The sequence below is a fragment of the Calypte anna genome, chromosome 3 (genome assembly GCF_003957555.1).
Source record: "Calypte anna isolate BGI_N300 chromosome 3, bCalAnn1_v1.p, whole genome shotgun sequence".
Lineage (NCBI taxonomy): Eukaryota > Metazoa > Chordata > Aves > Apodiformes > Trochilidae > Calypte > Calypte anna.
Genome location: NC_044246.1, coordinates 24,467,643 through 24,997,237, shown reverse-complemented (window position 1 = coordinate 24,997,237; position 529,595 = coordinate 24,467,643). Strand labels below are relative to the sequence as shown.

Genomic DNA, 529,595 nt, shown 5'->3' with positions numbered 1-529,595 from the left:
ATATTTTAAACAATGCGGTGTTCAACACTGTGTTATCATTTGGTTTGTGATCATGCCAATGAGCCAGAACTTTAAAGGATCATGAACAGAAAAAGGGCAAGGAGAAGCAGGATTAGGGTGGAGGAAAGGAAGGGAAAAGATACTTTGATGGCATCTCGCAAATGTAAGCTGGCAATTTAAAATCAAGAGGGATCATTAAGTGTTTTAATCAGTATCCTGATGTATCTAATGTCAGCAGAAGCAATTTCATTAAGCACCAACCAATCAAGCTCCTAGGGTACTTATTGGTCTGCAGTATAAAACAAATTCCATTTTAAAATGAAATGATAGGGCTGAAGGAAGCTGTTGTTCAGATGGACTAAGCATCAAATCCTGCCCCTCACCACCCCTGTGGTAGCTGGGAATATTTACTCTGACTGCCAAGGGAACAGGATTTGATTCTTCAGTCTTTTTTTTTCAAGACAATCTGCCTTCCTCTGCTCTCAAACTGCAGAGAAAAACACTTGTTTCCAAATGCTTGCAAGGATATTTTACTAGAATAAAAAAAGCACAGCTTTCTTTATGTGGCTGAAATACAGTGAATTTTAAGAAGTGGTTTTATTACTTTTTTTTTTTTTTTTTTCAAAACTTCACCCCTTATTCTTGAGAAATAATACTAGGAAAAGAACAAATAGCAGCACTATAGCATTTAATTTGCTTATAAGAAATATTTGTGCTCTCCACTTTGAGTACTGTTGGTTTGGGAACATTGTTTCACCATGCACATAGTGTAGGGTAAAGGATCAGTACCTAATGCTGTTTTTAATGAAAGCTGAATGAACTCGTTCCAGGGGAACTGTTCATTGTTGTTTAAATACTTGATATGATTGTATGATTTTGCTTTTTGAAGTTATAGGAAATTTTAAACAGACTTGGGATTTATAATTAACACATACACTTTTTATTGGAAGGTTTTGGGGCATAACATAATGCGAGTTTGAAACTTCCATATATCTTGCACAACTGATCTGAATTGAAGACATTCCATATCCAAAGAATTTCAGGGCCACGTAATTGCACAGGGCAGAGAGCCTGGAATTCTGCAGCTTGCAGAGGTGCCCACTTGTGTAAGTGTACTTACAATAATGAGCTTATGTGGCATGTTTTCATTCCTTCAGTGCAATACACTGCTGAGGGCAGGTGAATTTGTATTGTCCACCACGATCAAAATTTCCTTAAAATAATTTTCAACATATGTATTGAGAAAGTGAATTCTTAAATTCTGATTGTTCCAGCTGTATTTGCAAAATTGTAAAGGAATATTAATTCTTTCTTGAAAAATCTGTTGTTTCTATACTTGAAAATATTTCCTATTTTAAAAAGTTAAGGGGGGAAATAATTGATATATGTTGAGGGAAAACCTCAAACAAGAGCCCGTTCAGTTCTTTATCCATATAGATACCATGAAGCAGCCAACCTAGTGAACAATCATAATTGAAGAACTGTTTATTCTGACTGGAAATCTTACAACTTTTCCTTTTAAATCAACATATTAATGAGAAGCTACTAAATAGTAAGGCTAGTAAAACTGATTTTGATATAGAGACTTCATCTTTTTTCCAGCAGTTATTACCATCGATGCCACAGCTGACCATCAGCTTTATTTGTTAGAAGCTGTAGAACAAAGTGGTTTATTAAAATATTTTTATGTTGTGTTTTGAAGTATTTTTATGCTGCAGTAAAATTCCCATTCTGTCTCACACTATCATTACATTTCATTTTTTTCACATCTCACAGGAGTGGTTTTAAAGATATTCCAGTAGTGTTGATTTGTACAGCTAAAACTAATGTTAACAAAATAAAAATATGCTGTACTTTTTTTTTCTTTAAGTTGTTGCAATGTTAGTAGGCTTTGAAAAAAGTCAGAGTACTTTGATATTTATTTTTTCTTTAGGTCTTCCCCATACCAAACTTACAATCATACCATGATACCTTCTATAAAGCCAGCTCAGATTATTTTAAATACTTTTGGGTTTAATTTATTTTTTCCTTACATAAATAAATATGGGATTCTCTTGTATCTAAAAGTTACTGTTAATCACTTGCCAGATTCTTTCCATTTAAGTGTTTGATTAATCAGTAGCTCAGCTGTTGCCATCATATTCTTCCTTTGCACAATGTTTAGTGAAGAGACATTAAGTATTATCAGCATTACATTTTGCTGTGTTCCATAGTGTCTTCAGGTTTTGTGAATTGAGCTATTAACTGTTAATAAGAGGAACCCATAAGCAGTATCTAATTTTAAATGCATATTTGTGGAAGTCAGAGAAAAATTATCAATATGTTCATTTTAACAAGTTTGTCCCTGCATTTGTCTTTCTGCAGTTAGGTCAATAATGGGTGTAGAATGGCAGTAAATAGCTAAATAATATGTATAGAATGCTTTGCTTTAACAACACAAAATGCGAGATGAGATGAAATAAAATTAAAATAGACTCTGTTATTCATGGCTTTTGAATGTTCTTTTCTTTAAACTGCTCGTTTCACTGACATTGCTAGTGCACAGGTGAGTACAAAAACATGCTGTTTCTGAAGATATAATTAAGGTTGCTAATATCTTGTACCAGTCAGATACATATGCTAAAACTATTATACTACCCTGTATTTACCTTTTTAGTAGCACTTTTTTTTCTAGGTTGTAATCGTCCAGCTAAAAGGCAACACCACAACATCAGGAAACACCTCGTTTAAGATGTCTGCAGTACTTCTGTTATCATATTCTTCTTAAGACATTTAAACACAGGTTCTTTTCAGTCTTCAAGCATATCTGTACTTTGATAACTGTGATAGGACCTTGCACCTTCTCTTCAAAGAGTTCTCCAAAGCTGTTTCTCCAAGAAGAACTCGGACAACCTTTGTTTTATTTTCGCTGTACCCACGCTCCCAGGGATATTTCAGTAAAGGCATTTCAGAAATGGGAATCCTCTCCCTCTTACTCTAAAATCAAGAGGTTTGCAGTTAGATGTCCATCCCTAGCAAGGTTTTCAGGAGCACTGGCATAGGTAGCACACACCAATTACCAAACCAGATTACCCACAGTAGGGTCCTATACATAAGGGTAGTGTATGTGTCCAGTTTGAAAAAAACAAAATTTGAATGATTTCTTTATGGACCTTTAGTCCAGCTGTGAAGTTAATGTAAAATGTTAAAACAGAAAATGGCATTTATAAAGATTGTTAAATGTTTTTGCTTTGAATTCTCCCTGGAAAAAGTTTTATTCTGGTCAAGTGGAGTTTTATTACAGGTACGGTATTTAAAACTGGGATTTATTAATATTTTAATGATGTCTCTGTAACAGAAAAGGTCTTAGAGGAGCAGCAGTTCCAAGACAGATGTTCTGCTTGTTTCATGTGGGGCTTTTGATGAAAAAAAGAAAAAAAAAAGTAAAAACTTTATCCAAGTAGCTTGATATAGGCTGTATGTGCTGTCTGCTAAGCTATATGAGAGTTTGTCCACTAAAACAACAAGCATTTAATGTAAGTGTGGTTAAAGTTGAGTAATTTTTTTTAAGTTATTATAAAGTTTTCCAAGTTATTTTAGAAAACTTTGCAAAGGAGCAAAAGTTTCATGATTAACTGGTTGTAGGTAACTCTAGTGGAATCATTTGGACTTCCTGTGGTTCTCTTCTCTTGTCCTGCAACAAAACAAATATTGGCAATATTTTGACCATGATGGTATATTGCTTGTATTTCAATATTCAGTCTTTAAGTAAAAGGTTGAAAATCACTGAGATTCCATAAACCTGATCTCTTGTATCCCTACGAACCATGGTTACTAACAGCTATGAGAAGAGGTTTGAATTAATATCAGGTATTCCATCTATAGAAAATTATGATTTTGGCCTGACTGGTCATGGCATATGGCTATAATGAATTTAAGTACTGGGGAATCTGACTTCTGAAACTGAATATAAGTCATTAGTCTGAGAAATGTATGCTTTCTTGAAGTATATTTACACTGATTAAATGTATAAGCTTATTAAAATTATATTATCTTTCAGGATATTTTATCATAAATATGCTGAGTTTATTTATACCTTGTTCTTGGCATTGTCTTTCCTTGCTAGAGTTTGTCTATTTTTCTGAAAAACTGTAGCCCTCTATGTTTTAAGTGATTATACAAAATGTTTTCTCTCTTGAAGTGTAATCTCCTGTATGTGCTAAGAGTGGCATCACTGAAGATTTTCTATCATTTCTGCACATCTCATGAAGTTGTTTTAAGTACCTCCCTAGGCCACTTTTCTGAATGCCCTATTGTTGCCCTTGTCAGTTGGTTTAAGAGATTTTGACATTGGAAACTTCAAATTTCTTTATCCTGGGCAGGCTCTTGGCCCCTCTCTTTCTTGTGTCCCCAAGCTGATGAAGACTGGAAGATAAGTAATGCTTTCTGCACAGAAATATCTCAGATGACTTCAAGATTTGAAATACTACATAGATCTAAAAATAAGGATATGTTCAAGGATTTGCAGACTGGGGTCTTACATTCCTTCCCCATAAAAGATACAAGTCCTAAATTTTCCATGCCATCAGAGTTCCTATAGACCCCTGGAGTCAGCTGCACCTTTGCTGGAACCTGCTGCTTCAGCTTTTAAGTTTCTCTGGAGCACCTGTTTGGCTGCTGTGACATACAGGTTGGCTTCTGTCTCTCCTTTCAGTACCAAATACAATCCCTCCCAGCAGTGCAGGGTCCATGTCATGATGAAATTTCCATTCTGCACAGCTCAATATAACAATTTGCTACTCACACCAGCCCTGTCTGGGCCACAGTCAACACCATCAGGCTGTCACTACCAGGTATTTGACTATATTTTAAGCAGTCTTTCATTCCAGTAAAGCAAGAAGAAAAAGGAGAAGAAAAAGGAGAAGAAAAAAATGCAAAATATTTAAATTCAAAAAGGTTACAGTTAAAACGTACAGATTGTAAACAATGGAAGGGATCAAAATCACTTCTGAGGCTGTGATACAGTGAGAAATCTCAAATGTGCAGGCTGATGAGCAAGGGAAAACATGTGGAACTATAGTAAAGGAAAATGAGTATCCCAAATAATATTTTCTCCAGTGTACAAAAACAAAGGTGTCATGTGAGACAATAAAAAATAAGTAATTTAGTTTGCTTAAAACTACTATTATAAGCAATTAAGAAACACATGACACAGGAAGCTGTGTCACAAGGTACTGAGTCAAAGTTTTTGGCAAAACAGACTCAACATTTTGACATACATTTGAAGGATACTGCCAATTTAGTACATGAGGTAAGTTAAACTTCTGCATCTAACACTTGACTCCTTCAAACTTTCTCAGTGGGTCAGCTTTATCAGCTTTTTCTGCATTTTACATTCTCAAACTTCCTCCATCATCTGAAGTATCTCTTAGTGTTGGTGCTGGAACTCAGACTGATCCCTGGTTGTTCATTCCCAGGAGTTTTGTTCTCTGCTTTAATAAGGTGTGAGTCTTTTTCATTTAACTTTCTTAGAAGTTGCCTGTAGTGATGTTTCAATGCATTATCATATAAGGTAGATTTAAAGGGTGCAAGGAGATTCTTTGAAGAATCAGGACTTTTGGGTTGTGGTTTTTCCTCCCATAAAATGTTTCTGCATTTAGCTCCTTGATTTCTGTGAAGACCCTCACTGCTGTTCACCACACTCCCACTGGTTTCTCTCTTGGACAAAGCTGGCTATTTTCTTACAGAATATTGTGGTGGAGGGCACAAGAATTTCTTCAGTTGCATTTATGAGTATGCAAATTTTTAATTCTCTACTTTTGGATTCAAGTCTTAGGAATTAAGTTTAAATTGCACATATGTTGTCTTATACTTCAAAATTTTCCAGGCTATCTTGGGTGTCTAGATGTCCTGCCATTTTTTAAAAACATGGAATATTTATCTAAAATATTGCAAATTGCCAGATTTTTAGTGTATGTAATGCTGACCCTCATTTCAGGTACTAGTAGATATGATCTACAACATAAACCATGCATATGTAAGTATAGCTAATACAAGATGTAAATATTTCTTGAACATTAATTCCAGTGATAGTCAGTATGTTCATTTGGGTTAAACTCAGGTGTTTCCACTATCTCAGAGAACAATTTCATAATCTGTTACAGAGTTCTTTTTTGTGTACCATGGTATTCATACGCTGTGGCCATATTATCATTTATCAGATATTTCATTATCATTTCAGATATTATATATCTGAAATCAGATACAGTGAGAGTGAACCAATAATAGTTTCAAGAGTTTTCTTAATGTAATGTAAATGATAAGAAGCACAATTCCCAGGTTACCTTTACACTATCTGTAGTGTGAAAGTTCATTTATTTTTGGCAGTGAACATAAGAATGCTAGTGAATTACAGTTCTTATTAAATTAGTTTAGGCAATTTCTACCTGTTAACTGCAAAGATAAGTGAGCTGCTAAATAGCAGCTCTTGGCCAGGGAGTCAGTAAAACAAGAAGTCCAGGCAGGAATGGTGCCACTTGCAGAAATGTTGGAACAGAGAATTCACCATCTAGAGAATCCTCTCAACTTTCAACCTCTACATTATATCTACCTGCAATTTTCCATGATGAAGCTTTATGTAAAAATGGTGTAGGAGTTCAGACCTGCAATTTGTCTTGGAACTTGATATTTGCATGTTAAACATTGAGAAGGGAGCCTCCCATAGCTGGGTTCCCTTGTGAACATCCAGGACCCATGTCAGGAGGCTGGGGAGACAGGACTGCCCAAGCTGCCTGCCAAGGAGCTGCAGCATGGGCAGGTCTGGGGACTCCAGGTATGCAACCAGCTCAACAAAATGCATTCAGAAAAACACATTCTTGCTCCAAAACTTCTTTTATAATTATTGAAATACCCTGTTAAGGAGAGTGTCTAAGGCAACTTACACTGTCCCAGTAATAACCACATAACCTGTTACCAAAAGATAAAAATCTCAGTTGTCTTTTCTATGAAAAGTCTGAGTCGTGCTTCTTCTCAATCACCACAGCCCCTGCAGCTGCTCTTTTGCAGCGTGGTCTGGGACCACTCACCCTGTAGACCAGGGGCACATTGACTGATGGGCCGATCACTTCAGGTTTAAAGGTGATCATAGGAAAAGACCAGCACCATTTTCTGAGACATGTTGTCAGTAGCATCCTGATAACTGCAGGCTTGGACTATCTGGGTCAAAGATACAGATCATGGAGTTTGATAGCCAGTAGCACGGACTTCTGTTCTGGGAATGGGCTGCCATTTCACTATGGAGCAGAGCACCTGGTTCCTATGGAAAATTCACATTTGGAATGCAGGATCAGTTACAAGTACAGATATTTAGGCAGTGGTTTGAGATTGTTGCAAATGAATTGCTACAAGATCATTCGTACTGCACCAGGATGAGAAGGCTGCAAGGCCATGGCAAGGGAGGTATCCTGTGGTGAATTTTGTCACCATCCGGGATAGTGGCTATTTAAAGAATTCTGGCCAGAACCACATCCCTACACTGTCTTTGGACCTGGCAAATAAATAAAAATTGAAATTAAATTATAATAACTTTTTTAAAACCCAGCATTTTACTGTTGAGAAGTATTTGCCTCTGTGTATCCACACAAGGAAACACACGTATATGCATGTGAATGTAGATGTCTTCAGAGAATGTTATACTACATAAAATTATGAGAACAAATGTTAGTGCATTTGTTAAATGGTCACCCTGCATACTTCACAGAAATGTGACAAAGCCTTTGGCTCTGCTAAGCCCACATTTCTCAAAAGGGGTGAGTTGCTTATACGAAAGTCAATAAACTGTAGTGTGTTGTTTCATATTCTGTCTTTATGTAAACCTAGCCAGGTTTTTTTAGTTGTCTTCTTCCTAATCAGTGGTAAAATGCATTTAATGGCTCACTTAAGGTGTCATCCATTACTATGAGTTACTGTTAGAACTAATTAATAGAGCTTAAATTATTTTGTAATGAGAAATTGAAGTATTGCAGTATTTAAAAAAATTACCATTCATAGCTAATTAATGTTTAACAATGCAAATAAGCTGATAATTATTTTTCAAGCCATAGAAAAATTCTGTGACACTTTATATGCTACCTTTGTGATCCTAATTGTTTCTGAAAAATATCTTTAGAGAGAAATAGTCTGAAGAAATTTCCCTGGATAAAAGGCAGTTTCTGGAGCACACAGTGAATAAGAGCTCTCCTTTTTTTCATGTGGGGCCGTGTTCAGCAGCTATTTCTCATGGCAAACACTGATGAAGAGAAGAAAAAACTAAGGGTTGGGAAGGTAGGTGGAAGGAAAATTACATGGGATGTTGGCCAAAATTTCCTGGCTGCTCCAAGTCAGTCGTTCTTTTTGGTTACTGTAGGTATTACAAATGCAGCCCTTGTGGGTTGAGATCGTTTGGATTCTTAATGAGAGAAGATGCTACCAGGATATGAACACAGAATTCACAAAATGTATTTTTAGGTTATATACATGGTAGATGAATGCAATTAAACCACACAAACAATAAAGAAAGCTGGAAATCTGACTTTGTGTGGAGGAAACTGATGTCTCCGTCCCCCAGAAATCAGGTTGTTTTTTCTTTTTTTTTTTGTTTCCAGATATTGTTACTTCAGATATTACTTGAAGCAGGAGTTTTCAGAGGAAGCATTATCTTGGTGGTGTCCTTTGAAGTGGCCAGACGGATGCCACGTGCATTTCCTGCTGCAGGTGCATGTGGATTTTTTTTTTCCGTTCTGTGGTGTTTTTCACCCATTTTAACCCATTTTTCACAACCAGTCTGAGTACATATTAAAATCTGTTCTGCAGTGACACAGACTGTTACTTTTTCCTCGCTCTTAACTTCCATAAATGAAATATGCTCTTACTCTTGATTTTTAGCCTAACTTTGCAACCTTCATTGTATTTGAAGATGTCAGTTTAATGTCACATTGTTTTGTTTTAATCTCACACTAATTTTGTTTTTATCAAAAGTTGTTCCGAAAGCATTGGGGTTTTTTGGTTCTTTGTTGGTTGGTGTGGGGTTTTTTTAACTGGTGGTAAATCCTATTTTATTCAGCAGGTTTTTCATAATATGTAATCAACTAGCAAGTGAATCACAGAAGCTCCTGCACAGGCACATTACGTTATACACCTGACTCTTTAAATTGATCCCTGTTTCTCTCCAACAAGACAGTGCCACAGGCTGCCAAGGGTATGATCTCCTCTTGCCACTTTTGGTTTTAGCTGTACATTAGAGTTGTCTTTTGCCTTGGGGTTTTCAGACAGTATAGATGATCATCTGGTTTGCAGCCTTGCAGAAGAGCATTCTTTGATGGTTCTTTAATTTTCCAGCAGAGTGAGGGTGTTTGTTGTCCTGCCACTCTTGGCTACCGGTTGTTCTCCCCAGCTCTGGACCTCTCCTCCAGGACTGTCCACTGATGCTTTGTCACTGTTGAAGTGCTCTGCAATATGATATCAAATGCATCTTCCTCAGAAATGGATTTGAATTTTTTTTTTGTTGGTTTTGACCTCAGATGAGGCCTTATGATCATGTCCCATGTTGGAGTCTCCAATAATACTGTGTATTTTGCTGAAAGGCCCTGCTTCTGCTTGTCTATTATCTTGCAAAGTTTTATGTAGAAAACATCACCCAATTTTCTCAGATGTTCCTGTGCCATAGGAAAGGAAAAAGAACCATAAAGGTAATATTTTATTTTTTAATTCATTTAGTTATTTTTAATTGAAAATTTTTATTGATGGAAGTTTAGAGTCAAGACTTCCCAAAGTTTGTGGTTGGCAGAATTGAGCCTCAAGCCAGGTGTTTTCTTTGGTCAGCACACGAGTCACAAAACTGCTTAAACCAGGGGTAAGAAGCTTGTAGAACAGCAGCAGATTGACGTGCCAAGGTTTTCCTGCTGTCAGGAAGGTTTGGTACAATACTTTCTGATGTTTTCCTCATTCTGTATGCTGATTTAATCACTGAAATATTAAACCCATCCCACAGGTAAGTTTGGTTTTGGTCAGTATTTCATACAAATTTACACTAAATGTTTAATAACCAGTGAGGCTGTCATGGCTGAAGGTTGTGATTTCTATGGATTCTGTTGTCAGCTTTGATGAATATTATTATGAGCCTCTACCTGGGTAGTTCTAATACCCATTATTTAGTCCCATGCTCTGCTCCCCTTGCTCTCGAGGATGGAACCCAGGCTGGTTGGCTGCCCCAGCTTTGGAACTGTGACAGTTTTCCCCACTTGACTCAGAATAAATACTGATGATAGTTTGAGGACTTCTCAGGCTAGAATTTGTGGATGTTTTACAATTAAGTGTTTTTTCATGTTAATTTAATAGATACTTAAAAAAAGTAACACCAAAAATAACACTTTCAGCAGGTCTATTCTCTTTTGTCTTGCAAGGGGTTTTTTTGTCATCTTGCAATGATGATGTCTGAAAATCTTCCTCACGTGTATTACAAAGCAACACAACAATACAGAGAGAGAGGCAGGTTTTCAGGGCAGTTAGTAGCTGAAGTACAAACATTCTTGCAACTTGTACCTGTAATACAGCTTTAGAATACCAAATGACTTAAGATACGGCTTTAATTGCAGCGGTTCTGACTACAAACCATGTGGATGCTTTCAAACATTTTCATTTCTAAATGCAACTTTACAAAAGGAGGGAGAAGGCTGAGCAGCCTTCCTGTCACTGCTCTCACACTCTTGTGTTTCTCCATTACGCCCCTTAACAACTACAGTAGAAACAAGCAGCAGATTTTTTTCCACTCCGTGAGTAATTGTCTGCACAGCAGTGACAGATGTGCAATATAGCAGCTTCTTCAGGAAAAAATTAACAGTTTGTCCAGCATGTCAGCTCGCTCTTTTTAGTGCTTCGGAGGTCTTGGCCCCATTATGGATGATTTAGAAATTGAGGCAAGCTAAGACCAGCTGCCTGGGTTGAAAGCCTTAGTTAGTAGCCCTCATCTGCATTCCAGTATTCACTTACATCTAGAAATTGGTAGGGCCCCTCTGGCCACAAGATGAGTATGGGCTGACAATGCCTTGATTTGTTGAGAGAGAGAATAAATGGGTTTTTCAGAAGATGAGGAAATATCACCATTACTGGCCAATTTACAGCATTTTATCTGTTCTTCAAACATGTCACTTTTGTTATTGTTGCATGGTAATTACATAGTGAAACAGAAAGAAAACAAATTCTGGTTATATATTCAGATGGATTGCAAAATCATATAATCCTGATAAATGCCCATTTATGATACACACGGATGAAAGGTTCATTTTAATTTTGAATAGCGAGCACAGCCATAAATAGGATATAGGATTAGATCCCACAGAATCCGATTACCTAAAAGCAAATAGTATTTTTCTTCACTATTTTTTCATAACCGGGAAATTCAGTGTGTGCAGAGTATTTAAATAAGCAGGCTTTCCATAAAAATATGTGAAGTAAACATACTTCAATAATTTCTCATTTTTAAATATAATCATTTAAGTCTGTTCAGCTAAGTCTTTTCTGAAATACTTGTTTGTAAAAAGACATCAACACATCAATATTGCTAAGTTACCTCACAGCGTACCCTATTGCAAGATACATATTTATACATATACATATGCATACTTATATATGTATATGATACGTATTTATAACAAATAGAAGCATCTTTGCTTATTGGACACCTGGTGCAACAAAGCAAAAAATGGTCAGTATCGCTTATATACTGTGAATTGCAACTGTTACACCTTAAAAGTTTCAAAGAAAGTTTCAGGGCAAACAATGAACTTAGGAAGCAAGTTCTAACAAAACACCAGGTAGCTGCAATGCTGGCAATAATTTTGGCTGAATCATCAACTGGGAAGCTCCATTTTCCTCCATGTTAAGGTACAAGGAAAGGAGTAGCGTGGAAATGTGTGCGTATATTTGCAGAAAGTTGTGCTGTTAGTTTCTGATCATTACAGAGGTGAAAAGAAACTGCTCTGTAAAGCTGTCTGCTTCCTACACCCTGGTGTCCAAATTATCTTCACAAGTTGTCTTCTCAGCTTCAGGGAAGGTTTGCCATTGCCTCAAGAAGAGTCAGGGTGGCAGAGATGGGAGCACCTGGGAAGCTTTCATCAAGGCCTCCCCTCCTGGTGAGCAGTTGTCTCTGTCCCTGAAGGGACCCAAACTCAGGGAGACACAGGACAGGCTGCCTGAGTGGTGCTAAACCAGCTTGGTTGCATAAATGGCCCCCTGGAGATTGCAAGGGCTTCCCAGGGAAGTAAGATTTAGGAGCTTCAGCTTTGGATGTGTCCAAGTATGGTGCCACGTGGTGCCAGGCGAGTCTTCATGTTGGACATTGTGTTATGGAGCAGAGAGTTAATCAAAATGGTTAATCCAAATTCTTTCACAAAGGAATATAACTTGGCCCCTACTAAACATTTACCTGTGGCAAAGTCTAGCCTTCCTTTCTTCAGCTCCTTTTATTGAAATACATCATGAATGTACATCTGAGCAGCCAGTCCTCAGATGGAGCTGGTCTCGTCTGGTTAAATCATATCTGCCTGCAGTTGTCTACCCTGTAATCATTTAAAGGTTTACAGTTTGGGATCCGTTCTTATAGTTCAGTTTATGACTACAATAAGCCTGATTTTATCACAGGTAAATATTACTTAAGTGGCTGATATTGCCCCTTTCCTTAGCCTTACACTGTAATAATTTAACTTTTCCCCTCCTTCATAAGCCCAGCATCTACCTATTGCTATTAACAAGACTGTTACCAATGAAAAATTTCAAAAGGCAACTTAATGGTGGTTCAAACTTTCTGATAGTGGGAGAGGTAATATATAGAAAGGCTCATCTCTAGGAGGCAGCTATAGATGCTCTGTTACTTTGGACATTGGAAGATGAACTTCCAGTTTGTTAGGCATCCCTGTGTGGAGGTGGTTGGTGGGTTGTGTGGTGACTTCAGTTGGGGTGATGGAGGGAAGAATGGTTGTTCAGAATTTCAGAGGGAACTGAATGACATTATCTGAATTGTATTCTGTGATTTTTACAGCAGGTGTATTGGAAAAGAGCCTAAAATACTCATTCCATGCTTTTCTGATGAAGTTATTTTCATAGTTCTTTGCCCCTCAGTGAGTTTTTTTATCACTTCAGCATTGACATTTCTCCTAAAACATGCTTCAGGGTAAAGTAGTGGCAAATATGCAAACTGGCTACAAGAAGCATATCTTGTGAGACACATCTGTAAGATAAATAGCTGCAGTTGGCTGAAGGCATTACAGAAAGTGCATTTGCTACAGTTTTAAACACTAAAGTAAATCTCAGAACATTAAGTGTGTGTCATTTTTTCTTAATTTACTTTCTAAATTCCTTCTGAATATTGTGACAGAGTGCTTTTGAACAGTAGAGACTGATAATACTCATTCCCCTGCCACTGAAGGAACTACCCACAGACTGAAATCCATCCTCTGCAAGTTTTCAAAGTCTTCAACAAAATGTGTTTGCCCTCAGAGGTACATAGTAGGATTTGGAAATCATGTTGCCAATGCCTTCTGTTTCCCAGATGGAACAGCACGTATGCAGCCTACTTGATAACATTTCCATCCACCACCCCGCTCTCCTCTACACACTTGCTCATGTCCACATCTGAGACTGCAGCCACATCTGCCCTGTGAGAAGTGACCCCTCCTCTCACTGTTTGCTGTGTCAGGCCTCCTTAGCAGATTTCCTATGGGGACTCACCAACATTGTTGTCCCATTTGCCTTGAAATGATGTGGGGAATGTTCCATAAATGCTATTTTTTCTCTGTTATTTGTGTGCCTGTGTGCATACTGAAAAAGCAGCATTTTGAATGACATTTAGAAGAGTTCTTCATTTCAGCCCCTAGCAGTTACTCAGTATGATGATATATGCACACTCAGAAGAAGAATAGGATACACCAAAGTGAAGATTTCGACTTAGGTGAATTGCTGTCTTTTTTTCCCCTCCTCTCTTTCAGACTGAAGATTTCCTGCTGCTTTACATACACCAAGCAGAGTTTTAGATGTAGCTACATGCTGCTGTATACTGACTTTCAGAAAGCATCAAAAATGGCTGTTGAAATCTGGATAAATAATACGTGGTCATCACCTTTAAAAAGACCATAGTTTTGCCTTGAGTAAAAATATGAAGAAGTCCTTCTTTAATTATTATTATTATCATCTTGAACTTCTTAGTGGCGCTGAACCTTCCATAATATGCAGCCATCTGGTACAATTGCTTTCAGATGCAGCCTCATGTTTGATTGTAGGGTCTGGAACATCAGCCTGTTGGAATGTGCTGCTAAAGCATCTTACCTTATTGTCTGATGCTGAAGAAATGTAGGATGTTGCATTTTTCTCAAAAGCCAATTTTTTTTATATTTTAGACATATCCATAATAGGTGGGATTGTACAGGCACTACCCTCAGGAGGGAAAGAGAAAACCACAGCATATTCCCATAAACTGGATGCAGAGCAAGGATGTGGTTCTACTTCATATTTAATTAATGTGAAGTGCAAGTATCTCAAGGGTCCTTAAAATCACTTGTGGATTTAAAAAAAAAAAAAAAGAAAAAAAAATTGCTCCTCTACTGGGAACTGGTATATGGTCAGTAAAATGACAACAGGAATTCAAACTGCACCATCTTCATGTTAGTAATAAAGTAGTTGCCAGTACCCACAGAGAGAGGTCTGTGTCAGTCCCCAGAGCTGGGAAGCACTGATGCTGCTGCTCCCTAGGGTGCCAGTCTGTCCCCCCAGCCCTTTTCCTGCAGCAGCACACTTGGAGCGGAGAAGGGAGATGTTGGTATGTAAAGGTACAAGGCAGTTACCTGCAGAATAGTTTCTCACTACTGCCCAACAAGTACCCAAGTTCACAGCATGTAAGGGTTTGTATTCCCATTCTCAAAGCCACCACGTTTTTGCCTGGGTAGCATTATGTTTAAGGGACTGCCTCAGAGGTTTAGTTAGAGGTCACATCAGGCTTCCACTGGGACCTCCACAAAGTCAGTCTCTCTGTGATGCCATTCTCCCAGAGAAAACCCAGGTTAATCCTATGCATTAGTTGTCTTCCAGTCCCTTTCTATCTCATTTTCTGTAGTGTTTCAAGGTGTAGCATTAATCCAGCCCAAACACAACAGTAGTCAATGGGTTTAAGTGAATTGTGATTACCATTCAAGTGGTTACCATTTTCTTTGCACTTGTTGGCATCCAGATGCTTAAGAGAAGGCATAACAGTTATCTTTGTGAAATTCAAGGCTTACAGGACCATGGTGGTCCAAAATAATTTGCTACACTGTTCATAATGGGTACTTCAGCCAGTTCAGAGCTTGATGGCTAATCTAGAAGTTGCTGTTCATTTTGTTTGGAACTCGTGTCTTCAACCTGCCAACTCAGTCATCATTTCCTACTACATGGTATTTATTCAGCTACTTATACAGCAGCATTTTTAAGGCAAAGCCATTTTCCTAAATTATGTGGTTAATCCAGAATGCAATATATTAAATATACATTTAAAATTCAAAACAGACAAAAGAAATAACCATTTTATTAAAACACATCTAGATCAAAGTGCTGCTTAGTTCCCAAGTCCTACATACCTGGTGCCAATATGCAAACACCTGAAAAGTGCCATCATCAACTTTCAATAGAGAGAGCCAGCTATTTTTATTCCCCAGAAGTGGACTTCACATCCATAACCTGAATTAGTTTGCTAAACCTGCATCCAACCTCTGTTTCTTAGGTGGCCCCTTTGGGTTAATAGTGTAACCTACTGTTTAGTAGGAGATCTACTACCCTTCAGTGACAGAAGGCAAAGATAAAACAAACCTTCTGAGGGCCCAGTACTTGCCAGGTGATCTCATCGGCGTGCATTAGTGACAAAATAATGTACAACACTCCTGGGGTCCATATGCAGTCACAGATCTGCTGCAGGTTGCAGATTTTAATCTCCACTGCAGTGCAGCCAGGGGGAAGTGCTGGCAGAGCTCAAGGGGCGGCTCCCAGGACAAAGAGACAGGAAAAGAGGATCTTTCTGGTGGGGGTGTCCTGTCAGTCCTCCCAGCCATGGGAGTGAGCACTTGTTGGTAGGGTGGAGATAACAGCCTGGTCTGGAGCACTTCCTCAACAGCATCACTGACTCTTTAAGAATAAATGCTTCAGGCTGAGATTTAAGGGAGGGGGTACCTGGTGGCTGGAAGCACCTAGTTCTTCTTCCATAACAGCAGTCATCACTGCTGATGACAGATCACACCAAAACTGAATAAAAGCAGCAGCTATTTTTCACTGTCCTCAGCCATTCCTTCCCATAAATAGCAAGGGTTTGTATATTAATGTTTCCATTGTTTCAATATTCTTGTTTTCCTCATTCATATTCGAAGGTATTATTGTTAGTGTCAACTCATTTGATTTATTATTTAGAGAAAGCACTTGTTCAAAAAGTCATCACTGGGTATTAAATGATGATTGCTTGCAATAAATTTCTTCTTAACTTCTGCAAAGACAATTTTGCATTTTCTTCTTCCACTTAACTCTAAATGAGAGATCTTAAGCATAGTTAAATAGAATTCATAATATTGTGCTGAGTGAAAATCATCTTGAAATAGGGAGTATGAAGGCAAAAATAGTTATCCTCATACAAAGGCCTCTTCCCTCCAACATTTTAAAAGGAGGAATCTTTTCTTTGAACGTAGGTTGCTGTTACTGATGATGTATGTAGTGAAGAGAGGAAACTCCAGGGTCAGAGCCAGAGGCTTACTGGCTTTATGGATCTGATCCATTGAATTTCCTGTCCTTACCTCCCAGGTCTCAGGCTGTTGAAATTAATACTTCATTATGTGATTAGCAATTGAAGAAGAAAAAAACCAAGCGAACAACAAAAACCCCAAAACAAAAAAAAACCCATGACATAATGGACATATATTTTGTATTATTCACTATGTGTTATCTAAAAATAGAACCCAAACACACTGGATTCAAGAGAAGTTTTCTACTGATCTGTGTAAATTTATCATATTCATATTCGCTCAATAAAATTTTGCTGTTATTATTTTTGGCCAAGCAAGTAACATCTCAGTAACTTTTTCATTAGCATCAGAATCATGATAAATGCCTCCACATTAATTATCATGTTAATTATGTCTTTTACACAGCTGCTTTAAAAATTCTTGTGCAAGAGAAGCTGCTGAAGGCACTTCATTTCATTATCCTTGAGAAATGAACATGAAGGAAGCTGTAAATAAAGGTGCTGTTTGGATGTTCACTGCTATTAGCCAGGTTAAAAAGATGCACAAAATGAGAAAAAGAGATAATTAAAGTACAAACTTAATTAAAGATAATCATCAAGAAGGCTGGTAAAACAAACAAGTGCATTATTTCATAAATGTCCTAACATGAAGTGTATGAAGAGACTAAACTTTCTAGCAGTGCTTTAGTGATTCCTTTTTGTAATACAGCTCTTTCCACAAATGGGAAAATACCACTGGGTAGCAAGTGAGAACACTGATGCCCTACTTTTCCATGGAGAAAAAAAAAATAAAGCAGCTTTGGTTTAAAATAGTTGGCTCTTTTAAAAAGTACAGCCATAGTAAAACACTGAAGCAGAAAATAGTTTCTGGCATAGAGTACAGTGTTGTATTTCTGAATATATTATTATGAAGCTAATTGTCACAGAATTATGTTTGCATTTTATGACACATCCTAACAGCAGTGACATGAGATGCAGACCAGGCATTTCCTACATAAATAGTTTGCCCCTTTTCCCTTCTAGATTGTGGCAAACAGAAAAAAATTACTCCAGCTACAGTACACTCAGAAACCACAAAATGTTCAGGCTCTGACTTTAAACCCCCTAGTATGAGTTCCTTATTGTTGAGCTTAACCTTATACATCTGCTAGGAAAAGGAGAAACATTGTAATACAAACTGATTGGGTACTTGGTAATTATGAATAAATTGGAGAAGGTCATGATAACAGAGTATTGGCTTAATTTTTTCTCCTTTTATTCATAGGATGTAGTTGTTTTATTAGCTATCAGCATGCTTGATGGTGTGATGTGACCTAAAGTTTCAGCATCCATTAGATATGGTTTTCTTACTAAGAAGAGAATTCAAACTTAACCTGCCATCTATGTCTTTTATTCTGAACCATTATGTATTCCACGTAGGCCACACAGGTTGCAAAATATTATTCTGCCAGTAAATTATTCTGTTGCAGTGGCTTTTTTTTTTTTTTTTTTTTAGCATGTCTCCAGTTTGTGTTATTTTCTGCAGGCCATATTATGGGCTTTGAATTAGATGAATTGATAACTAATGTATTTTAAAAGTCTGCATGGTTACTTTGGAACAGGTAATTTTAAAGAATATATGTAAATGCATGCATGCATACAAATTCTTCTTTTTCTTATTTTGAGGGAAATTTTTAAATGGAGCTGGGCTGTCACTGGGAAAGAATATGACAAGCATGTGTCTAAATCTCAGTGACTTCAGATGAAATGGATGCTTATGAACATTGAACAAGAATACTTGCCTGACCAAGGACCAGGTAGAAGGGATTCTTAAGAAGATACAGGTGCATAAAGAACCTTATATGTTAATGCAGCTACATACCTAGGACTGAAGTGTGATTGATGGGCCCAAAGTAAGCAGCATGTAAAGGGCAGCAGTGGTGGGAAGGTGTAGCTCCCTCCCCATGGTGCAGCAAAGAACCAGTGAAATTTCTGTCTGAGGGAGGAGCAGGGGATAGAAGAGCTGCAGAAGGCTCCCAGCCAAGAGTGGGAGCAAAAAGTTGAGCTTTGGAAGAACCTCTTTGACTGTGTGTTGACCTAGGAAAAGGGTGTCTGGTCGCACTGCTGGGGAGCCTTGTTCACGGGGGGACATGAATGTGACTATGATTAGTGATCCAGTAGACTATAACAGCTCTTTGTCAAGACCATAGAGGACTGACATATAGACCTATATTTAGAGACTCTTATATATACCTTGTGAATTACTCGACAGACCAGAACTGCTTCAATAGAGATGTTGCAGTTGGTGGTGTAATCCCTTCTCACTCAGTAGGTAACCAGGCATCACCGCAGAGGCTGCCTTGCACATGCACCACACCTAAACACTGGAAACCTTAGTACTAATGCTAGGATTTGTGATTTCCTTACTTCATTTGATTATCACCACAGTTTTTAAACCTCTGTTCCATGTGGTGAACCAATAGCAATCAAATTAAAAACCAGAAACCAAATGGAGACATTTTGTAACAGGAAAACCAAAACCAACCAAACAAACAAAAACAAAAAACAAACAAACAACAACAACAAAAAACCAACAAACCAAACAAAAAAACCCAGCTCCTGAAATCAGTAAGCTGTGTCTTTGTGTTCTGTTACTTAATGTTGCTGTGTACATTAGTGGGGTATTTTTCTTTCCTGTTTTTCTTGTCTTTTGTTTTCTTTTTTTTTTTTCCCCTAAAGTGTTACTGGATTTCATCTTTGCATATGAAATTTCAGCCTAGAGCTAATTGTTACTGTGGAATTATAAACTGCTTAAAAGCAGGCTTACAAAGGAAATTCTAGCACATTGGAGAATACAGGACCACAAACTTGCTTCTCTGGTACCAAAAATAAACCGTATTTTCTTCCTTAAATAAGTTCTTTTAAGTCATCCACAGCTTTCAAATCCTCGTGCATTCCTTTCATGATCCCCCTGTGGAGTTAGTCTTGTTGTTTTGAAAAGGATATTCTCGAGTCTGAGCCTGTACTTCCAAGTCCTGCTCTTTGTTGCCTTAGGAGTATACAAAGGTTTAGATTGCATATTTTCAATGCATTATGGCACCGCAGCCTAAAGCCAATACTTGTTTTTTAACTGGCAACCTGCCTGTACGAATGGAGGAAGCAGATTGCCTCTTTGCTGAACACTTAGACAAGGTACTGATTTAACAACAGTGGACAAGCAGCTGGGAGCTGGGCTGTCAGCCTGTCACACACTGACAAATCTGTTGTTCATATTCAGGCAGGATGTTCCAGTTAGATTGCCATCAGTATCATCCATCTACCACAGGCATGCGAGGCGTACCAGCGTCTCCTGCATACCCATAGACAAAATGCTGGTGATACAGCTGTCCGGGGGAATTGCAAGAAAACAGCTCTTTTTTCTTTTTTTTTTCTTTTCTTATTCCTTCCTTCTTTTTCCAGTAGTCTCCTGCAATAAAGCCAGGAAGGCAGCAGAATCAATTTTTTGCCTCTCTCTTTGTTTTCTCATTTGGTATGCAGGGATTATGTGTGCAAATTCTTGGTTACTCCAATTTCAAGTCTCAGGCATGAAAGGAAATCTCTGAATGGAGCCTTACCACTTTATGTATAAAGCCATGAAAGCTTTTCCAAAAGCCAATTCAATAAAATGCAGCCTAACTAAAACAGGAATAAAAAAAATCAAAAATTATGATGAATAAATATATTCTGAGATGACATTATTCTGGCTTCTAGAATGCTTTTGAATGTGTTTTCATACAGCAGCTATATTTGTACCACTAAAATTATAAACTGCAGAACTATTTCATTCACATAGTCAAGCTCAGCCAATAAGGGAATCTTCAGCTACAAAATTCAGCTACATTTCTATATTGACATGAATTGGTTGGAGTCAACCTATGCTGAGTTTTTATGTAAGAGTGGACGGGGGGCAGGGGTTGTTTATTAATGCTGTAGCTTTAATGTGCTTTAATGTAGCATGTGCTTTAGTTACTTTATCACAGACATATATGCTTGCCTATTTCTTTTTTAATTTGGAAAAGCTGCTTTTAAATACTCTGATTATATATTCAACAGACTATAGTTTTATATTATCTGTCCTTAGGTCTTAGCTATCCAATCTAAAGCCTTGTGCCCTTTATCTTTCCCTGTTCCAGCTCCCGATCTATAATCCCAAAGCCCACAGAAAGAATTTCTGAATTTAGCTAGGGCAAAAAAAATTATACATCTGTATAATTTCACCTGAATTTGTCATCTGATTTTGCTGCTGCCTATTCATCACCTCTGAGTGATAGAAATAACCCACAGCTTTCTCAAGGAGGTGATGGAGGAAGGAGTCCAGTTAACTTACTACTTATTATCACAGTAGTATGTAACATTTTACATTTTTAGACTGACACCAGTGTAATTTAAAACATTAATGGCTCTGAAAAAGTAGTAAGATGGTCAAATTCTTAGTGTTAATCTATATCTTTTTACATGTTACCTTAATACTGTAAGGATCATAATGTGACATATTTTCACATAGTCTGTAATTCAATCAGCTAATATCTTCAAGCCTTCTTCCCAACTACTTCAATGTAATAACTTTTCTGGTCAAGAAAGCCATTTACCTCCACTATATTTTTCACAGTAGTGTTCAAGATCTTCTGAGAAAAAAAGAAAGAAAAGAATTTAATGTAAATTAGTGAAGTGACTAAAAAAGAGAAATCTTTCTATTTTCTGCCTTTTTTATGGTTATGCTTTCTTTGGTTTGTTGAGGGGAGTGGTTGAAGTATGTGCATCAATAAGAAAGCTTGTAAATATCACGCTACAGATTGCTGATTGCAGATTGCAGTAAATTTCCACACAATGCTATGAACAACATTAAAGTTCACTTAAAGCATGCGTAAAGAAGTCAGGCTGATGATTGTCTGTGTTCCTTATGCAATATGCTTCTGGTTCTTCATTTTTAGGAACAGTAAATATAATGTAATCTTTCATCCCTCCCTAAAAGGAGTCTTAGTTATCTTTCAACACATAAGAAAGAGATAAAAAAACAGAAATACATTTTTATAATTATTTATAGAGGAGTTAAATAAAAATTTTATTCCCACATGTAAACACTTGAAAGAATTTCCAGGTGAAGGTCATTTTAAATTCATGAAATATTATCTCACTTTGGGTCAAACTGAGATTTGTGAAATACATAGAAACTTCCCCAAATGCAGTTTTTTCTTTGTTGAAGTCTACCACCATAGCTTAGTGCTTGGTCTTTTAAAATTGCCCCTACAAGTTCATCAAACATCAAATGCAGGCTGTAGATGTAGGAGGTAAAGCAATTTCTAGATTCTTGTTAATAAACATAAATAAAATCTGAGAGACTCCATCTGCTTTTGTGGTTGAACGTGAATAAAAAACATGCTTTACAGTCGTTTGTAAGTGGGCACATGTTGAGGCTAAGGTCCTACTTTTCATATGCAAAGGTAACAATATCAGTTCTTTATCTTCATAAAATCTCTGGGTGTTCTTTGCTCAAAAACCTCAGTGATTTTTGATTGACAGAAAGATTACCTAATAAACCTTCACCACAAACTAATTAATCTCTGTGAATACAACACTAAATTGGCAAGCATAAAAAAGCAAATGAGATGGGTGTTAAAGACTGTTTTCAAATGACCTTAGTTAAAAGCCAAGTACAGGGTATTGAAAGCATCGATAATATTGCACTGCTGGTAAACTTACTTTTCTACTGGAGCTGCCTGCTTGAAGAAAGCATGTGAGGGCAAGGTATTAAGTTGCACCATTCACAACCGCACAAACCCTCACACATTTTGGTTGGTGGGATTCCAGTAAGAGTAGGGCATCACCTCCTGAAAGCACTGAGGACGTGGGCAGGCCAGGGGATTGGTTTATAGTTCCTCTGCGCTCCTTTTGCAGTTATTAATTGCAAACATTTTTCTCAAAGGAAATACTTTATTGTCATTATTATTCTGACATACAAGTGTCATGGCATCCATGAGCCAAGGTTTTATTTTACTACAAGGGTGGGATGGGGCATTGTGGCAATGCAGCACGTGGGTTTCCTCCGGTCACAGCAGCCCCCACGAGCCGAGAATCACTCTTCCCCACTCACAAGTATAACAAAGATAAAGTCACCACAAAGTGATATTCCTGACAAGTTTATCTACGTCTGAGGCTTAGGTTAATATGATATCTTACTTCTCCCCTTTCTTTTTCCTTTTCTGATGACTGAAGACCACTACTATAGGGCATGCCAGCATCACTGCAGGAAATACACCTGTCAATTTTTTCAGCCTTGAAATTAAAGATAGGAGAAAGCTCTGATAGTTTTTATCCTACTCAGATTGTTCCCTCCATTCAGGAAGGCTAAGACAAGGGATATTCTTTGGACAGTCCTGCCAAGGTTGAGATACAGCCCCCACCCCCAGCTCCCCTGTCCTCCTATAATACATCACTTTCAATAGAACATCCACCTCTGCTGCCAAGTTGCTTCCCTGTGCAGAGCTGCAGAGGGGGTAGCTGTCTCAAAGGGGCAGAAGAGGCCACGATTCCAGTAGTGGGGGTAAGAATACAGGCTGCAGGAAGGGATTGTGAAGCTTCTCTGCCACTTAGAAGTGTGGAGCAACTGAGTATAAAATTATTTTAAAATAAATTTTAAAATTCCACAGAAGTGAACCAAAACATTGGGAAGGCAGGAAGCAAAAGTTACTATCTATGATTACAGCCTGTTAAAGTCTATTTCTGTATCTTTTCAGCTATGTTCTGCTGTGTACCCTGGCCTAATGTCAGTGTTGTGTTTCATTAACATGCTGTTTTACCTGTTCGCCTTAAGAAAGGGTGAAGATAGGCTTTCTTTCCTGCAGTATTCAAATTGGTGCCTATCTACCATCTCAGTGGCTTGCTAACTTTTTGTTTCTGATCTTGCTTCTTTTCCCTCAAAAGAAAAAATTCAATGTAAACCAATGGAGATTGCCTCTATGTGCTGTATATCTGTGAGTGTAGTGATTAACCTGAATCCAGTTCCTCTGTTTTTCTCATCCATCCACTTATCGTATGAATTCTGCTTAAAATAATAATTTAGGATTTGTGAACTTTGGTTTATTTTTTTTCTTGCTATGGCTCTGTTTCATTATTTGGTTGACTTGTAAAATTTTTAGTTTGCAAATCAAGCTAAAATCCTGGTACATGGAGGTGGAGGGGAGAGATGGGCACTTTCATCTCAGGGCACCTGAGTGGTGCACAGACTCCCTGTGTGCACCTGGTACACAGACCACTCTAATCATCAGCCTCTCAGTACCTTGTTTGTTCAGCAAGGTACTATTTGTGTGACTGGCCCTGTACAATGCTCCATCTCAGTAGCTAAGGAACAATATAAAACCTCTGATGCTACAAATATCCTGTTCAACTTGGCAGGACTACAAGAGAGCAGAAAAGGGATGCTCTGCAATAGGTAGATGGAAGGTTGAAGCTGGTGAGAAATTTTAAGCGGGGTCTAAACAAGCATCAGCCCAAGCTCGACTGTCAGTTTTTGTCACAGTACTTTCATCTTTCGTCCTCTCTCAGTTATCAGCGTTGCTTTAGTGTGAGAGTAGGAGTAAATTGTGCCTCTCCTGGCTGTGGCAGTGGCATTGCTGGAGCTGTCTCGGAGGAGCGCAGTGGCTGCTGCTGGGTCAGGGCGGGTGCGAGCTGTCTGCTCAGCTCCCAACCTGCCTCCTGAGCTCCTAACACAGACATCTCCTTTCACAAGAGGCATCTCACTTCCAGGGATTTTAATGAATTGGCTGTTGTCCTCCAGCCCACTTATTCACCTCCTGCAGCCCACCCCCACCCCCGATCTCTACCACTCCCTGCTCCCATCCTGGCTGCTCCTAGGCAGCGGGGAGAAGGAGAGAGGAATTATTTATTGTGTGCCTGTTGAAAATGAAAGGCTTTTACATTTTAATGAGCACTAAATAGGAGCGAGGAAATACTGTTCATTAGCTGTAATCTGTGGAATTGCTTGAGTGAACTTCCTTTGGAGGCCGCTTTAAACGGTTCACTCAAGTAAAGCAGTTTGTATGGTAATTAAGGGAGCATTTTTCTGTCAACATCTGTGCTGCTATTTATAACGCTGGTGGTATCTTATTACTCCACCAGAGAAACATTAAAGAGGGTGGGCAGAGGGGAGGTTGTATTTTATATATATATATTATTACTGTTCCCTGTCTTCAAAACCTCTCCCTTTTCCACACTTCTTTTTTGCTCTCTTATTCTCTTCTCACTCTTTCTACCACCTCCCAGTTCACTAAGGAAAAAAATAAAATAAAATCCTGTCCACTATTTCCTGATAGTAAGGATTATCATTCTGATGTCTTTTCATTAATCATACCCTTTGCTCAGCAGCCAGGCAGGGAGACTCAAGCTGCTCAGCAAAACTGAGAGGCCTGTGTCTTTGGAAACCATTCCTCATCCCACTTCCCTCCACAGTAAGATACCTTTTGGCTGGGTTGTTGCAGTGTCCCCAGAGGGGTAACACAGCGTCACCTCTGTCCTCTGCACATCCCTCTGGTATCACTGCTGCAGTAAAGCTACCTGGCTCCTGGTGGTCTGCAGTGAGGAGGGTGAGGGGGCAGGAGGTGGCAGGGACAAATAACCTTTAGCATCTTCATTGTCACTATATTGTTTAAAATTTGAAGTTGGTATTTTGCCTTTGCTGCTCTAAGGAAAAGAGACTGGCTGTACTGAACAGACCTGGGGTTTATACACAAAAATGGAAGGATTTTTCTTTGTTTTCTTTCATTTGATAACATCAATCTTTTTAACTCTAACCAGCAATACTACACCAGGGCAATGAAGAGCCATCACCAGGTATAGTTTTACCCTTACTTTTTCTCTCTTTGAATTCTTCTGTACTTTTAACAATACTGTTCCCATCCCAGCAGCATCTCATCACTTAGGGATATGGGAAATTATGTCCTTTAAACGCTGGAATCGCTGAAGCAGAGATTCACATCACCCAACACCTCCCAGCCTGCTTGGTTTTAAGTGATTTTCAAAGACCTGCAGGCCACCTCCTGTCATGGATGTGTGAAATTCCCACTTTCCAAATTCAAATGTCTTTGTCCTTCCCTTTCTCATTTTCTGAATGTTTCACTTACACTTTCACTGCTTTAGTTCTCTCTTTAAACCTCTGACATAATGTTCTTCCTCCCCTAAATTACATCCACATCTGGGATGTTCAGATGCATTTTTCCTTGATGTTTAGCATATGTGCTAAGATTTCTCCAGAAAGGAGAAGGGAATATTCATCTAGGATTAAGATTTTACCTTTCTGATGGAAAAGAATCTCAAAACATATGTGAGAAAATGCATGAGGAAAAGTATGAAGTAGAATTAAAGCTTGGTAGTGTGCACCAAATACATTGCTATATAGAAATTAAGTACGCTGTGGCAGAACCAATAACTTTTATAGATTTTTCTCTACCTATAATGAAGGAAAAATATAAATGACTATCATAAAAAGTAAACATTAGAGATAGAAAATCCCTTTTACAGCATTCAGTCCATCTTTCTGCCAATAACAAGTTGTTCCCTATAGTATATTTTTCTAGTGATTCCTCCAGTCTAGTGTTAAACATTTCAAGTGATGGGCCTTTCTGTTCCCCTGAGAGATGGGCTGAAAGCTTAGCGCATCTCAATGTCAGGAACTTTTTCTTGGCAACTTTAATTTTCTCTGTCTGTATTTCTTCCTATCGGTCTTGGGATATCCCTGTAATTACTTATGTTCCTTTGAATTTTCTTATCAGTGCTGTTTTGGAGGCATCTGTGTCATTGTTTCGTATCACCATTTCAAAACTGCTACAAAAATTCCAGCTACACATTTCTTTTTCATTCTTGGCTTACACCTTAATTTATAGCAACATTTCCTTAATGTTTGTATCCTATTTACAGCAAGAGAGGTTATAGTATCACCAGACTCAATATCACTGTTCTTTTATTTTAATGGGTAATCAGATCACGAGACCCTGACATCTGCTATTTTTGGTAAGGGGCCAACACTGGTTTCAGAAACAGGAAAGTGCTTCCAGAGAGAAAAATTACAAGCAGACAGAGAAAGAAAACATGGAGAGCAAAACTGTCCAACAACTCAGAGAGGTCTAAAAACAAAGGGGAGATGTTTTATCAGAAGAAAGCAAATGAATGAAGGCCTCTTATACAGAAATGAGCAAGTAACCTGAAGAGCTCGAGTGCATTTGCATTGAAAGAGAAATGGAAATTTGTTTTAATCAGCAGCACAAATATGTGAACCTCTTCTAAGACCTGTATCATGCATAGCATGCACCCACCCACAGAGGAGATCAGAGAAGCTACCAGCACTCCTACTTTTCCAGTGATGGATGGTCAGATGTACACCTGCTCACAGACTGGGATCACAACAAGGAGCTGAAGGCCATTTCATAGGGCTGAGGAATTTGCTCATGAGTTGGAGCCTATCCATGAACCACTGGCAGGAGCAGTGGAGGTTTTCTGACATGGTTCTTGTGAACACAGACTTGCAGCTCCCTCCTGGCACAGTGAATAGGGAAACACTGTCCAGATTGTGACATATCTGAGGGATTGAAAAATTAATACTCCGTCCAGATTTCAGTATGTCTAATTAACTGTGTGATAAATGCTAGAACATGGATCTTGGAACTTTTGTCTTACTCCTTTTTATTAACATTTGGAATCTAGGTGAAATGTAGATGATTAATTGTGCTTGGACAAACAGGTCTCTTAGAGCCTCTGAAACCCCAACAGGCAGTGATTTTCCAAGTAGCACTGAGCAGAGACATGAAATGTTTCATGGCCCAGCCTGATGAATCTCTGAGCACAGACTGAGCTCCTCCTCTTCTGTGGGGCTATTCTCACACCTGAAGAGGTAGCAGGCAGATATTATCAAATAGGCTGAGCAATGTTAGTAGCAAAGCACTGCAACTTGTTTCTTTGCTCAACTGAAAGGAAAAAAATGCTTACTGATCAGGAAGACAATTCATTGCCTGAAGACTGCACTAGACCTTCTTTGCTTTATATTCCTCTTTATATTTCCTCTGTTTTATATTTCCTCTGCATCACTGTGATGAGCTCAATTTGCCTATTGCAAAACTTCCCAAAGTAAACCAATCTTGATTTGTCTCATTTGCTGTATATTTAAGCCTTTCAGGTACTTTCCAGCTGAACTTACACACCTAGATTAGGACAACTCCAGAAGAGACAAAAAAAACCTTCACTCAGTGACAGCTCACAGGGACACTGGAAATGTACCATCTGCCAGTAAAGAACTAAAGTCTAAGTTACTCATATCTTTTTCAAGGTGTACTGTATTTATTTCTAAATAATTAATTTGATCCAGTTGTTTAATATATCTTTTTTTAAGAGGCCTCTTAGTGAACTACCATAAAATACCATAGTCACAAAATGCAGGAGAGGAAGAATGTAAATCTGCACAGTAATTGTTCATCTTATCCTCAATTGTATTTTTAGTTGTCAAAGCAACAGGAGAAGACAAACGAAGAAACAACTTGTAAGTGTATGAAATACTTCCATCTTTGCTCCTATTTAGGTAAGTAAAATATATTTTAGAGACATCCTTCCTTACTTGCAAACAAATTGTTTTTCCTAGGTCTTTGATGTGTAGTATTATGTGGCATCACATAAAAGGGAGCATTACAGAGAGCCCTGGTTCTGTATCATCAGTTCATCTCCTTCCAGCAAGAAGCTTAAATGTGTGTATATCTTTATATGTGTGTACCTTCTACTGCAGCTCAATAGAATTTAAAATCATGGAGAAATTTTAATGCTTTGCTGAGTGGGAGCACATTTTACTATGCGCAAGTGTTTTTCTCAAGAGGCTCACCATACGTAAGACTTCTTGAAAGGCCCTTCTGAGTTAAAAATACCTGAAGTTCTTTCTAATGAGGATCTATAGCACTCTGCTCAAGGCAATCAAGGCTCATGACATCTCGTATTTCAAAATCCTTATTATGAAAGAATTAAAAAAGGGTTACATTAGATAAAATAAGCACGGTTTAGAGTGTAAGATGAAAATGGGGGAGGAAAACTGTAGCACAGAATGACATAGGTGTCTTTTATTGAACTTCTTTATAACTTTTCTTAAGCTATACCATATTTACTTTTTAAGTAAACGATTCATCATTCTGCATGTATACAAGAGACCTAATGTGTTTCAGTGTACACTTTAATATTTAAAACCAGATGTAGCAGATAGTGGTTTAAGATTTGAAAACTTTGGCCTGGATATACTAGCACTTCACCCTTGAAGCAAAAGCAATTGGTGACTCTGGGCAAGAAGAATGTAGATTACAGACATAACAAAACCTTGGTAAAAGAATAGAGTGGCACAGGTTTTGCTTGTTAGGGAAGATTGCATTAACTAGTTAGAGGAGGCTTTGCTTCAACTGAACAATTAGTCATAATCTATCAGCTTGCAACAAGTGTGCATGATCAGCCCATAATAACCAATTAGAAAGTAACACAAACTGTATGACAAGTATAAAAATAGAAGTGTTTGGTGAATAAAGTACTGATGCTCAAAAAGGACCCCTGGTCCTTTCCATGCTGCAGCAACCAGATTGTTGTCTATGGGTGTTACAGAGTTTATTTGCTTTAATACCATTTTCATATTTCTTACATATCTGAACAATACAATAGACACAGACAGACAATTTATCATAATTTTTTTTCCAAAGATCAAAAATATTTTCCTGGGTTTTTTTGGAAGCTACCTCTCAGTCTTCCCAGGCAGTGTACCATATAATATTACCACGTGAAAGGGCATGTTTCAGAGGCCCCTTAATACATGCTGTAGATGTGTAGCCTCACACGTCCAGCCACCAGAGGCATGTATTAATGGACCATTAAAACATACCCAAGAGTGTCTTAATATTATTACAGTATGGTTCTGCAAATTTTAGTTCAACTTTTGTATGAAACAGTTTTTCTCAAAAATACAGTTTTTACTATACTGTGAAATCTCCCCTATTCAGTTAAGAAAGGACTTTTGTGACATAAATAACATTTTTTTCCTACTATTTCAATACATCCACCTTTGATTTTATAAATAGCATAGTCCTAAGGTCTGATTCTCATTTTTGCTGACCTACCTTTCCACTGCTCAGGAAGGGTAAAGGAGTCTTAAAGTGCCATAAATGTAAATCACCTCCCCAGACTACTTAGCTTGGTTGCTAATTTCAATAGACATTTCTAGGTTTCTAGGTGAGAAAGACTCTTAAGCAGCTTTGGACTTGTGTTGAAGAAGTGAAACTCGAAATCCAAGCAGTTTGCCAAATAAGTTTTGTAGTAGAAAACTATAACTAGGAAAGGGAAAACTGGGTCAGGCAGGTGATCAGACTGTTCATAGCCTCAGTTAAATGTTATTACTGACTGCATGATTTTCACAGCTAAATCTCAATTCAATTAACACTGTAAAATAACGTTATCATTCAGTACTCTTATTTTATTACTGTTGTATATCAGTAATACAGAAATTGTTATTTTTATTATGCTAGTACAGAAAAAATCATCCATGATTTCATATTAAATCCTGTGTGAGCACATACTGCAAGCTGTGGAAAAAACTTTATCCTCCCATGTCACCCTCTTGTATCAAAGAAGCAGCATAAAGAGTTTGGAAGCATTTCAATCACACACAGAGAATCACAGAATATTAGGGGTTGGAGGGGACTGCCTGGCTAGAGAAGATTTCTTTAAGAATAGTGCTTTCAAAGAAGGTCACCCTCCAAAAATTTAGAGATAAAAGACAAAATATTGACTACGATTAATTTGAAAATTTCATTTGGGTTCTGCCTTTATTTGCTTACCTATTTATTACTATGTGCCATTGCATAGCTGAAGCCAGGCATCATTTTGAAATGGAGCACTGCAACGAGTTATTCAGAAAATATTGCAATAAGGTATCAAGGCACTGTTTCCCATGGTTCTTTCTAAAACCATTTCAGGAAATTCTTTGCCTCTTTCTGAATTAGTTTTCTGACAGAAGAATCTACAGTAGAGCTTAACATTCAGCCTAGGATCGCTTAAGGCTGTGTATTAATCATCATTATCATAATAATAGCATTACACTGTTATTACATATTACTCCTCCTCTGAAGTGTATATAAGCAGGGTGAGCTGTAATTTGTAAATACCAGCGCTGCTTGAGCTGCACTTTTCATTTGCAGCACTGCAGGAGGAGCATCAGGATAATACCAGGTGTAACTGCAGCATCCCCACCTCAGAGCCTCAGCTCATCAGCTGCAAACCCTCAGTGCCAGTGCTGATCAGCAGACCTGCAGTGTGGGCAGAAAATCCAGAAGGACACATGGCTGAATCACTGGTGAGACATGATGCAGATCTGGGACTCTTCCTACCATGTTCATGTGAGAGCTATGGTCCTTACCAGCCTTGGATCTGCCCGATGGGAATAGTATGATAATCTCGAGCATTGTAACAACTGGCTCGATTTGAGAGCTTTTTTCCTTCCTTCCCCATGCTGATTTCAACAGTGGGGATTTTTTTTTTTAAAAGCTTGTTTGCAAGGAGGAAGAAGACATTAAGGGGGACTTGGTATTGGGTGTGTAGAGGGATTTGCCTGGATGGAGCACTAAGATTCTATGTTTGCAAATACAAAGAAAGGAAGCTATTATTAATATCCTTTCTCATGAATACAGCATATAAATTCAGAACCCAGTGAGTATGATTTAGGCCTTATCAAGGCTGGTACTTTTGGTGCATTCTTCTGGTGTTGTTCAGTACATATGGCAGTGCTGTTGACTGTTGCCTTCCAGGATGAGCTTGTAGTCTTCCTTGTAATTAGATTTTCCAGTTGTAAAGAAATCTCTCAAAATTACACATGTGCTGAAATGAACCATGTCACTTATTTCCTTTGAGGTTGAAATTATGTATACATATAATATCCAAATGACTTAAAATAATTTAATCCAATTAGAGGAAAACATATGGTTTGGACCAGGAACTAGACAGAGTGCTAGTTAGGCACTGCAGTGTTTAACTTTCAAGCCTATGGCTGCCAGATTTTAATCTAATTCAGCATTAAATGCCTCATCTTCCTCTACAGTTTAGGTAAAAGGTCATACACTCCAAAAGTGTTATCCAAAAAGTGAGTGGGAAATCCAGAAGATCTAATCAGGAAGCAAAGAGCTATCTCTCAATTTGTCACACATTTGCTTCAGGGCTCTTCAGGGGTGTGAAAGAAGGACTAGGATGTACTGCTTGATCATGAGAATGAGACTGAGAGAAAAAATCAAAGGCAGAGGAGATCAGGATAGGGAAAAGAAGAGGGGAGAGGCTGAGACAGCCAAGCTTGGTGGGAACAAGAAGTACAGTTCCATTCACTGCATGCATTCCTTGCCTGCCCATAGAAGCCTGAATTTTTACCTTTTCCTTTGTATGTTTTATATATTATTTACTTGTTATATGTTGGATTATGTATTTATTGTATATTTTTATATTCTATTATTATTTTAGTCTCATGCATTACTTAAAAGAGGGCCATTACTATTTACAGTCAGGACTCCAAGATGTATCTGTGATTTATAGCTTATACAACCTTAATTCAATCCCTGCAGCCCGAAAAGAAGACATAAGGTGGTTTTACCATCACTAGCACTGTTACAATGCTTCCAATATGTATGCTAGTTAGATTTAGCTTGGGAACTATGCAGTCTAGACAGTCATAATTATGAGCTGGAGAACTGTCTGTCTCATGCGCAGGCCATGCCATGATGGAGCAGTGCAACAAGAGAGAATGACACATCTGACGTGATCTGCCTGTTGGGGAAGGTGGCCAAAAGTTGAGTCACTTTTAGGACAAAAGGAGACTGCTGTTTCCCTTCTGAAAGGCAGCTCTTGGGAATGTTGGCTCTCAAGATATTGGGAGTTATAAATAAAAGATATGAGAGGAATATTGTTTATGTATTGATCATTAAAGTCGGTCATAATTATTATAATCAGTAATTGAATTAGCAGATGTTTGTACAGCATTTTAAAAAATATTGCAAGAATCATAAAAGTGCTCTGTATGGGTAAGTATTGGGTTTAGTCATATGATAAATGATGCAGGAGTGACATTCCTCAGCAAGTGCCAATCTCTAATGCTGTTTAAGAATTACTTCTGTAGGTTTTTTAAAGTATATCAACGAAGAGAAATTATATAGTACAGCAGCTATTGCTACTCTATCTAACTACCTACATACCTACCTACCTATCTATTGCTTGCTCCCAGTACACCTGATATTTGACCTATGAACCATATAGACTCCTCTAAATAAGTCCCATTTTTGTTGAACCTCAGTTTTGAGACCCAGGCAAGTTTTTCAATGGCACGTTTTTGACAAAAGTGGTAAGATTTAAAATATGGTATTGTTCAAAATTATGCTGTTATGTGATTGCAATTCAGAAATAGCAGAATTCAGATTCCTACTCAGAGCTTGCATTAACCAAACACAAAAAAATGTCATCCGATTTTTAATTTGTTTCCCTAAAGCCACTTTCCAGAAAAAATGGTTTGGTCTTCAACTAAAGAAAGAATTTTAGAAGTTAATTAGTCATCACTGGTCAAAAATTTCAAAAATTCAGCAGCTTTACAGGTTTCTAGATGAAGGAGGTGGAGGTTACCAAATGGCTGCATTAAAATGGCTTTTTCAACCCATTTTTATGTCAGCTTTTGTAATCATAAGGGAAGACTGGGATTAAAAAAATGCATTCAAATTCTAATTCTGAAGAGTCCCATTAAAAAGTTTCTAAAATACTGCCCTGTGGTGTCCTCTGAGATTGATGTGCAGTGATAATTATGTATAAGACAGCTCCTAACTCTTTCTTTCAAAGGTTCTGCAATTTGGTCTTACTGGGAAAACTATCATTGATATAATTTGGAATCCCCCCTGACAAGGAGTAGCAGGTACTTCAGACATGGTCATGAAAGACAGAAGGGATGGGACCCACACCTCAGACAAGATTGCCCAGGGTATCACTTTGATACACAATTTCAAAATAAATTATTTCACATTACTTCAGATAGCATCATACTTAGATATACTTAGTTTAATAGCTGTGAAGAAATAATTCATTTTCTCCTTTACTGAAAAGGCATGCTATCACATTTTAAACATGAAGAGAATAATAAAAATTATGTTTCTTGAAATCGGGTCTCTAGGAGAGACCTGTGGTAAGAATTATAAAAGCAGACTGTAGAATATTTAATAAATTCTCTTTAATAAAGTACTGTTTTTCCTGGAACAGCATTTAAAAACTTGCAAGGTGTTCCTAAGAACCTCATTCATTCACTGGTGTGGCTTTAACCTACACTAAATGATCTCATGACGGACACCGCCACTTAAGCAGCAAATACTATCGGAGATAGATGGGATGGGAGAGGAGAAAATCAGAGTATTGATGCACAAATGCTGACTGCCATCTGGCACAGATGTCATTTACTGCTGTTCATGAATCAGGAACCAGTTAAATTTAACAGATTTAGCAGTCTACATATCCTCGTGCAATGCTCAGTAATACAATAATTATTCTTCAAAGTCACAAGCGATACTGTTGGTTATTCTGTGAACTGAAATTCCTGATATTTTTTTTAATTAGCATAGTTTTAGGTTCAAGGTAATATTCTAAATTCAGACTCTAATAGCAACATAAGCATTTAACAATAGGAATCTTTTAGCTCTCAAATGTGTGTATTTCAAGGCTGCTTTTTGAAAGAGAGCTAACAGAATTGTTAGCGAAGTGTGAACTGCTGAATGTTTTTTTTTTTTATTCACTGGAATAAAAATAGGATTCTTGAGCTTAGTTTTTGTGCAAAAACATGTAAATTGTTTTTTTCTAAGAAATCTGGCTATTTTGCTGAGTGTGAATAAAGATTTATAAGGCATTATGTAGCCATACATATGTATTTTTAAATAGATTACATTTTATACCATATAAAAATCCATACCAGATTTTCAGATAATCTAATGTGTTTGCATTTTAATTTTTGGAGTAATATTTACATGCTTACAACATTCAGTGATTAAATTGAAGGCGCTCAGCTCAGCATTTCTGTATAAAAGCAAAGCTCTGCACAAATGAGCTGTTTATGAACTGCAGATGAGTGCATCCAGGTATCGTCATTAATAATGGCAACCAGTTTATTTTGCTTACATGTTATGTCATGAAAGGCACCCTATCTGGGTAATAGGTCACATTAATTTTATTACAGCTTCATCAGTTTCCAACTTCAGCCTTCTAGACTCTTAAAATTTGATGCAACTAGATCTTTCTTAGATCAATAAAAAGTGTTGTCAGAAGTTTGTTTTGGCAGTCTAGGCCAAGACAAAAAAATATGAAAACAAAATGCTGTTAAGAATGAATTCTGGCCTGCAGGTGAGATAATGACAAAAAAGCAGAGAATTGGGGAAGGAATGAAAGCTACTGCGCCAGTTATAAAGCCTTTTTAAAACATGGTTGCTTCTAGAATTATACTGTTAGCATTAACTACTCTGCTAAATGTAATTTCAGAGCAGCTTGGCTATGCTGGGACCAATAATGTTTCAGCAGATGTTAACAGTGAGGGAATTTAAAGATTACAGAGTTTCATGGGTGTAGTAAAGCTGCAGTGGGAACAGAAATATTACCGTAGCTGTTATGTTCTGAGTGCACCACATTTACTGACAAGTAATACATGACTGATAGTGAGGACCAGGGGAACAGAACTTTATACTTACTGGTCAGCAGCCTATAAATTCCATAAATTAAACAAAGTTTTATGTATTTTTCATTTCTTTTCAGAATGATCCTCTCTAAGGGCCCCTGCTTCATGTTAATTCCATCGACAAAGCATAGCCCTGTCTTTCAGCATTTTTTCATAAGGGTATTTCCTCTCATCTATGTTCTCTTTTCCTCCTCCCACTGCTCTCCACTTGGAAGATTTACACAAGTGATGCTTTGTCCCCAGTGATCCTTCAAGGGTCAAGCTTTGATGATCGACTGAAGGAACACAGCTCTTGTAGGAGCAAGACCATCCAAAGACATTTTTCCAAAATGGAACCAGCCATTTTGTGGACACAACTTCTGCCCACAATCTCCAGGAAAGGAAATAATCATCATGGCTTACTGAGAATGCTAGAGATTTACAAATTCATGGAGAAGTTGATACCCTTCAATTTGCCTTCCTAAACCATTAGAGCTGGAAACACAAGCTAAACGAGGCAAAAAAGAAGGATACTGTGCTGCCCCCCTGTAAGTACATCCAATGCAGTAAGTGGAGTGTAGGGGTAAAATGTTGACAAACTTTATATACAACTGTTGGTTTTGAGTTCATGTACACTCACATGAGCTACATGGACACAGTGTGAGCCACATGTGTGTTGCAGAGACCAAGGCTAAACTTGTGGAGAGCATGAACCATATCTGAGCTTGATTACTAAAGTGTGGATAAAGTCTTGGGTTGACTTCATTTAAAATTTCACATTTAATTGATATTTATCTATTGTTCAGCTTTATGTGATCATGCCAGTCATTAACAGCATCACTTACCAGTCAAAGAAAAGGAAACTAGGCTTTTCAATAAATGAAGAATCAAAAATTGTTATTTTCTATTGATGAATAAAACAAATTATAACTTAGAGTGCATGTATCCTTCACTGCTTCAGAAAAAAAGACCACGAGAAGACTATTAATTGTATTCACATTTTAATGGCATGCTCTCATAGACTATACAGGGCCTGTGGAGTTCTTTTCTACTTTCAGGTTGGTCATTAGAAGGGAAACAGGTAACCTTTTGTTAGTTTTTTTCACCACAAGGTTCAGCACAAGATGTCAGTGGTGTAAAAGTTCCCTCCCTGTGATGCTGACTGTGCAGAGCCCACAACCAGTGTTGTTCCTGCCCCAGACCTTCCCATTAGTGAGTCAAATGTGCTTGTGAAAGAAAGAAATCCATTACCAGTGTGTTGCTCCTTAGGACAGAAGATGACACAGACTACAGGGAAAGCCTTTTCGTTTTGATGGCAGCCTTTCACTGTCTATCATAAACTTAGTGAAAGAGGCTTTCTCTATCCAGCTCTCCTTTTATTGGGCACAAATCACCACTGACAGGAAGTTTTATGCCTAAATCCGTTTACTGTCCTTGTTGGTAGTCTTTAAATTAATATTTATAAGCTGAGAGAGGCCTAAAAGGATGCAGCAGTAAAATATCTAATGCTTCAGTTTGGCTTGAGCTGAATTTTCTTCTCAACTACTGACATTCCTTAATTACTAGTGACCCAGGCAAGTATTGTTCCTGTTGCTCCAAGCCTACAAATCATTCCCTCCTATAGCATTGCAGCTGGCAAAAGGGGAGGTTCAAAGCAAACCAGTGGGTATAATAAATTGGATGAACAGGTGTGGGTAGGTAGAGAGAGAAAAAGAAGTACCTTCCAAGGAACTCCTTAAGAGAAGCAACTTAAGACTGAAACAAATTATTTGGCTATGAGAAAAAATGAGTAACATTTGAACTGGCAAAAGCACCAGATTTAGCTGCTATAATTTTTTAAATGGCAGGAAACAAACCAGAGGGTGTACTGAGCTAAAAAAACAAATAAAAATCTCAGCTGGGTGTATTAAAATCTTGAATGAATGATACATATGCACATCCTAAGCAAAATGACCATTTTCATTAAGTCAATATGGACACTTCTTTGGATATCAAAAACTATTATGCAAGCAGAAATCAGAACAGAGTTGACTAAACGTAACTTTTTGTTGCCTTCAATCTTTTCCTCCCTTTTGTTACTAGTTTGATTTTTTTTTCCCATGACATCTTACTTCTGTCAAAGTGGGGGAAGAGTGTGCAACATAAGAAAAGCAAATACAATAAAAAGCAGATCAGCTGTCACCACCTTAGCACATAAGCCCATAAAAATAATGAGGCTGGCTAGACTGGAAAGAAGTAGAGATGACAAATAGTAGAGCCCTCTTAAAATGTCATTCTAGGAAAACCAATTGTAAAAGAGAAGAGGGACACAGAATTCTAGCCTGCGAGTGGTAAAGCTACACCCTGGGCCTGATGGAAATTAGGTTTTGACACATGAATCATTTTATGATTATATGGGAGGATCCCTAAACAAAAAGTAGCTGGTAGCCACCCATGCAATATACAGTAGATCCAAATCACCATTGTATCTGTACTGTGTGAAATGTTTTTCATTTCCTCAGACTGTTACATTCTCCAGGTAACAGAGAAACAATAAAATAGTATAGAATAGAATAGAACCACTGGAAGATGCAAATAAAGATCTTTCTAATCTACTATTCATGTCTTTATTCCCAGTAGACCTCTGCCTTTAAGGAATGTCTAAAAGGTGGGTTAATACATTTCCATTTTATTTTAGGAATGAAGGCATTCATCATCCTATTTTATTTACTCTGTGAAACTAATCTGGGGACAAGAGTAATAACTTTTGCTTAAAACCTCCGTTGTCTCTTTCATATATTTGCAGACTTGATTTTTTACTCCTGACCAAAATTTCATCTTTCTAACTCTGCATCCCTGGCAGGTGTACCTCTGAACCAGTGTGCTGGTAAGTTTTCATTGCTTATCTTCCCAGGAGACCTATAGTTCATACTTTCTACATCCACACATGACAGTAGGACACACTTGACACATGGGAAGGAGACCGGGAAATAAACCACTACTTCTTTAGTACTTCAAAAATTGTATTGTATTCAAAAAAATTGTATTCAAAAGCCTAAGATGCCTCAAGTAGTCTTAAAACTTTTTTATAAATGGTGCTTCTGCCAACTGAGCTAATTAATGAATATAACAACCCTAGTCTCACAATTATAAAGCAGGCACAATTATGTGTTCTAGTAGAATGACTCTAATTCCCCCTAAACCTTATTCTTCCTGAGCAAGATAAAAAATTATAAGACCTGTAGAATAAGCCAATCATCTGCTGGGGGCAACTAATTCCCATATAAGTCTCTCTGCTCTTGAGTAATCAAGCATCCAAAGTGATTCATTCCAAAGCTTAAAAATCACTGGCATTTTGACACCTGGGCACCTATGACACAAAGGTGCATGTGCAAAATTTGAGGCAGGACATATGTGACGGGATATGTGTGGTATTAGAAAGCAAGACATTGAATTCAGGATGATGCTGGAAAACAAATGTAAACTTTACAAGTGCTAAGTCAGACGATTAACTCTTAGCTCAATATTTTTTGACTTGTCTTTTCTTTCTAAGAGCACAAAACAATCAGTCATAGATAAGGGTAAAAAAGCAAAACATAACAGCATCTCCCTTCACCTCTTTTTTTTTTTTTTTTTAGTTTTACCCTTTCCAATACATGAAGTATGTCACAAGCAGAGGTACCCTTCCTCCCTGCCAATGGTTCTGAAATGAGTTACTCAGCCTTCCTTGAAATGATGCCTCCATTCAAGTGAACCACAGTCAACAATAATAAGGACTGCTTTATTTCTTGGGCCTTACAAAAACTATAGCTTTAGCTTATGTCTGTTTAGTTATTGATTCCTGGGGCAGACCATGAGATTGTCCAAATTCAAATAAGATATTGTCAGGTTCTGTACTTTTTCAACTGCTTTAGAGTGATTTGGGTGGCTGGTTTTGTTCATGGCTGGTTTTTTTGGTTTTTTGTTATTTTAAGTGAAAAGTATAACTGGAGTACTAAGGCAATTTATAAGGGTTTGAAGAAAAAAGGTCTAAATGCCTTCATTTTAGTCTAGCTGTTCTGCAATTGAGATAATACTGTTAATGTACCATGTTTCGTTTCTTCTATCATCAAAGCTGAAAGCACTGTAGTTCTCAGTAGTCGGTCCTGAAAAGCTGACCTCCCAGCCATAAAATAGAACACCAGACACCAATAGCTCCTCCTCATTCTGAATCTTTTTTTCTCACCAGAAGATGCCTATGTGGTGCTTTTCCATCCAAACATCACTGAAAAAGTCCTCACCTTCCAGAAGTGTTTTTCCTGCACGTTGGATGAAGTTTACATGCACACACAACAGAGCATTTGTTGAAGGAATCTGTGCCTATGGCTGAGGTATGCTTGGTAAATGGACTGTCATGCTTTCTAAATGCTCTCTCCCTAGTGCCATGACCTAAAACAAAGCCCCATGGCAATCGTTTTCTATAGCTGAGAGACCTTTAAATTGAAATGTTTGAAAGTTTCCTTTCCATTGGCTCCAACCATTGTTCTCAATAGCCCATTTACTGTAACTTCCAGCTGTCCTAATAGGAACAAAACAGTCAGTTCCCTCTTATGTGCTGTGCTGTTAAATGCCTCCCTGTGTCCTGGTGTGCAAGCTTTGCTCCTTCTGGGGAAAATCCTTTAGAAATCAGGTATTTCTGATATGCATTTACACACCAGTATGCTGCATGTATTAGTCAGGCTGTACGTTTTCTGTTGTTTGGGCTAGGGAGGTAAAGCTGTGATTTCGTTTTGAATTGGGATTCCCAGATGGTGACCCTGATGTTGTGGGAACTTCATGAAAGGCTTTGTTTGTTTTTTTGTTTTGTTTACAGTTTTTCACTGCCTCTGCAGGTGGCTTGGCTTTATCTCACTTTCATTCTCTTCATTTCCAGCTCCTCTTCCTCTGCTTCCACTCACTATCTAGAACTGAATAGAACCCTCTTTTTGCACTGAATAAAGTCAATTTCTGTCTCTTCTCCCCACACATCATTCACCATTCTTTTACATCAGAGTTTTAATACCTTCCCCTTACCACCCACCCTCATTTCATCCATTTGGTGGGAGCAATAAGGCAGGGTAACTGGACAGAGGAGTCATTTTTATGACCTGAACTAAGATGAGAATATTTATTGTGTTTCATGTGTCCTGGCTGAAGTACATGGGATTTCCTTCAAGTCAAGGAGTTCTTTAGAGAGGAGGTGGGGATTTAGGTACCTAGATGCCTTCGAGTCTGATCCTCTATCTCTTCATCCCTTGGCCTGGAAAGATGAAATCTTCTGGCACTTCATGTTGCAAGGTCTTACTACCAGGACTGATGCTGATGAGTCTGAGGGAATTACAGCCATCTGTGTTTGGCCAGAGTCATGAAGGGCTGGGTAGTAAATAAGTTAGAAATAAAAGGAAAGGGAAGGATTCTTCAGGCTGCAAGAAGGCTTTGTATGTCCACATCCAATCCGTTCTCTAGCCAAACTCCTCTGAGGGCTAAAATCATAAATAAGGAGCTCTGAGCTGCAGAGCAAGACTTCAGTGCTGCCACATCAACAGCTGTAAATCTGCTCTTGGGCTCATCTTGCTTACCCTGTAGGGGAAGCAAAATTCTGCCTGGATGAGGCAGTAGCATTTGGCAGCAACACTGGCAAACAGACTCCCAGATGTTTGATGAAAATGACAGTCTCGAAGTGGGAGTGCTTGAGTGTGTGCATCCATGCCACTCTTTAAAATTCAAGCCTAGCTTGCAGCACTATCAGGGAGTGAAAATGTCAAAAGAAGACAATGTTCATAGCAGGCATCACATTTCAGGCCCTAGGAGAAGAAATCAAGGGAAGAGAGCACTGAGTTGATTTTAAAAATAAAGAGAGGTCCAATAGTCAGAACAAGTGTGGGAAATGTGGAACAGACTATTACTCTCAGTCCAAACCTGTGTATCAGTGCTTGCCTGGACTCTCTGAGGGGTATTTCAGATCTCTGTGTCCTCTCACTTGTCTTTTGTACTCCCACTTCCTTGCCAGGCCCCTTTTCCAGCTGCCCGGCACTCAGGAAAATGGGCTCTGTTTTCCCCTGTGATGTCTGGCTCTTGCCTCTGACCTTCTCCCGACTTCTATTGCAGATGTCCTTCACTGCAGTGCCATTCCTGCAATCCTCCCTCATGCTTCTGCCTTTTTTGTTTTCCACATATCCCAGCTTTTCTGTCCCTGAGGATGTGTCTTCCTTCAGTACATGACCTGCAAAGTCATTCCCATTGGCCTGCCATTGCATGGCACATGGCTTGCATCGTATCCCTTTCTCTCACCCTTTGTCTATATGGCTTACATAGGTTGCAAGTATAACAACAATATGTTCACCTGATCTTTTTTTCTTTTTCCCATTATCTTTAATGTTACATTAGATTTTCCTGATTCATTGCATATCTGAGGAGAAAACCTAAAATAAATGAATCTGCTATGTAGCATTATGATTTCCCAAACACCTTTTCAAGTTTGAGAGATGGTTTAATTTTTATGTTGTTTTATTTCTTTCTGATGAAATTGTTTATTAAAATCATATACTGAGGGCATAAGTATTTATTGTTACAAATGTAAAAATATGTCTCTGTTCCCATTTGGATATCCTCCCTTCTGTGTGGAATGTGTTCTACCTTATGCATGTTTCTCATTGCAGTGGTGATCTTTGCAAGTGTATTTTAAATTCAAGCTTTGCTATCCCAGAAGAAAGGCAAACCTTTCACATCACACATAGATTTTTTACAAGCTTTTCTCTTTTTCTTTCTTCCACTTGAATGCAAATCTCCCATAATATGACCCTCATATCCTTTTGCAAAGAGAAAAATCCTGGTGTGGTTTTGTTTGGAAAGAGATTTCAGGTGGATTCAGCAGTGTTGGGCAAGGCATCTAAGGGTCACTGTGGCTGAGTGTACTAATTGGACCTTTCTGCCTCTGTGAGCCACGCTGAAACACAGGTTTTGACAAAGTACTTACACATTATTCTGATAGCCACTGCTTTTCTTGTAAAGTATCCACGCCACTCTGCTCAGGGGAAGAAAGCTAATGGCTCAGTGTGCTGCTCCTATTCCAAAACCTCTGTGGTTTTCCCTAAATAAATACAATGGACCAATGCTTTCCCTGGTGTAACACCACTGACCTCTCTGAAATTACACCAGGGATGAATTTGATCAGATTTGTCGTCAGAGCCATTTTGTACCAGCAGGAGCACAAACGAACGAGGCGAACCATCCCGCAAGTCCCATCCAGGGCTTTTCAGTTGCCCCCACTATTACCCCAGGCTCCTTCCTCACCTTAGGCTGAAAGGAATGATAAGGTCCAACTTGTCAGGACTTATTACTTATTCATGAAACTATCGCACCTTTGACACATCTGTCACTTTTTATACAAAAAACGAATGAGCAAGGATGCTGAAGTTTCCTTTCGGCTCACTGGAGGGCAGTCCTTTTTACCACACCCCTAAGGCTTTCATGTCAGGGCTTAGCTGCAATGACAGAGCAGTGTGAGAGAGCTATCATTTTGTCTGGCTGTACTCTGCTTTCCTCTGGACAGATTATACTTGCCCCCTGGTATTTAAGAGAATTAAGCTTTCATCCTTTACATAAAATATAATTAAATAAAGATTCATAGGATGTAATTGTTATAAATATATAACACCAAACACCTGATTTAAGTTAGAGCTATGGATTAGGTGAAGGTACTTCCTTGGTGTTTTCCATAACTTCCTAAAATAAATTTGGCACTTTCCCACGTCACAGCTAACAGTCTCTTACTACAGCAAACAGCAAATTTTCTGTAAAAATATGAAATCAAGAAAGGCAAAGCACAGAATAGAGCAGTACATTTTCTAATGAGTTTATGGTTAGATCTGTAATTTAAACTTGACAGTAGAATCACAGAATTCTGATTAATACTGAAGCCACCAGGGATCTTAGGAAACATTATGTTCAATAGAGTGTATGGCTAATAGTTACAAAGTACAAAGGATATGGATAAGCATGGCTGATTTATGAAAATTCTGTCTGTATACTGAATGTATTTATTCCAGCATTTGGGCTTTGGATGCATTTAAAATTAAAAGAAAGGCATCTTATTAATTTTGCATGAGGTTTTTTAGTTACCTTATTTGGGGCCAAGTTCCAAGTGATTTGCTGCATCCTTCTCTACACACAGTCGATATATACCATGAACTTCAGAACTGGTTCTAAGTTTCCAGTGCTATTATAATCCAGTCCTCATTTTCTAAAAATCACCACAGGTAGGAAGAATGCCTTATAATGCTTCAAATAATTCATATTCCTATGGAAGATAAAAACAAAAGACACATGTATGACTAAGTTCTTCAGTGCCAAGTGCTGTCATCTGAGCTTTTCTTCAGAATTCAGTGTTCAAAACTGAATTTCCACGATACATTTCCACACTGGCAGTGAGGTTGGCAGCCTTTGGTGAGCACATTTGGCTTATCTATATTGTAATTTTCATGAGTTTTGGTAGCTTCTTTTTTGTAACAGTAGATGCATAAAAAGGCCAACATATCCAATAATATTTTCTCTTGTTTTTAAATGTTAGGAAGAGAAACGCCCACAGGCATAATATACAGTTTGGAGACGCCTTTCATAAACACGTGAGGTTTATCCAATCACACAGTTTGCATTTTTGTGTATATCCATGTATGTATATTAACCTAATCAGGTTTTAATCTCTTTGATGGTTTCAGACAAATTTGATAGAACAGAAAATCTTTAAAGAAAAAAAAAAAGATCCTCTGCTTTTCTTGGAATGAAGGATGGATGGATGGATGGATAGATGGATGGAGGAGGATGGTGAAAAAGAGACCTTGAATAAGGACCATGCCTAACATAAAGATTGCAGAGTGAGTTCATGCATTATTAACCATGAAGAATCCACACAGTACATGTATCTATATATTTCTCAGAGTGCAAGAGATGGACCATATGTGCCCCACCCATGGGAAAAGCTTCAACTGTAGTTCACAATTAATTATGAGACACAAAGCAGCAGGAAACAGAGCTTCATTAGTTCTGTTCTTGCAAAAGTACTTATTTATGTTTTTATTTTCCTTCCATAGCAATCCTGGGTGTGGATAATGTGACACTTGAATGTACCTCAGGACTTTTTATATTTTGCTACAGCTTATCAATCTTTGGTAAAAAGGAAAGAGCACATATGTTAAATAAGGTAAATTGAGTAGAGTTCTTCCTTCTGTACCTATTACTCTCTTAGTATATATTATCTCTTCAGTAGACTTAGCAGTAGCAGTCATAATATAAAAACCCAGACTCTACTAAGTGATGTAAGAGTTCCAAATATTAAAGCTAGCAAAAGCTGATTCTGGAAAGATAAAGTAGACTGAGTCCGAAAACAGCATTTCTCAATGTGTATCTGTGTTATCACTTAAACATGAGTCTCATCATCACCTTTAACATGAATGAAATTGAATTGCCTTCCTGACTCTCACTGGGATGTGGCTGAATATAGAAAGGGGAAAGTGTGCTAACTGCAAGAGGAGCATCTTCAAATGAGCCAGAAATATTGTGTGAAACCACCTCTTTTCCCTGTTTTGTATTCTACTTTCATTTCCAACTTATTGGAGAGATGAACAAAGGCAGTACACAGACAGGATAACAAAATGGCCATAAAACCATTACCTCATCGACATTAACATCATATTCTATGTCCTAATTCCTTAAAATGTGGTGGTCCAGAAATTATGCTTTAGTTCCTTCCTCAAAATATCCTTCCTGGCTGCAGCTAAAGTCAGATCAATTTTGACACAGCTAAAGCCTTGTAACTGGTGCTTTTGTTGCAGACAATTCTTCCTGCTGCCTTGGCTTGCCCATTCTTACATATCTCAGTTTAGGTATCACTGCAACAGATTCAGGGTGCAGTATGGACCAAGAGCCCAACCACTGAAGCCAGAGGCAGGACTCCCCTTGGACTTTGACCACAGATGGATCTGAAGTGGAGCATGAATGAGCAGATATGTCCTGGATGTTTAGGAAATATATTGACTCTCAGGCATCAGTTTTGCCCAAAGCAGAATGAAGTTAAACAATGGTGGAATAACAATCTTGGTTTTGAAAAGAAGGCAGTGATGGGGGAGGTAAAAGAGAAGCACTCCTAATTATATTACAGACATAACAGGATGCAGAAGAGTGTGAAGAGGCCTTGCTGTAGCAAAGCAGCTAAGCGTAGGCTTAAAATTAAGCATTTATGTAAGGCTTTTGCTGAATAAGGATGAGATCATTCACATACTTAAAGTTAAATGCATGTTTAAGTGCTTTGCTGAATCTCAGCCCAGATACATAAACCATTAAACAGTCACTTTAAGAAAACGGTGGAAAGCTGTTATACAATTTCTAGACCTTTTAAGTCATATCTCCTACATTTCCCACTATCTCTTTCTTATTAGCTCAAGGAGGAGGTTTTTAAAGCTCCAGTTCACCAAAAATGATAATGTTCATCTCTACCCAATTGTAATTCAAATTGCTCCATGCAGCCCCAAGCATGTGTTCAGACATATAATCAAGCAAACAGGAGACTTGTGTCTTGCCAGTTGGAATACTGTTGGTCACAGATGCTATGCTTTTTTTTTTTGCTTTTTTTTTTTTTTCCTAGCATAAATGAAGAGAGGTAGAGAGGTTGCAAGAAGCTGACTTTTTGCTGTCCACTTTTGGTGCTCTGTTCCTGTGGCTCAGGTTATTTGGGTACATGTTGCCTTGTGTCTGTGAGGGCTCTTTTTTTCCCATTTTTTTTCTCTCTCTCTCTCCCCTGGTCAGAGGAGCAGTACTCATCACCTGGAGTGAAGGCTGACAGGAATGAACATAGGCAGGAAGCAGCGTGACACACACATTGTCATGCATGACTGACCAGCAGCCATCAACAGCAATTAAACATTGAGAGCACTGGATCCTTTTGGACAGGTTCAAGTTTCCTGGCACTGCCGTGATTAGATGTTTTGCACTGTTTCCCTGTAGTCAGTATGTGACACATTCTCTTTTGCTTGCTCTTTTCTGCTATTTATTTTGCACCGTCCTGGTGTTAGTGGCTCTGCATGGAAAATTAATCACTTAAAAAGGGATCATCTTGAAGGAGAGTAGAGAGGTGGGCTAAAGAGAAAATGGATATAAAAAAAAAAATAGCTGATTTTTTTACAACACAGACCTCTCACCCTTTGGTGGAACATTACAGCATTTAAGCTGTTGCTTGCTTGCCCTCATTACAGGGCTCAGATCCAGAGCTGCCCAACTGCCCAGCATTTAACCAAGGCCCAGGGACTTCTGAGGCAAGGGCTGTGGCTTGGCACAAAGTGCTGCATGGAGCAGTGCCGAGCCGTGGCACTGGAGGCTGGGGCTAAAGGCCTTTTGGCACACGGCAAGGTCTCGTGCCTAATTGAATAGTCACAGGGTTTGGGGCCAGAAAGGCTCATTAAGGCTCGATTCTGACCTGGTGGATTGTCATCCTCTCTGATCCCCCAGACTGAGTCCAGCATCTTGCATGTGACTACTTAATCCCTCCGGTTAATTTGCGGCCTTTGCGTCTCTGCAAGGACATGGGAGGACCCCTAATAATATGCAAGAAACCACTGGGCATCCATGTAGGAAATCTTCATGCTTAAGTGCTTTCCACCTTTCAGTTTCCATGCACAAGACATGGCTCCAGATGTGATTTCAGCAGGGGAAGCTATGAAGTCATCAAAACTAACGGGGTTTCAGCAGTCTGCAAGGAGTAACTTGAGAGGGCAGTGTAATTTTACACGGGCTCTGCTCTGCAACAACCAGCCCGGCCACAGGAGGCAGGGAATGCATTACACTTTGTCCCTAACTGCTAATTCCCACTTGCACAGTTAATGAGGATTGCTTCAGCCATGCATCAGTTTCACCTTTATGTTCTTGCAATAGCATTTAGAGGCCAGAGCAACCCTGGAGCTTTGATACTACTGCCTTTCACTGACAATACAACTCTTTAACAGCTTTTTCTATCAGATAGATGGCTGGGATTGTGAGGGCAGAAATAACTAATGTAAGAACTGGTTCTGAATTTTTTATTCTCAATGGTCACTCTAGATTGCCATATTTGTCATAATAATTGCACTATTTTGTGAAGCATAGTGTATTGATAACACTAAATAAGCCTCAGAAGAAACATGTGAAGCAGAAAAATGTAATTATTATTTCTGTAATGTAGATGCAGAAACAAAGACACAAAAAGGATGAGTGACTTGCCCAAGGTCATACAGTAAATCAGAAATGTAAATATACAGAACCCCAGTCATATCTCATTTTTGTATGGTGTGGGTGTACCCAGGGAAAAATAGCTTACTTGATTCTATCTTCTTGCATTTTTTCAAAGACTTTCTACCTTTCTCCTTGCAGTCTTCCAAAATATTCTGATAGATCATCACAGGCACTTCTACAGACATTAATGAAAGAGCATCAGCTGGTAACAAAGTGATGCTTTGCTACAAAAGTGGATGATGATCAGATGGATTGGGCCTCTAACCCTGGAATGTCTTCTTTATCTGTCAATCAGATTTTGGACCTTCTGTTGGTGACTTGGAAAAACCTATCAAGTCACAACAAGATGCATCAGAAGGTTTTGCTCTGAAAATTGAAGCAAACTTATGTAAGAATCATCATAGATTCATAGAATGGCTTTTGTTGGAAGGGACTTTAAAGATCATCTAGTTTCAACCTCCCTGCATGGACATGGATACCTTCCACTTGACCAGATTGTTGGGAAGAACACAGCAAACTAAAAGATTAGAAAGTAACAGTGCATAAGTCAACTGCTAGTTGCTGATATGAATGAAATACTGCCCTTTATTATGGTCATTAGGGTACCTTTTAACAATGATTAAAACTTCTTAATACTGTAGTAAAATTTTTAGCTGCTGCCTGGAAAAGAAGAAGGTACTATGAACATTATGGCATGCAAGTATTTCAACCCAGTGCTGTCATACAACAGAGCTATTAAGGAATATCTCTTAGTGCTGATGGTCTGTTTTTGGAACACACTCAGGAAAGTAAAGTAATATATATTTGTGTATACATTATACCTAATACAAGAAATTGAGATTTTTCTGGCAAGTAATTAGGAGTGATTTAAGTAGTTCACAAGTGGACCTGAAACTTTATTAGTTGTGAAGTTCTGATATGCACTAACTGTGCAAACTGTGTTTGCTTCACCCCCTAAATAGTGCCTTCCTAATTTTTTTTCCTGTGTTGTGTCTGCAGATCATGAGATGGTCTGTTTCTCTTTGAAACCATGAAATTAAACTGTACAGTTTAACTAGCTACAGAAAGTGTATGCTGACAGCACTAAACAGAGTAATCATGTAGGAGTATGGTTATTGATCAGAAATGTATTGGCAAAGCAGTGATCCTGGTGGATAGAAGGGTTTTTTATTAATAGATCTGTTGACATAGAAGACTCTAATATTCATGTCTACTTATATAATGTTTGCATCTCAAGATCAGGCTCTCCAACAGGCACACAAAGCCAAAGATTTTATGTGAAAAACTAATGGCACTAGTGTTTCTCTACAGAAGTGCAGTTCAGATGAGCTTGGCACAGGATGTGTGAGACTCACCATATGATTCCTATGATTCAAAAAGACAGGGAGCTTCAAGGAGTTTCCTACCTCTGTGTGCAGCAAACAGTAGACAGTTATAATGAAATTGAGTCATATTCTGATAATTTTTGAAATTACAACTGGTAGGAGAAGGAAGAGAGAAGCACACCACGTCTAACTGCATCAGCTAGGAGGATTAAGGCAAACAGAGCATAAAGTTCTTAAGCAGCATGTTGGCTGGAGAGAGGAGTAATGACTTGAGCCCAGTAACATCCTTGGAGACCTTTAACAGCCTTAAATATTCAGGTTGCACAACATGGGAAAAAGAGCACTTTTGGAGGTGTAGTACCCCGCAGAACTGTGTGAGGGAACTGATGTGAAGGAAGGCTGAATGTGGCTGCAGGGTCACCAGCAGGGAATTTCTTACCTATCAGTGCAGAAAATCTTTTCTCATTGCTCACAAAGCACTCTACAGCTTTGATTGCAGAAGGGTCTGGTCCGGGCACTCTCGAACTTGGAGCATTTGTTCAAACATCTACAATAGGATGGTTTCTGATCTCACTTGAAACCTTATCTGCAATGAAGTGAATCTAAAGCAGCTAGTCAAAATTATATCAAATATTTTCTCTCTCTCATATCAAATCATTTGTGTTGAGATGTGCAGTCCACATATTTTATAATTTCTGAAAATCCTTTGTGCTTATTCAGATCTGAAGTAATAATGGTGCTCTGAACCATTTGAGGAAAGAATTCTCATGGCATCCTCAAAGATATTATGACACCCAAGAATTATTTTTTTCTCTCTCTTTGCCATGGATGTTCAAAATTCAGTGATGGGTCTGGTCCCAAACTAATATATCTGGTTTTGACCACTCTTATTCAATAAGTTACTTTCTGTGGCAGCCAGAATTTTCAAGATTCAAGGTTCATGTGTTATCTGCAACATGACTGGATGGAAGGTGGTCCAGCAGGCAGAGACATTTGGATAAGTGCATCAAGAGTGGTGCTCTAGTATGGATCAGAGCATTAGGTGGGGACTTACTGATGTATACAACTGATGTATACAACTGAGTTGATACACCAGCACTATTCTGGGAGTTCATCCTGCCCTTTGCAGTATTCTCTCCGTGGCTATTATAGTAGAATGGCAGTGGGATTTTCAGAGGAATCTTCCTCCTGTTTCAACTAGCTCACAATTATGGCCTACCTTGTAGTTCTGATTTTCTTTAATAAAAAGGAAAGTCACTCTGAAAATTTCTATGAGAGAAATACTTTAAATTCTTCCAGAATATCAGTTGCAAAACTTATTGAAACAAATAGAGTTGAAGCAGGTATTAACCTATTTCTTGTGGCTTTAATTCTGTCTCTGTCATCATGCCATATTTCAGTCTGAAAAATTCTCAGCCAGCTTGACAAAACACAACAGCACAGAATGCAGTGCACAAATGAGGAAAAAGATAATAACCATTGGCAGAGAAAACAAACTGAACTTAGTTCAGAATTAGTGACCACCAGATTACCAAAGTTTCATCAGTGTCTTCTGCTTTCCAGTACTCTCTGTTTGGTACCTGTTGCCAGCAGCTAATACTTGCTCTGTCCCTGTGTCACAACGTATGTGTTGTAGACTGTCACAAGTCTCGGGAACACGGGTAAGATTCTTTCACTTCACTCCTTGTGCAGTGCACAGAACTGAGTGCAGCAGTGGGGTGGTGGTGGGGACTAGGATCTCTCTTAGCTCCAAGGGCTGCCTTTTCAGTGTGTGCACTGTTACTACCTAGTTTAATTAACATCTGTGCCAATCAGAGCAGCTGCCTATAACACAGAGAAGGTTAGCTGAGCATTCAAGAAGATAAATGAGACAAGGGGTTGCCAAGGGGATGGTATGTCAGACATGTGCCGTGGCTGCAGCACATATACACATTCCCATTAGCTGGACTGCTCTCAGGTCTGGGGCCAGAGTTAAGACTTTAAGGCAGGAATGAGAGATGCTTTATCTTCACATTTTTTATCCTTAAAAATGTAAATGTGGATGTACTGAATATTCTGAAAAGGTATGCGACCCATCAGTCAACTTTAAGCTTATAAATAAATACCCTAATAATGATTTTTAACCCTATATATAAACAGATCATTAGAGCAGGTAATAGAAATTATTAAACATTTGACATCTGAGGAGGATTTTGAGAATATGCATGGTATTCTCTCCAGGAGCTGCAGGAATAGTAAAGCTACATAAGCTCAAATGATGAAACATCTGAAATATGGAAGATTTAGACTATCTCACAAATGAGGATACTGCACTCCAATGGTGTGCATCATATCCAATAGTCCCATGAACAAGTTGGTGCTATAATAATACAAAAGACTCTGAGCTTATGAACAGTGCTAAGGTAGAGTGCTCTTCTCAAATCTAAAGCATCTTCAATGTTCTGTTTGGATTTTCAATTTGTTTTTTCCTGTAAATTTATTGGGAAAACAATACTGAGATCATTCTACTTGGACATGTTAGCTTCAGAATGATTGTAGTAAATCTTAATGCCCCAGCACCAGCATTGAAATGCAATAGTCACAGGGTCTGGCCACATAGTGGAATAGTTTTGCCATCACAGTCTTACATCCAAATGGCCTCAATAGATAATTTGTTTTTGTTTTTGTTTTTTTTCAAAAAAGTATTCAGAAGGAAAGTAACGTTAGATTTATTTTACAGCATTATTTGCATTCTTTCTCCATGCCCTTTCAAAAGTAATTCCTTTACAAGGTACTGGTAAGTAATAAGACAAGAGCTATAGTAAGCTTCTTTGAAGTTCATTCAGAAGTGCTAAAGGAAATCAACTCCCACTTTCACTTATGCAACTACAGCAAACTTACACTTGCAGTAAGTTATAGAAGTGGGTTTTTTTTTAAATATGCCAGATTTCCTCTCAGTGTTTATTGTAAAGCAGAAGATGATTACTATTGGAAGCTGAAGCAGAGATGTGGTATAACTGTGTTTGCTCTACTAACAATTTTCAGCACTGTGACTTTACTTCAGCAAAGGCTGGGCACCTGCTATGACCAGCCCCGGCCTCTGAGTAGACTGAGGGGATGTACAACTGGGGTGCTGGTATAGAGATGGGCAGAGAAAAATATTTGTTCTTTTACAGCAACATCCAGTCTGAGGGAATGCTACCACCAAGGATGAAAGCTGAGGGGAAAAGCTGTCATGACACTGAATAAAACAACACATAAACGCTTGACTTATTTGATCCTCTCATCTCCTTTTTAGTGCTCTTTCATCCAAAAAGAGAGCAGAGTTGGGAAGCACCCTAGTGCACCCTTGTGCACAGGATAACAGGTAGATGCTCCAAAAGTAAGTTCTGCTGACATCTTGACTAACTTTTATTGGGGCCATGTCATCAAAAATAGTGTTATTAGCTAATCTAGGTTTAAAACACCTGGTTTTCCTCATAGTGAGAGAGTCTATAGCAATGAAAAGTCAAGGAAAAATGCAAGCCTCTTTTTAATTCCAAAAAGGAACTGTGGGTATTCAACAAAGTCCACTGTAGACCTGACCATCATGGCTGATTCTGCTTGCAAGGCACTACTCCAGCAGTGCTGAGTAAGTAGTACAAACATCTCTAATAAAGAAAAGTCCAGTGCGTGGCAGGCACCTAAACTGAAATTGGACTACAGGTTACCTAGAAGTGCATGGCTGAAAGAGGAGTGTTGGCACGTGAGGATAAAAGAGACTCTGCCACCACTTTCATAATGAAAATTTTGTGGGTTTTTTCTTAGAATAAATCATGCAGAATGCTTTGCATTTGAATATTTTTACCCACATAGGGTATTTTACCCACACATGGGGAATTTTAAAAGTCTTTTCAGTGAAGAGTTCCGATGTATTTTTTAAATGCTTGGTGCCTTACTTTAAATTTAATGATGCGAGTACATTTGCAGTGGACTCATTTGGAGTGCATGCATGCGTACTCTGTGGATAATAAAGTCGTCAGCAGTTGCTTGGTATTACTGGATAACTAAGTAGCTACTTCAGCGTTGTTGTGAAGAAGTTAAAACAGCCTGGGGCAGCCTATTTTATGCATCTGAGTTTTCCCAAACTAATTCTGCATTCATGAACTGTTGCTACTCGTATCTAGAAGGATGAAGCTTCTAATTTTTTTACTTTTTTCTCAGCCTCTTTGGAAAATGTGCCCATTCACCTGTTCAAAAAAATAACATGAGAGTTACTGCTACATATGAAGAGGCAGGGAGGGGATGCTGTACACATGAACACAGAAAGTCTCTCAAAGGACAGGTGACTTCTCAATCTGTCTTATGCTATGAGCACTTTTCAGAGTAATCATTATTAAAATACAGTATCTCCTGCACCAGAGTAACTCAGTTGTTTAATTCACTAATGTATCCACTTGATGTCACTGTCACTTGCCCAGTAGAACTGTTAATGTCAAAGGGCTTTCTGGTCATGAAGACTTTGCACCAATAAATGACTGAGTGGCAGAGAGTCAGCTGCCTTTTGGACTCTTCCAGGTAGCTTTATCCCCACGATGATCTATTCTGGTGGTGTGGATGCTTCCGCTTCCTGAGCCTCTTTATCCAGGTCATGCATATCCCCAAGAGAAAAACATTTATTTTTCAAGGTTGTATTTTCCTGTGTAGGAAACATTTTATCAGTTTATTTTTCTTGTTAGTAGATAAAAGCCTTGTAGCATTATATTAATTATTTGTTAGTGCTCATTTCTAGTTAAGGATAATACTAAAGAAGTCAGTGAATGTAATTTATTTACTGAAATGCTGCATGATCTCTTGCTACTCCTCTTATTTTCATCAAACATATTAATTTTGGGATGAAAGATCTACATTTTGCAGTTTTCCTCTATTCTTCATTCCAGCATGCCTTTTTCTCCTTCCACCATGTCCTAATATCTTTTTCAAACCTTAAGGAAGGAAAAAGGTGTTGTCCATCCATTCCCCCATAGATTTCATTTCATAATGAAAATAGAAGAAATACATACTTCAAAAAACAGATAAAACATAATTTTTATTTATTTTTGCAGCACTCTCTCCTAGACTTATCAGACTGAGATATCATCCTGTGAGAGGGAATGCAGCATTTAACTACTTTAAGCTGGGATTTAGGCAGTTGTCCACAGCGAAACCCAGCTATAACATGTGAACTGTTCTTTGCCAAGCCCATTGGCTGCGATCAAGTTCTCTGGGGACAGCTGTATCCTGCTTTAACAGGCCTTGATCCTTTTATTCTTGCCTTCTTGCCATCCAGATAATCAACATTTTCTGTCAGTCTATAGCTCTGTCGTAGTGCCAGAGTAAAGATCTGACCTGACAAAGCAGTGCAATATGCTCTTCTGTGCACCTTAGCTCCCCTCCTGCCCCCTCTCTAATGCCACTCTGTTGGAGTCCTTCAGAGGGCTGGAAAGCTGAAGAACTGGCATGTGGCTCTGCATATTTGTACACGGGACTTTATTATTTGTGTGCACATAGGTATTATTGCAGGGGCTGGAAAATAAGATTGTAAGCATTTGATGGAAACACACAGTCAGAGCCAAATCCTCATTAAAAATTGCCTTAGCATCCAGGCCAGGAGAGAATTTCAGGCACAAGGATTATTTGTGTATACTGCACTTTCAGAGTGTTACTGAGATCATGTTCCTTCCCACAACATCTCAGAAAGTCAAGCTTTACTCTAAGAGGAATAGCCAAGATTTTCCCTTGTGGAGCTGCAGCAGCTTTATAGTGCCCCAGAAGACCAAAGTGACCTTAAAACGGGTGCATCAGGAAACAAGAGGATTAAACTATTTTGAAAGGCAACTTAAAGATGGCATTCTCAAAATCATCGCCTCTCTTGGCTGCCAAAATAGGATGGATGGCAGAGCTACCTCTTGCCCCACTTCATTCTTCACTCTTGCACTCCCGCCCTCTGGGCTGTTGGTAGACAGTGTTATTTAGAGCCATCCTTATGCTTGGACTCCAGAGGTCTTGCTTGGCACACAGCCATCCCAGGCTCTGAAGATATCAGAGGCCAATGTTTCTGCTCTGAGCTGTGAGCTCAGGCTGTAGCAAATGATCAAGATTAAAGGTTTCACCTTTCATCTTTTCAAAGCTTTGGGGTTAAGTTTCTTCCTGCGCCAGGGCTCTCCAATATATTCTTAGGAGACATTTTTAAAAGGTATTTTGCCCCCTCCTCTAAATGGTCATTTTGGAATAGACCATTAGTGGCTGATTGTAGCAGTGGACTACTGTTCCCAAAATTTACCCCTTAGGTGAGTGTTGATTTCCCCTCCGAAAGGTTAATTCTTTATGAGGTAGTTGTACACTTACTAGCATCCATTTGCACTATGTGAGCAACACAAGAAAGAAGGAACTATGGAGGGAGTGCTGTTTGTTGCCACAAAGAGGGAAGCAGATGTACCACTGTCTGTCCTCATAGCAACCTGCCTTACTGCCATGTCGGCTGTAGCAGCTGCAAAGATGGAAACTTTCCACGTTTCACCCTATTCCTCACTGAGGTGTGAACCTGAACACCCAGCTAAGCCTGTTTAAATGTTGCTAAGGATAGGGGTGGGTTTTGTTCCATAGTACACACAGAAAGACTTTAATAGAAATAAATATTCTAAATCAGAGCAACAAAAGTTTATGACAGTCAACATTTCCAAAGTAGTACAATATGCAAGTAATTCAAGGTTGCCATTGATTTGTCATCTGCATTTTATGTTTTCAGTATTTATGATCCTTACAATATTTATGTAGATATATATGTAGTCTTTCTCTTCACGGGCATATATCATGTGTCCAGAAAGTCTGGTGCCTACAAACTAACTTGTAGGACTGTGTAGGACTGTGAAATAGGAGGTAAAACCTGAAATGAGAAAAACTTGTTCATTAATATTTTGAGAAAGAATGAGATAATGAATCAGTTTCAAAAATTTATTCATATCAGTTGTAAAATTGCAGGAAAATGCAACTTCTTAACATAAAAAATTCAAAAGCAGTTCAACAAAAAATTCTATTAAAAAGTACATTACATCTAGCTCATGTGTTACAGATTTTTGTATGACCTGGCTCACTGTGCTTGACACTGTAAAGGATTTCACTTGGAAGTCCCCGAAATCATTCTGCGTGGAAAGTGAATTCTTCAGGGCTTCACCTGCACTGCAAGGCCTGGCCCAAATATTAAGCAACAATAGACATGTTTTCAGAGGCCTGCTTAAGGATATACAATGCTTACAGATCTTACAATGATGTCTGAATGCTGGCAACTAAATTTAAGTGTTTGTTGGGGTTTTATTTCCTCTCATTGATAGTACTTCACAATATCCTGCTAAGAGTGTCAGCAATATAAGGTCACATATATGGCAATATCACTGATCTTTAAGACAAAAGAATGAGTTTAAAACATTGAAAGAAAAGTGGATTTTGTACATATTTGACTAGGAAAGATTAAGCTGATTGTTAACGCATTTTAACAACATATCATCTCTGCTGACCCCAGGAACTGGAGCTACTAAACGCTAGCCATAGGGATGGAATATGTTCCTCTACACCTACAGGAGAAATGGCTTCACGGAAAGGGTTGTCAGGCCTGGAACAGGCTGCCAGGGAAGTGGTGGAATCACCATCCCTGAAGGTTTTTAAAAGACATGTAGATGTGGTACTTTTGGAGGTAGTTCAGTGGTGGACTTGGCAGCGTTAGGTTTATGGTTGGACACAATGCCCTGAAAGGTTTTTTTCCAGCCTAAATGATTCTTTTGAGCTGATACTGAGCATCCATCTCCATGACTAATTCTAACTAGTCTTACCTCCTTTAAATTTACCTCAGACTTCCTTACCCTTTCTAACCTCCAAAGATTTCATGTGGTCCCCAACCCAACACTCACACATCTGATTTTCCTCCAGGTGTTTACAATTAGAAGGGAACACTGATGAAATAACCTTTCAAAATCTCAAGTGAGAGTAGTTAGAATAATTTGGTTTTTTGTTTTTTTCTTTTTAACTATTCATGCTTTTGTGTGAGAATTGAGCTGGAAGGTACTGGCAGGAACATGCATCAACACACTCTTGAGGGAGAGAGAAGTCCTTTGTTTTTCTGAGTTCTACAAAAGTTGTGGTCAGACTTCTTGACCTGTCTTTCACCCGTGCAGGGCCAGATCCAGACCTTACACTGGTCAGCTGCTTCAGCTATACAGGTGAAATAAATGCTCTTCCAGTACAGAACATTGCTGCAGACACTCTCCTGCAAACTAGACCAAATGACCATGAGGTGAGCCAGATCCTACCCTACCTGTTAACAGGTGCAGGTGACCACATACTTAGTAGGCTGTATGTTGCATCATATAGGACTGAAGTAATTTATTTACTCCTCACCTGCAGCAGGAAGAGGTACTCCAGGAAGAGCCTAGGGGCTTATCCTAAACACCTGGGACTGGCTGGTGCTTAAAAGCTCTCCCACAGACAACATTGTCCTTGGACTGGAGCATTTTTCCCGTGTGCCTTCCTGGGACCAGCTCTTCACATTCCATGGAGCCAAGCAGCTGCACCTTCAGTAAGTTCCTTTCCAGCCACCTGCTGTGTGTTTTGGTGGTCCAGCTGGTGAGCATTCCTATGCTTTCACCCAGTTTGCCTCTCCATACCCCCGAGGTGATGATAGGCCCTGAGAGGGGGCCTCAGATCCATGGCTAATGAAGCAAATTTTTCTTGGAACTACTTGCTGAATATTGGCAGCCTTATTGTTTCATGCCTTAAAAACAAATGCAGATTTTTAATATTGCTGAGCACAGAGTTTGTAAATTCAGGGCAACTCTTGCATGTCAAAGATGATGGCACTGTTACTATATGCCACAATGAGCTTTCTTTAAATGCTCACAGTGTACTAGCACCTCCCAGTTTGCTTCAAAACCCCTTCCTATTTTATTTCGGTGCCTTTAACAGAGTCAATGCAATCAGCAGCTAAGCCCATTCCAAGGTAATTCATTTCCCTGCCCATTTCTCAGAAGTCAGGCATGGAGACCTCCCACCCCATGGCCATCATCCCCATTGCACCCAGCAGAACACCATGGCAGAGCTGGGCAGACCCACAACCCTGTTCCGCTCTGCTCCTCATAGGAGGAGGTAGCTGACCTTGAAGGTTACTCTTTGCTCATACATGAAATGCTGGCCCTGGCCATCTCTATTTTTAGCATACAGTGTATGTACCAGATAAGAAGTCTGGCTGTCAGGTGGCTCTGAATTAGGGCTGTGCCAAGGAAATCACTTGAGAATCCTCAACACTGATTGGGAGATAAAGGTATGAAACCTTCAATCTGCTTTTCTTTATCCTGATCAGGTGCTCCCCATTAAATGTAAGTTTGTGCTAGTTAGGGAGCAAGGAAAGCCCTTCTGAGCAAATTGAGACATCCAGGGTGGAGCTGCAAGCAGGAAAATTTCTAATCAAAGGACTTTTCCTTGTCTCTTCAGTGTGAGCCATCACACCAGCTCCTTATGTTGTCTTAATTGAGTCATGGCAAGCAGTTATTTTGACAAGGTTATTAAGGGAAGCAGAATGGCTGAATATTTTTTTTCTCTTTATCTTGTAGCCAAACTTGAGGAAGCCTAATTAAAAAGCCTAGTTGTCTTCTTTGCTTCTCTGGGTTGAGGAAGAAACATATGCCCCCCTTGGGACATGTATTGGAATCGTTACATTGCTTTGGTTTTAACATGGAAAACCCTCTGCTTAGTTCAGAAATTTTGGTTTATGTGTTGTTCAGAAAACATATCCTTGTGCTGGACCCTCTGGAAAATACTTAGTGTAAATGGGTTTTTTTCTTGGTTGGAAAAGATGTTTGTGTTTCTGAGTAACAGAACCACAGATTAAATCCTGGAAAACATTGCTAATGATTACAAACAAAAATTGATTTTGTGTAAGATATCCAAAAGCAAGGATTTATTCAAGCTTTGGCTTCCAGTTTTCTGGTTAATTCTGAGTTTACTGACTCTGTCTCTTAGCTGCAGTGGCATGCTTAGATATTTTTTTTTTTTTCAATTACATTTTTAGTTGCTGGTTGCCCATGTTCAACCTCTATCATAAATCACTTATTGTATTTTGAAAGTTGGATAATGTGTTTAATGCACCCAACATTAGAAACACACATCTGTTTTGGTGTTGGGTGCGTTGTGATAGTGAATAGCATCATTTATCTCAATATTTTTCACCTCATATATAAATGAGTAATGCACTTACATTCACAGAGGCATTTGTAAGTGGCATGGCTTGGGTTTGATTTTTGATTTTTCCTTTTTTTTTCCTAGGTTTTTGGAACACATTTTTAGTTTCTAGTTGTTATAAAAGGCAGCCTTAGTGTGGTTATAGCCTGATAAATTTTGGTTATTTTTTTACATCTCTGGGGGTTCATTAACTTCTCTCTCCCTTCCCCCTGATATTATGTCTCTGATATAACTACAGTGAGGCTGCACTGTATGTTTTGTCTCTAGCATGGAGTTTTCTGTGGTTTGTGGCCATGTGTTCTTAGGCAGCATTGAACTTTGTCTGTCCCTGGCCTGTCTGAGCAAAGTGCTGCCATATAAGTGTCTCTAGTGAGGGGGGAGGAGGAGGGGCAGCTCTCTTACTCTCCATTTCTTTGCTGATGCCAGTTCAATGTGGAAGTGAATCCAACAGTCTAGTTATTGGGTTAAGTACCAAAGCTGCAATTTTTATTGAAATACAATAATTCAGGATTCAGTGATGCCTGGCAGATAATAGACCCTGTGGTAGTAAGTGTTCATAAAGCTTGAGGCTACCACATGCCCTGGACTACAAAGCAATGTGACCCTCAACAACCCTTCCCCTTGCTGCCCTTCTCTCTCCCAAACCACAATATTCTTGTCAAGCCATTTAACAAGAATCATGTTTCCTTGTGGTAAGCCATACCCGTTCACTATTTCATGCTCTTCTTTCTTCTCTCTTCATAGGGATATAGGGCTAGAAGTAAGCCCTTGGCTTTGGAAGAAATGTGTGTACTGTTGCAGGCACTTACTTTATATTGTTCTGTTTAAAAATATAGTAAACCACACTGAGGTGGAAAGAAAATTGTGTCACTTGCCCTGTTACTAGAAGACATATCAGAACTAGATTTCTAATGTAGTTCTGGTTTTAAAACTAAGTTTATTTTTGGCCCCAACACCTATTTCTTAATATATGAAGATTGTCCTCCAGCTCAAGTAACTCTTCTGTCTCTCTGGTGTCTATTAACAATGATGTGTTAGGGAACATCACCCATTTACACCCTTGCCCTCTCTCTATTAGACATACCAAGACCTATAATTCCCACAAAGTGAGTCCCTGCTGTATAAAACTGAGTAAGAGGTTTGTGGCGTCATGCAGCACCTGGGCTAACATTGCTGCATCCTCCTAATTTCATGTCTGGCTCCTGAAATACTACTCAGCTCTTAATACTACTTCATAATACTGGAATTTACTTATTCAGCTCTTAATTTACTTCTAGCAGATAAGTTCCCTGATAGCAAGAATCTTCAGGCTACTTTCAAAGGCAATGGTGAATGCCTCTCCCAGCAAAGGTAGTCCTCAGATCAAAAATCAGATGTGATGCTAAAGGCACCATTTGAGGTTGGTACCAACCCAACCATTACTGTTTACTTCCTAATTCTGATTTCTGTACATTGTCAGATTTACATTTTTAAGCATCATTAAATTAAGAAAGTTAAATTAACAGTACTAGAATGGGTGGGAAGGAAAAATAGGAACAGAATATGTTCTGTGCCTCCTGTGTTGGCTTCTACTTTCTTAATCACCCAGAATGTAGTGACTGTCCTGGAAAAGTTCACATGATATAGTTTTTATATATATTAATGTGTGTCTTATATTTATATATATAGAAGCATGTGTATGTATAAAGAAAATTTTATAATAACTTTTCAGCATCAGTACATTACTGTCAGTAGTTCATGACTCCTAATAAACGAGTAAGGAAAAATAGAATTCTGTTTCAGAGACAATATGCACATTCTAGTCAGACAGAATTTCCTTTACATCTACCATTGCTAGACAACCTCAGTTCTTCCCCTGATTTCTGCCTATTTTTGAAAGGTGCCATGTGGTAGCAACCATCACCTCAGAGAACCCAAAAGTGCTACTTTTGGGCCAACAGGCACCATATGAAGTGAGTTTGTCAGTGCAGCCGTACTTTTTGTCAACAACTCAGCATCAACATTCCAGGAATGATCAATATTGATCAGCCAGCACAAAACTCCAGAGTATCCTTAAAATAGATTAACAAGCAAAATGAGCTTTGTATTTAACTTTAAGGGCCACTGCACTTCCATCCATAGGTTGGTGTTTCCATCCATGTGAGTAACTTGCATCTCAGACTGGCTGAATTTAGGAGAGTCCAAACTAGCCTGACATGAATCATGCAAAAGTTCACAGATGAAATAAGATTGGATGATCCTGGTCCTCCAGTGCACACAAATACATACAACAGCAGCACACTGGCACAAATTTCTCACTTCTAGCTGTGGGAGACTCACCAGGTTGAAGGAGAATTAAAAAATGTGTCAGTCTGGGGCCAGCAAGTGGGTGGTGGCTCAAGGTTAGGTGTAATGGGTCAGTGGATGTTATGACAGATTCATTTTGCAGCTGTTCTTCCTCTTTCTCAGCTATTCTAGGAGAAAAGGGGGGAAAAAAACGTGCATTTTATTTAATGGCACCTTTCCATACTGTCAGTGAACTTGAGCTCTGATCTTGTGGTTGGCAGTGTGCAAAACAGTGCCTGGAGCCACAGTGAAGTCCACCAGGCTTGGAAAGAGATTGCTTTACATCTTTAATGCAATTTCAAACCTGAAAGTAAAGCAAAATAGATTACTTATTAAACTGAACCTACATAAATACTTATAAGTTGCTGCTATATCTTTCTTTGGGCCCATTGCAATCAAAAAGCATTTCTGCATCCTTGCATCAAACTAGGCAGGCCAAAAGTGGTATTTTTCACAGTGGTGCAGCAGTCCCTGCAATGGTACTTCTTCAAGAAATGTGGTGTTGTGCATCCTGCCACTGTACATATGCACACTAATATAGATTTGCCTGGCTCTTTTATTCTTTGTTAACAGAGAGTGACTTCTTTCTCTATTTTATAGAAATGTCTCTTGACTAAATTCCTTAAGCTATAAAGCAGTTTAATTTTTTTTTCACCTATATCTTGATAGACAGCAAAATCCAGGGTGTGACAAATGGCACCTGACATCCAGGAAGGAATATATCCTTAAGAATAAATCCATATCTCCAAACTCTGTCTAATTTTATAGGACAGCCTTTCATTCTAGATCCATATCTACTGCAGTCTCACAAAGACCAGATCTTATTTCCCAGTTCCTGTGAATTACAAGCATAACAAAAGTTCAGTTACAAAACTAAGTTTCTGTGTACTTCAGAAACCTGACTGAAGTTTCTTGTTGTTTCTCTGTATTTTGTATTTAGTCTTAGAATGCACAATACAGATTGGGGAGCAAAAGGTAAAGAAATTACTCACCTAGAGGTTTACTTTGTGTATAACCCAAGAGATCCATTTCTTTTCATTCAAGTAAGGTGTACTCTTTCAGGGTGGAGAACATATAGGAATGGCTAGATTTAGGCATCATAGTGTTTGAGTGTAACCCTGTCTGTGTTTTAGTACATTTGTTGAAATATAGAGCCTTAATGAAGTGCTGAGGAGATTGGTATTTTTTTTTTTTTAATTTTTACATAATTTGAAATATGCCTTTCCCTCATTTATTATTTTGCCCAGAAGTTTTGCATAGGGGCGGATAGATGTGGTTATAAACATGAACCCAAGCTCCATGTTAAAACCTCTCATTACTATCTTATATCAAGAGCTATGATATCTGGACATGTCTTTGTCTTTGCTGCATCTATAAAACATTCTTCTCATAGCATCCAGAATGCTGCATTCTCTGCTGCTTTCATATGGAGATCCTAAGTTTCCTAATCATAGATGGGTTGATGCTGCCTCATCTCTTTATAATCTGGTTGATATCCACAATGTGGTTTGTAGCTCATCATTATTTCATCACAGCATTTTGGAGGTTTGCACAGCGTTGAAATATAAGGACACGGGTACCAGGGAAAACTGATCCGACTATAACAAAAGGTGGAAGAGACCATGTAGAAAAAATGCTGTGAATCTTTCATGAAATACATTCAAATACTATTCTATTTTTTTCTCTAGGATGCTCTTTCTTTTTCAGATGCAAATTTCTTTTACCTTCAATTAGCAACAAGTTTCTGAGTAGGGTTCAAGATGAGAAGCTTGAAGGGCAGGAAGTGTGGGTGTTGCAGAAGCCATACATGCTCTGTCTCAAAAAACCTGTCAGCAGTTTGCAAACATGAATACAACAGAAAGGATGTCTGAGAGGTGGGTCAGAAGTTAACAGGATTTTGCCCTACTATGGAAACTTAAGCCGCAGATCGGAAAGTGTTTATGTGATATCGCAGTTTGAGTGACAACTGTCAATAGGTGTTGGATGGAGGTGAGGTCAGTATAGATTTTTTTCAAAGGCTGTCTGCTGGTATTGCCTGTCATGAGATAGCTGTCATTTTCAAATCACTCCATACATTCAGGAAATGTAATGCATCAGCATGCTGGCAGAAACACTGAGGCGGCAACTGTTATGAATTTATTATTTAGAGATGGCAGTATTCTTCTGAGCGTAGTGGACGTAAATTGTCTACACTTATAAAATATTTGGAAGGTTCCATAGATTCACAAAAGGCATTTTACTTATATTTTGTGTGTTTTTTAAATTTATGGCGTGCAAATCTGTTCTTCTAAGACTTTAATTAAGTACCCCAATGTATTTTATGTTTCTTTCAATGGACAGAAAATGATTTTGCTCAAACGGACTTCATTGTACAGCGCTATGCATTTTTCATCTGATGTGGGGAAAAATCAATTATTTTAAGAGTTCTGTTCATCTGATAGTTCATTTAAGTGAATTCTTACTGTGTTAAATGGTCATCACTATTTTCTTTTTACATAGCAACTCTTGTAAAAGTATTGTAATGCACACAAAGAAGTGTAATTTGCCATCACGTAAAGACCATTAGTCTTGTGCATTTTATGGGCTCATGAACCTCTCAATTTCAGCTACAGTGCTTTAATTTCTATTTGGGTAAAGTTTTGGGGAAAATGAAAGCTTAAGTAATGGGGAAGTGCTCACAAATTTTAACATGTTTTTAATTTATTGAAGCTAAGGGGTTGTAATTTTGATAAGACCATTTGTCTCACTGTAATTCTAACAAGTCCAGTGGAATAAGCCATGAATTGCCTCTTCCTGACCTCAGAATCAGGTTTGCAATAGTTAAAATGTGCTTTGGATTTTGCAAAAGTATTTGTGTTGAAAGTAGCAGCCATGTATATTTAGTAAGACTTCACAGAAAAGTTGCATCTAACTTGATACTGATTTATGTTTTTGACAGGTGTGTGTGTGAAAGATTAACTTAACCTTTTATCTAAGATTCTGAATTTTATCTTCCAAAGCCATAGAAAGAAGTAAGACCTTCCCCCTTATCTCAAACACCAGATTATTTTAGGTCAGTCTGTTTCAGATGGTTGTTCTCACCAAATAATTTGTTTCTTGACACTTGCACTCGGACAAGGGTCTACGACTTTTTTCTTAAAGTTCCTGAAACAATTGCCTGATCTTTCAGCTGTCTTCACAACTACAAAATGAGAAAAGTAACTGCTAAAAATGACAAGCTCAGCAGATTGGCACATAGATTTTGCACATATTTATGTATAAAGTATTCTAACATGGAAAAGAATGGTAATACATCTCAAGTATAAACACTAAGTTTTTCACCTTGCTAACAATCCTTGCTATTGAACATTTTAGTGATTAAAGTATTGAAGAGCATTTTATTAGAAGTTGGCCTATTTAAAACTGTTGAAAGTAGCTTGTCAAATGTCATTGAACACATTAATTTTTATTATTATATACTGCCAGAGTAATGTTTTCAGAACTTTGAGTCAAACTTCCTAATCCTAATTGTCCAGGAGCTGTCAGAAGCTATTGGAAGTGTCATGTGCACAACAGCAGTCTCTTTTGAATAAAAGCACTATTTCATATGTTATAAATTTTATATTGTTTTAAAGATGTAAAACTATGATTTAGGCATGCTGCAAGTTCTTTTAGGATTAATCTTACAATGTTTACATTGGAGTAGCTCAGGAAGAGACAGATGTCCAAGGGTGCAGGCTCAGGAGATCTGATGATTCATGGAGAGGTTGGGTCAGATGTTCCTAGTCCAATGATTCATCCCTCCTCTGTCATGGCAGCCAACTGGGTGGCATGCCCAGAGCTGAGGGCCTGGTACCTCAGTTTAAATCATTATTGATTTCAGTTTACAAGAATATCCCTGGTTGTGAACTGCTGCCTCTGAGGGCTCTGATTCACAGTCTCTGTCAGACTTAAAAGTGGTGGCTGAAGAGCTTTCTGAGCACAGCAGCCTCTTCAGAAACTGCATCTAATTCTACCCAAAGTGAGAATTAGATCCTGAAATAGTTTGCTACCCATCTGTGAATAACTCTTTTGTTTTGTTCTACTCTGTATTCATATGCTTGAGTGGGAACAGCATAAAACAGAAAAAATACGAGTTGAAAAACAGCTCAAAGATACTGAGAGCAGAGAACCTTTGTTATAGGGGGAGAAGGCATGTATTCAAACATATGATAATTAAAGGAAATGGCAGTTATTTTTTTTTAATTTCTGTAAATGATAGAGATGTTTTTAACAACAGAACTTTATTTACATCTTAGTGGAAAAAATAAGTTCATGGGAGAAAATATCTCTTTATGGAAGATCAAACTTTCATCTGCTAAAAGTTCTCCCTAATGCCAAGATTATTTTCTTTTCCAATGAGAAAAGAATCTGACAAACTTTGAAAAAGTAGCTGTTCAAATATCAATAGGAACATTGTTTAAAGGAAAAAACTGCGTGTGTGTTGCTGAGAGGGAATTGTATGTGGAGAGAAGTCTCCTATTGAGAATAATCAGTCAAAGGTCCATCAGACTAGCAGCTGTGACAATCTAACCTGTCTATAAACCCACACACAGGTAAAATAAGTAAATGGCAGCAACCTGCTGAGCCACTGATTCATCTGTAGATTAGATAGAATATGGAGCCTTACATTTTATGCAAAAGTTTGATATCTTCTAGGCTGAACTGGGGCTTCAAAGGGGGGTTTGTTTGGTTTTTGTTTGGTTGTGTTGTTTTGTTTTGTTTAATTATTTTTCCTCTATGAAAATACCCTGCACTTCCAGCTGCCCAGAATTCATGTGTCTTCCAATAGACAGACACACAAACAAAACAAAGACGATCTTGCAATGTCCCCCTGACTCCTTGCATATATTAAAAAGTGCCAAACTTCAATGCTAAGCTAGATAGCTCTGGTCATTAACCTCTTTAGAAGCTATTAAAGGTGTTCCTCTGTTCTTTGGCTACATAGGATGAATTTGTAACCTGACAGATCAACTCCTAGTCATGCCCTGTGAGGGCCAATGCATGTGAGCAGACAAGAAGTTGGACTATACCCCAGATTTCCATTTCCTCCTCTGTTCCTTCTTTGCTGTGGGGCTGAAAACCTTCTCATCTCCTAAGAATTGCTCTGTCCCCATCATGCCCAGTCAGGTCCTTCCACCAGCGTTGAGAGATGTAAGCTGTGCCCACTTCTTCCTTCTACTTGAACTTTCTCTGCTCCTTTCTCTCCCTCTAAGACACCTGGAGACAGGCCAAAGGAGGAACCGTAAAACTGGCAAAAGGATTAAATAAGTAATAATTTAAAAAAGGCTTAAATGAGAAGAATGAAAGGTATGGTGGGGGATGTAGAGAGGCAAAGAAATGGAGGCTCAATGGCAGGGCATGGTAGCAGTCTTCAAATCTTTGAAAGCCTGATGCAGAGGACTGTGTCTGTAAATTAATTGGTGGGTTTTTTTCAGGTCTACCACAGGTGAGAAGCACTGGTGCAGGAAGAGCTGCCTGCTAGCAAAAATAGTTGGGCAGTGGGATAGACAGACTGAGGCATCTCCATTGTTTGAATGCTGTTACCGAGATTTTAGAGGTGTTACTGAGATTTTAGAATAAGTAGTTGCTTCTGCTTTGGTATGAAGGAACTGACAACGTGGTCTTTCAAGAAGATTCTGATGTGTCCTGCTCCAGGCAATGTGTTACAAAGTGGGTCAAAACAGGAGTGTGACAGTTCCAGGCATAGAGTAAGATGCAGTTAGCTGCATTCAGATGAGTTTTGTTGATACTTCGACTACACACTATGCTTGTACAAAATATTACTTTGGCATTGTGTATCTTTACAGTCACATTTCTGTCCTGGTAGCTGAAAACCAACCATCATTAGGGAAGAGGCAGGAAGATGTAATGTCTTTCATTCTTGTAATGAGGTTACTGGATGGAAAAGTTGCAACCCATACCTGCCATGTTTTGAACCTGGTACTGCTGCTCATTTGGAGGTATCCCTGACCCCACCGCAATGGGTTAGTGACTTCCTTCTTTCTTAATGGTATCTTGACCTGCTTCAGACCTGCATTCTATTTATGGGTTCATTTCAGAGTGATGGTTTTGATGTACAAAGCTCTTTTTGGATTGGATCCTGTATATCTCTGGAATTGCCTGTCTTTTGTGTTTTGCTTCAAGAGTTCAAATTACCCAGAAATTTCTAAGTTAAGGTGCCTTAAGTTCTACAGCATAGGACAAGCCACTGATGGCAGGTGACATTTGGCTGTGTAATACCTTTCAATATATTTTGCCCTTCTGGATATTTAGGGGCTTTGTGCAAAGCAAAAAATAGATACAGAAGAGCAATATTTTCTTTTTGTCTGGTCAACCTGAAATTGCATTCATGGTAGATCAGTTTAAGACATCTGCTTTGGAGAGGCTTTTGCATTTTACTGTAAACACATTTAAAAACATTCCATATGACTCATTAAGTTAATAGCAGTAAATGGACTAATCAAGTAAAGAGGAGTAATCATATAACAAGTAGCAGTACACTGGCTCATAGTGTTTGTATCAGTTTAAGAATCTGTCTTTGCAGTGTCACCTTAAATCTTTAACTGGACATTTAAATATAAACTTTTTGTCACAGACAATTTGAGTAGAGCCATTGACAGCAGTGTGGGTTATGGCATCATAGGAAGTCCAGCAGTATTACATATAGTGGTGGTTTGCAGATTTTAGCTACCTGTGCTGCTGAATTGAGCCAGTTTCCTGTTCACCAAAAGCTGAAAGGCTCATCCACCTTGTAGAAGATGCCTCCTCTGTCCTGGGACCAGAAGTCTCTGAAAAAGAACCAGTGTCAAGAACAACCTCCACAGTCTGCATGAGGCAACGCTTCTCTGGGAGTTGATTTCTGATTTCCCTATTCTAGCTCCACGCTGTGATAGCAAAAAGTTCTTCACAGCAGTGGATTTTCATCGTAGAAATAGTACAAAATCTTTTTTTACTAGAAACATTTTCTGAATGTGTTTACTTACCGATTCCCCACTTTTCCTCTCTTGATTCATGATACTGACTGGTGGTTTCTTACTGCAGCCATTCTGGTTCTCAGGGTCTGGTCCTAACTGTGCCAGCCACTGTTTTTGCTTGATGATTAAGACAGTTTTATGCATTGGTCTGTAGAGCTTGTATGGGGCTGTAGGGACATAAACATGTATCAAAAAATTTTAACTGAAAAGTTCAAAAGGCCTTGCTGAAGTGTAATATTTATTTTTTTTAAGGTGGGAAAATGTAAAATCTTCAGCTAAATTCATATGTCCTGGAGCTTTATAAATTATTTTAATTATTTTATAAATTATTTTAATCTCAGCACAGCCCATACCCCAGGTTTCTCCTTGAGCAGTTTTTCACTGACTTCCCTTAACAATGCAAGTTACTCAAACAAGAACCGCAACACCTTTGCAATTGCAGCTTCTCTACATGTCATTCTTCAGTTTCACTTTACACTTGCTTGAATAAAAACAGGAATTAAGAAAAATAAATATTGAAACAGATTAAGGATTTCAGAATTTGTTCTTCTTGAATATTCATATTGATAAGAGCTCTGCATATCCACATGCCTTGCTATTGTATATTGATTTTTTTTTTTTTGAGCTTTGTTCTTTTTGTTTGGGTTTTCTCTTGAATTACACTTCCTCCATGCTGTAACCACTATCAGATTTGCATGGTTAAAGATCAGGAGAATGTAGAACAAGAAAAAGTAAGGATGAAAAAAAATATCCTTTCCTGTCTCTGCAGCTGGCAAGGACCCTTAAACAGCAGGACCAAGCTGTTCTGCTCTGTGTGGGAGGAATAACTTGATAGCTAGTTCAGATTCAGCAAGACAGTTTAAGCAATGCCTCTCAAACTGCTTTGATATAATAGCTCTTCATTACATGAAAAAAAAAAAAAAAAAAAAAAAAAATAGCAATCTTAGGCATTGACTTCTGTTACATCTTAACCAGACAGGAGCAGGGTAGGTTTGGGGAAGACTGTCAGAGACACTTGTGCTCCCATTGCTCTTGCTGCTTCCATGTGTCTGGAAATGGTCCAGATATGTACAAGAAACATCTGACCTCAAGGTATCAATGAGCACTTCAAAGTGCCAATCTGTTCATTCATTTTGACTGTCATCACAGCCAAGGCATTGAGAAGATGACAAACTTGAACAAGACCGTGCTGTGTATGTTCTCTGAGGTGAGGCAAATAAGGAAGCTGTATAATTGTGCTGACAACAGTGATAAACCTTGCTCCTCCCCTGCTAATAACATTGTGACTGAATAATGGAATTCATACCCAATTCATGCTCCTTTTAGACACCTGGAATTGGATTGAAAATGCTATTTAACATTTAAATGCAGCCATTTTCTGTTGCTTTTTTTTTTTTTCAAATAGATAATTAAAGTAAGATGGAGCCAATTAACACTGTCCTGGGGGGGTAGGGGGAGATGGTAAAAACTATTCTTTCTGTATTTGAGCTGTTCCACTGCCTGAATTTAAAAAGCCCAGGTAAACTTCACATAGTTTTAGGAGGCTCTAAATGGCAGGCATAGTCATTCAGGTCAAGAAAATACAGGCACAGAAAAAACTGAATATCTTGGTATGGCTGAGGATATGACCAAAACCAAGCTGCTCTTGCCTTGACTCGAAGACAGCAGTTTCTTAGCATCTCCACAGACCTTTTGAAGAGTTCATAAAGCATATTTAGGAGACCCACGGTCATAACCTCAACCACATAGCTTTTAGTGGCTGTTCTTTGTATGATTTTGCAGGATACAGATAGTATTTCTGAGACCTAGATGAGAGAGCATCTAGCACACAAGATGAGAGAAGGCTTCTTATTCAAACATAGTTTGCTGCTGCTGTGAGAAGAGTTAAATGGGTAGTGTGAGTATTGCTTGAGGCCAGAACCCTTGATACAGAGTAAATCAGCTCCCTGTATTTCAGTGACTAATACCATTGATTATCACTATCTGAAAAGTGGGCCCCAAAGAGTATAGAACAATAGTGGATTAGAATGAGCAATCTATTTTCATATATCCAGAATGATTATGTCTCTCTAGAGAGGGAGACAGGCAGAGTTACAGTCAATTATCCCTATTTTATGCTTGTTTGTATCAATATTGTTTTAACTTAAAACTAACAGATACTCTGGAATCAAAATGCTGTCCACTTTGATTAGCAATGCACACTTCTATGCTTTTATCATTAAATTCTTATTTTCATTGAATTGCCATCGCACACTTGATCTCTGTTTTTCCATAAAAATGTTACCTTATTTACGCTATTTTATGCTTCTCACACCATTTTTTTAAAGTTACACCTGCAGATTTTTATCTGCTTTCCCTCAGCTTAAAAGCCTTGGGATCAGCACTTTTCCTTTCTCCCATGAAAAGTGATGAGGTCTTGCAATGGCTTAAGTCATACGATCTGTCTCCTTGCTGCCTTAACCAGACACCACAAGCAAGAACATAAAGCAAGTGCTGTTTTGGCAGCACTTTACTGAAGTCCCCGTGCAGATGCTCTCCACATTTCACAGTGGAATTAGAAACAGCAATCATTGTTGAAGACTAAAAATGTTCCTACTTGGGACTGCTCCTGGCAGTGAGCAATGACAAATCTATTCCCTTCACTCGACACCATAAGATGTCCACGCACTGCAAAGCTGCGTGGTTCTTGGGCACTAAATCACATCATGGGAACAAGCAAAAGTTGGCTGTGGTACCTGAGGCTTTCCCTGCCTGACATACTACACTGTCAGGCTTTGCAAGGTGCAGTAGATCTCCACATTTGCACTCTGCTGCTCACCCTGTACTTTCCCTCTTGCTCACTCTCTCTTTAATTTGTCAGATGAAGTTCTCTTTATTCAGAGTACATGTCTTCCTGATCTGTACATAGAGAATTTAGTAAGAGTTCACTTAAAATGTGTGGCTTGAATAGATAAGCAGGCTTTCTCAAGGGTTCTTTGATGAATTTTAATCAGTAGCACTGACTTCTGCTGTTTGATATAAATGTGTAATACGTTCTTTTACCTGAAACAAAAAATTGGCACAATAGGTGTTCAGGACTCCTAGTAATGCCCTTAAAAGTACAACTTTTAGGGTACAGTTAGATATCTTACACGTATCAATTCAAGTTAAATTTTCCTTGCCTCTATTAAGGTAATAGTAAAATTTTATTTATTTATTCTCTGGTAGGCAGAGGTATTTATCAATACCTTTTAGAGGATACAGCTAACCTGAATAGTTGATTTTAGCACAATGCTCTCTGTTCTAACATAACTGCAAATCCAGAAGCATCTGTTACTCACTGGCCATGCATCCAACTTGAAAGAATATTAATTTGTAAAAATGGCTTATAAACAGGTGTGTGTTGTCAAAAGAACAGTAGTCAGAAAAGACAAGACAGGATTTCCCAGTATGTCAGTGATAGCTTTAGCATATGTTCTGAATAATTATATATTTTAGATTATTTATGAATTTTATGACAGGCCTTTAAAAAACATTGTGTGTCTTCCTGTTGCTTATGGAAAGTTTTGCTGCTTTGATTTGTGGTAAGTAGTATGAAATGGAAATGGGAACTCCACCATATTAGAAGCATTAAACATGTCAGTCATGGTTTCTACAGATACAAGTTATCAATAACTGAAAGTGGCCAAAATTAAGTATCTGTGCAGGACCGTTGCCATAGGGGCTGTGATTTGCACTCTGGTTTTGGCCTCAGTAAGGTCAGTACAAGTAAATGTGTACATTTGTATGTGTAAGTCATCTCTTGGTTCAGAATTTACTTCCTTCTTTTTCTTCTTTCTTTTTTTCTGTCACATTGGATCTAACAAAGTCTAAAATGCAAGTTGAAGTCATTTCAAAGACAATGAGTGTAGGGAAATCAGAAGTAACTTGAGTACCAGCATCAAGATTTGTCCATTTGACAGCAAAATAGGCATATTTTACTAGCAAAATTAAAATGCCTCCTTTGAATAATAGTATCAGCTTTTCTTTGCAGTCAATAATCCTCCCATTCCCACAGAAGAAGTAACAGTTTTTTTGAAAGGCAAATTTGGAATTATCTTTTTGGTGCCAATTATACAAATTGCAAGCTGTTGAGAACCCCACCTCTGTCTTTGAAAACCTTAATCTGATTAAGACTCATGTGAGAAAAGTAATCTTATGCTTGTTGACATTGAGTTAAACAGATATCATCTGCTTTTTGACCCAGACTCCAGCCCAAGTTTTTGGGGTTGCCTCACATGATCAGTTGGTTTGTAGAGGTGCTTCAGCTTTTCCCTCTATGTCCATTCATGAGAGGCTGATAACTGTAATAAAGTAGAATGTTTTGGTTTGCTTCCTTGGACAAAATTAGAAAAAAGGTCTGGTTTCTAGATGTTTCACTTTTTATTACTTCTCCTTTCTAGTTGCAGTGTTCTTCTTTCTTTAGGGCTAAAAGCAAGAATTTATAGATGAAATGCTAACATTAAAAACCAATGGGTATTAGAGTTAAAAATAATTTAAAAGAAAAAAACATTTTACTAAATGACTGCAAATTTGCACCTTTTATAGTCTTACTTAGACAAGTCATTCTCAGCTTTGTTAAAAAGGGTGAAATAATAAGGTATAGCACATGGTACATGATAGTCATTTTCTTCAATCCAAGTGCAAGCATCTCTTGCTGAGCGCCATGAGCTCCTCACTGCAGCCAGAGGACGTTAGGGGTTTTAGCCATCAAGTGATCTCTTTCTTCAGTCATATTCCTGTCTTTGGATGGATTGAAGACCATCATGTTGTTGTTTCACTGCATATCTACTGATAATGTAGGTTTTCTTACAGTCCCAGAATCTATATTCATATGAGAAAATAATAATATCAGCTTCAATATTTGTAATGTAAGTCTCTTTCCTTTTATTTTACAAACCCTTGAAGACATAAGCCATAAAATCCCTCTGCCCCAGAAGAACTCAAGAGCTTTCTAAATCCAAGGTTTGGGCAACTCACTGGGCTTCTATACTCTCCATAACTGGCAATACTGTAACAATGCCAAATATGAAGATGAATGCCTCTCCTTACCTGGTTTCTGTATTACCTTTTAGTAGTGAGACTTGCATTTTCCATTGCAAGGTGCTTCATATGTTTGATTGATGTTTGTGTCTGAATTGTGTCAAAGAAGAAAGTGAGTGAACTGAGAAGTAAATTTAAAGGAAGTCTAACTTTTGGTAATGGAAAGATCATCATCTGAAATGTGTAGATTCACTGATGCTTGTTGATGACTTCTCTACATTTAGGTGTTTGAAATGGTAAGTTGTAGTCTAAGCCACTGTCACTGTCTTGGGTTCACAACAATGCTGAATTGTTTTGGCTCTAGACCTTGATGAAGACATGCCTCTTACTTTGGGATTTTCTTATGAGCAGACTCAGAATTTGTGTCTGTACAGAAATATGGTCACCATTAGTACTAAGGACTTGGCACAGTACAAGTGTGCAGGCACAAGAAAGACCTAACTTTTAGGTTGATCTCATCACTGAACCCAGAGAAGAGGACCTGAGATACCTGTGCAATGTGAAGTTGAATTTCTGATCTGTGAATGACCAGCAAAATACATAAATAATCTTAAATGGGATACTGGACGAAATGTTAAGTATAGGAATGTCCAATTGTACTTCCTTTACAGAGCACAGGTGACATACAGGACTAACAGAGTCCACCACCTGTACTCTTCTCTGAGGGATGGCATCTTGCATCTGTAACTAGAAAGGGCTGAGCAGACATTATGCTTTTCTCTTTAAAGTTATGAAAGGTTGAGGCTTGTTCAGAGCATCATACCTAACAACCAAATGGCTTAAATACATGTTCCAATTATTTTTTTATTATTATTATTTTATTTTTTGGCCTTCCATGGTGACACTTTTGCAGTAGGAGAAGTTGTGCTCCCTTTCCAGTGTTATAAATGGGCAGTATCTGTCTGTTGACGAGATTGTCCCCTGCTTTCAGGGCACTGCACATTTCTGCTTGGTTTCCAGGTGCCAGGGCAGCAGCAGCAAAGCAAAGCAGCTCCATTCCTGTTTTAATGTACATATCTCCCGTGTAGGTAAAGGCTGAGACTCAGGACAGATTTGAATTATGGGCTCAGATTAAGACAACCAGTTCAGAATTGGGTGCCTGTGCCTTTGCAAACTGATGCCTAGTCCTTTTCTACACCAAAGAGCACAGACTGTTTCTTAGAAATTTTTTGTCACGATGTCTGAAGTCCAGATAACTGTGGGATCATGTCGCCCAAGGATTGTCCTGAACCTTTCTCTATGTTGTGGTTGTTGCTGCCTGATGAAGCATTATTGCTGCCTGTTTCTGAGCACCATTTAACCCACACAGGTGGCCCTGCATTCCCAATGGAGGACCCACACCTTGGGAAATCACTGATCAGAATTTGCCCTGCAAATTATTCCACAAGATTACTTTGTCCTGTCAGGCTTTTTGTGTAGTTTATTCTTCTTGGGTTTTACCATGCTAAGTCCTAGGATAAAACAGAAACACTTAGGAAGTGTCAGCACTAGCATTTACAAATGCACTCTAGTTCTAGTTAATTAGTGATCAGTTAACTCAAAGCAAAATAATCTATTAAAGAAACACACTAAGTCAACACTTACAGTGAGTTTCCAAAAGTGCTTTTTGTTGCTCTTTCTTCCTGAATTCTTTTATTTCATCAGAGAACTGAGCTGGGATTTTAAATATGCTCAGCTGTAACCTACCTTTGAAATTTCCAGTCTCTTTCTCTCAGTCAAGTACTCCAGAAAAGGAAATTGTTTCTGAAAGCTGGTGTGTCAGTCCTGCTGAATCAATACTCTTTATCATAGAAAACATCTTTAAAAATTTAAGAAAACTGCCATATCCAGGGAAGCAAGTTAAAACAGTAGCTTGCTTTTTTTGTTTGTCATTAGTGATTTTCCACTTAAAGTTATAAATTTCTTGAACTTGATACGGTGTTAAAATCACCTCTTCTCATGACTTTTACTGAAAAATCTGTGCCAGTTAAGCAGTATATTTTTACATTTGGTATGGCTGAATATTAAAAGACAACTGCAATTATGATATGCAAGTATCATTTAAGATCTAAAAATTGAAATGAGGATTCAGAAAGTCGCTCGGACCCTCCAGTTCTGATGCTCTGATACTTCTCTTACTTCTGTCCCACTTCAGTAGTAAAAGCCATGCTGTATTGTCTTTTGCACGGACTTCTTGGCAGTGGGTTTCAACACTGCTTCAGCAGTGGAGAAGAGTCTTGTATCCCATTTTGCAAAAGATGAAAACAAGGTGCAGAAAAATCAGATTTATCTTCCTCAAGGTCATCTATTAAGGGAGGGGTGAAGGGAAACTTCCTTATGACTCCTGAGAGTAGCACTATGATATATTTCTTTAGAAGTCACAATGTTGGCTTTTTTTATGTAAAATTCCATTGTGAAGACATTCTTCCCAACAGCAGGTTGCATCAAACATTTTTCCTTTCTTAATAGCAGAATGTAACCATTCCTTAATCCTCTCTCTCTTTGTTCTTTATAAAGAAATGGCTTGAAACACAGGCATAGAATTAGATACAGGAGGAAAATCCCTGTAGTTTTAGATCATTGGTGAGAGTGTGGGATGTACTGCATGTTTCACTTGCTGTGTATCACTGCAAATAGAGAGGACTTCACAGCAGAAGTGTATGGTTTTGGTTTGCACACGTTTGTGAGAATGTTAATATAGCGTTGTGGGAATAGTGCTGAGTTCCCTGTTATCATGCAAGCAATTGCTAACTGTAGACCTCTGACTTTGTAATTTGTTCTTTATGGACTAGCCTGCAGCCAATAAGCAAAATCAATAGTCTTTGCTGAAAAGTAAGCAAGTGCCAGTGTGTTATGTGACAGGTGAAGATACATGTGCTTACCAGGGGTCAGGGGGCCACATCAAATTTCTCTCTGACTTCTTTTCAAAAAGCTAAATCCATTTAGGGAGCATTCGTCATTGGAAAATGTTGCAGTGGGGAATTAGACAGGCTCCTGCTCTTCTTTTCTCATTTAACGATGTTTGTTTTCAACAGTCTGTTCAATAATGTCACTGAGAAGAAATTATGTGAGAAGAATAAAGTGCTTATAGTCTATTTATTTATTCATTCATTTCTGTAGAATAACACTAGCTGTTGCATTCTCATGTTTATTAATGCTATTGTGGTAGTCCAAATATTTGTTTGTTCCCCTTTTCTTTGGAAAAAAGTGGGACAGAACAGTGGGGAACAGATTACTTGCTGTTTAAGCCTAAGGTGAAGGTTACACAACTCCTGACAATTTTATATATTTTATAAGCTATTGTTTACTATACTCGAATGCAGCATCTACATATAAGCCGTAACTTTAGTGCTGCACAGTTTTGGAAGACTCTTGTTTTCCAAGTAGAATGACCAAGCTTGAGGCTATTCAGAAGTCTGCTAGAAAATACAATGCTGGCAGCTGAGATGAATGCTGGACTGTGATAAAATGGGCTGTTTGTGGTGGATGCCACCATTGCAGTTCCCCCTTTTGCATCAAATACTGAGTATTTCAGTGTTCTGCTTACTATGGAAAATGCTCTTCAGACCAGAACTTTTCTCTTAACACATGGGACTGTAATGAAGGGTACAAAGGGAAAAGCCCAGCAAAGGAGATTTTTCAGAAATTCTGAAGTGGCTGAGGCTCATAAGTCACCAAAGAAAAGAACTTTGGTATTTAGAAGTTAAAGTTATATTGACTTATAATGTTTAAATGCTTAACTTATATTCTTTTGAAAACTTTACCTTCATTCTAATAGCAAAACCAATAGAAGGCTTAATGCCATTGTTTGATTCTTATTGAATGTAGTTGCTCCATTTAATAGCCTGGACTACTGCCATCATACTATCATATACACATGTGCACTCCTAGTCAGGAAAAACAAACATTTACCACACAGGTTCAATTATATTAAAGGTTCCTGTGTGAGAGCTGAATACCAAAAACCAGATTGGTGTTGGATTTCTCTTGAGTCCTGTTTGATTTTAACATGCATAATAAATGTCTCAATTTTTCTACCTAGCTTTCTGTCTCGCTGTTTTTTCCCCTGCTACTGTGTGTATCATTCCCATAGTACTTTCAGTTGAGCACTGCATTTGAAGATGTTGATTTTAGTGTTTTTTCAGAAAACTAGTTGAAGCTCTTCAATCCTGGGTGCTTCTACGCTTCATACCACCTCTTGCAGTCAGTTTCCAGATTCATAGGTTGCTTTCATCACCATGTTATACCTAGTGAATGTCCAAGTTCAGACTGTTCAGTAAGACAAGAAATTTCTAACATAATTCTTCAAACCTTTAACTCAACACTTAGAATGAAGAAAGCTCATTTTCATCACCTTCAAACAAGACTGGTGCCTTCTTAGGTTTAACAAGGCCAAGTGTCAGGTCCTGCACTTTGGTCACAGCAACCCCATGGAATGCTACAGGCTTGGGGAGGGGTAGATGGAAAGTTGCCAGGCAGAAAAGGACCTGGGGGTGATGGTTGGCACAAGCTGAGTATGAGCCAGCAGTGTGCCAGGGTGGCCAAGAAGGCCAAAAGGATACTGGTTTGTATCAGGAATAGTGTGGCCAGCAGGAGAAGGAAAGTAACCCTGCCCCTATACTACACATTAGTGAGGCTGCATCTTAAGCTTTGTTTTGTGTTCAGTTTTGGGCCTCTCACTACAGGAAAGACTTTGAGCTGCTGAAGCAAGTTCAGAGAAGGCCAACCAAGCTGGAGAACAAGTCCTGTAAGGAGAGGAGAGGGAACTGGGTATGTTTACTCTGGGGAAGAGGAGGCTGAGGGGAGACCTCAGTGCTCTCTACAGCTCCCTGAAAGAAGGTTGTAAGGGGGTGGATGCTGGCCTCTTCTCTTAAATAAACAATGATAGGTCTAGAGGAAATGGCCTGAAGTTGCACCAGAGGAGGTTTAGACTAGATGTGAGAGAATTTATTTACTGGGAGAGCAGTTAGGCATTGGAATGGAATGCTTAGGAAGGTGGTGGGGTCTCCATCCCTGGAAGTATTTAAAAACCATATAGATGAGGCAGGACATGCTGTAGTGGGTGATAGAGATATTGATACATATACTTTATTGGGAGTGGTGTGTAGATAGTTGGATGTGGTGATGTTAGAGGTCTTTTCCAACTGTGACAATTCTGTGATTCTTGGACTTTTGCTACAAAATATTTAAATAGCGCATTTCAGATAGAAAACCTGTGGGCTCTGCAAACTTCTATACCACTGAAATAAATTATTGTGGGATCATCTCTTTCTGTGCTATTTTAGTTTGTTGAGATAGTTTTCTTCTTGATACCCTGCAGATGCTTGGAGTTCTGGTAGACAAGCTGGGAAAAGCAAGTGGATTTTGCTGCTGATTATTTCTCAGTCTGTGAGCAGACTACAAACAAATCAAGACCCTGTCTTTCCATCTAATGGGCTGTAAAAATAAACTTAGAATAGAGTTTTACAGTTTGAGAAATGAAAACATAGAAAAAAAAGCTCCTCCAATCTTCCTTTCCTTTTCTTCACATGGGGTAAAATGGTTGCTGCTCTCCACTGACAAGATGAGATAAAAGTAGAGTGACTTCTGTGATCTCCTGAGCTCCAAGCTGTGGAGGGTTAAGGTTAAGCTTCAGATTTGCCTGCTCAGCTCTTCTTATTCTTTTCTTTTTTATTGGGTCTTAAACACTTCCTACACTAAATAAGCACCCTTTTATAGGCTCTTCTTTACAATGGCAAGTTTTTTAACATGATATGAAAAGCTCTTGTTGCTGATTCAGACTAAATACTCCTCTGTTGATACCAGCTCCTCTCTCCCCATGGTCCTCCAAAGAAAAAGTGCTGCAGACTGGTGCTTGCCCAGCCCTGGCAAGGACCTGGCAGGACCAGCAGCTGGTCCTGCTGCTTTGCTGGGCCCACCTTGGAGCTTCAGGTTGAATCTGTTGTGAACTCTGTATCCTGGATCTGATTTTGGTCAGTTAATTATATATATTGATCTTATTGTGTGATGTGCATCCTCCAAGTGCTAACCGCCTAACCAACTGTTGTGCCTGAGCAGCCGGATTATTGCATGATAATAAAACAGTTTGGTATATACACTTTGTCTTTAGCTTATATGGTTTATAACAGCAAAAATACAGTGAGCACTGACCCTTTGTGGACCAGCAACTGCAGCACTGTGCCAGGTTCCCAGAGAGCTTGAATGTTTCATTCTCAGAATGCTTCTGTATTCACAGCTACAGTTATCACTTTGCTACCACACCATCATTTGGCCGGGTACAGGCAAAATACAAAAATGAGCAGAAAACCAGTCTATTTTAAATCTCCTTCTCTTAACTCTCCCAGAGCCACATTACTTATTATCTTGTCTTTTTCTTGCACTATACTTGCAAATATCTTATAAAAAAAATTACCAGCAAAATTACTCTGGTGCTTGTCTCTTCCTATTTCATCACCAGCACAAATCATGAACCATTTACAGTAACAACTATCACTTTTGTGATGGCAGTGCTGCTACACATCTGGTGTGACACATGCAAAGGAGAGCAATGGAAGAGCAGCTTGTGTTCTGTTGGATAACAAAAGTTTGAACATACATCCTGCTTGGCAGGGTCTCCAAAAGTGTGATCTGTTGCTCATAATTTTAAAGGCTACCCAGATCATGTCACTTACATACAGCAGTTCATTGGCTCCAAGATGTTCTTTTAGTATCCTCACTCTGGACACATTAAAATTAAAAAAAGTCTTCCTTATAGGATTACTTTATTACAATAGTGTTATCTTTTAGTGTGTTACTCTGCATAATGTCATTTTATGAAGGATGATGTGTTGTGTATACTTGCAAGACCAACTACACCTTACTCTCAGCTTAAGCCTTACTCTGCAAGGGAATCTAGTGAACACATCTAGAAACCTACAGTATCTCTGAGTGCAAAACAATCTTTCAGAGGCTTACCTTTTGCTGTCCTTATTTTACATTTGTGTGTTTGCTTTCCTTAGGCCAACTTAAAGTATAATTGTTATTCTTTATTTTTGTCAACAGGATTGCAGTTATGTCATATATTTATGGCACATTCTACTTGTCACCGTTTCTCTCCTTTGCAAACATCCTGTAAGGATAACCTGCTTTATACATGTGCTTTTGTAGTTCACGGGATTGTGCTGCTGAGATGAAAATACTAATAATATCTGTAACAGAGACAAATTCTAAAATAATATACAAAACCAATTCTTAACCCTAACTATTCAGAAACAGTTTAGTGGAGAATTATTGACTCGAAATATTTCTGTGATCAGTGCTTATCTTCTAAATAATTATTCCTGCTGACCTTAATGGATTTTGGAAAAGGTTCTTGAGGTGGCAGGATGGAAACTAGGATGAGACCCATGATCAGTAAAACTTCAAGAGGCCATGTATAATTGACAATTTTGTTAAAAGTTTTGTTTCTGGTGATCATAGATGTAACAAATTTATTCAATTAATTTTGCTTTTTCTGTTTCTAATAATGAGTAATATTCTAATGATTCATAATTTGAAATTTCTCCTACAGTAAATTCTCCAACTAAACCTTTTGTTCATATACAGAACAACATTTTTAATCACATTAATATAGTTTTGCCAAAGCAGGGCTTTGGTCTGTAGGTTTTCACAGGCAGTTCATTACAAATACTTAATATTTAAAACTTCTTTGTAGTGGTAGATGTAAGTCACAAAACACTTAACAATGAATTGGTAATCATAAATATTCTTACCAATAAAACCATTCTAAATGATTCCTTGGCCTATCAAGGATAAAAATAAATTTCGTATGCGTACACCTGTAGAGCTTGCTTTGCTTTAAAGCTGCTGTTTTGTAATTCTTTCTACCAAAAAATTATATTTTCTGTATTTATGAAAAAGCAAGCTCTACATATTTAGAAGACAAGTAAATTGATTGCACAAAAAATTACCTCTTGTATTTGGTTGTTTACAGGAAATATGAAATTAGGCTGTCAATTGGATAAAAATTATTTCAACATTGATTATAATTCTTGGAGTAGATTTCCAATGTGAAAAAAAGAATGAAACAAGTAGTAATGAAGAAGGTTCTTCCAATAAGAAGTGTTATTTCTGACCCACTCTCAGGAGTAGTTTTAGTGCTCTCCACAGAACACTGATGTTCGCTTCATTTTGTATCTCTAAACAAGCTGAAAAAAAGGTATCAATGTTACCTCGTTGAGATGCAAATAAATATTCATAACAATGGCACATGCATAGCTAATTGAACAGGTTTTGTTAATATTACACTAGATATTCATGGACATGTGCCTTTTTCTATAATGAAAATACTGCCTAAGGCTACCTTTGTTTTTCTTGTCAAGAACAATTTATGTGCTTTCATTTAAATGAATATAAGCTTCTATTCTCATGACAAAATAATTCACCATTAATTTAGGTAAAGAATTTCTTTATTCCCTTTGTGGCACACTTTATTGAAAAAGAAATCCTAAACATATCTAAGAAATTTTCTCTGTGCATTCTGTCTAATTTCTGCAATAACTGGCATGAATATGTAGGAATTTCAGTAATTACTTGCTAAGAAAATATGAGTTGTGGGTATATGAGATCTTTCATTTAAAAGTAATCTGAAAATTATTCACTTGAAATAAATTATACCCTTGCAGATGTTTTAATTCAATTTTTTATACATAAAATTTAGGAATATATATATTTAAACACTACCTTTTTCTTTATTTCTTTTCCCTATGTTGATTCTTGCTGTATTATTTGTAGCTAGTATTCTGGTTCTCAAACAAGATTTGAAAGCTGAAGAGAGGTAGTCTAGTAAGGTAAAGGCAGGTCTCATAAATGTAACATGGATGGAGATATTAGGGCTGAAGGTTTTTTCCTCCCTTTTATCAGGTAGAATATATTCCTCCTTTCATGGGGCTCTTATTTTCTCATCTTATTCACTGTTTACACATTCTTCTCACTTAAATTTCAGTGATGCTACTTAAAGGAAACAAATGGTGCTGAGCACTGATTTAACTAATGAATTAATTTAGTTCAGATGGCAAATTAAGGCTGTCTAGTAAATAGAATATAACTCTACTAGAAGAGTAAACCTCAGGCTACTCTGCTGCCTCCAACACCTAGGTTATTGGCTACAGTATGGTTCTTTCACAAAGTGCCTAAACTGCAGTTCTTGGCAATATTCTTTAAATCAAGTGCTGATACCCATCTCGGAGTTCAAGCACCTAAAAGGGTGAAAAGGCAAATGTAGAAAAAGCAAGTAAATATTAACTATTACTGCAGATGATGGATTTAAGGCTATATAGTAAGGAAGCTCTTGACTTATCTTAAAATGACTTCATTATTATACATTAGTACTTTAAAAATATCATGTAGTTGGATTTCAGGAATAATTAGCTACGTTCACTGTTTTTTCAGGTAATTATAATGCAAGGCATTATGTAGTCTTATAATGCAGAACTACAGTGACTCTTTGGTATATGTTCTCTTTTGGGATTGAGAGCCTTTTACTAGATCAGAGAAATCAGTTAATTGTGAAATTTGCTCAAACACAGCCATTTCTTCTGAGGGACAGAGGTGACATTTTCTTCATGATGCACAGCCTTACCTCATGTTGGATTTCAGGTGGTGTCACAGAGTGAACAAGCTACCTTCACTCATCTGTTACTGACATCATTTAGAACACTCAGACATTAATGAATTTGGAAAGCTAGAGAAGGAAAGGTTTTCCCATTATGAAGGGGCAATCTTGTGTGATTGGTATGGCCCATGGCTTGTGTTGCCTTTAAGTTCAGGGAAGATATTTTGGGTTAAACATATGCTGCCTCCTGACAACCTGCACACTCCACAGACATATGAGTGGCATAGCGAATATGATACTACTTTTAGAAGAAGGTAAAGGATGAGGCCAAATGGAGTACGTTCGGGATGCCAGATCTTTAGAAAATCTCTCTGACCTTTGGACAAAAAGGACTGACTTGCTTGTAGCCTGCTATTCCTCTTACAAAAAGAAAGCCAGAAACACCCTAGGAAGGAAGGAGGCATAAAATCTTTCTCTGAAGAGGACAGTTAAGAAAATCCGATTGGTATCAAATTCATTTAAGGAAATGAAACTTCATTTTTTACGGGGTACTTGTCTCTATTAACTAGTTTTCTGACTATTTGACCTTGATTGACAAGGTTTGGGTTTTTTCTGTGTGAGAATTACTCTAGATTGAAAGACTGGAATTTTAAATAATTCTTGAAGACCATTATCCACCTATACAGGGAATGCAGCTTGAAAAAACTTGACTTAAAACATTGTAATGTGAGGGACGAGTTTAAGAAATCAAATGGGAGCTGCCATGAATCACGATTGACCCATTTTTATATTTCTCTCCTATTGTTGTTAGTACACTTCTTTGTTAATGTCTCTAAACCCAACAATGACTTCTGATCTGTTGTCCTGAATGTCATCACATCCCTTTTCCCATGTTTGTTTGGCTTGGGGGTTTTTTTCTATCTTTTTCTCCAGTGTTTCCTGTTGTATCCATTAGTTTTTCTAATCTTAATTTTCTCACAGAAAGATATATTCCTTCCAGTTTTATAGGTTTATCCTTTTAGCAAGCCAGGACATGTTTTATGACTTAACCAATCATATGGAAAATGGTTCAGCCTTCATGGGAAGGGTGGAATTTGCCATGAGTTGTCCTGGACCAGGTGAGGTCCAAAGCAACACAGCATGTTCCTAGCACCCCTGGCTAGGAGCAGCTCCAGTCTGGGACAACACAGGCCAGCAGCACACAGGACACTTTTCATGCCAGTTCCAGTCTGGGACAACACAGGACACTTGTTGTGCATGGCTAAAATTGCATCCCAAAGGTTTCCCCACCCAAGAGAAGAGGCACAAAATTTTATGACAATGTGTAACAGTGCCACCTGGTGATTTTTCCATCACCAATGGAACTTTTAAAGTGTTCTTGGCCAACTTCAGCTCCCTTCATATCAATAGACACTCTTTTTTAGTAGAAGTGTTTGCTGTACTGCAGGAGGCTCTTGTAAGTACTGGCTCTTTGTTTTCATATGTTGCAAACATCATCCCTTCTCCTACTGTTACCTAGTCTTATTTTTTGTATAATTTGGCTTCCAGTCTAGCAAGTCATATAATTGCACTGGGCTAATTATATGTTTACATGGGGAGCTATACAAACAAACAGAAAAAAGGCCTGATTCAGATTTTTCAAGGCTAGAACATGCCTTGAAGTTCTCCAGAAATGGATAATGCTTTGTTAATGATTCTGTGTACTGATAAGAAACCATAACTCTGTAAAATCCTTAATTGAGTCAGATTTCATGGCATTTGCTCTGCAAATGCAGAAGTCTCATATAATTCAGTGTACAGGATAAAATGCTGATGTATCCCCTGCTAAAAGAGCTGTTGTTAACTTTGCATACAGTTGAGAACTGAATTGGAGTCTCACTGTAGCTACTTCTCATAGTTGGGCATACTGAGAAGAAGAAGATCTGCAAATGGATTGTTCTCTTCATCACAGTGCACTGGCTGGTTTTAGTACTTTATATTATTAGTTTCATGCATTTGTTGCCACATTCCATGTAGGAACAAAAACTGTCAATCTTCTGACACTCTGGTCATTAGACATGCTAGATTTGAAGTAGAAATCTGGAAAAAAAAAAACCATTTTTGTTGTGGTTTTGATATTCATATTTTCAAATTATTTTTAATTCCCTAAAAGTGAAGCAGTTTTGATAATGATAGAGATCTTGTCTGAAACGCCGTACTTGTTTTCATCTGGTCTTGGATTCAAGAGTAGTCTTAGATCACCCCTCATCTTTTTACAAATTTACTTTCTTATCTGAAATGGGAACAAGGGGCCAGTCTCCTTTAGCACTGTGCACCCAGACTTGCTGATGGCAATGTTATATCTTTCTCAGTTAATTTAGCAAAGCAAAAAGAACTGGACAATGATGTGTATTCTTCTCTGTCACTTTGACTCTTCTGTTTCTGTGAAGCTCCTGACCCACCTACTTAGGAAGAGGCCTTTAATGGAAATTTGACTCCCAAACAATGCCTTCCAAGGTCCTTAAGCAAATTTGCTTCTTTGCATCTTAGGGAAAATCATGAAAACTCATTGTTTTGTTCATTTATTGAATCCCACTGAAAACAGATTAACAGCCTCAATCCAATTCATCACCTCACATTGCATTAAAAGTGCTACACCATCACACCATTTAATGATGTCTTTTATGGTCACAATAAGATATTTATAATGAGAGACTTAAACTTTCATGTTTCTTAATTAAAGAGATTTTCTAAACTAGTTGTAACCTGCATTTGGCCTTATGATGCCTCCCAGAATAACAATGATCCCAGTTAATATGTAAGGGCTCACGACTGATTGTTGCTCCTCTTCTTCCGCATATTAAGTAGTGTTCATTAATTAATATTCAGTTTGCCTGCTTCTTGCACACAGGACATCATCATTGCACAGGGTTCCCAGTAGACAAAAGAATAATTGTAGTTTAAATGAAAAGCTTTAGAGATTCCTTTGAGTGTGGTGTTAAGATTACAACCATGAAAAAGACTTCTGGGGCTAAAGAAATTTTGGGGGTTTTATTGCCACAAAAATGTGGCTCTAACTGGGTTTTTTTGGAAAGTTGAGCTACCTATTATTTATATGAATACCTTAAATATATTCTCTAAGGGCTTATCTATATAGCAACTAGACCAAGATAACTAAACTGGGTGAAATCTACACTTTGAGGTACTACAATACATCTACATTGCCACTCTCTTCTCCTAAATAACACTGGCTTTGGTACTGGCTTTAAAATAGAGCTCACTAATTTTATTATGTCACTTACATATGACACATTTGCATGTATATGTAAGATCTGATTTTTCTGGTTTCCAGTTTGCACAGACAAGATCAAAGTTTCCAATTCAAATCTCTTTCTTGATGAGCTGAAAAAAACCTGTACACAATCACTTTTGTGGATTTCAACTTATCGCTTTGCCAAGACAAACTATCAGATGGCAAAAGCAGTTTAGCTTGAAAAATCTGCAGAAATTCTGAAAAACAAAAGCACAGCAGTTGATCTCACCACAAGCCCTTCCAACAGTTAATATTGAGTGCATATCTTACTTTGGAAACATTGACTCTATAGTAAGTTTTTTGTTTGATTAATGTGATTAATTTCTGCAGAAATTACATTATTAACATGTTCCAATACTGAAAGCAAAAGTCAAAAATAGATAAACAGATATGTGTGTGCATATCTGAGAAACTGAACCATGGAACACGCACCCTCAAACTATTAGAGAATTTACAGCCACATTTCTAAATTACAGTCTGACCCTATTTGCAGTCTCTCAGAAAAGCAAATTAAAATACATATAATAAAAATACATAAATTTGCCTCATCAGAAACATAAAGCTTAGCTGTCTGTGAAGTCATCTACAAAGCAGATCTATTTTGCAGCTGCATCTTAATTTTCTTATTTTTAATGTAGCTCCCTGTTATGGGACCAGGATTTTTGTGGTTGCTTTTTTATTTCTTTTCTTCTTTTTTTTTTTTTGCTTTTTTTTTTTTTTTTTTTTTTTTTTTAAACAATAAGTCTCCCTTTGGGACATGTCACTTGAAGATTGTGTTTGTCATGCTCCTGGTGCAGGGAAAAAACACACACTAAATTCAATCTTTAAATTAAGCTGTAACCAAGCTTGTATATTCATTAGAGGAGAAAAATTCTCTTCTGAGAAGTTCAAATTGTTTATTGATTTTCATTTCTGTGTTCAAGTGAAGCTTGAGTAAGTCTGTCTCACTGCAGTCCCTCTGGGGCAACACTGCCAACAAGTGCATCACATTTCAACCCAAGTGAGCAGTTAGCAACGAAAATCTGAGAATTCCTTTAAAACTATATTAATAAATAGTTAGAGGGTGAGGTTTCCAGTTTAATATAGCTATTTCTTTTGCAAAGGGAGGGAGAGGTATAAATTGCAGGCTATAAATGACAATCCTCTTGAAAAGCCTTAAAGTAAAATCAGGTGAGTGGAAAGTGCAATTAGTGGCATCTGGGGAGACTGAAGATGGGAGAAATGCAGAGAGGAGGGAGGAGCTGCTATGTTTTTCTTACCAGTTTGCAATGTCATATTGACCTAATTCTGTCCATCTGTAATCATCTTGTGAGTCTCTCAGGAAAGAGAAAAATACACACAGTAGTAGTCAAAAACACTTAATATCTCTCTTTCCAGTCTCTCCAGAAAATGTTTCAATGAACAGCTTTGGAAACTATACAACTGTTTCCAAGAAACCTACAGCCTTTCTTGGAGGTGGACTGAGTGACTGAGTCTTAGTTTTCATGGTATTTGTGTCCCTTGCAAACCATTTAAGTATTTCACTGCCTAGTAAAGAGTGCGCTGAGCTATTTGTCTTCAGTCTCTCAAGGTTAATTTCAATTAAGAAAGCTAACTAAGTGAATTTGAATTTAATAAATATGTTGTCAGATTTTAACCAGGATGGTTGGGGTTTTTTTACCCCCTTTCTTTCCAGGCTCCTACATAGGTATTTTTTTTAAAAAAAAAACACATTTGTACACTCTGGACTTGTTAATGGTTAGAAATAGTTTGTGTCAGCAATGTGTGATAAGGCAATGAAAGACAATTCCAGCTTCTCTTCATAAAGATAAGCAAGCAGCATTTCATAATAAACAAAGAAACATTAATTCAAAGACACAGAGGATCTCCCTACTTAGTTTGACTAGCTATGGGGCAAAACTATGAATGAAATATTTGAAAATATTCCTGGTAGAAATTACCAACCATGTTCTCCAATAATTCAGCAATGGATAGAGGATATTAAAAATTGAGATAAGATAAAAAGTGGGCAAAATAAGCTATCTATTACATTGCTTTGTATTTTGTGTATAACAAAAGGGCAATAATGACTGAAGTTTCTTTTTGAGTAAGGTTTGTAGGTATCAGCAGACATCTATATCACCAGTCCCACAGGCAAAAAACTGGGGGGAAATCCGTCTGTATCCTATGATGTGTTCACAGTAACCTCAACTTTTTATAAAACACTTTCTCTCACATTTTTGCACCTGATTCTGCTGACTCTGCTATGGTGGCTTACATCTCAGTGTGCCACTCCTGTCACAGACATGTGGTCTATGAAGCAGTTCTTGGCCAACAGGAATGTAACAGGGCCAGCACAGAGGAAATTTGGAGATTACATTTTTTAAAAACATGGACTATTTATTCAGACTTTCATAATTTGAAAGCATTCAGCGTCTTTTTTTTTTTTCCTCCTGAGATATTTATGTTGCATGTAGAATGTGAGGGTTTGAAATATTCATTTCAAATGGCTGCTGATTAAGTCATAATAGTAAAGATGAAAGCTCTATTTTGGACAAGATTTATTAAAGAAAAATTAAGATTCTAAAACTTGCTCTGAAGTTTAATTTATTTTTTCCAAGAAGGGAACTCTGAAGATGCCTGACTGATGACTTTTAATCACCAAATTATTTTAAATGCTAAGTGATGGCTTTTAATTCCATTTAATTTTTTTCAGCCAAATTATTTTCAAAATGCTCTGCTTCCCATTGTTAATGCATAGGCCAGAAGCAAAAGTACTAGGGCTGTTAGTACCGACAAACTACTAAACACCCCATTTGCATGGAGACAGAGGCTCAGTTTCCAAGATGAAGGAGATTTCCTCCACCCTGTTACCCCACTCCTCCCTTTTACCCAGCAGACAGACTTTGCCTGATCATTGGGTTTAAGTTCCATCCAGCTCCAACTGGGTTATTTCTTCATTGATGTCTTAGTTTCTTTCTGACCCTGTGCTTCATTGTTTTCTTGCATTCCTTTTCTCATGGATTAAGATGAGGTAAAAGCATGTGGACATCCTTGTTTTCATGTCTCAAATGATGCTTTAGTTCCTTTCCATTTGATCTTTGGAGCTGATCTGTTATAAATATATACATGTGTGTGTGTATAAATATTTCTTGGAACAGACTATTGAAAATATGTCTACTACATCTTGAGTATTTATCTGTTGAAATATTTGTTACAATGAGGAGTTGTGTATACACAAGAGATTAGCTGGGCTAATAGTTTGATGGTTATGGCTTTCAACCAGTTTAGCCAAGGGACTTCAGATGGGTCTTGCATGCTCCAGAAAATACTCTGTATGTAACTGTGTGGTTCCGAAATAACAAAGCTACAGCTAAAGGAGCTGAAGGGGAAAGAGGGATGTTTGATCCTTCATCAGCCATCTGGTGACTTTCAAATTTTCCAGGTAAACTGTAACCATGTTTATAGATCACCACAAATGGTTCTGATGATGGTAGCATCTCACCTGTCAAACAGCATTTTGCTGGAAAATTTCCAGAATAGTGCTGCTTTCTGTCATAATTACAGACTGGTCAAATTAATCCACACCTCCAAAATGTGAAGCAAAGACAGAATGAAAATGAGACTTTTTGCATGTCCTCTCTACAGCAAGCAAAATAAAAAGTGTCACTGAGAAGGTGATGATTGCCAAATCTCACTAGTTTAACTTAACCATTATGGTTTGCTGTATTTCTCTGCTTCTTTACATCTGTTATCTGTCCCTTGATATTTCTCACTTATTCTAGTTCATTCATATGTGTTGTTGGGCCTCTTTATTGATTTGCTGTAAATGTTGATGTCTACAATATGGAGTCAATGGAACAATATGGATTCGATGGATGGACCACTCATTGGATAAGAAACTGTCTTGATGGTCTCACCCTAAGTGTTGTGATCAATGGCTAAGTGTCCAAATGGGGATGTGTGATGAGTGGTATTCCTCAAGGGTCAGTACTTGGACCAGTGCTCTTTAACATCTTTGTTGGCCACATGGACAGTGGTATTGAGTGCACCCTCAGCAGGTGTGTTGATGACACCAAACTGTGTGGTGAAGTCACCACGCTAGAGGGAAGGGATGCCAGCCAGAGGGTCCTTGACAGGCTCGAGAAGTGGGGTCATCCATACTGCATGAAATTCAACAAGGCCAAGTGCAAGGTTCTGCACCTGGGCAGAGGCAATCCCATGCAGGCTGGGAGAAGAAAGGATTGAGTACAGCTGTGAGAAGGACTTGGGGGTGATGGTGAGCCAAAAGCTTAACATGAGCCATCAATGTGTGCCTCTAGCCCAGAATGCCAACCATGTCAGGGGTTTCATCAAAGGAAGCATAGACAGAGGGTTGAGGGAGGTGATTCTCCCCCTCTGCTCTGGTCTTGGAGGCCCCACCTGGAGTACTGTGTCCAGTTCTGGAGCTCCCAACATAAGAAGGGCAGAGAGCTCCTTGAGTATGTCCAGAGAAGAACCACTAAAATGATCAGAGGGCTGGAGTACCTCCCCTGTGAAAACAGGCTAAAGGAGTTGGGATTTTTCTGGAGCCTGGAGACGCCTGGAGATGAGGAGGCTCTGAGGTGACCTTATAGTGACCTTTCAATATCTAAAGGGGGCCCAGAAGAAAGCTGGGGTAGGGCATTTCACATGGATGTGCAGCGAGAGGACAAGGGGAAATGGTTTCAAACTTGAAGAGGGGAGATTCAGGTTAGACATTAGGAAAAAATCCTTCTGCTGAGGGTGGTGACGCTCTGGCATATGTTGCCCAGGGAACTTGTAGCTGCCCCCTCCCTGAATGTGTTCAAGGCCAGGTTGGATGGAGCCTTGAGCAACCTGACTTAATGGTAGGTGTCCTTGCCCTTGCAGGAGGGTTGGAACTAGATATTCTTTAAAGTCCCTTCCAACTCTAGCCATTCTATGATTCTAAGGTTCTACATTTTTAAGAATGTTACACAAAGACTCCAATGACATTACTGGGTTTTGAAAGTCTGTGCATAGTCATGCAGTATTGCAAATTTCACCAAGCTTGGGATCTCCTTAAGACAGAATTTGCCAAATGTTTTAAGAAAATTATGAGCTGGAAAAAGTGATCTGGATTGGATTTTGGACTTTTTTGGTTTGCTGTGTACCAGAATTAGTCTGCCATGCTCTCATATAGCTGAAGGAAAATTTAGAGTTTCTTGAAATGGCAGGATGGTTTGCAGGGTGGATGGCCTGTTTAAAGGAGATAATCTGATGTAGGAGGTAGTATATCCTTCTACTTGTTGGAATGATTGATTTGACCACATTAGGTGCACAAATTGCACTTCTTTACGTAAATGAAAACATTTAGAGAAGAAGCTGCACCTTTTTTCCCCTGAGTCCTTCAGAGAAAAAGTGCTATCTCCATCCTCTTTGAGCAACAAGTTAGGTCCCACCAACTCATCACACTCTGAGGTGGAGGCATTGCCTTTCTCCCAGGTCTCCTGTTCTTCCTTTAACAGCCATTTGCTTCCATTAACTGGATGCTTCCAAACATCCCCAAAGTCCTATAGCATCTGGTCCATGGGCCAGATGCCATAAATGCTAATTTGTGTTGGAGAGAGACCCAAATCCAATTATTATTGCTTAAGGACAGATTTATTTGGTATTTTAGCCCTTCTCCAATGCTGTTTGTTCCTTACACTATGCTTTTTGGCCACATAAGTCTAAACTGCTCTGTGTAACCTAGATGTGTAAAAACACATCAGGCTTTACCATACAGCACTCTCTTACATGTCATCAATCAACTAGATGTATGACTAGTGACCAAGATATAGGACATTTGGGGTTTCTGATGAATTGTTTGTTTAAAAATTATATATAGATTCCTTTTTGTTAATTTTGTTCTGGGTTTAGATGAGAAGTTGAAGGGTTTGGTTTGTTTATTTAGAGTAACCTAAAGTTTGCATTTTGATGTTGAAGGGAAACATTTGTGCCATTGTGTCTTCTCCAGGATAATGATCTTTCAAAAGACCTTATTTAAAGGCAGACAAGAAAAGGGGGAAGGAGAAGGATTCTGCTAAAATGCCATCTGTATTTTAGTAAATATTTTCCAGATCCTCTATTTCAAAGAACATCAGCTGACTTCTCTCTTTTATCAGCTATGACTCCTTATTTCAGTCCTTTCACGTGCATATGTTGTCTTGTGGGGTTGAGGGAGGGGAGAGGGGGGTGTTGGAGTATTCTTATTATCTCATGTTTATCTTTACTCATCCTCCTCATCAGCCTTGAATTTGTACGTGATGGTGATACTATCAAAACCCAATTTTTCTTTGGTGCAAAGCACTGCACAACTGCCCATCCATTGTCTGTTTGTGACAGCTTACTTATCATTAAAAATATTATTTTTTCCAGAATCAGTGTTTGTAAGAGTCTGCCGGCCAAAAAATAATTCCATAACACACTGAAAGCTCTTGGACCTCATACTTGCTAATTTCCATGAGGGTTCCCTGATTTAGACCCTAAGAGGTGAGAGGAAGCAGAATACCAGTGGGTAATATCTTTAATATCACAGGACATACCAAGAATCTAGTTCCATCAGTCTCAGTTCTGCTAGGCAACTGACTTGGAAGGAACTTTTTAAATTTCCTGGAATCCAAGTCACCTTAGATTAGATGAAACAGGCAAGGAAATGAATTTTAGCTTTCTGTTTCCCAAGGAATCTTGTTTAGTTGCTTCATATCTGAGGCTTTTAATTACTCTGGATGTAAGTTTTTCCCTCTTTCAATCAGTTCCTACATTACTATTTTCATTAGTACAAAAATCTGCCATATGTTTTTGCAGTGAGCATGTTAATCTGAACACTGACCTTCAGAGCGTTGTCACTGGCTACGCTCAAAGGTGACTTTGTGGGAAGCGTTTTCATCAGCGGTGTCAAAAACCTTCAATAATTAAAGTTACTATCACATATGTACATTTTTTTTCTTTTCTTGTAATAAAAGAAGTCTCCTCTAGAGCAAACAAAGAGAGAAAAAATTAATTGATCTGACACTTAAGCTGAGAAGACATACTTTAAGGAATACCATGTAAAAGAAAAGGAAGTCTGGAGTCTCAAATAATGAAAATGAGAATTTGGCCAAGCAAATGAAGGCATTTTCTTTCAATATTCTACACTGCATACACTTGTAAAGTCTTCCTATATGCCTTGCATTGTTGGACCTTATTTCTGAACTTTAACAAAAACAGCATGTTTAACCTCAGAGTACCTTTTTCTATGAGAGGAAAAAAACCAAAAAACAAAAAACCCCAAACAAACCAAAACAATTAGCAACACACAATTTTATTCAGGATTTGTGTTCTATAAAGAATTTTATTTCCAATTCTGCCCCCACATTTGTCTTGTTTTCTTTAAATCTTTGATAGACTTAGATGCTATATAGGGACCTTCTGAACTGCATCTTCAAGCTTAGATTAGTAATTACCAATACCTAAAACTCTTCATACAGCTCTTCTATAAAAGCAGCTGCTGCATTGCCAAAGTAAATTATATGAATGTGGGATGATATAAAAACAAAAGCACCCTCTGCTTTGGCAATGGATTGGTACTTAATGAAAGAATGACACCCTTGCCATTAAAGCTTTTGAATACTTTTCTTTTAGCCCTGGTAGCAATTCTCTTTCTGAAAATGAAGACCCTAGGATAACAGAGTCTGAGACGTGCTATCTGTATACCAGTCATGTTGTTCCATCAATCATTCTTATGTAGAAGATATTTATACTCTTATTTCATCGGTTTGAAGTCCTTCATGTCTACCTGTCAGCAGAGGATATTTCAAGGCCCCCAAAACTTTTTATAAAGGCAGAATAAGTCAAGAGTATTTTACTACTTTTTTTTTCCTTTTAGCTAAGCTTGCTGTTTTTTCTGTACCATAAACTCCATCTAAACAAATGAGACCTCTTGTCAATAAAAGCTACAAGATAAAGTCTCTACCAGAATATCTATCATAGCCTGTCTTTATCTTTGCCCACAAGTTCCTCTGCAAACAATGAAGAAGCCATAGCAATATACTCTAACAATAGTGAATGTCTTCTTTGACAGGCATATGAAACAAGATCACTCCATCAGTTTGTGGTATTCCCATAAAAGGGATGGAGGAGAAGACAAACATTTATAGGAAGGGAAGTTTCCCCCCCTGTAATGGCCACAATAAATATGTGCAGTAGAGAAAAATAAATGTGAGAAGATATGCACACCTGATGTTGAGGAAAAGCCCTTTCATGATTAATACATTGGAGAAATTGTTCAAGAGCTGCTCATCCATGTTAAAAAATATTACCCCTGTAATCCTGCCAAGGACAGTGAGACCTATTGTAGTTGACTGAATAAGTACTGGTCGTTCAAGTTAGAGTGTCATATGGGAAGCTGTAATTTATACACCCAATTTTTCTAACACAGCTAAAAATTTTTTTTTTTAAGAAACAGGCCAGGTTCTTGGACAACATAAATTGGTACAGCTAATTAAAGCCAGTGGCTTCATTCCATGTTTTCTAAGCTGTCTCCTGTCTGTTGTCTCCATCGAGTTACCTATTTCCACAAGCTCACTTTTAATTTTGATTGAGATCTTGTGTGTTTCTATCTGCCAGTCATGACAGAGATTTGTTTAATTTGAGTAAAACTGGATTTTAAGAAGTATTAGTCTAAACTTATATGAAAAGCTGAAATGCGTCAGAGGGTCAGGAAGGGCAGGACGGAGCCCTTTAGTCTGTACAGGATTTATTGTGATTAGACAAGCTTTATGCCAATCACCATCATTATCAGGAATTGTATTGCAGGTCAGGCACCAACTTAGAAAGGAGATTGACCATATGTGAACCTCATGGATCTGTATTTTAATACACAGGGAGGCTGATGGAAAAACAAATTTTTTTTTTTTGCAGGGTGCAAATAGATCTCAAGTAGAGCTCGGAAAATAAGAGGAGTCATAAAAATGCAAATGGGGGTGAAAAGGAGAAGGAAGGGATATTCTGGCTGGAAAGGTACTAAGCCAAAAGCCAGCATATCAGGTCCATGTGGGAATTGTGCAGGGGGGCAGCACCCAGTAAAGATGGGTCCCAGTTGTAAAACCGGCCTGTCTGGGGCTGGGGATGCCTTGTATGTGACTTTGCTTTTGCTCTCTACAGGAAGGCTGTTTCTGACCATGTGATCCTGGTTAGTCCTGAAAGCCATCAGATTAGGAAAGCAGGACCAGAGTCTTTCTGCTACTCACCCATGTGTTCTGGGTAGCATCACCTAACCCTGTGCCATGAATCACCTGCATTTATTGCAGCAATGGCAGTTTAAATGATCCCAGCTCCCAACTGCCTTTCCCTTTGCCAAGAAATACGTCTGCCTCACTTAAGCCTCTCCAAATGGTTTTTGTGGTCACACTGTAAACCAGATCAAGGAAAAGATATACTTTTAAAACCAATATCTTTTAACTTGGTTATTCATTGTTTCCACAAAGCCAGAGGGTTGAATCAGTTCAGACAGGGTTGACAAGCAACCTGTATGGGCAAGTGATTAAGTGATGCAAGAGGACTGAAAGATCTCTTTATCACCAAAGAAAATATAGCCTGGATCCAGAATTAAGATTTTGTGGCCTAGTCTTGTTTGAAGAGGTTTGTATATGTCTCTGTCTGCAGTCAAGCAGATGTAGAACACAGACTGGAAACTCAGAGAAAGGGAGTGTGTTGAGGCATGTTGAACAATTAGAGAGGACTTAGAATGGAGGGGGGAAAAAATCCATCAAGATATAGTTTCCCAATAGAAAAGACCTCATACAGCTTTTACTCATTCGTCTTCTAGACAAACCCCTATTCAAAAACCCATAGAACTTGCCTGTAAACATTAATAACCTTCTACCTGGTGTCCCAGCTAGGAGAGCAAAGCCAAGTACCAGCCTTTGCTCCTGCAACTGAGCCAAAACCTAGTAAGTACGTGCCACCTCCAGCTACCCCAGACCAGGGAGAATAAGAGTAGGTCTGTCACAGATGTGAGATGGATGTAAGGAGCTAATAAAGTCAAGAGCAGTAATTTGTCCTTCAGTTTCTTAAGATTAGAGGTGGAAATGCTCAGCATGTTTACCTGTGCTCATTCATTGTCCCTTCTTAACTTGTTTAGGTCCCTACCCTTTACTTTAAGACAGCTCTCCAAAAAATCCTGCAGAAAGAAAGGGTCTTCTGCTCTCATAATCACCAATTCCTTTGCTGTTATAGAAAATTGTTAATACTCAAAAGATCAATGCCACACAGAAACTGGGGAGACACAGTTTACTCCCCATACTTTTCCAATCAAATAAATGTGAGTGCATCCACTTATCTAGTCAGCCAAACACAGAAAGTTTCCAGAAGCTATATAACTGTTAGTAATGACAAAAAGGTTTCACATTATCTACCTCATCCACATTTCCTCAGAGATCAATATAGCTGAGCACATCTTCTGCATACTTCCATAAGGAGACAAATAGAAAACTTAGTTGCATGAAATGTATTTAGAAAATGGTTTTTATATGGAAAAGAGGGGAGAAAGTCTAAAGGAATATCAATACAATGTTAGAATTACATTATTTGAAACAAGGATGAATGGGATAACACAAAGTCAAAAGGATTTACTCAGCAACTTTCCAGAGGTGATAAATGATCTTTGTTAAAACATGGTCGACACAATGCATTTTGCTAGCATGTAAAGTGTTTCAATTCAGTAATGTTAAAATATCACAATGCTGAAATTCCTTAAATGGCTTTGCAGTGGTGGGAGGGAATATGAACACCTTAGGTTTCACTCTGCTGACTTCAAGCAAGTTCTAGCCTCTTGAGTAGCCATGCTTATCTGTCAGATTTGGGCTTCCAGTGATTTGCGGTAGACACAGTAGGATTCCTGCCAGTATCCTGCAAGGTGGTTTGGTGGAGGTCTAGTACTGGAACTTCCGAGACCATTCTTTAAAAACCCTTTTCAATCTCAGGCAAAATATTTTGAGGGGGAGGAACAGACCTCCAAATCTATTTGTAGTTTCGAAGTGTCAGGTGCCATTCAGCTTTCTGGAAATGTGGGGTTTTTTCATGTGTTTTAGTTCTCCCCTGAGCACACAGGGACAGTAATGCCTGCCATACAAGAGTACTGTTGGATAGTTAATACCTGTGATTTACAGTAGCACTGAGGATATTGCTTTTAGTTTCTGTGCGGTCTTGCACTTCTATACCTATGAAATGCTAATTTCTCTCTTTCCTTCTCCCATATTTAATATGATTCTTGGACTTATGTTCATTGGTTTCAAAGCCATCATAATAACTTTGAATTATGAAGCATCTTCATAGTTTTGCAGTGTTCAACCTCTATTGGAGAGTTCAAAAGGTGTGTTACACAGAAAGTATCTCCAGATAATTTGTCTTTACAAGCTAGGTTAATCTACCACATCCTCCATCACACACAGTTCAATTCTAAATAGAGAGGTATACAATAATTTATTAGGACAGCAAGAAAACATGGCATCAAAACTGTGCTATAACATGGCGAGGTTTTTTTCCCATAAGTAAGCGTGTGAAGTTGCTATTTGGAAACCCCTTGATCTTCACATCTTACCAAATACTGTGAAAGTTTTAAAGAATTTCAAAGAATCTTCATTGTTCTACACAAGGCAAGCAACTAACTCTACCATCTTCATTTTTTTGTGTAAGTCCCAGCTGGTTTATGCTTCTCTGAGAAAGGCCATCCTCATATTAGTGCTCAGGCTTGCAACATCTTAAGCTTAGGACCTCTATGACAAAAAAATTCATTCAAATTCAGGGCAACACCCAACTCAATCTTCAGGATCCTACCTTGGCACTACACAGACTACTGGCAAACCTTTGTTTCACATGTTGGTGTTGGTTTTGTGCACAGACTCAGGTCAGCAGTTTTCAAGTTGCATAGTGGAGGGGATGTCTAAATGAACCTTATGGTTGGATTAGGAATAGTGATATTTAACTTCAAGCAAACCCATTACTCACATTGACTTCTGTGGCTTTATATGTCAGTTAAGATAGCAATCAACACAGTAGAACCTGGGCCAGAGTTACTAAGTTCCTGAGTTCATCTTGTCTACCCAAGCTGTTTCACAAGTATCTCTGCTCATATGGAGGAGTAGTGAAAAGAGGGAGAACCATCCCTTTTTTCATCCAGTTGGTGAAGTAGACCACCAACAATATACTGTTCTTCTGGTTTATAGATAAGAGCAATAGGATTACAAGGTTAAATGGGAGATACCAAGCAACTGGATGTCAATGCTCTCATCATTCTTGCCATTCCTGTCTCTGCCATATGCTATGGTGATGCTAGCAGCATCTAAAAAAAGGGAAGACCTGCTCTGTGTTCATGTCCCTAGGGCAGACCAGATCACCTGAAAAACAAGGATTAATAAGGGAAATTATTCTTAAGACACAACCCCCTGAAATTCGTCTCAGACTGTTGTCCTGCAACATTTAGTGTTGTTGAGAAAGTGTTCAGCTATTGGTCTCATAAGAGGCTAAAATTCATGTCATTACAAAAGAGTCTTCTGAGCTCTATATATCTTTCTTAAGAACCTCCTCAAGTAGTTACAAGTCCAAGCTATGCTCTAATTAGAAGCCCTTCAGGAATTAATTACCTTTTTAAGTAATAAACAGTAGCCATCCCTTGAAGCCATCTTCTACCAATGTGTTTTATGGGGTTGGAGATTTCTTGTTATTCTCTATATTTATAGCCACTAAACTGTAAATATTGATATTCTCAAGTAGTGAAAAAAAGTTACACAGAATCAAAATTAGTAAAACAGCTGAAGCACCCAGTTCTTAGATCTCTACAGCCTCAGGACACCTCTGTTCCCCTGACAGTCCACACAACACTGCAGAGCTGACATGGATTAGGTTCTAATGACTATATAGGTATGAAAAGGGAAGGAAGATATCTTTCCATCAGAGCATGAAAGTAGGAGCAAACAGCATCAGAACCATGCAGCAGTAGGCTCTCAATACGTGTTTCATTAAAACTTTATGATAAATTCACATTAGGACAAAATAGGGCCTGGAGTTTCTCCATAGTGCCTGAGGGAAAGTTCATGAGCTCTTGTCCATTAGCTGCCCTGACCTCTCCAATCGTGGTACATAAATGGAAAGGAAATTATAGCAAGTTTAGCTCACATATTGAACTTCCAACAACCACAAGCAGATATGAAATGAAAGTGGAAGCACTTCAGAGCCTCCAAAATAAATAAATAACTTTAAATAACAGATGCAGGAATGTGAATCAAAACACAATGTGTCATTTTTCAATCTAAAACACATGTGGCCTCTTTATAATTATGGATGCCCTAGCATTTATGATAGTGGAGTGATGAGCTAGAAAAGTTAGAGATTACACGTTAACAGAAGAAATATTTTTTTTTAGCTATTTTTCCTTTGTCTTCATTTCACTGTATGAAAATAACCAATAACATGGTTTTCATCTGTCAAAGTAAATACATGGACTTTTAAACATATTTCAGAAAGAGGAAAAAAATATTTCCTCTGTCTTAGGAAATGAGTTTCAGTAAAGCCAAAATGAGTATTTAGGCCCACTTCTGCCCCTTCTTGTGTTTTATTTTGATTTTTACAAGTTAAACGTGTCTTACTCCAGGGATAATCCTGTTGGAGGCTGTAAATAACAGATCAGAAACTGACTTCTTATCTTATTTGTACAACATCCAGCACTACTGTAATGAAAATATTTAGTAATGGTAGCATGCATTCCCAGGAACACTCACGCAGTACAGAATGTTTCAGTAAAGAGCAAAATATTGAATATGAAACTCACGAAACTTTTTCATCAACCTTGACTCATAAAAGCAAAAACCCCTCACAAAAAGTGAACGTTGATTACATTCTCATTTACAGAAAGTGTTTGAAATGTTTCAGAACTGATAACTATAATGTTTCTGCCACGACTTTTCATTTCACAATGTGTAAATTCATAGTTAAGGAGAACCAAAAAAGAAAGAAAAAATTTAAAGATAATTTAAAATTAACTAAATTAAACTGTTTCACCTGACCAACCGTTTTTGGAGTGATTAGGGGTGTCAGTTCAATAAACCACTTTTAACCTTTAACTTTATCTCCCTCCGGACCTGTGAGGAAAAAGTTTAAATTTCATAATAAACAGAAAAGGGTTTTTTCCCTAAGCTGTATATATGCAGCATGAAGAACTGTAGCAAAATGAGGCCCCACTTGAAGTGAGCATACAATATATTGGTTTTTGCAAAGAAACCTTTTGATTCTTGTCTTTCTTTTGGGGAAATGCATTGTTAAGCTGAGTTAAAACAAAGAAAGGCAAACCAAGACCTGGGCTGTCTTTAAAGCAGCTTTCTGAAGATGGCTTTTTAAAACCAGAGAGCAAAGAGCCTTTTAAAAGCTATTTGCAAGAAGGGTATATACCTCTACAGAGAAACCTTCGTTTGGGTCATTTGGATTTCTCTCTTTTCCCTGGAAGCAGCTAGTCAAAACTGTCTGTATGCAACAGAAAGATAAAAATTTCAATTAGGTTGAGTGCTGTCATAAGCAGACTACATGAGAAGGCTCGAGATAATATGCATTACATATTGATGTCTATCAGCCCTGAGAACATAGCCATGTTTTATTCCATGCCCCTTTTGTAGGTTTGGCAGCAGTGGCACCCAATAAAGGCCTAATCATATTAATTTATGCCCCTATCAATTATGCATTCAGATTCCCTCGATAGCTTGTCAGTTTTTATTCACTATTTTCTGAAAAATACGCCTATTACAGTTACTGAGCAAATAGGAGGACTGTCAGAAACTGAGATTTAAGGAATATTACTTAAAAGGGGTGGGTTTCTTTAATTTATAAATCTTGTATTATATGTCACGCATTTGTTAGTTTTAAAAGAGGTGACAGTGCAGGGACAGATGTCACATTAAGGACTTTCTGAAGACAAGGGAAGAAGTCTCCTTAAGAAAGCTCTGTGATTTATTCAACTTTTTTTGAAAGCAAAGTGTTCTGTGGTCTGTAGATGTAGTAAAAATTTAGTTATGTTACTTTAATATGAAATAAATGTTAGTTTAATTTGAATTTGATTTTGTGTCTTTTAAACGAGGCATACCAATGAAGAATTTAACAGAAATATTTTCAGTTTGCACACAGATTTCTTTTCTGTATGGGAAATGGCTTTATTGGCAGCAATGTGTTAGTGTCTCAAACTACTGTTCAGGATTCAGTGACCATCTTTAGGATCATCAGAGGTGGTGAATAAGATGGATAAAGAGATGTAGTATGTGAAGGACACAAATTGCCCCATTCAGTAACACCTGCCAAGGAGCAGAGGGAAGTCTGTGCTAGCAACTTAAAAATTATCTTGCTGTAATAAGGATAGATTTAGATTAGCTATTGGGAAGTTCTTCTTTACTGTGAGGGTAGTGAGACACTAGAAGAGGTTGCCCAGAGAAGCTGTGGATGCCCTGTCCCTGGAAGTGTTCAAGGCCAAGTTGGATGGGCAACCTGATCTAGTGAAAGGATCTAGTGAATCTGATCATCTTGGGACCAGATGATCTTTAAGGTCCCTTATAATCCGAGCCAATGATTATATCTCCCTGTGGAATACAAGGCAAGTCCAGCCTCCCTAATTCATACATAATGTACTTTGTGAATGTGCCCGTAAGAGCCCTTTGTTTAGGAGCAGAAGTACTCTTTGGAGGCAAATCTCCCAGATTTCTCCATTTTGGTTAGCATCACTGGGTGCTCTTGGAGATGATAATCAGGAATCCTTTCTGTGAGACTAATCTGGACAATAACATGCCACAGGACAGGGCAACACTTTCCAACCAAGAATGGGCATTCAGAGCAGAATGATGGTAGAGTTGGTCTGGAGACAGGGCAGACTATTGGTCCTTTCCGGTCAAAAAATTAAAAAGGTTTATTGAGGTTTATCTCCAGCAACTGGAGGTTCTGTCCAGATCACAACTCTCTCAAAGTTAGGCCAGTCAACTTATTTTCTCAGGTTTAGTGCAAAGACAAAAGAAATTTATCCAATGAAAAAATGAAGCTTGGCACTAATTGCCACAGACTCCTAGAGCCATTAAGCTGATTTTGCAACCTATTATACCACTCTCTGTGCTGCTAGACCTCCCCTCACCCTTCTTTTAAGGGTGTGTTTTTTCGTGAAGGCTCTAAATGTGGAAAAATATGATGGAGAAGGCACAAAAAAAGAAAAAGGGAAGATGGGTAGGGAAGAAAATCTCAGAAGTGCTCATGTTGCCTTATTATCTTATCCAATATTCTGTGTGATGGGTTTGCCTCTCTCTGAGTTAGCCCATAAATACCTTCCTTCTGCTGTAAGGAGAGTTTAAGGATGTGATAGCAGGCCCAGAGCCTTCAGACAGAGGTCTGGGTCCTCTTGCCTTTGTCCTCACAGCAGATGAGTTCAGTGGAGTGACTACAATGGGCTCTCTACACAGTGACTTTGCTGAGGCCCTCACTTCCACAAAGGTTTACAACTCATCTCTCACCATGCCAGGACTTCCCGGCTGCTGGAATTTTCAGCAGGATAAGTCTTGTCCATTTTGTGTGCTCTAGTCCTGAGGAGCCCTCAGAGGACCTTGTGTTGTTCTGAAGAGAGCTTACAGGCCAGGAAGCTCTGGATGAAGGGCATCTCTTTCAACACTTGTGTTTTCACATGATACAGGAAATAAAAACATACCCTCAGGTCTCACCTTGGCAAAGTCGTCCCTAACTTCAATACAGTTGGGAAACTGAGGCCTATAGCTTCTGTTTCCTTCACCCATTTCTAAGCACATGTTGCTTTTCAGATCTGCCCAGACAAATAATTAATGAAAGCTGAACTCTTCCTGTTAAGCAACTTGTTCTTCCTTCCCTACAAAATTCACCCATCCTTGCAAGTACTTTGGCTTTACAATGGTCTGTACCTTCCATTTCCTCTGGCTCTTTGAAGATTTTGCTCTTTGTTCAGTGAAGTTCTCCAGTTCCAGGAACATGTACCACATTACCTAAATCACTCAGTGTTTACTTTAGCCTGACGGTGTTAATGAGGCTTAGCTATGTTATACAGCATTTAAAATCTTTGTAGGATCTTAAACATATTGTATCTTAAAATATCCCCTTCAGGTATGTAAGTATTATCCAAATCATATAAATGGAGAAGTAAAAATAAATGTTTAGGGATTTCCCTAAGGCTGTGCAATAAGTCAGTGTCAGAGCCAGGAGTCAAACCCACCTATTTGTGGTGAGTCAGCCCATGCTGGCATGATTTGGTGTGTTCCTACTATGGAAATTAGCCTATTCATTGTGCACAGTACTCATTTCAATCATTTCATAAACTGGCTCTAGCAGTTGCCTTCCCTTTAATAACAACTTTCCCAGAAATGCTTTTGCTTACCTAATTCCATATACTTCCTTCACATCTACATAGGGAGCAGCATATGGAATCTACAGCTTGCTTACTTGCTGGTTTTTTCTTGCATTTTGCCTTTTTTTAACAAAAAAGACCAGAAACCAAGTGGAAGGAGAGTGGAATATATTCCTAAAGTGCTGGGAAGATTTCCTGTGCCTGACCTTGGAATTACAAAGTATCTGGACAGGCATTTACCTTGAGATGTTGAATACTAGTTTATTCTCCACAGTTTTCTCTTCTCTACTTTTTAAGGACAGAGTAAGACAGGACAGAAGGGTACATGTGAAAGGAAGAAAAACACACAGGTAGCAAATATGCTGGAGAACGTTTATACTGGAAGAAGGTAATCCAAAAAGTGATGAAACTGTAAAGTGACAAGACCTGGCCTGAACATCTAAAACTTTGATGATGTTTAGCAGGGAAAATTAGACCAATTAAAAAGTGCCTCTGGGAAGCTTTACCTTACATGACCAGAACTTCTACACAAACATCTTGGTGCACTTCGCACTTTTACATGCATAGTACTTGTGAATATGAATGGTTTTGCCAGCATGTTAGTCATCTGCAGAATCTGGTTTGGATGTGTTTCTCTAACATCTTTAGTTTCCTGAGAAGATCTTGTGGTAATGTGGAGTTCAGCCTGACTGTTCACAATATATCAAGGTACTAGCGGAGTGCAGGCTCCTCTCTTCTACACTTGTTTTCTCAAACTTTCCCATTTAAATCTGAAGTACCTGGGGGCAATTCCTTGGTGTTTAATAACACTCTACACTAGCATCTTTCTCTTCACCGTTACACTAGATTTTTACACCCTGGCATATATGGTTCTCAAGTGTTGCCTTTGACTAACTGCCTACAGATTATTCAATAGCATTCAAAAAAAAAAGAAAAAAAGGTACATCTTTTAAACTCCAGTGTCAAAGGCTTGGAAAAACACTACTGGATTGTACCAAGATTTTTTTTCCCTCCTCCTGAAAAAAACATATAAATTAAACCAGTTGCATAAAAGGACCTGGAAAAAGCAGAAATGTAGTCAGATAATAAGGGAATTAATCTATTTGGAAAATGAAGCTTGTATTACTGGACATGTTAGACAAAGACAAAATGCAGCTTTCAGATGGGGAAAGAAGTGCAGAGACCTCTTCGGTCGGCCTCTCTTTGCTGTGAGCAGTAATCCATAGGGGGGAATGGAGCTTATTTGAGAGGCATCTGAAGGACTGCAAGGTAAATAGAAGTGATAGTGCCTCAGCATATATGATTTGAGAGAAAGCTGAGCCAAATTTTTTTTTCTTTTCATACATCTCATCACCTAAGCAGTTCAGGCATGAGACATTGGTAAAAAACACAGTTACTGATACGTGATACTGCAGTGGCTGATCCTTTTGACCTATTTCAAGCTCATAGCTTAAGGAGAAAAGCATTTGAAAGGTTTTTAGAGGGGTTTAGAGGTTGCCAACTTCAGGTTGGAAACACACTTTGTCTATGTGGCTGACTGTTGTGTCCCCCTGTACGTGCTGGCAGTCAGCTGGTTTTCCACATGACTTCCATTTTTTCAGTGATCTTATAAATGGCTGAGTGGCAGAGTCATCAACATATTTTCAACTGAATACTTTTCTATTGCAAAACAGTGCTTCGTAAAAATGGAGATGCTGATGAAGAGATCTCATTCTTTTCCACTTTCCATTCCTTTGAAAAATAAAAGCTGGAGGGGGGGGGGGAGTTCCTCTGCACAGGTTTTGTCTGACAGGAAAGAACACACACAGGTACCGTCATGTTCTATAATTGACTCAATTGTTAATTTTATACAGTAGTTTTAGAAACATCATTCCAAACCTGAATTACTCAAGGGCAATACTCATGACAACAATTCACAAAGAGAAAAATGATGAAAAGAACTGACGAGGAGGATGAAGAAAGTTGGCTGTTGGGAGAATCTGAAAAGTTTAAATATTTTCAAAAATAAAAATAATAAGAGAATACTTGGTAAGAACCTGCAAGCATCTGAAAGCTTTTTAAACCTAAAGGTTTAAAAAATAATGTAACTTAGTGTAAAGGTAACAAAACTATGATAAATTAGGAGGGCTCATAGAAGTTTGTTGTTCATGAAACTCAACACAAAATCTACTTGATTGTTTTTAGATTTCAAACATGAAATAATTTCTAACAGCAGTTGGAGCAATTATATAGATTTTACTTCTAAGAAAGGCAGTAGACTACCAGAATGAAGTATATTAAAGTTGGTGAATGTACTGTTGCTCATCTTTACACATTGACCTTGTTTCTGTGTTCAGAAACCATATATAGAGTTGTTGAGATGGTCAATAAACTAATCCAGCCATCAATAAAGCACACCTTCTTGTTTATTAATATGTGATTAAAAATGTATATGATAAAAAGATATTGACTGAGCAGAGTTTGGGTGACAAGAACAATTATAGCTTCAAGCTTAATCAGTACATGAGCTGTTTAACCCAGTGAAAGTCAATAGTCTATTTCTGAACAATTACACTTTTTGTTTTAAATAAAGTATTTGCCTTTTGCTAGTGCTCTCATTTTCTCTTCATGATTTAGATGAGTACAAAGAAGCAGAAAGGAACACCTGCAAAATAAATCAATTAATATAATTCCACTTTATGGTCTTGGTATGACAAAGTTGTAAATATGTAGCGAATAGAGGTTTTTTTAAATATAACTTGTTAGCTACAAATACATTCAACTCAGAATAGAGTGTATCTCTTTTCAACTGTATTACTAGTTGCACAGGTCTTAACCATATTTTTACAATGTCCCATTTTACTCATTCTTATATATTTCTGCAGTTATTTTAAGCTGAAACTGTAATTTTGCTGCAAAGTGCTCCATCTTCATCTAATTGAAGCAGTTTCTTAAAACTAATAAGGATTTATAATCAAAAGCCATCTAATTCCTCCTTGAGTGATCTTTAGCTTTTACAAACATTTCTCACAGCTCGATGTACCTTCCCCCCCAAAAAAATATTCCACAGAGCTCAATGTCTGATGAAAAGAACAACACAGAAAAGTCTGAACTGGATGCATCTTTAAACACCAAAATATTCCACTACAGTGGTCATTCAGTAGAAACTGGGAGCTTGTGAATGGTCAGACATTCCTGAGCAGAACACAGGGTCACTGGTTGTCCCTGCAATGTTAAAAATTAACAGTGGGCCTGAAGGAAGCAGTGTTAAATGTCTGGGCTATCCTAAGCAGAACTTTCAGAGGTTTCAGTCCTGGTTTGTTGTCAAAGTTCAAGATTCAGTTAAGCCAGTGGTACTCCCCAGAATGTTTGGAATTTGTAGCTCTTTAAGTCCTAGATCAGAATGCTCCTTATCTATTGCATAAGTATCATTCATCAAACAGTTATAGGAACAGGCATTTCCAGAGATACTTTTACTACATGCTAATCATGTCATGTTCTTAATTCCTTTGCAGAATAAAATGCTAAAGACTTCAGAAACAAAATTGTTCACATTAAAGCTAACACAATTCCATCATTTATTCTTCTCAAATGCATTTGGTTTAGGTGAATGTAAAATTCACCTGATCAACTGCTGCTACAGAAAGTTGTTAAATAAAGAAGAACAAATGAAAGGAAAGAGAAACCTGACATTGTGCTCACACAGCCTTGAAAGTTTTGGCTTCTAGGAAATCAATGTTGACAGTACAAACACTCTTTTCTGAGTACCTTCATATTAATATATCCATTCTGATCCAGCAGTAAGTAAAAGTCAATCTGTTTTTTCCGTGACAGAACTCACTGACAAACATCACTGTTTGACTCTTGGAAACCAGAGTAGGTCCTTCAGGAGGTAATTTCCACTTGGTTACAGTGTAGTTCCAACATTTTTCCTTGATATATATGATTCTGTCTAGTTCAGGAGGAGGTACACTGGTGCAGATGGGCCATTGGTACAATCCACCGTAGTATCTGCTTGTCAACAAGAAAAGTTTTTCTCTCAGCAGGGGAAAATGTTCTGCAAACAAAAATATTCTTGTGAAAGAACACTTGCAGTCAGCTTTGGTTTCTTTTGAATGATGATGTCTGCAGCATATAGAGAATGCTTGTTGCATCAATTAAGTGGTTTTCATTTTTTAATATTCTCTTTAAATACATAGTACAACCAGTGCCTCTGAAGTTTGTGCAGGGATACAGCAGCTGTGAGTAAAGGGATTGTCCCAAAAGACAAGTTGGGTCATCTAAAATAAGAGTCTTGACCAAGTTTGCCTTCAGGAGCAGACAACTCTGTAGCTGCTGAGTGGATCTTAGGGAAGTCAGACCCAGCAGCCTGACCACCTGCAGAGCATACAGGTCGTAACATCTCCACAGCAGGAGCCAAGTACAGTAGGAAAGGTCTGAAACTCTTTTTATCTGTGGCACTGATAAGTCTGAGCAATTCCCAGTAGATCATAATCTGAAGCAAGAGTAGGGCTTGATATACATCTGTTTCAAGATAAATGAGAGTTTCTAAATCAAGGGTGGGGAAGGTATAAATATGCAGGCGAGAAAAATTGTTCCCCAAGAGAGGATCCGTTGCACTTTCAGATTAATAGGTGCAGCTTTCCCATCACAAGAGTGTACTGACAAAAGGTAAGAAAGAGGCTCTGGGAGGTAAATTTATTAGGCTAAAAATCTATTTTTCTGAGTTTAAACTTACCTATCTATTTATCTTCAAACAGACTATGAAAACAGCATTTCTGATAACATGCTTTGTGCCAGTCCATTAGTTGATTCAGTCACATGTTTAAAAATATTAGTACATTTAAAAGCATGTTGGTACATTTATGATTCTAATTAAATATGTATACTGTAGATCTTTATTCTTCCACTAAATAAAACAGGAGCTGAATTCAATTTAGATTTAATTTGTGGTAATGCAAGACCTTTCTCAGCTTTTTAAATTATAACTCTAGCATGAACTGTACAATTCTCACTATTTAGGAAAAGCTTACCTGCATTTTGATGAAGCAAGTACCCAAGGTGTGTTGATTTATTAGGAAGGTGAATTGAAATAAACATGTAGTTATCAAAAAAACCCCAGATTTTCAGGTGTAGATAACAGTAATAAAATAATTAAAATAAAACATTCCTGAGGATTTGTATGAGGTTTGGAAAGCAATTTCCATTTCTTTTCACCTAAGCAGACTGACTTCTCAGTGTGTCCACCCTCAGCATCAGCCCCCTCCATGCAATTCTATACCCTTTACTGTCTTCATCATTTTGCCCATGCAAGAAGAGATGGGCCCATACTGAGCTTTCTATCCTCTGTCATCCTGACTTATAGGGCAGAAAATTAGTATTTCTGCTGTAATGAAAGCATGCAATGTCTGCTTTTACAGTAGTTTCCATTCAACAGTGAGAGTTCAAACATACAGAATTTTATTGTGGATACAAACTGTTGTGGGTTTTTTTTTAAGGGAGAGCTAAACTAATCTGCAAGCTTACCAAGAATCACAAACTATAGCTGCCAGATCTCAAGCACTTACCACGTCTCCACTAAGTGTCACAACTAGGCCTGTATGTGCTCCCCTTTCATATTAATGTGAAGTAACCCTGACATTAAAAAAAATTAAAAATTGAAACAAACAAATGCACACACAAAGAGCAAACAAAAAACAACCCATGTAGTTTAAACACTGTAGCACTTCTTGATAAGTTGAATTTGGGGAGAGACAGGTGCTCTCCTACCTTAGGGAGGCTGACTCTCACCTGTGCAAAGTTACACTGGATGACTTAACTTCTGCTCATACATTTACAAACCTTCTCCAGGACTGAAATAGTGAGGCCTCAAATCAGCTCTAGAATATCATCATTATCATCTTAAATTTACTTCTTCAGAAAGCTCTGCTTTTCACCTTCTATCTATTGGTGATATGGGTGTGTGAGGGGGGAGATTTTGTATTATTAGAGTGACAAAGATGGTCCAGCCACTGCTAGCAGGAAGAGGCATCCTCATACCCAGAAAAGTTGAATAAACTTTGATTTTACTCCCCACTCTAAATTTAAGCTAGGAGTGTCCAAGTCCTGGAGTATTTGCCCATGCCTTTGAATATGTTCCTGTGAAATATTGCAATGCCATTGCAATCAATGTTAAACTTACATTCAAATCATTTATTGGGACTCTACTGTTTTTGGAGCTTCCTGAGATCCACAGAGATACGGTCAGATACATTGCACCAAAGCAGGTACATACTTTTATATAGTGATTTATTTATTCATGATTGAGATACAGTCATCTCAGGGGTGGAATGACATAGGATTAGCATCACAAGCAACGGTAAAGCTTTATTGACATGAATACTAGCTCTTTGACTTGGTCAGATACACTGAGGGAAGTGCTTTTTTTTTTCCTGTTCTATTGTTAATGGCCACAGTAAGAACTGTCCAGCTCTGCAAAGCCAATAATGCAGAGTATATAAATAGTGCAGTGAATATACTGGTTTTTAGCAGTATCACTTTAGTACTACTTCTTGAAATTTTGTTTTGGTTTTATTCATGTTGCTCAATGGAGATGTCACATGTAAAACTTTTGTCTCTGATACAAAAATATTTGCTGTTATCTGGGTCAAAATAATTTCCTAAGCAGCCAGGTGACCACCCTTGCATTGCATAATTGATATTATATTAGTTGTTCTGTCTTGTATTGTGAGATAAAAATTATGAACTTGAAAGCATGCACTGTTTGTTGCTAAATCCAAGCTCAGTACCTAATACCAGTGGGAAAATGATGGAGGCTCTGTTCCCTAGCAGGTCAGTTTTGTTATGCTTGGTTTTGAAATAAGCTCTTTTACACACTCTGTACTTCACATATATGAGATTTCTAGACAGAATTAAGCAATTCAGCCTATAACATTTCAAACAAATCTGTGGTTTGTTAGAGAAGCAGAGTTAGGCTGCAGTGGTAAAAGCAAAACTGAAAAGGTCCCCGCTCAGAGGAAATGTCACTTTATTTGCTACAAGTTACAAATAATGCTGACTGCTGATTGCATCAGCACTCCTGAAGCTGTCTTTGTACTCCGCTCCCATACAGCCTCTGTGTCACTAAAAAGTGGATCAGTTTTCTCTTTTTAACATTTGAATTTATTTATCCCAGCTACAAGTTTACAATGCCATCGTGCTTCTTTCTGGGCATAAAAACTGATGCTGAACTGCAGGTTTATTCTCAATGAGGATCTGCTGTGAAGCAAAGTAGGGGTAGCAAATTATTGTCTCACTTACTGTTTTGGATCAGTGGATGAATTTTAATCTGTGGCTAAGCAGACAGCTAATTTGTCTCTTTCAGTGAGTGCAGCTTCTGCTTGACTCCAGGCCCAGCATCCTCCAACTGAGGTCAGGACCACATGCCTTGTGGTGGCACTTCCTATCTCTATGACTAAAAGGGAGAGTGATTCTGGAGCATCTCTGTGCTGCTACACAGAAAACAGAATTTTAAAAGTTTAAGAGTAGTTGTTTTTTCCCTGTTGTTCGTTCAAATCCAGCCCTGCGTAGGGTAATCTGGGTTGTTACTGTTAAATTTATGCACCAAAAATAATTTGAAATTTTTAGTTCAGTTTCCAATGAACAGTTGCCAGTGTTACCAACTAAATAAGCAATTAAGTATGTGCTAATTAAGAAAAAAATTCAGAGCATACTTGGACTCCCTGGTTCAGTCACCTTTTTGGTATTATGGTTAATTTTGGTAGGATAGGGGTGTTACCAGTGTTGTACCTAATAAGCAAATAAGATGACGTATTGCCTGAAAGCTATCAACCTGCTACCTTTCATAAGCGCTCAACTCCTGAAGAATAATTTAAAATTTGTTAAAATGAATGAGGTGTCATGGATAACCCTAAATTTGCAGTGGGGCTGAAGGAAATGAAAAGTCGAGGAATGAAAAATAATAAAGAATGAAAAATCAAAGAACTGATGAAAAAGCTGCATTTTAATAGAAATTTTAAAGAATGGTAACAAATAAGGTAGGAGATAAATTTATGTAGCCATGTACTTTATACATACAGACACACACATGCTGTAAACTTGAGAGAGCATCACAGGCATTTAAAGCCAGTAGGAAGCAGTAGGAAGTGAGAGAATGAAAGTAAATCACACTGCTCAGTACCCATCCCTCATGCAGATGCTTTAACATGCAGCCTTTAATTACACCATCCTGAAGATGATCAAGAGTTTTCCAGAAAAAACAAACAAACAAACAAAACCCAAAAATACCAAAAACACAACACAAAAAATTCCCAAACAAGAAAACAAAATATTTTTCTCAAAATTCAGACTGTGTAATAGAAAAATGGTAATTCTGGAGCAACTGGAAGGACTTTAAAACACAAGAGGAAAGAGATTTGGCAGTAAACTGAAAGATAAATTGCTGTGGTGTACACTTGAAATGGAAGTTATCAAGGTACCAGTGCTTTCACCAATAAGACATCCACTTTGGTCAGTTCTGGTTCAGCACCATTTCCATGTTTTCTGATACATTGGGCTTATTCCTCTCCTTTTTTCTCCCTCTCCTTCTCCCTTTTCATTAATAACTTTTGGAAGCCTTTATTTCATCCTCTCTTGTAGAGTGGTATATGAATGCAATTTTACAGGGCAGTGGGACTTGCCTGCTTGATCTTCTTCACAAGCACCTCTTTGGCATTCAGAGTTGTAGGTGGGCAAAACATTCTTCAGGAGGTAGTTTCTTCTATTTAGGCTTAACTTTATAGGATTTTAGTTTCTATTTGGGGCACATGAATTCTTAATCTGAACCCAATACTGCTCTCTTTTCCTGTTCTTCACCCCACTGTGCTATAGTATCTGGGTGCTTAGGATACATCTTTTGCACTCTGAAGTTGGAAGGATGAGATCACCCTATCCTTTCTAATAAATCTATATTCCAAGCAAATAAGATTAATGCCTGCTGATTTTGTGTCCTGTCTACTTGATTTTTGAAACCCCTTTTGAATTGTGCATTGCTTGGTGCAGTCAAAGCACAATCCCATGGATTTTGTCTGGGTTGCAATTACTCTTTTCAGCCCCAAAATTTGAAAGCAAGCCCTTGTAAGATTAAAACCTCAGATAAACATAGCCTCTTGAGGCAACTCATCCCATTGAGGTGAAAGGGGAATAGAAGCAAACTCAGCAGGCAAAATTCAGCTGTCACCTTGCCACAAAGCCCTGCTTTCTCTTCTTGCAGCTCTCTACCTCGTGGATGAACTGTACCCAAATCTGTGACAAATTAGACAGAAATCTAGTGAATAAAAACTACAGCATTCTGATCTGTCCCCAGAGGGAGTGTACCTTGCAGGGCTTCGTTTCTGCTTCAGGAAATCTGTGGAATAAACTCTGTGTGGTTGTGTATCATAATGTAGGGAGAATGAATTGAGGTGCTCTGAAACCCTCAGGTTAGTAATTTTTTTAACAACCCAGTGCCTGATGCTGGAGCTAGTGCTGAATACATAACATATTTCCTTAGCTCAGTGTTGACACACATGCAGAAAAAAAAAATGAAAACGTTTTGGATCATCTTTGAAATACTTCTCTTAAAGGTCATTTAATTCTTTTTCAGCATTAGAAAGCAGACTATTCCTAATAAAATGCAATAAAGTTGCAGCTGAACTGAATCAGTTAAAAATACCAAAATAAAACATTTTTTACTTTCAGAATTTCTACCATGTTTCAAATAAAATTCAGCCCAGCTTCTCTGGACTTCCTACAATTATGCATCCTTGCATTAGTCAGGTTTGCTATCCTTGCCTTCCTATCTCCCCTCCAGGCTCCTCATCCAAATGGTTTCTCTCTGCTTTCTCTGCACAACCTCTGTGTCTCCTTACCTAATCAGTCCCAGGCTCCTCTCTCCAAACCCTAGTCCCAGTTTCTCTCTCTGGACTGCCTGGCTGCTTCTATTGCCTGCTCTGTCACAGGCTGGATTTTATTTTTTTTTTCTTCCCATCCTATTCATGAAGAGACCTTTCTTCTTGACACAACCTTCAGATTGTTCAGAGCTTAGAAGAGGCAGGATTCCTACCTCTCAGATCCTGCGCCAAAGCTCAGGCTCAAGGGGAAAATTTGGAGGTGGGGATTAAAGGGGAAATCTGGCCTCACCACTGTATCCTTAAGCTTCTGTTTGCAGCAGGCCAACCTTCAGCAATTCCTTTTTCCTGCTAGAATAAAAGAAATCATTACCAAGAGTGTGTTCATCACAGTATTTCTAATATTTACAAGTTAGCCATATTTGGATGAATTTTCAGAGAAAGAGGGAAAGGCACTTTTTAAATAAAAAAAAGGTCATATTTTGAGTCTGCACTTCAAAGCCTGAGGGCAGCAGAGTATTTCAAAGGAAAAAGTTTCCATTTTTCTAGTATGAGCAAAACTGTTTATTTTTCCATAACCTTGTTCTTGGAAATGGACAAATTGTTTTGGCAGGTATTTTCAAAATAATCTGCCCAGTACAGACAGTCAGCATATCAGTTTTCAGCCTAAGTGATGATGTTTTTTCTAAAGCTACATGCAAGAGAAAATACGGTCTCTGCTGAAACATGTTTGCCAACCCCAAGACAAAGAATGGCAGAGCATTCACCTTAGAAACTGTCACAGATTATGTGCTCTGAGGATTTCTGATTTTTTTCAGACATCAAGTGCCTCATGGAAAGCAATAGGGTCATCAGCTATTACGTCCCTATTTTGGAGCCAGAGAACCTTAAATAGGAAGAAAGGAAAAAAATCAAGTATAGAATCAAACAACCCTCATCTTATTCTCAGTCCCCCTATTTTGCACCCGTTGCTGCCATCTCTGAGGCTTGTTACTTGAGTGGTTCCTCCAGTCTGGAACAGTGATGGTATTCTTCATGCTACACAGACCCTTATGTCAAAGACAGTATTCCTTCTGTATTTTCTAACTCTCAGTGATTGAAACTGGGGGGGCCTTTGCCATTGCTCCAAGTACCCTGGCTGGGATGAATCCCTGTGAAGGCACACACCAGAGATGCTGGGGCCATGAAATAGACAAGCTACATTTTAAAAGTTCATATCACTGCCTGGCTCACTTAGGACAGCAAGAAACACAATTAAGAGTTAGTGATCAGATAGCCCCATGCAGGCTGAGAACCTCTGCTAAAAACCACCCCAACAGCAATAACAAATTCCTTAGTTTCAAGTGCAGCCCTCATCACAGCCAAAAAAAAAAAGAAAGACAAATCAAACTGCTGACTCCTTTTTCCTTATCAAAACATCGCAGTCCGAAGTAAATCAAATGTGGGACCAGCTGGAATTGGTCAACTCATGACCCACTCTTGATATCAGGTGTGTGCCACGTTTCTCTGGCAGATTAATTTATGACCTCAAGTAGATGAAAGCCCCTAAAACTTCCAGTACAGCTGTTAGAATGAAGCTGAACCTTTTATTTGGAAAGTGGTCACCAAGAGAAAAAGGAGGTCTCCCCGACTGACAGAGATCTCCTGCTTAAGTCAGTGACTTTGTCCCCTCTATAATGTCTTATTTTTAAACTCATCCACAATGTGACTATGGGATTAAATTCAGAGGTATGGCCAAAGCCTGCATGTGTGCTTCTGAGTGACTCGTCAGTCCCCTTTTGCATGTGGAGCTTTCTCTTCGGGGGGGGGGGATTTGGGAACGTTTACAAAAATCGATTCCTAAGGAAACTTTTCAGCTCAAGGGAAAAAAAAAAAAAAAGAAAAAGGCAGGCGGGGGGAGGTCCAGAGGAGTGTGCACAGAGCTCACTGAGTTAAGAGCAGCTCTGCCTGCTGCCCATGGTAAGAGGCCTCTGCTCTAATCGTGCCCCTGTGTGTGATCAATACAACATATTGCGAAAGAAAGCCTCGGCGTTTCGGTGGGGGAAAAAGAGATTTAGAAAGAAGCTCTTTAATTATTACCTGCGGAAAAGTTAAAATGTAACTCAGCAGTAACATACTCCCGTCTCTATGGAGGGGATGGAGGGGTGGGGGGGGGAGACAAGTCAGGCATCTAACCTGCCTGAAGTCTATACTGGAATAAGAAGAAGGAAAATTAAAAGATGGGAAGGAAAAAACAAAACAAAAAAAACAAAAAACACACACAAAAACCCAAACAAACAAACATAAAGCATTGGCGAGGCAAAAGCTCAGAGTAAAGGGGTTTGTATTTCAGGCCGCTGGCCTCTCTTTGTGCTTCGCGAGGGGGGAGCCGCCGAGCAGACTCCGGAGCCTGTGTTTCCCCCCCGCTACCGGTGTGTTTCTAACCCCCCTTCCGAAGAGCCCAAATCTTTTGCCTTCCTGCCATGGTCTTTTGCTCGTACATGCTGCTGACGGGCTCCGACAGGCCGCCCCTCCTTCTCCCGGGGCCGCCGGCCCATGGGGGTGTTAACCCCAGCGTTACTCGTGCATCTCCTCCGACATCACCTTCCCTTAAGAACGGGGAAAAACAATAATAATGTAAAAAAAAAAAAAAAAAAAAAAAAAAAAAAAAAAAAAAAAGCAGAGGAGGGAGAGCCCTGGGGAAGAAAACCCTGGAGGTTCCAGGGTCACGGGGACCCGACACTGTATGTATAGGTATAACGTCTGTTTTATTTTTCTGAGAGAATTTACTTCTTTGGCAGGTCAACATGTTAATTAAAAGTTGGTCCAGATTGGTCGCTTGCAGTCCCAGATGTGCGATTAACACATTAACACAGGATTTTTTTTTAAGTTATCAGAATGTAAAAACTCAATAGAAACCTCATTTCCTCCTTACTATTAACTAGCAACGACACAGAGAAAATCATTAGAGATACAATTAAATATGGGTCTATTTTTGAAGAGTGTCCTGCAAAATAGCCCCTAAATATTATATAGTAATTTGGTGGGTTTTTTCCTTTGGCACTACAGGTGCTAGCTATGTTTTCCCTTCATTTCCCACACTATGTATATTAAACAGGGAGAGAACATTGCTCTATTGTCGGTGATGACCCTCGACTTCTCTGGAATATTTTGCTCCTCGGTGTAAAATTGTGAAGTGAGTCTCTCTAAAATTTGCTATATTGGTCTTTATAATTCTCTCGTGGTCTAAACTTTTTTCACATCCCATTTCCTAGAGAGGAAAAAAAAAAGGGGGTGGGGGGAAATTAAAAAAAAAGAAAAAATTAACTAAAACCAAACTTAACTGTCATTAGCATTTCTGTTTGTCTCAGACTGAGGCTTCCACTAACTTTGCCTGGGTCGGTTCCTATGATTCTCTAGTCGCCCTTCTAAGGCGTGCGTTTGCCCCTGCCTGTTTGCCAGGCCTGCATCTCAGCCTGCCTCTGGCTGGTGCGGTGGTTTGCTGCCGCTGACATCCCACCCCCCCCCCGCCACACCACCACCACCCTCAGTCTTTTCCTCCCGCGGGGCGTCGCGCTGTCCCCAGGCTCTGGCCCTTAGCTCGCTGCGTTGCGTCCCCCCGCCGCAGCGCACCGCCGAGCCTGTACCTCACACCCGGGAGTGTCATTTGTCAGATTTCAGTGGAGAACTAATTATCTCCTGATGTTATTTTTGCAGGGGAAACCAATACTAAACCAAACCAAAAAAAAAAACCCACAACAAAACAAACAAGCAAGCCACCAGACAGACAGTGTCAGGCCGCCAGCCCCTTTCTCAGCGATCAGTCAAGCCCGAATCACGGTGTGGCTTTGCCCCCTGACGCGTCTGACCTCCTCAGTCCCTCCGGGACAATGAGCAGCGGCCAGAGCCGGACGGAAAAACCCCGCGGAGGGGCGCGGAGTCCCCGCGGCCTCCAGTCCCCGGCCCAGCCGCTCTGTTCCGCTCGGCCCCGCGTCGCGGCCATCCCTCCGCTCTGCACTGCGCTCCGCGGCGGCGGGAAGTGCTGTGATTTAAACCCAGCCTGGGTCTGGTTGCTACTAGGAGCGTGTATTTTATTTTATTTTATTTCGTTTTATTTTTATACTTTATTTATTTATTTCTCCTTTGTAGGGTACAGAAGGTGAATAATGAAGCCCCTTTGCTACTAGTTTATGAGCCATGAGATTGGAAATGTGTATGGATAGACCGCCGCGCCGGGCTAAAAATCACTTGAGAGGATGCGGGAGCCCGGCAGAGGAGCAGCTGTAGCACAGAGCGTGTGGGAGCGGTGGGGCTGGGGTCGCCTTCCCCGGGGGTGGGGTTGGGAGGGTGGGGGGGGGACGGACACCAACCCGCCGCGCACGGGCTGCACCTATGGCCGCTGTACGTCTCTGTGTCTCCGTCCCTCCCCGTACTCCCTCCCCCGCCGGAGCTGCGGGAAGGAGGGAGGCTGAATGCGCCAGGCGCTGCCTGCGGTGCACAGGGCGCGCGCGCGCTTCCCGCACCCCCTCTGCCCGCACCCCTGGGGCAGGCAGACCGACGTGGGCTGCTGCGCGTCCCCGTGCGACAGCGGCGGCGGGCAGGCAGTGCGTGGGGTGGGCGGGGGACCCCTCCCTCACCCCCCTGAGGGAGAACGGGGGCGATGGCGGACCCCCCCCATAGGGCCGGTTCGGGGGCAAGCGGGGGCGCGGCGCTGCGATCAGCTTCAGCAAACGTGCTCCGAGCCGCGTCCCTCGGCGTTTTGGCGGCGGGTCACGTACGGGTGGACGGGGCGGGAGGGCTGCCGCTGCACCCCTGCTCTCCCGGCTCACGTCGCCGCGGCACTGGCGCCTTTACAGGAGCGGACATTTCACAGCAAGTCCATGCCAGGGGATGTCTGAGTGTACCGCTACCTCCCTGCCGTAAAAGCAAAACACTCATCAACTCCCCTCAGTGTATGCCATCGAGAAAAGTCGCCGCGGCGCGAACTGGCACCATCTGTCCTGCCATTCTGGGAGACACAGATACATTTCTTTAGACAGGTCAGCAGTTCCTCTCCGGCCAGCCCTGTCAGGTACCTGTCAGGGGAGAAAATCTCTTCATAGTTGTTGCCTTTGCTGACAGGAACCCTTCCTTAAGCTTCCCGCAAATAAATGTCCTCCAGAGACAGGTAACTGTCCCTATGAGGGAAGGCCCAAAAATGCCGATACCTCTCAGGCCGTCAACAAAAGACGAGCGGAGAGGAGCCGGCCCCGAGGAGCCTGCGGGACACTTTCCTGGAGGCTGTTCGAGGAGGACCAGGCTCGGCGCTGAAGCTGCGGACCCTTGCTTGGGGCGGCTCTCCCGGCCGAGCCGTCGGACTGGCCCCGCAGCCGCTCGCCTCCCGTGGAGGCAGCGAGAAAAGCTGCTGCCCCCCCCCCCTCCAAAGGGACGAGGTTGTCGCGGCACCCACGAGTGCCCGGCCGAGGGACTCCATGGTGTGCGTGGGATTCCACGGCGACGAGCGGGTAGAGGAAAACAGGGCGGCCCGGGCCGCTCCCGTGGGAGCATCGAAAGCCCTCACCGAGTGTCCCGAGTGGGATTTCTCTTAAGTGTATCCATGTCTCAGTGGCTGACCCAAAGCACCAGGCAAACACTTCATCCCCACGGAAGTTACATATACACACAGAGACACACAGTAATTCCGACCTATTTTCTTTCAGTTCCCCACTTGCTTTCAAAGTGAGGGCACTTTGTTCAGGAATGCCTGCCTGCCCGCCTCCTTCACTACCACGCGATACCGCGTGGACCCCCTTTGCCCTCTCCCCCCCCCCACCAAAAATACCACAAACAAAAAACGCAACCACACACACACACACAAACAAAAAAAAAAAAAAAAAACCAAACAAACAAACAAAAAAAAACCCAAAAAACACAACCCAACAAATAAACCACCACGAAACAAAAAACAACAAACAACACAAAACAAAAACAGCAAACCCGCCGTATATGCAATTTGGAGTGAAAGTCGGTGCTAATCAGGGTCAGTTCCTGCCCCTGGCTGGGAAGGCAGGGAGGGAGGATGTAACGTATAGGTTGGGGGGGAGGTGGGGGGAACACAAGACAAAAACAATCCTCAAAATAAACAAACAAACAGAAATCTCGCGCACGATCACACTAAAGTGAAATTCCTTTCTACACACCCCCAACTTCAGCTCTGTCTGCTGCCTGGGGGGTTTTAATCTTGCAAAGAGAAAGGGGGGCTCCCTGCGCAAAATTACGCCTTCTCCTCTCATTTGTTAGCTGATTCCATCAAAAAGTTCGCTATTTATAGGCTACACACACGAACCTGGAGTAATACAAACCCTCCCGTGTTGTTCCCCTGGCAAAGTGGCCGGTCCTGAAGCATCTGATCGGGTTTGTGTGTGTGCGCGCAAGTGAGAGAGACACACAGAGAGCGCTACCATCAAAAAGGGGAAAGAAGATCTCAAGCTGAGACTTATTAATTGCTAAGAGCAGCTCTGCCACCAGCCATGTGAGTACCTAACAACGATCACCTTTTGCACAGATGGTCAGCGATGAGGCACAGACACTTTCTGTCCTTTTATTCCTCCCTCCTCTTTCGTATTTTTTTTTATTCCTCTCCTGTCTCCCTCCCACCCACCTTTATTTTCTTTTTCTTTTTTCTTTTTTTTTCTTTTTTTCTTTTTTTTTTTTTTTAGTTTGAGTTTGCACGGCTTCTTCCTCCCCAAGGGGAGGAATGAAACGTGGGCGAGCGCGGGGAGAAAATGTGCCGGAAAAAAGGAGGAAGGAGTGGTGGAGGGAGAGGAGGAGGAGGGTTTGTTAAGCCATCGTCTTGTCCCCTGAGCCCGAGCCGGCTGGGAATTAGTAACAGAGAGATAACGGAGGTTGTATCCCTCCCTTCGCATTGCTTTTCGTGGAGCGCTCAGACTCCCTGACAGATTACCCTGGTACCAGCGCGGGTAAAGAGCCGTATTCACCTAATCCCATTTGAGGGAATGAAAAGGGAAATAAATTAAAAAAAAAAAAAATAGAAAGAAAGAGAGAAAGAACGGGGAACAAGGGGGTTTGATCGCTCCGCGCACATCACTGACTGTTCGTCAGCTCCGAGCCTGCCGTGTGGGCAGGTAGAAACCGCTCGGAGAGCAGCTTGGTCCCTGCTAAGATTTTGGGAAAGGGGGAAACGCCTCGATCCCTCCGCCCTCTATGGCCCGTTCTGCGGCGGGGACAACATCTCGACCCCACCACTCCCCTTCCCCGGCCCGGGGTCCTTCCTTCCCTCGCACCGGGTCTCTGCGCTTCCCAGGCAGCCCCGGCCCTCGGTGTGGCACCGTGCGTGAAATCAAGCCCCACGCAGCAGGCAGGGCACGGCACGGCACGTGGGTGTAAGACATTGCACAGCCGATTCGAGCGGGGTGATGGGGTGGGCGCGGGGGAATGCAATCTCTAGTAGGAAATGTGTCTCTGGGAAAGGTAGGTGTCCTGGTTTGTGGAGGAATGCAGGGCTGGGAGACTCTTCGCGTGCAAAGGCGGGGTGTGGACAGAGAAGGCGAATTTGCTTCCAGCACAGAGGCACTTTCCTAACCCAACACTCGAGCGCCAATCACACACTCTCAGGTTAGCGTAGCATTAAATTAACAGGGTTGGAGTTACTCGGGGCATTATACTGTGTGCCCGGGATGTAACCTCTGCTCATTTGTACACAAAGACGAGGGAGAGACGGAGTTACACCTGGAAAGCCAAAGAGCACGGTAAGTATCGGTACTTGCTCCTCTCCCTCACATGCCTGCGAACAAAGTTCAAAAGCAGCCGGTGCGTGTCTGGGTTTGGGTCCGCCGGAGCCCCCTCCGCAGCCCTCCCAGGCTTCAGTGCAGCCGCATTTGACGGGGGGACCCAGAGCACAGCCTCCCCGGAGCCGAGTTTTCGCAAAATAGCAAGAAGAACTTAGTTTCTCAGTTATAACTTTGCTGCTTTAAGTAGAGTGTGTGTGTGATTGTGTGTCTGTGTTACGGGGGGGGGGGGGGGGGGGGGGGGGGTGGGAATGGTAGAAGTGTCTTGTATCCTTGGATCCAGCGCTATTTGTAGGTGGCAGTAAAGCCTCCTTTTCAATAAGCAGCCGTGGAAAGGAAGCGTCCGGGCACTGGCTGAGTTATTGATTCAAGGTACCGGACGGTGAAAGCCACTCTAGCCAGCCTGGACCTACCGGCTCCTCTCTGTTTAGACAGCAAGAAGACGAGTAGGATCCGTATTTTGCTGACCTCTAGCTTGGACACGATTCAGTTCCCAAGCACCGGTATAGGGCACGAGTGTGTGAGATGGAAGAATACCCCTTTTCTTTCAGATACGCACTCAATGCAGGTCACCCGCAGGGCTGAAAATGGGCCAGGGCTACACGGTAGGTATCTGATCATACAAAGCAGAGGAAAGAAATCTGGTTAAAAATACATTAATTGAAATCAGAGGACGAGGTTGATTTTTTTCCTTTCTTTCTTTTTTTTTTTTTTTTTTTTAATTTTTAAACAAAGGTGCACGTTAGAACAAGCTGGGAACACTTTTTGCCTGACAGTATCCCCCACCCCCATTGGAAATAAAGCAAGAAGCTTGCTCTGCCTTCGCATCTTCTAAACCTTGTTTTAATTAGAATTGCTAAAGTAGGACACTCCGGTGGAAGATGTTTTCAAGTATCCACCTACCATTCTGCTGTAAGCAGAAATGCTGTCTGTTAAATTGCTTGAAAAGCAAAATTCTGCCCCACCCCCAGCTTGTTTTGGCACTTACTCGCCCTTCTTTTCCCCCCGAAACTGCAATCGCTTATGAAAGGTTACTGCATTAGGAGGAGAAAAGAAACCCCAAACAACCAGCAGTAATGAGATGAGTGGACTCCGAGAGCTTCGCTTCGCTCTGTGCTGCAGGAAAGGGTTAGGACAGAGAGCGTCCCTCAAAACTAATGCTTTTTTTTTTTTTTTTTAAACACGAAATTGGGCGTATCCTTACCCTTCTCCTTTAATTTATTTGATTAAATCATAACAAAAACAGACTCAGAAGCTCCTCGTATTTCCTCACATGTAACTATACGCGAAACCTTTTATATGGAGGCAAGTAATTGGCTTTAGTTAACTACGGACACAGACTGGGCTCAAGTTTTACTCCCCTTCTCAGGGTAGCCTGTCACGCAAACGATTGTTAAACTGCACCTCACGCTCCTCATTTGCGAGCCTCAGGTTTTTAAATTGTTTTCTCATTCCTCACCTTTCTCTGATTTCGCTAATGAGGGGTGCTTATGGCAAGGGCCGCCGGACGGGACGGATCTTCCACCGCGGGGTCTGGCGCGTCGCGGGGCCGGTTCGGGGAGCACTCACCCCAGTTTTACCTCGGAACCGCTTCTCTGGACCGCATGCCATTTCTGGGCCATGCTCTCCAGTTCTTTTCGCTCCTGACCAAGGGCTAGAATAATTTCGCTTTCCGAAAAGTGATGTTCTGCTAGCTCCTTTCTAGCTTAAATTGAGAAAAGAAAAAAGAAAAAATACTCAAAAAGTTTCTCAGGTAAGCCTTGGATCCCTTTGGTTATTACTCAAGTGAAGAACGGTGTCAATTAACTCTTTAATTTGGAAATGCCTGCCCTAGAAGAATAATGATAATTCCCCGACTTTCTCTAGAAGGGTGGCATTTAATGCGTGCTGTCCCCCCATAACCCAATAACACGATCTCCCTGCCCTCTAGCAGCCGCTCTTTTGCTCTCTCTACCCTTTTGCTTTCTCTTTCAAGTTGGGCAGCAGAACCTGGCACCGCTCACAGCTTTAGGAGGTGCCGCCGCTGCTGCCCTCCCTGACTTACCCTTTTTCGCCCTCTCCTCGCCCGCAGCCCCCCTGGGGTTTAGCCCTCGCCTGGGCTCCCGCAGCCCAGTGACATCCGCAGCCAGCACAGCGTGATCACGCTGAAAAAAAGAATAGTAGCCCCCCTCGATAATAGGGCAAGGGCCTCATAGCAACAGGTAACGAAAGCACTTGCAGCTTTTCAAGGGTGTTTAATTGCTGATAGAAGGAACAGGAATTTTCCGAAAATGATGGCATTAGGTAAGGGGATGTGCTGGGGGGAAAGGGTCACCCAAAACCAGTGTTTAGTGACACTTCCACAAAAGTTTAACGTTGCTGTGGGGGAAACAAGACCTGTGCAGCAAAACACAAAAGCTGACTCGCCATGGTCTTTTGCTCGTTGGATTCTTGTGGTCCCCAAAAGCCCCGAAAGCCGCCCTGCGGAGCGGCCCCGGCTCGGGGAAGTTCTGGCAGCGTGTTTGGGGACGGACACGTGTTGCTCTCCCGGGGAGAGGGCCCCCCCAAGTTCCTTCGCAGGGAGTCGCCGAGGATGCTGCGAGAGTCCGGTTGGGGGCCTCGAATAGGGCTGGGGAAGGCGGGCAGGTGCTGCTGCTCGGCGGGGGGAGCGGGGCAGCCTCCCACCCACTTATTCCGTCCTTGCTCTTGAGGGTACTGCAGGAGCGGGTGCTTCGCGGTCGGGCAAAAACCCCCGCAAACCCTCGCAGTGTGTGTGTGTGGGAGGGGGGTGAGTGGGTGGGTGGGCGGGCAAGGGACGTGGTTAGGGTTAGGCAGGGGGCCCGGGGCTGGCAGCCGGCTGGGGCACCATGGCGGGCGGGCAGGGCCGCCCCGGGGGCGCTGGCGGCGAGAGGCGGGGGTCCCCAGGCTGACCCCAGATGGAGGGGCTTTTCCTTCCCTTCCCCTACACGGCTCTTTGTTCTTTGCCCCTTTGTTCTCTCTCTCCTCGACGTTTGCCCTAAGTTTGGAAGTGCGGAGGAAAGTTGTTGAAAGCTGAGGAATTACAGTAAGTGGATGCCGCAGCAATGTCAAGAGGCGAGGGTCTCTTCCCGGGGCTAGGAGCCGTTCACCAACTTCTACTGCTTTGTTTGACTTGCCCAAGGGATGGATCGGTGTGTCGGGCCGGAGAGGGGCCGCGCTCGCCCCGATGCTGAGACAGAGGGCGAGATGGATCTCCTGCGGCCATAGCCCAGCCCTCAGGGTCCGGCCCCCCCCTTTCTCCATTGCAAAGCATTCTGTTGGGCAGCTGTCCCTTCTGTCCTTTCTGGTGGGAAAGTGAAAAAAAAAAATAATAATCGGTGAACGTAGTGTAATGAGCTGAGACGGGAGGTCACGGAGATGAAGGATTTTAGAATTTTAGGGCACATGTATTGCTTTGAGTTGCACAAACCCAGAATGGATTTGGCTTTGTTGTTTCCTTTTCGGTGTCCTTCCTGCTTGCTTGACAGGACAGTGGTGAAGTGTTGTCAGGAGTTAAACAAGTTGGCTCTGACTTTCAGAGCAGGTGGAATATCCTTGTAGAGCAACAATGCAGCTTAAAAGACAGCTTCAACGTGGTTAATGGGAGATCGTGCACCATAATTTGCTACTGACAACAATAATAAAACTTCCTCAGAAAGGGAAAACATCTTTGCTCAGTATAGTATGGTGTAACCTTATCCTGCATTTGCTAATTATAATTAAATGCTAGAATACTACAAGCTTATTTTACCTTACACTAAGAAATCACCAGTAAATTTGAAAACATCAGTTATCACAGGATTCTCCTTTCTCCCCCTGACATGTAAAAGTAGGAAAACATTTTATTTGGTCGAGTTACACAATAGGAAAGCTGATGTAAAAGGAAGTTTTTAATGGACTAGGTCACAACAGATTATAGACAGAGCCAGATTTGGGTCCTGAACTCCAGAAAACTTCCCTAAGAGTGCTGTTACACTCCTGCCCTTATATCCAAGGATGTAACACATGAACATAGTTCTTTGACATGTGTTGAAAAGCTTCTTGAATGTAATGATCATATTTCTTGTAATCAAGAAAATGTCCACAACTATTTATAGCAACATAATGTGAATTTACTATTGTTATGTATGAATCCTTTACAAGTCTTTTTAAAAAATATTATTTTCAGAGTGCTTTTGCATTAAATAAAAAAGGCTAAAATTGATTACTATAGTAAGACAAATTTCCAGAATTTGTATAAATTTTTTTATGGTATCAAAGAAAACAAAGTTTAGAAATTAGGTGAGATAAGATTGGAGTTGATTAAATAAACATTTTAGATCAGCATTTTAGTAATGTGCATATGGTAATAGAGATCATACCATTGTTCTGGCAGATGCTAGACTCCAAGATCAATTTTTTAAATGAAATACATTTTGATCCGAGGTGATGTGGGGCCTGGTCTTCTGGCTTTGTGGGGATACAGTCCCAGTGAGAAATTTGGGAACCTTGCAGCTGGAACATCCCTCTTTAGGTATTTCAAGCTGGAAACTGAAACACAGAAGTGGTCCTTGAAAACTCTGACCTTTATTATTTAGCACTGGGGTTCACAGTTAAATGTGTAATGATTGGTCTCCGGCAAAGTGGAGACAGATACAGGCATCACATCAGATGCTTTGGTGGTAGTTCAGTTTTCAAGTTGAGTGTGTCTACACAGAAATCTAATAGTTTATTGTTTAAATCCAGAGGCTGGGCACATTACTTACTATTGTATTTATATTCCAGTGTCCACAATGTGTTGTTGTATTATCCAGGTAGAAACATTCAATGCCATTTAAAATTGTTCAAGTGCAAGGAATCTGCCTTAAGCAGCACCATGATCAGTAGCAGTTAATGATACTAAGAGCAATGGCTTCTGCAAATGACTTATTGCCACAGGAGTTAACAAAGGTACCACTGTAATTGCGTTCACAACTGAATAAAAACAGACGTCCAAGAAGGAGAATATAAATATGATTGGGAAAATGGCTCTTGCAGAATGCTGTGTGTGATCAATAATGGTTGCTTCTGTCTCGGTAATAATGACGATTTAAGGGCCAAGTGATGTTAGTGGGTACTTGTTTGACCAGAGAGTTTCTGCAGCTTGACAGAAATTTATTTCTGACTCAAAAGCATCTGCAGAAGAAAAGGTGGTTACATTCTTTTAATGTATTAATTGATCTCCTCTTCTGCTTATGCGTTTTACCGACCTACAGAGATTTTCTTTCAATAATGGAGAAAGTTGTTAATATTTAAAAACAAACAAACAACAGCAAACCCATACTACTTGCCTTGGAAATTGACATAAAATGCAAGTTACTAAATATTGCACTGGATTTCAGGTGGCAAACTTAAAAATATAAAGATGGTTTGGGTTTTGTTGTCCTGGGTTTTGGAGCAGGGGACAAAGCAGCTGAATTGTAGTAGTTTGCTAAACAAACATGTTTAAATGAAATGTCAGGTAGGACCCTTTGCCTCTGAATTTTTATCACTTTGTCTGTTGACAAATGCTTGCAGCAAATGAGAGGAAAATACATTGCTTTCATTTCTACTTCCCTTGCACTTGTTATTATATTGAAGCAGTTCTGAACAGCATCAATGCAGAGGAATATGGCATAAAATCAGAATAAGCAGGAAATGAAAAATGAAGGCTGTATGCTTTATAATAGATAACTCTGGGTATAGTGTGAATGAATACTGATTTTTTTCTATACAGTTGTTAAATGGAAAAGCCTTAAGTTTACAGCAAAGGTAAGCAGCGTGTTGTACTGCATTTAACAGATGTTGGTGTGTTAACTTTATGAAAATGGAGAGCAGTGGTCCCCTTGGCATCCCCGCAGAAAATTAAATCCTGACAGAAAGGAAAGGAGAGCATTTAACTATAGGAATTATATTGAAGGTGGGGGGCTTAACAACTTTAATGTTGTTATTCTTTTTTTTTCTTTCTTTTTTTTTTTTTTTTAATTACTTTGTCTCAGTCTTAATAAAATGAAAAGATTTTTTTTCTTGTAAAAGCCCATGTTTTATTCTATCGGCATGTATTAATAAAACTCTGACAGTCTTCAGAATAATGCAAAGCTCAAGCTTTGAAATGTTACAAGGACCTTATGTGCTTGCTACATGTGTAAAATTACCACTAACCATGGCAAATAGTAGCACATATCACCTAAGTTTCAGTTGCTGAATAAATAGTAGTGTAGATTTTTTTTTTTTTTTTTTAATTTTTATTGTTATGTATGGAGGGACCTGGATCTAATTTCACCATGCAGGTATTGGAGCATTTTTAGGTTGTGGACTGAATGTAGTAAGTACATTTGCAATAAAAAGTGGTAATGACATGTTTCCATCTAAGTATTTAATCTGTTTCAAAATGTGTCACTCTCAATAAAGAGAGTAGTAGTAAGAAACTTAGAGATTACGTCCCCATATTTATGTTCTGCCACAAAAGATTTCTTATTCAGAGCACAAAAATAAGTATTTCTTTGTATTTTCTTAGTGACTCGTGACCCTAAGGTACAGCACTGGCATAACACAGGCAATCTCCCTCAAAATACTTGCAAGAATAGTACATTATTGGCTATGCATGTTTGAGGGGTTTTTTTGGAACATACATCAGTAATGCATGAATGGCTCTGGCTTTTTGAGCACAGAGTTGTAAGTTTATTCTAGGTAACTGATTAAGAGAAGGGCTCCATTCTGTTTCCATTACAGTTAACACCAAAGCTCTTGTGACTTTGAATAGCTTCCTCTTACTGTTTGGATTGTGGAATTGCTCAAAACTCCCAGACAGTATTTTGGTTTTGTTGTGCAAAAGTACATAAAAGTAGCAAAATTTTCCTGATTGAAAGCTATGGTTCCAGGCCTTATTATTTTCATAGGCTTCTACTTAGTATTTTTATATTTCTTATTGTATAATAGGAAGCTTGCCCTCCTTTCCCCCTTCCCACAGCCACCTCACCCCCCTGGAAACAGTTATAATATCCATGAATGGCAGATTTGGTATTTTGTGTGTTTAATTATTTCAATCCTTCATCCAAATACAGGATAACAATGATTTTTTTTTCTTTCCACTTGTATCAAATACAAATGTAAATTGGTGCCAATCTTGGGTTGCTGCCACTGAACTTTTGCTAAGTTTAACATTAATTAATAATGATTATTAAAATGCTGAAGAACTTACACATTTTCTTCCTGTTATGAAAATGCTCGAGTAGAACTGGACTAAGTAATTCCATGCATATGCTGATAAGTCAACACTTTCTGAACAAGTCATATCACTGTTTAACTTTTTTTTTTTTTTTTACCTTATTTCATATTTTTGTATCTACAAGAAAAAGCCAGACATCTAAATTATGCTTGAAATTTATAATTAAAATATAGGTCTTTTGACAAGAAAGGAAAATAGTGCATTCTTCTGAAGTATAAATAAGAAAATCTTTTTCTAACTTAGTAGAATACAGAGTAGTGACTTCTCCATGTTCAGAAGATACTTGATGTTTTTAGGATTATTTGATTGCTGTGTGTCAGGGGAAACCATCACTGGGTTAATGTATTTTTTGCCATATGTAAAAGAATCAAAGATTTTTCAATGGTACATATACGTATAGTACTACTGATACCAGATTCTTCTGGGGTAGGTGGAAAATATATTCAGGGGAAAATAAAAATAAATGGAGCTTATGTTTCTTCTAACTTGGGTGGTAGTAAAGTCTCTTACACACTCAGTAGATAAATATTTACTTTTTGTTTTTCTTTTTCTGGTATGTAATAACATCTATCCACTGGAATAAATTTAGATATCTATGACACACATAGAGAGAGATGTGTGTGTATGTATAGAAATACCATGTCACAGCCAGGGAAAGATTTACTCAGGGAGACAAACTTCATTTAAAGGAAGTGTTACATGAAAGAGGAACTTTATGGGTCTGAAATTCTCTGTCTTGGTAGGCTGAAGAAATTATTTACACTGCAGCACCACACCTTCCTTAAGCACAACTCCATTTCAGTAAGAAAAGATCACCAGTAGCATATCCATGTAACTGAGGGTGACCACAGTGACCAAATTATTTCTCAGATCCTTCACTCATTATTTAACGAATAATTTTTCAATATGTCACATTCAAAATCTATTAGAGGAAAAACATTAAATTGTTAAAAAACTTTAAATATTGGAGTTGGATAGGGAGGTTGTTTGGAATTTTTTTTTTAATGTTTTTTGTGTATACGTGTTTTTTTGTTTTGTTTCGTAGCAAATAGGAATTGCAGAAAAATATTTGGTGTGTATGTAGAGGGATAACTGGGGGACTGTGATGGGCCTGGCAGAGACCTTTCCTGAGCTAATAGCAGGTATAGACCAAATCACTTGTCACTGGAGTGCTAATACACCTGAGATTTTTATTGAAGTGTCATTGGATACTTAAGTTCGGTGTTGCACCCATCAAAGTCAAGGAGGGTGTTCCAGAGTCTGGAACTTCTGCAACCACACATAGCTTTTGTGAGTCCTTTATTTTGATATTATGATTCAAAATTTTGGGGAAAAACATACAGGTCAAACCTGTGACTGAGTATAATATTTGACATGTAATGAATGAGTTAGATCTATTCATTTGAAGGGTAACAGAGACATAACATTTATTTTCATATAGGGAAACTGAGGTATATATAGAGGGACGTGGTTCTCAGAAGCCCAAGTTCCCAATGATATGTTAGTGATGGATTAAGGAATACAGAGCAGGTTGCATACACCTGCTACACATACATCATACCTTCTTAAAGCACATGCATTTTTTTTATGCCTTCACAAGCTACTGAAACTTTGTTCCAACTGTTTCCTCAAGAGTTTTGTGTTACTCTCTCATTTAGTGGCAATTCTTCATTCATCAAATATCTATAAAGCTGGTAGCTTATGGTCATCTGTACAAGGACTGGAAGGCTTGTTTGTCTTTCCAGTGCCCAAATAATTTCTTAATGTATTTGTAAATATATCAGCAGAATTACCTGGAACTGCTCTTGCGTAGCAATTTTTTGCCCTGAGGCCACAGGGAGGAGAATTAGGACCCCAGGTTGTACATCCTCAGCATAAGGCTGAGAGAAGAAAATTGAGCTGTAGTGAAAGGTACTGAAGGGCCACTTTCATTTGGCTTGTAACAAAAGAATTGCCCCAAGAAGCAGCATATACTCTTGTACTATAAGAAATTGTTTCTGGATGTTAACTCTGTTAACCATGTACAACAGTGGTAACTTAGACAGTAATGTGGTGTCCTGTCCACACAGGTAGGAATGTAGAGTAGCAGTATCCTAACAACTGGAAACAAATACACCAACCTCTGAAAACACTGTTCATCCAAAAGTAGCAAAAAAGAAATTGGTTTAGGCAAAATCATGTATCCTACTGTGCATCTGGATGTGACTGGTAAGGGTTAGTAATATTATTCCATATTAATAGTCATTAAAATAATTGATCCTTCATTGTGGCCATGGTTTTGTTTGTTTTTTGTTTTTTCTGTAGTCTCAGCTGAATATCCATGTCCCAAGGGGTCAGAACAGGGGCTGAGATGGTTACTGCTCAAGGTTGAATGCAAGCCTAATAAACCTAGTACAGGAGCCTAGGATAGGGATCACTTAAATTCTCAGGATGGCTCCAAAAGGGCTTGGATGGGGTGTGTATGAGATAGTGGCTCTAATTCTACACAGAAATTTAGTAGCAAAACATTCCAAGGAAGGCTGGTAAAATTGCACTAAGGTACCAATAGTAGAATGCAAAAACCTTGTGCTAAGAAAAATGACCCTGTCTGGAATAAGTGATAGAGAAAACAATGGACACAACTAAACTCTGGGTTAAACTCATAACGATCAGTATTAGCCAGCTAGTAAAAACTGGTTTGATACCGAGTCAGTAATATCAGCCTCCCTGAGGTTTCTTTTAATTCTTCTGTAACTGAGAACTGACTCCAGTGTAAGGAAACTTCAAGAATGTGTCCAGTAATGATGTTTTATATACCCCTTTTAGTATGCTGGTGCACATGGACACTAAAGTATTCAACACCAGACTGAAAATTTTCAGCCAAGTCAGATACATGCTTACTCATCTCTTTGGAAAAGGTAAATGGGAATGCAGAAATGTCTGCAAGGGATTGTGCTTCCCCTACATTAGCTTTTTCCACACCTTCCCCCATAGAAACCCATTAGGAGGTTATGCTCCAGCTGGACAGCCTGGTTTGCAAGTCCTGCCACACCTGGCTGAACACCAGCTCCCTCCCCCCTTGCCTGCTTCTTTGTGTGCAAGAAGGCAATGGCAGGTGGCTAGGTGGCTACGTCTGTCCTCTTTTCTTGTCTGTGGTTTTTTTTTTAATTTTTTTTTTTTTTTTTCTTGTTGGAGCTGTCATCTGAGCAGAGGGGTAACACAGGGAAGATTGATCCCTTTCATACCTGTAAGGGCTATGATTGTCAAGCCCCAAACTGAAAAGACACTAATCTGCAGTGGGTCTTCTTGTTTTGGTGAAAATGGTTGAAGCTTTGCCATCTAATTAAATACAGAGCAGCTTGAGTGACTGGTAGTATTCTGAAGCATCTTTTATCTTCTATTTCATTATCCACAAGTAGATGTACACAGATCTGAGGATTCTCCTCTATATTTCTTTCTGAATCTTCTAAGAATATAAAAACAACATAAAAAGCTATCACTCCTTTATTAAACTTTTTTTAAAACAAACAAAACAAAACCCCAAACCTATTAATTACATATTTTTATAGTTAGATAAACCAGCACATACTGTATTAGATATGACAAGATTTCCAAAGTTTTATAAGCTTCATGATTGTAAGCCTGTAACAAACTGTAACACAGTAATGCAATGGAAATATCACAGCTCAAAAGGAAATTAACAGCTTGCCTCCTTGGCAAAATTATCATTATATTGCGTGTAGGAAAAGCGTCCATAGCTGGCTGCCTTTGCTAGCAATTACTGGTGTACTTTCTTCTCAGGATATCCTGTTTGCTACACATCCTCTGCAATCTTTTTCACAGGTCTTTACTTTATTTGATTAAATGTTTTTTACAGCACCTGACCAAATTACTTTCTTATCCTTGAACAATGCTACTGTTAAAAATACCAAATGAGAACAAGTCCTTCCTCGCATAAACCTGGAGCAGTTACCCTGATTTTTTAAAGAAATTGCTCTGCATTGGCACTGAGGCAACCTGGTAGGGCCTGATGGCAGCAGACCTCTTGTGAGAGAAGGACCTGGTAGTTTGGGACTTATTTCTGCAAAAATCTGAGAGCCTGTAATCCTGCTGACATTAGTAGGAGAGGAGAACACGCAGCTCCTGGCAGCAGCGAGATCCACTAATTTCTTGCTGTGCGGAAATTAACTTCAAGTGTCTCAAAATTGTCATCAAAATTCAATTGTTTCCCTTCACCTTTAGACACCCGCCCATGGAAAAACACCCATGGTGTAATTTCTCCCTCTCTCCCTGGGGCTGGCACCAGATTAGCTCATGAGGAAGACGGGAACTTTGCAGCCTTAATAGCGACTGAAAAGGCAGAGGCAAGAAAAAAGAGTTTACCTCGCTGCCCTGAAGTTAAGCAGGAACCTGCACGGCTCCAACACTGAAATATGCAATAATGTGGTTGTACAGTTTCATTGCTGAGGATTTTGCATTGGCTCTTCTTCTGTCTTGGTTATATAATTATAATATATATATAACATATAATTAATACATTATATATATATAATTTTTATTTTATTGCTATTACTGTGTAATATGACAAAAATATTTCTCACTTTTCATATTTTCATACTCAATAGAAACTGAGTATCAGATCCCCAGCTAGGTTAAATTGGTACAACTCCACTGACTTAATGGGAGCTACTTTAGCTTTCACTGGCTGCATACATGGTTTCTAGTTTGTGGTTCAGATCATCTAATTACTGAATAAGGCTTCACCATACTGTGACATTCATATATAGTAATGGAATTCAAAGTTTTGACAAGGGTTAAACAGTTAAATATAAGTACACATGCTGACGTGTGGAATAAGATCTTTCCACTTCTCCCATAATTTTTCATCATGAACAACTGGATTAAAAGCAGTGTACTCTCCTTCCCACTGGTGTCTCGACCACCTGCTAAAGGCCTTCAGATACATGAGCCAGGATAGGTTCAGTATCAGCACATTTCTCACAGGACTCTAGAAATGAGTATCTTTAATGCAGACCAAATGAGCTAAATTAGAAGGGAGTTTTTCCAGCCAGCATTCCAGAGCTGTGAATGTCACATGGGAGCCCATGGTCCAACAGGCTTTGTCACCCTGATGCTAAGGAAGGCCTTCCTACAAGCTTCCATGCATCTTTTTCTACTTGTACCTATCACATCTTTGCAAGTACAGCTTCTCCCCAGTGATGCACATTTTGAAAAGTCAGAAGACACCAATACTGGATAAAAGCTGGATACTGTCAGGGTGCTTCATCGGGGTCTAGACTGAGGTGAGGTAGTTGAAGTCTTTCAGTACAAAATTCTTAAAGATCCTATATTGACCTATTTGTCTTTTGACTTCACATGCCAGGTGATGTTCTACAACCTCAGGAAAGACTTCATTCTTCCAAAAAGTGCTTGGTTTCCATAATAGAGTGTCACAAGTCCTTTCTTCTTCCTCTGACTTAATATAAAATATAAGTTACAGAACTCAAGTTCAGGGATGAAGGGTTTCATGTTTCCTCTTCTTCCACTCTATAAACTATTCTACACATAGGCTTCTTCCACTCTTCTTTTTTAAAGCTCCATCATCACCATTTGGAGTTATTCAGGCCGGAGAAAAGAAGCAGCAGGGAGAATGACTGTAGCCTCCCCTAAGAACACTGAATTATGTGGAATAATTCTGGATCTCAGGTTTCCAGGACTCCTTACACACTTACACATAAAGAATAAAATGCATTAATGGGCTTTAGAAAATTCCTGAGATATGAGCTGAATCAGAGAAGGAGTCTATCTGCCATTAAACATAATACTTTCTTGGCAGCCGTTCCTCTTCTGCAACCTTTGGCTTTGAGATTTGTTTCAGAGAGACAAGAGAAATTTTGGAAATCTTCTAGTTAGCAGCTGTAGGCCCAGGAGTCAGGCCCATCACACACTGTTCTATACTGGTACTTTCCCAAGTATGTTGTATGGACTTTGTACACACAGCATGGTTGCTTCAGTGCAGATTGTAATCATTGATTATTTTAATATGTATGTAGCTTAATATGTGTGTAGTGTGTGAAAGTGTAAAGTGTATTTTAAATAACTGTCTTGGCAGTTATACAATTCAGTGTTTATGTTTTCATGGAATGCAATGTTTGTGACTGATGTTAAAATGACAGGAGAAGAAATCAGATATGGTTGAGCAAGTTCTAGTGTTGATCCAGACTGGGCCAGCCTTGCACTGCAGCTGGCTGTCAAGGGCATGAGGTGCCACTTAACACTGTACAACTTTCTGCTACATATATACATTATTATCACTTGTTGATGGCAGTTTGGCAACTTAGATCTCTATCAAGCAAACCAAATTCTGATTCCTTTACTACTCCACAGAGTTAGTTCACATTCCTCTGACATCAGGTTCGATTCTTGTTAGCAGCCAGACTACAGAAGCTAAGAGGTGAGCTTGCTTATTCTGAGCAGACTTGGATCTTGTATTAGGTGAGGGCCCCACCCTGAATCCTGATCTCTGATAACTAACTCTGAAACATTGCATTACCACTAGCATACAAGCCAAATGTCTCCATAGATATTTATGTTCCAAGAGCCAAATGGAAGCTCATTTTTTACTTCTGATTTATGTTACGTTTTACAGACATGAGTAACCCATGTGGGATATCTTTCCCACAGCGTAAAACCAATGTAAATTCCCATGACTCAGGGATTTGTTTCAATGCTCACGTATAAACTCTCATTAGAAATGATTATGCTTGAAGATCAAAAGAAAAGTACACTCGCTTATATTAATGTTTAATGCATAATTCACATTGTTAGAACGAAACAACAAAACAGTGGTGGTTGTTATGACAAAGATTAAGCATTGGCACTACTAACCAATTCTCATAGAGGATCCTTCACTTCATGGCATTGGCTGTGCACTGAGATTTCCTCTTGAGCGTGATGTGCCATCATCTCAGAGATTAAAAGACCCCTTCCTGACTGGACAAGTAATTCCCCTGTAATGACAGGAGTGTGAAACAGCTGGGATACCCTACTGCTGCTGGTGGCTTCGATGCTCAGAGACCTCTCAGTAGAAGCAGTGTAGAAGTGGAAGTGTAAAATAACCTAAGCCAATTGTTTACACAAAAAACCAAAGTGGGATTTCAGATCAGTCATGCTTCCGTATGGTCCAAACCTCTCACTGCCTTCGATCTTGGCCTAGGTTGAACCTCAGTATAAAGACTGAGTCATGGTCATTCTGTCAGCGTGACACAATTCAAGACCTTGATTTGTTACTTTATGTTTATCTGTGTTTTACCTTTTTATAAAAAAAATTACTTTCTCACCAGAAAACTGCTTACTTAAATAAGGAGGTTTGGTGTGAGGGAGGTGTACTTGAAATCCACTCCCTACGTCGACAACCCAGGAAAGCATAGTCATGCTGTCATGCTCATAATCACAAATCAAATTCAGAAATTATAGTCCTAGGTGTGGCATCATTTGTGGCCACTTACAAAGAGCAGCAGGGCTACTTCATCTGCATAAGGTAAGACCCCTGGGTACCCTCCACCTTCTCACGTTACAGCCTTGCACATAAAGTAGGAGTTGGGCTTTTTTTATCTTCATAGCTTTTATTGGCTTTTCCCATGTCAACGTTTAAAGGGTCAGCAATTTGTACCACCTAGCTTTTATGTTTATGCGTCTTTCAAAAAATTGGCTGTTTTACTAGCTGAGCTTACCTAATTTTTTTCTTGTCTAGGTTTTGTTGTTATTTTTTCCCCTAAAAACCACACAAACAACCTTGAGTTTAAAGAGTCTTAATTTATGTCTGTCACCTCTCTTCCCAGGGAGGTTCATGGCCCAGAATGAGACAAAATTACATTTGACAAACTTTCTGCCAGGCTAAAAGTCACAAAAAAATTTGTGTGTTCTCGTTATCATTTTGGTAACTTTCCTGTACACCAGCAGTGATACAACACAACTGACTCAGGGCTAAGTAGCTGCCTGAGTTTCTAGAACATTTTTCCTGATTCAGATCTCTGTAAGCAAACTATAAATTAGCTTTCTATTCTTAAGCTGCCTTCAGAAAGCCCTGCTGGTCTGCACACTCTTGGGCCCAAGTCTGAGAGGCTACTTCAGGAACTAATATTGCTGAATGAGAAAGGGTGCTACTGCTTTGAGTGACATGAAGTTGACCATGGGTGTTTATGAGGACAGAGAAGAGCTTTGTTCCTTGTTTTCCTTTTGTTTATAACAACCCGCTCAAAATATTTACAATCAAGAAACTGATCTTTTCTCCAGTAAAAGTTGTGTTGTCCACTTTAAGGCACCTGAGAACTTACTCAACAATTGGTTAAATTGTTTGGTTTTAGTGGAGAGCAATAGGCATTGCTATTGTGCAATTGATGATAATGGTTGTTGTGGGGGTTTTGTTGAGTAAGAAAAACCTCTAATGAATGAGCATGCTTCAAGAGGAAAGATGTCAGACACTGGACTAAATTAACCTCACGTTATACAGACAGAATTCTGTTTTCACCTGTGGGACTTTGAACCTGTCCACACACAAAATGATGCCATTATAAGGGTACACTGCAGTAATTACTCTCAACTAAAAACATGTGTAGACAGAATCTTATGCCAGCATAAGATTCACTTTGTTGAATTATCTTAATTCACTTTGAAAGTGGACTAAGTGAGACCGGGAAATTACTCAGTCATTCCAGAATGAATAAGCTACCTGAACACAGTTCTGGTTTATGTTCTCGTCCAACCTTATTCCAGCATAATTTCCTTGGGCTGAGGACACATCTGCATGGCAAATGAATGTGTGATTATAGATTATAGACATACCAACCTTTCCTTTACTCTCACTGGCATGAGTAACAGCAGTAATGAAAGATGTTAGCAGATACTTCAGTATAGCCTATTAACTGCAGTATACACGCAGTTGGTTGTGAACAGCCTCTGCTGCAATCCACCTGATCACACCCTCACTTCAGACACCACTCATGTCCCTTAGGCTGATACCAGGGCTGCATCTCTGGTGTGTACGCACACCAAAAATTGCATATGTGATAGGACTGCACAGCTGAGCTAAATGGGAAACAGGTGAGGTTAATCACATTGGAGAAGCATGGCTCACGCATTTTTCATATACACACCTCTGACAACCACATAAAGTGTCAGCTGTGCAACTGCGAGGCCAAATTAAACATGCCATAGAGAAGCACAACTCAGTTGAAGGACAAGAGGCTTTTCAGGAGCAGTCACCATGGATTTACTAAGGGGAAGTCATGTCTGACCAACCTCATAGCCTTCTATGAGGATATAACCATGGGGATGGATGATGGCAGAGCAGTAGACATAGTTTATCTTGATTTCAGTAAGACGTTTGACACCATCTCCCACAGCATCCTTGGAACTAAACTGAAGAAGTGTGGCCTAGATGGTCAGGTAGTGAGGTGAATCAGAAGGTTGAAGGACAGAAGCCAGAGAGTTGTAGTCAATGGGATGGAGTCAAGTTGGAAGTCTGTTTCTAGTGGAGTCCCTCAAAGGTCAGTACTGGGACCAGTACTACGCAATATATTTATAGATGACCTGGGTGAAGGTGTGCATACATAGAGCATGCTATCAGCAAGTTTGCTGATGACAAAACTGAGTAGAATGGCTGACACCCCAGAAGGCTCTGCTGCCATTCAGAGGGACTGAACAGACTAGAGAGCTGGGCACGGAGAAATTTAATGTATTACAACAAGGGCAAGTGTAAAGTCTTGCATCTGGGAAAGAACAACCCCAGGTACCAGTTGGGGACTGAGCTGTTGGAGAGAAGCACAGGAAAGAGACCTGGAGGTGCTGGTGGATGGAAGGATGACCATGAGCCAACAATGTGCCCTTGTGGCCAAGAAGGCCAATGGCATCCTGGGGTGCATTAGAAGGGGGGTTAAGAGTTGGTTGAGAGAGGTTCTCCTCCCCTTCTACTCTGCCCTGGTGAGGCTGCATCTGGAATGTTGTGCCCAGTTCTGGGCCCCACAGTTCCAGGACTGGGAACTGCTTGAAAGAGTCCAGCGCAGAGTTGCCAAGATAATTAAGGGAGTGGAACATCTCCCTTATGAGGAAAGGCTGAGGGGAGCTGGGGCTCTTCAGCTTGGAGAAGAGAATGAAGGGTGACCTCATCGATGTTTATCAATATGTAAAGGGCGAGTGCCAGGAGGATGGAGCCAAGCTTTTCTCAGGGGTGACTAACAGTAGGACAAGGGGCAATAGGTGGTTCCATATAAATATTAGGAAGAAGTTTTTCACTGTGAGGGTGACAGAACACTGGAACAGGCTGCCCAGGGAGGTTGTGGAGTCTCCTTCTCTGGAGAAATTCAAAGCCCAGCTGGATGCATTCCTGTGTGACCTGCTGTAGGTGACCCTGCTCTGGAATGGGTGATTGGAATAGGTGATCTTTTGAGGTCCCTTCCAACCCCCAATTTTCTGTGATTTCACTATGGCTGAATTTGGCTCCGTAGGTGAGATGTTCCTTATTTGACTAATACTTGTTTTGTTGCCTATCTGCTAATTTATTTTAACAAAATTAATGCGTTTTACTGCTTCTTTAAGTGCATTCCAAAAATAGCTATTTAATTAACTAACTCACTTTTAAAAGTCTAACAATCACAACTTAAAATCTACCTGTTAGCTTAGGTATGGGATAATTGCAAGCAGCATTCATCCTTCCAAACAAAGCATTCATCCTTCCAAACAAATTCTCCACATCAATCAGAAAGAGCCTCACTTAAAATGAATGGCAAAATACAGAAAACAATTAAGTTCTACATAGGGCTTTTCAACTCTACAAAAAAAACCTCCAAAAAATACCCAACAAAAAAAAACCCCAAAAAAACAAACCCAAAAAAAACCCCCAGTAATGTACTGTACTGAGGAAGTATACTTAAGACAGGTAAGAATTCAGTCTCAAAGCAGTTCAAAACAATGCCAGAAGAGAAATGTGAAACAAATGTGTCTTTCTAGCCAAGCCAAAAACATACTGTGTTGCTTGGGTTAAATAAATAAAAGCTTTCAATTTCAGGCTCCTTAAAATGTTTGGCCTGTACTATATTCCAAAAAAGGCCTTTTTCCCCCAACTCTTTTTCCAGTTGCAACAGATGATCTCGCCATTTAAAATAATGTTTTTTCCAAGAGCAGAGAGTCCATCAACAGAAAAGGTGTATACTAACTTCTCCCTTTTTTCCATTTAGAAAAAGTGGAATAACAAAACCTGATTGGTAACAGTATTAAGTAAAGGCTATTTTGTATTTAAAACAGGAAAATGAAAGTGTTAGTGCTAATACTAAGGCTGAACAGAGGCAGCTGCAAAAAATATAATTTGGTTTCAGCATTGCTACACGTGTCCCTTAATGAACTCCACAGTGCTAGTTCCATGTGTATTGGCAATATACCTCATTATAACAGGTGGTGTAAAAGGTAGCATGGAAGGGGTAATACTTGATTTTGGACACTAAGACACTCTGTGGTGGCTTTGCAGGTGGTGTGGTGTCCCAGCAGTTGGGTTTACTAACAGTGTGTATGTATCAGCAGATCTTCAGCTAAGAGGTACTTAAATTGGAGTTATAGGACCTTTCCCAGTGAGGCCTAGTTCTGGACATACTTCTGCACGTGTCTTAAGTCCAGTATGTAAATTGTCCCCTAAATTCAGCGGGACTCTTCTCGTGGCTTTACAGTATTTGCCTTTTAAAAGTACAGAAGAACAGGGAAGAAAACGCAGGTGGCTTCCCAGCCCCTACCATTACTCTTGGCATTGCTCAGGGCCTGCACCGTGGCCACGCTGACTTTGGTGCAGACTGCAGGCTCCAGCTGACTCCCTGTTTTGAAGTAAACCATCCTGCTTTCAGAAAGAGGTGCTGCAGGAGAGCTAGGGGAGAAGTGGTTTAACCCCCCCACGCATCAATCCTGCCAGGGTTTGAGTCAGTCTTCTGCTCTCTGCAGCGACGCCATTCTGCTTGCCAATTTCCCAACTACTGCCGTGCCTCCTCCGGCCCCGCGCTGCGCAGTCCTGGGGAACCCCCCGAGCACCCCAAATGTAACTCACTGCCATAGCAGCCTGTGCGTAGGGGGCTCCCCCTCCCCCCTCAGCCTTACCCTGCAAGGAGCTTGGAGGAGATTTGGAGGCGGGGGCTGGGGGGGTCTGCGCGGCTCCGGGCCTGCGAGGCAGCGGCTGCACCGCCAGCTGCCCTGCTCCTTGCCTACCTCCCTCTTGAATTGCGGGTACCTGTTTTTTTTAATTTTAATCTTTTTTTTTCTGGTTCCTCCACCCGCCCCCGCCGGCCTGGCAAATGGCCTGCCGGCGGCTGGCGGCGTGTGCGTGCCTGTATGTGTCCCCACGTCCCCTTGGAGAGGTGTCCCGTCCGCCTCCGGAGGACTCGGCCGCCCGCATCCCGGCTACCGGGCGCTGGCAGCCCCTCCCCGCCCCCCGTTTTCGGTAGGGCTTGTTGTTGTTTGGTTTTTTGTTTGGTTGGTTGTTGTGTTTTTTTTTCCAGGTGGGACTTGGCGGTGACCGGCGAGGCTCGCCTGGCACTGAATGTCACCCTGAAGGTAAAATGAAAGACAAAAAGATGAACGCATGCCTGCTCCCCTCGGCCGCGCCGCCGCCTCTCCCCCGCGCCCGCCGGAGCGCGGCAGCCACCATCGCGGAGCGGCAGCCCCCGCCGCGCCCCGGATTTCCTGTCCCCGCTTTTTATTATTTCCCTTAAAAAAACCCGCACGCAAAAAAAAAAAAAAAAAAAAAACCAAAACCAAACCAACCCCCCCTTCAAAAAAACCTGCAAAACCCCAAAAACCTGCATGCCAGAGGAACGTGCACGTACCCGGTAACGAGCCCAGGAAAAACCCGGCCGCTTCCCCCTTCTCCTGCCAAGTTATCATTGAGAAAACAGACAGGCGGCGTGACGTCCCGGGTCAGGCCGAGTGCGGACCGGCGCTACCAAGGCGGCAGGGAGGCCCGGGGACGTCGCCGGGGCTGGGGCCGGGGGGATCAGGGCCTCCTCCGCACGCTTGCCGCCGCCGTCCACTAGCCGGGCCCTGCCCGCTGCCGCTGCCACCCCCGGCGCCCTCCGCCTCGCCACCCGGCGCCGCCTGGCCTGCCGCCCGCCCGCCGCTCCCCCCTCGCCGGCGGAGGTCGCGGGAGCCCAGTTAAAGGAGGCGTGTGTAAAGATTTTGCAATGTCCCTGCATGGTGTTGTAGACTTTCCTAGCAAAGAAACCGGCTTCGGCTTCTTTAAAATCCCCGACGACTCACCTGATTAACCTGCCTGCGGTTCTGAGCTGACCAGGTAAAGCGAGCCCCCCCCGTCCCCACCGCGCACCTCTGCCAGCTGACACTGCAGCGGGGGCATGCTTTTGCTGGGAGATGAGCCGCTGCCAGAAGCGCTCCCCCCCCCCCTACCCCCCAATTCCACCTTCAGACCTTGCCAATTGCACTTGCTCCTAGTCACTCCCCCCCCCGAAAAAAAAAAAAAAAAAAAAAAAATCAGCTTTGTAAAAAGCCGCACAACAGCACCGGCCGCCCGGGGTTTAGTGGTTCTCGTCTCTCGGACAATTATTTTAAATTATTGGCCTGGGGTGTGTGTGTGTTTGTGTGTGTGTTTGTGCTTGTGCAGGAACGGAAGGGAGAATGTTTTTTGTTGTTTTTTTTCTGCTATCCTCCCCCAGCGAGTCTTGTCCTTTCCCCTTGCCCGGGGTCAGGGCTGCCGGGGAAGTGACGAGGCTTTTAGCCAGCAAGAGTTTGGGTCCCAGGGACCGGACTCTCAAAGCCGGTGCCGGGGCGCGTGTGATTGTCGCGCCAGCTGCCCTTGTCGTCCTGTCCCCTTCCTCCCCTCGCCCCTCCTCCCCGGGGTGCCCTTTCGGTAGCCCCGAAATGTCCCGGGTGCGGCGCGGCCCGGGCAGCGGCAGGGAGAGGCCGGCTGGCGGGGGAGGGGGGGGGTCAGGGGGAGGAAAGAGGGGCGTCCTCGCCCCCGTCCCTCCCCCGCTTCCCTCTCCTTACTGAAACACTTATGCGAGCGGCTGGCGGGGGCCGATCAGGCCCTGCATGGCACGCCGGGTGGGGGGCACTGCTGCTGCCGGGGGGGTCCCTTTACCGCTGTCCCCCGCGGGCTGGTGAGGCGGCAAGGGCCGTGGCCGGGCGAGACTTGTTTGGCTCGGCGGCTACCGTCGTGTCGAGACCCGCGGGGGAACCCGCAGGCACAAAGGCAGCCGGGACTGTTCGCACCCGCATCAGGGGGGGCGAAGGAAAGTGTGGAAAGTCACTGTACTGCCTGCTTCTCGTGGTGCTTCCATCTCCCAGCCCTGTCTGTGGAGGAGTGGGGGTCTGAATGTCACTCGGTTGCGAGGAAGTGTTGGTTCCCTCCCGCCCCCTTCATATGTAAATATATATATAGGTATATATATATATGTAGTTTTTCTCTGGGCATTAGTGCTGCGAAGGAGCGAGTGGTCTGGAGGTATATTTTGAAGTGCTGCAGGGAAAGTGCTCTGAGTACTTGGTCTAGTTAATATGTTTCTCGTGATACCAAATAAGAGAGGACTGCATTTAGGAGATGACAAAATAATGGGGGAGGCAAGTAAAAATGAGCAGAATATGAAGGAGAGGAAAATGAAGGTGAATCGTAGTGTGGGAAGGCAGGCTTTTGTTTCTCCCGTTATTCCCCCCTCACCCAAATCCCGTCTTTTCACACTGTCAAGGAAACTCTAGCAGCAAACTTGACCCAACAGAAAAACATGAACACACACCCCAACCCCTTTTCAACCTATCATCACTTGTGGCCAGGAGTGAAATCTGAATGCCCTTTGTATAAAACCGCAAAGTTTTAAGCATTTATTGGGCATCCTGCCTCAAATGCGAAGTGTAAAACTTGCCTGATATGTTTTGGTGTTACTTCCCTGTTTTATTTCAGAGGACAAAATGTTCTGGTGTAGCATACTTACCCTTGCTTTCAGAATGGGACTAGTTTACAATATAACCTACATTATATATACATATATATATATGTACATTATATATACATATATATACAGATTATATATGGTGTGTGTGCGTGTGTTGCATATATATATATATATATGTACATTATATATACATATATATATAGATTATATATGGTGTGTGTGCGTGTGTTGCATTTCCACTGAAAATAGCCAAAGACTTGGAATGATGGAAACGACTCATGTGGTTGTGATCTTCGTTGTCTTGAGAGTATCAAGGTAGCCGTGGTTCTGCATAATGGGGGGGGGGTGGGGGAGGGGGTGGGAAGGAGGGAGACTGTGGTGTGAGGGGTTTCATGTCTGTACAGGAATCTGGCAGGTCTCCTTTTAGAGGAATTTACAGTTTAAAATGTGCCAGGGGCAGGAGAAGGTAAACATGACATTCAGTGTGCTCATTATCAAAAATAAGGAAAACAAATGGATTGCATTAACTGTGTGTGCAGTATCACAGTTATTCCACCGTATTTTGTCAGAAATTAAAAGGTTACCACTAGAGTGCTATATCGCTATCTCAAGCCTGGCACCACTTATTACTGCAACGGTATTTCAATATTAAGTGATCTTAGAGATATTTCATCTTTCATTTTGAATCCTGAATTTGAATCAGTATTAGGATGTCAGGGCTGTGAGATAAGGTATAACAAACTAAGTAGACAGCTGAAGGGCTCCTGCTGAAGGTGTTGCTGAGAAGGATATCTTGGGCTGTTCCCAGTAACCTTGTTTACAGGGACGTTTCAATTGCAACCTGAATTTCAGCAAGAGGCTGCCTGGACTAATGCCTGCGTGTCATTTGCACTCTCAACCTTCTCTCTGCCTTCCTTGCATAGGGGTAAAAACTTTTCTGGAAGGTTAGGGTGATTTTCTGATAGGAAAATTAAGATGTTTTCCTAAGAGGAACACTGCTCTTTGAACTCTTGTACATTAGCAACAAAGTATTCATGTTTTGATTTTTTTTTTTTTTTTTTCCTCTGATGTGTCAGGATCAGTAGTTACACCAGTCTTTTTAACTTCATGTGTATGGGTTTGATTTATTATATTTAAGTCTTGGGGGTTTTGAACCTATTTTGTAGCACGTGAAATCAGATCAAGTCAGAATGTGAAAAGATGCGTGCTGTTGCAAGGAACAGTTTTGTAGTAATCTGCTAATTTTTTGTTTCCTTTTCCTAAAGCTGTTCCAGGAAAGTCACGTGGGTTTAGTGAGTGGGTGCTAAATGCCAGAGCCACATTGATGAAAAAAAATGCTGTTGAAATACTTTGGAATAATAAATAGGATATGTAATGGTCAACCACAAGATAAAATTTTTACACAGTGTTTTTATGGCTCTAAATTGGCTGCATTGTAAACCAAGCTTAGTACTCTATTAAGTCATCAGAGTTTTCAATTATTTAAGATTTCTAGTCAAGCTCTCTAATACAGTCTTCATTGTGCATATCAGGAAATTATACATAAGATTGTAATTCCTTGTTAGTATGTGAGGGCTTTGTTGTGGGAGGGGGGGTTAATTTTGACTTACCAGGACAAATACTGCAAAGCATGCACACAGAAAAATGATATAGAAATAGCTCCAGTCCTACAAAATAGGGATAGTTACAGCACTGAAATGTACCTAATACAATTTGAGATCCACTCACTAAGAAACCTTGACAGTATCTGCCTTGCAGGTACCATGCATTTGGAAATACTATATCTCCATTTAAATGCAGATCTTCACTTTTCTCCAGGGGGCAGTTGGTGAATCTTTCGATTGAACCACTGGTACTAGAAAAACTAACTGAAGATTTACCCATGAACAAGAGACCCTTTCAAGTCTGTCTTTTTGAAATAATGATTATAAAATTTCCTAGTATCACATGTTTATGTTGCTTTTGATTACCTTTCCAAAATCACAGGTGAAGAATAGCTTCTTTTAATCAAGGTAGGCCCCTGTTTGCATGCTGGTTTAGAAATCTTAGAAGAGATAACCATTACAAATAAGTTCTTTGTTTTTACATGGGTATTGTGTTTGCATGTGAGTTTCCTCAAATGGACAGAGCAGTCTTGCTTTGATTTTGACCTAGATTCCTCCTGATTATTCCTATACAGCTAGTACCTGCTTATTTCCCACTGTGAAAATAGGAGAACAACTGTTGATGCTATCTAGCGGGAGCTGTATGGGCAATAGGCACACATGTCCAGCCATCTCCCCTCCTCCTCCAAGGCTTCATTAGTAACTGATAGAACAGTGCTGCAGTCCAAAAAAAATGCAAGCCAATATTTTCTCTCCTGTAAAATTTTATTCTTTGAGGGTTTGATTTAAATGATAATAGGGAAAAAAAAAAAAAAAAAAAAAAAGGAAGAGGTTGAATGAGTGAATTTATTTCTGCTTCCAGATTTGGCACACAAACTTTGCACACTTACAGATGTGAACAGAGCTATGTTTAACTGAAACACACCTCAGATCCAGCTTATTTCATATTTGTTTGAAACTCAGTGCTAGTAGGTATCAGCCCTCCTTAGAGGGGCTTCTCCTATCCAGTCCAGTTTTCTATATTGTTTGCCAGCTGCTTAGTTTGCAGTGTAGCCCAAGGCTTTAAAAGTCCAGGAGGAAGGGAACAGGAGCTCCCTGTTTGGGGTGCAAGCAGCACTAACTGCCTGGTGCTGATGAAACTAAAGGTCCTGACCTTCCCTATGGCCAGTACCATGTGCTGTACACCTTCCAAGCCACTCCAGTCACCCCATCATGGGCAAGGGTGCTGCCTGAGGTTGGTAATGGTGTATAACCCATTGGTCCCAATACCCTGGAGAAAACATGTGCTTCAACACCTGCCAGGAGTCCAGGCAGATCTGCAAAGTCCAGTCTTAGATGCATGAGCATTAATAGCAGAGCTTCCATTCAGCTTAACTGATATTCCTATAAACATCTATAAACATTTGTGTTTCTAGTGGAAGCTACAGCTGGGTGGACTTCTTAAATTAATGTTTTATATACTGAGGTTGAAAGGAAAGTTGAGACTGATACGTTAACTTACCATCTCAGCTATTCTCTTGACATCAGTTGGATTACTACATCTATGACAAGGAGATTAGGTGCAAGATCTTCACACACAAATGTTTTTATTAGCAAGTTGATCGGTGGAGATGTTACTTCTCTGAAAATCTTAAGTCAAGTCTAGGCAAGTACAAACCTGAGTATGCATACATGAGTTAAGCAGGGCCCATGTTTTATAATACATTTTTTTCTTTAATATCTGAACAAGATCTCCTATTATAACTCAAGCATTAGGGGAAAGAAAATGGAACTTTTCTCATACAGCTTTTCTGTTAGGGAAACTAGTGGCCGTTGCTTTGAAGCATGTGTAATTGATTATCATACATTTATTTTAAAAAGGAGACATAACAAGGAATCTAACATGATGTTTTAGAATATATCTTCTCCCCACAATGTTCTTGAGGGAAATGTAAGGTTGCAGGCATCATTTCATGCCCTGTATGTTTTTGAACATAAATCAAAGAAATTGTTGGAGAGTTATAGATGTTCATAGCAACTGTAGCTATAATAAACACATGCAGTATATATTTTCTAAGCTATTTTGTATGGGTGAAAAGCTGAAGCTGGCATTTTGTATGAACAATTCAACTTAATCACTGAAAATTTATTTCCTAGTTAGCGTGGATTACCAGTGTAGCATGAAGTTGTACACCTTGGTTTAAGTTCATCTGGTTGTGAAGCCTTGGTTTAAAGTGGGGAAGAATTTAAATTGGATCTAGACACCTTGAATGAATTATTCCAAATGTCAAATTTGTCATGATGCCTCCATGGCGATATTTACATTTATATTATCCCCTACATTGTTTTCAAAGTATGTCAGATACTTTAGAAAGCATTTTTAATTGTACACATAGCACAAAATGTACGCATAGTAAAATAAAAAATAATGGGAATCCTCAGTGATCAGGTAGTGCTGAGCTGCTGCTGAGAGTGCCACATCTCTTAGGCATAAATATTTTTGATGATTCCATGAGTTTTGGTTTAAAGTCCTAATTGATAAAAATGGAGAAGGGCCTTCGATGGAGGAATTTCAGTGAGGACATAGTAGTCATTTGGTGTGCAATAGGAAGCTCTTCCATACACATTGCATTAAAATCCTAAAAAAAAACCTTAGAAGTTACAGTTAATGTGCATGTGGACAGACTGGGGGTAGGAGACATTCAGGATCTGTGCAGAGATCAAGCAGCTCTAGATAAATGAAGTTTTGGACTTCATACTTAAACAAAATCCTAAGTGTCTGAATAAAACAGGTAGGGTGTGTTTCTTGGAGTCTGGCCTTCCAGCTCTAGCTCTGACTACCTTGCAGATGCCTATTGGATTCAGAGATGGATCATTAAAACTGAAAATTTTACTGAGAAGTTTGAGACTAGCTAAAAGGCTTGACTTCTAAAAGTGTCTGGACTTGTGTTTTATTGTGGTTATTTTCAATCATTCCTCTTTTATTACAAGTGCCAGAAATCTCTTTAAAAGAGAATGCTGGTCTTTGAATACTTGACTCCTGAAAACAGGGTTTTAAAATATACAACAAATATCCTGAGCTTGATGCTGAAATTGAGAATTTTTTCTGGTTTACTTGTGTGTAGTACTAGACTTAAATGTCTTCCTCTTGATGTCTTTGAATTTTAAGAACCTTGTTTATTAAAAAAGTTTATTACATTGTTGCAACTGATGGATGGGAGGTGCCATCTTGGTCACCAGTGCTAGCTTAGACTTCTGAAGAGGGATTGGTTTCCAAGGGCCACTCTTTCCTCTGGGCATGGTAGAGGAGGAATGGAGACCTACAGCTTCTGACATTCCATGATCTTGGGATCAGCTTCCCCTTCTTCATTTCTTGCCTAGCTCTTGTTCTCTATCCTCTCCGAACATTTTTTGTAGCCTCTCTTTAATAGCCAGGCTACTTTATCCCATCCTCAGGAGGTTGGAGAAGGAACTTTGAATTGTTACTATGCTCCCTACTTTATGCAACTCTGTGAAAATAAAAATTAAAGAGAAAATCAGGAAGGAGAGAAAAGGGAAGACTGGGTGTTGCAGGTTGAGGTATAGCCAGGAAGATTGAGAGGAGAAAGTTTTGGCAGTTCCTGTGTGTTCTGTGATTGGGATCGGTGTATACTTGCATAAAAGAAGAGACCTGAAGGAGCTCTGTCCCTGGATCCGTATGGACCCATATGTGATGGATGGGACAGATAAGAAGTCAAGTCTAGCCTGAAGTAGACATCCTCCAACCCTGAAAAGTGCGGGCTGGGCTGTGTTGGGTAGGAGTGCTGAGTACAGTTCAGTTGTTCCTCTCGTACTGCATTTGGGAGACTCAGCCTTTCTGCACAGACTTTGCCTTTAAAGAGGCTCTTGAGGAGGAAACTTCATTCACTGAAATTTCTGCTTCCACAGGGATTTTTTTTTTAAACTTGTCTTAAATTGGTGCCATGTGTTCCACCTGACAAAAAGAGTTTGTTTTACTCTGTACTGAATTTTTAACAGAAAAAAGCCCCTCCTCCTGCCATATTACAGTCAAAAGAGACCAGGTGGGCAAGGACTGAGGACAAGGTACGGAGAGGCTGAGCTGCTGGCTGGGCACTGCAGCACAGAAAGCAGGCAGTCCAAGGCTGTGGCCCTTCTTATGGCACAGTTGCAAGCTGGATGTATAACCTCAGGTTTTAGTCCTTTACCTTCCTCTGACATGAAACCCCTGTCTCTCAGCTTGAGCAATGCAGAAACTGTGCTTTTGCAACACACATTGAATGTGATGGTGCTGGTTTAGGTGCGGAAAGGTGAGGTGATGTGCCAGAGGTAACGCAGGTAGTCACTGAGCCCAGCCTGGCAGCCAGGATTTTGATTCCCTGCCTTGCACTGTGTCTTTGGGGAGAAGAGCAAGATTAATCTTGCTTATGCCATCATACGCTTTCATTTCTTTGGTGTGACAAGGTGCAGGGGTGGACAGGTTCTATCTCCCAAAGGAGAGAGGCAAATTTGGGTAGAAGTTAATGTTGAATCAGTATGGTTACCCTGCTATGAAAGGTGTCTGCCTTTTATAAAAAAAAGTATTTTAATGTTTTACTAATCAGGTTTTGCTTGTTGCTACTTTTTTTTAATTGAAGGGAGGTACGGACATGAACTATAAGTACCTTAGGAAACTGGGCCACAAACCCTGCTACTTGTTTGTACTTGTGAGTGAGTGTGTGCTCACATATGCAATGTGCATACACATACTCAGATGTTGTGTATGCACAGGATCTCAATTATTTTGCTGTTTGAACCATAGAGCATTCTGGCTTGATGTACTGTCAGTTTTGGTTTCTGCCCTTTAGAATAAAGTTCAAAATATTAAAGAAATAACACGCAATATACTAGTAGCTAGAATAGTCATAGCGCCTGAGGGGAAGAGAGGGTGGTGAATAATGTGTCTTACAAATGCCCAGAAAAAACCCTTAACTACTCCTAACCAAACTCTGCAGCAGTGCACTTTTCAAAGGGGCTCTTCCAGGTTTTGTGTCTGAGCTTTGATTGTTATCCTGGAGAGAGAAGTAGTTCCTGTTTGGAAAGCAGCAAGCAAGCTCAATGGTCAAGCTCTGACTGTGTGCCAGGGGAATGCATGCTCCCAGTTACCCTCTGGAGAATCACCTTGAGCTACATGGTGAAGCAACTAAATCCAAATTAATTACTGGAGTATTGCTTTCCAGTTTATGAGTTGAAATGGCACTAGCAGATGTATTATTTTTAAACCTTGCTTTTCTGGTCTTATTAGTTTACTCAGAGAGCAACAAGAACTGCAGAAGCTGATGCATCCCTGGCTGGTGCTGGAGGGCTGAGGCAGGAGCTAAGGAGGCACTAACAGATATTTGGAATCACACTGGGCCTTTGGTCAGAATACCAAACTTTGCCAGATTTAGGGTGTTGGGCTGCACGGTTTTAGCCCAGCGGGGACAGTGCAAAAAGGCTCTAGATAAAGTATTAAATGAAAGAACCAGCCCCCTCCCACTCCCAAAATCTTCAGCGTGTTCTCTGTGTCCGAAAAAAGAAGTGCTAAGAAGTGTGTCACTGATGCAAGGCAGGCTCGGGATGAATTTAGGATAAACAGGATGCTTATTGCACTTAATTTAGCAGTTCTCAGGCAAAAAATGCTTTTGAGTGCAGCTAACAGCCTCTCATCTGCAAATGCCACAATCAAGACAAAGCACAATATATTGTGGTGAATTCTGCAGTTCACAGTCATGACACAGTCAAACCCTCACATTACAGTGAGGGAGACTTGTGCTTGTATCTCGACTGCCTGCGATGCAGGGTTTCAGACCAGCATTAATAAAAAGAAGACAGTAAATATACAGTTCCAAAAGTCCTGCAGGATATGCAGCAAATGCCGGTGATTCAAACTGGGTGAAGTTGTCAAAGGTTGCTTTGCTTTCCAGAGCCTGGCAGTAGCTCTACTGAAATGTGATGCCATTGGTTTTCAGCAAAGGTTTCCTTCTGCGGGGCTGCGAACAGAGATCAGCTGCTACTGTGTATACACAACTAGGGAGCAAATCAGGCAGCACATTTAAGCAGCCTTTTTAACCCTGAGACTTTCCAAGATTTCTTCTTCATGCAGGAAGTTTCCTTTATATTGTCAGCCGTAGCACTTTGCTCATGTAATGAGATCAGAGCTAGGATCGCTGCTGCACAGTAGCAAGACTTCCTTAAGACATTTGTCCTTGAAACTGCACCAAACTCTTGGAAGAACCCAGAACCTGTAAGTATGTATGATATAGGCAACAATAGCATGGTGCAAAGCTGCAATCAACCATTATAGAATATCCGACTAGCAGGGCAGGAGGGATTTTTTTGATTTTTTTTTCGGATGTTATGTTACATTAATTTTCAGTTTGTTCTAAGGAAACAAATCAATTCGGGCTTCTGATACAGTGACTTTGCAGTAGATGAGCTAGTAGTAATATGTTTGATTTAACTATTTGTTGCTCTCATGTAGCTTGTGGGACAATTATTGTAGCCAGCAAACTATGGTGAACTTTTCTTATGTTTTTTAGGCATTTTAAGGGGTTTGGGGGTCGATCTTGCAAATAAGTTTTTGCTTTGCTTTTTGATTTTGGCAACCCCACCCTACGCCAAACTATAAATAACAGGGCAAACAGAACTAGTCTGTATTGTTCTAAGGTAGCAATAAAATATATTTATTTGCAGGCATAATTTAGTCATTAACAACGTTGCACTGTTTGGGGTGGGTTTTGTCTTAATTGAATCCTACTCAAGGCTGTCTGTTTTGTGTTTTACTGTGTCTGTTTAAGTTACTTTGCCAGGACTGCAGTCTGGGTGAACCTGTATTTAAGCACTGTTTATATTCTGAACACATTTCTGGTAAAATAAGTGTTTGAGATTTTTTTTTTTTTTTTTAAAGCCTTAAACAGTATAGTTTTATTAGCAGTGAGCGCCAGAGAAGGCACAACATGGATGAATGTCAGATGTAGACCACATAACCTAAGTCTTCCCTGCGCTAAGTCTGACCTGAACGCGTCCACTTTTGCGCCTCTGACTAATAAAAGCCTTGAGCTCCCTTTCAATAAATTTTTCATACTCAATGATACTTCTGTTTATCAGATTAATTTATCCCAGGTTAGCCTGATTGATAGCTGGACTGTGGTTTCTTAAGAGCTTTCTCTATGAAACCCCACTGAAGAGCTGCATTCCATTTAACCAGTGAATGTAAAAACTGGTAACCATGGATTCAGCCACCACTAACTGTCGAGAGCAATGACTTGTTGTAAACAATACAAATGAGCCAGGATAGCAGAAGCAACCAGACATGAAATGATTTTAATAGAAATTACGGTAAAGGTCATGTGATACTGTATCGGCTTGAATTCAGTGTTAAAGGGAAAGTATTTCAGTTTTTCAGGTTTGATTTAAATTGCACATCTCCGCTGGCTTCACATTTGCTTAAGACCCCCCAGAAGTGAAAATGAGGCAGTTCTTTGGAAATGCCCCTGCTTAATTGCATGTTATGGCTTAGGCCCTGATCCTGAAAATGCACGAATAACTCTAATCAATGGGATTATCCATATACTTAAAATTTCCTATTTGTGTTTGTAGGATTGAGGCCTTTCTAGGTAAGTTAGTAAGAAAAAAAAAAAAACTATTTTCTAAGGAATTAACCTGTCACTAAAGATAAATCATGGAAATGCAAGTTTTAGTACTGTTGTGTGCATTGGTAGGAGATTTTTGTTTGCTTGTTTCAATAACATGAAAACAAGTTATATTTATCCCTTAGCTTTTAAATGTTACGACTTTCATCTCTCATCCACCATTCCTCAAATCCACTTCTTATTTTGTAGCCTTTCTTTTGGAGAACTGGTAAACCATCGTGTTAGCTATTATAATACAGCATGGTGATAGGCACATGCAGATCGCATGAGCAGTCGTGTGTCCTATCTCAGGAATTTCCATCCCTACAAAATCTCTGCTGACTCCCAGCTGTCACATGGCTGTCACTCACAAATTCTAACCATAACCAAATTCTCCTCCCTGGGCATGCGCTCACCAAACCTCTTTACGTACACACACGCTTAGACAATTGCTCAAATGTCCCTGCTTAAGCACTTTTTCTGTGTAAATGGGTCTCCCCCACAAGTCTGCTGCATTCCACTAATGCTTCTCCCTTAATTTGTTCCTGGGTGCTACTTCCCTGCTGTGCCTGTGGTGTTTGTGCAGGGAGGAACCTGGAATGGGAATAGCAGTCAGGAAGAAATGCAAACAAAAATAACATTGTGTGTTATTTAATATAACAGTTCAAATCAGTGTGAATCAAAATTCACAACTTTCGTGGCCTCCTAAACCTCTCTACAAAAATGTAACCCTTACTGTTCTGTAGACAGCACTGTTACCTTACAGTATACTGACTTACTGTTTTGTCTATTTACTCATTGCAACATTTATATTATTTGCAAAATTTAGATTATAAAACTCCAAGTCCTTAACTTTGGTTATATCTAGGATCTTTCATTATTTCATAGATGTCACATACATCTATGTTGTTTTATGAGTAATTATGATTTATATATTTTTCAACCAAGGTGTTTCAAACAGTTTCTCATCAATCTACTTATAGCTGACTAGTCTCTGTCAAGCATAGGTTGAAACTAAAATGCATAGGTAAGTACAGGACAAATCCTGCATTCCCTGTTCTTCTGATCTGCCTTGCCAGACAGAGGGGCAATTGCTTGTGCGAGTTGGGAAGGTAAGATTTAGCTTATAAATAGAATAACAGCAGGCAAAAATAGACTGAGTTCTACTGAAAAGAAATACATTTGAGGAGTAAAAAGAAAGTACTTTAGCAGGAATATTTGGGGAAAAAATGCCAAACTGAAAAATATTTTCTGTTGCTTGTCTCTGTCAGTGTAAAGAGTATATTGGGGTACTCTGTAAATCAGACCTATAATTATGTTAGCACTTGGCAAAAAAGGAGGATGTGGCTAGACAGAAAAGATATCACCTTGACCTTGCATAGATATCCTGGGACAAATCCAGAACTGAAAGGAAACTGCAGGTGAAAGCACACTGAGTCTCAAGACCAATATCCAAGTAAGTGGGGGAACCCAAGTTAGCTTTCTTACCATAACCTCATTACAAACCACTACTAATTCTTACACCCCTTGACAACCAGGAGAGGGGATGGCATTTGAATCATTTTTGTCTGGCAGAAGAAACCAAGCTTCAGTGTGGACAGATAATGCAGTGTTCTGGAATGCAGGACTGCACTGTGGTTCCATGGACTTCACTGGCACTGTACAATGGGCACTTTTTCTTAGTCAAAAAATCTTTAGCATCTTTATCATCTGTGGCATAAGTTCTTGTCTCCTCTCCTGTATTTTGCATCAAATACTGAGTTTTCACACAAAACTTGCAGGAGTTAGTGGGTGAGTTGCCAGAGTTCTGTGCCCATCTGCAGATAGAAAGAACTGGGAGGCAAGTCCCATTATTTTTCTCCCAGTTTATCAAGTTCAGGTGCTGCAGGAGACTTCTCATTTGAAACAGAGATCTGTGAAAATGGATTTAAATCCCTAAAATGGAGACCTTGGTGTTTTATCTATAGAGAAGTCTCAGTGTGTGCAGTCAGGCAAATGTTGCAGTGCATACTTAGGCATCAGCAGAAATACTTACCAATAAAATAATTAGTAATAATTAATGATATGTCCTTTGTAAACACTGTAGTAGAAAATAATAACAAAAGTTTTATTTTATTATTGTAATTTAATCTACTACTTTTATGCAAAGACAACTGTTGTCAGTTAGATATCTCTTGTATATGAAAATATTGAATTGGCAGTCCTCTCAACTACAGTCAAATGGTGTAAGTACAGGCACCTGGCACCTTCATATCAAGCAGTCTTGACCAGGTGTAGGGAATATAGGGTAAACTGGTATCCACTTCTACTCACACTTCATGGTTGAGACAGCCAACAGCACTGCATGTAAGTGAGAAGTGTATCAGTAGCTTTTGTTGGGTGGACTCCTGGCTATCAGGAGCTGGACTGAAACCTCTTAATTTCATGGAGCATGGCAAACTAGTTAGTCACTGAATGACAGAATATTGTTCTTCGAATTGTTAAGCATCACAGTGTTCTATAAATTTCTGCTCCTTTCTAGTTTTACCTCTTCCCTGGTGTGGGTAAGTGAAGTTCTTCTGAGGATTCCTCTAGTCATTTTGTCTTAAGAACATTTATACTTTTTCCCATGGGCTATTGAAGACCCACAATTTATGGATTATAATGTTCTTCAGGTCAGCAAAATTGTCGTGGCGTCTAAAGACAGGACTGTGATCTGTATCAGCTGCATTAACTTTCCATGACTAGAACACATCTTTGATTATTCTGCATTATTCTTTTGTACAAACTAAGGTTGTTCTCTGTGTATTTTAGTTTTAACAGAACCAGACTGTCACTGACCATCAGTTTTTGCATGCATAGAATCTCTCCTTCCTGGCAAGGCTTTAGATCCAGATCCACAAAAGGATTAGATGCCTTAAGTGGGACTTAAGTAGGATTTAGGCATTGAAAGCCCAAACTGAGATCCTCAGGATCCCCACTGAACTGCCACCTAACCTTAGAAGTTGCCTAACCTGTGTGAGTGCCTCTGTTTTCAATATCAGGCTTTCCCAGGTGGCCAAATAGCTGCTTTGGATGTCCTCAAGTGCTTCCATCCTGACAAGGTTGAGCCTCTTTGCTTCCATCTTTCCCCTTACATCCCAACAGGCTTAAGAAACCATGAGCTCCTCTTGGAAAACTGGCTTTCTGTGTGTGATGTATCTCACTTTCTCCAGCTGTGTCCTTGAAGTAAAGGACCTGCCACTAGGTTTCTTTCAGGAGCAGCTTGGGAACCTTGAAAAAAATACCAAAATGGAGAAACTTGAGTATCACTGTTTAAACACATAGATCCTAGAGAACAGCTGGGACTTCAGGTGTGCATGGCCTCTGTTGTCTTCTGCTGGCAGTCTTGGAATGTTCTTTGCTTGCTGATGGCTGCTCAAGAATCTGTTGTCACTGCACAAGATGCAGGCTGACAGGGCTGAGGATTCTATCACACAAGCAAAGCACCTTCAAGTTGGTTACTGTGGTGTGAAATTATTATTGGTCCTGGAGGTTTTCTTGGAGAATTCAGGCCCTAGTGTTTTGTAACAGCAATTCTGGGGGAAGTGCTTTAGCGGGGAAGAACTCTTTTCTGCAAGAGGTCACTCAGGATTTCACCTGACTCTGTGATAAATAGTGGATGTTTTTGAAAGCCAGACTTATTGGGGTGTTGTGTGTGTGCACCCAGAAACAATAATAACTTTTTTAGGGCTTTAGTCTCAAGAATTTCTGGAGCTGTGGCTGGATTGATGGCTGTCTCGCTTTGCGGAGACCAAAGCAAATAGTGTCTTGTTAGTAGCTGAATAAATGGTCCTGTGCCATCACTTATTTCTCAGCTGTACTCATGACATTTCATGTGTTCTCAGCCATGTCTGTTGTTTGTTTAAATCCTACTCAGTTCCTTGATTTATCAGTTTTCTGTAGACTTTTGTTCAAGTAGTCCCAAATGCTATCCTATTCCAAATAGGTGCATTGTTATCAGCAAATAGTCTTTCATCAATAAGTTTAACTCTTCCATGTAACTCTGCATACATTCACTTTGACCTTCTATTTTTTGAAACATTGGATTTTTTCTGAGAGGGAAGTATTTAGGGAACTTGTTAGAATTTATCCTGAATCATTCCCTCTTTTTATGCAGAACTTGTGCAAGCAATTGCCTTTATCTTTTTTCCATGTTAATAGTTAAGAGCATTTTTTTTCTTTTTTCTGGAAAGAGAGACCATTTTCTAGAGAATTTTAGTTTTTTAATTTTTCAAAGACAGCTAGACTGCATGCAACCTTAATATTATTTATTACTGCTTTTGATTTATGTACATAGGTCCAGTCCTGAAAACAACAATATAGAATGTAAAATGTATTTGTGTATATATATAAATGGCCTAAAATGTATTTGTATGTATATTATAGCCTAAAAACTATAGAAGGACCAAAAAAGATAAAATCTTTGAAAATTTAGAAGCTGCAATCATGAAGAGTCTATATATAGTGAAAAACTTAACATGTAATAACAATTGCAGTGTGTGTTCCTCACAAAGTCCTGTTGTGTTTATGTTGAGGTAGCTAAAATTTGTAGGACTGCCTATGATATTGACATCTTAATAGCTAAGAATTTTATTGATGTATTTTTAAAACTGATTGATGTATTTTTAAAACTGATACAGGGAGATCTGTTATTTTAATGAAGAGTATATGTTATAAATGAACCTGTAACTTTTAATCCACTAACTTTGTGTTTTCAGAGTAGCGTGCTTGAATTATTACACATTTATGTTCATATTTTGATACATACAAATATTGGCTCCTATGCACATCTTTTATCATTCCATTTGTACATTTGAATTATTTGTCACATAGTTTCATTGTGGCATTTCTAGGGCAAACAGTTTTGTAAAATATGTTCGGAGAAGTTTTGTGAGTATTCCTTTCTTGCTGTCTTACTTCTTTTTACTGCAGGAGATCTGCTCCTGGACTTCCATGAAGACACTAACATGTTATGCAGCGTGATAAAACCAAGTAGAAATTAGGTATAGCACAATAAATTGGTATTAAGAAACTCATTGCTGGCCAGTTGCAGGAGGCAGCTGGTACTGTGAGTGTTAAATCATCATACATAATGAAGGTCTGACTATTGTATGGAACCAATTTTAGGTATAGGAAGTTCAGCAAATATTGTGCTGTGGTGGTTGCCAGATCACTTGCGTGCTTGCTAAATCCTATATATACAGTGCTTCCGTTTGCTGGGTTACTCATTGAGCTTTTAATAGTCAACTTAATTTTAGGTAAGGTTCGGTTTAGTAACTCTCGCAATTAGTGGAAAATATTGCCAGCATTCATCTGGTAAAGCCTATTACATATGATATGCACATGCACAGTGCATGCGGAGGTAAAAGGTAACAGATCGATTCTGCTGGATCCTGTCATGACCAGCTTTTAAGGATAAATTACAGAACCTTTTAATTATTGGGGTAACCTTCCAGAAAATTGAATCCTGACTTTGCACGCCAGGAGGAAGTTTGGTCTCCCTTGCTCACCATCACTTCCCAAGGCTGGGAGCAGGTCTGCACGCTGGGCTTCCTGGCTCCCTGTCAGGTTGGGGGCTTCATGACAGTGCCAGGGATGTGCTTAAAGCCTGTGTCAAATGAGAGGTCTTTTCAGGGCAAGGTTTTGAGCCTCGTCAAGCTTATTTGTTTTTCCTCTCTGAAAGCAGCAGAGGTACAGGAGGCAAGTCTGCTGCCTGCCTCTTTTAAGGCATTTTTATGGGTTGTTTTTATGGGTAAAGGACTACAGGTGAGAGTATTATTTTTTTTTTCTTCCCCTCATATAAAATGGAGATATGACTTCACTTAGCCAGATAGCATCCTGCAAAATGAAATACTGGGAACAATAACCATAACTAAGGATTAACCTGGAAATAAAGGGAAGGGTACAACAACCAGATGAAGCAAGAGGGTGGTTTGTTTTGTTTTGTTTTGTTTTGTTTTTTCCTAGTGAAAAGGTTAAAATGTATGTGTCTGGCTGACTCATGTGTCCCCACAGGATGGATGCCACAAGGACAGTTAGAGGTATCTTTTTCTGACAGCAGTGCTCATGCTGAACTAGGAATTCTCAGATCCATTCATACCCAAAATGCAGGTCCCTTTGACAAAATATAAGAAATTATGTATGAGAAGAGGCACAAGGGCATATGTACCTTTAAAATTGTGTCCCTCACTCAGAAGTAAATGCTGGTTACTTCTTTGTGGGGTGAAAATCAGGAGTATATATGCCAGTCCAGTCTACTGGGCTGCAAATCACTGTTTTGAAACTTTGTTGTGTTTGCAGGGTCCTGCCCTGGTTAAAAATACACTGATTTAAGTAAAGGTAATAATATTTTTTTGCCATAGAGACCTAATATAGAAAAGGTGTGACTGTTGATAGGGCCCTCTCAAGGTGGGTGAAGAAGAGGCAGCAGAGAACTCACTCTGGTTTGTAGGAGGATGTAGGTAAGTGAGGATCTTTGCATATGAAATAGTTCTCCAGCTAGATGGCAAAGCATACAGGATAAAGTCTTGGCTTTGCTGAGATCAGTGGGAATTGGTCTTGATATCACTGTAGATTCTTTCTACTCCTGCAGTGCTCGTCTCACTGGGGACAGAAACCCCTGTACAGACTTCAGCAGAATCCTCAGCATCACATTATGTTTGATCTTTACAGGAAAGATATCAATGCTAGTAATATTATGAAATAAAAAAAAAAATACTGCCAAAGACAAGTGTTTTAAAAATTTCTATTATTTATTTTGACCATATTATTTTAAATTATATCAGCATAGAAACTGAAAAGTCCGTGGGCCTTAATGCAAAGCAGGGCATGATTTTTTTGCCCAGTTTTTGCAGTTATAGGAAATTGAGGATCAAGATTTTGGATGCTAATCATAAGAGGCCTTGAAAAAGGAAAAATAGCAATACCTCCTTTGTAGGAATATTTGTTTTCTTGTAAAGTATGTGAACTCCTTGACAGAAAGGAGCCATAAGAAGTTTCAGGCAGTTATTCCTGTGTTACAGAAGTCTGTATTTAGGTTTCTGTTAGTCTCCTTTATTTATAACAACCCCCTTGAATATAATTTCTAAGATGTTCAGCTATCAGAAATGATGTGATAATGAGGATAGAGGACAGGTCATGAGTCTGCAAATATGTCTGAGTAGATGGAGAGTTTAACCTAGTAGGTGAAAGAAAGGTATACAGACTGCATTAACACTTCGAAGCATGCACCTAGTTTGCTTCATTAACTTAATTATCCCTGCTACAGATATGTTTGACAAACATATCTATAGCCCAGATACTGTTACTTTGCAGTGCAAAATTGCAGAAGGTTTCTATTTGGTTGCCGTTTGACTGAATCCTTCCTTCTGCTTTCTTGCATTACTCTTCCCAAGGACTTCCCTTGCCTCTGCTCATTTGATGAACAGAAATATACCCCTTTCTTTTCAATAGTGGAAAATATTGTAAGACGGAGAACGATGCAGCTTGATGGGATGGTTGTAAAATGATTCTCAAGCAAGTCTGATGAGCATTTAATCTTATTTTAATCAAATACTGCATGAACCAACCAAAAATAAGCCTTCCTCACTCATGAGAAATCATCCGTATTGTGATGTTAGCACTATCTCTCAGCAAGCATCTTGCATCCTCTGTGTAATACTACAGGCTTGTTTTTTTTTGAGCACCCCACTGTTGTTGACTTTCTCTACAAACAGTGTGATCTGAAATGTAAAGAGGGAGGATTACCCCAGCACTTCCCATTGCACAGAGATGCAAACCAGTGTCCTGTTCTTTGACGCTAAAATGGGCCCTGCTGTTGGCAAGCTGTGGGCTTTAATAGGCAAAGACCATGGGGAACTTTTCAGTCTTTCTGCTTCTCTAAAGTCTATGATACACAGACAGTTTTTAAACCTGGTCATTTTAAATTCTTATCCCTGGAGTCTAGCTGACAGATTGAGAGTGTGGAGGATGGAAGTGGGCTGAAAAGACAAACTGAAAACACAGAATGTAGAAATACATTAAAATGGAGCAAAACAAAAATAAAGTCAGGTGAACACAGAGAGGCTCTGTTTTACAGCTACTCAATGTGTATTCTAGATGGCCTGTGGTGAAAATCATCAGTTTAAAAAGATGATATTTCTGTCTCCTTTGAAATGAGTTTAAGCAAGCTCACTCATTAAACAGCATCTCTAATTGGAGAGAATGGAGATAAATATTTGGTATATATTTCCTTTTTATTTTAAGCAATACTTCTTTCATTGCAAACCTTTAAAAAAATTAAAATAGGTTTGACATATGGTCAGTTTACATTACCTACCTCTATTATTCAGAAGCCCAAAGGCATTGATGTATGCTAAATCTAATTTGTTCAACAAAGACTTAAAAATCAGAAATGTGGTTTCATAGGTGTAAATCTGGATATCCAGTCTTTTGGGGTGTTACTATGTGTTCCCACATTTTTAACAGGGATTAGAACTTGTTTATCAACAGAGTAGTTTTCTGATTTGAGTATGTAGGTAAACATTAATATGTTGTTGACTCACTTTGTTCTCCATACTGATTTGCAACACTAAAAGTAACACTAATTTTGAGCTATCAAAATTTTTATTTTTTCAATCTTGGCCATTTGAATTCTTTTATGAACCCCTTCTTCTGGGATAATTTCTGCAAGCTTGTCTCTTTTAGAGAAGAGGATAGACTTCCCTATTTCCAGCAGACTCTTCATGGATTTCTCTTTGTTTCCTCTATCATAATAATTTTTATTTTGTCTTGATGATAGCTATACCTATTCTTTCCATTATAGCTGGAAGTAAAAAAAAGTCTGGAGAAGATGAATTTATTGTTTGATTATTGTCTGCTTTTTTACTGTAACTGAAAAGGGGATTGACTCTTACATGAAGTAATACTTAAATATATAAGTAGTAGCTAGAGTAGCATAGATGCATCGTGAGCTGTATTACAAGGTATTAAAAGCAGTCTGTGTATAGAAAATTAAGGAAAAACTATTTCTTTTATGCATGTATGCTTCTTTCCATATCAACTATAAGAAAAGTGTGCTCATACCTGGAGGTTGTGATGTAGTCTGGAAGAAAGAGCAAATGCCTGAGAGTCAGGAGTGAGTTGCATTCTGGCTCGTTTCCAGTCTGTGCACCTTTGTAAAATATTTTGAGATTTTTGGATGAAAAGCATTATAAAAAAGCTAAGGGTTATTTTTTTCTGGTTTGTGTTACATGAATAGGGTCTGAAACTTCTAGGAGAGCCTTTTGCTATTGCACACTGCAAGCACACAGATTATGTGTTATTGGGTGGTAAAGCATACAGCAGCTACTGATGCAATAAGGAGGTGCATAAATAGCAGACATATTGAACTGTGAGGAACAACTAATTTTTTTGATTCCTCTGGGAAAGGAAAAGCTCTGACCCTCTTGATGCATTACTGTGGGGAGATGACAGCTACCCACTCTCCTACGGTTTTCCAGGTAGCTGATACTTCCTAAGTGTGCTACAATGTGTTCCTTATCCTGTTCTGCTGAAAGGCCACTGCCACTGTGTCTTCCCTAAGCAGTCACAGGAGACTAATGGGTAGCTCCAGAGCCCCATCGATGACAGATCTGTATTTATGGCTTTATTAGTACATATGCCACTTGAAAGTATAACCTCTAGGGCAGGTCTTCCAATGTGCCACCATCACAAAAGGATTTTCCCAGATGTGCAATATAATGGCTGCAGCACACCCTTCTTCTCTACACAGAAGCCCTGTACAGCAGTTCAAGCAGCACCTGCTGCCCAAATACTTATTTTGCCCTTTCCTCTGAGATGAGGGCAGCAGGCTGGATTTCTCCAGATCGGTATGGCATAGCTCACCTAGTGCAAGAAAGGTGCAATGAGGCTGGAGAACCTCACTCTAAAAAAACAATCTGTAACTGGAAGCAAAAGTTTCTAAAAGCAGATTGCTAATCTGGAAAAAATTGCATGTATTGTGTTAAAGGAAGTCTCTGTGCTGCAAATAGACGGATGTTGGGAAGAAAAATCTGAGGAATTGTCACTATATGCCTGCCCTATGACCCCCCACTGAGCATCTGCTGTTTGCCATTGTCCCAAGCAAGCCTGTAAGAGTAAGGGGCCCTCTGGTGTCACCTGGTGAGGCCATTCTAGATACAGCAGAACACAGATGCCAGTGAAAATGGATGTCTGTGTATACGTGTGGATAGCCGAGTGGACATTCACTGAGGAATATATAGCAATGGAAACATAAACTACCTCTCTTCTGGCAGTTTCTTTGGAGCTGTTTTTTTTTCTGGCAGTGTATGAAAATGCTGTTGACTACATTGGACTTGAGAGTCAAGCAAATCCAAGGAGCTTATTTCTCTCTTGTTGCTCTTTGTTCGTCTTAGGGTGTCTTCTGTAGTAAGAACTCAAACTCCTGCAGTTCTAGCCTGTATTTTTAATTCAGTGTGTATGGCCACCAGAATGCATGGGGCTTTTATTATTAATATTGTCGTTATTTTCTTGTCTTGTCCACAGCTGTAAAAATAAGGCAGGGCTGTGACAAAAAGAGATAACCTAACACCAACGCTAAATAAATAATCTCCTATTGGATCAGAAATGTAGACTGGACCTTTGCAGTTCTAATGTCTCACAGAGAGGGAATGTTACTTCCCTTCAGTGTGGATTGTGAATGTGTCACCTTTGTGCATGGTAGAATATGTTACCCTCTGACAGGGTGATTTCATTTCCTCCTTTTTAAAGGACTGTCCCATCTCTGAAGCTTAGGAGCTTCTCCAAAATATAATTTAGTTAATTTGAAAACATTATTGTCTCTGAAATATCCTTGTCTAGAGTTTCTACAAAGTCTATAGAGGCTTGATGCATTTTTTTAAATCAAGCACCTGCTTTTTTTGCCTCACTCAGTTATGCAGCAAGGTTGGTTTTACAGTACTAAGAAGTGAGCAATATATTCCATATGCCACCAAGCTTTGTAAAGAATCCTGCTGATGACAATTTCACAGCTGCTGAGAAATAGGCCAAGCCCTCCCCATGAAGTGACAGTAAGGAAAAGAATTTCTATTCCATTGGGATTGGCCATGTGTCCTCCCCAAATTCTTCCTTCTTGAATAAAAATGCTAGCACTTCGAAACCATGTAACAACAGATGGTGGCAGAAACCAATTTCCACTGTAAAGCCATTTTGTCAGGAGGTATCAAAAATGTTTTGGAATTGGGAAAATGAATTTTTGGTTGCTGGGCTACCAGCAGCCTACTAGTAACATACATGAAGCAACTGCTTAACAAACCCCAAAAGCCTGCTTGGCTCTGAAATAAATGGTTTTGACAAAATAGTTTGGAAATTAAAACCTTTATGTATGTTTGGTCTGGACTTCAGAAGTGTTCTGTGGTATGGGTGTTATAAAAATAAGGTTCTTAATTTCTGGACACTGATTGCTTGACCAACTACCAAGACAGCAGCCTTCAAAATATGCAGAATGACCTCCAGCTGAGACAAGCTTAATATAGCTCCTACTGGCCTGGTCAGGTGGAACCTTCCCTTTTGGCTCAGCCGATTTGCTGCCCACAGACCATGAAAGTCCCAGGGCTCTGGTAACATACAGGGACACAAAATTAATGCAGGAACAGTACAGGGTACTCTGCTGTTAGGTTATGTCTAGTAAGTTGTGTGAGTCTGTGAGTTGCTGGACACAGCAGGTTCCTTTGGTGATTTTTATAGCTGACCAAACATGAATCTTGAGAGAGCACTTGGAGAAATATAATGTGTTTCTTTTTAGAAGTGCACCATAGATGTCTGTCTGTGCCATAACTCTCTGAAATACACAGCAGCATGTTTTTCCCTCCAGCATTTCTGTTGCAAGTCTGAGCTTCTCATATAGTGCTCTATATTGAAAATGGTTTGAGAGACCTTCCCATAGATGTGGGACATAAACAATTCTTCTTAAGCCATCTTGTCTTATCTATTTGGTTTGTTAAAAATGTATACCAAATTATATGGTAATGTCATGTCACCAGAAACACAGAGCAGATGGAAGTATCTTTCCATATATTGATTCATTTTACTCTGATGAAAGGAATGTGTATCCTTCTGTCAAGCCTGCTAGCCTCTGGCAAAAGTTTTTACCCTCACCAAGGAGAACTTTACCAGTAATGTTCAAGCGACCATCTGATTTAAATGTACTACCAGTGGCTGGTATGGTTTGTTTCCATCAGCTGTTTGGAGTAGCCAGTCTTATTACTTACATTTGTGTAAGGTAACTTACACCAAATAGTGCTGTTCAAGGTTGAGGAGACTTCAGGGAATCAACCCCTGAGGAGGCAGATATTTAGCTTTGGATAAGGACACTGTCAGGCCCCCAGTATTGGTCCCTTGGAAGACAAATCCTGATAAGGCAAGTGCCAGGTCTCTGACGTATTTTTATATGGAAAAGTGACACTCACCACACCACAGGTTGTAAGTGATGTATTAGCTCCCCAAAATATGGTTTGCTAACCAACTGCCAGTGAATTCTTGGCAAAATACCTATAGATGCACTGTGAGGAACTGAATAGCACATACCCTCTGTGTATCTGCTTGTTGGGGTTGGTATTTGACTAGATGAGAGCTCAGTTCTTGGACTGAAAACACATGAAACTGAAGTCAATGTAATGATTAACTGACCCGCCTCCTGGATGTGACAAGTAATGAACCAGCCTAAACTTGCCTGGAGCTTTCTTTGGGACAATACCCACAGGGGAAACCCTCTTATGCTCAAGCGAAGCGTTATTAAATGGGCCCTCTATTTTCCCCAAATGCCAGCTCTTTTCTGTCTTGTCTCTAACCACCTGAGGACATATAACTGCTGATCTCAGCATTGCAGCCAACGTTTGCATCTTGGGCTTAAGTACATGATAGCAAAATCCTCAACACAGCTTTTTTTTTTTTTTTTTTTTTTTTTTGCAAAAATTGCATATGCTTTTTGTTTCTCTCATAGGTTTTGGTTTTTTGTTTTGTTTTTTTTTGGTCTGGTGTTTGTTTGTTTGTTGCTAGCATGCTCCCACAACCAGGGAAATACTTTATCTGCCCATGCTGGGATTTTTTGCATTTGCTAAACCTCTTTAACCAGCATTTGGCTCTTTCCACTTTCTTACTTTGATTTGGATGACTGCCTGAAGCACCTGCTGATGGCCTGAAGCATTCAAGCTGAAATTTTCAGTTTGTCCCCCACACGCTCTCAGACTGTTCCTTACCTGCCTTCTGGAGCACCTGCTACATGGTTTGAGCTTGAGAGCCTGGTCTTAACCCCCTGACAGCAACACCCCTCACAACACCACCTTTCCTCAGTTGTATCCTGTTCTCTCCCCTGCTGAAGGTAGCCACTGCTTCAGTTTTGCTTTGGCTTTCAAGGTAGCAGCAATGTTGTTCTACTTGTTCTAGTACTTGAGTGAGGAAAGGTCTTTCCCTCAGGTCCAAAGAAGCCAGGCAGGATGCAAAGGTAAATTAGTCATTGTCATCTTAAAAGCTTCTCAATGGCATTAACAAGCAGACTTTGTAACTTTAAAAAAAAAAAAAAAAAAAAAGTTTTATAGGGAAATTACAAAGTGAGGCAGTTTTCTGAAATCAGCTTTGCAAGTCAGTGGTGGTCACAAGCTGAATGGCAATTTGATGTTCAAGAAATGTAGGAACAGAGGACTAAAAAAGCCCTGAGAGACCCAAGGAATGCTCCACCATTTCTCCTGCTATTTCTGCATTTTGAGAATCTTTTGTGCACTTTTCCATGAGGATGCTCCTGATGCCTAAACACAGGGAAGGCTGTTAGAATTTGCTCTGTGGGCTGCATTTCATGAGAAAATGCTCCTCCCAGGCAAGGGGCAATCCTAGTGAAGGCTTTCAGATGTAACAACTTCCAGCAGGGAGTTAACTTTCCATTCTGCTCTGGGAAATATTAGCTTTTCCCAGAGTCTTGGTCTGTGCCGAGACATGATTTACATGGACCTTCCTTTTCCAAAAAGGTGTTAGAAGGATGCCATTAACAGCTACAGAGGCAGCTTACATATTGGCTTCATGCCTGGGTATTTACACCCACGTTACCTGCCAGTCCCTTTGCCATCCTCTTCCCCAACAAGCTCTATTCCCTTAATACAGCCACACTGTGCCCTCCACCCACCTTTCATGTTAGAGTGGTGTGGGGTTTCCCCCAGGAAGCCAAGCATCTCCCTACGTGCCTGGGCTGCAAACTGGGGCTTGTCCATGCCTCTGACATCTGCTCTTGCAGAACTGGGCGGGGCAAGGGATGATTTTTTTTTTTCCTCCTCGCTTTCCTTTGGTTGCCTCAAAATAACCCTAATTAATTTTGTGGAGAGTTTAGTTTGCTCCGATGATGGGATTGCTCTTTGTGCGGCTCTCTTGAATGCTATATTTAGGTATGGTTTTTGGAACACCATGTGACCCGAATCAGATAACTTCTGAACTACTAATCATGTCTTTGACTCCCTCTGTGGCTTTCAGGCATTTTACAGTTGTTTTCTTACATACAGAATGATAAGAGATACATTCATCTGCCTCTTAAAAGCTGCTGCCAGGGTTAAGAAATACTTAAGACATTGGTTTAAGCAAATTTTCATCTTATTATTTCTCCTGCAGTCATAGATTTATTGTTTCTTAGATGTTTAACTTCAGAAAACCATTCTTTACCATCTTAGTTTTTCTCAATAGATGACCCTGTTTCACCATTTTAAAGAAAGAAACAAGTTTCTTCTGTATTTGTAGATGAAAATAGGGCAGAGAGAAAAGACTAAATGCCCTTATTTCCTGCCCCACACAAACTTTCTTCCTTTGCTTGCTTGCTGGTCCATCCATGTAGATGAAAGCCATAAACACTGAGCTGAACTATTTCCCCTTGTGTTAGCTGTACTCCTTTTCTTAACAGGGGAAGTTAGTTATCTGCTTGTTTTTTTCCTGATTCTTCAAGGCATGCAGCCAGACTTGCATTCTGCTGTCACCCACTTCTGAAGGCCACCGAAGCCCTGGACCAATTCCAGGTCCCTGTGCCTCTGCATCCAGCATGGCTGGGGTCTGGGACCTTTTAAAAATATCATCTCTTTGTTGTTCATGTCCATACTGTCCACTTTCCACCTCTTGGCTACTTATGCAGGGAGCTGTGGTACTGGCATTTCTTGTTTCACCTTTTTTTTTTTTTCCCTGACCCCTTAAGGCCTTTTAATAGGTAGCTGAATCAAAAGGCTTTTTTGGCCTCCAGTCGTTGGAATGGAGCTTGATTGGCCACGTGATTATATAAAGAATAGAAAAAATTATGGGAATACTTCTAATCTTCTAATACTTCTAATACTTTAGGCAGTAGTGGACAGAGAGGAGAAGAATCCTTCCTCACTGCAATGCAAGTTTATTAAGTCTAATTATAAATAGTAGCCTTTTCTTTTTCTTTTTTTTTTTAATTCCTTCATAATTAAATCCTTTGCCCAAGTGCTAAATTTTCTCATCCTACAATAGCAGTATAAAGCAAACCAATACATACAGCAAAAATCAGCCTTGAGAAAAAGTGAGATAATTTAAAATGTGCCAAAGACTGCAATATTTGTCTATCAGAGAGATGAAAAAAGCCACATTCTTATATTTGAATCTCTGAAATGCAACTGCATCAGACTAGTTAGGGAAAATTTGTTTGAAGATATATTACGTTCCACGATCAAATGGAAAAAATGGCACCTGTCATCGTATTTAGAAAACAGCTGGGTAACATGGCCAAGTGCCACAGCCTCTTTTCACATGGCCTTTATGCTGAAACCATCCCAGCTCCATTCTCAGCAACTGGAGAAACCCTGTGCCTTTAAATGGTTACAGAAACATCTACTTAGGGGCCAGCTCTTATTGCAGCAAAGCCTGCTTCTGATGCTTCTAATTAGCAGTTAATGGATTATACTTTACTTTTATAACCAACCCAGCAGGCACTCTTCTATAGTATTTTTCAGCTATTTTTGGTAAAGATATATGCTATTGCTCTGCTCTTCATGCTTTCAGTTTGAGCCTGCAGAAAATAATAGAAATTGGTCACTGATATTATTTTAGCTCTCAAATGCTTAAAGTCTGATTAAGCATTTCCTAAATGTATTTTCTTTTATCTTATCTTAGAAAAACTGCAATGGGTTAATTGCACTATTTGCTCTAGACTTTGATGCCAAATCTCTTAAATAAATACATATTTATATATCCAGCGAAAAGCCTGTTTTGTTTTGTTTTGTTTTTTATTTACAAACACAGCTCAAATATGTATTAATTTTAGGAAAAAAAATTCCATCTGTACACAGCACAGGTACATGCAGAAGCTTAGGTGCTTCATAAGTGAAATGGGCTTGTAGAAACTAACAGCTTTTTTACTTATTTTGAACTAAAACAGGAATGAGATGAGTAGCATTAAAGATTTGCAAAGATGTATATGTGTGTGTGCATATTTATATATGCATATGCACAATATAATATACAGTTTATATGGGTCAGAACATGTGTACAGACCTGTGCACGTGCATGTGTATCTATGTTGAATAGGGAAATATGTTTATATAGGTTTTAATTGGAAGATTATACTATTTCCTCCACAGTGAATAAATTTCGGTGCCAGTTTCTAGCAGCTCACTGGGACTGCCTTTGGATGTGCTCCCTTCAGTATCCCTTGGATGTGCCACACCTCCAGGAGGACCAGGTCTCACACTGGTTAGACAGGAACAGGAGAGGGAGCTCTTCCTACACCAGCCCGGAAAGAGGAGGATGAGGTATCCAAGCCAGGGAGGAAAGGGGGAGTAACCACCACCTTTGGGTGAGATGTGCCCTCAGCTCCCACTTGCTGGGATCCCTTCACAAGTGGAGAACTGGGCTTCTCCATCTCTCCCATCTGCAAGACATGGAAAAAAGGGTTTGGCTCAACTGATGAGCAATTCCAGGTTATATCCATGGCTTGCAGCAAGGGGAGCTCTCCTGGCGTGTTTGTAGCACTGCATCTGCAACCTGGTATGGTTGTGTTTGTTGAAGGATGTGAGGGCCAAAGTGCTGTTCAGAATAAATGCGGAAATTTCTATTATTTTTTGCACAACAAATACTAAAAATAAAAGGAAGAGCAGAAAAATGAAGGGTTGGATAGTGGTTGTTATGTGAAATAGCTGCCTCAGCGTGATGGCACAAAGAAAGCTAACTCTCTATCCTGTTTTTTTGAGGAGGATGGGTTTGGGCTTTTTGTCTATCACATAACATCCCAGTAGAGGAGAAGAAAGCTGGGTGGGGGCCAAAAAGCTGTTGTTCCTCTATCCTTCACAGCCCCTGCCTGTGCTGTTGATGGGGAGCAGAAGGATGTCTACTGAGCAGGGCAGTCCCATCTTGGTCCTGTAGTAAGTCATTGCTGTTTAATCCATTTCCCATTCTAGCTTTTTCAGGACAGTGCAGCAAAAGACTGTCCCTTGCTTGAAGAGAGGCTGCAGCCAAGCCTCTCTGAAATTACTTCATGTTTTCTCACTTTTAATCAGCCAAAGCTGTTCTGACGTGCTCAAATGTGCTGTTATATTTTCCTTAAGAAATGTGAAGATCAAGAGATTCCAATATTAACTTTTTTTTCCCCCTAAGAAGAGAACTATCTCCCACTGAGTGTAATAAGGGCTCTGCTTTCTCCCAGAGCTTCTGCAGAGGGCAAACTCCATCTTTTTGCCTGCACTGTCTCATCATAGTGCATTATAAATGCAGTCTGGGGTACAATGATTGCAGGAGCAGCCTTCCTCCAACCTCTAAGATGCTGGTCAAAGTTTGGGGCTCCTCAGAGCTGCATTTCTGACCTCCCCACCAGAGCGGTGAAAGTAGGACTGAGACACCAGCTGTTCAGTGACAGTATCCCAAGATTATCCCAAGATCTGTATCAGTTAGAGCTCTGCAATGACTTTTGGCCTTCCCAATTTCACCACTTGGGAGTTTGTGCCAGTGCAGTGTAAGCCAAGCTTTGAAGTAGTTGAGGTTATCAAGGAGAACTTAATCCAGAGGAATATGGTTCTTCCAGGCATATTCTATGGTTTGAATAGTCAGAAGGTCAGCATGGGAAGTTCCCCATAAAAGCTGAACTTTGATGCTGGTAGTCAAGACAAATTCAGAAGTTTTGGCAACTATTTTTTTAAAAATCTTTTTATTTAGATGGAATGCAGGAGGCCTGTGAATAGGGTATTCTTAGATTGCACATTCAAATATATGGTACCCTAGTATGACAGCAAATTCTAATTCTTCTAAAATCCTTTTTTTTACTTTAAAGAAACGTACTGCTACTCATAGTAGAAAGTGTGATGAAGAACAGTATGCCACTGTGCACAGAAATTTTGCTCTTGTGGCTAAATTAAGCATCACTGGTTGCTCTCATTTAATGAACCCTTTTGGAAGTTCTTTTTTTAAAGCTAGCGGATTGGATTTCTAATTTTAACTTTTATGGTTTATAATTAGAAACATTTCCAAACTTGTTTACAAACACCTGCACTTGACAGCATGTGTCTGCAATTTTAGAAGGTCTCAGTTGTCACTTCCAGTGAGGGTTGAGAGGGCATCTAAGTTCTTTGTGTTGGTACAGTTAGTTTCAGGACACTGGAACAAAAGTTCATTTTTTAAAATCAGGTTTAAAATATGTGATGTTTTGTGAGAGGGTTGCATACACCTGATCAGCAAATATGTCTTTGACTAGTTGTGGATTATTTCAAAGACAGAAGGATTGTCTGTTAGTGGTCATTTGGAACAAGGCTCAAATTGGCACCCAAAGGAGAAATTCCAGGAACTAATTTTAGCAGTTTGGTCTCTCAATTGGAGAAGATGGTTTACAAGTTTATCTCTTCTTCAACCATACTACTTTCTTGCCAGCTGTCCTTCAGAAGTTATTCAGAACGAGTTTGAAATTAATTTGGAATAAATCATTAGACTAGAGCAGAACAGAGTAGAGTATTTCAGTTGGAAGGAACCTCCAAAAATCATCTAGTCCAACTGTCTGACCAATACAGGTGTGAATTGTCAACATGCCTCTTAATCATGGACAGGTTTGGTGCACTGATTACCTCTCTAGGAAGCCTGTTCCAGCATTTGACCACACTCTGGGTAAAGAAATGCTTCCTAGTGTACAGACTTTGAGACATTCCCTTGCTTTTTTTAGTACAAAGTTAGAAGTAAGTTGCTGAACACACAGTAAAGTAACAGAGCTTGTTTCCTCTCAGTCTTGAGTGGGACACGGTTGTTACACAAGTCTGCATACAACTGGCTTGTGAGGGGGTGAACATCATACTGTGTTACTCATTGCTCAAATAAATAACCACAATAGAGGTAATCAAAATACTTTATTTTAAGAAATCCATTGGCTCCTGTATATGCCCTTTACACCTGATTTTTAGCTGCATCACATAGGTTAACAATGTTGCTTATCAGTTTCTAGCAGAATAGGAAAGACTGTACTAAAAATTGATGCTTTGTGGAAGGGTGGCAGGAGGAACCCTGCAACTACGCTTCAAGGATACAGCTGAACCAGAGGCAGTCAAAGCAGACTTAAGGAGTTGTGGCATAAGGTGTCCTATTGATTGCTATATGCTCTTGTTGTTACTAATTAGTATGAAAAACTCTGGTTAATTAGACCAGCCTGTTTGGCTGTTGTGTCCTCTACTGGGACCTATCGTCAACCTGAGAGAAACTCCAATATAGGAGAGGATGAGGAAGCTGCACAATGTTTCATTTATTTAATTATTTGTTTATTTTATTTTCTTCTGTTTTGCTTTCAAAAAAAGCATGAACCTTGATCCAGATAAGGAATCTGTGGTAGTGTCAAAGGACTGTGTCCTTAGAGGTGCTTACTCTCTATGAGTTTCTCTGAGAGTTGATATAAGTGGAATCAGGCACCTAAATACCTTTGTGTATGGATGTTCTTTTGAAGCTAAGCCTGTAGTCTGCAGTCTCTTGTGCTTGACCTCTTTGCAGTGCACACAGAAAATACTGATTGGGGGGCCTCTTCCAAAGCAATTTCTTTTAAGTAAACAGATAATTAAATAAGGCAGGTTAGAAGAGCTAGTTTTTTCCATCTGTAAAACAGTTGTGCCTCATAGCTGTATTTCTGAATTTCTTTAAGGCAGTATGATTTTATCAGGAATTCACTTTTTACGACAAACAGCTTTATTTTTTTTTTTAATATCCTTCTTAAACAAGGAAGTTAGCCAAAATTATGATATGACTTAGCTAGCTAATCCCCAGCATAATTTCTTAGCAAGTACAGCTGCAATTAATAAATTGTGCTGTAACCACATTAGGCTGTTACCATCTCTGAAAATAGCTTCAAAGACAGTTTACCAGCTCCAGTGTCATCAGGGTCCCAGCTTATCAGAGATAGAAACACCTGACATTTTAGAAATTCCTCATGTTTCAAAATGACCATAGAAATTAGACTCAAGTAAAGTTCAATACCACTTCTTACTTAAATAGAAACTCCTTTTTTATTGTGACTGCTATCTGGAGGTAGGACTTTTCTAACTGATGTACTGATGTAGCTTCCTGCCAGTGTTTTCAGTTTTCCTCTATTTTTGTTTGCTTATGTCAGCTCTGTGCCCACTTTCCTAAGTGTTAATATGCAGAAATGCTTCCTAAAGGTTAGGGTAGGCTCAAATGCAAGAACTATACACGTGTAGAAAGATCCACGTATCCAGCACTACCTTGAAAACATGTGAAAATCTCTTTGATGTCAGATGGACCGTGAAGTTAGTGACAAGTAACATGATGTACAGATAAATAACAGATGTACATGATAAATAAGGAAAACCTTTATGGAATATCTGTAGTTATCTAACCTGTGTAAGCCTTTGGTGTGAATCTTTGGGTGAAGTGGAGTGTATGGTGTATGCATGAAGCAATCTGTTTTTAGGGTAATCTCAGTTTCTTCAGGGAACTGACATGGGAAAATATCTCTTTTGGTGAATTACGAGGAATATTGTCTTCCTCAGAAAGTGGTAATTAAAATAAATGGAGGAGTTATGGAAAGGAGAAAGGGCTTCAGAGTTCTATTTCTGTTCTTACAATAGCTCTCACTTCAGGTAAAGCTTTTACCCCTCACAAAGGATTCCTTGGTGTGATTTAGTAATTTGAGCCACAGCATGCAGGGTATACCAGTGTGATTTAAGAACTGAATTCATATCCAGGTAGCTAGGAATGTCATGGTATGCCATATACCATCATATACCATGAAAGGGGAGGCTCTGGGAGTCAATATTTGGTTGCAGTTAGAAATGAACCATGCTTGTATATTGCCAAAGGCAGTGAATGCAGGTTCCCAATCTGTGAAGTCCCGGTGCTGAAGTTACGGTTGCGTTCCAGGGGCTGGAACACATTGCTGGCCCCTGAGATGCAGGTCCTTTGCCCACTTCTGCCATAGTGCATAGCTATAAACCAGTTTTTAAAAGCCCACAAATAAATGTAAAACATGCATTTTCCACAGAAATAATGAAGGTCAAGTGGACTGTGACTCTTACTATGGCCTATTGCAAATAGCTTAAATTTTTGCATCTTTTTTTTTACTGTTGCGTATGATTCATATGAGCAGCTGTTTGATATTTCTGAAATAACGCCTTGCCATAAAAATATGTGGTTTTCCCTCTTGAAGAAACTGTCATGTGCTAGCTGTACCCCAACTGAAGGGACCTAGAGCAAATATGTGTGAAGAGAAACTGCCTCGGGATAACCTGCCTTGGTTTAGGGGACAGTTAATGATAAATTTATTTTCATGACCTGTCTGCCAAATATTTGTACACTAATTAGGTCCTATTTTAAGGGCAGAGCATGTGAGCTTGATAGAAACCCCTTGCACAGGATGGGAAGAGCAAGGGGATTTTTTTCCCTGGTGAGTGGAAAACAGCATCACCTAAATGTGTGCATTATTTCTGAGTTGTGTATGAATCTCATGGCTTACATGGAGGCACTTCTGAAATTGGCTCATGGGAGAAGCTGTAGCCAGCTATGGTGCTCAGGAGTAGAGCATCAGGGAAGAAAATTAACTGACTCAAAGCAGAGTCATAGTTTTTAACTTTATATACTGTCTTTTGCAATATAGTAGAAAATTACCTTTATGACTAGTGGCAGGACCAGTTGTATAAGTAATCCAGTCATGGGGCTGGTTGGTATCTCGCTTTTCACTTGAACCTCTCTGCGATGCAGGTCTTGGAGGAGTGAGTGCCTGGTGCAGTCTCTGCCTGGCTCCTTGGTAAGTCATTTAAGTCTATCTTTCTATACAGTTGCTTTCCAAACTGCTGAGCAAAAATAAGGAAAAATTTCAGAGTGCTTTAAGAGAGAGCTGCTAATCAATTTTTCTTATTATTTTATGCCCTGTGATTTTTACACCACCCCCACCAGCTGGTTAATCATGCAAAAGCTGAACACTTCATTAGCCAGAACATGTTTGCCCATGGGCATTTCTGTAGTAAATTAGTTCTTTCTATTTATACAGGTAAGTCATGGCCAAAAGTCTTTAAGGTGCCAAAGGTAAGGGTTCGAATTAATTCTTTTACTGAGTTTTCAAGAGAACTAGGTTTAACTTTGCGCACTGTTGATTTGAAATTGCTTTTGAATTAAAGTTAGCATGGAGAAAAGAGCATTCTCAGGCTGTTCTAGAATACATTGTGTCTTTCTGGATCTCAAAATCAGCCTATGTAGAACAGCCTGCCTTAAAAAAAAAACCCAAACCGCATGTCTGCACCCACCCGAATGTGCATATATATACATGCACATGTAATATACACACACAGTATCTACATGCAGAGACTCTGCTTTTTTGAGTGGCATGTGGCATATTGACCAGTGTTTTTCCTTTCTTACTTTGTGCCTTTTAAACTATTAATTGAAAATATGTGGTTTGTAGAGGCTTTTTCCCCTCAAATCAAGCAGTGCCCTCTGAAAGCCTAGTTTAGCTCAACAATGAATTTAGCTTTTGGGCTTTGGCCATTGCAATATTGTTTGAATGCCACCATTTCCTGCAATCAATGTAATTTTATGTCTACTTAGAATAGAAAGTCAAGATGGTGATTGCCTTAATTTAACTCAGCGTTGTATTCATTAAGGAGCTGATCCCGAATCTCTTTCAGATCAAAGTCTGTCTTGATTTCAGTGGAACTTCTCAGCACACAAGGTGTGTGGTAGCCTTCTAAAATGTTGTCATTGTGACTAGTGAATAAAAACTAAATGTGTTGCTAAATTTAGGCTGTTGCTCATGTCAGCTTCCTTTTCTAAATGACGGTAAGTGCATTCCATAAATAGTATGCCTCTTATGTTGTCATATCTCTTTGGCTTGCTTTGCAGTATTTTACAGGATATTTGCAAATGAATTTTGTGTTCAGTAGGCAGGGGATGAAAATAGCACTACTCATTGGGGCTCCAGTAACCTGCAGCTAATGAGGAACCATTTCAAGGGCTGGGCAAGTGTAGTTCAGATTATCCTGTGTGCCAGGCTGCTATGCTCCCGCTCAGGCTCGCACCGTGCCGTGCTCTCACTGCCATCCGGAGGGACAGAGTCCGCTGTCACACTGCTGGCACTCCTGCACAGACTTTTGTTGGTTAAGTTTTCTATGCTTCGGTTGCCTTTTTGGAAGGTAGGAGAGAAGAGAGAGAGAGAAAGAGAGAGAGAGAGAGAGAGAGAGAGAGAGAGAGAGAGTGCACGCGCACGCGTAGGTAGGTGACAGTGCTCTTGACCTCCATAGTCAAGTGTTTTGAAATGTAATGAAATACTCTACAAACACTGTACTTGTGCTTGCTGGTTGATAGCATTGTTGCTTGTAGAAAAGGGTACTACATGATGACAGTAAAGGTGGTCCAGACTGGCCCTTAATTAATTTTATTTTCAAAATCTATATTAGTGACTGTCATGAGGGCACCTGGGCACTATACATCAATAAAACAATCAATTTAAAAAATGTGTAGACCAGAACTCTCTGTTCACTAACAAAACTCCTGTTCCCTGTTATGACTAAAGGTCAGTCCAAGGCTGGCCAAGCAAGCAGGACTGGCATTTCTGTGCCTCGGTGCTTGCCAGACACAGCTCTGGCGGAACACCACCGGCAGCAGCTTCCAGATGCCCGCGGTCCCTGCGGAGAATGTCTTGCTGTTGGCCGACGACTTGTTAACCCCCTGCAAGTCTCAGATTGGTTTCAGGACTGATGGGAAAGGTGGAGAAAGACTAGGTCAGAGGCCAGTCCCAATTAAAAATGTGGCTTTGTCAGCTGCAAGCAGCCCATTGAAGTGCAGGAGACAGGGACTTGGTGGAGCTGTGCTGCTGGAGGAGGGAGAGAGGGGAAGAGACCTCCTGAAGAACAGGCTAGAGATCTCTTAACTGAAGAAACTCTATTGATGATAAATGTTACATTATGCAAGCTTAGCAGATTCTCTAGGAATATAATGCTTCCCAGTTTTTTCTTAACATGTGTTAATATTTTATGATACCTGTGCATTAAGGGACAGTTCCTACAATGTCTAAGTGAGTTTGGGCTGCTAAATTGCCTTCATGGACTTTTAAAGAACACTGACAGTTGCTATAGATTAGCTGAGTTCCCAATCTCAGTTAATGTGCTGGTGATATAAAATCAGCTTGTTTCTGTTTTTCAAGCATTAGGTGAGTGTACATAATTAAATCAAACGTTGTTGCAAAGCTGCATTTTATTTATTTGTATCAGTGTATTTGGGGCAATAGTCCCACTTTAATATTTATTTAATTGTGCAAACAATACTGAAACTAGGAACTTCTGGACACCGATGTAATTTTTTAAAGATGAAATTATAATATATTTTGGTATCTTGAAATTCAATTGAACTCAAGCTGAGCTTAAAAATCCAAGATCTGATTCAGGAGAATTCAGTCCCATCTGGCCGGTGGGTAGCAGGTGTGCAGTGTAAGTCTATCTGTGTGTGTGTTTGGGAAGGAGGTGATTGCAGGCAATGCAACATTTCTCTTTTGCTTTAAAGCTTTAATTCCAGTTTCATGCTGTGGTCTGAGGTTTCTACAGCTTAAGTTCTTGCATAACTACCAATATCTACTGTTGGTCTCAACTTTTAGATGACATCTAGAAGCAAGTATGTGTACAGATTTATGGAGAAATACGGTTTCCAAGTCTTACATTTTTTATTTGGTTTATGATTACACCCAATACTCTTTGTATGGGAGAGTATGTTTTTACAAATTAATACATACATGTTTCTTGAGGACTAATTAAAAAAGGTTTCATTGCGGCATTTGGTATTAAGATCTTTTTGAGAGTTGTTGCATGTTCCCACAGCAATATAGAGAAGGTTTGTTTCATTTATTTTTATAAAAGAAAAGAAGATGTAACATGGAATTTCCATTTTCAATGCAGAATATTGTTGTACATTTTTGTATTACTGTGATTATAATGATAGATTTTTTTTTTTAAATCTTTAAACGTGTTTTGGCAATCAATTGGCTACTTCAAACAAGTCTATTTTATACCTTGTAACCTTCAGCAACTTGCCCCAGCCATTCCTGTTTTCCTCTTTCTCCTTCCCTGTCTTCATCTTTTGATCATCTATTTCCAGTTGCCCTCTGCTTGGGAGCTTTTTACTTAGGAGGTTTAAAAACCTGCTTTTCCTTTTAGCATTAGCTATCAAGTCAGCTCCCTTTTACACTCCTATCAACTCTCCCTCTTCCTCATATTTCCTGGTTTTTTATTTGTCTTCACTGCTATACAACTTTGTGCTGGAAAGTCTTTTGGCATGCATTTGGTTCTTATGGGAGTTGACATGCAAAGCACCACTTAGTAAGAAAATCAGTAAGCAAGCAGTCATAGTTCTTTTTCAAGTTTTTAACTTCACACTACTATAGTAGATGACTCTTTACTGTGTTTCACAGGGTCTTTTTCATGGTGAACTGACTTAATTTCCAACTTAAGAATGGAGCTGGTGCTGTGTTGCCAAGGGAAGTTTATCTGGTTTGACAGACAGAATGATAAGCATTTCTCTGGACACCCCTGTAAAGATGTCCCTTTTATTCGTTTGCTTTATGAAGTTAAATGGAAGAGGTCACCCCCTTTGATGGAGCGGATTCTTTTTTTCTAGCAATAGGGCTTTGCACGAAAACATTTTTTATTGAGCAAGTCATCCATACTGCACCGTAGGCTGTTTGAGTGTAACAGTATGTTACAGTCTGCAAAGTTAATGCAGTTAATATTCAACTGAACTTTTGGGGGGTTGCTAATCCCTTAGGCGGGCTTAGCAGAAAGGGCAAACATATTTATAGCACTTTGAATCAGACTGCAGCAAGCGAGTATGTGTTATACCGTGCAAATGTTATACAATTTCAGGAAAGCTCAGTGCATGATCATCTTTTAATAGTACATAAATTGGTGATGTATCTCATCTGTAAGCAACAGAGTGGTTGATTCAGTGGACAACAGGTCTGTTAAAATGACACCCATTGAAAGGTCTTGAGATTCTTCTTCTGGTGATAAATTCTGCAAGTTCTAAACAGTTTTATGGGCTGTTTAATTAGGAGCTAACTGTATTCTTTAATCTCTGTCATTTGTATTATTCTCTAATAGGATTTCATTGGACTTTGTCACATAGCTGACTATGACTGAGTGTGTGCAGGACTGTCAATAGCCTTTACCATGTAGACCATGGTTTCTTACTATCTTTGTAGAAAGCAAGATGATCATTCCTGAATGGTCTTTCCTCCAGAGTAGCAGTCTGCTGTCGTAAGAGCCATGGGTGATTGGGCAGAAGAAATGAGCATTAAGTCATTTAGGTTAGATATTAGAAAGAATTTCTTTATGGAGAGAGTGATCCGGCATTGGAATGGGCTGCCCAGGGAAGTAGTGGATTCTCCGTCCCTGGAGTTATTTAAAAAGAGACTGGATGTGACACTCAGTGCCATGGTCTGGTAACTGCAACGGTGGTAAAAGGGTTGGACTCGATGATCTCTGAGGTCCCTTCCAACCCAGCCAATTCTATGATTCTATGATTCTATGATTCTATGATTCTATGATTCTATGAAGTCATGAGACTGTCCGAAAAAGGGAGTCACATTTCTCTGAGACAGAAACTCTCCGTGTTTATGTTACTGGCAAAACTTGCATTGAGTGTAAGGTTTTCTGGAAAAGCAAATGAAGGCCCTGTAATGCTACCAACCTATCAGGAGACAGACAAAGAGAAAAGTAGTTTTAGATTTTCCACGGAATTTGTTTGTGTAGAGTTTTAGTCTAATAAATAAGCGGTCCATCCATACAGGCCTGGCAAAAACGGTCTTTTTGTTCTAACTATGTTTTTTGATATATTTTACATTTTGGCTACTTCCATTTTTTCTAGGTCCTAAATATTGGAATGAGTGACTACATCACAGATCTTGACCTAAAAAAGGGCTCAAGTACCTGAATTTTGCACGTACTCAAGTAATATGTTGATTTGCCACCTTACCTGCACCCACTCCTTTCTTTTTCTTTTTGCTCTCTGTAAATCACATGAGCCATGCATAATCCTTCAGGAAAATATGTCCTGCATAATAATTAATGGGTCAGAATTGTTAGTAAAAATGGGTCTGTTTTGATCCGTATTTTTGAATCTTTCTATTTATTTATTTTCAGTTATAAATAAAATTACTTAATACCAGACTATGTTCAAATTATGTATGGGAGTTGTTTATACCTGAATTATGAGAGAATTAGCTATTTATTATAGTTATATGCAAAAGCTCAGATTCCAGAATATATTAACATAATAGTTCAAAAGGGTGTCCCAAGGAAAGATGGAAACTGAAGAATTTGGGCTAATGAGGTTGAGAGACAGTTGGTCTGTAATGGATGCACAGGGATAATGGGGCTGACACTGATGTGGGTTCCTTTAAAGGTTCCTCATTTTGAATGTCCTCAACTTGTCATTGGATCAACTTGCAGGTAAATCCTAAGAAAGATTAAGCCATATGTCTCGATATCTATAATGAGTCTGTAACATTCATGTCATTTTATTAAACAGTAAATGCAGACATGGATATCAAAGTCTTGACTTCACAGTGTGCTGTTGAAGGTGTGCTGGAGCTTAGCCACACATCCTGCAGCCATCTTGGAGCTTAGAAATCAATGAAACCACCTGCAGTTTTATGGGGAAAACAAAGAGTTAACACTCCAATGATGTTAACTGTGATAAAAGGTATGTGTGTGTGTTGTTGTGCTGTACTCTTACATTTATGAGCTCTTTTTATAGTAGCATTCCCAGCAGCATTCCCAGGAGCAGTCCAGCTCCAATCAGGACTGGTATGCCATTGTGCGAGGTGTCGTTCTAATTCATGTGTAAATGTGGAGTGGTTGCTGCCCTGAGGTTATTACAGTGAAATTACAAACAGGCTAAAAAATGGTAGGAGGTGTGGAGGAGAAGGGCATCTGCAGTGAGGTGCGCTTGTCTCATCAGGGTTGCAGCACATACAGCCTGATACCAAATGATGGACATTTCATTTAGTTACAAGTCTGCTGCCTTCAAAACAATTAGACTTACTGGTTTTCATCTGTGTCTTATTTATTTAAGCAGAAATGTGGAAACTATGAAATTAATCACTCTTGAGATCCTTCTAGATCCTCCTGTTCTGTCTGTAGCAATGACCAACCCCGGGTGCCTCAAGGAAAGTTGTAAGAGCTTCACAATGGGCAGACATGGGATAATCTTCTCTCTACACAGTCTCATCCTAATCTTTAATTATTAGGGATTAATTTAAGCTTTGAAGCACGATGTTTAAATATATATTTGTTGTTCTTCCTCCTGCACTGTCAACCTTGTTTAAAGTACGAAATATCCTCCCAGGCCTCCGATCTGAGCTGTTTGTTGGGCAATCCTACCTGCTTCTTGGTGTGCTTCCCAGATTTGCAGCTTGGGAACTACCATGGTGGCTTTATTTCCTCTGATGTCAAAAGGCACTGGGAGGTCCTCTTCCACAGGGAGGTGGGTGAAGGCAGAAGCATGTCATAGTCTGGCTGTGCCCCTATCACTGTATGTCAAAACTGTGGTGCTACGACTGGATCTCACCCCTTTCTTTGAATATTTCAGTGGCTAATTTGCAGTGAAGGACAATAGGAAATAACCGTAAATAAATCTGGGAACCTTTGTATTAATTTCTTTCATTGGCTGTGTACATATGAGCAGCTTGCCATTTGCATATGTGAATCTTGTCATAACAATTTCGGGAAGTGATTTGTTAATAATCAAGTTCTCAGAACAGCTCTAAATCAGTAATTTATGTAGGTCTGGATAAAGCAAGCCTTCCGCCTGCCTATTTTGTGGAGCATATTTGGCAGGTTTCAAGCTAGCGTGAAAACTAGCCATCAGAATAAAATTTAGGACAGCTGGGATGCTTTGCAGTGAAGACTTTTGGCTCCACAGATCAAATAATCACAATAGCAGCTCAATTTAGCCTTTGGCTGGATAGGTTTGGCAGGGCACAATGAAAAATAATTATTTCATGGCCTGCTTATTTGTCCCTTAACAAATAAACTCTCTGACCTATGCAGGCTTATGTAAATATGCTGCCGTATGTGGGGTTGTAGAACACTGTCGTGTCCCCATTTGGAAATATGTTTTATTTCACCCTCGTGTTAGAAACTTTTTTTAGAGTTCTGTTTGGGAAGCAAAGGAAGTGAGAGGCAGTATCAGATACTGAAGCCCAGGCAACCAGGCACATTCTAAAAAGCCATCAAACAGTCATCTTTCTGAAAACACATCCATTAGTATGCAGTGTTTTCACTGCCGTAATAATAAGAGCAATCATGATACGAACAAGTCCGTCTCTTCACAGCCTTCCCACGCGGGATGGAGAATGACAGCTCCCAAAGCATTTGGATATTTGCCTGAATGTATGCTGCTTAACTAACCACGGTTGAACTTGCTTTCCATCTTATGGCTTCCTGGATATCCTTCTCAATTGTTTCAGTGACAGCTTAAAATGTGAGACTTGGAGGGGGGAGATAAAAGCTTAGCAAAAGGCTTTTTGTGTGTGTATTTAAGGGGAAGTTTTATTACACTTGATGATGGAGAGACGTGCCACAATGTTTTCTGTTTCTACGATTTTAGTATTTGCATTTTCTGTTGTACAGGCAGCAGCCAATCCATAATGTTGTCTTTCTGTTTCCTACTCTGGAGAGGGAGAAATACACTGAAGAGCATAGATTGATGTTTTTATCTTCTGACACCACCATTTTGGTTCTGAAACAGTAAAAGAAAGCCTTTTTCCCAGTGATCCAAAAGATCTCTCTAGAACACATGCCTTTACACACTCATGCACATATGCACACGCATGTGCACACAGACATGCACAGGCTCTCACAAAGGTGGCTATGAGCTGATTTTAATAGTGTCACTTCTTCTCAAAGTGTCATTTAAAAAAACATCAGCAGTCATGTCATGCGTCGGGATGAATTTCTAAATGTAAATGAGTTCTCTCAGTAATTTATTTACATTTGTTTTCAGCACAACAAATGAGACATCACGTAGCTTCATAATTTCCCATGACCGAGTCACCAGCATGAGGTGTGTAATTTACCCTGATTTAAGATGCTTATCTAGAAGTTCTTGCAACAATACCTGGTGGGGGTTTTTTAATGCTACTTTTTGCTGGCTTTTAACCTACCTACTTCACCTCCTCCTTTTTTCAGTTGAAAAGAAATATAAGTGTGTCTGCTTCTTGGAACCTTTTTTCAGTAGAGCCAAGAGAGATGGCTTTGTTGCCTTGTTTTGTATGTTGTTTTCCCTGTCATTTCCTTCTCATTTGGTAAAACTCATAGGAGGCTTCCAGCAGCTACAGTGAACATACCAGGAAGGAAATGTTCATTGTGGACATTTCTGATGGAAATGTGATCGTTCAAACATGAAGCATGAATGTGAAGTGTCCTGAAGTCACTTGTTCTCCCCTTTTTTCAGCCACAATATTAAATTTTAGGCCTGGACTTGATTCTGCTTCTGACTTTGAGTTTCTAATCTGCCTGTGGCTGAAGTGATACTTAGACTCTGGGGATGTGGATGCCAGTTTTCGAATAATGTAGGCACAGTCAAGTACTACAAAACTCATTTATTTTAAGGCCATAATTGGAACATTTAGATGTCTAACTACTTGCTTGAGCATTTCAAATAGGTAGATGATTAAAGGTGCAATGTACCATGCATACAATTTTGTACCTCTTATCTTGCAGTCTCAGTTAAGGCTTGACGAAAATCAGGGCAATAGCTTTTGCTGTTTTACAAGGTAAGAACACAGGCAAACTGAGAGGCTTTGGTGAACCTGTAGTTAAGCAGCAATACCCACTGCTACACTGTATAATTATGCTGTGGCAGTAGTTTGGGATGCTATTGTGCAAAAGTACCATACGTCTTTCTGGAGGTCTTCAGGGTTAACTATATGTGGGTGTTCTTTTCCTCACTGAAGGGAAGCATGACATTTCTGTGCATTTATTCCCAAACCAAAATTCAGTGTCTTCCTTTAAACTGAATAATCAAATTCCAAAAAATAAACTAGATTTGGACTGTTTTTAAATGTGTGTTGTATGTTCTAGGACTCATTTAAGATTTAAGTCTTGGCCTGCTGGCCATTTTCCTGAAACTTGTATGGATCTAACACCAAATTATGCTGATGGCCTGTCTATCACCAAATTATTTACAGAACTGCAGTTAAATTATAGAAATCTTCCAGACAAGCAGTGCTCTGGGCAAATTATTTCATCAAATTTCTTTTCCATGGTATACTTAAGTAAAAGCTTGCAGGAACAACATGAATCTTTTTTTGGCATGTGATTATGCCTTTGTGGTAACAGCCTCCTTTATACAAATAGCTACCTGTCTACCTGAGAAAGCAGAAGAAACCATGATATGAAAATCACCAATCTCTGTGTTTTCCTCAGTTTGAAACCAAAGTTTGGTATTATGGAAATGCAGGGCTAGGAGCAGCAGCAGGGTGGTTATTTCTGCACACTGTCAACTCATCCAAGGTCTTGGAACTTTTTTTTCCCTTAGTCTCACAAATCCACACTTCTGTGGATTTGTAAAGTCAGACACTGCACAAGCACACCAGCTGGTTTTACAAGTTCTGTGTCATATGTAATGGTCACTGTCTGCTTTTACAGGGAAGTACATTTGCTATCTGAAGGCAGTATAGGTTTTTGCTGTGTTAATCCCATTTAGCAAGATTTGAGTCACTGTATGATTATGAAATGTACAAAAAGGATATAAATCCTAAAAGCAGCCCTAACTTCCTATTATAATTGGCATCCTTTCAAACTCTGTTCCAGAGTTTAGAAATATAGTCAGGGTAGAACATCTAAATTTGGGTTTATATGTAATGGTCATACCTACTGGTTCACTTGGAAAAACACTGCCATAGATCAGTGTTTAAGGACTCTGGATGCAGTGTTTATGTTTAGCTCAGTGCTTTTTATCACTGCATATTTTTTTAGTATTCCATTTTAAGTAGCTTGCACTGTGAGACAAGAATGCCTTCCCAGCCTGTGCATGGTTATGCACATTTGGTTTAATGAATATAGAAATTCAAATTTTAACTCGACTACTGTACATAAATTCTACTTAAATAATAGGTGTTTCAATAGGAAAATAGGTGTTTAAAAATGTGTTTTCCAGACCTCTTCCCACCCATATCTTTAGGGTAAAACTTAGCCACGTGTAGATGGCAGACTCCAGTGGAACCTCTGAACTCAGGGCCCAGATACTAGAAATCTCACAAGTGACAGCAGGCTCAGAAATGTGTGAAAGCTAAAGGTCTTTGCAGACAGGACGTCTGATTTAACCTAATTTCCATCTGATGTTGTTCTGTGATATTATGTGAGGACTGCGAAGGGCGTTGGGGTCAGACGTGGGGAGCTCCACAGCTCAGCTGGTTGGGCTCAATCCAAAGGAGAGGTTGAACTGCAATACCTGGAGTTTCATTATGTTGCTAGAGAAATTTCTTTTTTTATTGGCCAGATGCAAATTTGTATAAAAGCTGGATCTCCTTTACTTACGATCCTTAGAAGATGCAAGTCTGATTATAAGCTCCCTGAATTTAGAAATGCTCTTAGAGGCAGGAAGATACTTAAAGCTGTCTTTATCAACAAAATGGAGGAGTGATGCTCTTGAGGCCCATTAATGGTGGTGCCAAGATGACCACCACAGCAGGAATACTGGGCATTAAGTTTCTAAAAAAGCCAAGACGCTCCAAATTGTATATCTCACAAGTTCTTTACTCCCCAGTAGTAATCCATATCTCACTTATTGCTAGAGTCAACAGTCTAAAAGTAACAAAAATACAACCTTTCATCATTTATTGATTTTCAGTCTTTAAAAACTGACGATAAGCTATTTTTTTTCCCAATTTCTCAATAAATAGGAACATTTATTGGTTTTCCAGTTTTATTGTATTGCATTAGAATATATTTTACTGCATACAGTGGGTAATGTAGCATCAGGAGATATGTTTATGTTCAGCAAGTAACTTTTGAAACTGCATAGCTCAACCGAGGTATGTAAACAAATTTGTAATACTAGTTTAATGTAGTTTACAGCACAGACTACTCAAGCATGAGCTCATTTTTCTATTTATTTTATTGTGATTCTCTAACTAATGGAGAACAATTGCCACGAAAATAATTGCAGTAGAATATCAGTAAAGGTGAGCATTTACTTTCTCCCTATCTAGAAAGAGAGAGGAACTTTGTAAGTAAGTAACTTTGTAAGTAAGCATATATCCACAATATCTGGGTTTATTTCGTAGAAATCTGCTACAGACAGTTGTACTGCCAAGGCAAAACCCCTGCCTTTGTGATAGTGTGTGTCAAATGATATGGCATGAGCATCTTCTTTTTCAGTGATCTCTTTTACCTTTTCTTTCTACAAAGTGGAATATGATTTAGCTGTGGTAGACCTTGGGCTGTGGATCCTGAGTTGCCTTCCCACTTGCCTTCATGTTGGAAGATTATCTGGTGGGTTTTTATCCTTCCCAGAACCTTTCAGGAAACAATGAATATCAACAGTTGCCTCTCTTGTGGTGAGGAATGGCAATTTGGGGTAGTTTTATGTCTGCTGTAGAAGTAGTTTGAGCATTTTTATTTATTTATTTATTTATTATGAAGCAGTTAATTTTTCTTCTAGTGACATTCAGCAACCAAAGTCAGTAAGGTCTCACAGAATTGTCATAGAATCATAGAATGGTTTGGGATGGAAGGGACCTTAAAGATCATCTAGTTCAAACCCCCCTGCATAGGCAGGGACACCTCCCACTAGATCAGGTTGCTCAAAGCCCCATCCAACCTGGCCTTCAACACTTCCAAAGAGCAATACAGACTATTCCAGTGTCTCACCATCCTCAAATTAAAGAATTTCTTCCTTGTGTCTAACCTGAATCTCCCCTCTTCAAGTTGTAAACCATCTCCTCTTGTCCTCTTGCTACACACCTGTACAACCATTTCAGTTGTTTCTATCCTACCACCAGAAAACCTGAGGTGGAGGTGCCACTGCTGAGGTGTGGCTGTACAGAAAGCCCTCTGCTTTAACTCAGCAGTGCCACTGTGCCTCCAGCACTGGCCTTTGCAGACGCAAGTGGTTCTTCTATTTTAAATATATCAAAGTTATCATCCTGGCAGCCTTCTCAGATGAAAAATTTCACCTCAGTCATGAAACATTTTCCCATACAATGTGATCACAGGGACACTTTTGGTTTGTGTTTTATAACCATTGCACAATAGTGGAGAGAAAACCATTTGGACAAAAGACTTCATTTTTGGGTGAGTTGGATCTGATCCTGCAAGGCAGAATCTTCCTTATAAACTGCTGTGAATTTTTCTGTTGTCTCTGCCTCACAGGATCTGATGCACAAGGAGTTAATAGATATCCAGCGACCAAAGCCATTTATATTTATATACAGAAGTGAAGTGGAGCATGGAAAATTGGAAAGCAAAACTGAACCTGAAATTTTCCAACTTTGACTACTATGTGTGTGTGTGTGTGTTATTTTACCATGATATTTAATTACATTCTGTTCTGGAGAGGGGGGAAGGGGGATGCTAATCTGGTGCACCAACTGGGGGGAAAAGCAAACTGTTTTACAGCGGGAGTCTAGATGACAGAACACAGCGAATGCAAAATTTGACATTCATGTGAAAGTAAGCTAAGCAAAACCAACAGTACAGAGACAAAATGACTTCAGCAAGAGGAATACAGGTGGTTTAAGAAAAACATAGTATCTCTATTTATTGGAGTGCCATAGCCAGCCTTAAAGGTGGTAGTGAAACAACATAGATTTTCTTGGGCAGCACCGAGAGAGATGGTTGTTATAAAGGGAATCCATTATTGGATTTAAGTCCATGAGAAGCTGGGTTTAGAAGAGGATTGCCCTTTCCTCACTGACCTTCCAATATAGTGAGGTACTTGTCATTGCACTGAATGGAATGACGACGTTTTCAGGACTGCTGTGATCCTGGATATTTAGTGTAGACATGCTTGCAATCAGTTGGAAGAGATGTGACTGAATGTGAATCTTAGGTCTGTGTATATACAATCTTAGTCTGTGTACATACAATCCTGCTCTCTGTGATTCTGCCTCAAGTTGTATATTCAATATCACTCTGCAATAGTAAATAATTTGTAGTAGTCTAGCTGTGACTTAAGGCTTCTCTACAAACAGCATCCAGGGTGCAAAGTCATGTGTTGCCCTTTTTCTTCTCTCACTGGATGAAACAGCCTTTAAAGACATTCCCACTTGCAGTGAAAATGTAAAAGCCAATGAACTGACTGGCTGCTGTTGCTGGGGTATAGCAAAAAGGTCTCTGCCCTCTTCTTTGGTGCTGATGTTTTGTCTCCATCCCCTTGTCTGAGAGATGGGTCAAGGCACATTGCTGTACTCTCCTGCTCCACAGGGGCTGAGTTTCTGCACAGAAGTGAATGTCTTTGCTACGGTTAGACTTAGCAACACGATATGCTTGCAAGGTGTTAATATTTATTGGAGTAAGGGGTGAGCAGACTATTAAAAGACAAAATTCCCAGTGCATTTCAGTGTTACCTTTGAAAGGCAATGGGGAGTCACCTAAAGGTGACTCTGTGAATAACAGTTTAGGCACAAGTTTTACCTTGTCTCTTGAGTCTTGTCAAGTTTTGTCCTGGTGGAGAGCATGTGCCGAAGGACCTAAGTTCCTCTCTGGGAGGAGGACCAGGGCAACTGGGAGGAGGACCAGGGCAAAGGTGTTAAATGCCAATTTAACACCTTTGAGTGGCATTTGAGGGCATCACTCCTGCTCCCCAGTGGTGTCAACCTGTGAACTGAATAATCACTGAGCCAACGGGGCTGTATGTCTTACACCTTTGTGCACCAGCTGTGGCTGATGTGGAACCCTGAGGTGATATCAAGGATGAAATGAACTCTTGTGTGCTTGAATGCTTTGACTATGAGCAGATCATCATTTGATACCCATGATGCTATCACATTCTGGGCAGTTTACCTCTACCCCATGGAACTGTTTTAAGAGTGAACTTAATCTGGATTCCAATTTTAAATGTAACTTTTCTGTGAATTCTTAGAAAAAAATGTTAAATTGTTTGAAAAAGAAAACAAGTGAAAGGTGGAGTCAGAGACTATAGAATAATCAGGATGCTTTTTTCTCTTTGGTAGATGGTAGGAAAGAAAAGGAGCACACTCTGGGTTCTATCCTCTTGCTCATGTTTTGAGCTGGTTACACATGCCAGTCCCAACACCCTCAATTGCTTCTTATCAGCCTTGTTGCTTGGAGGCCAGATTTCACTCCTGTACCTTTTAGCACCATACTGGCTCACAGCATTCCCTCGGGCCATCCCCTACAATTGCTCTTTCATATTGCTCTCAGCTGGAGATAGCACACTGCACTTGAGCATCCAAGCCCAACACATCCAACCTCTGTACCAGCATCACATTTAAGCCATACAAAGGCCACTTGAAATCACTCACTTTTTTCATTCACCTTCTAAAGCAGTTGCTCAAAAGGAACAGTGCCTTTTCTAGCTGTTGGAACTCATTTAGAAGCTGGTCATTTTGGATCACTAGTGGCCTATAATTGTTATGCAAAACATTGCACAAACATAACATAATTAATTGCACAATTAAAATTGCTTTCTCCTCATCAGCCCATTCATTGTGCTCCTCATCCACACCTATAGCCAGCATCTGGCATGAACAAAGGCTGTGTTCATTGCACTAATACATTCCTTTTGTAGTGAAAACACCTTTTGTATACCCCATTGTTACTTAAGGGTCTTTTCAGTGTGTTTTGGAAGCTTGAAAATGGTGTTTAGAAAGACTTGTAGTGGACACCCATTTTTTCAAATGTTTAGTGGGAATGGAGTGCAGTGATACCCAGCAACTCTTAGAGCTTAGAAAAGGGACCTAATGCTAGAGGACTTTCCTAGCAATGCTGAAGTATTAGAGCTTTTCTACTTTAAAAAATCTGAGGCAAATAATGAAGCTTTTCTTCACAGTGGACATCTCAAGGTCATGAGTCCTGTTAGCCTGACATGAGATGCATGATCAGTTCATTCTGATAGTCAGCACTGAAACCAACCAAACTAAACCTATGTAGAAAAGTGCAGAAAGTAGCAAGGAAAAGTCCAAGAATGTCTGTGAAACAAAGCATGCCAAACTTCCTGGTACCCTTGCTGACAGACCTAGGCAGAAGGTTTTGTGCTTGAAGGTACTGAGGGTGTATTTGCCACTCATGTAAAGACAGGGTGGGAGCATCTTGTATTGGAAGCCTAAGGAGGTCTGCAGCACCATAATTCTTCATGGGAAAAGGAAATGATGTAAGTTTCCACTTCTGGAATCTTTCCCCACAACTCTATAAAGAAATAAAACACAAACAGAAAATTGATTTCTGAATGACAGTGAATTATTTTCATTAGAGGATATGTAGTTCTGTGTCAAGGGAAAGAAAACTTCAATGTACTATGAGCTACTTTCTGAAGCATTACTTAATGTACCAGTCATTGCTGGGAACATGGAGTCCTTTTAATGCTAGTCAGGAATATGTCATTCTCTCTGTAGAAACACTGTGCAGCAGAGACATGAGTTATATACTGATGTAGTTATCAGAAGATCATGTGGTAGCAATAATGTGAGTCACTATAGTGGAGTTTGCCCTGTTTGAAATTTTTACATAATTAAATATGTGAGTCATTGTCCAAATTCTGCCAAAGTGCAGTTGTCTTTAATTTAACATGCGCAGTTCAGCTTGCTTATGCCTTCCATAGGCTGAGCATCATTTCTTTTGTACACAGCTCCAGGTTAACTCTGGTCTGGGAGCTGTTCCTTTCACCATTCAGTGTGCAATGCTCCCATTGAAATATGTGGCAGCTTTGGTAAAAATAGCTGGAACACCCAGACCTTAAATAGACCTCTTTGCTTCATTTTATGTTCTGCTGGTAATTCTTTAAATACACTTAGTTAGATCAAAACAAGCATATTTTTGTTTCTGTAATAAAGAAGGATGTGGCCTACATATGCCACTGAAATATGTTCGGTTGCCTTCTATGACATCTGTCTCTGTACCAAAGCAAAGACCAGAGAAAGGATTAGAAAGGTAAGGCAAAAATCTTTAAGGGAAAGCAAGCTGTAGGTACTTGAGATAAATATTGGACTTCAAGATGGTGGATTGCTTAGTACTCAGGGGTAGTTAAACCAGATTGGTTTATTTGCGATTAAAACCACCATCATTGAAGTTTCTGAAGGTTGCACAAATAATTTGGTTTCTGAGGCTGAAGATGATGATGTACCATCTCTGAGTCATTTGGCTGAAGAGGTGTCAGCTTTTCTTTTCCTTATTTTTTCCTCCCCCACACCCTTTTCTCAGCTGCATATCTAATTGTTCTCCATTTAATGCTGAAATGTAACAGAAAAGTGATTAACCATCACATTCAAAAGTAGCTTGTAGTTTTGCTGGGCACAGAGAAGAAGAACAGGCAGATATGGAAATGTCGGAAAAATCTCTGATTAACTCAGGAGAGATAGTGAAAATGACTAAGGCTGCTCTGCTAATTTCTGAGTAACTGATTAGATGCTACTTTTTTTGCTTATTTGTCAATGTCTCCCTTAATAGGGACATTAAATAATGTTTACTACTGTAAATTCTTTCCTAAGAAGGGAAGAGTTGGATTTAAACCATTTCAGATTCACCTACACATTGTTCCAGAAGATGTACCAAGTTCATTGATGAACTTGCACTGATTTTCAGATTTTTTGTCATGCAAATTTGTCTGCATTACTGATTCACTTCAGATGCTTTGAACAAATTTTAAAGGGTATGATGAGTTCATTTCTTTTGGAGTTCCAGGATCTCTCTATAAGCTCTATACTTGTAATAACATTATTAATATATGTAGGATCCTATTCTTGAAAGGTAACCTTTGAGTGTTATGCCCACAGCTTTCCTTCTGGAGGATAAAAAAATGGTGAGCTACCTATCTTTGAAGCTCAGAGAAGGAGGCTGTGTTGCAGGAGGAACTTGTCTATTTTATTGAAATGTCAGTTCTCCTATAGAAAAACTGCAGCCTTGTGCAAGAGGACAGCATGTGTGCTAGCCCATCCAGAGGGTAGCCAGCCAAAGGGGTATATATTTCAAACACCTTCTGGGAGTCCTGAAAGCTGCCTCAGTAATTTGTTGATGACAGAGGAGAAATTAATTCCTCCCACAGTCTCCCTCCTCATGCTGCTCACTTAATGCTGCCAACAAAGGAAGAAGGAGGTTCCCACACCTTCACCTGCTGCAGAGAAAAGTTTCTGCAGGTAAGGCATTCTGCATGCCACATAAGTAGTCAGGCTCAGAAGCACTTGATTTTTGACATCCTATTCCTGTAATATTTAAGTGTTCTGCCTTGTTTGTGATCTCTGCCCTTGTTCCTTTTAACTTCCTTCCTCCCCCCAGCAGTAAAAATCTTTGCTGCAAAAAATAAAGCTTCACTAATGTGCCTGAATAGCACAGCACAGTGTCCTAAATGATGTAACTCAGGTTTTGGGAGCAGGATAATTGCAGTAGTGTGAGGCTTCTTTTAGAATAATTAGTCTTGCTGAGAACCAGGGTATAAAAGCCTTTGCAGAGCACAGTAATAATGCAGTTACACCATTTCCAGTATTCCTGTGGCCCTGCGTAGCACCGCAGATCAGAGCAGGCGTGCCCACAGTGATGGTCAAGGAATGATTTCATCTTCACAGCCCCGTGCCAGGACTCTAATACAAAATACGTGGGTTTCATTCTAAAGAAAACGGTGGCACTCTTATTCCATACTAAACCAGGAGGCCTTTGAGATCACTGAAAATAATTCTCCCAAAGGAGAGGTTTATGTTTCCATTCATGGAGCCAAAGTCTGTTGCCCCTGGCCCTGTTACTACCTACTTGGCACTTGACCATCCTGGAGTGAACTCTACTTCAGCTGCTCTCACTTGCAGATATTGGGTTTTCCATTTCAAAAAGCAAACACTTCCAATATTTAAAAGGCTATTTCCCTAGTGGCAATATGGGTTGCACGAGCTTTTTGACTTTTTCATCTTTTGATTGCATTGCAGACCTTTAGATCTCTCTATCTCTTCTTTTTTTGTCAATATCACAGTGGACAAAATGTCAGTAGAAGTTAAAGTGGGAGGTGTCTGTAGAGAGATAAAGGTCCTGTTCTATCTCTCACTATATGGTTGACTCTGCTGCTCTATTCTGTTGGGGTTTAGTCTGCCGGGGTGCTTCGTTGCTTAACTTAAATTTACTTATCTGTTATATCAATAAGGGGTAGCCTTGGCCATTAAGTAAATCTACTGATAGAGGGAAAAGGGATTTTCTAGAGTGCCTCTGTGCCTTTCTGAGACATGGAATTAAAAAACATCTGATAAGGTAACCTTCAGCTGTTTTTCTGCAATGCCTATTGCAGAAATGTTTTCAGTGAGCCCTAAAAGCATTGATATTTTCAGGCATTATAGTTGAAGAGAACTGCATTGTCCTTGAATTACCCACTATCCAATGGAACAACATCTCCAAACTCAGATGGTGAATTCCTATGCACTGTCATATATGAGTTATTTTTTCCTCTCTTTCTGGTATGTCTGACTGGTACCAGGACCTTGGCTTTACCTGGCACAGACAACACTAGGCTGGTACTGCTCTCAGGTACTACCTGCATTTGCTGTTGCCCTCAAAAAGTCTGCTTCTATATTCTATAGTGAGGATAATCCTTTGTTTAATTTTTTTCCAACATTTTGAAAGGAAAATAGGGGTCTTATTTGGGTCCTTCCATTTTTGCATGATAGTACAGTTGAACAACGTGTACATGTGTTAATTAAACATCCCTTCTTATCACTGTTTTGGTAAGTGTCCTGTAAATTTAATCACTACAACACCTCTGTACACATTACAATCCTTTTAAAGATCTAGAGAAAAATCCTGGTGGATTATTCAAAGCACTAAATCACACAGAATTACAGTAGTTATTAGAGGCATTAAAACCTGTGATAAGAAGCTTTATCATGCATTTTTGGGGAGGCTTAGTCTTTATCAGAGATGACTGTAAATACAAGTGAACAGTAAAAAACTTGGTAACAGTTTACATCAATAATCAGGTACTGTACTTACAGTATAATTACTTGACAATTATTGCATACTAGGTAACTACAGTATCTTATTTTTCTTGGTTTTCTATTATCAAAACTACCTTTGAGACCTGAGACAACAAGGGGCCTTATTCTACTCCCTGGGTTTACACACACATACACACACATGTATCTGTTACTGACTTCAGAAGAGTTGAACCTGTTTACATGGTGGAGGAATAGACAGTATGACAAGTTAAAGTAGATGTGACCTTTTCCACATAAATGTTTATCTAGACTCAGAAATATAAATAAATGGAATCAGATTTTAGCTGTGCTTACATTTAACTATCTAATTTATTTTTTTCCTCTTTTGGGCACTAGAAAACTTGTGGTATTCTTAATCACTTAGATAAACCTCTCAGTTACAGACCTACTCAATGTGTGGGTGTTTATATTATATCTGTAGATTGTTTATCTCTGTACATCCACATCTGAATACAGATTAGATTAAGTCTCTTAATTGTACTTGCACTGTGTGTGCACGCTTGTGTTTACATTTTTCTAGTAGTAACCCTGAAATGTTCTGTCATTTTGGGTGTAGGCTAAGTGAAGATGACCAACTAAGTAAGACTTCTTCTAATTTAATGCCATTTACAATGTTAAAGGTTTCAGTTAATTAAGAATAGTTGTGAATCTGGTAGAAGAAGTGTTGTTCGTGGTGAAATTTAAGAGCTTTTATTTAAAGCAAGGGCCAAAGATATAATACAGGATATAGCTGTGAGTAGTATGGAGTGACTTCTGCTCCTCACAGCTTTTGTAGGAGCTCCATGTTTAGATTTGGGCAGGGTATCCCAAATACAGATATAGCAAGCCTGGAGAAAGTCCAAAGGAAAAGCAGAGAGAGTGATGATAGAGTGAAGAAATGTGACCTGTTATGAAATACTGATGGACTTGAGGGTGCTCACCATGAAAAAACTGTGTCTGAGGGAGAACATGTTGAGGGAGCTGTAAGAACATGAAAGACTGGTGTCAAAAAAAGTAATTTATTCTCCATGGTAGGAAGGTGGAAGATATGAGAAGTAATTTGTTAAATGGAACCCAACAAAATTCAGATTAGGCATTGGGAGTAATCTTCGAAGGCTTATAAAGTGAAACACCAGAAAAAGGCAGGCAGGGATGCTGTGCATGTCTTGCATTGGAGATTTTTCAGAAACAGGAAATAGAACTGTCTTGAGTACAAAAGGCATCAAGACATCTTAATAACCCTCCTACCCCCTGTTTTCCGTGATTTGATGATGATGAACTATTTAAGAATCACGGCTGTGAGAAGATGGTACGTTCCCAGTTTGCTTACCAGTAGGTCAGAAGAAAAAAACAGGTTAATTGCTTGTCTGAAATAAAAGCTTTCTGCAGTAAAAGGCCTTGGAAAGAATCAGCATCCAACTGGGTTTGGTAAACTTCAGTTCTATCAAGATTTGAGGGCAGATGCTGCAATGATGGAAGCTGGTGGCAAAAATTCCCCTGGCAGTAGTGGAACCAACAGTTGTTTATAGCTTAAAATCATTGTTTTTAATGAGCGTGGGCACATGGCACAGATAGCTTATACTGTCTAATAATAAATTAAACAGTGAGAATAAGTGCATTTCCAAAAGTAGTAGTTACCCTACAGTTAACTTTAACTACCATGCAATTCTCATATCTGAGGTCCAGTAGCAAGTGTGAATGTACACTTAACATTCTCTGATTTCATTTTCTCATCCTATTGGCTGTGTAATATGTCAGGTAATAAATCTGTTATACAATACCTGTTGATTAGAGGATTCCATGTTTAATTTTCAAGTGAAATGACTCAAATTTTGTATTTTTTTTCTCATGTGACGCAGCTTTTATTGAGATACCAGTCTAAGTTTTATAATGCTTCCTATTTTTTTCTGGATGAAATTTTGGGTTCATTTCTATAGTAGCTCACATTTGCAGTAAACACTGAGAGGCAATGATCCAGACAGAGAACATTTTGCTTGATACGCCAAAAATTCAAATTTTTCTGCAGAAGATGATGGTGCTGCTTTGTTTTAGGCTGGATTTGTACAATTCAGTGCAGAGATGTAGGATGTGGGTTGTGGGGTTTTTTGTTGTTTGTTTAGTTTGTTGGTTGGGTTTTGTTGGGTTTTTTGTTTGTTTGTTTGTTTGCTTTGGTTTTTGAACATTTTACTGATTAATAAGTACTGCATTTGCAACTTTCTAACTGTACTACAAGGGGACCATGCTCTTGCACACATGGAAAGTATGTTGCATTAAGTGATACTCTTAAACCTGCAGATGCTTCCACTCTGAGAAGTCCTTGAAACTGAGCTTGTTTGACATTATAACTCCATTTTAGGTAAAGGTGGTGGTCAAGGCCCCTCTTCCAGGTAACCTATTATCTAATGATGTGCAAAATGCCAGACTCTGATGAGTAACATGGAAAAGCTGCATTGTCAGGACTGAGAGGTTTAAATCTTAAGGACTAGTTTTGGCTTTTATTTAGCAGAAAACATGAACAGAAAGATGCTGAGGTTGCTGTTTATAGCTGAGTCTATGTTCATCCAGTTCACAGAGTGTGTTTACAGTGCTCATTATACTACTCTGGTTTGGTCTCCATTTCAGAGAGAAAGGCATCTCCAGTTCTTTGAACACAATGGAAGAAGGACTTTTCAATTTTCTTTAGTCTCCCAGTATTTTTAATGGTAAAGCTTTTAGGGATATGGTTTTGTAAAAATTTGTTTTATTTTAGAAAACACATTCTTTTTACAGAGGCACATGAGAGAGGAAAGGTTAGGATTATTTAAGGGAGAGGAATGAATTGTGTCACTTCTATGGGCATTAGGCAAATTGCCTCACTTGGAGTTAAGAGGCAACATGGGAGTATTTAAGTATAGGGTGCCTGCAATACACTTTATGAAAGTCTTAGCTTGTGACCTTATATCATTTTATTCCTCTATTAAAGTAAGCCATTCCACACAGAGACTGGTTTTGCTCATGGTGTGGTAGTTAGCACCTCATGTCCTGTCATCTACATGGCATGTTGTGTTAAAGCAGTAAAGGAAATGGAGAGTACTCAAGAAGTTCTCATGATAATCCAAGAAATAAAAGGTGGTATCTGATATATGTTAAGATGAAAGACGCAAAATGAGATGAAAAAATGTCTAACTCAGAATTACATTCAATGTGTTTTACACATAACCTTGTTTTAAATGGTACAGTAGATACCACAGTAAAGAGAGCAACTTAAGAAATAATTATGAGCCACCCAGAAATACTAGATCAAGTCCCTGACTCCAGAGGTAGTAAAGAGTCAGTCCAGTGATGGTGCTTGGTATTTATGGGCTAATTGACATTTCACAGAGGAGTGCTCAGATAGTTAGGAACAGACTACACTGACTCAGAGCACCCTCTTGCTTTGGGGAGAGGAGAGGCTCTTTTTGAGTTTTATTTTACATGAAATAAGTTCTCACAGGAGGAACAAGAGGTTGTGTGGACACTGGTACTACTGATTTTTTTTGTTTGTTTTGCTCGGGATCAGATTCTGACCCTGCTTGCTTTAGCCTGACACCATGGAAATTGCTGCTTAGGGACTTAGAAAGAAGTAATTTATGGCTCCTGGGTTGGATTTGATGCATGTTACATGAGCCAATCCTTTAAAAAAAGTGACCTGGGCTGTGAGTAGAGATGCAAAAATTCATTTGGTTTAGACATCTTCAGGATTGGGGAGCAGCTCTATTGTCAAAATTACTTTTAATAACATATGAATAATTTCTTCTCCAAATTTTAAGTATATGGTTGCTTCCTTTGACTGTAGCCAAGTGTTACATTTTGTGGGGTGCATATTTCAAGTGCAGATGCTTTTCAGTAAGCATTTTCAGCTATCATTGGTGTTGTACTGCAAATCATATGTGGGACCTTGAGCAGACAACCTTATGGAGCCAGCTGTTTTTCACAGTACAGATGTTCGTGCAACAGCCAGGCCTTATATTGTTTATTTCCACATGGAATACTACACTAGCACTTTTTACTCAATACGTTCTCCTTCACAAGAATTTAGAGTTTTACTTAAGTGATGTAACATTAGGGTCCAAGATGACAAAGAGGCCCACATCACTGAGGCTTTGTGTATTTTAGGCTACTTGGTGTAGTGAGTCTATACTGTCTATGCTTTTTTTTGGGAACGATGTTAACTGCCCCACTTCATCTAAATGGACATTGACTTGTGTGCTCAGTGATAAGCCTTGAACTGTCATGCTTGCTAGCAATCTGTGTGATCAAAGGTTTGTATTAAAGGAGGGAGAGTGAAAAGCTCTTTATGAAAAACTGCAAAGTCCAACTCAAGTAACAGCCAATATTTTACAACAAAGAGGAAAGAACTGGGCAGTGTGTCCATGCACATTTGTTAAATAAATCAATAGAAGGCAAAGCCCAGGGCAGCATCAGGACCCTCCTAAGGGAGGTCCAAGCTTCCTTAGCCAAAGGCAGGCAAGAGTCAGCCAGAGCAGAGAAGCCCAATAGAGTCTATGGCTGTGTGCTTCCCTCTTTATAGGGCAGCTGTGCCAGGGAGCAATAAAGGGTGATTTTAAACCACTTGTGCATGCTTTTCTGTGAGGGGTGTCTCATGTTTATCTTGGGGGGGAGCTCAAAAGAGAGCTGCCACCTTTATTTGTTAATTCAGCCCTGAATGGGACTGTGTTTGTGGTGTTAGTACGCAAAATGAGGCTTAGCACTATAAGACATAGCCTGGGAAAGGATTTCGGCATCTAGTAGTTGGATGCTGGTGTATGTAATAGACTACTTAGTGTTAATTTGGCATTTTTATGATTTGCCATTGCCTCTGAGTTGAGCTTGTGTCATAGTGAGACACTGAGATCCTCCTCAGTGGAAATGATGCTCCAGTCTCCTGGGCGCTCCTCTAGATGAAGCAATGTTACCTATATCTGCATTTAATATTTTCTCTTATGTTAAATAAACAAAAACACCAAAGGATTTCCCAGGAGGATTGGAAAAGCAATTTTAGAAATGTTTTTCCCAAGAGAATTATTGGAAAAACAGAGTATTCATTTCTATGGAAATTATGTCTCCATTCCTGAACTTTTTAAATGAAGTTTATTTTTAAGTAGACATTCTTGCTGCCTACTCACATTTGATTTGAGAATTTTCATAACAATATGGAAAGTCTTACTCATGTTGAGAGTTACTTCATTTCTTTTGTTTCATTCCCCCATCCTTAAACCAGAAATAATGGTACTAGCTCCTGATGTACACTGCTCTGAGTTCAGTAATAATAATGCTGATGAAAACTTCAAGATAGTTTATACTGTAATGCATATGACCAAAAAGTCTCACTCTTAAAACTAAAATGATAGTTGTGGTGTGGGGTTTTTTTTGTTTTGATTCAGCTAATGCAGTGGGAATAGTGTACATTGGGCATAATTAGCACAGGAGGTAATACCTTTAGTTGTCATCCCTGGAACTACCCCTGGAACTACCTTTACCCTGCTGAGAAGTGGGTGATATTTGGTGCCCAACAGCAAATCCTAAAGCATCAGGCAGAGTTTTAAAACGGCTTCTGTCTCTCTCAGTCTGCTAGACATATTCCAGCTATTCATAGAGCTGCAGTGACTGTAGAGTTGATTTCCAACAAATGGGATTTCTAGGAGGAACCTCCCTTTCATGGAACACCTGCTGGATGTGTAACAACCGGTGCCAGCAGTTTGACACAACTGCAAGCCCAGCCTCAGTCTTGTTCTTGGACCTTCATGGATGTGCAGGGTAGGAGCTGGCAGCACAGGTTCTGTGGCCTGTGTCCACTTTGCGGCTGCTAAATCAACAGACATGTTTTATGGGTGCAGATTGTAGCTGGAACAAGAACAGAGAGGGTCTTAGCACATCTGGCAATGTTTGGAAAAAAAAGAAAAAAAAATGTCCTTCTGTGTGATTAAAAATGTATGCCTTCATTTGTTTTTCTTCATGCAGCCAAAACATAGTAAAAGAAATATACCAGATTAAGCACCCAGAGTTCCTCCCAGGAAGGTCAGCTCGTAAGAAAAAAAAAGGAAAAATGAATAACTTAAGAGTGATGACTGATAAGAAGATATATAACTTTATAACAAAGAGCCAGGAGTGAAATCTCAGCATATGAGATATTTTTGCAGCACAGGATTCAATGTGCAGGAACTTGTTATCACAGCACAGGACACCATCTAAACACATAGCTTTAAAAAGGTTTCATTTTTTCTCTCAACAGCAGCTACTGTGTAGCTTTTGTTGTTACGACTTTTTACAAGCATTGTTTACACAAAAATCAAATTATTCTCCCACTACTGACGTAGTTGATGATGTCAGTACCCCTGCTCAAGGCCTGCTCATCAGGGAGGCAGAATGCGTGGGGTGCTCTGATCTCCTTGGGTTGGTCAGCAGCTCTTGATGCCAGGATTTTGGGACAAGGCCTTTGTGTCAAGCTCTGCCATGGGAAACGAGATTTGGTACTCAAGGAAAAAGGACCTCATTTGAGAGCCACAGTGCAGGGTAAATCTCCCTTTTCCTTAAGCAAAGCGTTGAGTTCTGTCTCTTCTGAAAAGAAGTACTCTTTTCTGAGGGACAGTCAGGAGGCTGTCTGGCATGATGCAGAATACAGAAACAAATTAGGTCTATCTCTGCATGCAGCAGCAATATCATTACTTTCCCAGGCAGCATATACAATGTGTGACTGTTTGTTTTTCTGTTTAAGTGTCCTTAAACTATCTTCAAAGTAGGTCTCTTCCAAAACCCATTCCAGACAGAGAAGAGGGATTGTCTGCGAGGTGCTGGTGGCAGCATGAGCAGCTGAATACGCACTGCCAGCTAACAGCGAGTGCTGCTCTGAGTGAGACATCAGGGAAGGACTTTGCACAAGAAAATAATGAAAGCACTGGCAGGGTGAGATCACATACAGAAAAGGGAAAGCTTATTTCCTTAGCACATATCACGCTTTATTAAAGGAGCATTGTGCGGAAACAAATAAGATTTTAAAAGCTGACTCCTCGGAGAAGAAAGAGAAAAGGAATTTCTCATAGGAAAGCGATGCTGACTGTAGTCTTTTTGTGATATAAAAACATTCCAGGGTTCTGCTTGCAGCCTGTGAGGAAGAGGTAAAAAAAGAAAGTGAAACTAACTCAACTCAAACTAGCTTCACTGAATAGGCTAGGAGAAATGAGAGATTAAAAAAATAATTAAGTTAATTAACAGTGCATTTAATAACTTTATAAATGTTTAACTCAGAAAATACTGGTTCTTGTGTGTGTGGATGTACCATTTTATTTAAAAGTCGGTTTTAACATGCTTTAATGCTAATGATAGTAGTTTGCTCTGTTTTCAGCAGAAGAAGCAGGCCACCAAGACCCCCTGTTTGTTACACATGTAGCCAGAGATTTGGGCATATCTAGGTGCAAAGCCAGTGGTGCAGAATGTATGCTATAGCTCTGCATTTCATTTCCAACAGTTAATTATTTAATGGTTGTGAGAAAAGGTCCTGTATTCAGTTTTGTGCCAAACATGGTTAGTATTAAAACTATTCCATGTATTAAGCCTCTGAGCTAAGGGATGCAGGTTTGCTGTTTAAATTTCTTTTCTTTCTGCCAGCTGCTTGGTTGTGACTGTCTGCTCAATAGCTGTTATTGTGATGATTTGAGTAATCTTATTCCTTCCAGTGGTTCTTGAGTGCCTGTGTTTTCATCAGGAAATGTGTGGTTCATTCCTAACTACATGAGCAGGTAGTGGCAAAGAGTATGAGGAGTGGGATGTGAGCTGGAACAGATTATTGGGGAAGAGTCAACAAGATAAATGGCATAGTACTTATGCAATAGGGAGAGGAAAAATCCTGACCCAGTGCTGAGTTCAGCCTACATGTAGGGTGAGTGACTGTAGGGTGGGAGGGAACATGCCCAGAAGCACATGGCATGGAGGCACGGGCTCCAGCACACCTCTGCATGTCAAACACAACTACAGAGAAACAGCTTCTCACCTATGGTTATCCACTTGGTAGCCTATTTGCAACTCTCAGAGTTTACCATGAGGTGGGTATAGATCAAACAGCTCTGGTTTTTCATTTGTGTAGTTGTGACTCAATGGTCTGTAGGGGATGTACTTCTGATACAGAACCGTGGAAGTGGAGGTGTGTAAGAGCCAACATATAAAATGGTATAAATGGGATCACATTTGTCTCTCTTGTGTTGTCTCAGTGCCCAGGGATGACTTAGGCTGTAACACCCATTAGCAATGTGGGAAGAGAGGTGTGTAATTCTCACTTTGGAGGAAAATACTTTCCTTGGTGTCCATGTGCCAGCTGCATCGACTCAGAACACTGTAAGGAGCTCCATTAAGTTCTATTGGGTCCATAATCTGCACATTAAGAAAAATTTACATGATAGATGGAGCTGTTAAAGTCTAATTGGGTAATCAAAAATTAGTTAATGTGCCAAAATATGTATTTAGCTGATAAACTCTAATGGTTCCAGAGGGTTCTAGTATTAATAGAAGGCATGCTTGTACATTAAGGAGTTGAGAGTACAATACTGCTCTTCTAACAGTTGCTTCAAATAAAGATCTCAAAGCACTTGACAGATATTAAATCACTTATTGATTTGATTTTTCCAAAATATGTCCATCTGAGGCTCTGGGGGGAATATATATTAACAATGTCAAATTTGCACGTAAATAATAATTTCCCCCTGTTTCCTGTGTCTATCTTGCAATAATAACTCCTGCCCTCAAACCTAGTTAAAGTCTCTCTAGGCTGGATCTTCTTTAATTGCACCATATTGTCCCTATGATATACTGTATCCACTTCAGTGATAAATAAGTTGAACTCCAGTGAAATGAAATGTTTTGAAAAGGGTTAGAGGTGCAGTCAGTGGCAGAGTCAGTAAAAGAACATGGTACATCTCCTTTACTCTGCAGAACAACCAACACAGCACTTGTGTATTCACAGAGCCCAAAGGATGTTTTGGCATTCTGAAAATAGCTTCCTTACCTATCTGTTCAAATTTCATTCTTTTTTAAATGGAGGAAATGAAAAAGAATGTTAAAATAACTTTCTCCTTAATAGTTTCAAAATGTCCTAGTGTAGTATTAATAGCACACCACTCCCACATTATAATAGCATGTGGTTCTGTGTTTGTACATCATCTAGTCTAATGGGGACCTTATCCAAGAGACTTTTGTAGGCTTTTCTACAGTTCAAACAGATAGAAATAGCTGTATTTTCAAGTGGGAAAAAAAAAAAAAAAGTTATTCTTGTTTTACTGAAAAATGGAGGCAGAAAGGTAAAACTTCTGACAGAAGCAGAACTAGACACTAGGCTCAGATATTGTTTTGCTGCTCTGACTACTGGACCACAACACAGAAGTATTCCTAGACTGAACCTGTTGAAAAGAATTATGATTTAGTTCCTAGATAATCTGCCTTTATTTCTCTCTTGGATTTATAACAATCCTGAGTGTATTTGACCTGTTGGGCTCTAAAGAGCCTCTGAAGATGCAAAAGTGCCAAATAGTCCCTTCTGTTGGACTAGCATCACATTGAGGATGGACAAATGGTATCTTCAAGAAAACTCAAACTGAGGGTAGCCTAATCCTATCTCCATACCATGTAAATATTTAAAGACAAAATGCAGTAGTCACATTGTTGAATTTTCTGCTTTGGATGACTGTCACATTTTTAATGATAGTTGAATAGTTTTGTATTTTATTTATGTGGTGTCATTTGTTTGCTGGGGAGTATGAATTGAACACTTCCCTTGCCTCTGAATTTGAAAATGTGTTTTCCCCAATATCATTAGTTGAAAGATGTTAGACAACTGCATGTTTTCTCTTCCACATAAATAAATAAATGAGCCAAGTGTCATGCTTGTTTGCTGTCTAATATACATAGATCCAAATGTATACTGAAATGCTGTTTGAAACGGATGCGTCAGCGTGACATTTTCTGACATCTGCCCAGAAAAGGAGAAAGAAAACCCCACTCTTTTAGAGAGTGAAAAAAGCAGAAACAATCACTTGGCTTTTGGGGAAAGCTGTGGCCTGAGAAAGGAAGGAAAAAAAAAAGCAGGGAATAATGAATTCATCAAGCTGAAAATGCACAGGCCAATGGAGCGCTTCAATTTCAATAGGAGGCAAATGGAAAGAGAGCCTCCATTACTGCTGGGATACACTGACGTGGCTCCACTAATCACTTGGTCATGCTTGGTAGACAGTAAGTCATCACAGGCCATGACATGGTGAGAACAGGTTTGTTGTAAGAAAAGATTGTTTATTTAACATCCACAATGAAGGATCATTCCCTGCCTTTATCTTGCATGCCTATGCCTAAATCCATCCCTCTCCACAGGGGAAGAGCATTCTGGGCAACAAGGTTGGGCCGCAGACTTCGGTGGCTCTTGACAATGCGGGCATGTTTTTGGTAGGGTGCAGCCAAGGTGATGACAGAGAGGACTGGCCTGTAGCAACAATTAGGGATGTGCTGGTAATGAGAAAGGACACTGCTGTGGTCTGAGTGGAGCAAGGTTGTTGGTTCAGGTGTGGTTGTGCATCAGGAGTATGAGGGTGGGAGTTCTTAAGTAAGTAAGGCCTCACTTCAAGTACTGTGTGCAGTTTTGGTCACTGCAGTACAGGGAGGACATCGAGGTGCTGGAGATGGTGCAAAGAAGGGCAACTAGGCTGGTTAGGGGTCTGGAGAACAGGCCTCACGAGGACAGGCTGAGGGAACTGCAGATGTTCAGCTTGTAAAAGAGGAGGCTGAGGGATGACTTCATTGCTCTCTACAACTACCTGAAAGGAGGCTGCAGGCAGGTGAATGCTGGCCTCTTCTTCCTGGTGACCAACAAGAGGGCAAGAGGTAATGGGGTCAAGCTCTGCCAAGGGAGGTTTAGGTTGGATATTAGAAAAAATTTCTTCACAGAAAAAGTGGTTAAACATTGGAACAGGGTGCCCGGGGAGATGTTGGAGGCACCATCCCTGGAGGTGTCCAGAAGATGGGTAGGTGAGGTGCTACAGTGGATGGTTTAAGGGCTGCAGGGTGTACAGTTGGACTTGATGATTTTAGAGGTCTTTCCCAACCTTAGTGATTCCATGATTACTAATTTTAGTGCAGGTGGCATGAGCGTGAAAACAAGCAAGGTGGTATTTCAAGACCAGAACTGAATTGTTGGATGTTTTTCCTCTGCTACAGCCATCATTGCAAATGGGCACCTTCAGCAGAGCTTCCTGTCCTTTCACAATACTGTCCTTCCAGATGAGCAGCTGGGTGCATTCTGGAGGCACTAATAAAAATCCTGTGTTTAATATACATCAGGGCTTACATTGAAAAGGTCTTAAAATACTTGTCACTGCATGGGTCTCACTGTACTGAGATATCTAAGACGCTCTTGGGATATTTGGTTCATAAATAAACTTTTGTAAATAAGGGATTATTTTTTTTAGATTTTAAATAGTCTGTCTTGCCAAATTTCTCACTCCTTTGAACAAAATTTGTATTTCTTACCAGCTTCAAAATTTTTAAAAGTGTCAGTGTCACTTTTCTGTGAAGTATGCCCCTTCTCTTTGAAAACAGAGTAAAATCTAGATTTTCTCTTGGAACACTGACCATTTCTATTTGAACAAAAGGAAAGATGCTGAATAAAGTGATGCTGGGCTGGGTGAATAATTGTGTCTGGAAACTTGATAATGTAACATTGAGGAAAGTCTCCTCAGAGCCCAGTCTTTCAAGGTAGGTAAGATTTGTTTGATTAATGCAGTGGATGGGATCTTGGAAGAGCTGGGCTCTATTCCTGGCTCCTGCCACAGACTTCCTATGTGCTGATAAACAAATCTTTTATGCCAATGCTTTATCTCTGTGAGAATTTCCTTGAATTTTAAATCTGTGGGGAATAAAATGGAACGGACATTTAGATTCGCTTCCCCACCTCCTTCAGTAATAGGTGAAATGGACAGGATATAGCAACATGTTTAAAAGACCAAATCAATGCACTTATTTTGTAACCAGGAACTAAAGGGAACAAGCTGTTGTTTTATTTTTTGTTGTTGTTGTTTTTTTTTTCTTTTAAAATGCACATCTGCTATTTTTCCCCAACCTCCCTCTGAGGTAAATCAAAATCAGCTTTTGAAAGATTAATTGAGGAGTCCATTTCTCACAGAAATGAAGCCAATATCTTAGGAAAAGAAAAAAAGCATGGGGTTGACTAATAAAACTGTATAGCTATACAAACCTGTAAAATCAAGAAATTGCCTGTCCACATGCTTTTTTCTGTCACATATCTTAATTAGCTCCACAAATAACACTGCCTACTTTCACTTTCCCCTCTATTAATTAGTCCCATACTACAGTAAAGTGAGCACTGAGAAAATAGCCATTCTTTGTTCCTTGTGTTATAATACAGCACCTTCATTCTGACATGAGGAGAAAGGAAGACTCTTTATGCTCTTTATGAGAGTGTGGCTATCTTCTAAGGCCCTTAAATTCATTTATAGGCTTGCATTATTTCTGTATAAGAAAATATAAATTGTTGAACACACACAGATGTTCACACAAAATTTGTGAATCTGGAATACTAAACTGTGATCAGCTCTACAGTGTTCTTTTACAATTAAACTGATATTAGGGAAAGAAAGAGACAAAGAGCTCAGAATTTAATTTTTTTAAAAAAGAAAGAAGTTATGCACTCAAGACAGAAATAAAGATTTAAGAAATTTTTGTTTTCTTCCTTTCTCCCTGGTCAAAAAGGAGAAATAAAAATGCAAAAAGAAACACTAAATTGAACTCTGCCACTCTTTGAGAAAATCAAAATTTCTTGAGTTTAAGATGAGTCTGGATAGTTAGCAATTTCACCTACAAACTTACAATGGCTCCTGCAGTCTTCAGCCAGATGAGATAAGTTATTTTCCTAATGAGGCATATGTGTAAACTTCTTAGCTGAACCCATACTTAAGAACTTCTGACATCTCGACCCCCAAGTACTATAAAATTATAATATCTTGAGGGTGCTGATTGTGAAAGCAGAGGTTTTCAAAGGTGATAATTGTAAGCTTTCCAAGATGCCAGAGTAGCAAATATAGTTCTATATTTTCTACTCAGGTGCAAACTGTCTAACCTAGCATCAACAATTTTGTTACTTGTGGCTTTATTTTTGTTTTTTACAAACCATCTCCAAAGTGTGAGGATTGAGCTGAAACTGATGATCCTATTGCCTTTGTATTTTCTGCTACCAGAAGACCACAAACCACCTTGCTGTGAAAGGTAGCCTGCATTCAGAACAAAGCAGTTTGATGGCACTGGAAAAATAAGGATTTATGGCACAGCATCAAAGTAGTAGCTGTGGCAATATCTGCCCTCCAGAAGAATGTGATCCTGTGTGGGTCTGAGTTTCCACAAGTCTGGTCTCAGGCATTCAACATCCCTCCAGCGAATAAAAGTTCAATCTGAGGATCTTCCACTGTTTCATCTTGATAAGGAAAAAATGATTGAGTTTAGGCCAGACATAGCTGATTTTTCTTACTATAGACAAAGCCTGACTATCCATCTTCAGTTTAAATCCTGTTTCCCATTGTATTATCAGAGAGTCTTTAACTATCTTTCATGAGGACTTTCAGTTCCTCATTTAAAAAGGAATAATTAGAGAATTCAGAATGCTAGTTTCATCTGATTTTTGTTAAAAAATGTGCCCTCTTTCTCTGTAGTTTGTCAAGCTTATTCTGTGTACCACCAAAGTTGGGTAAAAAGGTCATTCAAAGAAGTGATGTAGTATGAAGGTTGTTCTTTTTAGGTTCATAAAGTGATCTGATTTCATTTTGAGTTCCCAATTGATGTTTGTTTTTATTTAAAATGTCTGTAGGGGTAACTGTTCAGAATGTACTATCTAAGATAATAGCATTAACTGGCATGGCTGCAAAATCAATAATAGTAACAAAAATATACCTCTTCTGATTAAGAGTGACATAAAACAAATTTGTTAACTAAAATGGATGTAGTCAACAGTTTAAATACATCTTGAATACTGTAATGCAGTTCATAGTTCTTATTTTAACTTTTAGATGATTTTTTAAAAACAACCTCTGAAATTGTTGCCTTTCCTTATAGAAAGGCATGCAAAACTAACTTAGAAAGTATTTTCCTCTCTCTCATAGAGCCCCCACTCACAAAAATTGACCTGATAACAAAATCATAGTGAACTTCACCTAGAGAAAGTAATTTAAAATGATAATTCAGAAACCACAGCCTAGCTTTGAAGGAGAGGTCTTTGTCATCAGTCTTCATGAGAAACAGCAGAGCAGAAATAAAAATAGATCATTGACCAAAAGTATCCTTTTCCAGCTGGGTCATTGAAAAATTTTTTTTTTTTTTTATCATAGGCACAGCATATTCCAAAGCTACCACAATAAAGGGGTCTAAGGTCTCCAAGGTTAGACTCCTCTGGAGGGTTTTGTTGTTTACTTGCTTTGGATTTTATTGAGAGCAAGAGTGAGTAAAGGGATGAAGAAGAGCAATTTGCAAAAATACCAATCAGGTGTGCAAGTGCACGTTCACCAAGCTGTAACTAGCACCAGGGCATGTGCATCCCAGTCATGTCACTTCCAAACCCAATGGATCAAACTGCAGATTTTTGAGGTCTTCTCTGCACTGACTCATGGGTTTTGAACTTGGCACAGAAATCCAGATGTTTGAGCCACATATGCTGGTGGTACTGCATTAACTGGGTGAAGTTGATTATTAGTGAGTTTCACATACGAAACCTGAAGACTTTTAGGAAAATAATGGGAACACTGATCACCCAACATAGCATTATCATAGATACACATATCAACAGTATGGCAAGTTAATATTTAGCTCACAAAAAAAATGTAAATGATAACACATAGCCATTAATTTAGAGGTCTTCAAGCTCTTTGATGTCTGCATTTTAGAGATGCTGTATTGATGTCAGTTCTTTTATGTATCAGGGTTTTTTGTTATATATGTAGTTGAAAGCCACAGAAATGCTCTGTTTCTGTAGATTATTTTTATTTTCCATTTAGCTAGCTGTAAGTGAAAAAAAAAAGCTTTTTCACATGCAGGTAGGCAGTGTCCTGAAGAAGTGATTTTCACTGTGGCAGCGAGATGACCAGAGGCAAGCAGTAAGGCTCACAGGGTGTTGTGCAGGTAGATGTTGAATGACTTCCTTGTGTCTCAGCATGTAAAAAAAACAAGCTGAGGAGCAGAAAGATGAGCAGCCTGCCCAATGGCAGGACTGCAACAGGGGTTCACCAGCCCCCCCCCCGAATGTAAGTGGAGAAACAAAGGGGGCTGTAGGAGAGAATTCCCCATGGGTGTTCATGCTGGTGTGCAGCTCCAAGAAAGGCACCATATGCACTGCCTGCAGCTCTGTGGAGCTTTGCCCCATCCCATAGATGCCTGATAGGAGCTCGAAGTCTGTGCTTAACTAGTTTAAAGTTATCTGCTGTAGTATAAGTGCTCTGGCATTTACAGGAATCTCAACCATTGAGACAGATCCTCAAGTTCTATAAATGGTTTTTGATCAAGTGAGGGCCATCAGTTCATCCTGGCTACTTATTTTTGCTGCCAACTTAAATGAAAGTTTGGCAAAGAGTTACTTGTGGCATTTCATAGAAAAGACACATTTGGAAGACTACTAGAGACACTTTAGACACTGCATAATGTGTTTATTCATCCTAGCTATTTTAATACATAAGCATGGCTTGAAGGAGAGATATAAAATAAAACTGAGTGTTGACAAGAGACACAAAGATGAAGATTCTAGTTCAGGACTATAAGAGATAATGATACCTAAACACCTTAACCTCAAACTCATTAGTCTCACATATCTCAATCAATATGGTTTCTCTGAGAAATCAATTTTCAGCAGCAAATATGATTGTTAAATAATTCACAAGTTACAGGCCTTCGGGCAAGAAGAGGTTAGAGAAGCAGAAGGAAAGTGGTGATCTCGACCCAAGATGTGATTTCAATTAAAAAAAGAGAGCATCTGTAAAACATAGTTTTACATTCAAGGTGTCAAACAGTTTAAAGAAAAGATTATAAATGTAAATTACAGTCTTACTTTAGCAGAAGGAATCCCTTCAAATGATCAGCAAGGAATGTGTCATTTTAAAAATCCCTTTATTACTACTGGCATAATTTCTTTTGTTTGTTTATTTTTGGTTTTTCTCTGTCTGTATTACATAGGTAATTCATCACGAAGTCTCAGTGAAATGCAGAAGTGGTACAAAACTTCAGGAGAGTCTCTAGAAGTCTTTGAATATTTCTGACCAAAGGCATTAGAATTTATCCCTATTGTCAATTTTATTTTCTCATGTCTGCTTCGTTTCATACCTGTGTTTTCATGTTTTCTATTAGGTGAATGACAGTTCTTGACAGAAATATTTTAGGGATAAAAATGTCAAGCTGGGAGAAACCTTATAAAGTGAAATGGTACTAGCACTCCAGTACTTTTCTCAAGTCCTTATCATGCTTACTGCAGCACAGGGAAAGATTTGTATTGATCTGATGGATCTTGGATCTGGCTCTAATTATGCTGGTGTAAATTTGGAATTACATCACTGAAGTTAATGGCATAATAACTGTATTAGATTAATGCAAACATTCATATTTAAGCCCTGAATTCATTGCATTTGTAGCTTTGTTGCAGTGTACATAGATGCAAGTTGTAGTTTTAAGACAATTTTAAAATCATAATTTAATTAAAAATATTTACTAACCTAATTACTTTTGTACCAGAGGTCTCTTTGAAGTAATTATAATGATATATTTTAATCTGATGTTATCTGTATTCTGCCAGGGATTTTTCAATGGGTATAATTTGGATAAATATCAAGCACTCCAAATGCATTTGAATTCAACCCAGGTCAATAATGGTATTAGTGTCTGAAGGCCCTTGGTAGATTTAGTCAGATGAGCTGGTGAGTTTTTTCCTGTTGTGACAGCACTTAGATGCTCTGATGTCTGATGCCAGTATAAAAACTCAAGCAGATGGAAGGATTGCAGCAAAAAAAGTGCTTTCAGTGAGGCACTTTTCAGTGAGAGTTTGTGTAAAGACCAAGCTGAAGTGATCTGAGCTACAGGTCTCATAGGTTTGGGCTTACCATGTAAAACTTGAGTCCTATCCATGTTTTAATTTATTTCTGAAGCACCCCATTCTTCAGGTCTGGCTGACAGCCTTTCACTGGCACAAAGCTTCAGTTATATCAAAACTAAAAAAAAAAAAAGCAACAAACCAAGTACAAAGTTTGCTGTCTCTAAGAAGGTTCAAAACGTGGAGAAATAGTTTAAAAACTAATTAATCTGTGTCCTTTTTGTCAAGTTATATAAAACTTTTTCTCTGATAGAAGATGCATGAAAGAGTAAAGGAGCTCTGAATTTCTCATATGTAGATAATGAGTGGATTGTGATCAGAAGTGAAAGGCAGCACCTGACTGCTGGTAAGACGAGGGACAGTACTAAGGAAAATCCTGGAGATAGTTTTCTTGTGTAGTGATGCGAGAGAGGATGTGATTCTTCTTTTCTGTCTCAGCTTACTGTGAGAACAGAAAATTTGTATCCATGAATAGGGGCATGGTCTTAGCCCTTGTCCCAGGAAAGTATACAAGTGGCAAGGGAGTGTTTTTATCTTTGCTGCTATGGATTTACAGACAACTGAGTTAAAAGTGATTTCAGTCAAGAATGGGCTAACATAAGTGTAATAGATATAGCACATGCTATAAATATAGCAATAGAACATGCTATTGCTCTTCTTTTCTAAATCTGATTTTGTGTTGTAGGAGCTTTGTTTTTAAAAATTTATTTTGAAATGTGATTAGTGGGGAACGTCAGTGAAATTTATTGTACTATTAAAATCCTATTGGGTCTTTGTTTATGAAATGTATTTTCCTGTGTTTGAGGTTTAGGGAAGCTTCATAATGAGGCTGTGAAGATTCATGGCCCCCTTTCTGCAGCTTAATTTAGCCTCTATATCAAATATGGAAAAGAACATTATATCTTCTTACAGCCTATGTATGTGATACATTTTTGTATTATTTCCTTGCCAGTGTTACTTTTTTTACAAATGCAGAGCTGGAAAATGGTGACAAACTGACAATCTTAGCTTCTTGTTATTTTTTAGGCTAGGAAGAGTAAATCTGAAAGGTGCCGTACCCATGAGCTTTATTAAGGTGAGATGTATCCTTGGCCATATATTCACCAAAGATCACATTATTCTTGACCTAAAGTAACAATGGAGAGCCAGCAGTGAATTTTGGGAGGAGGTGTTTCAGAGGCCACTGTCTCTACCACTGGATGAAAACTTTCACCTTCCAGTATAGGACACAATGAAGATAAACATTCCCATTGGAAAGCACTGTGTTGCACCCAGCCATATGCTGGTGGCCTGGCAATGAGCTTTAGTTTTAGAGGTGTATTATAAACATATTCTTGTTCTTACATGTAACAAACTTTAGAGGATAATGATTACAGTTGGTTCCATCTCCTCCTTGATTCTGATGGTGGCCAGTGCTGAGTTCCATCAGCGCAGAGAGTCAAGTGTATGGTAGGATACTTCAGTGCACAGTTTCAGTCTCTCACTCCAGCATGGTGTATCTATTCCAAGGATGTGTTACAGTGTGTCACTTGGGGAAACACCACTATCATTATTTTTCTGTAATGTAGGAAGATTCTTTCAGTTCTGTCTTGTGTTGTAGTGTGAATTGTTTAAATCATGATTTTCAAATCTTCCCTGAGATCCAGGTTTACCAAAACTGGTACATAGGTATCTCTGGGCATGCTTGCTCTCAGTTCTTCAAGTATTCTTATTACTAACTTAATCAAATGGTTATCTCTAACCATAAGCAGGAGAGAATTTTCTGAAGGATAGAGATGTAAGAAGAAGGTGAGATGCTCCCATTTGTTATAGGTGCATCCTTAAGCACAAGAGAAGAGCATTACTTCCTGTGTATGTCTGTGTAATTGATATTAGAACCCTGCCCCCACAGTCTGTATGGGATTTGATAAAGATCAATTTTGTTACCTCTCTGAAAACTGAAACATCACAAATAGATCTTCTCTCGCTTATGCTGATATAAACCTCAAGTAATCCTACTGAAGGCTGGGGAATAACATATGTAAAAGTCTTGCTCTCTGATAAAGCCCCTAAGTCTTTGGAAGTGAAGGCTTTCATTTAACAGCATCTTTTGGGTTGATAGGAATGGTTAGGGAATGAAACCATGAGATGCATCTCTAAGATCTCTACAAACAATAGGGCCCTGGTTTGAATTTTTCTGAGTAGTGTCTTTCAATGCTACCTCTGCTGTGTTCAAGACACTGTTTAGCCAGGAAAAAAATCTTTAGGGCTAGGCTTTCCTTTCATATCTGTCCTGAGATGTCAAGGGAAGGAAGCTCTGTTGTTCCTTATTCAAGATGCATAGTGTAGCGTTATAATACCCAAACAATATTCATTAGGCAAAACAATTGCAATAATTATCATATAAAAAGTCAGGCAGGGCAATTTCTTTTAAAATGAGGATAATCTCCAGAGGAAATTCTGCTCTAGTTCTGGTTTTGTTTGTTTATTTTTGGCTGAATGGTTTTAAATAGAAATTACTGAGGTGTCAATGACCTCTGGGTCCAATTGAATTAAGACCTTCAAATGAAGTTTAAGTAATATTGGTATTTGCTGGGAGGTAGAAAAATGTGTCTGTGAAAACTACTGCAAAAATGCCACCTACATAAATTTCATCTTGAAGCCACAGCTTAAAATCACGTGGTAGAGGATTTTTAAGCATTTTGATAAAGCCATTAAAATTTAGGTCACCAGATCCCATCCTTAACCATCCTCAGGATGTTCTGGTTTTTGATACTTGGAGACATGACTGGGTGTTTTTGTTCATCTAAGAGGGCTCGTACACAGGGTTAAAAACAGCAATAGCATTCATTCTTTTCAATTTTCTTTTGTTTCTCAGTTCCTATCTTGTTCCCAAATACTAACAAGACCTCACAGCTGGGCAATATGTATTATTGGCACAAAAGCAGAACATGCCAACTAAGTATTTCAAGAATCTAGTACTCATTTTTACTGGACACTGTGATAATTAGCTATCAAAAATTAGAAACGTTTCTAGCAAGCCAAGATTGTCCTTGTTTGGATTCAGTACTGTAGTTTGCAGAAGACACCAATAGTACTGTAAGATTAATTCAGTACTAGGATGTAGCTGCATTGATCTTTCTGATGTCATTGCCCTAAATTATTATAGGATACATCTAAAAACCAGGTCTAGAATATATATGAGAAAGGACATGATCCAGGAGTATTTCTTCTCATTCTAATAATGTTAGTAGACCACATCTTTGCTCTGAGAAATCCAAATGTATTTCAGTTTTCATAAGATTTTGGGGTTTTAAATTTTTAAATCTGATGGGTGGGTTTTAGCAAGAAGATTGAACACTGACAGAGAAGACTAGAAGCTGAGCCTCTACTCTTCTTATTCAAATTAATGAATAATGTTCCCTTGTATGAATTTCCCATTGAAGTCCATAGAACTTCCTATGTGAGACCAGATCACTTGTGCAGATAATGGTTTACAGGATGAGGATCTAAGTTGTGCTATTACAGAGTCATTTCCTGATACAGTCTTGGCTTTTCCAATTCTTATTCACTAACTTTATAAGTTCTATTCTTGTGCCAGAACAGGTTGTTACATCATTAATAATGGAGCTTATTATTGCTTTTAATATTTGAATTACATCTGAAAAAGCTTGAAGGTGTATTCATTTCCTTAGGAGCATTAAAATTAAAAGATGCTAAAGTCTTTGAGTTATACTCTGTATAATTTTAAAATAATTTTGGCATTTTTTCCTTTCTGGCAACCGAAGCCTTTAACCTTATGGGACTCTGATTTACAGTAACACCATAGTCTTTTCAAAGGTAACATTATTATGCCACTGATACTGAAATGGTACAGTCAGAAATAAGCAGAAAGTAATTAAGGAGAAAAATTATTACAATACAGTAGACTTGAGCCAGAGACCATATCCCTCTTACTTCACTTGAACAGATAGTTCTGTTTCATCTCATTGATGGGCAGCAGCAGCGTAAACCCAGAAAAAGAGCTTGCAGGAAGTCACTGCTGTAACTGAGAGTAGAATCCAAGTGAGAGAATTATGCATGTGTATATATAGAGGGAGGAAGAGATTGTCCAAAATATTCATTTAATTTGAATATGTATAGGAAAGGAATGAAAGTGTTGGGCCAAATCCTGCTCTCATTTACATTAATGCAGCCCCACGAAGTCTGTAGAGAGTAGAATTTGATCTGACATAAGTACAAACTAACTTTTATATTTGCTAGATTTTTATTTGCTCACAGCATGTGGCCATCCAGAAATATAAATAAATCAAATCTGTTTCTAGGAAGAATCCAGCAATTCTTTGAAACTTTCCTTCTTTGCATTACAAGAAAAGAAGGGGTAGAAAAAAGGGGAGAGGATGGAGAGTTACATAAATGAGAGCAGGTGCGGTCGTGCAGAAGTAACTATTCAGCATATGTAAGTGCAGTTGGAAAATCATTGTCTTGCAGAGAATACTTGAAATTGGTCCCTAATGGCCTTGGTTTTTGTCATATGGTCTTGATTATCAGGCTAAAATTGCATTGCCAATGCCTTTACTGTGAACGAGATGGATGAATAATTATTACGTGCACGGAATACCTTTCTGCAAGGAGGAACCAGAACATCCCCTGGTCACCACAGCTACCATTTCACCTTGCTGTCAAGAAAACTGCAAGTGGCCAATTCATCACTTCCTTATTGTTCTTAAAAAAAAATGTTTATTATATATTTAAGTGTTCATAGCTGCACTAAGAATGGGAAATGCAAAACCTTAGTATTGTGGGGAATAATAGAGGGGCACAGGTATTTTTGTGACTTAAGCAGGTGCAGACCCCAAGAGCCTTACCCTGTTTCTAAAGACCTTGCTTTAGCTTTGTATTCATGCAGATCTCTGTGACTATATTAAGGAGCAAACTGAGTTTCCAGTAAATAAATTGAGCCACATACAAGATATCCTAAATTAGTTTTCCCTCTGATCAGAAATGAATTACCATCTTTTTCCTTCTTAGTGGTTAAAAAATTATTCACATGCTTCCTTACTTCCCTCTGCCTGCCACCCTCTCCATTACTGGTTACTACTACAGTAATACAATAGCAGTAATGAGGTTAAGACAAATCTTATTGCTAGCACTAAGAGTAAGACTCTGTGGTATTGAAAAGATCATTCCAGTATGCACTAGTCCCACCACAGAAAGGAAAATGTTATGGTAAGGTTTAGAACCTCTCTGAGACCCATGACCACGTTGCTTGCTCATCATCTGGATATTTACATTAAATCATTGGCTAGGTGGGACTGCAGCTTACTCTCTGTGCAGTCCTTTGCAACACTGGCAATGAGTGATGGGATCTACCAGTTCCTGAATGATGGAGGTTGAGATTCGTCATAGCAATAGAGCACAAAACCCTGCACTTCCTTTGGCATGTGAGCAGAAGGACTGTCTGTGTGCAAGGTACAAGTGTTTTAGGACAAGGTTTTCACTGTCTGCAGGTTTTCCTGATTAATTGCTTGATGCCATTAAAACCCTGATGAAGTACCTAAAACCAGTTTCGATTAAATTGCCAATCACCCAACTATTCAGGTCTCCTTATTATCTCTTACCAGTTGTTTCAGCAGTGACTGCCTATTACAGATATAAAAATATGTATGTGAATGGCTAAGATTTGAAGAAGAAAAAAAAGTAGTAATTTTTTAAAAACACACTTAGGAAAATGTTTTTTAACCATTGAATCATAGAATGTTAGGGGTTGGAAGGGACCTCAAAAGATCATCTAGTCCAACCCCCCTTGGTCACCTAGAGCAGGTCTCACAGGACTGCATCCAGGTGGGCTTTGAATGTCTCCAGGGAAGGAGACTCCACAACCTCCCTGAGCAGCCTCTTCCAGTGTCCTGTCACCCTCACACTGAAAAAATTCTTCCTAATATTTATATGGAACCACCTATGCTCCATTTTATAACCATTGCCCCTTGTCCTGTTGTCAGTCACCCCTGAGAAAAGCTTGACTCCATCCTCCTGGCACTCACCCCTTACATATTTATAAACATTGATGAGGTCACCCCTCATCTTCCTCTTCTCCAAGTTGAGGAGACCCAGCACACCCTCAGCCTTTCCTCATAAAGGAGGTGTCCTCCTCCCTTAGTCATCTTGATTGCTCTGCACTGGACTCTTTCAAGCAGTTCCTGGTCCTTCTGGTACTGAGGGGCCCAGAACTGTGCTCTTTCACCTATTCTGCTCTCCAGCAGCTCAGTCTCCAACCTATATTGGTACCTGGGGTACCTAGCTCTCCTAGTTGCCTCTCTGCATTCTTAATTCTAACCCACAAGCTCTCAACTTGCTCCTCATCTACCCCTGGACTGAATTAAATACATTCAAGTTGCTCTCTTATGCAAACCATGTTTTAATATTTTCCATGAAATTCTCCAAATAGTCTTTCATGAGCAAAATAGTAATTGCAAAACATTTCCCTTGAACTTCCATATTCTTTTATACTTACTTCAACATATGGCTTCACTCAAGCATAGTGTATCTCTACACTTAAAGCAAAATGTGTTGCTAAACCCAGTTAAATATGATCCTATGAACTGGGTTATAACTGGGTAAAAAATTAAGAACTGGTAGTAGACCTGAAAAGAAGTCTGAAATTAAGCACAAGCTGCTGGTCTCAATTTTCTTTCATTATCTATTCCAGTTTACCTGGCCTGAAGTGAGAAGGCTTTCTGTTCCCTAGAGTATCAAGAGGATACCTAAGGAAAAGCTGAGTGACCTGCCTAAAATTAGTGCCAGAACAGGATGTGAGGATTCAGACTTCACTTGACCCAAGCTCCTGTGCAGTCTATGAGTGGGCTTGCAGCAAAATTTGGGTATCAGTCTGGCCCTACTTGTCTTTCTAAACCCAACATCATAGGCATCACTCAAGTGCAACTGCAACACTGACAAAGCAAATGAGAGAGGAAAACTGACAGTGGAAACTGAATGTTCTGTACAGAGACATAGTCTGTAAACACCTAGGTAGGATTCAAGTGATTGGAAGCTCACACATGGCATCTGGTTCATTCCTGGTGAGTCTGATTTGCTGCCTCTGGGGTTTTTTAAGTACCCTTTTAAAAGGCTTATGTGTTCAAATTGTGAGCATAAGTCTTAATCTGGGACTGTGATGGACTTCTGAGTGACTGGACTTTTTTGGATCTCACAGAGGTCTCAGGCACCTTCTGTACCATGCAGTGTTGCAAAAGGCCTTGTATTTTTTTACACTTCCCTGCTGCAATCACAGAGCTGCCGCAGGGTGTTGCCAAAATTCACAGCTACGAGGGTGCAAAGTCTTAGTGCCTATTCATGCATGTTGCTTCCTGATGAATGGTCTTTGGTTGATTCAAACTTTGCCTCTCTTGGTAAAAATTAATGGAGTCATCATCTTGCTATGAATAAAATTCTAACTATGGACATCAGGGATATTATTATGTGAAAGGATGCTATTTATACAAAGAAAAAAAAACCAAAATCAAACAAAAAACAGAGGTTAAAATTTGGTATTCTATAATGTCCTAGTGTTTTCTTTTAACTTTCTTTTCTAATTGATAAAGCTAAATTGATTGAATCATTTGAGCCCTGAATTAGCTTTTTAAAAAAGAAGGAACAGCTAAAAATGGCTCAGCGAAGCAACTGAAATGCTATCACAAGCTAGTGAGATCAATAAGCTAGGGGGAAAAAAAAAAAAAGTTTTTGACTGACAGTGTAAAAATGGGAAATTTAAGTACATCTATATTGCTGCATTTTGCTCCATTGTGTGTTGCATAAAATACACTTTGGCAGTGTGTTTCCATGCAATCTAGAAGGTGATTTATTAGTAACACTGAATTTGTGTTTATGTTCCAAACTGTAAACTACATTTATAGCAATATTTCTGTATTAAAGTATTAATACTAGAAGTGCTACCTAAGCTTAACTTTACCAATATAACTCAGAGTATAGTTTATAGTGCTATAAATAGTAACACTGATATTGACACTTAGAGCAGCACCTAACTCCCTGTTTCTGATGCTAAATGAAAAGGCATGGAGCTGACAGTGTATTTATACATACCAGGCAGTACAAATAATACTTCATAGTCCTCATTGTTGAGATTCCCTTGTGCTAAAGAGTTTTTAAATATGTAGTGGCATTGCCAAATACTCCAATTTAGAAAACAATGTTTACATGTATTATTAAATACATGTTGTTATTATTTATAGTAATGCTAACTTTGTGCATAAACATATTAAACAGCAAGCATAATGTCTGTTATCTTTTTTTGAGGACTGATTGTTTGTGATGGTCTTTGACTTTTGTTCTTGTCTATATTTTCAAAATCTTTTGGATTTTCATTAGAGGTCCTCTTGCATCTCTGAAACGTTTGGGAATTGCAACCAGGACTGCTGACTTCACCAAACCTTTTTATTAAAATTATTATCCTTTTAATAAAGGGTCTGTGACTGGGAGCCACTTAATGATGAATCCAAATTTTTCCTTTTAATTTAGAAGAACATCTGACAGGTTAGGTATCTTTAAAAAGTCTGTGATTGACTGCCATCTCATTTTATGCAGTAGCTCAAAGCACTCAGAACATCAGAGACACAAATCCAATTTGGTTTTCTTTCCCAGGGATCTTGAGCTACATTTTCAGGAGAAGATCCTGCACACTGTGTGCCTGAAAAGGAACATTTCTGAGGTTTGCATATGATACTCTGTCCAGCATGTGACTTTAAAACAAATATCTGCTGAATTGCAAAATTAATTATTCTCACAGCCTTTCATGCTGACATTTTTACTTGTAGCTTGTGGCATAAAAGGGTTTATGTAATTTTTGCCTATATTACACATGCTGAGTATGGCAAGATGATGTTTTGTGGTTTAGAGTTCCAGATTTTAGTCTTGAGACTCCTAGAGAATCGTTGTTCAAGTATGGACAAATTTATTTTCCTTGTTTTCCTAATTTCTAAATAAAATATGATTCCTCCTTTTAATGATTCCCTACATAAGCATTGTGTATTTTGGAATAGGGTGGGCCTCATGAGGGATGCTTAAAAGTGTAAATTATTTTATCTAAGGTAGGTATATTTATTATCATAGAACCATAGAATAATTTGGGTTGGAAGGGACCTCTAAAAGTTATCTAATCCAACCCCCCTGCAGTAAGTGGAGACATCCTCAACTAGATCGGGTTGCTCAAGCCTCACCTTGAGCATCTCCAGGGATGAGGCCTCAACTACGTCACTGGGCATCCTGTTCCATTTTCCCACTACCTTCATGGTAAAGAACTTTTTCCTAACGTGCAGTCTAAATCTCTTCTTCTCTAATTTAAAACTATTGCCCCTCATCTTACCATTAGAAGCCCTGGCAAACAGTCCATCTCCAGCCTTCCTGTAGGCCACTTGAGGTACTGGAAGATTGCTATTAGCCCAATTATACCCTCATAGACTATTTAGTACTCATGTTAAACTGACTTTATGATTTTCTCAAATTTTGGTCCTTAGTGTGTTCATTCACTAAAGACAAGTTATAATTGAAGGATCATGTTGACCTGAGTGGCACAGACTGCTCTGAGATAAAGAAAGGTGAGAGGATCCCCTCTCTGTAGACCTCCTGAATTTCTCTCACTTGACTTTTGAACTCTTCTGCTCCTCTCAGAGCATGTTTTTAGATGGGGAAAATGAGGGTGATTCAGAAGGGATGCTGTATGTGACCAGGGTAGTGAAGGTAAACAAGAGCAACCCAAGGCTAGGAGAACATGGAGACTCTTATTTTTTGTCCCAAATCCTCAACAGTTAATTCTTATTTCTTTTGCCAAAACTTTTAAAGGCTTTTGCTTTTTTTTCTTCTTCTTCTTTTTTTAAAGGACTTGTAAATAGCTGATCAGTTTTGTCAAGCCTGATTCCTCACAATACATCTATTAGCAGAGTGGCAGCTGCCATTATAAAGAGAAGTCAGCAAACGTTCTCTTTCTCCAGTCTAGGCAAAAATGACAGTGGAGAGGTTGGTTTCATGATTTTTCATAGTTTCTAGCAGTTGGTATCCAGGGTGGTAATCCAGTGCTTTGTGTTCTGTAATTAACTTCTCACTTTGGTTCACCAGAGCCCATGTGGGTGACCTTGCCTAATTTAAATGGTGTCCTTCTCAAGCTTTTTGCCAAGAAGCTGCTGTGGGTTTATAGATTTTTGTCTATTTGGGACACTTGTCAGTATAGTTTATGCTTTGTTATGATGAGTGGAAAGGTAGCTTGTAGTTTTGTAGCTTTATGTCTTGTAACTGTTAGGAAGTAACCGATTAGTGTATTTCCCAGTTTAATTAGATGCTTCCTCCTCCTTTCCCTTCAGATCCTTTACTTTCTTCTGCAGTAATTTGTGATTTACTGGCTAATTTGAACTCTAGTTTTCTTTACAGTTACAAAACCCCTCCATGTATCTTCAGGTTTGTGATCCGTGATTATTATATGGGAGATCAGGAACATAAGATTAAGAAGGCAAAAGGACCAGCCCCAGTATATATGGCAGTGGTGTTATACCTCTGTTATTTATTAGTCTGAATAATTTACAAATGGCAAAACTCACATTGATTTCAGTGGGAGCAAAAGTTGACTTGAAATTAACAGCTTTCCTACAAGTCTAATATTCTGAGGACTCAGGTGTTAATTTGCAAAGAAAGATCAACACAGATGGGAGAAGTTATATCTTGTGGAAGAATAGCTGGTTGCAATGCAGATCCACACAGTAAGGGCCTAATCTGATTGATGCCACATACTGACTTCAATAAAAGTCAGGGCCTTTGCAGGAGCACAAGCTAAATGGTAGTAAAAAATCAAGATAGAAGCTAGACAAAGCCCCTTGCTGGTGTGAAATCATGTGTACATATAACCTTCCACATAGAGATTTGTACATGTGTTTCCTTAGAATAAAATGTTAATAAAAGGAAAATGGCATCCGAAAAGACAAAGCATCCAAGACAACCCATCTGCACTCTTGTCATATGATAGACTTGGACAAACCTAATGCTGCCAATACAACTGCTCAAGAAATATGCCAAGGGAGCAGATGCTACCTCTGCAAGGATATTTTCCAAAGTTTGGCATTCAGAATCTTGCGATTACCATCCAGACAGGAAGAGGTGAGGAAGAGAAGTGGAATGATGTTTCCTTGGCACCTCCCGGTGTCAGCTTGCCTTTCACATTCACTTGAGTTAGGCCTTTTCAGTTCTTTCTTCTTCTGCCTAAGAGAGGCATCTGGTCTGGAAGTTAAAAAGGAAAACAGCTATGTATGATGTAGAATACTGTGAAATTTTATTCCACCTTTAAAATATTTTTCAAAGGCAAATTCATGAATGTATTTAGATTTATGATGCATAATCATGTTTGGGTTAGCAAAGGGCCCAGAGATGTACTGAATAAATCTGTGAGATCAGAAGCCAGTGGGGTTTTTGTGATCTCAAGTGGTTGGAACAGAAGATTGTTGTATTTTTAGAGAGCAGCCTGCAAGCAATGCCTTTTGGAGAAGAGCAGCTCCTGCAGCACCTTTGCTCAGTCACAGGGCTGGGACATCTGAGCACTGCGTGGCTGCTGGGTGAGCCAGGGTTCAGCACATGTCTGAGAAACCAGGAACAGCTTTTGTGCAAACCCTTGTGCACCAGGAAGAGCAGGGTGTCATAGTGAGCTGTTGCAGCACGTGCAAGGAGTTCTGTGGGACACAGTGTGAAAAGTGGGGAGAAACAGAGGCTGCCATGGTGCCACTGCCAGAGCCCAGTCAGGTGAGCTGGTGCGTGTTGTCTGCCCCTGACACCAGCACCACCTGCAACCAAATATACAGATTTTCTTTTAAAAATAATAATCCTCTATAGGATTGTTTAAATAATTTTCATTTCCATTACCACTATATTACTGATTGTGAAGGGGTAACATGACCGCCAGCAGACCTCTATTCAGGGGCTTTGCTTTTCTATTGACCTTCAGCATCCATGTTGTTATGCCTGTCACTAGGCCATATCTGCTAAAAGGTCCCTTCTCCAAGCTACTCCGAGGAAACACAAACATATCTAGCCAGTAAAAGTCTCTGTTTCCAAAGGTTTATAGTTTCTTCCAGGGTCATGCTGATAAACAATGTTCCAGTGTTTTCTTTAACATGGGAAAATACTCCTTGAGGCCATGCTCACACTTCTTATCTAAATTATTTGGCTTTTGGACTATGTACGCTTTTAATCAAGCCCTACCAGCACAGGAACAAGTAAGTGATGACCTTTGTTTTGTTTTGGGGTTGGAAGAGGGATAGAAGGAGGCAGGCTGAAACCCCATTCCCAAGGCTCATCACAGCTGAGCCGTGACCACAGGGCACACTCTCTGTTGCCTGGAGAGTCCCTGAGCTCCAAGGAACTCCAAGGGGGAGGAGAGGGATGAGTGGAGGGAGACTCGGCTGAGCCTCCCTGCAGTGGTGGCTGCTCCAAGGAAGAGGGGAAGAGACCCCCACACCAGGAGGAGGGCAGTGCCCTCCCCTTCACATGCACCAGCAAGGGAGCTCAATGTTTTTGTAAAGTGGCATTTGCCCTTTCCTGCTGCTGGATGCCATGAAAGGTCACCTAAAAGGATCTAAATGCATAGTTTCCTTGGTGTGTAGGATGCAGTAGGGTGCCTTTGAATGAAGAAGGTGCTTTTTTTTTATTCTTTTGGTTTTTTATATATATTCTTTTTTATTTCCTTTTTTCTGTTTTGTTTCTTCTTCTTTTTTCTTTCTTTTTTTCTTTTTCCTTTTTTCTTTTTTCTTTTTTCTGTTTTGTTTCTTCTTTTTTCTTTTTTTTTTCTTTTTGCTTTTTGGTTTTCCTTTTTTCTTTCTTGTTTCTTTTTTTCTTTTTTCTTTTTTTCTTTTTCCTTTTTTCTTTCTTGTTTCTTTTTTTCTTTTTTCTTTTTCCTTTCTTCTTCTTTCCTTTTTCTTTTCCCTTTTTCCTTTTTTCTTTTTCTTCTTTCATTTTCCCTTTTATTTCTTCTTTCTTCTTTTTTCCCTGCAAGTGTTCCCTTTGCTGTTATAGTTTCTGCAGACAAGCACTATCATTTGGGTTAAAATCAGCCTCCTTGTCTATGCAGCAGCCTCCAGCATGGCCCGGGCTTTTCCTCACAGCCTTGGAGTTTCTGTCTCAGGTGTGAACTCTCTGCCCAGATCTTGGTTGGGCTCGTTTGCTCTGTGCATTCTAGAGCACAGCAGAAGCCCTGACAAGGAAATGGTTTTATACTGGTTTGTGTATCTTTCATCTGACTGGGAGTTAGTAGTGTCCTGGGCAGAAAATCGCAGCACATTTCATTTGCTAGGATTGAAATATAGCATCCAAGGCAGAACATCCTGTCTTGCTGATTTTATGTGTCCCTGAGTCTAAAGTCATTTTTAAAATGTGAGTGATGCGATTTCTTGCATCTTTCATTTAATACGCTGCTTGGTAAACAGTGTTTTAGATTAGTATATTTGTAATTTAAATGAAGACAATACATCAAGTCAAGTCAGAAAAGAAGGAAGAAGTTTAAGGAATGATTGATGCCTCTTTCAGCGTTATGCCCTCTTCCAAAAAAAAACAAAAAAAAAAAAAAAAAAGAAAAAAGACACTGGGAGAGGGAACACTGGGAGAGGGAAGAGGGGGGATTGTTGCGGATCTAGTGAGGTAAGGGAGAAAGAACAAAACTATTGTTCTTGGTCAGAAATACACTATTTTTAAAATCACAGTCAGCTCTGATGGCTGAATCTGTTTTCTTCAAGCCCACTAATAAATTCTGCCTAATTCATTTTTTATCCTCTCTTGGGATCTGCTTGTAGATTTGCCTCAACAAAGGAAGCATCATGTTACTTCTTTTAAATAATTGATGGCTCTTGGTCAAAGCCAGCTTGAAGAAAATTTAAAAATAGGTACTGATTGAGTAAATACCCTGCCTCTCCCCCCGCCTGCACCCCTTATTTATTTTTGCAGCCTGGGTGACTGGCAGTTGCCGATGATGTCATTGAAGCTTTGGGTACACCCAGCACTTAGCAGCTCTGATTTCATTTATGTATTTATTTATATTTAAGAAAAGGTGAAGCTGTTAATTGTAAACTGTCTGATGGAGCTAAGAGCTCTTAATAAATCATCAGCAGTCTTGCACTGTAACAACCTGGGTTGGACTTTAACAGGCTGAGGTTGGAGCAGGTACCAAGAAAGGCATTGAGGAGACTTGTGTACTTACACTCTTCTCCTCACCAGGGACATGGTCTTCCCAGGGTACCCATGGATCAGTGCCTTCCATCCCTTTGGTTGTTTGCAGGCTTAGTTGTGCTGCCTCTGACAGCAGCATTGTTTCCATGGAATAAATCATTTCACTGGGCAACACAGATTTGCTGAAGCTCGGTGACGTTTTTAAAGAAGCATTCTTTACAATTTGCCCTTGTGTTATTCAAAATCAGAGTGGTCTCGAGTAGTAACAACAAAACCTGGAAATATTTTTTTTACTTTTTTCTTCCTTTTTAGCTAGCCTTGGAGAGGCAGTGTGGTCTTTTTTTGCTGTCTTTACAGCAAATACTGCCACAGTAAAACCACTTTTGATGTGAAGTACTGTGTAGAAGAAAATAGTGGAGGAGATTGCATCTAGTGAGTTTTGTATTTATACTTGGATTTGTGGTCTACCTGACTTCATGCCTCCCCAGTTTTGATAGCAGTGAGCAAAAGGACTGAAGAAAATTTATCAGAAGGTGGCGTCTGTGTAAAATTATTATTATCCCTCTTAGGTTCTTTTTGTAAGGTATATGGCAATTTTGTAATGTTACTTAGACAATGTTGCAGAAGCCAGTGATGCTCAACTGTAAAAGATGTTTGTAGAAGAAAATGGGGAACTTTATTTTTTCCCAAACAGGCAAGTCTGACAGTTCATTTTGATAGAGTATTTTAACGCATGGAACCAGCACTCACCTAGGAAGTAACAGAAGGTCTTTTTGACCTTGCAGCGTTACGTGGGCATGCGTGCCATTCAGTTGATCTACTCTAATGTCCCATACCTTGGAGAAATTGTCAAGTATTTCCTCTTATGCCATGCTTGTGTCACCCACGCTCATTCATTGCTCTTCTCTGCCTGCTACCGGCGCTCAGACCGTGGAGCAGTTTGGGTGCTGACAGCCATAGAGGGATCAGGCCAGGCCTTTCCATCTGGGAGAGCAAAGCACCAGCAGGGGCACATCCATATGAGTAGGTGAAGATATACCAGAGTGGGCTGAGTGTGGTTTGTCTGTGGTCTGGAAGCCATGGAGCAGTTTAATGCGGTGCTGTCACCAGGCTGATACTCTTGTGGCGTTAGATCTAGAAGCTCCAGGAAAAAGATTGGCCTCTCAGGAGCATGCTATATATTTTGGATATTTACTGTCCACTTTTGCCTCATGGAAAATGGCTATCATCTCCAGGAAAGTAAGCACTGTAATGGCAAATAACCTGATTTACAAAGAAAGCTTTCTTTGAGAAAGGGAATAATGGAGCTAGTTCTGTGTATTTCTCCTCCTCCCATCCATAAATGGACCACTGGGCATCTGCACATAAAACTGTAGCATTTAGGGGGATCACATGGAGACATGAGTCCATTGTTTCTGAGGTGATACAATCTAGGCAGCAAAAATGAAATTTGAAACAGTAATACCAAAAAATGCCTGGAAAAGTGAGGCATGCAGTTGCATCTTTGGATATCTGTGAAGTGTCCAGCACTCTGACCAGTTCCTTTGAGCAGTGTGGTGCATGTTGGTGCACAACAACGTGTAAGAGGTATTACAAGTGACTGGGAATGCATACATGTTTTTATTCAAGTGACAGTAGTATTTGTATTTCTTCTGTGGGGTTCAAAGTTCACAACTGGAGTTTAGAGGTTATTCAGCTTGTCTCATTATCTGCCAAAAGATCAGATAAAAAGATAATTTGGTGATAGGAGAAACTCACTTTGGGTGTTAATACAGGTTTTGCCTTAGAGGGAAATGAAAGGCTTGCTGAAGGCATAGCATGCTAAGTTACATCTGTAAGTGTGTGCTTAATTCTGTTTCCTGGGAGCTTTTAGTAAAAGAATGGCCATGAAAATTTACCTCACATTCTGTTTTGGTTTTGGTTTTTTTTTGCTTTTGGGGCTGGATCCTGGCTCACATCACATGAAGCTGGCAATTTACTTACTTATCAGTGAAAAAGTACTTAATTGGAAAAAAAGAGGAAAGCCTTGCAGTAACATCATTGGGCTGTGTCAGAGGCTATGAGTATATTATTGGGTGGAATAGGCACCCTTCTATCCCTGAACATAATGCCATATAACAAACATTGTGAGACAAGTTAAAACCAGTTTGTCTGATGGCAGGACTCTTCAGTTACAAAACGCTATTGCAAGCATTCTGTTTAGGAAGGGAAGTTAAAAAGCTCTCAAGGGTACATAGAAAATGCTGATCTGGAATGTATAAATGGACACATTTTAATCCTGAAGTTATTAATTATTACTCATGATTAATTGTAATTATTTTATTACTACTACAAACCCTGGGGTCAAATCGCACATGTAGTTGGTAAGGAATTTGCTGAAAAATCTCTTGACTTACTGTGTTATCATTATTATATTGAATATTTGACATTATCGGTTGCACTAAAGAGACCAACTGCTGTCATGCCATCAAATTACAGGGATATATTTGGGTTGCAGGCGTAACTCCATTTCTTTCAGTGTCATCAGATATAACTGTAAGTTTAATGCACAAAGGAAAGGGGAAATAATCTCTTCACCCACGAAGACATAAATTAAATGTTACCCCACACTAAAAAATGTAACCCTGGATGAACTTTATATTCAGGAAAGTTCAGCACATACATTCACTGCTACATAAGCTAAGTTCAAGGGGATGGCAAGTGCTTTTGGATTAGGCTGTTTTACTGAGGATTTTCCAGTGGAAAAGCTTCGCACCCCTCCCTCCGGCCAGCCCTACCTTCTGACTACCTCTGTATGCTCAAGTAACCAGTAGAACCTTTTTCTTTTGAACATATAGCTTGTAATATACATAAAAGCAGAGTTTGCTTTGATCCTGACAGTGAAATGTTTATTTTTAAACACAGACTGGGCTGATGTCCAGCAGTGCTCTTTCCTTTGCATCGTGCCCTGAGTCTCAGCTCTGCAGCCCCCCCCGGGTGCAGTCAGACCTGCTGCAGGAGGGACCTGGCCTGATGGGTCCTGCTGAGCTCCCTCCCTCTCCCCCTGTCCCCCCCTTTACTTTGCTTTTGAAATTCAAATTGAATGCAATTTTCAGCTCATTTGAGCCAGAATATACTCTTGCTGAGCTTCAGTAGCTCTTAAATTCAAACTCGAAGGAGAAAACAGATATAATCTGTCATCGAGGGTGGAAAAGGGTGTCCACCCCACATTTTATTCATGGGAGGCAGGGCTGCACTGACTGTTTCCAGTCTTTCTGACTAATCACTCACTGGCAAACTAATCAGCTAATCGATGCAACTGGTTTCTTGTAGTTCAGTCTCTTTTTTCAGGGTTGTTTTTCTTTTTTTAATTATTTTTTTTATTTCAGCAGCCTATTTAGTATTTATATTTAATGTCCTAGAAGTGCCCTATCTGAAACATCTGTGTTCACATTTGCCTGTACATCCTCCTTTCTGCTCTTGTTTCCATTGCAGACTCTTCTCTTTAATGAATTGCAGATGGAAATGCCCAAAATCAGGCAGAGGGGAGAGAAATTTTCAAAAGAAACTTAAAATGTAATGGGCCAAAAGGAGAAAACGTGTTAAATGCATCACTTTTTGTTATGTCAGCAGGTTCAGGACCATGTACATCTATGGGGTACACACCATAGCTGCTTGGTAGTTAGAAAGTTTTCCATATATAACATATAAGCCAATATCTCATAAGTTACACCAGGTGGGAATCATGCTCAAAAGTCAAGAGGATATACAATTCCCTAGCTTGCCTTTTTTTGTTTGTTTGTTTGGTTTGGTTTTAGGGTTTTTTTTAGTATTATTTTTGAAATATAAAAAGACTCTAACAAGGGGGATCATCTCCTGCTTTTTTTGCACTCCTTTACAAATTCCTCTTTCATTTGGTGAAAATAGCATTGGTTCAGAGATTGGCAAACTACCTCCAAAAGGAAATGTTGCAAGGAACAGCAATTTGGTAGGTGTAAGGGCAAAACTAAAGTACAATCTGTGCTAGTAGAGAAAAGATGTTACTTAATCTAACAGCATGAGAGCATTTTAATGCTGCTCTGAGCAACATCAGCTTGTTATTGGCAAAAATCCACCAACTGAATTTTTGTTGTAGCAAAATTTAAATGCCATAAAGGATATCAGAAATAGATGGGATATCTGCAAATGGTGAGAACTTTCATAAAGTCAGACTGGAAATAATATAAAACTCCATACTGGTCTCTCAGTTGTTTTATATGCTCTCTAAAGCTTTAGTATATTATTATACCTGGCTTAGACTTGGAAACTTATTATTCTGCAGACTTATTGGTGCCTATTCTTTTGTTCTTGTGCTGGACATGGGTTTGTGTACAATTGGGCCTGATCCTGTAAATAGTTTTGGATTTGATATGCTAATGTCACCCACAGAAAACAAGCTGTAATTCCATCGTTACTTTTGCCTGATGCTGTAAGATTTTTTCTGCTAGTACCTTCCTTCCTTCTGTCTGGTGGCATAAAGCATTACTCAGCAAAATAAAGATTTTTAATAACCTCCTACAAATAAATTGAAATTAAACTTTTGACAATATTTGGTTGTCCCTTGAGGTACGTTAAGTACTTTCAGTTTAGTGTCTTGTCCCTAAAAAAAACATTTTTTATATGGACTGAGCCAAAGCAATGATACTGGCCTGTGCAGTCTCTCTGGAAACTGCCAGAGAGAGATGCCTTGCACAAAAGCCAGCAGAGTGTTGTGGCAAAACTTATGTTTTATATTAGAGAATCACTGGCAAAAAGCAGGGATGAGAAAAGAGGGTACAGTCAGTGCAGGTTAAGAGTAGCCCAAGCTCACCTCTGGGACTGGACCACTTTGTGACACAGGCAGCATTTAGAGACCTGTGTCTGGATCACTGTGGGGTTTAGATGGGTGCAGGCATACAGCAGCCAAGGGAGTGTGAATTGATTTCCGGTGGTCTTTATGGTCATAAATGTTAACCCTGATGCATTTATGGGTTCTGAAGCAGAGGATTTTGAAGTAATTTAAATTCAGGTTAAGCCCTGTTTTAGGCACCTCTGGTGCCGCCCTGAATCTTCCCCTTTGTCTCCAGCGGCTTTGTTAGAGTTTGACACTGACCTGCAAAGCTGGTACTACAAGTCCTTGTAAAGAAATGTGATATTCCTATGGAAGTTATGATGATGTATGTAAATCAGCTGCCATATCCACACTGTCACCTCTTCAGCTGAAAAAGAAGGGCAAATCACTTCGTTGGTAGCTGCTGAAACTGTCAGCTGCACTGTCATTAATACTCTACCCTCTTTCCTGGAAACTCAATATGTCAGCTACCTGATGTACCCTTCCTCTTCCAAGAATACATCTCTCCATTCCTTCAAATTCTTCTCGAGCTGGGACCTCCCATCTGTCAGTTTATTGTTCTTCTGGGCCATTAGTTTTTCCTCCCATTCTTTTTTCATTGTCTCATGTTTTTGTAGAGTTCTGTCATGTGCTAATGACCACAGTATCTGAGCTGCTTCCAGGAATGTACAAAGTGATGTGTCCAGTTACTACTATGCATTTTTCTTTCCTCTTCTGTCTTGCAGAGACAAAAGGTTAAAGCATCAGGTTTTGAAGTTTTTATATTGTTGTGATAGATATACCTACACCATCATGGTCCTGGTCACCCCCTGCTTACAAAGTATCCCCTGTTTGGACCTTGGTACTGGATCTGTTCCTCAGAGAATTGCCCACATTTTTTCTGATGCTCTCTGGGGAAAGACTGTCCATGTGATATCACTTCTCTGAAGCAGGTCTTCCAGGTCTCTCTCTGTAGATGCCATTGCTGAACTCCCTTGTTCCACAACCCCTACTCTGTCTTGCTGCTTAACTCTGATGGTCCCAGAGATCTTCCATCATCAGTCTCCTCACTTATAATTTATCCTTCGGGATCCACACGGCAGCTGAAGCACTTGCACACAAACTCTGTGCTAGTATTTTTCTTCACAGCAGTACAAGAGCCATAGAAATCCAGGGGAAATAAAAAATGCCTCTTTACTTTGATGGATCTTCAGTATCTCACCCTCCCTGGCACTTGCTCTCTTTTCAGCCCACAGCCATCTTCCTTGATCTGTGCTTGGTCCATATGTGATGCTTTCCTTTGCAGAGGGAAGCAAAACTCTGGCTGATATCAATGGACATTGGCATCAATGGGATTTTTACTTAAGTGAAGTCTCTGCAACTCTCTATTTTGTTGTAGCAGATATTCCTATACAATTAATGTATTACTATAAAGTAGTGCCTGTAAGATTTCCACGGAAGTAGACTCCTCTGCAGCAGAGGAACCCTATCAAAGATAGAAGTTTTCAGGTGGGGAAGTCACAAAACTCCTAAAATTGTCCCATCCTATAAAAAAATGTATTGTTTGGTCTATGTGCATTTTGCATGTGTATACATAGGGAAAAATGTATATTTATATCTCCTAAGTAGTAGATTACTGTTGCTATTCAGAGGTCACTGGGTCATTCTTGCTTGATTGTAACATACTGGAGAATACAGTTTCAAATTAATACATAACTGGCAACCAAACTGTGATTGTTCATGGTATTGAACATGTAATCAGGTTTTTATATTTTAACTTAATTTCTATTTTTAATATTATATGTATTAATCCTTCTGATTGATGGCTATTCTTCTTGATCTTTCTCCTTTTCTTTTCTTTTTTTTTTCTTTTCTTTTCTTTTCTTTTCTTTTCTTTTCTTTTCTTTTCTTCTCTTTTCTTCTCTTTTCTTCTCTTTTCTTCTCTTTTCTTCTCTTTTCTTCTCTTTTCTTCTCTTTTCTTTTGTCTTCTTCTCTCTTCTCTTCTCTTCTCTTCTTTCACCTCGCCTGTTCCTTTCTCTTCTTTCTCTTGTGCTGTGAGAAGTTTAGTAGCATACAACATGAACTGTTCTCTTTGAACTTATCTTTAAAAAGGCGATTGACTTTAACAGGATTAGTGGTCATGTTATAGAGCCTGAGAAAGTGGTCTTACAGCACACACAGCACCTGATGCCTAACTAACAAACCTCCTTGAGCCAGCTATTTCCCTGAGTCAGGTTTTGTTCCATCCTGGCACAAACCAGATTAGGACAACAAATTGCATCAGCAAAGCAGCATGACATTAGCCATGGACATGTTTTAACTGGCCTTTGTATTGCCATGGCGACAATACTTTTAATTATGGAGAGACAAAATTATAACTTGTATATTAGATGGGGCTCAATTTTCCCTGTGGACAAAACTCTGATTAGCCATTGGAGAAAAGCTTTGTATATCAGTTTTCCTCCCAGTCTGGGCTTTATTCTCTGCTTTAACATTCAGCTGTTGTGCTCCTGGTATGAACTTGGAGAGGCAGCAGCCAGCTGGAGGGATGGCTGCTGTACAGTGGCCCAATGGGAGAGGAACTGAGCCTCTTGTCCCAGGTGCCACGGTGGTTCTTGTGTTTGAGGGCAATCCTTGTACTGCAGGACTGCTTTTGGCTTCCCTTTAAACCACCGGAGATCTGCATATTTGGAGAAGTCTGGTGTGAAGGGATGTCTGATCATTGGCCTTGACAAAGTTCAAGATCATACTTGGGGGACGAACAAGGAGCTCCACTTCAGCAGCAGACATGAAAATCTGCAAAGCAGACCCACATCCAGCTGTGATGTGGGGAAATAAATATGTCTGTGTGATAGGATGCAGGTCAGGAGTGGCTTTCTTCACAGTGGCAAGGATGTTATTTAAATCACTTTTCCATGATGGGGTGTGTGAAGGCAGTGACGAAAAACATGTGCGTTAGTCAGGGAACTCATACTGAGAAAGAAAAAAAATCAGTTGATGTAAACCAGTGTATTTTAAAAATATATAGAATCACTTCTGTATACTTCTAATGCATTCATTTCCTATTTTTCATGACTGGTGGCCCTTGGTGGTTATGGCAAGGCTGGTTCTGGTTTTGTGGACTTTCAAGAACATAGAAGTTAGTGAGGAGATCATATAGCTTCATCTGGGACTTCGACATGCTGATGTTCCTAGCATATGTTTTAATGATTGTAGGTGTGAGGTAGCATCATCAGGAGATTATGGCCACAGACCATGGAATCACTGAGAATAAAAGTTGCAAGATCACATTGTTAACTAGAAATTAAATTATTCAAATATGGTTACAGAATGCAGGGGGCTCAGCAAGAATGTAGGCTTATATTTAGACTTAATGAATCTCTAGTCTCACTCTTTACAGTGTTAAAACATAAAACCCTGAGCAAGTATTTCATTGGTAACAGTACTGTTGAATCACTTCTTGAAATTTAAGAAGTCCTGCCTCTGAGATTGGGATTTTGGAATGTGGGATCATAAACTAAGCCCTCTTGTGAAAGAAAATAAGAATTTTGCTCTTGTTTTTAATAAGATTTTGTGGTAAGTATGGCAACAGTAAGTCCATCAGTCCTGGCTTTGCTGCACATGTGTAGTTCTGTGCTTTGAGACCCTTGAAATGTCTGTTTTTAGGACATCAGCAGGGGGCTAATGAAAAGGCTTTGTTGATTTTAACGAATTGCAAGCCACTGTAGCCAAAATAAATATAATCTGCTTTTTGGATTAGTTGTCACACATGATTTTACCCACTAACAGTGATTAAAGAACCCTGATGGACGAGAAGCATAGCTGCTCTCTGGTGACTCTTGCTGAAATAGCAATAAACAGAAGTAAATAAAGACTTAGGGCATTAGTTATCTTTAATAAACAGTGACACTGCATATGATGTTGTGGGGAGACTTCAAAAACCTGTATCATGTACAGTGGTGTCATTCTTTCTAGTGCAGAGAGCATTGGTCATTTTAGTTGGCTGGAAATTATGGCATTACTGAGCTGCTTTCCTTGCTTTCCTGGTGTGCATCCCCTCTTCAAGAGCTGATGACACAACTGGACATCTCATGGAGACCTTCATTGCTCAGCCATTTTCACCCAGCAGCAGACACTAGAAACAAGTTGAGAATGACTGAAACTAGAGGGATTACAGGAGGGAAGTTAAGGGAACATTAATAGCCTGTGTAATTATGCAACCTCTGAAACACTGTAATTCCATCCAGATAATGAATGAAGGGCTGGTGCTGGTCTCTACTACCTCAGTCTTTGTAAGCTGATAAAAAGAATTACTTGCCCCTGCAGATATTTTTTATCCTTGATATTTTCCCAGTAATCAAGAGTGGGTGTTGTTCTTCATCCCCTTTACGTTTGTTGTGAGAGGCAACAATTAGTTGATGGTATTGTACTGCTCCTTTGGACTCACTGTTGCTTTTAATCAGTGGGTAGCAGAAACAAAACAAATGAAAGCATGTGCTCTTTTCTGAGAGGGAACTATTGCTGCAGTACTGAATGTTGGGAACAATTTTAGCCTCTGTTTTAGAGGAAAATACACTTTCCTGGGAGTGCCAGGCGATGAAGGAGTTTCCCAATAGGAATATGGAAATCAGGGCTTTTGAAATAAAAAAAAATAAGGGGATAGCAAAGCATGAGAATGATTACTTTAGGGAAAATCCTTACCAAACAGGGAGACAGTATGAGCTTTCTAACGAGTCTTCAGCTTGTATTCATCTGTCCCTTGTACACCTCTGAAAGGGACATGGCACTGTTCTACAAGGAGTTATTTTTTACATTGACAGCTAAAAACCTGCCAATTAATCAAGCGAGCATCCTCTGGCTTTTTTAGAATTGTATAACTCTTTTTTGATGAATGGCCTTAAATTCTTGTTTGGTGTTTTTTATGAGATGTGCAGCAGTTATAATAGTACAGCTCTGGCTTTATAGTCTATGGAAAAAATACTTTGATAATCCTGCTCAGGTGGGGAGTAAGATGCACCAAGGGCCCATTCTTCTCTTAGCTGGCAGTCGTTAGGAGTTTGGAGACTTGCCCGATGGTGTAATTCAAGTCTTGACTGCATATTTTATTGGTTAAAAATAGGAGCCAACTCCAGCTCATCAGTTTTGCTAAGAAATTATTGATTGTGATTAGCAAGCTTAAAAATAATTACCTTGTGTGTTCATTGCTATCTTTGGACATTCTGTCATATTCCTACTCTTATAGAAAGTATTGCAGAGCACAATAGGGCAACTTGATGACTCAGGTGTTACATTGTGTGTGTGGGGAGAAAGGTATTGAACACTTCTTAATTGTTCCATCTCTTGGTGATTAAACAAACATGCAACACCTACACTAGGGAGAAAACCCACTGGCCTTCCTGAAGGGGGCAAAATGAGTCATCCATCACTCCCTCTTTCCCACAGAATCTCAGCCATACAACCAGAGTCCTTCCCAGTTTCAGTCATCACTCTCACTCCTTAGCTCTTCTTCGGCAGAAGCCATGAGCCACAGGTGCTGCACCATCAGGAGAAGTAAAATACTGATTCATGCAACACCTGGGAAAGGGTGGGGGCTGAGTTTTACCTGGGTATTTACACCTAAGTTAAAAGCCTGATTGTGCTGATTTGTATCTTGTAGTGAGTTCACCCTGAATGGGTGACTTGGTTAGCTATACCTGAAAGGCTGTCTGTCTCTGCAAGTTGTTCATGTATCAGGGACAGTTCCAGCAGGCAGCTGAAATTTTGTTACTTACAGCAGTGTGTATTCAAGGGAAGCAGCATCCACTTCAGTCTGCTCAAGCCCAGGCTGTGTGCTGAGCATGTGAGAGGAGCTACCTGTACCTGTCAGACTCCTAATGCAGGTCAGTAACCACTTTAGGGGTCCACTTTCCCAGGCTTTAACTCCTGAGGATCCTTGGAAAAACTGTTTTCTTGCTATCTTATACTTCTCTGTTGAGAGCCTAGGAAGAGTAACTTTTTTTATTTAAGCTTGCTTACAGAAGTTGCATGATGAGAATGCTGTTATGTGCTTCTATGCCTGCAGCATCTCCCCATGTTGTTCTTTAGGTTTCATATTCCCATTGAATGTGTCAGCAATTTAAAATCATAATTCCTAATGCCTAGTTTAGTTCTGCATTTTCAATGTGTATGTCTCCTAGAGTTTATTCTTGTACTGGCTTGATGTGTAACAAGGTTACCCTCAGCAGGCACCTGATGTGCTGGCAGAGGCGAGCACAATACCATGGGTTACAAAACAAATTGTGGAAATGTTTTGCAAGCATAGATGCTTGGTATGAGGCTGTGTGTACCACACTGAAGTCACATCAGAAAACCAGACAGTGACATGAATGTGGGCCTGCCTCTCAGGCTGCTCACAAGTCACGTGAAACTGTTTGTTTTTGTGTCCAGGAGAGGGATTTGTCCTAGTTTTCTGTCTGTTAGTGGCAGCTTTTGGATTCAGAGTTGGAATTTACTGAGGGGAATAGCGTCTAAAAGTTTCTTGCTGGTGCAGTGGCGTTCATATCAGCCCAGGTGGGAGAGGTGAGTGCTGGGACACACCAGGGTTACTGTGCCTCCTGTGGGTTATGGGTTTTGTGTTGTTTTAAGAATGCAGAAAAACGAAATTCAAGGCTTTGGTGCAACAGCAAAGGAAATTGTGGGCATGTTTGCTTTCCTCTGCACTATGGTCTATGTCAGAAGAGGAGGTGCGGATGGGCTGCAGCTCTGAGCAGGAACAGAGCTGATGAACCTGGTGGGAAGGTGCAGCTCTCTTCCTCTCACTGCCCTACAAGAAGGTGTGGGCTGCATGGATAGAGAGCAGGTGATGATATGGAATAAAACTTCACTGTCAGGAGTTTCTGACAGCAGCTTTATGGTCTACAGATGTTGTCATATGCTTTTTAAGACTAAGTGACTCTAAACCTGTATACTACAGTAATTTCTCTAGGAATACTTGAGTAAACTCTCAATAGGCTCGTAGACATAGGCCATGTATTTCCAAACAACTTCAAAAATATTTGGGTTGAGTGACGAATATTACTGGAAGAGCTGTTTTTTTCCCTTATTTGAAAGGGGCTTTGGCTTAAGCTCTTAAATTCAGTATCCTCATTGGCATGATGCCAGGACTTGAAAGGATTTATGCAAGAGTTTGAAACATTAAGCATATTTATTTTTTTTATTTAAAAACAAATGCTATAACCATAAAATTTGATCTATTGGGCTGAACCAGAGCTAGATGTGAGTGTTGTATCATTTTCCCATGGACCTTCTCCTTCATGCAAGAGGCTGCAACGTTTTTTTTGTGTGCGTGGCTGTCTCAGCCTCAGATGCTTACATGGTTGCAATTACTGCAGTTTCTGCATATTTCACAGTGCTTCTTGGAGAATATCATTACCTTGAACACATCACTGGTTTATGAATACTGAGTGCCTTTCTTTAGCACCAATGAACTTTAAGGATTCTGTCACTTTTTTCAAAGAAGGGCACGTTTTGGGGGGAGGTTACTAACAAGTACAACAAGAGGAACTGCTCGCTTTGCGCCCCAACAGGGAATGCCAGGCTGAAACCTGTCAGGTCTTGGCCATGGAGAAGCTGAGCTTGTCAGAAGTACCCCATTTACTTTATTTGCTGTGTGAATATAACTGTTACACAGCCTATTGGCTACACAAGCAACTTTTATCTTGCAGGCATTTTTTGTGTTTTAGTTAACACTTCTTGACAGAACTGGTGAGAAAAGGGAGAAATACTTCTGTTTCTATGTAGTTGGTGGCTCAGAGTCAACTACAGCCATTAGCCTGGCAAGATTTTGACTTATTGCAAACACATGGGCAGAGTGAAAAAGAAGGTGCAGGGAGTGGAAATAATCACAAGGGAGGTTTCATGAGGATAATTTTTTTAAAAGTTCATGTTTGAAGTGATGTAATCCCTTTCATTCTATGTGTTCAGTTGCCTCTCTGAAGCTTGGTATAGCTGTTCTGATGTGCAGCAAAAATATTACATCAAAGGTGAATGTTTGAATACTGGCTGAAAAGTGAAAAAGAGGGTGGTGCGACATGGTGCAGGGGGGAGAAGCCCCAAAAGACTTAGAGTTCTTAAAAGTAAGATATAAAAGAAAATAATAATTTCTCTCCCCTGACAAATAGTTCAAAAAGTAGCCAACAGTTTGGATCTGGTATGTCATATTGCATACAAATGAAGAAACTGTCACCATCAGTTTCCTTTGAAACCTTTTGATTTTATCTTCTGTAGTAAAGGGCATGTGACTTGATCAGGGCTTCTCCTCTCTGATACATAGTCAGAGTCCTGATCTACTGAAATAGCTGTGACAGGTTTCTCCACTCAATTGATATGATTGTTATTTTTTTTCTATTTCCCTTCAGTGCCTTTGTCTGTGGTGGGTATGGTTCACCCTTCTCTTTCCATCCAGGAAAAGCACATTTTTTTTTCCTTGGTAATTTCCAGCTAATTCTCTCTGTTATGATTTAGTAGTAGTCTTAGACCTCTTTTCCCTCCATTTGTTAGACTACTTCTAATAGGAACAAGGAAGTGCAGTTGTGATATTTTGTAAAGAAACATTGGACACACAGTTCTTCCAGAAAGTCATGGGATGTAAATTCTGATAATTAAGGATGGCTTTGTTAGAGTACCTTTAAATGGATGGTCAGTAGAGTCAGGGGGCAGTAGCAGAAGGAAAAGATAGTTACAGACCTCTAATACTTAACCTTTAAAAACACAGTTCAAGTGAGGTGTTTATGTTTTTAATACAAACTATAGTAGCTAATGTGCTTTAGTTTTTCTCCGAAACTAGTGAAGTCAAGGAAACTTTTCCAAAAGAGCTGCACTCTGCCACTGTGGCAATGGATGGCAAAACTCTTTGACTTCTCTGCTGTGAGACTGTGCTTTGAGGGTGAGTTGGAGCAGGAACTAAGCCCCAGGAGTTTTTGCTCTTCTCCTGTTTGTATAGTAAAGGCCACAATGAAATATCTGTGGTCCATGTTTTTCAAGGATGTCCTTGCTGGTGGTCTCCCTGGGGTGATTTCTTCTCCTACTGGGACCCTGCAGATGGAGGAAATGGGTAATTTGCAAATTTTGTTTAGCTTGCAGTGGAAACAAAGGAAATTTATACTGGCTTGCTTTTTTTTTTTTTTTTTTTTTTTCTTTTCCCTGAGGAAGGTAAGTAGTGATGGAGGTGTCCAGGAATTTTCTCTACCCAAACTTGCTAATTAAAAAACTGCTGGAGTTAGAGTGTAAAGCAGTGTTTAAATGGGTGAAAGTTACTGGCTGGTGTTCATACAGGAGGTTGGACTGGTTGATCTCTTTTAGCCTGCAGCTGATTAACCCTGAATATGTGTTGATGCCTTGCCCTGCAGCCTTGCAGATGGAAAGCTGTCTAAGAAACCCAAAAGCAGTTTGACGGAGCAATTTAGTTCTTCAGTGACTTTAACTTTGCTAGCAGCTGGATGCCAGTATATGATAACTGTTCCTTCACCCACCCAGGTGACTTGCACGTGCTCTCCTTCAGAGCTGGAAAGAGGTGGCTGTTGGGCTGCTTGACCAGAAGGGCTCTCTTTCAAGAGTCTTTCATTGTGTGAAACATCTGTGAGAACCAGAATATGGGGGACCAATCCAGCAGCACATTCTCTTGTTGCAGAAGTCCCCCATCTCTTAGATTCTGGCTCAATAGAGTAGCAAAGAATGTCAGGTTGTCCTACAGAGGCCCAAATATGTGCTTAGGACATTTGGCTTCTTGGCTAGCAAGAAAAATTAGCAAAGCTAATTGGACTTTGTTTCACCTGAAGAATTTGGCTTTTCCAGTGCCTGTGCCTTTCCCCTTATGTTGTCCATTGTGTGAGGAGTAAGAGCTGCTATCGAGTGGTGCCTGGGAACCATTAGGTGCAGAACTGAGGGTCGTAACTGTTGGGATCTTGGAATGCAAATGACATCCAAATTAAAATGGATTTGCCCTTTACCCGTTAACACAAATACAGGTCGGATGTCTTAGGTACCAACATGTGTGAAAAGTCATTCTTCCCAATGCTCCACAGGACTATTGCTTCAATATATTCTGGATGCTTCAGCCCTGGAGTGTAAATGGCCAGAGGCAGAAACATCAGAACACCTTCTGCACCATCTGGAGGTGTTTGCCATCTCACCAGCACCCTCTATCCCAACTGAGCAGACAGCACTTCAGCAACCAGCTGCCAAGCAAGGAGGCCTACTGGTGGTGTTGAGAGCTGGAAGAAAGACTCAGATGTCATTGTCCCTGCAACTTGCCTCTCCCCTCCCTGGTGGGAGCAGTGTGATGGGGCATGTGGTGGTCTCTCCATCTCCCCACTGGGGAGTTCAGGACATGGAGAAATATGATGCTTAACACTGAGCAGCAGGGCCTAGGAGATCCAGAAAACCACCCATTTGCTTTCAAGGCTTACTCTGCAATAAGTGTAGTTTCTCAGGAGAAGGGGAATTTTACTGGAGAACAGAAGGTTGGGGAATGGAGTGTTTGCAAAGGGAAAAATAATTGCATTTAAGGACTGGGAGTGCTAAGACCTTTTTGGACCTGATCACCTATATCTGTCTGCTTTGAATACAGGAGACAAGTTATTGGGGAGTTTAAAATGTTGGCTACTTTAGAATAATAATAATAGCAGCAGTTTAAAGATTTTTCCCAGCTGTTAGAGAATGTGATTTTTCTTTTGTAGGCCATTATGTATGCAAGACCAATTGGTAAACTGCAATGTACTGTTCTGTAATTATTCTCCCCTGTAGCTTTAATGAGGAGATCTGTGTGCAGTTTGATGGGAGAATATACTCTGCCGACAGCTACGCTGAAAATCAAGACAGGTGTAATCCGCTTACTGTAGTCAGTGAATCCTCACCATGTGGCTATGTTATCTCTAGTGCATGTTTATAGAAAGATGCTTGTAAAAGGATTTAATTTAATGGAATAATGGTAACTGACACTATGGAAAATGAAGGGGCTCAAATAATATGGTAAGCAGAGTCATATAAATACTAAAGTAGATGATTAAAAAAAATTGTGATATATCTTTCAGATAATATCATATTAAAGGAAAATACAAATTAAGTCGTGTGCTAAAAGAAAATGCCTTATTTATTACTGACACAATCTTGGAACAGATTTAGTAGCACATGTAATTTTGGAGTATGCATGTACAGATCTGTGCTCAGTCCTGCAGTTGCACTTGTGTGGGCAGATGTGCATGGTTATTGCTGGAGCTCTATGTGGGTGCATCACCAGGACTGGACTCATAAAAGCAGAACATCTTTTAGAAGGCAGATAGACTGCTGAGCCATATGCAAAAATTTTCTCTCAGGTAGAATAATTTTGCAATGAAAAGACTATTTGACACTTTGTTTAGGATTTCACCATCTTTCTAGTGGAGAGACTTCAAGATGCTTATAAAGGAGGTGCTTCTGTTTCCTTACCTGTACAGTGATGATAACAAACTATTTGCAGAGAATCAGCCCAAGTAACTTAGTATTTTGAAGCTTATTGATAAAATGCAGCACTTCCTTGTAAGCAGCAGTTGCACAAGATTGTTCCTTTGGAAAGATAAAATCATTTAGGCAGAACTGTGAATCCAGCTCCTCTTTCCAGAGGCTCAAAGAAATAATGCCAAGTCACTCTCTATGGCTGTGATTTATTTATTATCAGTCATTCTTAATCACCTAATACTGACATGTATCTAACACACTGGAGATTGTAATATCTGAAAGAATACTTACCATGATTTTTTGCAGCAGTCCATTTGTAAGTGCTGGTGGAGATAATGTGGTGCCAGCACTTTTGTATTGGGTTTCTGATCCTCTATGACTGTCCTTGTACAGAGGACAGCAAAAAGTTGCTATCAAGAGCTATGCTAAACACTGCCATGCTCCTCACTGTATTATTTGAAAGCTCTTTGGCATGTAGAATTTGGATACCTTGTGAGACTTAGATATTTAAAAAAAATATTTAACCTTTTTGGTGTTAAGGCAAGCAGATCTCATTTGTTATCCATACCAAGGATAGTGAAAGTGCATGATCTGACATATTGTGTTACTGCATCAGGCAAAATGTATTTTGCAAAAAATATATACTGTAAAGCACTTCCATCGAGAAAAGATGGGGGCTGGATGGGAGTTGGACATCGCTGTTAATTATTCTTATTATGCTGATTTTGCTCAGCTTTTCAGTCTGGTGATGGCACTAACAAAGGAGCAGCCTTGATTTCTGCACATATGTTACAATTGCTTGTAAAAGTGGGCTCACAGATTGCTCTGAAGCTTTTACTGTTCCTGCAGAACATTTCCATGGTTCCAGCAGTTTGATCACAAATGCAGCATCTCTCTTCTAATGCTGTGCAGGTTGATAAAACAGTTGCGGAGCTGGAGTCCCTAAAGAAATTATTAATTATCTGGTTAATGTGCATCAGGCTGTGAGAGTGTGAGATTAATCACCAGTGCTGGGATGAGTTGCTGAAGTGGATTTTGGTTTTCGTCTCCTGTCACTCTGTAATGGCTTTTCCTTCCTTCACCATCAGGTGAACAGGTGCGGAGATGCTGTATTTTCATTTTCCTGTAGTTGGTAACAGCCGGTGACCAGGAGATGCCTTTTTCTCAGTCCTGCTGCATGAGCAGTTTACAACATGGAGCATTCCCTGCTTTGGATGTTCCAGCTGCGGGAGATGCTCCTACAGCACAGGACTGACCTGAGCCTTCCCAGATAAACACATCTGAACACAGGCACTAGGGAGAGGTGCCAGGGACGAGCACTGGGCTGAGCCAGGGCTTGGTCGTCTCTGTTCCCCATGTCTAAAAGGGGTTGGCATATTTGGGTGTGGAGTAGCAACTTGACTCCTGCTTTTAATGTATTTATAGTACTCAATTTTTCAGTAAGGGAACATTCAGCATGCCTGCCTTGTTTAATATAACAAAAGAAAAAAAAAACCTCCTTTATTGGAAAGATACAGAAGAAAGTTCTTCTAGCTCAGTCTTTAGAGATGCCATCCTTAAAGCCAATGGGCTGCATAAATATTCATCCATGGAAAAATGAGTCAGACTCCTTTCTAGCTTTGGTGTGTCAGTGTGGGTGTTCAGATGCTGCAGCACTTGTCCTGTCCTGTTAACCATCAGCAGCTGCATCAAGGGCCAGTGAAGCCCTGATGTTCTTCTAGTACTACTGGACTACACACACCTGCACCAGATGATGAAAAAACTGAGGAGTAATTTGCCTTTAAATTTTTACAGTTGTGTTGCTACAAGAATATTTTTGTACATGAAGCCATAACAGCTCTACCTAGGACTTGGGACTGCTGGCTGAAATAATCTTTTGTCTTAGTGACTACCAGAGTGCAGAGGAAGGAAGATGTGATGGAAGGAGCTACATTGCATGCATCTAAAGCAGACTATTTGCCAGAGGCCAGGGCAGCATCTTTTAGTTAAGAAGGGAAGAAGCTGTCTACAGCAGCGTGGAGATAGTTCCAGTAATATGTGCTGAGGGACAGAAGTAGAGAGTGAACCTCTATTTGTAAAGTCATTTGGGTTATTTTGTCATCTCTTAACATGAGTGTTGTTTCTCCCCGAGGAGGTTTTTGTGTATGACCATAGCTATATATACCTTCTACTTGAATGTGTTGTGTCAAGCTTTTTTTTTTTTTTTCATGATGTGAATGTTTGCCTTCATCTTATCGGTCTTGTTTCTTTTTGGCTGAACTAGTGGGGCTTTTGTCCCTGGTGAACTGAAAATCTTTTATTACCTTGCCGCTTCCAGCAGGCAGAGCTGTACTTCTATTTGAGAATGCATTGCCCTACTCCATTGTTGAGCTTTTGCTGTCCATATTATACTGTCCTGAATCCCTCTTCTGCTAAATATGTTATCTTGGGAGGGGAGGACAGGTGTGCAGTTTTCAAAGAATTTGCTTTTTATAATAGCTGTGTGCTTCAGTCTGGAATCCCTGAGCAGCTCCATGATGGCATAAACATCCACTTGTATGCAGGCTGTGGTATAACTTCACATTAAATATAGATGACCCATTTGTGACTGCAAACCCCTAAGCAGCAAGTGAGCATGGGGCAGCAGCAGAGTTTTAAACATTAAGCTGTCTTCAGAGCTTCAGGTTGAGTATTTGCATTAGAGTTGTTTGGGTTTCTGCTCCTTGTGGAGCTTCTTGAGTTTGTTGTGATAAGTAAAACCAAGTTTAAGCTCATCAGTTCCCAGCACTGAAGAGACAACAGGGGGAAAATAAGATCTTTAGGAGACAAAAAGTAAATTTCTGTCTTATGGGAATGCAGGGCCTCTTCTGTATTACTTTTATTTGATGGTGATGTGGATACTCCTTTATGTGTGGTTGTGTAATGATGCAAGCAGGTGTGCTTGTCCACAATGGTGTACAGAAGTGATGCAAAAGGAAAATAAATATATGAACCATAAAGACAGTAATTCAACAGACTCTTCTGTAGTTGTTGGTCTCTGGTACTTAAAAATAAGTAGAATAGGAGATTTTCAGATGAGTAAATTGTGCAAATTCATGCCTAATTTACATGTATGATCACTGACTGCTTGTACAAGTCAGGTAATTGTGCATGCAGATAGCTAATTAACACAATTAGCTGATCTGCTGATGCAGTCTCGGGATCTGTAAGTGTATACTAGCAGTATAGTTATCATATATCTGCAAACCAATTATTTGAAAAATCATCTCTAAGCCTTGATAACCATTAGCAGATGTGGGCAGTTGCTTATTTTTAGTATCACATAGTTTGGGCTTTGGGGTGGAGAAATGTCTAATGGGGGGAATCACAACTGTTACTGCAGTTGTGATCCAAATCACTGAAGTTTATTAGAAAAATTCCACTGTGGAGTTGCAAGCTGGCATCACTGCTGAAGAATGCTTCCAGCTCTGCAGCCCATGGAAGACAAGTTCACCTGGTGGCCTGAAGACTGCAGTTGTGCCCATCTCATATAAACTGTTCCATGTGAGCACAGGGCCATGCTGGTTTTGCCCTCTGGCTTCATAGAAGTACCTGTGAACAGTGCTTGTTAAATACCTGCTTATTACTATTTTTAGCTAAGCAAGATATTTCAGATTTTAAAGCCTCCTTCTGCCTTGGTAGAAAAGAACTTTTAAAAAATATACTTAAGGAGCCAGTTGCCTGGTTTTAGTTTTTTGTCCAGTTTAAGAGATCTTTCTTTTTTTTAGCAATTGACTGCTAGGCAAAAATCCTCAGGCAAGTTTAAATGTTTAAAAGTTAAAAATGTTTTCTAGTTACAAAATAAAAAACTTAAACCTGCATACGATGTTTGTGACCTTCCTAATATCCCAATTGCTTTCTGAATTTTCTTTTTTACAGGTGTAGCTTTATTTTATAACTAACATGAAGTATGCCAATACCATATTACTTCCAGGATTCAAATCGTACTGGGAGGTTTGTGTCCAAGACAGCAGTGCTGTGTTCTCTTTCATATGCTTACATTTATCATGTAGATGTTTGTGGTATGAAGCATTTTCTTTCCTCAGGGGACCTCAAAATCCATTGAAAAACAATGACTTAGATGCTGGTTGTATGAGAGCTGTGTTGGCAAAAGAAGCACCCTGTTACATGGTAGTACTCTCATGTCCTTAAAATCTGCCCTGTGGGGGGAATTCAGTGTGGCCAGGAAGACTGGGATATGTCTTTAAAAAAATGCTGTGAAATGTTGTACTGTCATCTAGGTAGCAACCAGACAAAGACCCAAGAGACTTCAGTGTAAGACCTGATATGAAAAAATCTGATTTCTGGTGGGGCAGTATCCATGTAGTCATAGCTGGGTGCAGAGATGGGAGAGAGGAGTGTCTGTCAGTCAGGGTATTTCTAATCAAGTACAAAGGAAGCCCTTCAAACGTGGACAGAAAATCTACTTAAAGGTACATTTTAAAGGTGCATTTTAAGAAAGCAGTGTGGAAGCCTCCACTACTTTGCTTCTCATTCTTCTTGTCTGCAGAGTACACTGTGAAGAAGCATCAAACCCAGAGAGAGCTTCCGTTCTTTATCACATTTGCAGTGGCAGTATTTAAGGTGGGAGTTAAAATTAAAAACAAAACACCCACAACCAATCAAACAAAGAAATAAATTAAGTAAAGGCTTAGATGCTAGTTAGCATGCTGATACCCGAGAGCACAGCCAGCCCATTGCTTGCTCTTATCAGCTACAATGTCCAAGCCCTGAGAAGAGCTGGGGCCGTGTTAGTGTGTGCACAGGCTCTCCCTTCCCCACCTTCCAGTGTGTGCTTTGCAACTTAAAGATGCAAAATTCATTGAATGGTGAATGATGATTAGAAAGAAGCCTGTGGCCTATCTGCTGCAGAAGGGATCTGGGGAGGATGTGTGCCAAGTTTACTTCTGGCCATGTCAGGCTTTCATCTCTCCTGCCTGCTTACTCTTTAAAGGAATAGTGACAGCTGTTTGTCAGACATTTTATTTAAAACTTTGTTTTGACAAAAACAACAGTTTTAGGTTTTATAACTCATTGTTTCTCAATGAATCTTTAAAAAATAGTTTACTATAAAATTTTTCTCTAGCATTGATGAACCAAATTTCCCCACTGACTATACTGGTGACCTGTAATTGAAAACTAATGGATAATGAGAAGGAAACAAACAAGAAAAATAAACAGTCTATTTTTAAAGGCCAAAATTGAATGAGGCTGAGGGAGAATTAAAAATTAACTGGAAAATTAAAATTAACTGGCAATAAGACAAATAAAACTTCAATAGCTCCTTATGGTGGGACAGTTTAAATCCTATTTTTACCAGATCACAGAACTGCTTGCAGAATTGGAGCCAAAGGCTATAACATGCTGAAGTGTCATGCAGGTGTGCTGTGGTTTCCCTTCTGACATGACACACCTGTGAGCCACACCAGGCTGGTCAGGAAAAGAAAGAGCCATTTGTTGAGCTGCTTAGAAATGGGAAGGGCAGAGATCATACTTAGTGGTGGTGATGATTTTTACACTTTAAGTTAGTTGGAGTGCTGATAATATCCATGAATACAGGCTTAAAGCCTTCTCTGAAACCTTAGGAATTACCTGTCTGTTATTTAAGAGTTGGCTCATTTTTTAGATTATCTATGTTCTGTTGAATTCAGTGGCAAAAATTCTATCTGTGATGAGCTTGAATTCTCACTTTCTGCTCCTTTTTGTTAAGGACTAAAGGAAGAGATAGGTTCTATGTGCTCTAGAATAGCTTGTGGGTTTTTTCAGAAAGGATACACCTGCCAAGAAGTGAAGTGGAACAGAAGTCTGTTCCTAGTCATCTTGCTTGGAAGGTCCTAAAAATGGATATTTCTCTTCTGTTACTCATAGACATTAAATAAACTGAAAATGCAGTGTTAATAAAAGTGACAAATGGCCACAATATGCAGATGATTTCTCCCTTTGCCCTTTCCTGTAGAGGACCATTGTACCAGCTAGTGAGATGGCTGATTGCCATTGCCTGAATCAGGGGATGCTTGAGGAACAGCTGATGGCTGAAAAACTCTAAAATGGAGTTGATGGTTGTGAAGATGAGGAACCTGTGCTAAAAGTTGGTAACCCCAGTTTATTAAAAATATGTGCCTGCAATCACTCCCTCTGTCCTGCAGCTCAGGAGCCTGCTTGAAGTCTCTCACGTTGTGGTGCCCACAAAGCATGATCTCCATTATCTCTTGGTGATTAGAAGTTACTTTCTGTCAAGAGGTGGCCTCTTCCTAGATATTTCTACTTCTGTGTTGTGGCCCACAGCCCTTTGGTGTCCCTGAACCTGAAGCCAGTGGCACAGAGGTTAGTCTGTTTTGTACAGCATGCAGGAGTGTGTCCCCTCAGGAACACAAATCTCTGTGAGCATGTTAGTGCTGGCTTCCAGGCAGTTTCAAATCCTGTTTGAAATCCCTTTCAGACTCTTTGTGGCTGAGCCTTACTTGGGTATTTGTATTAAAGGTGAGTGATGAAAACTGTGACAAGTGCCTTTGTGCCTTCAGCACAGTGGAGTGCTCTGCAATAATGGTGTTAATTTTATTTCCCATAAAAGTTATCTAGTGGAGTCACAGACAGGTATACGGTGAATTGAAGTGATATTTTCCTCATCTCAATCATTTCAGGTTTATTTGGGTTCTATCAGCCGAAACCTGTCAAAATCCAGTGCTTTACAGTCAGTGCAGTGTTAGTTAGTCTCTGCTCCAGGCAGGATTTTTTTGTGTGATCGTCTGAAATGGTTACGTGGACTTCCCACAACTTTCCAGTCACATGTCTGATCTTGTACACTGATTACATGTTTGACTTCCTACTTACCTATTCTTCCCATCACAACCACAGGGTCTCTGTTTGCAATGTAAATAAAATGCCACTTGAGTTGTTGCCTTTATGGAGAGCATGAGAGAAGTAACATGTGAGAGATGGTAGGGGTTCCACAGTGTGATGGTACTGGGGACAATGTGGTCATACTCCCTAACACTTCTTGATCCCTGTTTCCATGAAATACAGGCTCTAACACCCACCAGAAAGCAGAGGAAATGTGCCAGTGAACAGATGAAAAAAGAACTGTGGTTTGTTCCTCAGAACCTTTATTTACAGAGTTTATCCTGGGAGCCTGGAAGCATAGCTAACTGTAACAAACTTGGTACACAGTTACCTTTCCTGGCGAGTCAACAAGCTTATTGTATTGACATTTAAGTTTTGAGGTCTTTGTATATCCCTGGTGCAGGAACGAAGCTCCCAGCTCAGCTGCTGCTTGTGAGGAGATGTAGATGCATTATTAGGGATAACTTGCTTTATCTTCTTTGACACTTTTCTGATATCTCTTGATCATTAAGGTCTGGATTAAGTGGGAAAAAACATTACTTGTGCAGATATGTAGCTTATGCCTCAGATCTTCTGTGAGAGAATTTGGGTGCTTAATGTCTTCTAATTCAAAAAGAAAAAATCAAAGTCTTGTGTACAGCTTACTCCTGGCAGGTGCCAAGATGAGGGTTAGGTAAATGTGTAACAAAATCCAGATATTTGAAAGTCACATTTCCACGTTTAATACAATTGTGGAAAAACCACCATGACAAGGAAAGCGGCATTTAGGCATATTTTCAACTTTACTTAGTGGGTAAATGAAGTTTAAGGTATACTACTCTGTGTCACTCTTTAGACAGCAGTCACCTCCATTTTCTTTCTGTGAACCTGCATCACAACATTTTATTGAAGCCCTGCTGTGCCAGGGGCTTGCTGTATGTTTGTTCTTGGCATTATGAAAAAGTGGCTCTCTGGCAGTGCCATCAGTGGCATTGCACGGATGTGAGAAGGTGCATGGCAGCTGGCAGGTATTGTAAAAGATTAGGAAAAGGAGGTCTGTATATCTGGCTGCCCAAAAGAACCATACTGATCTTCAGAGAAACATATTTTTTGTTCCATCCCTATTCCACTGAAAATCTTTATTCTTTGTAATTAATAAATTAATGGCTTTCATCCTGAACTTGTAAGAGAAGGTATAAATCAAACATTTCTATCTTTCTGTCCAGCTAGAAGTGCCAATTTGTGTCTCACAGGTACTCGGCAGTCATTTCTGGTATTCCTGAGCTGATAAAAGATCAGGAAGGCTATTGCATTGCTTCACTATGATAGCAGAAACACCATGGCAATATTGAAAGACCAGTCCGGGGGACTAATATATATATCAGCCCAATACCCCCTGACTGGGGTAGTCCTTTATTTATTCTAGTTTGTTCGTCTTCAGCAGTTTTCATCTGAGGATTACGAAAAGTGCCCTTTACCCTGTGAAGCTGTTACCATACCCGTTTATGGATGGAGAACTGACGTTCAGATAAATTGCAACTTTCCAAAGGTTACCTCACATGCCAGTAGCACAAACAAGGGTCTGTGCATTGTTTCCTGGACTCCTGCTTTTTCCACGCTTTCCTTTAACCACGTGGGAAGGAATTCATCCCTACGCAGCGTCTAGTGCGACTTAGGTAAGCAAGGATCGCTTAAATTGTCAAGTGAGACCTTATGCTGGTGCTGCACAGAGGCATAAATTGGTCAAGAGCTTTGTGGGCTGCTTTATAAGTGAATGCATGAAATTTGATTTGCAGAGAAACTGCTTCCTTGGGAAAAAAACAGAACCTCATCTAAGTAGATCTGCAAACTAATGACGTAAAAATAGCTGGGATAATAAAAAGCTGGTAAATAGAGGTATGGCAGCAGTTTGGATGTATGTGAGAGACAAGCTAAATGGATCTGAGGCTGAAGGAATTTATTGTCTTACAGATTTCCTCTAGTTTAGCAGTTAGTGCTAGGTCACTTTTAGCTGAAGAGTAGTGGAAACCTAAAGTCATCTTTCCATAAAGCAAAGCAAAAAACTTGTCCAACTGGAAGCTGAGGCTTGCTCAGAATAATCCAGATGTGTTTTGAAGGACTTTGGGAATATATTTCCCTCTGAAGGCTTCCATTCTTAGGTATTTTCTTTGCCAGCTGAGTAATTAGTTAGTTCTTGGTTATTGCTTCTCGCTTTATACTTTCTCATGGAGAGAGCAAGGGATTGTGAGGCTCTGCTTGGATCACCTTTCTTTTTCAAGTGGGTCTTATTAGCTTAAAAATAGCAGTGGAAGTGAAACATAAGTTCCTGTAGGTTTTGTTGTTTGGTTTTTTGTTGTTGTTTTTAAATTTTTGTGTGTTTGTTGTTTTGGGTCTTTTTTGGTTTTTTGTTTTCTTTTTAACTAAAATCCTGAGTTCTTTCCAGAGCATCCTCAGTAAATACCAGAAGTGTGTAGTCTCATTTTTCTTGCCTGGAATTGCTACACCCCAACAGTGTTGATCAACAGCATTGGCCATGAAAGCTCGACTTAAGCACTCTTAGTCTCTTTTTCATCTCATAGTTGAAAAATTCTTTCATCTTTTTAGAGGTTCCCAAACATGGCAACAAGCGTGGCTCTGCAACAGATGCAATTCTTTCTAGGTCTCTAGGTAACATTTTAACCTGTGTAATGTTCACAGCAAAGCATCGTAAGTAATATTCCAGGAAATACGCTGCTGCTTGTTAAAAAGGATAGGACCCCAGAGATGCCTTTAAATATGCCTGTAAAGTGAGAGGTGCCAAGAGAAAGATAATATGGCTGATTATAGTTATTTACCTTACATTTTCATTCGCCCTTAACTGGGTGTAATTTAGGGGCATGAAATCTCTTATTGGAAGTGTATTTGCATTAAACAGCTCTAAGCAACCATGAAAGTGTAGAAGCTGAAAAATTGACAGACTGGGTTCCTAGAATCCCAAAGTAGCATTTTTGTAATAGGCATACAAACAAATCAAATAAACATGTTTTGCTTCAGCGATTTAAAGAATATGGTCTTTGGAGTAATTTGTCTTTTTTTTTTAACTATCATTTCTAACCTTTTCATTGCCTATCTCTAGTTTGCAGCTCCTCCTAACAATCTGCAGCAATTTCCATCCCAGCTGTTGTGGTTGCAGAGCACTGTGCCTTTGTTTAGCTTTCCCTGAGCTATCAAATCAGCCTATAAAGGGGATTACCTGTCTGGTGATGTTGTTTTTCAGGTGTGCACTTTTTAACAAAGAATTGTTTCACAGAAGCTTTTAAAAAAAAAAAAAAAAAAAAAAGGCAGTCTGAAAATCAAACTTTACAGTTCGATGGAATGAAATCTTGGAAATAGGTACCTTTGGTCAGATTCCTTTACAAGTGATCATAAAGAATTTGAAATCAGCTGCAAGAGTAGTGTTTCTTTTCGATCAGGTCATGTTTTTATGGCAAGGCTTAAATTTTCATGAGTGCTTCATTAAAAAAAAAAAAACAAAACTTTTTTTTTTGTCTGCTATGTTGGTGTATGCTAAATCTGAGAAATTTATAATACAACTGTGTACTGTTAACTAGGTATGATCTTCCACCTTGCCCTCCAAGTAGTCAGTCAATTCTTTTGTATCCATTGCCTCTCCCACAAGGCACTTTATTTAACTGGAGGTTTTTTTAATGTTGTGATGTTTGCACAAATGGAGTTATTGAAGTGAAGAGCATTAGCAATATTTATTTCGGGAGATTGCAGATTTAATGACTAAAGAAGAATAACTGGTAAAACTTGCTTTTTATACATACAATAGAGTAGTTAAGAAACTTTGACTGCATTTAGACATGTCTGCATTCTGAAATGCGAATTAAGGCTTCCTCACAAGAGGAAGAGATGGAGCAGGTTCTGATTTCTTCACTCCTGTGACAAAAGACAGGATTTGGGAAAACGGCAGAAAGCTGAATCAGGAGAGGTTTAGGTTAGATATCAGGAAAAGGTTTTTAACCCAGAGGGCAGTTGAGCAATGGAACAAGCTCCCCAGGGAAGTGGTCACAGCACCAAGCCTGCCTGAGTTCAAGAAGCATTTGGATGATGCACATGGTGTGATTCCTAGGCACATGGTGTGATTCTGGGGATGCCCTACACAGGGACAGGAGTTGGACTTGATGATCCTGATGGGTCCCTTCCAACTCAGCATATTTCATGATTCTATATTGCAGAATGGGCACTCCCCCTATCATGCTGTGTTGAAAGTTGTCTAGCAATATATGTTGTTAAAATACAATATGCAGTATGCATTTTTGAGTGCTAAATGAAGCTAGTGTCTTGTCTTGCTCTGCTCAGTGCAGAAGACGTCTACTGTACTTGAGTGTCTTCAATTTTGGTTCCAGTTTTGCAAACAGTACATTTTAATTAAGGCTTGTCACTCGAGATCTAATGAATACACTTACTGTAATGTCTCTGTCTTCAGGAGGTGAATTTAAGTTAAAAATTGTCTCTGTCACAGAGAGGCTGATAATACCAGGCTTAAAGATTTCTTCTTTTCCTGGAGAAAAGCGTTTCATGTGATTTGTGCTTCTCTTACTGGGTACAAGGTAGCAGCACTTGCCTAAAGGATCACAAAACAATGCTTACAGTGACAGACAAGTAAAAATTCCCTCAAGACATATGTACATCTAGCTCAGAGAACATGATTTCATTAGACTGCTTCTTGGTGGTTTTTTACCCCCTTTTTTCTTTGACACAGTTTTAGAGGTGGTTTATTGATTATATTTGGAAAGATTAAGAAACTCCTCTCCCTGAATCATGCTTCTGTTAGCATATGAGAGGACTTTGATCAAACAAACAATGAATTGTCTAATACACTCGGTTGAAAAAAAAATCCTATAAAAGCAGGTTTCAATTGACCTTTTACCTGTGTTTCTACTCTGGTGGGTGGGACTGTGCATGAAGAGGGTTGCTGTGCTCCTCTGTCTCCAACTCGTGTTGCTCATGGTGTTAAAACACCCACTTTGGATGTCAAGTCAGAACCATAAGTGATTTTACTGTCATTTAAATTCTGTTTTATGTCCTGTTGTTCTGCAGGAAAGCACTGAAAAGTGAATTTGGAGTCCTCAAGAGAAAGAAACTAAGTAAAGCCTCAAATTGTTTGCTTTTCAGTGTTGCAATATTTCTTAGAAAGTGCTGGATTTTGCATAAAGGGGCTGGTGGGAGGTCAAGATAGGAGGCAGATACTGGGGGAATACCACGGGGCACAGGAAGGTATCCTGTCCCAGAGTCCCTGGTGGGGAGGCTGCCCATCTCTGGGCTCTCCTCTTCCAGCCTCCTGTTGAGAGCCAGGCAGAACAGCAAGGTCAGACAGAGCTTCTGGCACAGGGGCTGAGAACATGAGTTGCAGTCAGAGGAGGCTGGTGGCATCTCCTCTGAGCATCCCTTGTGGCGTGCAGTATGGGGATGCCCAAAAGAGAAGCTGACTGTGTGGCCACTTGGTCACTGTTCTCACATGTCCTGGTTAGGGACTTGTGGCAGGTAGTATCAGGTTCACTTGAAATCATCCAATGCAAATGTTTGGGAAATGGTATTGCATCTATTTTGCATGCAAGGAATCGAGTCATGCTGAGATCAAATCCCCAGTTCTGCAGAACACTTACACACACCTGCTCTTGTATCCTCATCCTCAGCCCTAGAGGAGCTCTGTGATGGTGAGGAGAACCAAAGCTACCTCACTCAAATCATACCATGGAGCTTGTCCTTCCCTCTGCCAGCCTATCTGTGACACAGGGGTGGGCAGGGCAGACTGGGGACTGGGATGCTCTGCTGTCTGGCTCTTGTGGAGGGGCAAGGAGGTAAATGTTGTAATGGGCTTCCTGTGCCATGGCAAGTTATGGATAATGACAAACACGTGCCACTGATAAATACATACCTTTTTTGACCTGCCTTAATTTTTCTGGCTGGGCTTTTAATTGTGGGGGAAAGGTATCAACAAATGCAATGAAGAAGCCAAATGGCTATAGCAAGGCTCTACAGGGAAATATATTTTAGAAAGTTTATTTTTTTTTTAAGCTAATTGGGATTTTGTTGTCAGGCTAAAACAGACTAAAAATAAACATCTGTATAGTACTTCATTAAGCTGCCTGCTTGGAGTGATTTTCCCATTGATTAGTCTCAGGGCTAATGCTGGTTCATTCCTCATTTCATTGCTAATTAACATCAGCTCTGTTCCTGACCACTTGACCGCACTCTCTCTGTGAACATGTGCTGGTTTGGCAAGTAATAACTGCTCCCTCCTTCTTAAAAGAGAGAATTAAGGGAGAAAACAGCTATCAAGTGTAGATCTCTGACTGCTCCTACTGTAAGGAGAGCAAACTGTAAAACCATACCAGCCCATACAAAGGGTAATAAACGCAGTTTACAGAGGGCAGGAGTTTGATTGAGGAACTATGTAAATACAGATGATGAGCTCAAGCTGCCTTATGAATTGACAGGCTTGGCTCCTCTCCTGCCAGTCAAGTTGATTCAGGCTCTTCTGGGATGCTCATAGTGCAGATTACCTGACCCAGGGTCTTTAGGGCCAGGGACCATTAGGGAGAGGGCTGCTTTTCATGGGCAGCACTTACTTTTTTCCAAGTCTCCACCATGTTCTGGGAGTCTGAGTAATGAAATGCACTGGCAAATGGGTACAGCAAGAGCAGGAAATGTAATGCCACTGTTATAGCTTTGTCAGGCTGCTTCCATGCAAACAGAATATAGATGAAAAAAAGGGAATGAAATACTAGAGTTGGCATGGATACATTCTGAGAAAATATCTAACAACATTAATGAAATTAGCAGCCTCTGTTCTGGGTGAAAAGGTCAATTTTTCCATAAAACCCAAGTAAACTGGCATTTTGGAAAACATCTACTAAACTTGGCACAGAATAAATAACATATCCCAAATTCTTGGTTCAATTCCAGATCATAGCATTTTCTTTTAATTGAATTGGATATTGCATTTCATTTTCAGAAAGTTTTTTTTTATTCCTACATTTTGAAGCATTCATATCTCTTAACTAATCAGAAACTCAACCTTATAGAAATCTATCAATCAGGAACAGTCACTGGAGAGAGGGCTTGCCTGAGTGGTAATCCTTTTTTACCTACTTCTGAGCAGAATCCTAATTGACTTGTTCATCAATTATATATTTTATATATTTTCACCATTAATTTAATGGAGTTGGTCTTGCAAACACTTCAGCACATGAGTAACTCTATTCATGCAAACAGACTAAAATGTCGTATGACTAAAATTAACAATGCATAATATTTGTAGCATCAAGTTTTGCAGTAATTATATGTATTCACACACAAAGCTGTGGTCTTCCTATTTCCTTTTTTTTTTTTTTTTTTTTTTTGAGTTGAAGTAACAATCACCATTTTTTACTCACATGATTAAAAAACTAATAATAAATTTAGGAACTGTGCAACTGTGCTAATTATTATAAGAGAGTCATTCCTATGTTTAAGAATGTAACCACTTAGTGTTAGTAGGGACTGTCTCCTGATCAAGTACTGAATGATTGGTTACATCATGTAGCACTCATGGATGGTTCTGGAATTGGCCTCAAGAGCAGAGATGAAAGTGTAGAAAAGCCTGTGTTATTATTAATTGGCTTTAGATGAGACTGAAACCTTGTTGTGCTGCAGACTTTATTCAGGTGGAAAATTGAAGTGGAACCTTGCTGCTTGTTCCCAGGATGTATCCTGTATCTCCTCTTAATAGAAAAGATGCTTACAATGTTTTTAACTTTTCTTATGATGCTTCCATTACCAGTTATGGTCAGATGCAAAAGAAAGCATCAAACAAATTATATTTACATAATTAAATCAAGAAAAATATTTCCTTGGATGCTTTTGATGTCTGAGACCCCTTTAAGGAAGTGTCTTAGTTTGGTCTTTTGCTTTTGGTAGGTCAAAAGTTACACTCTGCTTGCATTCAGGTATTTCATATTTTGCTCTCTTGGGGAGACGTGTCAGGACATTGTATGATACTGATTCACTGGTAGCACAAAAATAACCTTAAAGTTGTGGGGTTTTTTTCCTCTTATTTTCTGTAGTGGAATAAGCATATGCATGTACTTATGCATGGAAGTATTGGAAGCAATGGTAGTTCTGTAAGACAGTGTCAAAGCCTCTTGCTCTCTGTCTCATGTTGAGCTGAGCTTTCTGGGCTGCTCTTATGCCTGGCTGGCATGATGTGGGTGGCATCCAGGGCAGAGGGATGAGGTCTGGTATGTCCCTTGTGGGGTTGGGATATGGACTCCAGCTGTGATGGGGAGAAGAGCAAGCAAATGACCACATTCCAGGGCCTTGGTTTGCAGGTGGTGAGTGCTAAAGTCTTGCAGATTGAGCTAAAGCAGTAAATCTATGGATGCTTCCTTACCTGTTACCAACATTACTGAAGTATTTAATAATCTATCGAAAGCTGGATGTTTTCTGGTGCTTCTCTGCCTCTTCATTCAAAAAAATGTCCAAAGTTCTAAGAGAGTTTTAAAAACCCTTATGAAGATGGCATATTTTAAATAAAATCTTAGTGTCTGTAATGGGTGACAGAGTCTTTGTGGTCTAAAGGGGAGCAGTTATTTAGGGGTTATTTAGGATGTAAAACTTATGATAAAGTAAAGATGCCCTTTCTGGCCATGATACCCTCACTTAAAAAGAAAGTGATGCCTTGAGTTTTCGGAAGAGTTACCACAAGGGCATCAGTCCTTTGAACTGGCACATCACATTAAACAAGCTTCAGTAGTTTCTTGTTTCACTACTGGCTAGAATTTGGTGAATAAAGTACAATTAAGAGCTCTTACAAATCTCCAGATGGACACCCAAAGGCGAGGAATAATAACTGTTGTAGTATCACAAGTCAGCAGCATATTAAATGCTATTTTTTTTCCTTAGAAAAGGATTTCCTGTAGAAGACCTGAAGAAAAATAAGTTTCATTAGTCGAGCAGAGATAGAGCAACAGGATTGATTGTAATAAGCCTCTCCTTTTTACCAAAATCCATTACTTTCTGAGCTATTAAGAGATGAAAGGGATTAAGAGAATAAAAAAAAATATAAGCTGGACTGTATTAATAAATCTAATAAAGTTGATAACAGTAGAGCATTTTGTGAAATTTGCATGTGAATTTATTACATCCTAATCCATTGGCAGGCAGCGTTGTGCTGCAGAGGGAAGCGGGTTCACTGTGCATACAGGATAAAAATGCAACAGCAGAATTTCTGGCCAAGAAGGCTTTTTTTTTTTTTTTTTTTTTTTTTTCCACCATATGGATATCCATATGTTTTATCACACATTCCATACTTTTGGTGCCAGGATCCATATGTTTAGCTTTTGCTCAAATAAAAGATGAAAATCATTCTTCATTATCTCTTTCTTTCTAGCTAGTGTTTTTGTAGACGTAACCAAATGTGATGCTAGATGTTTGAGGCATACCCAGATAGGATGCAGTTGGATCTCATCAGAGGTGTTTAAAACCAGTACCTGGGGGCTTCAAGGACTGGATTATTTTCTGAGTATAATGCCCCTTGACAGTGCTAGGACAATACAGGGGGTGCTATCATCTGATTGCAAAGTCCTGGCAAGGTTTTTCCCCTATAAAAGAGAAACTCCTTTGGGAGCTACAATGAGAGTTTTCCTCCTTTTTATTTAATTACCTGCCTGCACCTCAGCCTCTGTACTTCTTGTACTTCTGCTGAGAAGTGTGTGATGCAGGGAGGTGACATGGCAGAGCTTTATTTTACTTCTGCCTTTTCTGCTTGCCCAAGGCCTGCGGTTGGTAGAATAGCAGCAGAATTTAGAAGTGCTGATGGAGAGAATTTAGGGTGGGTGTAAGGATGGTGCATCACCATCTCCTTGACATGACCCAGTCTGCTCTGTGCCAAGCAGATAGCACTCAGAGAACTGTGCCTAATAAGATTTAATTTTCCTTTTATCTTTGTTTCCCTCTTGATGAAAAAGTTTATGAATACTGATTGTAAAAGTGTAAAACTGTATTCCGTGTCCACAGTTAGCCCTTGGAATAGGTACCAAGTAACCATGAATAGTAAAATCTGCATATTGGCTCCCCAGTTGGATCCTATCCTCACTTGGACTTCCAGTCCTTAACTTCTTTGCTGGGGTGGCAAGTGGCAGAAAATCAGCTGAGCTATCTGCATTTACTTCTCTTGGGAGTTTGATCACCACAGGTTCTGAATATACTATGGCATTTTTAATTTGCAGAAGGGGCAAGGAGAAGTGTAGGGTAGTAATAATTTCAAAAATTACAGTACACAGTTTCAAAATAAGGTAACATGAATATTTTATTCTCCATTCCCACCTCCAGCCTGTGAAACATAAGCCACTCTGAGGTAGCCACAGAATTATGCTTTATCCTCTGCATTCCTGGCAATATTAGAAATTATTGTGAGAGGTTAATAAATATTGTGTATCACAACAGTATTATCTTTCCTGTGGAAGAAAGAAAAGGCAGCTGTCTTCTCTGAATAAACCAAGCACTAACATCTTAACTTTAGAGAGGAGACAATCAATGCCATAAGAACCCCACAAAAGCAGCTACATCTTGGATAGACTCATATTAATTTTCAGGCTAACACCATTCTCATAAAAGACAAAAGAAAATCTTACTGCTGATATCACTCAAAGCAGACATGGCTCCTGATATTATCTGTACAGAAGCCATAGAGTAACTTAACCTTTCTTTTGAGATATACTTGTAAAAGTACCATCCATTTGAGGCTGAATTTAGTTTGTGTTGCTGTAGAAATAATCCATCAGTTTTCAGCTCTACCTTTTGTTCTCAGGGTTATGGCTTTGGCAAGGTCAGAGGTAGGTTTGTAGCAAGTTGCCAGTTGTGAGCTACCACATGGCTCTTGATTGATGGTGCAGTGAGCCACTGTTCAAAAGAAATTGCTTGCGAGGTGGCATGCCCCAAGCATGGTGGCCTTCTGTGTGTGGCTGTTCCTGAGTACAATGGTCAGACATTGCAGTTTGACCTCCCCAGCTGCCTGGCCCATGCATACCAGCCCTGCTGGAGATGTCTCAGAGTGAGGAGCTAGCATTCTGACCCCCGAGTTGGCAGAGTTTGGCAGGCACCTATTTGTTATATTCATACAGGGAGAAGAGACTCTAAACACTACATGCAGCTTATGCTGATTGTCCAGAGAAATTATGAGTCACCCCTTTCCTCCTTTCAGAAATTATTCTCTTTTAAATGTGCTGTGGGGTTTTTGTTTCCTTCCCTCCCACCTCAGCCCAGTGTTTGAATGCCAGATTGAGCTAATTTTAAGATTCCTCAGGGCAGTGGCACTGCATTCCTTCCACTCCACTATTCCTTAGCACATTACCTCACCACATCAGCACTTGTATCTCCTGCTGATGGCATCCAGTTTCCATTCCATTCACAGCAGCCAAGGATCATATCTCTGATCCACTTAGAAACACAATGATCTCTACCCCTGAGAATGCAAACGCTTTCTCAGTCAAATCTATTGATCTACAGAGCTCTATTTCTGGCTTTCCATTCACTCACTCTGATGTTTGGGATGATGCATATTCTTTCTGGGAAAGAGTTAACTTGGCTACTAGGAACTCATTGGAGAATGTTTCTGCAGAATCCAAAGATAGGACATGATCTCTTATATATTCTTATGTCTGTACAAATATTACACTTCTTGACTGAAAAAAAAAATGAAAACCTCCCAGCCAGCTCTGTGACAATGATAGACCTGGGTCTGCTATCTCATTCTTATCTCAAGCCAGTTCACTGAGAGTGCTAATGTTGAGTTGAGACAGACAAGCACAGGCTGGTTTCTGCAAGGGCAGTGGTAAAACAGTTCTTGCAGTCTCCATGCTAGGGGAGTTCACAATCTGAAAAGGGGAGACCAACAGGTGAGGGCAGAATGATGTGAAAGCACTTGACTGAAGGACCAACACATTTGCTGAAGAGCCTTGCTGCCCAGACTAAATCATAATAAAATGGGGCAACTTGGTTTGTAAAGCCTTCACTCTGGGCTCTCTCAGAAGTGTATTGTGAAGAAAAGCAGAGACTGGGGGGTGAATATTCCAGCCTCCTCGTGCAGGTTATGTATTGAAGGAGACCTCACAAGGAGGTAAGCCCAATGTGTGCTTTAGATGGTCCTCAGGAAGTCCTCATCTTTCATCACTGGTGGCACAGTTACTTACGTGCTGAACCTTGACATTGCTGATGTTCAGAGATGTCCTCCGTCACCCCAGATAGGATTCTGCTTCTTAAAAATATGTGATTTTAAGGATTTTCAGGTGTTGCTCACCATTGACCTTGCACTCATGTTTAAAAGAAACCCAGGCACCATCAGTGGGATATGCTTGACTTAATTTAATTATCTAGACCTTAGACAATTTTGAAAATATTACCTGCAATGCATATCTTCAGGGTTCCAGCTAAGTGCCTTGTTTTCTTTACTTGTACATGAAAAATGAAACCACAGTTTCTGTGTCAATTTTTAAAGCACAGGTATTGGATTACTTGGAATGAGCTAAAAGAAAACTTGAATTCAACACTTGGACTGCTGGGGGCATTGTAGCTCACCTGGGTTGACCTTGATTGTGTCCCTTGTGCTATAGGTAAAGGTGTTTGCCACCACTTGTGGTGTCCACTCTAACAACTGGCACCATAAGGGTAAGTCAAGGAGGCAGGGATGGGAAAAGTCCCAGGGGAAATAATGCTGGGCTTGATAGTTGTAATTATTTACTATGATAATCTTTCTTAGTATATCTGTGAAGAGTACTGATATATCAGACAATTTGACTTGTGAAGGGTTATTAAATTTTTACATGCAACCTTACTCTGGAATTAAAGTTACTGGCTTTTAATGAGCAGGATTAGTACACAGTTTGTGGTGAAGCTACTTTGCTTCACTTTCCCCTTTAGGCACAGAAGTTTATTTCTGTGTCCTTTGACAGCATTACCTGCAAAGATGGGTAATAGGAAATAACTAACACACTTCTTTGTAGCTTTCCATATGTGGCCAGCTCCTCTAACCATTCAGCATGTTTTTCAACATTTCCAAATTTAAAGTGAGGTGGGGGGCAAAAAGTTTCTCTTTCATAATAAAAAAATGCAGGAAGAGTAGCATAAAAATATGTACATTGAAATTAATATGCAGTCTGATACAATGTCCTTGTTTGGACATTTCATTACTTCTAGAGTAATAATTTAATTTCATGATCTAAAGCTTCAGGGACATAATAGTACATGGATGATCCTTCCCTGCATACAGGCATGAAACAGGCTTGTACCCATACATATGCACATACAGGTGAAAGATCCCTCTCCCTTTGTCTTTCAGCAGGTGCAAACCATTGATCAACTTTGATTCCTGCAGAAATTGGGGGAAGCGGGTGGGCATCTTTTAGGGCAAGCCCAGAGCTTCTTGCCCAGGTCTTGGATAAATCCAGTCCTTTTGACTCTTAAGTCCTTAGCTGCCTTCTCCCACCAAATGAAACATTATAACTCTTTGGCATTAAATAAGAAATTGTAATTACTTTGTAGATTTTACGCTTTGGTTTTCAGTCCTTGCTCCATCTATGCACACAGCACCCATATGCCTTGCTAGAAGTGTGTCTTCTCCAGCAGGGTATGATGTGCCCACCACCAAAAAGGTCTCTGCATTGTTGCATTGTTTTTGGCTGTGACTTTATAAGATTTCAAGCCTCCACCTTCCTACCCCCTCCCTCATCTGATTCCAAATAAAGAACTTTCAGCAGCGACACATTTGCCCTTTGTAGACACGAAGCTACTGTTGTATTATGGGGTTTTGTTTTGGTTTTTTGCCAGCTACTTGACATTGTTTTACAGCTGGACTATGTGGCTATTTCCAAAAGGCTCAGCTAATTCTGTTGTCCTTTTTTATCAAGGAAATTCTTGAGAAACCACAATAAAGCAGCTGTAACCCTGGTGATGCTTACAGCTATGGCCAAAAATAGAAATCGGTGCTTCATGCATTTTCTTAATCAGGGTATAGAGGGGTTTTTTTTCAGTATGGTCCTTGACACCTAGCCAAGTTAGGTCTTGGCTCTAAATGTTCAGTGCAAGCTTTATAAATAGCCCTAAGTTGATGGGGCATTTCTTTTCCCAGTGGCATGCCCTCTCCTGGCTGGTCCTTCCTAGGGCAACTATGCTCTTGAGGCAGGATGGGGTATCTGCAATGAGTCTTTTAGGCCAGAGTTGCCAAATACTTCATGGGAGGTGCTGATCACCTTGGGTTCCTGTTGGCTTGGAGGATGAGGCTCAGCATCTTGCAGAATTAGGCCTGCAAGCTTTAGTTATTAATAACTGCCTTTGTGTTCATTTTGCTTACAGACAGGATTTATTTGGCTTTCAACCATCAGTGAAAGTGTCCCTAAAACTGGATTTTTATGCTCTATCTGTAGAAATAGAAAACCCTGGTTTATTTGCCAACTCAAATAAGCACTTACATATGTGAGGTTTTTTCTGTGGCACACAACACTGCTAATAAATGGGTTCAAAACAGATTGATGCTGGGATGTCACAGTGTTCCCACAGGCAGAAGAGAGAGAGAGGGATGAAGGAACATGAATTAAAACTTTGGGAAAGTTCAGTCAACAAGCTAAGAGGTGCAGACATACTGATTTATAAAGATACTATAACTTTTAAACATGTACTTTCAATCTGAAGGACTGCAGTAGGGATTTAAAATATGACTATTTAATTTTTTAAAATTACATAAATTAAGTGAACAGCCCATTAATGGGATGCCATCAGGATCACATGGCCAATTCAGTTCAAGTTATATTATCTTGCTGGCCGGATTTGAATAAGAATTAAGAAATTACCATTCAAAGTAGTATGGGACATTGATCCTCATTCACAATGAAATTCGTCACTATAACTACCTGGAATTCCGCTGCTTTCACAGAGGTGTTCCACTGAATCTTCTTTATGGAGCAAATAGAAGGAAATTGTATTAGTGGAGGGGGAAAAAAAGCTGCTAATTAGTTGTTCTGCCTCCATGTTAAATGGAGTCCTCTCTTGCAGAGAGTTCACAGGTAAGCAGCAAGACGTTTCTAATGAATGGGAACCCAGATCCAAGTGATAGCGAACTTCCTCCAGCTGGTCCTTCACTTGACTAAAGGTTCACCTCACCTTTGGCTTAGCAAGTGGAACTTGACTCTAACTGAGCAGCTGATACTTCATATTTGAACTTGCCAAATTGAAGCATGCTAGGGATAACCAAGCCGGGTGATGTGCTTTGTGGGCAAGTTGTTCTCAGTGAAGTATCTTCCAGGGTTTCTGGTAAACTGAATAGCCAAAATGCAACATTACATACAGCTAGTTAGTTACTTTTCACAATTTTTGAAAACTGTTTGAAATGTAGTTCAGTGCTACCCCATGTCAAGAGTATGTAGAATGAAACAAAAAGCTGCCGTGAATGGTCAAGCAACAGGTGTTAGAGTTTAAATAGACAAAGTCAACATTATTAGTCTTAACTACATTCAGCTTATTTTATAAATATTAATTTCCCAGGCAGCAGCATTTTTACTTTACTTCACTGCAGTGTATTTCAAGTTTAATTTTTGTGATAACTAAAATGTGAATACCAGAATCTATTTCTGCTTTTGCACCATTTTTTTTTCTCCAGTTTAACTACATTGACTTGCTGCTAATTTACACTGGCATGCACACAAGACTACCAGGCTCAGCAGTTCAACACGTCGAGATCAAAACCTTTTAAAGCCTTTTACTGACAGACAACACTTGGAATGGCAGATGCTGAGTATTTGTATAGTTACACATTTACAAAATGTGGTAGTTGTATATAAATACTAAAATGGATGCCACCAGCTAAGTTATACATTTGCACATCAATGAAAATTAACATTATGGAGTTTGCAGTCCATGGAAAGATTTGCAGTAGATGGTCATGAATACTGCTGTTGCTTACTGTTACCTGTTGTTTCATAAACTGGTACCTATATCTGATTTAACACATATGGATTCCCTTCAAGACTGACAACAATTTAATCGTTGTGTTTTTATGATGTCTTTTCAGTACCAGGGATACACTAAAGCTTTTTTTCCCCCTCTTTTTGCTAATAATGAGTAGTTTATCTAATCAAGGAATAGAAACACTTCAGTGTGTTTTGTGTGGCTAATGCAATTAACCAACTAAATTTGGAACAGATTTGTTGCAAGGTCAATAAAACTTATTTTACTTTTTTTGTTTGTTTTACTACTTCAGTCTTTTTTTTTAATTAAAAAAAAAAACCAACCAAAACCCCAACAATACCCAACCCCAAAATGGGGACAAATTAGTTCAGGCGTGTGTATGTTGGGGGACTATACAAAGTAGCTGTTCAGAAGTGGGCTGCAAATCTCTCTAGCTATTTGTCAGACTATTTACTATTTTTTTAACTGTTGTTTTCTCCTTACCTGCCTTTCATTTTAATTTTTCCTGTCTAGTGGAAATGTAAAATGAGTATATAGGACACCAGGATGGAAAACCTACATAACTCTTCCGTTGTGGCTGTATTTGGCCTCCAGTGCCAGGAACTTTGAAAGCAATTTGTCTGAGTCAAAAATTAGTATCTGAGCAAGTTGTGTGGTTTTGGGTTTTGTTGTGTTGTGTTTTTTTATATTATTGTTTTTTAAATCTTTTGAACACACACAAATGCTTTTGTAATGCAAGACCCAACTTCATTTTATCACAGCTCTTGGTGAAAAAGGCATTGTTAGCACCTTTTTTGGGTTTGTTTTCTGCCAGCCTTTGTTGGATCACAGCTATGGAGAAGAAATACTTTAATTGAAACTTTGCATTTATAAGTCTTCTCCTTTGAATTTTGGTTCAAGACAGTACTTAGGATTGAGCTGGGCTGAGCTTGGTGCAGGTATGCGAAGCTGTGTCCATCTTTAATGCTACACAGTGCGAGGTGAAGTGTTGCCCAAATTCAAAGCATTTTCTTGGAACAGCAATGGCTGGGAGAGAAGCTGGGACTTGAGCCTCCTTCATGACCTCCCTTTTATTTGCTGTGGGAGCTGGGTAAGATTTGCTGCTGGGCCTCTTTGTGTTGCCCAGTAAAGCTTCACAGGTCCCCAGGGGAACTGGTAGTGGTGGTGTTGCTGCAGGAGGAAAGGGATGGTGCCTTCCCTCTGCTGGGGCTGCCTTAATGCAGCAGTGTAGCAGCAGCTGTCCATTTTAAACAGATTTATTTGTGGATTGGTGTTTTTTTCTCGGTTTTTTTTCCTCCTGTAGAGTAAGCTGGCCACATTTTCAGTTTATAAAACTAGGACAGCCTAGCAGGGGATAGGGTTGTCCATGCACCATCTTCAGGGGATAATAATATCCATCAGGGAATGTCTGCCCTGACAATTGCAGAGAGGTAAATAGCTGTGTGCGTGTACCCACGCAGTTAAGAGTTCACTTAAAGAGAGAAAGCCTGGGAAGGCTGTGGGGTTGGGTGCTGCCTTTCCTTCGAGCTGGAGCAAAGCGCTGGCTGAACAGCTGAACTCTGCACTATGTGCTCCTGTAAACTCCTCACCTCGGTATTGTTTAGAGAGGAGAGAGGCTGCAAGAATTGGTTTAAATAAATAAACAGAGCTAGCAAGGGTCCTTTCAAGCTTGGGGTTTGCAGCTAGAAGTAAAATATTGTGGACAGCAAAAAAAAAATTGCTCTCCTAGGAGCAGTGTTTTTCTTCTTGCACTGCGGATCTCTGTACCAGGCACCCAAGTGTGGCTCCTCTAATTTCTCCTGTCTCAGCTGGTCCCATGGAGCTGAGGTTAGTTGATTTTGGGGGCATGCTCCAGGGGCTGCCTGTTTTCTCTGGCTTTTCCTGAGGGGCTGCATTAGCAGGGTGCAGTGAGGGAAGGCAAAGCCGTGGTACTGTGGGTGTTTGAGGGTTTGTTAGCATAGCTGTTGGACAGACAGCAACTGCTGCACAAAACCTGCTGCTGCTTTGTACACTCACTGTGAGTTTTCCAGGGAAAGATTCTTCCCTCTGCATTTTTAACTGATGTATAGAGAAAGTGAAAAACAATTTGAAGCAATCTTTGTTTCTTCTGTTCTGTCAAGGCCTCAGGGGCAAAGAAGAGAAAATAGCTCCAAGCTTACCAGGTGTGTTTGACTATCAGCTGTGTTTAGAAACCTGGTGGTTCAGCAGAGCCCTGATTTCTTGTTGCTGGCAGGACAGGTTCCTATACCTGGTTCGGGGTGTTTACAAGGGCATTAAAAGTAAGAAATACAAACATGCATATAGAAAGAAGGATCAGATTAACTGGGGAAGATGATAATAGCATGTCTGTTTTTCACTCTTCCTCAGTCTTTAAAAGTATGGATTCAGTCTTGCACTTTACTGTTGCTGAAAGTAGTATATATGCATACATGTACATATACAGAATAATAAAATTGTTTTGGTTGGAAAAGACCTTGAAGATCATAGAATCCAACTATTTTAACCTAGGACTGCCAAGTCCACCGTTAAACCATGCCCCTATGCACCAGATCTACATGTCTTGTAAATGCCTTCAGGGATGGTGATTCTACCACTTCCCTGGGCAGCTTGTTCCAGTGCCTGACAACCTTTTTTTTCAGTAGTGATATTTTTCCTAGTATCTAATCTAAATGTCCCCTGGCATTACTTGAAGCTACTTCCTCTTGTTCATATCCATATATGCCTCTCTGACAGCCACACAGACCTGAAGTCTTCTCTTTCAAAGTGTTTCTCAGTCTCCAGACTGAATCAGATATACTCAATAACATCCTTTTTCGTAGGTAATTGTTGGTAGTTATTGCTGGTTGTCGTCATATATGCATGGTGCTGCTACAAACCAAGCCATTTGTTTTTGTTTTTTTCCAATCACAATATTTTAAATAGTCTAATACAGTTGAGTCTCAGCTGTGTCATAGCTGGGTGAATGTCACAAGGAACCAAATCATATAATCTGTATGCTTTAACCAAAGCTTTTCAAGGAAATCAGTAAGGCACAAGAAATTAGAGACAGGATTTTTTTTTTTTTCTTTTAGTATGGCGGTAGAATCAAATTTAGGTGAGGAAAAACTGGGACTCTAAGTCAGAATTTTTCCTTTTTAACTGGTGGAAGACAGGGAACTGATAAAAGCAGGAAGAAGATAGTAGTTGTTAAAAGCCTCTGGTATCTTGAAAATTATATACGTCATTCCATTTCTCAGCTTTCACTCATGCCTGAAGAATTTAAAGACAAAAAGTAGACTGTTCTGTGTGCATGTGTGGTTATCTATTTACCCATACACATTAGTGTGTGTGCATGTATCTATAAGCAAGCATCCAAGGTGTGCTTTTAGAATGCTCTTAGTAATTTATTTTTTTGTTTTTGCCTAACTCTTAGATTTCACTGCTTGACCCCCTACTTCAAAAAAAACAAGAGATTAAGCAGGACCCATTATTTTGACATCAAATGCAAGCCCTAAACCGTTGCTAGGATACAGGATGTGGCACTATAATATTGCTGTGGTGTAAGGTTATATTGTCTTAAGTGCAGGGAGCAGACCATCTTATAAATCTAAGTAAGTTGATAGAAGAGATAACGATTGCTGCTCTTACACTGTAATTAAAAGGAAGAGAATGTGTATAAAACAATTCAGTCATACACTCTGCTTTTATTTGGACAGTAAGTAAAGTCCTATCAACAACCAATTTTATTACAGTCAATATGGGTTTTGTTTACTTTTGGTTTCCATCTGCATTCATTTAAAGTAACTGTACAGGTTTATTATTGATTGACACCAGTTTAAACAATATTAAAATTTGGCTGTGATGTCAGACCTGTGCATTTTATGTCTCTTTCTTTTGTGATCATATTAATTGAAACTCAGCTTCTAATTTCAGTGCTATCAGTCCAGGGGTGTTTTCTTACACTTTCTCTAGGGCTCAAATGAGCTGCAAACTTGATATGTTTGAAGAAAGAAAAAATTTGCCTTTGATTTTTGTAGACATGGGGAAGTTGTATAATTGTCTCAGGTGTCACATCTAAATTGGCTCGGATGCAGTGTCTAAATGAGCCAAACCCAGTGTAAGTGTGGCTGTACAAAAAAAAGAAACAGATGTTTTTATTACTTTCAATTTGTTCTGTCTTTACAGGAGGGGAAAAAAAAACCAACAAAACAAACACAAAAATACCCCAAACCCCAGCAGAATGGAGATTTTTATTTTTTTTAATTTTTTTTTCTTTGAAATTCCAGTGTTGAGGAGTGACAGTGGGTTTATATGCAGCTTCTGCATGCAATTGCCACTGGTAAAGCAGCTGGCTCCTGAGGAGTGAAAGCCTGCTCTCTACTGTAGAGGGAAAATCTGTCACAGAGAAGAGAAGAAAAACATTTGACTACCCAGGTAGGAAACGGGTAGGCACAGGTGGAATGTGGATGTAGCTGCCTTCTGGGATGAGTTGTCCACTATGTGCAGAGTGGGCTGGATGAGCACAGCAGTGATTCATGGCTTCTCCACCACTCTTGAGGCAGACAGATCTCAGCCTGCTCCATGGGTCTTACCAAGATATAAAAGGAACTTTCAGTGTGCAGGAGTGTTTGCCTGGATCACAAAGGATGAGTTGAAGGGACACCCAGCTGTTACCTCAGAAAAGTAAAGTTGGAGAAGGATGATAATATCTGCTTATTGAAGCCAAAATAGTGCATGTTTGGATGGAGCATAACCAAACAAGCCATTATGGGTATAATTGAAGAAGTTAGTACCTTCTCTGAGAGACAGCATGAGCTTTCCCACTCTAGGAGTGGGTGAAGCTTGTACTGGAGAGAACTGAAGTGCTCTTGTGAGCAGCTAGTGAAGCTGCACTGAGAGACCACTGGTCAACAATGGAGGGCAGCAATACCTCAGAGTAGCAGAGCTGCTTCCAGCAGGTTTCTCTGTCCTTGTTCCTGCAGCCACTGAAGTGCATCCAGATTGGGAAGCACCAGAGGCATTATTCCTCCTGGTGCCTCAACTCGAAGTTTCCTTTTCCAGGAGTAGTGGACAAAGGTCATGTGCTCAGTGTTCATGTAATCCAGCCCACTGGTTAGTGGCAAAGGAAGTATTTCATAGCCAGCAAATATCCAACTAGTAAAAAGAGAGGTTCTGGATAGCTGATTTAGGCTGCATAGCAGTGTTTGAGCAGACCAGGTTATGTCTGGCAGTTATTGATGACTATATGACTATAGTGACTATATGACTTCATGGGGTTGCACCGCCAATATGAGTTTATGCTATTCAGTAGCAATTATTATTAGAGTCATTTGAGCCGAGTGATGAAATACTTCCATATGTATTTAATCACATCTGTATGAATATCAAGTTAATTCTTATGAACTATAAAATGCTAGCTTTCTCTTCCCTATTTTATGCAGAAAGACACATAGAAATCTGAAAAATCAGATTTCTGTGTCAGGTGTCTCCTATTCCTCTGGTTTCAGGACACTGTGATTTTTATAAGTGCAACTATGAGCCTAATCAAAATGAAGTTGGGTGTGCAATAACAGAAGTAGAAAATGGTCTTACATGTTTTGTCTAAAAAGCCTTCTCCAAGGTCAAAAAGAGAACCAGTAGCAGAGCCAGGAATAGAACCGTTATCTCCCAGGCCTTTTTCTTTTGCTTCTATCCCAAAAGACACTATGCAAGGTACAATATCCATTTGACAAATTGCACAGTTATGTGATGAATTGCATTTATAATGCACATTTTATGGCCTCTTTTGGCCACTTCCTCCTAATCCATCTTTCCTGGGGTATGTTCTTAACACTCCACAGCTCTCAGTGGCTCTTAAACAACAACACAAAAGTCTTCTTTTGTCCCAAATGTAGAATTCACTGCAACTTCTTTTGGTCTGAAATATATGCCTGAAAGTATTCAGGCCTGCTCAAATGACAGGCTTAAGGCCTGATGCCCTTCTTTCTGCCCCTGTATGTTTATAAGGTCTGGTATTTTATACATAACTCTGTAATTTGTTACTAAATGTCCCTTGGACTTTTTTCATAGGACTGGTATTCTCCAGCCAAAGCTTTGTCACTCATTACTCATGTAAAATCTGTAGCAATCAGCAAGTTCTGATTGCATCTTTACATCATGTATGTAACACGCATGTTGATATACTTGCTGACCTACCAGTAGCATGAATATTTCAGAATATAAAAGGCTTATTTATTGAGGATTTCATTTCTTGCATTAAATGTTTACGTGCTGTGCTGTAGGATAAAATGACTGGACTGGGGCCCAAGTTGCTGGGACGTATATAGACTCAGGCTAAGGAAGTACCTCTGATCAGGACAGCTGGAGTTGAACAAAAGCCAAGCAGGACTTAAGAACGTCCTTGAAGTTAGGCAAATAAGACCCTGGATAAGGATGCCTCTTAAGTAAATGATTCAGTATTATGTTGAGCTGAAGAGTTATCAAAGTTTCTGAGGCATCTTTGTGGTGACAGCTGTTTTTTGAGGGGCTGTACTTGTATTACTAGCATTAATGCATCATTATTTTAGGCATCAGTTAACTTTCTGTTACCTAATAAAACATAAAAACACCTACTTCTCAGTGGTCTTGTGAAAATCAATGAACTCTGAAACTTGAGAGCCCAAAACTCATAGGACAAAGTAGCATAGTTGTCTGTATCAATGATACTGTGTTTCTATAGAAATAAATTTTGTTGAAAGCAATTAATTAAAAAAAATATTTTTTTTTCTAGAGTGCAAATCTGAAAATATTGCTATAAAACTGAGTCCTAAGCTCCGTGACAGAGGGCATAAATGAAAACACTTTTAACAGAATTTACCTTTGTTCTAAATTAACATCATGAATGTGCTTAATTTTTAGCGAACCTTGTGACCCTTTTTGCTGTCTAGAAGACAGGGAGAAATAAACTTTATACCACACCAGCCTTATTCTTCTGCTGTTGGCATTTGATATTTTGTTTCAGAAAACATGAACCAGGAAAAAAAAAAAAGTGATTATTTTTAAATACAAAACTATGTGGACAGTATTATTGTTACATTTCTTGAAATGTGTCCAGAATTCAAACCTGGAGGCAATAGACATGTGAGAGTAAAATTGGCCCCAGACAGTTAATAAATTCTGAGCAGAGATGCATAAATTAGCGAGGGTATTTTTTAAACTTTTTTTTTTTTTTTTTTTTTTTTTTTCCAAAGGATGGGCATGGGGGAGGGAAACGTCTTTGGAGAATTGTTTTCTATCAGTTCAGAAAATAGAGAAAAGAATTCAGCAATACCCAGTGCTGGTTAGCAGATTGTCATTTTTGGGTTTGATGTTCCTGGGTTTAATTGTCTTTCATGTGAACAATGGCAGAGGCTCTCTTGTGTGCCATGCGAGCATGATAAAAGGGGGCAGTTCTTGCATAGCAATGCCTTTTTTTTATTATTAGCGTAAAAAATTAGCAAGCTGGAAGTCGTTAGAAGGAGTTCCATTGGCATTAATTGTAATGCAGCCTGAATTTGTTTGCAGACCAATGCGGCAAGACAATAGCAGCAAGGAAAAAAGCAATATTAATAGCCTTTTACTTATTGTATCATTTTAGGGAGCCTTAATAAGGTGTCTGCTGTCAACTGGAATTTATTAAAATAAAAAAAAGAAAGACATGGTAATTGATGTATTGCAGTAAGTATGGATGAGGGCTCAACTTGATTAATGTATGAGTTGGCTTTTTAAGGCATTATAAAAAGGCTCCTTAACTGGGTCTTAAGAGACTGGCACAAGCCCCCTGTAAACTACCTCATTGCAGTTGGAAAACAGCCTGACAGCTGCTGATGTCTCCTGTGGCTTTGCTTTTTTTTTTTTTTCTGATCAGAGAAAACTGAAGTAATATAGTCCTTGTCAATAATTGCAGTGCTTAAAAATCTTATAAAGGGATTTCTATTCTTCCCTCTGGAGATAACTTTTTAAAGGTTAAATTAGTTTTACTTGTGTGTGCTTCAACTATCTTGGCTCCCAATCAGGATCAACTTTTGTTTTAAATAAAATGCTAGTTTGTGTGTTGCATTGGGTTAGCACCTTGCTGAGTATCTTCTCTTCCAATGCAAGATGGACACTACAAAGTGTTTGGTTTAAGTCTGGCATTCTCAAATAAAGCTTCAAGATATTGACTCATGTGGCTAGTTTATTCCAGAGATTGGTACTTCCTTTTTTGGGGGGTGGTTGTTTCTCTGGGGTTTTTATCTCTTGTTTCATGCTGATGAACTTAAATTGAATTTGAGCTTTGATGTCCCATCTTACTACTCAACATAGTTTCAAGAAGCATTGCTGGAAAGGTTCACATAAAGGCCCATGGGAATTAGGGGCACTGAAAACTTACTTCAGCATGCATCTGATTTCAAGAAGGTCTCAGCCTAAAATATTCTGTCTATCTAGGTTTTCACCTTGCCAAAATACTGAAAGAAATATGGTAAAAGGAAGGCCCAAACCTCTGTGAGGTGTCTGTTTTGTATCAGCTGTGAAGAAACAGATTTGTAGTATTTCTGTAAATATGTAGGATTTCATCTTAACCCAACTGCTTTGTCTTAAGTCAAATGAAATATTTGGCACACTGGATAGAGAAGTCACTTGTACTTACCTGGCATTTCAGTTGTGTTTACCAGGTAGTCAGTGAGCACAGAGCAATGCCTTCTGAAGAACAGTTGGAGCTTTCACCTATAGGAATAGTTCTATTAGTCTGAATAAATAGATTCTATATTTTCTGTCGGGGTCACCATGAGCCCAAGTTGTAAGGGGAAGTGACAGCATCTAGTTTTATTAAAAATTTCCAGATTTGTCTCCTAGGCTAATAGGTGACTTTCCACTGGCTAGACTAATCAAGGTTCTTCTTTCTATACCGTTGTCCCTATCAGTACTGCAAATGTCATCCAAGTAGATATCAAAGTCAAAGGGAGAGAAACAGACTTGTAATTTGTCACAGTAGCATATTGTCCTTCCTGATAGCTCCAGGCCTTTCCCAGAGGAAGTGCTCATGCTTCATTATGAATGTAAGCTTTATTAGTATAGACGTCATCAGGTTCAAGTGTTAGGAAAAGCCTCTGCTTGCTAACAAAGGCCATGGCCTTGGATAATATAACTGCTCTCCTTACTCAAGGTTGTTAAGTCAGGGTGGATGACACCCCTCTCCTGCTCACTTTCACTCTCCCCTCCTTGTATTTTTTTAACATCCTGATCTTGCTCAGTGGTCTTGTGTATGATGAGTTACCCTCTCTGAAGGCTCAAAGGAGAATCTGAGTGCTCGGTTTTCAGAACATTACTTTTGCCTTGGTTCCAAGCACTTACCAGAGAAAAAACCGAGCTGAACCCGTTTCGGAAATTGTGTATCAATTCCTCCACAGGCTTCCTTTAAGATTTCTTCCTTCAGATACCAGAAGTGCAGCAGCACATCATACGCACATGCGAGATTCTTATTTTTCTTTGCCCTTCTGGCAAGTTCTGTTTGAAAAGAAATAGTTGCATAGCTCTAAATATGAGTTTCAGCTTCTTTTTACATTAGAAGTCTAAACTTCAGCTTCTTCCTCTGCAGGCTACTTTCTGCATGAGAGATGCAGCTGAGGGGTTTTGTAAGAACTTTATTTTCCTGTCACCTTTATCCAGTGACACTTCCTTCTCCAATAGCTGTTAGGTAAACCCTTTCTTTTTCCTGTCCCCTGTCAGCAGGTGAGAGGAATGTGAATGGATCAATAGTGTTACAGCATTGTATTAATTGCAGCTCCCACTCCTTCAGCCCATTGGCCACCCAGACTTTCTGGTTCCAAGCAGGTCTGAGTTCCAGTGGCTCTGAAATGCCACTGAGGATAATATTTAAATACAGCCATCTTATATATTTACTCTTCTGGTTAGACCTCTGTGGCAGATGCTGCAGTGGTCCAGCATTAATATCTCTGTGATCTATGAAAAAAAAGCCCATGCTGTCCCAATGGTTTCTTCATTTAGCCTAACTCACAGTTTACATAATAATTCACTTCAAGGCCCAATTCACCTTGCGTCATTTTCTCCTTCTCATTCCCTTCTCTCCTTCATTTTTAGGCATAGGCTTTCTGAACTCTCTTCCTGAATATACCCAAAGGTTGCAAGCATTTGAAACCTAAGTGTGGATTCTAATCAAAATTTTACAAATGGTTTCCATTTTATTGAGTCAGATTGAAGACCATTAATAAAATGGAAACTCTGCAGCTTAATCTAACCTTGATATATTTCCAGCCTAATGTATCTGCTTATAGCCCTGTCACCGCTGGATCTGAGCACCAAGAGCATTGTTGAATACATTTTCATACCTTTGCATTTCACACACCCCCTCCCCAGCCCCCCCCAGCACACACTTTCCCAAGTTAGGCCAATTCCCAACTGTTCCAGGCATCTTTCTTTCCCTGACTTGGGCTAGGATTAGAAAAGCCATGCCAGCTTTTATTTGATACCCTGTTTGCTGCTAAATGTACAATTTGTCTAGTAGAAGAGGAATGATGCAGAAGGGAGACTGAGCCTTAATTATCTGCAAGAAGTGTTACACTGAGTAATCCCATCCCACAGCCATGTACAAATAAGTAGCAATGGTGACCATGCAGAAGTCTTCAGGCTGGACTCAGGACTTCACTTTCATAGATTTCAGGTTACCAGCCACATTTGTCTCTGGTGAAAGATCTGCTTTACCATGAATTTTATGTGAATCTTGTGTACACCAGTAACTATTCCTCCCAGACCAAAAATTCAGTTTCCCCAGTTTATGTATGGGGGTAAACTCATCTGCTTAGGTTTCAGGTATGGTATCAATCTGTTTGATTAGATTTATTGATGGAATGTGGATTATCCTTGAGTGGCAGCTACCACACAACTATAGAATATTATTAATTAATGCTATTATTTAATAGCTGTTATTGGAAAGTGGAGTTGCAGATGTTTCTTTGGAAGTTCAGATTGTGTCGCTCTTCATGAGACTGAACCTGACCCCTTTGCAAACGGATTCAAAACCTGACGCAGCAACACAGATGAAAGATTAGGGGGCGATGATGCATTTGCTCACATTTGCAATTTTCAAGGTGCACGCTTGAAAAAGACCAGTTTCCTCTTTTGTTTGTGTGCCATTACAAAACCTGGTGCTAAATGCTTTCTTTGGCACTGAAAGAAGTCTCATCACTCTCACCGCACCAGAGCATGAATCTCAGATTCCCTCTCCTGAAAGTGGCCTCTAGTTATTACATGAGTAAAAATACAGACGATCTCTGCCAGACATACACAGAGACTAGGTGTCTGTGCTGACACATCAATACAAAGAACTGTTATCACAGGAAAATTTCTCCCTCTAAATCTGGCCTTAAGCTAATATGAACAGACATACAAAGATCCCAGTGGGTGACCTTTGTTCACATGAGAATATGTCTGCTCAGGGATTTCTTAGTTCATGTTAATTGATTGCCTGATGGGATTGATTAACTAATTGATTTACTGTGGTTTGTGGTTTAATGCAAGGGTATGCTTCAAAAGTTTTTGATGTGGAGCAGGAATTTAGGAAAAGCTGGCACTAGCAGCAATAGTCTTTTTGAGTGCAGCTCAGGTGCTTGAGGCCAGATGAATCCCATTGCTGAGAGTGTGAGCAACACTTTATAGGCTGAGTTACAGTGAATAAGCAGAGGGGTGAATTTACAGCATCTTTCTTAACTCATACTCATTTCACATAAGCCCACTTCAGGTACATATTAGTAATATCAGTGTGAGGGGTATCCATCTTCTTTCCTATGCTTTTGCAGGGAAAGGGACTTGAAATCCTTGTCTCTTTCAGGTTTCTGCAGGAGTGGGCTCCTAATCGTTATTCTCTGTGTGCCTCTCCCCCCCAGCTCACCAAGGTGCATATATACACAAGTCCTTCTTACCCTGGTGGTGCTGTGAAAGACAGGAAAACCCTCACAGGAGACCAGCTTCACAGCAAAGAGTAACCCCCAGTGCTGTGGTTCACGTGTGTCTCTGCTTCCTGGCAAAAAATGCCATTAAGTCTGAGACACCAGAATTTCAGATTTATATGACAATTTTGAAAGCATGTACTGTTTCTGGTGGATGCAGTCGAAATGGCTTTCCAGTTGCTTCTATAAATTTGTCCCAAAGAAATCATGCTGCAGACCTATGGTGAGGGCACAATAGACTTGCTGTTCATGCTCTTGGGTATTTCTTGGTACTTAGGAGACTCAGAAAAAAATTATTTCCTATTAACCTGTTTTGAAAATAGTCTTCCCATATCAAAGTATGTTTAAAAAGAGATTGTATTTGATAGCAGTAACTAAAATGCAGTAAGAAGCAGCCTTTTGATCTGTTGCAAATAAACTCTTTGGCAGATAAATAGGTTACAAGTGTATTTTTGTTCATTTGCTATCAAATTTAATAACAACCAGTGGAATTGAGTTCAGCCAAAATGGTTTCATATCAGACTTTGAATACATACTTTTAAATATTAAAAGATAATGATTTGTATGGCATTGTTGTATAATGCATTTCTTGTCTTCTCTTGTGTGCATGTGACGAATTCCAGTCGATAAGCCCAGGACTCTGGAGTCAGTTGTCTGGCTAGTTATTAAGATTAAGATAAGTACTGAGAAGGGAAAGATACAGCACATTGTACTGCCCTGCTGGGACTGGGCCACCTCGGATTCCAAGTGTAAACAATGCATTAGTTCTCCCTGGCTTATTTCAAACCGAGGTGTGCACTGTAAATATTTGGGAAATATGGTGGAAAGAGTGTGGAAAGGCTTTTAATTTTTTTTTTTTTATCCATTGAATGTTGCTGCTAAACAGTGAACCTTAGACCTAATTTCCATCCCAGATCATTATTTGTCTGTAAAAATCCAAGACCAATTTGTGTTAATTACTTAAGAAAAATTACTTCTTTCTCCTTACCCAAGCCATAAAAAAGCAGACAGACATTTGGATGGCATTATCACTAGACAATTCATGCTGAATATACCACAACAATAACAACATAGTTAATGCACAGCAAAGTTCAGTTAGGGTTTTTGAGGGGGGGAAGGAGGAGATGGGCAGGAATAGGAGTGGAAAGGCTGAACTACAGAATACTGAAGCAAATGCAAAGTCTCCTTACAACTCCAGTAAACTTTGGATGGAGTCCAAAATGAAAGTTAGTGAGGGTCAGTGCTTTCTGAGCAGGTTGGAGTTGTTACTGCTGGTGTCTCTGCTCTCGAGTCCTAAGGGCATCACGATGTTTTTTCTTATTCCACAATATAACTGAAATATTATGAGGAAAAAAAAATAAATATTTCCTGAAGTTCAGTTGTTGCTTTTCACTATAACAAAAATGAGCTTAGCTATAAATTGGTAGTCTATTCTTTCAAGGCAGCAAAGTTTGACTTGTCTGTAGGATCACTGGAGCAGTGATAGAAAGCAGTAGTTCAGAAAGTGCATTGAGGCTGCGTGCTGTGCAATGTAGAACACTGGGTAGCAATTAATGTTTGTTAATGAATTTAAAACTAGAGGTATGGAAATGGTTTTATAAAATATACACTGCTAAACAGCTAACTAGTCCTCGGGGTTTGCATTTTCATTATCTGTCTGTAACTCATTGCAGCAAGCATGATCTAATGAGTCAAAAACTGCTCTGAAATTCAAACTGAGATATGCAAGATGTTTTTTGAAAATCTTTATGCTTTGCTTCGTCGCATGGCCATTACAATGAAGCTATCTCTGTACCCTGATTAATCACCTCTTATGTGGAGATAGTTTGTAAGTTTTATTGTGTTTCAGAAGGGCTATTTCTACACTGCAGGAATATCCGGCATTAGTGGGGATGGGAAATTAAGGAACATTCAAAACCATTCAGGAGGAAAAAAGAGCACAGCTGAATGCTCCCGAGTGACTCCTCCTACATCTAATATTTCTTATGTGGTAGGACATAAATTTAAAAATAAAACAAAATAGTTACCTGTAAAAGGTTATCTGACAAAATCAAGCAATCTGCTTTTTTCCTGAGCATCAGGAAGTTCTATTACTGAATTAGAAGCTGTCTCTTCATACGCCTACTTCCCTAGCTCCCCCAAGGTATACACTACAGCCTCCTCTTAACCAGCAATGAAGATAAATAGCTCCTGTATCTTTTCTGTTTACAGTTATCTTTAACAAAAACTAAAATTAAAGCAGAATTGCTGTAGCATCACAGTTTCTTAAGGAACAAAGTTGGAATACTGCAAGAAAGGATCTATAATATGTGAAATATAAAATATGTGTATAAATTTGCATGCGTATTTATAATGTCAATTACTGGTAGACCTTGAAAAACTGAGTAATTAAAAATGATCTCTAAACTTGATGTGCTGTAACCAGATAAATGAAATGTACAGAGTGGACTGAAATACTTGAAATAGTTTCCCACCCCTTTTTTCACAGCGTGAGCATTATATCATGGTTCTGTACATTCCAGTAAGCTGCAAGTGAGAAATCACTGCTGAGGTCACTGAAATGTCAGTGCCACATACACTGAGGACAAAAATGGATGGAATCCCCTGTTATAACTCCAATTATCAAAACTCCTATGATACAGGAGGAAAGTCTGTGTTCCTTGTATGGTGTCTACTGCAGCCTAGCAGAGACGCTGCCTGGCTGAAAAAGCCCTATAAATGATTGTCTCCTAACCTATTTTAACTTCTTAAATATTTCATACTCCAGGTGAATAAGTTTAGTCTCTTGCACACACAGACAGCATTAGGCTGTGTATTCATTGAAGGCTTTTGAAGCCAGCTACATGTTTTGTAAAGCTCCTTAGCTGAACCCTGTTACGGTCTGACATACCCAGGTAGTTAGCATTCCTGCCAATTTTATATGATAGAGACCTTTGCTTGAACTGACCTCAGAAGGAATAGAAGACTAATTGAGGCAGCCCTAGTTCTAGCTCTCTAGAGGTGTAAAACACTGCAACTGATATCTGGTGCATGCATAAAAAGGTTTACATAGTGGAAAAGGGACCCAGGAAGGAAAAGAGACCTTTTATTTCTCTTTCAGAAGCCTTCTCCCCTTTCTCTCCAAAACTTCAAGGAAAAAATAATTTTATTCCAATCATAATGTCATTGCATGCTAAAATAGTAATTAAAAAAACAATGCAAACAATGCAGAAGGTAAAATTAGGACAGTGCTTGGGTGCCTTAGGGCTGTAATTAAAGCTATCTAGATAAAAAGAGAGATTAAGCCTCAGATTTATGTTCTGAGGGGGGGGGAAAAAAAGGCTGAAAGTGAAACACAGCAAAAGAAATCCGTAATTCCACTGTATTCAACTCACCCATCAGAAGAAATGGCATTAATTCAGGTACCCAATTACTGTAATGTGGTTCAGAGCACCTCAATAGGTGTTTCAATCTCAAGCCAGGACTAACATTTGTAATCCTTTAAATGCACTTAAGAAATTGATGTTACAGCCCCACAATCTGTTAGGGGCCTTGCTTCCTGGCTGATTGCAAAGTATCCCACCATTAATTGGATCATCAGAATGTGATCCGCGTTCTGGTCCCCAGATTATGTAAGACTGACTTTGCTCTGACGCGCTGAACCAGAGGCTTCTTTTGCTGGGTATTTTGACCCTTAATGTAGATAAGTGGTATTTTTCATCAATCTTAGCTTGCATTAAAAAAGAGAAATGTCAGTTCAATGTGGGGCATTTAACTTAATTCAACATCTTCTAATTTAATACCTTGGAAAAGTTAGTCTGTCTCCGACCTGCCGGAGACTTCTGCTGATGGAATGGTTTGCAGAGCAGGGCTGGAGGCATATTGTTCCTGCTCCCTAACGTGGTCAGGTCTCAAAAGTCTCTTCATACTTCATCACTGTATGAAAAGGAAAGACAAAACAAAAAACCAAACAGCCCTCTTACCATTCTTTGCCATAATGAGTTTCCTTAGCTTCTTTGGGCTGTTCCCTAATGACTGCTCTATATGCTGGAGGGAAAAGAGGCAAAAAAATTGTCATTGTTTATTGCCCTGTTTTTATCTGGGCCTTCAGGTTTTCTTGTGTTTTTTCTCACTTGGTTTTGTTTTTTTTTTGGGGGGGGGGAAGGGAGGAGGGCGGGGAGTTGGAAATCAGTGTGCTTTGATTAATTAACTCAATATTCTTAGCATATGCTGGTGCTAAAATAACAAAATAATGGCCAATTTGGAAACCCTCTGCATGGCTTAGACCTAAAATCCTGTTGGAAATAGGTAACATTCTTTCTGATAGAAGAAGGCTTTATCTCAATTAAAAAAAAAAAGTTCCCCCTCTTTTTATTGTTTGTTTGCTTTGGGCTTTTTTGCTCAGTTGGTTTTTGTTTGTAGGTTTTGTTGTTGGGTTTGGGGTTTTTTTGGTACTGTGATACTGAATGCATTCATCCTAATGGAACGGTCAGAAATTCAAAGGCAACTGCAACAAAGAAATTTTTATCAATTAAAATAGTAAGCTTCCCAGTTTTCTGGGCTTTGCAAGAAGCATCAGATTCATTTGGCTTTGGAAAAACCATGATATGGTATGGTGTCTCTTGGCCTTATGGCCATGAGGAATGAAGATGATGAGGTGAAGAGAATAACGTTAGGTTTTATGATCAAGGCTTGAGATGTCTTCTGGAAGTGATGCTAAATAATTCTTGGTATGGCAACAATTTCAATGAAGGAAGTATCTGCTGTCTACATATACATAAAAAATCACTGGCAGAATATGACTCCTTTCCAGTGTTTTAGAGGAAGAACAAGCTCTTCACCTGTGTCACACAGAGGCAGAAGTTCATAGAAACAATTTTGCAGCTGAGGTTAACTGACTTATGCCTCCTTTCATTTTCTGCCAAGTTCCTGGCCTTATTTTTTCCACTCTTGCCCCTCTTTTGCAAGTCATTCAAAAATAATGCCCTGCTATGGGCAGGAAAAAGAGAGGAGGCACAGCACTGATGAAGGAATTGTTGGACTTCTTTCACTGCCATTTTCTAGACTGTGGAGATGTTTTTTTGACGGATTTCTAGAATATTACAGAATGAGGCTTTTGAGGCGGCATCTGTCTATTTAATGAGAAATATGTGATACCAAGGAGAATAAGACAGAAGAGGGTGGTTCTTGTGTTTCTCCCCACTCTCCTCTTGGCCAGGACTAGTTCAAAGTGTGTCATGTAGGGGGAAAAAGGTCCAAACTTTGAGGCAGGGAATTTAAATAGGAATTTTGGGATGGTCTCGTTATACACCTTATCCATATATTTTTTGCAGTCACTTAGGATGACACCATGGGAGCTTTCTCAGGACATCAGACACTGTAGTTGTTTCCCTCTTTGATCCATATTAATTATGTTTTGCATGTTAGTGGAATACCTAGGTTACCCCTCTTGCTGGATTTACAGAGGAAAGCACGGATATAGCAAAGGGATTTTGCTGGGAGATATTTTTTTTTTTCTTGAGTACAGATAGCCAACTGATCTGATGTTTGGAATGTGCTGTTTACTAACAATTATCTGCACTGAGCAGAAGGGGGCAGTTTCTGGTGTTGGGTTGGGGTCTGTGTGAGGTTGCTGTCACTCCTACAAAGTAGGCTGCTTATACATAAGTGCCTGACCTCCTTGCTTGCTTTTTTCTTTTTTCTTATTTATCCCCCCTCCTTTTTTCCTGATCTGAAATGAGTAAGCAGGTAGATATATACAGTTCTGGTCAGCCTAATTTGCACTACAGGTGCTACACTAGGACAGGATAACAACTACGTTTAGGCTCCTGGCTGGACCACAAGGAACATGCTTTCAATTCCCAGCATTTCTCTGACTGGTGTCTTTAAGTTGCAGTATGTATTGGCCATGGTGGTCTCCCCTCTGCACTTCCACAACTTCTGGCACAGGAGGATCTCACCTGGAACCTTAGATACTGCTGAACTGTAAATAAGAGCCTTAGCTAATGATTCCTATAGGCAGGTGGCCAGCTTTCAAAAATACAATACTTTTCTACCAAGCATGGTCATGTTATTGTATTTGAATCTCTGTGTTCTCCTTGGAACTACCCCTATTGATGAAAACTGTGAGCTTGTGCTGTAACACTCATACTTGCTATACTAATATGCAAAGGTCTATACTTACATATTATCCATGAGATAACTACATCTACTTTAGCTTAAATATTTTAACAGGCAATGTTGAAAGAAGCTTGCTTGGCCATGTTCGGGCCTGGTATAAACAGAATTGCCTTTTCTGAAGCAAGTGAAGCTGTATCTACTTTGCCAGCTAAATTTGGTTAGCTCAGAGACTTCCAGATAAGTCCTAGTCTCACAACTCAGCTCACGAAACACTGATACAAAGCTCTATTATGAAAGGAGAGCTATAAAGCATTATAGGTAAGCTTATAATTATTTTGGCCACAGAACAAACATATTGTTTCTTCCTGCTTGGAGCCTTGTGTAGGGAGAGTAGGATCTGTGATATCTCCGACACTGATAGTGTTCCTTATTTTCCAGCAGGCTTTGTGCTAGCGTAAGATGCTTCTGAGTTGTTCCACTGCACGGAGGGGAAAGGAAACCTTTTGTTGCTTGTGGCTTTGCCTTCCTGGGCAATTGATTTTAAACACAGACAGTGTATCTCAGTGTATTTTGCTGTATGGAGTTGCATTGGAAGTACGTCACTTCCAATCTGTTTAATTGGAGTCTTGGGTGACACTTCTCCGCTGCTGCATCCCCGGATAGAAAGCTGATCTACGTTTTAGCTTTAAGTACACTACAAGGTTGGAAAGTAAAGTTGAGTTTGCAATGAAGCAGATATATTGCCTTCCCATGTTTTGAAGACAAATGGAATCTCATCCATCGCTGCTCTACCAGTATGCTGGTGCTGTTTCAGGCTCCTTTGGGTTAGGATTTCAGTTTGCCCTTCCTTCCTAATGGGGTCCCTTGGTGGAGAATGCCATCCAAGAGCAGGATGGATGAGATACCCTAAGGACCTGTATCAGACTTGCCTTTTAAGCAGTGCCTTGCTGAGCTGTGAACTGAGTTTTTCTTTAAGTGCTGCAGGAGGATGCGAATTCAACTTTAAGACCCCCCCCCCAAAAAAAAGAAAGGGAACAAACGCCACATCCAGCAGCATATGTCAGCCTGAAAGCACATGGTATTTGGTTGCAGTATTAATATGCATCTAAAATGATTTTCTTGCGGTATCTTAAGCATTTCCCAGGGGCTCCTTTCTTTGTTCTAACTCCCTGTGGAAGGGGCAGAGAAAAATGGCTAGTGTGTTTGCTTTGGCCACTGTCAGTGACAGGCTTGCAGCAGAATTAATTCTGTCCTCTCTAATGACCGTCAGTTACCTCATTGCCAGGGAAATGGCCCCCCTTGTCTGCAGGATCATAGCAACTAAGTTTCATTACACCAGACAACTCCCTTCTCTCCTCCAGGGTGCCCGCAGAGGCTGGTGTTTCCGATTCCCTGTACAGCTGAGCGGTGCAGGTTTCACTGTTTGGTAACGCTGCCTGTCCCGGGGCAGGCTGTACATTGCCAGCTTGTACAGCCTCTGCCTGTCATCTCACTGGGTTTGGTCTTTGTCTGAAGAGTAAACCCTCTTTCCTTCACATTGGGGGTGGGGGACAAGATTTAAAATGATTGGGCAGGACAAAACAAACCTACATGCTCTGTCCATTGTGATCACAGCCTTGCCTGGGTTTCTCTGTTTCCTGGGAAGGTGTGTTAGCAAAACCAGGTGGATATGTGTAAATACTGGAGAGTTTTTGTATTGGGGTGCATGCTTTTATGGAGTTGCTTGAATTCATGAGGCCACCTTTTGCACAGGCCCAACTATAGAGGATGTGAATACTTTTCAAGGTAACTTTGATTCATTGAGAAAATTCAGAGCATCCTATGTAGTGATGCAAAACAGATGCTCTCTTTCTCTTTCCCAGACTTGCATGGGCTTTACTTTACCTGTGCAATTAGTTGGATGCTGTTGCGAAAAATTTAGGACAAAAGTGCACAGAAAGAGTGGTAATCAGCAAATTTTTGATATGAGTGACAGCTCACACATACTAGGCTGTGAAGCTGAGCAAGTGTCTTTTAAATGGTTGATCTGGGTTTCAGTGTTGTGCCTGGCTATTCCTTGAAACACTCAGTGCAGTACAGTGATTTAGAGTGTAGTGGTCTTGTGCGAGGAGGCAGATGTGAATCACAGGTGAAATACTTCTGAACAATGACAAGGGTGTGAGCACTATCCCTGCCTTTGTGTTTCCCCTCCTGGCCTCCAATTCTCCTACATATGTATGGATATGTGGGTTTTTTTTTCCTTCCACCACCTCTTTGCAATACAGGTAGGCATGTGAAATGAAGAATGTGTCTTCACCCAAGATTAGGAAGTGGTAGGAAATGACATCTTATACTTCTTTAGCTTTTTAGGTCTTTAAGCCCTAAGCCACCCTAAATCTACAGTCCCTGTAAAAAGCTTCATTTTAAAAGGCTTTAGGAGGCTTGCTGACCTTGCAACCTGCTTTGTAAGGAGTCTGCACCCACAGCTATTAAACAAAATTAATTTCAGCACTTTTAAATTGTTAATCTTGAAAAAGACAACTTGCTTGCTCTCCAGTGATCCCACAGGTCATCATTCTGTGAGTTGCAAACCATCACCAGAGTTCATGGCTCTGAATGCCATCAGTCTGATTGTGGTCTCCCAAATGCCTTGCAAAATTAATTCATCTGCCCTCCACTTTTCCTCCCCAGTAGCTCTTCAAGATCTGAGTGCTTGGTGAGCTCTCTGTGCATAGCAGCTCTTCGCCAGTACCCATGCCACGGATTATTCTTATTTTAAGGTTACTCTGTCCTAAATCAGTGCTATTGATCCTCAGCACATAGTAAGGACGTTTGGGAACAGGACATGAATCCAGGTAGGAAATGACAGTTTTAGTCTTCAGAGTGCTAAGTTTTCTGTTGAAAGGGCTACATCTCTTGTAAGTTAGGTTTTCTTATATCCACGAGGGAAATGTTTTACTGAGTATTAAGTTATTTTGCATCATCTTAAGTGTGTTTTCAGTCCTTGGCCCTGAAAAAAATCAGGGTCAAATCTCTTTCCTCCAGGTGTATGTGTAAATGTATATGTGTAATGCCTCAGGGGTGGGAAAGAAAGCATGTGTTGTATCTGGTGTTATTTGGTGTTATCATGTCTGTTTGTCCCTGCTCCTTCCACCTCTTTTGTTTCTGCCACTCAAGCCAATTTCAGCCATCCGCCGACTCTCATTTGGGATAATAGCCTCTCTTTTTACTGTTGTCTTGTCATGTTTGATTCGGCAGCACAAGGGTTTTAAATTAGCCAAAATGTTTGCATGCTGGGCTTGCTCTGCTGCCACTACCAGTAGTAGAGCTTCTAAACCACTTGATGCTGAAATTGATGATTGCTCGGAAGGAATAAGAAATTGTTGGTGGCTACCAGGAAGATTCATTCACACCGAGCCTCTTTTAAGAAACCTAGGGGGAAGGGAGAGAGAGATTTCCTTCATTTTCCTGCTCCCTGGCTAGTGGTTGCATTGTGCTTGTGCCAGGTTCCTGCTGAGTGATTACAGCCTTGCTCGGCTGCGTAGTTCCTGAGATTTCAACATAGAAACAGAAGAAGGAAAATACAGAGGGAAAGGAAGGGAGGATAGAACTCCAAAGAGCAAATTAATGAAATTAAATTCAGTAATGTAAAATTTTTACATTTTAACTCACTGCCCAATTTTTAGTTGTTTTTTTTAATCTAGTTTATTCCCCCTGGCTAGAGGTTTACTTTTTAGAAATTTTACCCAGTAGATGTCTCTCTAATTGGTAATGCCAAACCATAGCTGGGTTGAAAGCAGTTTTTTAATATTATCTGGATTAAAAGTGATCCATCATTAATGGGATCTGGGATCACCAAGAAACTATAAAACTTCTTATAATACCTGCACATGCCCCCTGCCCAGTGTCTTTTACTCATTTATATTGGTATTAAAAGATACAGAAGGGCAGAATTTACAACGGGAAAAGAAGATGACAGGGCTTGAAAAACTGCACAAATTAAAAAAGAAATGAAGCTGTAGAATTAAATGTTAATGACTAGACTTGTACTAGGGATACAACTATATTTCAGAACTATATACAATAACATACACAAGGTGAGAGATGCATCTTTTATTTATATTGAGTGGATTTGGTTTGGGAGTCCAAAGACAAACACCATCTAACAGAAAATAGTTTCAAGTATGGTTTTAAAATGAAGCAACCAAACCTAAACCTTCTATTAACCATATATGCAAGTTCCCAGACAGAAGCATTGCTTCAGGTATGTGATTCATTATACAGTGTCACAAGACCTTAAATACAACATATGTGGGAATATGACTGAATAGCATTCAAGTCAAGAAAGGTGTTCTCATTTGATCTAATATTGCTAACATGATTATTATAGCACTTCTTTCCTGATACGTGAGCTACATGTTTTCTTGCATAAGATGATCTTTCTCTGATAAAAAGAAAAAAAAAATCTTGTAAATTTGAAGATGTTGGCATCTGACTATTTCTCTCAGATATGTAATAAATTGTGAAGAAATCATATGAATGACTGAAGCTCTAAAAATACAGACCTAACTTAGAGGCTGAATCTTTGGGGCTCAGCAGTGATGTGCTGTTGTGCAAGTCTAGCTTGAAGGGCTTCCCCCTGTGCCCATTAACCGGAGATTGGAGAGCCAGGTGACCGTGATGGGTTTAGTCCTGTTATCTTTTTCTAACTGCTGCACTGTTCAGAATTGCTGATTTCTCTGCAAAATCATGACAGATGTATTACAGGAAAATGTATTGGTTGAGTAGCTAGTGAGAGAGTTAATGCAAGGGATAATAAGTAGCTAAGGCTGTGTCCTCCAGCAGACTTTGATGTGGTTTGATAATATATGGGATGGGTCAATCTGCCCTATTAGCAAATGTAGCCAGTTGATGCTCTACATACAAACTAGAGATTTGATAAAGCACTAAATTAGTTTTCACAAGGTATTAGATGTTAGATACTTAATGGGATCATCATGCTTTTGCTACACTTGGTTAAGATATGTTCTGTAACAGAAGCATGCAGCAGCATGACATTTCACCAGGAAAGGAAGCGTGTCTTGTGACTGAATCACGAGTCTGGGAATTATAACAGGCATCCCTTGGCTTCCAAATTACCGCCTGACTTATTTACCAGAGAGGTTTCTCTTTTCACATCTGTGGTATGGGACCATGTCCTTCCCCTTTCTCTTTGGCTCCTCGTGAAGCTAAAGCCATTAATGCTTGTGAAGTGTAATTTTAAATTTTTTTGTTGATCTTTGAATGCAAATGGTGTTAAGTAGTCATAATTCTGTGAAGCTGTAGTCACACAAGACTAATACTGTCCCACCCTGTAGGTGCTAGGACATTCCCTAAACCAGACAACAGAATTTACAGGTTCAAGCAAGTGTGTATAAGAAACCTCTGCGGAGTGTGAAAGGAGGAGTTTGGAGGTTTGACGTAGCTCTCCACAACCATGCTCTGCATTCGCTCTGTGCCAGTGTTCAACTTGTACTTAAAAGATGAAGTGACGCTATTAACACTTTTGCAAGCCCAAAATCCATCATTAAGATATGCCATATGGGGAGAAAATCATTGCTTTCATGCACTTGCAGCCATTTTACCAGGAGGGAATGTGTGTGGGTGAAGGAGGAGACCTTCCCAGGCCTGTATGGAAAGTCTGTCACTGGAATGGATTCTGGGTTTGAGAATTCCCCTTACCTGAGCTGCATGTTCAGTTCAGTTACCTTACCCAGTGTTCAGTCCACTAGTGCTTTGATTAGCTGGCAATACTTTGATAAACTTGTTTCTTCACTATCAAAGAAAAGGCTGTAATCTTACTCCTTTTTTATTATTATTATTTTTAAAGTTCTGTGTTTTTTGTCTTGTTAAATAAAAATCTAAAACTGCTGACAGCAGTGCATGCCCACAGCTACCTTCAGAAATCTGTACTTTAAAACCCTTTAAGCATTTTGTATTTCTCACATGAATCTAATTTTTGCTGGTTTTTTTCCCTGTGTTTACAGATATTGTCCTTAATTACAGTTGAAATGCATCATTTTACTTTCTTTAACACCTTCCTACTTATGCAAATAGCCTGTCCTGAATGACCATGGCCAGGGTTTGCAAGTTGCCAGCTCTAGGCCGACATTCTTGCCTTTTCATCGAACGCAGCAAGAGTGCCATATAAAATGTTGCTGTTTGAAAGGACAGAAACTGCATCCCAATATAGATTGCAGTGGAAAATGACTCAAAATTACACGGCAGCTTCTCCCCCGTTTGCCCCCCACCCCTTTCCCTTGCTCAGCCTGTTTGCCAGTCGGGCTGCAGTAAGAAATGTGTCGTGTATTGCGACATTTTAGTTTACTGTTACTTGCATCTTTCATTAGTGTGTTATTTATAGGACTGCAAAAGGGCATGGGTACCGCTCAGCTCTGAGGTGGTGCTGCTGGCATCCCGAGGACTGAAATCTTTTTTAAAAGCACTGGGTCCTGCCTTGCCCCAGCAGTGGGCTGGCTGAGCTCTGGCAGAAGCCCATGCCATGCTTTGGGCTGAAATCCCACATTCTAAAGCTCACTGAAGCCAGTGTGGACTTCAGGTGCTCGTATAAACAAGATGACTTTACCTCATAACTCCTCCTAAACCTGCACCTGATGAGCCACTCGGAGTTGGAGGGCTGCCTTCCCCTTAATAAATTCCCTTTTTGTGAACCCACTTGTTAGTCAAGCGTTGTGCACACTAACTACTGCGAGGGCCCTGTGTCTTGGGCATAAATTACTCTCGCATGGCACTGTCTCCAAGCAGCCCCCCAGTTATGGATTACTTTGTTCTCGACTTGACAGGAACATAATTAGAACTGTTGATGAAATCTACCAAATTGTTCCTCCGTGGCCTCAATGGTCAGGAAATTTGGCTGAGTCGTATTTGTCACCAACGTAAAAGCTCTAAACACTTCATATTAACTATGTTATTAATGTGCCCTCTAAGCTGTCCGTGAATTGGTAACACTTGGAGTGAGCTAGTGCTCTAATAGCACCTTGTGATGAATACATTGGAATGCTGTTAAAAAGTTTCTGAAAGGTGGGGATAAAAAAGAAAACCAACCTTTAATAAAAATTGAACATTTCTAGGTTGTTTCTTTTCTCTGCATGTGCATATTTTTTATGTTATACAGTTTTGTTTAATTGGAGTTTCATTCAGGCTTCATATTGACAGACCGTTTTCTGTTCTATAGGATTTGCTGACATTTGGGCTGTTTCATTGCCAGAGGAGACTTTGTGTGTCCCAAAGGAAGTGAGTGATCTGGCCATAACAAATCCTGCCAAAATATTTTAACACCGTTACGATTTTCTAATGCAATGCGTAGTGAATGTGACTAGAAAAGGATGGTGAGTCCACGAAGGGGCTTTGCTCCCTCTCCTCTGCGGTTTGTCTGGTGGAACGAGCACGCAGAAGCTGCTGGGGGTGGTGGGGGACCGCAGGCAGCAGCTGGGGGGGGGGGTGTTTGCCCCCTATTGCTTCGGACACAGCAATGGCTGACACTTAATCTTGAAGCCAGCTTTGCAAGTTTTGATCCTGCTCTTGAACTTTCTGAGAATCTGAGGTGTTTGAATGTGGTGGTTTAGTTATGCTAAATAAGGGCATTTTGGCACTGTAACTGTTCAGTAAGTGAAAGCCTGGGGATGTGTGCTAGACACTGATGAGAGAGGAGGCATAAGGTCCTAGAAGTTGATGAGCCTCTGTCTTGGGTAAAACAAACTCTTTACCTTCAACAGAGGCAGCAAAGAGCCATCTCCTACTTCAATATGGTTTTGAAGAGCATTGAGTTGGTTGTGATCTGTGTAAGCAACTGGGCTTAGATAAAGTGTTAGAACACAGAGTAAGAGTTTACACATGCAGTGTTCAGGAGATGAAAATGATTTTGACAATGTGATGTTTAGCATAGAGCTGGAAGTGTTGGAAACCAGTAATTTAGATCCCTGCATTACACTCTAAATAAGCAAATAAACCAGCCAATGCTGTTTTCCTTATCCCTTGGTGATTTACTTATATTAAATTTAACACCTTTGCCTCCCCAAAAACCTCCACCATGTCTAACATTAATATCTAATAAAATGTAAAATCGAAAAGCATGAAGCTGTTCAAAATGGTGGCTGATATTCCACGGTCAACACGTCTCTTGTGCCCGATTTCCACCTAGTTGGATTACTATGGCAATTACCTCTGTACCATGTAAATTCATGTTTCTTTGGTAATTTTAAATTCACATATTTAAGAATACACAGAGTAGCTGACCATCTGTACCAGCAAGTTTTGCTGAAGGCAGGATAGCTAATAAGAAAAAGAAAAGCTGAGCATGACCAGTTCTTTGGAAACTGCTCCACATGGAGTAGATCCTTTTGCTCCTACCCAAAAGTCCCAAGTTTCTGACTGGATTGAGCTATTTGCCCCTTAACTGTGTTGTCAGGTGCTCAGGTGGACATAAATAAACACTGTCACTGTTGATAGTGTTTCCCAGTTGGATGTTTATCTGTTTTCTTTGAATACTGAACAGAATTGCAAGTTCTCATGCTCATCTCCTGAGTCCTCTTCCCTGTGGCCATTGTAAGTGCTACATCCTGGGTCCCAGGGGGAATGATGCTCTTACCAACTGGAGGGAAGTGTGAGCCTGGGAGTTAGGACTTACTTTGAGTTAGATTTTATGATCTTATTATTTGTAAATGAAGAGAAATCCAACTGCACCTTTCTCATGCAAATCAAATCTGTTTCTAGTTATGAGCAACTTAAGTTTTGGGATTTTTTAAATATGTAGTTGCCATCTCTGGAAATCAGGATGATATCAGGAATTCAGGATGCTCAAATTAGTTGTAAGTGCATACAGATATTCTGTTGATGACTTATTTATTAGAATAAAGTAGACCAGTACTTTCCCTAGATCTGTTTCTTTTCACTGCTTTTCTTTGTCTCTCAGCTCATCTTAAGTTTTTCTTCCATTTTTTAATTTTACCCCTCAATTCATCTCAACCAAAGCTGTGGGATCTTGAAGGGCTTTCTAAATAATTAGATCTTGTTACTTATTTGCAGTGTGTTCAATACTACATTACGTTTTCTTTTAGCATAGTCTTGCTTTAGCACAGTTTTAAAATGGGATGTTGTTTGGGGCATTCCTACCCCAAAGCATGCTTATGCTGGCCTGGCTTACTTCATCTGTCTAATATGCATTTGCTAAAAACACATTTTCTTTAAATGAATTAGTATTGTATTATCCTTCAATGCTATCCTTGGTTTTGTTCTTTAGATTCGTTTCAGTTTCCAGTGGGAATATCATTATATACATACTGCACACCCAAATCTAACTTATTTCATTCAGTATGCATCATGAACTAAAAAAATTAACCTTAATCCTGATTTCACTTTTTGTTTAAGAGTAGGAAGGAAAAAATACTTCTGTAGAAACCAAAGCACTTGCTTGGAGGAGAGGCAGGGAATAGAGTTTTAATATCAGAATTGGGCACTGAAATATTGATTTAATAAAACTGTATGATCTTAGTGTTGGTTGTGGAGAGTAGTAGATGCCCATGTTTGAAATCAGGATTCATAGTTAATCATCATAAGAAAAAGATTTATCACTTCATGAGCTCTAGGAAAAACTGTTTTGTTTTCCAAACATCTAAATTGCTCGGCTGTTTTATATGTTAAACCCAATTCTAACTTAAAAGATCATTAGAAGAATTTTCAAAGTTATTGTCTTTAGGAACTGTCCCTAGACTGATAGTAGTTCATATTCTCAACTGCAGCTCTTGTTTGTTTGTTTGTTTTTCTAAGAAAATACATTTAGAACATGAGACATGTCCCCCATGTATGCTAGTGAACTGAAATCCCAGGGTGGCTAATGTGCTTCAGAATACAGCTTAAAAATACTATCTTAGGAAATAATGACCAGGTTAAAGTAAAAGTTTTCTCCATCACCTTTTTATACCACATTACACGGGCTGCATACAAAACACTTTCAGAGAGAAATAAAAGCCAACGTGATGCAGGATTTTATTGAATGATCTGTACCTGCTGCTGAATTGAAAAGTTTGTTATAAGGACTACTCTCTTGGTCCTCAGAACCAACTTGACTTAAGCTGACCTGGCATACATCAGTGGCATTTTCCTTCTGAAAACTGCCTTTCCTCAAAATGCATTATACTTTTTCTCAGTGTAGCTACTGTGGTACAGCAAACCTGGTTAGACAGAATCCAGCTCTGAAGTTACACGTTGCTTGACCCATTTGAAATCATAATGTTTAAAAAAAAATACACTGTCCAGAGCTATGGAACAATCTTTCATCTTATTCATTTGGAAGCTGATTTCCCAACAGGAAGGCATATAGGGATCAGATCACACCAGTCTGGGTCGGAAAATGAGTGGTGTAACTGCACATAGTGCAGTAGCTTGAGAACATTCTCTAGCTATGAAGACCAAAGAGATGCATGTGACACTAGTGCCTTTACAAGACTAGTTATCCAAAATATCTTTCTACTGATCATAACAAGCTGTATTGACTCACCTGTTGGGAATTAATAAGACAGTGTTTGGTGAATGTTATGTTCCCAAATCAAGGTTTAGCTACCCATGGATAGCAAGTAGTGGAAAAGGAAGTTCGTAAGATGGAAAAATTCCTACTTTAAATAAGAGAGAGAGCAAGTTTTTAAAAACAGAAAGTTTCTAAAGACTTTCTAGTCTTTCTAAAGACTACTGTGGACCCAAGGTCTCTATGCAGGTAAAAAAAAAAGCAAAAATATTTGTTTAACAAAAAGGAGGGAAAGGAGGATAGGCAGCTGCTTAGTCCTCCCACTCTGAATCTCACAGTGGAGCTAAAGTTGAGATAAGAGTCTGGTGCTTCTCTTCATGGGAGACTTCATGACTATAAGATGGAAGTTCACAAAGATATTAGCGTTTACTAAGTCAAGTCATACTTGTCAATAGCTTCTCTTCCTAGATATTTAAAGTTCAAGTGCTTGTTTGCTTTAGTTAAGTGCTCTGAAGTGCCTTAAAAAGCGTTGGCCCTTTATATAAACAAATAGAGAAACTCACTGATAGACTTCCCAGTCAGAGTGTGTTACCTAATATTTGGATATCCTTGTTTGGGTCTGAAAAGGACTTCCACTTGTAACTTCTAACACATGTGAGTCTTTGTTAATGGAATACTATATTAAGTTATATTATTTGATTATAGACATTGACTATGCTGAAACACAGTTTCTCTCTCATGCACAGCTATGAGGAAATAGAGGGGAGTCAGTAGCTCAGAAACTTTATTATCCAGAACTTAAATATAACTTGAGAGAAAGAATGAGCTGGAAACCTGATTTCCTTTTGGAATATTTGCAGGAGAGAATTATTACTTATCACTTCTCCCAAATGTTACTTCCTCCTACTCAGCTGTGCTAACTCAGGAATCTCTTTTAGGGCTGAGAGTCGGGCAACCAAATTTATACACATTCTCAAAGCATGAGAAAAATCTGTTCACATATGTATAACCACTCACAGAAATAAAGGAGACTATCAACACTAATTGGTGGTGAAGTTGAAGACTGAGAAGGTATTTACATGCTTCCTCACTTCTCCACAGTGTTCCCTCTCAGTATTGTTGAGCTTCCTTCCCAGTTGCCCTCATGGTAACACTTGTATTATCACGACTTCACTCTTCTGGAGAAATGTCCTTTAACTGAATGATACTATTGTGATACTGAAAGTCAAGAAATGGCATAAAATTGTGTATTGAAGGTTAGCAGAAGTCAGCAGGATGCATCTTCTTTTATACATAAAGAAACAAGCATTACTTGGAAGAATCAGTGGACATACCTTTTCTAGTAAGGTCAAGGCAGTTGGCTCCAGAAGGAAAACTGTCTGAATACTATCAACAGCTACCCCCAAGTGCACCATAATGTCTGCACTCCAATGTAGCTGGGTGCTATCTCAAAACTAAAAACTTATGCTTCATTAAAAATTTTAGTCTGCATTTGTTTTCTCTTTATCTTCCCCATGTACTGTCTGAGAGATTCAAGGGATGTCATAAGCAGGTGAATTTAGAGCTGTTGCTAATTTAAACTGCATTTAATAAAACACAAGTTTGAGATATCTTGCAAATCAGTGAATGTGGCAGAGTTTGAAGATTGCTTTTGTCAAGTTTGATTAGCTCAAAGAGGAACCTTTTCTAAATATTGGTTGTGAGATTAATCAGGCAATGTAAGACCTTGAATTATTCCTCATTGCAGGAAAACAACGTAATGTATTATCTCGTTGGATGACTTGGAGGATGTAACTTTTGAGGATTTAAAATTGTTCTAAAGATTGGACCCCAGACTGTTCTTCTTTAAGCTGATTTGTAATTTTCCATATTATACTTCACTTTCTATAACATATTGCCATATTACAAGCTGATAGTACCAACATCATTACATTGAAGGATGTTCTCATTATTGACTCCATTCCCAATTAATTATAAGTTTGTCATGTTTTAATGAGTAGGATTAAACTTTCAGATTCCAAATATATGCCTTGCATTGCTTGCTTAGAAACTTTCTAAAGGAGATGGTTAAACTTCTATTCCCCTGCACTCACTTAAAGAAAAATACTCCTTAGGCACATTTAAAATATGGTGTTTCCCATATTTACAAACACTTGTAGAAAAGCTTTAGTAGCTCTGTGCTCTGCAGCATAGCTTTGAAATTTGGGAAAAAGCTTTCCTGTCTTTCCTGTCCTTCTCTGTCACAAACAGTTGCTGTGTTCACTAAAATAAAGCCTTGTGTAGCCATGCATTATGCCCTGTAAAATACAGGGGAGCAGAAGGAATAATACTGAAATGTTTCAAGTGCACCTAATTTTCACTGGGTGTGCTCTTTACTCATTTTTAATGAATTTCTTCATCCTATTATAGCCTCTTTTTTTCCTTCCCCTCAAAAGGAATGGTACTTTGTACTCTTAATTAAATGCCCTGTCCTTTAAATTGTGGTGTATTTGCAGCAAAGCTGCTGCTACTGACATCTTTCAGGTTCAGGTTTGGTTCAATGCAGTTCTTGAGGACATCTGCCAGGAGGCTTCCTCTTCAAAGTTCACTGTGCATTGATAGACAGTGTTTATTCATTGTATTTCCTAGCAGAAGCTTTATGTTCATCTGTCTTTTGTACAACCTAACACCTTGCTTGCTAGTACAAATGAAATTATTTCTAGGAGTGCTTATTCTTTTGCTTATTTGCCTGAAAAATATAGAAACAGAATGGATCCATTCTAGCCCTGCTATTGCTCAGCTGTTCTACTAATTTCAGTATGGCTGTGGTTTATTTTTTTCCCCAGTCTGTCAATAATAATTATATCCCTGTGAATATTTAGCACAAAATCAGTTTGGATTCTCTCCTTTCAGTAGATGAGTGTCACAATGTGGGTGGGTACTGGTGTCATGACTGCATAAATCTCAGCAGGTTCTTACTAGAGAAAGAACCTTAACAAACAGAAAATCTTTCATTAAATGTGTTTTCCATTACATGTTTAGTCTGTATCAAATTAAAACAGTAACCTTGCAATTTGAATAGCAATGTCAAATGATATTAGAGTTTGGCTAGTAACGTGACTCTGATTTGAAGCACGTTGGCTTAGCACACCCCTCACCAGGTAGAAATCCAAAGTCCTGGTAAACACAGGGCAGCAACCTACAACCCAGGCCATTTCTCATGACCTGTTACAACCAATAGAATGTGTCTACATTTGGATATTCAGGTTTTGACAGGATGTGGCCACTCTTGCTCACATACCAGATGGCTTTCCACGTACCATCACCTGTCCTAGTGCTTCTTCACCCCACTGACAGAGTTGTATCTAGAGCTGTTGTGATGGTTGACCAGTTGCTTTCTGCATGTGACCACCATAATCATCACACATAGCTTTATTTAGGAAGCCCACATGTGTATTCCTGTTGCAAATGTCTCATTTGTGTGCAATGATTTTATATGATGATATTCTATGGTGCTGACATTCTGCAGCCTAATAATAGAGTTAAACCTCTGTAAAACCCACTTGACTGCAAGATCAGGGTTTGTACGTCTGAATTTCTATAAACTCCTCTTTGGAGAAACATCTACAACTCAGTTGTGGCTTTGCACTTCTTGAAAGCAATTCAGTAATCTCATGCATGGCAATGGAAGTTTTATACTACATGTCCCCATCAGCCATCCTCACGTACATTTTCTACATGTATCATTATTATAATCAGCATCTGTCTTTTGAATGATGATTTATTCGTCTCTAGGTCTCTGTCCCTTTATACAATACTAGATCTAAAATTACATCTGTCTAGAGAGAAAGGCATGATCTCAAAGATTTAATACTGGTTTCAAAATTTTATTGCCAATAACTAAATGTGAAATTGCTTTAAATTAAACACTAATTATTTAGAATGAAGTAGGAAAGAGTTAAAAAAAAAATAAAGAAAAAAATCCCTTTTGCAGGCAAACTGGATCCACTCCTTCCAACAAAGATGTTGCAGAAGGTTTCAATTGTATGAATAAATGTATTTCTTTTAACACTTTTGTTGTTTAAAATGCTATTGTTTCATCTGTGGTGTGAGGAGATGTGCTAACCTTGTCAATGTGGGTGCAGCAGAGCAGAAATGATAACTGTATATACTCGTTTTTTTAAACAAAAATACAGAGTGAGTGAGTATGTGTGTGTGTGTGTGTGTGTGTGTGACAGAGAGAGAGAGAGAAAGAGACAACTTATTTAAATCCTGAATACAGTCAGACCTCATATGCATTGTTAAAAAAAAGCCCTAAAGAATTGCATATGGATTAGGGGGATGAATATTCTATTATTTCAGTCTGTTCTGCTGATCTTCTTATTGTGACTTTGCGCTTCAGAAATCTGCCAGGAATTTGGCTTTGCTGTACTAGGCAGTAATTTTAAATGTGTATCAAGCACTTGATAGTGTATGATTTGCGTGCTGTTGCATTCCCATTCCCTAAATTTTCCACCAATTTATTACTTTTTTCATACTGTTTTAATATTTCAGGATGATGAATATATACAGCATCATTAAAGGTAAATAAAAAATGCATGAAATTAAAAAATGGAATATTAGATGTTTCTTTGCTGTAATCCCTAGGTCCAATAGGAATGAAATGTCTCTGTTCTGTCAAGTAATCCCTAAACATGATTAGGGACCTTGTAGTTTCCACATAGCCCACATAATATTTGTATCATATAAGCCTATTTATGTAAGGTTTGAGTAAAAGTTGTTATTAGAAGACCTATAAACCTATTTTACAATTCAAAAAGATATGCTTGCCTCTTAATCTCTCTACTTTTATTATTTTCCTGGAGATGGCAATACGTCCTTAATTCATTTTTCTGAATTTTGTTACATATTTTGGGTACTTGCATCATGCATTTAACGATCCCAAGGAAATATATTTTTGAGACAGAGGATGGTGTTCAACAGTTCATCTACTTGGATAGCTTCTCTTTAAATCCACATTGGAAGTGAGGTGCACTTCTTTCTAGGTCTCTTATTCAACATCTGGGTTTGATCTGAATTGGAGGTTAGGAGATACAGAGATTGTTTTTGTGATTTTGTGCAAGGGGCAGTGGAAAGAGAGAGGGGGAATCAATGTTCTCTGTTTTAAATTGTGTGGTAATATATTGTCAGTGATAAAGGCACTTCTGGCAACAGCACAAAATTTTACAGATCAGCTTTTGTTTTGACCAGGCAATAGCAATGTTCTAAGGAGGAAAAGCTAGAAAGAAGGAAAATGGGGAAAAGTTTTGAATGACAAAAGAATAAGACTGGAAGACAAACAGCTGTTTCTTGTGGCACAATTGTGTCAGGGATGTAACAGCCCTGTGCTTCCCATTCCCTGCTTCAGCTTTTTGCCTGGACAGCAGAGATGCTTGCAGTCCCATCTTCTATGTTGTTAGGCTGAATTCAGTAGTGTTCAGAAATACTGAAGTTCCATAAAGATGAACACATATAAAACCAGTAACATATATTTCTATAGTTTGAGCAGTTATTCATTAAGAAAATATTTTCAAATTGGTCAAGCTGTGGCAATTCTGTACCTCCCATAAGGAAATTTGAGATTATATTAACCTTGGGCTATCTACTCAAAAAAACCTGTGGAAATACACCTGTAATGCTTTCACACTGCACTGAAATGTTACTCTTATTTCATTTTTGGCAGTTAGGGTGGCATTTGAGCAATAGCTCTTTTGTTGTATTTATGAACCGAGAGCAGCAAAACTGCTCACTGCTGAGCCCAGGGATCCTTTTCCAGGAAAACTGAGATCAATAACTGTTATTAAGTCTTCATTTATAGGGAATGTTAAATGACCACAAAATCCTGATGTTCATAAATTAATTAGCTGTGCTTAAAACTAGGCTGTCTGCCCCCCACCCCCAACCTACCACAGTCAGAACTTTTGATCTTTGCTATCATTTTTGATCTTTGCTATAATTTAGAAGTCTCTTTCTGTTATTACAATTTCTTTTTAACTGGAGAATACTGTATTACAGCTGTGCCAGTCAGTTAAAGGAAAGTGCCAGCTGCCTCCTAGCTAGCATTGGAAGGTTGGAATGGGATGATGATACACGAGACTCATTTTATGATCCTAAGAAGGAATTACAATTATTACTGCAATTGTTTTTTTGATACTCAACAAGAAGGCAAATGCACACCCCAGCCAGAGCAAAAAATAACCCAGAAAACTGAAAAATTAATGTCTCCTACTCAGATGCATTGTCAGATGCCTTTATTCCCTCAGTGTAAGTGGAAAAGAAGGATTTGGAAAAAGGGAGATCTTAATTTAACAAAATAATATTATGCTTTCGATCCTTAAAAGGAATGAATTATTTGGGTACTTAGCAGTATAATGTCTTTGAATAATGCTGGTACTTAAGATAGAAAAAATGATATTGTGAATGTGCTGTGTTTGCCTCTTATGATTTTTTCACCAATTTGGCATTTATGGGAAGCAATATCATTGTTGCAAAGTTTCCAAATTGCCTTTTACACAAATCCGCAGAAATTAAATCTCCTCCTTGTTATGAAAATGAAGCGATGTCTTGAGACACTGGTATATTAGCACAAATCTGTGGAGACAAGAAGCCCAATTCTGCTTGCAGTTATTATGTCCACTTTTAATAGCTCCAAGAAGCTGTTAGGTATAGTCTGTCGCATGATAAAATAAATAAGCATATGCTTAAGTATAGCATGTGAGGAGTAGCAGCGAAGTCTCCCAGGACCATGTGTGCTTAAAGTTAAGTCCATGCCCGACTGCTTCCCGGGTGAAGAATTTAGCCCACGATGTGGAGTAGTGTGTGATGCAGGAATAATGGCAAATTATGTAAATAGGGAGCCTTCGGAGACAACATCACAAATCGATTTCAGGCTCAAAGAAAACAACACGAATACAAATTGGCGTAGGCCACGTGAAGATTCCAGGGGACAGCGTGCTGGGTGGTGCAGTGCAGACTGGGGTAGTTGTGGAGTTGTCTTCTGCTGGTGTTGCTCCAGCTTTTATTCAGAGTAGCTTCAAAAAGGCCGTGTCTTTTGTCTAAGAGGTGGGAACCTCTTAGAGGTGGGAACCGTAGTAATACAGTACCCGTAGTATTACCACCAAAAAAAAAACCCCATGCATTTAGTAGAAACATTTTGAATGCAATGCTGACCTCTGACCCAAGGTGCCAGGTGAGAGCTGTGCCTGGCAGGTGAGCATTTTGCTGGGTCCTCCCTAAAAACCTGCTCAGCTGTAGCTGCCCACCAATAATGAATAAATAAATAAAACCGGTAACTTGGTTGGTGTCAGCAGTGCTGCCTTGGGGAGCAATGTGTGTCTGTCTGAGGGACTTTTGCCTTGTTACTGAGGGAATGAATGACAAATGCAGTCGTAACATCCCAGACCCTTCCCCCATCACCTAGGACCACATGGCTCAATAGGTATTAGACAGGTACGTAATGCTAATAGGTATTAGCATAAGGGGGGAGACCAGTTCCTGGACAGTCCAGATGACTGGCATTGCTTCCAGGCCAGCTACCATTTGGCAGGGTATGACACAGAATTATTTTAATTCATTTAATATCAGAACCATAATAGGTTTTCATAACTGAGTTTAAATTATCTAGGAATACTCTACATGAATCATAGAATGGTTAGGATTGGAAGGGACCTTAAAGACCATCAAGATCCAAGCCCCCTGCATGGGCAGGGAAACCTCCCACTAGATCAGGTTGCACAAAGCCTCATCCAACCTGGCCTTAAGCACTGTCACAGAGGGTGCATCAACAATCTCACTAGGCAACCAATTCCAGTATCTTACTACCCTCATGGTGAAGAATTTCTCCCTGATATCTAACCTCAATCTACCATCTTTCAGTTTAAAACCATTACCCCTTGTCCTGTCACTACCCTCTCTTGTGAAAAGTTCCTCCTCAGCTTTCCTGTCGGCCTCCTTCATGTACAGAAAAGCCACTATAACGTGTCCCCAGAACCTTACCTTCTCTTCCTCTTCTCTTCCTCTTCTCTTCCTCTTCTCTTCCTCTTCTCTTCCCCTTCTCTTCCCCTTCTCTTCCCCTTCTCTTCCCCTTCTCTTCCCCTTCTCTTCCCTTCTTCCTTCTTCCCTCTCTTCCCCTTCTCTTCCCCTTCTCTTCCCCTTCTCTTCCCCTTCTCTTCCCTTCCTTTCCCCTTCTCTTCCCCTTCTCTTCCCCTCTCCTTCCCCTTCTCTTCCCCTTCTCTTCCCCTTCTCTCACCCTTCTCTTCCCCTTCTCTTCCCCTCTTCTTCCCCTTCTCTTCCCCTTCTCTTCCCCCTCTCTTCCCCTCTCTTCCCCTTCTCTTCCCCTTCTCTCCCCTTCTCTTCCTCCCTTCTCTCCTTCTCTTCCCCCTTCTCTTCCCCTTCTCTTCCCTTCTCTTCCCCTTCTCTTCCCCTTCTCTTCCCCCTTCTCTTTCCCCTTCTCTTCCCCTTCTCTTCCCCTTCTCTCCCCTTCTCTTCCCCTTCTCTTCCCCTTCTCTTCCCCTTCTCTTCCCCTTCTCTTCCCCTTCTCTTCCCCTTCTCTTCCTCTTCTCTTCCCCTTCTCTTCCTCTTCTCTTCCCCTTCTCTTCCTCTTCTCTTCCCCTTCTCTTCCTCTTCTCTTCAATGAATAACTCCAACTGTCTTGGCCTGTTGCTGAGAGAGTGATACTTTTAAATTAATTGACAAAATTAAGGCAAGACTAAAGCAAGTGATTGTTTTTTCACAAATGTAAAGCATGATTGTTTTTTCACAAATATGAATGAATCTAATAGACAGAGAAAGAAAAGATGGTTCAAATTTTAAGACCTGGGAGCTGATTTTCCTACATCAGATGTTTAATGGGATGCTTAATTTGATTACTTCTCCTAAAACTACTGACAATAATCAAGCCACTGACTAACTACACATAGTCAAGACCTCTGCATGCATATACCTCTTGATTTAAATGTACAAATAACAAGCCATTAATGCAGCTGGTTGACTGCAAAGAACAATTTGCTGTTCAAAGTGGGAACTCCAGAGATTTAGGGGTCATTACTTACCTATGTTTGAGCATTATTTCACTATATTTTTGGAAGTGAATCTAGACAGACATGCAAATCTGTGTAAATAAAAGCTTTTCAACTTAAATTGTAGAAGGTTCTTCATAACTATAGCTAGCAGAGCAAGATTAGGTGCTCTTTATTAATGAGAATTCATCTCTATATTAAAACCAAAATATTAACTTTTGGGTAGCCTAAGGGTCCCATTAGGCAGGTTTATATTTCCATATTAAAAAAATAAATCATGAAAAATGTTTAAATGGAAGGATGAGGGTAGCTGCCAGCAATCCCAGGCACTGCATACTTTCTTAGAACTGAACATGTTTCTGTGTGAAGAGTCAGCACTCACTATTGGCACCCTTTTCTTTTCAAGTTTTTTTTTCTAAATCAGACCTAATGTATATGAATGCCATTAGAATATTGGACTGAGATTCTTGAAAATAGTGGTGCTTCCTCATTATTTTGACTGTTGTATTTCTAAAGTACTGAATTATCAATTACATTGTCTTTCTGTTTCCTATCATACAGATACAAAAACTAAAATTAAGGATGTTTTCCACACAGGCCCTTGTACCACTCCTTCTACTACAGGCAAACTTTTGCTGTTTCATCATTGTAATCTTTACAATGCAACTGATAGACATTATTCCTGTTTTAATGACTCCCAAATAATGTCATATTTAAGTGAAATGTAGTTTGCCTCAGCAAGGGTCTTTAAATTTATGAGCATTTTTGCCCCATATCCTACTGTAATGTGACAAATATTATTTGCATTTTTCCTGTTTTCTTGAATACTTTTAAACACCAATTTTTAGGAATCTTCAGATTGCTTCTGAACATATCTGAATGCATTTTTAGCTATCACCAAGCTTTAAAATAGGAATCCTTTTTTTAGCTTATCTTTATTAAACACCTGTAAAAATCAGTGGTATTTCTTTCTTCTTGTAAAGCTTTCTTCCTTTAACAAATGCTGGAATTGCTGCACAGTTTATTCTAGTGTGGGCTTTGCTTCTTGGCAGTAATGGGCAGTAAATGGTCTGGTAATGTATATGCCATACAGACAGACATTTACATGCCTGAATGAAGTGGATAGTAATGTAATGCGTCTGATCCTTAATCAATTAACATTGGAACTTTTAGGCAACTTTTAGAAAACATTATCCAGAACAAAATCCTAGAAATGGATCATTCTGTGCAAATGATCATGCTTGCAATAAACCTGTGATCTAAAGACTAGGTGGCCAGGAATGACCACTATTATCAAATATTCAGTTTGTAGTTTTAGATTTTGTTACTAGGGGTTTTTTTGTGGTGCTTGGTGTATGTGGAAGTGTTTGGGGGGGGGGGGGGTTTTAAATTGGTACTTATTTTAGAAGAAATTTACAATCCAGCACCTTTATAGCCTAAAGGTGGACTAGCAGCTTAATTTTGCTGATCTTTGACAGTGCAGTGCAGTGCTTTCACAAAGTTCTTTGTCTTGGCTGAGTTAAGATTTCTGTTTTCATTTGATGCTCTTTTTTGTTTGTTTGTTTTTCTTAAAGAATGAAAAATATCTGTTTATTTTGAGGGCAATGTTTCCTGTGTTGAATCAAATAAAAAAATCACTTTAAAAAAACCCGACAACTCTCTAACACTTGCAGAAATCAGTGAGAAGGTTTCTTTGTTGTTATGCTGCAGAAATAACTTGTGTTTTGGCAGTCCAAAGTCCCAAACAAATACCCTATAAAGAATTTTGCAAGTGAAACCGAATTCTCTAAAACAGGATTGCGGTCACTCACTGGTCTTCATTTGAGCACTGTGCTAGAAGCTGGTTAAAATTAAACCTTTTTAATGGACTAATAAGGAAAGGTGGGAGTAGAAACAAGAAAAAGATGACAAAAGTAAATATGCTCATAAATAAGGAAATGACATGTTTGCTTTTGTGGCCTTTGATCAAGCACAGGAGTTTATTTTCAAAGGACCTTGCAAGATGCCTGGGAAGGGACCAACCATCCAGCGTAATTGGAAAGGGGGAAGGTCTGTAGCACGCCAGCTGCTGCTACTTCTGCCTCTCTGATAAGATTGTAAGAGTTGCCAATATCAGTATTCAGTCTTGTAGTGTGTCAGGGCGCTTTCATGTGAACTGAACTGAACTGTCTGTGTGCACTCCCTTCTACTCTCCTTCCCGATGCTCGCCGTCTCATTGAAGTCAGGGGAGAGGAAAAAAAGATTTGAGGATCGCCCAATTTGTTCTGACATAAAGAGATGTTTAGCTCTGTGAAAGGTGGTGGAGGCAGAGTGCCTGACTGACATTTCAACAGGCTGTCTGCTGGGAATGCTTACTTCATGTCCCTTCATATTCCTGCTGTGTCCTGCGTGAGTGCTCTTGTCTAATCTTCACAGCAAGAACACCAAGAGTCCCCTGGGCTTTGGTGCTCAACACCTTGTTAGATGGGGCGTACCATGCTGTAGCTCCTGCTTTTGCACTTGCTTTTGCTCTGATGTTTCAGGCTTGTTTCAAGTCCAAATAATTAATTTTTTTCAAGGCACTTGCTAAAATAACAGGGTGTATCTCCGAGCTGCCTTGGTCCTCTCTTGGCAGTGCTAAATTTGAGTAATACCAGGTGGAAAGACGTGGAGGGAAAGCAAATAAAAAACCCCAGCAAGTGAAAGATTTAAGCAGCATTCTGTGCTTTTGTTTTTAAATGAAGATGCATTGACCTGCTTTGGCTGGTTTAGAAAACAGACAAGAGAAAATACTCATTGAACAACCAACGGGAAGTATAACACATTGATAATAAAGGTAAGACAGTGTCTGATCAGGAGTGCCAGACTCCCTACCAGGGGCTGCAGGGAAGTTTAGTTGTTGAGGATTTGTTTGCTTTTATGATTCCAAACACGTTGTGATGCATTCTGGCATGCCACATCGTGTTACATCATGTCGGGTCAGCTCGTGATGCTGAACAGCACTAAGAACATGAATTAATGAGAGCTAATGCTCACCTTTTATTGCAGGAGCATTACCAGGTACCTTGTTAGCTACAGTTCCTATCTGGATTCAGTCATCCTAAAGCAGAGCTTTACATGAAAGAGCTTTATATGTATTGTTTTTAAGAGAAATGTTATTTTTCATTAGCCTTCTCAAAATACATTAATTGATGAATGTAATTTAATCCCTCTTAAACCACTAAAAATAATCTGTGTACTGCACTCACAGTCCTCTTTTGCATTTTTTAAAGGCACTTTTTTTCTGCAAGTGTATTATTGCTGGTGACAAAACCCAGAATGGTACCATCCCCTCTGCTTTCTGCAGCTCTGGGGTCCCAGTATACTATTATTCCATAAACACAAGACATGGATTCTGCAGCACATATGAATGCTTGCCACTGTTCACATTTCCCCTGGACTTCATTTTTTTCTTAAATATCTTTTAAGACGCATCTCATCCTGAGGTGGATTCATGTGTCTCACCAAGTAAGAGATTTCCACCATTAGCTCATATTCTTCAGACAAACTTTTCAGACTTGAGTGCCTGAAGCTGAACCCTCCTAAAATGTAAGGACAGCTTTTAAAAAAACACTGCTCATGAATAGCTGCCTGGTTTCCTTCAGCCAGTGGGATATCTAGTTGCACCTTCTATTTCCTAGGGATTTTCAAGAACTGCTTTTCCTGCAATAGACCGAACACCTAGATGTTAAAACAATTTTTTCTTCATTTCTGTAGCACCCATGGCCTGGAAGAGCTAAATTGATGTTAGTGTTTGGTCACAATTAGAAGATGTAGTAGAGATGCTGTAGAGGTTTCACCTCAGGGTCCAGGCTATTCAGAAGAGGAAATTCCACTTCTCAGAAATGAAAATAATCAGGGAATTGGCTGCTAGGTTTTTGCTGAAGGTAAGGGTGGAATGAAATCAGAAAGCATTAAAAAATGGTTTGGTGAATCTTGGACATTCAAGAAAAGACTCTCAGATCTCTTATTATCCAGCATGACTAATGAAGTAGCAGATATAAATGATGCCTGGATCATATTTATGTAAAAGCTGCTGTCATGCCTCATTCCCATTTCAGTGTGTCTGTATTCATTTTGCCTGTGAGCTGCAGTCAGCACAAGCAATCATTAGCATCCCTTAAGATACATACAAGGGAATCACAGTGTGTTACATGTTCATTGAGAGAACATTATGGGTGTACTCTGCACATGTAGCCTGATTCTGCCAACTACTGAGATTATAGCTTATGTATGTACCATGCAAATTTGTAGGAGAAAAGACTTTGGAGGATGCCCAGGTGGATGGAGGGACATCTCATCATGGGGCTTTGGAAAAGAGGATACCAAGCAAATAGTGGCAATTATGCCCATTTTAGTTGCTCGGGTATCCCAAACTCCTGCAGTTGTTTTACTACAAAGAAGCATGTTGGCAAAACATCTCCATCTCTCAGGCTGTGCTCCAGCAGTTTGTGATATGTGTCTAATTTAAACATGTGAATAATCCACAAGATGCTCAGGGACAAGTTGTGTAGTGTTACTCGTGTTTAGTGATTTAGTGGATTAAATGCTAAGTAAAATCTGTTTGTTCGCCAGCAAGTAGGTAGATGGTAACTGCAAGGTGTTCAAAAGTGCACAGAGGCAAATGTGGTTTTGTGCACATGCCTACAGGCTTTCTCTCTTCCTGTTTGCTTTTTGGTGCACACACATATTATTGTATAGTATTTCATCTATATGAAGAATTGCAGTGTTTTGTAAAACTTGTCCATATAAGTGCAGCAGGGACAACAGCCTGTGCTGTTAGCTCAGGTTGATTGTTTCCAAACAGCTGATTGCAGAAGTGACCATTAATTTAACAGAAGTTACATTTATTTAAAAATTGACTTAAAAGACAGTAAATGACTCGATGATTCATTAAATCAATTTAAGAATTGACTTAACATACAGTAAGTGACCCATTATATTAAGCTGTAGAGAGACACCCAATAAAAAGAAGAAAAAAAACCACAAACAAACAAACTTGACAGGAAGTTATCCTTTAGTATCCTGATTTATTTTTATTAAGAATAAAAAGGTATCATTACCAAAAGGGGATGCAAGGACATCTAAGTATTAAGAAATACTCAGGTAGCAAAAGCACAACCATAAAACAAGGTGCCAAGCATCATGTAAGTATTTTCCTGATTTGTGTATCCGTAAATGAACTTTACAATAATGATTTAGAGGAGATGCTTAGTTGTGTACCTGGATATTATTAATGTACTAGAATTAAGTAACTGTTTTATATATCCCTAGATTTGTTGGACATAATGTCCTTATGTTAAACAGTTTTCTGTGGTATTTAAAAATCGACATTTCAAAAAGTGGAATAGCATAATGAAATGTAAACTGAAAACAGGAATGAGTTAATTAGACTAATGATCCCTTGACTCCTTTATTAGCCAGCTCTTTAGAAATCGGGATTAGCTTTGTTTTCTCTGTTGAATAAAGACAGAAAGGATGATGTTGATTCTAGTAAATGACAGCACCAGAAGAAATTAGTGTTTTTCTGTTCGTTATAGGTTTCATAATTTAAGATAAAAATTTAGCCTTCCTGCATGCATACTCAATTTTATAATCCTTTGAATTTAGATCAGGTTGGAAGAGAGGAATCAGGAAAATAGTCCAGGGGTGCCTACTGATTTCATATAATGATTTTAAAGGGGATCCATCCTATGTAATTTCTGGACTTGAAACTTTATGATTCTTCATGTGAACATGGAGTAGACTGGATTTGAATTTAAATGAAGTCTTTTGAAAAGGCAAACTTGTCAACTTTTTGATCTAGGTTTTGAACACTTAATTTCTCCTCTCTATGGGAGAGTGATTTACACATCTCTCTTGCTTTTAAGGGCTATCAAGAAGCATGAGAATTATCTGTATAGTGTTTCAAACCAAGCATGCACAGAGGAGCAAATTGTTTTTATAATAAATAGCAGGATGCGTAAGTCAGCAGCTGTTAGTGGAACAACATCATTAAAAGTTCCAGCAATTCCAGACCTTGTTCTTTGCAGTTGCTCAGGCCAAGCAAAACCTTAGATAAAGTGCTGAATTATAGTCAGGAAAAAGAGAACTGGAATTTAAACTGGTAGGAACTAGGGACGATTCCTTAAGCTGATTTCTGCCTTACATTCTTCTCATGTGATCATGCGTGGAGTGGAGCTGGGTTGAAAGAGGGCAGAACAGGAGCTGCTGACAGCTGGATTTTAAGTTCAAATGCTTTCTGGTAGATGTTTATCCTTCAAAATATTGAGTTCCTCAGCTTCCCTCAAAACCTAGAGGTGTAGAAAGCACCCAAAACCATTCAGGATCAACTCTTTAATGCATACCTGAGGAATGCAAAATTCATCACACAAATAAGGTGATCAAAAGGAGGTAGCAGCAGCCGAGTTATTAAGGATTTTACTCTTAAGCAGGGTTTGTTTTCTATCCCACATACCACCCTCATTAAACTTTCTTTGAGCAGTACACTACAGCAGAAGTAACACCATCATTTGTTGGTACTTCAAGCTTTTCTGGAGGATGCTTTTGAAGATGTTTGTTGGAGCAGTTTGGAGTTGGCAGGGTGGCACCTGGCACACTGGGGCTATTAAAAGTACTCTCATCCTTTTTGGAAAAGGAGCATCCCAAACTGATTGAATTGTTTCCTAAGTGCTATGAGATGCCTTTCTGGTGTGAGATTTGCTTGATGCTTAATGCTCCAGGTGGAGGGTGCAGCCCACGTATCATACATGGAAGAGTTGAGCATTGCTTGTAGTCCAACACTGTGTCTGACCTTGCAGCTCAGTATTAATTTGAAGTAGTGGAATTAAAATTTTCCATTCTTTTGCATTGTCATGCCTCACAGTGATAAGCACAAAGAAATGTAAATAAAAAAGACCTATTTCACAACCCTAGCTACAACCTTTTTGTTTTATGACAAAAGACAGTTAATTAGCATACTAGCAGTAAGCAGCCTTCCCAAACTCCTGCTAATTATGTATTCTGTTGACCGTGACTCCAGTCATAAGGTAATTGGCTTGCAGCAACATGACATTTCAAATCATCTCTTGAAATTACATCAAAAAGCCAGCCTGTTTTGTTTTGATAGGGGAACAATCAATTTGATAAGTGGTAACACAGCTCATTGTTTCACATTAATTAGACTAATTGCAGCATGTTAGCCTCTGAAATAGACAGAACTTGGAGAAGACAAAGGCTCTGGCCTTTAGCATGCAGTGCATGTGGTGGTTCCACTTGCTTGCACATACTGTAGGCAGAAAACAGAGTTGTTAGGATTCAGTCTTGCAGGAGATGGAGTGTTAACAGTGGTTTGATGTGTTGTGCTTAATCCACTGGCTTTCAATTATAAGATTCAGGTTTAAAAAAAAAGACAACACCAAAAACGGAGAGAGGAGGGGGCAAGTCATTTAGTGATTTCAATGTTGTTGCTGCTAAAGTTTTTGGTGGTCTTTGGTTTTCAGTCTCTTGAAAGAAGTGGAGATCTGGCTGCAGGATCTCGAAGGTGTTTGTAGACTCTATGGTCTTTCTTTAAGAAGGCTTCACTTCCACTGTTGGTTTTCTTGCCTATTCCCACTAATATTTATTTCATAGTGTACCTTAGCTGAGCTATTTTTATTTTCACTTAAGGACAGAGTACTAAAGAAAAAACCAAACAACTTAGTGGGTGGATTACTGAAGGCAGATAGTAGAGATGTATAACCCACCCACGCGTTTCTAATTTAGAGCATCTTTGTCTGCTATTGACATCACTCTGTGATGATTCTTATGATCAAGCTATGTCACCTGTAGATTGACATGACCACATGGATTTTGCTTGTGACTTAATTGAAATGTAAGCCAAAGTTTTAAGAGATAAAAAGTTTAAGGGGTTATCTCAGTCCACAGGCTAGGCTGTTCACGGCTTGGTACAGTGCTTCTTGCACGTCAAACCCAACATCAGGCCAGTGGATATGTAGAGGGTGTGTTCTTCAGCCAGTACCTTGCTAATATATTTGATAAATGGGATCATAGTTAGCAACAGCTCCAGGTCTGAAGAGCATCAGAGACCAGATTCCAAAACTGTGTGAATGCTGATGAAATCATATACAAGGGCAACTCTGACTTCACTTCTACAGCTCTACCTAGGTCCAAACTGAAACACCACCAGAGCATTTTACCTCTTGTAATTATTCAGCAAAAGTATCCTCAGTTTAAAAAAGAAAAAGAGAATAAAGAGAAACGGAGAGATTGAAGGTGGGGGACATTGTTAATAGTCACATAATTGCTTACATTGTAACTATTCAGTTGCTCTATGGAAAATGAAATTTTTTTTTCAAGTGAGGAAAGGAGATTTAGGCATCCAGGTGTTTCTGCTGGGCACAGATTTTGCTTATAGATATTTTTTTTTTCTGTTACTTCCCCAGTTATTGACTAGTTAGTAAAGCCTTTGGGACAGATTTTGTTAAATTTGCCTGTAGTCTATGTTTGGAAAACTGTAATTTCATTTAAATCAAGTAATTTGTTCCAACAGCTTAACATTATCATCCTTGGTGGAGGCTATATTTTTATTAGTTTTGCTTGTGCTTTATGTTGGCCCCTTAGCAAATTGTCATAAACTCTGTTTTAAATCCAGTTACCAGTGACTTCATGCTGCTGATTTATTTCTATCATTTACTGGCAAGAATACATTTTTAAAAATGTATTCTAAGCAATTCATTCCTTTCCATCTTCTCTCTTCTGTGTTTCCCCTTGCTCTCCTCCTCCATCAACATTTAAATCGCCTTTCATTCAGCTTAAAATTATGCCCGGATTAGCAATGTAACCACCCTAATGTGCAGCTCTTACTAAAAACTCCGGGGTTTATACAGGAGGTGAATTGGAAAGAAGCAGAAGATTGAAGCCTTTTAGCATTCAGCTTAAGTGCTGGTTCCACTTGCCTGAGCACAAGCTGGAAACGGCGTTGTTAGGATGCAGCCTGCACCCTCGCTGTCACCGCTGCTCCCGCTGTAGTCAGGTTCCTGCTTGGAGCAGAGCAAATCTTTGCTCAGTTAAGCGAGCGTCAGTCACAGGCAGGCTTGGCTGCCAGCCCAGGGTTGTTAGACTTTTCCATACTACACCTGAATTAGATATTGAGGAGACGTAGCTACTTAAACAGTCGAGAAGCACTAGATATTAAAAAAAAAAAAAACACAACAAAAAACCAAAAAAACAAACCAACAACAGGAAAAAAAACCAAAAAAACAAAAAGCAAAAAAACCCCATTGTCACGGGAATGACAGAATAATTTTGAGAGTATGACTTACACTCAGAGTGCTTACTTGAAAGGCATGCAATAAGGAACCTGTTTTGCCTGCTCAGTGACAGATCTTGTGTGATCTTGTTTAAATACATTTCTCTCTTTTCTTGAAGTCCAAGACTAGAAGGTAATGCTGGCTTCCAAGGGAGGAACAGGGACACAGGCAAATCATAGCTTAGCAAGCTGAAACACATTGATATCATCCTGCTAGGTGCTGAGCTCTTTCAAAGACACTAAATTACTGGTTTGGGCACTCAGCTACTTGAAGGATTTTGCTTTTAAGTTGCTTGGTTATTATCCAGTCAAACAAAATCGACAGGATCTTCTTATAGTGGAAAAGGAATAATGAGAAATAAAGTTGCAAAGCTCTGAGTTGCATGAAGACGCTGGCAGTGGGTATTCTGCACAGATAGTAAAGGAAATCAGGGACAGGGTAAAAAGATAAAATAGGAATAGTTTTTAATAGGAATTGCTGGCAGAGCTATTAATCACACAAGTCTTTGAGCTGTAAGGGTTTCATGAGTGGAGCTAATACAAAAGAAGAGAGATACTTCGCCTGTATCTTGAAATATACTGTTAAAAACAACAAGCAAAATTAAAGGCAGATAATGTCTGAACAGATTAATGGCATGTAATAATAATAATTAAAAACAAAACAACAAACTCAGGGACAAATCCCAAGTATTTTCAGAAATCTGAATCCCCATCCGTGACTTTTGTATAGCCTTTTAATAATGAATTTTGTAAGTTACTACTCTTGTTATACAGTCTAAGCTCTGAGCTCTGACTCCGATCTCGTTTACAGTACAAATAAATTAACATTTCTGATGTTTCTCTAGCTGTATGCTTGCAACTGTGACCAGAACATGGACTCCGCTAGCCTGTGGGTTTCTTAGCAGGAAATACCACAGTGGCTCTGAAGCAGGCTAGAAAAGGAGGATAAAAATGCATTTTTCCATTGCTGCCTATGGTAGGCCACTGTCTGCTCTTTGCAGACTAAGAGACTAAACAGGAGCTTGGCGAAGGCAGAGGCTTTTTGTCTGAAAAGAAGAATCAAGAATGAGTGAATATAAGGAGGACTTCAAACATAACTTGTATTATCAAATTTCTTTTCAAAATCTACATCATCATAATCTTCAAAATTATGTCATTATTATACCTGATTTAGGGCAAACTGAACACAGGTTTAGTTCTTTGCGCTGGTGAATATTTGTTTCCTTAGATGGGATGATAATAATAAAAAAATAATAAAAAACCTTTTTCTTGCCACTTCTATGACGTTCCATCCCTAATGCTCAATTGTAGATGTTTAATAAGAGCAAACAAACCTTAATTCTGCTCTGACCTGGACATGTGAAACAACCAGGGTTTTCAGTGAAGCCTTCATAAACTATAAATCAGTGTAAAATTTAGCTCGTATTGCATTCTCATTGGAAAAGGGTTATATGATAATTTATGTTGAGCTGATCATAACTAAGCACCTCATAGTAGTGTCCTTCAAAAATTTTTAATCAAGATTGTCTTTCTCTCTCCACCTCTCTTGGTGCAATTTCAAGAGGCTTATTTGCATGTCAATCTGCACGTTACTGAAGTTACTCCTCTGAAGCAAGAACAACATCTTGGCTGCATACGTGTTTTATAGCAGCATAATGTCAGGTGACTCTTCACATTTATTTCTGATTTGCACGACTGGAATCGTCAGGCCCTTAACTCTCTTAAGCCCTGTAAACAAAGGTATTTCCTAGTGGCTGTCAGGTCTGTTTTCCAAATCTTCTTGTGCATCGTAGTGACTGTGCAATGAGCAATGTGGGGGAAGAAATTGCTGATCCTATGAAAATCACTGAGGTGGTCCGAGTTTTACTTCTAAATGTCAAAAAAGTGTTTTTAATTATGTTTTATGTGTACTTTTAGTTGCATGTTTTCTCTTGAGGTTTTTCCCATTTGTCATTTGGTGAACAGCAAGGGTCCTACAAAGAGGTGTCTTGGGCAGCAAATACCAGGAGAGACCTTTCCAGGGAAAACTTGCCAAAAGCTCTTTACATCAAGGACTGTCTTATGTTACAATACTTGTGCAATCTCTAATATGGTGGGGTTCTGCACTGAGAGCATAGTTGCTCCATAATTGGTAATAATGAACAGTTTCTCACCAAAATATGTATAATCAAGACGAAGAGGGTGGGGAGAGGTGTGCTGGTAAGAGTGGGTGTGTGGATTTCTCATGCAGGTTGTTTTCTTTTTCATAATTAAAGGCTTATATTATGAAGTTACACATGGGTGGACTCCTGGTAGAATCCTGGAAAGGATAAACAAGTTTGAAACTGATTTTGAATGGATATTGAAGGCAAAGATTATGAGCTATGACCAGAGAAGTTTGACTCCAGAAGCCCAGCAGAGCATATTTTTAGTTTGACTAAAGCATTAAGTTCTCCACGTGTCAAGTTTGACAGCCAAGATGTAAGTAGTTTTCATGCCGTGGTGAGGCTTTGGATTTGAAGGTGGGAGATTTGGGATTTGTGGAGGAGTGACTGAAGTGAAGGAGTAGGAAACCCAAGGTACAGAAAACATACAAACAGCAGTAGCTGTAGATACAGCAGATGTGGTGAACTAAGGGAAGCTAACTGATGTGGGGGGATTGTGAAGATCCTACTAGATCCTACTAAATAAGCAGTCACTACCAGGCTTAATGTTTCATAAGTCTAATAAAATTAATGGAGATATTGCCATAAACCACTCCTTCCTCTCTCTCATCCTTTACTCTAGATGTAATTTTTTTTTCCTGCCAGTAAACATTTTAAGTTGAGGCTGAGGTATTTCCAAATTATCTTTTCCTTCCCACCAGTTCTTTCTGGCTATGTTCCAAAGAGGAACATAGCAGATGACAGGTTTTCATTGGTCACTTAATTGTGTATGTCCATTGGTTTTTATTACTTCCAAATTCATATTTTTATGTGCTTAGGGGCTTTTGTGACAAGGTGCTAATGGGTTCCTGGCTGGGCAGGCACCTGTGTCAGAAAGTGTTTCATTGTGTCCCTTATTTTTTCCAGCTCTGACTACTTCTATTAGCTTGCACATATACTGCTATTGGAACCTCTGATGTGTTTTTGTTTGTAGTGTTGGGTTTGCTTTTTTTTTTTTTTTTGGGGGGGGGTGGGTGAGGGGGACATATAATCTGCATGTACAAAGCAAGCTATTATTCTCATGTATGAAAGAAGCTATTATTCTTGCGAAAGAGAGAGAAAATGGGAGTTTCAAATGAGAACTCTCCTTGTACACATGCCTGAGACACAAGGAATCTTGGAGATATGGAACTATTTAGACCACTGAACTGTCCAGGGATTTTCAGCATATGATCTGGGAAGTTCTGTAACGTGGGCTGTGGGTAGCTGGTAGGTGTCCTGCTGCTGGAAAATCTCATTTCCAACTGTTAGGCTGCATGAAATGATAGGTAACAGTATGCTTTCCTAGGAAAGTGCTGTCAAAGAAGTTCTTGTAGCCTTGGGATTGTGAAATTATGAGAAATTGTGTCTGCAGCTTTAAAAGAGAAGTAAAGCATCCACAAAGTGGTTTCTGTAATCAACTGTAATCTATGCTACAAAGACCTTAAGTCCCCTCAAGATATTCTTTCTAAACTTGTGTGCTAGTATCTTCTGCATCTGAAAAAAGACCAGCTTTCCTTGCTGGAATTTTCTCTAATATAAATTAATTGTTGATGGCCTTTGTTGTTGGCCAAAATGTTTATGCATTTTGGGAGATAATATTGGTTCTTCTTTTATGTCTGTGCAATAATTTAGCATGTTATTCCAGTCCAAATCTAGATAAAATTTGTTGCAGATTTTGGCCATCTTAGCACTACCAGCGAGTAAATTCAGTCAACAACAGTATGCTGTCTCTTGTTCTAAGGTGCAGTGCCCATAACATCACTCTCATCAGCTCTCTTAATGGAAAATTATTAGACTTTTTTATGCCTCTGAGTTTGCTCTTGCACATTGTTTTGACCTCTGCAGTTCTCCGAAGTCAAAGATGTAGCTGAGGAACTTCTGATAAGGCAGAAAAAAAAAGGTATAGCAGGTTTGGGGTTCACTAAAAATAGAATAGAATTTGAAATTGGGCTGTGTCTAGCTGGGGTAGAGTTAATTTTCTTTACAGTAGCTTTCTACTAGTGTTTTTTTTTAACAGAGCGATATGAATAGGTCTGAAAACCTATATGAATACAACAAGGACCTTAACTTCCAAAGCTACAGGACAAGATATGAGCAATAAAAGTTCTCTTGAGACCCATAGAGTGCATCCTGGTATAGGCCTTACAAATAGGTTTTTGGTTTTAGTTTATACAGTCATGTTATAAGACAGAGATGGCCAAGATTAGAGGAACAAGATATATAAATGAGATTTTTATGACCCAAATGCAGGACAGACTGGATTAAAAGTTAGTTCCCTATTGCGGAACCTGCCTTTAACACAGGAATTGCAGTATTTTCCATTATGCTCCAAAGACAAAGACTATATTGTACTACAAAAATATGATTATGTCTTAATCCTATACAAATCGAAATCTATCGATTATTTTTCACTCTTTTCCAGACAGAGTAGCAGAAATTACACTGTGCTTATCCTTTCCAATTGATGACTTTGTTTTAACTGATCCATTTCTAAAAGAAAAATGGCCTGATAGCTTAAAAACAAATGTGTCCATGGCCACTGTTGGTCTGTTGATGATGTATAGAAGCTTTTGTTTTCTCTGTACACAGAAGAGAGATTATTTTTCTCGGAATTTTCTGTCTCTGTGGGTTTTTTTGCAAATGTTATTTCATTGGAGGTTGGTTTTATAATTCAGCAGTGTATGATAAAGCTTGTCTGCTTAGAAACCTTCCATCTACCCCTGACTAATAACAATGACAATGCACTGGGAACTCATTTAACACAAGGGCTGGAGTGCAAGCTGTGCCCTGCTTGTGCTGCTGGGAGAGCAGCTGCCAAGGAGTCTTTGGGGACTTCCTGGGCTGACTTGTCCTCCATCCCAGCACTGCTGTACTTTGGAGCAACTCAGGTCTATTCTGTATTTGTACCTGGATATTCACACCTGATACCCACAAAACCATCAAATTGGAGGAAAACACTGTTTCAGTGGCTGCTGCCCAAACCCCAGCACTGAGTTGAGGAATTAAAACAGTAGCTCTAAATCAGAAGGATTTTTGGGCCTTGAATCTTGCATCTTGAGTCCTCATAATTCGTTGTCTCCAGAACCAAATTCATCTTCCAGATATGCTGCTGTGAAAATTTGAGTAATTCAGTGTCATCAATTAAGTTATTCTAGAATTACTCCAGTGTAGCTGAGAACAAAATTAAGCCTCCAGCCTGTTCTGGGAAATTAGACAGGTATGTTTTTTTCTAAGTGGTTTCTAATACATTGCATTAGGAAATTATTTGATGAATGTCTTCTAGGCATTGGGGATTGTTACAGTGTCTGGGGTTTGAACAGCCTGACAATTTGTAACTGGCCAGAAGGAACAAAAGGCTGATATCTTCACAGAACACTTCAGTATTATTTATTTGTTTATTTATTTATTTTTACAAGCATTGAATACTTCAAAGATATCATAAATATGGCATAGGAGATGCATTCCTAAGGACCAGGGAATGCTCCAACTTATTTTCCTAAATGAGCTTGGCTATCCTAAACTTAGCTGTCTCATGGAATTAGTTTGTGTTAGTTGCTGTAATGTTCAGAAGTAAGCAGTCTGCAAGCAAGTGGCAGAGCTTCAATTATACTTCTCTTAAATTGCATTTTAAAAACCACCAAAATCACACAGATATTGTTCTGCCATGAGTTCGTAGTTTCTAAGGTATGGGAAAAGCTTTATGGTAAGGCTGATGCAATATTCTTGGCCACAGAATCTTGGTGAATGTACCAAGGTCAGTGGCATGATTATATGATTTTTGCATTGTGAATAAACAGATCTTCTCTTTCATGATTATTCAGGCCTATACTGTTGGACATGAGCTAAAGTATCCCAGCCTACTTGGCTACCCAAGACATGGAAAACTTTAAAATCCTGTTGGATACTGACACAACTGCTGAATGTAGCTCAGTGTTTTCAATGCCATTTCAGTCATGTTTGGAGCAGAGGGCTTGCTGGCTTGGTTAAAATTGCAGGATTTCAAAATGATGATGATATGGGTACTTGGGATTTTTGCAAAGACAAGTGAAATCTGGCCCTTTGGAACTCTGTTGTTTCCTCAAACTAGAACTTTACTAAAAGAAGGTGTCATCAAAGATTATCTGCCATATATAGGAAACAAAACAGCTATTCAACCAAGAAATGGTCCTTAAATCGTGCTTTGAACCATTTTTTTCAGATAATGTTACCGTATATTAACTTCACATATTTTTTTTTTACTTCAAATTTGATGTGTCAGATTTTCTGGTTTCTCCAGTTATTTTACATCACTTTGATGGTACAGAATTATAAAGATGATACTTATTTTGGCTGGTTATATGCATGTGCAGGTATGCCTTGCATTGTCAGAACAATGCTAAACTATTGAAATGTGCCTGTAACTTTGGCATAATGAATTCTCACTGCTTTTAATTAGTGAGCTTTTGACTTTTCTTGACTGTTTCTCTTATTTTTTAACTCCTCTCTTCTGCCATTCTGTTCTCAGGTCTGGACTAGTTTATTTTTTCTTATATCTGTGCCAGATAACTAGCTCTTCTTTCATAAATATGTACCTTCATTTGGTGTGTTAATACTTAATGCCAGAGAAATGAGAAGAGGGGTGAAAGAGCATCAGGATAGAAAAGAAAGTTTGAGAGAGCATGTCAATCAGTGTCTCTGTCTAGTCTCAGTCTTCTAGCTTGAACTTTACTGACTGTGATCTTGGCCATAACTTGTTAACAACACGAGACATCTTTTCAGCTGCATGCAGAAATGCACCTGTCTGGCTTCTTTGGCCACTGCCTTACAGTGACAGGGCAGAGTAACAGGAAGAGAATAAAAAAAGTTAAATAACTGGAGGATCCTTTTCAATGTACAAGCTACTTTTATTATTTTTTTTCTTTCTTTGAAGATGTAAATGCTAACATGACAGTGGTCAAAGAGAAATGTCAAGAAAGCAAATAGAAAAGTTGAGTTATTTCTTGTGTTGGTTTGTCAATCTCTTACACATCCTGTGTAAAGCCAAAAGGGTTCAAGCCTATTAACTGAAGACTTTAAATTGTATTAATAAATATTAGTATAATCCAGCACAGTTAGAGTCTAACCACACCTGTATGAATATATTCAGCTGTGTTTAATCCATTTTGTACACAAAGAACCCCCACCCTTTGCTTTTTTATTGAAGCACTTTTGTTCATTCTGTCCCTTTAGGCTTTAGTCTCTGTGTTTTTATGTCATTGCCAGTAGCACCTGGACAGTTATGTGCTAGGCCTTTGACCACATTCATAGTGAGATTCACCAAAAAAAGTGGATGCACTCTGGTTAATAAAAAGGTTTTCTTAAAGCTTAATGAGGCTTAACAACAAATACAAATTGAGGAATTAACTTTTCCTTTGCCTTCTTTTGAAAAAAGTAGGTAAAGCAGAAAGACAGTCTTTCTAGACTTGTTAGAAGTGTGTCAAGGAGCCACAGAAGGAAAACTTAAGTGAGAAGAAAAACAGCAATATGTGATATTCAAAATCCTTGTATCAAGAACAGATCATTTTACAGATATGTAACTGAAGTTCCAGTGAAGTCCCTGTGCTTTTATGAAGAGTGCTGGAGAGGCAAACAGATTCAAAGACTGTGAATGAGACCTGATAGTCACTTGCTTGCAAAATCAAGTACAAAGAGGAAAATTCTTTATAGTCATCTTCTGTTTTGGCCCTCTTACTATGTTGTTGCAAACAGAGTGAAATAAACCTGAATGTGATGTTTAAACCAATTTTGCTAAGGAGGAACAAGCCCAACTTAAAGACATCCATAGCTAAGTCAATTATTTCTTTTTTTGACTATGACATTTATCTTGAAATAGCCCTTTGATGAAATCCTCTCCTCTTTCAAGTCCTTGGAAAAACTCCTACAACAAGATTAATTTCACCTAACTTTAGATATCTCTAGAGTAAACTTCTATATCTGAGCTCTCCATCCTCACCTCTCATTATAGCTGGTGGAGAGAATTGAGACCTTCTAGGGTTCTCTTCATCTGGCTACTTTAGAAGAGAGAAACTCAACACTGTAAGTACCTGCTTCTCACTGTCAGCTTTAAAGAGATATTAGACGAGCAACTTTGGTAGCATCACCCTTCTCTATTCAGAAGAAACCCACCTGTTGTGACTTCAGAAGATATTTGGAAGCCCACATTTTTTTACTTGGGAAGACATAACTGGCCATATGTGGGAAATGTTGAGGTCCCTGCAGACTGTCAGGACATTTTAGTTATGCTCAGAGCTGCTTTCACACCTCTACCTGTAGTCTCTGTAAAGTCCTTTTGTATGAAAATATATTTAACTGTAGAAAATATGCTGGAGTTATCACAGAAGTTTAAGCTTACTCTCAAAGGTACTGTTCTTCTGTACCTGCAGTGTCTTCATTCCTCTTAGGAAAAATCTCAGATAAATACTGTGAATCTGTGGACTCCACCCCAAAACCTTTATGCAAAATATTAAGAACACATTCAGAGGAATGCTAAAAAAAATATAAGTTATTCTGATATCTCTTCTTTACTTGTGCCAGTATTCTTTCCATTCCTAGCTTAAGGTAGAAATGAACCAAAGGAGAAATAGGCATGGGCCATAATGCAGAATGGAAAATACAGGAAATCATACACAATTGCTATGTAGAGATGAAGAGTAACATTTAAAGCATGCTAAGCAGCAACTGCTGGGTAGCAGTTCTGTGCTTCATAACAGAAATCTTATGAAACAAATTTGATGACTTAAAGGTGCAGGAAATAGTCTAGTGGGGGTTTGTTGTTGTTGTGGGTTTTGGTTTTTGGTGGTTTTGGTTTTTGTAAAATCAAGAGACATACTGGGATAATATTGCAGGTGCTGTTTAGGTACTTTCACCCTTTGTGTTCTGCTTAGCCTTTTTTTAGAATATGTTCCTTAGCAATCATTGTCTGTGTAGGGATATTATTACAATCAAGATAAAAATCTCCAGTGTTTAAAAAGGTTTAGTATGTTGTGACTTGCTGTTTCATATGGTGAGGGGGTTTGGTGGTATAACTGCTTCATTCCTTGGACTTCCTTTACTGGGGAGGGGGTTATGTTTCAGAGCCTGTTGTTTTCTTGCAGGCCAGGTGACTCTGTGGAGTGCTCTGTTGGTCTCCCTGACATGGTCTTTATGTGGGCACTGCAGAGCTGAAATTAGAGCTGAAAATAACTGCTTTGGTCAACAAGACATATCCTTGGTGTGGTGTATATAAGTCAGCATAGCTTTACTGACAGTAGTTCTTAGATGATCACTGAGAGTATGTTTTGAGGTAATATACTCTTCTGTGTGATAAGAAGTGGAGATGTGTGACTTTAAAGGAGCACCTTCTCTGCAGCTGAAGGAAGGAACCTATCTGCTCTCTGAGAAGAGGAACTTGTCATGTCCATGGAAGGATTTGATGTGAGAAAGAGGAAATCAAAGCCATGATAGAGTCATAACAAGACAAAGACTATAAGGAGGAAAGCAGGAGAGAAGTTAGGCTGGCAAATCATGAAGGAGAACTATTTAAGTTGTCTATAGCTCCTTGGAACATCAGGGACAGAGGGTCATTCTGTCCATTTACATACATATAAATCCAGAATAATTTAATTGCTGCTGTCTTCATGTTATCCTGATGCGCCAGTAGAGCTGATGAAACTGGTGCTGATGTTGTTTTGTCCCTAAGGACAAAATGCTAAGGAATACTTAGATCACTTTTCATCTGTTTTTATAGTTACATCATGTTGTTTTGATCAGATAAAAAAAACCAAACCTTCACCAAATCCTTCTTAAGATATGTTAATGTGGGAACAATAACATGTCTTAAAAGAGGATCTTTCCATGTAGAAGAGGAAAAAAAAGAGCACTTGGTGAAAATGACAGGTTCATGTGTTTTGCATGTTTGCAAGTGAGTAAAACAATAAACTAGGCTTTGGTTGGTTTTTTTTTTTTTTCCCCATGTATACATAGTTAATTGCTTTTTTGGGAATACCTAACAGCAAAATATTTTAGCTGTATTTGAAACTAAAATTATGCTTTTCTGGAAGTATTTTAGAATTTTCTTAAGATTAAAGAAGACTTAAAACTTAAGCAGTTTAAAACACTGTGCTACCAGTACTCTACATGATACCGTTGTGTCCTTTCAGCTCTGTCAGTCTTTCTTCTTCCCCCCCATTCTTTCTCCAAGTAAAAATGTCTACTTGTGGTTTTGCTCCACTTGTGTTAGTTAGCAATTTATTTCCTATAATTAACACATCTGTAGGTACAGAATCCAAAGGAAAGTGAAAATGAGGGAATGTTTTCCCTTCAGATCAGTGGATTTCAGATGTGACCCTCAACAGATGATTATTAGATGCTGAAATTCATATCTGAATGAAGGGGGTCTGCATGTGTATGTACACAGAAAAGCTTTTATTAGCCCAGGGTGTAGCAATTCATACAGAAAGTTAAATGAAAACCCAGTTTTTGCAGAACCGAGATTTTATTTTATTTTAAGGTTTTTTTCCCTTTTATTCTTCTCTCTATTTGAAAAAATGTTAAACACGTTGAGTCAGGGAGACATTCCTGTGCTGCATTCAAATAGCCATCAACGTCAGCCGAGACCATTTGGATCATGTCACTTGTCCTAAAGTGTGTAGCTGTTTTTAAAGAAAGAACATGTCATGTTCTGTACAGGGATCTTTAATGCATGAAACTTGTTTGAAGCAATAATAAATCAAATCCTTGCTGCTAAAACCAGTGTCTGATTCTCCCTCATGACAATTTCTGTCTTTCTGTGTGTAAAAACTGAGACAATAGCAAGAACAATTCTGCACCCAGAAGTAATGCAAATAATTTTCATCACAACTAACTACATAAATCTAGCAAAATAAAGAAGTGAGATATAAATGCCCCGTGCCTTTGCCGCAATGTTTAATAATGTACTCTTTTTCTACAATCATCGTTATAGGAGGTTGCAAGCTGTGTAGAGATATTTTCATTATTCATGCTCTATTGACTAGGCAATTCTGCAGACATTTTTCTCACCTTTCTTAAAAAAGTGGAATAATTAAGACCAAGTAGAACGTTTGAGATTTATTTGCCTATCATTTTCCACTCTTTTACACAAGTATTAGTTCTATTACATTCAAACCAGTTACTGTTGATGTGAAGAAAAATCAGACTTTTGCATTTTTACTCTTTATTAATTACTCCTTTTGAGTGTGCATAGCCATAACTAATTCAAGTAAAGGAAATGTAAATGCAAATCCATTTAAATTAATCTGAAGTAGTTAAGAATTGCAGGCTATTTTAGCAGCATGACTTAGTTTCAAAAGCCTTGTGAGAAGATGACAGAAATCTCAGTCCTGGGAAATGTTATTACTGTCTACAACATATAGTAGCATAATCACAATTATAAATGGATGATGTCAAGATCCCCATTGAGCTTCAACAGGAACTGAAGATTCAAGGGTCTGATTCTTTGCCACCTTGTAAAATATCTTGCTCTTTCATCCACTACAGATTCACTGACTTTGGATTTGGACAAGTTTCAAGTATAAAAGTATATTTTCACTAAAGTACACAAAAAGCTGGTTTTTTATTCCTTGCCTGTATGGAAGGAAAAAAACCACCTCAAAACACACTGGAGAAAGGTCTCAAAGTGGCAGGACTAAGAGCTGGGACTGCTGTTATAGGAGTGGACCATGTCCAGAAGCAGAACCTGGCCAATGCACAAGTGAGCTGTCCTGGAGGTGCGCAGGGAGCACCGTGCCAGTGCTCGCTCACTCCTCCACTGAGAACATCAACAAAGGTGCCAAGCATTGCCAGCTGAAATGATGTTTGCTTTTTAAAATATATTTGGGCTACAGTCCACTAGGGACTGCAGAGAGACCAGAGACGCATTTTGTATAGGCTGGGCTTGGAACAGCAGATTGTAATGACTTTGAGTTACATCAAAAGCAAATTTGACTTCAGCCAGTGACCTTGAGCTGAAAAACGTTAGCCTGTTATCAGTGCCCTGAGCCACAAAGTCACTTTGTACAGTTTTGAGTATTATTGCTTATGTAGATTGGTTTGTTTATTTTCTTTATTTTTTAATCTGGTGCAGCATAATAGAGGTAACCATTGGTTTCTTAGAAAACAGAGTGCTCAGTTGACCTTTTTCCTTCAACTCCAAATGAGGTAGAAACCTGAGGGTAGCCATTGCTTGTTTGTTGTTCCACTTGTGTTGCTGCTTGAGAACTTCCAGTTTCCAACAGCTCAGCTCTGAGGAGCAAACTTGAGTGCAGAGGCACAACATGTGAATTGTTGTGATTTGTTGCCATGATGACGGTGTCAACTTAACTACAGCTGACAAACAGTTTTTAAATAGAACATTTCAATTCATTATAGTATTCTCCATCTGCTTTTTTTCACTGTGTGCATACATGCAAAACATCTGAGAAATGCTACCACAATGGTTTAGTTTACTTATCTAGCCACTAACATTAATTAGTTGCTCAGAGTAGCAGCATAGGGAGCCCATAAAGTGATGAAATTCCCCCTTTCATTAAAGGAAACTTTTATTTATTCAACAAAAGATGCGCAGTAGATTTTTTTGAGTCTAAGTTCTACATAGTTTGAGGGGTTTTTTACTTCTTTGTTATCTTGTGCTTTTGCCACATCTTGCTTCCTTCCCAAAAGCATGTGTCACTGCTATTTCCAGTGTGGAACTGGTAACAGAAGGGGAGCATCATTTTGTAATTAAATCAGGCTGCTGGGGTCAAATTTAGAGGGTTTTATTCATGGCTTTGCCACTGGCCCACTCCATGACCTTGAGCAAGTTGCACATTGCTGTATCTCAGTTTACCTATAAGTAAACTAATATTGACTTCCCTTGAGGGGATATCATGAGGCTTAATTAAGCATCTGCAAAGTTCTGTGAGATAGAGGACTGAAAGCTGCTATAGACATAGAAATGACGATGATGATGATGATGATGATGGTGATGATGATGATTTGTGCCTGATTGCACCACTTCCCACAGAAGTGCTACCATAGGTGCTGTGTGGATTAGTTGTCAGGTGAACTATGAATCTATCAATTCATCCATCATTCTTCCCCTTGTAGATTGAGCCCAGCTGGCTAGCTTTGCTTATTAGTAGCTTTTAATAAATCAAATCATATTTGCTGTTTTAATTGTATCTTAAAGGATAGCATGGCTCTTTGCCTTTAAATTAAAAACAGTGTGACTATGTAGATATTAGAAGCTGTGCTGCTGCTCTTGTGTTCTGCTGCTCTCAAATTGTTGACAGAAAACTGGGTTGAAAATATTATAATATTATGACATTAAATATATAAATTCTGGTACAGGACTTTCTCTGTGTTCCTCTTTTGCAAATTTTGGGTATCCTTGTTCATAAATCCTCTTGAACACTGTCTCCAGTAACCAGAATACTGAAATGTAGACTTATGCACAGGAATCCAAGGTGAAAGTAGTTGAGGACTGATGTTTATTGATAGCAAAAGCCATATGAGGGGGGAAAAAAAAAAAAAGTTCAAAATTATGTAGAGTCAGATGAATGAATTATTCAAGATATACTTTATTGTGATTTCTATTTTTAAATAACACTGGCCAAAAAAGCAATGGGAATAACAAAGTGACATGTTTTATTTTTAATCTAGGGCCAAAACTGTATTTGATAAATATCATTAAAATGGAGTATATGCACTAAAATATTGATAACATAATTTCCTTTAAATTTGGTTCTCAGTCATACGAAAAGCAAAGGGCCTACATGGAACTGGATACTCTTAGAGGATTCCTTCTCACTGAAATCGATGGAAGTAGCCCAGCTGGCTACTTTTGCCCATTACTAATTTATAGTAAATCAAGCAATACTTCATTCTAACATATCCTAAATGCCAAGTCACACAGGAATTCCTCATAGAGTGCAGAAAAGACTTAGGATTAAAACCAGCAGGATTTTCCCATTGATTTCAGGTCAACTTTTGCCCAATATCTTACTGTATTTTAGATCATCAACCTTGGAGCTTTGTGGAATTTGCCTTTCCATTGTGTGCAGAATTTGATTCAAGGGTGCCTGGTAGATAAAAGTGAAAAGGGGCCATTTGACTCCTTAGTTGTTCAGACAAACTTCACCCTCTGTAACTTCACTGTTTCAAGCAGAATTGCATAATGATGATAATTCATTGGAATGGCAAGCAGGAAAACCAACACAGCGTGTGCGGTCAATTAATTTCTAACTCCTGAAAGGAGATCAAAGAGGAAGGCAGCAGGGAGGAGGAGTAGCCTTATATATATGTAAAGGAAAAACTCTTGGTAACTGAGATAGCGCTCTGAGGAGATAACAGAATTCAAAAAGATTTATTAAAAAAGCAAACAAAGTAGTTAGCTGGAGAATTCAACTGCTGGAACATAAACTGAGCACACGAAGTGAGGCAGTAAGCTGAAGCAGTATATTTTGGGACTTGCTGGTCCTGTATTTGACCCAAAAGCCCCCTTTCACACCTTGAAAGGGTGTGAAAAGCACAGATGGTTTTGAAACCTTTACCACCATACACTGGCAATCAGAGGAAGGCTCTCTGATCCTTCTGTGGGATAACAGGCTGGGAATATGTGCTGAAGCTGGGCTTCCCAGAAGGAATTACAGAGTGCTGGGGAGCCTCCTGTCCAGGCTCTGCTTTTGCTGTGTGTAACATGGTCCTCATGGCCAGGCCAAGATGAAACCCAGTCACATCAGGTGGTGCTCACCAGCTGCTGCTACACATAGGTCCCCATGAGTGCTGTGGAGGAAATCCAGCCTGTCTGCTGGAGCATCCCCTACTCCAGTGGTGAAGTGCACAGCTGAGCAATGCAGGTCTCTCTAGAAGTAGCTTGAGCTAGCATTTTACTTCTCTAGGTATTTAAAGAGGAAAAAATAAAAAGCAAACAAACAAAAAAACCACCCCAAAAACAACATTAAAAAACCCTAAAAAAACCACAAAAGAAACAAAAACAAAAAAACCCAAACAAAAAAGAGGTATTGCAATGAAAAAAGGATATTGCAAATATTAATAGTGTCTCATGCAAAACAGTAAAGTGTACAGAGCATGCCATATTCAGTTGAATATGGCTGAATATGCAGCCATATTCAGTTTCTTTGGAAACAGAATTGGGTTTGAACACCTGGAAGAAAGGTTTAAGAAAATGGAAAGGTGAAATTCAGCAAGGTCTGCACAAGAGCTGAAGCTAATATTGAGATAAATTAGCAACACCAATGTCTCCTTTGCCAAAGACCCTTCTGTAAGGGGCAGATGAGGCAGATCCTTGAAGGCTGTTCAAGCTAATGAGGTACACAAGCACTGTACACAAGTGTAGTTATGGCAAGAACCAGACACTCAAAGAATTTAGGCAGAATTTCTTTACAATGGAATAAACTGCAAAGGTCAGGAATTAGAGCAAGAGAAAAGTATAAGGAAAGTATTTTTTATTATGTATTAATGTTCTTTTTATACCTGTCCCACCAAAGAAAAGGAAATATATATTATAATAAAAATATAAGAAAATATATACATAATCTGACAAGGGATGTGTTGCTTTTCTATCATCAGCCTTTAGAGTGGAGGGGAGTATTTTGTGTTGAAGTATTTTGTCTTCTTCACTTAAGGAAAATTTTCCTCTTGCTTCCTCCTTCACCTCTTTATTTTACCTTTTTTTTTTTTTTTTTTTTTTCTAAAACTGAACAGTTGTCTAAAGGGACTTCACTCCAGGATCCCACAGTTGGATAAAAAGAACAAAATACAGAAAGATAAGTTCTTAAAATCACTCTGGGCTTTCTTTAATGGTAATCATTAGCCCTGTTCTGAACTCTATTGACAAAATGCTGGAGTGGTCTTGAAAGCCAAGCGAGTGCTCCTTTAAAGGGAGAACTGGTTAATTAGAAGATCTAATGCAAGTGACCTAATTCTGCAGCTCAGCACTAACTTTTCTAACACACAATAATGTGAAGATTGGAAATTATATATATTGATTCATTTCAGTCAACAAGTTGAAATCTTGATTGGAAAGTTAATTTGTCCATCCCTATTTAAAATCATCACCCACTTTCCAAACCCATGGTAGGTATTTTTTGCCTGCAATTTGATAACCAGCATGGAGCTCGCGTATTAATTTATACTGGGAGCCACAGACACACGGAGAAGCTACTTAATGGTCAAAGAATGAGGCAACCATGCCATTAGTCATAAGTGGCACAGCTGTGAGTTACTAAGTCATCTTGTAGCAAGCGCAAATGTTCTTGTTTTCTAAAAAAATGAATAGGAATTTCGTTTTAATCACTTACACAGCTATTGAAGATTGAAAGCTATTGCTAAGGGTATGTGAATATTTCCACTGTAAATCAGAGCATGTGAAATGCCACTGTATTTTGGTATCCAGATATGCTCCTTTTAAAGGCTACACTGTTTTTTGGGCCCTCCTCTCAGCTTTAGGTAGCAATGATGTGTAAAATAATTTTTTTGGCTGCAGATGGATATTTTAGATGCAACTCGAGAGGACAGTATAAATTATTCCTCACTAGGCCTGATAAGACTAATGGGTAATCTACCAGCTTTGTTCTGGTTTCCTTTTTCCTTTTTCTGTAGAAGGGATGCTGGTTAATTGTGATTCCTTCCAATGCCTTGCTCTAGTACCTCCTCTGAATTTCAGGAACAGTTGTTCTTTTGCATGTAAAGGAGGATCTTTGCATCCAGCCTCAGGTATCCAACTAGGGTGTATGAAGAACCTTCTGGAGGACCCGTATCCATCCATTGACTGTGTTTGGATGCCTGCCTCCTGTCTGTAGGGACTCAGTATCACACCTAACCTAGACATTGAGTTCTGAGGGCTTTCCTATCCATAACATAACTGCTGCAGGTTAATGTTACTTTTTTTAAAGCCTGTTGGACTTTTGTATGAGTAAGTTGTAGAGAATTTCTCCCAAAAGAGGATATATTTCAGCTACAGAAAGGTACACTGGTAGTTTATGTAGACATATAAGTGCATCAGGTGGCAAAGGCTCCAAAGCATTGATACATCAATGCTAAGTTATGCGCAGATCTGGTAGCAGCAGGAATAATTCCAATTACATTTATAACTAGAGTGTCCTGTTTCAGAATAATCTGTGCAAAGTTCTAGGACCAGTGAAAGTCTGAAAAAGTATTTATAAATAAAAATATGAGGTTCTCTCAGTCTGGCAGCCCCTCGGTATTTTATATTCAAATTTAATTGTGCTGTGAAGTATGTACATGCTCTCCTCTGGTGCCTGGAGGAATTGTGCACTTAACTTCATTTGATTTCCTGGAAGAGGCTTTTCGGGCATCAGGTCAAAGCAACTTGTTAGTCTCTGGTGACAATTAAGAATGAATATTTTTGGGGTCTTTCCATGAATAATGTTAGGAATTTGGCTGTAGACTAGACTAGTTCTTTCAGGCTGGCTTAACAGTTCCATAGTGCAAAGAATGAGCTACAGAGATAGTGACTGAGTAGTGCAGAGAAACTGATCATCCTAAGGAGCAGGAAACACTTTTTTTTTTTTTCCTTCTTAGTGTCTTTCATGCTGTTAAATAAATTAAGTGAACCTGTTTTGAAGAGATAATTTGTGAGGATCATATATATCAAAGAGAACACCTAGCTGAGAAGAAAAGCATTGAAAAATACCTCAAAGTAAATGGCAAATATTATTTGATTCGGGTTTTTAGTCTTAAGGAATTACTGTTTTACGAATATAATGTAACTAATATTCAGTACTGTTATTTCATAACTGCTTCGTAGTTCAGGCATCAATATAACATAGGCTGATGCTTTTCTGTGGTGCACACTGATGATGTGACTTGGGTTAAGTAATTCTATTTCATCCCTGGATTGCTGGCTATAGTTTATTCTTGTTCTGTAACACATCAGTTAAGAGAACAGCTTTTTGAATGAAACTGGAATAAGATGGGGAACAAGTTGTGTGCTGGTTTGTGATGACAAATATGACTAAATTCTTCATATATGCGGATGTTTGTCCACTGGGTGGGATTCAGACTACCCTTATTTTTAAGAAAGTGTATTGAGTTTTAATAAGAAAAGCAACTGAATTAAAAGTCCAGCATGCTGGTTTCAGTATAGTGTAATCTCTTGCACAATAGGGCAGCATTTACTTCTAATCAGCTTTATTCCAGCTCCAGTTTGTGGTAACTGAATATAATTTCCAGGTGATGAGGGCCTAGGTGGATGCTTACATGTAGGGTTTGATTGTATATAGGTAATTCTTTCCTATGTATTAACTTTTTCCCACCTATGAGATAAGCCGGCATGAGCACTCCCTGTATCTTCTCACCTCTGGTAGTCTTTATTAACATGAGTTAAGCCATGTTGATAACATGAGGAAGCTTTTGTATATCTGGTTTTTGTTTTGCTCTTTACCTGTAAGAATGAGCTCTGGAAAAACTGGCAGATAAAAGATGATTTAGTCAAATCAAGAAACTGTAAGAACTTCTAAAGGACTCAACTGGCTGCATAATGATTCAATAAATTCACTGGCGTTGAATACAAAGTAATGACCACTGAAATGGGAAAAAAAATATTAATTGTCTGCCTAAAATTTTCTGTTTGTCTAACTGGCTTTAAAACAACTATATCAACTTGGGAAAGAATCCCAGCCATCAATGGTGGCAGTCACTTGAAGACATCTGCTCAGTGCACAGCTTCAGTCAAAAGATAGGTTAAGGTACATGAGAAAAGAATAAAGAATAATATAAAAAATACAGTAATGCCATTATGTAAATTGTGCTAGTTCCTCAAGTGGGTGACACCAGCTCAAATAGGGTGTTACAGATTTACCAGGAGTTCAGAGTGAGGCAAGAAGAATGATCAGGTGCATGGGAAAACTCTCATATGAGGAGAGATTGAAAAGGCTGGGATTGGTACCTTAGACAGCAGATGAATAAAAAAGAATATTATAAGACAGTAGCATTCATTATTTTGCATTGAGAAGCAGTTTGGGAAGAGCTTTTCTCTTTATCTCATGATACAAGAACACGGGAATGTTATAGAAAGGTGTCTGATAAATAATATCTTTTCACCTGATATGCAATTAGGTAATGGACTTCTTTGCTCTGGGAGTTGCTAAGGAACATAATGTGTTTTAGGAAAGGATCTGGCAATTTATATGAATGAGAATATTCCGTGTTGTTATTATCTATTTAAAAAGACTACTAAAAGAGATTTCAAATGATACGCCTTAGGTTTGCACTCTTAATTGCTAGGAGACATTGCAAGGACGCTTTCTTGGGGGGATGGGTTATCCCAGATCTGCCTAGTGCAGGGTTTTTTTGCACTTTCCGCTGACACATCAGGTTCTGCTTATAGTTCTAGATGAAACTAGATTTGAGCCCATGTGGCAATTTCTGTGTTCCCGGTTGTTTCATTGTCAGGCTATTTCAACGGCTGTTGATGCCAGCTCAAATTTACAGCCATATTACATTGTGCAAGCTACTTGTGGCATGAACTGTCCCTTCGTTTGGAACTTCTTCAGCATTTACAAGACAGTGGGTCATGGTCTATGAGCACGGTTACAGGCACACTGGCAATGCAAACAACAAATAGTAATTGTCCATGTGAACATTTAGAAAACATCCCCAACTACAAAAATAAATTACCACTGGTAGTAGCAGTTATGCATCGGATGTGGGAATTGTTTATTATTGCAATTGTTACGCTTTCTTCTCTCTATGGAGCAAAGAGGTTGTGACAGGAGAGGAGATACTGGTGAGGAAAAAACTTCCCCTTGGTAACCAGTGTCCAACTCCACCCTGAGGTCATCACCAAAATAATGTTTGTTATTTTTTCCTAATCCCCAACCAGCCGGACTTTGCAATGCTAAAGAATCACAATACTGACTTTACAAATCTCAGCTCGGTATTTGAATTAGCCAAGGAAAATGGACTACCTTTGGCCTTCAGAAACTCTTGGGGCCATATCTTTTCCATGATACACGTTAGCAGTACAACTACAGCATACCCTAGAGAGGATATTTGTCCCTTCACTGTTCTTCTAGTGACTGCTTAATCATGGAAAATCATTATTATAGAAAAGAAGTCTGAAGACTGTGCACACAGGTAGCCATATGAATGGCTAAGTCTGTGTGTATATACCCATATCCCTATGTACACTAATATATAGACAAACATCTATATATAGATCTGAGATTTTTTTGAAGGAGATGACCACCTCCTGCTGTTGAAAACTCGTCATGGGAGCTCAGTGCCCCAGTGTGCAGTCCCAAAATAAAGCACTGAAAATCTCGGCAATCCTATGAGGTTAATAAAGTTCACTGTTGCTTAAATTAGATCAGTGTAATTCACTGCATCTCTAGCGGAAATTAAATTCGTGTTTAAAACTAAAGAGCAAGCTAGCCAGGTTCAGGAGCACATTTGGGATGCAAAATACATTAGGCCTCTTGCAAGTGGGTTATTGCTTTCAGTGCCTTAAACTCCTTGGATGAAAATACTCTATGATATAAAAAGCTACTTGTGGTATTATACATCATACCGTTTATTATCTAAACTTATTTATGTATTTATTTATTTATTTTTATTTTTTTAAATCTTTCTCATCAACTCTTCCAAGAAAAAAGGGAGGGGAAAATCAGTCTATTCCATCTTTCCGGCAAACTACTGAGATACTAACCATCAAGCCCCTTCCTTTGTGCAGATAGTTATCTGTATTGACAAGCAAGTTAGCTGCACTGCTTTGATTCTTAAGAGTGAACTAAATGGGGTTGTTAACACAGATCTTAAGAAGCCCTCAAACCTTCCACCTGTCTGACAAAAAGCTGGTTTTGTTGTCTTCTGCAAGCAGTGTTAGTGGTTTCTGTCACATGTTTCTGCCATGCATGCACAATATGGCCAAAGGATTATTTTTGTTTCCCCTCCTTTAATAATGGATGTGTGGAGCTTACCATAGATATGGTAAGCCTGGAAGAGAAGCTGTGGTTTGCCACCACGCTTCATTATTAAAAATACAGTAGCATTATGAGCTCTAAGCACTGGCACATTTCTTTGGTCACAGTGCTACTCCCTAGCAGATTGCACTAGAAGTTGGAGATGAAACTTCTGTATGCAGGCAAATCCATATTGTTGCTGTCTGCATGCTTGCTGTGAAACTGCTCTACAGCTATACAGTTTGAAAGCAGAATCTCATGAAAGTAAAATCAGCATAAAAGTCAGGTTTAGACTTCTATATTCATATTTATGAATTTGAAAAACCTCTACCATGATCTTATCTAGAGCTGTGGTAGCAGTTGACAACAAATGTGCCCTTGAGAAAGCTGTATACGGTAATGCAATGGAATCATGGATATTACTTCCTAGTACTACTTGCTTGCATTGATGTTTTTATTAATAAAAACAGTGATAATTATTATTAGAATCTTGTGTGCCACAGAAGGTTTCTGCTGGCCTGCAACTATTGCTCAGGCTTTTAGTTTTTAATAACTACTGTGTTGTGGATTTCCCTTTGTATGCTCTTCACAATGTGGGGCAACTCTGTTCTCCCAGACTGGTGCATTTATGATCTGTTGAAAATTCAAGGTAATTAAATTTGTTCTTCTGGCATACTCAGTTTATTGCATTATTGCTGTTCAAGCTACAGTAGTTTGTATTAATTTCTCAGACAGAGTCCTCACTCTCCCCCACTAGATTTTTCTGTACATCCATGAACATTCTAAAAAAACCCTCAGTCTTTTTTTAATAAGTTACAAATTAAGTTCCTCTTGCCCCTTTTCATTATTGGGGTTAAAAGGGTTTGGTTTTCTGTAGTTACTAATACTCTGTTGTGGCTTTTGAGGAGGTCAAGTAGAGATGGCTTGGAGCATGCTTTGGTGTTTGGTAATATCAGGAAAAAGAATCTAGTTTCTTCTTTCTCAGCTGCCAATCTGTATTGTATTACCTGAAAACTGTCTTAGTATAAAACCTGACACAGGAGGCTAGTTGAGGACTAGAGGGCAGAATGTGTTACAAATGAAGATGCTCCATTGCAACTGTAAATATATCAGTGTAAAAATAAGAAAATATGATAAATTTCATTCTGCTTCAACCTGCACATGTATTTTTGTTAGTCATTCAGAAGATACAGAATTGTGGTTTATGGGGTGAGTCCTCCAGTCTTTGGGCAGAAACCCCCTAATTCAGAGCTTGAAGACTGGACAGTTTAAAACAGATCAAGACCAAGCAGAGACAGTTTTGGGGGAGTTTTAGTGACCAGGTAGCAGTCAGGAAGAAGGAGCATTTCTTACAATATTTGTAACAGTATTCTTTATAATAAAAATTATGACTCCTAGTTAACACATTATGAAACTTTCTTTCCTGTGGGAATTTCATTCATTGAAGGCATTCAGCTGATAAGTAAACTGCCTGAAGTGCCAATTAAAAGGGTAGACTTTACTTAAATTTTCCATATTTATAGTAGTCAGAAATCAAAGCCAGGCTGATCTGTATTGCCACCTCTGTTACAAAGTCCAAGCATCCACGTCGTTTAGAGGGCTTATATCTCAGTGTTTAAATAGCTTGTTGATAAGTAACAATATAATAGTGCTGATGATTGTCTTCAGATTAGACTATCGAGATGGCCTTTTAGGTTATAGTCCTAAGTGTTTCTTTTTGCTTTGTACCCATATTATTAATAAATAAAAGGTCTTTGAACTTCCAACCATCACAAGTGCCTGTGTGTTTGTATGGCAGGGACCATGTGTTCATGTCTGAATGTGGCGTTTTGGTTTGGGGTTGTATTTCTTTTAAAATGGAAGTGGTTGCTGAATAAAGCATTTTGACAAGGTTTCTAAAGTTAGACTTCTGTAATTCAGATTTAATTAAAACTCTTGGCCAAGCAGAGAGGAACCTGTACAGGTAGGGAGAAAAAAGGACAGAGGAGTGACTAGAGCGAAGTAGGAGGAATTAATATGTGACTAGGATAATAAGAAAAGAAACCAAGAGGAGGAAGAGCAAGAACTGAGAAAAGGATGATGAGAGAAACTGGGAGGTGATTATTTGCAGAGATCACTTTATTTGCAAAGTTACTAATCTCAGTGCTCTGAGTTGTTACTTGTTTGGCAGCATTTTTGTTGAGAAGGAAGAGGGTAGCGTAAGTTTTCCAGGATGGATGTAAGGACTTGTGTTGTTATCTAAATACAAATAAATCTGAAGCCCATTGTGATGAAGGAATTTTTTTGTGCTGTTTCTGCTGGGAATTGTCCTTTGGGTTCCTTCTTGTAGTTCCTACCTGAACAAGGTCTTCACATATGTATTTCAGTTGCAGAGAGAGGGAAATAATAGCATCACCCTGCAGTTGTAGTCTCAAGCTTCAGTAGCAGGCCTGCTACCCTCCATTTATACCTGCTGGGGAAGATGAATCGGAGTCTGTGGTGGGAAGGGCAGTTGACAGGTGTGTGGGGTTAGTTTGTGTGACAGCCCCTGGAATTTCAGAAAGGAATAGACCTTGTTTCTAGTCAGAGGCTAACTAAGCTCTGAGTTTGGGAGTAGGTCTAAAAGATCTGCGGCGCCTCGTTGGTTAAAATATATCTGGTAAGAAAAAACTTGTCTGACCTGGACTGGCCATTGAAAGTGGAAAGCATGCAGCTGGTAATTATGACTTTATTTTTAATGTCTCTTTCAATAATTGAGCTTTAAAACAAGGTATGTATTCTCAAGTGTAAAGTAGAGAATATTAACCTAATGTGTTGGTGCATTAGGAGAGGCACCTTCAAACAGTGACCTATTTTTTTAAGCTGTAAAGTATGGGGCACACCTGTAGCAGAGTAAGTATTAAATATTGCTACAACAGTATTCACTCCACTTGTCTTGTTCACTTATGGAACTGTGTAGGACAAGAACCTCCATACATTTCTCTTAAAATATGGTTTGTAATATTACATGAGTTGGATAATCAGGAAATATTGAACATCATGGAGCATTTAGTATTTGTGTCTGAATTGCTATGGACTTGAATATCCCTGATGATCAGAAATAAATCTAATGAAGAAAAGAAGAAAAATGCTGGGATCAATATTGGTGGCTGGTACTAAGAGTAAATAGAAAGATGAACATTTACTTAACTATTTATTATAATCCAAAGATATTCTGTCATCCACCACGCTTCTTTCTCTTTGGTAAAAGTACTTTTTCTTAAAGGACCAATTAACTGTCCAGTTACATATATTAGAAATTAGGTCTTGTAACAGTAAAGAATTGTAAGCCACTTTTCCCAAAATTTTGGTGAAGAGAGCCACGAGCAGTCATTTTTTTTCTTCTTAGCAGTGCTTTGACAATTAATCTTCAGAAGAATCTTACTATGGAATTACAATTATTTTTGAACACAGGAGGAGACACATAGCAGCCAACATTTTTCCTCTGAAAAAACAGACGTAGGAGATGCATAAAGATACCACTGCTGCCTTGTACTGGAGAGCTTTCTGGAGGGGTAACACTGAAAACATAGCAGTTAATTTTTCTCCACAGAAAAGTTTTGAAACCAACTGGTTTGAGCATGATGTTGCTTTTCTGTTTTGGGTTGGTTTTTTTTTTGTTTTGTTTTGTTTGTTTGTTTTTCCTTGTCTGCCCCCAAAATAAGATAGTTTTGTGGAATAATAATAAGCCTGGCCAGTTTGGGATCTGAACACAATCTCGCTCACTCTCATGTTGTTTGGCACTTGAACAGGAGTGACAGGCTTTAGTTCTTTTATCAAATAACTCGGTGTATCTATTTTTGTAAGCCGTGTCATTGGCTGAAAAATGCAGGTCCCTCTACAATTATGGGGCATGACCAGGAGGAACAGAGGCAGCCGGGCTTCTCTTGGACTCCTACCAGTTAATTGAAATTCTGCTCCAGCCAGTTGAGATAGGAAGTGATATGAAGATGTGGAAAAACCTGAGTTGAATTGATTTTTCTCTTTTTTTCTCCCCCCCCTCTCTTTTTTTTTTTTTTTTAAGAGAGAAAAAAATTTTAAAAAGGACAATTGTTTCTTTTTATTAGGGGAGTTTAATACAAGTGCTCAGGGATATACCTCAGAAGAGTGGGGCTTCATATGTGTCACTGGTTTTATTTTCTTTTGCATTCTCTAAATGAAAAAGAGAGAGAAAAAATTGCATATTTTCACAATGTTGACATGTATATGAAGCTCAGCTTGCTAAATTTAACCAGGGAATCTATACTTAAACTACATAAGCACTAGTACTGTTGCATTTTAGAAGCAGTTTTTGGTACCTGGCCACTAGTATTTGCCTGATAGAACTTCTGCTTACCTCTAAGATTTTTTTTAGACATGAACACCGGTCCTACTTACCTTTTTTATTCTTCTTGGTGAACAAATGCTCAGGATTCTTCTGCTGTTTGAGGTTTTTTGTCTCAGGGCCTAGAGGATGATAAGTTTGGTAGCAATAAGGCCAAAAAAAAAAAATGCTTCAGACTTTCCTAAAGCAGAAAAACCTTTTTTTCACCCTTCTCCCATTCATCCCCTCCTGCACCATGTGAGCACTTGCCATCAGAGATGTGTGTCTTGCTCATTTGTATGAGTCCCACTCATTTGTATTACCACCAGTTCAAAAGAAACATTTTTCTTCTGACTTTGCGAGAACATACATATGCATTTGTTCCAAATTCAGGACTTTGGAATTCTTACTAGGCTTGAGCAGATTTAAAAGAAGTGAGAAGTGAGTTAAACTCTATTGTATACATGTGCCTCATAGGTATTATCACTATATTTTCACAAATACCTTTATAAACACATATTCTATTTTTCATAAACATGTAAGCTGCCAAAATATACCTTCTCCTGTGTAGCAGCTTAGGGTGTGGTAGCCCTGCAAAGTGTATGGGATAAACTTGTTCTCATTTTTCTTGAGGAGGAGTATGGTATGAGGAACTTGAGAAAAGCTATTGTGACATTTTCTTCAGCAGTGGGTTTGCTTGTTGGTGGGTTGCTGAGGCTTTTTGTTGGGTTTTTTTGTTTAGATTTGGTTTTGGTTTTGTTGTTTGTTTGGTTGGGTTTTTATGACTGCTTTTGCTATAAATTTGAAGTGATGGGCAACCTTTGCTTCCATAAGTATAAATGAAAATTTCAGGTGATTAATACCCTTTTGGATTGGGCCTTTGTGTGAACCCCTTCAACTGTTTTAAGCTTATGTACCGTGATAGGCTTAATCAAAAATGCCTGATTTTCCAGCACTGTAAGGTAGATCTCCAAGTTATCAGTTCACCTGGCTTATTAAGCTCATTGAAATACCCTTGTGGGCTTACTTGGAAATATTTTGACTTTGCCGATATTGAAAAATAAGCACGAAATGGTGTAAGTAATAAATAACTATGCATCAGGCTTTGGCCACAATTTGAGGAGGAAAAATCTTTGGGAAAAGGCTCGAAGCGTGATCCTAACTGGGTTTGGTGTGGTATTTGGACAAAGAAATCACTGCTCTGAGCTGAGCAGAGAGATAAGCGCCTTGACTTGCAATAGATTAAGAGCCCTGCATTGGTTAGAGCAAACCATGTTTGAGACTCTCCCCAAGTGCCGCCACGTTTAGATTTAAGATTAACTGCAGCAGAATGGCGGAGCGGCTGTTTGTTTTATGAAACAATCACTAATGACATTAAACAGACGGTGCCCCTTCCAACACGATTGTTCATTTGCGATAAACTGAGAGAAGCCCACAAGAGATTGGAAAAGAAAACTCATAAGTGCTTCATTTTCAGGCTCTTACAACGTCCTGTTGGAGGTGACAATTAGTGAAAGGGAAAAAGAATCTAACACCCAACACATTTAGATGTATATTTTTTTAAAAAATAATTTGTAAATATTAGCTTTACTCTATGCCAAGGAGCTGCATGGTAATAATATAATGACAAGGTTTTATGTGCAGATTTTTTTCCAACTCTCTCCCTCCCCTCTCCTGTCTCTGTGAAGCCCACACTAAGCATTAGCAGTATTAAAAAGAGTGTTATCTATTAGTTCAATTAGACATCAGACATTTACTTTTCAATGTATTTGAAGACTGATTTGATTTGGGTCCAATCATTTAAAAATAAGAGAGCAGAGCTGTGTACAGAGCTGTGTACAGATATCTGTAGCTCTGAAGTCTTAATTGCAAATTCAGATAAGGATTAGAAGGGGCTGTATCTCTGTAGACCAAAGGTATTTGCTAATACCTGAGATATAAAACTGGTTAAATTCAATATTTACTAATTTAGGATTTCCACTTTGGATTTTGATTAAGCTTTTTCATTGAAAACCCCACGTTATTAAGCTGTGATGAGGGGAAAAAACAACCTTTTTATAAACCTCACTTTAACGCTTTATTTCAAATAATATATTGTAGGCCACCTAAAAGCTGCTGCAGTACTTTGTTTAGAGAAAGAAAAACCTAATGAAACAAACAAAAACATTGTCAAAGGCCTGTTGTAGCATGAAGCTTTTGTTTTGTACGCAAAGAAATATATTAATAAAAAGTGTTTTTAAGTGCTTATTACTGAGATGGTTTGTTTTGAAACACGGGCTTTTTCACAGCAGTTTTTACACTTCATTGTGTACCATGAAAGACATACTAAGTAGAGGTTGTCAGGTTCCCATCTGAAGTAGACTACTGCTGGGGAATGGAGCCATTTATGATGCCACTCAAGCAGGACTAATCTAGAGTAGATCTCTTATAAATAACCAGGCAACAAAAATACTAAATCATTCCCCGTTTCTGATTGAAGCAGGCAGAATTGCTCTTTTGAAAGAGCAGGAGATGCTCCTTATGAAGACATACTGAAAGAATTGGTGAATCCCCTGGATACAGCTGCAAATCGAACCACAGCCTTTCTGGAGGAATCAAAGCATTGGTTTCATGTAGGCTTAGTACTGCAAGAGCTGTGCTTTAGCTTTCAGGCTCTCTTCTGGTAGAGAGCTGCTCTGTGCTTTGTGGGGGGTTTTGCATTATCAGCTCTGGCTGCTGTAAATCTCCCATTGTAAACTTCACACTGTAGGTTCTAGCTTGCTGTAAGTGGTCTCTTCTCATGGTTGTAAATGCTGATTTATGAACCCTGCCTTTCTTGGCCAGGGCTCCTGAGATCACACCCTCCCACCGAGGACTAGGCTAAAATTGTCTTTTGCGTTCTAAGATGTGTTTTGGCAACATGGTGTTCAGTCGTCCAGACCTTATTTACATGACTAGTCCCTCTTATGAATAATTGAACTTCTGTATATTGCTTATGGAAAAGAAAAAAACACTTCAAAGTCATGTCCTCCCATTAGAAAATAGGTTCCTGCTTAAAAGGAAGGATAGTCATAATTTTTTGAGGCTGGAGCAGCCTTTCTGTGTTTATGTTTAAGTATCAGGAGTATGTAATTATTTTTATAATTATAATTCTGCATTCTTGACATGAAGGACTGCGAGGGTGAGTAGGAGAATACCTTTTGGCTCTAAGGACAGGTTCTGCAATTTGCTGATTAACTTGCCCTCTTGTTTTGAAAACTAACTATTGCTTTAGGATTCATGAAATGTGAAATGCTCTTACTGATTCAGTGCTGCAAGTCTCTCCCTGGTACAGGGAGAAGGCAGTGCTGATGCCAGGCATCAGTAACAGCCCACCTTTGCAAGGCAAACATCAACCCACTTTGTTCCTTTTTGTCTCTTTTGGAGGAAAGATCCCTGGCAAAAATGGATCTCTGCATGAATAACTAACTACCCCTTATGCTATAAGAAGTATGAGAGTTCCACTGTTCACCTAGTGTTAAGACTAAAGAAGTTTTGATGAATTTCCTTCTGTTTCCATTATCTTGGATTTATTGGGTTTTTTTCTGAATTTGGTCAACAAAGAAGATACAAACATTCTGTAAAAAATCATTACGCAGGTGATATATATATATATATATATATATATATAGATAGATACACACACGTTTTCTAGGACTTTAAATGTTTTTTGGATGTTGGTACAGTTTAAGCAGTTGTGCATAGGTGTAATTTAGATATTTCCTAGCGCACTTCCAAGCCATATTGGATATTGTTCCAGGCAGTTCAATAATAAAAGGAAAAGAATGAAAATGACCTTGCTGGAGTCATTGTTTGATAAAGGTCCTTTCGTACTTCATTAGTCTCCAGATACGTTTTATGCTGCTATGAATCCATTCAAACTCTATTGAAGGAAATCTTTTTTGACTCCAGATTTAGTGATGTAACTAGGAATAAAATTTGGCCCAGTGTAGTTATAAGTACCCATCAAAAAAACCCACTGTGCATTAGGAACCAGTAAATTCTAATACCTGCATTGAGATGGCATCTGGATCACTTTGCATTACAGTATTGTCAAATATGGAGAATGAAAGGAAAATAACATTGAGATGGTGACTGCGATAACAGACAGGGCAAATTTTGAAATGGTGGGCAACACCTTGAGGAAAATGTAGAGGTAGAGTCAAATAACAAAGGCAAGTCATATCATGAGTCCTTCAAAATATTTGGAATGTTCAGTTTTACATATCCAGTATTTTATGATATGACTTATTCCTTAAGAATACTTAGGGCTCAGGGGGAAAGAGGAATCCTAAAACCAGCATAGCTTCTGACCTAGGCAAGGGGTTCAAACACTGACTGCAAGATACCCAAGTGTGACATGCAGGGTGATAGTAGAGGTAGCCATCACTGCTGAAATGCTGGAGGCCAGGCAAGGAAAATTTATGATACATGAAACTTGAGGTTTTATGCAATATATGTTTTGGTTGGTTGGTTGTTCATGTCTGTGGGTTTAGTACTCATATAGAGTTTTTGTGATAAAACAGCAAATAGTTGCTCAAGAGTTCTTTAAAATATAGCCCATCAAATGTTCCTGTCTTTTACTATTTCTAAATGTTTCTTCCTTTTCATGTACTCTACATATGTCTGTGTCTTTCTATGCCTGTTGGCCCACTACAGTTTTATTGTATACAAAATGTCTGGAAGTCCATGGCTCTGTCTCTTCTTTACACTTTTAGGACAGGAATAAGCAAGATTTTGACTGTCTCCACAGCCGGAATATGCTTCCTTTTGTGTTGGGTAGTATCACAGATACTGTTTGTGTCTGCCTGTTACTTGTCTCTCGAGGTAGTCAATAGACACAATTGAGTGTCATTGGTATGACAGCACAGTGGTATATAGGATCATATAATCATAGAATGGTTTGGGTTGGAAGGGACCTTAAAGATCATCAAGTTCCAACACCCCTGCATGGGCAGGGACACTTTCCACTAGACCAGGTTGCTCAAGGCCTCATTCAGTTTAGCTTTGAACATTTTCAGGGAGGGAGTAGTCACAACTTCCTTGGGCAACCTGTTCCAGTGTCTCAACACCCTCAAATAAAGACTTTCTTCCTAATGTCTTACCTAAATCTCTCCTCTTCAAGTTTGAAACCATTTCCCCTTGTCCTCTCACTACACAACCATGTGGAAAGCCCTACCCCAGCTTTCTTGTAGGCCCCTTTCAGATATTGGAAGGTCACTATAGGTCCCTCTGGCTGGCATCCCTTCCCTCTAGTGTGGTGACTTCACCACACAGTTTGGTGTTGTCAGCAAACTTGAGGAAGGTGCATTTGATTCCACTGTCCATATCACCAACAAAGATGTTAAACAGCACTGGTCTGAGTACTGACCCTCGAGGAGCACCACTCGTCATGCAATTCCATTTGGACACAGAGCCATTGATCACAACTTTTTGGGTGGGACCATCCAGCCAGTTGCTTATCCAACAAGTGGTCCATCCCTCAAATCCCTATTGTTCCAGTTCAGAGATCAGAATGTCGTGTAGGACAATGTCAAATGCTTTGCACAGGTCCAGGTAGCTGATGTCTGTTGCTCTGACTTTGTCTGCCGAGGCTGTGACCCCAATGTCAAAGGCCACCAAATCAGTCAGGCAGGACTTGCCCTTGGCTGTCACCAGTTGCCCTTTTGTTATCTGCTTGCCTTAGCAGAGCCTTCGGGAGGATCTGCTCCATGATCTTGCCAGGCACAGAGGTGAGACTGATGGGCCTGTAGTTCCCTGGGTCTTCTTTTTTTTCAGTTTTTGAAAATCGGGCTTATGGTTCCCCTTTCCAGTCAGCAATTACTTCACCAAGCTGCCATGAATTTCAAAATATGATGGAACTTCATTCTCCCTAGTCTTCCTCTTATCACTGACATACCCACAGAAATTTTTCGTATTGTCCCTCACCACCCTTGCCAGATTCAGTTCTCTCTGTACCTTTTCTTTCCTAACCTCATCTCTTGTTTCTCTGACTTCTTCTCTGTACTTCTCCCAGCTTATCTGTTCTTGCTTCCATCCTCTGTAAACTTTGTTTTTACCCCAGAGTATATCCAGGAGTTCCTTATATGCTAAATATATGCTCAGGAGTTTGAATATGCTAAATTGGAACGATAATCCCTCATAGCACAGTTTATGTTTTACCTGTTAGCTGCAGTATCTCCTATGACTGCTTGAAAGAAATGGAGAAATATGCAAAGGCCAGTCTCTTCAATGGCACAAAAAATAAAAATACAAAAGGCAGAATGCTTGCATTAAGGTCATATTTAAAAATAAAAACAAAGAAAAGAAACCAAATGAAACAGCACAAACCGCTGTGAAGTTAGGGAATAATCTTTTTATGTGAGAAAATTCCAGTGAGGGCTGGACTAATAGTGGGGAGGCTTTTGACCTATTCAGTGTAGTCAAATAAAGAATGTTTAGTACTTGAGTCTACTGTCTCAAGTCCATGGCCAAAAAGTCCTTTAAAGTTCCAGATCAGAAGGTAGAAACTTATATTTTGAACTGACTGATGGCAGAAATTTTCTCTAATTGTGTTTATCTTGCCTTTGTAGAGGAAGAAACCTGAGTCCAGCTATCTGATTTGAACCTGGCTATTAACATGGCCTTAAAACTGTATTGTTTGACTCAGGGAAGATGATAATATTCTAAGATCTGCTAGAGCTTGGTGTCTTTGAAAAGCTGATGCTTCACTTCTGGAACTGAGGAGCTGGACATCAAGCCATAAAATTTGTGAAGACTTTGCTGTCTATGATGCATACAGGAACGAATGTTATTTTTCATATAAATATGTGCTGAAATTACCTCACCAGAATATTGGTATTTGTTATTTTTCTCCAGATAACAGTTATTCCAAATGAATCAAAGTGCATTTACCAATTTTTCACAGTGTTAGCAACAATTCATTAGTTGGTGTTTGGTATTTTAGGCTCTCTTGCCAAAGTTTCAGTCTCCAAAGCTGAGAAACAAATCTGTTTCTTTGAATATGAATGAGAATGACTGGTATGCATTTAAAAAAGGCAGATAGTGTTCAGCTACTAGCAGTTCTAACAAAGTCCTTATCTTCTTGAGATTTGTTCTTTGAAAAAGGCTGAACTGTTTTCTAAATGGACGTTTTCAATGCTTGTAAAGAAAAGGTTGTTTAAGGTGCAGATTCTGCATTTCCCTTGTATTGAAAGTACCATTTTCAGTAGCTGCATCTTTTCAGAGCTAAGGGAGACTGCTTAAAATGCTTCAGTGGTATAAGATCCCCTGATAAACCCTCCTAACTCAGAGCCCCCAGGTAGTACCCCATTATATCCCAATTGCTGATGTTTGTAGCCAGTATTTCTGCATCACCTTGCTGGGAACACAGGTAACAAACATGTTAGGAATCCTTTGGCTTCTGCATTTGTCAATATAATTGCTTTACCTTGAACTACTGCACAGATCTATAGGCAAACAGAGAAGAATGTGGTGAGAAAGTACACAGAAGACGGATTTGTATGAGGAAAAGTTGCATCTGCTTTGTTCAACGAACAAAAGAAAGTAACACTTTGAAAGGCTGCAAGTATTATCGCGTTGTTATCACATCCTACTTTCTGAAGGGAAAAAAAAAAAAAGGTAGTTTAAAGGGCAAAGAGAACTTTTATGAGACAGAAATCCTCCCTTTACTATCTGCATATTTAGCATAGCTGATTTGGTTTATGTGCTACAAGTAGCACCACTATTTTGTCTGCCTGGTGCGTGATGCGTTTGCCAGATTAGAGGCATTAGTGCCCTCTATTGTTCATCAGAGAACCGCAAATATTTTTACAGATTATGGTCCTTATTATCACTCTTAGTATCAAACAGATCTTGACAAAACCCACGCACATTATAAAAGCATATTTCTACACGTAAAACTTCCGAATCAAAAAGAGTATATAGGATTTTTTCCCTATACCAGTATTCTGCTGCAATTGATTTTTTGTTTTATGAAATTCAATAAAATAAATTATAACACCCATTAAAGGAAAATGTCTTTAAATACATCTAAGAACTAAACATTTTTTCATGTATTAACTGACAAGTGCACTAATTCTCTCTCTGTGTTATTTTTTTGTAGCAAGCATATTCTTAATCAAAACATTCACAAGTGTCCAAAAGGAAAATTACTTGAAACAAATAATTATTTGATCCTTTTGCCTGCTTTTTTCCTCCTCGAATTTATGCTTTGTTTTGAGAAATCAGACTTCTATTATTTTGATGAGCCTAGTGAAAATATGAGTGCAACTTCTCAGAAGAACAATAGAAAAAATAGTAAGGCCAAGCTGTGGGTTAAGGTTTTTTGTTTTTTTTTTTTTTACTACATTAAAGTGAACTGCAAGAATGACAACTTCATTCAAGCAGATCATTTGGAATTACATTAAACAGCTGCTATTAAACAGCTGACAACAAAGGAGACCATTTTGATCTCGACAGCAGAGAGATTCTAGCAGCATGCTCCCTCAGTGATGTTATGAAGAACACATTGTGCTCTTGTATACCAACACACAGTGTGCTCCCCACTGTGCTTGTTGCCAAACACCGTTTTTTCAAATCACTTTGTATTCAGGCAGGGATCCGGGAAGTCCAAATCCAGCCAGACAAATGCAGAACAGCTTAGTTGAAGCAGCTTTAACAGGTGCCATCAGCACAGACTTCTCGACCAGAGAGACAAGGCAAACAGCTATGGAGTGGTGGTCAACGGGGTGTGGATTTGCCCCGCTGCACGGGATGGCGTGGGGTACTAAATAGATCTTTTCTTTTTGCCGTGGAGGCTGCTGAATGGCACTTTGGTAAAGGGGAGAGGATGCAACAAGGAAAATATGTGGTAGCTCCTTCCAGATGAAGCCTGCTAGACTTTATGCTCACATTAATTTGTTCTTCTCAGTCGTGCCAGACGCCAAGTGGACCAGAATGAAATAAGCCTACCTGTAAAGGGATAAATGGAATGAATGTAGGATTGATTTAGGAGGGTGCTTCCCGTGCTTGAGATAGTTGACTGAAAGATGAGGAATAAAATAAGAGAAGAGATAATTTGATGGGTCATTGTCTTGCACTGTCCTTGTCTTTCAGGGTAGGAGAGGCATCCCTTCATTATATCATTGTAATCTGCTGTTGCTCATAACATACCACGTGCATTGCCCGCTAAGGTGTGTTAGCTGTTCCCAGTCTGTAGCTATCCTGCACTTTTTCTGCTTTTTCAGCCATGACCTTGACCCTACTTCATGCTGCTGACCTTCTTCTGGAGGCATGGGGTTTTTTTCAGGTGGTATAACAGACAAAAAATATGTTACAGTACTTAAAGCAATTGTATATTCTACTTTCTTTAGGTGAGGACTTTGTTTAGTGGTCTCTGAGTAGCACAAAGGGATATAGTTGATCAGAGGGCTGGGAAATATTCCATTGCCTTCTGGCAAAATAAGAAAATGGTTTGTCCAAGTGTTAAGATTTTAATTTCAAATTGCAACGTAATATTTACTGTGTTAGAGAAATATGAAACTTTATTTCCCTGACAGATTTTGCCAGGCATTGCACTTAAACCAAGAGGCCAACATAAAAATTTACTTTTATGTTTATATTTGTATCAATAGTCCTCATTTACGTAGGAATCATGTGACAGAAGATGTGAATAGTTGTTGGATGGAGCTCTGCCAGTCACAGAACCATTTTGCAGGCTTGTTTTAAAGAATGCATAGTATTGGTGGTATGGTGTAACCTAAACTATGCATTAGATTATGCTTATCTGGCCTATAAACTGCAGACTTTTTTTTACTGTAAGAAAAATTCTACCTTCATTATTGTTGTCACACTAGTGATGGTTAAAAACAGGCAGGTGGCCTGGACAGAAGTGTTAGAAATTAAGGACTGTAAGGGATGTCTATCCTTGGTCCTTTGCCATATGAAATAAAAAGTAGTGAATTGTGTTGATGTTGCATATGTGAAATTCCAGTGTTGTAGTTTGTCAAGTCTGACTTTGAACAGGACTGTTGTGATTATCAAGCTTTACTGTATATCACAGGTTAAAGGAAAACCTTCATATGGAAACTTTTGTACTTGGCTTTATGCAAAACAATTTAATCTATATCATATATTTCAAAAAACACTGAATGAAAAACAAGAGCCTACTACAGCTTGTAATTATCTCAGTAGTCGCTCCTTCCCCTCCTTTCCTATTTCTGAACTGCATTTGTCTCAAGAACCTTTGTCATATATGCATTTGGTGATTTTTCATTTCTCTGTCTTTGCTAAGATAGATTATTATCATAGTGCAGTTATTCCTAGTACTCTGCAGTTAATGCTGAAGTAATAAGTAATGTTTCAGAGTACTTGAAATGCCAGAATAAAAAGTATTTTCAACTAAAAAAACAAAACACAGCTCCAAGCTCTGTCACCAATTGTGAAGCAATAATTACCATTTGACTTGAGCATTTAATGGTGCAGTTGCTTTTAATTGCCTGTATTGTGTTGCAGTATTGCACTTAATGGGGAAGTTTCTCTTAGGTGGGACAGGGAATGAAGCCAGTTTTCCAAGATAGAAGTGTGGCTTGCCCTTCATTGTATTTTTGTGGAATTGTGAGTTGTCCTTAAAAACAATAGTTCTTGACTGGTAGAAGTCCCCTTGTGCTCATTCCCAGGGGAGGCTGTGCCTCCTCCCTGCTCCAATAGCAGGGATAGGATGGAGGAAGTTTGTCTTTGCAGAAAAGCAACCAGGTCTTTCTGACTTCATTTTGACTTCTGTCCTGCTGAGTCCAAGACATTTCTTTTTCTGAGACGGATTACATTTAGTGTAATGCAAGTCGTATTGATGTGAAAAGGAAGCACTTACTAAAGTCAAGCATTACCTTAGGTATTCCTGTTTATGGAGGACTGAGTGCATGTTATGTCCAGCATCATACAATTTCTCATATGCTTATTTTTAGCCAGTAAGGAAAAATGCTGTAATGATTACATAAATGCTCATGTAATGCTCACATAAAAGGAAAAATTATCTAGAAAGAGATCAGAGTGGGGCTGAAAAACTCTAAAGCACACTTGTTTCTTTATGTGTCCTTGTTTTGGCTCAAGGTAATTTGTCTTTAACTGATACACATTCTTCTCAACATATAGCTCAGTATTAAGGAGCTGGCACTAAATGGCAAGCCACAAGAAGGCTGAAAAGGCAATATCATGAATAGTGAACTCTTCTCTTGGTTTCCTTGACACCTGCATAGTGCATACTGCCAACTATGATAAATGGAGCAGAAACATAGACACTTACTAAAAAGATGGAGCAGAAGCTAAAGGCTGGAGTGAGAGACATAGAAAGATGTATGCTTGATCTCACTTGGAAAGAGAAACAAATGGGTAAGGGAGCAAGTGAAGTTGAATGACATCTTGAAGACAGGAAAGGACTGAGGCTGAAGTGGCAGGAGGCCAGCAAGAAGAGCAGATGGGAGGTGGGACAAGTTTATTACCAAAGAGGCCATTGGATACTTACAGTGCACATATTGCTAGAGAAACAGATGAGGTGAGCTGATAATTTTTCTGAATTCTGTCTGAACATGTCTCTTCTTCATATTCCTCATTTCTTGAAGCTGGTATACTTTTTGGGAAATTTCCCTGGCAGATGGAAGAAAATTGTGCCATGTGACGCTCTCAGAAAAGCAATAGTCAGAAAAACAGCAGAGTGGGATGGGGGAACAGAGCCATGTTCCAGAATATTTGATGTTGCATTCAAGAATATTTTCTTAAATAGGCAGTCTTCTGTTCATAATTCTAAATTGTTGTCCAGGAACGAGCAAGGTAATGTAAGAGAAGCCTATTTTGTTAAAGCTGAATTGGCCTGAACAGTTCTTTCCTTACTGTGGGAATCAGAAAAAATATACCATGATATTTGGCTTGATAGTGGGGACAACGGAATTTTACATGGCCACTGTTGTCTCACAAATCTGCCTGTGCTGACAGTGAGTCTGACCTGATGCTGGGGGGGGCAGGAGGGGGAAGCTGACCTTGTAAATGCCCTAAAGAGCAGAAGAAAGGGTGTTTTGCCTGCAGGGCTCATTAATTAGTTTAATTTCTCATCTAATTCTTCTGGGTCAGCTGTGTCTCTTACTCTACTCCAGAAGGGGCAGGCTTGTGGAGACCATCATGATAGGTATTTTCAAGATGCAATACACAGGCATAAACTATGTATGCAGTCAGCTAAGTGTCTGCAACTTCTGTCCTCACATATTTAGGAGGGAGCAGAGGTAAGGGGTTATTTTCATCTGGGCAGGTACATATGCCTATTAGGTGATCTGATCTGAGATTCAAGCAGACCTTGGACCAACTTGTAGAAAACATTTTCCTTTGTTACTTTTCTTCTTAAATGTCCATCTACCATATCTGTAGCTGTTTTTTAATAAATCAACAGACACAAGTAGTTCCCACAGTGCAGTACCATGTGATAGCTCCTAATATCTTTACTACTACAGTATTGAAAAATGTTTTAAGATGTTGATGTTAGTAGCAATTATTTAATTTTTGTTTATGTTTTATCATAGCAAGTTTAAGGACTTTAATTTTGTTTGCAGTGTACGGTTTGCACATGCCTCGTATGAAGCTCACTGATGTATTTGCACGGTTGGGGGTAAAAGTGATCTGTCACGTTGACAACATTTGAGGCATCTGCAGTTCTTTAGGACTATACCAGCACCATACCCCCTCGGCAAGAAAGCTAAATTCAGTGCTAAAGATAATAAAAGTTGGCTGTTCTCTTACTAACTTTAGAAGAGGGAGAACGTACTCCTAACCTCATACTCCAGCTCACGCAAAGGCAACAACAACAGACAGCAGCTTTTGAAGCACTAGTAAAATTAAAACAGCTTTAAAGAGCTTCTTGTTACCTTTGAATCAGAGTAAGCATTCTGCATTCCTCACTGTCTCTGTGCTTAACTGCCTTGTTTTTTGGCAATAACAATATCATTTTCTGTTAATGTGATGATATTCGTGCCTGTATATCTTCAAGACTGTGAGAGTGAGAAAAAGATAGAGAATCGCTACTCATTGCAACCACCTCTGGGGAGAAATTCAGCATTTGCTCAACAGCAAAGAATAACCCTGTCTGGAAGTTCAAGACAATTAAAGTGGAAGTTAGCAATATAAAATTCAGTATGCTACGTAAAACATATTTTGTGCTTTAGGATAGACTTAAGTAAGACAAAAAGACAGGCATTCTTCTCCCCTCCCTCCGTGCTTGCTACCTCTGATTACTTTTGCATATGCAAATAGATCTGTGGATAATCCCTTCCACAAGGAAGTTTCTTAAACTCCAGATTGTTTTCAAAAATTTTGTTACTCTGAGCATTTGAGAGGAAGAGGGAGGACCAAGAAGACCATTACAATATGTGTGTGCATCTGTCTATCTGTCTCACAGAAAAGCAGACTAAAGCCTAAGTGTCTCTGGAACTGTATCACTGTAATTTTTTTCTTGCCATTTAAAGCCCTAGCCTGTATTATAACTTGGCTTAAGTCCTGTCATAACACGAGTTTGATCTGGAGATTTCAGCTTGTGCAGGGGTTTTGTGTCATTTTTAACTAGTAAATGAGATGATATTAATTTTGAAGGAATTAGCCGGAAATTTCCTCATACTGCAATGAAATGGCCTGAGTTACCCAGACTAGCTGCTAAAGGTTTTCTAATGAAAACTGAGGTGATATGAAATTTCCCTGCTAAAAGGATCTCTCGATTTCATCTGCTGTATTAACTACCCGCCTAAAAGGGACAGCGGGAGTCACAAATGGTTGACGAGATGTTATCTACTTGTACATTCCAGGGACACTCCTTTACTTCTCTGTTTCGGTCCAAACAAAGCCTGAAAATCTTGAGGTCGGGATTGTTTTCTTCCTCGAGGCTGGCAAGCTCGTGGAAAGTCTCGATAGCTATTTCTTTTCTTTTTCTTTTCTTTTCCTTATATTAACGGTTTCCTTTTCCGGACAGCAGGGGAGGGTTTGGGGTTTTGGTGTGGACAAGTGTTTGTGTCCCTGCATTCCCCCCCCCAGGGCTTGGGAGGGAGGTGATTGGGAAGGGGGGGCAGCGGGAGGTGTTGAGTGCTGAATGTTAAGCTCGTTCCTTTGTATGGCTTAGAAATCTCTGTTGTCCAGAATTGTACAGATAAGGCAGACCCATTTGCTTCATTGTCAGGCAATGTAGCTGAATAGAAATGCAAATGTGACATAAGGGAACTGCGCTGGGAAGGCGTTTGCTGTTACCTACTGTAACAGTGCTCCTGGCTGTTGCAAAATTCCTGCAAAATCGAGGGGGAGGTGGATGTATTTTTAATTTTTTTTTATAATTAGCTACAGGTTACAGGGAAGAAAATACGTCTTTCTTGCAGATGCTTTTATTTTTATGCAGTGGAACAGCTCAGTTTTAACTCCCTTATCAAAAGCTGCATGCGCTGCCCAGACTAAATTGGGAGCATCTCCACACTGTTTGACAAATAGATTTTTTGTAAACTGATTTAGCCTTTTCATTGTTTGCATTTCATTATATAGCAGACTTCATGTCACAAAATCGGTATTCATTCAAAATAGAGAATTTAAGAGATAGGACTGTAGCCAGATAAAAAAATATTGTGCAGGTCAGGTCTATTAACCATAGAATAATAGCAAGTCAGTGATCCAAGGGGTAGTTCTTCTGCAGGGAAGGGCTAACATAACTGAGGTCAGGAGTCAGACCTCAGGACTTCAAATGTGGCTGTCGCCAGATTTACAAGTAAATCTACTGGGAAAACAGGGAAAATGAAGGGACCTTGCTGGATAAGGAAAGAGAAAGGCAGCCCTGCTCTTTCATCTTAAATCTCAGGCTTCTCGGTGGATGAAGAATAAAAGTCTGATTTGCTTAAGTGCTTCACTTTATTCAGAAACTCGGAGTTGCATCTTCCAAAGCATGATTCAAGGATCTAAATCATATTTAGAGAATTTATTTAGAAAAATAACATTAAAAGAGCACTGATTCTTGTTTTGTTGCCAAATTCATTATTGAATAAAGACTGTTAGGATTCTGAAAATATGTGTACCAAATGCAAAGAATACAGATATGGCCTTTAATAAGACTGGAGCAGTTTATATTAATGCTTCACGAGCAGATAATCTCAAATAGGAGTAAATAGGTCAGTAGGAACACTGAGTTCCAACTTTTCCTTTTGATATTTTACTGCTGAAAGCCTTTCCAATTTTTTAAAGCCTATTGTTTCCCTGACGGTACTAGAGAAACTCTTGCCTGTTTCTTTACAGTCCCATTGTAAGTGTTGCATGCAGAAATTGCTTTATATTTTCTTAGTATAACAGCTCCCTGCCAGCATCCTCATGCTTATAAACTTCAAACTGTTTTGAACTGTCTTGGGCACAGGACAAGGCAGGTAACAGAGGTAACAGCCAGGGTGTTCCCCAGGAACTCAGTAATCCATTGGGTAGTACTCTCTGAACTTGTGTCCACATAAAGTGAAATGTACTATCCTAGGTTATCTGGTCAGTAAAGATACTCTGCTGTGCTGTTGGTATTAGATCTGTTTTCAAGATGCACAAAAATGGATGTACTTTCAGGAAATGGCTAGTAAGTAATCTGTACAATAAAGCTTTATGTGGGGAGCTCTGCTGAAGTTAGTGTGAATGTATCTGAGAAAAAACTGTAAAATCTGCCTCTCAGGTGAGAAGCAGTAATTTGGTGTGATTTCAAATCAATTCGCCTGGACGCTCTTGGAGCAGAGAAGCAGGGACTTGAGGGACAAAATTAATAAAGTTGCCATTTACTTCTGCACATGTGCTGGTTCAACTCACTTTTTTACTACATATTTATGTGTGTATTCTGTAGGCATAGCACAGACAAATCTACAGGAATTGAACCAAATGTTTTGTGATACAAGTGTCAGAACTGCAGTAAGTCTAAAGGCTGTACTTTCTGGATCAATTCACACCTGGAGTGAGTGCTTTAGTAGAAAAATATTGACTGGATTTGCTTAAAAGTCATGCTGCTATTTTATTGCTTTATTCAGCATACTTGAATCAAATAATTACAATTCTCACTTTTTCTTTTTATCAGTGACAGGCAGAAATTTCTGTCATAAGGAAGTTAAGCTGAATTTCTGGAAACATAACATCTGAAATGGAGGCAGAACCGGTGGGAGAAAAAAAATAATGTGAAAAACTGAGCTTTGCATGTCTCTTAAAATGGAAATCAGAATATAAATCCAAATTTGCAAGCAAATTAAGCTGGAAGAGCATGTGCATAGTATTTACACCTTAGCCGTTACACACAGTTCTAAATCTATTGATCTGAGATTGAATAATTGAATAGGGCTAACTGTCTGGTCAATAGTAGTGAAGCTGTTATAGGACAGAAACATAGGTGATAATAGAAGGCTTTAGCTGCAGAAGGATGTCATTACTATTACAGTGTCTCATGTATTCATATTTACAAATACAGTCAGAAAATAGTTTTCAGTGTAATAACCACAACTGAATTTTTGTTAATGTGGGGTTCTTATGATTAAAAATATTAATATGATCTCTTTAAACTTTAGTGTACAAGCCTACTAGAGATAGCAGGGTTGTTACACTTTTGTTGCTGTATAGTGACACATTTGGGACTGGTATTCTAGGCCTTTCACATACCACTAAATGGGAAATGATTATAGAAGTGGTGGCCAGCATCTCAGCACACCCTGACTTGTTCTTTGAAGGCTTACCTTGAGACCATCAGATCTTTTGAATGGAGCTGTAGCACCTGAGAAGGGAGCAATTAGTGGTGAATTTCACCTTTCCTTGGAATTGTTGGAACTGTTCAGTTACCCATCTGGTAGCTGTATATCCATGAAAACCTTTATTTTAACCCTCTGCATATTAATGACTGGGAAAAAGAACATGTTTTTAACATGTTCCTGTACTTGGTTTATATTCTTCTGTGTAAAAAAAAAAAAATTGGAGTCTGAATATGCATCTATGCTAAGTTTAAAATATTGAGGGCTTAGTTGGTCAGCTGATACATGCATTTAAAGGAATGTATATAGATAGAAAAATTATATGTTGCCATATGGACTGATTTTGGTGGCCTTCAGCATGGAAGCCTCTATCTGCTTTCAATCTGAGGTATCTAGACATGAGTTGAGGATAGCTAGTACCTTACAGGAAGGGAGGATTTGTTTACTCTTGAGCTTGTGAAATCAGCCTTTGTTACTGCTTTTTCTGTTTCAGAGCTATTTATTTTCCCAGATGAACAGTCCAAGCAGCATGGTTATCTAAAGCTGAGAACATTTGATTAGTAATATTTGTCTGCAGTATTATTTTTGTGCCAAATTCTTGCTTCCCAGTCAGTGAAATGTTAGAAGATAGGGAATCTCATGTTGGTCTTGAAGAGAGCAGTTATATACTTGATTATTACATTGAATTATGCCTTAGTAGTAATGAATAACAAAAGCAGGACACCTATGCAGAACATCCCCAGCTGCCAAGCAGATCAGGTTTTGGCATTTCAGTACTTAAAGTAGATGTTTTCCTGCAGATAAACTGTGTTTATAATTTAGTGTTCCTTGCACCTTCAAGTACAGCAGAATCTATTGTTCTAAAAAGCATGCATTAGATGACAGACACCACAAAGACAGCAAGTAGGGATAACCCTGATGTGATGGTCCCAGTCATCTAATGTATGGATAAAAGATTTCTGAGGCTATGTTACTTGGCAGTTCAACATGATCTGGTTGTTTGTTAATTAGAGAGCATGAGAAGGAACAAAGGAGGGATAGCAAAAATATTGGGAAAAGTGTTGTATTGCTAGAAGACATACAGTGGGACAAGTAATGCAGTGGTGGGGTTGGACAACACAAGAGTCAATGAGCCATAGGAGAGTAAAATTTGACTTGCTTTCATGTGACTTGAGTTTGTTGGTGAAGGGGATAACATTTTGAATTCAGTCAGAGACCATGCTCTGTAAATCTTTTTAGTTACCCGTTCCCTGGGTGTCGCAATAGATTAAGTCACTGTGTGATGATATGACATCGCCATCACTCGTCTTCCTGGAATATTGCTGGAGGCAACAACAAACCTGTGTCTTTGGCACATGTGAAGGAATCCAGTGCTTGAGGGGTTAAATTACACACAGGCTCCCCTGTGGATCAGCTTATGCTAGGACAGTAATAATAGCAATAACATTAATAATAAAAATGTTATAGTGGAAGGGTGTGCATGGGGAGAAAAAGGAAGAGTGATGGAAGATGGGCTGGGACAGCTAGGGGGGTGGAGGGAAAGGCAGGGTATAGAAAGAATGTGTTTTATACTGCAGGTGTACTGGCTCCATGTCGTGTGGTAGGAGCTTCTGTGAGATGCACACACAATTATAGGAGCTTTGAGGGTGGTTGGTGGCTCTGTGGTGTGTGTGTGTGTGTGTGTGTATGCGTGCTCTCGCTTCAAGACATGATATCCTAAGGCAGTGTAACAAGCAATTCATGTCAACGCACAGTAAAGATTATTGGTGTTTTCACTGGGGAAATATTTATGCTCCACCTTCTATTTTTAGCACTTTGAGCTTGCAGAGAGGTAGGAAGGGCTGGTCGGGGAGTGGGAAGAGACCTATTGAGGGACACGTCTGATCCCTCAATTAGATGGAGCTAAACCCCTAATCTTGCTTAGGAATAGCTGCTGATGCTTAGTTTTCTTCTTTCCCTTCTGGTTTGGTGGGATATTACATTTCACTGCAGTACAGGTGATAGAATAGGATGTCAACTGGAATGCTTCAGTTCTAACAGAAAGCATAAGCACTTTTTAAGCAAAGTATTTTTACATAGGTGAGGCCTCCAAAAAACCTAAAAGGTAATATAAGTGCAGAATAATGTGGATTTATATAAAAGAATTCTTGGATAGAACACTCATCACACTAAGGAAGAGCAATTCATTGCATTGGGGGAGGGGGAGAGAGATTGGAATTCGTTCTCTTTTGGATTTGTTGTTTATCATAATAATCCTTCTAGTGAAAAGGGCTAATTTACTCTTTCTATAGGAATATTTTAAGTGTGATTATCATAATATCACAGCTGCTGAAAAGGTCTAAAATAGGACATTGACCTTGACTGTGTTCCTGCTTTTAGTATGTGGTGCTTAACATTCAAGAAACAATATAACTGCAACTCATTTATTAATGTATGATCTCAAAATGTTAACTCTTGCTCTGTAAATGCATGCCATAAGGATTGTAGAAAGCTTGCAGTATCCCATGAAGTACATATGGTATTTTATCAGTGTAAATATGTATAAGATTTTCAAGATTTCTGCTGGGAATACTCCATAACTAAAGTAAGTTTTCCCTTTGGTACTGCACTAGTTTATGATTTAATTTTTACTGACATTCCACCAGTCATATTATTAGCTTCACAAAATGAAAGTGAAATAATCCTGTATTAATTAAACAGAGCAACTGAATTCCCTCAGTCATCTTATCCTTGGCTGCCTGAGACAGTAATGCACTGCAGCTTCTCTGAAGAAACTTACACTAAAAAAAGAGCTTGGGGTAATAGCGAGATATCCACATTGAAGTGTGAGCCTGAGTTATCTTTAGGGAGTAGACCTTTTTTGGTGGGTGACAGGCAATGTGTGTGAGGCTCCTTTTGTTTTTCTTTTTTTCCTTTTTCTTCTTTTCCTTTCTTTTTTTTTCCTTTTTCTTCTTTTTTATTTTTTTCTCCGTTTTCCCCTCTTTTTGTCAGGGGTGTTGGAAAAGGTGTTATGTCAAGAGAATGATTTTAATTTATAGCAATGGGAACATTTTTGTTCTGTACTGGTGAAGGCAGTCATTTAAATACCCAAACCCATGCCCTTGAAAATAAAACAAGGAGAAAATACAGAGTATTTATTTGAGACCCAATGAACTGAATGTAGTTCCATAACATGGTAAGGCAATTGCTGTTATTTCACTGAGACATTTTTTATATACTGGAACTGAGAGTAGCAGCAAAATCTAAAAGCCTTGCTCTGTGTCTTGGTGAATGCACTGTGGTAAAAGTTCTAAGGAACATTTGGAGATTGTGTTAGATGAGGTTTTTTTCCTGAGATCAAAACAAGGAGTACAGACTGAAGTAGCAGATGGCTTTAAAGTAATAACCTGCTACAGTTTGTCCAACTGCATAAAAACAGGTGAGCAAACTTTGGAATATTCACAGTGTATGTTTTAACTCATTAGCAGCATATCCAGGGAAGCACCAAATGTCTTCCAGTGAGAAACACAAAAGGCAAAAACCTGTAGACAGTGACAGTGTTATAATGTTGGTCTCGCTGTAGCATAGGACATCCAAATTGTGCTTCTTTAATTAGTGACTGTGAATAAAGAGAAAATCACATATATGGTCATACTTCAATGTTTATTTCAAGCTCTTAACAGTATATTTCCCAGCTAGTCTTTGAATAAGGTACCATGGTGTATGGCAAATTTCCATCTAAAGTAACAGTATAATTGTTTTCAAATAAATTCTTAGCAGCTCATAGACTCATATTCTTGCTCCTTCCCAGATGGCTTGCACCTTCTCCTTTAGGTAAATACACATTTGACACAATGCACAGCGTGGCTTCTGTGAAGTGCCACTGAATTTTACTTCTTCAGTTGCCTTGAGGTAGTTATGTTTTAAAAATCCAACTATTTTAATGCCTTGAAATGTCTATAGTATTTAATTGTGAAGATGCTTAAAGATGTAAAGGGAAATTACATGCACACAGACATGGAAATGTAGATGCTGCTCAGTAAAGCCTCTTGACTGGTATACGCACTCATGACAATTTTTTCCTTCCCCTCTCTGATTCCATTACCACTGTTTTGTATAGACTCCTTGTGGTAGGATTTTGCACTGTATGTTTTCACAAGTTAGCACAGATGTGTGTTTGCATGCATGTTCTTATTCTATATCCCCTGATAAAAATCAGTAAACTGATGCTGTTTTGCTTTTCTTTCCCCTACCACTATTTTTCTTCATTTCTACAAAAAAGCTTGAGAAAATGAAATTATGCTCAGCCCCAGTTTATTTGCTGCTGTAATCTCTTATCTTTTTTTTCCCTTCCCCAAACTAATCGGTAACTGTGAAACCCAAGTTCAAGAATGTAGCTGGAATTCCAGGCCCCAGTTTGGTGGAGGTGACACTTTCAGTACCCAGGGGAAGAAGCCAACTGCTTTGTTTATCAACATGTAAAGTGCAGCACTGTATTTCTGGTTCTCCAAGAGAGCAGCACAGGCAGGGAAGAGAGCAGCTTGCTCGGATGAAAGATGGTTGATAGAAAGGTAGTGATGATGAATTAAAGGAGACGGAAACAGTTATTTGGGGGTGCAGAGGAGGGTGGAGGACAAGCCAACAAGGTAGCAGAAACTATGTGAGCATGAAAAGGAGAGCTTGCAGGAAGACAGACCATGACAGAAGGAAAGAGACCATTGTGTTTCAGCAACAAAATATAAATACATAATCTGAGGAGATAATGAACCTAAGTAGAAAACAAGCTAACCTGTGCTTTGGTAAGTTCCACAATGGATTAGCTGTCATATTTTAAGGAGCTCATATTCCAGGGAACTTAATACAGAAAAGAAACCTTATCAAATTACTCATGTATAGGGATCCATTATGGGTGGTTTTAATTAAGGAAACAGATATGCATGAAAAGATTTAAAGGAATTTTAGCATAAAAATATTGAAAAATAGGAATTGGGAAATAAATCTATAAGCAGACTCACATATATTCAATATACAATATATTGAATTGGATATATACAATATATTTGTATTGTCATGCATATTTTTATCCATATATTTGTCATTACATGTACATATGTAAGTCAGTCTTGTAGGAACTGTATTTTGGGTTTATATGGTAACACAGATAAACATAGGAATAGCATATTGAAGTTCTGACTTGATCCCAAAATCCACATCAAATTATCAAATTGCCAAAGAGGACACACTTGTACTGTAAAATGAGCAAATGCCTCTCATTTTAAAATTTGATAAAACCTGATTTTTGTTTCTGGTGTTTCTACAGAGTACTTGGATTTTACTCTTCAGCGCTTTTTAATTCACTGCTCACAAGCGAATTTACATCTTAATTACAGAGTTCACATGTAACAATATAGGCAGCATAATGCTACTGGTAATTAAGTTTTGACTACCTGCTTTTTATACAGTAGTCAGTTGCAGTTTTACCGTGTGAATCCCGATTCCTAAACTGGCATGTATTTGTATCAGGTTTGTAGGAAGCAGGCCCTGTCTTCACATAAGGTTACATACACAGCACCGAAACCTCTCTGCTGTAAACATATACAAACAGGTCTACTGAACTTCAGTGTTTTAGACCTGGGTTAATGTATTTATTTGGTAAAATGCTGTGAAACAGATTTGAAAATGGCATTTGAGTTCCCATTTCTGAATGGTACGAATGTAGTCAGAGGGCGAGCACTGATTTGTTTTGATCTAAAAGATTGCCATTTGCATCGCGTTAGGGCTCCACTCACAAAAGATTTTGTAAGAGCTGACCGGAATTATAAAAAAATACGGTCTTCCCTGTTTTATTTTTTTTCTTGGCAGAAATAGCCTGAATCAGTTTTGACTGGTAGGGGCAGAAACACTTAGAACCTGGAAAATAAGTATGGTGTCTTAGTTGTCATATTAAGTAAAAACTACAGCTTTTGTGAGAAAAAAGAAAAAGCACCCCCAGTTCATTACTGATCCTTTTAAAAATGGGGTGTGTGCGTGCATGTCAGTGCAAAGTGTCTATAATTGAGTACGGTCGTTTCCTTGGAACAAGCTTAATCAGGGACCTTTCCTCACGGCAGAGACGAGTTCACCTCTGAGCTGGCTTTAAGCAGTGGTTTGCTTTGGTGATGTTTATGCAGGCGTACATGCAGGGCTATGTGCTTAATTCCCTTTTAGTTCGCTAAAATTTTCTCTACAAAACCCCAAATCCGCAAACACAGTGGAGGTCGACACACAGCCCCGGATTTACTGATGCAGACCTCCGACAGTGCAGTTCTTACCGGGTTAAGATGAGGCAGGCTGAGTTAGTCCACTAATCCCTCCACAGTTACAGAAGAAACTGAGCAGTTCTGGAGTTTTTGCTTTCTCTTTACTGCACCCAAATTTATACATCTGATTATCTAAATGTTAAGATGTAGCTAACCTGTACATGAGCACACATACCTGTATGCCCTTCCAGTTCCACCCGTGCTGCTAAGGCAGGCATCTGAGTTAGGAATGCCCTTTTTTAGAAAGGACAAAAAAAAAAACTTTTAAATTTTAAATGTATAATTGTATATTTATGTGCACTTTTATGTAAGTAATATATTTATATACCTCTATTACACACAACAAAATCCCCGCCCTATCCCCCCGCAATTTCCATCCCCCCCCCCCCCCCCCGAGCAACTTGGATGACAATGAAAAGTTGAGTTACCCAGAAGCTTCGGCAGGCTGCACTCGGTGTTATTATTATTTATTTTTTCCCCCGGCGCCGAGCATTTCCAAAGGTTAGGGACGCGGCGGTCAGGCGAGCACGCCCAGAGCCGAGTCCGGCCGCCCTCAGCCCTGGCCGCCACAGCGAAAACGCCACCATCGGTAACGGCAGCGTAAACTTCATCGTCTACCTTTGCGCGCCGTCCTTCAGGGTGCCTGCCAAGGTACCTGCCGAACTGCGCCGGGAAGTTGGAGCCGGCTTCCCCCGCGGCCGGCAGGGGAGGAGGGGAGCAGGGGAGTCCAGCCCCGGCGGGCCGGCGGCCGGCGGCGCGGACATGTCTGCGGCTCTGCCCCAACCGCCACCGCCGCCTCAGGCCGCTCCCCCGTCCCCACCCCTCTACCTGCCGCGCGCCGGGCCGCCCCGGAGCCCCTGGCGCCTGATTGGTCGCCTCCCCACCAATCCGCCGTCCCTCCGGGCCTGGGGGACTGCATATGTAAAGCCCTACTTCATATTCATGAGCTCCGAGCGGGGCTTTAAGTCCTTGATTAGGCGCGCGGGCGAGCTTTTGGTCCCCACCGGCCGCGCCTGCCGCCGCCGCCTCGCCCGCAGAGCCACGCGTGCCAAGTGTGCGGCGTTCGGCCGCGGAAACTTTGATTTACCGCGGGGGCGCACGAAGAATGGTCGCCGGGCGCACATGGATTCGGTAGAACTTTGCCTGCCGGAGCCGCTCTCCCTGCACTACGAGGAAGAGTAGGTACCGCTCCCCGCCCCCACCCCACCACCACCACCACCACCGCCGCCGCCGCCTGCCCCAAAACATGACAGGCGCCTAGACGCCGCTGCAGGTAACGCTGTGCCGGGGCCGCGGGCGTCAGCCGTCGCGGCCGTGTTGGGCCCGGCCCGGGGCACTGCGCGGCGGCTGCGCACGGGAGGGAAGGGGGGGAACGGGCGGGAGGCGCCCGGCAACGGGGCGCTCCGCGCCGGGGAGGAGCGGTGCTGTCGGCGGGCGAGCGCCCGTCCCCACTGCCTGCCCCGGCGCTGGCAGGCTGACAGGTGCGCCGGCTCCTCCGTCAGCGCCGGCTGTGAGGCGGCGGCGGGCGGGAGGGAGGGAGCCCGAGCCCCGCCGGGGCGGCGGTTGGGAGCGGCCGAGCGTCCCCCTGCCCTGGGGTAACGGCCGAGCTGCCTAGGGAGCCGCCCCCCACGGGCAGCGGGAGGGGCATTTTGTACTTTTGCAGGGATCCGCGCTTCACGGCGTGGCCCTGCGCTCTGGATCTTCCTTACAAAAGGTAGCAAAATACTTTTTAACGAGCCGCAGTTCTTGGCTGGCACTTCGTAGCTACCTGGAGGAGTGTCTCCGGCGAAAAGCCCGGCGCCCAAACCAAACGAGGCAGTCTGGGGCTGACGAGTGGCTTCCTGAACTTAATTTCAGACCACAGACGGGATTAAATATTAGTATATCACGGGAGCTGTCACCGATTCATTTTTCTTTATGTCGAGCCACTTACGTAGCTTTGCCTTCGCATTACGCTGAGGGTGACAGTAACACCGAAGAAAAAACCCAAGCTGAGAGCCAGCATCACCTTAGACGCAGTCGGTGGAAAGGCTGTCTTGAGAGGTGACAGTGTATTATAGGTGGCTGCCCACTAGCTGTCCTTACTGTCTGCATATTGCATTACTATTTGTAATTAAGCCAGAAATGAAAAGTGAATTGCTGTGATCGCATATTGGTGAAATAATATGGGAAGTAAAAATAACCTGGCTTGCAGGAAGGCAATTTGGGAAGGGGAGGCAGGGAAACCCACTGTAATGTTCTGGGATAAATAAAATAAACAGAGGTAGGATGTCTTCTCAGATCTGGTTTATAGGTCAGTGCACTGAGAGCTGCTACATAGTGTAAGATAGCTTCATAAATGTAAAAAATGCATTTTCCACAGCTTTTACTAACAGTGGCACATTTTATTTTTTTCTTAATGAAATGCAGAAAAAGGTGGTAAGTTTTGTGGGGTTTTTTTGGTGGATACTCTGCCCCCTTTCCCAGCCCCCCCCCACCAAGGAGCTTTCTTGATTTTACCTTCTTATAGCTAATTTGAATGATTAGTTTAGATAAGCCTCTTAGAGTAGGTGCATTTAAATGAAATCGGGACACATGTCTTTTTGGCTCCGGTGCAGGATTCAAAATAATTTTTTTCTTACTCATTGGCTCAATTAAAAGTCATAATACTCCCAGTATTTTGCCCGAGCATAGGGTTTGAGGCATGTGTGGTTGAGTGGACGCAGAGAAGTAACGCTCAGAAACATATCTGCTTTTCTATCTCAGTAAGCCCCAGAGTTTTACATGTTATTGATACAGTAATGGTATTTTGACTTTATTTTGTCACATGTGCATGCACATGCAAGCATAAGGACACATGCAAAAAAATACATCAGGTTCTGCAACTCTCATGTTATGGATGAGTGCAGAGAGGATTTGAGCTAAAAATTGTTCGAACATTTTGGGAGTGCACAGACATCTGTCTGATCATCACTAGGTATGCTTTGATTTTAAGGCAGAGCATGTTAAAGAATGCAGTAACTTTAAGCCAGCTGTAACCTTGGCTTTTTGCTTTTTAAGCAATAACAGTAATAATTACTAATAGTTAATAAGCTAACTGATGCAATAAATATATCTGCTTATTTTGACATATGTGTCAGTTTAATCATTCTAAATGAATCAGTGCGTTCATAACGTGAAATCTCTTTCAACCTCTGATTAAAATGTAACGTTGACTAAAGGATTATAGAGCGGACTTAATTTTACTGACTGCTTTAACAGTTGTCACAGCTGTTGGAAGAAGGAAAGGCAATTGAAACACTCCAAAAAAGGGGAGGGGGGGGGGAAGAGGGAATGAGACTATTAAATTTAAACGTAGTCTCCAAATGCCAAACATAGAAAACTCAGGAGATTCGTAACTCCAGAAAGCTTCTGTATACTGTGTATGTTTGCCCTTTGTGGATCACTGTCTTGCATTAATTTGAACCCTCAGCAGTTTCTCTACTTTCCCCATTTAACAATGTACAACGACATTTAAATGTGAAACAAATTCAACTGTGACAGCTTGCATAGATTTTTACCTTACAGTGCTATACACAAAAAACACATATCACTAGAAACAAGGGTTGTGTAGAATTAAAGTGCACTACAGGCATCGCATCTTGTAAGTAATTCAGGGCAAGGACAGTCCGTATACGCAGTTTATATCTTTCTAACTGTTCTCATAGTGTAATGTGGGAATGGTCCAAGGAGTTTACCCTTTGAGTCTGTCTGGGTAATGTTTGTGTACGGATGAATATAAGCATGTGTATACTTACTTGCATCAGCATTTAAATATATTTGTGTGTCTGAGGTGATTATATGCGAAGCATAAAATAGTTTGTCAGTTTCACTCTTCTTTAAAGTATTTTGGCATAGCTTCTGATTCTCCAAAAATTTATTTTAGAAGTGCCTTTCATTTGGAAAGGGATGAAGTGGGTGGACTGAAAAATGCTTCTTTGTGAAGTAGGAAGCAGCACTTGGTTCCACTCCACAGTTTCTCCAGGCTGTGGAGATCTTTGACTACATGCATGTGTCCTATTAGATAGCTATTTAGGGTTTTTATTAAAAAATTAAAGCCCAAACTTAATAATAATTCCTAAGTCTCCAGGCCTCCTTGCACATACCCAGTGAGTAAGGTGGCAGGCAGCTCTGTGTTGTGAAGCCAGCCCCCAAGTGTGGGTGAGTGAACAGACTGCTGTGTGCTCCCCTTGGGCAGCAGGCAGGCCTTGGTCCGTTTTTCCTTCTCTCTGTCCAGTCGAAGGTCTCTGCTTTTTTGGTTTTGATAGACTGCTGACAAGTTCTGTAATCCTTTAGAAAGCATAAAGAGTTTGTGCTGAAATGCCTGTCTGACAGCTTTTCATTTACTGGGGCTTGCCCCTCTTTTTAGTGATGGTTGCTCATTTTAATGTGTTTATGATTGTGCTCTTTTATTTACTGAGCCTGGTGCGTACAGCGGTAATTAACCCGTGTTATTAGCAAAGCCCTTGTGGATATCCATTAATTCTCTTGAATGCCCGATCATTTCTTCTGTACTTTTTTTCCCCCCCCCGTTTTTTTCCTAAGGCACACTGTCCTTTTCTGAGCAGTCCTTAAGCTTTAACACATCCTACAAATTCCTTTTTAAACAGAGGCAGGTAAAAGGGCACCATCCCCATAGCTCCATAATAAAGAATAACTATTGTGTTAACAAACTGTTTTCAAAGATGCTAATGGGAAGCAAAACAACTGCGAGAATCTTTAGGGAACAATTTATTTAATTATTATTTTTCAAAACACATGCTTAATGATAAGAAAAGAGATAAGAATTTCCCTAGCTTTTTTTTTTTTTTTTTTCTTTTTTTCTTTTTTTTCTCTCGGTGTGTCGCTGCATTAGCTGTTGTGAATGTTTTAGCATTCATATTTTAATCAGATTTCAACTTAGTTAATAGCACTTTGGGCATTTAAAAACATTGAGCCAGCAGAAAAATACTTGTGCTTGCACTGCTGAGAAAAGATAAGGGCCGCCTCATTAGCCAACCCTACTTTTGCAATTAATTTCAAATACATGGTGCTATTCATCAAATACAGAAGGTAACTTGTCTGTGATAATATTTAACAGTACTTGAAGCCTACTTTTGCTCAGAGTATGAAAGTATGATACATCTGTTCTCACGGGTATGCTGGTCCATATGCTATGCTGCTATTTCTGTATGTTACAGAGAGAAATTATGATAAAAATTATTGTATAAATATATTGATTTATTGTAAGTAACATGATTATTTAATTTATGGAATGTTTTTTAAGGACTGACCCTTGACCTGCAGGGAGGTTGCTTGCACCTCTGTGGAAGTGTAAGCAGAAGTAAAAAAAAACAAACCACCGCTTATTTGAACCTTTCAAGGAAGTATTATGTTCTTGTTTATGATAAGTGCATAGGATAGGTAAGAAAGGAAACAAAAAAAAAAAAGAGAGGAACTCTTGCTCCTATTGAAGCTTAGAGTAGCCTCTGCTTATAAGATAAGCTTTGCTATGAATTATTCTTAGCAAATTCATGGAGGGAAGAAACAATAAAATGTTGATCTGTTACAAGTGCATATGAGCCTCACGCTACCAAGCTCTCTAGAGGAAATCTGTGATTATGCCAGGCCAGTTTGTTCAGTTTTTATCTCTTTTATATCCACTGGCCTTGTATTAAATTGTCATTGTCCTAAAGCACATGAGAGAAATGAATTGCGTTTCTCGACATGCTCTGACAGTGAAATATTTAGCCTTTCTGTCTCCAATCATACTCATATATATGTTCGATAGTGCAGGGATGACACCAACAGCCGCTGCAGCTTGACATCCCACTCACTGCACGGTATTTTACGTTTTGAGTATCCTCCTTTAGCTTTAAGTTAGGTAGTCAAATGTGCATACAGTGCATCTATAGAAGCATGTATATGCGTGGTTTTATGTTTTATGTATTTGCATTTTACATGGAAATCCTCTGCCTGTGCACAGCAAGTTTTGAGTTCAAATACATATCTATGTATGTATGTTTCATATATAGAGGATATTCCTTTTGCAATCTGTCCACTGTCTATTGTTGTATGTACGCACACAAATGTGTATACCTTAAGTATATGCAGAGCTATTTAACTCCTCTCTATGCAGTTGCTTATCAGAAACCTGCTGCATTTATGTGGTTATTTTTTTCATATCCATGAGAAGAGATCATTTGCACCTGATCTATATCAGGTTCTTCATGTAATCTAGCATTTTCTGTAATTGTACTCACAGTTTTGTTTTTGAAAAAAGCTCTATATTTTTATAAAAAATTCCTCTTCCAAAGGATTTACATGACCAATATTCATTCTTATTCCTGTAAGTTTTGGCTCTCGATGAAATGTGTCTTTTCAGCTACATGTGTACTTGGTTATGTTTACATCTAAAGAATATAATAATTTTTAGGGGGAGAGAAGCCTTCTACATAGGTTTGTTAATATAAATCATAGTGTTCTCAGACAAAAATATAAAATAAACATTCCATTTTAACTGTCTTTAGTAATCATCAAAAATATTACTTTTTTGTTGTTGTTGTTGTTCAAATTTGCTTGTCCAGAAGAAAAAATACTGTAAACCATTAAAGAAAAATATTAAACTGAATTATATATTGCTATTTCAGACAGTATTTCTTAATTGTTATTTTTATAGGATTCTGTTTGGCCTTTGCAGTAGCACTTTGGAGAGTAACTTCAATAGGTACGGTAGAACATTGCCTTTTGACATGTATGTCTTGTGAGACAATTTATGTATTTGCTATGTTACAAAAGCTTTGAATCTCTTGGGTTTGTTTACATAATGCTTGCAATGTTTTTCAATTAATTTCTGTTTTCTTCCAACAAAGAAGGGTTTTTCTCTTTGCTATTCTTTCATTTTGCACATCTACACTAAAGGAATGTCTAACTTGTAATTATTTTCCCCCTTTAAGGAACATAGCTTTTTATAAAGCAGAGTATCGTTTCCCATTTCTTCTAAAATTGATGTATTTTTTTTTCTTCTTCAGAGTCTTTGACTTGCTGTGAAAAAATCTCCATTAATATCCCAATGAAAGTTTAGATTCCTATAGGTACTTTTACAGAGTGTAAAACAAGCATTTGCTGTTTATCTTTACAGCTGAAAGTCTGACTCTTATACTGTTCTGAATTTGTATGAAATATAGATGGAATTATTTGATTTAGATAAAAATAATTTACAAGGCAAAACAAAAAAAATCTATTAGAAATATAAATTTCATATTTTTTCATAATACAAAGAACATTAAGCATGATGCTGCAGAAGGGCCTCCATATACTACAAGAAGTTAGTATATTGGGGTGTATGAAATAGGGGTTCTTTTTCCTCAGTCTAATAAAGCCATTATAATATCCCTGTACATAATTGTATTTATTTATGACAACCTACTGACAAATGATGAGTTACCTCTGTGCATGAGGGTAGTCCAAATATATCCAAATATATCCTTTTATTATATACTGAAAATTCTATTCCAATTCTTTGAGTGGAGCCTCTTTGCAGATTTGATCTGCAATCTTTTTGTGGGAGGGCAGATTCTTTTAAAGCATTGTATTCTGAAACCAAACTTCTAAGAGGAAGTGATTTAAGGTTTTCTTAGGTTATTACTCTGTAGGTTAGCATGGCTGTCTCTTTCTCCTCTCTATCTTTTCATGTTGCCCTAAGTGAAAAAAACCCTGCACATCTCCTTTTCATCATTTGGATTGGAACTACATACCACATGTAATGTGTTTTGGCAGCACTTACCTAGCCAAAGAAAACAAATTAATATTAGCCATGCTGAGGGGTGTCAGAAGTATCACAGATGTGTCGATTTAGCTTTGCTCCATCACACACTCTTTCCTTAAACAACTGGTCAAGCTGTCGCTAACTGTAGTGTTGGCTGCAGTGAGATTCTAATAGGTGTGATCAGAGATTGATGGCTTTGGCAAGTTAGAATGAGAAGACCTGGAGTTGCTGTTGCTAGTTTTGAACGGCCTCAGAAAAAAAAATAAAAAAGGTTTGTTTGGTTTTTTTTAAAGTACAAATATAAATAAAAAATTATAAGCTGACATCACCTCTCCCAAGCTAGCAAAACATTAAAAAATTTGAAGTCCTGTATATGTAGAGATCCTGGTAAGCGTAATGAAGTCTATCTAAAATGTAGTACTAACTTGTTCCTGAGCATTTCTGAAATTCCTTCCCATATAAAGGTGCCAAGATGAGTGGGGAGAGGAGGAGGTGGCTTGTTTTATTCTGTCCATCCTTATCTGTGATATTGCTCTTCATTTCCTCTTTCCTTTCTATATCTGGGTTTGTTTCTAGAGCTATTTTTGGAAGAAACACTTTTTAAAATCTTATATATGTATGTTTTTTAAGGAAACAAGCAACAGGAAAATCTAATAGAGAACAATAGTTACCAAAATTATGAAATCCTTTATCTACTCTTGGCTGTGCCCCTAGTTTAGCCAGCTACTGACAGTTTGCATAATTCTCTATGTTGAAAATGACACAAAGTATCAAGCAGTTTCCCCTGTATTCTTCATTTGCTTAATTTTTTAAAAATTATTTTATTTATTTCCCCCCCCCTCCCGTCCCTGTCTTGACACTGGCTGATAGATTTTGGTTCCTGTCCTTTTGGTGGATTAATGGCAGTGTACCTTTTCTGTTTAAGTTGGCATTTTCTTGCTTAGATTGACTATGATCTGCTTGGTTGACAAGTATTAATGCTAAAATAGTTTTCAGAGGAATTAATTTCAAAAGGTCTGTGAGGTTTTTATTAACCATAATTATTTTATTCTTTTGTTTTTTTAAAAAATGAGAAGAAAAAAGTAGTAAAAATAAAAGCTATCACTTGTGTGTCATCTTAAAACCAGATAGATTTAGGATAGGTTTTTGAACGCAAATGCACATAGATTGCTAAGAAAGTAATCTTCGGAGAATGGCAAAATTCTTTCAGCAAAGAGTGTTGTGGGTTGTTGGGTTTTTTTCTGATTTGTTTTGTTTTGTTTAGTTCCCACCGTTGTAGTGTAATGTTCCATGAACGCAGGATTTCTTCTACTAAATTATATTCACTTTTCCAGCAGTGAAAGAATTCCCTGGCAACGTTCTGATAGCAGCCAGTAGTGGGACAGATCAGATGCTTCGAAGTGGCATGAAATGCCATGTCTTTAACCAGCCGTTCCCTTGAGCGTTTAAAAGGGTGAGAATCGGATTCCCCCAAACTGCATAAAGCTGACGGGCACCCCATCGCTCCTCTAGCCGGAGCTGACTGGGCCCAGTTGGTGCTGGGTGAGATTTCAAGAGCCGAACTGCCACCGTCGGTGGCTGACATTAGTCTGAGTGACACCTGTCCCATCAATCACCAGGCCGTGGTGTCACAGATGGAGAAACAACAACCGGCTGAATTACCCGGCACTGCACACTTGGCTTAATGCAGCTCATTGTTCTCCTACAAATCTGGAGGATGGCTCTGCGCGTTCTGCGCCGGGAGGCCCGGCAGAAGCAGGGGATGGGCTCAGGTGGTGGCACGTGCCTGCCCTTTGCTGCTCCATCAGAGGCTGTCAGGGGGTGGGGGTGGCGGCCAGGAACGCTTCACGCCGGGACTGAAGCTTAAGCTTCTAAAGAAGGCTACTGTAATTAATCAAGAGCTGAAACTCAGGGTTTCTTCCGGCGTTCCAGAACTTTTCATTTAGCTAGGCGAAAGCGCCCAGCGCACGGCTGGGTTAATGGTTAACTCTTTAAACGCTCTTTTAATGTAGATCTTCTTCCGAGAAGAATCCGGGGAGATTCTACTCAGGTTTCCTGTGGCTGTGCAGTAAGCACAAGCTTAAGAGCCGTGGCACTTCCAAAGTAGTAGATCTTCCCTTACTCCTTAGCAGTTAGCACTTAAAAAATCAGTATCTGAGACACTGAATGAAAAGCAGAGTTGCTGCGAGGCTTCTTTGAAGGAAAATGTCAGGTTTGGTTTTTTTTTTTGTTTGTTTCGTTTTGTGGTGTCTTTAAAATCAGGTGAAGGTTGGATTATGAGAATCTACAGTTTTTTGAGACAAAACCAGTAGAGGCATTTTCCTTTCCTTTTCCCGCTCCTTGCAAATCAGAGACAGTTCACAGAGAACAGGAGAATAAAACAAATTAAAAATCAAATAATTTCTGTTTTCCTGCTTTTAGGTCCTGTGTCAATGTATGCTTTTTTCCTGGTAGCATCAGGTAAAATACCTGTGAAATACTGAGATAAAAGAGATCATTCTTACTTGCAAAAAATGTTTTTTTCTTTTGTTTTCTTTTTGGGTTTTTTGTTTGTTTGTTTTAATCCCCTCTTCCAACTTCCCTTTTGTGTTAAGTACTGTAGAGTGGATGTATTTTTGTTGTAAGCTAACTCACTGCTGGTGTTTTTGTAACTGCTAATGTCAGGCAGAAAACCTGTAGCTTGCCAGAAACAGGCTACAATATATTGGAGACACAGCTGATGTTTGATTGTGTGTAAATACAGTTAGTTAGTTGGGTTTATCTGATAGCCTGGCAGAAAGAGAGAGGAGCAGTACAAACTGTTTTCAGTAACTGTGCTGTTCATACACCTGATAAGATTGAGAGTGCTTTGGAACTACTGATATGCTTTGAATAAGAAAAGAATAATCACATCCACTGGCACCGGCTTATCGGGAATGAAGTAAAATGCCAGCACTTTTACATTAGCAAAAGTAAATGTTTTAGACATTTTGGGCCTTTTTTCCATTTAAATTAAATAGCAGGGTGCTTTTGAGTGTGCTGTAATGAATGGAAGGATTTATTACTTTGACAAAATTACAGGTGAATATGTTGAGAGAGGAATCCTCAGCAACAATAACAGCTCTTTTGATAAGTGACTATGTCTATTCATGTCTTTGGTACAGAAATTCAGTAATTTTATCCTCTCTTGCTCTGTGAAGTGCAGTGGCTAACTTACAGTGTGCAGTTCTTCATAGTGTAACACACACATTTTGTAATATACTGGCAACACATTTGAAATTCAGCACATAGCACAACAGTTCATAAAATAATGCTTGATCGTTTACTAGTATGTTCTCTGTCTTCAGTTGCTGTGTATTTTTGTGTTTGAAAATGAATATATCTCAGAGTCTTTGCTGGGAAGGCAGGTATGATTCATCATTAATTTAGCCTAGCAGGCATGAAGCATGCTCAGATGCACCATGATCTTGTCAGAGTTCACCAATTCTATTTTTTTTTGTGTGCAATTTAAAAAAAATTATTTCCAGGTTCTTTTTCTTTTACATGCATACAATTAATTTTGGTATGTTCAAGTTTGATGAATGATAGTGCAAGAGCAGATTTGATTGATTTTGGATTATTATTGATTACTATCAGTGAGATCACTGTGACACTCTGAAATCAATGGTATGTGATTAAACCAAGGCACCTCTGTGCCATTCACTAGGCAGCAGTTGGGAATTTAGGAACTGAATGTCCACAACCTATAAATTGAGAAAATGTTCAGATTTAAATAGCCCTTTGTTTGGCATTTACTCACCAAAATATGTTTCTTGGGAAAGTTAGTTTTCCCAAGTGCAGGCTTTCAATAAAAGAAAGGTCATTGATTTAAGGTTTATTAAATTTTAGCTTAAAAACAACTAGCTCCATTTGGGTGTAAAATAATTTAAGTACTTACTGCAGGCAACCTTCATGCTTTAGAGCTGTTGCTCAAAGGTTTCATTCTTCTATGAAGATGTCAACTGTAAATATAAAAATGCATCACTGAAAATGTAATGGTTTAAAGATTCAAACTGAAATAAAAATTCCTGCCTGGGGAAAGCACTATAATCAAAATAAAGTAGTCTTTAACTTTTTTTCTGTGGAGGCTCTACTTGAAAAGAGTGCTTGAAGGCAGCAGGTAGAGAGGTTGGTAGGGAATGTCAATTTTTAAAAATTTATTTATTAATTCATTTATTCTCCCTCAGATGATGATAGTCTAGTTTTGGGATCTGCGATACACTTCAGCCACTCATAGTAGACAATATATAAGCCGCTGCAACTTCTGAAATGTGCTATCCTGGCATTTAAGTCAGCTTTATAATCTGGCAAAAAAAGACACCTGACAATATTAAATTCCACCTTTTGAAGCTGTCTTATTACTGAAAGCTTTTTACGTCTTTTATATCTTTTTAGCATATATTAAATTTCTTAGTGCCAGTGGCCTGGATGTACACTTGATGGATGACTCGGACAGGGCTTCTTCCCACCTGCCCCCTTTTTCTTTTTTTTTTTTTTTTTTTTAAATGATGTATGATACTTGTGCATTAGGTAATGCTGGAAGAAGAACACTGCAGATGCAGATGCTTGACAAAATTACTGTTGTTTTTTTGTGCCATTGTTAGATAAGTTATCAGATGTTTTCCAAGGTATGAAGGACAGCCTATTGCCAAGCTCCTGCATCTATCTTAAGAAATCTTTTGCTTTTCCTGGTACTGGCCTGGTTCAAAACTAAATGGAAACAATGCCATTCATTTTAGTAGATTTTGGATCAGTCTCTATAATTGATTTTTAAAATGAATGATTTGGTAATATTTTAAAAAAAATCAATGGAGAAATGGAGCCTTTGTCCAAGGATTCGCTGCCAGGATGTGACATTTGCACCAGTATTGAGTTGCCTGAGGGAGTGTGACCAGGAAATACTAAGGTTACCCCATAATATTTTCTGTGTGAGCTTCAAAGCAATGTTGGCATCATGCCAGTGTCTTCAGTCTTGTGTTGACTAAACAAGAGGTAGAAATCCTTCAGTTGAAGATGGTAAGGCAAACTGAGACTGACCCCTTTTTTCCTTGGTTTTACATCAGAATTGCAGGAGATGTTGAAATGCTGAATTTACGTAAAACTGATGGATCCTGGTTTGGTTTTACTGATGAATTCTGGGTGAAAAGACATTCCCTAAGGGAATATGTATGTTTGCTTGATGCATATTAACTTCCTATACAGGCAGAAATGCCTTTGTGTTCCTATGAAGAATTAAAAAGTCACAAAAGTTAGTTATGGTCATTCAGCATGTCTTCAACTAACATTTTATTAATGAAAAGTTTCTAATAATGTTTAAGACATACAGGAACTTGGCTCTTGGACAGGAAACATTTTCCTGCTTTCTCTTCTGTAGAAAGAAATAGGCCAAGATGGCTTAACAGCAGGTTAACAGACACATAGAGACTTTGCTCTTCAAATACTGTGATGCTGCTTTATGTTATTCTAGTCATATAAAGAGTACCTTAAAGTAAGTGTGAAAGAAGTTATGTCCTGCCCTCCATTTTAGAGGCTTTTCTAGTGCAAAATTTTGATGCAGATAACAGGATCTACATCTGAGTCCCTGAGTTGGTAAGATTGCATGTGATTTCTATCTCTGATCATAATGCACAGTTCAAGTCGATGTCTTCACCAAGCAAAGGGTTTCTATTGAAATTGGTTTCCTTTCCTTGATTTTCTTATTCTCTCTGAATATTAGTATATAATTCCAGACTTATTAGTCACAGATCACCTTTTTTTCACTGGTAAAGCATTCAATCTTCTGTACAAATGAAGCCATACATTCATTTTACTTCTGGGATCAATGGGAAGATCTGACTTCATGGCTTTTTTTGAGCTTTTAAAAAGAAAAAGGAAGTGAAGAGCAGCATTGTGATTAATAAAACCCCGATGTTTTCTAGAGCAGTAACATTTGAATTTCATGTGAAAATATGTTAAAGAAAGCTTCTAGGAGAACAGGCAAAAGTCTGGTTCTGTACATATTAACCAAAGGTTGCTTTATCAATATTCAGTACTACCGTTACAGCAAAGCCTATTATTTTCTTAGGCACAAAGGTAAAGGTGAGTTACACGGCATATATTTGTAAAAGTTCTGTCCATGACATTTGAATCTGAAATTTGCTATCTTGAGAAGAACTGAGAAACTGGACACGAGGACTAAACATAAGCATGTGAGTCTAAAACCCATGTTCTGAAAAGTGGGGAATAGTAAAGTAAGGAAGGTGAGGCCTGCATGTCAGTTCTTCCCTCTTACAATTAGTGCTTAGCAGTTGAGGCTTTGTTTCCACTTTAGTGATTAGGTTTTTGTTGAAGCTGGTGAGGATTGTCTCAGAGCAGCACAAACCACAACCCATCAGCAGGCTGCTAGTCAGCAGCAGGTGTGAACAACATAAAACAGGATTAACGCTGAACCAGAGTGTGCACTAAAAACAGAACCCCTGCCTTGGTTTTACAAGGCCAGTAAGATAGAAGCACTCTTGTCGTGTTTACTAAACAGTGTTCAGTGGACTATGTAAATGGCTCTGCTCAGCTGCAGAGAAATAAGTGCAAGAATTATTATGTTTTTGAGATTTTTAAAGACACTTTTTCTTTCTTTAAGAGCAGACTTCTCTTAGTATAAAGCAAGAGGCATAGAGGCAAATGTCAGTGTTTTCAAAGTTACTGCTTTAGTTTTTGCAGCAGAAGGAATGGAGGATAACAGGTCAGCATTCAGTGTCTTAATTTTTTTGGTTGGGTAGATGGTACTGTATTTTTGAAATTATGCTTTATGATTTACATTTTAATGTCTGCTGATTTCTTCTGTATACAGTTCCTTCACAAAGCTTTTCCATTCATTTGCATATTTGGGAGATTTTAAAGCCATGTGGTTATTATATGTGTTACATTCAGCATCAAAAGCTGTTCTCAGACTCTGTGGTAAAAGTAAGGGGGATAAATTTGCAGTGGAAGCAGAATTTACTAATTGTTACGTATTAGGATAAATCACTCTCATTGCCCTCCTTCTATCAGTGTATTATTACCTGACCAGAGAAATTTTCATGATTTAGTTTAGAATGTGTTTAAAGTTACATATATTTTCATAAATACCGTGTGTAATTTTACTTAATGTGAGCATTTCTTGCTTGCTTTCTTTCTTGTTATTTCTGCACAAAACTTTGAAAAGAGGTAAGTATCTATCAGGCTGCATTTACACAATATATGTAGTTACACAATATATGGTTTTTTTTCAAAACCAGAAAAACTAACAAACAAAATGGAAACCCAAACAGCCAATGGCAGCCCCACCAAAACCACAGTACACAAAAAAATACAACTAATTTTCCCGCCATGGTTAGAATTTTCAGAATTCCTATACCCTTAGCCCTAAGAAAACTCATCAGATCTTTTGTTTGCAGACCTCTAATGAAAATATGACCCTTTTCAAAATCACCTTCATGGTGTCTGTCAAGTCCAGTTTAGGTATAATTATGTCTTCTTTCTTATGATGCTATGCTCTCTGGGATTGGGATTGTCATTTACTTTCTTAACAGAATTTAGTTGGTTGGTTTTTTTTTTTTTTTTGTAGGTTTTTTTTTTTTTTTTAAATAATTCAGTGTTTTCTTATCAGTGGTAACTCCTTGCAAATTATCAAACGATAGGTATGTAATAAGCCATTCAATTTTTTTTACTGAAATGCCTTTAAGAACAGTAGCTGCTTTTGTAGGGTCCAAATTTGGTCTTCACAGATACCTGGTAAGTCTTTTTGCTATCAAGATGTCTCTATGCATGTCTTTAGAGGTACAGGTTGTCTGATTTTTGAAGGGATAACTTGGGCTTCAGATGATGAGGGCTTTGCTTATACATGATGTCCACAAAATAACGGCAAGCACTACATGACTAAGAAGTTTTCAGTCAAAGTTAAAATTTGAAGATAACTGAATAGGTTTGTTTGAAAGCAAAAAATAGTTGATTTTTTTTTTCTAAAATAGCTTAATCACATCACCTTTGTAATTAGTAAAATTAAATAAAGCCATTCAAAGCAATTAATTTCACATAATAACTGTGAAAATGTATCTAAACCAAAAATAACTTTGTATCAGTCTTGTGACCTAACAATAAGAATGATTGAAGTCTTTTTTTTTTTCCCCACATACAGCTAAATACACAGTTTTCAATGCTAGGAATATACATGACTGATTTCAATCATGAGTGTTTCTGATGAAAACAGGAGGCTTCAGAAATACTGATTTTTCATTGTATTACCTTTTTAGCAGTAGTGAAGCAAGTTTATTGATAAAATACACTTTTAGAATCCAAGTTTGGTTCTGTGATTGCTGTCCCAGTAGTGTGTGTGTATTCCTGTTGTGACAACCTGGCATTGTCTCAGAGGTTTATTTTTAGAGGGTGTTCCTGCATGTTCAGAGTTCTGTTCATATATTGTTGAGAAAACAGCCTAGGTCATCATAGTGAAATAATGAGTTGCATAGAAGCATTTGTCAATTGACTGTAAAGTACACTGCTTTTATTCTTCCTTTGTGATGTTCTGGACTAATTCCTACAACTTGAAATGCTTCTCTGAGGCTAGCAGTTCATAGTGCACCATTTGTAGAAGTTGCTGGTACTAAAATCTATTGCAAAATCTTGTCAGTTTGCATGTATGATCCCTGGATGCTTCCTTTTTTTTTTTTTTTTCCTCTCCCCCATCTTTTCTTCTGAGAGGTGGCAACATAAAAGCTTGAAGTTCAGGATTTTCAGTTAGAACACATAAGCATACAGAAGTTGTGCTGCTTATCCAAAGTTTATCTGATGTACTTAACCTCTCTGGCCTCAACATCAGCTCGGTCATCGCATGAAGGCAGTCTTTCCCCTGAGGTTTTTTTTCTGTAATTCCTGCTTCTGCTAGGTCAGATATATACAAGAATAAACTTTTTGATAATACTGCATGTCTTCTCCTTGGGGCAGATGAAACTAGATGCTAAATTAATATGTTTATTGTTATTATTAGAGTCCCTACTGTGTGTTTAAATCTTTGAAGAGATAATTCATGTTTGTTGCAGGCTTTAGGTACCAGTTTGGACCAGTCCTCCTTTACCCATACAGGTTTATTTACAGTAATTTCCTTTTTCCTGTTATACCAGTGTGCTCAGAGGGAGCAGAATCTTAACACAGAACATATCTGGACATTTTCTTCTACCTTCAGCATTGTCTAATTGCTTATTCTGATAAAGACTTTCTGATACAGACTATTTGAGTGTAATTGCTAATTATTTCATTATGATTTACTCAATTATTATTTAGTTTTTTTGGTAGTATATGGAGGGCCTTGTCATGCTACTGTGGTTTGCAGTTTGTAAATATATAGGTAGTTCCTATTCAAGATCTTTGACTACAAATACAAGCAGTTTACAAAAACTGCAAAAGAAGGCACAACATAGTGTGTATCATGGCAAGTGCAACCTGCAATTCTGTATGTGTGGCTATAGAGTTGCATAGAATTTGTGTGTGGTTTTGCATTTTTAATTTAAAATAAAAGTATTATGTGCGGACTAGCAAGGCTGTAGGGATTTTTTAATCAGAAATTTACTTGGCATCTGAGGGAGAGGTGGGTGGTTTCTTCTGTGTCAGTTTAGAGAAATGCATTTAATGAAAAGGAGGTAAAGTCCAGTGAAAGAGAGACAACAGACCAGAGAGCAACACAGTGTGGGAGTTTGGACAGACAGATCTGGGTAATACAGGGTTGCACAGAGCACCTAGCTGACTGCTTACATCTAATACCATTTTTCAGTATGATTTTTTAGAATTGTCCTTGAAACACTGAACACCTTAATACACTGAATTAGTTGCCTGCTGATTTGAAAAGAGTACAAAGTTAATCACTTCTGCTTATTTGGACAGCAATGTATGTTGTATGAAAGACTAACTTCTATGGTACAGTGATAGTGATGCCCATCAAACTCTACTACATGTGTCCCCAGATCTTTTTTTTTTCTCATTTCTATTTGTTCTTGATTAAAATGTATATTACAGTTTTTGCTTACTGTCATATTCACTGTGCTTTGCCCAGTGCTCCAAAGAGGAAAGCAACATACTAAAATGTTCTTTTTTGCAGTCAAAGAAAGCCTTACTGCCTTGGGTTTGTTTGCATCTTGCCTAGAAACACCAAATCTTTTGTGATAAACTACTAGCTTTATATATTTTCTGGAACTGGAAGCAGAAGGAGTCCTGTTGAGGAACATACTACACAGATGGGAACTGGGGCTTTTCACTGTATGTGTAGTAGCTGTTGAGACTAAAAACTGTGACCACGTACCAGAAGTTGTATACATTTATATAGTAAAAAATTAGAACAGTTACCTGTGAAAGGGTAGAGATATTTGGAAACTCTGTAAAAAATTTAGTGAAGTCATGATTTTTTAAAGATCTTGATAAGATTTCAGGCATATTTTGTTTTATGTGCACCACTTGGGGGCTTGCTGTAGAATAGAGATGACTTCTTCAAGGGAAGTGGGAAATGTTTCTTCACTCCGAGTAAATTGCATTTTGGTTTAAAAAAAGCAGATAAGCATCTGGTCATTTATTTAAGTAACTCATATAGTATGGTATGTAAAAGGTTTTTTCCCTCTGTGTACTGCTTTCTGCTACACTGATGATAATGTACCTGGAAGGAAAAGGCAGTCCAGGCTGAGGCAGCCAGCGTCAGACAGGGCGGGCTGCCATCTGTCCCACCTGCTGCATTCATGTGTCCATCTGGTTACTGCAATAGCTCATTGCAGGCTTCAACAGAAGAACATTGAGGCTGAAAAGAAGGCAGTGTGAATTATTTAGGTAGCTAGTGTAAATAAAGAGGGGGGAGAGGAGCAAAGGGAGGGAGGCTGTGAGAAGGAGAAAGCACTGTCTTACTACTAGATGCTTTGGAATGTGTTAATGCATGAGAGCATTTGATTTGCATATAGATTTAGATGTATAGATCATTGTGAAGATTACAAGCCAATGAGTTTTATCTAGATTTAGATAGCTCTCAGCCTGGTTTGCACATAAAATACAACCAGTTTCAGGAGGAGAATCTTTGGGGACTTTAAACCTAAGTGAAACTGATGAAATGTAATGCTTTTAGGTATTAATTTAGCAGAAATAAAATATTTCCTTTAAGGGCTTTCTGTGCCCTTTGTTAACCAAGAATTTATAACTGCTTTGCATAGTCAGGGCTTTATACACTCTGTGGTTTTGATTTGGTTATAGTTAGTTACTTTTGTAGTCATCTATAATTTATTCTAAGAGGAAAAGCAGCTGACAATTTTTTTTCCCCATTTCCCCGCATGTTTATAAGGTGAGGATTAAATCCAGTCATCAAACAAATAATTTTCCAGCTGTCAGTGTATATATTGTTACACAAGCAAATTTATATGTGCTTTTCTCCTTACATAAACATACATAGAACACTTATTTCAGATATTTTTAATGGGGCTGCACAAACAGAATTTCATATTGTTGCAGTGGTCTTGAAAATACAAATAGGCTTATTTTAAAATTGCTTGCTTAAATTTCAAAATGACCACCAGAAGGTTTAGACTATGGTGGATCTATTGGTAAAATCTAAATATTTTTAGAAAAGATAAAAATCACTGGTGCAAAGGAATTTAATTTGCATCATTCTGTTTTATGCATTTTAATAATAGTGATGTCATGTCAGTTTTCATTTTAAGTGAGTGAAGCATCAGTCCAGTGCTGTATTTAAAAAAATAAGGGACTGGCTTCACATTTTGGTATGTCATATTCTTATTGCTTTCAAATTTTAAATGTCAGGGTTTCCTGAGCCAAATAAAACCAGGAGTCATCCTAAGAGGAATCCTTGAAATTTTGGGAGGGGTTTGTGTCATTGTTTTGCCTGGTTTTAGATCCCCAGAAGAAAGGGGTGCAGTATCTTGAAATCCCAACAGCCTGGCTACTTCTCTAAGATTTGCATGAAATTCAGCTTCGGCCTTCAAAGGGATTTGAGTGGATTGGATTTTTTTAAGGGTAGTCCATGTCAAACCTATTTAGTTCAATTCACATACAAAACCCTTTTTAGTTTTTTGTCGCTTTTTTTTTTTTTTTTTTTTTTTTTTAAGCCAATAAGGCTCTAGCTACTATTAAGGCGACATGGTGTACTTGCAGTAGAATATCCATGGTAATGGATCACCCCACTGGCACGTGTAACAAACCAATAATCCACTTTGTCATTTTTCAAATTAAAAGGTTCTGTGTTCTATATCTTCCTCAGAATGAAGAGGGTTTTTTTTTTTGCAGAATTTGAGATAACAAGAGACTACTTTAAAGTATCCGAGTCAGTGTGAATATCCATTTCCTCTAAAATGTGATCCTCAAAGTTATGTGATCCCCCCATTAGATGAAGATTAATTTAACCTTTGAAAGTAATTTAAGCTCTATATTCTTAACTTTAGTTCTTGTTCTTCCTGTAGATTAACTCCACCGTTAAATGATTTTAGGAGTACAGTGCATGTTGTGCAGTGACTCAGGAAACAATTGCAGGGGAAAAAAAGATGAAAACATTTTATGGTATATAAAAAGATTAGTGGTTACTTCAGAAGTGCAAGGGCATGACTTTCAAAAGAAGGGTTTAATTTGTTATTTAAAAGCCAACTGAAGGAATTCTATGTATCTCAAACATTTAGTCCAAAGCACTGGAATGCCATGTCCAGAATTTTTGATGTTCACCAGCAGGCTGTGAAAAAAGGACCAAATGAAGACACTTTGCCTTAATTAAATATTGCCAGGATAAATGGATGTATCTAGGAATTTGGGTTAAATAAGGAACACCCAAAATTCTCTTGAGGTTGCATTTCATCCTGGAACTTTCTGCCCTATGTGAAATCTTCAACATTTGTCCTGCATTTTGTGAATGGCTGTGTATTGTTATGCTTTGGTTTAAACATTGCAGAAGTTTTATAAATTTTTGTTGAGATCCTGTAAGCAGGTGAGCTGAATCTTGAAAGCAACTGTGTGTTTCCTGCTTGGAAACCACAACCAACCCCATGCAGCACTACAGGCTGGGGACAGAGTGGCTGGAGAGCAGCCAGGCAGAAAGGGACCTGGGAGTCTGCATCGACAAGAAACTGAACATGAGCCAGCAGTGTGCCCAGGTGGCCAAGAAGGCCAATGGCATCCTGGCCTGTATCAAAAACAGCGTCACCAGCAGGTCCAGGGAGGTGATTCTGCCCCTGTACTCAGCACTGGTTATGCCACACCTCGAGTACTGTGTCCAGTTCTGGGCCCCTCAGTTTAAGAAGGATGTAGAGGTCCTGGAACAGGTCCAAAGGAGGGCAACCAGGCTGGTGAAGGGACTCGAGCACAGGCCCTATGAGGAGAGGCTGAGAGAGCTGGGGCTGTTCAGCCTGAAGAAGAGGAGGCTCAGGGGAGACCTCATTGCTGTCTACAACCTCATTGCTGAAAGGAGGCTGTAGCGAGGTGGGAACTGGACTCTTTTCACAGACGACCTTCAACAAGACAAGAGGACACAGTCTTAAGTTGTGCCAGGGGAGCTTTAGGTTAGATATTAGAAAGAATTTCTTCACGGAGAGGGTGATTAGGCTATGGAATGGACTGCCCGGTGAGGTGGTAGATTCTCCGTCCCTGGAGACATTTAAAAAAAGACTGGATGTGGCACTCAGTGCCATGGTCTAGCAACTGCTGCGCTGGGTCAAGGGTTGGACTAGATGATCTCTGAGGTCCCTTCCAACCCAGCCAATTCTATGATTCTATGAATCAAAGTCATCTGCTTCCATAGTACACTGTAGTGGTGTCTGGTTCTTCAGTATCTAGAAGGATTCTGGATTCAAAATTGTATTCTGATGTCACTCAAACTCCATGAGTTTTGTTCAATTTTAAAGATGTAATTGGAGAACCAAGTAGTATCTTCTCCCTGTGCTTACTCTCATCGTGGTGTTTGAACTTCAGATGTCATGCCCAAGGAAGGCATGGCTTTCAGCTATGCTTAGATAAAGAATTTTTAATTTATGTGTACTGGTTGAGAAGAGGGTATCTTCCTTTGACTTAAGGTTCCTGCTACTCCCAAGTGTTCTAAAAATATACATTATTTAGAATAGGAAAAAATAATTCTTTTCATTGTTTACATTCCAAAGAAAGATGCAAGCATCCCACAACACATACTGTATGTTTACAGTGCCCTTTTTTCTCTTGAAAGCTGAAGAAGCTGCTTCTTAAATGAAACACTACTTTTTGGGACTTGATGCTGCAAAGCTTTCATGTCTAAGTTACTTGATACAGTAAATTTCCTGGCTAAGTTCTCTGAGGGGCAGGTCAATGGCTAATAAACCCCTCCCAGTTAGCCCCATTCACTTGTATTTTGCACAACAAATATTTAGATTTTCACAATATAGAAAAGAGTAAGATTCAGAAGTAGTACAATTAATTTTCTAATGTGTGTTTTTGTTTTTTGTTTTGTTGTTTTGTTGTTTTAATTTTCAGCATCCATTTAAAGATCTGAAGTTGCTGATCTGTGGTCAGAATTCTTTCTTTTGTTCAATGACTTCTGAGAGTCAGTTTTTTTAAAAAGCAGCTCCTTTTAGCAGATCAGCTGTACATGTAGGATATGGAAATTTGTTCAGCTAAATATTCTTTATTGATAATGCTTAAGCCATTCAGGGTTGTGCAGAGCTTGCAGCTTTTAATACTGATGCTTTATAGTAGTAATGTGACTATTTTCAGCATTACTAATTAAATGGTCTTGGTAGCAAATGCTAGCATTTATGTTGTTATTTGCTAGTGTTCCATAAAGCTTACAGTTTTCCTCCTTGTAGATTAGTGAATGGTGGTGTTATATGCATCATTCATGTGTTGCTATTTGGGGAAGTATAGTTGGTATTTTGCTGACAGAGTAAAGGGGACAGCAAAGGCTGTCTAGATGTGTGAATTCTCTTCTTGGCACCCACAACTTTGTTGCTGAGAATATTGTAAAATCTTACTGAAGAGTATAGTCATGTTGCAAGAATTGTTTATCTGTGTCTGGGGGGGGTGGTTCTTCTGGCAAAAGGGTGATTTGTTGTCATATTTCTTTAGTGTTGGAATAAATAAAAAATACTATTAACTAAACATAAAAAATAACAAACCTGGCTACATTTTTTTTTTTTTGCTTTAACAACTTTAGGTTCTGGCAATATAAACAGCTGTAGTCCTTCTTGTTCTTTTTTGTAGTTGTTGACAGTCCCTGAATGTAAAGGAGGAGGGGAGCAGGGTAGAGGGAGAGAGGTTAAATGGCATGGAGATTAAATTGCTTTAGTGACAGAATCTCTCCCCAAAGAGAGTGAGTTGTTTTAAGGATTAGTTGGGGAGAACTTGAGCTGAACCCACTTCTCTGCTGTTCATAGATTATATCACTAATGTTGCCATTCTCTTATTTTTTGTAAAAATAAAATTTGCTTTCCAATATGAATAGAAAACACTGGGGAACTTTTAAGAAGCAAAGCAAAAAACCAAAGGCTTGATTAACTGCAAAATTTGCGAGGTTTTACATGTGTTATTTTGCTGTGAAATTCTTAAAAGATTGGAGCAGATTACTGGAAAAAATACACATAGTTGATTTTTATCTTAAGATTATTTCAAAACACCAACTAAATGTTGTAGAAATAGTTATCCTTGATCTAAGGGGAGAGGTTCCTCACTTAAAACACCATACCAACTTCTAAATGAGTCTCTGTTGCAAATGGAGGTCTGTCACTGTAGCAGTGTAGTTTTCCAGTAAGTCTTACATCCTATCAGATAGTCTTAAACATTTTCTTTTGGAAAAACCTCACCATATGAGCTGGGAATCCAGGAGGATGTGTGCACAGTCCCTCTTCAGAAAAAAATGCGCTCAATCTGTTTCAGACGAGTTCCCCGAAAGATGGGTTAAATCAACTGATTGAGCTGATTTTCTCTCTTGAGGTGATATTTTATTTATATGATAAAATGCTTGGAAAGTGATTAATTTGTCAGGGGAACATCTTGTTACTGTAAATTTGCCGAATGTGTAATAAAATTGCCATAACACAGATGGGAAAATGAAGATCTTTTAAAATGAAATAACTGTGCAGTCTGCCTACGTTTCAACACTTAAAATTAACTTAGTTAAATTTCTTTGTTGTTTTTAGCCCTGGATGACTGTAGGTGAGGGAAGATTGTGGTGATGTAGGTGGGGCAAATGTACCTGGCCTTTTGTTTGTGTGAGGGGTGGAAGGGACAGGATTTGGCTGTGTAATTTTACTGATAGGTTTGTTAAATTTCTGCCATGGTTCTGCGGTAGAGTGAATTTTCCGAAATTAAACTATACAGTACAGATACTCCCAGTATCCGACCTTTGTGGGAAAGTGCCTCAAGTCACTAAAATGCATGAGAAGTAGTGTTTTTGTGCTAGTTTGTGCAGAATTGCTTTCAAATGGCAGCTACATAGTGCAACACACTTCTTAGTCTTTATTTATTGTATGGAATATAACTTAGGTTATATAGGGGTATACTTGAAAAGTCAAAGGAAGGAGTACCTTACCTGTCTCTTGAGTTGCAGTGTTTAACAAGTGAAAATAGCATTAGGGAAGTGCCTTTTATTCATATATTTTACTGCTGCCTGTCCATCTGCCCACTGGAATGAGCCACTTATCATGCTTCTGTGTTTTTTTCCTTTCAACTTAAAGAATTATGAAAGGAAAATTCAATTTTTCGTATCCCTTTATGACATGTAGACTGGAGACTGTGGTCATTTGGATTAAAAACATATCCATCACCACAAGCTGACAGGTTATTATTATGTCTTCTTTGAATATATGGATTTTATTCCTGCATGTTGGAAGTCTAAGAATGGGAACTTTTTATATAAATAATTATCCTAGTAGTGATGTACTGCATACTGTTGCCATATTTTTTTGCTTTTACAGCATTCTTGGCCTTATCACCCATAACATAAATCTTAGGCTCTCATATTTAATACAACCTGTAGGATAACCATGCCCATATAATGTACAGTCAGGCAATCCCACATCATCATTTGACTATCATTATGTGTTGTCCTATGACAGATGTTTCTGTTGATGTCCCATTTTGGGTTTGACAGTATGTTTGATACAGCCATCTAGGGGTAGATATGAGCGGCCTCCTCTAGGTGTTAATGCTGATCTCCACAAACACACTCAGTTTATTAAGCTTCCAACTATATACAGTTAAAGTTTTGGATATTTGGTGTTATCTTAGTTGCTCATAATTTATTTTTTAAGTCCGGGCTATTGATTCCATGAAGTGATGGCAATATATAAAAGACTCAGTTGCTGTTAGAATCTCTACTGCGTAACAAATGAGTGGAGTAGAGGAGCAGATTTGGTGTATATTCTAGGCAGATGTTTAGTGAAATGCAGGTGGATTTTTTTGTTCCGTATCTTAGTCCTGTTATGATACACAATGAAAAGCCCAGTCTGGTAAAATTGTCATTTAATGCACTCCCATGAACTGATCAGAGCTGATACTCAGTTTGCTGAGCAGCCTGAACTTATGATGAAACTAGCAATGCACAGAACTTGGCAGGGTCAACTGTGTGTTAATTTAGTTTAATAGAGCAATGCAGTTCTTTCTTCACACCAGCCTTTCATTGTTTACCCAAGGACGGTCAGCCTAGGTAGAACTCTTAGATGTAGAAGAAATAAATACTTGATCCAGACTTTATACTGTCAGGATGATTGAAGCAAGTCTGTCATTAAAGTACAGCTGAAATTTGCAGTCTGGAATATGAAATAATTAATGCTGATCTGTTTGTGTAAAGCTTTCCTCAGACAATTCTCTCAGTGAGTTCTTAGAGAAGAGATGGGCACAGGTTCAGCATGTAATAATTGCATCATATTGATATGGTTGTTTTATAATTGTAAGTAGAAACAGTCTGGTTTTCAATGTAGTAATTGGGCTGATACACATTTATTATATTAGACAACTTTTCTGAAATTTGCCAAATTTCCTTCTTTTCTCCTTTTTTCTCCCACCAAATAGAAAGCAAAAGATAAAATAGTAGAAAAAGTCTCAGGACTGGGTAAGAATCTCATCCTGCAAACTTGGAATCATGCAAACATCTGAAAAGTGAAAGACATTACTTGCTGACCTTTGCTGCTTATATCCAGAGGCACCTCTCTGACAAGTAAACCCAGTGGCATGAATAGGTTTGAATTGCACATAATATGTGAAGAAGAAGGAACTGTGAAAAGGCAAAGGTTTATTTATTTATTTGTAAAAATCACACATTAAAATCCAAGACAGACCAAAAAAGACTTAAGATGTATAGGTTTTTCCTCTATAAATCCTCTGATTTACTCACTGTGTGATGGGTTAGGCCATTAGTACCATGCTGAATAACATACTCAGCTGTTTGTTTTGCCTATTTTTAATTTTTATTGCTTCCAGAATTAAGATGAAGAAATAAACACAGATTAAGTATTGAAAGGAAGAGGTTGGGCTTTTTTTCCATATGGTTTTCATTTACAAATGTTAAGGGACTTTACAGTGTAGAAATACAAATGTTTTTCATTAACAGCCTTTGTGCATATCACTCAAATGTTTTAGTGATAAAAAAAAAAGTTAAAACCCCATATGGACTTCTGTGCTCTCAGAGGCTTCAGTGTCAGTGTGGTTTTACTTGGGTGCATCAGGTTAAGGTAATCCACTTGCATCTTGCATATCAGGGTTATCAGCACCTTATACCCTCCGAAATCACATGGTGGGTTGGCGTATAAGCCATTAGCTACTAGAAATTTGCAGAGCTTCAGAGTTGTTGGGTCTGTTCCCTTCTACCCAAGGTTTTAATCCACAATGAATGACAGATGTGCTATGCTTGGAACAGATTTAATTTTATTATTTCACCTACTCTTCCCATTGAAATAATAAACTCAACACTGTTTATAAAATTATCTAGATGATTTAAGCAATTTGTGAATCAAGCGGTGATATTAAAAGAGGAAACTTCTTCAGAACTGACATCTCTCCATTGATGGATGTTTTTACAGCAGTTACAAATTTGTAATCTTTTCTTTGGGCAGGAATTTGTTTATGCATTACTCTTTCATATAATGAAAACTCACTCCTTTTTGTAGAACATTGCGGTTCTGTCAAAGTATTTTTTTTCCTGTTATTGTTTGCTTCTTCCATTTCAAATCCTTGAAAAAAAAACCAAACCCACAATAAAAACCTTGGGCTATTCACAGCTACACATTGCTCACACATCACCCTTTGTGCTGGCTAAAGCTGTTCTTGCCATAGGCTTTATTTTTGGGAAGGGTACACATGAAGAAATTAGGATTACTTTAACAAGAAAATAAACACTTTAATGTAGGAATAAGAAGAGATTTAATTTAGCCTTAAAATAAATTTCCTGTGTAGAAAAAACTATTTATTTAAAAATAACAGAAGATCTATTTTCTAGAAGTTCAAGGCAAGTTCTTGTCTTGAAAGTAAATGTTCAGACTTCCAAAGCATCATCAAAGCCATGGAAAAAAAAATTAATAAAAATGCAAAATATACTGGATTGGGATTCCCCAGAGCCTTGATTCTGTTTCATGCTGAGAGATTGGCCTGCTGAGCACTATTAGGCAACTTTTCACTGTTCTGTTTTATTTTGCCCATGTGAAAGAGGGAAGTCCTTGAAAGTGCAGTTTATCTGCGTTAAAATCAATAAGTAATACATAAGCATTATTTGTAAATAAAACCCTAATATTGTTATACACAGTAGATCGAGGACCGCCTGTCTGAGGCCACAGGGAAGGCCTTTTCCTTTACTTCATTTTCAAGTCCCACAGCAGTGATAAGAATTTTGTCATCATCACACAGTGAAGAATAAGACCGTGGCACTTGGTGAAACGCTGGCACTCAGGACACTGTTTTAAATCACTTTCAATTTTTGTCCTTACCCTTTTGTTTTCTTATGGACATCTGCATCTCATTGTTTGAAAGAAATCCTTTCTGTTGTAGAACCTTACATTTCACTTATTCTAGTTTCCTTAGCAAAAATACAGTTTGTAAGAAACAAGACTGTGATAAGGTGATTTTATAGCCAATACTGAAAGTCACTAAACTTGACAACAGTTGTGTTTTGTGACAACCTCTGCTTTCATGTCCACAGCCTACTTTCCTATCATCAGCTATGGAGTTTGCTTTTTCTCTCCTTCTTTTTCCCTCCCCTCCTCCCTCTATGACTCTTTTTTCAAACATGAGCAATTCTGTATCTCTGCACTGACTGGAAAAAAAGCCTTTTACCAGGAGTGCATTTTAATGGGCAGCATGCTTCACTTAAGTCACCAGAACCTTAACTGTATAATACTCAATTTTTTACCAACCCGGAACCAAAGCTTTTTCTTGAGAGTAGTGTTCAGGAGAGTAGTGGAAGAATTAGTATTACAGAACTAAACCAGATTAGGAGGGAATGTGAATTAGATTTGGTAACAGATGGTGCTGTGGAAATTAAAGGTGCTTTGCGAATGGAAGCGACAGCAGCTTGCCTCTTTTCCTCTCCTGTCTCTCTCTTTCATGTGCTTGATAGACGGGTATAAATCACAACAATCCCGTCTTGACAGCCAATTTCGAGAATTTGATCTGGTTAAAGACATGGCTTTCCTGCTTCACTCACTGAAACCGGCTGCTATTTTATTTTTATACAGCACCTTGTCATATTTAGGAAAGTGGAATCACCTGCCTGCCTTTAATGAAATTTTCTTTAATTACAGTTTTAGCTCTTTAGTGTTAATTACTTTTCCATTCAGACGGAGTTCTCAGGCTGTCTCATAGGAATGCATTTCTCTCCCCCACCCCACCTCCCTGCACTATTCACACATATGCTTTCATTTTTCTAAAGATGCTTTTTGCTGTTGGAAGTTGTTGTCAGATCGATTATAATTAGATCCTAATTATCAAAATTATCATTATTGTGTAGGAAAGGGAGGCATTGTAAACAACTGTTGAAGTTACAGGATCTTGTTTGACAGAGGAGAAATTTTTCAGGCTATACATAGAATAATAAAAAGGTAAACAAAAAGTCCTACTGAAAACTCTATCTGGAAAACTAATACGGTCTGGGTAGCAAACACTGTCCTTGGGAGGAAAATCCACTCTGGTTCTCTTGGAATACCTATTTCTCCAGTTTCTGTCCCTACCTTTTTTTGAAAAGATCAGAATAAAATTCCCCTTCTTCTGTTTGCTTATGTAAATATGCATCTTTGTACCTCTTAATTCAGGTGTGCAGATATAAAAATCACTTCTGATATCCATCAGGCTCAACTTACATAAAATTACTTCTACAATTACTTTTTTGCATTTTAAGGCAACAAGTGAAATGACAGCTGTAATGCATAGAGATACCAGAGGTGCTTCTGCCATACACTTCAGAGTGAAAGAGAAAAGTAATGGACTGTGTCTAAAAAATAATAATAAAATAAACATCTCTCAAAGTAAAAGAAGAATCTTAAAGCTGGCAACTAACAGTTGGTAGAAATAAAGCTTCCTACTGGCAGTCAAATCAAATGTAGTAACAACTCAAGGACTCCCTGCTGCTAGCTGACAGCATGGTGTAACACACAGGGACAAACATTCACTTAAACACTGATTGCAGGGAAACGTCATTTTCCAGCTTGCCACATAGCTTTTTGGTGCTTGTGTGTGCGTGTGTATGTGCAGGGGGGATTTAAAACTGATGGTGTGTGGCAGGGAGGACAGGGTGTGCTTGGGAACCAGCTGAGTGAGGGGGTGGCAGAAGGATCACTTGCTTTATAAGTTTTAGTCTTGAGTCTTTTAAGACGCTCACTCTCTGATACTATTTTTGGAGTGTTCTTTCTAATCACTTTTCCAATTTAAGGAAGCTTGGCTGGCAAATTATAACTCTTCTGTTACATATCTGCAGAAAATCAGTGACAGCTGGGAGGGGAGACAGGTACACAGTGTGCACACACCTACACACTGTCTTTCAGCATTGGAAGGAAATTGCTGCTAGAAATTGAAAAATCTGATGATGTAAGCTTTGACTCAGTCTTGAGACTGAAGGTATTCTTTTGTCTTCTTTTTCCTTTTGGAAAGTGATGAATGACAGCCATGTCTCTGACCTGTAGTACTGGCTTTCTGACTGGTGCAAGTAACAGCTTTTGATGCTGCAATCATTTCAGAATAATCCCTCTTTAGAAAGCCTGTTATGTTCTTGAATAAATCTCTACTTATTTTGTTGTTTTGTATTTTTATCCCATCAGTAGCTGAATGTAGCATTTAATATTCTTTTGCTGTTCCAGATGATTTCTCTTAATAGAAAGAGTCCTCCCAATTAACAATTAGATGCCTTCTGACGCTTTACTGTCTGGGGGATAGAAGCATCAGGTGGAGTCCACCTGATACCACTGTAGTATAACCCTGAGGAAAATGTGTTCCATCACAGGAAAATGCTTAACTTCTTAATTAGTGTTTTTACTATCTTCCAACATGTGACATAAATTAAAAGTGCTAGTTGGCAGTTTGAAAACAGAGTAATAATATTTTACTCTTCCTGATCAGTATGCTGATTTTCATATGATGAGTCTTGGCTGTCACATCACAGACTTCTGGTTGAAACTGTTTGGGAATGGGAAGCGTCTTGGTGCGAGTTCCTGCAGCTCTCTGGTTTTCTCTCACTGCAGAGCTGACTAGTTTGAGGCATGTTAAGTACTGTAGCAACAGAAATACATGTAACATTAAGCTAGGAGCCAGTAAAGAAGAGAGGATAACTTAAGGTTTTCTAATTATATGAGTAACTTCACAAACATACACAAACAGCAGCCATGTTCTAACTGTAAAATGCCAGAAACACAGGAGAAAAAGAGAAACCTTAAACAGTAAGTATGAATATGAAGTATATGCTGAGGTTGAACTTCTATCAGGACTATCATAGATGCACAAAATAGAAAACAATACATTTCTTTTATGTATAACTTTCAGGCATTTCAGCGTGATTTTCATTTAACATGCCATCTAATCCTTGTGTTGCCTTTTCTTAAGTACTTGCCTTTTTTCTTTTTTTTTTTTTCAGTGCTTGAAACCTGAAATATCAGAGCATATAAAAAAGTATCTTTTTCTAGTTGAAATACGTATGTGAAATCTGTTGAACTAGCCATCCTTTCTGCAGGAAACTTTATGTGGTGATGGCCTGCTAGTAGTAGTGCATAACACAGCTAGTGGTATATTTGTTGCATATACATGTTCAAAAATAAAGGTCATTTTGTGTTTTTGCTATGAGCTTTTTTTCTTTTTTTCCTTTCAGTTGGAGGTTGGTTTCTTTGTTTGTTTGCTTTTCTAAGTATTGCAGTGACATACATTGTGTGCATTGGACAACTGTGTTACTGAGGGCTGGAACCTCTTCAGATGTCTGGTGGTTTGGCTCACAAGTGAAAGATCTTTGAATATTCTTCCCTGTTTACTTTTTGTTCCCAGAAGAGTACCTGATGTAAAGAATAATAATTCTGCAGTCTGAAAAGGTTTCAATTCTGTTAGCTAGAAGTGCTTCAGCTTTTAAATTCAGAAGAGTAATGTTACGGTCTGTCAAACCTTAGGATCTGTATGCTGCAGAGCTTGTGCATGTCTAAGGAGACATTTAATTAAACCAGCATTAGTGCATCTATACAGACTTATTAAAACACTTAGTTTGTCTCAATAATATTGATTAAATGGCAGTAGTTTGTTTAATCTAAGTGTATTTTTGCTATTACTGCATTACTTCCAAGTAATCAGGGTAATAGTCATCATCAGTGAAATATCACGTTAGTTATGAAGTAATTCCATAAGAATTGATTTAAACTTGGCAGGAACGGAAGGCTTTGTCATATAGTGCCAAAGCCTGATTTGGATTATTAGAATGAGAGTTTTAAACATAATTTCTGTTCGTACAAACAGGGTGTGTTTTATAGGCTTATATGTTATTCCATACTCTTGAGTATCCATTATATGAGGGAACACCTCAGACAGTTAATTATGCAAAACATCATGTTAGTAATTACACAGTATTATTATGCATTTAACAGTTTTATTGATTTGCCAGTTGCTCACTTAGAGTATTTAGAGCTATAAACAAGAGATGCTCATCCTCAGTTGAAATAGGTCCAAGGAAATGAGCTAAAGATAAATGACACTAGTATGCATTGTTGCATCAGATGTAATCCTTAAATGTAGAAGCTGTCAACAATGATAATTCGCAACACATTGGGGTATCTCAGGATCATTTCATCCTTGTTAACAAAGTTTATCAACCAGGAAGCACAAGGAATCGATGTGAAATAGAAAGGGAAGGAATGATGGATATTTATGTACTGGAAGGGAGGTTAAAATAATTCCCCCTCGTTTTGGAGGGTCTGCAGTCAGCCACTTAAAAAATATGCTTTTTTAAAGCAGCACAGAAAAACTAAGTGCAACTTCTTAGAATAGGTGCAAATGTGAAGGGCCTCAGATAATGGCTTGTTTGTTAAACTAAAAATGGCCAAGCAGTAGTGTAGTCTTCCACTTCTGTGTGTGTAGGAGGTCCTTTAGCAGAGCTTGGTAGATTGCATACAGAGCAATAATAACCATTTGGGAAGCTGGATCCTCTCTTAGCAGTCATCAGCAAACTCCGGCCACTGTTGGTAACAATGTGAAGGTTTCAAACATTACTTCTTCTGTTCCAGCTGCTACTGGCTATGACAGATACTCTGGGAAAAAGTCATTGCCTTGCTTTGCATACCCTTACTAAGGTGAAGTGGTGAAGGTTTCAAGGTAATCTAAAGGAAAGAAGAATTTATAAAAGGACAATTAAACATTCAACATTTAGTTTTTAAAAAAATCCCAAACAAAAAAACCCACCATAGCCTCTCTGGTTTTGCACAGGGTGATTGCACACATTTTCATTAATGAAGATCTAATGTGTAATAGCAGTTTTGTTTATGCTTGCATGGGACAAAATTAGCAATGCTTTGCAATCAATGAGCTCATCCACTAGGTTAACCAAGCAGGCTTTATGATATTTCTTATTAAAAGAAGAAATGCTTTCTTTTCCTTCCCCCAACTAAGCCAGTGCACCTTAATGCAATGATGATATGTTAGACCCAGCAGTTGTCAAAGCATCGTATTACTGTGATGCCATAATGACACCCTGTCTCCGTAAAGTAGTCATGTTTTCTCAAATCACACGTTGCACCGTTGATTTCTGACATGACACTTCATTCAGTCACTTTCCTTTTCTTCAGCATCTCCATTCTCTGACAATAGCAGCTGGTACCCATTTTCCTATGAAGTTATTCACATTTTGCCACTTTACTAGAGTGCAATTATCTGAAGCAGAAAAAAATGCTCAGTGTAAAGCAGCTAGGCTGAAATAGTTACTCAGCTCTTCAACAGGACCCAGTGAAAGTCTTGAGTTGTTACCTTGGGCATCTGTGTAAGAAGCAACATTTTCATTTGCTTCCACACCAACATTTTTTCCCCTCTTAAATTCAGAGAAGCAGAGTATGGGAGAACACTGGAACATGCTACTGTTTTTTGTCTACTGATTATGGTATAGATCTGTGAAATAATACTGAAAGTAAGCACAGTGTTAGGGAAGAAATGTGGTCTTCTATGGTCAAAGCAAAGAGCTGGCTTCTCTTCCCAACTGCTACAGACTTACTGTGTCACCTAGAACAAAAGTTTCTTTCATGCATTGGTTTTCATAGTTAAAGTATGAAGAAAATAAGTTAAGACCTTTCTGGTTGACATCCATGTGAGTTAGAGGAATGTACTGGGGAAAAATCAGATGAATTGCACTGTTAGTGTAAAAAGTACTTAGGTGTGCATAAAACCACCTGCCTTGCTCATGCTCCCATGTGGTAGCTGTCATTAAAAGCATCAATTTATAACAACCCATTCTGACTTATATGGAAATAAGGTAGTTCTGTTTTCAAGAGAAGAAAAACCTCTTGAGCAGGTAAAAGTGGACTTTTTTGTGAGTCCGTAATACAGATGCTCACTCTCATTATTGTGAATAATTATTACTCTCACTGAAACCACCAGCACAGCTCTGAAATAGCAAATGATGCTGCACTCAGAGCATTTGAGTGAGCATTTGAAAAGTGAGCATGAAACCTGGTCACAGATTGTGAAGTATTGTCATATTCCTTTGTTGTCCTTTAGGTTTTGATAACTTCCTGAACCATGTATGGATGGAATATAAAAAGCTCCCAGTGCCTTGAATGGGAAGGCTTGCTTTTTTTTTTAGGGCTATATACTATAATCAGATGCAGTTAATTTTTGCACTCCACTTGCATATTGATACTGATTTAGCCAGTGTCAGCACTGTCAATATCATTAGTAATGTGGCAGGTAGATGGAAATATGAATGTGATTGCATTAATAAATTCTTAATATATTCAACCTTTCATAAGCACATGGCATTACAATTTATTCATTATTGTTTAAGACCATTTTAAAGCAGGAGTTGCATTTTGAAGTGCTATGTCATTCTGTCTTTCTGCCAGCAGTGACTTTTCAGGTCTTATTTAAACAAGGAAACTGAAGAAAATTCACTCAAGATGTGAACACTAATGCATATTACTTGAGTAATATTGCATATTACTTGGGGCTTGCAGCACCCTTTGTAGTTTCTCATGTATATGGGCATGGAAATGCTTCTAGGGACCAGTTAGTTACTTTCTCTACAGTTACTGAAAAGAAAGTTTAACTGAGAGCAACCAATTGCTAGAAAACTTACCTGAGAACAGCCCACCACAAATGGAGCTGCCATTTATTTGACTTAAAATCTCGTATAGAAAAAAAACAACCCCACCAAGGCTTTAAAATAAATACTGTACGTTTTTATATGACACGTGTTATTTCTATTCATAAACCTTAACTAAATTTAGATTTTTATTAATCCAATGTGACCTAAAAATTTTGCATTAACAGCACAATGTGGAATTCGGCTTATTCTCTTTGAATGCAGATAAAGCCATCATCTTGAAAATAGCTCTTTCTGACAAAAAGGTGTTCTTTTGAAATAACGTATTATTCACTACATTCCTCTTAGACTTAATGTGAATTTTAGTGCCTCTAATTTTAGATTGAAGTGAGGTCTAGAATAAAACCCACCGGCTGACAATTGAATTTATAGATAGTTGTGAATATTTCAGGCTTGAATAATAGAGCTGTAGAATTTCAGACACAGAGAGGAAGAGAGAATTAAGCTCCAACAGTAGTTTTAGACTGTAATGCAATGGTGTCTAGGAATTCTTCAGTGTAACGAGCTAAGTAGTAATTAGAAGGGAACTGAGGGAGGGATTTTACAGAGATCTAGCTTAGGCATTATTCCAAATGTTCAGCATGATAATTTGATGGTGGTCCCAACTGCCATCCATATAGGATGGCTTGTGAATTACTTTCATTCACTTGTGTTAGAGTAACGAAGGAGTCAAAGCAGTAGGTGTCTGCCCACCTACAGCTAGTACCCAGCCTTGTCTCTGGTTCACCTTCTTCAGGAGATTGGAGAAGTTTTTGCTGCCAGAGTCAGGGACTGTTGTTTTTGCTTGTGCTTGAAATGGTCAATGATTTCACTACATTTGGACTTTGCCAGCACGCACTCGTCCTGTTTGTACTGTTTAATCTCTGGCTAAAAGCAGCTCTGTCTTGGTTAACACCAGAACCTGCTACTTCAGAAGGATCTGCAGACTGGCTTTAGCCTAAGCAACACTGGTGATCAGATTTTAATGTTTGTAGAACTGAGATAACTTGGTTCTTACCACTTGTAATAGGAGATACCCACTTTTGCACTGGCTAGGTGAACATGCACATATTTCGACAGGTAATTAATTGCAAGTGGTTTTTCTGGGAAGGGTGACATTTGAACTCATTATTGCACAAGTTAGAAAAAAAAAAAAAAGGCAGTGAGTGGGAGTTTTAGACAAGAAAGTGCCATCAAGGTGGTTATGACAGGCTGTAGGTAGTGACTCCTACTGCTGTATTTTGCTTCATTCAACGAGTCTGAGCATCAGGGAGGTGAAAAGAAGACCAAGTGCCTATTTAGTCAATAAAGGGACCTTAGTATATAGAAAAATAATGTAAAAAATTAGTTGATAGAACGTGGTAGTTAATTGATATTTTTAATTGTAGCTATATAAAACTCAGTGTCAAAGAAAGGGTGAGATGGAGAGCCACCATGTTTTAGAACCCTAATAACTTCCAGCTCTAGTCTAAGATAATGTATGTGAGAGCTGTCCAGTAATTATAAGGTAATAAGTGGAGTGGTGGTGTAAGCACTCTAAATTTAAAGGAATTCACAGAGCTGCTGTAAGTCAGTGCCGATCCGCTTTCTTTCAAACGTTGGCTTGAGAAAAGTGCTTAGCCTGGAGTGCAAGTAGAGAGACAAGAGAGAGCTATGTATTAATTACAGCACTCATTAACAGTGACGGCTACAGGGCAGCAGATGCAGAAGAAAAGGCAGACGCTACTGCAGGCTGGCAAGGGGATTTCCCCCCCTCCAGTTCTTGAGGAAAGGACAACACAAGCAGGTGGTCCAATGTAATAAGATATTTTCATGGCTTTAACCTTCCCATTTCTTTGGTGTATTTGCTGACACCAGATATCTTGTTCTTTCCCCCTCCCCAAAGAAGTATTGATTTGAAGTTTGTAGGGTAACATTTCTTTACATCATTACAGTTGTGGTCCAAATTCATGTGTTGTTTGTTTTCAGTATAATTTTTCAGTAAAAATCACAGCAATGTAGGGTTCCTAAGTAAAATTAATGGGCACTGGTGTTAGGGTAAATCTCATCCTAAGCAGATATTTTTAATGGAGGGTCAGGCTTTGATCTCAGTTACCCTCATTGGAAAGGAAGCCAACACTCTGGATTTATGTCTGTTTTCCACTTCTGAATTTGATTTCAGGTCTTGAAGTAGAAATTGATTTTTATTTTTTTTTAACATGAAATGAAAGGGTGAAAAAGTAGAAGACTGGATCTCCAAAATACTTTTGAAAATTCATTAAGTCAAATTGTCTGGACTCGTTCATTTACTTTGAGAACGTGAATCTATAGCTCCAGTCTATAAGCAGCTTACACAGTAGTTGCTTTTAGGCTGAAAATGTTTCTAGACAAATGCTCGTAACTGTCTTCTCTACCTTGGCAGCTTCTGAAAAGTCAGGAAAATTCTGAATAGCCATGTGCTGCTGTGGTCTCAATCATATCTGTAGAGTATGGATATAATATCTAATTCTGAACTTTCTAATTAGTATTTTGGTCCCTTATCCTCCTTAAACTATGTTTAAAAATTAAATATAAAAAGTTGAAGATGGAGTATACAAGATGTTTTTTCCCTGTGGAAAGCACTGGTTTGTCAGATGAAATGTTGCATGGTTTTATGTCAGGTGCTTAATTCTGGAAATGTGCTAACAGAGAAGTAAGACAGAATCTCACCTTCTGAAAGACAAAAGTTCTATCTGAAATTTCCTCTAATATATATTTTTTTTTAATCCAAGAATGGAACAAGTAAAATGTCAAATCCTATAGAGCTGCAGATATATGGGATAGTGGCACAGTTATTACTAGTTAGTCTGAGGATAATGGCTAGAAAGTAATTGCAGCCAGAGCTGATGAATCATTTCACTTAGATTTTGTGAAGAGGGACTCCAGCCTTAATTATTTGTTAGAGTTCCCAGTTGATGTGCTACTCTGTTACTAAATAGCTGTACCTATAATAAAGAAATATTTTTAAAGAAAAAAAAAAAAAAAGACTGTTGGAGACTTGCTCTTCAGTTCTGTGACCGGATCCATAGATGATGGATATGTATTTCAGTCAAATGCTTCGGCAAATACTAATTATAGTGCAGAACATTTATGTGATCAAACTTGAAAATTTTTGTTCCTGATAATGATGGAATTTACAGAAAGTACTGAGGGAAAAAAGGAGAAATTTAGTATCCAAGTCATCTACTAGGATTTTTAAAATTTTTATACTCTCTAGATGACAAGTTCACAATTTAGTGCCGATGTGATGTTGACACATAGCAAGTTGGAGAGGACAACAGACGGATTTGGTCTCTTTAAAGTTTTTGTTTACTGCCTGTCTGGAGCTTTGACAAAGCTCTGTCATGCCCTTATGCTGATTACCTTCATGTAGAACAAGAGGTATTGACTAATGAATGAATGATGTGCAGTCCCTAACCCTCCCAGAGCAGCCTTAAAGAGCACTGTCTTTAATACACAGATTCTTCTTTCTCTCTCTCCCCACTACAGGCTTCTCTGCAGAATGTCAAGCAAAGATCGACACATTGATTCTAGCTGTTCGTCGTACATCAAGACGGAACCGTCGAGCCCCGCCTCTCTGACGGACAGCATCAACCACCACAGCCCTGGTGGCTCCTCAGACGCCAGCGGGAGCTACAGTTCCACCATGAATGGACATCAGAATGGGCTGGACTCGCCTCCCCTCTACCCTTCTGCCACAGGGCTTGGAGGCAACGGGCCTGTCAGGAAACGGTATGATGACTGCTCCAGTACCATCGCTGAAGATTCACAGACCAAGTGTGAATATATGCTGAACTCGATGCCCAAAAGACTGTGTTTGGTGTGTGGTGACATTGCGTCAGGGTACCACTACGGAGTGGCTTCTTGCGAGGCCTGCAAGGCTTTCTTCAAGAGGACAATTCAAGGTTGGTTATTCTTTAAACTTCTTTCTTTTGCTCAAAGTGAACTAGTACAGACCGTGAGTGAATCCTGTTAGGACTTCAGAGTGTACCATTTCATTCTTCATAGTGTTTGATCCTACAGATGCTACTCGTGAAAAAGCTCTGTTGGGCTTCTCCGGGAGTTCGGTCTGTCATGTTATGACCACTTCCATGTTTTGATTATGAAAACCAGAAAAACATTGGAACCATGAAGTATACATTCAGACTTGTTTTCTTTGAATTTCTCATGGATTCCTATGAATGATTATTGCAAAGAAAACTTGTTTTCTGAAGGTTTTCATAGATGCCTCTGGAACGTACCTCACGGCTGGCACACAGGGGTTGTGTTTGTGTTTTGATCTTAGCACTACCACTACCATGCATGAACTGTTACAGAAATCTGTTTATTTTTGTTAAAGCACCAGTGCATTTAAAATTTGAATGAAATGCTTTGTGCAGTGTATTAATGACTGGTATTTCACCAGTATGACATACAGTGGCTATAAACAGGTTCAACATATGTCTGTGAAGTCACGTTTTAAGTAGAGTAGGTTGGCAGCTTAGATTTCTGCCCAGGACTTTTTTTTTTTTGCCCAGCTTATCTGCTCTTGCTGCCTGTTACAAATACACCACCTATTTTGGCATAAATTAGTAGGAATGGGTTAATTTGCATGCTTCAGAACCAATGGAAATAAAATAGTCTTCTACTTTGATTTAGATATCATCCTCGCAAGTAAAATTGAAGGTGCTTTATTTAAAGAACATGAGGCCAAGCTTGGCCTGTACAGGAATATAGTGTCACATTAAATTAAATTCAAACTTCAGAAACTGAAATTGGGTGGCTCAGTCCAAATTTAAGCTCCTCAATAAAACCTGCTTGATTTTCATAAATGTTAAGCACCTGGAATTAGCAGGGAAGACAGTGCAATCTGATTGTATACTTTATAAATATGAGCTATGATAAGAATCATAAAGTTATTTTCCACTTATAATCTCAAATAACCCTAAATCTGAAACATTTGGGCAAGATTTCTTAAAAACAGTACTTCCAGATTTAATGTGAATTTATGAGCAAAATTAATGAATGTTATTTTAATTTATCAATTACTGAGGCAGTGGCCATTTTATTCTCCTCTTGTCCATTTTACTATTGGGGTATTTGGTCCTTCCACCAGCATGAAGTGTATCCATTTTATGATGACCATCCAAACACTAAAAAGAAACATTAGACATTAGTTGTTCTAATGGAGCTGAGTGTTCAAATTTTTGCAGCCCATAAACAAACATCTGTGAAGATTCCTGGTGGCTTGGACTTGTATGTAAAATGAGTGCACCCAAATGAGTGCATATGGAAACAGTATGCTTCTTTCAAGTCTTTGTTTTAAAAAATGTTCAAAAAAAAAAAAAGAAAAACAAGAAAGAGGTAGGTGATTTCACTTGACCTTCAAGAATGCTTTCATAAAAACTAAAAATGATTCCACTCAAGTATTTTGTATATTGTTGCTAAACTTCAAGCACCAACTTCAACTAGCATCTGTTCTTGTAAATGGCAATTAATTGCTATATGATAGCTGTCCTAGGAAGAGAATTGATTCACAATTATTTTTGTTGTTTTTGAGCATGAAAAAATGCCACAGAAATGTTAACTAATTAAAGTGTTGACTTCTGGCAGTAATAGGTAGCCTGCAATTTTACACCACATCACAGACAGCAACTTTCTGGGCATGGAAGCACAAGACAAGGACGTCATTCTCTAGATTAGCAACCTGGACTTGGCCATGCAGCTCAAGTTAGAACTGGCAGCTGTGCAAAAAGTCTCAGTAGGGTTAGAACACGAGCTGCATCAGCAGGTCACAGTGCTGTGAAGACAAAACAAAATATGTGGTAAGGCAAAACCAGGCATCGAATGGAAAAGCAATAATGAAGAAACTAAGAATAGGAAGTATGTTACCATCATAATGTCATGGCAGCATCTTCAGTGCTGACTAAACTGACACAACTACTGAAGAGTTTTCAGATATCATCCAAAACAGTGGAAGCTTCTTCTTTTGCTGAATCAAACTACGGACTGTGATAGGTGACAGAAAGTATATAAGAAAAAGATTCTCTCCATTTCTCGTGAAATTCTACACTTAATCTTGTGTGAAGAATAATTCCTCTGCTTTTTTTGTTTGCTCTAAACGATAGAATTTAGTCCCAGTATTCTTAGATGTTGTTCTTCCCTGTACCATCATTTAACTTCCTGGTTCATAGCACAATCTTTCTCTGTTTGTTTTCAAAATAAGTTAATTACTGCATAACTGCAAATAAGAAAAGAAGAAAACAGAAAAAACCCAACCCCAAGAAATGTATAAATACGGCATTGCAAGCCAGGCTTCCTTAAGAGTCAACTATTGTAACTGCATCCTATGTTAGGATAGTATCTTTGCTCAAAGAATTGCATATTTTAAATGCTAATAATTTAACTGTGATAGTCATTTATAGCTTCAGTGATACTACCCAAAGCTTTCTTTTTTATCATTCGTGATTTACTAAATTAGCTGAGACTTGGAGAACTCAAGTGACGCTCCTGTTGAACTCATGAGCCTGACTTCAGGGCAACATAGGCTGATAGTTATATTATGAAGCACATCTTGTGATCACACCAGACCTTATGTCCTTTCCACTAAGTCAATGGGAGACTTTCAGTTCTTTCCATTTCAAAGCAGTCTTTTGAAATCTCAGCAGGTGAAAGCCACAGGCAGCTGCTCAGAGAGGTAGCACAGTGTCTGTACACCACCACCATCTTACGAGACAGAAATGCATCACAGGATACCCAGTAGCCCCTTACAGGAGACAGGAGTAATGGGGATGATCTTTCCCTTTCAGGTGACAGCAATTCATTCTAGAAAATGCCTGTTCCTGGCTGATGAAATTTCTACTCTTTTCTTCCAGTCTTTTGCAATCCCCACTAATTTTCTTGAATGTAAAGAAACTGAATGAACTTTGTCTTGACTTATAAGAAAGAGTAATTTTGCCTTTTTTGAATATTTATTTTTGACATAGCACAGAAATACATTTGGGGCTATGGCAAAGAATGCACAGATTATGAGAAAAATAAATAATAATTAAAAAAACAAAACCAAACCAGAAATTACTTGTAAAAAAAACCAACCCAAAAAACAGCAAAACCCACCACAAAACAGCTCAGTATATAAAATTTGTGTCTTCTGAGGTCAAAGTAGAATCTAGTGATATTCTGCCCCCTCTTGTGACATAAAGGGATGGAAGAATTGGATGTTGTCTCTGCTCAGCCTAGTACTCAGTCAGCTGCAGCTCTCAAGTTTTTTTCACCCGCATAATGGGTGGTTGCAGATGTCTCAAAGAAGCACACACATAGCCAAATATCCCCAGAACTGGCTTAACATCAGGGATAGCAGAAAATAGCAATCTCTAAAAATAGTTACAGGTCCATTGATTTTCAGAGTCTCTCCACAGTTTTTGCTGTGCACTGTATTATCTTGAAAACTCCAAGGTTTCATTAAAATAGAAAAAAAGAATTTTTGGTTGTCAGCTGGTTGCAAAGTCTTGTGTTTAGCACAGAGGTGATGTGGTTACTGGATATTTTTTAGTGAATATTTAGTGTAAATACATTTCTCATTTTTATTTCCTCAGGTATCATAAAGACTAGTAGATACACATTTAGCATTAATAATTTGTAATTACTTAAACTTTTCTGCTAGTGAATTGAAATACTATTCTTGATTTCAGTAGGATGATAGGACTTAGAGAGTCAAAGACAGATTATTATTTTGTTTTATTTTAGCCTTCATCTCAAATAACAGCCTGCATCTAGACAACCTTCTTCCTTCCTCATTCCAAATCTTCATATTTGGACTCTTTAAACTAGCATGAAAAGGCAGTGTGAAGAGCCTAGTATTGATATGCTACCTACTTGTTAAGGTTTGTTACAAAACTGTTAGACCTTACTGTTTCCTTGGACAGTGTTTGAATTTTCCCCACAAAAGCCGTAGTATTTTCCATTCAATATTCCCTGTAGTTCTTGTGTTTTGATATTTTTATTTATAAATTTATTTTTTAAGGAATAATTGTTGGATGAGCAATATTGAGATAGCAATCTTCTGTTTATATTCAGAGGGAATAAAGCAGTAGGTAGTGAGAAGCCCTGCAATCATAATCTCACTGTAGATATGGTGCTTAAAGACATGGTTTAGTGGTGAATTTGGCAGCATGGTAGGTTAATGGTTGGACTTAATCTTCAATATCTTTTCCAACCAAAACATCCTGAGATTCCGTGCACTTCTAACAAAACCAAGAAATATTCCATCCTGGGAGTACTGTTGTCTTTTGAGTGACTACGTGAACTAGACCAAGTCTGTCATCACATCTTACGCTGATCATCTAGGAGACTTCATCTGTATGGTTATGCAGAAATATATTTCATATGGTCTTCAAAGCCTGAGCAAGCTAGAAGCTAGTTGAAACTGTTTTGTACTTTTTTCACATTTTTGGTTACTCAAAGTTGATTTTAATCCCTTTAGTGTTCAAGTTTTTCAACCCTCTTTAGGCTGTTTACCCATTACTGAGCCAATTTCATCTAAATGCACGAATACTTTACAGAATTATTATTATTTTTTTAATATCTGTCATTTTTAATCAGGAAGTTAGAGATAGCTACGTAAATTCAGATACAGTGCCATTTAAAATGGGCAACGTAGAGTTTGATTTGAAGTTGTACATGACAGAAGTGCCTTTCAAAGGTTAATTTAAATCTCTCAAAGCTGACTCGTGTAATACCAGGCAACGTTTTTGTGGAGGAAATGAAAGCAGATTAAGTACAATTTTATGGCTTTTCAGCATCTTTACTGGTAGCTAAGATTATAGTTTTTTATAGAAAGATACAGTGGAGGCTTGCATCTTGGTGCAATAATGTGTGAACCTTGGCTCTGATGCAAAGATGGCAGCTCTCCAGTGAACCTAACACTAAATGTCACCTGAATCCATCATTACCTGATTAAATCATTCACCTTCCTTATATAAGTGAAAGTCTTTGCATCAGCATTTCTTTCAAAGAATATTTTAAGCAAGCAATGATAGATACCTTCCCTTTCCCCCTGATTTCTCTCTGCTTATGGACCAACCAAACTAATGAGCAAGTATTTTTAGTTCCTTCCAACATGTTTTTAATCCTTTTGTAATGTCATTGTGTAACTATGGCAGCCAAACAAGATGAGACAATAAAATATAAACACACTGAAATCTGAGAACGAGAGAGAAGCTTAGAAGTATACAGATGGTTCTGTCCTCTTTACTGTTTCTGCTTTCCTTACAGCCTTGTAAATTATATGCTGCATTTAGATTATTAGAGAATAAGAATGAGCATCCTGATTTGTGTATAATCATTTTGAACCCATCAAAAATACTCAAAAAGAGATTTGGTTTACAAATGGCTCTGGTACAGTGGTATTTATCAATGCCATTATAATTAGGTCTGGATCTCTATTTGTTATAAACATTTCTGAAAGCTTCCAGCCCACTTATAAAGCTCTGCCTAGCTTAAAACTAGAGACATGTGAAGTATTAGCTAGCAAGTGATTTATTTTAATGTTTCTATAACTTTTTAATGACGTTTTTTTATTGATGTGAGAGTAATTTGGTTTGCAACTTTACAGACTAAAATGTTATGTGTGCTCATAAACAAACAATGACAATTTTCCATTCTAACTTGGTAGGATATATCAAAATTAGCCTAGATAAAATACTGCTAGAGACAAAATGTAGATGGTAGATGAACTATTCTTCAGTGATGCCCAGGTGGTAGAGGATCAGTTCTATTCGTGTCTTTAACATCGATTCTCTCTTAAGATGATCTAAATGCCCTTCATTTCTGTTGAAGATGCAGCAGTTGACTCCAGTGGTAATCAAGGGTGGTCAGGCCTTTACAAGTGTCATTAAACACCTCTAGTATCATCCTAATTTAAAAATATGATGATTTTTAGGGTGCTGGAAACCCATTATGTAAAGTTAGAGGCTGATGCAAAAATGTTATGCATCAAAACCAATTAGCATCACCTTTTTACTTTTTGATTTTACATCTCTAGTCCTATTCCTTTCTAGGATTAAAAGAAAAATAATTAGAAAGTATGTTTTAGAGGTTTAGAAAATAGAGGTATGTTAAGTAAGAGGTTAAGTAATGTGGTACAGTGGCTTCTTGTAAGCAACTCAACATAGAGATTTAATTTTAAATATACTTCCAGGGTGGCTATGTCCCTCTGTCCAATACTTTCTTCCATTAGAGAGTTATTTAAAAGCTAGTTGCTCCTCCTGAGTTTCTTGTAACAGAAAAGGAAATACAAGCCAACAGAGACGTAAGCATAGTGCTTTATGCCTGATCCTATCATCTTAAAAATATTTAAGACATTTAGAAACCAAATTTTGAAGTGTTCTGTAGCTCTACATGCTCAGTATTGTTTCTGAAGTAATCTGGGTGAAAAAATGTGAATATAGTCAACTTCAGGCTTCAGTAGCTCTTGATGACATATAGCAGGCTCATAGGTCTACAATTCGTAGAGCTATCTACAGTATCAGGTGAATCCACCTAAGGATTTGTCAGCCAAAACTGGATTCAGTTACGTTCACATCCAACCTCATTCCAACAAGACCCCCTTTCTGAAACTTTTTTGATAAGAGTACTTGTTTTTACTCATACCTAAATTCATTTTAGTTCTGTCTGCAATGTAGGAAACAGAGTCTATAAGAACTGAAACTTTGACTCAGAGAATGTATTTTTACTTTCTTCAGTTCACCTTTGCTAAGACCTCTAAATATCAAATACATTTTTAAGTCCATCTGGGACTTTATCCTTCTTTCCTAAGTTAGCTGGTTACTCTTTAGTTCCAGCAGCACCTGCTTCTCCTCAGTTTCTTAGGAACTTTTCTGTTGTGGCTGGGTTACATATCAAGGTGTGTGACCTAACACCACACCCTAATTCACTCTCTGTGTTGGCTTTGATTCTCCTAAGACTTCTCTTATATTAATTCCCAGAGGACCTATGGCTGTAGTTCTAGCTGCCTTTCAGTTTTCAGAATTTTCATGTCTGCCAGTCCATGGACAAGCAGGTGGATTCCTTTGGGTCTGTCACCCAGAAAACGGAGCATGAAGGTAGTACCTGAGGGTAACCTTATTGCAGATAGACTTACATACAGTAGCCTCTATTAAGAATAATGAGAACACTTGCTTTCTAAATACAAGTTTTTGAAAAAAGCTTTTAGGTTACAGAAGCTCAAAGTGAAAGTTTGGGAGAAAAATGGGACATTATTGAATATTAATAAGGAGCTACTGAAATACAGTTTTATGAGCTGATTATAGCATAAAATTATTACATTGTAAGAATAATTAATTCCCCTGTGTTGGTTGTTGGTTATTTTGTTTTGTTTTGTTTTGTTTTTCTTTTTAATTTTTTTTTCTTCTGGATCTATATTCCCACACCAGAAAAATTTCAATACTGATATCTTCAGCATTCCTCCTTCTTCTCTAAATGGCTCATGGCCCCTCTTTTGAAACATGTTTTCAACCTGTATCTTGGTCTTCCACATGTCTTTTACTTGTCCAGGTATCTTCTGAGGATATACCAGTAGCTCATAGTGGTCCTTTGGCATCTTTAGTGTTATAATATCAAATTGTCACAGTGTGAAAGGGAAATAAAGCTAAGAATTGTCTTCTGCAACTTCTGTTCATGTCAGTGTTTTTGCAAGAGAGGCTCCTCCTTCAGCCTGTCCCACAGACTGGATCCAGTTTCTAGAGCCAGCCTCACTCTTAGTATGTCTGGGCTTCTGAAGTTGTATCTATTGATGACAATAGATTAATTTGAGATAAAATACCAAGGCATTAGGTCTGCTTCTTTCAATGGCTTCTTCTTTGTCATGGCCCTCACTCCTTCTCTTCTGTTCCATTGAGTGTCACTGTCACTTCCGTTTAAGAAGCAGCCAAAACAGTCTTGAGAATCTTGGCTAAGTCTACTGGGTTGCCTGGCTTTTATAAAGCCATTGAGTAAGTGCCTGTAAAATTGGATTATCACTCCACAACTCATTCACATTACCTCCAGATCTCATATATGAGATGAAAAAAAATGGTATCTTGGCCCACTTACTCTTGAACTGTGTGTGAAGTCTGAAGCATCTAAAAACAGAGCGCTGGTTAGGCAGCATATGTTTTAGCAGTTCACCTGCTATCTCAAGGTCAGATGGCATCATATTTTTAGTGAGTCAGTTGCTCTTGATAGGCACAGTGTGTTAAAAGTATTTTCTCATCTTTTGGTTAAGATAATAAAATTTAGCAAATGAGTAGAAAAAAGGAACTCTCTTAAAAGAAGCATTCCTAAGGGCATGAGGAGAGAAAAGGAACTCATGATAGCATAACTCCTGTTGTATTATTATATAGTACAGGACTGTGTGTTTGGGGAGTGAAGATTTAACGTATATTTTTATTTTCAAACGTAGTACTAATTTACATTACTGAGCTCTTTAACTGCCACACTGTTGAAGTTCATTACGCTACTGAAAGGAATACACAAATTATTCCCTGGCACATCAGGCAGAAGTTTTACATATACACTGTTACTCTATCAGCCAGCTAGCTGCACAGTTCTATTAAGGAGTAAGTGAGAAAATTATATTGCCTGCAAACTAATTGTACAACGGACTCTGAAATAAGTAATCAGAGGCTGGACCTTTCTGAAAACCAGCCAGGAGATATAAATTGCTCAATTGTTCTTGTCAGGCCAGCTTAAAGACTTGGAGCTGCCATGTTGATTTTGTTCACTGTATAACACAGCTGCCTCTCCAACTGCTGACAGGACTGGGCAAACTCAGACTATATATACCCTTACCAGCTGATCAGTTTCAGCCTTTGGCACCATGCAGTAGATAAGTAAGTGGTAAACCTTCCTTCTGAATCTTCTGTACTGAAATAAAATGCAGTTTTGGGCATCTTGAGTAGGTATAGAGTACCTATGAAATCATACAGATTTCCAGACACATAAAACAATTTCTTTATTTTTAGTGTATAGAAGTAAGTAAGAAATTATGAGACCTGTAATGACCTGTCTAATGACCTGTAATGTGCAAGAAACCTAGTTTTTTGTGGAAAAAAAGGCATCCACTAGTGCATGGAGTGCTAGATAAAACAGATTTCAAGTATTATATGTATCCAGGTACATATCCATTGCAAAATTTCATTAGGTCGTGGGTTTTTTTAAAGGAGAGCTCACTGATAAAGATGAAGTCTATCTGTGGGGACATTTAATGAAATACTGCATTTGTATGTGAAGTGGTGACAAAACTTTAGTTTCCTTGAATTACTGCAAGCAGAAAAATGCTGAAATGCTTCAGGGTAACCTGTTGCAGCCATTGGTAAGATGTAGTTCTTCACTGCAGCAATAAATTGAGTTACTGTAACTCTACTAAAAGTTCAGTGGAGAAAGTTTTTCCAATATTTTCCAAGTTGATTTTCTTAACATAAAATTGAGGATCAAACATATGCTGTAAAATACAATTTGTTAAAGTAAAACAGCCTAAATTGATAAGTTAAGACACAGGAATCTAATGACTGGAATAACAGTTCATTTTAGAGTTCTTAAGGTGGCAAGAATTTGCAGGAAAAGTAATGTGCATAATGTACTGCACACTATATCCTCTTGCTCTGTTTCACAGGAATGTCAGCGAATGGATCAGAAATGTCTATTTAAGGAAATAAGCAATCCTATATTTTTCAGGGTTTAAATACTACTTTTTGATGTTGACAATCTTTACCTTCGTTTTCTATGCCTTTGCACAAGGGCTTTGGCAATACTGGGGGTGCCTCTTTTGCCTCAGTACAGAGCTTTACTGCTTGAAGTTTTTCTATTGGAATCTAGATCTTGCTTATGATCAAGATAATTTCTGACTGCCTGCAAAGATATCTTTGATCTTGTGTTTCTTATTCCCTTTTTCTCTTATCTAATGGTTTAAAACTTGAAGAGGGGAGATTTAGGTTAGACATTAGGGAAAAATTCTTCCCTGTGAGGGTGGAGAGATGCTCGAACAGGTTGCCCAGGGAAGTTGTGGCTGGAAGTGTTCAAGGCCAGGTTGGATGAGGCCTTGAGCAACCTGATCATGTAGGAGGTGTTTCTGTCAATGCAGGGGAGCTGAACCTAAAGGGTCTTTATGGTCCCTTCCAACCTAAACCATTCTGCCATTCTATGATTTTTTTCTATAACAAGATGAAGTCCATTAGATAAAAATTGTGAAAGGCTTTGAAGTTCTCTCTGTGTAGTGGTTGTGTCTTGCTAGCAATGCTGTGTTAGAGTATGATAGGATAATGTGAATCTCTTTGAACCCTAGCCCTTACCATCCTTTCCTACATATCTTTCCAGAGGTGTAATTTCATTAACTTCACTAATGTGTATGGGAAAGAAGTTTTGCAGGAACTGTGCTGAATTTCTTATCCACCATATTCTTCAGTTTCTTAACCAGCTTTCTTCTCAGGAGCTAGGAGAGAGGACTAAATTGAACTTTTGAGTTTTGGTAACAAGAACCACGAGCATTCAGACATACCAAGATCTGTTTTACTCACCAGCATTGCTTTCAGACAAAGAGCAACTTCCAGGAGGAAGAAAGCCCACAAAGGCCTGATAAGGTTGTGCAAAGTATGCTGGTTGTATTGGCAGAACATACATTGCACTATGCAGACCTCCCTTATCATAAATACTTAACCAGTTTTCAATAGATGTAAGTGGTTTAAGTATTACTTACTGTTGAATTAGCAGTTGCTGAGCATTTGAGTCTTTGTGCAATCCTGCAATCCACTAATGTGATATTTAATGAGGAGACATCAGTCTGAAGAAAGGTAGTCAATATAAATCAGTGTTTACAAAGTGTGATTAACTCTGAAATATTTCATCAATGCTGCAGTCCCAGGCAGACTCTATGCTAATTACTAGAACCTTCACATGTTTCAGGGGACTTTGATGGACCCTGAGTGCAGCAAACATGGAGCAGCAAAATTGCAATTATGCTCGGACTGTCTCTGATGACAATTTATGCATTTGGTGTGATGACCTCGTGCTTCCCAAGAGGGCAATAAACAGAATGCATTTTCATTAAGATACTAATGCACTTAATCACAGGGGGAAAGGGTTAGAAAATAAAGAAATACCTTTAAAGCAAGATGTGACAGGCCGATGAGGAAGATACTTTCTTTAAAAGTCAGTTTCCTGGTGGATCTTTTGACTGCTGCAAACTCTATTGTACTGAACGTGGCCATGAACAATAAGGATGTGTGGCTTTTGAGTTGATGTGGCTGCTTTTGGGGTTTTTTTGAGGCCAGATAGTATGTACTAAGCAATAACAAAGAAACTGAGATGCTGCTTTGCCCAGGAAGGTATCCTTTCTTTTAAGGATCTAGCTTGTTTCTAGGCCTTAAGGAGAGCTGGGAGAGGCAGAGGCAAGCGTTTTCTGCAGTTTTTGTTTCTCTGACAACTTGGTAGGAATGATCCTATTTTTGATGCTTTTCAGTACAAGAATTCTGTCTACAGACTAGAGGTGATGTCCTGGCTGATGGCTCTGACCTGGCAGGCATGGAATGTGCTAATTGCAGGAGTACCAGTGCTGGGGGGCACTGTGCCTGCTGTTGGGGAAGAATAGGCTGGGGCCCTATTTGTGCCCCAAATCAAAATTTCCAACTCCTACCAGTAGGTATAACCTATATAAAGGAATTTGCAAGGGACCATATAGGGAGCCAGACAGATTTACGTTATTGATGGGTTTGGTTTTTTTTTTTTTTTTCCATATAGCTGTCTTTCAAAAAAAGAAGTAAAAAACCTGATCCTTTACATCAGCTTTTCATTTTTACTTGAAAGGTGTTTTCTTTACTTCCTGTTTACTTTTGATGTATTCCAACATCCAAAGCAATTATTCCAAGCAGTTGTATGAGTACTTCATACATCCATTGTGTTGGTTGGTCAGTCTTTTCCTATTCTTTCTGTTACAGGTAACATAGAATACAGCTGCCCAGCAACAAATGAATGTGAAATCACAAAGCGCAGACGCAAGTCCTGCCAAGCCTGCCGCTTCATGAAGTGTCTAAAAGTTGGCATGCTGAAAGAAGGTAAGACTGAGCAGGTCAATATGTGTCACTGTGCAAATGCATGCAACAATTGTAGGGCAATCAGGAAAGAGAGATTGGTAAGTGTTCTAATCAGTTACTGCAAAGGCAATTTTCATGTATAATTGTTTTTTCTGACAGTCTCCCTCCATGGCAGTATTTGGAATCCTGGTGTATCTACATAGAGTTTAGCTTCTCCGGAATATTTCTAGCTGTATGTAGTTCAGCAAAATGTACCCCAGAATTCTGTCTCCTTCAGTAGGTAATTAATAACAATGAAAATATATCTTCTCATTTGGCTTAGTGCTTTAACACCATGAATTATCAGAGATTTCGTTCGCCATTCGTTACCCACTATGAGCCTGTCCCAGTTCTGGCAGAAACATGTTGTTCCCTCTTTTCCCTGTTTTCACTCAGTCTTCATTTCATTAGGACAAACAAAAGGCTTGTATCTCAATTAAACATGTAAAAGTATTGAGTATGTCTACTGATGTTACTGTAGCTACACTGAAGCAAATAATGGCATACAGAAGAGGAGAAACCACCCCCTTGTTTTTAATTTTTTTTTGATTTTTTAAAGCTTGTGAAAACCTTAGCATCTCACTGTAAGTATATACTGAGTGTTTTAATTTATCAGTTGCATTTTTAAATATTGAAAAACAGATAGATGTAAGAAATGTTTCCAAGAAACAATTCTATCTCACTTGAAATCTTACTCATCTATGTCACAGAAAGAGGCAATTCTTTACATCTTAGTCACCTGCCATGTACTTCTATTGCTGTTATATATATGCAAAAATAAGCTTTTATTGCATGCATGGTATATATTATGATTATAGTGCACTGTTAACACCAAGAAAGAAAAACAGAAGATGGCATGGACTTCTGAGCTTGATAACCATTTCAACTCAGTGTAATGTTTTCTAAATATTGTCTCCAACAGAGAGTATTTTGTTTTAAGCAGCCATTTTTAAATAGTCTCATGCTATATTGCTGACAGTGCTTGAAGAGTCAGCTTTAATAGGTGGCTTACAAAAATCATTTGATGCTAATTTAAAACACTTTTAAGTGTACAGCTATCAGGGTAAAATCAAAGAACAACATAGACCCGTGGAGAGATGATGGACAAATTAGGCCTATCACGCACCTACAGACATATTCTTATTGGATTATACTTACTAAGAATAAACCTTGTTCTGTGCAACTACTTTGGCAGATGCTGTGATCCTGTGAGCCAAATCCTGCTGTCCTTAGTCTTACTTGAGCAAAACTCCTGTCAGATTCAATGGGGATTTTGCCTCAAAGAACAGCAGGATTTGATCCTCTCTTCCGGTGGTGATGGGAGGGTTCTTTACTTGACCAAATTCTCACATATCTGACCACCAGGAGCAGTTATTTAAGGGTTGATTTGCGTTGCTTGGATGAACTGTAGAAGAAAAAGAATATCTGAGTATGACACCTGTTGAAAGGGACTGTGCTTCTTAACATCTTTTTTTAGTAAGTTAAAATCCCATATCATTAGTAACCTAATACGCAGATATATGGGCAACTCCTTTTGAAGTGAAACAGGGCTAACAAAAGTATGTACAGGTAAATTGGTTTAGGTATTTTAATTATTATTATTTTTTTAATTTTGAGGGCACCATTACATATCCATTAACATATATATATATTTTAAAAATCTAGTCTGGATTGTGTGCAGCTTCTGGAACTACATGAAAAAAAACAAGTGTCTCTTTTACAAATGAGTAATTATTTGACTTACCAAAATTGTGTGTAAATTCACTATGTTTATGCTTATAGTTTTGGTAACTTAGATGATTTAGTTAGACAATTCCGATGAGCATTGTGAATCAGATTTCTTAAATGAATCATCATTATCCATGAATGCAAATTAATCCCACAAATTTTCTAAAATTGTCTACCCTAAAATACATACCTTTTTCTGAAAGTTCTACAATAAAAAAAGTAACTAATTCATTTGAAAAGAGTGTTCCTTTGTTAGCCTGGACACATTGTAGTTCTTCCACTCTGTGATTTTTTGTTTTGTTTTGTTTTGTTGTCAAATCAGTAAGATTTCTACTTATTTTAATTACTGAGTCATTAGGCTAGGGGATAGTTAAAACATCCACCTAATAGGACACCTAAACTAATCTACAAGGATGTTTTGTTTTCATCCCTGCTTTAGTGGCCACTTGTACTTTTGAAGCCCTACTGGTACTGTTAGGCCTGTACTTGGAATAGAGATTTTTTGTTCTTGTTGGAAGGGAGTTTTGGAGACAGGTGTTGTTTTTACCTATGGGAAAGTCTAGATCTGAGGTTTTGGCTTTGACCACATCCTTTATGCACAGAATGAGGGAAAAATTATATGCTTACTTCTTTCATGTATAAAGCAGTATATAAAATAATTGACTAGCATGAACTTACACTGAGCTAAATAATTCCTGAGGTATCTTAAACATTTCTTTATGTATGGACAAGGATTTAAAATCCCATGCAGCATGTCAGAGATCATGCTGAAGTAAATCTATTAAAATGTAAACCTGTTCAATTCAATTACCAGTTTATAATAAAATTTGCTGCTGCAGCCTCCATGTTTGTCACAGCAGTCTCTACATGCTGATGGCACAGCATGCCTGGAAATTGACAGCCTAAATCTATTTACAAAAAGAATTTGGTTGCAGACCTGAAATAAAATCAAGTTTAAGCAGCTTTGAGAGGAGCATCATATTCCTTACAAGAACTTCTGCACATCTGCCAGTGTGCATCTTCTCAACAAATCTTATCCTGCTAGTGTGGAGTTTTCTGCAAGAAATTTCCCTTAACAAACAGTTATAAATGTAACCTCAAGTAAAACAGTTATCAGAAACTGCACTTCCTTTCGCATTTATTACATTGTCATTTTGTGAATTGTCGTGTAAAATTCATTATAGAAATCACAGCATCTGCAAAAAGCTCCTGAATTTCATTTTAGCTTCTAGGGCAAGGTCTGAAAACCACTTAAAGCAAACTATGTTAAGTAATTTATTGTGCAAGGATAGTTGTGATTTTCATCTGGCATCCAGGGTTTTTTGCAGAAGACTAAGTAGTGTTAGGATGTTGGGGCTGTGCCTTGGGGTCAGACCCTTGGGAGGGAATTGGACTTCTGGTCACACGTAATACAGAATAGAGTGGGGAATTTCTGTACATGTTCTCGGGGATGTTTATGGGGCAGAGCTAGCAATGCCTATCATGAGCTGGAATCTAGAGAAGGGAAGGGTAAAGCAATGTTGTACTGGGCTGAGCTGGAGTGGGGTTGAAGTCCTGGCTCCTGCCTGCATCTCTGGCTGAGTAGCGTAAGAAAGTTGTTACAGATTATTCCAGAGAAATGCTTCATTTTGATTTAGTCCATGGGCTCTTTCTTAAAAATGTAAGTCTAATGTTATGGGTGTTTTTGAGTATGTGTTGTGCTCTATACTGAAACATTCAGTAGATGCTGATGAGCTCATAAGCACATAAGCACATGAGGGTGTCATATTTTCATTTACTTTACCAGGCAGTGGTTATTAGCAGCACAGCAGAATACACTTTACTCTAACAAGAAATTTTGAATTTTTCTACTTTTAATTTTGTGTCAGTATTATGAAGAACCAGATTTCTGAGGATCCCAGTTGGTTGTTCTCCTGAAATACAGTTTCTTCAGCTGTGCTTGTATTTGGTGGATTTTCTCAGATTCACAAGAACAAATGAAATAGTTCATTATGGGTGATACATAAGGAAACAAATCTAAATTTATTTGAAAAGTAAATGATGAAAATGGCAAATGAAAAGAAAGATGAAATGGCAGAAAATCGGGTTGCTTCACAGTAGTATGTATTTTCCTTGGGAATGGATAATTTACAAATTATAAGCAGTCATTTTGAATCCAGTTAAAATAGAGTGACAGAATTCTGGTTTCATTAGCCCACCAATTAAAAATGGGAGGTCAGATCCTCACCTGGTATTAATGGAAGCTGTTGGAGCTACCTTAGGTTGCTGTTAATTTGGCAGGGTAAGCAACATATGCTATGGGGAACTCAACAGTACACATTTTTGTGCCTGTGAATCTTTACTGTTGGTAGTATGTTAGCCATCATTCAGGCTCTAAAAATTAAAAGAAGTTCTCCAAGCACTGTCATGTGACAATGCTGGCTTCAGTGTAATCCTTCCCATCACATTAGTGCAGTTAGCAAGATGTACTTAACTCTCCTCACTTGAGTAGCCCTTAAACACTTCTGGTTCATTAGCTAGGGGTTTTTGTTAAAAGATTTCATACAGTCTTCAAAGTGATGTCAGCACCCCTTGAGCAGTGTTAAAGTAGTAGTCAGAATCTGTCTTGTGTGTAAAGAAATCCTGTATTTGAATTTTTTTCCTTGAGCACTGAGGAAAAAAAGACGTTTTGCTTGAGCAGTTTAGATGCTCACAGTACTGTAATCAACCTGAAGATTACTACACATTACTTAAACTTTTTTCTTAAGACAATAAAATTGGAGTTTCTAAAGGTTTTTTGTTTTACGTTTTGAGAGCTTTCATTAATTCAAATATAAGAATACCTTTTAAAAGAGGTATGTCTATTTTAGAGCATAAATTACTGAGTTTATAATGCAAAGATTACTGTCTGAACATCTTTTGACTTGTGCTAAGCAGCAGATCAGATTATATTATTTTATTGATCCTTTCTGGTTTTGACAATCTATGAAAATGAATCCAGTAGAGCAGGGAGGATTAGCAGCTTGAGTTGAGTCTTGGAAAGAGATGCATGATATGGACAGGAACAGATCACTGGAGTCTCTCTCATAACAATAAATAAAACCAAGCAGTCCTGTTTATAACTAAAGATGTGTTATCACCTCTGTTTTGAGGCTAGATAAAAAGCTTGCTTAATAGGATTCTTCCTAACAACATCTCCTTTGAGAAGACCTGTGCATACAACATTGCCAGGGTAAATTTCTCTCACAAGTCTTATACCATTATTCTGCCAAGACAAAACCAGACATTATTGTGTAGGAAATTTTAGTTTCTGCTCCTTTCAAAAATTAGAACAAAGGGATGCAGAAAGCATTAATGGCATTCAAAGAAAATATTTCTGTACAGGATGACAGAGCAGCACTGGCCTCAGCAATAGTTCTTATGCTCTCTATTACACTTAAGGAGCTCCTTCATTAATGTGGGATATTAAACAAAGCTCCTGTGTTATAAGTTCAAGAGATAACTCAGTGCATCTTCTGTTGAAGCTGCTTCTGAATACCAACCCTTTTCTGTGTTTCAGTGTATTATGACACAGTTTGGTTTCTAGTGCAGGTTGGAAGTGTTTCTTTTCTTTTTCCTCCTTACTCCCCTGCTCCCCCCTTTCTTACCCTCCCTTTCACTCCTTATTTCCCTGTTATTTTCCCCTTCTACCTCTTCCCCCCTTTCTTCATCTCTTCAGTTTCTCCATTCCTCTTCCTTTTATTTCATTGTTCCCTCTCTTTCCCCCTTGCTCTCCTTTCTTTCATTCAACCTCTGCTTGGTTTAATATGTAATGGGACCTGTAAAATCTCCTTGGAAACAATAGAAACTAATCTCTAGGTGTTGTTGGTGTGCATAACTAGGCCTCTTTGCTACTAACCAAAATGTGGCCTGATAGTCCAGTTCACACATCAGAACTGACAGCCCAATTTGACTGCCCTAAAAGAGGCCTTATGACTATTCAGTCTCTGTAACTGATAAGGAAGGACAAACCATTCAAGTGCAGGTTGGTGTTTATAGTGATCTCAAGAAACTAGCATTTCCATTCATCCATTTAAAAAAAAAAACAAACCACCAAGAAAAAGCAACAATTGGAGATGTGGATATTCTTTTGGGTTGAGATATCACAGAAAAATATCTACAGCTAAGACCAGCTTTTGTGCTCCTGAGAAGTTCTCACTTTGCTTGCGTCTTGTAGTGTTGTGCCACTCTGGTTTATGTTCTGCTTCTGAGCATTTTTGGTCTCCCTGATTGATCTCACTGGGAATGAAGCAGAGAAGTCCCAGCAATTCCCTTGACTCAGTTTTTAAACAGTTTCTCTCTTTCTAGATAGTTTTGGTTTCAGTTGTCCCTTTAAACAAATACTTCACTTTCATAAAAATTGAGGCAATCGGAAGCAGAGAAACCAGTGTTGTTTATGTCTGAGTTGGAGAACTATTTGTGTTTCTTGGTTTTCCAGAGATTTGTGAATGGTTTTTTTTGTTTGTTTTTTGATGTTAACATCTGCAGATCAAAGCTGTTTGCTGTTGTGTGCATCTGCAGCTTCATTGAGATTAGATGATAGGCTTGATTCTGCTACCACAGTGGTCACTGGTGCAAACCCCAGTGACTGCAGGGTTTTGCAGTCAGGCAAGCACCATGCAAAAATGCATTCAGCTTATAATTACTGTGTACTTTTTTACTGAAAACAGTGAATTTAGAAGATTTTTTTAATGCATTACAGTCTATGGTATTTTTTCTTAGTGCATGCACAGACCTTGCCTGTTAATTCCTTAGAATTCAAAGGAGTAGGTTCTGCAGATTACAAGTCTACTTAAATTGGAATGCCATTAAAAAGTAATCACTTTTTGATGAGAAAATATCTGGGGTTGTTGGCTGAACATCTTCATTTGTCATATTTCTTCTTTTGAGCCTAAAATAAACAGTATTTTTAAATTTTTTTAGAAATCACAATTTTACTTTTAAAAACAGGTATTAGGTGGATTTAGCCCCTGTGAACATTTGCTTATAAGTGCAATGACAGCAATAAAGGTGATAAGGGAAGACAGAAACAAATCTGAAGGATGTAGGATTGTGTATGGTATGGTGTCTTTTCCTGTGAGCTCCCAGACAAATAGCTGCCTTTCATTCTTGGTTGCTGCCACCCATGAACACTTACATCAATATGGCACTGCCATTTATTGCAGAGTGCTTGAATTCTTTTACATTGGTCATGCCCTATATTAAATAGGGGTCATTTTGTAAAGAGTGTCATTATTGTTACTTGTATTCTTCACTTTTCTCTGTTTCTGCTATGCATATATTTGCATATCCACTACTTAAGTGGAATAGGTTTAACATCTCATGTAGAAGGTGCATTTATCAAGTGAAACATATCCATACCTCTAAAATGCCACTTTGGAGCCAGCCCCTTTCTGTATTTTACTTAATCCTTACTTGTGCAGCACTCACACCTCCTCAATGACTTTGACAGCATAAAGTCTTAGTGGGAACAGGCTGTATGGTAGAATTATTTGGGGTGGAGTGCTGAAATTATGTAGATTCGGCTAAATAGGATCCATGTGGCAGATGTACAGGCAGACTTTGGCTTCTTGGGATGGATTGGCACAAAAAAGCTTGGAGGTTGAGGAACTCTCTTGGCCTCTTCACTCAGACAAAGCAACAAATATGTTGAGAAGCATGAAAATTACCATCTGCAGTTGTTAACTCTGACCTCAGAGTGCTGTCTCTCAAATATTTTATGCTTCTAAATCTCTGCTGTCCTACAAAAACCAGTTAAAATGAACACGGTTTGTTGGGACTTTAATACTGTAACAAAGTAACACAACATTCTCTCTGGTCAGTCATTGTCCTTTTTCAAACTGGAGGTGTTTTTACAAGCGCTGAGTCTTTTGTCATTTCTACTCACTCAGTCATGATGAGGGGCTGGAATATTATTTCATTTGCAGTTTGTAATGTGGGTTTTTGTGGTTGAAAGTCAACAGCCCGAAAGAAATGTCATCTTGAGCAATAAATTGTCATTATGTCAAATTTTGCCATGCTTACTATCTACTCTAGTAATAGATCTCATCTAACCAGCCTTGTCTTTTTCCTTTACTCTTCTTTTTCTTTTATTTTCTTTGAGTATTTATATGACAGAAAAGGGAAACTGTGTGGGGAATCTGTTTCCCTCCTAGTAGTGACTTAATACAGCTATTAATCTTTATAAATGAAAAACATAGCTTTATTTTAAGCCTCAGTAGTCTTTTATTAGATTAATGATTCTGGAGAAAGCCAGACACAAGCTACGTTAAATATATTCACATACTGAATAGTATTAATATTTTCCTGTTTGTTCTTTATTGTTCCAACAAAGTTAATATGTTTATCTGTTTTTCTCTTAAGCATCTGGTTTTTGTTCTCAGGGTCGTCAAGTATAAGATCAGATGTCAATGTGATTTACAGTTTTAGTGCAGCAAATCCAAAATCAACACTTTGCAATTTACTAGCAGAGGATCTTATTGCAGTCCATGTTAAAAGAGTGAATTATTAAAATAGTAAAGTTAGAAAAATGAAAATACTTTCTAAAAGGAAGTCCACATGATACTGTTCTATAATCAAGTTAACTCCAGTCTGTGCCCTCGGTGGCAGAATTGTTGGTGTGCAGGAAATGGTTTGCATCAAAACTGCTTAACTAATAAGAGGGTGTGTTGGTAACGTGATGCGTGCTGAGCACATGGAGATTCAAGGAATAAACAAATAATACAAGACCATATTCCTTGCCTTTTGTCTTTTTCCTTTCTTCTTCTCCTTTTACTAGCCAAGAGATAGTCCATGCAGCAGTGCTGCTGTTGTCATTTTTAGCCAACCATATCAAAATTATTTATTGCAACAGCACTGTCCTTTGTCTCTTTCTAATACTCTTTTTCAGTCTTGTGGGTGGCTGACTGAAGAAAGGGTTTCCAGAGAAGCTATGTCTTTTGTTCTGGTCTGAATCAATCAACAAACCAGTCTTATATTCTTTAATAGTTGTACAGCCACATACTGCTTTTTGTAACAGACTGCCTGACTGGATTTGCAGTGGTGTCCAGTGTCTGTATTTCCTAAGTTATATCTCATTTTCATATTTTCTGTAATTCAATGAAAACTTCAGAAGTCGACACCTTAGTCCAACTGGACACCACACCCATCTTGTGGCCAGTCCCAAAGGTTATCCACTGAAATGTAAGAAGAGGAACAGAATTGTCACTAGGCACATTGCGTTTCTGGATCTAGTTGGTGGAATCAGTTAAGGTAAGATGATTTAAAAGATGGCACAAATATACTTGGAATCCAGACTGAGGGTACCTGCCAGTGATTACTGAATGTTAGGAGGCATCTTGCTGCAAACTGATAAAAGTTCACAAGCCACTTACTGGTTTCCCTGTCAAGCATTTAATGAAAGCTCTTAAGCTTCCAATTTCAAGTTAGATTAGACTATAAATATCAAAATAGAAAAATGTTTACCTTAAAAAGTAGAACAAAGTGGTTTTAAAATACCAGTTTAAGTGTATCACTTTAAATTCTTCCTCAAAGATGTACTAGAAATGTTTCTTCTAATCTGTACCTCAGGTGAAGGATCGAGCTGAGAAGGGAAGCTCCAATTGCAATGATGTTCTTACAAATGGACTGAGTAGGCTCAACAGCCCTCAGGAGTTTTACCCCAAAATACAAAATCTCTACCTGTATTCCAGACAAGAAGAGAAGTTGCAAAACCTTTAAGTCTGATGTATACAAGTGTAGGTTTTGATGATGTTTTTTGCCTGACAGAATGTGCAACATTCCCTGTTCCTTGGTCTTGTGTGAGATGCAAAAAATGCAGTAATCAGAGCACAAAGCCACAGACTAGCTAAGATGACATAAGATTTTTCTTTCTTCTCTTTTTGTCTTCTCTCATTTTCATTATTTTCTATTCTTTTTCCTCTTCATACCACAACTGTATCGGAAGAATGCTGATGAGAAAATAGTTGCTGCGAGCACATATCCTCCAGGCAGTCTTTTTCTGGCCAGGTGGGAGAGAGAATCATTAATTTCTGGAGGTTCTTGTTACCTGACCTGCACAATTTTGTGAGTACTAGTCAGACTGTATTTCCTCCTGGGCATCCTGGCATTGCTGGAGATAACCATACTGGCAAGATACTTCAGCTCATCTCTAATTAAAATACTTGTTATGAAGCATTCTTAAACAGGGCTGCTTAATGAAGTTAGAAAAAGCATTTGGATGCAGAATGTGAGGGCTTCAAACGTTGGAGTTCCTCTCTAGGGAGATGTATGCAATCAGAAAGCATTCTGAATACTAGCAATCCATCCCATTTTGTTCCCATTTATTTTCTCTAATTTTCTTCCTTTATTAAAATGCTGGTTGGCTGAAATAACTCCTTTTCCCTCTTCTGCACAGTTCCCTCCCCCATTATGGAGGAGCATATGACACGTGCCTGTAAAGTGGCTTCTTCGGAATTTGCAAGTCTTTGAATGTGTTATCTGATTAAAGGGATGTGTGTGTCTTTAATTCTCATCTGCAGTTCCACCTTTGACCCCATCTGTTAAAGTGGAAACAAGTTGAGAGTCACACTTTACATGTGTGTGCTTCTTTTTGGTTCTTTTTTAATAGACCAGTCTCTTGCTTACAGAACAGGAGGGAAAGTTCAACCCCCATATTTATTACACGTGGTTCCTCTTTGAGTAGGAAGCTGGATTACCTGGTTGGAAATTATATTGGATGGGTTTTTTAGATACCTCCGAATTAACACAGAAGAACTCATTCTGTTGAAAGATTTAAAAAGTAGATAACAGAAGTTTGCCAATTTTATGCATTTTCTGCAGAACAATGTGACTGTGACGTTTCCTGTGCTTTACAGACACATAAGTGACTAGAATATCCCAATACATTGGGACTTGTGAATATTTTAATCTTTCATCCAGTTATTTATTTCCTAGCTTTAAAACACTCTTAAAACACTGAAAGGATTTTCAGTATGCCAGGTCTATCCTTGTTCTCTGAAAGCCAGAGCCAAATTCTTCCCCCACTTACATCTGTTCAGCTCTGGTGGTTTCAGTTATGCTGCATGGCTGCAACAATGCAGAATTTGTCCTAATCTGCCCTTTCTTTTCTGATGGAGAATATACACGTGCAAAGTGAGCATAAACACCATAAGTTGAACTGCAAATAGGAAAAAAAGATAAATATATTTTGCGCGTGTGTATACACAAAGAGAGATAAATAGCACACAGATAGGTTTGATAGTGTATCTACTGTACATAATATTGTAAATGGTATCTTGCTGTGCTGGAATCCAGGCAATATGAGTTCAGTACTAAAGTGTTCAAGTTGCACCTGAGCTAGCTGGAGCCTGCCAGCCTCGGCAAGCCCACTGAGAGCATCTGTCTCGCCACCACCTTGCTCACGCTGTGTCCTCTGCAGGCTCTCCGATTCTTCCGACTATGAGCATAAATCATCCACCTGTCAGGAGCTCTAGCTGCTTGGATTATGCAATGCCTGCCTTCATTTGGAGGTGGTGTGAGCAGAAGATTGCGGCAAATGGTTTGCATTCATTTCAGTGCTGTTCCAGCATCTCTTCAGCTTTAATGAGGGTTCAGGGTGGTGATGACTTCCTGAGACAATGGAAGTCCTAGAGACCCAAGCTGGCTTTGTATGCCTGTGTGGCCTAGTTTAGATCTGGTTTGTTTGGGTTTTTTTCCTTTTTTTTTCCCCGATTTTTTTTCGCTGTCTTTTTTCTCCCCAAAGAAATGAATGGCTTGAAAATTGAAGCAGAGAACTGGTACTGCACGAAGCCAGCTGTCCACAGCTCTGTTTTTTGGCCTTGTAATACTTCCCTCCAGCTGAGCAATGAAGAATTTAAAAATCAGTCATGTTTAATGTTGATTGTCCATTTGTGCCATCTAAAGCTGCATAATGCTTAGTTACTTTCACTTAAATGTTTAGAAATCTGGCCTTTGCAGTTTATCTAGTTACAGGCATTTTGAAGTACGCTGTCAGGTGTGGCGTACCATGCTGTAAATCCCAAATTTAACATACAGCTCCTATATATAAAGTTTTCCTTTTAGGAATAAAAAACTCAAATCTGTCAGGAAAATTGCCTTGTTTCAGCTTTTTTAACCTGTGTTAGTCACTCATAATTTTAATAATTATTCAAGACAGAACAAATATGGTTATTGCATTTTTTTTCTTATATATAAATGGAGGTTTTAAGACAAAAGCACTGTGGGTCGTTTCAAAGGCAAATATTGAAGCAGATGAAATTAAGTTGTATCTTCACACCTGTAGTATCTGTCTGTCCCTAAACTCAAGTAAATTCTACCAGATTCTTGCAGGAAGAGCATTTAGACTTTAGCGTTATAGGACTGTCAACCTCATGTTCTTGCTTGCCTGAAAAGCACTGGGTAGTGTTAATAGTAAAATACTTCTTTTTAATATTAGTTGGTATTTAGTGGAGGCAATTCATATGTTTGGTATCTTTACACTACAAGTTCACTTGTTCACACAAACATCTGTGTTTTTCACAGATATTTAAGAAAACAAACTTATTAAATAACTTTGAAAAACATTGGGCTTGTGCAACACAGTGTCTTTGCCCATGCCAGGGGTATTGGAACTAAGTGATCTTTAAGGTCTCTTCCAACCTAAACCATTCTATGAATCTATGATTTTTCTGTATGTCATGAGCTTGTCAACATTTTTTTCAGAGAATATTTATATTAAGTTTTAGAGCAGTCCTATGGTGTAGGCAGTAATATCCCTATTTTACGTTATTTAACCTAAGACAAAAGAATGTGTTGCTCAGGAAAAAAATTGCCTGTTAGAAGCAGTGCTAAAGCTAACCTCTGCTCTTGGCAAAGTCCAGCTGTTGCCACCCTTTCTCACCCAGTGACTGAAAGAGAGAAAGCTAAATTGTTTGTTGGTGTTGGGTTTTATATATGTCTTTATAGCATCTCCCTTTATACGTGGATTCCTCAATCAGCTACTGATGAAAAGAATCCTAAAAGGTAAAGTCAAATTTAGGCCAGCTTTTATCAGCAGGGAAAATAAAGCACTCTAAATGCACCTGCATATTTCCTGTTGATATTAATGGAAGGTGCCTGCACACATGCAAAGGAATCTGTGTTGCCAAAATATTTTAAATTTCCCCAGCTGACAAGTACCACTAGTGGCAGCTGAATGTGGAATACACAGTGCTGCAGCCTGTACTGCAATCTCTAATCATAACAGGATTTGAGAGTTTTGCCTCTTCTCCCTCTTTGGTTTGAAAGCCAGAAAATTTCATGCAACCTGATCATACTTAACTAGCACCACACAAAACAAGGGGAATTTTGTTTTTTAAGTAAGCTGTTTGGAAAGGAGTGAAGACCCTAACGAGTGAATTGTTTGGATTTTGAGATCTTGACTGTGAGCCTTATTTGCTCCTGGTAACAAGCTAACCTCTCATGCCATTCCCTACCCCCTCCAGTTTTAATTTGATGGAAAGCCAGCAGTACTGCAGTTTTATGCAAAGCCTCCAGTGAACTCAGAAAAGATTATTATTTCTCACTTTGTCTTTACAGCTAAGTTTAAAATTTTATGCATCACAACACAGGATTATCTGAAGACACAAATGCAACACAACACTGACAAAATCAGATGAAAAATCTCACTCTTTCAGCTAAGAGGAAATTAGATTTATCATCAGAAAAGCATTCTCTTTTCATTTTCTGAAAGGTGCTTTTTGACAGACCCTTTGCAGTGGACGTCATGCTCACAAAACATGCTGTCACAGGGCTATTTGAATATGGTGACAGGCTCATTATCATGTTGAAGACAACTGACAACACTGCAGACTAGAAATGGACAGGCTTGCCAATCAGCTGTTGAAAGGATTGCAGTTGAAATAGAGGGTTTTTTTTGTTCTGAGAACAGTAGTACAAATTGACTACATTAATTCTTTTTATTATAGTTGCATACACTGTAGTTAAGGGTCCGTCACTGTTTCCATTATAAATCCCTGTTTTCAGGGGTTTATTAGTAGACCGTAAAAAATGGTTCCTGTTGAAATTTTGCATTAAAAGTATATACTACCCTAACAGAACAAAATTTCTGTAGTAACTCTGCGGAGGAGGGAGGACAGAGAAGAAGGATTAACTGATTTTTCTTTTTTTTAGCTGGAAATTGCATCAAGCTGAATGCATTATTATTTTTATATCACCCTAGACATCCAAGAGTTTTATAGACAGGTTTGTGCCTGAGGAGTTTACAGTTTCAGGATGAGGTATTGCCAACACATATTATGGGGTGGGATTTTCCTGGTAGTTTCCTTGGCATCAGTAAAGCACCAAACATTATCTGCAGTAGTAGGTATTTCCTGGTTCAATTTGAGTAGTCAGACAATCTTGGAACAGTTTTTCTTTTCTTTTATCTTGAAAATGGCTATGATTTCTTGGTTTTAACATTAATCTGAAATGTTAAGTGATACCTTGACAATAAGAGAATTTGCATATATCAGCAGGTAATTTTGCATATAAAATGATACCATTTGAAATGATGCTGGATTTCATCAAGATACTCTAGTTGCATGAAGTGTGGAGTTTATCTGCTGTAATCCACAGTGGCAGTCCTGAGAAATTGGAGAAATCGTATTAATCTTCTAACCATGGAATTTCCTGATGTGCCCAGGTGTTTTAGTGCCACTTGAGTTTCTAGTGTCCCCAAAATTTCTGTAGCCATTTGCAGTGTCATACTTCTCTGCAAACACAGAAATGTATTGTTTTCTAGACTCTAGAGCCAAAGATTTTCTTGAGTCACAAGAGAGTTTCTTCTGGTAGGTGTTTTCAGAGCACACCTTCAGTTCTCCAAGATGAAATAGGCTCCAGAGTTTCTTCCTTCTGTAACATCTTGGTAATCTCACTACTATGCCTCAGCAATTTAAGGCTGGCCAGGAGGATGTGGGGAAGGAGAGATGTGGTTTCTGCATCCAGGATGATTTCTCTGTTTTGTGCAAGACTTTTGCCGTAATAGTTAAAGTGTGAGCTTTTTAATCTGGAGCTTCTTTGTTTCTTCAGACAGAGGAAAATGTTAAATCTGTGTAAGTGTTCTAAATCTGAAGGAACTGATGTTACTGTATTTTCTGCAAGGAACAGGAGGCTCTGAATCCTGAATGGAGCAAGGCATTTCCAGGAAGCCTGGAGGGATATGTTGGAAAGTTCCATATAGATTGACCATAGATGTAGATAGAAAATCTACATTGGCACATATATAATCTGCCTCTGAGATGCTTAATTTTGATATGCTCACTAAGCAGCTTGGATCTTCATTAAGGATCCAGCTGTTTGGTGGGTCAGATGGAAGAAACTAGGCATGGTGCTACATAGGAGGTATATATACTCTTGTTGGCCCTGGTTGTTAAGTGTAAAGTGAGATACTGAAATAGAATGTAGACCCTTCAGGAATTAGATTAATTTATCACACAGTCTGAATTTTCAATATATTCACTAAATATTTGGTGTGAGGCTGATCTAGAAAGAGCACATAGCTTTGCCTACTTCATTTTGCTGAAAGTTTTGCAAGGAAAAATAATTTTACTTGTAGTTCTGTGAGTTCAAATGTTTGCAATCTTGATTGATGCTCATTTGATTACTTGATTTCAAAGCACAATCAATTACTTTAATGCATATCACTGTTCTCACAACTACAGTGATTGCAAAATTGTGAATGTAAAAATGGAAGTCACTTCTGAAAATTAAGTCTGCAATCCTATTGACAAAGTCAGATCTATGACTTATGAATTGTGTCTACAGATCAAAGGACTGTATTGTCAGGTTGCCAGAGCTATTATCAGGTCAATTTTATGAATACTTAAAATCTTTAAAGCATTTACTGCTTCTATGATGAAGTCAGTCTTCTGCTTCTTGGAGCAAACTTCCTCAATGCAGGCTGTTGAACCTAAAAAGTAGTGTTCAGTTGAAATTTATTAAGGAAGAAATGTTTGCATTTTCATGGAATCATGGCTTCTTAAAGTCAGTGGCAAAGCTGCTGTTGATTTGAGAGAGCTGAGTTTTCATAAATTAGAGGATTGGAATTAAGACCAGTTTCTATTCTAGAATAAGTCACTTCTACTTTGTGTGCCTCCAGCAAAAATGTAATAGATATAATAATATAGAGCTATCTTACTGGCATGTTATGAGGCTTATTGAGTTAATATTTATAGAACTTCTCAAGAAGCTTTGATAGAAAATGCTATATAGCTGTATATGATTACAATAAAATCCTGAAAAGGGAAACAGTCTGGAGTTATTCTTACCCGTTTATAACTAACTATTGGAGCTGCCTATCATGTTACAGAAAAAAACCCCAAACAAACCAAGAAACAAATGATGAGTATTTAAAAATCCCACAATTATTTGGAAAACTCTGGTTTAATATTTCGATAAACTTTTAGTTTTTATGGTGATAGGTCTTTTATTAATACTTTCCCAGCTAGATTCATAGTTGAAACCACGCATAATGTAGTAACTTTATTTGGTTTGAGGGAGTAAATGAATGTTTTCTTCTTATGCTGTAAATTGCTTCACAGAACACACATCCTACACCTAGCTGACTAGACAAGTAAACAGCATTGTGTCTCAATCACTGGTTCCAGTGATTTCTTACATGAACAAGTATTATTGATTCATTGATGTGAGGGGCTTTTTTGGCTAATTTTTTTAATGTTTGCTTTTGAAAAACCCCCAAATATTCTTACCATTAAAAGCTACATTAATTTGAAGTAAGCTATGCATGAGGCTGGACTAATTACCTAAATTTTCCTCTTTTCAGTCAAACTCTCATTTTAATTATACCCCTGAAAATTAGTAGAAGTCCTGAACAGCAGTCTTTAAAGAGAGCATTATAAACAACAGTGCACAGAAAACAGCCACCCCAAAATGTGATATGTACTGAAGAGACATTGGTTGAACGAAGTTACTCTTATTGTGCAAACAAAGCAGCTTATCAAGCGTGTAACTTAATTTTGCCTATCACCAAGTGCAGGAAGAAAACTCTGAAATCTAGGCTATGAAGCCTGGAGGATATCAGTGTTTTAGCAGACCAGCACATGCATGGGATATCTTTTTTCCCCAGGACTGACCTAGTAAATTGTGTGAGCACCAGGAGAAATTTTGCCACCTGTCCCTTATAATCAAGGCCTGTCCTTTACTTAGTCTCATTTCAGTGATATAATTAAATGACACCATTTTCCCATTTATGATACATGAACATGCTGCCAGGATCCTATAGTCTTCTCCAGGTACCCAGGAATGTGACTTAATTTGTTTCATCTAAAGCCAAAAAAATAATCATTTGAACATGGTCCCTTGCCCTAATAGCTAACCCAGCATGGTATATTAGAATACTATTGTTGCAGCATTCATTGCAAAAATCAATAATCCACTAGATGGAGCAGAATAGAAGTGTAAAACTGAGTTAAGACTGGTATTTTAAGAAACAGAATTGAGTATCAAATTGGCACGACTCAGACAAAACAGCAGAAAAATGCAACGGTAGTATTTTTGCAGGGCGTAGCTCTGCAGAATCAACCAGCTTTACAGTCATTCATGGAATAACATTACAGTCCTCTATTATTGGTCTCTGTCTTTCTGTAAGGAATAGAATGAGAATTAATTTGTGCTCTAGAAAAGCAAAGGTCTGGGATCTGGGAGAGCAAAGATCTTTCTTGGAAAGCATTAATTTTTTTCTTTCCCTAAAACAAAGGCAATTTTTTTCATGGAGAAACAAGATGAAATAATAAGACCATCAGAGAAAGGAGTCATAAGGTTGGGGATTGGGTAAATAAAAGAAGTTCCTCAAGCATCCTGAAATTCATGTAATTTGTTTCAAATCTCTTTAACCTTCAAAAAAGGGCTTGAAAGCCTGTTAGATACTGTAAAAAATAGTAAGATGTGCATTTTGAACTATGCTGTCACTTTCAGCTTGGTTGTCAATATGAGTGTTTTTATGAAAGACAAAAATGTTTCTAGAATCATAGAAAATGCAGAATTTCCTGCAGAAGATCTTGTATAAGAATATGTAAAAATGTAGCCCTTTTTTAAATGATTTGGTACTGGTAAATGTTGTGTTAAATACAAATAGCAGTGCTTTTTTTCTTTTTTCTTTAAAAAAAAGTTTCTGCTATATTCTATAGTCACAATCCTTTTAGAGACCAAAGTGTTAGTGTTATATAATGTTAACATCTATGACTTTCTGTATTTTTAATTGAGTGACATTCTTTTATTTCTCTGTATCAATCTATAACAAAGTCAAATTACAAATTTTACTGAAACCTTCAGGCTACATACTGAAAAGAGAGAGATACAAACTCCAAATTTAGACTTTGGTGTGTCTTTATTTAGAAGGAAGATGGAGAAAGAGTAAAAATGAAAAGAAATATGAGTCTGATTGTCTTCTGATACTAAAAGTCTGCATGCAGTTGTTATTTTCCAGGAGCTGTTGCTCACTGTTTCATGATTAACCCGATTTATCATGAACTTTTGGTTGTATAAGACCAACCTTTTATATAGAAATTATTCTTACATTAATATCCCCTTAAAAGATGGTCTGGTGGCATGATATTAGTGGCAATCATATCAGAAAGTAGATTGATAAGACCAGGTCAGGTGAGGCTTTGAGCAACCTTGTTTAGATGAGAGGGGTCCCTGCCCCTGTCAGTTGGAGTAGGTGACCTCTAAGGTCCCTTTCAACCTAAGCCATTCTGTGATTCTATGATTCTATGATAAAAATGGCAGAAATTGTGAAGAGCAGCACAGTTCAGCCAGTTTCTACTGCTAGTGTATATTAGGCATGACCTGAATTCTGCTTTTTCTCTCCTAGGTCCTCTTTAAAAAGAGGTGGTCAATTATGCCAGCATGAAGTGGTTGTTTAATGGAAACATGTATGGGAAAGACTGCTTTTTAGTACTGGAGCTGTGTATTTTGCAAACTCAAGGAAAAGTATAGTCAGTATTTTAGGGAAACAGTTACCAAATTTACAGTTGTAAATGTGCTTCTTTTTGTCTAAGGGAAGCTTTGAACCCATGTCTCCAGAGATGTAAGCCTCAGGCATTAACCAAATGCAGTATCTCCCCCTCAGCTTTGTATTTAATAAAACTCTTTGGATAGATGCAGGTGAACTTTTATTTGCTTAATATTGGTTGCTTTGCCTTCTTTGCTCTAAGAGTTGTAGGAACTTTGGTAAGTTAATTTAAAAGTTGTCCAGTTCTATAGTATCTAACTCTTGCATATTTCTGTGTATGTGAAATTGCATTCTTCAAATCACAACAGGTAGGCTTCCCACAAAATAAGTGTACATTTTTTTTAGTTGTTGTTGTTTAAGTTTTTCTTTTTTTTCTTTTTTTTTTTTTTTTTTTTTTTTTTTTCTAGATAGAACTTAAATAATACTTTAAAGCTTCCCAATTATCAGCTCTAATCACCCCTAACCATCACTCTACCCCATCCCTATGTTCTGCTGTATTAAGGCTATGCAGTCTTTCTCTAGTCAGGATTCTTCTGTAAAATTCTAATTTTTTGATGGTGTAAAATATTCCTCTTACTTCCTTGACCTATAGGTTTCTCCCCATGCTTGTGCTTTTTTTCAAGATATGATTGATTTGTTAAATACTTTGGCATTTGCTGTTGCTACAGTAATAACAGCTGCTATTTGGAGCCATGCATGCACTTTGAGAAAAGAATAGCCTGAACTTACTGCTTTACAAGATGTCTTTTCCCTGTCTTGTCCTCCCTTTCTGCTTACAACACAACTATTAGTTCTGTCCATCAACAGGTGATTTTTAATTTATTTCTGCCAAGTGTTCTGTAAAGTTGTTCTGCTTCAGTTTGAACCAATGCATTATCATGAGCCCAGTAGATTAGAGTCCACAAATGTCTTTGTGTAATACAGTCTTAGTGCTTCTCTCTTTCTTGTTCCTATATTAACTAGACACTGAGAACCTTCAGAGTTCATGTCAGGACAGGATCTCCAAATGAGCCAGGAGCTGTGCAGAGATGTTGTCCAAGTGCTTTTAAAACAAAAGCTTTATCTTGCTGCACACTGGCTGTCACATAGTCTATAAGTTATCTATCTATATTCAACCAGCATTATCCCATATGAGCCTGAACTCTTCCCAGTATTCCTCCTCCTCTTTTTTTCAAGGATGTCTGTGCTAGGACACTGTTCAGAACCTATGAATGTCCCTGGACTAGTCTCATGTTACTGAAATGCAGAAGCTGTTAATGATCAGCATGTCTGAAGGAAAGTAATCTTAATTTCAGCTCTATCTTTTCTCTGTTTGGCAGTTTTGATGCACACAACTAAGATCCATGAGTGGAATGTTCTGCTGGGGTGAGGTTGAACATAATTACAAAGATCATTGGCTGTAGCAGGCTTGGGCCCCAACTAAACCACTGGTTTTGTGAACTGAGGAGAGACTGGAAAGGGCATAAAGTCCTCTTATCTCTCTTTTTCCTCTGTGTTGGGCAGAAAGAAAAGAATTTTCTTGTATTGAGGGAAGATTAGAGAAAAGGGAAGATTCTTTGTCTGAAGGACAACAGGGCAATAATAAGTCACTTTTATGTTATTAGTTTGAAGTGTTTATTGCTGAACCATGGAGTTTTACCCATTGTCTACTGTGTGATGAAGTAGGTTGCAGATGGCTTTGTCTCACCCAGGCTTGGGAAAGAGGAAATGAATTTCAGTAAAATTAATTTGTGTTTTTTCCTCAGTTTGCAGAACAAAGTTGTGAATTCAGCCATAACTGATGATATGAGGGAGATTCAGCTCTTTGAAAATGTACATGTTTGCTACAGTATGTAAAGCAGGACATGGAAGCTTAAGCATGTAAATCTATGATACTGGCAATACGTTTTAATCTACTGGCAAGGTATACACTGAAGTCCAGAATAAGCTCAGTCTGGTGTCCTTTGTTTACAAATGCTCACAAAATGACTTCTGAAGTTAGATAGATAAGAAAATGAAGAAGAGTGATATTCGTTTTTGCAGAGAGCATCAGAAATTAACAAGGCAGTGACAGCCAAAAAAAAAAAAAAAAAAAGTTGTGTTGAAGCAATTTTGAGCATCCTGTTCTTAGAAAACTATTTTGCAAAAATATGTCTCAATAAGTGTTCTTAAGATGTCAAATTTATCATAGGACAAGTGCTTCATCTATCCTATTGTCCATGTATACTGAAAAACAAAACCCCAAGACTTTAATTCAATGATGTTTAATTTTAGTCACACTTTCATTGGAAGCTCAATCTTACTGTATTACACATTAAATGATGAGCTAAATAGTGAGAGAAGAGTAGCAGGTAATCTTTTTTTTAAAAAAATCATTATTCTAATTCTCTGACTTGGCCATCAAATGTTAATGGCTATTTTCTCTTGTACAGCAGTAACTGTATGCTTGAATTATTTTGTGGTGCAATACAATATATGCATTAATTTGTGCATCATGTTTAAAGAATGTGACTTTAGTTTTAAAATCACAATAGTAAATTATCAATGCCATTAACCAACAATATTGATTTACTATGCAAATTTAGTTATAAATTATCCCTGATCCATAGTCCATGTAACACTTTTAACATTTTGAGAGTTCTGTAACTGGACATGGTAAATGAGAGAAATTTTCTCACTTTTTCCTTTTGATTAATTTTAGCTGCTATACAGTTTTGTTTTGAGTAGCAGTGTTTTCACACAGAGCTGGGATATTTTTTGGTTTTTGTTTGTTTTTTAGTGAGTGTAGCACTAGAAAGCATAGGCTACCCCACCAGTGTGAGAACTACAAACAAAATAGAAATGTCTTTATTCATTACACAGCTAGAAGAAACAAGCAGTAAGCTAGCAGTATGCTTGCCAAAATAAGTGACAAATACAGATGATTCAGTAGGAATAGAAAATATTTACACAACTCGTGACAGAAATAACATTGATTGCATTTAAACTACATGAAAAACAAACCCTTATATTGCAATTGGGCATCTCCCTGAATTCTGTTTCTGTTTTCATTCACCCACATTACTTTTGATAATAAAGCTACACCTTGCCCAGTAGAAGCTAAGAATTTGTTTTATCCTCTCCTGAAATATTTCTGCAGTGATGTGCAAGGTAATAATTACACCACTGCTTATGACAGGCATTCTCACACTTCACTGTACAGCCATCATTCAGTTGGGACCCAGATGATTTGCCCAAGCAGTGCATTTGTAGACTGTTACTAAATACAGTTTCACTCAGAGACCATTGAACTTTTTATAGTCTAATTTTGTCCATATATGAAGGTTACTTAAATACAGAGATAACTTTAATCTTTCAGTAGCAACAAGTGCTGGTTGTCGCTAAGACCAGGAGCTTAGCATTCCTGTAATCAAAATGTTGTTGCTGGACATGTGTAATACAGTATGTGATCATTTCTGAACATGGAATCTAACCAGGATTGGATTCAGCTCTGCTACATGATACCATGTTGTCTCACATAGCCCTGTTCTACCCTTTTGGTCCTTGAAGATATGGGGTAGTAATTAGCAAGTACCTCATTTACTTGGCAGAAGTTCATATAATAACCAGTCCGTGCCCTCACGATGCTTTCTTAAATAAGTGTTTCTATTTCTGTAGACAGTAGGCATTTGGATTTTTTTTTTTTTTTAAACAATGTAACTGCCTAGGCTTAGTGTTACAAATCATGAAACATTTTGTTTATGCATTATAAATAGTGATATCTATTTATAAATCAAAGGCAGTGTGTTCTCGCTCTATTCCTATGAGGCCTTTGGTTGTGGTAGCATTACCCACACACGTGCTTCCATTTTGTTGCCTGGGCAGCTAAATAGAAATATATGACTCTTAGCTGGCCTCATTAATGAAACAATAGCTGTGAGCTGGGTGTAGAATCTGAAGGAGTCACTGAAAAACACAAGCAATGAGGGGGAAAAATCCAGCCCCAACGAATGGAACATATTTTAAATTATTAAAAATGTTATTCATGGGAAGCAATGCAGAGGTTTTTTTTTAGGGAGGTGGAAGGAAAACCCTCAGGTGGCAGAGGATTCCTAAAGGGCAAAAACCAGTTTGTATCTGTCCTGCATAGCCATGTGAGGACAATTTATTCTCATCTTGGAGGAACAAAAAATATTTTCAAGTTAATAATGTTACTGCCACCTTTCTCTCCCCTCATATAATGCTTACAGTCAAAGGTGAAAGCCTGCCCTGCATCCCCAGTGACTGGTACAGAATCTACATCAGAAGCAGAGAGATGGGGGAAGGAAGAAAAGTGGAATGAGATCCGCTCTGTGGTTTGTGACAGCCAATAAAACTAGAAAACCCTTTAAAAAACGGGAGCTGGAATAAAACTCGTAAAAAGCAGTAATCTCCTCTAAACATGGTCCAGTTGGCAATCCCATGCTGTGCTTGTTTGTTTTTACAATAGGATATCTTGCTGCAAATCAACAGATAATTTCTAACACAGTCATATGTGCTAACAGTAGAAAAACATTGGTTGCTGTTTCTTTCAAGGCTTGTGGACTCAATTTATCACTGTGCAACAATTGCTGTCCCAGTGATCTTTCAGTTTGAAAGAAAGTGCAGGTTCTAGTGCAAAGGAGTTGCTGGAGTAACTGGTATTGATGACTGTTTTGTTGTGTTCCCAACTCGTTGCAACCTGGGAAGTGTCTCTTTTGCTTAAAGTCTCTTCAGCATTTGTCGTCTTCGTCTGAGTGATGTAGTGTTAGCCCTAATACTGAGTTTGAAGTAGTTCCCCTGGATGGTTAGTTAATAGTAAGAGAAGTGATATAGTAAGCAGAAACACTGCTCTTGCTTTGTTGTGTTATGGCTTTATTTCTGAGCCCATTGCTTTAAAGGGTTTTTTCTGCACATTTTATGGCTGCTGGAATGCTGTAGTGCACACCTCCTTCCTGGCAGCATTTGCTATTGCCCAGCATAGCTGTAGGCATCAGCTATTGCAGCCTCTTGTGATGCACTCCTGAGATACTAGACCTGATGACCCTGGGGCCTTGCAGTGCTCTGTTTAGGGTGAAGTGCTGTTCTGTTGCCTACGTAGAGCATATACATGGCCACTCCCCCCTCTCCATGTCAGATGGCTGCAGAGACCCTGCCTTTAATAGGCAAGGCTGGAAGGATAGAGTGCGGCACATGTTCTGAGTCTTCCTTTTTATAAATCAGTAACAATAGGGTGTTGACAGGCCTTGAAGCCTAGACAGGCTACACGGGTCATCACGATAAGGAAGGATTAGTGTATATAATTTGCCAAATATGGGGCCAGCCACTAGCTGAGTTTTTCTGCATATGGCAGATTATCTACAGTAGCTTTGTGGCATGCAACCTTAGCTGCTGTCTGTATTTATTAGCAAATTTACCTCAGCTTCCAGTTTAGGAACTGTATGCTGAACAGGGAATATGTGCAAATGTGCTGAAAGAAGTTTTGGCTTACGTGTTGACTGAAGAATAAAAAATGCAGTATGCTGTATATGCCTGAAGTATAAATACTTTGCAGTGTACCATATCTGTTTTTAACCTAAGATTCTCACTTGAGAGATTTTTGTATGCATCTTCATTCTTTGTAAATAAAGCTGTCTCTAACTTAGTTCCCTGGAGGATATAGTTATCCAGCCCAAAGATCAATGGTCAACAGAAAGTATAAAGAGCCCCTAGATCAGATCTTTGACTGCTTTGTGGTAGATAGCTAAACTGCCCACCTTAAAACGTTCAGAGAAGGATAAATGCTGTAAATTCTTGGCTTGGGTGAAGAACTTGTTAACCCCCAAGTTGCTGGAAATAACAGACATGGTCAAAATCTAACAACATTGCTGTGTTGTAAACTGTATTTATTCCTTAAAAGAAAAACAAGATTACAGGGATTTAGTAAATTCTTGCAATTATTCTCCAAATCAGATTTTCACTGATTGTGTTAATTTGCAGTTTGGGGCAGAGTTCATACTTCTGATCTTCTGGGTGTAGCTGTGCCAATTTACAGCAATTTTTACAAATGTTTAAAAATTAATAATATGCATGCAGTGACTTTTTTTTTATGTTTACTTCAAGTTTTTGTTTATTAGTATGAGAATTTCTTTAGAGTAAGATCCTGCAGTCCCTTTGTGCTTCCTTCCTTAGTACCTTGATAAGCTCACCCATTAAACAAAGGACCCAGTGTAAATAAAATTTTTCAAGTCATTTGAGGATGCAGCAAAAGGCATAATTGACTCTAGTTCAGTTTTAGAACAAACTCTCTCAAGGCCTTTTTCCCCCTCACTGGAGCACTTCCTACTGCAGTGGAACTGACAAGACTGTACGCATTACTTTATTTTGATACTGACATTTAAACAATAAAATAAAGCCATTTAAAACAAATAGTGGTGCTTTAAGTGTCTGAGCTGTCAAGATATCAAATTATATAACTTGGAAAAATCAGAATTCATTGTTAATGGTATGCACTTAACAGAAAGGGTCGCTGGAGTACTAACCAGATATATATTCAGCTACCATGGTGGAGCTAACAGGCTATATTCCTTTAGATAGAAGTGACTATATTCACTTAAATGGACTTGACTCTAGTACAATCACTGTATTCAAATGTCAAAAAAAAAAGAGAAAGCGGATGTCACGTAGGGTCACAAATTATGTTGGATTTTGACAGATTGTAGCCTTGCTTTACAAGAGCAGTAACATCTCATTTGTCACCGTTTGATCTGTAAGTGCGGGAATGAGAGCGGAAGGCCCTCCATCTCCACCGCAATTTAATCGCTCTGAGGCCGACAGTGGCAGCTAAAGCCACCTGCCCATGCACTGTACTGCTGATCTGTTTTAATTTAATCGTCCGTCAGCTGGGATGAAAGCATAAATCGTCTCTCTTTGATCTGCAAACTGTGTGGTTTTTTGTAAAGCCTGGTGCAGAATCAGGGAGACAGTTTTCACATTTAATGCAACATAGACAACGTGGGCTTGAAAAGCTTGTAAGTGATATTTCACTGTAGAAGAAAAGCAAGAAGTTGCTCTTTTTGTAAATTGATATGACATGGCCTCAGTTGCTTTTTTTTTGTTTTGTTTTTTGCTTTTTTTTTTTTTTTTAAAAGCCTGCTTGTATGGGAGATTATTGATTCATAATGTATTACTCAAGTTTGAAAAGCCAACCTCTACTCTTAAATTCCTCTATTTTTAAATTACTTAAACATCTTTAAAACTCTGAGGAACCTCAAATCACCTTCTTTATGAAGGGGAGAATAAGAAAAAATGTTTGGTGATAGTACTGGGTAATTCAGCTCTTCAGCTCTTTACTGATCATGTTATTCACTTATGTTATTGCATGTAAATGAAAAAGGGAGTATCTTTATAAAAAATAAAAAGCCCTCTTTTCCAGTGGGAAGTTCTGTCCTTCACTGGTATTGTTGGAAGTTTTATTTAAGGACAGAATGATATTTACATAGCAGATATGGTTGTTAAGCCCAGCCCTGTTTTGGCTGTACTAATTGAAATCTTATACCCTCGATGGAAAGAACCACTATAAATACAACTGAAAGTGAACTGGAAACACTTGGACAAAATCTTTCTCATGGATATGTTTTCTTACAGAGTAGCTTGTGAGCAAAAAAATCCAAGTTTCTACATCACACTTCAGTTTCTACATCATCCTCTCAGTCCCTTCTCCCAGCCCTTTATGGCTTCCTTTCTCAGTCTTGGGCTTTCTTAGGTTTTGCACTTGGCATCTCCCATGACATCCATCATTCATAGTTCTGACATTGTCCATTTGTGACAAGACCCTTAGCTTGTCAGTCCAAACTGGGTCTTGAAGTGCTTCAGTCTTGAATTTCTGAGGAAATACAACAGTGGAAGCCCTACAACTGTGAGAGGCTTTACTGACTTTGTAAATCTTTAAATGCATTTTTTTGCTCTCCCTTTTCTTATGACAGCTTTAGGGTCTTGCAGTTGAAATTCCAAATACCAAAAAGCACACTCTGAAAACCTCTCTCCAAAATTCATATGAACCTGAAGAGTTGCATATATTGTCTGCAGTGTAATTTTACGGACTGAGACTGGATGTAAAAACTTCTCAGTGAGATCTTTGAATACCTTCCCATTAATGCTGAGACTAGGCTGTGGCTTTCCCACTGGGAGAAGACTTTCTTTTTTTTTGTGCTTAGATGTCAAACCTGGGAAGTTCCTTTCCTAGTAATGAATGCAGAGTGTTTTCTTGTTCCTGGAGACCAGTGAACACAAACCACAGCTTATAAGAATCCCCCCTTTTTGAATGACTAACCATCTTTTATTTACTGAGCAATGTTGCAATGTTTTATTTGAGAAGGTTTTCCATCTCCATTATTTGTAGCAGGATTTTGTTATTTGGCAAAGGATTCTGTCTTGGGTAGAAGAAATGTTTATGCTTTCTCCTGTAAAATTCCATTCAGCCTATGCTGGCATACAAATAGTGAAAAATTGCCTTTATCCTTCTTTTTGCTTTCATTCCTCATGAAAATTTTGTCAGCCTGACAATATAATAAATAATTATGGAGTTTCTGTGGGCCTGGAGTGGGGAGGGAGGGAGAACCAGGCTGCTCGTCTCCCAACACAGATTCAGCTTACAGTGTGTCCTGACCACTTTGAGAGCACTGGTTTGATTTAATACACACAATCACATATTCTTGGGGAAATAAGAAGAATGAGAACAGAGAAAAAACTTGCTCTTATCCCCAAAATTGATCTCTGGGACTGACCCAGTTCCCTGGGGCATGAACTCTCACAGCATGGTACTAAGGGAATACAAATGGCCCAGACTATTCCTAGCCCTACTAACCAACCCTTGTCTCGTCTGAGGTCTCTGATACAAGCTGAGGGTGGTAAGGATTCTTTAGAAGCAATCAGTGGTGCTGTCCTGAAATTCAAGTGCTAAAAGGTTGCTGACAAAGCAGATGAAAGAGAAAGACCTCTGTACTCACAAATATTACAAATTGTTTTATCTTTCTCAGTTTCAAAAATGCATCTGGAATGTCATACGTGTACAGGATCATAATAACGTACAGCAAAGGATATTAATTTGCAAAGTTGAGCATAATTTTTCTAATTCTCTATATAAAGCCTGATGCAAGAGGAAGCAGAAATTAAGGCTGGATGAACTATCAGTAGTTCTGTTGTTTTCTAACTTCCAACTTCTTGCATTTACAGACCAAACCTGGGGATGGCTATGCAGTGTTTGGTTTCAGATGGAATAATGAAGTGTATAGATGCCTGCACCTGCATAGGGTAAATGATTGAGACAGTTATCTGTAGTCATGTGTAGGTAATTATAATAATAATAAAATAATAATAATAAAATAGTAGTAAATGTCATGTAGACTTATACTGAACTATCATCAAATCAGTCTCAGGAAGGTTTATTTCAATTAATTTAAATAAAAGCAAAACTAGCAAAAGATGACAAATTAATTTTTGTTCTAAATTTTTCTTTGAGATAAAATTATTTTCTAAGCTTGAATAGCTTATTTTGTCTAAATATAAAAGATTTCTACCAAATTTTAGTCTTCATGATGATACCTAATGTTTATGGGGCATTGCTGCAGTGAATTTATAATTGAGCTGATAAACTAGCTCTTTCCAGTGAGTCTGACTTTTTAAATTTTATATCTATGAAAGATGATGTCAGTTTAGTTTTATATCACCTTCGTGCATCCAGCCCTTTTCCCTCTTACTATTTTTGGGTGGTTTTGGTTAGCTTTTCAATTGGAATTCTAAACTCCATTACACTGCAGGCAGTTAAGTATAAATATAAACCTCACTATGCTGCTATCAATACAGTCCTCTCTTAAAACTCCAGCACATACAACAAACACAGATAACTCCCTCCTGATAAGGTCCATGTATCTATTTAAACTAAGTAGTGTAATGAGAGTGAAGGCAAAGACACAAATGGTTTACAGTATACTGTAGAGTTTTGGAAAGTGTAGTTACAGCTAGAGAGCAGGGAGAAAACAACTGGAGAGTGTTGTTTTAGGCTCTCACTAGTCCATTCATTTCTGTTGTATTTGTGATGTTTGTATTATCTTTTGCCAGCATGTGTTCTTGCATTGATTTATACTCTGTTCCTCTGTGTCCATGTCACTTTAAATGGCAATCATCAGAAATCCCCCCTATTGCAAAGAGCAGAAACAATAATTGAAGGATATCCATGCTACCCTGATGGCAACGTAGTGATAATGTATAGATGATCTTTACTTTTCTTTATATATTTTGGTGTTCTGCTTACAGCTTGAGGTGTATGGCTGTATCCATTTACATAGTCTTCATTGTGGGTGTAATTCAGTGTTCATTGTGAGTCATGGTAGCACCATTATATACTGATTTTTATACATTAACACCTACGTTGGGCAAACTACCTGCTACCCCCTTGAGTGGATAAAGGTGTATCTTTTGATCCTTGAGGACTGTTACATAACATTGGAAAATTTACTTTGTCCCATGGTGAGAGTTGGAGCAGAGAGTAGATACTCTGTTGATCCACTTGATCCAGGTATTTATTTCTGTGGTTGCTTAAAATGATGGAGGACAGGATTCAGTGACTAAAATTGTGCAGTCCTAAATATAAAAGGTCATTTGTTTTACATCTGGAAAATTATAGGAGCTCTCAGTGTCTTTGCCAACAGTTTTCTTAATGTTTTTTAAAGTGAACACATGAATCTACACATATGTCACAGAGTACTGTGAATTACACATTTAGGAGGTCACTATGATCTAAATGGCATTATTAAATATTTACCCAAACTATATAGGCCATGGCAGCCCGAAATTTATTATGGGTACAAATCATTTGTCAACCTGCCTGTTCTTAAGACAAAAACACTAAGGCAAGATATCCCCTCCACTGTGCCCTGGTGAGGCCACATCTGGAATGTTGTGTCCAGTTCTGGGCCTCTCAGTTCAAGAAGGACAGGGAACTGCTTGTAAGAGTCCAGCTCAGAGCCTCCAAGATAACTAAAGGAGTGGAAAATCTCCCTTATGATGAAAGCCTGAGGGAGCTGGCTCTCTTCAGCTTGGAGAAGAGGAGAATGAGGGGTGACCTCATTAGTGTTTATCAATACGTGAAGGGAGAGAAACAGAAGGATGGTGCCAGGCTCTTCTCAGTTATGCCCAATGACAGGACAAGAGGCAACGAATATAAACTTGAGCATAGCAGGCTCCATAGAAACATGAGGAGAAATTTTTTTACTGTGGGGGTGACAGGGCACTGGAACAGGCTGCCCAGCAGGGTTATGGAGTCTCCTTCTCTGGAGGCATTCTGAGGCTACCTGGATGCATTCCTACATCACCTCCTGTAGGTGACCCTGCTCTGGCAGGGGAGTTGGACTTGATGATCTTTCAAGGTCCCTTCCAATCCCTAACTTTCTGTGGTTCTGTGATATTATTTATATTTATAGAAGATGCAAAAACTGCTTCACTGGGTTTCTAGGTTCATATTAAATGAAAAAATATTTCATATATAATGCTAATTAAAGATTGGTCAAATATTTATCCATGTCTTCTATGGCAATTATGTATCCCTCTTAGGACCCTCTTAGGAAAAGAAACATTTCTAGTACTGCCCACTTGTTGAATATTTTTTCTGTGAAGTCCACTGTACCAGATAATTGTTTCAGTAGGTTTTTTGCTTACTGAGTTGTTATCTAAGAATTCAAGAAGCTAATTTTGGTAAAAAAACCACAATAAGTATTCTTTTTTTTAGAAGACGTATCTTTACAGTGGCAAATACTGTATCAGGGAAAAGCTGCTAGAAAACTACTATTTTACTAATTAATTTCCATGTGAATAATGGATATACACCGAGGAATGGAAGTAGATAAAGATCTCAATAGGACAGGCAAAATGAAGTAATGGTAATATCTTATGTTCTTTTATTACAACATCCGATTAAAAAAACCCAACACTCCAGAAATACATTTTAGTAGTGATAATTTCTAAGTTAGAAACCTGGGATTTCCCTTATTTGATCAAGTTGAAAATCTATCATTCTAATTTGTTGTTTCCATTGGAGACCTAATAATTGATTCTTTCAAGACAAGAATTCAAGTAATTAACTTCGTTACGCAGATAGTATTTGGAAAGAGTGAGTATTTTTTTCCAGTATTCTTTCATGCTTTGGCAAATTGATGAGGCATTTTCCACTGTTTTACCAACATAGTTTCAGTTCTGGTCTTTTCTTCTGCAAGTGGACTAAGTGTGCCAGGCTACTTGAATGCAGGATTTGGCCCAGAAAGTATCGGAGATCAGGTAGTAGCTTGGAAAAAGACTACAATACAGGTGCTGTTTCTGTCGCCTTGTGTATGTCTGGAGACCTTTGCATGTCCAGTTTTTCTCTCTTAGACCTAAGATTTTTTTATATAAACTCTAATTGATGTTTTAATTTTAGAACAAAAATAGTAAATGCTGTAGCTGAAGATGTTTCTGGCTGTGAGAATGTTTTGTTTTCAAATTTATTATTTTCTTTTCCTTAATAGTGAAAATTCTTTAGTTTTAATAAGGGCTATGCAGCCACATTCTGGATGGTATATTAATGAAGTATTTAGTTTCAAATTTCTTTTTAAGAGACCCAAGTGGATACATAGATCAGTCCTGGAATTTACCTAAAAATAAGCTACTCCTCTCTTACAGGAAAGAAGATTCAGAAGTTATATAAAGCCCCTGCTTCTGGAATTGTTTATTCAGTGTATACCCATTTAATACTGTTTTCATTAATGAAAAGTCTTAAAAAACTGTTAGTTTAAAGTATGTCTTTAGTAACCTACACAAACCAGGTACCTGCATGTGTTCACCACACACTCTTTGTTTCAGTTTTTGTTAATTAAGAGTTACATTAGAATTCACATATAAATTTGAGCTGAGTTCAATAAATCATTTCTTTCAGATAAATAGCTGATTTTCTTCCTCTCTTTTTAAATTAATATTAATGTTATGGAGTCTTCTGTACCCTTGCTTTACTCCTGACTATCTGATAATTGGGTTGGCAGAGTGTACCTGGGGTCATCTTGTTTAGCTTATCTGCACAAGAGAAAGAGAGGCAAATAATAAGGGAAAGCCACAATAAAATAGTGGAAAAAATGAAAGGAAGATTTAATCTTTGGCCAATTTGAAACATATCCTAGAGAACCCATGGAGAAAAAGATAAAGTGTGACTATGAGTAAGTTAACTAAACACATTACAGTGTGTGAGAGTAAATGGAGTTAGTCCATTGTACATGTTTAATTTCCTATTAGTCTGTGGCGTTTACTACTCTGGTCTGAGTTGGGGCATCTGTAAATTCAGTTAAATACAGTGCATTGTCTAAACATATCACAGCTCCAATCAGTCACCCAGGCTGCTGATAAGAAGCCTCTTGTATTATTGAATCTACAATAGGGAGGCTCTGCAGGCACAAAGATAACAGCTAGGTATTTCACTTTAAGTATGAGAAAAAACAGTGACTCGCCTTTGCTGCTGCAGCCCTGACATTTATTACTACTCTCTGATTTGTTTTATACTACTGATGTGAATTTGGTTTCAGGTGCTTTATATCTCTTCCTATTCCAAACTTAAGACCTCTGGAAGATAGTATCTGGAAATGGTAAGGAAAGACAAGTAAACAACAATCAACTTTCATAGTATTGCATAGATAGCAACAACTTGAACGCTTTCCAGTGCTTTAGGAGTGTCTTGCTGGATTCACCTCTGAAAGATGAAACAGGATTTTCTTTATTCTTTCACCATTTTCTTCCTTTTGAATCATAGGGAATTTCAGTGATGTTCTTCCCAATATACGGCTATTCTAGAGAAAGTGTGAATCTGACCATAATAGTTTGAGGGGGTCAGAATTTTCCCAGTGTTTCAGTAGATAAAAAGTGAAGTATTTTTGTGATCTTTTCGTAGAAAAATAACAACCAAGGTGTATCAGTAGGTATCAATGCAAACAAAAGTGTTACAGCAGTATGACTAGAGAATGTTATTTAGAGAAAAGCACTGTGGATAAATATGGGGTTGGTAGTGACCATCTTTCAGGGTCCTTTATGTTTCTCAATTTATCAATGTCTTTTTAGACATAAAATTTCAGCAAACTCTTTAAGTGTTTAGCATAAAATTTCTTCTTCCCAGATATATTACTCAAGCCAGGTTTTTTTGTTAGTTTTTATTTTTACCTTCTGGCCATTATCAACAATAAGGATTAGTAAAAGTATAAAAAAATTTAAGATAATCTTTATAAAACCCCATACTTCAGTGCAAAGATCCAAGATTATGGAGGGACTGGGGATTGTCAAAGCATTTGCCTCTTACTTTCCCCAGAGAAATCAGTTCAACTTTGGCCAACATGGTTGGTCAGCTCAGTGTGACTTTGAATGAGAATATATTATTCTGTGAGTATAAACTCATAGACTTTATTACCCACAACATATGTATTTATTACTATATGCAATGTGTGTATATACAGGGATATGTACATACAACAGGTAGTAGTATGTATATATAGTACTTATACCTACTATGTATATATTCCACTGTACAACAAATAGAATGTGTATATAGTAGTGTCTCTATATATCATGTGTTTTGTAACATCTATATATTTTTTACTCATAAACTATGATATTTCAGCAGTTCTGATACTGAAATGTCATGGCAGATAGTTTCCCATTGTTTCTGTCTCATAGAAATATGCCTATTTTATACTATAGTTAAGGTATTTGATATTTTTAATTTGTTAGTAATTTTGTAGGGTCTGTTTATAGGTTTTTATAGGTTTTGCTTCTTATTTGATGCACTTATGAGAGGCTATAATTAATTGTTCAGTAACTTTGCAATAGAAAGTTTGTAGAGTTTCAAACATTCATTGTTTATTCACTAAGGCTCCTTTAGTTGTACATAAATGTTGAATTACAGCTGTATTTCTTGAATTGTCTTACATGAGTTTGTTTTGTGCCTTCTTACCATAAAATTTTGTTTAGGCTGCCATCTCAGTGCCAACTGTGTAAAGTTTAGTATTTGACCCTACACAAAAAAAATCATAAATGAAAGTACCCGAAGATCAAAATAAGCCCAAGCCCCTCAGCAAGAACTGTAGGAAATGCAAAACCAAAGCAAATGAAGAAAATGCTATGATTCACCTCTGGTTTTGAAACAAGGCATTGCAGTACATTGTGGAGTTGCAGATTCTGAAGCAAATTAATGCTGCTATGTGAAAAACAGGTCTGGTTTAATATTCAGCATCTTTTCTCTTTGACTGTTAGTAGCAGAGTTCCTGGTAACAAATGTATCGTGGCTCTTTATGTAACTGAGATTCAGCAAAAATTCAGCAATTTTAAGGCTGTTTCTCAGTTTTTGCGTAAGCTTAAATCTTTTTTGTGACCAACTGAACACAATTGAAAGGAACTATTGAATTGGTCTCTACAGTTCAAGAATGTCAGCTGGTGGGCTGCTAAAGGAATACCATGCAGTCATGCACTCTAGAGTGACAGTGGCAGTAATACATCCTAGAGGACAGGAGGGTTATGAAGGACTCATTTGTACTAGGAAACAAAAGTCTAGAAAAGCCTTTTCCTGGGCATTTTAAGATTAAATCTATGTGTTATTGCATCTTTCCCCCTTGCTTTTAAAAAAAATGCTTGTGAATCTTGCAAGATTATCTTAGCTGTACTGTGGATTCTTTGTACAGGTGATTCATTCATGTTTGTAAGATAACTGTGCTGGGCTTTATTGTTTCTGATATAGTGAGCATCAAAGGTATGGCTAACATGGCAGCCTAGCACATTTGCCTATAGCATTAAAAGTACACCTAATGTAAAGAGTGAAGTTTTATGCAGACAAAGAAAGCATCTAAAGGCAATGGCAGGTAGGAAGACTGCATAGGAAAAGGGCTACCAGTTTTTAATAAAAGTCAAAGGTGGTGAGTAGGTTGCAAAGGGGGATATATGGATATGTAATGGAATATAAAATTGTTCTCAGTAGTCAATAATTCAAGGTATTGTCATACCTTAAAAAAAAATATTCAATTTTTAGAAAATATGTAAATTACTTCTACACATGGATGCATCCTCTAGTGCACACAGGCAGTGATCAGCAGGGATCTCTATACTAGTGAGATCTTCAGGAACATAGGAGGGATTACACTTGCTCTAATAGAAGGTTGAAATTACCAGGGAAAGCCATGGGGGTTACTCATATGGGGGTTACTCATAAGAACAAATGAAAGCCAAGTTTCTGAATGTCTAGAATTTGGAGGCCTAGAAACCATTATGAATTGAGGGTGACCTAACATGAAGTATTCCAGTCTAGCAAAGTCAGAGATTATTAGAACACTGGTTTATAGAAAACCACAAAATTTTCCAACTTTTCAGTGAGGACTAGTAATACTGAAATGTGTTTTCTATCACAGTTTTCTTGGTATTCAGAAAAGAGACCTACCAGAACAATTATAGAGTGTTTGTAGAAGAAATACTTCAGTGAAGTTTCATCACTGTAAATGCTCAGTTTTGTGATGACTGTGCTTTTTTCAATGTTTTTTGTAGCTCAGCTGTTGTTATTCCTTTAACTAGGTCTGTCTTTGTGTTAGGAGGGACTGGTGGCAGTCAGGGTTAATTTGGTGTAGTCATAAGTGGATACCTACTTTCACCAGTGCTTTGGATAACAGGAAATAAATACTGCAGTTCCTCCCCAGCCCATTTGAAATCTGTCCACATCACCAAGCCAGCATTCAGGCTTGAACAGTGTGAAATACTGGCATCATCTGTGCCAGAATTTCATTATCCAGTGTGTTACAGGTTGTTTACAAATGTATGTCAGGATAATTTGTTCCAGCTTCTGAAATGTCTGTCTGGACTGCCCTCCAGTTTCACTTATCAGGTAACTCCTACATTTTCAGATACACCTATGTATTTGGCCTTGTTACTGGGGTTGTCCCTGGCTCAAAGCAATGGAATGGGACATTCTGGTCCCTGAGGGACAGAAAAAGGAGTCTTCTGTGTCACATACACTGAGGCTTCATAACACAAAACCATAATGCTCTGCCACTCGCTTCTATGAGGTTACTCCATATGCTCTGAAACAGGTTTGAGGCAAGAATTGAACTTTCAGTAAAATCAAACTGGTAAGCAAAAACTTCACTTGCTTCTTCTTTACTGTGGCAAAGTGTAACAGTATCAGTGCTTTGGCTCAATTTGAACATCGGTGTTAGATGTTACAGTGTTTCAACGAGCACTTCATATGTAAATTTGTAATTAAAATATTGTTTATTTATCAGTATAAGTTGTGACTAATTTTTACTAGTTGATGAGTTCTATAACCTCGAAAATATGTGAAATAATCAGCTTTTAAAATCTATATGAGAAAAGAGTTAATTGTATAGCTATAGCAGGGAGGGAAAAAAAACTTTGGATGTTGTCTTGTAAGCAAATCAATGGGTTGGAGTTGGCTTCTCTTGCAAGACTTTTAATTTATTTTTTTTTTAAGCCCAAGGTATTTTTCTTCCTTAGTAGAGAGCCTGCAACTAGGTATTATCAGTTTTGGGAAGGTTAAATTGCTCTTGCACAGATTAGGATTTGTTAACAGATGAGGTTATTGGTACTGTGTGCATTCCTAATCCCTCTTCAGTACTGGTGCATCTCCAACCATACCAGTTTAATTAACATTGAAATTCTCATATTATTTAGGTGTGCTGATTACAGGCAAAGACTAAGTGGAAGTCAGCTTGGCATCCCAAGAGACTTCAGTGTTAACAATGCAGAAAGGGTTTTTCCTTTTTCTCCCTCTTCATGTACTCCAGATAAGCAGTAGGCCCCAGTTAGATTTTATTACTATCACGCACTCTTCATGGTCATCTTTTAATATTTGAAAGGATCATTTGTTAACTGGAAATGGTCAATTTTTTTTTCTTTGGCTTTTGAAATATAATTTTCAATTTTTAATTTGATTCATTTAGATGAAATCATTAATCAGGGTTGAAACTGAGTTAATTTTCTGGAAAATAAATGAGGTTGTTAGAGTGAACGTTATTAAGTGGGCTCTTTGCAAGAAAGGGATAATAGCTGAAAATATGGAAGACTTTGAGAACTGTAGCAGTTGAGGGATAAAAAACAGGCATTTTTTTTTCTAGCTAAGTGCAGTAATTTTTTAAAGGAAGCTGGGCATAGGAGGGATATTTCAGAACTACCATTATTAAGGTAATACTTACAGAGTAAATGCTCTTATTAAATATATATGCTCCTTAAAATGCTACAGAGCCAGAATATAGATAGAGATTTTAAAAAATGCTCTTATATTTTTTCGGACAGTATGTTTCTCCTAAAGCTCAGTATTTGCTATTCCAAGCAATGCACACTTGATTTTTGAGACAGATAAATATTATTTTTAGTAACTCAGCAGAGGTACAACCATCCAGTTAGAAAGCTTCAGTAGAAAGGTAATGCAGGCCACTAAAGCAGTTTTCTGATGTCTAACCCAAATTCAGCCTAAAGAGGGTTCTGTTTGCTTGTTCTTTGGAGTTTGCTGCGTGATACAGAGTGATTAAGATAGCCAGCAAAATCCTTTATGAACAAAACAAATAAGAAGGGATTGGACTAGACAGGTAACATCCTAGATTTACCATGCAAGGTTATTTAAGTTAACTGTAGAATTTATCTTGCATTGTTTCCTAATGTCATCTACTTTCTGCTAATCTTTCATTTAAAACAGAGCTTCCCCCCTCACTCCCTCCCTGAATTTCCCCCAGCCCCCTGGATGTCAGGGCTGCCTGCTCTGCCCTGATAGGAAAGAATTTTTTCCCTTCAAGTGTTCCAGTCTTTGCTCAAGAGTTATCATAACACCAAGCACTTAGTGGCCTTAGGTCGGAATTTTTGATGGATCACTATGACTCTGTTTAGATTTTCCTTAATGCCTATGTGCTTGTTAAGGACAATTTCAAATTCCATTATTGTCAATAAATGGTAGAAATTGTAGGTATCTTATCCAACAAGGTGTTTCTTTTAGGTGTTTCTTAGCTGTCCCGTCTAACAAGATACTAAATATGCTCAACTGCTTTGAGCTGCAGAAGGAAATGAGTGTGGGCCCCATTAGAAAGAAGAATTCCCAAATGGAGAAGGGCTGAAAAGTTTCTGCAGTAGAGGAGAAGGTCACATGGAAATAGAAACAATTCTGAGCTGTAGTTGCTTTCTTTTTGAGATGTGCCTTTCAGTTATAAAGAAACACTAACAATCTAATGGCTTAAGTTTGAAATGTTTTTCTTTTAAAAACTTAAATGTCTGGGAGCACAAGTTCAGTTTTCCTTTCCCTTTAGAAAGTGAGAAACACCATCAACCAAATCTGAACCTTGGCAGACACAAAAGTTGAGTTTGTACATTCTCTATGCTAACAAAGTTAACCAAAGAGGTGATAGCTACAGACTTTATATATCCAAAATATTATTTAAAAGATGGTTACTTTTGAGAGAGAACATAACAATTGTTGATTTACAATTTTATTTTCAGTTACATCATCATGATGTAATAAATCACAGTGATGTAACAACCTCAGGTGGATAGAGTATAACATGTTAATGCAAAATGGCAGCTGCTTGATATAAATATTCTTGGGCAGTTCTAACTGGTTTTGAGCTACAGGAAGCAAGTACCTATTCAAGGAGTGGCAAAAGTACCTCTCTTCTGGAATAAGAGATGTTCCTGAAGTCCCTCCACATGGTTAAGATCAGTCACTTGTCATCAATTAGTCAATTGCTATTAGTTACTGCTAATGGTTTTTGTATCCAGCCTGCATTATAGACCCTACTTGCTAATAGGAGCAGATTAATGACTCAGCAGGAGAAGGCCAGAGGCCCCAGTTCTTAATAATATAATTTATTATACTTAGGTAGGTTTATGGTAGTATTATGTAGATGCTATGAGAATATAAAGGGACCTGCTGAATCTCAGTAACATAGTCCTGTGCCTTTGAAGTCAATAGACTATTAAAACTGCTTTAAGTAGCAGAAGCAGAATCAGGCTGGTCCCTGAGTGTTTTCCCATGAACTTCTTTTCAGATCTCTCCTGTCTACACCTCTTTATTTAATATGCAGTATATTTTGGTATGCAGAAGATATTTCTCACATGATATGTTTACAGAACTTCTCAAAATCACTCAAATTTTAAGTAAGTTTTAAATGTTCATGTTGAGAAAACATTTGCTGCTGTTTCTGCATAGCTTTTAATTTTGCTGCTAGATTTGGTTTTAACAATGGCTGCTTTTCTCCAAGCTTTCTAAAATATTCAGAGACTCTCCCAGAGTCAAAGCCACTTCAGACTCTTAGATCCATAAGTGAGTAAGGCTTCTGACAACATCTCAAGTGTTTACATGAAGTTGTTTGTTAGCCAGGATGTTTCCAGGACTTTGCTGCATTTGATTCTCAAGAAGTAGTAGGGGAAGGCAAAAGGGAGGACAAAGATGGGATTTGGGCAAAAAGATGGCAAGGATTGCCTAGTTGGGTGTGTAGAGAAGGACCCACTTTGTCTAGGTAAGCATGTGTGGCACGGTTACTAAACAGCACTTTACTGCTCACTAAAGACAGTTTTGAACAGCTGGCTTGGCTGTGATTACAGAAGCTGTTCTTTGAACCTAATCAAACCATTTCCCACCCCCTCTTTGCTACTTGTGGTATAGGAAGCTCATCTCTGTCTACCTTCTTTTTCATGTTTTCTAGAGTGTTCAGTCCTGGCCAGCTTTGTATTTTTTTTCTAGTGTTTTGCAGTGTCTTTGAACACAGCCAGTACTGATTCCTCTTTTTTCTTCAAGAAGTTTTGTAGAGGGAAGGTTGCATTGCATTTCTTATTTAAAAATATATTAACAGAAATTTTCTGTAGTTTTGGCATGGAGATTCTTTCCTCCAATAGCTATTTGCAGTTTCTGTGTAGCCTTCAGTGTTGGTCTTACAATAGTTTTTTTTAAAAATCAAGGCTCTATTACCTAGTAATTCACATTAAAAATCTTTAGCAGTGGGAAATTTTGCTTTGTTCTGATATGTTATTTACTCTGTTTTCAAACTGTGCCTTTGAAACTCTTCAAAAATGGGGAATTTGCTCCATAGAACAGCTCAAAATGTCTTATGTGCAGGAGTAGACAGCAATATTAGACTTCTGAAGATTAACACAGAAATAGCAATAGCAGTGATAATAAGATGGTAAGGTTAGATTTCCAATGTGTTGAAGAGTGACATTTTGAGGGAAACATCTGTATCTAAAGCTCCACAAGGATTCTTTTGCAAAATGCCCGCTCCTTACTCCTGCAGATCTTTCTTTACCATGCTTCTGAAGTTTTAACTTCAGACATCTGTATTAGTTAGGCTTTATCTTGAGCTGTACAAGATCTTCTACTTCTTTGGTACATTTCTGATGTGGACAGACTAGTAAAATGAGAGTGAATTTTGAAGCAAATATCATCTGGTTCTCCACCTGGCCAACTACAGCTGATGTGACACCTAAGTATTTTAAGAGGATCATTGATTTCCTTTGTTCCTAAGGACACATTTTATATAAGCTTTTAAAAACATAACAGGTTTTTGTAGCCACCAGATAGTAAGTAGCTATCTGGTGAAACCCATTTCAGGTATAAAATCTAACAGCAGGGGACATCTCTGTAAAACTTTCTCTTTTGCATCTCCTTAGTGTGCAGCAAAAGGTGTTAGGAATTGTATTCACACAATGCTTAGGATGTCACTGAAAGAAACATGTCAATTCAGGTTTAGCCCAAGTCATGCTGTACACAGATACAAACATGTGCTACTGATTGAAAAAAAAAAAATAGTAGTTTATTTGCTGTTTGGTAAGGAAGCTGAATCTGCAATTTTCTGAACGGAGTGCACTGGGATGGGATAACCATCTGTCCTGTAAGTGAGATGCTTAGCACTGTGCAGCTATTGATAGTAACATGGGTTACTGGCTAGCAGTGTTATCTGTGCAGTCGCCAAAGGTTTAAAAGTACACAAAACCAACTTTAAACGACCATCTTAAAAGGGCTTCTGAAGCCTCTGAAGAAAAATCAGGGGTTCTAAGTGTGATAGTCCAGCTTCAAGTTTCTTATTTAAGCTAAGCTTACCAGTTTAATTTTAATCCCTTTCAAACGCCTTGGTCATGCTTTGAAGATAGAAAACCGCCCCCTCAAGCTCTGAAGCTGAGCAGTGGCCCTTTTTGTTTCCACAAGCTGAAAATAAAGTGTTCACATGAGCTCATTTACAGAGAGTAGAGTTGGCAGCCTTATCAGGCGAGGAGAAAGGAGCTCTGAAGATGAAAAGCTATTGCTGTGACAGAAGTCTTTATTAGGTTGGGCAGTAATGGACCATAGTGTACATGGGATAAAGTGACGACTACCTAGAGCATTTAGGGAAAACCAGGAGAGTAATAATGTTTTACGTTGTTCTTAGACTGGCTTCTTGGGTGATCCTTCTGGCCCAGGGATGTTTGGAGTGAAAAAGGGACGGTATAAATAGCATACTGTCCCAGTTTCGCTTGATGGTAGGGCCTCTGCTGATCACCAAAAAAGAATGAGTCAGAAAAAGGAAAAGTAAAGATGAGTCATTACGTAGTTTCATAGTCAGCATTCCCTGTTGTGCTAACCCTCCACTATAGAGCTTGCTAGAAGACAGACTTTGAGTGAAAATGTCTATCTAGTTTCACATGTATGTCAAATTCCACTTAGAAAAAATACTTCTGGTATTGAAATGCAAGACCAGAAGGTTTTTTTGTATAGTAAAGATGTTAAAGGTATAGTTATGGTAAGATAATTCTTCAGTATTTTATATTTATATTCAATATAAAAGAAGCATGAAAGGAAAACATTTTTCATCTCGCTCCACTGAGTTACTTCTTTTGCACTCAAGGGGAGGTGGCACTTTTCTGTCCGTTTCCACAAAAAAATCTCTATATTGTTCTTCCAAGTTTTGTTTGTAGTAGTTAAAAATAGTAATAACTGACCACTCAGTGGAATTTTGTGGATTAGATGGATACTCTGTAACTAGCAGATGCCTTCTTACCTTGTAGTGAACAAGACTATAAATTTCCCAGTGCTCATCTCAAGTCTTTGCCACAAATGTATGGTACGCCTTGTTTAGCCTAGTGGGCAGTAGTATGGCATGGACCTGTATTCTACAAGTATTATTTAGCCCACTTTGTGCTCCTGTTCACTGGGATTGGGAGGGGTAAAATGCATTTAGGATGGATGCCTGCAAAAACCACTGCATGCTTGGGAAACAGCTTGTTATGTGGGTGTAGAGTCATTGCTGTATATTTATACATCCATGGGTACAGGAAGGATTCCCTTAAAGTCACCTCACGCAGTAACTGCTGCTTGCATTTTGAAAATCCAGTCTGTAACTGAGGCTCATCTTATCCTTTTATCACTAATTCCTGTGACTTCAAAATACTGTGCTAGTGCTGTTTCAGAGGCTTAAGGAGTTTTGTGCAGAGGTCTTTGTTAGCTCTTCCTGTGTTTTGTTTTCAAAGATACAAACCACGTGATCTGAATCTGGCCTGACTGACTTTTTCATTGCAGAAGACATTTATCCCATCTGAGTTCAGTAGCAAAACATCTGCTGACTTTATTGAGAATAGGACTACAACTTGTTGTTATATGAGAGATCAGCTCTATATTGATAACACAGTAGAATTCCACTGATATTCCCCCTGTCACTGACAACCTGTATGGCTTTTGGCTGTTGTTGTTTACTTCAGAGTTTTACATGTTCATGTGTTAGATTTCCTTCTTCATTAAGGATTCTGTCTCCTTACTAGCCTAGGTTTAAATTCTCAGAAACATTTTGTAGGTAACAATGGCTTCACAACCCAAAACCTTTAGAATCAGTGGTATTTTAGCTAAAAGAAAAAATTGATAGCTAATTGTTTCTGTGGCTCTTATAAATTTCACAGCTGCTATGAAATTCAGATAGAGACCTGCACAGCTTTTATAGGCATCTCTGCTGATCAGTAAAATAAAAAAGGCTTTACTTCAAGTTCTGAATTGCCTTCTTCAATGCCTTTAAAGAACAGATCCATTTCTTCATTTAATTAAAAGAGTATAATTTGTACCTCAGCCATACAGATTGACAGAGGACTTTAATTGATTTGACTAATTCCTTTAAAAAAAAGAAATCACAACAATGAAACACAGTGCATTTTGTTGAAGTAACCAAGAGGGAAAAAAACCCCAAAACCAACAATAAAAAAGAAAGACAAGTGGTGGTAGTACTGCTTACATTAATTAGGATGGTATGCTGAATATTATTCATGCTGGAAAAAGCCTGCAATTAGGATTTTAGTGGCATGGGAGTTTCAGTCAGAGTTTTCTTTTGAGTAAGGACTGCAGGCATTTGTTTGTCAAGAAAACTGTATAAAATTGCCTGATTTTAATAACAGATCTTTGTGCAGTGGAACGTGGCACTGATCTTTAAGCGTGTCCTCAGGTAAACTGCTTATTTAATAAAGAAAAAGTGTGATGGAAAGCCTTCTCTTAGACAGACTTACCTCTATTCTCATGGGTAGTGCTAAGATGCCATATTAGGATGGGAAAAAAACACCAATTTTCATTGATCCTACATCCAAATTAAATTTTAAATGTTTTTTTACAGTTGTATGTCAAAACAAAGGGCAGGGAGGACACACCCACAAACCACCTGACTTTTTAAAATTTAATTTTTTCACCTTTGCAATAGTTTTTTCCTTTGTAATGCTTACTTTCTTGGCAAAACAGTATTTAGTTTGGTTTCTCACATAATAATGTAAATTGAAACTAATATTAAATAGTCCACTCTTTTTTTTTTTTTGGTATCTGTTGCTGAATGAGAAAGACATGAAGGAATTCTTTTTCTCTCCCTACCTGTTCTCAGTGAGGGAATTACTAGTCTGGACATTAAACTTTGCCATTGGAAGGATAGACGGATGGACTGTTGGAGTTGCATGTAATAAGCTGCATTTTCCACTTCTAAACTAACTTAATTTTACATTTCTTAAAACAATATGCACTAACCAGTTTTGGCATTATATTTTAGAAATTGCCATTCATTTTATAGTGCATGGCATGTGAGAACTATCTAGAAAATGTGTAGCCCAATTCAGTATCAACAGTCTGAGATGAACAGGTAAATCTCTGTTCACTTCATTGTGAGTAAAATTGGTCCACATCATTGAAGTTGAACCCTTTTCTATCACTGCCAGACTAAATTTCTTCACTGGTACTTCAGACCTTATGTATCTAATAGTCTGTGTGTTTGATTTTTAATGTTATGAAGTATGTTCATGATAGAGAGAAACTCTTTTTTCCAGTTTCCTTTTAAAGTGTAGTACATTGAGCATTTCTTTCTCATGCACATGTTACCAAAGAAGGGTTTTCTCTTGATAAATTATGTTTTCTCTTTCTTGAATGAGACCTAAGAGCTTCTCTGACTGTTTTAAGCACTTGAAATCCGAGTTACTTTAGTTCATGGTGACAGTTCCCAACCATGTGGAGTTTTGACAAGAATCCTATACCTTAGTGGTACCATGTGTTCCATGACTTCAGAAGTGCACTTCTTTTTTTTTTTTTTTTTTTTTTTTTTTTTTTTTTTTTTTTTTTTTTTAGTACGAAGATTAAAGAGCTTTCCTCAGACTAGAAGCAATAGAATCCAAGGGGACAAATAAGTAACAAGCATCTTACTCTTATCTTAAATATTTATGTCTCTAGGAGGAGAATTTCCCCATCTTTTAATTAAGTCACTTTAAAAATCAAGAAATCTGTGCAGAGGGTTTTAAACTGTATTTTAATGCTGTTTTATTCAAGTGGCTTTGAATAAAAAAAATCACCATTCTTGATGTAGGGAAAGGTACCAATCAAAATCACAGAACTCCAGCTCTGAATTTATTTAAACTGTAGGAAGTTTTTGATGTAGAACTTCAGTAGAAATCATACTAAAACTCACTCTGAATGTTGAAGGGACTGGACAAAGATAAGATTCTCAATTTAAATTTTGCAGTATGTTCTCATTTTTTGCTTTTTGCACCTAGTCTTTTATTTACTTATTGAAATGTCCAGGTATCACTAAAATTCTGCTGGATTGAAGTCTTCAGAATATCTGGCCAAGTTTCCAGCTAGCACATAACTGTGAGTTAACCTAGTTTAAAAAGTACCTCAGTACCATCCTTGAGACAACAACAGATTCCACAGAAACTTGGCACAAAGTAGGGAAGTTTACTTTACTTCTACTTTTTGCAGGTAGTTTGAAAAGAAGATTACTGAGCAATCTAAAAGGAAAAGCACAAGCTGGAGAGAATAATAAGGAGGTATCAATCCACTGTACCACACCATCTGTGACACAGTGGCATGACAAGTGGAAAACTTTGTAAAATAGGAAAAGGACAGTAAAAAATGAATTGTGTTACAGTTTCTAAAACCTGCCTCAATTCAAGAAACAAATGCCTCTGAGCATTGCAAAGGTGTATACTGTTCACATAAATCTCCCATGTAAACAAATGGAGAAAGTATAAAACCTTAAGAAAAATATCAGAAACCATCAGATTTGTTAAGACTATTGCAATCACAGATTTTAAAAAGTTACCATATTAAATCCCAAAAGCCCCTCCTTATAGGAAATGCCATCTGTTTTAATTTTGTACAATAAATGATACAGCTGGCTATTCCTGGAAAACATACTGATGTTTCCTGTAACTGGCATAGAATTTTGCTGGATATAAGCATTCTTAGAAACATGTTCTTCAGTGGCCAGTTCCTTCTTTTTCTGCAGGTTAACTAAGTGCCAAGGCCTAGAGAAAAACATGTTTAAATCAGTTTGCTTTGAAAATAAAGGCAAGGTCTTATTCCTGTTATGTTATTATAGTAATGCAATAAGCAGTGCCCTCTTAGTCAGAACTCTTTGCATGTTTTTATATGATTCTTTTGAATATATGTAGTCCAGATTTAAAATAAAGAAAAACCCAACTTGAAATGACTAAAAGTGGATCCAAATTTGATCTTGTGATAAAAATGCCTTATAGAACAAAGTGAATTTGCAGGGGGAGTTTCTGATGCAAAGAGAAAGTTGTAAGGTCAAAGAGAATGAAAAGAGGAAGAAAAAGCCTTGTTTTGGTCAAAGGACAGTCCTAGGTGTAGTTTTGGATAAAATTATACTATAAAAGGATGAGTAAGGAATTACAACTCCAAGCTTTTATCAGTTGTTAAGCAATGTAGTATAGTTTGTTTATGTTCATAGAATCATAGAATTGGCTGGGTTGGAAGGGACCTCAGAGATCATCGAGTCCAACCCTTTTACCACCATTGCGGTTGCTAGACCATGGCACTGAGTGCCACATCCAGTCTCTTTTTAAATAGCTCCAGGGACGGAGAATCCACTACTTCCCTGGGCAGCCCATTCCAATGCCTGATCACTCTCTCCATAAAGAAATTCTTTCTAATATCTAACCTAAACTTCCCCTGGCACAACTTAAGACCATGCCCTCTTGTCTTGTTGAAAGTCATCTGGCAAAAGAGACCAATGTCCACCCGGTTACACCCTCCTTTCAGGTAGTTGTAGAGAGTGATGAGGTCTCCCCTGAGCCTCCTCTTCTCCAGGCTGAACAGCCCCAGCTCTCTCAGCCTCTCCTCATAGGGTCTGTGCTCGAGTCCCTTCACCAGCCTGGTTTCCCTCCTTTGGACCTGCTCCAGGACCTCGATATCCTTCCTGAACTGGGGGGCCCAGAACTGGACACAGTACTCGAGGTGTGGCCTCACCAGGGCTGAGTATAGGGGCACTGGTTCCACTGTTCCACTGGTGTATAAAGCATATGCAGCCTTTGGTGATCATTCACTCAAGTTCCTGCTGGAGAAAGAGGAGGATACTCAGTGCAGCACATTAGGGATCGTGTCATCTCCTTTTAGACTGTGTCTGCTTTCCTCATCACAGAGATGGCAGCAATTACAGTTTTTTTCATGGGAAATTCACAGGATTCAGGGAATTATTCTATATTCTAGAGTAGAATATATTAACTAGACACCCTCGTGTCCAGTTAAGAATTTAGATCTTTTACATATATGTGCATCAGTTTCTTTTGTGCTTTCAGATCAGGAATGGATTAGTAATAAAAATAAATTCTGGTATCTGTCCCTTAGATATAGACTACAGTTTCCTAATCTGACTTTCCAAGGTACTAAAGAAACCTTGAAACTAAATGATGATTATGCTAAGAGCATCTCTGATACTCTTGGCAATAGTGCCAAGTAAATATTTTTCATGTGTTTTTATTTCCACTTTGTATGTGTATGTTAAGTTGATGGTCCTCTCTTGACCTAAGAATTTTCATGTTTTTAATATCACAGCAAAAGTATATAAATGTTTCATATAAAATATTATGTGAACTAGTCCATATACTTTGACTATACAGACAAGAAAAGTGAGCAGTATTCTTATTAATTCAAGCTTATTAATGTTTCAATTTTTAATTTTAAATTTTAATTTTAATTTTTTCTTTTTAAGAAAAAAGTAGAATCCCCTGTTCAAATATGGCAGGAGAAGTATATATAGTAACAGGTAAAAGTCACTATGTGTTTCATGGAAGGGGACATTAAAAAAAGTGTTTCATAGTAAGTGTAAGGCTCACTCTGCTTGAAATTTTTTTTTTCTGATGAATACAATTCAATAATTACTGAATTTTATGGTGAAATAGTAGTATAAGTCTTGTATCATCATAGTAAGAGTATGATAGGAGACTTGTATGTTGCAGTGGATGTCATTTTGCATTGACTCGCTTGTAAGCTTTGTGGTTAAGTTGCTCAAAAACTATTCTTGTGAGAGGATTATGCACATTTGTTTATTCTGTGAGTGCTAGTTCTTAATATCTTGAAATATTTCTCCAGGCTTCCACTTGTGGGTTTGTTTAGTTGGGATATGTGTAAATTCTGCTGTTCTTTTAGCCTTAATGTCTTTTTAACTCCATGTCAGAGTTTAAGGGAATGAAATCCAGGTAGAAAGTTATATGTTTAAAAGAAAGAAGAAACAATTAATCCAATGTATATGTCTTAATGGGGAAGAAAGAACTTTGGCAAGGAACAGCAGTGAAAGCAGAAAATTGAGGCAGGAAGGCAGTATTTGAAATAAATACAAACTCTGTGAAAGTAAATTGTTTGCTTTTCCTGTCTTTAGAAGTAACTGAAGAAATTTACATGCTTCAGTAGAACTATGCTAGATTTGTAATGCATGGAGTGAGAAAACTTTCCTCTCCTGTTTGATAAATGTTTTTTTATGGCCTGTAGAAAAATAAAATATACATGTATTTAGCATTGCACACACTGAATATTCCCATTGAGATCTGCACTCAGAAGGGTAGGCATGTGCCAATTTAAATACACTGGACTTGTCAGGATTTACTCACTTAAAACTTTAAAACTATTTTTTTTTTCTTTTTTTTTCTTTTTTTTTCTTTTTTTTTTTTTTTAATCTGTTAAGATTCCATATGAAAATAATTCCCAAGGATGAGGAAGTTTTATGCTTTATTTCCTCTTTTAAATAATGTTTATGTAATGATGCCCAATTACTTGTATTAACATACCCTTCTACATTTTGTAAGGTTTTTCTTCAGAGCAGTTACCATTACAATTTAAGCAAAAATATTCTCATTCAAACATCTTTCATATAAAAGTATTTTTAAGAGGGAGGGGTTGTTTCTTGTGGAGAAGAACAATTCTTGTGACAACAATTTTTGACCTTTTTTCTTTTTGTTTTCTTTTGTTCATTTATTCTGGCTAAAATTGCATACATATTCATATATTTTAATAAGAACAAAGCATTACTCTTGGATATTTTCCATAAATTTGTTATCATAAGCAATTTGATAGACATCTACTATAACTATAATGGGAGAAGTTTTCTGTAAATCAGCCTGCCTGGTTGAGAAAACTAGAATTTATTAACCCATTTCCCAAAGGCCCAGCATTACCTATGAGATTAGAACTAAGTTGTCACTGTTTTCTGTTTTAGAGCAGGGGCATTTTATAATTAGAGTATACTAAGTGTTTCAAAATTTATTGTAGTTTCTGGTACTGAAATCTGTTTACCTCATTCTATTAATTGTGTGTAACATTAGGAACAGAACAAATAGCTGGAAAACACGAAGCACATAATAGTGATGTTTTTCAGCTGAGATTTTCTGCATTAATTCTGATTGACTCCTAGTGCTAACTACGAAACAATAGTTGCTATGCAAGCATAACCATTATGTTTTGTACAGAAAGCTTCTATCAATAGTTATCAATAAAGTGGTTTCAGTAATAAACCTACCATTATTTGCTGAAGTATTATCTCAAAATGAGATGCAGAGGCCTCCATGCTGTTTCTCCGGCATGCTATGTAGCATGTCAGGTTACAAGACTAGCAACATGTATGAGCTCATGTATAAATCAGTTACACTTTGGGCATGAATGAAGTGTTAAATACATTCAGGAGAATCCTTAAAATTCAAAGTGAAGAGTTACTTAGACGTTTTTGCTTATGTCCATAGAACTTTGCCTATACGCATTAACTCCTTGTGTTTAATTTTCTTTTTCATTACTCTACCAAAGTGAAACACAGAATATCTACACTTGCTTTAGGAACTGTAAAAAAATTAATCTAATTAGTCTTTCTTTTCAGGCTTTCGCTGTTGGAGTCAGATAGTATCTTAGTTTTTTTATAGACACGTCTATCAGTTTCATTTTCTGATTCTCATGTATGCAGAATTCTTTGATACTGATATTAATGGAATGACAAGGGAAAGGTTATATGCAGAGAAAGGAGAAGTGCATTTTAAAAACATTTGTTTCAGTAGTGTTATGTAGATATACAAATACCTAATCAAAGATGTAAAGTCTTTAATTGGACTGATGACATCCTTTCAAATGGTTCTCCACTGACATCTGCAGTATTTTCATTTGAGGTAAGTTATTGTACACTATGGCACTTTGTGTAATACACAAACACTGATTTCTTGAGAAGGATTCTGTGGATGGGATTGTGAGCCTCATTTAAAAATGTGAACCATTTACAAAGTCCCAGGCAAGACCATTTTGGGTATATCACTCATGAAGTCAAAATCAGATGATTTTTAATCAAACACATGCTGGAGATTTAATTTTGTTCTAACATTTTGATTTTATGTACTGGTTTAGTCTGTGACTTAGAACACTTCTCATATATGTAAGAATATATGTGCAGACACAAAACATTTGCACAATGAGGAGCTATGATAAAGCACTATTCTTTTTAGAAATACTCTATTATAATCCCCTCACTTCCCTCTGCTTTCAGAAATTTTGAAGACAGATTTTTAAGTCGAACTAAAAAATAGTTTGCTGTATTTAGCCTCTGAGTAAACATTTGGAATGAATACTGAGGGCACTTCAATTACATTCCTTAATATCTGGGCGTTGGTGAGGGCAGAAGGAAGTTCCAGAGTAATTGCAACACATTGTAGATAAAAATATTCTGTACTAATATTCTTGCAGGACTTCCTATTACTGTCATGACCAGAAATTATGGAACACTATTTGTGAAGAGTTTGTCTAAATTTATTTTTCTGTTGCTTACTAAATAAATTTTTGTGAGTAAATTAACAGGGTTTTTTACACTCTATACTCATTTCTGGCTACACTACTACCCAATTCTTTTTGAGGAAGAGAAAAATAATTTCTTTCTGAGCGCTTTTTTCTCAGTGTTGATTAAACCACACCTTGGTATGGTTTTACCTGCCACCTCCAGAAACCATAATATATCCAGAGAACGTATCTCCCTTCTTTGTTTCCACCTTTCAGTGCAATGGTGCAGGATAGCACTAACAGGAAGCAGTTCCACCAAACTGACATTTTACGTTTATTTCTTTATTTTCATAGAATCATAGAATTCTTTGGGTTGGAAGGGACCTCAAAGATCACCTAATGCCAACCTCCCTTCCATGGGCAGGGACACCTCCCACCAGACCAAGTTGCTCAAAGCCCCATCCAAGCTGGCCCTGAACACTTCCAGGGATGGGACATACACAGCTCCTCTGGGCAACATCTTTCACTGTCTCATTACCCTTACAGTAAAGAATTTCTTTCTAGTGTCCAACCTAAATCTACTCACTTCCAGTTTAAAACCATTACCCCTTGTCCTATCACTACATGCCCTTATATGATATGTCCCTCCCTAGCTTTCCTGTAGCCTGTTCAGGTGCTGGAAGGCTGCTATAAATTCTCCCCAAAGCCTTCTCTTCTCCAGGCTGAACAGCCCCAACTTTCTCAGCCTGTTTTCATTTTACTGTGCCTATGCCTTGATTTTATGCCTATCTACTGTCATAATTTTTAAGTTTTAGTTTTGTTGTTGAGCAGTCATCACTGTAACCTACTGCCAACAGTGAAACAACAGAAAAAATTATTCTTCTGCATTAACTCTGAGGTTTTCAGGCCGGAGCAACACACAAAAAGATGCTGTGATGTGGGATGTCAGTACCTTCTAGTCTGAACATACTAACGTAGTTTACTTAATTTTTTGTGACCCAAGTAGCAGGTAGAGATTCCCCTTTTTAAAATAAGCAACTGTTTAGAGAAGTCAGGAAGGGGGGCAAAACCCAGGATTTTCAAATTCCTTACAGTCATAAAATGTGGCCATCTGCACTATGAACTCATATAAGCCACTATTGAACTTTACTCTGGAGCAGGTAGAATTTTAAGAAACAGAACATTACACTTCCTGAATGTGGACAGTAAGAGCAAAGTACAGAGAGAGAGAGAGACCCCAAATGAAACCCAGTTGTTTTAGATGAAATGAAACAGAGAAGAGGAAAAAAATATCAGACAAACTTAGGAAATAAGTTTGGTACGGTAAGTAACTTTTAGTATTTCAATGCATTGTACATTTGTTTTAAAGGTCTAGTAATCTAGGAATCCTTTTGTTTTTTATGGTTCTGTTCCAGCAAATGAAATAACTTCCACTAGATAGAAATCCTAATTCTACTCAAACTGTTTCTTAGTCCCAGTAGGACCTCTGTAATTGTTTCACCTCATGCTATTAAGAACTTTCCTGTGATTTCTGGATCTCATATTAATTCCAGAGTTCCACATCATCCAAGTCACTAACTGAAATATTGTGAAACTGCACATTATTGTATCTGAAAAGGGTATTGAGATCTTGATTCATGCTACTGGTACTTCACAGTCCAATTATTATAACGCCTTTCATTTTGATCTTCCCATCTCTCTTGAGAGTTGCCAGCAAATGGTCCAGAACTTAAGTTAGACTTCTTTTCTATTACAGTTGTCACTAGTATAGCTCTTGAATTCTTTATGAGCTTTGATGAAGTGATCTAGAATAAAGGCCTGCTTTTGACCTTCAGGCCTTGCTCAAACTTACTTTTTGACCTTTCTGTCTCCTGGTGTTGCATGTGCTCTCTGGGGGTCACCAGCCAAGCTGACTTTCCCAATCTGCACTTTTCACCTTAAAGTAATGGTTACAAGTGTATTGATGCAGTAATGACTTTACAGCCCAGCAAGCTCCACTTCATTAAATCGGGTGTAATTTGAGCTCTGAAACAAGATAGCATCTTGTGCAAGTATGTTTAAATAAATTAAGGTAAAAATGGTGAAAAGGCTTGCCTTTTCAGTTAAGGTGGCTTTGTATTGCCAGTTGAGTTGAAATAGTTAGTGATAGATTGCCTTCATTCCTTCTTACAGCTTGTCCCAGGACATTGTATTCATAATTGTATTCATAATTAAATAAATAAGACACATACCATTATATAGTATGGTTATGATATATAAGCACATTGACATGAAATTTAACAGTACAATTAACAACAGTATTTTCTGTTTGCTTTGGCAGTATTTAACACTGCTTCCCAGTTACTAGTGGATTAATAGTCTAGGTGATATGGAGAGAAGTGAGAGTAACTGCTTCATTTCAGAAATTTGAAAACTTACATATATTCAGTGCCATCTTAGCTGCATTGCTTTTCCTGCACATTTTACAAATATGCACATTTTGATGCAACATAGGCTTTTCCTCATACCAGAAAAGTGAGGTTTAAAAAATAGAAGTTTTTCAGCCTGCATTTAGTGGCCTAGTTTCAGTCTCATGAAATCAGGGTGACTCTAGCATGTTTCTAATGAAGTTCTTGTAGCAAAACATTCAGAAAAGATCAAATTTAAGCACTAGGAACTAAGTGCATAGAGTATATCTCTTCTAGAAAAGAATCAGGTTATTTTGTAAGTTCTTATGTGAAGTGTAAATAGTATTCTTTTTGTAATATTTGAAAGCTAACAATAGGTATTGCATGTTAATACTGCAGAGTAGCTGTCCTGGGTTTAGTTTTCCTTTTTTTCTTCTTTGCACATTCACCACTTCTTGAACAGAAATAAAAGGTTCAAGGCTTGTCAGCATCAGTTTATAGATAGCTGTTTAAAAATAATGAGATATTGGGTATTGTAAGGCTCAGGGCTGTCTTGCCAGACTCATTTATTTCCATTCACCTTTTGTCAGAATTGCAGACAGAAGACATTCAATTAAAACTTGTCACCTGTTGCGTGTGACCTAATTTGTATTTGTGAGTGTCACAGATTAGGATGCTTAGCTTCATATGGAACCATTAAAAATGTAAAGCAACAATCATACTCTTAAACATTTTATGCCACATTCTTGTTGAGTGAACATCTTTGTTTGTGGACCATTCTTCAATGGAAATCACTTTGCTAAGAAATAATAAAATTTGTTTACACAAAATGTTATTTAGATAGAAAAACTATGTAGATTTTATGCATGTTCTTTATGTTTTAATGCATAAATGACAGTGCACAAAAATTCAGCATGTATATGATTAGTTCATGCAAAGTTAATGTTCCTTTCCAGAAAGGTTGAGTACTGAGCTGTGTAACACATTTATCAATTCTTTTTTCAAACTGGAAAAAAACCCTCTGTGCTTTAACCAGAAAAATTTGTTTTTCAGTTCCTTTGCCAAAATCCAACCTTCTCATCCCCTCTTCTCAGGAAAAAAAAAAAAAATTCAAAAATATTACTTATGTTTGGTTGAGCAAAATGTTAAATGAAATATTGGTTTGTAACACTTGTTTTACAAAAGCAATGTTCTTTTCTTTTGATTTTTTTAACCTGGAAAAAATCACTGTATGTTTTAATTGGCCCAATTTTTTTTTTTAATAGTAATGTGTTTGTTGAAAATCTTTCTCAGAGGAATGGATTAACTTATTCATAGTCATAGAATTATAAGTTGGATGTTATAGTAGTAAACAGTGGGTTTGGGTTTTTTCAGTCCATTATATGGCCAAATTCCTGATCTAAATTGCTTCATAGGCATCTCTTAAGGACAGCCAATTTTACCCTATCTCAAATAATTTTTGGTACTGACTGAATATAAAGTAGAAGGATGATTTTTAGACTTCATATCATACAGTACATAGTGTATTTAATAGTAGATAGCTGTCAAAAGACTAAACACTAAGGCCTTCCCCTGATATTTGTTATTTTGGCTTTAGTTCATAGAATGGTTTGGGTTGGAAGGGATCTGAAAAGATCATCTAATTGCAACCCCACTACATGGTCAGGGACACTTCCCACCAGACCATGCTGATCAAAGTCCCATTCAACCTGGGGCTTCCAGAGAGGGGGCATCCCTTTGCAGATTGTTGCAATGTCTCACCATCCTCACACTAAAGAATTTCTTCCTAATGTTTAACCTCTATCTACTGTCTTTCAGTTAAAAAACATTAACTCTTGTCCTATCACTACATGCCCAATGTAAAAAGTCCCTCCCCAGCTTTCCTGTAGCCCCTTCAGATACTGGAAGGCTTCTATTAGGTTTCTCTGGAGCCTTCTCTTCTCCAGGCTCAACAACTCCAACTCTCAGCCTGTCTTAATAGGAGAGGTGCTCCAGCCCTCTGGTCATCTTCATGGCCCTCTTCTGGATTCACTCCCTCAGATCTATGTCCTTCTTGTGCTGGGGGCTCCAGAACAGGACACTGTACACCAGGTAGGATCTCAGGAGAGCAGAGGGGAGTTGCCTGCCTTGATGTGCTGGTCACACTTTTTTTGATGCAGCCCAGGATAGGGTTGGTTTTCTGGGCTGCAAGTGCACGTTTCACTGTGTGTCGGAGCTTTTACCTTTTTGATGACCTAGGACTCAGTTTCCAAAATGTTGCCCTCCTAATGGGATACATACTTTACATGTCTAACTGAGTTTTTTATCTGCAATGGTATTATACTTTGTAGACTGATTTCACATACTCTCTAGCATCCCTAAAATACAGCACACAAAATAAATACGCTGATCCTGAAGAAAAGATAGCTCACACAATTTTTTCCTTTCTGCATGTTTCTACTCTATTGAGAGAGGTCTTTTGTGGTTTATAGCAGAAGTATTTCTTCCACTACAGATATTTCAGACTGTAGGATTAACATGTTGGCTTCACACTTCTCTAATCTCAAACTGTAGAGATTACTGAGTTGTCTGAAGAGTTAGTTGATGACCACACATTCTTATCTCCAAATAGATTCTCTCTGTGTTCACAGTGGAAAAACCAACTAGTTTTCCCCTTACATATGGATAAATGCAAACCCCAGAGTTAATAATATTTATCCAAGTTTACCTAGCAATCTTACAAGTAAGCACAGTACGTTCAAGTGAACTGGAACGCTCTCAAGATGTTGTCCAAGGGGAGAACTGCATCAGAACCTGCCATTAAAATTCCTTTTGCTCCTTGAAGTTTTGCTGCTAATCCTTTTTTTGCCTCTGCTAGTGATGTTCATCTAGAGCTTGGCAAGATGAAGTGATGTGGGTATCCATTTTTACTGGTCTCATTGTGCAATTTAAGACAATGCTGGGAATCTTACATACATCTGTAGAAAAAGGATCATTACCTAGTTATATATCTGAAAAAAATTAGATAGAAATTTATTTAGTAATACAGAGTGCTGTGTTAGAGCTTGCCAGCATGACACTGGTGTAGAATGTGTCTGCTTGCCATATATCTTATATAGAGGGGATGAAAAGGGACCAGAATTTGAAATTTTCACTGGAAGCAAAATTTTTTTTTCCATCTAATCTCAAACTTATTCTTTACTGATGTACAGTAAGGAAGAAAGGGAGTTTTGATTTATTCAGATATTAATTTTTAAGGTACTGTTTTTCTTTTTTTTTCTACCCCAAAGAAAAAGCTATCACCAGTTAAAGGTAGTAAGCAATTTCATTTAGGCTAGCCTGGTATTGGAAGGTCTTTATTTGAGGGATTGGGCTAATGCCCTCAAAATTAGCTCAGGGATTTCCTGTGGATAGAGCTCCATGGACAGGACAAGAATGTTTTGGGGGGAAGAAGACAAATGAGCACTGGATTCTTGTGTTTGAGGTAAGAAGGGAGGGAATGGAAAGAAAGGAAGGAAGGCATATTATACAGGAGTAAATAGTGTAGTTTGGATATTGCTTGGACTTGTATGGAAAAACAGATGACACTGAGAAATATGATTACTGTACTGAGGACCTGAATTGCAAAAAGAGATATACAGGGATAAGGGCAAATCTTATAATATATAACACCAGTCACAATGGGGTACGTGTCCCACACAAGGGGCTCAACTAAGTGTGAGAAAAGGATTAGAGAAAAGGAATAATTTGCATCTGTTTGTGAGGGAGGAGCAAATGAGGAAATAGAGAACACTAAGAGCTCATGTTTGTCTGTGTTAAGTTTCTTAAGATTGAATCACCTGGTGGGTAGTGCATTGTGTGTATCAGCTTAGCTTACTTCTGTAAAGACTTTTGAGAATTAAAATACCACGTAGGGTGTGTTAGATTATCAGAAATTTATTCCAAAATAACTACTTTGTAATGGTATTAGGAGCAAGTAAGTCTTGTGAGCTAAAATGATGGTGAACTCCATGTCAGTTCTAATGAAATGCTTCTAAAGCTCTAATTTACATTCTGTTGATACTACATTATAAAAAATGTTTTCACATTAGAATTCAAATTAGTTATACTATAGATGAAGGTAGTTTGGAAGTGTGTAATTCTGTTACTTCCCAGTTATATACAATTATAATTTTTTCTTATTTATAGCTACGTATAATAGGTGAGGACATGGATGTATGTATAATTTTCCTATTGTTAGTTATCTGTATTTCCATCCACTTGAGTGTGTGCCTGGCTTTAGTATCTATCATGGCAAATGGAAAGGAGGTAAAGAAGTTGTTCATCTTGGTAGATTTATATTATTTTAATTTAAGCTTCAGTTCCATTACTTTTTGATTAAACATACTTCTATCTGATGTTATCCATCTTTTATCACTATGAAATCTGCTCCCAAGCAGAAAGAAGGATGGCATCTGAATTATGCAGAAATCGTTTTCTGTCTATTTTTCTTCAAATGCTGGACAGTCTTTTTCAAAATACCTCCAATATCACATGTGGCATGTCCTAATCCTCTGCCTGTTTCTGAATATTTGGCTGTCAAAACCTTGATCTCTTTCTCATTTTTTTTTCTTTTTTTTTTTCTCCTTTGTCTTTTTTTTTTCTCTTATGGCAGCATGTTGTTCTGGGTGTCATTTGCTTTAGTGTGTCTCAGACTCCTTATTCAGGAGTGAAGAATACTAAGCTACTGTTAGCTCTGAAAAGCTTTTTAAAGTGGCATTGTTCATGCATTCTAAGTATAACAACAAAACCAAAAAAAAAACCCCCCATGCTTTGGTTATTGAAACACTATAAATTTTATAAGAGCTTACACAAGATCTGTGTATAGATCACATTTGGTAGTGAAATTCTTAAATACTATAAGTATTACTTCATTTGTAATTTTAGATGTGTTTAGAGATGTTGTTTTTGTTATTTATGTCATGTGTTTCACAAAGATATAATTGGTGGCATACAGTGATAAACATACTTCTTCAGTTTGAGGGAGCAAAATACAGTCTTCTGCAGTAAACCAAATTAAATTTCACTATTAAATACAGATACTCACTTTGCTGGTGAGCTAACACTGTTGAGCACTGTTGTATACAATTTGCTGCTTTATAGATACAGACATTGGTTGTGTTCTTAACCCAAGTATCTCCTCTTTTATTAACCTTTATAGATATCAGCAGTCCATCTGGGCAAACGGAAACCCCATGCACACAGATCCATCTCAGCCAGTAGAGAAGTACAGACTTGGCTCTGTAAACTGACATCTTCCTTTGTTCAGCTAGCAAGTGTTCTGGTGCCTTAGGCTCATGCCAGCTTGAAGAGTAGGAGATAGAGCAGGGAAACAAAACAAAACAAAAATAGAGGGAAGAAATATAAAAGAAAACCAAAACCAAATCAATTAGTGTTGGCTTTGGATTTCTGGCTATTTGGAAAAATGGCTTTTCTTCACCAAAACCCAGTCAATCCTCTTTAGTTTTTGAGGATGAAAGAGGACTGACAGATGTTTCCTGGTGACTAGACTGTGTTTTACCAGTGCAGGTTGATGGGCAACACATAAACCCTGTGCTGAATTCTTCTTGCTGTAATCCTCAAGCGTTAAATTCTTTGGTGGGGGTTACTCTGCAGTCCATAAACCAGTTCTGGAGGTACTTCCTTCAAGAGAGAGAACACGGCGATGGGGAAAAGTAGAGCAGGCCACAATTGTGGCAATAGAAAATATAAAAAGAGAAAATAAGCTGCAATTCATTACATTACACACAGGGATCATTGGTATGTAATGTGGCCTTTCATTCTTTTTTAGTTGAACGCTTGTCATCAGATTTTACACTTGGTCTTACTGGTGCTGTTGCCCAGCATTTGTGCTGACTTTTTAAACTTCACTGTTATGTTACTACTTGTTTATACTAACATTGGTCTGGAAATCTGCCTGGGTTACTCAGAAAGAAATAAAAATACTTCATTGTTTTATGGTACATACCATCTTTTATTTTCCCCTATATTTTGTTTTTTTCTATTAGAGTAGCTATGGTTTGTTTCAGGAGCATAAACTCCTTTATTAACTATACAGAGCAGGTAAGAAAATGCTGTACTGCTACAATGAACAATTTGGACAATTAACATGTTAATTCAGCATTTATGACATCTAAATGAACACCCATACAATTTCTTTCAAACTCTCATGAATCATTTCAGGTCTTTAAGCCACATGTATTCTTATTTTACTAAGGATACCTTGTATCCTCTGACCATTTTAATCCATGTCAATTAAAAGCATTGAGTTTGACTATTTAAGCTGTATACAGCACCTATTGTTTCTTAATATCTCATTCTCTGTAGTTCTCATGTTAGCTTTGTGTATCCATAGTGTTTATTACAGCTTTGATCTTCTGCTTCTATCAAAGACAATTTAAGATCAGAGTCTTCCAAACAGAAGCTAATTTTTTTAGGGTTTTTAATAATATGTAAAAATGAACAAATAGTTTCAAACAGCAAATTGTGTTGTATGCTTGAAACTTGCATGTGAGGAAATCTAAGCAAATTGGAAGTACTTGGAGTGCCACTTTCTGTTGCTTTTAAAAATTATTCTTGTGAAATAAAAAAAATATTTTAAATAAATATTGCAACACAGAAGATAGAAGATCATTACCTGGAAGTCATTTTGTAGTACATTTAATTACATGTTTGCTTATTTTTCCCAACCTAGGTGTCCGCCTAGACAGAGTACGTGGAGGTCGCCAGAAGTACAAGCGCAGAATAGATGCAGAGAATAGCCCATACCTGAACCCTCAGCTAGTTCAGCCAGCAAAAAAGCCATGTGAGTACATCATACATACAAAATTCTACAAGTTGACTTCTAGCTCTGCTTGTTAAGCTTCTTCTGACTGGGACAAGGGTTTGGTCAGAAAGTGTTACAATGAACACTGTATCCATTTAGCTGTTAACATATTATTTTAAAATATGCTCATCTTTCTCAAGTGGAGTTGAACAAAGAATACTTTTACAGATGGAAGTGTATAAAAGGCATGGTTTATGCAGTGCAAATTTTACATTTACAGGTTATCTTTATTTTCAGTGGTACATAAAATTCATGCTATGATCATTAGTTCATTGAAGCTTCTAGTTTCAGATTCCACAAGAAAGTGATTTTTGTGGTTTTCACTAACTAAATGAGTTTGCTCAACCTCCCAATGAAAATACATTAAGAGCCTCATTAATTTACACCTATAGATTAATACGCTACCTAGCATTAGATTAAAACAGCAATATGCCACTTAATAACAAGCCTAGATTGGTAGTTTGGGCTCCAGTACCCTCATGGATTTTTTTGCTTTGTTTTGTTATGTTTTAATAATGTCCTTGATTGTATTTTGCCAGACTGAAATTAAGAGAGAGAGCGAGAGCTGATCATCTCACTGCTAAAATACAGGTTCCATCCTCTTTGCGATTAACTAAAAATAGTTAGGGGTTTTGCTTTGCAGCTTATATAAACCCAAGCAGCAACTGTACTAATTCCATGAAGTAAATTTAATAGCATTATAGCAGTAGTGCAGGAGGCTAGTGTATTTCCCTGCAAAGGCATACACTCTGTGTCAAGTGTTGTAAACTCTTTCAAGTTAAAATGAGAATATGCACATCCAGTTGCTCCTGCAGAAAAGGTTAGTTTGTTCCTAAAACAGAGAAATAAGCCAGAGAAGTAAGGAGGACAAAACTACTCATTGTCTTCCATTTGCCTGTGCCTCTTACAAAGCACATGTCAATTTTAGGGTCTTGAAAATTCCTGGCTGTATAGAAAATGGGATTTGTTTCTGATCGTGTTCCCCAGTAGGGGACAGTGCTGTGTACAATACGTGTGAGCATATGGGGATCTGGAGAGCAAATAAACAGTTTTTGAGCTGTAAGTGAAAGGGCATTTTAGCTGTGTCAAAGAAAAAACAGCCAGTTTTACATAAAATTAAGGCTTAAGTGAACATATGGCATAGTTTCCTTTTTGCCTTTCCAAAAAACATTATGCTGATTATATTCCTTCAATTGTCCAATCTGGCATCTTCTGCTCAGCCTCCATAAGCTCTCCCACCATTCTGTAAATACAATCTAGGGCTGCACTAAGCAGATTTTGCACATTATAATAAAAACTTTCTGATAATACAATAAAATTTAATAAACTCTAATGCTTAATTTCATTAGAGGTTTAGTTTTCCTGGGTGCACAGATTGTCAGTTTTTCATTTACTTGATATTGTCATTGAGTAGAAATGTTGATAGCCTAGCAAACAGGCAAAAAAATCCAACCCCAAAACCCCAAGCACTTAAATATGAAGAGAGGTTAATGCTGTTGTACTGAAACACAAGAACCTCTGTGTAAAACCCAGATTACTGCAGAGTACTGCATTACATTACCTTTGAGACAATAACTACACAAGTTTTCTGTAAGTTCCATTTGTCTGAGATAAACTAACCTCCTTATAAATCATTACTCATTATCTAAGTGCCTCCCTTCATTTTCCTTAGCTCGTCCAATTACAAACATTTTTGTAGCAAACATTTATAAAACTTAATTTTCAGATCCTGTCAGATAAATTACAAGACTCAAAACAGTTGAATTGGTTTTGTGTGGATGTAGCCTGGGAGATTTTCTGGACCCTGACTGATAGTTTGTGAATAACAAAGGCACAGGAATGAAAATTGGGTTCTATTGATTCTAATTAGGGAAACATTAAATAAGATTTACCTAGAAACAGTGCTCGTGGCTATTCAGTTTTCTGAGTGATGGAGCTTGCCCGGTATATTAAAAATTTTCCTATGGCCTGTACAATTGCACACTCCAATACAGATAGGTTTTTCCTCCAGTATGAAAAGAACAGGTGTTTGGAGGATCTTTCCTACACCTACTTCTGACTTCTATTCTAGTGTATTTTCCAGCTTCACCATGGAATTAAAGTGGCCTGCTTGCAGGTCTCTTTGATCACAAAAATAAAAAGAATTTGAGAGTTTGTGAATTTTGGATAAAAATACACAGTATTACTGAATAATCTGCAGAAAGCCATTAGGTTCCTTAGGTGAGGAACCCAAGAAAAATATAAAAAGAGTTTCTTTGGCCATTTCTTGTGTTTGCAGGGAAGGAAAAACCAGCTTAGAGATGTGAATGCTTCTTCATTCATCACTGGTTAAAACTCCACAAGGTTGACATTCTCAGTTACATGTGTTTCAATATAAAGAAATTCTCAATTTATCCTACTTCTCAATACATGTAAAAATATTGGAACTTGGAAAGAATCAATGTTATCTTGTCTCACCTAAAAATAGGATGTTTTCTCAGTGAAATTAAACAGGATATAAATAGAATGTTTAAAAAAAAAATACGTGCAAAGGCTGTTTGCCAATATAAGTTAAAACTGCCATCTGTCATCTTTAAATAAGAATTCCTCATTAATCAGTTTGATAATCAGTAGAATATTGAGATAAAAAATTACTCAGTTGGCATGGTTCCCATAATACATATAAAGCATGAATATATCCCTCTGCAATAAAACATGCTTGATGTGATGGTTTCCAGTTGTCTCCTACACTTATATGGAGGGATACCATACATCACAAGTCCTGACACACAAATTTGGAATAAGGCAAAAATTGTAGAGATGGTAGATCAGAATTGAGGAGTCTGTGTCACAACAGAGCAATAAATTATCAGAAATCTGAATGAAGTGGGTATTTTATGGAAATCTGTCATGGGCTGGTAGGGAGTCTTCCTGATGCTCCTGCACAAGTCCCATCCCTGCTAGCTTTCATTGCAGGAGTGTGGTCCATCCTGTGACTTATTAGTGAAAGGGAAAAGTGACACTAATTCCATCAGCTTTCTCTGCAGTCTCAAAAATTATTTGCATCTTCTCATGGTGGAATCCCATCTATATCAAGCCCTGTGACTCTTCATCCTAAGGAAGGGAAAGGATTACTTTAAATTCTCTAAAGAGTGATATTTGGGCATTAAAATCTAGTGGTGCACTTGAGTTCACAATACATTCCTACCATGAGAGGTAAAACAAATATTTTGGGAAATATGCTAACACATCCTCTATTAGAGGGTTTAATGAATTAGTCCTCTTCCCATTTTTCAGTTTTCCCCTTCTCAGAGTAACAAATCAGGCTCTTGTTTGGAGGTATTCTCATTGTGCCACTCTTCTAGAACATGTAATAACAATGCTGCATTTTAAATCTTTCAGGCTCCTCTGCTCTTTTTTGTTGTCTTTACTACCCTTATAAATTTAATTGATTGATCCAAATAGATTTCACTTGTCACCTGGATGAAAAAGTGAATATTAAACACATTAATGCAAATACTATTTAGGTAAAAGTAACCACTGTATGAATATGATGAAGATTAATGCTTTGGACAAAACCAGTTTTCTGAGTTAGAGTCTTCATCTCTTGATGCTGTACTTAGTTTTACTCTCTTTATTCTCTTTAATAGCTACTCCTGAGTAGAGGTGAGAGGAGATCATTAGTCTGTTTTTTTCTACTTCAAGAAACTAATTTTATACATTATTCTTAATGTGTGTGTTTCACTGAAAAGCAAATATATGACCACACCTGGCTTTTCTCAAAGTGTAGGCCCTCAGGAGTACAAATTATTCCTAACATTTTAACAGAAACAATACCCATAAGCTAAGATATATGGGATAATGGGTGCTGAGCAAGTCCTGAGACCATTTCTGTGACAACAGTTTAACAGTGGCATCTGAAGCCAAGTCTGGTAATTGGAATTGCACTGACCAATTGCATGTGGTATTTACTTGCTCAAAAAATACACCTTCCCAGGGATGGGCAAGGGACAAAGGGGTGTGGATAGTAAGAGGAAAGCAAAACTTTTATATTTACAAAGTCCAAAATACATTACACTGCATGAATATTTTTTTACAAAGTTCATATTGTGATATTAGGAAGTGATAATGTATTTCTAAGTTCCATTACTTTTTACTTTTATTGAAGAATAAGCATGTCAAGCTTGATAAACATTGTCAATGAATCAGGTTTGTGCTGTAACCAGTGACGTTACAGTAAGGTTTAATTGGGTTCATCATCAATGGGTTTAAGAAAAATTCTTGTGCACTTTGAAATAGGAGCTATCTTGTTTTAAAAGAATGATGCTACTGGTGATCTTGAACTCTTCTGGACCATTTTTACAGATAACAAGATTGTCTCCCATTTGCTGGTGGCAGAACCAGAGAAGATCTATGCCATGCCTGACCCCACTGTTCCAGACAGTGACATCAAAGCGCTTACCACTCTTTGTGACCTGGCAGATAGAGAACTGGTGGTGATCATTGGATGGGCTAAGCATATTCCAGGTACATACAAGTATTTATTGCAAATGGATCACATACAGAAATCATTGCATGGGTTGTTCTCTTGTGGTACAAGTATGGTTTATTTTCACACTGAAATGTATACAGTTTTCTCAAGGCTCCAGATTATTCACGTAGGGCGTAGGTTAGATGATAATATATCTTCCCTTGGAAATTCTGTTATTGTTGCTATGAGTGTTTCTATGTTGGTGAGTCTTACATGACTTTCAGTGAATGATTTTTTTTTCCATGCATTACTTCTATTAAGATAAACTTGCATTGCAATCCAGACTCTGTATTTGTATGAGACTTACTACAGTGCTTGCCTCTGTAGTCATCTGATTCAGTAGTAGTTGAATGTAAGTCTATTCCATAAAGGCATCACTTTCTTACACTGATGGCAGAAGGTTCAAAAATTTAGTTAGATTTTGGCATGACACAGAGGAGTTGTCCTCTTTGTTAATTTGAACTAGTATAAGACCTGAATATTACAGTAGAAAGAACTGAATTGTACCAAAAAGTCTCTTCCAATGGCTTAATACTGCTTCATCACTTGAACATGGTGACATTATAAAGGCTAAGTGGCATACTTGTTAGCAACAATAGTTGGAGTCATAAGGATCAGTTTCCCAGGAGATTAGGGATTTTTTCAGATAACATTTGAGGTATGTTTTAATTTCCTCCAGTCCTGAGGTATTTGTGCCTTCTCTTGTGGGCTCACAGACAATCTAACAGAGTCTCTGGGGTTCTCAGTCAAAACTTTCAGAAATGGTAAATTCACACAACAATAGATCAGCTTTTTTTCTTATTTCTTAAAGTATTTTTTCCAGTCCAGCAGATGGGTGAGCACATTAGTGTCTTTTCATCTGCTCATTAATTTCCTAATTTTGATAGCAGAGCCTTATTCAACATAAGAATTGATAAATTGTAATTCCTCTAAGTAGTGTAGTGTCCTCATTTTAGATATGATTTGGGGATACCTTAAAATTAGAATAAATAATCCAGTAATATTCTTGTTTATCAAAGTTAATTTTATTTCTAGTATCAAAAAATATTGCAAAGAAATTGAAAGAAATAGTCTTCCTGGGTTTTGTTTTTTTTTTTCTCTTATGCTAAGCAGAAGAAGGCCTCAGTTCATCCGTTTGGAGTTTCTGGGTTATCGTTGATAAACACTAACAAAGAGTAGTAGAAAAATAATTTGTTCATTTATGTAAAGTTATTTTACTGCAGATGAGAGACAATCTACAGACTCTAATGTAGGCAGGATGTGACGCAGCTGAAATTCAGTCATTCTCTGTGCCACAAATGGTGTATAAACAAGCTTTTGTATCACAAGCAATGTTTTTCTGGTACAGTTAACTTATTTCTGTCTCCTTAAACTAGTTTGTCTTAATGCTTTGAATGCTACAGTAATTTCTTTAATCAAATTGATGGAAGTCCCTTTCCCAGCCCACACTGAAACCAATTTATTGGTCATGATACGGCAGCTATGTTGCTAACAGTCGTAACGAACTGTCAGGCAATATCGCAGTGAAGCTAATTTGAAGTCATTAGGTGTGCAGCGTTCAGGCAACAATTTGTTACAGTGGTTAGGAACACAGCTGACATTTCTGAATGGCTTTGTTCAGAGCAGTTCTAGATGAGCCCAAGCAAATTGTAAACTAATTTAAACATCACTCTATATTGTACGAGCTACTTTGTCTTACACTGGTTGCTAATAAAGCACCCCAAATTAAGTCAAAATGAGTTAAATAGGGGAGTTTGAGTTTCATCTTTGGAAGACACCCAGATCACCTTAACCAAAATAAGTAGCTCTCAAAGAAGTCAGTCATGCTCTATAGTAGTTGCAGGGGAACTTGCAACTTGATTTGTGAAGCTGTTGTGTAGCCTTGATTTGGCTGAAGGGGTAGGAAAAGCAGAGGGATGAGACTGAGCAGCTTTTGAAATGATGGCTTTGGTTAGCATGGAAAGGTATTGGATGTTGTAAACTGACCTTGAAAATAAAGTCTGTGATCTGAACCAATTGAGGAACATCTCTGCCATGAGACAGCCTTTATTACAAGGTAAACTCAAAACCACACCTGCCCTGGTAAAGCCACACCAACGTTACACACTAAGTTTACTCTTCTGACTCCATTTAGGAGTCAGAAGCAGGAAAAAAAAAAAAAAAAAAAAAAGAAGTAAAGACAATCTTTTTACAAGCCTTCTGGTAACAGAGGGCAGTGATAAAGTCTGTGCTTGCTGTCTGGCATTTGGTCACAAAAATCAAAATGCAAAAGGGCTTGACATGCTAAAGGGCAAATGTGGTGAGCTTTTATAGCTTGATTTTGAATGATGGAGTGTAGCTGAACTTGGACTGCCTATGCTTAGCTAATACCTGGCACAAAACAACTTGTAAAAGAGCCTGGGTTGGTGCTAGCTAACTGTTTTCTAAGATAACTAATGTTATTGTAGACAGAAACATAATAGAATTGGGGGGAAAAAAAAAAGGATGAATTAGAAAAAGAGTGCAGATTGCATTAAAGTTTGCTGTAGCTTAGTAGACTAAGTAAATCCTTGGTGTAAATCTCTTGGAATCGATTAATTATACCAGTAGTGAATTTGTGCCTAGCACAGCAAAGCAGCAATCAGCAGGTCTTTTTTTACTATAGTGATTTCTTAAGGTTCAGTATAATTAAAGCTCTTTATATATCAGGTGCTTAATAACTAATAAAGATCCAGTGCAGTAAAGCATTGTAATTCAAAGTAAAATTTGTGTGGAAGAACCAAAATAATATTTTTGCTATTCTAACAAAAAGTACTTTATGAGATTACCTATAAAAAGGTAGCAATGCAGTTTGCATTCTACCCTGGCCAATGGTTTCCCATTGCAGTCAGGGACTAAAAAAAATTATAAAGTTCAAATGCTTTTATAAAATCATTAGTATATTTGTGGTATTAGAAACATTTAAATGGTTGCTTTTGTTGAACAAAAGTCTATGGCATCTACAAAAGGAAATATTGAAAGAAAAATATATATGGAAAACCTTTATCAGTAAATAGAATTAGTTTCCTTGCATTTATAAATCAAATAAATGGAAAGTGTGTTGTTATGAAACATGACCACGTCTTATCTGAAGAAGAAAAAGATCACAATGGCATTAGGAAATGCTTGACTTTAGTTAGAGGAGCGTGAGGGCACAAGAACAGATGATGGTACCCTAATAGCCCTTTTTAAGAATGACAGGGCCCCACCATTAGCATCCTTTTATATCCTTGGAAATTGCTCATGCCTCGCTTTTCTGGTTCCTATCTGCCTGACTCTTTTTTATTTCTCTTTCAATTTCATCCGCGCTCGGATAAGCGCATGCTAACACAATATGATTGAGCTGTAAAATGGAACGCTGTCGCCTCTAATCTCTTTTATGTAGATATGGAGGTACTTCCACACTCCACTTCATTCTCTCTCCATTGTTGGCCTTTTTAGAATGTGTTGCCGAGTAATGGAGGCTCAGTCAAATATTAGAGCTAGGTTTCACAGGGTGTGATAAGAAGATTATCAGCCCAGCAGTCAGATCTATTGTTGTTCTTTGTGTCAGATTAAAATATTCCAGTGTACTGTATCTTCGTTAGTAAAATACTGAAGGTCCTTGGAGGGAGGGGGGGGCAATTCTGCTTCGTCTCTTGCCTGATGAGACAAAACCCCTATTAGCTTACCTAAATAAATTGTAACTATATTTAAGAAGCCACGGCAAGACTATTTTATTTTATTTTATTTTATTCTTCTTTAAATAAGAGAGCCCTTCTTAATTCAACATTTACTGGCGCCGGATTTTCCTACCATTTGCACTGTATTTTGAGGAAGTTCCATTTTTTATTGGTTGCATTATATTAATTGAACTCTTTTCCAGGATGGGGTGGAATTCTGCTGATACATAGTCACAGTATCAGAGTCACTTAGGCACGATTTCTGTAATGTAACTGTCTCATTGACATTCAGCAAAAATGTTCAATGTTCTTTCATATTAATTGGAGGCAGGAAACATTAAGCTTTTAAAAATGTGCATAACAGGAAGCTAAAGACAAAATGTTCTCTAAAAAATTTGCATGCATGAAAAAACATCAACCAGACCATAGAAATCAACTTTTTGCACTTAAAGTGAAAAATTTGTTTGGAAACAGTAAATCAGACAAATACATCAAAAATAACTACTTACATTATTTAGTAAAATAAGCCTGCTTGTCTTCAGCTGTGTTCCTGTTCTGCTAAAAGTAATGGTGTTCAAGGAATGGAGTAGTTAGAAATTGCTACTGCCACTGGTGCTAACATTAAAGAATAAAAAAAAAGGATATGATTCTGATGGAGCAAATCCAAGGATGTTTTTAATGTTTTAGTGTTAATCATTATTGTTCTGACATACTTTTTGTGGAGAGCAAAGCAGCTCTCGGGGGTATAGTTTAACCTTCTCATACTGAACAAGACTATGATTTGCTACAAAATTGTAATTTCTAAAACACTCATTTCTCATCATCTGCTTTAGAGATACCACCCTTTGTAGTTAAAAGTAGAGAGAAAAAGTTTGCCATTATCACCTTTGGAAAGTTGATGTTCAAGGAAGCACAAGCGAGTGCATGTATGCTACATCCATGTAGATGCACACTGGCTATGCATGTACCTACCTGTTCTCATGCCATACTACCTGTATCTCCATCTCAGCGGACACAGCACAGAGAAAAAATCATAGAGAAAAAATGCTGAATGGTACTTCATGGTAGAATTCATGTCTGTCATACTTTGAAGACAGAATGAAATAATGCTAGGGAACAATTTTCTTCTATGACTGTACCATGCTGCTTGCTGCTATAAAAATTGTTTCTGCTATAGCTGAGGCCTTTTCTGGTCTCTTATGCTGCTAGCTGAATACTCGAGTATATCAGACAACTTGAGAACCCCTCCAGTTATATTAGAACCCCCTGTCACAGTATGCCTATCGCTCTAGAGACGGATGGACATTACTGCTCATGTAACATGGAATGGAGTATGAGCTGCTTCATGCTGACTAAGAGGTTTGTAGTGGTAATAACTTGAGCCTCCTGTGGAGTAGGACATCCTGTCCTTTATCAGTGTGCTCTCTTGGACACCTTGCAAGTTCTTTTTGCCTTCTGTTTATCAGAAACCCTGCTGTCTGTTCTTTTAACTCCTACAGACATGCACTAATCATGGAAATCAGGCATGCACTTCCTATGATGGGGAGATATCTTGAATTCAGCAACTTGTGTGACATATGTGATATGAGGCTGACTCCTCCCTGAGCCCAACAGGTAGAGATGCAAGCCAAAAGGTTTCTCAAGAAGTAGTGAATTCCTTGAGCCCTATCACTAAAATGTACAATGTAGGAGATCAGTGTTAGTATGGACGGACCAGCCCACCCTGCCAGTGTTTGGATAATGATGTTGATCCAAGCTTCTCTAAGCAGAATGCAACAGTGTGTCTAAAGTGCCAGCAGATCCTCTATCCCCTCATTTGAAGTGCTTGGAACAATGGCATTTTAATTTTTTTTCTCCCTTTCTGAAAACAGTATCACAGAGAAGGTTTAAATGGCAAGCTGGAAAATGGACTTGTCCACAGTCTGGTTTTTGAAATCAAACCAGGGTCTTCAGTATAGTAGAGGGTAGACGCAGAAAGGTCTGTTTTTTTAATTTTAAAATTGTGTAACATATCCAACTGACATATGATGTCAGACTGTTCTTGATGGATATGTTACTGATGTCAGTGGCAAAAGCTTACCAGATTTCAGTACAAAAGAGGAGGTTCTGTGTGCAGCTACACATGTACATGCTCTTAGTGCATCCTCTAATAAGTACAGTCTGGTTCCAGTTCAGAACCAAGCCAGACAGCAGTGGAGAGCTGAGGAGGTTTTTGTAAGACTGGACATAGATGTCCTGGGGTAAAACCAGCACTTTAGTTTCCGGGAGTGTACCTTCTGGCATCTTTTACTATCCTATTAAATGGAAAGAAAAAAGAATACAATACGAGGCATATAAACAGCTCATCAACTGAAAATTATACATGAGTGGAAAAAAAATGTGCAGTATGACAAAAGTATCTGGAACTCTTGCTTGTTTCATCTTTAAAATCCCTATCTATGTGTTGAAAAAGCTTGTTTAAGGCTAATCATCATCAAAAGCAAAAAAATGAAATTAACATTTACCAAAAGAACTTACGCTTTACGTATGTTCTTTTGTTTTGTCTTGGTTTTAAATCCTTCTTTAAAATCCTCTTCTCTCAAGATCAGAATTAAATATTTTATGTCTATTAAATTCACCTTTATTCATGGAAAAGTGCTCTTCTTCTCTCCTCTTCCTTCCAAGTAACTGTCTCTTTTTTAAAAAACCCCACAAACCAAAACAAAAAAACAAACCAAAAGAAAAAACCAGATCTCTCCCTCCACCCATGCCCCCAACATACACACTACACTGTCTGGCTGTTGCACTTTTTTTTTTTTTTCCCCAGTGTCCCCCTTTATCTGCCTCAACCAATCTCCAAATGAATGCATGTCTATCATGGCCTTAGCTTTGACACTCTGGATATATTGATTAATAGTTGCCCTAAGCTCCTTTTAGCAAATCAAATTTTCACTTTTAGCAAGGATTTCGCCTCTGATTTATTCAGCAAAGTGAAATGCACTAAATTGACTTTGACATTCAGGGAAAATGGCTGAAAAACAAAGAGGGGAGGAAAGAGATATAAATTGTGTGGCAGCTGGAGACTTCAAGCATAAAAGAGGCAGTTTTCTGTAGAATATCCCTGGTTAATTTGGAAACACACATTTAAACAGGAGTGGAAATTATTTTCTTAATACTAGATGGTTTTTAGAATGAGGATTTGGGATATAATAAGGTTTACTTAGGAAAATGCAATAAATTCAACCCAAAGTCATCACTTGCTAATCATGGTGCAAGTGTGGGATCCACTTTTGTTGCCACTAATAATTATTATGTTAGATGAGAGACAGAGGTTTCTGAGTAGTTTTATAATGAGGTGCTAAATTGGTAAATATCTTTCTACCATTGCATTATGTTGTTCACTCTTGTGGCCCTTTAAAAATAAGAAATGATTAATAAAAGAGATCAAATCAACAGTAATGAATGCCAGTGCTTTTCATTTTCTTTCTGTAAACAAAAATGGATATTATTTGATTTTTAAATGGCAAGAATATAAAGAGATGTAGCATCCATGCTCTTATTATTCTTCTAGCAAAATCAAGAGTGTTTTATTAACCTGGATGACTTGGAACCTGATTTACACATCCTGGTTCCTCACTTGCAAACATTGTATTACTGAGGTACCATAAGGCTGAAAATACACTATTGCATATTTAAGGGTATTCAAAGATGATACTGAATAGAATAAAAAAGAGAGAAAATGAACAAAAATTAATCACTTCATCAGCATATCTGTGTTGTTTGTTGTTGTGTTTTATTTCTTTTTTTCAGCAGAGGAGTGGGGTAATTAAATGCAATATAAAAATGTAGGAAATAGTTTGGGCTTATTCAGCAATCAGACATTACAACAAGTATTGGTAGGAGAAAATACATATAGTAGTTTGACCAGTTAATCTATAGAGGCAGACCAGGAGCCTTCAGAATGATCACTTGTCATGGGTATGCAAGTCAAGTGTGCTGTGCCAGCCTCTGTTGTTGAAGGATCTTGCCCCCTAGAGATAAGCCCACATGGGTAGTCACTGTAGCTGGGGGAGCCAAGAGTCTTATTTGTCCCCTGTGTGAGCTCACCACCTCACCTCAAAATCTCTGCAGCACTATGCAGAATCAAGCTTTAGGAAAGTATTTCCACTTAGAGGACAACAATAGTCACCTTTGTACCCATTTCTTGTGTGACAAACGGGTTTACTAGATTAGGTCTGTGTAAATTGCAGATGACTCAGTAAGAGTTTTCCTTCTTCTGAGCCAACAAAGAATTAATCTTTTTACCAAGCAGGTAGGAAGACTAAATGTATCTTAACCTTTTAAATTTTACTGTGTTCTCTGTTTTTGGGGTATTTTTTGAGGGGGTTGTTTTGGTGTTTGATTTTGGTTTGTTTTTTTTGGTTTATTTGCTTTTTGTTTGGGAGGGGGAGAAGGGCTTGTTTGTTTTGTTTTAGGTTTTGGGTTGTTGGTTGGTTTTGGTTTTTGTAAGCAACCTGAATCTGAGACCAGCAGTAACAGCCTTTTGCAAGTGGAACAGCATCTAGAGAGAGCTGGGCACAGTAGATTTTCAGGCATGTTATCTCTTTAAATTCATTCCTCTGCCACCCCCATAATTCAGTTCAACTGCCAGTTATATTAAAACACTTACAGTTAAGACCATACTGTATTAAACTATGAGACTTAGTCATCTAACTTAGTATCCTACAAAAATATATTTACTTTGTTCTGGGTGAAGGGGAAAGGAGGAGCTTTTCAGTCATATGTGTTGATACTGTAAATCCAGGATGGGAATGGGAGGGGGAAAACAACCAGTTGCTCAGACGGGATTTAGAGCAAGCAGGTCTCCACCTGTATGACTGTGTCAGCAGCACAGGATGGTCCAGTTTCCTCAAGTCAGCTGAGACCAGTTAAATATTATAATTCTAAGGATGTCTCTACTTTCTCCCTAGCTAGGTTCTGCTTCACACCTGCTTAACCTACATTAGAATAGGATTAATTACCTGAATTGCAAGGCCCCCTTAGCCAGTCAGCACGTTTCTGGCAGGGCACATGGTGACCCGGGCCTGGTTATATATAGTATAGGGACAGCAGGAGAGCACCTGGATTGTAATGGCAAGGCTCAATCCAGTCTGATAACAGAATCAGCAGTTTTTAAAAATGAGTCTCCAGTAATCATCTTGTACATCAGCTGGATCACACAAGAGCTTTATGAACTCATGCCTTTGCTGATAGTAGGGTTTTCAATTGTGCATTGCTCAGTTAATGCATACATCTGTGTGTATACATATATATATACACACACATGCACATACATGTGTGGAAGAGGAATCCCAAGAAACACAGAATCCAAAGAATGCAGATACTGAGTGCTCCTGTATTTAATTATTTTTATGGAACACTGCTTGTCTGCAACTTTCAAGTCAGTTTTCGATGTTACTCTAATTCATTGTCTCCAAGTCTAATACTGTATATCAGGCAGAAATATTTAGGTAATTTTCCATATTAGAAAAAAACACAAAACTTTTCTGTCATGTGAAAGCGTATTCTATACAGAGAAAGTTCTCTGGCAGTATGTTGGTCTGCCCAAGAGATTTTCCACCCCAAACTCCTGAGGCACATATTATAGATGAGTGGAAATTTCACAATATAGCTCTGAACCTTCACCCCAAAATGCTTTTGTCTGCCATGTTGTGCACCATCAGTTTCAATCAGCTGCATTAACAGTTGAGGTGAAATCAAATATTGAAATTAGATCCAGCTACAGACACAGAAGTCTCCAAGTTCAGTGAAAATGGCACTTGAAAAATGGAATCCAGTAACTTACGCAGGTCCTGACACGTTACACATGAGAACACTATGGCAAAGAATTGTGATGAGAGTGCAGAAGAGGAAAGGAAGAAGGAAGAGGAAGAAGATGCATTTCTCATGCATCAATCTAGCTGTTTGAGAGAGTAGGGGGAATATTTCAGCCTGGGCTACTGCTCATGTAGTTGTTCAAAGATAAAGCCACACTTACTGTATAAATATGATATTAGCAAGTTGCAGGGTGTATTTCTAGCCAGAGATTTTCTTTAAACTCTGCTATAGCTTCCTGCCTGCCTTACTGGCACTAGACTGAACTGCTGTTATCCAAGGTATACCCAGTAGCATATGAATGTTACCATGATCCTTCTGTCTTTAATTAATTCACTGCACTTGCAGTGAGAGTTTTGAGCCCCTCCCTATACTGGTCTCTTGTAGGAAACGATTCTACACTATGATCCATTCTTCACTTTTTACTACTTTTGAAGTTTCCCAGAGAATGAAGTGAACCATTGTGTAAATTCGGGAGAGTGTTTCCCAGTGTCAGTAAATCTTCAGTGAAGAGATTTAAAATATGATATGCATTGAGAATTCCAGATGATCTTCCTTCAGTGAAATTGGAGGGAGTCTATTTTGAAGAGTTCTTTGCATTTTCTGATACTGAACGTTTTCCATACACAATTAATGACTTGTGCTGAACACTCTGCCTAATATATTTAACACAAATTTGGAGTTTGAAGTGACCTCAGGATTGCACGTAGCTCTTCAATGATGATGAGTAACTTATTGTGGTGTATAATCCTCATATACGAAACACACTGTGTTGTAACAAACAGGTTGTGGGGATTCAGGGTGCTTCAGAAAGAGTAGGCAGGAATTGAAGAATAATTGCACCAGTATCATAAACCTGCAGAGGGCAGTGTCTGACAAGAGGCTTAGATGGGCATTTCAGAAGATAAAGTCAAGAGAAAAGGCTGTTGACAGGAAGTATTTGCATACTCATAAGTGTAATCAGTCAGCCTCAGTGACAATCTTTCAGAGAACCTGCTTGGAGGGAAAAAATACACATAAGAAGTGACTGTGGCAGGGGGAGATAGGGACATGGGCTGCCATCAGTCTCCCAAGTTTCAGTTCTACAGCCAGCTCAGGTGAACTAGAATTTGTCATCAATAGCTACACAGGCAAGTGTACTGTCTCTGTGGTAGAAAGTGGTAGCTGTTTCCATACTGAATTGCAATGCTAAACAATTTAGGAGAGGCAGTGAAGTGTGTCCTATCCAATTAAAAATGCAGTGAGAATTTTAGGTAGGCAAAATGCAATTATTTAATTGGAATTTGACTGGGATGCTTTTCCAATGTTAAAATAAGTATAAATTACATGAACTGTAAAGCTTTAAATTATGAAAATATTTTGAGGACTTTGAGCATGGTAATCAGAGTTATATATTCGACTTTGTTTTTAAGCTGACACTTCATAATAGCTGTTGCCTAAAGCAAGTTGTTTGGGTTTGGGGTTTTTTTAAATTATTGAATGTCCCTTTTTGAAGCAAATTAGCAGTCTGGAAAATATTTAAGTAGTTCAATCATATTATTTACACAGACACTTAGATTGTGCAGAGTTCTCTGTGTTCCCAGATATTTGTACGATCACTTCCTCAGTTGTCAACATTCACTCTCAAGCCTTACCCTTTAGTAAAGTTCTATATGAAGATCGATTAAGGCCAATAGAAAGACTTACCTTGATTTCACTGTGCTTGGGATCAATCCCTAAATACACAGGTCACAATCTGAAATCTGAGGGGACCCTAGAGCTTTATTATTTGCTTTCTGCTTGACTTACCACTTTTTTGAAAATGGGGGAGGAGGTCTTGGTACAATTCCTTGCACAAAGCTTTTTTTCATTACTATTCTTACTAACAAGGAAGAGAATCTTACTGCAGAGGATTATGGTAATTTTTTTATCAACCCAGGTATTTATTTGGTAACTTTTGTACTGGTTACACGTGTTCTCATGAGGTTCTCTATATTAAAGTTACTTTTCCTTTCTTATGAAGTTTTTTCTCCCTCACTAAGTGAAGTCTTTTTTTTATCATTGGGTTTTTACTTTCTGGCTTTTTACTTACTCCTTTTATGGAGTGAAGGCACAGTTAGTGCTATCCTGGTAGTTCCATTGATACATCTGTACAGTGCTGAGGTACAGGCTCCATGTTACATCCATACCTGGCTTGTTATCCTCTTATCAAGCTCTTTGCATCCCTTTGTTTATTTGAGGAGACAGGAAGACTGTGTGAAGGCTGCTTAGTCAGGGATATCAGCGTTGTTGGCAGGGGAGTGATTGCCAGTTGAAAAACAAGGCATTATTGCTCATTTTTTCCCTCTTATTAGTTTGATTACATTTGCAAATCAAATCAATCCATCAGACATGATCAGGCCTCGTCCGCATTTTAAGGAATAGTAATCTCCGTCTAATAAGATGCAAATGTGTCACATCGGTAAGTAACCAATAAATCATCGTCTTGTCTTTGGCAATCATTAAATATCAGAACCAACAGTCAATTTTTAGTATTTTCAATTTGCGATATGCCGCTGGAATATAAAGATAGATGGACGTAATTACACAAACCAAACACTATTTCAGTTCATTCCAGACAGCAAATTTAGTGGAAGGTATAACTGGCTTGTCATCACACTACATTATTCCTGGCGGTTCATGCAAAGTTCACAGACAAGCTTCAAATGGACACTGCTTTTCTTACTTCCCTTAACAACATTTCCACTGCCACCACCAAACTTCAATAAATGACTTGAAATGCTGTAGGACATCACTTCCATCAGTGCACAGAAAGGCATAGAGGAGAAACATCACCTCTTTCCCTGATACAGGCCCCTTGTGCATGGTAGGGCTGACATCCAGAAGTTTCTAATACTTGCTACATTCTCTTTCTCATTTCTTTTTAGACATTCTAATCTGAAAATTCATCTCTCCCACTTACACAGAATACATTTTTTAAAAAAATTTTGCAAGTTAGCTCACATTTAGTAATTTCAGAACACGATGAAGTCAGACAGTGAGAGGAATTGACACATCAGCTTCCCTCTCTCTCCTCCTCCCGCCCCCATCTTCTTCAAGGAGTGCAAATTCAATTTGTTTTTTTTTATCCTTTTTTTAAAATTGATTTGGGATTTGGGAAAATTGATTGGTTCATGTGCATCCCAGGGATTAATTGATATGTCTATTGTCTGATTCGCGATGTCTTGCTTTCCATTAATGACTCTATTTGTATACAACAATTTACATGCTTTTTAAGAGAGGAAAAGACAAGCTGATATCCTGGCACCACTAGTGCCAAAACCCAAATCTTGTTGCGAATAGTAAAGCTTTTACCCAGCTGCTTTTAGGCTGCTTTAATGGTATAGGCCAAAGACCCTTAGAGTGCCGAGCTGCAGGCAGATCACTAATCACAAGAGTTTGGGCTTGTTGGGAATTATATTACTGGGGATTCTTACAGTGCTAAAATACGTGAGAGAGGGTGAGAGAGACTGCGCCAAATACCGCCCCACGACGCAAGTGGCTGTGCGGAAATAAGAAAAGAGGATTTTGTAGGCTTGTGCTGACTTATGTAGGTTTCCAGCACACCAAAGCCAGACAGCAGGCTTACTTACTGTATTTGACCTTAAGAAACTTCTTGCTCTGAGCTGTGTGCCCTGGGTGGACCTGCTGTTGCTGCAGCATCCTGTCAGTTGTATTTATTTGTTTCAGCTAACTCACTTTGAGAAGCTGAACCTCAGGTTCTCTGTGGTGACTTTTGAAGAGGTCCTTTAGCCCCCTCCATGCGAAAATAATTTTCACAGTAGCAGTTTGACTTGATTTGGTAAATCAATTAAATAGAAATTAGGGAAGAGGCTTGCTCGTGAGCACCCCTGCTTGCTTTGGGTTCCCATTGTGTTGAGCTCTTGTTGAGGAGCAGCAAAGAGTGAGGAGGATAATTTTGTGAACATGAACGTGTAAATTGCAGGGTGTTTTTTGCATCTTATTTGTTCTGGGCATCAACATTCTTGGTTTTTGGTGAGGGAAAATTGCAAAGAAATACTTTTGAGCTGCACACCACTTTGATTTCATGTCAGAGATTAAGATAACATAAAATATACCATAAATTAAAAAATATTCCTTTTCACTGTTTTGAATTGAAAGATATTACCTGCTTTTTGCAGTTTTTATCCTCAGACTGGTGTAAATCTGTGGCAGCTTTGTGGAAATAAGAGGTTTATTCAGGTGTAAGACAAAGCAACTAAGCAACTTTAGCTTTATCTTAACAAAAGTTTGAGCTTCCTGGAATTTTTTCCAAAGATCTCTTTAACATATTCCTGGATGTTTCATACCTTGGTAGCTAGACTAATGCTGCCTAGGTCTCTTGCAGAACTCTCCTGTTTCTGTAATCTCCAGAGAATTTGGAGAGTAAAACCTTCATGCAGAGGCTGTGTGCCTAAGAAGCTGAGTACCAAGGCCTTATGTTCTGTCTAACCAATTTACATACTACCACGGTATGTTTAATTTGCTTTTTCATCAAATCAATAAATGGTCTAATTGAAAAAATTGGCTGAACTACATACAACCTAACTACAAATGTCAGTGTTTTCAGGAAATCAGAGATGTTGTACAGCTATGCAAGTGACACCTGTGTTAGTAATGCACCTCTGTTATAAATGTGTACAGAAACAAATATTAGTCAGGTGCAGCATCTGTGCCAATTGATCACCATGCTATCAGAATTAATCACTTGGTATTCAGCTCAAAGAATAACATTTACATCTTACTATATGACACATTCTGCTGCACATGTATGCACTTCCAGAAATGATACTGGTACTATTCACTCATTCATCTTGACAAAATCCCAAACACTTGGGATGGCTGCTTCTGCTAAGTTGCACCCTTGCAAAGATGAACTCATACTGGATTGGGTAATAAAATAAATTTCATCCCTGGAGTCACATGTCTCACATCCTGCCCTCACTTTCACAAGAAGGTTTTTTTGAGTATCTTTAGAAAATAGCAAAATTAATAAACAAGTAAAGTTTGGCACTGTACAAGACTGGCAAGCTTTCATCAAGATGGCTCAGCAGTGTTGCAGGTGCATTGGCCAGCAGTGTAGAGAATCTTGTGTGAGAACTAGACAAAACTGTATAGAACATGCTCACAGTTCCTCACTGAAATGAGTGCTCAGCAACTGCTGCTGCAAATAGAATTGTGCTCAGTGCAGTCTGGTCATCATCCATGGGGCTGGCAGGAAAATTCAGTCCAGGTGCACCACTTGCAAGATGAGAATTTTAAAATATTAATTTTTAAATAAAGAAATGTGAATCCCAACTTTATATTCTGTGTAATTGCAGAGCTAGCAGGATTTAAAATATGACAGAGCCTTAGTCATTAGCATAGGGTTATCACTTTGCTGTTTAGAAACAAAATATTAACAATAGAAAAGGTATTGTAATTCGACACATGGAAAATTAATGCTTTTCAAAGGAATTTTGTAGCGATTTTTTATTATGTGGCTAATTACATATTTACATGTAATGGAACTAGCAGAGCCATTACAGTCCATTGGGTAAATAATATACATTTTAAAAGCCATTTATAAATATGTATTTATTTGATGGACCAGAACAGTTTTGTGAAGTCATTCTCATCCACTGAGTAAATAATATATAGATTGCTTTTAAAAATAAATATTTATTTCTCCAATAGACATTCTAAGCAATTCGGTAAATAATATGCATTTTTCAAATACTAAGAAATACATACGAATGTATAGAAATCTGGCCTAAATATGTATCTTCCTGAGAAATTACTCGAGAGGTGTCAAGCATAGCTTTGAAATTTCTGTTTTGAATTGTCAGTCTGTGTCACAACCTAGACTTAATTAAATGTATTTTATGCATTTTATACATACAGTATTATACCAACGTCTGTTTACAGTTGCACTTGACCCTCTTAGTCAGTGTTATAAAGTCAGCACTATGTGGTTAAGTTTTGTGTTTTTCATTATACAAAACAAAGCATGTTCACCCTGCATCTATAGGAATACATGGAAGAAAAACCTGGTCACCTTAGAAAACACCATCTCAGACTCTGTTGTACTGCTGAAATTAAACTTCCTTCTTCTGGTCTTTTTGTGAAGATTGGCTACTGAGCCATCACAGCTTAGCAATCTGTGCTGGCCAAAAACCAGACAACAGAATTGCTCTCTATTACCACCTTCCACCCTCTCAAGGGAAGATAAAAGGGGGATAAATAAGAGAGACTTAAAAGGTCGCAATTAAAACTGAAGCAGGTTTATTAGAACAGAAGGGCAGTAACACGTGGGATAAGGAGCAAATATATACAAATATGTACACATAGACAAAACCCAGTCTCAGTGCTGGCAGGGACGGGTGCCTGAGGGCCCCATGTGGATGGGCTGACTCAGGAGAGGGCTCCATGGCACCTCCCAGCACCCGATGGATGTGGATCGCATAGCGAGCTGATGAAGTATGAGAAAACATGGAACTGTTTTATTATGTGGGCTTGATTCAGAGCTTATTGATTGAGCAGGACTCTTCCCACTGGCCTCAGAAGGCTTTAGTTTAAGCCAGACACAAAGCTCTGTGACAATCCATAGCGATAGCCCAACACTAGAAGCTGAAGGCTAAGTTCCTTTCTTGGCTCTGACACTGACTTACCATGTGACCTTGGTCAAATCAGTTGACTTCCTTATGTTGAAACCATGATTTATACCTCCAATTTTTGAAGTCCTTTGAGAGATGTAGATTTAAAACATTAAATAGGATTCACAAGATGATAGAGTTAAAAGATGTGAACGCAATGCATCACCTGTTTATTTCTTTTGTATACTATAGGCTGGAGCTTACCCATCCTTTTCTAAACATTTTAGCCAGTTAAATTTTTTCATGCATTTCATATACTTTTCAAGAATTCTGAATATATTTTGTAGACTTCTTTTTCTGGAAAAGATTTGTTGTTTTCAAACATCAAATAAGTAAAATATCGCAGCCGTCCTGTGAATTATTACATAGATCTGTAGCTTGCATAGAAAGACTACAAGACAAAAGAGAATTAAGAGACTCTTAAAGAATCACAGAGAAAGTCAGTGATGGATTTGGGAGAATAAATTGTCTATCTCATATTCTTCCTGTATTACATGTACCTCACCATACATCTATGCCTTCAACATCAGCTGTAACACACTCCTGAAAAATGCTGATTTTAATAAGGTAGTTTGCTGTTTGACAAGGGTGTATTTGCCAAGTGCCAACTATAAATGGCATGTGCCCTGTTTAGTCAGGCTAGTTAAGTGAGAGCTGTTGTCAGTCTAGTTGCTACTTTGATACTGAAGGAATGAAAATACAAATACATAGTGAGAATGTTTCAACTATTACAAAGCTAATCGCAGCATCAGGGAATTATTACAATTGAACTTTTGGAGACATCTCTCATAGGTATTGTTGCCCAAACCAGCAGTGTCTGAGAGCCCAGCAGACGTGATGTTTTGACAAACTAATGAGGCAATTACCTTCTTCCTTCCCCTATCAGTGGTAAGAGTAGATGAAGTGCATAAGGAAAGCCATAGTAAGTGGCTGGTCACCATAAAGAAGGGTCAACAAGAAACAGGCATTTGAAAGCAAATGATGGGATGAGAAGAAAGCCAAATAAACTAAACAATTATTTATCAGTATTAGCACATGAAAATTATGCCTCAGACCTCTCTAATGGCACATCCAGGCAAAGCAAAACCATGCCATCTATGAAATTTCTGAAACGACTGATAAATGTGTCCAAATGCAAGATGGTAGAGCCCAACACTTTGTGATCACAAGAATGAAGAACAGAGGGTGAGGAATGCAAGAGAAGGCCCAAGTGTCATGCCATAATCAGGGCTTTCTAGAGCACTTAGAGCTGCATAGTAGAAGAACTATGTAGACAGATTAGTGTGCACCAGTTAAGGACAGGGCATCCATGGTGATGCTTTGAATTGACTTACTGGTGCCCAGAAGGAGTAAGAGGGTCTGAAAGGGGGAAAATCATTCTCTACAACTCCCTGAAAGGAGGGTGTAGCTAGGTGGGGGTTGTAGCTAGGTTCCCAGGCAACTCGCAGCAAGGCAAGAGGACACGGTCTCAAGTTGTGCTGGGGGAGGTTTAGGTTGGACATTAGAAAGAATTTCTTTACCAAGAGGGTGATCAAGCATTGGAATGGGCTGCCCCAGGAAGTGGTGGATTCTCCATCCCTGGAGATATTTTTAAAAAGAGACTGGATGTGGCACTCAGTGCCATGGTCTGGTAACTGAAGCAGTAGTGGATCAAGGGTTGGACTCGATGATCTCTGAGGTCCCTTCCAACCCAGCCCATTCTAGGATTCTATGAATGCAAAGAAAGCAAAAGCTGAAAACAATAGTGAGGGAAGCGTGGTTGTGTGAAGGAGCTCTGATCATACACAGCACTTCTTTTGTAAAGCACATCAATAACTGAGATGTTATTGACTGCCTGCCTAGTGACCTGTTTGCTAAGACCATAGCAGTGGGTGAAGCTCATGAGATTGAATGTGAAGGGGGAGAGAGAAGGTGGTGATACTAAAGATCTGCTCAGGAATGTTTGGATATCTTTGCATTAAACAAGACTTGAAATAAAGTGTGACTGGGCTGAAGGATAAGATTGCATAACAGCAAAAGGAAGAGTTTGTATCATAGTCACTCTGGTCATAGTGAATATGACTTAAATTCCCTGTATAATTAAAAGAGATAGGAGCACTTTTTTTTTGTTGGAAATTGATTTGATCTTTTTTGTCAGTGATCTGAATAAGTTTGTACTATAATTTTTAATTTAGCAGATTAAGATGCACAATTAAAATATCATGAAGAACATAACCTAAACCTTTGCATTTATTTTGTTTTGTCTTTTTTTTCTGCTTATTCCTGCTAAGTTGATAGCAAGGGCCAGAGTATGTAACAATTACCTCCACTACTGTAAATTTACTCTAATTTGTGGGCTGAAGTGTTAATAAATACCTTGCAGTATTCCAGAGGGAGAAGCTTTCCATCTAATTAATAAAACTGGGAAGAATACCCAGGACACTGAACCATATCTTTCTTATTACTGTTGGCTTCTACAAAGGAGAATCCCCGAATCTCAACACATTAGTAAATGTCATACTCCTGGGTTGCACAGAGACCTCTTGAAAAACTGCTGATTTGCTATGTAAAAGAATCACCATAGACTTCAGAAAAAATTCAGCTAAGGAATACCAGCTGTGGAAAATCAGTGTAAAACATAGCATGCATTATACTAGCTACAGATTTAAACCATGTTTGGTAAATCTGTAAAGGGAAAATATACAATTATATCCCCATTTCCCTTCCATTTCTAGTCTGTAGTTACACTAATATCTTTCTCTGAGCATGGTCTTATTGCAGTTTTGTTTCCTAGAGACTTAGCAAAAAATGTCCTTCACGTGTTCTCTGAAACAGGTTTCTTAAAAAACCCTTTATACTGATATGTAAGCTGCATGTAACTGGTTATTGAATCAAAAAACAGGATCAGTTGAATGAGGATAATGGCTTAAGCCCAATACTGAAATGAAAGCCTTTCACAACATGAATAATGCTCCTTCCCTTTTGCTTTGATATAATTTGTATTTGGCAAAAGTTAACTTTGTCTCACTATGCCTCAGCCAGTTCAGTTTTAAAGCATAATTCTTTGCTGTAGTTTATTAAAATCATAACAGTAATCTTACATTATGGAATACTGATACAATTTCTCTGACAGACTGGACATTTACTAAAAATTTAAAACTCATGCAGTTGTTTTGTAGAATAGGAATTGCAGGGTGGCTCATATATATATATATATATATATATTATATATAAATACTATTTTTATTGGACTGATTTAGCAAACTGATATTACTGCCGCTGTTAAAATGAAATTTTTGCATTTGCTTCTGACTTGAAGTTTTTGCTCTGAAAAATATTCCTGCTGTGTACGTTTGTTTCTACTTTTCATCCTACTGATTCATGTAATTGGGAGGATAAAAAGAAGTAAAGCAACAGAGCTTATCCATGAGGTTGATCCTAATTTGCCTGAGTCAACTGAATGGCAACTGGAGGAGGCAAAAGATCTGCCAGTTTCTTTGTCTATATCCAGTATTCTTAATTTGCATAGTCCATGCTTTAGCTGAGGTCTTCACTGAATTCTGGTAATTTCTTAGAACATAAGAAAGCAATTTGAAAGAAATGCTCTCCAGTCATCAGAATCTAGAGGCATCTGTACAGTCAAGTATTTTAGATGTTCTAATGGATGGTATAAGCTAAAACCTTTCAATTTGGGTTTGTTTAGGGTTTTTTCCTCATTAAGCATATTTATGATGCTTCCACATACACTGCAAGGAATAGATCAATTCACACTGTGTGCAGTGAATACCCACAATACATGCAGTTTCAACAAAGCATGTTAACAGCAGATACTGGTGCTTTAAAGACCATGTATCTGGTATTCTCAGCATTATGCTGAAAGAACCTGAATCACACCTTCCTTTGCAGGTCTTCAGTTGCAGCTTTGTTGACCAGTGACCCTTTGTGACTCTGTTCCCTGTTTCAGGAAATAGCTCTGTGATCTGAGATGAGTGGATGTGCTATTATTTTATCCCTAAGCAAGACAGTTTTTTATAAGAAGCAAAAAATTATATATGCATCTTTAATAAGCAAAGAACATTAAGTTAACAAACAGGTGATCCTTATTGCTTTTGGTAGCTTTTAGAATACCCTGACTTCGCTTGGTACAAATGCATGTGTACTCAGGCTTATGGAGGCACACACTTTTACATATACCTGGCTGCCTTTGTGAATATGGTAACACTGTGGCTCTTCCATATCCATTATTTTCATCTTTCTACAGTAGCAGCTCCAGAGTGAGAGCTCAGTTGCTGTGATCTTGAAATTCTTTGCCTGGGGCACATCTCTCTAAGCTCTTCTGTTCTGAACTCTAATTGTAGGTGTAGACTCCAAACACTTCAAAGAAAGGCAGCCCAAATTCCGAGACTTTCGTTTTTAGGAAAGTAGAAACTGAATGGTATAGGTCATCAACATATACTCCACTATTTTCAGCTGTGATCACCCTCAAGGGAAGAGACATGGACCCTGTAATAGGCAGAAGCCTCAGGAATACTTTTTCTCATTCCTTATGCTTATAGATTAGACTAAATACTAAAGAAAAACACCCTTGGTCTTTCAGTTTGCATTTGAAGTATTCTACCTGGAGCTATTCTGGCTGTCTATGTAAGCATCAGCTCCCTTTCAGAATTCTTAGCTTCAGTGATGTCCTTTGGCAAGGAGTTCCTTAGTCCACCTGCTCTGTGAATGAAGTTTTCCTCCTTGCTTCCACTTTTAATTTCCTGATTTCCACTGTAATGGCACTTGGTCTGTGTTATGGGACAGGGAGAATAAAAACTTTAGACCTATTTTTTATATCATGAATTTATATATACTTGCACTGCACTCTCTCACACATCACTAGTTTGAGGAAAACCATTCCTGCTTTCTGAGTCTCTTTTTAAAAGAATTTTCCCAGGTGCTTTGTTCTGCTTTTCTTGCTTTGAACATCCTCTAAATCTGTTGTACTTTCTTCAAAAAGGGATAAGCCATTCTGTCATTAATATTGGAAATCAGAGAGTACTGTTGATATTTTTCATTTAACTTTGTGAAGTGTCTTCTGAGGTGTCTTTAGCCTCAGCCATGAGCATGACATCAAGCAACTAACTGTGGGCTACTGGTCGAGGTACTAGTAAATGCAATTTTCAAGGTAATGTTTTCACACTCTTCCCTGGACTCTGAAAGAGTTGGTCAGAATGCTGCAGTTCTCCATCTCTTTTTCTCACCTAGAGATCATTTAGTCAGCCTTGTCTCACTCTAGAGGGACTAACAATATGTACTTGGAAGGCCTTCTGTCTTAAATTAGAGGGCATTGATGGAGGTCACCGCCATAAAGTACATTCTGGTGATGCAGGTACCAAGATCACATAAATAATCCCCTTGTTCTTTTAACTTACATTGAATTTTGAGAAGTATTTTCATTTCAAACTGAAAATAAAATAATGTAAGACAATGTTGCATGAAATTGCGTCTCCTGTGCTGCCTCCAGTGAAAGCCTGTAATCTAACTTCACCTCTGTGAATCTGCTCGGGATAATGCATTTAGAAGTCAGTGATATTTTACTTTTTTCAGTCTCGGGAACAAGTGACCTGGATTAATTTTTAAGAATATGATTTGCAAACTTGTTGACTCGGATTCTTCATTTGGAGAATGAGTTGATTTGTCCTTATAAATCCCCTTTGTCAAATTTAATAGATAGATAAAGTGACCCCTTGCCTTCTGCAGAAAAATGCATATCCCTTAAAAAACACTTCACATCTTTAAAAAACCAAACAAATTCCAAACTGAGTAAGGGAGACAGAGAGAGAAGGTTGCCTCTCTGCAAGCTGCCAGCTTTCCCAAGTGTCTCATCCTCTCCCCTCTGTCATCCTGAGGCAATGTGCCTGCATTTGTGTGTAGATTTATAGTTTATCTTTATCTATGGCTTCATCTGTAGGTAGCTATTATAGCCGCCTTGCCTGGATATTGTTTGGGCCTGATAGATCTGTCTGTAGTTCATCAAAGGGGAGCTGAGTGGCTAAAAGCCATTGGGTCCAGCTGAGGATGAAATACGAGCCATCAGCCTTGGTAATGGCTGTAAAATTTCATAATTACACGGCCTTTATTACATTGCATAATGATCCTGAAGCAGTATGGAACAATTAATTAAGATTTTCAACCGTGGCTCTTTCAGAAATTAAAAGGTGCTAGTGGCTGAGAAATGGGGAAGTGTCTTGTCCTAAAAGCATTAGGGATGCTTAAGAAGTACTTCCTTGGTACTTAAAGGAAGGGAAAAAAAGAAAGAAAAAAAAAAAAAGAGGAAAGAAAAAGAAGTGAAGAAAAAAGACAGGAAAAAGAAGATCAACTAGTTAAGCAGCTAATGTTGGAGTAACATTTTTATACTTTACTGCTAATTCTTAATGTCAAAGCTGGTTCTAAAACTCCTGAAATAGTCACTGCGATAAAGCTGTTCCTTTTCTGTTCTGTAAAAATTTTCATGCCTTTTTTCCCCCGTGTTCTGTTCTAGCCATTTGTCACATTTATAGAAGTAGAGCTCTGCACACTATTAAATAAATGCATGCCATGTCTTAGGAGGGTCACTTAGCTGCGTACTGATGGGTACTGACCAAGGATTTTCTCTTACACACTTTCTTGTGTCTGAGGCCGCTGAAATTCTTTGAAGATCTCTGCATTTTGACAGTCATCCCCAAGGAAGACTCTTTTTTTTCTTTACTGTTTTGATATTTTTCTTCCTTCCTTTTCTTCTTTGTAAATGCAGCATGTCAGATGTAATATAATGTCTTCCATGAGACTGACCTCAGACCTGATCAGAAGTAAATAGATTCCTGAGGTGCTGCAAAGGTGTCTCATGGATTTCTGATATATAAGGAAAGAAAAAGTGTTTATATATGTGCAAGGAATGCACAGGGAGAAACAGGAGGCCTGAACCTGTGCATGTGCACGTTATTTGTTGGGATCAGTCTCTGGGTGTAATTCTGAAAGCCAGCAAATTGTGATCCAGACCAGGCGTGGAGTAATCACTGTGCCAATGGTAGTAAAACTGATAAAAAGGCAGCAAAACCAACCCTGATGTTCTCCACACACGGTCAAAACTTTCAGGTCTTAAGAGAAGGAATCTCCTTTTCACTATGTGACATTTTTCCCCCTCAAATTATTTTGATTCATACAAACTCTTCATATAACTCTTAGTAAAGATGAGCATTATTATTGGTTTTAAATTGACTGGTCATCATGTAAAGGTCCAATCGCTCTAAATATTTTATGAGAAGCCGAGGTTTCCCCGAGGCACCTCTAATAATAAACTTTCTGCAGAAAATTTAGGAAGGATTATGTGTTTCAAGGAGGAGCTGCCTGCTTGAAGTAAATTCTCTTGTTGAGTCATTTATTCCCTTAATAGGAATTTTCTGATCTGCTGTCATTCTTGTTCACACACTGGGTGTCACTGCCTCTAAAACACTTGTCATTCTTTAATGGAAACAAAATAGTCATTGCAGCCAGAGCCGCAATGTCATTCCACTACCCCTTGCTGTGTCGGCAATAGTGAAAATGACAGAGCGGCTCTCAGTAGGGGTAATTAAAATGTAAATATTGATATTTTATTATTTGAAATTACTTTCCAGTGCGACATTTAATATCTCTCCATCTGTGCGGCTCTGTTTAGCGGTCACTTTAGTGCAGCTCTGGGATGCCAAGCGGCGGCTTGATCCCCGTTATGTCAAAATGCTTGTTGCTGCTTAATTTTGATATCTAATTAAGTGGAAAAGTACAGTCCACACTGTAATCCATGGCATCTTAACCAGCTGCTTGGGTATATTTAGAATTAATCTCCACTATGGAATCATCCTAATGTATGCAATTAAGAGTCTGCCGATGGCTAATTAGGTGTATTAGAATCAGGCAGCTTCCTTTTTTTTTTTTTTTCTTTCTTTTTTCCCTCTCTCTTTTTTTTTTTTTTTCCTGTGTGTGGACTGTTGTAGACTTAAGATACAGCCTCCAGAGATGATCTCAATGGTACATATACAGTCAGCTAGGTAAACTAGAAATTTCACATTAACTTAGGAGGATATATGTAACTCTCCTCCCCCAAACTGGGGAGACTATAAACATTATGTAAATTTTTGACATCTGCAGAACATTAAGAAATACGACTAACCAGTAGAAAAGTTTTACAGATTAGGAAGAAGAATAAGTAGCAGGACAGTGTTCTGCATTGTTGTGTTCCTTCCAGAGGATGGAAGATTATATTTACCCAAAATTTTGCAACCTGGAGTTTTTCATTTGGCTATGGAAAGAGATTTTAGCTAGCTCAGCACATAAAGGGTTAACACAGTTACGTTGATTGGGTAGTAAGCATGATTCTCTCCATATGCTAATACATTCCAGTATTGGATTCATATTATTAATGTGATTGGAAAATTCCTGGAAACCCGACTTTGCCTGATGGAAAGATGGAGGGAGCAGAGATTGCCACAGCTTTCAGGGAATAACTGACTGGTGGCTTCCCCGGGGGAGCAAAAGGCAAACAGCAGTGACCCAGCACTCTTTAAGGAAAAGAGTGCTCAAAGCAGACCAGTAGAGGTTATTAATAAAAGGCAGCATGTATTAAATGCACAAGAAACCCCCTTTGCTGTGAAAGAAAAACCCAGCACCAACAAACTGATAGAAAATAATCTGACAAACTTGGTTTTGAAGCCTAACGTGCACCAAGCTGAAGAAACTTGAATTCTTAAGTGTCTTAATATTTGTAGTCTGTGTGACCAGATGTTGGGAGGCTGATGGGTACAAAGATGCAAGTGAGCAGTACCTGACTTCACTGATTGCTTTTAGTTTAATTATGTTCCTCTCAAGTTCATGTGGTTTTTGGTTTTTTGTGGTTTTTTAATTGTTTAGTCCAGGAAAAAAAAAATAATAAAAAAAAAGGGGGAGGGAGCATGGACTATTTCTGTAATTTCATTTCTGCTAGCTGAATGACCACCTAGGTAAAGCATATCACATAGAGGTAATGCATGTTATGTTATAGTGCTTACTCTTCTAAACCAACTCTGTTACCATTTTCTGGATTGGACTCAGAGAGAGACTCAGCCCTATTCATGATACCTGTTTTTTCTCTACAGTCACTTCTCTAATGACAGAATGTAAGTTTTAGTTTTTCAGTGACAAATTTGTCTTTAGTGTACCCATACTGAAATGCGTACATCCGCAACAGATTGAAGGAAAGCTTGTGTGAAATCAGTGTTTATGTTGAAAATATGATTGGTCTTTTCTCATATGGGCTCAGTGAAAGGAAACAGTCAGGATCATAAATACAGTCCTGCTCCATTTTCTCCCATGCAGATACCTGGGTGCACAGGTGATACCTCAAAATATGCGAGACATTTTAAAAGCCAGATTTCCTGTAAAATGCTGTACCACAGCCACAGACTTCTCAAGTGTAGGGGCAAAGACTGTTTTAGGACCACACCATGTCATATCATCTGCTTTTGCTATCTTCAGTAACAGGAAAAAAATGCCAGCCCTTAGCCTAACCAAACTGTGTTAGGAGGTTGCAAAAGTAAACTTTAGGTAAGCAGGTCAGATCACATAAGTAGTGTATTAGAAAGATCACCCTCAGGAATCTATCCACAGGTTCATATTGTTGACCTTAAGGAGACCTTCAGGTACATGGGGCAGTATTGGACTGCTGGTCTGAATTTTAAAACTTCTTCATTGTCCTTATCTTAGAATTCAAAACCTTACTGCAGAGAACGTGATGCACAAGGAGGGCCAACTGTCTAATGTACAGGAAAAAAAAAAAAAAAAGCAGTTTGCTGCATATCCCATCTTTATCTTTACTCAGAGCATCTTGTTATAAATCAGAATATCAGTGTTTGGCCTGGCTTCTTTTTAATATAACATTGGTATCATTTTGCAGTAAAGCTATTTAAAATTGTGGACATTGGAGTGGTAAAACCAGCCCAAAGGGAAAATCAAGTATTAATCTGTTTAAATAAATTCCAGAAATGCCGTTATAAAGAAACCCCATACATAGAGGTTTTACCAAATCTGTCCTGAAGCAAGGGTGACTCACCAGTTTTTTTAATCTTCAGTGTTTTACTTCATAATATTAGTAACTGAAGGTGATTATGTGAAGTCCCTTAATCAGTCAGATTTTACAGCTCTTTTCCGTTACTATTGCTAAAGAAGCAGTCTACAAGAACTGTGCTGTAACTAGAAATAAGAAATTTAAAAGCAGCTGCCTAGAAATATTTGTGTGATTAGAAGGGGGTGTCTCTGATATAAGTACTGAAATCAATTTAAACTGTACCAAGTTACCTCTCACTGTGTGCATCTTACCCTGGGAAGAAATTACAAGCTTAAATTTCTCATGTTCATTGTTATCATGTAAGGCTTCGTAGGGTAAAAGAGAATCCAAAAATATTACTAACTGGATATTTAAATCACATCTTTTTAAAATTTTTAAATTAACACCTTTTTTTAAAGCTTGAGTGAAAGGTCATGCTAGAAAAGCAGCATCTTCACTGCTTGTAGATGTCTAATTTGCTGCTTTTAAATTGCTGTGAACTTCACTTACTTAGTCCTGTTGAATGAATCCAGTGTTGCAAATACTTCTGACAAGTGAATATTTGCTTAGTGAGAATCCATTGTTCGTAATGGATTGAGAGGGACATGCAGTGTGAATGCATTTTTATTGCTGTGCCATCTCTCTGCTGTTGTTTCAGTGAGATGAAAGTAGCGTTCTGATAAGAGCCCCAGGTTTCTTAGTGCTCTGTGTGGCATTTCCCATCTTACTGGTAGATGTTATTGAAAAAGTGCTTATCATAGGCATTTTTTCATGTTATAAAATATAAAAAAATATGTATATTTAATAAGAACTTGGACAGCAAGACTTAGGTATACAAACACAATTAAACCCAAGAAAGTGCACAGGCTTGACTGAAAGCATCTTAACGCTCTCAAGTAGATTCTGCTTTTTGTACTCGAGTCAGGGTGATTCTGGGGCACCTCTGTGTATGCAATCTGATCTTCCCTCTCCCATAGCTGCACAGCTAACAGATGGCAGTCACAACTCGTAGCACAGAGAGTGCTGCTCACAACAGAGCCCCAGTGCTGCTTTTGCAGTGTTCTGCTTTAGGGGCAGAAGGAGATGCTATATAGCAAAGCATCACTGGGAAAAGGCAGTGGGTTTACTGCATGAAAGTTGTTGGTTGAAGCTAATTTCTAAACATAACTTTATTGTAGCACATCAGATCTAAATAGCTGAATCCAGCAAATAGCGTAAGTTGAGCTTGTGGCTGTATTTGTGGTCAGCTGTGGTTTGTGCTTTGGGACTTGATCTGTGATATTCAAGTTTGGGCAAATACCTGTGCTTTCCGTTTCATGAGCTGACACCTTTCACAGGGTCACACTTAAATTTCAGCTGACTGTGGCATCTTGTGCAGTTACTGGCCCTTTGACCAGAGGCTTCATGAGCAAATGGCTATGGGCTGAAAAAAAAAAAAGGTTTCAATCTGGCATAATAAGTTGTATCTGTTTCTGTTCCAGCTTTCACCAAATTTCATCCATAATCTGTGAAATATGTTTGGTGATTAGTGAGAGCACTCTCCTTCTGTTTGATGGTTTTCATAGCAGCTGAAATGTTTGTGGGTCTTGATATGTACTGTAGACTACGGAGTAACTTGAAATTCAATTAAATCCATTTTTTTCTTGGATTAATATACTAAAAAAGGTCTCTTAATTCAGATCTATCTGGGAGATTCAGCTCTAGAGGTACCCTAAAAAAGTGAATCACATCATCCTCTCCCTTGGATTTCTGAGAGAATAATATTAAGTGGCAATCGGGCTATGAAGGTTTCCTTCAGCAAATTCTGTGGTCATGTCTAGAAAACATTATGTAGCCCTAGCAGAAAGTCCAGTGCTGAAATTTCCCTGGCCTTTGTTTACATTCCTGGGAGCCAGCAGAAGTTGTACAATGGATCCAGGCAAATGCTGAATGCGTGCTTGGAAGGGAGAGGAAGGCAGAGTGACAGCTGTATCTATGTCTGAGAGAGTGCACTGGACCTGAGACTTATCTTGAAATGGAGTTTCATTGCATTCATATCTGTGCAGCCAGGAGAAGCCTTTGGCCCACTCTTTGTTGTTTGACCATGAGCCCACACACTCTCTAAATCAGTAATATGGGCTGAAAGAACGTGTTGGGTTTTTTTTAAGAAGTGTTTAAAATACCAATTTGTTCTTTCGAAGGTGGTGGCTATACATCATTTTTTGAAATAAGGAAATTGCGGTGAAAACATCAGCACCCATAAAACATTTAGAAGGAAGTTAATCTATCAAAATTAAGTGTAAATAATTCAAAAATCCAACTCTGATATTTCAACTGTGTAAATATATTGAATCTGCAACACACTAGTGAACATGTCATTTTCAAGCACAGCTTTGATTATACAAAATGTAAATGAAGATATTTGAAGTTCAAACCAGGGCAAGCGAGAGGAATATTTTACTCTCGGAACAAACCACCACGGAAACAACTGGTAAAATAAATGGTAGGTTATTATCAGGAAAACTGAGAAATTCCCAGATTCACGAGCAATTTAATAACCTGATTTGGTCAAATATTTATTTGCCTAAACATGTAGCAGAGAGGAAGGGAAGTTCATTCCCTGCAAAGTGAAACAAACTAGGATTTGAGTCAGTGTAGCCTGATTTAGGCATCACATCAAATGTTTAGAGCTGAAAAAAATGGTAGGGATAAGACCAGCCAGTGCCTTTTTTGTCCAGTAGCTCTTGGAGTGCTGTGTGCGAGGCACAGATCTTACTTTGGCACTTGACCATCTGCAGCTGCTTCACTCTAACCCCTAGTGAGTTAGTGTCCATGAAGTCCATCTTAATGAAGTAGAGGAGAGGGTCTTCAGGAATATAAAAGATTTACCCTGCTTAGCATGGAGCTGTGTGCAATGTGAAATAGAGAACAAGTAGTGCATGTGCTGATCCTTGAAACAGAGCTATGTTTGCAACAGCCCCGTCTCGGAGACTGCAAACTGTGTTTGGAGCTAGCTTGGAGTGCCGAGTGCTGCAGAGCATGGTCAGCTCACTGCTGGTTGTTCCTATAATAAAAATGCTAAGGCCTTACCTATTTATTTCTGTTTCCTTTGAGCTTTGGGTTTGCTGGTATGCAAAAGGAAAAAAAAAAAAAAGAAGCATATGTTCGGTTGCTCAATCAACCTTTTCTCAATCCACACTCGGTGATCTCAGTGAGTCATTACGGCATAATTACAATTTGAGTGTGATAAGCCATTTGTAGAAAAGTACCTATTTTTAGCTAAAGAAACTACAGTCCCTGAAAGGAGAAGAAAGAAAAAAAGGAAGGAAGAAAATCTGTAACCAGCAAATCAATGCTATTGTTAACTGATATTACAAGACACCCCATAGATTTACAATGCCTGCATTCAGCCACATAAAAACTGAGCTGAAAAGAATGCCCACCAGGGGTTAAATTCATATGCCTGCACTGCAGCCTATTTCTGTCAACACTCAGCTCAGGAAATAAACATTTATGCTTTCTGAAATGAAAGTGTATTTTTGAAGACTAGCCGTCAGATATTTTTTGCCCTTCACACTTTCAAATGCTTAGCCTTTTTTGTAAGTTGACTGCAAAGTGCATCAGTTTGCTAGGCAAAAAGAAAAAAAAAAAATCTTGACAAGTGCCCATGGCATCATTGTCAAGCACACGAGCGACTAGTAGAAGATGGCAGGAGGGTTGGCACAAAACATGCTTCCTTCAAGCTTCTTACCTCAGGGGTACCTGACTCTTGAGAAGCCTTTCAATCCTTCCAAATGACGTTACTGCAAACTGTCATCTGGTTTATTTGGAATGCGCTGTATTGCAGATAAACATGCTATTTAACTGCAGGTCAAGGTACAGAGTCATTCTGCCAGCAAATGCCTGAGATACATTAAACAGCATTGACTTGGGGAGTGAGATGAAGAGAGATCAAACTCGTCACCAATATGGTACATGCTAAGGGGGAAAAAGGTACACAACATTGTATTTTAAAAAGCCATTATGCAGTTCTGCATTTGAAACGATGACCTGCAAGACTTGTAAGGATTAAGGAGCCACACAAAGCACAACAAAGTTCAAAACCAACATGCAGTATCTCAGGGTGTTTTGGAAAGAGCTTACAGATGTGACTGGGAAGGTTACCACTGGCCCAGAAAGCTGAAAGTGTGTTTATGACTAATTTGGAGACTTAAAAAAAAATAGTTAGATTTTAAAATGGTTTACATCCACTTGTCACAGAATGTGGATGCTCCTGATAAACCACCTAACAAAAGCTCACAGAATCAGAGCACAGTTTGGCATGTAATAAGTATAACATCCTCCAAATAATTGAAAATAAATCTCTGTAAATACATATGCTGGCGTAATCTGTTCTTTTAACTGGGATTTGCTGACCATGTGTTGAGAGGGCATTAGTACAATGGAAGAGATATATGCTGGATGCTTTCACATTTTCTGAAAAATCAAAACAAAACAAAAACATATTAATTACAATTGACAGAGCTTTACATTCCCACAAGGGATGCCTTTAAAAGTTAAAACATGCTTTCACTGAGCAGGCTTTCAACAGAAAGTTACTTTGATCAGGAAGAAAATAGTAATGTTTATTTGATTTAGTACTGGAGAACAGAACAGTGTGCTATATTTGCCAATTTTTCTATAATGTAAAAATGTCTTTTGATTTTTTTGTGTATCATATTAAAATAATTAGTATACTTACTGCACCAGAACACTGATTTTTCAAGAGTGCAGTACAATAAATTGTAGGCATTGACACATTTTCCCCCCTCTCAGGACCTATGTAGCTTCTTTTGACAGTGGCACACAATAAATCATATTGAAACACAGCTCTATTTGTTAAACAAACAACTAAACAAAACAAAACCATACTAAAATAAGTATGGAAATAAAAAAAAAAAAAAGGAAATGGGAGTTTTCAGGGGAAAAAAGAACAGAGAGAAATTGCGGGCTAAACTTTTTTTAATCGAAACTGATTTTATTGCTTTTTGCTTAATTAAACTCCTCAGAAGTCTGTGAAACATTGTTATACCTGAAAAATTGTTAATTTGTAAATCACAGGGACAAAAGGGCTTCACTGCAACTTTAAAGTTTCTATGCACGTAAATGTCAATAGAGTGCCTTCTCCATCATCAGCACTAAATTCACATTGATGCCTCTTTTCTTCTCAGTATTGATCCTTCCATGAGAACGTAGATTTGTATCTGTTAATTAATGCGTCCTGAAACAGCGTTTGTATTAATCAGGCAGATAAGAAAAATTGGATGCCTGCACCCTCATGACAACCGTAAAAGTGCTGGCCCTGATAAAATCGTGGATGGACCTCAATAAAAAATTTCCTCCTTCCACTCAATAAACTAATCATCCTGCTTTTAATTATTCGGCAGAAAGATGTGTGGAGATTGGAGAATGTGTAAATCTATTTACTAACAGCAGTGTCTGGGAGGGAGAATGGGGCTGTCACAGGACGGTGCTGCAGGCTACGTTCTCTGTCCATCTGCTACTGCAGAAAAACTGGTTCTTGAAAGACAGGAAGGAGCAGAAATGTTGCAGCTAATTGAAATCATGAATTCCTCCCTATAACCTTTAAAATAATTATTTCTTCTCCATTTCCCTCTTATTTATTTTAATCACAGATGTGTTATTTTCCATTGTCACCTCTTCAAGGCTTTCCTGTGGTGGTTGGCTCAGTTTTTGTTGGGTTTGTTTTTTGAACACAGAGCTTCAGTTCTATTACAAGACTCAAACGACAGTAAGAGAAAAGGAAATAGGGAGAGAAAAATGAGAGAGAGAGAGAGAGAGGGGGGGGAAGACAGCACGCGGCCAGTTTTATGTTTTATTTTTTATGGATGCTTGGTGGTTTGGATGTGGGGTTTTCCTTTTTTAATGTATTAGTTTTGCTTCTTAGTGCTTATAGAGACAATCTCACTTGGAATTGGCCTTGCAGATTTGTTAGTTTATGATATATTCCTGCTTGACTGTAACTCTTGACTTTCAAAACAGAAAAATGCATTTAAGTATAATAGAATGCCAAAAAGAATGTTCTTGCAGCGGGAACCCTGGCAAAGGACATGTAAGCAGCTCCATAAACAACTAAATGAAAGCCTCAGACACGTCTTAAGACCCTTTAAGGAAAGCTTGACTAATCCCCTTTGATGATTTTATTAAGTACTTGTGGTTGATGGTGCCAACTGGCAAACTACTGCATTTTACCAACAGGCCAGGAAAATCACTTCCTCTCCCATATTGTTTTGTAGCTCCTAATGTGATTGGGATATTAGCAGTTTGATATAATATATTAACAGGTGCTGTAAATAAGAGTCTGAAAAGATAATGTAGCAAACATGTTTGCCCTTAGTGATCCTATTAGGAAAAGTCAGCAAGGGATAAAAAAAAAAAAAAAAAATTAAATTCATTAAGAGGCATTTATTAAATTTTTAGTTGCCTTCAGAAAAAGGACTGTGTGACTGCTATTCAGTTGGCAATTTTGTATGCCACCTTCTTATTTCAACAAGTATAGTAGAGGTGGGAGCCATTACAGATATTATTTGCATCTTTTCCAGGAAGGGTAGGTGGCACTTCCCTCTGAGGTTAAAGTTCAAATAGAATTTTCCGCTTTGTGGTAATCAACTTAATTCTATTAAAACATCAAATCTTTAATCTTTAAAAAGTTGTTTGTTTATTTTTTTCCTCTCCCAAATTATCCTTCTTGTTTTATGGTTATAATGAACAGAGTCATCAGATTGTGTTTCAGGTTTTAGGACTAAACGTAAGTATTTCAAGACGGAGAAGACATCACACAAATCATAGACTGTCACTGCATTACTCCCCAAACTAATATGATTCTTACAAAAAGACCCTGCAAATTCCAACTTGTTTATAACGTGTGTTGATTAGAAGACATTTGATTTTACACAGATTTACTTTCCTGTAGTAGGATGGGGTGGAGAAGGGGAAAATAGATTAGGTACATGTTTTATCATAGAGCGTATAAAAAAGAAATCAAAAAGACAAGCAGATTTTTCTGATAAATCCAAACATGCTTAATATTTTTCCTGTATTTTTTCCTATTCAGGATTCTCCACTTTGTCTCTAGCTGACCAGATGAGCCTTCTGCAGAGTGCTTGGATGGAGATTTTGATTCTCGGTGTTGTATACCGGTCACTTTCTTTTGAGGATGAGCTCGTATACGCTGAAGATTATATCATGGATGAAGACCAGTCCAAATTGGCAGGCCTTCTTGATCTTAACAATGCCATACTGCAGCTGGTAAAGAAATACAAGAGCATGAAGCTGGAGAAAGAAGAGTTTGTCACCCTCAAAGCTATAGCACTTGCTAATTCAGGTTGGCAGAGTGTCATGATGGTTGCTACATGTTTAATATGTCACCTTTTTTTTCTTTTTCTCTCCATAATACTTTCTGCATGCTTGCTTTAAACATGGTTTTAGAATAAGAAATTGTGAACCAGACCCTCGTCTCAAAGACAACAAAAAAAGCAGTTAAAATTAAGAACTTTCTGATTATAAGTAATTATGGAATATGTTCCTAAGGAAGTGAAAACACTGCACTTTATGCTTTTGAGAGTATTTTACAGGCAGAGATCCCTTCAGATGACTATAGATGTTATTCTCCAAAATCAGTTGCATAATCCAGACAAGTCTAATCAGTGCAGTTAAAACAAACAGAAAGGATGTATGAGGATATGCTATATACGTTCTCTTTAAAGGCAGCTACTGATTTTTTTGATGAGGTGAATTCAGGATATGGGAGAAGGGAAGAAATTCTTATTTAATCTCACAAGGAGCACACTTTACCTTATGGATTCTCTGCATTTATGAGAATGCTTCTGCAGAAATCACCTGTGACACAAGGGTTAAAAATCTCAGAATTTTTTTTTCCCCGCATTTGAATTTAAAAGTGCTGAAGCAGTGAATACTGTCAGATAAGTAAAAATCGTTTGTGCTTTGTTGTTTTTCCTTTTGTGTCTCCTTAATGCTTTATTGTAGTCTTAAGTCCCTTTTAGCATTTGCATAAAGTTCACTATAGATCCTTCTTTAATGACATGCCGATCATTAGATACCTGTGTGTCAATAACATGCTCTGATGCTATGTTCCATTGACAGTCACACCGTGCCCCTCCATCTGCTTTTGTTTTGACCCTATCTTTGAACTTTATCTTGGTTGCTGGCCAGTAGTTTTCCCTTTAATTACAAGAAGGAAACTGTCAATAAAATCTGTTAAATGGGATGCAATGAGTGGCTTGAATGGGCGGACGGCTATTTGTTCAAATTCTGCAGCATTCAAGGTATTGACAGTTTGTTTTCTGGGGCCATATGTGACGATCAATCTCAGGCTGGGCTCAGCCGCGCTGAAAAATGAAAAACCAGATTGCTTTTGCTTACTTGTGGATGACGACTTGTGATTTGGCGCGGTCCTAGTGAGATGAGACCTTCTGCCCAAATTGCCCCCCTGAGAGCCAGGACGCGTGACTGTTTTTAGAAATAATTTTTTAATTGATTTTGTAATTAACAGTTCATCTACAATATTGATGCATGAATCCTCAGATTGATAGGAGGGAAATTGTTTTCAACAATGAAGTTGTACTTTCCTATTTGTCTTTGTAATGTGATTTAGCGCTCTGCATTTTTAATTGGAAATATAATTCAAAAACTTGCAAAGCCAAGAGGCTTATTAGTTGCTTTGTAAAATCTTCTCCACCCCACTAACTCTACCCTTAGTTTTAGAGTATTATCTTCTTCCCAGAATAAACAAAGTGCCAAAATGCCTCTCAAAGATCAAAATAATTTTTAATTGAAGTTTTATCTATAATTTTTGACCATTGCAATTAGACACTTGAGAATGCTTTGCAACTACAAGAGGGATTTTTCTCAAAATTGGTTGCACTTAATGAACAGAGCAAGAAAGATATCTGGAATTAAGAGTCTAAATTCTAAAGTTTTTTTCCTATTTATTTTGATCCTGTAATTCAAAGATTGAATTAGAAATACTTCTACAGTTTACTTGGTAAAAATAATAAGGGGCTAGAGGATACGGATATGGTGTTATATACCACTGACATCATCGTTTATCTCCCCAGAAAAGACATGGAGTGTTTAGGTGATAGTAAAAGATACTGCTGCCAGAAAAAAAGTTTAGTCATACGTTCTGCACAGACAGTATCAAAATCATCTGTAGCTTCATTAACTTTACTGAGAATTACAGCCAGCAAAATGTCAGAATGTCAGGGATAAACACAATTCAGCATACGGAAATTCAGGGCACATTTACGTCAAAACATTTCCTTCCCTCATTTTAAAAGAAATAAAAATGCTGTTTTAAAATGAAACTTTGCAAGAAGTTAAATAGGAGCCCAACCTTTTGACTTCCCTTTCAACATAATTTTTTCACTGCTGACATTCAACATTTCAGCTTCAGGTTGTAAATGCAGCAGATAGCAAACTTCTGCCAGCTGTAGGTATGCTAACCTGTAGGTCTAAAATAATGCCTGCAGAATTACAGCCCATTGAAGCATATCAGATATCTAATATTTTAATTACAAATGCTGCTAAAATTAAAGTAAAATTAAAGTAAGGTTCTTTTTTTGGGGCGGATGTCTTTTTTTTACAGACAAAAGCAAAAATAGCTTATTTTCACATAACTATGATTCTATGATAAATGTAAATGCAGCTATATCCAAAAATACATAAATAAATAACGTCATTATAAAATCAATTGCTTAGCAATTCACATCTTAATATATTTTTTCTATATCTGCTTTCTTCTAAAACTTCCACTATCTATTTTTCTGCTTTAAAATACATTAGCTTTTTTTACAGCTGTAGAGATAATGGATCTTAGGTGTTTCATACATTTTTGTCATATCCGCACTGTCTAGAAAGATTCCCAGGTTGACTCTACTGTAAACAGTAGGCAAAGATGGGTTTATAGCTCTGTATCTGGGTTAGTGATTTATGATCCAGTGTCATGGTACTTTCCCTGCTGGTGTATAGAAGCAGGAAGAAGAAATTGTAGGTTGTCTTCATATTGATTGTCTTTTGTTTGAATAAATACCACAAGCTTTATTTTGGCCAACAAATCTCAGTAGCAGGAGCATTTAAACACCCCAGCTGCTAATGTGGCTTTAAGCCTACAGAGTCTACTTGTGCAGTGCTTCATCTGAAATAATCCTGCCATTTGGTTTCTGAAAGGTGGGAAGGAGGAGTCATTTTTCAGTGAGATTCTCTGACAGATGTTATCAAATGTTACCTTCCCAGGGCTGGATGATGCCACTCTGCTTCTAAACATTTCCAGAAATGCAAGGTCTATCAACAGTGTGGATTGTCATTGTTTTGAAATAGAGTGCATATAGGATCTAAAAAGTTCATATACATATAAAAGCACAATAGTGAAATTATAGATGATTTCAGTCCTGTGTACATTACAGTCCATTCAGGCATGATTTCAACAGCTGTTTTTAATATGTACTGCTTATATGGGACTTAGCAGGTTAAATTTAAATATCTGCATTGATTCCATACTAAATAATACAGCCTTTATGTCTGAGCTCCAGAGAAGTCTCTTTCACCACAGTGTTGCCCTTGTCCTGCCAACAAGTTCCTTCATTCTTCCTCTGTCTTTTCTGCACAAAAGCAAGTAGGTACTTTGAACCTGCAAGATGAAACTGCCCAGCATCCCACCTTGCACTGCTCAAATGAAGCAAGCTGGCACCAATGAGCATTTTGTTTACCCACGCAGAAAATCAACTTTGAATGGTTTCCAAAACATGCATGTACCAATTACTTCCTTGTGTGTATGAGAAGGTGAAATATTTACAAAATATATTTGAAGTGTACACAACCGTGCACGAGCACATGTGAACACCGTGACACAGAAAAGATGACCTTGTGTCTTTTAGTGTCTTTTATATTAGAAAATGCTTTCATGTATTGATTAGGTGATGCTAAGCAGGGAGTTGCAGGTGAGAAATTTTTTGAAACTGCCTAATCAGTAAGGACTAAATTGTGCCTTTAGGCCAAATGTTGCAGTAGAGCTTAGGAGTCACAACTGAGACCTGATTTTTAGAAGAAGCTCTGTTCCCATCCATAACCTAGTATAAGCAACTAGAGTGTCAAAATAGAGTTGCATATTTGAAAATCTGATCCATGCCTAATAGCATCTTGAAAAATCTGACCCAGATGTGGGTACTAGACACCCTAGCTAGCTGTCTGGGTCTTTTCCTGGTAGAAAAATTAATTTTCTATTAATTAATTTTCCAGCCAACAAAACAATATACTCAGAGCACTGGGCTATCACCATTAAATAATATCTTAATAAAAATTAATTGTTAGAGCCCTATAAATAATTTTTTTTTTGTTATTCCACAAAATTCATCAATCACATTTTGTTATTCCACAAAACACCATCTTTATTCCCAGTGTAGGCTGTTGCTTGTTTTATTTTACTATATTTATTTTCTAATAAGGCAATTTTTTTTACTTTGTTTAGTCATCTTGTTATGTTAGAATTCACAAAGTGTTATCTTTTGTGAATAATTATATATAATATATATATACACACATACCTGTGTGCATTTGGTGTATTATCAGTGTTCATTTTGCCAAATATAAACAGCAAGGTCTGTTAACTCGTTCATGCAATTTTATAGAGAGAGTGGTACAGCTTAGAAACAAATTTTTAGAAAGGGATGTAGCCATTATAATCAGAGTTTTTGTGTTGTTTGAACACAGTTTCTTCCTCGTATTCCATTTCTGTGTAATGAAATAGAGGGCACCCACAATTCACAAGTGGAAGAAAAGAAGAAACTGCTACGATTTGCTTAATGATAGCATTAGGGTTGATGATAGCATTAAGCAAATGGCAGCAGAGTTAATCAACACTTTATTTTTCTGGTAGCTGGTCTAGTAAATGGGTAACTTTGAGATATTTCTCACTTAGTTATGAATTAAGTAGATATTATTTACGTGTTAGCTGCCCAAGCCTCTTGAAAGGCAAGAAGCGAGACCAGGGCAATGAGCAGTGGGAGGACAGAGCCTCAGGTTCCCCTGCTGCTGGGGCAGCCTGGAAGGGGAAGCACTGGGCTGCATCACCCAAGGGAGATGCTCTGTGCTGACAGGCAGGTTTTCTGGGTAAGAAAACACTGGTCTGAACTGCTGTGTCACCATTGCAATTGCTGGGGTTTGTTACTCGTCATGCTTTTCCACTAAACAAGTGGCTCTCAATGTCAGTTGTGGCAATTAGTTATATCTTGTGGTGGATAGAAAGGATTTTGAAGCATTCATTCAGAGTTTTCTTCTAGTCTGTTTTATCCCCTAGCTTTCAAATTCCCCTTTTCCTGCGTTTTAGAAGCTTTATTGAATAGTACTCAAATAAGTTAATAGTATGCAATTCGTTCTGCATTACAGAAATACTCATTTATATATTGCCCTCACTACCTATCCTAGTGGAAGGTAAGCAATTTTAGGAATTAAAAAAAAGGTGGTTTACTGTGTTTTTTACTTACCTTATGCCCATGGTTTTAGTTCATTTCTAATCCAGTTAGCCCTTGAAATAATAGGCATGTTCAGTTCAGTAATCTTTTTTCTTACTACATCTACTTTTCTTACAAAAATTATACAGAAACACAGTGTGGACAAGCACTTAGCAAAAATACAAGTTTTTTTGTAAATCTGGCATAAATCTCAGGTAGGAGAGGAAGGGGTTCTGTAATTCTGAGAAGAGTTCACCCATCAAAAACATCTCAGTAGTTGTAGTGGCATTTTTTGATTGGCAATATAGTCTGTATAATAAATTCCTTTTATTTGAGGCATAATCCAGATTAGGATTTTGTTGTCTTTATGTAAAACAAAAACTGTTCTGCCTGCTGTTCTTACACTTCATCCCATCCAATTCTTTCTGGATTCTGCTGTTTTCTAATCTTTATTTATCCGGTTTGGATTTGGGAACCTCTTAGCTTTATAAAAACACAAATGTCACAGCAATTGCTGTTTTTCAAGTACCTGTTGATAGTTTCCTCTCTGATGTGCTTTATCAGCATCTTAATGTGTGCATTTGCTGCTGCATACTCCCTGCTGCTTCATTCAATATAATAATTTCTTCCTTTATGCTGCCTGAATTTTCTGAAGTTAAGAAATACTTCATTTGAGACCCCTGGATTTCTACTGCTTCTTAGTCATGTTACATACAAAGTACCAGCCTTTAACTTTTCCTCAGTCCAGGTGGCTTTACAGTCTTTAGCTAGGTGGCACCCTTTGTGGTGTGTTCTAAACATGTGGCCGAATGTTTGTTTACTGCATTTGAGATGAAACTTAAATTTTAAATGAGATAGATTGTAACCTGAATTTCTCTCTGGGCCTCGCAGTGTTTTTCTTGGATGAGAACTCTAGTTTTCTCCCATTTCTGCACAATGATATAATCAATCAGCTGATCAGAAGTGTTACAATTCTATTTTACCATCCTGTGGTGGTAAAAGAAAGCATTTGCAAGGACAGATCAAGAATTTCCAAGCAAAGATCACTGGGTCCATGTCCTCATCTGTTGACCTCTTTCTTTTCGTAGCACTGATCAATAACAACTTTTCTCCCTGGCAGACTGAAATTTCATGATCTTAGCAGCACATTGGATCAACTAGTCTTGAGTTTGTCTGTTCAGCTCTCCAGTTTGACCAGCCTGAGTTCCCTGTTTTTTGCAGGGCATTTACAGTCAAATCCTGCTTGCTTTTAAATGACATCTCTTTCAAATTACCCCGTTTAATTTCATGTTATGTCTAAGTACTGATATTTATGTGTGTTACATACACAGAGGAAATGTGTATACCTTTCCTCTGGATATTACTTGTGCAGAATGTAATTGTAAATTCTCCTGGGTGTCTACAAAGCCACATTAAAAACAACAACAACAAAAAAAAACCAAACAAAAAACCCCCTAATAATTTAAAACCAAAAAAATAGGTTTTTCTTGGTTTAGGAAGAATGTTCAAAGTCTTTGTGACTAACTTACAATTTCATATTGTCTGTGAAATTATTTCTTTATTTCTGACTTGTCACAGAGACTCAACATTTCTTTAAATTCCAGTGGTTCTTGTTGACATTGCCCTCTCTTACTAGTGAGGGTTTGGTTCATCAGCAATAAGTTAGCCTGCTCTGAATTCACTTCTATATCTGCCAGTCTGTAGTTACTGAAAGGACTTCTCTTTTATTTCTCCTCCTCTCTTCCCCTTGGCTAGTTCAGCGTTTTCAACCATCTTCCTTATTTTCAAAGGCTTACGCCTGAGGGATTAAGATCTACATTCGTTTAATACCAGGAATAATGTGGAAGTTCCAGACTGCAGTGCTGAAACTTGAAGAAGGATCTTTGTGGAGCTTAATATTTTCCTGAGCAATCTGCGAGCTGAATCGTTGTCTAATTAAATAGCACAGATTTAGTGAGGTTGCATTTAAACATTAGCAGACCCTAGAATGGGTAAAGCAGAAATGAGTTTGACTCTTTTCTGTAAATGGAAAGTTAAATTACCATAGTAATTTGATTAAATCATTTTTAAATCTTTCAAGCTAAATCGCCATTTTAAAAGAACAGTTTGAAGTCTTAATCACTGTTCGGAAGTGCCTCTCTCTCTCTGTTGTCTTCCTTACCCTGTTTCCTGTGACAAAACCTGTGTCCAAAGGCACAGCTTCCTAAACTGCTCCAGGAACCATTGTTTGGCAGCAGAATACTTGCATTAGGCCAACTGGTTGGTCACGTTCCTCCCAGCTGCTAAATTGATTTCAAAGACAGCAGCAAATACATTAAATGCTTTACTGCTATTACTTTTCCATGTAAGCAATTGCTGTGTTTACTGGAGAGATGGTATACAACCTACAGCTCCTGCAAGGAGAGGATAAGATCCCTCAGCTTAAGATGTCCACACTAAGAGTTTGAGACAATGGGGTGTGATGGAAAGAAGGTTTTGATTCCCCTTCTGATATTTTCTTTTCTGGGGGTGTTTTCTTCCTTTTCCCTCCTCACTCAGTTTTTGTGTAAGGTGAATGAAGAGCATATATATTCCTATTGCTGCAGGCCAAATTCCTAACCAAACTGCCAGGCTAAAAATCTCAGACAAGCTTCATCTCTGTGTAAAAATATATATTAGTCTGTACTACATGTATTTGCAAACTCCAACATGGTTGCAGTTAAAAATCCTGGTCCTAGGAAGATTCAGACTGGATTTATACAGGATTAGAAATGAAACACTTACAGTCAGGTTCTTTGGAAAGGTCTGTCTCTTTGTACACGATGGTGTAAAAAAAAGTTCACAATAGTCTTTGACTTGCCAAGCATTTGTTTCTGTTTGATTCCCTAGCAAATCTGGCCCTAGCACTGTGGGTCTGGGGAAAGGAGGGAAAAGTGTGCAATTTCTACAAAAATTGTTGATTGTTTGTGGAAAAAACAGTTGGAATAGCACGTCGTGTTCACTAGTTGGTAAAGAGTCAGAGAGCAAAGATGACAATTTGTTTGGAGTTTGGATTCCAATTTAAGCCTAGTGGTTGGACACAATGCTTAAGACATCAGTCACGTTTGTACGTGTGTCTTACCATGTCTGCATCGATTACATCTGTTTGTAGGACACAGAATTCAGGGATTTTTTTTTCTCTTACTGACACAGAATTACTTAGTAGACTTGCCATATTATAAAACTATAAAAAATGTATGGATTTGGGGAATGGTCTCACATTAATTAGAACTAAATTTTGCTAGAGGTAAGATTTCCCTGTCATTGTTTCTAAAATATTGCAGCCTTCTTTTTCCCTAAGAGAGATATTTCTGTGTTCTTGTGCTTTCAGCACAGTGCACCTTGATGTGCAGTATCACATCCCTGCAGTGTATGTCTTAACTGCATGCTTCTTAGAGCATGTATTCACTAAGACTCAGAATTATTAAACATTTAAAATTCCCATAGGACTCCATTATGTGTAATTAACAGATAAACTGTCATCAGAATCAATAAAACGTGCTAAATGATCCAAATTTGTATATAATTAAGTGTCTGTTTTAGAGCAGGAGCTGAACCCTTTTTTTTTCTTTTTTCTTTTTTCTTTTTTTTTTTTCCTTTTTTTTTTTCCCTCCAGTTTGCACATTTGTTTTGACAGTAGAAGCTGGAACATTTTTGTTAACCTGTTACTTACTGGTTTGTGTTTCTGTTTACATATTCATGTTTGAAAAGAAAGTGGTGTTTACTGTATGGCCTAATTATCTGCGGAAATAGTTATACATCAGCTTTTAGGAAATTAATCTTAGATGCATCTTAATTCTCTGAATGCAGTTCAGATATTTCAAGCACGTGCAAAAACTGATGTTGTTATGAACCAAGTAAAACATGAGGTTTTGTCAGAGTACTGATCCAGAGCAAACAATGACAGAAATGGGTTCATCACCATCCAGCTCCTCCCTCAGTCATTGTTCTGTCTGGGAACAGGAGCTTTATTCCAAAACCAAAAATTAAAAAGTAAGGCAGCATTGTACTGACTAGAAGTTTTAAGGATATACTTCAATAATGCTATGTCCCTGTTTCACATTGAGCTAAGTTTGTAGCCTATCCCTAATACTTCTTACCCTCTTTTAGTCATCACATGTTCATATGGTGTTTTATTGGCTCTGTAAGTTTTAGCTGATACCGGCTCCTTAGTGGCCTCTTGCAAAACTTACTTGCATTCACCTTTCTTTGGACCACATCAGGGTTTTTTTGGCATTTATGACTACATAAAAGTCAGAGAATTAGGGCTGCTTGTCCAAAGTCATCTTAGCATGGTCCACTAACTGCATGGTCTCAGGGACATCTTCCTTTTCTGTAACTGTGCTATTGAGGGTTTTACAGTTATTTCAGTTAGATCTTTTCTTTTATTTCACACTTCCATTACTTTAATCTTTCCGGGTCATGTAGCAGTTTAGTTTAGTTCCTTGTGTGTGTTGTATCTAGGCTTGTCACTCAATACTTACACCACCAAAACATCTCACCTGGAAAGGTACAGGCTGAGGTGCTTGCTCTGAGTGATTTAGAAAAAATGCAAAACCCCAACAATAACAAGATAAATCACCTTCTGAGTGGGTGAGAGAGAAGGATTACACCTTGTAGGAGATGTTAACTCCACTGAATAAAAGCTGTTCAGGAACATAGTAATTGTTGCCTGTCTGGATGTGCCAGAGGGAGAAAAAAAAATGCTAAACCTCTCTGGAAATCACATGGAACCCACGTTTCCCTTTTGTCAGTGCAGTGGTTCTAATCCCATGATCAGGGTCTGTACAGTGGGTAGTGACTGTGGCTTCCAACCCCACAGCCTTGGAGCCTGACACAGAATTCTGCTGAGCTTTGCCATAGTAGGGCAGGTGGTGTTGCTTCCCTGACAAAACACTTGATTTGGCACAACCTTTTCTTGAAAGCAGATGGTTTAAGAGATGGTTTGTGGAGCAGCCATGGTGACTGTTACACATGTTTGAGAAGCATGAGAAGGATGATTACTGACACAACAAGAGTTAATTACACATTTGTAGTTCCACAGCAGTTCCAGGTATTTTTCTGAAGGTCAGTTAGAAATTAGTGGGTAATTACCTTCCTTCTTTTTGGAAGATGATGAAGAGAACCAATAGAAGTGTTGTGCAGCCATGGTGTTGTCAGACTTGTGGCACAGCATTCTGAAATCTCCTGTTGCTCCTTTGTTTTGCAGACTCAATGCACATAGAGGATGTCGAGGCAGTGCAGAAACTTCAGGATGTCTTACATGAAGCTCTGCAGGATTATGAGGCTGGACAACACATGGAAGACCCACGTCGTGCAGGCAAGATGTTGATGACTCTCCCACTTCTGAGGCAAACCTCCACCAAGGCTGTGCAGCATTTCTACAACATCAAACTGGAAGGCAAAGTCCCCATGCACAAACTTTTTTTGGAAATGCTGGAGGCCAAGGTCTGACTAAAGCATCATGGGCTGCCCCATCATGCACGTTTTAAAAAAAAAAAAAAAAAAAAAAAAGAAAAAAAAAAAAAAAAAAAAAAAAAGAAAGAAAAAAAAAGAAAAAAAAAAAGGGAAATTAAACAGGATAATAATGGCAAAGAAGCTTAGTGTTTAATTAAGGAAAAAATGACTGCACTGATATTTAGCAGCAAGACTGTGAAGCAGCTTTCAACTTTTTCTTCTGTGTCTTTCTGATGCAGTTTACCTTTTCCTTTTCTCTCTTTTCCTTTTCTGTTCTTTCCTTTCCTTTTTCCTTTTCTCCTTTTCCTTTGCTGCTGAACTTTTTCAAAGAGGTCTCTAATTGAAGAGAGATGGAAGCCAGGCCTGCCAAAGGATGGAAATCCATAATATGGATGCCAGTGAACTTATTATGAACCATAATGTCCCCAGTGACAAAGGAATCAAAGAGAGAACCACGGTACCTAGCAGTACAGTACAACATGATGAACTGACTGAATGCAGTATTAGATTTCATAGGAGCAGTCTCTAATTAAGCGACTAAGCGACGATGCATCGGCTGCTTCTTATCATTGCATTTTCCATCTAGATCAGTTACAGCCATTTGATTCCTTAATTGTTTTTTCAAGTCTTCCAGATATTTCTTAGGTTAGCTACAATGTAACTTTTTCAGGGAATAGTTTAAGCTTTATTCATTCATGCAATACTAAAGAGAAAGAAATACTGCATTTTTGTGCTGGCTTGAACAATGATGAACAATAATGAAGGACAAATGAATCCTGAAGGAAGATTTTTTTAAATGTTTTGTTTCTTCTTACTAACGGAGATTTTTTTGTACCAGCTTTACCAGTTTTCAGCCATTTATTAATGTGGGAATTTATCTTACTAAAGCAATAGTTGAAGGGAAGGTGCATATTATCACGGATGCAATTTATGTTGTGTGCCAGTCTGGTCCAAAACATCCAGTTTCTTAACATGAGCTCCAGTTTATAACTAAATGTTCACTGACTCAAAGGATTAGATTACACCTACAGTATATCCGAGTAGTCTAACATATAAGTACTCCATGTCAAATACCAATCTGTATCTGTAATGGTGTTAGGAGACAGCGACTGTGCAAAGGTGCAGTCGCCACGTGATTTCTAACTGCTTCAGTTGCAAATGAACGAGATACTGCCTGTTTGCAAAATTATAACCTCACATGCAGAAAACTCTATGAACCAATAGTAGCTTAGAGGCAATAAGGCAAATGCCACCGTTTGCAAAATTAAGAAATCAGAGTAGTAGACTTCTGACCAAATTAAAGAATTTAACACTTCTATACCTTATTTATTGATTTAGATTTTATTTTGTAAATGGCAATCTTTAACAAGTAGCTAAACCAGTATATGTGCTTTTCAACCAGTATTGTCACAGCATGAAAGTCAGTCAGTTTCAAGACTGTTACGAGGTGTAATCTAATGTATAAACCGATTAGATGCCCCCAGAAAACTACAGTCGCTAAATAACCAATAAACAATAACCTCCATCAAATGCTATACCAATGTACCAGTGTTAGTAGCTGCTCCCTGTACTATGTGAACATCCTTATTCTATGTACACAGATGTAATTAAAATTGTAATCCTAACAAACAAAAGAAATGTAGTTCAGCTTTTCAGTGTTTCATGTTTGCTGTGCTTTTCTGAATTTTTATGTTGCATTCAAAGACTGTTGTCTTGTTCTTCTTGTGGTGTTTGGATTCTTGTGGTGTGTGCTTATAGACACAGGGTAGAATTAGAGACAATATTGGATGTACAATTCCTCAGGAGATTACAGTAGTATATTCTATTCCTTACCGGTAATAAGGTTCTTCCTAGTAATAATTAAGAGATTGAAACTCCAAACAAATACTTGTTATGAACAGATACACATTGAAATCGTAATATTTTCAAACAAGGGATAATTTCTGTAACAGTTTATTATAGAATAACAATGTATAGCTTAGAAATAAAACTTTGAATATTTCAAGATTATAGATAAGTCTAATTTTTAAACGCTGTAAATATAGCTTTTATTCAATCATCTCTCAGATGTTGTTATTAACTCGCTCTGTGTTGTTGCAAAACTTTTTTGGTGCGGACAAGTTTCCAAAACTATTGCTACGTTGTGTGCTTTAAACAAAATAACAATGGGCTGATGTTCCATCGGCCTTGTGCTAGGAAAAAAAAAAAACTGTGTATCTATCATTAGCTATATGGGACTATATTGTAGATTGTGTTTTCTCAGTAGAGAAGTGACTGTAGTGTGATTCTAGGTAAATCATCATTAGCAATTCATTCAGATGGTCAATAACTTGAAATTTATAGCTGTGATAGGAGTTCAGAAATTGGCACATCCCTTTTGAAAAATGTCAAAAAAAATTAATACAACTCCTGGGAAAAAGGTGCTGATTCTATAAGATTATTTATATATGTAAGAGTGCAAAAAAAAAAAAAAGTTTATTTTCCAGAAAATTTGTGCAGGGTTTAAGTTGCTACTGTTCAAGTACACTATATATATATAAATATATAATAGAAATATTGTTTTTGCTGTATCACATTAAAGAACTTGGGCTTCAGGGTCAAAAGCCAATCGACTAGAAGTATACAAGAACACACAAAAAATGTAGATGTGTTAAAGGCACATGGTGCAAATCTTAAGTTTTCATTTTCCGGAATTTTTTGGAGCTGCAAAAGAACAAGTATCTCAAGACTGTAAAAGCATTACCTGAAACATAGCTAAAAGAACTGCACGGGCTTTATAATGTTGTTCATCTTAAACCTTGCTGGAGAGAGTTCTTTCAAGACCACTTACTTAATGTGAAGTGTTGGGAAAATTTCAAAAGGTGTATGTTTTAGCCATAACAATTTAATTTCTATTTTTGCTTCATTTTTTAATTTTTTTCTTATTTAAAGCAATATGATTGTGTAACTCCCAGAAGTTACACATTTGTTTCAATCAGATCAGATTGTTGTATTTATTCCACTATTTTGCATTTAAATGATAACATAAAAAAAGATATAAAAAATTAAAACTGCTATTTTTCTTATAGAAGAGAAAATGGGTGTTGGTGATTGTATTTTAATTATTTAAGCGTCTCTGTTTACCTGCCTAGGAAAACATTTTATGGCAGTCTTTTCGTGCAAAGATCGCAAAAGGACAAAAAAAAAAAAAATTAAACTGCTTATAATAATCCAGGAGTTGCATAATAGCCAGTAGTTAAAAAACTGAAACAAAACAACAAATAAAAACAAACATGTCTATAGCTGTAGATGGGCTTCACATCTGTATAGCAATCAACTGTATATTTTTGTGATGTGTATCATACCGTGTGCTCCAACCAATGTCCATTTGTGTAAATGTATTTATTTTATATTGTATATATTGTTAAATGCAAAAAGGAGATATGATTCTGTAACTCCAATCAGTTCAGATGTGTAACTCAAATTATTATGCCTTTCAGGATGATGGTAGAGCAATATTAAACAAGCTTCCACTTTTGATTGCTTTTATTTTATTTTTTGTGTTGTGGGTTTTTTTTTTAATTTTGTTCTCTTTTTCAGAGAAGGAGCCAGAGCAATTAGCTTTACCTTTTGTCACTTCCATTCAAAGAGGAGCCAGCATTGTCCCTTCTCCCTTAAAGTACAATATGAGTGTAAATAAATTCTATATAAAGCCTTGTCAGAATGAATTCCAGTGTGGTACAAGACCTTTTGCATACTCTTAAATATGCAAAATGTCTCATAGCACATTAGAATTCAGGCTGACAGGCCTTTATATAGCACTTACTTAATCTTAAAGCATCTCCACATCAACTTGCATTACTCAAAATCATTTCCTCTCTGTCAATGTCATAAAAGAAAACTTTCCCACTATTTTAAGAGCACATTAATATCATCTAGAAGTACTGATTTGCTTTCTCCATCAAAACTGTGTCTGTCATTCATTCCCTACTGCAGGAGAGTCCTTTCATGTGTTCTGGGTAAAAAAAATAATAATAATAAAAAAATAATAATTAAAAAAATCTGTATTATTTGATCCAGCTTTTCTGAATGGGAGTAAATAGCCATGAGAACAATAAAACAGATCAGTCTTAACGAAGAGCACGGATAAATCACGGAGACCCAGGGGGGGTTTAGCAGGCAGGTTGCAAACTGGCTGTAAGTGGCCTCTCAGCTTTTCACCTCTGAAAGACCACAGCCCCTGTGGCAGGGGATCAGCCCCTGTGTCCCTCAGAACCTTCTGGAACCATCACAGAAGTGCTAATGTGTGCTTTTCTTGCTTTTTAGCCTATCTTGATAGGAGTTTGTCGTGTTTGCCAACATACTTCTCACCTTTGCTGCTGACCATTCTCTGGAGGTTCTGGCTGATGGTGCTGAGGCAGCTGAGCAGAACGATGATGCTGAGGGACAAGAGTTGTTGAAGCCAAGATACCAGAGCAGCTCCAGGGGCTCTCTGTGCTTTGCAGTCTTTTAGTAGCAATATGGGAGAGCCCCTCTTCCCAGTTCCTTTTGGGTTTTCACTGTCCTAGGGAAATAGGGAGTAGATTGACTGGCAGAGCATTAGAAAGGTGAGTCCTGTGTGGGCTCTCAGAGGGAGGTCAGAATTGTTTTCTAAGTGGTGCTGTTGCTGTGTACGCAGGTGCACAAACACACATGCAGAACTGTTTTCCTTCTTCCCCCCTTGTTTCGTGTTCTTTTTTCATGTTTGAGTTGTTGCAAAGTATTTATTCGAAGGAAAACATTAACCTAAAGAGGGGAAGGAGGGGGGGGTTTGAAAGTTGAGGGTGCTGCTGTTAGTCTTCCTTAACATGTGGTTGTCTCTAAGCAATGGTTGAAGTTTTAGAATACAATTAAAAAGCTGTAATTACTGTTTCTGTACCGTTTCTCATGAGAGGACCACAAAGCACTGTGCAGTCGTAAATTTTGCATCATAGAGGGAACACTGAGGTGCAGCCATTTCCAGGGATACAACTCTGCAGAGCTGCTTTGGGATTTTTTCTTTTTGGCTTCTCCCTACCCTGTGTCTGCAGTAAAGCCAGGATGGGTAGAGAAATCCATCGGATGTGTTTGGGTAGGCAGAAATCTTCCAGTAAGCATTTGCACAAACCTCTCTGAACTATGAAAATAGCTCCTAAATCTTCAAAGAAAAAAACAAATTAAAAAAACAAGCAAACAAACAAAACCCCCCAAAGAAACAAAAACAAAACGAAGGAAAAAAAAAGAGAGGGGAGCTTGCTTGGGTCAGCAGCATTTGTAGCTCAACCAACTTGTCCTGCTGCAGCCCCAGCCTGCAGCTGCAGCAGTTTTAGCCCTCAGCTAAAACAAGGAGATGGGCAAAGCAGCAGAGCCTTCCTAGAGGGGGGAGGAGGGGGAAATCTCCTTGGTTAATGTCACTCTTTCCCTCCCCTGCTTTTCCCCCATAAAAGAAGCCACCTGGGGGCCAGGGGTGCTGTTGGTGCCCGCCGTGCCCCTGCTGCGGGGCCAGCCGGGCTGCTGAGCGCTCTGCTCTTCCCGTGCTGTCCCCCTGGCACTCCTGCCCGCTCGCAAGCTGCCCGATGCCGTCAGTGTTGATGCAAAAGGGAAAACGTGCTCCTTGCTGAGCTGGCTACTGAATGGCATGGGGTTTCTGACAGGCTCCGAGTTTCCTTTGGAGCTTTGCATCCCAGTAACAGTCCGACTTGAGGGAATTTTGAGCTTTTTGGTTGATTGGTTGGTTGGCTGGGGGTTTATCACCTTGCTGAGCTCGCAGTGAGTGGGATGAGGTCTGGCCAATAAAAATTAGTCCGGAGCAGTCCCTGGTTTCTTAGGAAATGAAATTGCATGGAAATCAATCAGCAGTCAGTGCTGTTACGCGTGTGGTTATGTGTGCTTCTTACTACACAATAGCAATGCTGATAAAATGCTAATAGAGGTTAAATATGTTAAAAAAACAAACCAGCCAAACCATCAAAACCAAAATAAAGATGGATTCTGAAATATTACAGAGGTGGAAATACTGTCCTTAACAGGATAAGGCTCCGTGCTGTGTATCTTTTAAGTACTCTACAGCATCACCTGGTAATACCCTTCTGGAGAAAACAAAACAAAACAAAACCACTTGAGATTTTTTGTGTACAGGCTTTTGTGCAGCAAACACTTTTTTTTTTTCTGTTTTTGTTTTTTTGGGGAACATTATTTGCCCTGGCTCCTACATTGAACTCAAGAATAGGCCAGCTTTCATCTGTTTTCTGAGTTGTTGGTTTTTTTCATCCAGCCTTTGTTTATTTGCCTTAACAGCTTTTTCACTTGCACCTTTCCTGTACTTTGCATTTCATCTCTCTTGTGTAATGTAGGTCTCTGATTTCACATGGCACTTTGCTAATTACTGTAGCCTTCGTTATACAGCCTGCCTGCTGTAGCTGCCTCACACGGAGTCTGTTTTTCCTGTCTGAAAAGGTGCTGATTCTCTGTGTATGTAGGTTGTTTCTTAACAGATAGAACAGAAACTTCCTCCTTGTGGTTGCTATTAAAAAAGAAGAAAAAAACCCCAAAAACAGCTATAGAAAAGAGCATGAGTGCATTTATTTGCTTTTATTCACAAGTATTTGAAAGTGTTTGCCTTGCCACATTCTGGCCATGCAGTCATTAACATTTTGGTAAGAGTAAAGGCTGCTTTTTCTTAGCGTTCTGATTCCCAAGCCTGGCTCCTTACAATCTCCATTAATATAAAAAAGCAAGTGGCGGTAGATTGATTACACATAGGCTCTTGTTATTAAGCAGAACAGAAAAGAAAGGAATTTCAAAATATAATCCTTCGTTCCTTGGAGTATTTGTCTTGTTCTCCATGAAGTTAAAGGTCTGAAATAATGTGCCCATCAGGAGCTCAATGTTGCATGTCCATGCCAGTTGGTCCAAGGGCTTGTTATGATGGTAATGACCTGCTGAAACGTGAGCTTTGATGGCAACAATACAATTGCTACCAGCTCACCCGCTGGGAGAAATATTTTATTATTGTCAAATGCCCTCCGCAGAGATTTGTTTTGCCTGTTCCTGTTTAAATTAAATTCAGAGCAGAACTGCATTATTATTTCTCTAGAGTATATTTGAAATAAACAACTAGCCTCCAAATTTAGGATTCCTGGCTAGTTCAAATTTTCTTATTAGCAGAAAAATTACAATAGGTGACAACATAGCTGCAGGAATATTATTATGGCAGCCATACAAGAGATTTACACACTGAGAGCATGGCCTAAAAGCACAAAACCTCCCTTCTAGTTTACAAAATGCCAGCCAGATTAATAATTAACTGTGCCATAAATTCTCCAGCCTTCAAGAATGATGTCAATGATCTTCTGTGTCACTCTAGAGGAATTTTGCCATAAGACTAAGTGGTGTTCTTTATAAAAAGTGTTACTTCTATGTAGAAAGAGGCCCAAGAAAAGGGCCCTTGCTGCTCCATATTACAGCAGCTCAGCAAACAAGTGACAGCAGGACTTCAGAGTCATTTACTGCTGCTTTCTCAAGGCAAAACTATCTTCTTATGCCTGTGAAACAGAGCAAATTTTGTTCCACATTAAATGGGCCAGATTATCTCTTCCACAAGCTAAAGAGACAACACTAAATCCCAGCTCATGTAATTTCCTTCAAAATTGTTCTGCTCAGGCTGGGTGTTCCCAGGAGCGCCACCAGCAGTATTATCTGGCAATTCAGCTGTACTTAAATTGGCAGATGTCGGAGATTTAAGACAGTCTCGAAGCCTTAACACAAATCCTCCACTTCTGCACTGCCTCGTGGCCTCTCCTTGCTCCTCAGTGGATGCCACTGTTGCTGCCCACTGCTGAGCAGCTGATCCCATGGAGTGGCCGTGACTGCCGTGTTCATTCCAGCCTGGAGCATGCTCTGGGTTTGCATCCTCTGTCTTGCTGTAACCCTGTGTTTCTCATTCATAGAACCATAGAACCATAGAATCATGGACTGCTTTGGGTTGGAAGGGACCTTAAATATCACCTAGTTCCAACCAGGGCAGGGACACTTCCCACTAAACCAGGCTGCTCAGAGTCCCACCCAACCCGGCCTTGAACACATCCACAGCTTCCCTGGGCAACCTGTGCCAGTGTCTCACAACCCTCACACTAGGGGATTTCTTCCTAATGCCTAACCTAAATCTACCCTCTTCCAGTTTAAAGCCATTACCCCTTGTCCTGTCACTTTATGCCTTTATATACAAAGTCCCCCCCCAGCTTTCCTGTAGCCCCTTCAGGTACTGGAAGGCCACTATAAGGTCTTCCCAGAACCTCCTCCAGGCTCAGCATTTCCAACTCTCTCAGCCTGTCTTCACAGGAGAGGTGCTCCTTGAGTGCTTGTGCCAGTGAAAAGCTGCTCCATCTCAAGACTGGGTGATGTTTGTAGCCTGCTTTGCTGAAAGATGCTTTACTCAGAAAGGCACTTGGCTAGAGCAGGGCAGGAATCTTAGCATGGGCAAGGTGCCACCTGTAAACTAATGGTGTGAGGCAGGTTATCTGCCCCACATCAACATGTCAGACATCTATTTGGGGGGCTACCAGACTCCTGAAGGCAGAGGATCGTATCCTGGGGGGGCAAGGACTGCCATGTACCCTTCCCTTCCAGTCATCTGCTTTTGACTGCACTTCCCAGCCCCTCCCCCCACCCTTGCTCTGAGCTGCAGATAGGAACTGGTGTGGCTGAGGATGGAGCCCTCACACCCTCTCCTTTCAGGGAACAGAATGGCAAGGTTTGCATAGTAGACACCACAGCCTGGCTGGGTGCTGGGGACCTGCTGCAATAGCCCCTCTGCCCTTTTTACAGAGAGAATTAGAGGGCAAATAGCAAGTGAAAGTGGTTAAAAGAAAAAAAGATATTTTTAAGCTACAAGTGCTTTACAAATAGCACTTCTAACACTCTCCAGTTCAATCTACCATGCTGGAGCTAATTTCACAGCTTCATGGGGAACGTCCACAAGGTGAGGGACTGGCAGTGAGAGGAAGTCAATAAGGGCACGATTCTCATACCAGGCTGTGAAGGAGTCACAGAAGTGCCAGTATTACTTGCCAGAGGTTTATTTGAAGTCTATAGGGCTCCTCAATGGAATTGAATGGAAAAACTCCATAACATCCTCATTAGTTTCATTCTTCACTGTTCCCCCGATTCCCCAATTTACATGTAAAAAAAAAACACAACAACAACAAAAAACCCAAACAAACAAAAAACCCCCCCCCAAAACAACCAAAAAAACAAAAAACAAAAGAACCCCCAAAACCTGGGTCTGAATCCCAGCGAACTTCTCTGTAGTCTGACACTGAATTTCTTCAGTCTTCACCCAGGACTGCAAGCTTACAGCTCCATGGACTTGCCACATACACAGGTCTCTCCTTATCCACAGCTGAAACTCCACTCAATGTTTTGTCCTTTTCTACGCAACAAAGACATCTTAATGAACCAGGTGTCTACAGCCCATTGAGGCTGAGCTGTACAGCTTAGTGGATTGGAATAAATTCCTCAAGCAGGAGCTGAATCACAGATTACACCCATGGTTTCCACCTCAGTTAATTCACAGCAGGTTGGTCCTACTCTGCCATGAAACCTTGGCATAATCATACAGCAGTTTTCCATCATTACAAAGGAAGTGGTAAGAAGTGGGGTTCCCCCACACTCAGCCTTTTCACTTCTTTCCCTCCAGGCTCCTCCTCTCTGCAGGGACAGCCCTGTTACTAATGGGGGCCCCAAACACTGGATTTAAGGAAGATGGAGGGTGGTAATTCCAGAAAGCGTTTTCACCACTCTGCTGCCCCAGTACAGCTTTTGTCTCACAATTCTGTGCTCAGAGCTCCAGCTCACACCATTGTTTTAGTTTGAAAATACCTACAGTAGCAGCATGAAGTTACTTGGGTCCGGACCTAGGGATGCTGTGGAACAGAGGTTACCCATGTTGGTTGACTCTAATACAGTTGGACTAGAGACAGAAGTTTCCATCCTTTTTGTCTGACTGTCACTGCAGTTTCCATATGACCTCCTCACCACCATCTCTCTCTGAACAGCCTCTTTCCCAAAAAGGATGGGACTGTCCCATCTCCCCATCCCATGCTGTTGTGTTTTAAAGACACTTCTGTTTTTTTTTCCCCATTCCCAGATGACTGGCTCAGTGTCAGCTTAACCAGATGAGTAGGATCAGCCATGTTCTGGACCATCTTGGGTTGGTTCCTTTAATCTGGGCATGGTGCCCTACAAGCATGACATGAGCCCTGTACAAGAGTAGCTGCTTCTGCAGAGTTTAAATCTGCAAAGTACAACGTGACTGGCTTACAGCAGCCCCAGCAGCCTGGCCATGAGTGTTCTCTAATGAACAGAAATGAGGTGAAGGTCTGTAAATCCAGAGTAGCAAGTTTCTGTCTTGCTTCAGTTTGGTTATGTGAACTCAGACATCCATTTATTTGCTCTTTTCCAC

At 38.7% G+C, this 529,595-nt stretch overlaps 1 protein-coding gene and 1 long non-coding RNA gene across 22 annotated transcripts; both read left to right on the top strand.

Moving 5' to 3' along the window:
* Nucleotides 1-120,156: 120,156 nt before the first annotated feature.
* LOC115598086 lies at nt 120,157-120,758 on the top strand. Its single transcript, XR_003987373.1, has 2 exons — nt 120,157-120,243; nt 120,431-120,758. It is a non-coding gene; the product is annotated as an uncharacterized LOC115598086 (long non-coding RNA).
* A 624-nt stretch (nt 120,759-121,382) lies between these two features.
* ESRRG (estrogen related receptor gamma) lies at nt 121,383-522,722 on the top strand. Of its 21 annotated transcripts, none has more exons than XM_030448180.1 (9): nt 121,383-121,480; nt 175,104-175,149; nt 290,202-290,260; nt 398,321-398,736; nt 410,779-410,895; nt 470,274-470,384; nt 474,750-474,911; nt 508,249-508,518; nt 518,889-522,722. In XM_030448180.1, the coding sequence occupies exons 4-9, from the start codon at nt 398,334-398,336 to the stop codon at nt 519,131-519,133; spliced, it is 1,308 nt and encodes a 435-aa protein (XP_030304040.1). In that variant the 5' UTR covers nt 121,383-121,480; nt 175,104-175,149; nt 290,202-290,260; nt 398,321-398,333; the 3' UTR covers nt 519,134-522,722. The 21 variants fall into 21 exon arrangements, with proteins under 21 accessions (XP_030304040.1, XP_030304041.1, XP_030304042.1 ...); XM_030448181.1 differs by lacking the exon at nt 290,202-290,260 and adding an exon at nt 175,393-175,427; XM_030448175.1 differs by lacking the exons at nt 121,383-121,480; nt 290,202-290,260 and adding exons at nt 141,842-142,044; nt 175,393-175,427.
* The last annotated feature ends 6,873 nt before the right edge of the window (nt 522,723-529,595 follow it).

Bases quoted from the DNA above. Each gene is read 5' to 3' on its own strand.
- ESRRG (XM_030448164.1), top strand. From the start codon at position 141,050: ATGGCCTGCCGGCGGCTGGCGGCGTGTGCGTGCCTGTATGTGTCCCCA. The intron at 470,385-474,749 runs GTGAGTACATCA...CCATTTTTACAG, and splicing joins TCAGCCAGCAAAAAAGCCAT to ATAACAAGATTGTCTCCCAT. The intron at 508,519-518,888 runs GTTGGCAGAGTG...TTTGTTTTGCAG, and splicing joins TATAGCACTTGCTAATTCAG to ACTCAATGCACATAGAGGAT.